This window comes from Anarhichas minor, unplaced genomic scaffold (genome assembly GCF_050575085.1).
Source record: "Anarhichas minor isolate MPS153535 unplaced genomic scaffold, ASM5057508v1 ptg000062l, whole genome shotgun sequence".
In the NCBI taxonomy this organism is placed as follows: domain Eukaryota; kingdom Metazoa; phylum Chordata; class Actinopteri; order Perciformes; family Anarhichadidae; genus Anarhichas; species Anarhichas minor.
Window position 1 is genome coordinate 1 of NW_027466508.1, and position 435,000 is coordinate 435,000.

Here is a 435,000-nt window from a genome sequence, read left to right on the forward strand (position 1 = left end):
GAGTCTCCTCTTCTTTTTCTTTGTATAATCACTGACGTGTTTTAGGAACTGCTTTTCACCTGTTTTTCGTGGATTCCTGAGTACATAATCACTCCCAGAGATGAAATGTAAAGCTCAGGTTCAGACACTTGGGTGCTTATTATCAAACCTTTCATAGGCCGAGCAGATGAAAGTATATACTTGTATGAAATATACGTAAGCGTGACAGTATGGGATCAAGGGAATGAGCTCTACTGCATCCACAGCATAAACTACGATTTTATCACACAAACTTAACCATCTTTAAGCCCTCTTCATCAGGAGGGCTAGAAATATTCGAAATATCAGTTTGGTTTCGTGCCTATTTCACGATCAAAGAAGTTTCAAAACAACAATAAACAAAGGTTCATGGCCCCGTATCAAAAGGTTCATATCCTGTATAGTGGCAAAAAGGCCTGACATGAATTCTCAAAGGTACTGAATTATAGTTCCGGGGCTTTTATTGTTTCTTGTGGAGTCAAAAGGCACAAATACCGTACCAGCTCCAGATATTGATGTAAAGTTAAAACCTACAAAGTATTAATAGGAATTTCTTCCTTCTGTTGTTAATATGTTACCTGTTCTTAAAGAGAAAGGGAATGCTGTGAAGTCCTCAATACACTCCGAGCGTGTTTTGCTTTTGAATCAAAGTTGTTTCTTCACTTTAAAATGAGTTAAACACGTCGTCCACCTTCTTCTCTCCTTAATGACTAAGCACGTAACATGAATGGAGAGCTAAGCATCTTAAGCATCTTGAGGATAAAGTGAACCAGCAGAAGTGAACTGAAAAGGTTCTTTGATCTACATTTCTTTTACATCTCTTTCTATTTTCTCTGTCCCCCCCCCCCCCCCCCCCCCTCCCTCCCTCATTTTCTTCCTCCCTTTCTGTGCCTCTCGTTTACTTCATCTCGATACAACTTGGAGACACTGCACTATTGTTTCGTCTCGGAAAATTGCTGCTGAAACAAGAAGATCCACGGTGCCGTTTGTTCTGCCATACATACATCTTCAGACCACGTTAACTTCTTTCTCACACTTCAGAAGCCGAGCACTCTTATGTAACACTGGGTCAAAAGTTCAGCCGAGGAAAAGGTTTGCTTCTTAGAAATTGTCACATGGCAGAAAGAGCAGGAATAATGAGGTGAATGACTGCAGAACAGAGCAGACTCTGTGTGCCAGTGTGAGAAATGACATTGCGTCAAAGGCATCTTGACAATGCTTGAAATAAATCCTGTAAAGCAGCTGTGCTCCGCAGAAGAGGACGAGGCCTCGGCTACAAATAGTCACCCCGCAGAGCAAAGGACTGTGAGTTCAGTCATCTGGTTGCACTGAAGAAGAATGTGGCTTCGCTTCGCTTTTTGGAAGAAACACAGACCGGCCTTCATACTGTTATACATTTAGGATTTTCTTTCAATGTGATCGCCAAAAATAATTAAACTTTTTTTTGTTCTGCACTCAAGCTGGAAGATATTTCCCAGACAGGCTGCAAGTGCAGTAACTGCTCTCTCACCTGGACCTTAACTGCTTTGAGCCTAAACTTTAAATTTTACTATTATTAAGCATCAGTTTTATTTTTTTTTCTTGAAAACCGGCAAATCTCCAAATTTGAGAGGTCTGAACAAGTGAATATCTTTCACTTTTGATTGTAAATAAGTTGTAGATTAATTTTCGTTTCATTTTGAATACATAACATGCGACGCAGTTGCTTTTTAATCCCTTGTCTTTCTCCGTAGGATGCAAACCCAAACACCTATGTGTATATATACCTTTTAGCTCTTTGGACTGGGAAAGGCCCAGTGCAAGCCTTCATTTCCCGTTTCAGTTTCCAGTTTAGTTGAAATGTCACCTCCCTGCTTGTGGCCACACGTACAGCTGAGCCCAGTCATCACCGCCTCTAATTTTAGCCGTGTTTTACAGAACACACACGCATGTGACTTTTCATTCTCTCAGTATATACTCGAGTACATCTGTCGTTGTCTGTGAGCTGTAGCTCTGCTGTTGTCGAGTATTAGCTCTTTGTTTGTGTGTGTTTGCTGTCGAGGGGGAATTCAGTGCCAATGGGAACTTAAAAACAAAGAGGACTAACCTTCAATTTAGCCGAGTCTCATATCTCCTCACTGCACCTGCATACTAATAATCCAGACTGAGACTTAGCGGCAATTTCCTCACTACAGTTACATTAGTTGCTCTTATCTTTGTCTGTGATTGTGTGTGTGTGTGATTGAGATTTTTAGTACACCTAATTGCCATCGACCCATAATCCTTTGCGAGAATGAGTTTGTGCAGAAAGATTAAACTGAAATTGAAAGGAAAGAAACATGTTTCCTTTAACAGCAATGTTTGATTCTTTAAATTGGATCTCAGAACAATTATGTATGTTTTTCCAATTAGATTTTGGAAACCAAAGTTCAGCCATAAACGGTGTATTATTTGTAAAACTGCACAGTTGTAAAAATCCTTAATCTTAAAACCCTGTTATTTTCTGCTGCTTTCTAATGTTGAGTTCTAATGTGTTCATCACTTTATAGATGAATTGTCTTCACCTCGTACTGTTCATTTAGCAGCAGAAACAGTAAGTTTAGTTGTAATTCACTATGATTATTTTATTTCAAAGTGTCATCAATATCAGTGAAAGCTAAAACCAGAGTAGTTTACATTGTGTGTTTATTTTAGCAGATAAAGAACGACTGGGCAGCCCTGAGTCGCTCTTGAAGAAAACAAGTGCCACCCATGAACAGTGCAGGGAGTCCTTTTGGTCAAATCAGCAGCATTTTCTCAAGCTTTCTCCCAAAATTTGTATGAATTACAAACACAGTGTGATGATGCAAAAGTCCTCTAATTTTCATGTATTTTATCCTGTCAGTGAGTTTTAGTTTAAGTTCTTTACTGCAGATTGAGAACAGGTTTCCCCCCTGGGTTTATACATTCTTTGCTAAATCCATCGCTTAAAACAACCAATAAGGTTCTTGTGTTCAAGTGGTTTTTTTTTGTGCTCCCCCCCAACTTTTTGGATAAACAGAATTTTCTCTGGTACTCAACATCACACTGCTGCTAACAGTGATTATTGCAAATGTCAAGATATTTTCTTTAGGATAAGATTATCTCGACTTAAGCCTGTCTATACTGTTCAGATAATTATCGGTAAACATAGGGAAATGGATTCTTCCAAATATCTTCATGCTCTATCTAATTTCCTCGCTTATTTGCTCTCACTGTTCAAGCACAGTACAATGAAGGAGAAGTTCTCACGCAGCCTGAGGGTAAGAAGGCGACCGTCCTCTCTCAGGATTCATAAACAGGTCTGCGATTCATGGAACATCATGGGAAATGAATTCGCTAATTTTGAGGTTCAGTAAGTTTGCTGCTGTCTGAGGGGCCTTTGTAACGTAGGAATGCAGCTTTTTTTCTCCTCTCCACTCATCTTCTCTAACTCGTAGAGGTTTATGTTATATGAGAGATGTCTCTGATGGCTGAGGACTCCTGGAGATCTGTGATTATTTTGTCTATTATGTCTGGCTTTCATCTCCATCCCTGTGACTAATGTTCACTTCCTTCTCACTAACTCAGGAGGACTTTCGGATCGAGCCAAATACTTTAGTCAGCCATTGGACTGATCAAAAGGCCTCTGCTTTTTCTAATTAGGTTTTCCTTGTTTTGTTCTCTGTCACACAAATTCTTGTCAGCTGTGGTCCAGGGATTCAAATACTTTTTCAAACAATTATTTGGCATTTCAATGAAATACGCTTATTTTCTTTTCTTTGATAAGAAAATGGAAACCATCTCCCATCTGTCTGTTAAATATGAGGCTACAGCCGGTTAGCTTAGCATAGCAGACGCACTGTAAACAGGGGGAAACTGCTAGCCTGGCTCTGTTCGAATGAATCAACATGTTTTAAAGACATGGTTTTCATGTTATAACTAGATATTTTACGTAGTATTATGACATATTTTCTTGAGATTTTATCGTATCAAATAACTCTATTCAATTTAATTCAAGAAAAAGGTCTTAAAACGTTCACTTTGTTACACAAAGTTATATCTCACTGTGACATTATTATTTTAATACAGTGATTTGGTACAGCAACTTCCATACGTTATTAAACATGAGAAAAAGATCCAGTGGATGCAGCATGGTATTGGTTAGAAAAGTGTCTGGTTTACTTGGATTGGTTTAAGTTCTTTCATTAGATGATGTCATGCCTTTCCCAGAAGAAGCTTATTTATTTATTTTTCCTTTGGGCTGTAGTGTGTGAAATGGCATCTTTGATGCAAACTGCATGTTCAGTGTGCACGCAGAAATATGCAGCATAAACAGATGTGACTACGGTTTTATTAAAAAAACACTTGAAGCTAAAATTCTCTTGGACACAACGGGTAAACCTGAAAGCCCTGAGGATTATGGCAGTTCATTCGAGCGCGACGCATCTTGCCAGAGTTGCTCAACCTGTCAAGCTTGACGTCTGTACAGCTAGTTTCACTGGACCATCAGATCTGATCCCAGGGGTGTTTGAGGCAGAGTGATGATGATCTTACGGAGAATTATGAAAGACAGCTTTTCTGACGATATAGGATTTAGTGCAGTGTTACAAAAAGCTTGGTGTTTGTAGTCGTTGTGACATCACCCATTGATTTATGGACTACGGTTTTGTAGCCTGGAGTACGGCTTTTTGGCCATTGCCATCTTGAATTTTGGCAATGCAACCAGTGAACGGAAGTGACCATATGTGGACTGCGTAGGAGTAGCACCGTAGTAGAGACGCCATGGTAGCTACCTGTCAATCACAAGGTTAGCCTGCCCTAAAAATACCCTGCTTTTTATGCTCTTTTACTCTAAATTGGACCATAATTTACTCAGATCATGCTGTATTGTAGAAGACTTGAAACTAGCGATTGAGACAATAAACTGATGTTTACAATGTTTAGTGAGGTAATAAATCAAGTGAGAAGCCATTTTCTCAAAGAGTTCCATACATTCTGACTTCTTTTGCAACCAAGAAGAGTCACCCCCTGTTGGCCATTGGAAATAATGCAAGTTTAAGGCTCTTCCACATTGGCCTCACTTCTTAGAACCGAAGGTTGCCGCCTGCTTGCACCCAAACATTGGCATTTTTATTTTTATTTTTTTTAATCGCTGAATTACAAGAATCTCAAACAAAAGTTCACATATGTTCAATCCTCCTATTGCACGGAAGAGAAAAGCCTCTTAAATATTTCACACCAACGGTTAAACGTCCCACCTCAAACACTGTTTTGACAGAAGCAGCCAGAGCCCACATCCCACCGGGCTTCTACACTCTCCCCATGACTGCAGATCGCCCTGTGATTCAACAGCCACAGTGACCACAGTCCACTCTGGTCAGCACGGTCAGGAATTAGCATCTAGCGTTTATCTGCCCACACACGCCGTGACATAACGGTGATACATGTTGGGCCGAGTCGCTGGCCCTTTCTCTCTTATTGTTGACATCCTGACCGCATACTGTGGCGGATGAGTCATTCTGGTAACGAGCTCAGGAAAGGATATGAATCTACGGAGGTCAAATGAGCAATGGCTCTTGAGTAACCATTGAATCACACGGTTGCTTCGTAGCTACTGTCAGGGAAGGAATGCGAACAATTTGGTGACAATTTCCTAAATCAATTTGCAGTCCGAAGAATGCTGTTTTCAGCCCATGGCTCATTTCACTTAAGTGTCTTTGAAATTCAGACAAAGCTTTTCTCTGTGTATAGTTTAGGGCCGCGCTGTCACACGACCTCTAAACACAACCCAGCGTGGAAATGAATTTGTAACCCCCCGAGCAGTTGATGACTTACTGAAAGATAATCCCTTTGTGAGTTTAATCAAGCAGCTTTTTGTCCGCACTTTGTATCTGACCTCCTAGCGTGACCCCCTCCGTCCGTTTTGAAAAACTCCCTGCACACTTGACAACAGTCTGTTTCCCCGTTTCCACTCTCCTCTGTTCTCCTCAAGAAGCTGCTAATGAAGTCATCCTCATGTGATTAAAAGCCACGTGTCTTCACACTGCATGAGTCAGAGCACACAACGGCAGATAGAGACCTAATTACCTCGCTACAGACCGAAGCAATAATAGAATAGAACTGATTGCCTCTGTGTGAGGCGGCGCTGGAAGTCTTAATTGATTTCCTAGAAAAGAGACGTATGTATTAATATTTTCCCGTTGACCTTGTACATCATATGGGACCTCTTCAAAGGATCAAGTCCTAATGAAATATCTTTCTTCTTCTGTGTCGTCACAAAATATGCAAGAGCACAATTTTATAAGCCTTCTTCCAAAGCAATCGTTCAGAAATAGAAATTATGACTTGGTAGAATAAATAAATAAACAAACAGCGAACAACCGCTCTGAACGGATTTAAAATTGTAACGAAAGAGCTGGATCTTGATTGGGATTAGTCACTACCCCGACTGAAGAAAGTTGATTGAGTTTGAAAGCTGCAACTGAAAGACATTTAATTAAAAGGTTTTTCTCACAGTGACCACAGTATTCAACACAGCTGAACAGTTGTAGAAACGAGGATCGACAGACTTATGAAAACATCACATCGGCCTTGTGGCATCCTCTCAGTCCGTGCTTCCTCCCAACGACTCTGACCGAGCCTGTGGACACATTACACCCAGAACACACTGGCACCATCTCAAGTCTGTCATTGGTCTGTGGTCTGAAGCCAAGAATAATGTTGTTGACCTGCTGGAGTGACTGAAGTGGTGAGAATCACTGTCTGTACGAACCCTTTTAGTTCTGGTGTCGCTTTCAGTCTTTGTCATCATTCGAGGGGGGAAAATAATCTGCTGTTGTATGTTAGAAATCACTTCACCTCAACCTGCACTGGTTACTTGAGCTCGAGTTAGTGACTTAGAATTACCAGAATAACTTTTGACAACTGCCGTAGGAGACGGTGCCAGAGCACATTTGCATTGTTGTGGGTTGTTTGTGTAGGTGTAGTAAAATCTTATTTTTTTTTTCTAATGGAAGCCTCATATTCTTAGAATTTGAAATGATGGAATTATCTTACTGATCGTGGCAGTGACTAACTAGTTCACTGACCTAATGATGGCAGTTTATTTTGCATGTGCATTCATGTTTTCTTGCGTGTAGGTAAGAAACTCCATCCCCTCCAGAGGTCAGTTTTGACATATCTTTCTGTTGATTTTCATTGCCGTTGATATGGAGCTTGCCAAAGTTTAGAAAGAATGCGAACTGTCTGCTGTAAATGTGTCTACTGTCGGTCTTTTTTACACAGACCAGGTGGACGAATACACGGTGCCTCAACATAAATCAGTATTTTAGTTTTTCCACATCCTGCTTCCTGCTGGCCCAACACAAAGTGTTAAATGTCAAGCAAACACTGAAGGTCTAATATCTGACTCGTCTGACCCGAGTTCCTCAACACGACTGCGAGCGGTTAGTGTTGTGAGTGGCTGCTTTTTATTGGCTGTCCAATCAGGAAGTTCTTAGGGACGCTGACAGTCTGTCCTCGTCTGACCTGTAGTTCCTGAACCAGACAGGTCAGCCAGTTCATAGACTGGTGGAGCGGTGAACAGACCACCAGCTCCTCTGGAAATATCGACTGCATCAGGCATCGCATTTTAAACCCACATTTCTGGATGTGAAATGATACCGTCACTGTTCTGCAGTTTGACCTTTGGTGCTCTTTCCTTGTCCAGACGGCAGTGTGGAATCGGTCTTTCCACAGCGTCGGCCCATTTTAATGATTTGTTCAGCTCAGTGAGTCATAAATGAAAGCCGAGTTTGAGTCAGGCTCTGCCTGTAGTAGAGAGAGGCCAAAGAGTCCTTTGTCCTGATACCCAAAAGCATCTTAAATCAGTGAAACGGACATTGGAGCGTCTTTAGCTTGTGTACTGTGATGTATTTCACAGTGGATTGATGATGAGGAGGAGGAGGAGGAGGGAAACTTTGCAGGTTTTCAACCGGCTCATTGTCAATGCAGCGTGGCTAGTACATGCAGATGAACGGCGCCTGGCCTCCACTCATGCAGCCAGAGCCCCAGCTCTCCGCTTGGTCGACCGCCAGTAAAACTCTCATCCGGAGGTCGTTCAGCTGCATGTTCTACCGCAGTAACACAGAGCCGGTCAAAAATCTGCAACGTTTCCCTTGAATGAATTAGACTTCAGCCGCATTGTTTTGGAAATGAATGCCACTTGTATCCAAACGCACTCCTCTCTTTTTATCTCTCCATATTGCTCTGTTAACTACTACGACCCACAAGCTGTTAAGTGTGGTTTTATATGACTGGTGTGGCTAGCTACACGGCCAAAGTTATTTTGTAAACGCCCCTTAGTGCAGCATGAGTCATCAAACATTTTAAATCATAATAGAAGCTAAAGACGCTCTAACTTCTGTTTCACTGGGACTTAAAAGGTTTGATGATCTTTACCCATAGACTTTCCCTATAGTGCTGCATTATAAATACATAGGTTGTTTAAATATGGCAAAGGATTATCTAACCTTGTACGCTACCATTGTATGTTGCAACTTAAAGGCATTGCAGACCGTGAGTCAACTGTCATCGACTCATTTGAAAAGAAAAAAAGAAACACTATGGGGTTGCAGCTTTGCTTTTCATCACTGCACATTGTTACATCTGGTTGGATGGTCAACCAAATGGATTTTTATCTGGTTAAATGGATAAATAAGCATTGACTTGCATAGCTTTCACGTGTGATGCTATGGCCTGCCGTTTGCAGCTGAATAAGAGAAATGCATTCGCGTTGTTTCTTCTGTGTTCCATTGCAGTAATGTACTCGCTAATCATGGCCCTCTCAGAAACAAAACGACATGAAGTTTTTGAAATTCAAGTGAAATTCAGCGATGGTTGAACTCAATCTCGGCTGCAATCGTCGGTGAAGGGTGGGATCAGAGAGGGGTGTTTTCCCATTCCTCAGACGCAGGGCTCGGGGCAGCTCTAAGTGATTCACTGAGGAATTTGTTTACTTGTGGCGGAGCTACAAATAACTGCAGGGTTTATATAGGGCGAAAAACGACTTCCCCTCCAGGCAGCCATACAACATAAACAGAGCTACGAGGGGAAATACTGGAGCGTCTTATTAAAGCACAACCACTACACATGTTCCACTCGGCCACATGGATCCCATTACTCACTGAGGAGCTTTTTTTATTTTCCATCAGGCCCCAGCTCCTTCATCCCCACTCTGGCAATTTGTCTGACTCTGACTTGAATTGATCCTAAAACCATGTTATTAATCATCTGTCTCGAACTGACGCTGTTTGAAACTGTGCAAGAGGAAAAGCTCGCTCCGCGCGGTCCAGGCTGACCGTGTTTCAAGACAATGTTTGGCACGAGGCTAAAGTCTGTGTGCTTGACCCACAAACAAACTATCCACACCTAAAGCCGACTCGGAACTTTACCTCAAACCTCTGTTATGTGTGTATGATATGGAATATGTGGCCTATTCCTATTTATTTGTATTTGTCTCATCACGTTTTCATCTCTTTCCCCTTCAGGCATTTGGGAACGCAAAGACAGCCCACAATAACAACTCGAGTCGCTTTGGCAAGTTCATTCAGGTGAACTACCAGGAGAGCGGAACTGTGAGAGGGTAAGGAACCAGAGACCAATGCTTTTCATTTTCCTAAACAAAAAATAATGTTTTGAAGTTAACAATTTTATTGTGTGACCTGTTTTTTAGAGCATATGTGGAGAAATACCTGCTGGAGAAGTCGAGGCTGGTGTATCAGGAGCACAATGAGCGGTGAGCACTTCAAGCCGAGCATAATCATAGAAATCAAAAACTGAAGTACGTGTGGTTTGTTAAGCAGGGAGTGACGCTTACAGTCGAGGCAACTTCACTTCTGAGCAATGCAATATATTAATACTAAAGTTAATATGAGTTATGTTTAATGTTTAGTATGTCAAAACTAGTTTGGGAATTTTTTGCACAAACCTGAATTTTGAATCAATCTCACGAGACATTTGAATTGCACTTTGCTGAAAGAAAGTAATGCTAGCAGCAAGTATGACATAAATGCAGTTTGAATTTTGGCAACAAAATAAAGGTTAGAGTGCATGTAAATCAGAAAGCCTGTTGTTTGAGTTTACCGAAGTGTGATTCATGAAGTGAGTTGAGCTGTAAGTGGAGCTGACACTAATGTGTTGGACCGGCTAGACAGTTTGGTGAGGGTTAACCTCACCATGGGGGGCTCACAGTGGGCCCCCGGCATTAGCCACCTCTTATTGAGATGGATTGCTGACTCCAGGACCATAATAGCTTGTTTGTGTGTGTGTGTGTGTGTGTGTACTCCAAGTGGACCCTGGTCGCACAGCTGCTGCACACTTTTGCCCTTTAACCTTTACGCTGCAGCTAGGTGCACACAAACGCACACAGTCGCAGTCCTACACACAAACAAACTGAGCTTTCATGATTCTTTTTCCAGGTTTTTGTTTTTGTTTAAGCCGCGTTAGCTTCGTGGTTGAAGTGCATTCAATAACGGTGCAACACGTTGAAGTTTTACTGAGTGCCACAAACATATCGGTTAATTAGAGGTTACCCCTAAAATGAAAGACACTATTTCCATTGTCGGTGTTGTCTTTCTCGTTGAAGTTGATACGAGCATTGCATGCTAACATGCTTACATTGCCCTTCTGACATTAATTCACGTTTACAAGTTCATTGTTATCCATGCAGCTATAACGGCATGTGTCATTTCAATAATCCAGGGCAAATTCAGGGCATCATTTTTTAACTGACCTCAGAATGATCATCCACCAATTTATCATTGACCGTGATTATTGACTTGGCTTGTCATTTATAAGTGATTTAAAACTGTGAATTTGGCTGCTGAACTTTTGAAACAAAATTCCCGAGGATTGAGGAGTGATGACCCTCGACCCCTGCGGTGGGTAATGTCACAGAGGGCCAACTCGTAAAATGCACCAACTTCAACTAAACAGTCTCACTCCAAACTAAATGAAACACTTGGCAGCCTGGATTAATGTCCTGTTAACTAACATTTTGGTAGTTAGCATGGTGGCTTATTCACATGCTGACGTTGGGAAACTAAAATGTGAATCTGAAGGCGTGCTAAAATGACCATTGTACAGAGAATAACCCCATTTATTTTATCATTAGGTAACAACATCATTCGTAGTAGTAAGAATCTAAGAATACCAAAGTTGTTTCTCCAATTGCACTTTGGTTTTGTATTATGTGTATATTTGAACATATAGTGTTAATGTGTTTCTACTTTTGGAAAACATGAGCTAATTAACCATTTCATGAAGAAAATATTTTTCGTCCCCATATTAACATGATGTTCTCAGGCAAAAACACACATTTTGATTAGTGAACAGTGAAGATTATATTTGTAATCAGTTTAATTTTACAGTAACTAACCGTAAGTGGAAATGTTTTTGTTTTTAGAAACTACCACGTGTTTTACTACCTGCTGGCAGGAGCGAGTGAAGAAGAGAGGGAGGCCTTCCACCTCATGAAGCCTGAAGAATACCATTACCTCAGTCAGGTGGGTCCTCACAACACAATAAACTTTATTTAAAAAAAAAATGAGATTAACAACTAATCTGTCCTGGTTTTGTTTTATACTTACTGTGAATTTGCGTTTTTTGTGTCTTTATGAGTTTTGCGTTGTCTTATGCTTTTGTCATAGTGTTAATACATTGTCAGAGTTGTGTGTGTCTGTATTAGTGTCATCGAACAGTCGTTAGACCCCAGCACATTTACCTCTGTGTCTCTGCAAACAGGATAAAAGAGAGAAATCAGGACACAAAGGAAACACATTCCTCTGTTGGTTGCTTTCAACACAGATTACATAGTCCCTCTCTCTCTGTCACACATATGAACAAAACATGTAGCTGACTAATCTCTGGAGACACGTTTTATTTCAAACCTGTCTGTGTGTTTGAGTTTAGTAGATTGTGTATTCATTCGTGTTTTGTGGGTGTAACTGTAACTCACATGCGTCTTTGTTTTGCACACACTTTGGTCTCCATTTACATTTTGACACATGCACTCACACATCGTCATCCGTACACCATCACCGACAAACACAAACAAAGACAAAAGAAACAAACAGCATCCGTCCCTTGTCTTCGTTGCTTGTGTTACACACAGCGAAAACAGGTTTCACATAACCATAAAACAAAGCCACGATAAGCAAACAAACACACACATTACATGTATGGAATGTGGATGTTGTGTAAAACTTGTTGCGTCTGTTCCCTCCGAGCTTTGACAGTCACACCGTGACAACCATGGACCTGCTCCCCTCCTAAATCCTTTACTCCTACGCAGAAGAGAGCAGGGAATTCCTTCCATTCCTCCCGGCCACTGACGCGCACATGCAAACACACAAACACACATGCATACATAAAAACACGCACCCATTCTTGCACTCTGTTCTTATTCTACCCGTCTCTTGTGTCTCTCTTCCTCTTTCTCATTCTGTGTATTCTGAGTTTACATAAAGAAAACCAAACTCTCGTGCCGGTTGGACCTCTTGCATGGATTTCACAACCTCTCCTGTGCACACAATCAACACAACTTGTTTACAGTCTACGTAAACACAAGTTATGGCTGTTTCCCCCCCAGTTATTCATTTTTCACACCTTGGCCCTTAATTGTAACTATTTCTGTATTTTCCTTCATAAGATCACACCTCGTGGGTTTGCATCTGTTAATCGGCCAATTAACCACAAATGTACATTTAACTGGCCAATGTCCAAAGCAAGCCGTAGGTTTTTAGATTGATTTCCTCATTTTGTGGCAACAATTGGATCTGATTAATTTAAATTGTAAATGAAAATTATTTTGGAGAGACTTTCTTTAGATGCTTAAAATATGAAATCAATCAATTGCAGCGAAGAATTTCTTTATTTTTCTTTTCCAAAGTTACATTAACGTCTGTAAGAAAAATTCTAGAAGATGGTGCATTCAAGGACACCCTGGCAGGCTGCTAAAATGTTTTTCATTGAATAGATAGGACGCTAAAAAGACGTGCCAGAAAGGCATTCATGTTTATCTGGTAATTAGTGTCGCTTTCAACGGCAGATTCTGAAATCCCAGATGGTGCTGGCTTTCCGAACAGACCTGGAAAAGAATTTCAAAACAGTTCCTGCTTACAAACTGGAACATCATGTAATGCAATAGTTACTTTAACCTAAAATGGAGGTTGTACACTGTGGTAGATTTCATATCGCATGTAAGTTTAATGTGCAAGTTTACCCTTGAAGGTAGGAAATCAATCATAAACACTATTGCTCAAAAATACAGTCAGCTGTGATTTAAAGTAAAGCAAAGCCAATCATTCATTCTGGATCCTTAATGTCCATGCGTGTTACAAATCTGCCGCTTTCATTCCTCCTCCTCATCCTGCTTTAATGACTCGATGTGTTCAATGACATGTGCTTGTTTAGTCTCTGTGAACATGATTCGTGTGCATACATCTCTCTTCCTCAGTGTCCTTGTGCTTTGACTTACGTCGGACTGTTTACTTGATATTTGTCTGTATTTTAATGAATAGAGCTGTGAAGCTCAGCCGTTGCTTGCATCTTAACAGCACGTCCCTTCCATTGCTGTTAGTTGCATATACATCTGTTTAATTGTGCAGTATGTGACTTCATTTGAATGCTGCTGTCTAACCTTCACCTCGCCCTCCTGTAAACTCTGCCTTAACATTTCCAGATGACAAAGTCAACCAACCAACTGCACTGGGACAGTTACTGTGAGAGTGAAGGGGTCAGTATCTGTGTGTGTCTGTACGTGTTGGAGAAACCTCAACAAGTAGTTTTGTTTTTTTTGTCACCTGAGCACTTGCAGCTCGAGCCACACTTTCCCTGCACAAGTTGCACACCCCCCTCCCTCCTCCCTCCTCCCTCCCCCTCCTGCTCATTTTGTTGCTTTGTGGATATTTGCTGGTTTGGTTCGGTGTTTATTTCCGCATTGTTTGTTTTTGCTTTTCCTCCCTGAGTTATGTTGGTATGTCTAGTCATATCCTGGCCACTGTAGATGCCTTTGTTGCTGTAACCTGTGTGACTTCTTTGATCATTGACTGTGCAGTGTTTTCTAGTAGTGATAGTGAAATCCTCCATGATGACAATGAAGTCCTAACTATGTTACACAAACAAATGTGGGTAACATTGAGTTCAAAGTATTTCAAGTCTTTGACATTTATCAAGAATATAAAAATCAAACTAAGAATTTACACAGAGGCAAAATTAAAGTTGTGACTCTCTAAAGACCTGAGACTAGACTCAGACTTGCCTTCCAAGGACTGGAGACTTGACTTGGACTTGCCTTCCAAAGACTTGGACTTACCTTCTAAAGAAATGGTCTTGTCCTCTAAAGACTTGACTCAGATTTACCACCCAAAGACTTGAACTTTCCCAATTAAGACTTGAGACTAGACTCACACTTTCCCTCTCAGGACTTGGGACTTAACTCGGACTTGCGCCATCCAAAGACTTACACTAACCCTCTAAAGACCTGAGACTTAATTTGGATTTGCCCTCTAAAAAAATTGACAAACCCCTTATGGAGCTGAAACTTGACTTGGACTTGCTCTTAGGACTTGGACTAACCCTCTTAAGACTTGGACTTGCTCTCTAAAGACTTGAGACTTGACTTGGTTCATAAGGTCTCAAAGTACAGTACCTCTACTATAAGTTCCCTGAATAGAACATCATTTGTTTGCAGCCATAAGACCTGTGTAAGTGTTTGAGTAATGGGCTGAGGTTTAGTCACAGCCTGGTGCCATTGTTCACCAGTTAGTGGCTGAGCTGCAGTGTATTTACACGCTCATTCCTCTGTTGCCTCAGGTCATTTGCCCAAAGACACACCTTCACCTCTCAATCACTGGATCAGATTCAAATCACACCCTGCAGCAGAAATACTTTGATTGAATGATGTCAATGATCAGAAAAGTCTTTTGTTATTTGTGTTGTTATTTGTGTTGTGATTTGTGGTGGTCGTTAATGTTTCTGTTTATTAACTCATGTAACTGTGCTCTTTTATTCTTGAGGTACATTTGATTAATCCATTAATTTTCCACTCCTTCTATCTCAGTAAGGTAATTGTATTTGTGAATATACATGATAGTAGTTTCTTTAAGTTCAGAATTTCTGAATATAAATTACTATAAATATGCTGTGAGCAGTGGGATAAGCCCTGCAGTCACGGTCCACATGAGGAACGATATAAGAAGGAATTAACATATATTCCAGTTAACTTTATGAATTTCACCTTTTTTTTTACCAAAACATCAAGGAAAGTAATTATATTAATATATGTCGACAAAGGATATATATTGATGAATTTGAATGAATATGGTGATTTTGTAATGTTTTGTTTAATTTACAAAACATTTACATCATCTGGGGTCAACAAACACCTTTTTACATAGATGTAGATTTTCCTGCTCTAGAATCGTAACACCAGAGTCACTAACAGGTGAGTGTAAGTTTCTGCCATGAAAGCAGAGAGCGAGGGCGGCAAGCCGGAGGCACGTCGGTGTAAGTGTGAGTCCTGTGTTTGGAGTGTTTGTCTTTCTGAGGCCTCGGTATGTGATAATTATGGCAGCCGTAGTGGAATGGGCCCATAAAGCAAAGAGCAGAGCTCGCATTACGCTGGGTGTATATGCAGTGAACGACGTAGTTGCATCAAAGCATGTGGTCCTGGTCTGCAGCTCTTCCTCTTGTCATAAACAACTAATCCAGATCCAGATTTATCCACGAGTTTACTCCTGCTCATGTGCGTTTGCTTGTTAAATAATATTCCAGCTGCAGTATTTCATACAAAGTATTTTAATTGTAGTCACTGTATTATTCACGTCTTGTCAGTGAGATCTGCACTTCACATGTATTACATGTGCTTTGTAAGAACTTGTGCATGTAAGCGCCTTCCTGAGAGGAACAAACTCCCGCTGTGTCTCCTCTCTGCTCGTTCGGCCCGTCGTCCATCACTCAAACACAGGAACACCCGTAAACCGCTCCTCTTCTCAGCTCCTTTTTTACCAGCTCGCCAATATTCTGTGGATTGGTTTAAAGGGATTTTCCACGACATGAGCCGAACGTGCACGCGCTCTGCAACACCAGACTGGAGGGTTTGACCCCCGAGCTTCTTCATAATAGCTTATTTTAGCATGAGTCATTCATTCCGTCTGCTTCAGGCCACTCTGCTGCTTTTTATTTGTGTCGGCTGCCAAGTAAACTAAATAACTATTTTAGGCACCTTTTGTTGGACACAGTGTTTGGGCACTGTGTATGTCAACAGTCTTTAGTAAAGTCCTTTATTAGCTCTTTTGGCTTTCAGGCGGCCGTGTCGTAACAGCTCCTGTGAACCTGATGACACCTGGTTGCTGCTTCTTTTCCCTTTTCTGCAGGACTGCTTCACAGTCGAAGGAGAAGACCTGAAGCATGACTTCGAGAGGCTTCAGCTGGCCATGGAGATGGTGGGCTTTCTTCCTTCCACGCGCAAAAAGTGAGTGACACACACACACACACACACAAGACCGCAATAAGTGATCCACCTCATCTGTAAGGATTTTTTCACAAGTTGAACGTTTCCCGAACTGTTGTTTAGGATCTTCTGCCTGCTGTCGGCCATCCTTCACCTGGGCAACATCCGCTACAAGAAGAAGACCTACAGGGACGACTCCATCGACATCTGTAACCCCGAGATGCTGCCTGTCGTCTCCGAACTGCTGGAGGTACGGCGAAAATAATGCTTCATATACTCTAAATGTGTGTTTATATCAATACAAAAAAATAGGTGGTGTCAAATGATACATGATATTCCTGCTCTGACTGTTTCTTTTCTGTTTGTATTGTCAAACAACAGAATATGACATAAATTAAGATGAAATAAAACAGTCACTCTGGTTTAAATATGGGTGCCTGATGTAAAAGACTGAATAGAGTAAAATGCTTTTTTAGTTATCCATAAATATTATTATATTTGTTGATTAATCAAGTTCAGGGACATGAAGTGCGACAAGACTTTCCCGCGAGCATTTACTTGTACCCTGGGAATCTATCTGTCATTTTAATGTGCTCTTTAACAGACCACTGTCACCTCTGTGGCGCTCGCACACATACAAGACAAAGTGACTGAGCTTCGTCTCACAGTCTACCATTGAAATCCATAAAGTCACGTACTGTGTCATCTTTGTGTCATCATGTTACTCTCAAGATAAAGTTTGACTTAAACTTGATTTGGAGCCTGAAGTACTTAATAAATAAAAATACACACGAGGCCTTAATGTTAACACAAGTGACAGTTTGATATCCTCCTTTACATCATTTGCCAATTTAGTAGATTATAGTCGTATTCACCTTCCTTATTACAAGCCTGTGCAGAACTGCCATGTTTCACCTTTACTTGTGTTAACTTATGAAGAGACAGTTTTTTTGTTGCTGCTGTAGATTTGTAAAAGCACTTCTTCAAGCTGTCAACCTGCACACGATTACTTAAAACACTGTCAAAGATAAAAAGGCAACCTGAATGAAAAGTGTCGGATATCAAAACTCCACGATGATCCAGGATTCTGTGGTCACAGCACACACTGTTGCAAATACTTTGGATACAAGTGTACACACAAATACGTTGAATTAAATGAAGGGTTTGTCATCAGATTAAACTCCCTTCACTTTCTCTCTCGCTGTCATGGTCGACAGGTCAAAGAAGAGATGCTGTTTGAAGCTCTGACAACGCGGAAGACGATCACCGTCGGAGAGAAGCTGATCGTTCCTTACAAACTTTCCGAGGTGAGACTCTCCTTCCCGTAGCTGTGCTAGCATTAAATATCAAAGCACGTATTAAGCTTGGTGAAATTAGGCATGCAGGATGCAGAAAAGCAGCAGCATTTAAATGTCCCAGACAGGGAGAGACTTTACAGGTGATAAAAACAACAAGTGTGCTACTTAAGTAGAAGTAGACCAGGTAAAGTTAACCGTGGTAATACTTTACTTTCTGACAGCCAATGGAGTATTGTATCACTTCCTGTTAGTATAACACGGTTCACAGTAAACTCTGATTAGTGATTAGTGTGTGGTGCATATTGTATACTGCAGTATTGAATTAGACCTAAAGATCCAGGAGTGTAACTGAGCATTTTTTTTAAATAGTTTAAATAAAGCATCACACTCGGTAAAGCGACTAAAGGCATTTTGCCAACTCAATAACGGCGCCGCAGCCTCGTCTCTTCAGTCTGACCCGGCCGTGTTTACAGGACAGCGTGCACCAGGACCGGATCTCCTCCTGCCTGTGGCCACGCATGAACACACATGTACACGCACTTACTGCAGCACACACTGACAAACACACACATGCACGGAGTCCTTCAGTGTGTTTAGAGAGATGGGGGAAGGCATTTCAAGTCCCTCTACGGGTTTCTTTGAAAACAAACACGCGTCACGGTCTGCAGATGAGAGCCATCTGAGAGGGGAGAGGAGAACAACATGGATACACACTGGAACACGCCAGTCAGTTTGAACGGAGATGTTTTTACACATGCACACAGATGTAGTTAACTTTTAAAGTTCTCATGATGCCTTATATGTTTCATATTTCAGTGATGCTAAATGTTAAATATTTCCCGCACACATACAGTGAATACTGTTAAAACATTTTTGTATTTTCCAGGGTAAATCACTCGCAATAGTTACCCAGATTTCAGCAGCATTTCACCACAAACTCTCCCAAAAGATGTCGCCGTGTTACACGTACAACCTCGTAACGGCCTGTTGGATATTTAGGAGGCATTTCAAATGAACAAACAGTGATTGTTTTGGAAGCTCACTGGGTGGTCTCTGTGTAAATATTGCTCCAACAGTCACAACAATCTCATTGCCTGTTAACTGAAATCATACACTCAAAGAACCTCAAAGGAATCGGAGCATCTGTGTGATGAGTTTTCTCTATTTGGTCAGAGTTATGAGGCTGTTTCTGTCTGAGCACTTTTAGTCCAACTTCCTCCAAATAATGAAAAGCTCGCGGGTCATTAGACTGCAGTACGTATGAGGTTCAAAAAAATATCTGTCCCGACTCGTGGAAGGCATATTTGCTTTTGGGGTTAGCTAAAAATATCCCTGTTAATTATTTAGAAAGAATGGGATTTCAACTTTGAGAAGCCACTTCATGGTTTGTTTGGTTTCTGAACACTACGGCTCACTTTTGCTGCAGCCAGGTCAAATCTTTCCAGCGGATACGGGAATTAGAACATTTTTTCCCAATAATTTGACAAGGAAGCTTCTGTCACGTAATCTCCCTGCTTATAAAAATGAACACACTATAATTTCTATATCTTCTTCTTTATCTGCTATATATTTAATGTTTGTCATCTGAATATCGTGCTGCTCTTCCCAGCAGGAGAGCTGTTAGTATATACAGTCTATGTTTAGCCTATGAAAGATAATATTTCCATTAGGGCATGACTGAAAGTTTAACATTCTGCAGCCTCGTCCAACGGTGCTTGACAGATCACAGTGTCTGTGCCACACTCGATGGGTTTGGCGAGTCAACCTGATGTGGTAAGGACATTAGTAACGGCACAGAGACCTCCGGCTGTGATGCAGTGCCGTCTGCCAGCTTGTCTGTACCAAAGTTTCAGTAGAGAATGAACGCTGGAGACGGGTAGAGTTGTCTGGTTTCTCCTGTTTATGAAATTTTTACCTTTTTTAGGGCTGTTATACATTTTTCCAGTTAGAGCTCTGAGTGCAGTGGCGGCTGACAGTTCAGTGAGAATGTGATTTACACTCAAACTATATATGTTTGGATATAAAGGAGAAATACAACCGTCTGCACATCTTGACTTCTTTTTAAATAACTGAGCCAGTGTTGTCTGAGACACTTTGACATTAATATGAAACCATTATACTTTCAATATTTAAATGCCTCCAGTCGCTTGTTTTTTTCTGTATCCTGGGCCTGTACAAAAGTGCAGCGTCACAAGGCCGAGCTCTAATGTGTACTACAGATGTGTGGAGCATTGAGATGACTCGGGAATGATGTCAAACCTCTGGCTCTGCACTAATAAGCATCATAAACTTCACTTGGACATTTAGGGGAATAACGCCCATTTGTTTTCTTGCTGACAGTTAGATAACAAGATCGGTACAACTTTCATGTGTGTACAGTCAATTTGATGCGAGAGCTAGCAGCCGGTTAGCGTATTATGGTTTTATGGTTGCACTATTTCTTGACGGACACATATAATATTTGTAATACATCGAAATAACATATTTTAATTCTTGATTTAGCTGGTGTTCCCCTTTAAACAAATGTTGTCAGCTGAGATATTAGGATTGGGAGCGACATTAAAGATGTGCTTCATGTGTTTGACATGCAGGCTGGTACGGTGCGAGACTCCATGGCGAAGTCCCTCTACAGTGCTCTGTTTGACTGGATCGTCTTCAGGATCAACCACGCTCTGCTCAACATCAAGGACCTGGAGGAGACCACCAAGGTGGGACGACACAAACACACCGACTTTTACATTCGCCGCCTGAATAAGAAAATCTCAGAATAATAACTGTCACTTAAATTGATTCACGTACTACATATGAAATTCAGGTTTAAAAACCGTCACCGTAACTTTTTGTATGAAAAATGTATTTTTCTCATGTTTTCATTTGTTCGTCTGCCTCAGATCTTGTCCATCGGAGTGCTCGACATTTTTGGGTTTGAGGATTACGAGAACAACAGCTTCGAGCAGTTCTGCATCAACTTCGCCAACGAGCGTCTCCAGCACTACTTCAACCAGCACATCTTCAAGCACGAACAAGTAAGACATCTCTTAAACATCCTTCCGTCTCAGGGCCGATAAATCGTCGGAGCTGGATTCCGGTTTAAGGCTCTGACTGGGAGCTGAACCGCTGAGCTACTGTTGATTTAAGATATCGTAGATCAGCCCAAGTTCTTTGGCTGTGACCATTTCCAAGGAAACTCCTCATGCGTATCACGCCACGCAGAGCACTTACATTACAATGACACTGAAACAATGCAGGAATTCTTCATCAGATTATGCAACAGGGCTGCTGACAGTCGACACAACTCTCCCTCCCTGTTAACACTGAGGATGTATGTTCTCTTAAGTGAGCGGATTCTCTTCAAAAGGCTTTTTCAAAGTCATGATCTGTAAGATTTGCATATAAGTTAAACATTGTGTTTACCTTGAGACCGACTGAATCAGCGGACCTGCCCTGACATGTTGGACGGGCTGTTCCTGAATATCACATGAGTGTCCTCAAGTCTTTCCGGTTTCGTACAAAGGCAGTTGTTCACAAATCCTGTCTTGCCCTCGTGTCATAAAGATGTGGCCTTTAAAAAAATGCACTCAAGCCAAGAGGAGGAAGTTGAAGGTGACGTCGTAGTTTAGGATCGTGTCCCAGAGAATATCTTAGATCTTTCACAGAATTACTGGACTTTCTCAACAAACAAGAAAATCTTGTTTTGAAATGAATGCCGAATAGGACAGAATGAACCGAGGAACAATTGATAGTGTCATAGAGTGGTTCCTTGCAGTGTTTTTATTTTTCACCTGGAAAATGAAGAAAACACCAGAAGTGACCGTTCTTTACTTCTTCTCCTGGATTAGTGCAACCTTACTGTACTTTGAGTATGTCTGCTTGTCCATATTGTATCTCGTAGGCTCCCATACACTGTCTGTGTGAGCACTTTGAGCTGACGTATTTCCAGTTTATGTCCACCCGCTTCCTAATTTTTCAATATATTGACCCCCACGAACACCCAGTAACTCTGCACGTGAACAGTGAATGTGTTCTGCTATTGATTTCTAATCTTTTCCATGGATCAAACTGCCACTACATTCACGTTTTCTATCAGACATCCTGGATTTTATAAGAGAGAATAAAATCAACATTTTTGCTACAATCTCTCGAATCTGTTAACAAAATGAACGTGGTTTGGTGGATTGATAACATTTAACACTAAAGACTTGATCAGAGGAAAGCTCTGGAGAGCTCATGAATTCCCAATGGTCTACAGACGTTACTGTAAAGCATTAGTTGTGTGTGGAAAAACCGATGTGCACCACTGAGGCAGCCCGAAAGCCTCTGAAAATGATTCAACCAGGATAAGTGGACCAAGAGCTGTCATGCTTCATATTTCCGCTGAAGCCAGCTTCACACCCTCGTCTACAGTTACATACGTATATTTCCATTCATCTGTCGACCAGTAAGTCACTCTGTTGGAAGCAGTGAGGGGCTGAATGGTTTGCTTCAGGGCACAGCGGTGGTCACGTTTAGGGGGAATGGTACTTATTTTCTTATTTTGGTCTATTTTCCAACCTCTTCAAACGACCTCTCCGCCAGTAATCACATTGTTGAAAGACATTAAATGGAGGAATAGATTGTTAGTATGATAATATTTATACTATAATTCTACAGTATAATCATGAGATAACTTCAGTTAGTTGCTACAGACAGAGGCATGGCATGACTTAGCAATAATAACGTGATTATAGGGATAAATTGATAACACACTATTAGCACCAACTGTGAACAAAATAGGAAGACAACCTGCAGAGCGGTGGTGCAGATGCTGACTCGGCTCATTTAGGAGACGAGCTATTGTTGAGTCAAAATAAGAGTGAATCACAGCGGTTGTTAGATGATTTAAAGGCATGTCGGGGGGGGGGGCGGATACTGTATCCTGTGTAATATAATGCAATCCAAAACAACACCCCCACAAACCACAGCTTAGTGATTACCGAAGACTTGAGTCAGCACCCATCTGACACACAAATTGAATGTTATGAGGCTCACAAACGTTTATTCCAGAGCCGTTGTATTGGATTATACTGCACAGGTGTTGCGTTTATAGTTTCCAGACTGTGTGTGTGTCTCGGGTGTTATTAAAATGCACACAAGTAAAAACCTGCCATTAGTAAGTTACTCAGGTTGATATTGTGACGGGATGAAAAGACGGACCTGATCTTCAGCTTTGACTTTGTTGTTCTCCAGGAGGAAATTGGGTTTGCAGCCAGACATTAAACTAAAAGTCAACAGACGACACTGAACAACAGAAAGCAGTTAAAAAATGACTCGCTTACCTTTGTTTGTACCTTATTTTATTCCCTTTTTTAACCTGTTTCTCTAAAAAGGCATTTAAGACAGCAGCATATTAAACAGTGAGTAAAGGACTGCGTCTGTTTTCTCAATAAAAGTTTTTAAAAAAAGAACCATTCTTAGGATTTTTGGTTTTCAGCGGTAGAATAAGTAATTGGATTTTTTACTTAAGTAACTGTAGATATAATATCGTTTCAAAATAATCCATCACAAGTAAAAGTCCTGAATTCAAAATGTTATCAACTGAAAGTACGAAAGTATTTTCAGCTAAATGTACTTAAATGATCAAAAGTTAAAGTACTCATTTGCAGACTGGCTCTTTTCACAGTATTATTATAGAATATTATATTATTCTGTTTTTATCACTAACAAATAAACATAAGAGCCTTTTAATGTTGTAGTTTATCAATGTAGAGCCAATTCTAGATACTTTGTGTATTACTGGGTCTATTAGTAGCAAAGTACTGCATCATATTATATAAGCAAATCAATTATGTACAAAGTAACCGTGTGAAAGTATCAAATAAATGTAGTGGAGTAAAAAGCAGAATATTTACCTTTTGAAATGTTGAAAGTAGCATAAAATGGAAATACACTCGTAAAGTACATGTACCTCAAATTTGTTCTAAAGTACAGAACAAGTCGCTGTTGAAGGATATCTTGATTTAAGAACAGTTGAGTATATCTTTTATTGATCGGAGTCCAATGGAACCTGTTGGATTGTTTGTATTTAGAGATCTCAACAACACAAACTACAAATCACTGCTAAAGATAAAGAATGTTTCTCTCAAACGGTCGTAATCTTAATGAAATAAACATTTTTCTACATAAGTGGGCAGCTGCGGAAGTCATACAGACAATTTCTCCTCTCTTCCACTCAATTATTTTGGTTGGATTTACCAAATACTGAAGAAGAGGATCATCTTCTCTTATTCTTTTCCGTCAGCTTTATTGTCTTCAGTTGTGGAGTAAACAACAGTGATTAACAGCCTTCGGACTTTATGGTAGCAAGAGAAGAGATGAGAGAAAAGGGGGATTCCAGTGATTTTTATTAAACCTCCCCTGGATTAAGGTCTTTATTGGTTAAATCTCGTTCCCAGGAACACAGGACAATAACATGCATGGGGAAGCATAAATGATAAATGCTCTGAATGCTTCTTTCATTATTAAACCAGCGAGATGCCAGGAAAGATCTGAAGAGTGTTTTATTGGAGATGACATGAAAGCAGGCGTACAAACAACATTGTTGCTTTGATTGAAAAATGTAAAACAGCCAAACATGCATCCAGTTTGCACGTTGATAGTAAATATTTTTTGATGCCACATATACTTACAATGCTTGGAAGCAAAGTATTATTACTGACACTGAGGTCTCTGTTTGTATCTTGTGTGTCCCTGCAGGAGGAATACAGGGTAGAGGGCATCAGCTGGCACAACATCGACTACATCGACAATACAGGCTGCATCAACCTGATCAGCAAGAAGCCCACAGCTCTGTTCCACCTCCTGGATGAAGAGTGCAAGTGAGTCTCTCAGCCCGTCCGGCTTCCTGTTTGACTGGTTTGTTTCTGTTTCATTTTCCTGGGAGGTAAACCGTTGAGTGCTTCCATCAGGTTGAAGCTAAGTTGGCGGGCAAGCCTGATGGTTGAATGGTGAAAATACAACATCATAAAAAGTGCCGTGTGCCTGGTTTGATTATAGCGAGCAGGGGGCTTTTACCAATGCCCATACTACCAAACTGTTAAGAATGCCAGAAAAAGGGTTCGACACAAAATACCAGAATGTTCGAATGCATCCGGTCACATTTTTCAGTATACAAGCTCCCGCGCTTTTATGTCTATTCTGACCCACAATCCTCTGCGCAGTGAGCAAGAGGGTCAAAGTTCAAGACGCAATGTTACGACGAAGTAGTATGTCCTAATTTAGCTCATACTGCATGTGACAGTAAGTACTTTGTAAGGGCAGCTACAGTGTGTACTAAAAGTAAAAAGAAACCGTATGTGATTTGAAACGCAGTAATAGACTCCTGTCCGTCTTTAGACTCCCTGCTGTTAGATAACGCCAAAAACGCAAACAAAAAACTCCAAATTGGCATCCGTGAGCCGTAGAACATGCATGTTTGCACAGCACTGTAGAGTGCTGCGGCTGCATATATGTTTTTGTATTAAAACATAATAAATAACTCTTCTGACCTGCAGAGCTCTTTAGCCTCTTTCAGGTCCTTTATCGTACATTTTCATGATTACATTTTTATCATGTCTTATACTATTGCCCATTGCCTCATGCACCAATCACAAAAATCAACTTGCTTGTACGTGCAAACATACTTGGCAATAAATCATTTATGATTCTGATTCTGAATGTTTTGGTTTTGTGGCACCACATGGAAGACAGACTAAGTGACTAGCTGGTGAAGAACGATGAATATTTAGCATCTATTGACCGAGACAGAGATGAACAGAGATAAAGTGAGAATGCATATCTGACTTTCATGCAACAGGAGGCCTAAAGCACCGCATTGAAATGCTCCATGTCCACCGGAAATATGAGTTGACAGTTTTTTTATTAACCTCATGAGTTGGGCAGTATGCCAGTCTGTCAGCTTGTTCCTCAGTTTTTCTGCCCCCTAGTGGCCACAATATCAAGGCTTCAGATGTCTGCATCATAAGCTTAACCAGATACAACTGTGTGATTCCTGGAGTTTATAGGGAGTGATGCACACATGCTACCTAGAGGAGCTGATTCAGAGCTTTAAATTCATCTCAGCGACTTTCTACAAGCTTTATGCAAACTGCAAATAAAACATTGTTTGTTTGTTTTTATCACCCCTTTGTCAAACATTCACAATAACAAAAAAGGCGAGTGAGAAATCAGTTTGACCTACTGCTCACTCTAGAGACGCAACAATATTAAGTGTGTATGATAACGATTCTGCACATAATTGGAATATTGTCACATTTCAAACAATAGGTACATTTTAATGTGTTAACCAAATTACAACAGGGAAAGATAAAGTAGCCTAGAATGTAAACCCTCTAAACTGCAGAGTAAATTTGATCCCTTCAGGTTCATGACAGTAAAAAATAGTCGCATTACAAACAGTATTTCCTCCTTTATTTCTCCCTCTTCTCCACTGAATCAAATTCCTCCCACTTTGAAAAGCTGGAGAGCACTGAGTCCTTGGCTGTGTAGTCTTCATAGTTCAGGTTTCACCCTGTTCCAAAAGCCCCCGGTGTCTCATTCTTCCCCTCTTCTCTTCCTGTAAGCTGCTGATTTTCCGCAGAATCGCCGGCTCTTGATATTAAAGGACTGGAGGGAAATCTGAGCCGAGATCAGTTTAAAGTGATAATCCCCAACCTGTGGCGTCCTGAGGATGAAACCTGAGGATGAAATGTCAAAACCGGTTACAAATCGGATAACTTGCCGCGTTCCCAGCGGTCCACATTTAGTGCTGTTGTTGTGACTGGTGGAAAAAGTAATGTCTTTAATTCATGATGCTTAAAACAAATGTTAAAAACCCAAATCAAACTCCTCTGTCCTCCTCTGTTTCAGTTTCCCTCAAGCCACCAACCAGACGTTGTTGGATAAATTCAAGCGGCAGCATGAGGGGAACAGCTACATCGAGTTCCCTGCTGTCATGGAGCCCGCCTTCATCATCCGACACTATGCCGGCAAGGTCAAGTACGGAGTCAAGGTCAGTGTGATCCCCCACTTCCTCACGAGTCACTGATTAGACGGAAAGGAAAGGGAAAGAGCAGCTTTGTTTTTTAGGGGTTTTTTGTTGTGGGAGAAAAAGTTGTTCAGACACATCATCATCATCACAACCTTATTAAAGCTACAGTAATACTCCTCTTCATTCTGCTGCTTCTTCTTCTTCTTCTTCTTCTTAGTTGTTCACACCATACTAGTATTATTGATTTGATAATTGACTGTCATGGCTCTCCGTTAAAGCCAGATTTCATGCCATTATGCTTGTTTTCAGTTAGGGCTTCTGCGGACAGATACAAGTTACCCATCAGTATTCAACAAGATTTTACTCTTTTAAAAAACAAATACAGATGTATTTAAATCGGACTATATGACGATATATATCTGATTATATTTTCACGACTTATACAGATGGTTGTATACGTAAATGTAGCTGTATTGTTGTGATTATTAGCTGTTGTTTGTGCACACTCTTTGCCTTTATTTTGTTTATATTACATGAGGTAATTTGAAGCTTTTATTGACTGTGTTGTCATTGATTTGACATTGTTACATGAAGAACAGCTGCTTTTAATTAAAACCTTCTTTCGTGATTGCACTAATGTTTTATTTGGACATCTTTTAATGTGCGGACCCCGGGACGTTTAGCAGCTGCTGTGGCACAAACTAACGGGGATCTAATAAAATCCACATATAATACCATTGACTACCATTTTTTTTAAATCTCTGCCACTCACAGGACTTCAGGGAGAAGAACACGGACCACATGCGTCCGGACATCGTAGCTTTATTGAAGAGCAGCAAGAACGCCTTCATCTGCGGGCTGATGGGCATCGACCCGTCGGCCACGTTCCGCTGGGCGGTACTGCGAGCCTACTTCAGGGCCCTGGTGGCTTTCAGAGAGGCTGGGAAGAGACACACGCAGAAGAAGACCGGTGAGCTCCCACACGAACGGAAACACCATTAATATGCACATAATAGCAGTGAGACGCTGTGATGTAGGAGATAGACAGGGACAAATTACCTGAGCTTAGAAAAACATGTCATCAACAAATATAGTGTTTTTATTGTATTAATACATCTTCTTGAGTTTCATTTTTGCCTAAATTATAAATTTACAGCATTTAAGTGATAGATTATATTAGAATGGATATTAAAAATGTATGAAAATCTGTGCTCGCTGTGTCAAAACATCATTAAAGAAACCGCAAAAGTGGGAAATGACATTGATTTGACTGAATGGCATGTGAGCACCACAGGTACTTTTTAGTACAACAAGAATAATGGTAAACCAGCAAACCTCTTATTGTTGTTGCTGTCAGCAGACAGGTCTGACTCCGCTGAAGCAGCTCGCATGAAGATGGAAAAATGTAAAACAAATGAGTTGATGATGAAATTACAAACATTTCGTTTTTCAGTTTTTCCTGCCATGCACAGTACTGTATGCTCACTTGCCACACAGTTACGATTTAGTCCTCTCGGTTCATTATAGTTTGCTTTTTCTCTGCCATATTTTGTGTTTCAGTAGTGACTGTTCTGTAGACTGTGTGCACAGTGCTGCCATGTATTTACAGTAGCTCTTGCTCTTTGTCTCTCTCAGCTTTGGCTTTCTACGAATGCCTTCTTTTCCCGTAGATAGACTTGATATGCAGTAGATATTACCATCAGATGTGTTTTCTCAGCACTGCCGTCGTATGAATCAGACTCTGCACCCTCTCGACTCTTTCTACACGTTAGGTTCCACATGTAGATGTTGTTGTGTGAAAATAGAAGCCTTGTATCTTTTGCTCATCCTTAGATATCTTTTAGAAATCCTTCTAACTGAACTCTAAAGATATCAGAGTCGCCTAAGGGAACCTGTCGCATGTCTTCTGAAACATTTCTGCAAAACGTGTTTTTGACTGAAAGCTTTTAAATATCTTTCATTTATTTTTTTCACATCGTCATGGGCTAAGTTAAAAGTTAAATTACCTTTTTTAAATACCCTCACCTTGTCTAAGAGCACAAGGACTGTAGAATCTGAGAAACACTTCTAGAAGACATTGTGTGGAAGTGCCTTTGGGCGGCGAACACCTACTCACAGAACTACAATGACAAACATCCTACCGCTGCCACCAACTGCGGTTTTGAATGTCAATCATCTTCTCTCCTGAAGTCTTGCACAGGTATCTCTCCAGTAGACGACTGCATCTCTTGATCTCTCCTTCTTCGCTGTCTAACCTGTCATTTCTGTCTCTCTCTCTCTTCCCCCCCTTCTCTTTCCTTGTGTATTTTTTTTTTCTCTCTTGTTTCTCTTTTGTTTTGCTTCTCCAAGGGCATGATGACGCTGCTCCCTGTGCAGTTTTGAAAAGTGTGGATAGTTTTAGCTTTCTGCAGCACCCTGTGCATCAGAGAAGCTTAGAGATCCTTCAGAGATGCAAAGAGGAGAAGCACAGTAAGGCTGCCAATACAACAATAACTCCTCCTTACATTTTAATGTTCTACCATCACTTGGGGAAACTGTAGGGACGAGGCTGACCAACATCGTCAACTTTACTGCACTGTACTGCAGCCAAAGTCGAGCCAAAAGAGATCAAAATCATCATTCAAACTTAAAGAGAAAAGTTTTTTTATTTCTTATTTCCTATCAATAGACTAGATGCTTGTTGGTCTCCGCTCCCTCTGTCTCCCTCTTCCCTCTTTCTTATGCACCTGCATGCATTTGTTCTTAGTCTTGTCTTGCATGTTGTTCTTGTGCTTCAGCCATTCTGTGTCTTACACTGTGCTCGTGAAAAGGCTAGCTGAGAAATGCATGACTCTCATCGCTCTATCAGCTAATTTTGGTCTGGGGAAACAACACAGTAACACCTCTAGGTGTCCGTCACTTTCTGTTTTGTCACACAGCTACACTTTCTTGTCCAGTCCTGTCTGTTTCCACCACAGCACACTTCTAAAATCAACCGACTTCACCTCTCACTAATACCACAAAGGCTGGTGATGGTGATAGAAACACTGAAGGGGTATAATAAGACATCACTAACTTGCTCACAGGCAGCTTTGGTGTAGGACACACAGCCGACCTCACACACAGAAGGTCACTTTCATGACACTCGGATGTGTTTGTGTCTTTTTGTTTTGTGCTACCCTGCAGCTCCTGAAGAGAGTGAAAATGTTGTACAAAGTGATGAAACAGAAAACGGTATACGGTTAAGTCAGCTTTTTTTTTTTTAGAGTAGGCTAACACTCACCGTAGAGTTCTCACCGCTATGATTGAATGGTTCAGAGCAGCAGCTGTAGGCTTATCACTGCCATCACCCCGTAGTAATGTAACACAGCAGCTTCATTAAACCCATCCTGCTTAGAGTTTTACTTTTTAAAATTCTCTTTAGACCGACCTAAATAGTCACCGCCTGCTTTACTTCATTATGTAAATAATTATGGAACAAATGTGTTTTAAATATTGGTATTTTAAACAACTAATCACGGTTTTAAGCAAACCTACAGGCCATTAACTCGGCAGTATCATCTTCCATAATTCAACACTAACAAGAGAAACTCACTATTAACTTCACAGATCTTTTTTTAATATCAAATCATCTGCAGGAGATCGTATTTCCAATAAAAAGGCACAAAACACTCACTGCAATAACACATGGTGATTTTCTTTGCTTGGGAAGGGTTTGAGTTTTTGTCTTTGTGTATCTTTTGTGTGTGTGTGTGTGTGTGTGTGTGTGTGGTTTTGTGTTCTTTCACACGATGCCAACCTGTTTGTTCGTGATCAGGTGTGCCCAGAAAGAGTCCACGTACGCCGCTGTCAGACCTTCAAGGAAGCAACACCATCAACGAGAAATCCCCACGGTAAGAGTCTGTGTGTTGAGCTTTGCTGGAACAGTGTGTTTCAGGAAATGGACAAATCTGAAGAAATAAATTACTGCTACGTCAGAATCCGGTTTATTGACAAGTAGGGTTTCACGTGCAAGGAATAAGTCCAAAAATCAAGAAACATCAATAAATATAAAATCTATATCTGAATTAAAAACTAAAGCGAAGTAGAAGAATATTGCAATAAAGATACAAGGAAAACTATAAAAACATTTACAATATATCTTAATTAAAATGAAAGAGCTGTGCATTTTCAGAGGTGGTAGTTTTGTGCAAAATTGTCCAAGGAATGTGCAAAGCCTCACAGTATTACTTATATGTGCAAATATATACACAATTCAAAGCCAGGTCCTCCAGATGACGGCATTCAATAAACAATACTACAGATATGCCAGCGCTGGACACACGGGAGCATCTACACACTTGTCACTTGAGGACAAATTACTGTGTTGGCATGCCTGACGATGTATTGCAGTCCAACACCTCAAACTACAAGCTCCACAGTTACCATATAGGTAAACAAATACCACTCAACAACAGCTGAACATTATACGCCCAATAAAGGATTAAAATGTACAGTTGTTGATATAATTTTGACCATAACGTGTATATTTATTGATGTTGTGGCACAGTAAAGGAAAATGTTCTTTTTCCTCCACTTCTACTCATGCAAATAGTGTTTCAGATACAAGCTGAATATGGAAATATGTTCATATTCATTAACATAATATGGAAGATTTATTTTTAAATATATTTCCTCTTTATTTTTATTTTACCTGTCGTCTTTTGCTTCTTTGTATTATTTACTCTTCATATTGTTTTTATTTATATAAAAATATAAGAATATTGATATTAGAAAAAAGCACAGTGTACAGTTATTTCTTTATATTGTTGTGGTCTATTCACCCAGATTCAGTTGTACTGGGTAGAATAAACTCCTTGTAAATCTTTTTGTTTGTTTGATTTTATCCGGCATAAAATGCCTTTATTAGTCGACTGTCAAAAGAGGAAATGAGGGGAGAGGGGAACGACCTGCAGCAAAGGTCCTCTGTGGTTCATTGTTGGAGTTTTCTCCTCTGGGCCCCCAGGGCGTCTCGTTAAATTAGTATTTGATCATACATACATATTACAAAGAGCTCTGGAACTACTCATTGTCAACAAACCAGATGCTCTGTCACACATTAAATAACATATATTTTTAATCATCAAGCAAAGATATTCACCTCTGGGCATGTCTTTCGAAAAAAACGAAAGAGTGAGTGCTGTGACCCTGAGCGTTGCTCTCATACCCCCCCCCCCACTGAGACCCCGGTCCAACACCTCTAATTAGCTGTAGACTGTGAGATTAGTGGCCCACGACAGCGACTGGTGGCACAGAGCGGCTCGTACAAGACGGCTTTTGTTACACAGGAGCTCAGTCCGGGGCTGTTAGAATCCCCCCTTAATGTGATTTAGCAACCTTCTGCCCTCACTCTCGCTCTCTCTCATACATTACACACTCATCCTCTACATACTAGGAGAGCACTAAACCCCGTGCAGCTGCTTCCTCCGTGATGTAAAGTCACAGCTATGCACTGGACAGGAGTGCTTGGAGAGTGATAAATATTAGGTCCCTGCAGGGTGCTTGACTGCTGGACAGAGCAGTGCAGTGCTTTATGGGACTCTCAGAGAGACTATGGAGATAAACAGTCACAAGAAGCATGTTGTACCATCACCATTCACTGAGATCGATGATCAACCGGGGAGACATTCTCTCTCGTCTTCTTTATATGGTTGGCCAGATGCTAACTGAGGATTCGTGCTTTAGTACACACTGTGGCCTCAAACATTATTTTCTGATGCGGCCATTCTCAATAAGCCCTGAAACATACGCATATGCCCAGAAATACATATATATCCAAAGATTTTGATTTACATAAACACACTGGAGCTTTGTGGATCTTCTGCCTTCTATTTATATTTTTATAACGTATTGCAGGCTAGCAGTACAAATCGTGTGAATCTGTACGACTCCGGTGGGAGTGCGATAAGGATAGTGGAGCAGTGCACTGTGTTGGCGAAGCATCCTCTGGGTCTCTTCTGTTGCCTCCACAGAGAGAAGCTGTGATGAAAAAGCCAGTCACACCCCTGTTGTGTATTTTTACACCTGGTTTCTATTTGCGGCTTCTGTCTACACTGTATTTCAAATTCAACACACAGTATTTTGAGGTTTGACCGAAAAAGAAAATCGTGGCCAAGAGTAAGCCAACTGTTTAAAAAAATGTAAATCAGAATTGGCTTAACGATCCAAGTGTGCTGGGACTTTTACTTTGGTTTCCAGTGGCTCTCTATGAACTCGAGCTAACTGCTAACATTAGCATGATAAAGCTCACAATCGACCCCATTCATAAATGGTGCATATGTTTATCCGTGCTTAAGCGGTTTACACACATATCCGGGATTCATCAGTATTTTTGTGCTTGGATTTGTTCGTACCCTGTGAACAAATTTAGAAGTGCTTCAGACCATTTGTACCCACAAATGATGAAGACCCGGCTGTCTTACAAAATAACTTAATTTATTTCCTCTAAAGTTAGGTACTTTAATCGTGAGTGTCTTTGGGGATTGACTCGCTTCTGGAGCAAACCTCAATCGGAGGTTGTTGTCATAAACCAAAGAATTTGACAAAGGACAATTCTGACCATGAAAAATTAAAGAAATCACCAAAGTCGGTAGGATTCAGCCTCTTGTGACCATGAATGTCTGTACAAAACTTCATGGCAACCCATCCAATAGTCACCAAAGTGATGGAGCGACCTACATCACCATCCAAAGAAGGGTAAAAAATCAAAGCAAACTTTCTCTTGGCACTTTTAAACATGGAAAAACTAAATGTTTGCTTCTTATGCACACAAGGAGCTGAGCACAGAGAGGGTTATGGCTTATTTTAATGCCAATACTGAAGAGGAAGTCGCATAAGCTACTTTCTAAAAGCATATTTATGTATTTCAGAAATCACTTTCAACCCAAACAGCTGCCCCGGCACAGAAAGCTCAACCATCTCGTCTGCCGTTCTGTATTTGTATTAACTTTCATTTTCATTAGCCATTTAAAAACCTCTCCACACGCCCGTTTCCCACCTTGTTTTCTCTCTAGGAATAACTCAACCTGCTGCTAATAACGCAGTATGAGCTACCTAACACATCTTGCTACTGTGGTCTGTGTGTCATAGTGTGTGGCGGCTTGTAACTCAGCAGGAGAGATTCTTGTAAACTTATGAAAAAGCTATAACACTGGAAACAAAACTAAAGTGCTCCAATGGATCTGAAGAGCTGCATTAATGATAAACTGCTACTGCCACAGATATACTGTGTGTGTACAATGATGCTGGAGATCGTTGGCTCCTCAGTTGCCTCTTTTTTCTCCTCTCTCGTCCGCTCCTCTGAGCTGAAATAGTTCAGACTGGTTAATGGTTTTAACCATCACCTGACCGCTCGTGTTTTTGTTTGTCTTCTGGGCAGGTGGTTAGGTTTCACCTTGAGGTCTGATGTTTAAATCATGTGTGAAGTGAATTCCCACTCTCTCTCCAAGGGAGAACAACATGGAAACTTGCTGCCCCCATTGGTGACATTCCTACTGGGGGATAATACTGGTTGACTCTATTTAACAATATTCAAAAGTTACATTGTATGTGAGAAGTGTGTTGTGCATCATAATGCTGAGCTTTTGGGGTTTACTTTATGTTGACTGTGTGTTAAAGATGTGGTTATTTTTTTGGGTGTGTAATCTTAATCTTAAACTAAAATATATAATTCTTTATTAAGAATGGATTCTATGCTGAATTTACAAAAGAAGGGAGGACAAATAACAGTTGAAATATTTTTATTGCTTTCCACTAACAAAAAACCTTTAAATCTTAATAATCTATAGCTCTGTTTTTCTATTTATCAAGATTCATATGAAGTTTGGTTCGCTTCAAAAGTGTCTTGTAATGTAAAGGTTCCTAGACTAAAGTAAGTTTGGATTTCTTTTTCTTTTAAATAATGGCTTTTATTGTTTGTCCAAAGGAGTTCTCCGGGCCTCGGCTGGAACGGGCGTGTGGGTCGACTGAGGTCATCCAGCAGCTCCACCACAGAAGAAGACGGCGTCTTCGTCAACTCTGCCAGCAGCAAACTCCTCGAGAGAGCCCACGACATCCTCATGTCAGTAACAAGATGCATCCGCAGTCACCATTATGCTTTAAACTCCTCCTTGTTGTGTTTTTTTTTGAGCTTTCTTTTTATATAATAATTATAATGTTTATTATGTACATCAGCAGTGTGGCCTCGTGGCCTAGAGACATCCTTAAAACTGAAAGACCAGAGTTCAAACTCGGTGTCAGAAAGCATCTGCGCTGCCTCTTCTCCTTCAGTGATCACTACATTCCTACCAGCTCCAATGACCTCTGACCTCCCTCTTTAGGGAAGCTGTTCCCCCACGGGGATGAATAAAGTTCCACTTTATTGACAGGAATATGAGTCACTTGGGAAGAATTTCTGAAGTTAATTCAGCGCTTTGTTGACCTTTTACTTGACGGAAGAAAAAGAGCACCACTGTTGATTTCAAGAGCAAAAAGATGGATTTTGTGGCACAAGTGCGTAAAATAGATTCAACTACCGGACTGACATTTCTGTGTTTTGTTTTTGTATAAACAGGAGGAACAAAAACTACAAATCTAAGCCGGTTCTTCCGAAGGTACAGTCCAGAATATCTTTAATTTATCTTCAAATGTGGTGTTACATTATCAACATGATCAGCTGACTCTGGCTTCACACCTGCAGCATTTACTGAACGTCAAGTCGCTGAAGTACCTCAGCAACCTGACGCTTCACGACCGCATCACCAAGTCGCTGCTTCACCTCCACAAGAAGAAGAAACCACCCAGTATCAGCGCACAGTTCCAGGTCAGACACACACACACACACACACAGTAGCACACTGACTGCAGAGCTCACTGATTTGCCATTCAGTGCTCTCACCATAAAAACAACCGGATTAGCCTGAGCTGCACCGAGGAATCTCCCTCCAGCTGTGAATACGATAAAAACAGGGTGTGTCCTTTTACAGCTGTCCCCGTCCCCCGTCTCTCTGCCTTCACTGTCCACTGTCTTACCCCTGTATTTGTCCATAATGTGTGTGAAGTATATTTCTTCATCCACACACCCAGAAGTCTTAAATGTATGACATCATGTCTGGGAAATTAGGACAAAAACATGTCTCATAAAGAAAGACTTTTGATTCGGTTAGAAAATTTTCCTTTTCTCTGACATACTTTTCCTCACTAATGTTCACTTAGTAGGAGATGAGACCCAAGAACCATGAATTAACTTATTCCTACTATTCAAACTGCTGAAAACAAAAGATGAAAATCTGTTAAATGTAGGTGCTCTGCATTTTACAGCAGATTCTTTTCTTTGAATAGACTTCCCCGAATTTGAGATAAATTTGACTGACAGCTACAGTTAGCATTCAGAATAATTAGGTTATCTTTAGGTCAACAATGTCTCTCATATGCAGCCAGTAACACAAACCAGCTTAGAAAAAAAACACTTTATTTTCTGTCCGCTGTCTTTGAACATGAACTCTGGGCTCTGGCTGTTGAGTGGCGAGGCCCCTCTGGCAGGAGGCCTTGGCCTCAGTGTGTGGATGACTTCACTTCCCACATCCTGTGCTGCGCTGATTGCTTTAATCTCCCATGGAGGAGGAGGAGGAGGAGACTGAATTCCTCCTGCCTTCCACTGAATCATCACACACACATGCTGCTGACACACATGTGCATTTGTTTACACACACACAATGATTGCACATGGAGCTACTACACATCATTTTCTTTTTTCTCCTGCAGAACCACATGCTTACGTGGACATATTGCTTGTATTTATGATCGCAGGCAGCAACATTAATCTTGCGGCTGAGAGATTTACTGGATTGACCAGCAGTTATTCATTTCTGACTTTGACTTCCGCCTGTCAAACAACTGTGGAGCAACACAAGCAGTGTGCTTCTCTATGTGCCTTTATATTCAAGTCTAACTTTTCTGTTTTTGCGTGTCTTTCTTTAGGCCTCCCTCAATATGCTGATGGAGACTCTGGGTCAGTCTGAGCCGTATTTTGTCAAGTGCATCCGTTCCAATGCAGACAAGGTACCGTGTGCTCACTCCAGACTGCTGCCACTTTGACTGTTTTGGTTTAGTGTTCAAAGCATTTTTCATTTCCTTTTTTAAAGTTTGAGCATTTCTAAAGCATGTTTATCATTTCCCCCCTCTTCTTCTCTGTAACCTCTGCCATCTGTCGCTTCTCCCTTTTTCTGTCATTTTCCTCTCTCCCCTCCTCGATTATCTGTTTTTCCCATTTCTCAGCTGCCCTTAAGGTTTCATGATAACCTGGTGCTGAGGCAGCTGCGTTACACAGGTATGCTGGAGACTGTGCGCATCCGACAGTCGGGCTACAACATCAAGTACAGCTTCAAGGTAACAAACCATTTACACCCTGTAGACACTCTTTAAACAGCCAAGTCCAGATGTGTTTGATCTTTATATTTTAATACAGTAAATAAGAAAGAAATAAGCAATTGGAGATAAACAAATACAGCAAACATGAGACATTTAGTTCACTAGAATTTGGGGGTGTTACTGTTTACCACTTAAGAAGTAGCCAGTAGTTAAGTGAAAGTATATTAATTTTGTACTTTACTTGAGTTCAAAAGAAAATATTACACTTTTTTGGACCTCATAACATTTATTTAAAAGCTGTAATCATTCGATACATATGCTGATTAAGATATTGCACACAAAACATGGGATCTGTTGATTAGAGAATAACTATTCAACAGTATATAAAGTAGTTAAAATTAGTTTCCAACCTAGTAAAAATAGTGCAAAATATTTTTTCCCGAGACCAGCCTGAGAATAAATGTGTCAGAAACAGGCGGCAACCACCGGTTCTGAAGCGTGAAGCCGATGCGGAAGTGTCTTAAAACTTGCATTCTCTCTACTGACCAGCAGGGGGCGACTCCTTTGGTCGCAAAAAGAAGTCCAATTGTATAGAAGTCCATGAGAAAATGACTCTACTCTACACTTGATTTATTACCTGAGTAAACATGAGTTTATGCTCTCAATAGCTAGTTTCAAGTCTTCTTCAATACAGAATGATGTTATCTTAGTAGATGGTCCCATTTAGAGTAAAATAGACATGACACAGCTCCTCCAGAGCCACAGAAGACATCATACAGCAGCTTGTACAAGCTGAGTAGTACTGAACAGGACTAGTGAATTGACCTTTATGTGTAAAATTGATGCCGTTCCCCTTTACATTATGTTAGTTTCCTGAGAGTTCTAACAGACCCACTTCATCCACTAGTCTTTGTCTAGAAAGTATCATGTTCATCATGAAGCAAACAGTGGATATGCCAAATGTTAAAAGGAGTTTAGCAGCAGATTGCATTACCATGTTCCCTCCGTGCAGGCGTGTGCAGGCCAGAGCACTGATGCACTATCAATCCATGCTCACATCCCAAAACTTTAAAACAACACTCAGGTTTCCACGAGTTTAGGTGCCAGCGATGAATTCATCTCCAGGAAACGTGTCACTGTTTGAGTCGCGGTTCATTGTGTCGAGATGGAATTATGTGGGACGTGGCGTGGCAGCCATCTTAACCACATTGGCTCACGTTAGAATGACGTCAACCCTGTGAGAAATGCTGTATGACTAATAAAGCCGATCATGTTTTAATGCTGGTTGGAAGTGAGTCTTTGGACGGAGACAAGTGGGAGTGGCTCACTCCCACTCCACTTTTCTCTTCCATTAGTTTCCATTTTGTGGTCTTGAATGTTCATTTGTGCCAGTCACGTCATTGTGGTGGTTTATTGAGGAGTCACTTCACCAAATCACAAATTGTTCTCCCATGTAGCTCCCACAGTGGTATCCACTGTAGCTGTGTAGATAGTTAAGGTTTTATTTGCTGGGCTACAAACTAAGTACATTTACTCAAGTACTGCACTTTTTTGAGGTACTTTACTTATGTATATCCACTTTATGCTACTTTATACTTCTTTTCTACTTACAGAGGGAAGTATTGAACTGTTTTACTCTATTACACTACATTTATCTGACAGCTATAATCACAAGTTACTTTTAAGATTTTACATAAAAACACACGTGATAAACTTAAAAATAAAACACGTTGTTAAAAGTTAAACCAGTGCTTCCGAACCTTGTTTGTTTGTGACCCCTCGCAAAAAATCAATGTAGTTGAGGCTCCTTATCATGTTTCAGATGTCTACGAGTTGTTACTAGTTTCAACAAAGAGACATCGGTCCTTTAAACTTCTCACGTGATTTTATTTGAATATGAATTTTAATAGCAGAATGTGTTTTACTTCCTCGTCAAAACTACCTCCACCTTGAACAGCTACAAAGTGAAACACTACTCACAAAGTATTGCATTGATTTTATGTACACAGTTATGGTTACAGACTCTCTCTCCACCTCCCATCACTCATTTCTTTAGTGCAAATAATTTGCCAAAAAAGAGACATAAAGTACAATGAACAAAGTTTAAGATTAATTTGACTGATAGCATTTGTATCATTGTGTTTTAAAATGTTCTATAGATATTGTGATAATATCGTCATCATGAATTCTGTTGGCCACGATAATCGTGTAGTGAGATTCTGATATTGTGTCAGCCCTACTTTAATAATACATTTTAATTAATGGTGCCTTTCAACGCCACCTCACATTACATGAACTCAGTAATAAAATATACAATAAACAACAAGCACCGGAAATACAACACCAGTGAAATCAACAATGACAGGCAGCAGGTTGAAATCAGTAAAGATAAGTTAAAGTGAATACTAGTTTAAAGAGCAGGTTCATTCTATAATGGTGTCCAGCATGTGTATGTGTTTAGTTATTTGTGTGGACTGACCTTTAATATCTACATTACTGAGTGCAAAACCCATAAAACTGTAACTATTTTGATGAGCTCACTCGGATGATTTCAGCAGCAGACATCTTCATTTATCAGAAATTCCCCAAAAACATATTTAGTGCTTTGGTCAGCACTAATGAGAAATATCTTGGGCATGGTATCACTCTGGAGGAGTCTGCTGTTTCCAGACTCTTCAGAACAGAGCCTCTCCATTGTGCTCGTGTCTCTGAAGCACTCTCCATGCTTGTAATTGTATAAACACATCATCTGTTTCCCTAACCACCCCCCTGCAGCCCAGAGTGTATTGAATTCAGACAATGGCCCTCAGTTTGAAGAGTGGGAGTTCAGCATTTTTATGCCATGATGTTTGAACCCCTGCAAATATGGACTTTTACCTGAAACCACATGTGCCTTTGTTTTGTTTGTTTTTGCACAAGAGATGCTGCAGGAGGCTGCTTTGGTTTCTGCTGCTGGTCGAGACTTTTATTTCACATTCAGCGCCACAGCGTTGAACATCCCCAACCAATTAATCCTGCATTGCTGGGGTGGCCAAACTAGGCAGAAATGTTGAAATATTGGTTTCTGTGCCAAAAGGTTCAGAATTGAGTCAAAATCTAGTGTTTAAACTATGTACAATATACCAACAGTGCAATTTATTTGAAGTATGTCCAAGCTGTTTGGCATTGCACATCCTAGTTTAAACACTAGATGTCGACTACATTTAGTTATATTATCTGTCTTAACCTCTTGGCACAGAAACAAACATTATACTATTTCTGCCTGCTCTGTTTGTTCCATCGTGATATTTAACAGATGTTTTATTACATTTATCTTAAATTTAAATTTGTATCGGAAACTTTTTGTGAACAGACACAAATATTTGCTAATTTCAGCCTGTTTTAACTTTACATATATACATATGTGCACATAACATCATACTATTTTAAGTGGACGCTTGTATTAGAGTTTAGACGTTTTTAATACATTTAAATAAAATCTAAGAGTAGCAGATACAGAAATACTTTTTGAAATATGTGGGCACACCAGTCAACGACTGTAATGTCAAACGTTAAACTGTTTAGTTGTGTTGTGGAGTTAATTTTTATAGAAAATTATTTTCCAGTGTAGAAACACTGATTTTCTTTCAATGTAACTGGTTGTAAGCTTTGCATTCACTTTTGTTTAGCTTGTGACTCCATATATTTTTTTGTATTTGGTCCACAATCGATACAATTTGCCACCCCTGCTGTGCTGAAGTCAGTGTTAGAAAAACACATATTTCTCATTAACACCTTTCCTTGTTTTCTTGATAGGATTTTGTCCATCACTTCAGTGTGCTGCTCCCAGAGCGCACCAGTGCCACCAGAGACGGCATCCAGCAGAGTCTGGACCAGCTAGACCTCGAACCAGATGGGTACCAAGTGGGAAAGACAATGGTATGTACCCTCCGTCCTTCTCCCTCCTTTCCTCTTTGCTGATCTTTTAGATTAACAGATAAACAAATACAGTTAAAAACATGAAGCGACATTTGCTTTAAATACGCCACATTATCCCTGTCTGTTAAGCAACCTCTACTGTACAAAAACATGTAAAAAACGTGTTCCTCATTACAAATGAATGTTGCACAGCTGAGCTTTGTTCAGCTCTCAGAAATCACATTGTACACTGTATGTTATTATTGGTTTTATGTTATGTTACAATGCATGTTGAGGCAGTTAGGAATCTGGAAAATGCCGGTCCAAGTCCCAAAATTGATTTACTTAAGATAATGTGGGGTTTTGAAATCACTCAAACTCTTTTAGTTTATTAAACCTTTGAATTTCACGAACTATAAATAGAGTCATAGACAAAGGGAAAGGTTTGTGTTGAGGATAAACTCATATCACCTGAAAGCATCCTCCGTCTGGAATAGAAGGATGTAATGAAGACAGTGCCCCATATTTGGTCTTGGTTGGTATGTATGAGTCATGATGGAGGGGTCCTGGCCTTTGGGATGCTGTCTATATAATTAGAGGATCATACCTGACATACTTGTGACCATGTATTCGATCTCTGAGCTTTGTGTGTGAGCAGAGCTTTTTGAAAGAGTGTGTGTGTACATCTCTTTAACAACCTCGTTCTTCATTAGGTGTGTGTGTGTGTGTTACCACGCACTGACTCCATCATGGTCCCTCCCCTCAGGTGTTCTTCCGGGAGGCTGAGCGTCAGCGGCTGCAGGCCGTTCTCCACGCCGAAGTTCTCAGACGCATCGTCGCGCTGCAGCGGCGGTTCCGAGCCCTGCTGGAGAGAAAGCAGTTTGTCAGAATGAGAGAAGCAGCGATCTGCATCCAGGTACAGTTCAGTGCTTTTAAGCCCCGTCTTTTCCTTCTGTAGGATTTAAATCACTCTTTAGTGATTCTTTTTTTTCCTGTGTTTTTTTTTTCCTCTTTGTATTATTTCTGATTGACTTTCATGTAAAATTAAAAGCAATTCAAATTATACTTTTACAAAATGCAGTTTTAGACATTATTTTTTCTGTGCTAATTTTAAATGAATTCTTACAAACGATTTATTATTGAAGTTTTTGTTTTATTGAGCTGAAAAAGGTCTGTATGATGTAATGCATAACTATGAAACATAGTTTGTTGCATCAATCATCATATTATTATTATGATTTTGCTTACATTTGCAATATTGTGATACTCAATAGCAGAAAGATATTAGTAATAACGTTGTGGTATTGATTTAATGCCCGCTGTCCTGGCCTAGCTCAGTGCAGCACTACGTTTGACATGAAAGGACCAAAAGGTGTCCCTTGACATCAAGGATGTTTTATTTTAGTTCCTAAACTGGAAAATATTTTAAGTTTAATTTGAAATCTGTGTGAATGTCCAACTCAAATACAGATCAAATCAACATGTCACTCACAGACATGCCCAGTCCAGTTGGAATTAAATTCGTTTTTATGTCCCATAAAAGACAATTGAGATTACCTATTGAGCAAAGATGCTTATATTTCTAATGGACTGTCTTTAGTCAGTGAACAGGAACATATGTTGTGACTAAAAGAGAAAAATAAATCACAGTTTGTATTAAAAATAATACATAATTATCATCATCCCCTCACAGAAATGGTGGCGTTTGTACCGGCCCATAGACGAGGAGGAGGATTATGGCCCTCACGTCCAGGAGGGGGCAGCATTGTGTCTGCAGACACAGTGGCGAGGTTACAGGGAGCGCCACAGGTTCAGGCTGTGGAGGGAGGCTGCTCTGGTGCTGCAGAGGGCGTGGAGGTTATGGCTCTACCGGCGCTGCACAGCAGCTCTGGTCATTCAGACGGCCTGGCGCTGTCATCAAGCCAGAGACACCTACTTGCGTCTGTACGGCGCTGTGGTACAACTACAGGCAATTAGCAGAGGCTTCCTGGCCAGGCAGAGGTAAGCCATGCTGTAAAACACCTGTTCCTGAGCACTAGCACCTTCATGTAATTCATCAAAAACAAACATTTTTGCATTTTTATAAAGCTGTAACACACAGGTGACTGCATGATTTTTGCTCAAGCTGGTGAAAAGCCAGATTAATCTTTGCACACAGCTCCTGCCTGCAGTGTATTTGGTCATTGTTCAGTGTGCTTATTGACCAGGCTTGGTAAAAGCATGCCATTACGCAAGCAACCCAAAGCTGCTCTACGATCAGCTGAGCCACTGAGAGAAAGACTTTTTAACTTTGGTCAATACTTGAGTTTGTTCTGAATAACTGTTTAAAATGTATCTTGATACCAGCAGTAGGAAGTAGTTTGACATCAGCTAAAGTTGTAACCGTGCCTTCTTGATTGACAGCTTCAAACAGCTGAGAGAACAGAGACTGAGGGAGGAGAAGGAGCAGCAGCAGGAGAAGCTGCTTCAACTACAGAATGGCCAGGTGAGTCTCTCGCCAGGAGCAGAAGAGGAGCCTCCTGAGAGGATCATGGGGTTGGACCTCAGCACGTGGGAGGATCGCTCCTACGAGCAGCGAGAAAGGAGCCTCCAAATCCTGAGCAGCCACGAGGGCTCCGTCAGAGAGGAAGGAGAAGGAAGAGAACATGCTCGGACGAGAGAGGGCCCCTCTAAAGCGCAAACTGAAGCATCGGACTCGATCCAGACATCCACCGTGGTGGTGCGAGAGAGGTCCAGAACTTTAGACGAGCCCAGCCAGAAAACCACTCGGGCCAAGAGAGAGAGCCGGCGGATGAGAGAGTTGGAGCAGGCCAAGTTCAGCCTGGAGCTCCTCAAGGTCCGGGCGACCAGCGGTGGAGCCTCGTCCCCGTCCGAGGAACGCCGCTGGTCTGTAGAGCTGGTGGCCCCGGCGACGCCACCTCTTCGTTCACCCCAGGGCACGCCCGACAGCCAGAGCTCCAAAGGCAGCTTCGAGCTTCTCAGCATGGAAGACGAGGCCCCCAAGGCCGTAGAAGAGGTGACAGACAGTGAGGACCTCTGCTTCCCTGTTGCTTCAGCAGCTCCAGCACCTGAGCCCAATGCGGAGGTTGTTTCATCGAGCCCGAGGCCACTCGAACCGCACAGGACAGATGCAGTTGCCCACCAAGGCACACAGTGCCAGACCAAAATGGATCCGGCAGCCCCCTCTGCCCCCACACATCCGCCCAAAATGGAGAACTACCTCCCTACCTTTTACGTCCCTGCTAGTGAGGGCAGCACAGCCGTCTCCCGTCGTCCTGCTGAAAAGCCCAAACAAAACACGGAGGCGGCCGTCTCCACCACCACCACCACCACTGTCACCAAGCTTCTCAAAGAGAGGCGGGAGTCATCGCGGCGACCAGTGGTGGTGGTCATCAGCATGCAGAAAGAAACACCACTAAGCCAAGAGCTGAGTGATATTGTCCGTCCCCCTGCAGTGGTTCGAGACTCCAGGGCTCAGACGGGGGAGAAACCAGACCCGGCTCTCGTCCCCGTTTCCACCTCTGGCCCTCAGGCCGACCAGGCGGTCATCGAGAAGCTGGTGCGACTGAACGAGGAGAAGGAGGTGAGGCAGCGTAATCAGCAGCAGCAGAACGAGAAGGAGATGATGGAGCAGATCAGACAGCAGAAAGAAGCGCTGGAGCAGCAGCGTCTTTACTTCGCTCAGTACGAGAGAGACATGTTTGAAAAACAAAGAGGAGAAGCGCTGCACAGGATACAGCAGAGTCGACAGGGTGGACAAGATGTTGGTGGCGCCGCAACCTCCAGGGAGCGCCGTAGACCCAGCTCCCTGCTGATCGAGAGAACACCAGAGCTCGCTCCTCCTGCCAGAACACAGTCGGACTCCACGGCCCCATCAGTGCACTCTCCCCCGGGTGTGGACATCCAGAGCACCGCCCCTCACCCGTACCTGCCCCCTCCACCTGCTTCTGTTCCCAGAGAAAGACGCAAGGAGAGCAGGCTCGTTGCTGAGGGCTGGGCGCCCAAACTCACGCTGGAGTCCAAAGATGGAGGAGGAACCAGAGCGAGAACAGCGAACAAGAAGACACCAAGTGACCAAGGCACCACAGTTAGTTTGAAGGACAAGCCAAACATCTTCTTCTCTCCAAAGGACAAAGTCACATTTACAAAGTGAGTAATGGATTGATACATTTTACACTAATATTATTAAATGTACTTATTATTGAATTAAATTTCTTTGCTTGCTCTATGTATGTTTTTGTTGTTATGCAGAACCAGTTTTTTTGCCAAAGGCAGGTTTTTACCTTTTGTTTTACGTGCATAACAATAAAAAAAAGTTCAAGAATCATAAATAGAATAGAAATGTAAAATACAAAATATGACAAATATAATCAAAAAGGATGTAAATTATATCTAAAGAACTATTTTGGAATGATACAAATCAATGTAGGAATAATGACAATACATTACTATTAATCAAAATCCAAGAGAGAAAAAATAAAAATAAAACCCATTTATTTGTTGAACAAATAAATGGGTCAATAAAAAAGGGTTTCCATTTAAAATAAAATAGATCTAGATAAAGAATGAATGGTGGTAACATGAAATTTGAACACTTCTTACTAAATTCTGCCCCATACTATGGATTTGCTGCAGGGACACTGAGAAGAATGAGTTGAAAGTAACAGATAGACGGCACCAACTTTAATTGAGATTGGCTGACTTTTCTGAAAACCAGATATGATGCCATCATACTAATTTAAAAGATGCTCTAGCTAACCACATAATCATCTTCTGTGTGCATTAATGACATTTTCATTGACATTCTTGGTTTTTTGACTTAATGAATTCTCTATTTGGAGCCATTACTTTATTATTAAAAAATTATTAACATTATGTATTTACATTTGTTCCTCTTTTTGTCCAGCAGGTTTGACAGGGAAGCTGCTTCTAGAGAAACGCCTGCAGCCGTTCCCAGAGAAGCACCTTCACCCGTCGTCAAGCCCTCTAAAGGGGCAAAAACTCGGGATGTAAGCAAACTCTCCTTTTTCCTTTTTAGAACAAAGCATGTGTTTGCAAGTTCGCAGGAGTGCCTTATTTGTGTTGTGAATGAATTAATATATCTTGGCAGCCCCAAATCTTACACCTTAAACGCCACAGTTGACCTACATGAAGAACAAAATGCACTGGAGCTCTTTTTCAGGTTATTAAAGGCTCCTTTTTAAAACATGCTGTTATCACTTCTGATGAAACTCCAGGTTGGCAGAGCGGGCCAAAAAAAGAAAGCTAGAATGGCACGCACCCGCTCCGACTTCCTCACCCGCGCCCCCACCCTCTCAGTTGGGGGCGATTCAGACGAGGACTATGACGACGACAGCAGCAGCCCCCGCCATTACAGTCTGCCGCTCGCCAAACAGAGCTCCACGGAGACGGGCTTGAGAGAGTCCTGTTTCAGTGACTCTGACATGGTAACAGGCGCCATCCAGGCCATCAGTGGCCCTCTATACGGTCTTAAAGCGTGGCTTGTCTTTGACATTTCTAACCCCCTCCCCAGAGAGAGCATAGATCTACATCACTGACTCAAACTGAGCTTCAACAAATTTTCTTAAACTTTCCATAAGAGGGGAAGGCATTTCAAATGTTTTCCCTTTCAACACTAATCCTTTAACTTAGTTGCTTCTCTAACACGATTGGCTTCTGTTTCTCTTACAGCTTTAACACTGACTTCTTCTCTTCCTTGTTGAATAACAATGTTTGCATGTCACTTGGTTATAGTTCCTCTCTTAGCACTAGTCACGAGTCAGACCTTGGGAATCCTTGAAAAAGGTCATCATTCACTCTTGATGGTCTTCATCATCTAACACACTCCTACTGTCTTTTAACTGCTCTTTACCTCGGAATACGTGTCATATATTTCATATATTATTTGTTGTGTTATTGCTTTGTTGTATCAGGATTACGATAAACTGCATGTTCACTTTTACTGATGCCTAAAAGACGTCAGGTTAATGTGGCTGGTGCAGCTGCAGGTTTGTGATGCTGCCCTCTGCTGGCTCGAACTTGTCCTCAGATCATAATATACTCAGGGGCTGAATGTATATTCATAATAGAGAGGCTGTCTGGCTTTTTGGTGTGTTTTTAACATTTCTCCAACCTGGTGTTATTTCAGCCTGCCAGCTCTAAGGAGCAAAAGAAGATACAGAAAACCATGTCTTCAGGAGATTTGATCAAAGAGGACTCCATGCGTAAGAACTCTCAAGATGGAAGGTTTGTTCCTCAACTCTGCATTGCTGCCACACAGAGTTTTACCTGAAAGTTTTTCTTTATGTCTTGGCCTTAATATAAATTGTTAAAGTTACTGTGAGGAACTTTTAACTGGTTATGAAACAGTCTTAGTTTCATAATGATGCCTCTATATGACCTATAATAATAATAATAATAATAATAATAATAATAATAATAATAATAATAATAAACGAGACAGCAAGAAGAGTGGCTATTTCTATATAGTTCTCTATAATATTCTCAATGCTTGGCATCAGTGACACTGGGTCAAATTCAAACGTCACGCTGCTGGAGGCCCAAGTTGTATTAATGGGCCCGCTGGAGGAAAGGGAGTCACAGTAGAGCCAGAACCAGGAGTGAGCGGGGCAGACCGCCAGACCCTGCTGCAGTCAAATGAGCCGTTTTCTAAAGGGACTCATTGGAAACACTACCGCTTTTGTCCACAGTAACCTCCAAAATCAACACACAGTTAAAGCTCCTCGTAATAACTTGAAGTACTGTTTTGTCACTTGTTGAAGCTATTTACATTTTAATCTCAATTTTCCATCAGTACTCAAAGAATGTCTCAATTTTGTTTTAAGTTTGAACAGGGGTCGTAGGATGCGTTTCTGGGGCAAGACAAAGTATGGGGATAAGAAGACATCCAGAGAAAAGCTGATCTGCGGGGCTGATTCCCCGGATGGAGACTATGGGGACACTGGGCCATTGCTGGGAGAAGGTGTGTTATCCAAAAGCAAATTAATAGGACTTTCACTTTGGGTGCTAAAATACTGTATTTTAATGCACCTGATGTTCATTTGACTCACCTGCACAAATCCTTTGTTCCCTTCCACACAGCAGGTCAAGAGAACATGTCGCCCCCCTGCAGTCCTGACCTGATTTTGGATCGAGGGTTCAGAGACTTGAAGGAGAACAAGGAGCCGTCTCCCAAGGTGAAGCGGCGGCGCAGCGTTAAGATCAGCAGCGTGGCTCTGGAGCCTGCTCAGTGGCAGAACGACGCGCTGCAGATCCTCAACTGCGCCAACGACTACAGTTGCATGAACGACTTCCTCATGAAGAAGGTACAGACAAACATGCTCTTTCTCAACACTTCAGGAAGTTCATATTCATACAACGATGACTGTGGTGTTCCTGTTTTAGATCAACGACTTGGACACTGAGGACAGTAAGAAGGACACCATGGTGGACGTCGTGTTTAAAAAGGCTTTGAAGGAATTCCGTCTGAACATCTTCAACTCTTACTCCACAGCGCTTGCGGTAAGTGCTGTCAACACTGTTTACATGATTGGTAACAATATTATAAAGATACTCATAAACTGTTTATAGCACTGTATAATTACACTGATCCTATAATATATAGCACCATAGTGTTTTATAATTCCATAGTTGTAATATAATATAAGTTTTTTTATAATGCATTACAATCAAAATTGTAATAAAATCACAGTCGTTTTTACGTTATAGCAGATAAAGGATTAGAACATTATTTCCAAAGTAGATTAATACTGTTCTCTTCCTGTGACCTCGTCATCTTCCTCCCCAGATGGATGATGGTAAGAGTATCCGCTCCAAAGACCTCTACGCTCTGTTTGAGGACATCTTGGAGAAGACCATGCGACAGGAGCAGAGGGACTGGAGAGAGTCTCCTGTCACGGTGTGGGTCAACACCTTTAAGGTTTTCCTGGATGAGTTCATGACCGAGTACAAGCCTCTGGACAGCACACCCAGCAAGGTAAAGACTCACAGCCTCCTGGAAAACAGGGTTTTTGATGATGGCTAAACTGTTAAAAGATAGTTTGTGCTCCTTTAAATGTATTCTGTTCTGCTCAAAGAAATACATGTGTGTTAATTGTTGTGCATCCAAAAAGTAAGTTGAATGTGTAAGAAAAGTTTTACGTATCTTTACAAACTTTAAATGTCATGTACTCTGGTGTATAAGAAGCCTTCTGGATTGTACGTTTCTAGAGATTTTATCCTCATTTTACATGATGGTTATATTTCCAAATAATGCATTTAATACAGTGACAAAACTAAATAAATGCAAAAACATATCTGTTGTTCTGTTTTGTGTTTTATTTTACTACAGCAGGTCCCTAAACCTGAACGCAAAAAACGGAGGAAAAAGGACACAGACATTGTAAGTCTCTCTTCATCCTCATCATTATTCAGAACTAACAGAGGTCTTTTACACCCCGCTTTGCTGTTTGGAATAACAAGATATAAATACACCAGCCACCAGAATAGAAAAGGCTATTAAAACAAGAAAAAGAAAAACATGTAAATGTCAAAGGAAATATGCACGTGAACTTCAAATGAACCTGAACCTGTGCTCTGCTGCTCTCTGCAGGTGGAGGAACATAACGGCCACATCTTCAAGTCCACCCAGTACAGCATCCCCACATACTGTGAATACTGCTCATCGCTCATCTGGATGATGGACCGTGCCTGTGTGTGCAAACGTGAGTGTGCATGCAAAACATCACACAAGTTTAGATTTAGCAGACCTTGAGAATCCCTGAATTTCATACAGTGGATCTGAGAAAATTGATCTTTTTTTGATAAGCAGTTTTGAAGAGTAAAATATTCATGTGCTGAAATAATTAATTATTAATTCAATTGACAGAAAATTCCTCCTCTACAATTTGAATAAAGTGATTGTCATTTATCAAGGAAAATTCCCAATATTTGCTGGTTCCAGCAAATTTACAGCTTTTTTCTATTTTCCGACAGTTTATTAATTAAATTATCAACAGATTCATTGATGATAAAGTTGCAACCCTAAAATATATGTGAAGTTGAAATTGCAATATGTGTTTATTTATGTGTTTGTAGAAGCACCAACATCTCACACACGGAGGAAAACCCCCTGTGATTAATATTTGGGTTGATACAACAGTAGTTTTAATAGAAAAAATGTCACTACCATTTCTCAACTTGACATGAACATGAGTAAAACTATACCACTGACATCAGAAACTGATTGATAAAAACTCTATGAACACCGGTCAGTTCAGCATGGAATGAATCAGCCATTCGGGAGTCTTGCCAGTCCGACTCAGGTTGCCAGGTTGTAATTGGCAAACATTCTGAGAAACCAGAAACATATTCTCGACTTGTGGTTGCCATCAGTGGCAAAAAACGTATTTAACATACAAAAGACAAAGACATCAAACAGCAAAACGTGAACCGTACCCAATTTGTTTCGTCGGTGACATGTAAATATTGCTGTTACAGTCAGAACCGAAACCAGAAAATGCTGCACGTGCGTTGGTGCATTACTCTAGTGCGCACAGGAATCTGTTTTAGCGACAAAGGTGAAGCAAAGTAAGTTGTTCAACTGCGGGGTGAAAGGTTGGACGGACCCGTCAACATCACAAATCGATGTGAAAAATTGATTCAAAATTGACGAAGAACCAGATGAACCTGAACAAGAAACATTTGTGAAGTCTTGGGAGGCGAAGTATTCCGGCTTTAAGTTTTGGCAACCAAAAGCTTATGCCAACCAATTTTAAAGGTTGGAAAGAAGCCCTGTGTCCTTAACAGTGATGTCTGTGAGTGCTGGAACCGTGCCTCTCTCTCTCTCTCTCACACACACACACACACACACACACACACACATAAACTCAGTCAGTCAATACAGCCAATATTGTCCTGATGTAACCAACACCAGAATATTAAATACATTTGCTATCAGGCAATGTGTTTTGAAAGAAACAACTTCTCGTGCCAAATCCATGTGACCACAAATAGACACAAACACCCCCTCCTCCACTAAGACATTCAGTGAACTTGTACAAACACACCATATCTGTGTTCAAGCTGTGTTCAGTCTGGCCTCACAGAGCGAGCCCCACCCTCTCTCCCTCCTCAGCCTTAATCAGATTGTTTTCAACTGGACTCATGGGGTCTGGGGCGCCGTCTCTGCAGAGATATCCCCACACAGTTTGTCCTTTATTCCCACAGGATGTTTACCTCACTCCAGCCAATACTGCCTTGGTCTCTCAAGCGATAATATATATAGTTATGTTTTTCTTTTGTACCAACTTCTGCTGAATAATGAGGAGGCGCTGCCTGTCTGTGGATAGAGGAAATGACCCGTTTGATTTCTCTGGTTGTGTTCATCCAGTGTGCCGGTACGCCTGCCACAGAAAGTGCTGCCAGAAGACGACCACCAAATGCAGCAAGAAGGTGAGTCGGCCATATTGTGCGCCCGCCAACAATGTCCCAAGACACTAATTGTTTTTTCTGTGGGTTTCTTTCCAGTAGGTAGTGTTAGTACTGCCATCTAATACACTTTTTTTTGATACGTGAGCAATTCTTATAAGCATTTTTAAATATTAGTCTTTGTTTCTTTGTTCAAGTGTGTGCATGTTTTTGTGTTTAACAGTGTATTATTATTTTCTCGTAACAGTTTGATCCAGAGCTTTCCTCCAGACAGTTCGGAGTGGAGGTTTCTCGTCTGACTAATGACGAGAGGGCCGTGCCCCTGGTAGTGGAGAAGCTCATTAACTTCATTGAGATGCATGGGCTCTACACTGAAGGAATATACAGAAAACCTGGCTCCACCAACAAAATTAAGGAACTTAAGCAAGGACTCGACACAGGTGAATGATTCTAGTCACCTTTAAAGCTGAGAAACATGTGTGGGGAAGGATTAAATGTGATTACTAAGTGTTGGTTTGTCTGCACCATAACTATATATTAGTAGCAGAATGGACATTCCCATTCAAATCATCTTAGCAGGAAGGTCAGAGCGGCGGCCATTTTTATGTTTGTTGTAGCGGGCTAACTTCAATATAAACTAAACTGACTTACAGCGAGTCACAGAATCACTGAGGTGAGGTTTTGCAGTAACGACTAAAACAAGCAGTAAATCTAACAACTTAACGCTTCATCCACACACTCTTGTCACAGCGTAGGTAAGCAAATTGCTATCACCAGATGAGTGACAACTTTGGTCTGCTCATTTACTGTGACCAGCGTTAAAGTATGTTGGAATAAAAAAACTGTTTGCTAGATAACTTGTTAGCTAGTTAGCTAGCAAACAGCTGGCTGGTTAGCTAGCTAGCGTGCTAACTCCACCATGCTGTAATGCTACATTGTTTCCATAAAATAAGCTGAACAGTGGGCTGGTGGCCTGCGTCCGCTCTCTTCGCAGCAAACTGCGACAAAACTTTAGGTCTCCACTTACATGTGTTCTCACAATAACAACAATCACCATTTTCTCTTGTAACGGTCAAATGACCCCCAGACATTTATTTCTATGGTCTCCACTCTCCTTGTGACCACACAGATGTTGACAGCATGAATCTGGACGACTACAACATCCACGTTATCGCGAGTGCTTTCAAGCAGTGGCTGAGAGACCTGCCTAATCCTCTGATGACATTCGAGCTGTATGAGGAGTTTATACGTACCATGGGTAAGTGATCAGTTTTAGGTATCCAACTCCATTGGGTTTTCAAATGCATCACATTGGAGATTGTGTCCACAATCACAATTTATTATTGTGAACAGCAGCATTTGTTTGCTGTAACGGTAAAGGGTGATTTGTCTTGTTGAAATGCCTCCTCAGCTTTGCAGGATAAAAAGGAAACGATCAGAGCGGTGTATTCAGTTGTTGACCAGCTAAGCAGAACTCACCTAAGCACTCTTGAACGCCTCATATTTCATCTTGTCAGGTAAAAATCAGTTCTTATGGTAATCCTTAGAGTAGGATTTATTTCCTCCCTGGTAGACTATTCTAATACTAAATTAATGCTTTCCAGGATCGCCTTACAAGAGGAGACAAACCGTATGTCAGCCAACGCCTTGGCTATAGTTTTTGCTCCCTGTATCCTGCGCTGTCCAGACACCATTGATCCACTGCAGAGTGTCCAGGACATCGGCAAGACGACTGCGTAAGAACACACTTTATGTATATCTAATTAATTATCTGCCTTTGCCTAAGGCAGTGGTTCACAAAGTTTGGAGCGGGAGTGGATCCTAAATTAATCTGTTTCATGTGGGAGCAATTGACAAAACCGTATGCAAGGCTACCAAGATCAGTCAAAACCAAAGTCAGCAGAACATATTGTCAGGTTCACTGTCATTGTAGAAGACCGGCCTTGTGTCATTCTTTTCTAAAAGCTCAACTAGACAGACAGACAGATAGAATACAATACTTAACTTAAATAAAAAATGAATCAATCATAACTTACACCATGTTATTGTTTCAATAAAATTATTGTTTACTTGGTTTATTTTCACTGCAGATTTCCTCAATAATGGTTGAGAAAAACAATTATTGATTTGTTTTCTGTTTGAGAGCCACTGTATACTTATAAATCAGACTTTGTAGAAAAGGGTTTGCCTTTTGATTAACTAAATATGAACTTATCATTTTGCTGTGACATTGTTAAGCATTTCCAGTCCTTCTGAAGTGTGTTTTTTCACTCCTTAGGTGTGTAGAACTTATCATTTGTGAACAGATGAATAAGTACAAAGTTCGACTAAAGGACATCAGCAGCCTGGAATTTGCAGAGAATAAGGCCAAGTGCAGACTGACCCTCATTCGACGGTCGATGGTAAGTAAATGATATGACAAATATACTGTTATCAGAAGAATCAGCTGTTTGCACCGTTTAATCCTCCTGACTGAGCCACCCTAAAAACTCCTTCCCTGATTTCCGCCTTTGTAAGCTGTTTCTCCTCTCCAGATTGTCCTCCCTAACCTGTCCTTTCCTTTACCCAGAAACCCGTACTAATAGCTGTTAGATTTATGAGCATAGCGCTCACTGTGGTATGTATACACACACGCACCATGGATTACATCCCCAAATCATCATCCAGTGGCGATGTTGTTGTGGTGCCGACCTCTGCATAGTCTCATCTCTTCAAATATTAACATCTGCCTTCTCCATCCATGAAGCATGACTCATCACTTCACTCAGCTTCTGTTTGTTGTAACTGTCTCTTGTGGATGAAAGTCATGAGATCGTGCAATCGCTTGTCATTAGATCTACATTATGCCACTTGGAATATGGAGCATAAAAAGGCTTTTTTTTTTAGCATATTCTATAACTTAGTATTGACTGAATAGCTCATATCAGTGTTTCACTCTCAAGAAATATAAAATTAGAAAATGTCATTAAATTGTTGTTATTACTTTCTCTGGATAAATTGTGGACAGAATTAAGTTCTCATTAAGCCTTGGTGGAATCTCATACTTTTCCTGAGCAAATATCATATCTATTATGATGATAGACCGATTAATTGGTCGCCTGATGAATCGGGCCGGTTATTGCCATTTTGAGACAAGCGGCATCGGGCGACGCCTGCACTCACAAGGCCGATTAACAGAAAATGTCTGCAGGCAGCCTTCTGAGTGTAGCTGATGTGTACCAAAGTAGGCCAAAACCACCAAAGGTTGTTTATTTAAATTTTCACTATGTAAGTTTACACATTTTAGTTCTTTCTCAGAAAAACAACAACCTGAAGACATTTATTTAGTTGATTTTTATTTAAAATAAGTGCATTACAAACAGTGTAGGTCTACTTAAGCAAACGGAGACAATGCAGACGATAACGATGTTAAATGTTCATTTAAGTTCTGCAGTTTTGTTAGATTTATAAATTGTTGTATTTTATCAGATGCAAAAAAAGAAATTAAACAGAAAAAACATGATATCAGCATTATATATTGGCCGCCCATATCGGTATCGGCCATTGAAACACCGTAATCAGTCGACCCCTGATCTTTATCACATAACAGTGATATTGTTACTGCTATTAGCTTCACTTCTAAGAACTGAGATGTGCACATCATCTGCCACTCAGCGAGAAAGGCAGCAGATCAGTTGCAAGAACCGACCGACCTTGATGCTGCACATTAAAACCGACTTTTATGAACTTGTCATTACTGATTCCTCCTCTTTTTACTTCTCACTTTTGCTTTAAGCAGACAAATGCAGCTAAAAAGGTAACGTTTGTGTATCGTTGTGTTGTATCTATATTTCGTGTTTGATCAGTTATTCAGTGCTGCTGTGCTGTTTTTAAACGCTGGTCGTTTCATGTGGTTTGTTCACTGCGTGTGCGAGTGAGTAGCTGCTTGCTAAAAGTGGTGAAATGTACTGTATATGACAGCATAACTGTTTTCATTTAGTGCTGGTCAGCTGCTTTTTTTTATTGAGCATAAACATAGTATTCACATGATGTGAAGACAACATCTGCCTCTGACTTGTTTCTCAGGGAAAAGGCCATGTGCAGCGACTGAGCTACCACACGCCCTCGCCTCCGGTTAGTCCGCGGCTCCCATCTGTGGCTGAACCCGCGATAGAAAACACTGGCAGTGAAGAAGGAGAGGACTCATTTTCCAAAATTTCAGAGCACCAGCAGGCGGCCATGCAGCAGGAAGAGAAAGTGCTGACAGAGCAAATTGAAAGCCTGCAGAAAGAGAAGTAAACACCGTCACTGCACTTACAATGTTCTGAAAACAACAGTTTCTTGATACGTAAATAACTCCAGATTATAAAAAAAAAAAAAGTTTAACAGGACAATAACTGTTTTGAAGAACTGAATTTACAAAAATAACATTTCCAATTTGCATGTGTTATTACTGTTAGCTGTGTCTCAACATGTGTGTTCAGCTCATTTGTTTGCCTCTGCAGAGAGGAGTTGACTTTTGAGATATTGACTCTGGAGCCACGAGCATCGGATGATGAGACCCTTGAGTCGGAGGCTTCTATTGGTACAGCCGACAGCTCTGAAAACCTCAATGTGGACTCTGAGGGAACCATTTCTGACTTCTCTGGTGTGTCACTAAGCAGGAAATTACAGCTGACCTTTCAGTTTGTTTTTTTACATATAATTGGAGAGAAAAGATCAAAACTAACCGTGTCTTTGCCTTTCATTGCAGAGAGAGGTCCAGTATTGACTTCCCCCTGGCCTCAGAGGTCTGACATGACAAGCCCTCGACGCCGTGCTCTCCGCCGGCAGCCTGACTCCCTGGACTCTGTGGACTCTTGCTCCAGCGTTTCCTCCTACTCTTCCTCATCACACTTCCACCCATCGCCCTCTTCGTCCTCTGCCAGCACCCGGCGTTTTCGTTTCCACTCCAAGTCTTCTACCGTAGGCTCGGGTCCGGCCCAGGCCCAGGCTCTGAATGTATCTCAAGCCTCCCGATCCGACAGCATAGACAGTAGCCCTACAGCAGATCAGGAAGGAGCGTATGACGAAAGACCCCAGTTTACAAGCAGAGGCACCTTCAATCCAGAAAAGGGCAAACAGAAACTTAAAGGGGCCAAGCACTCAACCCTGAGGCACTCCAGAGAAGGCAGTGGCCACGGCAGGGACCCTCCAGACATACCACAGCAGCTGGTATTGTATGGCAGTAATGAATTCATGGTATGAAGGACACTGGGGCACCAAAGCACTCCCTATCCAACTCCCTGGCAGGCGTATACATTCTCAATGGGAAGTAACTTAATGACCGATCTCTGCTCCTCAAAGCACTCTTGCTTAGCCTTTCTTGAAGTCTGCAAAAAAGTGTCCCCAAGTGCCGTGTACAGTGTTGCCACCTCCAGAGGGGGGAGATCAGTGGAAAGGCTCCTCTTCGGTAGACTAAACTGCCACCCATGCTCTCTACAGTGCCTCGGCAGCTCTTTACTCGGCGCCAAGAGGAGACGCACTGAGCAGGAGGACAGAGAAAAGGGAATGTTGGAATATGCCGAAGACCACTAAGCATCAGGGAACGTTACGGAGCTGGAAAGCTGAAGCAGTATACTTTCAATAAATGAGAAGAAATCCGGCAACATCAGGCAGCATTGATGTTACAGTGAACGTAAAGCTCACAATTATTAGCGGCTTTATGAGTTTACAGTTCATAACAATCAGTGTAAGCAGTGGTTGATCTGTTACTACAAATTTATTTTCCCTTATTTAATAAATTTTAATGGCACAGAAATTCTTTATAGCATATAATATACAGGTATAAATACTGTACAAAGCCGGAACACCAGCCTCTGCTGGGTAGGGTAGTTGAAGTCAAATATTTATCTTTTTTTTTTCTTTCTTTTTTTCTTGAGTATCTTGGACAGAGATGTACAGATTTGGGCGGTGGATGATTTATGTTTGTTTGTGTGTGCATGTGCCGAGCGCTTATGCAGTGTGTGTGTGTGTGTGTGTGTGTGTGTGTGTGTGTGTGTGTGTGTGTGTGTGTGTGTGTGTGTGTGTGTGTGTGTGTGTGTGTGTGTGTGTGTGTGTGTGTGTGTGTGTGTGTGTGTGTGTGTGTGTGTGTGTGTGTGTGTGTGTGAAAAACCACTTCATGTGTTGTAAGTTTGTGCTGCTTTTTTCCCCCTTACAAGGGAAATAACGCCATCAAAGGGACCAAGTCAGCTGGTGTTTATTCCAGCCAAAGGGGATCCCAGCTCTGTAAAAATGTTGGATGTGTATAAAAGCCCTGCATTCTCTGCTTAACAGCCATACTACAATTGTAATTGTACAATACAGTTCATATGTACAGTATAGTGGACAAATGCCATTCTATTCTTGAAACCTATTGTTACCCCCCCCCCCCCCCCCCCCACTCCCAAACCCATCCCCACCTCCTGTCTCCTGTAAAGTGTTTGCTCAATAGCAACCAAGAAAGAACATAAAACCAGTATGTCTTTTGTCTTTATTATTGAGAATGTCTATGGTTTTGTCATTTAAGTGTATCTTTCCGATATTCCAGTATTTTGCATTTTGCAACAATGTCAAAGTACTGCAGATGACATATTTCAAAATGAAACTGAAGCGGTGAAATGGATTTCAGCCACTGTTAATTTGTTTTATTTACGCGCGCTTTTCCTACTGCGACACGTCAAAATGTCTTCTGTGAATTTTACATGGATACCGATCCATTATCAGTGATACCACAAACAAATATGATACATTCAGTACAATTAGCAAGGGTGTTAGCATGTGTTCACAGACGGGGAAATCTGAAATTTTCAATCATTAAATGAGACCATGTAACTTTTGAATGAAGAAACACATTATTCCTCTTACAAATGAAAGGCAGAGTTCATTTGCTTGATTCAGTACTCGCAGGGGTTTCGCTGCAATATTCTTACTTGGTCCAGTATTACCAGTAGATAACGGAAGCTAATGTTAGCAAACTATTGTTGTGAACTTAATTTGCTGTATAATGACTATTGTCCTACTGTTACACTACATTTTAGCATCTACCATTATTCCATAATTGGCCCCGTCAGAGGCCACTGTTCAGTAATAGTTATACAGGCTCACTGATTGTCCTCTGACTGTAACGATACTTACACTTTGCTGCATTTTAATCCCACAGCATTTATTGTTTTTGGTCACAAGTGCTACAGTGCCACTGTTTCTATAACGGAGAAGGAGCTCCTTCTTCCTAAGGAGTTTATACTGTAGCAAATAATTACCCAGATAGTGGCCATGTTTTTAAGTATCTTACTGCATCTCTGCGAGAAGGAAGATCATATGCTGGGTCATAAGTTAGAGTGCATGTGCTTCTGTCTGTCTGTACTACTTGACCCATCAGCCTGATATTTTTTGTGCTCATTTATACCTTTATGTTAAAGGATCTTTCGTGGTTGCGGTGGTTCACAATTCTTGAAAAAACTATTTATTGACTGTTTTATACCGTCATTGACTGCTGACTCCTCACTTTTCTTAGTCCACTAAAGTTAGGCACGATATGAGATGGGGGGGGGGGAAATCCCCTTTTTTGTCATCTTTCGTTTAGGACAGGAGAGGAAGAAACACCTGCCGGAGATCTGTACTTCACTGCTGTGCACTTCTTTTTAGTTGCTTTAGCAATATGTTGCCTCCTTCAGGGTAATGAAATGATAATAAAAATCAGGCTATTGGAAGAACAGGTAATGTACAGTTTGCCGTCTATGTTGCGGGCCTTTTCTATATTTATTCATCCTTTAGGTGCTGCTTCTGTCCTGTAAAGTCATTTGACTTTGGTGGAATTACTCAACCCAGGGGTCATGTCTTGTGCATTTTTATCCTCACAAAAATGACAATCTATGCTTTGGGGTCCATTTTCCACCTCTGGTATAAACAGAAATTGGCTTTGCATATAAACATATTCAACTGCTCCTGAGATACAGCTAACCTCTTATGTAGCCTGAAGAGAGCAGACAATTCTTAATTTTGTTTTCATTAAAATTTCGTAAAATCCATTTGTTTCATCACCTTTGGATATCAAAGAGTCAAAGAGTCTGGCAATAACCATGACAGCAGTTAGGAGGCAACAGCTAAAAGGGGTACAACCAGGAAATGTAATGTTAACATGATGTAATAACTTGCCTTAGCCTTAGGAGGTTCAGTAAAATATCCGTTTAAAGTCTCCACCTGTAATTAAAATAAAAGAGAATACAGCATTTAGTTATTTACTTTGAAAGAGTTTTTTTGTGAGGACTTATAACAAAACCAACCCAAATGTAGGCTCTGTGCTTGAGCGCGCTAATGAAGATAACATGTCATCAAAAACATGTAAATAGCCTTAAATGGGATGCAGCCTTGTGTGTTGTTACACTTATGTATCATGTTTTATGTCATGTTTGTTGTCTAATCATGTATCAGCAGGCATGTTGGTTAGAAAAACTCAGGTTGTTTTCAGAGCACTTTTCAAGCAAGAGGTGCAAAGTACTTTACAGAGATACACATCTGACAGCAGTGGTGTAATGTATCAAAGTATATTTGCTCATGTACTGAGTTCATGTACTTGTTTTTACAATTCTGAGATACTTGTACCGTCAGTATTTCCATTTAATGGCACTTTATTTATTCTTCTCAACTACATTTTGGAGGCAAATTTTGTAATTTTTACTTTAACAAGCTTTTCGTTTCTCTGGTTTAGAGCATCTATACAAAATATAAAATCAGCTAATGAATTATGTCGTATTGTAGGTTAAGCTGCATCAATTTATTCCAATACAGTAATGAAATATGTATTATTCTGAAATGAGATGTAAATTGATTCCTCTCACTTTTGTTACTTAAAGTAGGCTATTATGTATATGCAAGACTTTTACTTGTAACATGTTTTACACTGTAGTATTGCTATTTTTACATTAGTAAAAGATCTCAGTACTTCTTTCACCACTGGCTAGAAGTCAACCACATGACATAAGCAGCTACGTGGCATGAAAGTGACAAACAATACAACATAAATACATTTGATTCGCATAAATAAAACAACCTATATGTCTATCATATTAACTTCTCATTTTCTTATGTAAAATTACCTCCTACCCAGTTTGTTTAATCGTTTACGTAACCCATAATTCCGACAGCACATAAAGGTAAATTAAAAGCCAAAATAAACAGTTAAAAAAACATTTTAAAACTATTTTTGCACGTTTACCACAACGGACTGGATCACATTTGTAGACAGACGTGAGTGGACTGAATTCAGACTTTAAACCAATTATTTCTTTAAAAATATAAAGGTACTACATATTAATTGATCATAAACGGCTTCGGGAACAGCCTCCTGGTGACGCGGGCCACCTTTCGAGCGACGCATGCGCAGAGGCCCAGCGTGTCACAAGAAGCACCATCAGCAGGAGCAGGAGCAGCCGCCGCCGGGGAGAAGGGAGCTTGTTGTTTATTATACACAAGAATAAACTTTTCTCTACAATGTCTGGATTAGACAGCAACCCCTTCGTGGACCCCGTGGACACAAATCCCTTCCAGGTGAGGCTGTCGTTTGGTCCTCTTCTGTGTGCGAAGTTTCGAAGACGCTGTTTTCGCGAATAGTGAAGACTGAAAGAGAAATGCTGTAACACAAACCCGTTTGGTTGGTTGCTGGGTTTGGCCTCTGGCCTTTTCCTGGCTAAGAAACCTCACTATTATAAAGTATCATGCATTGTAGTCCAAGTACAGAACATTTATATTAAAATGCGTCTGTAAAACAGTGTGTTTACGCTGGACGTGGGCTATTAGGTTCACTCACCTGCGCAGGTGAGCAGACACGCGAACAGGTGCCTGCTGATATTCAGCCATCAAATGTGACTCTTCTTCAACACGCCATTAATGGTAGATTTTGTAAACCAGATCCTCAGGAGGAAATATGGGATTTAATGGCGCACTTTGTAGCTTTATCGGATCTTATCAGGTGTTTTCTATTTATCACATCCGGGTGTTTTCAGATCTAACAGCTCAAGGGAGTAATGGTAATAGGTGAGCTTGTCTCTTTGTGTCTTATTTACTTAAAGAAAAAAACACCGTTTTGCTTAAACCTACAAAGAAAACTAAGAAATTGTGTTTTACCTGAGACCGATGTGGACTAGGGCCAAGAGGCTATTAATAGCTGATGTGTTGTGAGACAAATGAGTGCTCTTCCTGTACTGGTTGTGACTCTTTGGGACTCTGCTTTGCCCACATATGGCACCAAATAAGTGAAGGGTCATGGCTTCACAAAAGAATACATAACACAAAGGAATTCTCCTTTTTTCCTCAGGATCCGTCAATCACACAAGCCACCAGCAGAGCCTCTGAAAATGCTGGGGAGTTCAACCCATTCTCTGCAACTGAAATGGTTTGTTCCTCTTGTTTTTGATAAAACGACTTGATGTATAGTTCTGTGTAGGTATTTAAAATGCAATATTGCTTCACTCGTTTCACAGGAAACCCACACTGGCAAGACCATCCCCGTCTCTGCTGCCTCCTCTCAACCCGCCATCCTGCAGACCTCAGTGGAGCAGAGCGCCCAGGTGAGTCACAAACACACACGTTCACAAGTAAAGGACATTAAATGAGCTGGTGTGAAATCACATTTCAGCCATTTTCTACGTCAGATAAGATCAACTAACAAGAGTGCATCTGTGTTTGGTGGTTGACCGTAACTTTGAATATCCAAAACAATAGACGAGGACAATAATACGCTCGTGTTTTTGAGTGAATGGCCGAATCGTGACCAGTAAGGGTTAATTGATTATTTGAGGCTGATACATCAATATTTGAAAGTGTATAAAAACATAACAAGACATAGGCTGATATAGGTTTCTTTTTCACATAAACACATTATGTAAATGCGGTGGTGGAAGACGTACTCGGATCCTTTTCTTAAGTAAAAGTAGAAATACCATACTCTAAAATACTCTAAGTAAGAGTCCTGAATTCTAAATGTTACTCAAGTAAAAGTACAGAAGTATTATCAGTAAAATGGACTTAAAGTATCAAAGGTAATATTACTCATTATGCAGAATGGCTCCTTTTAAAGCGTTCTATTATTATAAAACATTATTATGTTTTTGTCACTTCTTAATACATGTCGGAGCATTACAATGTTGTAGTTCAGGTGAAACCATTTTTACATATTTTGTTATACTACTGGCTATATTAGTAGTATACTGCATCATATCATACAAACACATTATATGTACATATATGTTATTTTATGTAAACAGGAACTAGCAACAAGTGAAATGTACAATATTTTCCTTTGAAATTTTGTGTAGTAGAAGTATAAAGTAGCATAGAATATGTATGTCAAAAGTAGTGAGTCAGTACTTCGGATCAGAAAATCAGGACAACATTTGGTCCTCAGGAGCTGGTGTCTTCCACATTAGGTGTGGAGCTTTGCCTGTATGAATTTTGCATCACAAGCAGGTAAATGTGACGCAGTGACAGTATTACACACCGCGTTGAGAGTGCAGCGCTTCCATCACCCACCAGGCAAATGCAGCTGCCGGCCAGGCTAACCTGATCAAACAGCAGGAGGAGCTGGAGAAGAAAGCAGCTGAGCTGGAGCGGAAGGAGCAGGAGCTACAGAAGAGGAGCGCAGGCAGAGCTCTCAACAGTGGTGGTAACGAGATGTTTTTAGAAGCTGCATGTAAACTTGTGTTGTGTACACAAACAATACCAATCGACACCACACTCTACAATGTTAATCTGTGTGTGTGTGTGTGTGTGTGTGTGTGTGTGTGTGTGTGTGTGTGTGTGTGTGTGTGTGTGTGTGTGTGTGTGTGTGTGTGTGTGTGTGTGTGTGTGTGTGTGTGTGTGTGTGTGTGTGTGTCAGCTAAAGAGAACAACTGGCCACCTCTTCCCTCGTTCTCCCCTGTGAGGCCCTGCTTCTATCAGGACTTTGAGGAGGACATCCCTGAGGAGTACCGCAGGATCTGCAAGAGAATGTACTACCTCTGGATGTGTACGTAGCCCTGTGCGCAGTATTTGCTTCATACATGACAGAGTCATTGACCCATAACATAGACTTGTTGACATACCAAACCGTCAGATGTCAACCATACCATCTCATTTTAAAAAACCCAGGTCTGTAGGACACCATTGGAGGGCTGGCATCATGATTTATTTACAATATTTATAGTTTTCTGCACGATATTGATTAATCAATTGGCCATCTGACAACTCTGACAGAATGTTGATATCTAATATCACAATTACCTGAATCCTAAACAGACTGGTGGCTCTTTGGTGGCTTTCTCATTATATGATGAAATATGGAGAGATTTTTTTTTTTTTTAAATTAGGGCCACGTTTAAATAGGAATAGAACTGTATCAAAACATCTGTTTACAAACTCTCACACAACTCGTGCATTATAATCCAAGACTCATCTATCCAGTCGTATGCTCACTACTTCCCACACACGTGCATCTTCGTAGCCCCCATTTACTTCAATTCATCAAGACATATCTCCGTTTTTTGATTCTCAATTCCCCGTGGAGGCATGCGAGGAAAACAAAGTTTTCTTCAAGAATTCAAGGTAACGCCGGATAAGTAATTGACACACAAATGTTCATTTTGGTGGGTGAAGTATCCCTTTTTAAGGGTTTACTGAAAACATCACTCACACCTATTAATTCCTCTAAAGGGGCACCAAAGATGGTTCACTAGAAAAATACACACAACTGTATTCTTTAGCAATTCAAAAGCAGACTTTGTCCTGAGGCGGATGTCTTTGATGGCTCATTGGTTTCCCGTGTGTCTCCCCAGTCCACAGTGCCACCCTCTTCCTCAACGTGTTGGCCTGCCTGGCTTACTTCACTGCAGACGCTAAGTACGGCGTTGACTTCGGCCTGTCCATCGTCTGGTTCATCCTCTTCACCCCCGTGGCCTTCGTCTGCTGGTACAGGCCCGTCTACAAGGCCTTCAGGTACACTGTTTTACTGGTCTTGTACTTTAGATGAGGTATTCTTTGATTTGTGTGACTCACAGGATGTAACTGTTTTGTTGTACGAGCAGGAGAAATAGGGACACATTGAGTAGAAGGAGTTAGCAGTGGTTTTCATTTTTTACTTTACTAAAACTTTATGAACACCCTCATCCTCCAACTCAGCCAGAGGGGTTAGAGGAAGTATATTGGAGCCGCTCTGTACTCCATTAAGCATATTAGAAAATGCTACTATCAGATGTTTTTCTTGCTTCCAGCTTTACAGTGCTTTAATTAGATTTTTCTTTAAACACCGAAAAGAGGTGTTTTCTGCAAGACTTGTACTTTTGTGAGAAAAGAAACATCTGAAACAGCCTTTACTCCTTCACTGGACTCCTAAAATACCTTGAACAATTGGAGTAATGTCTGCAAAATGAAGTTTACTTGTGATCTGTTTATTAATATTTTCTTATACACAACATAACATCGGGCAGTGAGATATGATGCAAAGATTGAATATGCTCGGGAAAAAATGAATAGAGGTATATCTGCAAGTCATAGCAGAGTCGTAAAGCCCAAATACAATAAAATAAAAAAAGTTGTTCATTCATTTCTTACAAAAAACAAAACAAAATTGAGAACAGGAACAAAAAAAATTGTTCTGTGTGAAGAATGATTACTGAAAATAAATATATATTATAATACATATCTTGGTCAAAATTGTCTTAAGTTGGAGGCTACAAATAGTAGAAGCTCTCTTGATCATTTGTGTGACTTGTGCACTTGAATGTCTTTTAAGCGTAACCTCTTTATTTAGTAGTCTGGCAGCTAACAAACCTCTAAAATACTAAACAACCATTAATAACATTCCCTTGTGTTTCTGTTTTTCCTCTCTAGGTCCGACAGCTCCTTCAGCTTCTTTTTCTTCTTCTTTGTCTTTTTCTTCCAAGTGGCCGTGTACATCATCCAGACTGTTGGGATCCCCAATTGGGGAAACAGGTCAGTGGGAACCTTTTCTTAACCCAATAATCACCTGCGTGTTGGTCTGAGAGTGATAGTGTGGCGTAAATGACAGTTTCTCATTGCTAACCAGAGGTTTCTGATTTCATGAGTGAGAATGAGTGTGCTTTGGGTAGATTCATAGTAAATGTGGGTATGCATGGGTTCATGTGTTTCCTCATTCATGCCTTTGTGATTGTGTGTGTGTGTGTGTGTGTGTGTGTTCTTGCCCTGTATCCCCTCTCTTGCATCTCTTTGACAGATTCCAGCTGCCCTAACTTGTCTGGGTCGCTGCTTTGTAAGTGTGTGGAACTTTTCTCTTTGGGTTTCTCTTCTATATCATGTAATATATTCGGCTTTTTTTGTTTTCCATCATTCACTGTTTCAATTTTCATGCTTTTCCATTGGTCACTGGGGAAGGTTAGGTGCATCCCTCATTTGACTTTAATTCAGTCATTTTCATACTATTTTTTTTAATGCCAGGATATTCATTATTATACTCATTATCGAGAAAATGTGAAATGACACATGGCCATTTGTTGTCTCTGTTGTCGACAGTGGATGGATCGCATCCATCAGCATGATTGGCACAAACTTGGCTGTGGCTGTGGTTATGATGGTGGTGGCCGGATTCTTCACTGTGAACTCTGTCCTGGCTGTGATTCTACTGAAAATGGTACGCTAATGGAAACTTCCCTTCACTATTACTATTTCATTATTAACCAGTCAAATTGAATATACCATGACTAGGTTACATAACGCTTATTTCGTTATTTTAAAGTAAATTACATCCTGTGTGTTTGCTGTCAAATTAAAGACGCCAGTGCCTTTATAATTAATAGAATAAAATAGAAAGTCGAACATGTAAATGTGGGTATTCCCACTGTGGCTCTATATTGTTTGCTTTTGCTCCAACTCAGTGACGGCGCATGCAGATCAAAGAGAGCAACATAGCAAGGGAAACTAAAAATGGTGGTGACAAAAACTGGAAATGCAGCTGCAATGGAAGGGCAGCAGAGGGAATATGGAGACTTAGAAACTGTGGAAAGGTTATAAAGGTTCAGAAACACTCCAAGCAGATCAGTCTACAAACAAGTTACCCAAAATGTGCCACATAACAGTAGATAGAGAATAAAACATTTATTAACTAAAAATACAACTGTGATTGTTTTTCTAACCATGATATGAAGACTTCATTTTATTCTAACAGCGAGCATGTGGACTCTTGAGGACCATGTTGTCCTTCATTATCATCTGCAAATATCTGCTTTTGCTATACAAAGCTGCTAAAAATCATAACTGCAACTAGGAAGCAGTCAGAGAGCACATACCTCCAGCAAAATTGCACGATCCTAGAAATTTGCTAGTTTAATCCTAAAGATGTTTATAGATGTTTTATCGTTAATGGAGGAAATGGCAAGAAAAAAACATCCTGAACTTTCTTCCAAATTTCACTGACATTTCTTTAGTTTTGAGATACCCTCTTAACTAATAAACAACTTTGAATTTATTGAAAAGATAGCCCGTAAGATGTTGCATCTCATTTTTGAGGGGGTTCTATAGACACGGATACAAAATTATAAAACGCATACTAACAAAAACAGGATTACATAACAGAACTTTAAATAAATGGATACAGACAGATTGAATAATACATAAATTAAATCAGCATACCGTGCAATTTAAAGCAGCTTGTCTTCAGTTTGATTGAAGGTTGACTTAAGATGAGAAAATGAAGATGTCCTGACGCAGTGTGAAGAGGTAACGCCTCGCAGAAAAAGAAAAAAAGATTATTCCAATCAAAATAAAACCTCTCACCCTCTTTCTTATGTCCCCAGGTCCACGCTAAGTACAGAAACACGGGTGCCAGCTTCACCAAGGCCCAGCAGGAGTTCTCCCACGGGGTCCTGACCAACCAAACAGTCCAGACTGCTGCAACCGATGCTGCCACCTCCGCTGCCCAGGGAGCCTTTGGCAGGAGCCAGGAAAATTAGACTGTTTCTCACATGCCTCAGGCTAGTCTCTTCTCTGACCAACACAGCCATGTCCCAACATACTTCCTTGTGGTTAGGGGATCAGGGTTTGACCTATTTATGAAAAAAACAACTTAACTTTTGAGGGAAATTGTTCTCGCTACAAGAACATAGTGAAGTGTCCGCTTTTTCCACTTAGTGTTTAAACATACAGAAGACAAGCCAGAGGTCTTATATGAGCATGTAATGACTTGCATATGTCTCTGTTGTTATTGAACTCTTTACCACCCTCATCAGTATGCAGCAAAATCCCTGCTGTCATAAATATATTCTAGGAAATGTAGGAAGGAGACAGAAAACTGAAGTTGAACCAAACAAGGCAAAGAAGGAGGCAGTGTGGGTATGATGAAAATAAATTGGCAACCCTTCATCACAATATAACTAACTGGAATACATTTAACAATGGTCGAGTAAAGATGTACGCACCACTGAACAGGGCTGGAGTTAAAGTACATTTATTTAAATCCCTTCACTGTTAAGTACGCTGGCGGGAAGTATCGAGGATTTTACTATCTAACATACTGGGGCCTCATAAGTAAACACTGGGAGGAGTCGGGATGATCTAACAAGCACACTTGACATGAGAATGTTTCACCGTCATGGAATGATTGTTCCACTTAATTTATGAATACATATTTGTGTCATGACAGCAGGATGTAGAGCGTTACGGGTTATGTCATTCCGCCTTGTAAACAAGTTTAATACGTACAGTCAACTTTATATTACACCACTGGATGATCTGTGAAATGAGATGCATCTATCTCACACTACCAATGAACACTGTTTTAATTCCGCTCTAAATCTTGTGTTTTTTCATGTGTACAATACTGTATAGGATGATGATTAATGAAGGTGACGGGGATGAAGGTTTTTCTTTCTACTGTTTTAATCAGTGTACGGATTTAGATGAAGTGTGACGAAGAGCTCCTCTGAGGGCAAATGAAGATATGGTTTAACTGGGATGGCACATTTTAGTTCATGTTGCGTTGTGAAGAATACCATTATGTTTTCTGTCGTAGTGTGGAGCCTTGCTGTGGTTAAAATAAAAGACGGGGTGCAGGTTTGACAATGTAAAGTTACTGACGTATAGAATGTAGGTGTATTTGCAGTACTTAGTGAAGTGTATTAATGAGCAGAAAGAACAAATTTACCTGTATATTATCCATAGTAATTATACTGCAGACAAAATGTCACCTGTTACTGAATAGACACAGATAATTCGTATTTTCTCGCTGCCTTCTACCTACTTGTTGTTTGGTATTTACATTTTTACTTGTGAATATATATATATATATATATATATATATATATATATATATATATATATATATATATATATATATATATATATATATAAACTGTGCAATTCTGATCTTTCCTTACTGTAACACTGAATCACGTTGTTTGGGTGTAACCTCAGTGCCTAACCCACCAATTCCTGTGTGGGGAGTTGAGCACAAGGCTCAGTGTTTTGTCCGACTTTTCTTTTTTGTCTTGATAGAGAAAATAGTTTTATGGTGAAGTTTCCCTTCGACGATCTGAATGTGTGTTACGGTGTGTTGTACATATTGGTGACTAATTTAAAATATAAATTACTGGAGGGGTATTTGCTGGAAACTGTCAGTCTTAACATTGAATAAACTGTCATTTTAATGTCTCAGTGGGTGTGAAAATACTGAATCTACTGTGTGCCCTGATGTAAACAGCAGACGATATATGGAGTAGGACATTGTCTGAAATACTTTACAGTTTTGTTTATCTAATTTGCAGCTGAAGAGTCATGCTTTGATACAATACGTTAAAGAAGAAGGCTGATTTTGATTTTTGCTGTGGTGGAAAGTGATTGTTTTGCCCTTTAAGCACTTTTACTACATTCATGGGTAGACCCACTTTTCAGCGTATGGTTTTTATGATATAATTTTTACTGGTGGAGGCTGGTGAGGGCGGTGACGCACACACGGAGAGTAAAATCATCATTCATAAATCCTAACCAGCTACTCCTCCGCATTCCACTGGTGTATCCATGGCAACAGCTTCTAGTGTTGCGATCATCCCAAGATGGCGGACGAGGAGACAGCCACGGCGGTGAGTGCAGAAACCAAAGCTAGTTCACCTGTTTTCTTTGGGTAAACACAAACACGCCTCTTGGTGAGGCGATAGTGTGGCACTGCCTCAGTTATAAATAATATATATATATATGTAGGTGTAAATAACGTTCGTAGTAACGCTCGTTCATTTGAATGCTAGCTGCTTGGCTAACCCGCTTCTAAATCGGAGCTGAATTGACTAACCTGCAGCTATAACGTGCCTCTCATTCCGTCTTTAATCTCACTCATCCAAGGGCAAGCTAACAACCTGTGAGCTAACTGTGGCTGCAGTAAGGTGACATGCGTAGGTAACGTTACAGTGCGATGTTGACAATCGTTAGCCCACGCGTTATACTGTAAACACAAGGTTAACGATATTAACCGTCCAGCTCTGCACCAACGTAACTGAGGCTGCCTTTGAATACTATAGTTGTTTTATGGCTAAACCGTCTCGCGTTTGTAGTGATGACATCAAGAGATTGATAATGAACTAAACGTCGCCACTTTGGTAAGCAGCTACTCAAGTGAGCCAATTATGGGAAAAAATAATTAAGCAAAAGCAAAACAGTGGGATTGAGCCACCATACCTGCTGCTCGTGGGTAACACCGATAGATGCTGTACAGTGTACTTTGCTAAGTAATGTATGGGTTGTTACTTATTTCGTTTGTGTTGTATTTCATACATTTCAGCTCCCAGTTGCCACTGAAGCCAAGAAACGACGGGCACCTAAAGGTACAGCAGGACAGTTGACATTAGCAAGTCATCTTGTAAAATGATTTACACAATTCCTGTTACGTCACCCACTATATTGATTAGCCTGTCACTGGTGAAGGATGCTACTAGAGTGAGTTTGGAACTAATCGTCCTGCAGAGGTCACCCTCACCCTTCTATCCTTCGTCCCTAGAAGGAAGAAGCTGTTTGTACAGAATGCAGATGAGCCGCGTGTTCCAGATATTTCTCTGTGTGGAAAACGTTTGTTGATCAAATATTATATCTGGAGATTTTGTCATCGTAATTGTGGCTTAATGTCCAATTAGGCTGTTGCTCACGATTAAGCTCTTTTGTTTCTTTTTTGAGAATATTTTGTATTTGTCACCAGCACTGCTGAGGATTTAAGTCCTTTGAGAGCTATTTAGTACTTGGTTTGTTATTATATTTGCAGTGATCTTTCACATGCCATGCAGGCTTATTGTGGTGCGTAGTATAATTTGCGGAGATGAATCGGATCAAAACCCTGAGTACATTAGTATAAAGGAAGATGACAGGAATCATAAAAACAGAAAATAAAGATCAGAATTTAATTGGTTAATGTATTAGAAGTGTACAGTTCTGTATAAGTGAAGAAAAAGCTCCATAATTAAGTCAAAAACTACCATTTTTAATTCTGTTTATAACTCTAATATGCAAATATTACAAAAGAAATCCACCATTAAGAGCTCAATGTTCAGATAACCATTCAATAGAATGCAGTTTACAGTGTAAGTAAGAACTTCAATATAAAACCGTTCCACACATGCACATCTAAGGACGGAGGGTGTTGCATGCTGTGCAGATTGTAAAGCCCCTTAAAGCAAAATTGTTATTTTGAGCCAAATGGATAAAACTAAGTTTACTTCACACATGGGCATAGACCTCAGAAAAGAAAACTGGAACACACAGTAACCTAAAAAACAAATTGTGACTTCATCATGTGTTATACACATGTTAGGTCTATATATACATATATTAGTGATATAACCCGTATAAAGCATGTTGACGTGTGAAATAATTGAGTTATCACAGTGTATCGCTTGACGTTTACAATACAAAACTATGAGTGGGTGATGACATTTGGTCCGAATATGAACAAGAAGTGAAAATAATCAAATAAAAATCCACAAATCTCAGTTAAATTGTCTTCAAAACCTTCTGATTTCATACTAATTCTATCATTACTGTACTGAAATGTAATTGGGGATATATTTTGCACACATACAATTAAATATGTTATGCACTAGTACGCGATGTGCTTTTACGATATTTTATGCAATGCAGTTACTTCATTCTTAGAGTGTAAGACTCGTGAGGTGTTATGAGTCTTGTAAGCTTGCTCATGTTTCTTTTAAACCATCAACAACAAAAACTGCTGATGGCATAAGGTCACCATGTTTCCAGGTTAGCATGTTTACATTTTACAGAATCAAGTGTTAGTGCTGCAATCTGCTTGGATTTCTGTCAAATTCCTTGGAAGAAAAAGTGTAGGCAGATGAATATGAGAATAAATTACTTGACAAGACCGAGGGCTTTTTAAAAGTTTTCGTGGTGAAACTTCCAAAGAAAAATTCATCGTATTTTTCATTACATTCTCCCCATGTGTCTTTTGATCTCAGCATGCCTCTCCTCTGCTCTTATCCCCTTTTAACAGATGCTTGGAGCACATGGAAGCCAAATCTGTCTTAGCATTAGCCAGATCAAATGTAACAATGAGAGAATTCCTCCATGTTTGGGATGGAGTCTTTCACTGAATTATATTGAGGAGACCTCATGCTGTGCTTTTCTTCTCTGCTCCTTTCTACCATTCTAGTATACAGTAGTTACAGGAATGGATGTCGCACACGTATCCCATCTCTCCTCCACCAAAAGACGCCCTGCTTTGTGTATGTGGACTCTGGAGCGCCACAGGGCCCCATCTGAAATCCAGAGACAAGAATATTATTGCTGTCTCAGCAGGAAGAAAGCGGATTAGGCTGCTACAAATAGGGCCACTCCGAATCTTGACGGGACAAACGTGTGAAACCCATGCAGTTTCACACTCGGCGATGGAGAGGATTTCTCTGAAGTTGTTGCAAGAGGCTCCAGTTCGAGCGACAAATCAACAGCGCACTGCTTGAAGCGCTGACAGATAAAAACAGAAGGAAGCTTTGGTGTAATTCACACTGTATTTTTCTTTTTTTTACCCAGGCGGTTCATTAACGATATCCCCCCCCCGATGTCAGTAGCAGACTCAAAGCCCAGCACTTCTTTCCACAGTGCGTTGAATCCTATTTTTAGCCTCAGAGGAAGGTAGTAGGTGTAAGATAACAGGATTACCAGAATCAAAACTTGCATGAATTGGAATTACGTTTGGCTCCTTGTGAAATGAAATGTTGTCCTCCGCTGGGAGGAAGACTTGGAGCATTGTGGTCGTTTTCTTGGGGTCACCTAACCCTTTGTATTGTGCTGCTCATTCCTCTCCATACCGTCTCTTCTCTGTCACAAGCACCTGGCTTTCGAGATATATTGTTGCCCTGGCAACGGGGAAATATCTCAACTTGCCAGAGACAAAAAGCAGGAACGAAAAACTTGCTTACAAGGTGACATTTACAGCGTGAATGGTGAAGTGATTACAGTTTAGCCCGCGGGCGTTTGGATGAAGCGTTAACATCTATGTTGCTGTCAGATCAAAGACGTGCTGGTGACTACAGAGAGGAGGGGGGGGGGGGGGGGGTGCTTTCATGATTATTTGTTCAACTGCCAAATTAAAGAAAAGACTCAATTAAACATGAATAGTCCAAATAGACATTAACTTTAGATAGTCTGAGCTAGTTTGTGAATAAAAACAAACAGCTCAGATTTACAGTGTGCTCGGTGAATTGAACTGAGCCTGTGTGGGTTTAGGTTGACGTGTTACATCTGTCAGATCAGAGACGTACTAATGACTGCGAAAGGAGGGAACTTTCAGGATTAATCATTCAGCCATCGACTAAATAAGACATTATCGGAACAGTAAAGGGGAATGAGCTGAAAATTTTCCCTCATTTTTGTTCCTCTTCTTGCTTCCAGCTCCAGAGCTTCCCATTGTGGAGAGGAGAAACTGGCTGATCCACCAGCACTACATCCGTAAGGACTATGATACCTGCAAGGTAAAGTACCATCATCCCCCATTCTCCCTATGGTTTGGTCTACCATTGACCCATGTCTGTGTTCAGTGTTGATCTGATTGCCCTTTTAAAGAAGTAATGAAGATAATGAATGCCTGGCATGTACAGGGTTCTGTCTAACACTCTACTTCATTACGGGCTAATTCCCTGCATTGACCTGTGTATTCCCAGATGAAACCGGCAGGTACTTAATGAAAGCTCTGAGTAAATGCCTGTACAGTACTTGTAAAATATATCACTGAATTCCTCCTTCTCACTTTCTCTTCGTAAGAGATGCACTCCTCACTGTCAAGGCCCTGTTTTAATTGTGCCAGCGCAGCGACGAGGGCGTCCTTTTGTTAAAGCGAATCCTTGGGCAAAAGGACCATGTGGGCGTCTCCAAGCACACCCGCTGTTTTGGTTCATGTATGTGCAGCAGAGCAAAAGAGCTGAATGAGGCGCACTATAGATCAGAGGGGTGTGGTGATTGACACGGCTGAGCCGGTCACAGTGATGCACATACACAACCATAGAAGAAGTGGCCTCTTCACAATCGTATTGTTGGCGCAGAGCAACATCCATTTCAGCTGTAGAAATCGTCTCCTGTTCTGTCTCCGTGTAGGTGATCATCAAAGAACAACTGCAGGAGACTAATGGAATGTGTGAATATGCCATTTATGTTCAAGGTGAGTAGTTTAAATAGTAACTTTTTCCTCCCACACACGTAACATGTATGATGTTAATTAAGAGCTACATCAAATGAAGCTCCTCAATGCATCATTTAGTTCCCCAAAAATCCAGTCTTCGGACCCCATGCTGTGCCTTTGATTCTTTTTAATGTGCTTCTTTTTTTAACTTCCTCAAGAAGATGAAGATCCTCTTTTTTTTGTGTTTTAATTTCTTGCCACAGCACTAATCATGCGTCTTGAGGGCAAGATCCAACCTTCCCTGGAGCTGTTTCAGAGCTGTGCCATCCTGAATCCCAGCAGCACTGACAATCTCAAGCAAGTGGCCAGATCACTGTGAGTCTACTGCCCTCAAGGCTGGGATGCATCAGCCCGTCCCCATTATCTAACAAGACAGACATAGGAGAGAAAGATCAGTGATAACAGCCCGACTGCAGGGCAGTTATGGCCAGAACTTTTAATGCTATAGGGAAAAGTTAAGCCACCCACAGTGAGTATTTGTTCACTGTTGCAGGATTGTAAGGATTGCGATTCAGCATGCAGTGAATAAGATTCATTCATTTCTCATATGGATTATTGTTGTTTATTCTTTCTGTAGATTTCTCCTGGGGAAGCACAAAGCAGCTATTGAGTTCTATCATGAAGCTGCAAGGCTCAATGAGAAAGACTGGGTAAAAGAAAAGGCACACTCTAGCACCAGAGATTCTGCTTTGTCTTGACGTTTGTGTGTTAAGAGGACCTGGCATCTTTCACTCTAAATACACAGCATGACGTCCTCTCAGCAAAATCTCCAGAAATTTAGAAAGACCGAACGTCTTTTCATGCAACAATTTACAGAAAACAAAAAGAACTTCATGGTTGCACCACCAGTTTACTATGAAACTGCCCCCTCTAATACTACTGTCAGTAACACGGTAGAGTTCATGTTCCACAGAGCTCTTGTCTCAAATAGCTTTTATATTTGGAAATTTAATTTATCGAAGCCTTTATCAAGCCCTGTATAATCTGACATTTTCTCACCCCAGGAGATCAGTCATAATCTGGGGTTGTGCTATTTCTTCATCAAAGACTTCAAACATGTGAGTATGCTGATTTCACAGATACTAGACAGCACAAACTGTACTCGTTCACGGGTGATTCGATCATTTTGATCTTCTGTCTCTCGTCAGGCTGAGGAGCATCTAAACGTAGCTCTCCGGATTAATAAACACGACAAGACGTTTATGATGCTCGGGAAGGTTCATCTGCTGGCTGGAGAAACCGACAAGGCCATCGAAGTGTATCGGACGGCCGTGGAGTAAGTCAAGTTCAAGTGTGGACAGTGTTAAAAAGCACTGAGAAGACGTATAAAGAAATAAATATTTAAAATAACCACTTATTCTAGGTATGGACTGTCACTGCGGGTCTATATATATATTTTTATTTTTATTTTAGATATACATATACAGCAATTCATTATTATTATTACATTTTAAGTTCAGGAATTGTTGACCAGACCAAAGTTTTTCCTCCAACCCACATGATGAGAGAAACTTTTATTGATACCTGTTAATATTTACACAGCCTTATTAGCATGCCAGTTATCTTCATGATAACATTGTATCAAGGCGGTAAAAGAGATAAGAGCCATAAAACATGGTGTCCGTGGGGTTCCCTCTTGATTTATCTCAGGACTTTCAGTCTTTGGAGCTGATGTTAATAAGTGATCCTCCTTCAATCTCACACAAAGTTCCAGTTTTGCCTCACTTTAAGCCAGGGTCCCTTTCACTTCAGTATTCATTTGATTCATTTCCATTTATATTCACATGTTGAATCTTCAAACATTAGGCCATGGCATAAATGACGAAATGACATCGGTGTCTATAATAGTAGAGCTCATTATGACTCCCTCCTGTTGGGGTTAAATTAATTCATCAAGTGCCCCAATACTGATGTTGCTTTGATGAGACGTACCACTGTGAACCTTGTTTTAATGCCTCTTCTCCACCATTTTCATTTCTTTGAGCCACATCATCCCCCTCAGGTCATAATTAATACTCCACAATTAAGCTGAATCAAACCCTGATTGAATCAGCAGATTCCCTGAATATCAACTATGTTTGCTTAAGAATAAGTGCAGGCATTAAATATAATTACAGGCATAGATAAAGTGACATTCTTCATTCTACTTGTCTCCTCCTCAATTCAGATTCTCTCCAGAGAATACTGAACTCTTGACTACTCTTGGCCTGCTGTTTTTACAGGTTGGTAGATTTTTAAAAATAGCCTTTTCCAGTGAAATTATTTGTACACAAGGGACGAGCGCTGCAAGATAAGAGAGTGACATTTACTGTAGGTGTCAGAAACATTTAAAAAGGAGTTGATGAATAATCTGTTTTCATGTTTTCGACAGCTTGGGAAATACCAAAAAGCCTTCGAGCACCTTGGAAATGCCCTCACTTTTGACCCCAACAATTATAAGGTAAGTGGGTATTTGAACACACATTATGCTTTGGTATAAACGTAGCTGGCTATTATTATAGGACAGTGCATTTAACTTCTTTTAAAGCAGTTCAGTTAAAACAAAAGGTCATTCTCTGTCAGGTGGCACAGTCAGTCTTTCATCATAAGCACTGTCATCCTCCTCTAATACCGCTCTAATCATTGTTTTTATTCCCAGGCCATCCTGGCTGCAGGCAGCATGATGCAGACCCATGGAGACTTTGATGTGGCCATGAACAAGTACCGAGTGGCAGCCTGCGCTGTGCCAGAGAGCCCCCCCCTCTGGAACAACATCGGCATGTGCTTCTTTGGGAAAAAGAAATATGTAGCCGTGAGTATTACCGTCTTATTCGCTTGTCTTTGCCAGATAAGTATCCAATGAAGGCAGTACTCCAAACAAAAGTTCACCACAAGTTCATTCACTGTTGGTTTCACATTTTGCGATTTCCCTTTTGCAATAATTGCATTTTACACTGCATTGTTTTATAGTATTATAAATGCACCATTGCTCAGAATCTATTGTTTCTTGGGTTCTTCTTGGGATCATATATTATTCAGGTACTTTTCTAACAGTCAGCCTTTTGACTTCTCTCTCCCAACTCCGTCTCCCCCACAGGCCATCAGCTGCCTGAAGCGAGCCCACTACATGTCTCCTTTTGACTGGAAGGTGTTGTACAACCTGGGTCTGGTTCACCTGACTATGCAGCAGTTTGCCTCTGCCTTCCACTTCCTCAGCGCAGCCATCAACCTGAACCCACGAATGGGGGAACTCTACATGTTACTGGCAGGTACTGTGCTGAGTCAGAGAGACAGAGAAATAATTCCTGAGTAAATCGATGATTCTTGGCAAAAAATAGAGGCAACAGCTACGGGGCTATTTAGCAGTTTACTGTTGCGCATTCATTTAAGTTACATATTATTCCTTTTGTAAAGTACACGCTACATACAACAAATTGAACATGCTGAATGTGCCTTCATGAACAGCCGTCTGCTCCTTCATTTGACAGGTTTAAACTTGAACTAAATACTGTCTCATGCTCATTCTTAACAGTGGCTCTGACCAACTTAGAGGATGTAGAGAATGCCACCAGAGCGTATGAACAAGCCGCGACGATTGACGAGTGAGTCCGTCTTACTACCTTAAATGTACAGTGTGTTTGAATCTGAGTCTGAAATTTAATCATTTAATATAATTGTCTCTTTTCTTTCTGGATGATCAATTACCTGCAGATCCAACCCTCTGGTTAACCTGAACTTTGCCATCTTCCTCTATAATCATGGTGACAAGAAGGCAACTCTGGATCAGTATCAGGAGATGGAGAGGAAAGTCAACATACTTCGAGACACCAATAGCAACTTTGAATTTGATCCTGAGGTACTTAAAGGGACAGTTTGGATGTTTTGAAGTGGGTTTGTATGAGTTACTTATCCATAGTCGGTGTATTATCTACAGTGGAAGGCCGTCGGCACGCCCCCAGTTTGGAGAAACGGACAGAAGTACCTAAGCTAAGCAATGTAGCAGCAAAACATATTTAAGCCACATAGAAAAATCGTCATCAGCTTAAGTGTACGCTACCGTCAGACAGTCCCTTCAGACGGGGAACTAAAGCTGTCTAGCCACCAGACACCTTTAGTTTTACTTCACAGAACATAGGAGTTGCTGGCCTACCGCTGCCTCGATCGGTTATTTTGTTTGGGTTAATGTGTGGCTTTGGTGTTTATTTAAGATCCTGTTGATGTCTCAAAGTCAGTTGTTGAAGTCTTTCCTTCCAGTATTTCTAAGTCTACTTTTCACTCACAGCTAATGGACATGGCTCAGAAGATGGGCGCTGCCCTGCAGGTGACAGAGGGTCTGGTGTGGACCAAACCAGGCAAGGACTCCAAATCAAAACCAAACTCTGCAGCAGCCACCAAAGCACCTGGTGCTCCCCTTGGTACTAACCAAGCTCTGGGCCAAGCCATGTCTTCTGCCGCGAGCTACAACAAGAACCTCCAGCTATCAACAGGTATAAATGGCCAATATGGGTTGTAGAAAGTGTCAGTTAATACTCTGTCACCTCGGTGTAGCTTCTGGTTTGACGTGTGGGTGTGTGACAGAGCCACTCTGTCGAGTGTCAGAGCTGAGGTGAAGCTTGAAATGAGGTCCAGCTCTGAGTCTGGAGCTGGTGAGACCACGCAACGCTGAATGTCTCTTAAGTTTGTTCTGAGCACAAACTCCAAATGAGGTGAGCACATGAATAATATTTTTCATCAGAAAAGTCCAGTGTCACACCCTCAGTGTGACAGGTTTCACAGCCTCCACCTCTCTTCATTAAACCAAACTTATTCCATATCTCTTCTGTGTGTGTTGTATTCACAGCCTCTTGCCTGCTGCACTTCTGTTGCAGATTGAATTCACCAGCTACGGCAAAATGGAATATATTTTAAAAAAATAAAGAAAAGAAGCTAACCTCTAGCCAGAATATATTCTTGGCAACAAAAGAAAATCAGCAGCGTGAAAAAATGAAGCACAGTTAAGAAAATAAATTCAAGGCTACTCTGAAATGTCCGTCATGGCTTACAGCTCCCAGTCAGTGGACTGGAGAGAGAGCCTGAAACCATGTTCAGTGTCAGACCTTTTACTTAATTACACAGCTCTGGCAAACTATCTGCTTTCTAACACTGTACCACCTGTGTTTTACAGCCAGTTTGTTGTGAGTGTACAGTCTGTTAATGTTAAGCAGCATACCATCAATTATGACGATGCAGATTATCAATTTACCCCTGAAAAGTTTGTTTAGGTTGGTAAAGAAATCTGTCACAGAGTGTAGCGTGGGTTGAAGTTATTTGTACAAACAAAAACAATGTATTTCAAAAGGTGATGACTTGGACTCGAGTCACAAATTTGACAACTTTAGACTCGACTTGGAGTTTAACACTTATGGTTCCCCCAAGCTAAAAATTAAAAAAGTATATTATTTATTCATTCCCTGAATCAAGGTAACGCTATTCATTTACACTTAATTACCCACATTTTTTTTTTTATTAAGTTCCTTCATACTTCTTTTAACAAATAAATAAATACACATTTTAAAAAGCAGTCATGAGTTTTGCAAATTTAATATTTCATCACACTGTTGTTAAAATGGTAATATGATGAAGAGCATATTATGACTTATTAAGGACTCGCAACTCAAAGTTTAGGATTTGGTGCTTGACTCGGGACTTGAGTGAAAAGACTTGAGACTTATACTTGAGACTTGCAAAACAATGACCTGGTCCCACCTCAGCCACAAGGTAAGTTTTACTGCCAATGCTTGTTTTACAGGCATTCAGAAGCCCCCTGCGTCTCACCCATGTGTGTTACAGCGGGGGGGATTATGTCACTGTTTCGTCATGGGACAAACTTTGTTGTTAAAGTTATAAATATGCTGTCAAAGCATCAAACTGGTACTCCTTAATGATTCACCACCCTCTAAATGTGAGGAAATTGCTCCGTTTAAGTTGCCCGTCTGTGCAAAGTTCCAACTGGAAAATCTAGTTATATGCAGTACATAACCTTTCAAAACGTACGGTCACAACTACCCTGCACTCAGCCTCACGACATGATGTGGTGTCATGGTTTCCATGTGGGTAATGAATGAATACTTCACAGAACAACCGTGATGCTACAGTTTGTCGTCTGTTCGTGTGATGTTGTAAGAAACAAGGTATGTGTTCATGCAAGAATCATGACCATTTACAAACACAGTGCTTCAGTGTTTCTGTTTGCCTCGATTGGTGCACGTCCACTCTGTTAAAGCTGAACTCTGACCTGGGAGTTCACAGTAGCCGTCATGAGATGAGCTACAAGTGCAGTGTGTCTGAATCCGGGTCTATACTGCTGGATATGATAAATCAATAATAATAAATGAAGGCGTGGGGACAGCAAGCTAATCCCATTTAAAGGTATTAAGTGTGTTGGATTTAGTGACATCTAGCGGTGAGGTTGCATATTGCAGCCAACTTAAACGTCTCCCGTGTGTCTATCGTGTAGAAGAACTACGGTGGCCGACGTGAAAACGTGAAAAAGCTCACTCTAGAGCCAGTGTTTGGTTTGTCCGTTCTGGGCTACTGTAGAAACATGGAGGTGCAACATGGTGGACTCCATGAAGAGGAACCGCTGCCTGTGTAGATAGAGACAGCTCAGGTCACGAAAAAACACAAACATTCTTAGTTGCAGGTGATTATACACTGAAGAAAACATACTTATTAATGTTGTATACCACCTCCTAAATCCTACAACCTTGCCTTGTAAAGTTCCTGAATAATGTTACAGATGTTATGTTAATGAACCACACACAAACTGCTTTATATGTGTAGATCATTTAGAACTTTAAGACCTTTTCTGAGCAATATTGGCATCGACTCTCCTGCTTTTCTTATTTTCAGGAGCTTCCAAAGGCCCCTCCATGCCCCTCGAGCCAGAACCGGACGTGGAGAAAGCCCCCAGCCCGCCCACTGATCCTCCAGGCTCCCCAGAACCTGCAGAGTCAGAAAATCCCAGACCCAGAACTTCCAAAAGGAAATCTAAGGTGGAGGAATGAGTTAGCTTGGTAGCTACGATCTGACTGGATATCTTAGTCATATGGTCACATATTATGTTAAGGAGGCAAATTAAGGTAGTTCGACATGAAACCATTCAGGTTTAGGTGCCGGCTGCACAGACGATTCATGTCCTATAATAATGTACTTTACACCAAAAAGGTCAATAGCAATGTGCACTTTGGTTATACAGGAATATCGAATGTCCAAACACCAACTCGCATTTTTTAACCAAAATTCAGAGAAAATCAATTGTTTCTCATAAATCCATGTAGATGTAGCAGGTTTGGTGCACATGTCAAAACCAATTCCAATTGGATGTTGCAGTTTAAGAGCAAAATGCTAATGTGTGCAGTTACAAGTGTTAATATTTGGATGTGCTTAGCAATAAGGTCATGTGATAAATCTTCCTTAAATTGACATTTCCAGAGAGGCTGTCAGTCCTGAAATATATGAAATGCTGCGACAATCACTGCTAAGATCTGAGGACATAAAGGGATGTTTATGAATAGTTCCAGGATATTGCTTGTTTGTATGATGGGGCTCATTTCGAGGGTTCAGTGTAAATAGTCAGACATGCTTTTATATGTGGATAAATGTTATGTTTATAGAGTCGTGTATTTAATATTAAATAAGAGAATTTAAAAGAAAATAGCAGCGTCGCTTCTTTTATAAAGTCCAGTGTTAACGATGTTTTACTGTGTTTTCTGATGTTCAGGTCACAACCAACGGGATTGTTAAAGAGCTCTCAAAGTCAATCCATCATTTAACACACAATACAAGGAGAATATTTTACAAATTCACACATACTTATGTATTCCTACATATGTGTGAAGTACTCCTCAAGCTTAATGTTTTGTCCTCTAATGGTTGTGGGGGGAAGAAGACTTCTGAAGAAGGAATGAACTGGTTTGGTTTAGAGATAAGACCTCATAAATTATCTGTACTGAAGGTCACACACACACTGAAGTTATTTATGTGGATGAATTACAATGTGGATGGGGCAGCTTGTACATATTAACCTAAACTATTCATGAAAAATGTCCCCTGGCCAAGTCTAGATACACAGGGGTATAATTCCTTCTGTGCATTTAAGGTTTGGGGGCATTTAAATATCAAACCACTGGAGGTTTGGTTTAGTAGTTTAGAGACTAATGGACTGCTGAAAAACAAAGAAAGGAAACCGTCCTTGTGCACATTTCAGAAAGATTTATATCCAAGCACTGTTCATACTTGTTTGAATTACAAATAGAGCGTCCAAATCACCTCCACTGTTGATGTTCATTACAGAAAATATAAAATGATTTGTTGTTTGGCAGTTTTGTTTCAAATCCTGAGATGATCAAAATGACTGATGTGTGACCGAGTTACTATTTAAGATGATTATGGATCAAAAGCTATTCACATTATTTTATTAGATGGCAGGTGTTGAAAGACTTTTGTGTTTGAGTTTCTCTACAAACTTGACTGCAGTTCGGTAATAACGAGGCTCCTCTTTGGACTTTGGCTTAATATCGAGGCATTTTTACAGACCCTTAAATATGATATTTGATTAGAATAAATGTAGTCCTGTTTATTTATCCGTCACATCCCTCTCAGGTGCCTCTAGCATCGAGGACAGAGCTTTGGTTTGGCTTGACTGACAAAGTTGCAGTTTCACTGAGATTTGCAGAAAGAGCAGCCGGACTGAGCATCTGCATGTTGGATAAGAAGGACACATGCTGAGTTGTTTCCCTTCCCAGCGGTGAGAGTACATATTTATTTGTTATCTGGCTCAGGACAGAGTGAATGCTGCTGTGGACCAAGTGTCAGGTCAACAAGGTGCTTGCCAGTCTCTTCCTTGTAGCACCTGTTGTGGTTGCTGGTCAGCTTAATGCAGTCATGGCTGGAGATTGTGAGTGTAGAGAAGTGATTGTGCTGGACGGCAATGCTCTGATTATACAGAGCTGTGTATTTTTAGATTTTGAATATTTGAGTCAAGACAGTAAACCTGGAAACTCTGGGCCACACATCATAGGTATTTATTCACAGTTAAAAGAACCACTCTGTTTAGCCTTCAAAATATTTGTCCCTTATTTATGTTGTATTTATTCTTGCAATTGACAAGTTTCCCCTCAAGAATCCATCCGACACAGACGTCAGGTTTTGCATCAAAGAACCTTGGTTTGGCCAATGTACAAGTAGATAGCAGTATACGGCACAGTTTGTTATTAAAATGTTACCAAAGATTGATTTCTTTGTATAAACTTGTACATTTCAAATGTTTCTCCCCGCAGCATTGGTTTCCTCAAACTATACTGTATATACTAAAGTATATCTCATACTATATTACACATTTTCCAGGCTAACTTTCTTAAATTGCTAATGGGAAATATAAACAGTCATCCATTGTGCTATACAAGCATATATTAAATATAACTCTGTGTGTGTGTGTGTGTGTGTGTAAAATTTATTATTGCTTATCCTGTTTTACTTACGATTGAGTTTCATGGATGAGTCTGTTTGATGTCCCCGTTTTTTGCGATGCTGCAAAAATAAGTTTATTGACACCATTTATCTTCTCAAACTGAACCCCATAATTGATGCCATACACCTATTAAACATACATAATTGTATATAAAGCTAAAAATATGGTGCCATTCATTCAATCCTTCATATGGATTATACTGCCATTGCTATCGTCATTATTTTCCAAAAACAAATAGCTTCTTGGAGTCAGACACTGATGCTACTTGTTGTCATTCAAATCCAGACACACCACCATCTGACCCTAAAGATGCACAGTGGTCATTGATCTTCCTTCCTTCTCTTAGCTCTTTATGATGGAGAATAGAATCTATGTGTTGCTATTATTGCCAAAAGCAGTAGTTTTTTCATTAGGTCCTTGTTAAACTGTGCATGCCTCGATTGCCCGTGGTCGTAACTTTTACAGGCCAGCTGATGGCTGTAATTTACTGCTCCTGCTGCAGTTATTTTTCAGTGCAGCTGTGGAAGATTGGTTTTCCATTTCTCGTCCTTCTACAATTCAAATCGCCTGTGGAAGCGTCTCAGTAGGCTACCTCGTGGAAGTTTCATTTAAAGTTCTCTGACTATTTAAAGTTCTCTGACTGGCTATTGTTTTCATTCATGTTTTGTTTTTTTAAATTCAGATTCTATATACAGTTATCACTTATTTTTATAGGCCTGAATAAACACAATATTTTCTATTGTTAAAGGTGTACTATAAAGTACAATGTATACACACTCATACAAAAGTACTCCCTCTCAATCATCACTTATGACCCACTAGAAGTGTGTGGAGGCGTCCACCCTCTGCCTGTCCTTTCTTATTTTCTTCTTACTTTGCTGTGTTTGGGACGTTTCTGGGAGTCGATCTTTGGATACTGGGTGTGTAGCCTCTCAGCGTTTGCCACCAACGCATCCAAGAGGAAGCTACTAAAATGGAAATATAGCAAATATAGCGAGGTGAAATGCCTCGTGGACAAAGTTCGTTCCAAAATTTAGAGGGAATATTGGGTTCGCTTTCACTTTTCCTGCTGCAGGTGGTGCTGGGCTGTCTCCTGGTAACAGCTGTGAGGGGGCGTGTGCTTCTGGTGTGTAGGAGGGGCCAACTTTGAATGATGTGTTTACAAACAACAAGCAACAATTCCTGCATTGTATGTGCCTTTAAATTCCCATCTAGAGTTTCTCATTAAAACTTGTACACGGTTTTAACAGCAGGTATTTTTGTTTGTTTCGTTGCACCTCAGAGCTGACGGAAGCCTTACTCGGAAAAAGAAGAAGACATTTGTATCTCCTCTGTCCCACTTAGTCTTTCTTATTTGAATTATGGTGACATTCATGTTTGAGGATTCTGGCTGCGTGGCTCTCAGATAAGCCTTGCTGTTAACCTTCACCTCATTTTCCTACTTCGCAGTTCTACCGTATAACCGTATAGCTTTTAACTTGTAGATCACATAAAGCAGCTATAATTCTTTCTCTTCATCCGCTGTCTGCCCCTTGTCTGGCTCTTCTAAATAGTTCCCCTGATAATCATGAAGTCTCAAGTATCAAGCTCAGGACTGGCCACCTGGTGAGGCTGAAAGTATTCCCCCGCACACTTGTCATCCTCCCGTATTTCCCTTTGCTCTTCATTTACCTCGGCTACAGTACACGACTTTGTGTCTAGTTTCCTCTGAACTCTCTCTCTCGCAGTCACACAAGCTGTGTCCCATTTTCATTCTACATATTAATTGATTACAGTATCTTTATAGTATATTTGTTCAGTTAGTATACAATAAATACACATACTAAACAGCTTTATACTACTAGATGATATATATGAGCACCGTGCAAATTCAATCAAACTTCGGTGTTAGAATGCCACCGCCCACTAAACTTAACATGGAGACAATTAACTGTTTTTCCAAAATGCAAAAGTTTTATTTTATTTTTGTCTTTTCTGAGGTATAATTGGAGCTGTTTCACCAACATCCACAAATAGAGTTTTTTCCAGCTGTGAGCCGCTCGTTCATTTGCATTCATGTGCATTGCTTTTTGGGAAAATAGTGTCTTTCAACAGTACACTTAAAAATCTAGTGTTTTTTTGTAGCCTATGACTACTGTCTTTTTAGCCACGCTAGCGGCATGGCGTGTTGGTCGGTAAGTGCACCTTTTTGATCCAGATCAAGGTTTTTGAATTTTTTGTGGCTTTTTGATTTCATTTAATTCTAGTTAGTTTTAGTTAGTTTCATCCATTTTATCTACTTAGCTTTCATTTGACTGTAGTTCTGTTTTTGTTAAGGCCAGGTATAATGTCTCAGAGTTATGTAGCTACATATTCCTCCAAAATACATAGTTGGAGAACTGAATGGCCATAATGTTTAAATCTTTTGATTTGGGAATCAACTGGAGGACTCTTTCACTACAACACTCTGAAGAAAACTTGTCACCTGCAATTTCATCCCGACTCCAAAAATTAGACCTGATCTACTACAATATTTAAATCATGTTCTTCCACCTGATGCCCTCAGACTTCCCCACCTGTCCCAGTCACCTGACCCTCTCACTCACCTGCTCACCTGTTTCCACTTCCCCTCGTCAGCCCTGCACTGTATATCACCGGCCCATTTCCACACAGATTGTCAGTGTTGCTTTGTGCCTTGGAACCTGGAACCTGGATCCTGGATCCTGGAACCTGGCTGCCTGCTTGTAAGTTTATGTGTCTCCCGATCTTTATTAAACCACTTACAGCTCTTCCTGTCTGTCTGGACTGACTGCATTTGGGTCCTTCCCTCTGCTGCCTTTCACCCACTCACCTGACATCTAAACCACAACGCTGTGGAATATTTTTTTAAATCACACCGCATCTAAATTAAACAGACTACAATAGCCGAAAAAAAGGTGAATGCTGCTTGTTATCAGAAGGAGGCCCTGCCAAATTTGCAGTAACCTGATGTTGATCCAATCTGATTATTTTACCAGCCACAGATCATCAGAGTCAGATGATGGAAGAATAAGAGGAGTTTTCAGTGAAAGGTGACGGCAGTGTGACGGTCACATGATTCCTGCTACTCCATCAACGTAAGCATCTCTGAAATCTTTAAGGTCACTCTTTAAGTGAGTCTATCCGCCTGTTAGACTGAACGCAAAATGATTGATCAATATCTCAATAGGAGTTTTCTAATTTTATATCCTGAATTCATGCTCTGAAAGCTGATGTGATGCGCAGAAATTACTAGGATCCTCACATTCTGATGACTATTTAATGGTATATTTAAATCATTTTTCACTTTTGTAAATGAGTTAGATTTATGGAATTATCTGAATGAAGCAGAGTCTGCCTGTTTAGAAAACACGTTGTGCACCTGTCTAATACAAACCTTTGTAATAATTCAAGCATTCCACGCATATCAATTTACACATTTCCATGCGGCACCATTGGCGTCTTAATGTAACGTTTTAGAAACTGAGGGTTCAGTCATGAGCCCATCAATCCTATTTAAAGCTCCATTAAAATTTGAGGGCACTTTTATATCAAAATATTTATGCAGCCTGCATGCAGCTCATCACAGGGGTTCACATGTGCTGCTCGAGCCTGAGGACATAAATCTAGTTTAAAATTGATGCATGTCAAGTTGATGTTTTACAGAGTCTTTATTTCATGCACACATGGTAAAATATAATCCACTGCTGCGGCTTTTCAGCAAATGAAGCCCTTAAATTGAAACATTTTGACTTTCATAGGTTGAAAAGCATCAAGGGTAGGTAGTATGTACGCCTTGTTGTCTGACCTTGTCAGAAATCAAACGTTTTGAGTTCTTATGACGGGAAGGGTGAGTGAAAAACTGACCAACAACGAAAGAAGGGCCTCGATATTGCTTGAATATGGGGAGAACAGTACACAATTGCAAACAGTCAAGAGCTGTGGAAGAAAAGTGGATGTGAATGTAAGATTGTTGTTTTCGGAAAGTTACACAAATTGTTGAATGCAGCCTTCCCACAATCCACCATCGGACAGGTGTGAAGAACGTAGTGAAGCTACAGGACCGACAGACTAGTAGTGCTGATAAACCAAACTTCGATTCTGTGATATTTTATATTTCTCTTATTGCAAAACATTCCATTGAAAAGACCAAAACAGTGAATTGATCGTATAAACAAGTGTTGCCTGTGCAGCCAAAGCCGGAGATATAACTCTAATGTTGTCCACGTCCGTTAAACTGGGAGACGTAATCTTTCATTACAGTGAACATGGGCACTGTAGTTTATCTTGGTTAAAATCCTGCTGTCATATTTAAATATACACCAATGCACCAAATGTGTATTATTCCACTGAAAGTCCCTAACAAATGCACTATTTACTGTTTGAGTATCATTTGCTCATAAACTACAGTGCCCAGCTGTTTTAGGACATGATTTAGCCTTTAAAAGAAATTCCAATGTATATTCATGTCTTAATGACTTATGACTCCAGTTGGAACGAAAGGGGGCTTGGACACAGACAGGTCGGGCAAGATGTACGAGCGCATTGTCGGTTTGGTTTATTTGTCGGATTTATTGACAATAATAAAAAATATAGAATAAAACCAGGGTTATCCTTAAAGCTACCATGTGCAGGGCTTCCTGGGATGAAAGAAAAAAATATATATGACAAACCTATCGACACTGGTGGTGCCTGAAAAGGGTACATTTAGTCCAGAGCAAATCCTATGTTGGCTTTTCCTCAGCATGTAAAATAGTTTGGCATTTCTATATATGTGATTACTACACATAAAATTGTTTTTTCTGGGGGAAAACCTACAGATCGGAGGATACGAGAAACATTCAGGCCCTGCGCATAAATAGGCAGTAACCAGAGATGAGATGTTTCCCGTTAGATATTATCTGAGGCGTCCTTGAGCAGGAATTTAACCTCTAATCATCACGGTGCCCTGACCAGAGGCGGAAAGTAATGTTTTTCTTATTGGAGATTGATATGGCATGGCTTTAAACACAAGGCATCCGCGCCGTCATTCCTTATGATGGATCGAATGACACTAAAGGATGAAGGACGGCTCCATGTCTGTATTTATTTATGACAGAGTAGTTGCTTTCAGTCGGGCACGAGTCTAGTCAATCCTACCTAAAGATGAAACAGGACGGGGAAAAAAGAAAAGTAAAACAACTTGTTTTCTTGTCTTTTTTTTAAGGCTGCACTAATCAATATTTCTATATGAACAGTGTGTAATACGTCTGTGTAATGTGAAAGGCGTTGCTTATTGGGATAATCCTGCTGAGAAATGTCACACTTGGCTCTATGAAATATTTTAGCGTCTTTCAGCTTGTTTTGGTTTTAATGCCTCAAACGTTACCGTTATAGTTCACTCTTACTTCTCTAACCTCTCTTCTGCTGTAACAGGCAGCTGAGGGACAAAGTTAGTTGCTACCTGGTGAACTTAGTGGAGCATTTAGCAGCTAAAAATGAAGATATTTCTCTCAGGAATTGGTGGAGGTCAACGCAGAGTTAAAAGAATTAAGAGTGAATATGTCTGCTGCATATTAGCCATAATCTTTGAGACCAGAATACGTCAAATGCATGTGACGATTTCCGGCTTTCTGTTACCAAGTTTTAAGTTTTGTTTACATCTAAATGTAACAATAGTGGACTAGAGGTTTGTATATATGCACTTCACTTCATATAGCAGCATGTTTCTAAGAGACCAAGTGAGAAGAGCGATCGCCTGTCTTTCTGCTCCCCTGCCTACTGACCATGTCAAGGTCCAGAAACTAAAGGCTGTTTTATTAATTCATGGCCGCTCGCTGTAACCTTCAGTCCTCTTTCACAGTAACTGTTGGGTTTGTGCCTGAGTGGAGACTTCAAAGCAGCAGGGGACATAAATCTGTTTTATCAAGGGTTGTAATCAAAACCTGTTAGCACGGCAAATCAAGACTTTATTTGTTGCACAAATTTGTTGTTTTTTTGGACTTCCTGATTGGTGTCCATATTGAGGTGGATGTTTGCATCATGTCTGTGATCAGGGACAACAAACAGTTGGCAGTCAGAAAAAACATTCCCAGTAGAGAGGTGCTTCTTCTTCTTGTCTCAGCAGTGCTGGAGGAGATCTGGCAGGCTGTAAAGAACCAGGAAGATTCTGAGCCAGCAAGTGAAATAAACACCTTAGTGCTGAGACGATTGTTTGCTGTATAGCAGGTGTGGCAGAATATTCCTATTTTTGTGAAATACTGTGTGGGGTCGAACTTCAACTTGTGTGAGCGGAGCCTGGAGATCTGACCTGATTTTACTGTTAACAGCTTCAAAGGGAAGGATCAGACCAAATAGTAAATAGGTCTGATATGCATTTCAGTTAAAAGCAATGTAGACGGCATGAAAAGCCACCACATCAACGGCATTTAACTGTATGCAGGATTTTTTTAGATTTTTTGATACCACTCTCATATCTGTATGGTTGATATGAAGCTTCAGGTAGCAGCCTGATTCATTCTCGGGCTTATTCACGTGAATGGGGGAAGGAAAATAACTCTCCAATGGCATCACGTGACGGACCCGAAAACGTGTAATTCCATCATTTGGCCACCGTGTAACATTTGCTTCAAAGCATGGCGTTCTTCTAGAGGACTTGGCTCTAACCGCCATTTGACCACAGTGCAGAGCGGCGGCCATTAGGGAATGCTTGCATGTACTAAAAGGCAAGCATGGCTATGAAACATAGAGAAGCTTAGATTACAACACACAGACGGAGAGCGACTTCATTCTCTGCTCAGGTCGACATTACTTCACTGTATCTTTTAATAGCAAATAGTCTAGCTCTGAATATTGTGCTATAACTACCTTGTATTGATAACCTTACATTTAAGGTTGATTGTGGAATTGTTATATAGTGTGTACAGTATGGATGCTTTACTTTTTTATTTTCATTTTAAAAGGACTCAGAATAATTCCACTTGACATTGTCTCGCTACTTTCCCTCCAAAGATTGCCCTTTTATAATTCACTTGGTTTGAAGCAAACCAGTGTTTGGGATTTAGAGCAGAGAGAGAGAGAGAGAGAGAGAGAGAGAGAGAGAGAGAGAGAGAGAGAGAGAGAGAGAGAGAGAGAGAGAGAGAGAGAGAGAGAGAGAGAGAGAGAGAGAGAGAGAGAGAGAGAGAGAGAGAGAGAGAGAGAGAGAGAGAGAGAGAGAGAGAGAGAGAGAGAGAGAGAGAGAGAGAGAGAGAGAGAGAGAGAGAGAGAGCTCAAATCCAGTGTGTCTTTGAGCTGCTGTTTCATGTAATTAATCTGCCTAGCTTTCGCTACACTTCTGCCATATTTCACATTGACACTAATAATGCCTAATTATATGATGTTGGTGTTTAAACATGTAATTTAGGTAGAGTAATGGTGCATATAATGTATTTTACTTTTAATCATGGGTTTTTCGTGAGGAGCTGAAGGAGTGAGGCTTTGCATTTCAATAAAGCCACTTGATTAGGGAGCGTGGTGGTTGCTGCTGTTGTTTTTCGGCAGATACTGTTTACTCCGAGCTCTGCATCCCAAAATTCCCTCCTCCGCCCCTCTCCTGGAGACAACTCAAAGACCCCCTGCTGGCAGCTCAGTGGAGCAGCTTTATCTGGGTTCTCCGCTCTCCCGTCTCTCCCCAAGCCTCGTCTCATTGTGTCAACCCGATGTGTCAGCCACAGGCTGCAAGTCACAGTCACAAACTGCATCTCAGGGATGAGAGAGCCATTCATTAGAGCATCACCACCAGCCCTGTCAACAAGGGTTCACTGTTTCATCTCCCATCGCTCCATATGCATGTAAATTAATACACATAAAGCAGAAGGAAAGTGGATGTTCTGTTGACAATGGTTCAGGGAATTTACGTTATCTCTTCAAAGAGGTATTTTGAGAAATGTTTGCTTGCACAGCTGAGAGAAACATTTTCCCCACAGCTATGTAAAAAGTGTACAATATGTACACTAACGGTAACAAATGCCTGATGCTCGAGCCAGAGAATCGCATCGACTTGTGTTTTCAATGTCACCTTAGCTTCAAATTTTCAGATAATGCCGGTTTAAATCTTTTGTTTCCAACATGAATGCAGAATGCAGCTGCTCTGAGGGGAAGTTTGTCCCCTTTGGTTATTTTAGAGGATGCATGGAAGTTTGTCTTTGATGCGAGTTTAGGGATAACTAAGATTACAATGATATAACAAAGGCTGCTGAGTCCAGGGGACCTGATCACAAGCGTAGTTGGGGGTAGCCATTTAAAAAAAAAAAAACTTATTTGAACCCTCATGAACTATTATAAAGGCTTTAGGCTCGACTTTACTGATGTCAAACCTAAAGACAGAAGGTGTTTGAACTAACTAATCCTTTGTCAGCCCCCTGGAAAAAAAAACACCGCTTCTTCAAGGGTTTTACACAGTAATTACAAACGCATGAATGTTGTCTTTTCTTACATTTCATACAAATACCACATTGAAACATGGGCTTCCTTTATGATTAGCAACCATAGACTAAATTTTAACTCCAAGCGTTGCATATCTTTAGATCTCTACTTAATAAACCGGCACTGCATCGACTCAAAGTGCGATTTCATAGTATTTCTGATACATTTGGAAGAAGGGAGTTTTGCTTCAGTCGATTTTTCTTTTTGCTTGAGCGCTGAGCCCAAAACAAACCAACATGACTTTTCAAAAACAGTAAGGAAGCATTTTATTTATTAGCGGAACGGAATGGGGGGTTTTATCCTATTTCTTTTTGTGTGTGTGTGTGTGTGTGTGTGTGTGTGTGTGTGTGTGTGTGTGTGTGTGTGTGTGTGTGTGTGTGTGTGTGTGTGTGTGTGTGTGTGTGTGTGTGTGTGTGTGTGTGTGTGTGTGTGTGTGTGTGTGTGTGTGTGTGTGTGTGTGTGTGTGTGTGTGTGTGTGTGTGTGTGTGGGAATATTTGAAATGTGAGCAAAGTCCCTGGTCAGTTTTTCCACATTATAATAGACTTTAATGTGAACAAACTGAACCGGACTCCCATTGCAAAAGTAGACATGTAATCTTTGTGTTGAATTATGAGCACACTGGATGAACTCGACCATCTGAATTCTGTTTTAGTGCCAAATAAAGAAACGGCTTCCTCTCATAAGCTGGTTGCAGTATAAAATACTATCCTCTTATCGAATGAAGCTGGTTTGCTGAGTCATATAAAACAAGATGAACATATATCACCAGCTTTCTTCTTCAACCTCCATTCCATTTCTGTCCGTGTGTTTCCCCAGAATTTTATGAGATGTGATATCGCCCTCCAAGCGCACACTCACACTCTCCCACTTTATTGTTTTAACGTCTCTCTCGCCAGCAGCCTGGGAGAATTAATTTGACTCATGTAAGCAAAAATACTGTCACTGGAGTAATCCGGTAAGAAAGACTATTTGTTTCATTCCTCTCTGGCAGTATTGATCTGTGGAGCTATCTGAGCCCTGTGGTGAGATTGTATTCCACGCAGAGTCCACGCAGGCAGGTAGGCAGGACTACTGCAGCGTAAAACCAACATGTCAGCCATCCTGTAGTCCAATAAACCCCACTCCTCCTATGTGGGCACATTTAAAATAGATTTAAACACAATACTTCCTGTCATGGATGTTTCACTGCAGTATTCGTTAACTGGGTTGAAGATTGAACATTGAACTCTGGTTTTCTCACCAGGAGAGATAGTCGGAGATCACAGTACGGTGTTTGCTGATTCAGTGTGTTCAAAGGGGAAGGAAGGTTTCTATTGGTGAAGCAGGACAGTGACAGTGATCGCTAAATAGTCACAGGGACTTCTAAATCACTTGACCAACTAATGTGGGTAACAAATGAATGCTTTTAAAGACACCAATCACACTGCAAAGTTGTTTGTTGCAGTCAGATAGGATTATTATCACATCACCGACTACTTCAGCGAAAGGTGAATCTGCCATTTTCTTTGCTGGACGACCCTGCATTGTTTAGCTCTGGCGCCCTGTGTTGGCACCTCGCTGAGTTGACGGACTAACTCCATTCAGGTGAATGAGAGTCAAATTGCTCCAAAACAGACATCAAACAAGCGGCGACAAAGGCCAACTGTTGCATCCCCTCACGTCGCCTGTGGCTTGGCCAAAAAGTTGCCCTTGAAAACACTGCAAAGACTGCAGCCTACAGTCAACTAGCACGTCGGTCTGCGTGTGCGTGAGAGGATATTACGGTTCGTAGCAGTTGGTGGTGGTAGTTTGAGTTGGTCATTCAAAAAGAGCACGTTAAAAACCTCGGACTGCAGCTACACAAGCCTGAACTACAAACAAAGCAGCGTTTGCCCAACATTTTCACGCCAGATGAGATGATCAGATGAGATAAAGAGGAAAAAGAGCCTGTGGTACTTTAAGCTAACTGCTAACACGCTGCTGTTTACCATGTTCACCACCATCTGAATGTGTTAGCATGCTAACTTTTGCTGGAATGTCAAGATTTGTTTGACTCAATTGACTGTATTTCAAATATCAAATAAGTCATGTCATTTTAAGTGCAGAGTGCTGCAAATACTAAAAGTTAGTTATATAAAGTGAGTTGACTCAAGCTTGAGTGATGGATCAAAGTAGCAGCTCTTCAAAGATTGACCACCATCAGAAATGTGAATCGGTGATCAGAGACAAAATGTCCTCGACTGCAAGAGCCGTGAGACTTGAACTCTAAAGTGAAGGTAAAATCAAAGGCTGAAGTGTCTTCTGCTGAGATTTCAGACTGCTCATTTACAAAAATGAAGACAAACAAAACTCTGCAGCTATGTTAAAATGACCGGCAAAAGCAGCTTTGTTGCAGCTTATCACAACAGGAGACAACATCTCGAAGAGTAAAGCAGCATTTGGTTTGGAGAGGCAGATAGCACATCAAAACAACCTTCTGTGACTTATAGATGGCATAGATGATTTTCAACCCGAGCACATCAAAGTAAGAGAATTCACTTACAGCACCACGGTTACATTTAAAATGTTTTTTTGAACACAAGAGGAAGGCTTTCTACTTGGCCACCAGTCTTGGGGAAAGCAGATAAATAGAGCTTGTAATCAGGAGGCTCAGATGGAAGTGTTCACCGCTCCACAGCCTCGTCTCAGGCGAGAAGGGAGACTCCGGGAAGTGAAGAGGACGGGGGGGGGGGGCATGTTTTCCTTGCTGATATCATGAGTGAAGCAGAGTGATGCCTGCACAGTGAAATGATTATATAGCAGTTTGAAAACACAATTAAATAACTGAATCATGATGAGTAACAAACAAAGTAGACCAGTAGCCGGTCTGCAGCAGCAAACGTGTGCTGTGGGGAGGATGCATTGATATCATCAGTGATTTTTATTTTTATATTTATGCATCACTCGCATGCAGTATACCATTTATAATGTACTGAGAAGTGCGTACAAGGCCACAAGTATGTGGACATGTGATTTTTGACCATCATTTAAAAACACAGGCATTAATGTGCTTCTATAACAAGCCTCAGCACTTCTGGTTTCAGGCTTTTTCGCAATATTTTGGAACCTGGCTGCAGGGATGTGCTTTCATTCAGCCATAAGGGCATTAGTGAGGTCGAGCCCTCATGTTGGGCGATGAGGCCTGGCTCGCTGTCGGCGATCCAGGTGTTGGATGGGGTTTAGGTCAGAGCTCTGTGCGAACTCTGAAAACCATTATTAAACTTTATGGACCTGGCTTTGTGCACAGGAACGCTGTCATGTTGGGGCAGAAAAAGGCCTCCACGAACTGTTGTCTAAAACATCACTGCATGCTTTAGCATTAAAGGAGTTAAATTTGAAATTCAGATCATTAATATAGCATCAAACAACTGTTTTGCAATGTAAAGATATAGTGGAGTGATGTCTACCTGTGCAGAGAATGAAGTCGCTCTCCCTCTGTGTGTGTGTGTGTTGTAATCCAAGCTTCTCTGTGCTTTGGTTAGCGCTGATAACACCGTTCCGGCCCACGGCGTCGCTGCAGAAGCGTAACGCCCATCCTCCGGTTCCCCCTCAGGCAAACACTGTTAGCTCTGTCAACACTGTTGGCATTGTTTGCACTATTGTTATCACTGAATGCTGCTAGCCGTCGGCTCAGTCGTCGCCATGTTGAGAGACAATCCCTCAATCATAGACATTCAGTGTGAGGGTCAGTGAGTAATTGATAAAGTCCTTTCTGTTTCTGGAATCAATCACTGGCTGGTGTCCTGTTTGGGTGGTGTGACACTGGGGGTCTCTTTTGGGATGCAGATTGTGGCAGATCTGTTAACTATCTGTGTGATCGTTAGGTTCACATTTTCAAATCTCACATTTTTGTTTGCTGTAATAATTCATTACACACACTCTGGGTCTGACACTGACACCCTCTCCAGCCTAAATATCTAACTAACTGCCAGTTGTCAAAAAGTAAGTATTACAACCTTAAAACTACAGAAGTTTTGTGTGACAAAGTTTTGCTCTTTTTTAAGAGGTCCAGATGGTGACTGACTTGGCTCTCTGTAGCTGTACGCGCTCGCTGCTGAGACCGCTGAGTACAACCCCGTACACTTGAATCTGGTGCTGATACCAGCTCTCATACATACTTGTTGCCCCTGACAATTACTTGCTTCCTTGACTCGCCAGATTTGTTCATGTACCCGAGTCTGACACTAGACTCGGGTCTTTTTAGCTTGTTAGCCTGTGGACACTATTCCTGTCGGCCAGAGTTTGACGAGACTCGCTGCTGCAGTTTGGTTTATGGTTTAGACACCGTTTAGTGCCCGTTAGTAGTAATAATTGTTTTGCATATTGATTTAAATACTTATCATCACCAGTTCTATACTAATTGCTGCTACTTAAACCGTACATACAAGTTGTTAAAAATGATACACAAGTAAAATCAATGTGAGTAAAGCATATTTAGCCCACGGCTTAATATTTTGCGAGGGAAATGATTTATAAATTGCTTTACTTCCACTCAGTACTCAATCATCCTGTCAGCGTGTCCTGCACTCTTGTAGTCTAAACGGTGCGCCACGTCTCACACTCAAAATACACATAAAAGCTCAAAAGTTTGATATGTCCGAAGTCTTTTTAGTGCTCCGTTTTTTCTTATACTGTCCTTCCACCGCAACAAAAAAAAAAACACTCCATAAGGGAACCACAAGAGGGAATTCTCTGTAAGAGTACTTTGTAAGATACCCACTTCATTAGACTAATTTACATTGAAGCCTTTCATTAGCTTCAGCTGAACTGCATGAACAAGGACTGTGGATTGCAGCCTCCATCTCTTACAATTACTTTCTTAATAGCGAGTATGGAGAGGAGGAACAATCACAGCGACCATGAACTCTTCCAGTGTTTGTAGAGGCATGTGAGTGTCGACATTGAGATGGACCTGAAAATATAGGAACCTATCCTTTTACAATAAATGCCTCCAGCAGCCAGTGTTTACGAGCTGCTCTCCTATAGGATTAAATGACCTTGGTAAACACAATGCAAGTGTGAAAATGTCAGTGATGATCTCCCTATATTGATGTGTGCGTGTGCTCGCAGACATACAAATATGCACCAATAACTGAGTTTGTCATGTCATTCAAATGGGACATGAATCAGCCCTGACCTGGGTTTAATTGCCCCCCGAGCAGCCGTTTCATTGTTTTAAATGCCTCTCCACCATGGCATGGCAGCACAATAACTTCTTGCTGCAGGTTTTTTTTTAAGACAACCCAGTAACAAATGCCGCCGGTGTTGCTGGAATTGCTTTCTTGAAGACAAGCTGAACAACCAAGCATAGCATTATGCTTCTTCACGGAATCGATCCCTCCGAAAAGGATGTCGCTTGAATTAGGCTCGGAGACTGTTTCCAAGCACTAAAATGGTCCAATGTTTATTCATTGGCCTGGGCTGTTTATCTCGGGGATAGGAATCAATGGATGAAAGAGAATGGGTTCATTTGAAAGAATACTCTTAATTTTCTTAATTTGCGTACCTTGTCAAGCAAATTCAAAGAAATCAAAAAATCCTTTAAACTATTATTTCATCCTCACACCTCATTTACTCCTCATTAGACCTCAGTAAATATTGGCTCACAAACTCCTTATTCTCCTCCTTCTTCTCTCTATACAATGAAAAATTATTTTACATTTTAACATATTCATTTTTCTGTAGTCTCCACCTATTCTACAAATTGTAACTTCATTTGTAAATAAAGTGACACAGAAAAAATATATACATGTTGGTTTTCCAGTTTGCAACTTTTTTTCTCTTTTGGTTTCCTCTCACCGTTCTCAATGTTCACTAACAATGTAATTCATTTATTTTCCTACAATATTTGCCCTTGCAATAAAACATCAGCTCGCAGCGACTAAAGCATGATTCAACTCTACCTTGGTTTGGTTTAGTTCAGGTTGGGGAAAGATGATGTACTCATGGTGAAATACTGAAAAAGTCCATATGGACTTGAAACATGTTTGCAGTTCTTAAACATTTAAATGAAACCACCATATTTCCCATACCTTAACCAAAGTGCTTTCTTTGCTTCAACCAACCACACACGTGTTAGATGCTTCCACTACCCACACCTTCGGTCTGGTACAAGAACGTAGCACTTTGTTAGATGAAAAGAAACGTTCTCATTGAACATAATCGTTCCAGAAATCCTCTTGTTATATGACGATACAAAAAAAGTAGTATTTAAGAATAATTTAGAGGTGATATTGTTGCATTCACATCTTGTTTTTATCATCCCCTAAGTGCCCAAATAACAGCTCATGCAGGTTACAAATGTTGCTTTTCTTCATAGCACTTTACAGTGACAGTCTAAAAAGCCTAACATCATCAGAGTCTGGTGATTAACATTGAAAAAGGCAGATATTTTCATTACCAATGTTCCAGCGGCAAATAAGCAAGTGCGAGCATACCAAAATGAACTCGGTGCTGAGGTTAGATATTTCAGTTGAAGTGCTGCAGTGAGTTTCCAAAGCCAGACCCCCCGGTGTGCATTTTCTCTCTGCCAGCCTCCAGCAGCTAGCAGAGATGAGCTGTCTGGGAGGAGAGGCCAATGCGGCGCTTCTCGTCTCATCTCCTCCTAATCCGGCAGCCCCTCCACCACCACCGCCTCCCCACCCCGCTCGGTGACACTTAGCACTGGACAGTCCTTCCAATATATTCCACATCCCATTTCACCTCCGACTAATTGGAAACCTGGAGTCTGGTTTTTTTTTTCTGTCATGATTTCCTTTTTACATTTCCTTTGTTCTTCCTCTCGCCTCAGTGTCTACCGTTCCCTTTTTTTCCTCTGTCATCTCAATATGAGAGACAGACAGTAAAGTAACCCCTCAGTTGTCTGTGTAGCAGAGAAATGAGAGCGTAACCTGTGAAACCAAGCGCGCCCTTTATATTGGTTCATCTGCATGCAAGAGGGGGGCCGAGAGACTGGAGGCTTCATTGGAACAGATGACCTCGGGTTTATGTTTCATACATCATTATCACAAAGCCAATCTCACTCTGCCTTTTTAAATGCACGGGCCTACAAGCACACACACGCACACACTTTATCTCAATCTTCAGTCCCCCCCCTCCCCATCTTTCTCTCACACACACACACGCACACACATCAAGTGGAGCAAGGACAATGTGCCATAAGGGTTTTAGACTGCATGGGGACTGTTGGTGGTGCACTTAGACTAACAGCAATTACCTGATGTGCAGTAGAGACCATGTGGAGAGTCCTGGGGAAATCCATCAAAATGCAGTAAACCCAGTGGGCCTGTAATCAACTGCTGCTCTTCCAGCTCCTGTGCTGCACATCACATCAGTGTCGCGAACCATGTATTAGTCATGACAAATGAAGGCCGATACCAGGCGTGTGTGTATATTTAAGAGTGGATCTGGTAGGGGTTTGTCTTTTTACATAGTGGTCCGTTGCTTCTTTGAGTTTATGTCAAAGAACCGTCTATGGTTTGTAAAAAAAACCTCTTTTAAATAAGCATCTTTCAAGAGTCTTTTCATGGAAAATCTCATTATCAATTATTTATAAAAAAGAGTGTAACTTTACCCCCAGGTCTGAGCCTGAGTTCACCCACTACATCATTTTAAAAAATGCAAACAAAAAAATGGGCAAGAGGTTGAGAGATGAAACTATGCCCGTATGACGAAAGCCTCGACGCAGCGTCAACAAACATGACGGCTACGGTAGCTTGGAAAATAGTGACATGGCATGGAGCACTGTTCCGTTGTCCCGCCCATTTTCTGTAACCAGTGTACCACTAGCATAAATACATGGTGAAACTAGCAAGCCATCATTAACTAGCTACCAGCTGCTTAATGAGACAAATGAACAGCCGAATGCTTTATCTTCACAATTTTGTCCCAGCGTAGGAAAGCACACTGCTATCGCCAGATCATCAAGTCATCAACGCTGAGTCACCAGATTTTGTAATGTTAAGTGTACAGTTACTTTCGTACTGTTGAAGAAAGTTTGATTTACCACTGATGTTTTTTAAAGGTTATCAACGCAGAGTTCAGAGCATATCTATGATTGAGTGATTGCCTCCACACGGCTCTCGACATGATGACGGCTGAGCCGGTGGCTAGCCGCTAATGGGGCTAACAGCGACAACCGTGCTGACAGAGCCTTACAGTGTTTACCTGAGGGGGAACCGGAGGGTGGGTGCTACACCGTCACGATGACATGGCGTTATCAGCTGTAGCTGCTGTGTGACAGCCAGAGTGGCAGCCATTTATCTTATGCTTTTTGTTATTATTCAATATAAAAGGTCAAAATCAACTATAAAACCACCAACTTCAGTTGAAGACATTTAATTCACCCTGCACGTGTCCTTTTAGTGTTGTTGTTATGTGTCTTTCACCATGATTTAGTTTTAATTGTATGAACAAATAATGAATCAGCACTGTATCTCCTTCGTGGTTGGACCTTTAATTTGATTGTCATGACGTTGACTGGTGACATTTTTTGGGGGTTAAACTGGCAAAAGAAGAAATCGACAAGCGATTCACTTTAAAAACACGATGGAATGCAGCTGAGCTCCAGCTACACGTGTTTATTCATGTGTGTTAGTGTTGTGCGTTGAGATGCAGGTCACCTCCGGATCGCTGTCCCCCTTTTGACAGTCGGTATTGGTTCAGCAGGAAGTTTTGCGGATTATTTTCTCAACGTGACATCCCATTTTGGGATTTCCTGGGGTATTGTGTTGCCACGGACAAGTAGCCTCCTTCACTAGTCTGTCACCAGGCTTTAATGGATTTCTATTTGGGATGTAATCATCTATTTAAGCTGTCAGTCAAAATCTTGTCAGACATTCGGATGCCCTTAAGGGAAGAAAACTCAATATTCTCTCAGAAAAACCGTGAAGAATCCCAAATGGAATTGAGCTCGTTGGAAGCACATTTCAGATGCTGCTTAAAGAAAAACTAAAAGGGAAGGTTGTAGCTCAAACATTTTTGCACATTTTCATGTAATTGAAGCCAGATGTTGAAACACTGCATGTAAAACCAAAAATGCATCTGTTTTTATTAAAAGCAAAAAGAAATAAGAAATCGTATTAACAAGAAAAACTCTTACCTTCAAACATCAACATACTGGATATTAAAAATAATCACTTTTGTGTGGGATATGAGCTAATGATAATTAGTCAGAGTAGAAAGCATTAGGTGTAAGCATAGGAAGGAAGGAAGACTCGAGCCATTAAGTTAAAACATTAATAAACCGCTATCTTCACACAATCTCCACTTTGTGTTTCCATATGCTTTAAAATGTTTTATAATTACGCTGGATCATTAAAATGTTATGTCTGCATTGCATATTACATTTTTTCATTGTTTGGTATAGTTTATTTAATAATTTATACTTTTTCTTCATTTAATATGGCTGAGCAAGCTCCCAGATTCCAGAAGAAGTTCCAGAGATATAAGGAGTGCCTGTTTTACTATGATTTGTGGGTTTTTTGACATCGAAAATAATGATAACCTCAGTCACACTTAATGGAAAAATATGCATATCATTTGTTGAGTAATGACTTTGAGAAGGGGCACTACTTTTAATGCAAACTTCTGCTCTAATATTAGACCACATATACACACAGACCTTATCACAGAACATTGGCTCATCACTGCTTCTCTGCTCTCTCTCTCTCCGGTGTCACAGAATGGCCTAATTGGCATCTTCTGGGTGCATGTCGACAGAGGTTGGGTAGGTGCAAAACATATATGTATATTTGCCTTATTAGCATTCATAATTTTCTTTTGTTAGATACTACAGCTGTGTTACTGCCTCTTGCAAGCACCCAAGATAAAGAAAATCCCCTGTTGGTGCTGGAGGAAAAGTCAGGGGATCATCAAAATCCATATGAGTCATCCACTGGGGACCGTGAATGTTTCTAGTAAATTCCATGGCAATCCATCCAATAGGGGTTGAGATACTTCAGTTTCAACCAAAGTGGTGGAACAATCGTCAATATATGGCCCGCATTTACTGAAAAACGTATTGCCAGTTGAATTATGTTCCAATTACATGTGAATCTGACGGGAATTTAGATAATGAACTTAATCCCACGTTTCTGGCAAAAAAAAAATGAATGAGCCTTCATGAAAGTCAAGCACATGAAACGGATAAAGAGCCGTCAAATGTAACAGCGCTCCTCATCATTTCATCACTTCTCCCTCCGAGTGATTTTTTAATTTACACTCTGAAACTAGCATTCGATTTGAGGAGCGTAATTTAAATTGCACCCAGACGTAATGATCGGCAGCATGAAGGTTGGATTGCTGCTGGCCGAAGCGAGGCCACAAAGCATGGTAATTCATTGTTAAATGGACACATGGCCAAAACCACATGAGTCCAGGATCCTCGGGTACCTGTGGGGTATTAGTGCTGGACGGGGGGGGGGGGGGGCAATGCAGGATGCTAGATAGAAAGGTGATGACACTTGGCTGCAGTAAGCAGGGATCCAACGGCTGCTGCTGCTGCACATACATTAATATACATACATACACACACACACACACACACACACACACACACACACACTTGAGCCAGGCTTTTAGGGGCGGACATGGAGGGGGAAGGCAGATGGGGGGGAGGACTTGACCGCCGTCTACAGCTGCGGACGCCTCCCCTCCTCACCGTCTCACACCTGTTACACATCATGTCCGCAACAACGCACACAGCATCTTGGGTGAACCCCAGCACGCCGCCACACGCTCCGAGGATTAACAAACACAACCTCAAACACACACACACACACACACACACACACACACATTCATATGATTTAAAATAAATGTTCTTAAATGTGAGGAGACGTCCAGTGATTCTTCATTATTCCCATTTGTTACTTTTGAAATACAAATGCACTGTCGCAGCTTTAAATACATTTCTTGCGTGACGTTTATTTGGCACCGAGTGTGAATAATGATTACTGGGACATTATCAGGACATTAATGAAAAGCACAGAATTACTACAATGCCCTGAAATTACTAATTCAGTTCATTGGACTGTGCTACAGACAGCTTTTATCACCACTGACTTATTCCATTTTGTATCATTATTTTAGCTGTGTCCAATATTCTTTATCTCCTTGTGTTTTCAAATTAATTCATGAAAGAGAAAATTAAGTGACAGTCGTGTTTGGTCTTGTCATATATCCCCCACATTGTTATTAGTATAGTTTGCAGCAAAGAAGTGTCTTAAACTGAAGTTAAATTGACCCCTTCGCTAAACTGTGACCGGCCAATCATAGCGCAGCATCGGCCAGCCTCGACCAGAGTCCGACAACTACCCGGCTCTGCTCCATAGACTCGCATCTAAACCTCTCAAGTTTTCTTTGTTTTCCGACTGGTTTGGTTGATTTGGAGCTTGTCATAGTTAAACTTGTGTAACAGTGATACTGGAGATGTTGGAAGGAGATATACGTTAAGGTTTAGGCAACAAACCTTAGTTGAGGATAGAAAAAAGACATCATGGTACGGTTAAAATAATAATGTAACTAGCGCAAAAATAAATAACAACCGCCTTGACGGACTTTCTCACTTAAGAAGTTTTACTCAACATTTTCTCTGTTTTGTAAATACTGTTTCCATAAGGCAACCAAACCCTTGGCATTTGACTTGACACTTAACAAAAAGGGGGGGGGGATCTCAAATTGCTCTGCATTGATGGAAGAAAAGCAGTTCGCCCTTGAAAATCTGCCTTTCATTAGAGTCTATAGGACACTGGTGTAAACACAAGTCAGGAAGCCAAACACTGAAAGGTAGAGGGCAACGAGAGGTCGGGTCAGAGAGAGGAGAGAGGTCAAGTGACAAAAGGACTCGTGGTTAACTCCAAAGTATTTCTTTCCATCTTACAGTTTAGTGCACACTATGAAAGCAATTACCTTCATTTGAAGGTTTAGAAGCCTGAAAAGATTAAAGACCTCAGTGTCTCATCAAACAGAGCAAAAGAAAAATCAGGCATTAAAGTGATACAAAGACAGAAATCGATAACGTGGCTGACTCTGTGAAGCTCAAATCTCTGCTTCTGTTTCCCCTTTTAGCAGGTTTAAAAGATTTCTCTTCCACAGTCCATGACTTGGAGCTCCAGGCCCGAACAGATGACCACACAGGCCTTGTTGCTGTAATGGTGTCAGTAGTTTAACCGTGTTTCCATTACCGTACATAGTGCTGCAGAGGAAGTCCGATTTTTCTTCTGCTGTCCAGAGCAAAGCCGGAGCACGGGTAAGTCCAAAGGAGCCATTGAGAGTTGTAAATTATAGACGAGTTCGAAAAGTTATTTTCATAAAACATTATGCCTATGGCAACTCATTTGGAATTTGGTCCTGGCGCTTAAAATATTGACAGCCTTTGTGAATAGAGGTGGATCCGTCTTCTTTACGTAAAGGAAAGAGTTTCTGTATGTATACATAAAAGAATAGATGTTATGTTCAGAATGTAGAGAATAGCACACAGATGCAGAGGACATGTTGCAGTAGGAAAAGCTCAGGTGTAAAAAATGAATGATGGCTGAATACCAATTAGCTGCTCCGGGTTCAGAGTCCTGGTATCGTGCATGCTGGCTCACTGTGATGACCTGTAGCAGCACTTGAATGGAACGAACCCATCGTTTGTGTCATTAGGGACACCTTTGCGTTGACAAGTCAAAATGTCTGCAAAAAAGGTCTGTTGAGGTGCCGACCTAAAAGTGTCTATAACTCTCGTCATATTGAGACAAATGTTGGCTTTGGACTTTTTAACCAAAAATATGCAATATTTTCAGTCTTACCCTTTAAAAATAGTGAACTTAGAGAAGCAGTTATTTAATTTTTTCATGGTCATTGAATAACAATCATCATCAAGTTTTGTTTTCTAATCTTGACATTAACTTAAAATGATCCTTATTTCTTAATAGTAATCGTATCTATAATCAGAAATAGGGCTGGTCCAACATAGACAGATGAACTTGGAAAATCCAGAGGGCTCCCACCCAAGAAGGTGTTTTGTTCCATTTTTGTTTCTTTATGACATGTACATGTACTTGTACTGGTGGTTGTGCTTCTAACCAGTTAGAGAACATGGATGCTGCTTAACTTGCTAAATGTGTGAAAGTCTGAAATGTCACTCTTTCCTGTGTGTTGAGTGTTGTTCACTCTCTCTGGCCACTTGACATCAAAACAGAGGAACAGCTACTTTGATGCACATTTTCACACTTTTTTTTCCCCCCTAGCTGCTTTCCAAGTGATGGCATGAACAAAAAAACAACACAATCACAACATTTTATTATATAAAATAATTTGTTTTATATAATCCGATGTTACCACACTGTAAACTAGCTGTTGACTACCAAACACACAAGATTAGTCCTTAAATAATAAGGAAATGTTTCAGGACTTTTTGTACATTTGTGGGTTATGTTGAGATCATGACATAATACTTTTATCTTCTGGAGGAAACAAAGGATATTTACACACATAGCCTCTCCAGCCGTGTCCTCTCTGGGAGTGGGAGCAACATTATACTGCACTTAAGCAAAAATAGACACAGAAATCAAGACATATGTAATCATGCTGAATTTTATCCTGCAAAGATGAGAAAGATGTTGGTTTTGGTAACACATTATCGTCGGAAATCATAGATAATTGTGACTAATGTGTCTCTATATATAAATATTGTATGTCTCTGCTGCTGCTGTACCTTTCATGAGTCATACCTTTCCTTTGCCACAGTGTCGATCTGATTCCCCAGCAGACTCCAGCGGGCTGAAGCTCCTCCAGTTAACGTTGCCAGCTGCCCTGAGGCGAGTTTAACCTGAGAGGAGAGATGCACCTGTACAACATTAAGCTGGGATTGCGGCGCTCAAGCTCACTAAATCTCTGTCCACTCAACAGGTATTAAACCCCAAGCAGCGAAGCGCCACACAGGGGGCTGCAAGCATATCCTCCTCCCTGCTGATGAGCCTTTGCTTCCCTGTCTTGCTTGCCAGTGCTGTCAGTAGTCATGCAAAGAAAAGTAGTGGCGCAGCTAGTCAGCCTGCAAATGATTGCGAGGACAGTCTGTATCTGAGTTGTCAACGCTTCACATCTCTCAACATCTCTCTGTTTCTTCAGCATAAATCAACGGAGCATGTTTTTTTAAAATCTCCTTCCTCCTCACATGTAAACATCTTTGTTTATATGAACGGACCATTTGTTTTTAGGTGAAGCAGGCATGGCGTGATTGCGAATGACCGAGCTAAGTCCATCCACCAGAGAACAATGTATACCCCGCGCGCTGAATGGTTTTCATTATGAAACAATCTGTTACTCACATTGCATGGTTCATGGCAAAACCCTGAAAACATCCTGCCATATATCAAACAACCCTCTGAATATGCTTGGCCAGTCAATCGCTCTTTTTTATCCTGTTTATCTGGAAATGCACCTCTGATTTACCCCGGTGGCTAAATTATAGGCACATGTGTTTATATCCACAAGCTGTGATTGATTATTTTGTTAAGCGTTTTTGTCCCTGAGGCAATTCTGGGAATATGGAAATGTTGTGCCGCGGCGCAATGAAATACATCTATTTTATGTCCTTATTCTGCAACCTTTTAAGTTTAAATATCTTGGCACAAGCTTGGTAAAAGCAAAACAAATCACACTGCAGAGTGTAATGACACACATTTCTTCTCTATATCCTTTTTGTTTGCTGTGAACCTTTCATCAGTAGAGAAACGGTGTTTAGCCATCAGGACGCTTGGATAGTGATTGATGGTGTGTTTTGTTCATGATGAAAGGAGGTCAAAGCAACAAGGGTCACGCATTCTTCTCCTTTTATCTGAGTCTCTTTATCTCTAGTCACCTTACCTCCCGTACGCACATGCACGCACACACACATTTATTTACTTGTCACTCTTATGGCCTCGACAGTTCGTCACACATCAACAAGGCAATAAATGGAAGTTGTGTCTGTTTCGATGGAGTCATCTATTGACAATAAATACAGTCTGTGGACAGTGCAACAGTACCCAAAATAATGTGGATACTTTGTCTAGATGAGAAAGGAGATGGTTAGACTTATTAGATGACGACTTAGAAGATAAAAGAAAGAAAATGATCAAACGGAGAAAGTAGTTGTTCGATGGAAGCTATAGCTTTTGTTTTTATTATGAGTCCAGAAATCTCGACAAACGTATCTTTTCCCAAATATTTGAGCGCACAAAACCTCACAAAGATGAAATGGAAGCAGAGCAGAATGCTCATTACCATCCACATCACATCTGTATTTACTGTTGCTGCCCTCACTGCAGCCCATTAGTGTGTGTGTGTGTGTGTGTGTGTGTGTGTGTGTGTGTGTGTGTGTGTGTGTGTGTGTGTGTGTGTGTGTGTGTGTGTGTGTGTGTGTGTGTGTGTGTGTGTGTGTGTGTGTGTGTGTGTGTGTGTGTGTGTGTGTGTGTGTGTGTGTGTGTGTGTGTGTGTGTGTGTGTGTGTGCACGAGGGTGTGTGCTGCATAGCAACACTGGGAGAAAGGAATGGGAGGTAAAATCAAAGAAAGCGGGAGGACAGGCTGGAGGGATACCAGGATTTTACAAATGCACAGGTGCATTAATTCGTCAGAATAAGATTTACATGATACTGATATGATGAGGTGCTGAGAATATGTTCACATACAGCAGCATATGGCACGTTAAAAATCTCAAAATACAATTTTCACCTCGGAGATCAGATAAGAGAAAGCATGAGCACTTTAACCACATTTGTAAGCAGTATACAAGCACACTCTAATGTGGTTATAAGCAGATATAACAATTTTATATGTTTATAACAATAAACATATCAAATTGTTGATTGTTTATATACTGCTTCTAAATGCTAATTGGCTTTAAAGCGTTATTGATCCCCAGGAGGGACATTTTGCATTACAGAATCACAAGAAACAGGCCTGAGAGGAAGAAACATGATATGGATGAAAAAAATAAATAGTTATTGAATAAATAATTTCTTTCTTTTCTGATAAAATAACATAGTAGATACTGTATATTTAGAATATATATCTGCATGTAGTGTGTATGGATAGTGAGTAAATCAAGCATAATATGCAAGATAATAGACAACATGAGTAATTATATATAATAGAAAAATGATGTGACATAATATAGAGATTTTTGTTGGTTATTGTGCATCCAACAGACAAATAAGTAATTTATGACCACCATCAGCAGGCGATCTCTTAATCATCAATTGCCTGAGATAGCAGCATGAACAAAGACAGTGAAGATGTATAGCTGTAATAATTAGCTGATGAGCGATGACAGAGCAAATAGAGTCACAGAGGGGTGTTGATACAGGGTAGTGCTCGCTGCTGTTAACAGGAGAGGGCCAACTGCCTCATATCTTACATTAGTGTTTAGTAGTGTAGGAAGACATCCATCTATTAGAACCAGCCACCTGTTTACCGTCAAGCTCAAAGACAGAGGCAGCGTGGTTGCAAGCAGCGGTGGAGAGTCCCTCAGGGCTCTGTTCTTGGACCTCTCCATTTCTGTCAGCGTCTTGACATGTTGCAGGCTGAAAAACTGGACTTTTTTTGGAGATTTTCCTGCACCGCATTTACACTGCTCATTAATCATTTCCCGCCTATCACACGGAAGCCTCCGCCGGTGCCAGCGAGCAAGTCGTCGGGAACATATCTGCAGCTTGCACGGCTCCACAGGTTGCTGTCAATGTGTCAGCAGGGAGGCGTAAGTGCAGAAGAAAAGCGGAAGATAGAGTGGATCCAAAAATAACCTGCCAGAAATTAGGAATGAAGCTGTACGCGTGAATGATGGATGGAGTTATAATGCACTTCTAATGACAAGCTTTCATGAGCCAGTTGAGTTTTGTTCTCTCAAACTCAAATGGCTTTAATTGGATAAACAAAATCAGAAAAGTGCCATTCAAAACGGAGCCGACCGTCATTTTATCCTTGACTATTTCACATGAGAGAGCAAAAGAAAGGCACTCTCAAACGCGCTTGACTGTGAAACTTTTATCGGTTTAAAGCAGACGCCCGGCGCCGCTTATAGGAGCTGCATTTCACGATGTGGATGTGTCAATCGTATCATTGATTAAGAGCCAGGTAATCCATCTGACGTGGAGATTATTGGATCAGTGCAGCACCTGCTCCAGGCTGATTCCCACATATGAAATGTGTTAATCCGTATAGGTTGGAGGCAGTCCTTCAGGATGAAGCAAGGACAGGGAGCGCCGCAGCCAGGAGAAAGGCTGCCTGAGATTGAGAGGCCGTCTGAGCCGGAGCTGCTTCCCCTTCGCTCATATTGGAGTTTTTTGAGGAACTGGGGGGTTGGAAGCAGGGGAATAAGGGGGGTTGTGTGGCTTTCAGTCAGTCATAACGGGTAATTCAAGCCAGATTTAGGTGAGCTGTCGTCAAGGTCATGGCAAATGGAGGTGCTGGGAGAAGTACCGGTCAGTAATGTAGGCCTGGGAAAGGAAGTCTTTGTGACAAATTCACCAAAGATGCTGTGGTGACTCTTGAAATATAACTGCTTTCACAACCCCTCAGTATGTTGCTTTTACCATTTTGAGCAACCCAATGGAAACTGCACGCTGTTATGACTAGTTCAAGATATAAAGTAACCACGAGGGACAGTGGTTAAGTGTTTGCTTTACCACTTTACAGCTAGAATAAACACTAGCGTTCATTAGTGCACAGCCATTACTTCCAGCTATGTCATTCAAGAGATCCGGAGTCAAATCTCTCAGGTTACTCTGCTACTGTCAAATGTCATGTTTTACAGCCGCTGGGTTTTATTACGGGCCCTGTGGCTTCTATACAATGGGCCTCACTGAGGAATGCGCCATAACACCCTCCCCGCTTCATGTATGTGTGCACTCATATGCAGCCATAGTGACACGTTGCGTAATGGAGACACTTATCTCAGTGGCAATGCTCTTTGGCAGCACGGACATGCCACTACGAGTGTATGTTGTTATTGGAAAAAGCAGAGAGCTGAGCGGGGTCATGGCTGCTGCGTAGCACCTCATCAGTCAGCGCAACAGCCCAGAGGAGGGATTGTTTAAATTTGGCTCTGTGCCTCGCCTTGAGTTACGTCCAGATGGTCGATGAGAAGTTGGGAGACGGGTTCTTGCTTGGTCGAGCGTTTGGCCAGTCGGGCCTTCAATTTTGAAAGGGCCAGTCATTTCATGTGACATCCCATAAGGTTGTCCTTAAGAGGAAGAAGCAGGAAAAAAAAATACCACCGCTGATGATCATAAATTCACTGTATATTTTGGAGCTCACTGCACAAGGTCACACAAATGGGCTCTGGCTTATTTCATCAAAAACTGTGTTGTGTCTTGCTCCAGATGGCCTTCTATACACCACATGGGAAGTGGTTTCACCTGCTAGGGCAATCAGACGTTGGCTCCATATGTGCGTAGTCATTTAAAACAATCTGACATGTTGCTGGTCATGTGTTATTTCACTAAACATACGCTGAATGTTTCCATATGCTTTTTGTTTGGAGTCTCGCTGGTTTTTCTATTTGGATGTTTTTCTCACGAATGATGTGCTCATCTGTTGAGTTTAGTCAAACCAAGGCAATTTAAAATATATATATAATATATATATATATATATATATGTAAAAACCCCAACAGACCAAGCATAAAAGTTATTGCATGGGCAATCAGGATGGCAAAGTTGTAGTTATGTTGTAAACAAATATGGCTCATATAGCTCTGGGAGGATGTTGAGCACCCCTCCAGGTGCTGCCACACAGATTGAACCTGAGCCTCATGAACTCTCTCCTCCATGGACACATGGAAAGAGGACAGACTACACAAACACTCAAGAGGCAAAGCTAAAGCACATCATTCAAATGGATAAGAGAAAGAAACAAACTGAGAGAGAGACATAGACAACATGCACACAAGAGAGGGAGACAATAGAAGAGGCTGAATCTCCTGAAGGACAAAGATCCTGATCCAAACATCTGGAATGAGGCGACAACAATCGGGGGAGAGAGAGAGAGAGAGAGAGCGATCCCAGGACGGCCGATGGTCCAGCACAGAGACGCCCGAGTGAAGAGAGAGGACAAGGAGGAGTACACAAGGTGAGAGAGACAAGGACAGAGGTGGGTACACAGCTTGGATGCTCATTTCCTGTGGGACAAACAAAGAGAGGGTTAGAGGAATGCACTGGTTTTCAGAAAATGTGCAGTATTTTCGACTGCAAGACAAACATGGACTGTAAGTACTGGGCTTAACGACATATTGAGACTGGGACCGACCTGCCAGAATGATAATGGTGCGGTACAAGACCCGATGTGATCGAAGAATATGCAACTGACTGAAAGTTAAGATGAGTCTTAAGTTTAGATTTAAAAGCCTTAATAAAGTCAGACTGTCTGCTGTCAGCAGGGAGGATCTGGCAATACAAATACGTATCGTGATACAGGGGTTACGATTCAATATAGTGCGATGAGCGTCACCGACACCGCCGTTACCTTGGTATGCAACATCATCTCTCCTGTGTTGTAACCAGTGACTCTTTTTATCAGCTGGGAAACATTACAAGTCCCGTTGTTCACGTCAGTACATCCCGGTACGCAACACACAGGCATCGTAGCTTCAGCGATAGACGTCATTGACAGGACTTTGGGGTTGGTCGTCTTTCTATTTACGTATTTTCACTATCTTATATGTCAACAGTATTACGACAAAATGCAGTTTTCTTGACGTGCACAATTGTCTTTTAAATTTGCAAACATATAAGTAATTCAAAAGTTATTTGTCTCTTGCCATTTTTACTGAAATGAGGTCACATGGTGGTCCTCCTGGAAAGAGGCCACAGAGAGGACTCCGCCTCTCTGTGGACAGCACAGACAGCAGAAGGGGAGGAGAATGCTGTGTGAGATACTCGGCCATTGGCAGGCTAATACCCAAAGTCCACAACTGGTGAGTCAGGCGCGCAAAATAACTAGTGAAGAAAGATCATTCAGCAGATAGATTCATAGCATTTTTCTCAGTTCTTGAAAGGGACCAAGAAATGATTTTGTAACTATTCACCATTTCCTCTAAAATCGAATCTGAAATTAGACAAATGGTCTCATGAATGTGATTTGAAGTTGGCTCATGAATGAGATTTTGAAGGGCTTTAATTTTGAAACGCTACATCAGAATGTCCTGGTTCTGTCTGAGTGACACCTTGAGGTGGTCTGCTATTAACCCGTAGTGAAATGATTTTTTAACTATGCACCATTTCCGGTTCATGACCAGCATCTTAACCCCTAATGCATGAGCATGACCTGCTGAACAACTTAATAAGATGATAATGTGTCGAATGTGTGTGCTTCAGCCTTTAAAGGGTCCAGACACAATGCAGCTGTAAGGGTAAAGTCCGTAGCATCTATCAGTGACTGTGTTGCATTTACAGTTTACACAATTACTGAGATGACCCCGGAAATTAAAACTTGACTATTTGTAGTTTGTTCTTTTTTTTATGATTTGCATGCAAGTCTTTTTGATGCGGATCTCAGGATTTATTTTTGGTTATTGTCGACGTTATCTTTGCATTCTTTTTGTTGAATTAATAAACTTGAGATGGTAGATCACCTTCAGCTGGTCAGTAGCTGCTGTAAGAGTAGAGGAGGGTGGACAAAGAGCCTCACAGCCATCTGACACTGTGGAGAGCTTTGCACAGAGAGATGAGGTCAAGGAGCCTCCAGGAAGCAGCGGGCGGTGAGGGAGTCTGGGGGAACCAGATGACAATGATGATGGTGATAATGGTTGGGATGATGATGAGAGGTAGGAGTGTGACCTGGAAGAGGAGGCGGGAGAGTCTTGTCCAAAAATGATAGGGGGGAGACAGAATGAGGAGACAGACAGGGAGAGGGTAAGATGATATAGAGTGAGACAGATTGAAACAGAGCTGAGGAGAAATGGAGCCAGTCGAGAAGAGGAGTGCGACAGACCTGTGGACGACTTTGGTCGGATCCTGTTTGATATTACACAAGTAACACTATGTTTCTTTCATCTGGGAGCTGCTGTTATTATAACATTGTCCGACCTTTAACAAATCGGTTATGACTCGCAAAATTTAAATTGTTTTTTACTCTGTACTTTTTGTCCTCCAGTTGGAGACCAAACTTAATATTTTCAAATGCTAGAAACTAGAAAAAAAAAAACATGTTCTATTTCAATATGTGAGTTACAAAAGTTAAACCTTTGATGTAAGAAGTCATTATGTGAGTAAATGTCGTTCCTTTTTAAAATGAACTTCCTCAACCTTAGGTGAGTTGAAAAAGAGAGGTATAGTTCTTATCTTCACTATAAAATAATATATGTTTTCCTTCCGTGATATAATGTCTTATTTTATTTGAATACAGGCTAATATAGTCTACTTACCATTTACAATGCGCGCTTCCGTTGTTGGTCGGACATCAGTCAACTGCTTCTCAGTAAAGTCTGGGTTAATGGATTTGCAATGAGTTGAAGTCGGAGGTTTGACTGGTACTGCATTGTACTTTTTCGAGTAGGAGGTTGGAAATTTCCAGTTCAGAGTTGTCTCGAACGCAGCATAAGTACGATAAGGAAAAATGCCACAACATTTGCTCTGACTGGTCTAAAGTCTTGGAATCTGGTACAGACATCCTTTAAGCAAACATCTAACCATATAACCTTTACATTTTTACAATTAGTTAATTGGTCGTGCTTCCTTGTAGTTTCTGAGACAGCCATTTTCTTACCTTACTATATTTAGTTTTTGTGCACATGGGACAACAGTTTTTTTTCATAAAATCTAATGAGCTATATTGCAAAAAACAGCAGTCCCTTGTGTCCAAAGACCAGATATAACATGATTAGAAAAACTCAAACAGTTTGACCTGTTTGAATATTTCTTCTTCTTTGTTCTTTGTGCAGCGAGGGAAATTCAATATTTCAGTTGGGTTTCAAATGGGTTTAAGTATGGTGTTTTCTTGTATAAAAAGGATATTCTATGACATATTATTACAGCGTGTTAGTTCAGTATGTGGTATGAAAAAGGGACACAGCATGCTAATGTCTCCACATGTGTCTGAAACCAAGAATGAGGCTGACTTGTTCAGACTCTGACTGCACAACCTCACAAACTGGGCTGTAATGTTGTAATATCCTATCATTCATACACCCTGGACCCATAATCATTAAGTCATCTGCAGACTACTATCATGAAAATAGCACAAGAGCTGAGCTGCACCCCCTCACTCACACAGTGACAAGATATTTAACTGGTCTCGCAGAGTCCCATTCATCATCATGGCCGTCTTTAGAGAACATTTCCCCTTCCACTTCTGTCTGTAAGATGAACAGCTTCACTGGCTCGGCTCCGGCTCGCTCTCTCGTTTTATCTCCCACTGTACTCTCGGCGCCTCTGTTGGAAGACACCACTGACGGCTCTGCAACATCAAGCTGTTGGGTTTTAGCTGGTATTGTTGCAGTGGGATTAGAACTGATGGCCAGTGTGATGTGTTCATACGTAGATTAAAGAAGCATCGCCGCCACGCTTCTATTTTTAAAAGTAACCCTTTTAATCCACCAAAGTGAGCAGCATTCTTTGAAATATGTAAATCATGTCAACTTCACTCCACTCACATGATCGTCACACCACATATTTCATGTAAATGAAGATGGCACACAAACGTCAAGCGCTTTTTTCTTTTTTTTCTTCTTCAAGTGTGTGCATGTCATAAAGCTTTTGTAGTAATCCATGTGTTCATGTTTCTTCACCGTGTAATCTGGCCACAGTGGAAGAAGACGGCGGTAAGCAGAGTAAATACAGATAAGCCAGTGTTGTCTTGTTTGGTTGAATATTACTGCTATTATTGTAGCTGAATCAGAATAATACCCTGGATAAAAAGAAAATCCATTAGAGTCCAATATGTCGTAAAGTGTGCCCTTAAATACACTTACAGGAAAAAAAGATGACATACATGTTTGTATGTCAGTTTATAACTAGGGCTGAGCGATATGGCCAAAAGCTTTCACCATATATCTATGTATATGTGTATATATGTGTGTGTATATATGTATATATAGGTTTTCTGCTAATTCAATACATTCATATTTTATATGAAATACCAACATTGTTTTAATACTCTTTTTTGAATTAAATACTTGAAACAAAACCCTGTTTTAATAATAATAATAAATTGTATTATTATTATTATTATTATTGACATTTGTATTATTATATACAAAACAAAGAGTATAAATATAGTCTGGTTAGTGTGGCACTGAGCATAATAATCAAAGCAAACTAGGACAAATATTTTCAATTAAATGAATCACTATGGCAACAAAGCCACTGGTGCAGAGATGATGTGTCAACAGGGGGCACCACACCACTGCCGTGCACTGGGCTTTTGACAGAAGCCTTAGTTAGCATGTGAGTGGGTTAGTGGGCATGAATCCCTCTTAAATAAAATTAAATGATTGAGGTTGACAGAGGCGACTGATTTGTGATCACTGGACGGCTCCGGCTGATTGATGGCCGCCGAAGATGTCGGATCAGGGCGAGGCTCCTTACGACTGCGCTTTGCTCCGAGCTTGACCTTTCCTTCCCCTCTCAATACTCGTAATGATCCATCGTCCTGCCGCATGCTGATGAGTGCCGTAATGCTGACCGATTGATGAATGAGCGTCACGGCAGGACGCTTCTCTGTGACATCTTATATTTTGAGCTGCAAAGTGCTTGATGATGCGGCGTCTTTAAGTTGGGAGATGATAAATTATGATGACTGAGCGCTTATTTAACTCGAAATAGACCAGAAGAAAAGATGATGACTATATCATCTTTTTCGTGTGTGTGTGTGTGTGTGTGTGTGTGTGTGTGTGTGTGTGTGTGTGTGTGTGTGTGTGTGTGTGTGTGTGTGTGTGTGTGTGTGTGTGTGTGTGTGTGTGTGTGTGTGTGTGTGTGTGTGTGTGTGTGTGTGTGTGTGTGTGTGTGTGTGTGTGTGTGTGTGTGTGTGTGTGTGTGTGTGTGTGTGTGTGTGTGAGAACCAGCTGTCTGTACTGTGGGCACCATTTTCACAGGGGGCTTCGTTCCAGTGATCGCTGCTGGCTTGTGTGTTGTAAGTTGCCTGTTTTGTGATTGTTTCTCAGACGTTTGTGTCCTGTAATAGGACGGACACACACCGCTGCCACTCTGAGGGCCTGGGGCCTCTCCCCCCCCGCCACCGCCCCGCTTCCCCTCCCCATCCCACCTGGCATCGCTGTCAGAGGCATGGCTCCGTGCCCTGGCACGCACCATGCCATTTTCCTGGCACTTCGTCTGGTTGCGGGGCCGAGAGATGGGACCGTGCCAACCGGGGGGCTCCTCCGATCATTGTGGCTGTCCACTCTTCGGATGCCCACAGGGGGGCTTTTCCACCTGTTCAATGGGAACCTGAAGTGCAACCTCCAGTGGCCTCCATATGTCACTCAGATTCACAGCATCAATCCAGTGTGGCAGGTGAGTCTTTATTAGCAGCATCTCAGACAAAGTCATGCTAGAACTAAAATGAAGAACACAAGAGAAATATTATGCTCATTTTAATATTGAGCCATTTTGTCCACCAAAATTGAAGCCGTTTTTATACGAACACAATAAGGCGACTGCCAGGTCTTTTCCTTAGCAGACAATTTGACTTGTTACAGTAGGAAAATACCAATAACATACAAAAACTACAGCAAAGGTTATGCTGCATATTGTTTTGCAGAATTTTATCTTTAAATGATTCACCTAATAATCCTGTTTACGTCAAGAAATGTTGGTGAAGATTTGCTTTTTTGAATTGGTCTCGATTTAATGGCAATTGATAGTGAAAGAGCTTATTATAAAAATGAAAGCTTTGCCACTCTTACCTTTGTGTCAATCCTGTAAGGAAGCGACTAATGTTTATTTACAACCTATGTCATTAATAAACATGTTAGAATGAAAAATGTTACGGTATTAAATACACAAAACAGAAATCACTTTCACTTTTGCTTTGCAAATTGGAGCACGGTTCCCTTTTTGTCGATTCAGTTTGATTTTGATTTTCCAGTTTCCCCTTGACATATTAAATAATTTGCAGCTTTCAAGCGGTGCACCACCAATTTTGGCTCAGACGATTCAAACCCTTTAGAGCTCTGTTAGCTCTCTCATGTTGTTTTGATAGTTCAAATAGCCAAAGCTGATTGCCAGACCTCCTTTTTTTTATAGCTGACACATGCAGAAAACATTTATTATCACAGAAATGACAAGACATTTATTGGATTTATGTTAATGCTTTGACTGCAAAATTAAGTTCAAGGAATATTAATCATGCAATATGCCATTTAGGTGATCTTGCATGTGCATGTTGTATATTTACAATTGTATAATCTTCTATACTGTATATTAGAATTGAATGGCAAACCTTAGATGCAAGAACTAAGTTGTCTTTCCCGCCATCAATCCACACTATTAATGACAGCGTAGGGTAGTGGTTGTCAGTACTTTGACACCATTGACAGATTCAACACCATCATACATTTTGTAACGCGACTCCCCGAGATTTTAAAAGATCAGACTGGCCCGCTGAAATATTCTCTTTGTGCTTCACATTAATGTCTGAGCTGAACAGCCATCATCGCTCTCATGCTGTTTATGACTCTCATTGAAAGTCACTTCAATAAGCGAACATATCCAGACCATGAATTAGCAAAACTGATCTTAAAAATACATGTGCTTTTGATAACAGCTCTCCTTAAGCTGGTGGAGGGAATTTTGCGGATGTTCTTTTCTGATCGTATTAATACAGAACAGAAGGAATAGTCGTGGTTCTTAATAGACCTCAGACCATCAGAGAAATGCGTTTTCCAACAAGTGACTACAGCCTCCATCTTTATAAGCCAAGTACACCGTCTTGGGGTTATGAATGGCTTAATTGGCAGTAGAGTCGCACGTGTCACACAACATGTCGGCACATGGAAGAGAGGCTACTGAAACAAACTCTCCAGTGTAGTCACAGTGTCAAGAGTGAGTTCGGTAAGATGCTCTGTGAGTTCAGAGAACAGTCCTGGTTGATTTCCTGTCATCACAGGCACATAATTACTTCCAGCTCATGTCATTGTGGAAAAAGAACAAAGAGTAGCTCAAAGTATTCAGATCTTTTGCTTAAAGGGCCAGTGTGTCGCATTTAGGGTGATCTAAAATGGTTAATCATAGTCATACTATGTTTTCAATAGTGTATAATTAACTGAAACTAAGAATAGTTGTGTTTCCGTTAGCTTAGCATGAGCCATGGAGTCAGCCGTGTTTCTACAGTAGCCCAGAACAGACAAACCAAACAATGGGTCTAAAGAGAGCCTTTTGGATTTATATGTTACCTGAAGGCATCCGTAGTTCTCCAATAAGCTTCTGAATCTACGGTAACGTGAGCAAAACCATGATACCGCCAGCCGGCATCTGACTTCTGCTCCTAATGTAGTGTTATGTGATGGGGATGGCCTTTATACTATGCCAACCCCATCACCATGGTTTTGCACTCGGCCGGTCACGTTAGAAAAAGTCTTGGAAAGGAAAATGAGTGAGAGGTGTGGATCACAAATTCTACACACTGTCCCTTTAAGTAAAATCAGAAATAACACTTGCTAAAGTTAAGGCAACAAAACACCCTGGGTTTAAGAAAAAACATAATTGTTGGCCTGAAAATCAGTTTGTAAACAAAGTCAAAGGTAAATAACGCATCATAAGTACGGAAAGCACATGACTTCAAAATAACTCAACAACACGAGTACTAGTCGTACACCAGTCCTACTGTTTGTTGAACCCATTCACATTGGTTGACATTGTAGTCACTTGAAAGCTCAGTGCGTCTCATGCAGACACTAAAGGGTGCCTATAGGCTGCTGGTGGGGTGACACGGCGTTGGTATTGGACGCCCTGATTCCCAAACTGATGCTAGAGGGGTACCTAGCACGTACTGTTTGAAGCCACCAAACTGCAGAACTTGACTCTTTGTGTGAGACAGCAACTAAAACACTCAAATCCTTGACACTATTTTGTCAACTGCTCGTTTCAATTTCAAGAATGAACTTTTAAACTCAAAGTTACTGGATTATCTTTATTGATTGATTGATTATTCATATTTCTTGGGGGCTGGAGCGTATTGCAACACATCGGGCGAGGAGCAGTATGGAACCTGGACAGGTTACCAGTCCATCACAAAGGTCCACACATATAGACAGACAACTGTGCACACTCATATTTACACCTACAGACCATTTAAGAGTCTGTAATTACCGTAACCTGCATGTCTTTAGACTGCCGAGGAAACCCGTGACGACTTCTTAACGTATAATCAACATGTAATATTTTACATGGCTATTATATATACTATTTGGTAGCTAAATCTTGAACAATGGATTATATTCTATATAATGACATGAAACTCTCAATGCATGTACATTCATTTGTTTTCTTCCAGCAGTGTGTTCACTTTTTATTGTTGCAAAGTCTCCCTGTGTTTGAGGGGCTCCTGTAACTGAATGACTGTAGTTTTGCATTGGCTTAAACTGAATCACAAGCACATGCAGCAAAATCCTGCATCAAAGCATTCGCAAATCAGGACAGTCAGTCACCCACAGCCACACTGCTCAGTGTTAACTTACAGGTGCCATTTATACAACTACAATCATCTCTCTGGAGAAATCTCCCCATTCGGCACCATTTATTCCTCATTTAATCTTCATCTATGTGAAGCCGACTAATCTTAGCTGCCCACTGCTTGGTGTGGTAGTACCACCTCTCCGCCTTTCTCGAGCTTCCTTAACGATATTTGTAGAAAAAGCGGTTTACAGTTTCTACATGTATACGTCGGCTGGCCTTGTTTTGGGAATTCATGTTTTCCCACTGAATTAACAACGCTGATTTCATTTAGTATTCCTGTACCGTCCAATTGTACCAGTGACTTAATATTCTCTTAACACAACTTCAAGTGTGAATATATTTCTGCTATATTTCACCTTCAAAGCCAGCCACCGCTCAATCTCCTTGGAGCGTTTGTCACACCACACTGCACAAACTCCACGATTTATACAGCAGCTGGCGCAGTAAATGTGCTGTAATTGCACAGTCACACATGGATTCGGGTGTGTTCATCACATCACACCAAATCTATTCATCTGCAGTCCATGTGATAATGATGCTCGCTTTAGCGCCACACCACCACCTCCCACTTCTGCATGATATTTAAAGGTATTGTTATTATGCCTGCGTATAAGCATCTGTCCCCCTCGATTGGAGGAACTGCTTTCGTGCTGTGATCTGATTGGGCATCAGCAGCGATCTCTGCGGTAATGACCCGAGCTGGGAGGTGTTACAGGAGCAGATTTGGAGGCGCTATCCTGTTAACAAGGAGCCTGCTGAGACAAGCTGCGAGCAAACGCCACTCGGAGATGTGTGATTTCAAGCAAGGGCCTGCCCGTGCCAGACAGTTGATGATCTGCATATCACTTTCCTTTTCTTTATTGTTATTAAATATGGTGGTGAAGGAAAAACTGCAGTTATTAGCTGAGAGTAAATACAAGAAAAGGGGGATGTCCAGTGTTTTTGTGTCTTTGTCTGACGGTTGACTCTGTAGATAGATTTGGGGCTTTTTGGCAGACATTTATACTTTTGAATGTCAAACATTAGACAACACTGTCAAAGTGTGAAAATAAGAGTGAATTGTTTGCTTTAGGACAACACACAGTATAGTAAGTTTTGCTGTATTCTATCTTACTTTTGCTGTAGCAGGAGGAAGCGTAACACACGCTGGATCCTCCACTATCCTCGTTAATTTCTCTGTCTACATATGATTTGACCCTTTTATCCTCAACATCTCCGATCGTAATCTAGGAGTACAGGTAGAATAGCAGTTGTGACATTTAGCCCTGTTAACCCCGTTATTTTGTTTACAGACATACCACGACCCCAGGATAACAATCATGCTTTGTGTTGAAGGAATTTGAAGACGAAATCCTCAGTAATCCTGGACAATGAATTGCTCACAACACTAATTCCTCTTATGCAAATAAGGTTAAACTGTTTCTGTGTTCAATTGCGACAAGGTTGTGGAGCAATTTTAGCAACTGTTTAGTGACTAAAGCGTCCAAGTCAGAGTTCATTATGGATGGCGATGCCGCTCGGCTTGTCGGTCCACCGCTTTTCCCAGACTTAAATATCTCATCAACTATTTGATGGTTTGCCCTGAATTTTCGTACAGACATTCATGGGGTGAATCCTACTGACTCGGGCGATTTCCTCACTTTTCCTCTTGTGCATGAGACATTTTCTTTCTTGTAGAAAAATGTCTCGCCATCTATTGGATGGATTACCATAATATTTGAGGCACACATTCGTGTCCCCCTCAGGAAAGTGATTTACAATAACTCAAGTGATATCGTAACTTTTCATCGAGCCTCATCATCAGGTCAAAATGTATGATTTATCCAATGCTTCGGCTTATGACAAAATATCTGCAAAACTAGTGACATTTCCATCTGACGCAGCTTTGAGTTTAATACTAATAAGCAAGTGTTAGCATGCTAGCACGCTAAACTAAGCTTAATGAAAAAATTATACCTGCTAAACGTCAGCCTGTTGGCATTGTTATTGTTAGCATGTTAGCATGCTGACGTGACAATTTAGCTCAAAGCACCGCTGTGCCTAGACACAGCCTCACAGAGCAAGCACATATTGTGGCAGTTGATGAACACAATATTTTAAAGTTAAATGATGACTTCATTAAACATTATTGCAAATCCATGTATAGTTGCACCCTTTAAAACTACAGTACATGCCATACTTTGGCATATAATTCTGTAGTATGCATTTAAAACACATCCCACCTCATGTAAACTTGGAGTGCAACGCTGCAAAAAGACACTTTTGATACGACAGACATGCCGTGAGTCACGTAGGTCTCAACAGCAATAGAACAACAGAGACCAATTGAAGGCAACAGTGTAACATTTCGTGACGTAAATTACATCGGCAATGTAAACCTAGCCATTGTCTACTGTTCAGTACATGCAAATGACCATGCCTTAGTTCCATGACTGATACCCGAATGGGAAAAAAAGCGAACATTGTTTCCTTAGGAGAACAAAGGAAGAACTATCCATCACTGCTGGAAACAACCCTGGCTACCCCTGTGCTCTGTAGGCTACATGCAGAGTAATTCTCGGGGGGATGTATTCCAGACATAATGAGAAAGAAACATCGGGGTAAACAAATCGACTTTTTTTTTTTTTTTTTTTTTTGCAGGCTGGCCTAATTACAGGGTAGGAATAAATAACCATTGGAGAGGAGACAGGCACGCTAGTGTAATGCATTTTAATGGGCCGTGGGGAGTTAATGCGTAATCTTTCTGCCTGGCATGTTGCTGTGGCATGTTCGGTCCACAGTGAGGTTCTCTGATCTGCTGAGACATGGGCAGCTTGTTTGCCTTGCAATAACTTTTTTGGGACATTTTTAGTGCATATTTGAAATGTGCCAAAGATATACTGCAAGAGTCTCAGATTGCCTCATAGTGAATTCAAATATGTATTTAAGCTTTAGTTATGAGGGCAGAGCACGGATCAGGTTTAACATTAGTTTTGGTGTTTAAATGGAATATATGACTGAATGATGGGATAGATCATTATGTCCTTGGACCCCCTTAGGTGGGGACCACACAGAGATGCCTCCCTACAGATAGATCTGCTTTAAAAAATACCATGGCAGTGCAAAATGTCTGGGTGCGCCTGGGGCTGTCTGGCCCGAGTGTCACATTGATAAGCAGTGGAACCGTTGAAAATATTTTTCACTTTTATGCAGTTCTGGGGGAAGAAAATGTTAGGAAAGCATGTCATGAGAGATGGGAGCATCCGAGGCGCGTCGTATCATTGTGGGTTTTTCAGGTCCAGTGTATTCTAGGAGTTTCTTTTTTTAGTTTACCCGCCTAACCTCAAACCACTTCTTCTACTTCTGCGTTGACTGTTTCCCAGAATGCCTTTCAACATCCAGTGTGGGGACCCACACTTACATGACCTATAAGTGATCAAAGATCAGATATTTTTAGAGAGAGCTGGCTGAATGTAGGATCACAGTTACCTTATCATTTAAGGATTTTCTGCCTATATGTTAGTTTTTTTGTCTGATCTTTACAACAAAGTGCAATATACTTGTTGAAAGTTATAGATATTAAAGTTTAAGATATTGTTGGTAATGGTTTTGAGGTATCCCCCAAAATGACTTTCATGTTTGATGACATGTTGCTCCTTAATTCTTACAACAAATAACAAATCACTGATTCCCATAATTGCTTCTTTTAAAAAAGAATGTCCTTCTGAGAAACTCCACTATGGTTCCGTTGGATAAGAAATATCTCGACTAGTTTTCATTCTTGAACTTGGAAACGGCAGTTAAAAAGTAAAAAACTTTGTTGCAACGTGACCGAAATTCCAGCCTTGTCGTGTGACAACAGGTAATCACATCTTATCTTTGATCAGTTTTCTGATTCCAGGAACTCAATTACACAAGTATTAGCTGTTTTCTGTGTCGAGATGATATTTTCTAGATGTTACTCTTATCATCGATCTTTGCCATCTTCACACGTGTAATTCATAAAACCAAGAATGATCCAAGATGCTACAAACATCAAGAGATGATTTGGCGGTGACTCTCTCTCTGTCTCTCACTCTGGTCAGAGCATTCATGCGCTTCATGACAGACGAGGTGGAGTGGAGGGGGGGGGCAAAGAATCCTAAAACTGAATATTCCCCTCACTGTAATCGTTTCAATCTGTTCTGCCAGTACAGATTGCGGTATTTTGCTTCCCTGTTGGAGTGCTGGATATATCTCCTCCCTCCCTCTCTTATTTTCCCTCTCCCCTTTTCCCATTATTGCAATATGGCACTCTCCATTTCATTGTCAGTCTGGGCAGCGCTTGCTGTAGCATAGACTCAGTGAGCCTAAAGCCCACTGACCACCTCCTTTGTGACGGCTTATGACCATCCATCATGGATAAAACATTACACTACACCTTAGTGCCCAATATCTCCTGCTTCGGTGTGTAAATGGGAGGATAAGCACAGAAAATATGCCAGTAAAATGGGCCACCTACTATCAAAATGAAACACTTAAGGAAACCTCTACCCTATTTGTCAGGTCCAATTGAATACATTTTTCTGGACTGAGAGAGCGTGGAGCATGCAAGATGAGGTGCTGCTTCTTGTTTTGTGTTTTCCGATGATCCCCGAGCCCCATTTAAGGAGTCGCAGTCCCTGTTGATTGAGAGAGCCCCTTTAAGTGGCCATGGCAATTCCAACAACAACAGTCGACCTCCTCTGGCAGGAAGAAGGCCCTTAACCACAAGAGCTGGGTCTGGAGGGGTGAGGGGTGGGGGTGAGGGGGGGGAGCCAGGAGGAAGGCAGCTTGCGGTCGTACATCTTGGGAAGGCTGCATGTGTTGCCCAGACAGCCCCTTAAGTGACTTCACCTCATCTCAATGGTGCTCATTACGAGCGATAGAAAGCCATCCATTCAGGGCAGCAGCATAAAACAAACCAGCTCCGTCTGGAGAGAGGACAAGAGGGTGTCGACATGGCCTCGCACAATTGATTGGGTCCTGTACAGCGCTGTGAATGTTGGAGGGTTGTGCGTCTCATCATTTTCACACACTTCACTCCTTGCTGTCGCAATTACCGAAGCACATTTAGATTTCGAACGTATCCACAGGGTTCCCGCAAACTCTCTAAATATTTACTCATAAAACAGAGAAGAAGAAAAGATTTCAAGGGCCTCCACAGTTGCCCTGTTTAAACACATTTCAATGGATATAACTCAAAGCAGGGTACCCTGGCAAAATCCACACAGCATCGAGTATTCGGTTTGAAGCCCATGTTTACGCTGCTCGGTTTGGTAGTCTAGCGTATCCAAGCAGCCGGCTCCTGCTGGGACGTTAAGGAAGGCTCTGCCTTCACATGATGGAGTCTAACTGAGAGGAGGGGAAGATGGACAGACAACTCTTGAGACTGCATTATCTTCCACCGTCAAGTTTGTTTGAAATGCCAGGTTTGACAAATTACACCTTCCTTTAGCCTAATATCTCCGTGTAAATGCCTTTTCTCTTTCAAGTCTTACGCTTGAATGTACATTTGGAGTGCAGGGACTGTCCATATTTAGCAAATGAACCGGGGATAAAATCACTCACGCCTGCCTGTGAAATAAGCACGAAGACAGAATTGTGCCTGTGAACTCCAGGGTGAGGAGATTCATCCCACCAAGAGCTGTTGGGCGTAATGGCTTTGATTTGAATTTCTATTCCCTTCATTAGAAACCGTTGACATTTGAAGCACACGTGTACGCTATTGTCACTGACTAACCTTTAAAAAGAAGAGTGATGTGTCTCTCCTGAAGAGACAAAAGCCCAGAAACAAATACGGACACATGATTTCCTTTTTACTCTGCTTTACAATTCTTTCTAAAGCAGACTCAACTAATGAGAGAGAGAAAAAACATCACAAAAGAAAGCAGACACAAGAACGTAATTAAAGGGTTTATTCAAGGGTTTGATGTGCTTGTAGACAAGCATACACTCAGGTATGTTGGACGCTTCAAAGCACCATCGTTCTATCAAGCATACCTTTACAACACAAGAGTTTTCTACTACATACTGCATAATAAATGTAGCTCTTATGGTCCCAAAAGACCTGCAAGAGATAGATAAGAATGTAAGCTCCTCTTGTGAAACAACTTTAACTTTGATGTAACTGAATCAACATTGCACACTGGAGTGGGCCATCTATTTAGTTTGGTGCCATTTAGTAGAGTAGTGGTTGTATGTTTCTTCTATGTCTTTATGGAAAACCGTGTCAATATTCCCTTACTGTTCCCCTTAACTCCATAGCAGACACGTTTGTGGGTAAAGCAGACCCTTGTGAAAGCTGACTGTTCCTCTTGACACATGAAATCATTTAGCCGTTTCTCACAGATTCACCTGCAGTTTGGCCACAGGGAATTTGGCCTCTTTGGAGCTCATGTTGCATTGACATCTCAGATATCAAAGTGATGACTGCCAGATCTCTCACAGAGCTGCACTTAACTTAATATGAGCCACCTTTGTTTCTACTTGTGATTAAGTTAAGTGTTTATATACTTTTCCCTTATTTGTCCCTCTCCCACATGGTGAACACATTTCAGATCGTGCATTTTGACCTATAGTAACTATAAAAAGGTAAACACCCTATCAGTTATCATTAGGCTTAAGTTTTAGTTAAGCAGAATAAAGGAAACACACACACACCGCCTTCTTGTTTCCAATTCTGCTATTTTATGTATATTGACAACATTTTGACTATGAAGGACATTTAGTTTGCACGCTTGCTGACCAGCACCTGCAAAATATTTGTGGATGTATTCACACATCCCTGGTTAGAGTGATACAACTAAATCAGTGGTGATTTAATCTCTATTTCATCATTTACAATATTCATATTCACATTCTGGCCCACATCTTCGTGTCCCATTTTGATTAATATTTTATAACCCATGTTGCATATTCCCTTTTCTATTACATACTTAGATTATGTTAATGCATTGTGCATACTGTTGCTTTTTGTTCTTCATTTTTATTTTATCTTTTATTATTTCCTTTGTTGTTGTTTTTTGTATGTTTTTTTCACTATACATAGCCTATATAAACTGCAACTAAGCACTACACACATTGTGTATGTGATGAATACATCTTGAAATCGGTTAAGTTAAATTTCGGTTAAGGTCAAGAGAAGATGTTTAACTAGAAAACCTTTTTATAGAGTCCAATCCTTAAGATAATTTGACATTAGATCTGGTTCCTTTGAGAGCAAACCTCCAGACTGTGGTCAGGATCTTGGATTTTGTTTTTAATAGTCTAGCAGAATCCACACCATTACCTGAACTAACACGAGCTCAGACTCTCATGGATCACAGTTTACGAGCTCACAAATCTGCTCCTCTGCCCTCTCCATCCTCGCCCTCTCCATCTCCGTCCTCGCCATGACTTCTGACGTCAATCAAGCTGCTGTTTTTCAGCGGGCTGTAAGCAGCGATATCCCAGCAGCACACTGAGAGGTAATTAGAACAATGATCACCAGCATCCAGGAAAAGAGTGAAGACGGGGAAAGAAAGTGCTGACATGTGTGAGGTGAGCTGTGCCAGGCTCCGAAAATGTGCCCAGGCAAGCACATGTATGACGGGGGGTGTCTGAGTGCACGCCGGCTGCTTCCTGTTGAAGCAAGTTATATGCTGTGCAGTGGCAGGCGAGAACGCTCCATGTGCTGCTGCCATCTTTAGCCCGGGGTTTGGGCCAGGTACACAGCAGCTGTTTGTCTCCGTGGGCAAATAACCACCACACAAATACACACGTACACACCCATGCGTATCGGTCAAATGTGTCAGATAAGAGGAAATATCACCGCTGTCTCAGGATTGAAATGTCATACTTTTTCTTGGGGCTAATATGATTTAAACTTAGTGTTGCATTTAAACACACAGACAACACACACATGCACATATTCACCACAATTCATTGCCTATATCCGTCCTATTTATTACATTTACGGTCAGTTAATTGAATTGCATCGTGATTTAGCATTGGACCTGCACTTTTGTGTTCCACGCATGAGGTGATATTTCATTCAGAGTATAAATAATCCTCAGGATGCACCAAATGCCACGCAAAGGACTGTTCATCCGGCTCTGCTGTGAGCTGAACCTTGTGCCTCTTAATCTGGATCTAAATAAGATCAGGATCAGGATCATGATGGGATCACGTTCAACTCGATGCCAGTATTGGTAGTCCACACCAAACGTTTTAATTGAATTGCTAATTTTGTGAAAAGATTGGATATTATTCATGGTAATATTAAAGAGGGGGATGCTAATGATTTAATAATATGGTATCTAATTATTATTAGATATAAAAGTGATAAAATGTAGATTTCCCTTGAATCTGTACTGGCTGAGCTTTTTTCTCCCTCCACTCACTAAACTAACGGCAGCAGCAGTACATCCTCGCAGCCTTTTGAAAAATACACTCATCCATGCAACTTAATCAGGCCTGAATGTGTTATACTGTACATGTGGTTGCTGCTTTCAAAAAGAGTTCAAAATACTTAGAAACGTTTGAAATATTACGCTCAACAGCTGCTTCAAGTGCAAGTTAATCCATCGTCCTTTCCGTGCACTAATCTCATGGCCATTTCCTCGACTGCATGGTTGCCATTACTTGATTCATGATGTGAAATATCTCTTTAATGTTGGAGATTTGAGATTTGAGATTTGGTATGACCTTGTTCTTTAATCTGCAAGAAATATGTTCTCAGAACGCAGAGCATCAGGCCGTGGGAATAGAAACACACACACTGCTAGAGAATTAGAAGCGAGTTTGAGCCCAGCTGTGTGCATGTACATAATATAATTGGCCCGTGGATGTGAACTGACTTTAACAGGCGGGTCTGCTGTGGAATATACTGCTTCATTATAAAGAGCAGAGCATATTGTAAAAAGCTGTGGTGGCGTTTCATGTAGTGTTGGAAGAAATGTTAAGATTTTGTTTCAGCGGACTGAGGACGTGTCTTGTAGGGGAACAAATGTTGGCCATTATATTAAAATGGAGGGTCATGTAAACCGAGCCACAAGCCAAAACCATGATCATCTGACAGAAAGTATACTGTATGTTGTCTTTACTGTATGTTTTAAATGTACCATTATCTGAATGTCATACATTTATGCAACATGTACTGTAGAAATGTAGAATATATTACGTTATCTTCTTAAATCATTGGCAACCAGTGTAGAAAAACATAACCAGATATGAGATATGATATAATACGTCTTGATTATTGACTTATTGGCGCATAATAAAACATTTGGCACAATCTGACCAGATCCTCCAATTCAATTCTGAGGTTAAAGCAGGATTATTAAACGGTATTAGTGTATCATCATGAATAAGTGACTGCTAAATATTCCTAAAAAAGATAAACCCAGTTGTGTAGTATGCTGCTCAGTGTTTACTTTGTGGATCCAAAATGTTTCTCACTTGCATTAATACTAATTTGTTTAAAAGCACTTTGATTTAAAAGCACTTATAATTAGCCTGTCTGCCCCCTACTGCCCACTAGGACGCATGACATTATTTACAGATGGCACATTAAATCATGCATGCTTTCTCCTCTACAGTCCTTCTGAGCTGCGCTGTGTGTCCTAGTTTCCTTGAGATGTGTTCAGGGCCAATAACAAGGATACCACGTTTGTATGAACTGGGTTGAAGGATTTTCTCAGACATCTAGTCGGTGACAGCAACTAAAGAGGTATAACAATCACAATAAACTGAAATGATTTAGTTTACCAAAGAGATGTGACTATATTTGTAACAGAATGAAAAAAAGATGAGAAATAACATGACAAAGGTATAACGAAAAAAAAATAGTTGGCCCAAGAGGAGAGCCTTGAGGCACACCATGCAATCACTGAAGCCGAAAGAAAGCATCATTAATTGAGAGTGAAAATGTTTGACGGTTCAAATGAGAACAGGTCCAGGGCAGCTACAGAGACACCAAACAAAAAGAGGCTCTGTCATGCCCATGGGGGGAAATGGTCATGATTAATATGTCATGGATTACTCAAACCAGTGGGGGGAGCTGTTCCATGGGTCTGAGTGTTTTATTGGGTGATACAGCAGCGTTTCTTAACAGGCCACCCTTCCCTTTCCCCTTCTCCCTAAAGCCTCATCACAAGCTGAAGGAGAATACAGCACTTGTTTTCTTTGCCGTCATAAGTCTGCTCCAAACAAACAGTCACTTTTTGGAGCCATACCGACACATACAGGGCCTTTCAATCCCGTATCACGACAAACGAGGACGTTTACTTCCTCCCGTCCTTCACTTCATCCCCTGTCCTATAACAACACACACACACAGGATTATTTTAAGCAACTTGATCTGAAACTTAAGGGACTTAATCCTATCTTCTGATTTCCAGCCACCATGTGACATCATCTTTTGGGAGATACAGATGTTGACCTCTGCATGTGCTTGGGGTTTCTGTGAATTATATTCTAAACAGGAACAAATGTTCCCATTATTTGGGCTGTGTATAAACTACTTATGAGGACAGCTGCAATGGGCATGGTACTTGCTCTATAGGTCTACTGTGAATCACAGGATTAGGCTTTAAGAGACTGTGGTTCACTAGATTCACTGCTATTGAGCTCAGGACTACTGGATATACAGGACTCCTGTGGCATGAATTAAGATCACGTTTTACTGCTTCTCAGTCAATGTCCCCATGAGGACCATGACTCACTTGCGGTGGAAGGGTAAATCCACCTAAATTCAGTTTATCCACATTTTTATTTGCTAAACATAGTCTGACATCAACTTTTATGGCTCAGTTTTTACAACATACACTATGCGGACACAAACAATGCAAAAAACAACCATGATGATATAAACGGTGCAGGAGTAAAGTCTATAGTTCACTGTTTTGCTGATAATTTAGGCGTATTCAGCCTTTATATTGACACAACATTTTGAGTCAGCGCACTATTTAGTTCATCACGACTTTAATGTAGAAATAGGAACAAGCTTGAGTGTGGTGAGTTTAGTCTAAAATGCCCATGGTTTCCAGGCAACTGTGAGAAAAATTAAAGCTGTATTAAGCGTTGTTTGACCAAAGAGGCAGAATAACTCTACAGCCATAAGCCTTTAGCATTAGCTTGTCAAATTGCTCTTACAGTTGCAATAGAAATATCAACATTGACAAACTTGCAGTCCTCTTTGTCATTATTTTATCGTAGGCTGTTGCTGGGCAGATAGCAGACAGTTAGCTTGTGCTCGGAGCGTTCAGCCCCTCTGCACCTGTCACATGATCGTCCCTTTTACATTTGAGAATTGTTTTTTAAAGAATGCATTGATCTTTAACGACAATCGAGTCGTGGACTGCATCATTTACGCCTCAAAGACAAATAGGCTAGCTATAAGCCAAATGCTTTGCTGTAGCGTTTTGGTTTTTGGTGACTTTTGGACTCTTTTACTTCAACCAGACAAAGAATGTAAATGTCCACTTGTCTTATAGGTTTACTGCTCCTCAAAATGTTAAGTTTTATTATTTTGTCAATTTATTTGTATTAGTACTGTATTATATTTTTATACATCACTATCTTATTGCATCATAAGAAGATATGCCACTTCCGGCCGCCATCTTTGCTTGAGTTGCACCAAGTTAGAGCGTAAATCTTATTTATTGTAAAAAGTCTGAATATTTGTCATTCAAATTGAGAAGTAAAGTGTTTCGAAAATCTGGAAAGAGGGGTACGTGTGTGGCCAAACTTTGTTTTTTTAATGAAGTTGCTTCTGGCTTTGTATGTTAATTTGACCTTTAGCAAACATTAACTAACTGTAATCACCAGTGCAAAAGAAAAAAATATGATGTAAGAGGCACATATTAGGAGCCATGTATACAATATAAAGCGTTAAGTTCGTGAGATTTAACAGTTAAGATGAGTCAAAAAACACAGCGGAGACTAAACTTACACAAGATGAAAAGAGCTCAGACTTTGCTCTCATTGGGTTTGGCACTAATGAGTAACGCACCTGTCCCAAACCGTTATTTACAGCTATCAATATTATTGTTATTTTGTCTTTTAATGAGACAGAACTCTTGTGGAAATACAGCAGGTGTGTTTTGGACCTCACGTTAATATTAACTTGTTATGAATGCTTTAACTGTTTTTTGTTTTTTAATTTGCGCATCATTTTAGCACACCTGCGGTGTAAAGGTGAGGTGTTTCCTTAGGATTGAAATCCATCACCATATTTTAGTTCTTGCCTTCGCGCACACAGGCGGCCAGGATCCAAACTTCCATGTGACTCCACACCCTGTTTTCCGGGGAGCCGGTGGAGATCCAGCCCTCCAACACGCTGCTCTCTTACGTCCCGTCCGTGGTGAGCAGAGAGCTGGCCGCGGCGGAGATATCTCCTTCTGGTCGGATCGTATCGTTTCTCCGGCTGAGCTCTTTTTTTTTTAATGCTGTTTTTTAACGCTTGACATATAGCGGAGTAGTTAAGTCGGCGCGTCGGTGCTCAGTCGCCCGCAGAATCTTTTCGTCCTTACGCTGCGCCTCCGTGGCTATGGATTGATTTCAGTGTTTTTTTTTTCTCCGACCTCTGCCTCGAACCAAGTTGAGAAAACAGTGCCTCCAACCTGCGGCTCTCTCTTTCCAGCTACATGTTTCATCCGGACAGTTTTAAAAGTACCTGGCTCCGGATGTTTCTGCACATTTTTGGACTTTGAACTTTTTTTTTCCGCTTGTGCATTTGCAGGAGGCGGCCGGGGATTTTAATAAGGATTTTTTTTTTTTTTTTTTTTTTTTTTTTTTTTTTTTAAAAGCTACTCCGGGGTTCCTGAAGCCTGCAAAGATTTATTTGTGAAAAGTGATGGCCGAGCGGGGAGCTCTGTCGCTCCTCTCTCTCCTCTCTCTCCTCTGTCTCACCTTTCTCTACCCGGAGACCACCGCGGCGAAGCATGTCGACAAAGGTAAATGTCTTGAATACACTGCGAGTTGTTCTGCTGTCTGTCTGCGTCTTTTACGCCTCGAATGTACAAATCTACTGACATGGTATCACGAGTTGCTTTAAAAAAAAAAAAAAAAAGGCACACGGAATGCAAGCTGTGGGGCTCTGGAATCAGACATGGAGCTAGGTAGCTAATTCTGCTGTTACCATTTACACAACTTTAAAAGGCTTTCCCCACAGCAGACATGTCCTCCTGGACCAGCCCCGTTTAAAGCAGGGAAGCAACACGCTTTCTTCTTTTCTACCCCACTCCGTCCTTTTGTCTGCAGGCTTATTGAGGCAGAACTGCTGATAGGTGTTCTCTGTTTGTCTTTCACAGGATTCGTACACATGCGGTTCTAGTTGTTTACACAAATGTGTCTTTTTGGGTTCTGCGCGTTTTTGATTTTTTTTTTTTTGCGACGCTAAACAGCGCGTTTTTGTCTGTTGAATCGAGATCATCCGTCTACCTGTGTGTGTGTGTGTTTGTGTGTGTGTGTGTTTGTGTGTGTGTGTGTGTGTGTGTGCGCTCTGTGGTCATGGGAATGCTAAGGATGGCAGGAACTTGCATTTGAAAAAAAAAAAAAAAAATACAAAGTCATTAGTGCGCACTGTTGAGGTAATAAGCCAGCATCATCAGTCCAGCAGACATCTCATTACCCGGGCGTCAATACATGCTTAGCTGATGGATAAACAGACCCCAATTCATTTTGCTTCCGTTAATTGTTTTGAAGTGAGGGAACGGCCGTCTCTCTTATGATGGTATTGTGTAGTGAGCCATTTCACTGATATTAAGAGATTTCTTCACATTACAGGTATTGATTAGAGTCGGTATGTTTCTCACCCCGATCTGTTACAAGCACTATGGGTGCCTGAGATTAATTGGAAAGCCATGAGAGAGAGAGAGAGAGAGAGAGAGAGAGAGAGAGAGAACGTGTTTCCAGCAGTGATTGGAGTGCACAGCTCCAACCCATATCACAAACACCATCGTGTCAGAGTCCCATCTGTATCATATTGAGTTGTTAGATGTTATCAAACACAGCAGCATGTGGTCCTGGAAAATTGTAAATATAACTTACTCTTGTGCAACATGGCCTAGTTTCTTTTTCCTCCCATCATTCTCGTGATATGCAAAATAGTTGTTTGTTCATGTGTGTGTTTGAAAAAAAGAAAAGGCAGTCCATGTGCCTTTGAAACAGTTGTTTATTTGAAAAATAATGAATGTGCATAGAAGACGGGCCTTGGAGTGACAGGCCTGTGCTAGCTGTTGGGCTCTGTTGCGTGTGGAGCCTGATGAAAGACCCTCTCCTGCATGAAAAGCACTCTGCAGTGGTGGAAGGGGAGATAGAGAGGGAGAAGGGAAAAAAAGCCCCTCCTTGGCTTTGCTGGAGATCAGTACAAAAGGGAAAGATGGGGGTAGGGTGAAACAGGCCGACTGTCTGGAAAGTAATAAAACCAGGAGATTAAGGGGACCAGGGAGTTCCTCTGGGAGCTTTGATTGATTCCAGAGAATTGGACTGGGACCCACACGCAGAGAGAGTCTCAAATTACTAATTGTGGGGTCCCCTTCTCTGAAAATATCTGTTTATTCAAAACACATTTCTTTGAGGTCCTGACTGAGGCCAGAACTTATCTTTCTCAAAGTTGGCATGGTTGCAGCCCTAAGAGTTTCAGTCTCACTTGGTTTAGGGGCATATAGATAATAGATAGTCACTAACTTCTTTGTTTTACTTTAAAAATAACTTGTAAAACTGCAGCCGAACTGCTTCCATTCTCACCGCTTCCTCCTCCTGTGGCCTTTTCAAGTTGACTTAAAAAAAAAAAAAAGGCTCTAAAAAGTTTGGCTTTTGTAGATAAGTCCCTGTTGGAGGAGTGTAAAATCCATTTAGGCTCTATCTTATCTCTGTAATCCTGCTGGGAGGGGATAGTGGGCTGGTTGTCTCCCAGCGGACAATGCAAATAACCTGCTGAAATGTGTCAACATTTGGCAACCCTCCCTGCTCCTGCCGACCACTCGCCAGGGTTTTGTCCTCGCATGCCACCTCAGATGTAACACTGACTTAATAAACAACTGTTGTTTTCTTTGGCGCATTTAAGGCCTTCTCTGTGGACTCTGCTGCTAAGAACATCATTTACCACCTTTTGTGTTGTGTCCGGGAAGCCCTGGTGGTCCCAAATCCCAGTTTGTGGGGGAGAAGAAGGATTAGAGTTAGATCTCGGTCATCCTGAATTTCAGGAATATTTCAGTTATCGCCTTCGTGTCGCAGCGTGATCTGTATGCAAAGTGTACTGAAATGTTCACCTCTAGCCATTTAAACAAATTGTTTAAATAAATGCATCTTTTCGACATGTCCGCATCATCCCGTGATGAGTTGAGAGGGGGGTGTCATGCAGAGTCACCTGTTGTCTCTGCTATATAGAGAGTGCTGTTGTACTGATCATTTATTTATGGGCTCATAAAAGTCCTAATGACCTCCATCCACCGAGAGACGGATAATTGCGCACTTGGCGTGTTTGATTCATCTGTTTCACTAATGAAAGCAACCCCCCCCCCCATCAGAAGCTGCTGGTCTGCTGTGGACAATGATGCGGAGCCTCAGTTTGTGTCCTCATGTCACAGGCGGCGTGGTGAGGTCAGCAGTTTGGGATCACAGTTGAGAATATCAACGCGTTTTGGTCCAGGGTTTTTTTTTTGGAGGTGAAAATGGCGGCAATTATCCAAATAATTTGCCCCAACTGTCACAGCAGTTTATCGCGTGTAGTTGGCAGAGGGAGAGGTGGATCGATATCCTCTGAATAGACGGCATCACATCTGTTGTTGCATCTTTTCGTTGATTGGGGTTCAGTGCAATCATCATTAGTTTTAAGCTGACTATTGTGTCAAAATAATAGGACGGTTGGCTGTTTTATATTGCTGTCTATATTGCTCGTATATTGCTGTCTATATTGCTCGTATATTGCTGTCTATATTGCTGTTATTTAAAGCAGAGCCTACTAGGGATATCATGAGAAATGATACTTTGGTACCAAGTCAATGCCCAAATTCTGAAAGCGTGACGGTACTATTTTTTAAACAACGGATGCTAACAAACGCCGCTAGCAGCTAATAGCGGAGCAGACAGCTAATGCATGGAGGTTGCATTGAGTTACATTATGATGCATTCAAGCTCTATTAAGCAAAAATGAGTGTTTTGCGAAGGTAAATTATGTTATCATGATGTGTTCAAATATAATCTTAAATGTAAATCTGAAATTTAGTTTTTTGGCGGGAAACTTGTGGCAAATCATCAGGAATTAGTGGATTATGTATTAGCAGGATTTTGCACCATGATGGAAATAACGCACACCTTTTAAACGCACACGGTTTGATCCCGTTTCTCAACACATCAAACGATCACGCGCCAGCTGTGTGTCTGGAGGTGTGATGCTTTGTACACCAGATTGAATCAACATGAATTTCTCTCTCCACACTCCATCAATTTTAATCCAGTTTTTTCCCCCCGTATGTTTATTGATTGCTGTTCTGCACGCTGTTTAAAACTGCTTCTCTAACTGGCATTGTTAGCCCGCTGTGTGTTTGAGACATGGGCTGGCTGGTTGCTTGCGATAGTGTAGGGAACGCTGTTTTGAGTTAAGAAAAGCCAAGGGTCATGGTCTAAAACCCAGAGCGGCTCATGGGCAAGTCCATGGCTTCTGCTGCCTTCCATCTCAGATGAAATTGCCTCAATCGGAGCCGCTTCTGCTTCTTGTATGGCGCAAAGAAACATGATTGAAGTCTGCTCTTCCTGTCTCTCCAACGGAGCCTATTCAACGAAGCCAGCTGATTCTGGGACACAATCATTGGCCTTGAAAGACTTTCTGAGAGCTGTATGAAGTTTCACCCACATTCAGTTATTTGTATTTATTTATTTATTTTTTACTTGTTGTGATATAGCCTTACAAGTATTTCCTCTTATATGTTGTAAACCACCAGTAAAACAATCCACTGTTCATTGCACTAGTTTATCTTATTTGATTTCGCTAAAATGTCCCATATTTCCATACATTCTGATATAGGGGCAATATTGTGAATTTTAATTTTAACTGTGTTGCCCAGCCTTACAGGTATGTATGTTGTACAAACGTTCCTCTGTGTTCCTGCTCTCTGGGCTTGTTGTACGACAGGTGGCGTATGGTGAATGTGTCTACACCGCTGTAAAAAGCACGGAAAACAATTTGGGGATGTTGGAAACACTGTCTGTGCTGGCAGAGAATAAAAGCTTCTTTTTTTTCTTTTTTCTTAAAAACACTTCTGCTAATCATTTTCCTGGGGGAAACCTGCTCCCTGGATGCAGGAAAACCCCTTTGATGGAATGTGGTGCGAATGGGGTGTGGGTGTTGTCCTGGACCATCCGTTTTCTCTGTACTTTGAAAAGCCGGCCTATTTGGTGTTTATGATTGGTCGGTTCACAGAAATCGGCTCACATCAAGTGCGCTCCTCTTAAAAGCCCAACTTCTTTCAGCCTCCGAGGTTCCTGCTGTGACTAAAACGCTGTCAGACGCAGCACCTTTCCGATCCGGCTGCTATTGGTCTTCTTTGTGTCTGCTGGCCCTTTCATGTCAAAACTAAACAAAAAAAAAAAAGCTGAAAAACATTTGCTGGGAGTTTGAAAAAAAGTTAGATTGTGCCCAGAAGCTATAAAGCCGTCCATACTGCCCCGTGTGATGAGTCCTTCGAGGCTTTATGGTAACCCGAGGGACGTTACTTGAACAACATTGTTCTCTTTCACTGGAGACATGGCTGCAGACATGTTCGCCTCACTGATTTCCACTGATCCTTCGGTTTTCAAAATGTCTAGTCCACGGTGGTGCTGCTGTTCAGGCTGCCCTGTTCTGCTGTGATTGAATGACGCTCGGGCTTAATGACCACTGAGAGAGCAGACTCTTCTCAGTTTCCATGGAGCCGACGTACATTAGCAGCAGTGCGAGCAAAGCATACAAAGAAGACACTGAAATGATGTCCACATGTCCGTAAGAGTCGAGTTTGTGCACCTCTTTTTTTTTTTTATTACGCTGATGTGCTCTTCAGCTTTAAGGCGACTTCTGACCGGCTCTGGAGAACTGAAGTGGTCGAGCGCCGCTCCTCGATCCGTGCTACAGTCTTACACTTACACAAAGCTGTGTTGGGGCTTTGTTTTGGATCTGTAGCAGCACATCCACGAGTTCAGACATCTTTAAAATCATAAAAGCATCTGATTAGGCGAGAAGCTGCACTGATAACATCTTATCAAATGCTCTCAAGGCTTCGCCTTTTGACTAAAACATTTCTGCACACATTTCTTAAGCTATATGCGGTTTCATGTTGCAGTGGGCTTGCCATTGTACGTGGAGGGTTATGCTAAACCAAACAAATAGTTCACCATTATGACATGCAAACACTAGCACTGCTGTTTACTGAAGCAACGCACAAGACGGCCAGAAAGACTTGTAAGTGAAGGTTGTATGAGCGGCGGGTAGTCCTACAGCATGACACTGTAATATTTATGTTCTGCAAGACTGCAATCACAGTTGGTCGTGTTCTCCAGGACAGCGTGGCATTGTCCCGTCTTTTAGTGCATACAGACAAACTGCAGCAGTCAAGCTCCGGCGTTTCGGTGCACGTCCTTTATAACTGCAGCATGACGGCAGCAAAATGGCAGTGAGCGTATTGATGTTAGATTTAAGTAGTGCACTGCAAGCGAAGGAAGAATTCTACCGCTGGCCTGGCATTCGAGGAAAACCTTGAAGCAATGGGCTTTGTGGCACGCAAAGACAGCGGGACAGGGAGGACTTTTTGCCTCGAAAATTTTCCCCAAACTTTTGCTATTTTGGTTCTGCCGAGCTCCTGTCGTGGTGTCTCCTGTCGGTAGTGGCAGCTGCACAGGATTATGACACATGCAAGCTGTGCTTGTCAGATGAGCCCGGACTAATGAGTGCAAGGCTCTGTTATACACTGGACTGCTTTTACAGCCCTGGGGGGGGCATATTACAGACGTTGCCTATTAGAATAAAATTGAGCTTTTTATAAACACTTTTTTTTACATTTTTAAATGAAGGTCTTGACTTTTCAGTGATTACTAACCACTTGAAGGACAAGGCTGGGTTTGTTTTGTATTTTTGTTTTCATCAAAGTTGGAATTGTTGGAGTTCTTGGTCTGGCTGATATCTCTCAAATCAAATATTGATATTCCAAAGCAGACGTACAGTGTGTTTTTGTTGATGTGGGATGTTTCAATATTGACGAAGAGATTATCTACCGAGGCGTTTATCTCAACAATGGCATCTCATAACGGTTACATAAAGGTGTAAGAAGACAAACAACCGTCATTTTGAGACAACTGTTTACAGACTTCAGAGAAGGAAGCAAAAACACGAAAATCATTCAACACTAAGTGCAATGACTCAAACAGGAAGCAGGAGCACTTTAGAAAGACAAATGTGCAGCTTTATATTATAAGTGTAAACAAAAAGAACAGATGCGAGTAGTTGACCACACATTTTCTTATAATTCCTTTTGATTTATTAAGACTCTTGACCCAATCAGTTGTTACTCTTAATAACCTCTAATAGAATTAGCGCAGTGTATATTTTATGTGATTGTGAGGTGGCTGGTTTTCATTCCTGGCAGCCGCCCTTGACGTAAATGTAGAGAGACTTGTATTCTTCTTGGAAGACTGATTAATAACCTTCATCGGGTTGCGCTGACTGTACCCGCTGCAGTTCAAACATCCTGCAGCTCTCTCAGACAAGAAGTCGTTCTCCGCCGTCTTTCTTGGAGGACGTCCAGGGTGTGATGAATTAACATGAAAGTCTTCTCCGCCGTGTAGTTCCACGGTGTAGTGCAGTCGTTAAGTAGCTCGTGCTTCAAAGATGATGCACGCAAACAAGAATCAATGCAACTTTTTCCCGATATAATGATTTTTGTTCACTGGAATTGTCCATTATACATAGTGTATCTTGTTATTCCCAGGGCTTGTCTTTATGGATCCTTCTCTGCTCTAGCAGTACAAGTTGAGACCAGTGATGAGCTATCTCATACGCCAAATTAGCTCGTATTGTCGTTTCTAACCTCAAAACATTTAACTCGTCGTATTATTGCTGTTGAGTTTACCAGTGTGTGCATGCGGGAGACATCTTGCACTCACTCATAAAGTATCAATCACCCACGAACACACAGCGCCTCTCAGCCGTCGTTCAGTCAAAGGAACGTTTCATGTGAAGGGTGTGGGGCCGGTCGGTCACAGAGGGAGGATTGTGAGCGCTGCTCAATCGAGCCGGCTGCCATCATCTGGTGCCTGGCCTGTGGCTCTTGGCCGCTCTGCACATGATGGGATGTGTGTGTGTGTGTGTATGTTTGGGAGGGTGTTTGTATAGGCGTATGCCACCCATCTGGGGTTGAACAGCTGTTTTATCAACAAGGTTCAGAGAGTTTCCCCGACTTTCCAGCATTTAGGCGAAAAAAAAGTGTTTACCTACTTTCACTGAGAAGAAATTAGACCATTCTGATTCACGCCTTGCGTTTATTCCGTATAGCGGCTACCTAACAAACTGGGTGTCATTGATTCAGTATTATGCGGTTGGCACATATTTTGAGAAAAGCATGCATTGATTGCCTCACAGTGTATTATTACTGGCAAATATTTCATTGTGACGGTCTTTATTCGGTTAAAGACAGAAAAATGTGCTCAGGAAAAGATTTTATAAGATTCACATGCATCAAAACCTGATGTTTTCCATTGGACCATATTGACGTGCGCACTGCTAAGCCCTAGATGGCACACGTCCAATTACCAGTGCTCAACTTCTACTCAACGTTTTGAATAGAAAATGAGCTGCTCCAACTTTGGCGAGCAGTGCCAAAGCAATTCAGTTTGAACTTTCTGTATTTTTTTCGTTTTACAAGGCAAAAAAACGGTTTGTCCGGATTCTGTAGTGGAAATCCATAAAAAACACTTAACTTTCAAGCGTGGTAGGCGTAGTGTGTTTAGACCTCAGCAAGAATAGAAGGTGTCATTCTTTTTTGTCCTACTCTGTACTTTTCCATTACACGGACTCGGCATGTGAAGCACAGCGGCGTTCTGGATTGTTGAGTCTTAAGTTTAAACAGTTTGGGGTTTAGCGTTAAGACTGGTGAAGGCTCTGTCCTAGTCATGTATACGCCAACAAGTGTCCCGGTTCTTCTTGGAGCCTCTCCAGTCAACCTCCCAGACTTTGTGTTGATCTCACCTGCTGCTATGGTGACCCCTGGAACAACTTCTCCCGGTATTAGCTGCTGTTTCTGCTGCTAAAATCCAGGCTGAAACGATTCTTTGGAACGTTCGGCGTTAGATAGAGGCTCCTTTGTGCCGCTGTGAGCTCCCCTTTTGGCATGGGGCTCCACTGACTTCTGACCGTGTTATTGGAGCCAGTTCCTCCTCAACTCTGAGCTCATCTGAAACTAACGGAGGTCAAGAGAGGCAGCAGAAATGGAGAAATTACCGCTGTAAGCCTTTTTTAATGCATTGCCATGATGTAATGGAATTGGCCGTCTCTTTTGATTCTGCTTTCTCGGCCCTTCACAGCTGAATAAATGTGTCCCTCAGCAGCACTTACTTGAAAGATGATGGCCTTTTTTTGTCTTTCATATAAATATTTCACGGCTTTAGAAAATGCTAATTGGTCGTTGAAATTTGATTTACTGTAAAACGGTGTTGAATAAATTCTGCTGTTGATGAACATGTCAGGCTTTAACTGAGGCATCCGGGCTTCTTTTATTTATTACAATATCAGAAACAGGAGCTCCTGGATACGTCTTCGTTGCTCGTGATTTGTCATTTCATGCAAGACTTCTCAAAGTGACAGTTGTTTTGAACTCAATGCTCTTTGAGGTGGCCCTAATTTCTTTTGGACGTGAGGCCCCTATGTGGCCACGCACCTGGACGACAGCGATTATGGCAATAAAATGAGATTCCACTCCCTTACCTCAGTTATGAGTGTCCTTTTCCTAATGTGGAGTCTGGCCCTTGGCCTTTTGGGGGAACGTGATAATCTCTGCTAGTGCCTGTTTTATGGAGTCTGATAAAAGACTGCCAGATAGTGAGGAACAAGTTAGATTACTGACGGGCTTACACAATGCAGAGGGAGATTGCACAATTGTCACATTATGACATTATGACTCGGAGCATTTCTCCTGTTTGCTCTGCTGATGACATTCCTGGGATGACTACATTGTGGAGAATAATTGTATTGACTCTCCGTGGCGCCATGCCAAAATCACACATGCAGTACAGCTGTAGTTTCAATCGCTGCTGGATGAAGCCGCACAGAACCTGAGAGCAGCATCTGGGACGACACAGTCTCTTGAGCTGAGTCTAAATACGGACACGACCTTCCTCCGTCTGATACGGAGGTGGAAGAGGAGGGTGAGCTCGGTGAGGAGGATAAGCAGGTGAAGGCGGGGGCCATAAGCTCCTAGAGGTGAGGATGTTTTATTTTCTCCATCCGGCTTTAAAGTGTACACGACGGGCAGTGATGGAAAGCAGCTGCATGAATTCCCTCTGATTCCTTAACCACTGTCCCTTGAACCTTGACCCCCCCCCATGCACTACTTCTCAGCCCGTGACAGGTCACTCAGTCACAGCACCAGCATGGCTGCAGAATGGATGGCGGCCAGCAGGGAGCACCTGCGGAGGGATAGCAGGCAGGCAGGCAGCATTCCTTCACAGGACCTCGAGACACAGATGTCATATGAGACACGAGGGACGTGTTTGGAGCGGGGGATGGGGCGGGTGGGCCAATGGCAGTTTTTTTTTTTTTGTTTGCCTTGGTGGGGCAGTAATGGGGTGGGATAGCAAGCCAGCTGCTGCCAACAGATTCTTAATGAGGTGTCCCATCAAGAACACAGGGAGATGAACATTAATGACTACAGCTGAACTTGTCTGTTCATTTATTCCCTCCTTTTCCATCACGCTAGGACGAGGTGCAATGACATGTTTGGGCACACAGTAATTGGGTTTTTCTTCCAAGCCTGATTTCAAGTGTGGCTTGACTTTTTAATTTAATAGGGCTGCAACAATTATTTTCATTATTGCTTTATCTATTATTATTTTTTGATTGGTTGATTAATCGTTTGGTCCGTAAAGTCAGAATTTCTTGACCCAATGAAGGCCTCTTTCGTTTCGTTTTGTCTGCTCATCAGCACAAAACCCAAAGATATTCAATTTATTATGATTATAAGAGAATTATTGTATATATTATAAGAAAAGCAGCATGGTCACATTTGAGAAGCTGGAATGTTTGTTTTTGCATTTGCTTTTATTGCTTGATAAATTGGCTCAAATGATTATTCGATTATCATAATTGTTGTTGACTGTCAGGAAGCAATCCAGCCGAGTGGGGGAAGGCAAAGACCTTGAGAGAGCTGACAGGTGGTGCAGTGTGGATGCATGGTTGTTATAATCAGATTGTGTGGATGCAGAGAATTAAATACATGCATACATTGGCGTGATGAGAGCATTAACAGCCAGTAAAAGGATCACGTGTATGCAGCACGGTCCCACATTCAGCAGAAGCATTGAAATGTGACACTCTGCTCGTCAAACATTAGCTTTTCAACATGAACAACAGGCAGCGGAGCTGTGCAATAACCATTAGGACCATTACTGAGAACGTGAATATGTATGTTTCTCTCGTGAAGGACAGGGAGCTCTTAAATAAACTTTTTTTTTTTTTTTTTTGCAACCTACAACAGTCCAAGTGCTCAAATTACCGGTTTGGAAAAAGCCAAAATGCTCTTTCGGCTTTCATACTTCATTTACCTGGAGGGTCTAAATTTGTCTTGAGTGCATAAGCATATCATTCGAGTTTTCAGGACACCTGCTGAACAAATTCACTCAAAGAGCACACACAAAGATCCTCAAATATGTCCTGCAGTCTGTTTGTGCCATATGCCGTATAATATTGTAGTGAAGTGTAGCGGGTCTAAATGAAAATTCACCCAACATTATCTAATTAAGCAGGTGTGAAAGCAGCTTAATTCAAGTCGGTTTTGGCACTTCTCGTCAGTCCGTGTTCGGCGTGAAGCGGCGGTTCATTCAGCCGAAAGACGTGAGTACTTTAATTAAGCTGGGTTGCATACTTTCATTTCTCCTCAAAGGAAGATGTCAGAAGTGGTCTTGAGGTATAAAGGGTGGCGGTTTTATTAGCCACCGCCGGCCCGTGGGGTGCTTTTGGTTGCAGAGTGACAGGGGACTTAATAATGAAGCTCTCTAACCCAATGAGCCCTGAATCAGTGGAGCCCCTCTTCCCCTTCTTTGTCCCTCTCCCGATCCCCCCACAGTGCCACTGCATTCCCAGCCTGGCGGGGCAGTGTCTCTGGGCCAGGGCCATGTCACGCACCCCTTCTGGCCCCAAACGACCGTGGTGGGAGGGGTCAGGGGTTCAAGTGCTCCCCGTGGGGGCGATGCACGGGATGCCTAGCGACGCCGTGGCTCGGCCCCCGCACTGGCTACGTCGGTAATTAATTTCTAATGAGAAATAAATTGGCTGACCTCGCAATAGCTAGCCTCTTGGCTCCGGCTCGCGATGGCTGCCCCTTTCCCATTTCGCCTGTCTCCCACACAGACTTCAAAGAAGAGGCGAGGATAGCCCCTCCTGGCTCAACGCCGATAGTGAAGTGCTCGGGGAACATTCCTCGCGTGCTAGACAGAGGCTGAGTGTGGATTATATGGGCTGTGTTTCTGCTCGTCCCTCACATAGCTGTGGTTCATGTGTATGCTGTAGAAGGTTAACTGTGTGAACCCTTTCTCAAATTTAACATCAGAAATACAACCGGTGGTCGTGAAGATGGTCGTGTCTTTCCCTTGATATTCCTCTTTATTTATCCACAGGTCGTTTTGTTCCGTTATCACCCTGTGCTCATGGGTCTCATCTGATTCACCATGCCATTTAAATGTACTTAAAGGAATACTCTGACATTTGGGGAAATTCCCTTTTATGTCGTCTTACCAAGAGTTTGAGTTTGATGATTTGAAATAACTTAATGATTGGGCATTTAATAATGAGATAGAACTTTGATGTGTTTGGCGTAGCTTCTCACAGAGGCTAGAAGCAGGGGAAACAGCTAGTGTCGCTCAAAAGCCAGCAACTCTAAAACTGTGTTATTCCAGCAAGAAAGCTAGCACATCTAGGAGTCTGCTGGATTTTGTTCAGAGGCACCAAAAATGAGCTCCAGCTCGTAAGCTAACTGCTCTTTTAAATGCAACGTTGTGTTTTCTTTCTCTGCATTGATTGAATACACACGCAACCTGTAAATGCAACAGCGTTGGAGTCGTACTGCACCTTTTGAGTGTAGCTTGGCTAGCTGGCGTGCTCGTAGTCGGTGTTAAGCGAGGTTAAACGCTCCGCAGGGCTGCCTCTTTTGGAAATGTTTAGTTTAAGGAACAAAAAAAAAAAAAATGATCATCCCATTCAAAGATACTTAATTAAAGCACAGTATTCGTGTGGTGTGTTATTTTTTTGTTTTGTTCAGCGCGGCAGCAGTCTGTATCGATGAGATTACCTGAGGGGAAACAATTGTGTGAAATGCAGGAAGCTATTAGGAAGCCAGGGACTCCTGTCTCTCCCCGCTGAGTAAATAGTGTCTGCCCCCCCCCCCATTTCATCCACTTTTGAATGAGCCCAGCACTTGTAGCAATAATGGCAGGAAATGAACTGTACTCACACAGGAGCGTGCAGGATGCTCATTGTGCTCCTAATTGACCAAACTAGGTTGGGTGATAAAAACAGACCTTTCTCTTTTGTTAGTTGAAAATAGCTCAAAGGTAGCATACAGTAGGTGTGGAATGAAAAAACAAACCTGCTAATGAGGCATAATGTAATTCTTTGTGGGGCTGTTTTGGCCATGTCCTAACTGACCCAGTTCGTGTGAAATTGGAGCTTCACAGTTTGAATCCAGGACTGCCTCATGCCGGCTTGCATACAATCAAACGCATAGCACACGTGTGAGGGGGGAAAAGTTAGTACATGAGACAAACAAACATGTCACCCATTGTTGTGGTACCATAGGTGCTTTGTGAATCCCTTCGCAGTCCTCTGTGTCATCCTGTTTACTGTTCGCTAACCTCACCTGGCTGCAACATCCTCATTTTTTCCTCTGTGGAATGCAGGTGGGACTCACAGCCAGACGGCGTTACTTAAGCTGTCACCTGAGAAGCCCTGCAGGGGAAAGTTGTTTTGCCCTTGAGTGCTGAGCATAAGCGTATTTGAGCTGACCTGCATTCAGAGAAGATTGGTAATGTTGTTGGGATTTCGGTTACTACTACCAATCCTACTTCTCATTAGACAAAATTCATCCGTGTGTGTTTGCGTGTAGCAGTCTTTGTAGCCCACTTTCTCTCTGTTAACTGTTTCTTCTATGAGCATCTGCTGAGCTTTAAGTTAATAAATGCCAATTACACACCAAGAATCCAATGAACCAGTTTCCAGATTGCCATTCTGGTTTAATTGTTGGGGAAGGGATCAGCGGTGATCTGGCCCACATTCTGTGCTTAGTGTAATTGATATTCGGTTTACCCCCTAAGCAGGTTAGCATTGAGGATTTTCCCAGATTAATTCCAGGAGTCCAAACTGAGCGGGCTGACCACTCTGTGTGTATCATCCCAAACGTCTGCTTCACCTGGGATTTACTAGCATATGAAAAGGAAATGAGATCAGAGGTGGCGATAAATCCTGCAGCTAAGCCTCCCTTGGAGAAAATGAGACGCACACATGGCATTGTCAGTCACCAGCCGCTCATGTCCTCGTTTCCGATAAATTGATTTTGGGTGCTCATGCGACGTGAGGTGAGGTAGTCCTTCAGAGTGGAGCTTAGAGCAACTGATGCCAATGTCAGTTAGGCGACGCTAACGTCATATGATGCAGCTTTGCAGTGACTTGTTTGCATTGTGAATAAATGTGCTCCAGCGATGCCATCTTCCCTTTGTTGTAGTCCATTTAGCCTCCCAGTGATATGCGCTACACAGCCAGAGTCTTTGCACCACGCTGCACATTCACGCTGTGTCCCCGTGTCCCAGCAGATTCACCAGCAACTAATTTAGGGGCTGTTAAGTGATTTAGCATCTGTTTTTTTTTTTATGGGACCCTAGTGAGCCACAACTGCCACCCCCCCCTCTGCCTGTCACTGTCTGTGCCTGTGGCGTCAAGGCTCGCTGTTGAATTTCAATCAGCCCCTGGACGCATTGTTGTGTTTATCTGAGGGGGATGGGTCGGATGGGGTGTTAGTAGTAGTTACCGGTTGTGTGTGCGCGTGTCAATCAAATATTCAGTGCGACCAATGGGCGGCCCATTGGAGGCTAGTTTGGAGTGTTCTCAGGGGGGCACAGGGCTTTAACTGCTGCCCGCGGGGCGAACCCTGCCCTCAATTCTTCACACGTCGTCCTCCCTCCCCTCGTCGTCCTCCTCACAACGAGAACACAGGCGGTACAATCAATAACAGCCTCACCCTCCGTCTCCTTCCCCCCTCCGACTCCTCCTCTGGTCAGCCGCTCCCTGCTTTCCATTTATCAACCCTGCGTTTGATGTTGGCTTCATCATTCTCTGTCAACCCCCCCCCCCCCAACACCTCGATGTGTGTAATTGCAATAGATTCGTCACGGTGGTGCAGTTATATGGCCCCGCCCCAGCTGGTATGGGGCCATAGGGCTCCTTTCCATGTACCTGCAACCCCAGACATTAGTTTTAAGTATCTTTAGAGTTTAGTTTATTTCCATACGGTGTTGCACAGTTGTGGTTCAGTGGGTTCCCCAGTACCTTAAGGTACATTGTGTCTTTTATTAAAGACCAGTTTCCTTTTTCCTGATTTCCATTGTTTCCGCCACCCTTCTCCTCTCACCAGGCTGTGAGGCTTAAGTGTTGAGCTTATGCTAAAAATCAAACCCGACATCAGGCGTGTTGTAAAGGACGAGTGGTAATGACGGAAACATGCTCTCGGACAGCGAGGACGATCTTTGTCACACTGAAATAATTTTTGAAAAACGGATTGGACATTTATTTATTTATATATTTACTGTTGAATGTAAAGATCAATAACTGGAGACTTATTCACACACTGGAATCAAAGCTTCATTGGCAACATGACCGATGAAGCTCAACTCCCATTTTATTGTGTTCACCGTTGTATCATCAACTAGTAAGCGCAAATTTGCTTTAGTGAGGCTGTTTTGTGCAACCTGTTGTGTGAGGATAGTGAGGAAACGGTGGAAGGATGTACGGGGAGAGAAGAGGAAGATGGTGTGCAGAGGAGAATTCTTCATTCCCCTCTGCACACCAGCTTCCTCTGAGAAAGACTTAAGAGGCGCAGTGAGAGAATCTGTCGTTGTCGATTACACACGCACTACAACCTTGGCGGCCACATTAGATCTCTTTCTCCGTACACCAAACTACCATCAATAATGGATACAGCTCTCTAGCTCTTTTTGCCTTCCCTTCCCCTCCCCCCCAGCATTGCCCCCTCAAGGCGTCTACCCCTCTCCCCTACCTCCATCCTGTCCTGGCCTCCCCTTCCCTCCCTTCCCTCCCCCCACTGTTTCAGCTGTGAGACTGCTAGCCCGGAGCCGTGGCAGGTGTGCATACATCATGGTGGCGCTGGCCACACACCCTGCAGCACCCAAACAGTCATCATCAGACAGACACATCCACCTGCCTGAAAAAGAACATTGTTGAATAGTTGAGTGTGTTTGGCTTCCCGTTTTGCAGCGCTTGGCATGATCAGGGTTTCGATGAGCTTGTTTTGTTTCCCTCGACAGAAACCCACAGACGATGACAAATGAATGACAAATACATACTGCAGAGATATTAAGAATGAAATGGAGTGCGTACAGGCTATTGTTGACACTCCTCTGCATGCACAATGGGGAAAAGGCCTGTTTTATTAATATTATCTTGATTGTCACTTCAGTATTGCATCCGTCATTGGATCCGAGATAACGCTCCCTGAACACAAGCTTCTCAAGCTTAACCCTTTTAAAGTTCTTCTTTTCTCAGACTACAGTGTAAAGACGCAATACCCTACATCTATAGTTCATCACGTTTATAAAATAATCTTTATCGAAATGCCAAGGAAAAAACAAGCACATAACTGCACGCAAAAGTGCACAGATACTGCATCAACTCAACTGAGTTATTTGTCCTTTCCATTGATACAACTTTTGCAAAACACCACCTGTATAACTTCTTTATCATGTTTTCACCTGTGCTGGGGAATGCAGAGGTTTATCTTGGATTGCAGAAACATGATCATCTATCTAATCTCCCCCATCTGTTACATTTTATTGTGCTGCAGACTAAAAGGTCAGAGTGATGTTTAGGCAGAAGGTAAATCAGGAGAACAAACAATATGGAGGAAAGGAGATTTATAAACTTAAACACTGAGCAAGTTAATCTGGTTTATGTTTCTATTTGTGGAAAATGTGAACGCCCCAGACCTGTCATTGGATTTAATGCATTAGATAGTTGCCATGTTGTATAACTGTTTCAAAAGTGCACATACATGTGACGCCGCTAATCACGTGTGTAGGCTGATGAAGGATGATATCATAAATACAGTGCATTTGGCACTTCAAAGACCCTAATGCCACACTAATCCTCTCACCATGATGAATTAAACGTATACATGTGAAAATGGGCCTAGATGTGCGGCGCAGTAGCTCTCTGCAGTACTGTTAATCCCTCTGGAGTCACTACTTGCCTCCAGAAATCCTCTTGTCTGACACTGCCTCATTATTTTGATTTATGCCACTTAAGTACTACACAAACAGTTTGTATTTAAACTAGAAAAGGTGTGAGCAGACATGGCTGTTATTCAAAGAACATAAATCATTTTCTTCAAAATAAATAATTTTTTTTTTTTTTTTTACACGCGCTTCAATGAGCGCCGTCCGGTCAGTGACGCATGCGTTTTCTGCCACTTAGCAGACTAAATGTAGGTTGTGGTGCCGTTTGCGCCGGCGGCAGCATAGTTGTTGGCAGCAGTCATGGCTTTCTGAACCTGCAAAGCAAACAGTGACTTATGTCTGTTTGTGACTCTTGTTGTGTGTGTGTGTGTGTGTGTGTGTGTGTGGGTTGTATATTTCCTTTCTGAGACACTACCCAACCAACGCATCAGGCTAATAACACCAGAATCCTCCTGTCATAGATTGTCACGCTCAAACCGGAGTACAACAGAGAAAAATAAATCAATGAAAAAGGGCAGAGGAGGTTTGGCAAGACTCTCAGCTGACAGATTGAGGACAGGTTCACAACACTCGAAGAGGCCAAATCATATTTCCTGTCCACTTCTGTGGGATCATCCTTATCTGCTATACCAGTATATGTCCTCTGTTGTGTTTGTGAGATTGTTGATGTGGTTTAAAGCACTATATGCTGCAGTGCTGCTGAGTAGTAGGACAGTATTCCCACTGAAGTGATCACTTGCGTGGCCTTAATGGTTTTAGTTTCAGTCAGAGGTCTCGCACTCTGCTCACCATATGTGATCAAACCTCACCATGAGTGTACAAGCATGTTCCGCACGAACGATTACTCAACTGCTGTTGAATAATTGGTGGCCGTTTTTCTTTTAATGAGGTTTACAGTTAAAGCAGTGGAGAGCAAGCCTCCGTGTATGTGTCAGATTAACAGATGCCTGTGAGGAATGCTGAAGGGAGTTAACACCACGCAGAGGACGCTGTGAGGATGGTGCACAGCAGTTGGGGGTTTCGGTCTTTAGAAATTGGGAGCATTGCCCATCGGAATTTGTTTTCCCTTTCCTCACGGGAGCGTCCTCCCCTCTCCACCCGAGGCAATCTGTCTTCCTGTCATCCTATTGATCCCCCGCAACGCTCATTAATATGGGGGGGGGAAAAAAGGCTGGGAGGCCGGCGTTTGGTGTTGAGAAGGTGTGCAAATGGAATAAGGGGAGCGACTCATCTAGCCGAGAGTTATATTCACGGAGCTGGGGATACCTTCCACCTCCGAGCTCAGAGGGAAGAGCTATAGCTTTCGTGAAAAGCTCTGCGCTCAGGCAACCATTGCGATAGCGGAGTGCAAACAAACCTGCAATATCATCTGCACAAGCAGCCACGGAGGTGTGCTGGAGATGTTTGACCTTGTGCACACGGATGACAAAACCCTCTGAAGAGGAGAGCACATAGAAACAAGGGATTTTAATCTCCTCGCATCGAGTGGCCTTGCTGAGCTCAAACCAGCTTAAAATCACTCTGGTGAATGTCAGCTTGGTATCTAGCAGCAGACACTCTCAGCAGTTTGCCTACGAAGCGGGAGTGGGCGGCGGCTTCAGAGGCATTTTGAATTGTTTAGATGGCTAAAAATTAAACGCATCTCAAATCCACTCACAAAACTACATGAGCGCTTTCTTTTTCCCCTTTTCTTTCCCCCCTCCGATGCCGTATTCTGATTCGAGCTTCATTTACATTCATATTGAATTTGTTGCCTGCCATATGCTCCCCGGCGTTGTCATGGGATACGGGCCAGACTCATCATTTCCCCCTTTTTTTTTTTTTGGGAGGCAGCTGAGCACATTTATTTGTATTTGTTTTAAAGTGATGAGATAAGGAGAGAGGGGGAAAGTCCCGCCTCACAGTGGGTAAATGTTAGATAAAGCCAAGATGTTAACATTGTCCACTGTTCCAACAGGTCCTCGCTCGGCGTCGTGTGGCATCAATGCGTCTGATGTTCCATCACAGAGATAGTCGTCTTTCAGAAATGCATGCAAAAAAAATCTCACGCGAAATGAGCAACTGAAGCTGCTGCAGTGTCCTTTTGGCCCAATTCCAATCTCGCCAGTAGATCTCTCTGCGTGCATTCACTGTAAATGAGAATTGAAAATGACAACGAGATGAAATTGGAGACTCCGTCCACTTTGCCAGGCAGCACCGGCACTATATTAAGGGGCTCCTGCGCAGTCATTTACAGCAACGTTTACCCAGCGGGCCCCAAAACACGCTTTTATTTAACCTGGGATGGTCTGGCAAGATCCCGCCATTCAGTCCCTCCTGAACTTGTTAGTAAATCAAGGCCACTGTGAGGTGCCAGAGAAATTGTCCATTAATAAGCACTATGCCTCGTCGAGTGGCGCAGGAAGCACAGGGGTCAGGCCCGCCTTCCAATCATTATACCTCATCCACGTCCTAGTAGAAGGCCCCTAGCCACTCAGCTACAGGTCGCCATGGAGACCTAGGACGAGGGAGTGCGGGGGGGGGGTCGGGAGCAGGAGAGCGGCGCAGACGACCATTAGCAGCCCATTCCATGGTAATTAATGATCATCCCACTGGCTCAAAATCAGGGCCCAGAGAAAAACAGACACAGAGCTCACTCCCTCTCGGAGCAAATGTCACAGCGGAAAGAGATGTGTCTGCGGACTGGAGACGGGGAGCTGAGGTGGTTTTTGTTATGGTTGGAAGATGGTGACAGGATGCCGGGAAAAGATTTAATGTTGCACACATGGGGTGAGGAGGGGGGGGTGATTGATGTGAAAGTGATTTATGGTCAGGAAGGATGGGAGGGATTGTGTGCAAGGGGAATAATAGTTTTTCATTTGCATAAACATCCGTCTGCACAGAAGTCTGTCTTCTGTTATTCAAGGACAACAACTTACAAAGCCCGCTCTTTTTTTTTCTTTCTTTTTTTTTTCCCCTAACGATAAGTCGACACCTTTTGACTGGTGTCTTTCTAGCTGCGCTGAGATGATCACTTGTCTATTCGAGTTATGAGCGCTGTTCACATTGCAAATACGAAGCGCACATTATTAGGTTTGTAATCAAATCTTAGGTCTGCTCGCCCCTTAGGGGATTTTCAGTCAGGCAGGCGAGCCAGGCAGCCAATCAGCCACGGGCGGCTTTGAAGTGCCCGGCAGACCAAACTAACCCCCCCCCCCCCCAGCAGATAGCTCTTTTCCGCGCTGCACAACCAAAATGTGCATACACTCAGACACAAAAGCAATTCTGTGGGCAAATAAAAAAATGCAAACAAATGCCACACAGATGCCCATGTTTGAACATGCTGATGGGCATAGACACCAACTAGACACACGCACACACACACACACACACACACACACACACACAGCAGAACAATTGGTGGCACACAGACAAAGGCTTGCTGCCACACCATTCAGGGAGGGCCAGTGCTGCTCTTCCTGACGAGCATGCTGTGTGCAGCGCTCCCTCAGTCTGGGCTCACAACCCACATACACAGCACTGACACCTTTATCTCACAGACACACTGGACAGATTAAAAAGGAAGCCTGCCAGTCTGCTACACAGGCGAGGGTGGGGATGTGATTACAACAGTGTTTAATTGCCTGGTACACAGTGATTTCTATGAGACGTAGTATTTGAAGGCAACGTGTTTATTCTCACCTGGAAATTGTATTACTAAAGACTGCTTATGGATCTGTAGTATAGTTTATTAAGATGTAGAGGAGCAGACTTTTCATACAGAATACTGACTGAGCATTCAATTCAACATATTGGACCGACATACAAACGCTCTCTACATTAACCAAACTAAATGGTGTATAGGCCTCACTCTTCTGCCAGTGTAACCTCTCGGTTCATTGCCCACATACAGTGGGTTACAGTCAGGGATACAGTGGTTGTTGTTATTCTAGACGTTCCTGCTGAGGGTTGCATTATGCTCTGTGGCATGGCGGCAAATTCTAGCATGTCTGTCACCCGTCGACTCATCCCACAGGCGCTATCAGTGCTCAGCCTCTCACAGGCATGCATGTACACACTGTGTCCCACTCTCCTAATCCCTCCCTCCCTCCCTCTCTCCCTCGCTCTCCCCTGGCTGCACCTCTTATTTATCCATCTTGCTCTCCCTTTGCTTTACCTCTCCTGCCCGCCCTCTCTCTCTCTTTCTTCCCTGCCTTCCACGCTATCAAAGGGAGTGGGGAGTATTATCACAGAGGAACCATCCTCTCCTTGGCTAGGCTAATGCGGCCCGGCCACACACACACACACACACACAGGCAAGCACACTAAAACACATACACTATACACACAGAGAGAGGGAGCAGCCTTATCAGCACCCGCTGCTGTCAGACCCTCAATTAATTTTGTCATTAACTGAATCCCATTACCCCCACTGCAGTCGCAGTGCCATGACACCGCCAACACACATGTATTATTCTCACACACACAGATGCCAATTCTATCCTTTCTCACTGACACCCATTTACATCCTAATGATGGAAGTAAATCCCCAGTGCGATCGTGTGACCTTTCACCCCCTCCTCACGAGTCACTGTGAGCATGTTCAGGTCCGTGCAGCCACTCTGTCACCAGATAGCGAGGGATGAGAGAGGAGGGGGTGATGGATAGGGATGCAGACGGAGGCATGCTGAGGAAGAACAGGGGAGGGATGAGGAAAGAGAACCAAGGGGGTTATTAAGTGATAAGGAGGCGCACGCCACAGAGAGACGAGGTGGGAGAAATGGAGCTGGAATCCTCGCACGTCTTCATTTGTTGTATGCATTTATTTATTTTTCGACCTCCTCGCACCACCTATTGTGTTGCTGCAGCCCCCTGGGCTTCACAGGGACCAGTGGTGAAGCTGTTTACTAGACTCACCAGCTCATTTCCTTCCAATGGAACTTCTCGTGGGCCAGTCCAGCTCATGCCTGATACCGATTTCCCTCCTGCTGCTCACCCTTGTCTGTCTCAGCAGCCCCCCCCCCCCCACCCCCCCACCCTTCACCACAATGATCTCTGCAGGCTGCGGTGCAAAGTAACCCAACTCCATTTTGAAACCCGAGTGGTCTTGTTAGGACTTTCTGACTCGTGCAGAAAGTGATCTTGGGTTGGGAGCCGAAAGGGGGGGGATCCAACTTCCAGAGTTTGACTTTCAAAAAGTGCTGACTTTGTTGTTGTTGTTTTGGAGTAACGACTTGATGTTCCACTGCCATTGCACTTATCTTTTTTCCCCCCTCGTGCCTTAGTGGGTTGGTTCTCCCCGTCTTGCATAATATTTCTGTTTTCTTTTCTCCTCCTCTGTTCCCTTGCAAATAAAATTCTGCTTGTGGTGCATTCTGTGGTTTTGAGTGAGCTGTGTGGGTTGGGTATTGTGTGCCCGTGGCTTACGGGTTCGAGTCTAGTTCACAGCTTACAATGCTGTTTAGATTATCCCCGCATCATACTGGAAATGATACAATGCCGGGGTGTGTTGCTGGTGCATTTGGCTCAGCCGTGTGCATATTCCCAGAGACCCCTGCTGTTTGAATCAAACCCAGGACGTCTGTCGCACGTCTCCCCCTTCTCTCCGTCTTCCACTTGTCTGTGTTTAATTAACAACTACATTTTAGGAACGTGCAAATTAGTGTCACAGTATTGGGATGAAAGCAAACTGAGAATATAGAACAAGTGTCATTAAGATAAATATGGCTCTAAAAATTCCCCTCCAAGAAACTGTACAATGCTTTAAAAGGAATGCGCGCAACTATCAGTGCTGTTTGACTTATGGGGCCAAACCAGCATCCCATAATCCATGCTAACTCATATGGGCCTAACATGCATAATATCACAGGGTGCTAGCCCGTACATACCCTGATCATGGCGCTTCCTAGCCGACAGTTGCCTCTGACTGTTATCTCTTCTGCTTTTTTTTTTTCCTCTCATCCGTACAACTCAACCGTTCTCCTTCACAATCAGTCACCTTCTACGTGCTGCGTATATTTTTATATACACATGTGTGTTTTTGTACCTTCACCCCTTCTTCCCCCATCCCCACCCCTAATTCTGTCTCTCCTCTGTCCTCCCCACCCTTGCCCAGGGGGCTCCATAAATATCATTTCATCCTGCGGAGCCGCTGACACGCTGCAAAGGGCCTATGATAAATAATTCACTCCCCTGGTGCAGGGCAGGCAGACTCCCCTGCTTAGGAATTCAGCACGAGTGTGTGTATGTAATGGTAGCGGTGTGGGCGTTGGTGAGGGGTTGTTTGGTGGTGATAATACACACAGACCTACAGAGTCCACTTACACTACATACTAACACATAATTCATTTTATATGAAGAATTGAAATAGTTTAGCGCTGGGTTTGTACTCCATCACTCCAGCAAACTAAAATGTCCTTCCCTTTATCTTGTGTCCTCTTAGTCACGCAGTATTTATTTTTTAGCCAGCGACATCCCGTCACCCCAACTGTCCCCCCCCCTACTTTCCCTCCCTCTCTCCCTGCGTCGTTCCCAGCATGCTGAATTAGGTTGATCTGGGGGCCATCACCAGCCCCCTTAAAGTACTGGCTCTCTGATTTATTGATGATGCTCGGGATTATTAATGCCAATCTCACCTCCCCTCGGCTTACTGAGCCGGCACGAGCGCCAACCCTCCCAGTTATCCGATGGAAGATGGAGACAGCGGAGGAGGCAGTGAGTGGGCTGCTGTGGAAGCTTTGCCTCGAGAGTGGGAAATCAACACCAGTCGGCGTCACAGTGGTGTTGGCAAACACTGACGGACACTTTTCATTTTTATGGTTACATTATTTATTTATATTTTACTTGAGGGAAGATGCATGACACAAAGAGAAGGAATGTAGGCACTGATGCCTTTTTTTTTTTTTTTTTTTTTTTTTTTTTTTTTTTGGCTGTGTATGTCCTCATGCCTGTCTGTCCTTTGGGAGTTTTTGTTTGTACCTATAGCAGGATGTGTTCTTACTCTGTTTTGTCAGGAGCTTCTTATCCACATGTTCAATTGATTACCTGCCTACATAGTAGGTAACAGTTTAGTCTACCTATCTCGACTTCCTCCCCATGTGTGTGAAGTGCATAGTTTACCAAGTCATATAGTTTAGGCTAGAATTCTTCTCAATACATGTCTAACCTTGCCACAATGACTTTTTATGTTCAAGGCAAGTGTATTCCTTCTGGCTCTGAGTCACTTTGAACCTCATCAGTTTCTCTCAGACATGACATGCGTTCTTGCTGATGCAACATTGTGACAGCGGCACAACTTAATCAACCGGGCCACAGCAAAGCCTGCTTACCAGTGTGCCCACTTTAAAGGGATGACTTACTTCTGTCCCCAAGCCTGCAATCTCAGGTTGTGATTATGCTACAGCGATCCTTGTGTGCTCAAGATCCCCACCACTATCTGCCCCAGCTCTTTGGGCGAACAATAGTGTTTTCTTGTTTGTCTGAAGCATGAATGAGTGCCTCTCCAATAACACACACACACACACACACACACGCACTGCAGGCCCACTCACGCCACGCAGCTGCTGTAAACAAGCGTTGCAGTGGGAAGAACTGAGTTGCACTGTGGCTGCAGGAAGGCAGAGGCCACTAATGTTTGGAGTCTCATCTTCACCCACAGCCCTCCGCCCATTCTAATGGATGCCAAGGAAGAAGAGGGAGTCTTAGATTTGATTAGCCTCAAGCTGCAGCGTATAATTGCCCCTTCCACCAAAGCCATATTGAAATGATTTATTCATCATCAAGCTCCAAACAGTCCCTTGTAATAGGCTGCCAGAAAATAGGATGCTCGATCTTTGCTCCCCTCCTGTGCACTATTGTCTCTGTTATAGGAGAGGATAATGGGCGGGATGTTTCCATGGCTAGCAGGATGTAGGTTTGATGTTTACAGCTGTAATAATGGAGGACATTACTGTTGTTTAGCATTCGCTGTATGTAAGAGGGAAGGCTATCTTGGCCCGGTGGAGGGATACTGCCCCGTTATGCTCCCGCGGTACCTGCTCTGTGCTATTGTTGCATCTGCAGGGATTGTGAGAAGCCCCAGACCATATAAGATATAGTTTCACACCTGATTACTTCATGAACAACGTGTGTGTGTGTGTGTGTGTGTGTGTGTGTGTGCGTGCTCCATATTTAATTTGCATGGCAAATGCGCTTATCCTTGCCAACCCTCTAGGGTCGATTTAAAGGCAAATTACACACAAACACCATATATCTTCAGCTTTAGGAGACCGCTCGAGCCAACCCCCTTTTGATCTCTAAGCGAAGCAAGTTTGTTGGAGGCTTTCGTCTGAAAATGTTCTGGAAACTTTCAATCTTGTAGTTCTCAGCATCTCGGCATCTATTGGTCTCTTTTCCCGTATCCAAGAGCTCACCAGTGGGGCCACGATCGCTGTAAATCCCGAGCAGGAGAGCCTCTTACGTGCTTAAATATGCCCTTTAAAGAAGCCGTTCAGCTTTTGATATTTAAGCATGAGCAGGCCATGCTGTTAATTATGGGTTATAGGTGGTGGACAGTGGAAGGTTTCACTGGCCTCATGAAACTATTTTTCACTCTTTCCTCTTAATCTACCCTTTTGCCTAACCCCCCCCCCCCCCCTCCTCCTCCCTCCTCCTTGGATGACAGTAAGTCACCTTGATGTCACATGAAAACCGAACAGCCCCTCCGAGGATCAGTTTAACACCTAAGCAAATCGGCTTTCAACAGAGTTATATTAATATGTTATTGGCCACCGGCTAGCAGCAGGTTAAATATAGGATGCCGGCGGTGTGGGGCTATTGAGGTGACCCTGTTTCTATTCAAAGGGAAACAAGAACCCAAGCAAGTCGGCTCACCTCGACTTGCTTAGAACTGGCTCGCATGTGGGCCAGTTGCGTGTCCTGTTGTGTATAACGACTGGCCGTATGTAGTGTCATAGGGTTGGCTGGCTTTTCTATCCTGATGGGTGCACAACCCAAACAGTCTGCCTCAGCCCCGCCGGCCCGTGTGGAATGGAGTTGAGAGAAATGGCTCGGGTTTGCCCTTCTTTTCGTCTGCTGCTGTTGTCTCCGTGACCCCACTCTATCCGTCTGCAGTGTGGAGCTCCGCTCCTGCAGATTAATGCTATTCCACAGGCCTCGACTTAATCCCCAAAAAGGATTGTTCTAAGCCTTGACAAGGTAATATCGGCCAAACAGATTGCACTGGTGCACAATCAGAGTTACTGTAATGTGACGCTACAAATCTGGGTGTTATTGCATTAGCACATTAGCCTTGTAACCTTCACAGGCTACTGTTTGTGTTTTTTTGTTACAATTCTGTTTGAGAAAAAAAAAAGCCTTTTAAAATATTTAAAGGGTAATTTTAGCCATGTGTACACTCTCATTCAGTGAACCCAATGAATGTGCTGAGAAGGAGCAGATGATACGAGGGGTGATGAATGCTTATCAAATTGGAAGTGTCTCCCACCATCGCATTACGGCCTGGAGAGGCTCCATCATCGCAGTCTTAGCTGCCAAGTTTAAAAATGCTTACAGAGGAGGGAGTGAAGGCTAGAGGGTGGCAGCACGAGATGGTGTCCTTTACCTTGAGATAACGAAGTGTGTGTGTCCTTTCTTTTTAAACCTAGTGTGGAATTTACGTGAATTAGTGCGTGACCAACCTCCTGGTTCAGCAGGACCACATGGAACCATACACGAGTGTCCTTTCTTGGTGATCAGTTTGCTCTCTTAAACGTGATGAATGAAAGAATCACAGATTCATGGGAAATGGACCACTGACATTCAGGCTGTACATGGGAGTTCTTCAGGTGTGATGAGAGTGGTTTTTTTCCTACTTGTAGACTTAATTGCACTGGGAGAAAAAAAAAAAGCAACTGATAATGGCCCGGGAAATGAGAAAATGAACGGTTTGACATAGACCATGAAATGTCCACCTAATGCATGCCATTTATTTATGTGTGATTAGTGTCAGCTTCTTTTTTTTTTTTTTTTTTTTTTTTATAAATGCTGGTTTTATTTGGCACAGAGAGATGGGGGGCCAAATTGATTTTGAGCGAGACATATCGGCTGGTTAATGAAACTGGTTAATTGACTGTGTAGGGGGGGGGGGGGGGGGGGCATAACAGTTAAGAGCAAGCAGCATCCAGCTCATCTGTGAGTACGTCACTCTGCTCCTATTGATTCTGGTCTTCTCTCTTGGTGGCATGACACTATCAAAATTATTGGAAGCAGAATGGGATTATGATCATGGCAGTCGTTACTGCTCTATCATCGGGCGTTTAGATGTCTTGACACTCTTGTAAAGTGATTAGCCTTTCGCAGAGAACGTAGAAGTGTCCCGTTAGGCCTCTGTCCCTCAGGGACTTGAACTGACAGCTGTGTTTGACGAGTGGAGACAAAGAAACTTCCCCAAAAAGAGTGCGTACTGCTCTTCCTGGGAGATCCCCCCCCCCCCCCCATTCTGCAGTTCCTCCCTTGTTCCCTTCCTTACAGGTGAGGGCGGAAGACTATTTGAGGAGCTTGCGGGTTTCACATCACAGGAAATGAAACGTAACGCTCCCCACAGCACAGTGACAAAGAAGTCCATGGTCCCTGTTCTTAAGCACATATACCCACTCGCACACAGGCAGCTTGTACAAACAGTGTCGGAGGCTTCTCCCTGGGTATTGGCAGGGCTCTCCAGGAGCTGCCGCCTCCTCACACCTCTTCTTTAGAGCATCGCCACCTCACGGCGGAGATTTTATTACCCATGAGGTTCCCTGGATCTCAAACTACCGACCGAGTAACAGAGCCCCCCCCCCCCTCCCTGCGCTCTCCCTAATCGTCTTTGTTTGTTTGCCTGCTATAGATTCATTGTGCTCTTATGTGTTGCACCCAGTGTCCTATACTCCATGCTATTCTACAGCACCTTCGCATTAGCTCTCACACATTCCCTCCCACCTTGCTTGCTCCAGTTCAATAAGCAAACAAACCCACTTCCTCTTTGACACTCGGCTCCGTCGCGGTGATTTGCTGTGCTTGTCAGGTCGAATATTGAGCGACATTGTGGCCCCTGTCAACAAAAGGAAGGCCCCGGAAGCTTGAGGGGCGGCATTATTTGTGCATGGGGTGGATTATCCCCCCACACGCCATTCTGCCTTTTCTCATTGTCTGGTGTGTAACCGACATGCAGCATGCCGATGCCAGCATGGCTCCCCTGTGGCATCCGTAATGCACAATGCCTGCCATGTTTTACCCGACTCACTTTGGCATAACTGGATATTACACGCATGCATTTTCGTGGGCATTTTTGCCTTTGTTTGACAGCGTAGACGATGATTGGAAATGGGGGGGGAGGGAGGGATACGACATGCTTTAATGGTCCTACTCATGGCATTCTGCATCAGACAGCAGGGCTCAACCCTGCTTCCCTGGTATCCTTGTTTCAATGGTCCTCTGGACAATGCCCAACACCGTTTTCTTGATTGAACATTGGGTGAGGAGGGAGGAGGCAGGAGGGGGGTCCCTGGGAATGTCTTATGTGGTGACCTTGTTGGGGGTACTGTCAAGGATGTAAAGCCACTGAACATATGTTCCTCCGTTTCAGAGCCCCCGCCCCCCCAACTCTTTATGCTTTGGTTATTGCATGGCGTGTCCATGGCTGTGTCTGCCTGTGTTCTGAATTCAGCACACGTAGTTTTTTGTCTGAATGCCTGCATGTCTGTGTTTGTGTGCATAATGCTGCCTCTCAGTCGGACAGACGGGTTTCAAAGAGAGCATTCAAGCTTGGGAAAGACGGAGAACACACCCAGGTGAAAGACAGATCTTGAAATGGAGATAGGGTATCGGCTGAAGCGGGGAAAGACCATCAGCCCACCCATCGTCCACCACCCTGAATGCACCCCCGCTTAGCCGCAGTTGGAAATTCTAATCGATGGCGCAGCAGGTGCTTTAACCCACATTGACACAGGTAGAGTTGCCTGTACACACAACGCTATACGCAATTTGCTCTACGACGAGACGCCTTCGGACACCGATGTTAGACGAGTACACAATACACACTGCAGCCATAGACGGTGTTTGTTTTACAGCGGGTAATGAGATGCAAATTATCATGCATGGGGAATTGGGGACCCCGAGCTACAGGAGAAGATGTAGAGGGGGGGAAGGGACGTGACAAGTGTGCTTGCGCTGTGGGACATTCTTAGCCGGTAAAGCCAGCAGACAAACGGATTTCAGGGCAGGGAACAGCATGACGTGTCAAAGGTGTCATGCCAAAACGGGATATCACACCAGTCCATTGGGGGGGGGAGAAGCAGGGAGGCAAGGTGACACTGGGTGCTTTCCACTCCTTACAACATTAGACATGGATAGCTGGGGCCCTGCTTCCCTGGTGGTGTTGAGGATGTAGCTCGGGGTACAAAGAACCAGGAAAAGCTTTGGGAGTCAATGTATGGGCAAAGTAGAAGGCCTGTCACCTTCTTTACTTGTAACACAGTAGCTGCAGGCTAACAGGTTGTTCTAAGTAGGATATTGGCTTTTGTGCCGGTTTCTCCATATGAAGGAGTGAAGGATGGAGGAGAGAGGGGGGAAAAGGGCTCCAAGTGAGGCACCAAATGTGTCGAGCATGAACATGTAACATATTGAAGTGCTGATTTTCTCACATTTGCATGGGTAGCGTGTACCTGCCAAAAAAAGCCAGGTACCAGCCCAGTCCAGGCCTGATTATAGCCCCGTGAATGAGAGAAAACCAACCATGTTCATAGCAATTTCTTTTTTATTAGTTCAGATGACTGAATTGGTTTTGTTCCAGTACATTATCACACTCAGCTTGGAAACTAAGAAAAGAAAAGTTTCCTTTCCAAAAATGACATGCACAGACATTTCAGCGTTCACTCCGACGACGGCCGAAGGGTGGACGTGTTGAAAACCCTCTTTGTTTGCCCGGGTTTATGCACACTGACATTCGAGTGTTGGTTGTGCGGGCTCACAAGTTAACGTCGTCTAATCTCCCAGACAATGGCTGTAATGGTGCGACAAGGCCTTTGGCTTTCAGTGTCACCCATCATCATGCATGCGTAGAAACAGGCTGGCAGCTCGGTGGTTTGGGACCTACAGCAGTGGCAGACGGTGCGTTGAGGGGGGATGAACTGTGGCACGCCGTTTCTACCATAATCTTGTGATGGACTCCGAAATGCCCCCTACCAGTCGAGCAGATATGTGCCATAATGTTGCATATAAACATGGAAGTTTGTCTTGACATCTTGACATTTTGACAGCAGGAGATCTTTAATAAAATGTAAAGTGCTCCGTGGTCACCAACACTTTACAGCTGCAGAATGAACTGATTGGTCTGTATGATTATTGGAAGAAAAGCAAAAATCTTTCTTTGTTGACCGATTTTTATTCTGCACCTTAAAGAATCTCTAAAAGCAACAGCAGTTTAAATGTATCGTCATCGCCACACTGTCCTACTTTTATTGTTATCTCCTTACAAAATTTTAATATTAACCAATTCCTCATTAATTTGATGTATAGCTACACTAAAGGCAAATTGTACACAAAATCACACTCCCCTCCAATGTTGGGTCGATCTATTATTTCCCACTCGCTGCTTATCTTAAATAAAAATAAAGCTTATATGGGATTTATGTTTTCCTTTCTCATTATCGCTACCTCTACATATCGACCTTAATATCAGTCATGTTTATACACGCATGTCACTGGGCACATGTCATAGATTAAATCGTAAAACCATACCGGGATGTCGAGGGTAATTGAAAATTTAACAGACACACACTGTTACTCAGCAATAAATCGTGGAGGCATACAATTGCAGCATGCGGCTATTTGTTATTCATTTCGCAGCCTTATTTGAGGGAAGAGAAGAGCACAGAGGGTCCCGTGGGGCAAATGTTGCACAGGAGTCCGGACATTTGTCTTGATCAGAGCCGCGTCCGACTGAATGACGGAGAGTGTTTGGTTGGTTCCAGAGAGAGAATCTAAATTAGATCCATATTGCTGTTTGATACTTATTTACTATCGTGCCTATTTTTCATTATCTGTAGATGTGCGTTTGTGTGTAGATACACACTCTGAAATGGTCGTTCAGCATCGGGTGAATGTGTGAGACGAGCTCAGTCGGAGCTCTCGTTAGCTGCACTAGCTGCTGAACCCAAATACTAACCCCTTTTGAATGTGTAGCAGTCAGCTCTTGTGTAACATCTGTTGTGTTGCTTCTGTGTGAAATGTTTCCAGTCGTAGTGCATGTGTATGGCTTTCTGCATGCTTTGGCTTGTTGCATGTTTGTGAAGTGAAAAGTGAAAGAGACGGGGAGACTGGGAAACAGTTGCTCAGTCTCTATTCCAACCACCTCCCTCCAATTTATAGCTCTTGGAGAGAGATCTGACAACAGGCCTGTAATTAGAGTTGAGAAAAAAAAAAACCTCTTCAAATGCCCTCCAGAGTTTTGTTTTTTCCCTTCCTTCCCTTTATTTTTTTGCTTTTTGGAAGAGTTGAGGGAAGAAAACACTTTTCCATCTCATTGTCGCACTCCTACTCCCACATCCAACGTCGGTGCTACAACTCCTACAACTTCAAACTTTGCCTCCAGAGACCATTTTCAGTGCGTAATAAACACAATGAACTAGAAGTGTTTTTGCTTTAAAGTGGGATGCTGTTCATCCCAAGAAAATCAGAGTGACTCTTTCTTTCTTCTTGTTACTATTTTACCGACTGCACCCATCTACAGCGTCTTTAACACCCATGTGGCAGTATGTGTCATCCCCGTGTTGGCCACATGCCGCTACACATTACGGACTGACGTGGAAGCCTTGTTGATTGATCTGAAATTATGGCCTAACTGCCTTTTTACGTTTAAATTTGACAGATAATCAATTCCTCCATCAATAACCTCTCTGTACAAAGACCCTGCGGCTCCTGAGCTACAGCATGCAGGTCTTTGAGTTCAGTGATAAATCAGCGCTAAGGTCCTTCGACGCCCATCTATGTTTCTCTTAATTGTTGGAGTTGATTTGCTGAGATCAGAGTGATGTTTGAATGCATTTGTACATTTTCAATCTCCGTATTTGCCTTTTGTAAACACGTTTTCAGCGTAATTACAATCATTTATCTGACGGAAATTATTAAAATATTGCTAGAATCGGCTATCATTCAACAGACTGATATGTAATAGAGCATAATATCGGGTTTTTTTAATGCTGAAAAACTTTTGCCAAAGCATTGTCCTCATTAGCTGAAGCACTAGCCGGATTTTTACCTCAGAAGTGACTATTAGATGATCGCGCTCACACAAGCACTCCAACAGCTTCCAGCGCACATCCTTAAAATGACAAGGGCTGTGTAATTAGAGAGATTGTGCTGCAGCAGACAGAAGCCCTTTTTATTTTTATACTGCTTGTTAACATAGTCGCACGTGTATCTGTGTGTCCTCACTGACACATGCAGGTGGTTCACTGCTCCTCTGACATGTTGATTTCATTAACTTGTGGATTTCTTTGGCGTAGACACACAACCCTCCCACATGCACAGTTTTGCTCTTTCCATATTTTCAGTGGTTCAAAAATACATTTCTAGAGTGAAATAATTACATCATTTGATAATATCTATACGTTTTTGCTGCTTGAAGCTCCTTTTTTTTATGATCATCTGTGCAGTTTCCACAAAGTAGAAGAAGCGGTGTTCTTCTAACTGGTTAATCAGTGACCGGTTTCATCCAGTTTCTTTTTGCTTCACCATCCTGACATTCTCCTTTGCTGAACGCTGGTCTCCTTATTTTAACTGACCTGCCATTGCCACAAGAGAACACAGAGGCATTGAAGAGTTCTCTCTGCGGTCTGGTGAATCAAAAGATCCAGCAGGACTCCTCGGGGAGCATGAAAGTCTGCCCAGGTAGCCATCCCGAGCACAAGGCTGGAAGGAAACGCTTTACAGTGGAAGACCTTCCACTGTGGGGACATTGTCGACAATGTAATCGTGCATGTAGATTTCTGATTATTTCCAAAAGGGAAAGTTTTACGTTTAAACATGTTGAAAGATTGTTTTGAGAACATCAAAAATGGCATTCTCTCTTTTTCTAATTCTGACCTGAGCGCAAATGTTCAGGCCTGAAACTCCGTGATGGAAAGGTAACGGTTAAAAGCTGCTTATGGGGGGAGCGCTCGGTCTGCCATGGCGGACCCGTGCAGCCAGTCGACTGAAGCAGGACCGGCCCGGTGACTGAGCCGAGCTGGCTGGCTGCCAGGGGCGCCCCACGCTGCAGACAATACCCACCTGTGTTAGGCAGAGGAGGGGGTTGGTGTGAGAGTGATTTTGTGTGTGTGTGTGTGTGTGTGTGTGTGTGTGTGTGTGGAGCTAGTTATTTTGCAAGTGTGGCTCCTCCCCCTCCCCCCCCCTCTACTCTCCGTCCTCCAGCTCTCCAAATGTCTATCAACAGGCTCCAGCTCTTGTTTTGGCTCATTGTGTTGGACGCTGCTGTTGTTTGAAGGCAAATTCGGAGATGAGAATTGAAACTCGTTTTTTTTTTTATAGCGGGTCTATCGCTTGCTTGTGGTTGTCTTGTTCAAAGGACAACCCCTTCACCAATGCCAGACACCCCGGTTGGATCCCTGCGACCCCTCGAACAAACGTGCTAGAGGGGTGAGGGGGGGTGAGGGGGGTCCCTGGGGGTCTCTACTCTCTGGTTACTGCAAAGAGGCTGCTACTGCCAGAGGGTCGCCATGGCAACGCTATTTGATTCCTACAACAATGCCAGAGCCCCCCTCCCCTCGTCCTCCTCCTCTTCTGAGCCACACACACACACACACACACACACACACACTTACAGACGGGGCGAGTGTGATTGGAAGATTACATTGGGGATCGCGGCAAAGTGGGCGCCGTAGTTGATTTAAAAGCAAATTACAAGCTAATCTGTGTAATTAAAATGTTGTTTGTAAATTAATTAGAATCCCATAATTAATAGCATTATATTATAAATCCTTATTATCTTAATGCATTCAACGTATTCCCCATCATTGAATTTAAAAACAAAGAAGCACAAAGCTCAGAGCAAGTATGGATGTTTATCTTTTCTCGGCCAAACGAGGATTTACTGTAATTGGAAGAATAAAACGGGACATATCGGATACATTTCAACCACTTGTCATGTCAGATCAACAGCTTGACGAAGATGTATTGTAAAGCAGTGAGGCAGTTACCTTTATCTTTAGGCATCCAGCACTTAAAACATAGTAAATAATGAAATTTGATGTTAAGTTGTTGTAGAGAATTACTCCTGAAATATCTACAATGGACGTCTGGTAGTAGTTAGTTTTTTTATCCTTTCAGATGAATGAAAGTTTATTTTTAGCAGCTCTGTTGAGATGCTGATTGGAGTATGAAGCCAGGTGCTAAATCACACAAGAAAACCCTTGAACACTAATACACCGCTAGTAACATGTTGGCCCGCATGGGATCAGAGAGACGGAGCGAGAGCATCTCTTCACGCCTGTTATACCAGACTCTTAACAGACAGTCACTCCACTGACAGTGTAATGCTCGTTGGTGGATGCTGCCACTTGAAAACAAAAAAAGATGTAAAGACATGAAGTCTGCTTTTTACGAGGGCTGTGTGCACGTCTGCTTGTGCCCATCTTCGAATAAAGAACATAGAGAAGTAGTAGACTTTGCTGCTTGATTGTCTGACAGCATTTGTACTGAATGTGGTCCAGAGCAGTCGTCTCTCTCTGTGTGTGTGTGTGTGTGTGTGTGTGTGTGTGTGTGTGTGTGTGTGTGTGTGTGTGTGTGTGTGTGTGTGTGTGTGTGTGTGTGTGTGTGTGTGTGTGTGTGTGTGTGTGTGTGTGTGTGTGTGTGTGTGTGTGTGTGTGTGTGTGTTGGGATTTGCATGCTTCACTGTTAAGGAACATAGTAGTGCTGCTGAGGGATTAACACTGCTGTGCCTGTGCTTTGTACAGTAGTATTCCTCATAGACAGCCTCTGTGGACATAATGCACGCCTGTATTTCTAAAGACAAGCATTTCATAGTTGATGTTTTGTACCGTTTCAGTTTCTAAACCGCTGATGAAGCAGTGTTTGTGATGTCTAAATCCCTCGCAGGTGTCCAAATGCGTGTCTACTAACTACTCGCATCAAGCCAGTTAGATGTTCCTCCCCCTTGTGAGCTGATGAAACATAATTGCAAGTGGTAATTTTGCTCTCAGAAACTGGGACGAACTGCTAATTTGTAAGATTCGACTGCTGTGAAAATCAATAGGCAAATCCCTCGTATGCTAAACAGAGACTCTGGCTGCCACATGCCCACAACGCATCCTGTGCCGTGCCGAGCTCCAGGGGCCGGGCAGGAAATGCCGTACTGGCCTCTCGGTGCAGCGAGATCATCTGCAGGGCACCCCGGGGTGTGGACACATGGTCCCAGACTGCCTCATCCTCCCGTCTCCTTCCTTTGTCCTCCTGCTGACATGACAAGCTGCACACTTCTAAGAGCTCTTTTGAACCTTTTCATTAAGCCTTTCACCTTTTTAAGATTGATGTCTTTCCTCTTTATTTGTTTTTTCTTGCCCGAATTCAAAGGATAAACGCTGGAAGGTTAACAGTGAGATGATGTCAGACATGAACACAATACACCTGCGGGTAATGTGGACATTAAAAGCGACCAATTTTCTTAATCGCAGCCAATTAGAGGGCCAGCTTTCTGCTTCTTACTACATGTTCCGATTGAAGCCAGAGACTATTACCTATATCTTGGCCATAGCTGCATGGCCCTTGCTGGCCAAGCAGGGTCCCTTTTTAATATGATTAGTACGGATTATGCCGTTGTCTGAACATCAAAAGAGCCAGGACCAATTATCACCCCTGCCTTTCAACGCGACAGCCGCTCCTCCTCCCTCCCGACGAGCGCCGAAAGAAAAGAAGAAAACAGAGCCCAGGCGTCTTGTAACACTCCAGAAGCCCAATGCTAATGGATTGATTCATCATTCAGCGAGGCCTTTCATGTACAGTATTAAGCAGTGATGGTGCACAGTTGCCAGCGCTTCGGCTAGTCCCTAAAATAGATTGAACGTCAGAGCTAATTATCAAGGTCCCAGAGGCACGTACAAACGGGTTCATGTGACAGAAAGTGTGACGAGCTCCAAGGCAAAGCTGAGCACAACAACGTCATGCCTTCAGGTGATGTTCGCGAATATTTGTCTGCATTTCGTACGAGTTTTTCAAAAATGTTCTGCACACTGTTGTAGTCGAGTTCGTGTGCCGGGTAAGAGCGGCGACCGTTAGCTTTGCTCCGTTCTTTTTTGCTTAGGTGCCGATTACCATAATCCCCCGTCAGAGCTGGTCTTCTTTTAGCCCTTTATGCTGTCTGTGCTCATGACAGGAAAACTAGTCCACGTGCCCCCCCTCCCCATCTTACAACACACAACGCACACACACGCGCTGCCTTTCCCAAATCACTCTCCTAGTTTTTCTCTAAAGTGTCAGAGCATAAACGCTTGAACAAAGGTGCCCCCTGGATCCCCACCACCCATCAAAAGCAGAGTTGGAGGTAACTCCGAGTCCTTTCAGGAGTCGGATAAAGCCACTAAAATCCCCTTTTCCACCGCTTTTTATAGCATGGAGCTCTCGCCTGAGACGCAAAGCTCTTGTCACAAATACTTTAAACTGTATCCAAATATTGTAATTCCCTGTTTTTCTTTGTAGTAAATGTGTGGCCTGTATCATAGCCTCAGTATAACACATACTTATAAATATATAAAAACTGTCTTTCTGCTCAGTGTAATCGTGTTTGTGATCAGCCTGCAGAGAATGTAGAAACATTTTCAAGTAAAAAGTTTGGACCCAGTGTAGCCACAGAAACCTAGATGTTATTAAAGGTGTACCGGGACAGCCCCTTAACGACGCTTCTTCTTAAACCACCGTCATCTGCATTTTCTCTTTGTTTACTTTTGTCTGAGCGGCCCAAACTAGCAGCGTGGAGTGGAGCTGTTACCTGCCCGTGAAGGTAACCGTGCTCTGCGTTCTGCGCTAATTCCAGTGGGCAGGCCGCTCCTTGTATCGCTGCACTACAGCTGGTGCCACAGCGTGTGCACATCCAGCTTTCCCGCGGTGCTCGGTTTAATCACAGAACCTCCGCGAGCCACGGCCATGAATTTCCAATCCACTCGGGTGCGCGCCACATGTGGATTTACGCCTGTATTGTGTTTTATGTACAGGAGACGCATGTATATTAAATGCTTCGGGTATACAAGTAAATCCATTGGAACCGTGGCATCACTGTGGCCGTTTAGCAGGTGAACACTCAATCACAATCCCCATCCAGCATGTAAACAAGTGCTGAAGTGGCCTCTGCGCACTACATACTACCGCGCTGCCTTTTGGCTAACCTGCAGCCAGGCGAGGGGCGGCATTAATAATTGAACTAAACACTCAGACGTGATGGAGCGGACAAGGGAACCCAGTGAGAAGCACTCCGGTCGAGAGAGGCTATTAAACACGAAAACTATTTGTGGTGACTAATAGTATTTTTGTTTTCCCAGAGCTTAAAGTCTCACGCACTCTCGACGTCGCTTCCCCCAGCCGGCGAAGACGGTAAATTGTTTGATCAGGAAAGATTAGGCTGGAAGCGACTGCAGTCTGGATGTAAATTGACTGACTCTGTTTGCTTTTGCCGTGTAGCCTGCAAGGCTCCATCAGCTGCACATGGACGTCACCCTGAATTTAACATCATTATGTTTACAGTTATTATCTTTTAGTGAAGTGTACAGTTTATCTGTGCTCGTCGCTGTTGCTAACAAATAAGCCTCAGCAGATGTGTTCTCTAGTTAACCTCGAGTCAGCCTTGCACACACACACACACACACACACACACACACACACACACACACGGAGCTGACTAGGGACAGCAGCTACTTGTATATTTATACATTCATGGGGTGCTGCTGCATGCTCCATGAAAAACACACACACACACGCACAAAAGTGTACACACACTCGCAGGGGCCTTATTCTTGTGTCGAGGATTAGATGGGTTCAGGGCCAGCGTGCCCCTCTGGTTGCAGCTCTCGCCCTGGCCTGGTGGGTCTGTGGGGGGGTGTGCATGAAACCCTCGAGGGGGAAAGGGGGGGGGGAGCACTGCACACAAATCATTACTGCTCATCAGCTGCTGCCACTCAGCCACTTATTTACTCAACAGCTTGGCTTGCCTGAGACGTGGATACACAGGCAGACACACACTCAGGAACATACCTCATTATACATCAGGATTGTAGGTAAGAACTCATTGAGAAACACTCTTGTTTGGGGAGCGATGTGTGCTGTAGTTGGCGAGCGCTGAGTGGGTCAATACCTCGAGCCGAAAAACACACAATTATTCATCACACCTACAAAGTCTGTTCTCAATAAAGTTTTCTCAACTGATATCGGTGCCAGATTTTCAACTGGGAGACGGCTGTCAAGCGCACCTCAGCATGACAGAAAAGTGTTGCTTCAGCGATACGCAGGCCCCTATCTAATACCTTTCCAGTGAATTATTTATGGACGCTGTACCGCGTGAGCTATATGTAGCATATTAAATACATAATCCTCATCTATTATTGATGCTCCTTTTGATACGAGCCTCACTGATAAGTTTGATAAGAGAGCTTAATATGTAGACCAGTAAGCAGATTCGACTGCCACATTTGAGCCAATAGTGACGAAACTTCACCCGCGCCTGATTTGGTTTTGGAAGCGAGGACGGGTAAAGGGGGGGGGGGGGGGGACTCGGACCAGATAGCTCTGGAGGAGATTACTCCCGGTTATGATGTACTGTAAACACCTGCACACAAGCAGGCCGGGCTCAGCGGTTGACCGTTTACACACCTTGGCTGACGTACGAGGGGGAATTTCAGCTGCGCTCTGATCAAATCTGCCACAGGACAAGTCTGTGTCAAGTGCTCACGCTCTCTGCTTCCTGTGTGTTTATTGTGAGGGGGACAGATGCATGCAGACAGAAAGGTGGGAGGGTGAGAGGGGGAGTCCCTTTGATGGGCTAAATCTCGTGCTTTGTGGTGGTTGCAGGCGCACACACGCACGCACACACACGCACACAGTAATCACATCACACGATGGAGCTCTGATACAATCTATCAGTGTACAGGAAATGGGATTCATCTATCTAACTCGATGACGCTGAGACGCACCAGCAGTTGCACAGATAGCGGTGTTTTGTCAGCGGACGACTGCCAAATTGATGCTGATAATATGGTATAATTGCTGCTGACAAATGAGCCACCACTGAGGAAGCAAGTAATGTCTCTCTGTTGCTTTCAGCCTGAAGTCCTCAAACACAAACCCATGGCTGCAAACGCAGCATGTTAAAGCTATTAATATACAGCATCTAAAGCAGTTACTAGAGATGTTCCGATATTTCTTTTTCCTTCCCGATACCGATTTATATCCATGAACTTGAAATTGAGTTTCTCGCCAAAAATAACATTTTACAAGAGTACATTTGAACTCATGATAATGTTATGATTTACCTTCGCCTAGGTTTGGGCAATAATTCAATATGATAATTTATTGTCTTTCAATTTAATATGGTGCTAAAGTCGTATATCAAGATATCCTGGTACACAATTATATTGTCTAAATTGATAAGCACATACAAACTAAAAATAATTTAGAAAATCTGATTATTTTTCCTTAATGTTCTTGATTAAATGAGAAAAAACTTCCCAGAAGAGTATACAAAACCATGTGTTTATTTCATATGGACTTTACCAGAAAACATACTATATCCTGATATGTTATCAGATACATCGTTATCGTGATATGAAATGACCTATATCCTTTATATATTTCGGCTGTATTGCCCAGCCTTATCTTCGCTCAATACACACTTTTACTGAATGGAGCCTGAACGCATCATAATGTAACTCAATAGACTCCCGGTAACAGCTTTAAGCTCCGTCATTCAGCTCTGCAGGACTGTGCTGCTAACGTTAACAAGCTCTCCTCCGGCCGATTTAACTCGATTTGTTGTTTACATTGTAGCATTATCAGTGAAAAAATAGGGTGAGCAAGAGTGCTCAGCCACGTAGTGTAGTACTAGTTTGCACATAAAATTGGGAAGCGAGTCACACGTGTTGATGTTGTTCCTGTGTTTCATAAATGAGCTGATGTATGATTTATCATATCTAATTGGTGCATAGACTCGCATACTTGCCGATACCCGATCCAGCATTTGAGGCTGTATCGGAGGCTTTTCCGATACGTTGGTATAAGAAGAACTCTAAAAGTTACTGTCGGTAAGTAAAACTAGTTTCTTTGGCAAACAAAAAGTTACTGCTGCTCTGTCTTTTGATTTTGACCTCGAGAGCTCCACTAAGTCCGTGTTTGTCAGGGTGACATTTTCGGCTGAATCCATTTGCTGGTTTTATCCTTTTAATATCATGTCATCAAAAGCCTCTTGTCTGTAAAATTCAGATAGTGCAGGCTTAAGAATGACGGCGCACCTCATATCGTATACCGTGATATTGTTGTAAAAATGATTGGACAGTGAGAAATGATACCCATTGTGAGTGAGTCACTCCGTCCTTTTGTGGCTGCCGGGACACAAGGCTCTTTTTCCATTCTGCTCTTATCTAAGCCAGACTGATTGAGGCCACATAGCTATAATTCTCTTTGTAAACAAATGAGACTTTTCTCTCTTTTTCTCTCTCCCCCCCCCCCCCCCCCCCCCCCCCCCCCTCTCTCTCTCTGAGACACACAGGCTCAGTGAGTGACATTCACCTTGTTTTGTCCTGCTGGATTTTTACCTGAAGTCTTGACTGCACAACAAAACAAAAACAAAAACAAAACATCACTCTTGTCTTGTTACCACATCACTGCACCTCGTCCTCACTTTGCAATATGATCCACATTAGCATCCACAGCAGCCTGGGCAGCTCCCGCCGTCCGATCCGTCAGGACTGAGAGCAGAGATAAGCTCACTATGTGACGGGTGCTCAGCCTCTGTTGGGCGGGAAAAAGAAAGAAAGACGCTCTCGTAAAATGGTTATCAACAGGGGTCGCAGGCATGTATTTACGTCCAAATCGTTCTCCGTGACCAAGAATGCAGATTTTTGTGAGGATGTGTGGTGATGCGATTCTTTGTTAACGGCTGATATGTATGCCGTACTTCACCTCCTGTTCGTGCCACCAGAGCCACGACATCCTCCCGAGCTCTTTTGTTGTTGTTGTTGTTGTTGTTGCGCCCTTGGAGACTGGCGAGGGGCCTCGCACTCGGTGTTGGAGCGTGAAGAAGAGAATGACTGGTTGCGGTGGAACAAAGGTGCAAACAAAGAAGTGTTCTGGTTGAAGAGGAGTGGACGGGCTGGAATGAAAATAAATGCACGAACAGGGAGACGTGCTGAATGAACCGGCGAGAGGGTCCCCAAGGTACGAGAGAAAAAAGGAATGAGGGGATCAACCGACGAATCGTATTGCTCTCAACTCCAATTTAGGCTTAACTTCTTTTTGCACTAACTTAACACCATCGCTGCCTGACTTCCAAACAATACAGCGTCGGCCGTTTCCAGATGCATAATAAATATTGGTACATCGGAGGTCCATTCCTGCTCCTACTGCAGTGAGTAAAGAAATGTCCTTTCTCCTCATCCAAATAGATTTTTAACAGCCTTTTCTGCTTTGTCACGTTTTGGAAATTGACAGGAAACCTGAACGGAAAAATAGGTGTCGTTAGAAATGAAACTCTACATTGGGAGCATGTATGTGTTTTAGTCTACTTTGTGACCTGGTGAACCCGAGTTTGTTGTGGTTTTAAGATATTTCTGCTTAGAAACATCTGAGGAGTGACCGTGGAGTTGACCAGTGTCTGCAGGCTGGAAGTTGGAGGTAATATAAGTGCACTCAAATAAAGTGCTTCTCTCCAGAAAAAAAAAAAGATGCTTTCATGACTTCAAAGGGAGCTTGACACTAATAATATCTAAGAGACCTCCCTTTATGCCTCACACAGCCGCTTCATTTTGTAATCTAACTGCGCCCCTGGTGCAAACACTTAACCCCCGTAACCACACTTAACTGCACCATTATCACTGTTCTGCCTTCACATAGCGTTCCCCTTTGTGCCCCTGCTTCTCCATGTTGCCCTGGATATTTTGTCCACAGTTATTTTAAGCTTTTTTTTTTTTTTTTTTTTTGGAAGGGTAACATCCGGTTTCAAGTAAAATAGTAATTGAGTCTCCTTCCCAGTGTTGGCTCAAAGGCTTTGATCTCTCCCGTGCTCCAGTGTTAAATGGTTTCCTCCAAATCGCTGCGAACATGCTGCGACTGGCTGCTCTTTTATCAGCAGTCCGCTAACGGCACCTCTTCGCCAGAAGCTTTGATGCCGCATACAACTCACTGTGAAAAGAGCAAAGGACAGGAAGTCCTGCATATATGTATAAACATACAGTGCACTGCCTATATAAGTCTGTTTAAGAGTCGACGGAGCAGAATGATGCGGTGATTGTGCAGAAAGAAACTCTGCTGATGAGGGCGAAGGTACAAATTGGAGAACATGTCAAAAGAAAAAATGAATTCAATCATTTATGTTCATGCTACAATGGTTGGTCAGTGCAATAGTCTGTTAATGTTCATCGGGGATTTGAAAGGAGATTGACTCGGCTTTCTCGTTGTAATTAGCAGACTTTACAAGCAGATGCTTATCTTAATTTAACAAGCGGGGGCCGGAAATTGAGATAGTTTGAAATGTTTTTGTGTCTGGGGTTGGTAATTGGCAGCGAGCTTATCGGAGGGCAGATTGGCCACACTTGACCGCTCAAAGGAGGCTGAGCCAGAGACTGTGATCAAGCGAACGGCTGGATGTGACCTCTGGTAGACTCGTGCCGGCTCTGAGTACCAGATGCTGTACTTAACTGTTACCTCCCAGTGAGGGGAAACTGTGCTGTACGCGAACCCCTTTCAATTCTTCTCTCTTACGATTAACAAAATGACAGCAGTCAAGGACGAGATAGGCCAAAGATCCAGACATTGAAATCTAACGCTGATAAATTGCCGGGTGTTTGACTTTGCGAGACGTACTGGATTATATTGATTTTCTTTCCTCTCTGCGTGCATGTACGAGTGTGAGTGAGTGTGATAGCGGGAAAAAAAAAATGAAAATAAAACCAGGGGCAAGAGAATGCAATATTGTGTTTCATTAAGAAATCTATAGGATATCTCATTACAGCCACATGGTTTTCTTTAGCATCGGGGTTGGTGGGGTTGGGGGCGGAGCCTGTGGGTGGCAAGATGAATGAGCTTTCCTCTCTCGGATGACTATCTCATCTGGTGCCGTTCATGGAGAAAGCAGGAACCGGGCCCAATCTGCCCGGCATGTCGTCTACTTCCTGGCCGCGTTGGCCCACCGCTTGCTGATTTTTTTACGACCGCATCAGACAACTCGTGCATGGCGGCACTTACTGAAACTGAACAGTGTTGTTTCCCGGCAGTATTTTAAGTGCATCGTTTGTCTCGGCACCTGACGGTTTCCTTGCGAGTTTGGTTTAAAGAGCATCTCACTCAAAAAAGAAAAACGGCAGATAATGGCATCTGCCGCCACGGTGAGCTTTTTAAGTCGGCTTTCTCTAACAACCAGAAAAGGTTAGCCCAATTCTCAAATCCTGACATTAAGTGACGGTTTTAACCTTTAGTCTGACTGCTCTGTGGGTTCCCATTTAGCCCAAGAAATATGTTGTTTCTCGCCGTTTTTGCTTTCCAATTATTCACCACGAGGACGGTGGTTTTTTCGACGTTTCTCACACACCGTACCCACGCACCGGCTCTCGCAGTGTGCTCGTCTGCGTTGCTGTCGTCTCGGTGGGCCAATCCTTCATCGTTGGGCCCGTGGGGAGGCGGATAAGAGGGGGAATTTGAGCCTCAATCAGTGCTGGTTAATTATCCCAACCAGGGGAGGTGACAGAGGTTTCCCCATCTACGCAATCCCTCCTGGATCTCTGTCTCGCCTGCTGGGAGCTCTGTCCTATTCTTCAAGTGATAATTTAACTGTTGGTGTATCCGTGTATTTATGTTCAGCCATACTATGCTAACCAGTATCATTTGTTTTCCCCTCCACGACGTTTACTTTATTAATGTGTTCCGTTTTGTTTATTTATTTCCATCAGGGTTTATTTCACCAATGATAAGAGGGCTGCTTTGGTAACATTTTAATTCATACATTTAAACGATTTAGGGTTGCTTTTGGGTTAATGGTGGCATTTTCTCCAGTAGCACACATGCATGGTCGCTGCAGCTTTAATGGTGTGTCGAATAGTGTCTGAAGCCTAGCTTAGCCCAATGACCGTGTGTCAGTAGGATCAAGTTTAATTAAGAGGCTTGCATTTGTAAAGTCACGCATTTCATAATTAAGGACACATTTTGATTACCTGTATATCCTGCTTACATGCACTGCCAATGGCCGAGGAATACAAATGTGCCCATTTCAGAAACATGGGTTCCAAATGTAATTGTTGTTAACGTTGATGAAAAACGAATGCCCACGCTAATGAGTGCGAAGCATGAATCATTCAGCATTGGAGAGCCATTTCCCTGCTTTTTTTTAGAGGAGCCAGTTTTTCAGCTCACCGCTCAGAGATGTGAAAAAAAAGGGAATCTTCAGTCTCACTGACTCGGTTTAAGTAAGAAAAGTGGTGTGATGCAGCAACAGCCCGACAATCCCTCTACTTGTGTTCTTCAGTCATGGATTTTGACTTTTTAAAGTACACAACAAAGAGTTTGGGCTAGATTTGGTAGGGCACAGTGTGTCTTTTTAGAAGCTGAGCACGGTGACACTGGAGCATTGTTCTCATTTAGCCGAGTGCGTCAACCAACACTTATTTTGATGATGCTTTAAGCGATCAGTTTAACCGTTTAGTCCATAAAAGGGCACGAACCAAATACACATATTGCTTCTTTAGTCTGAACAGTCAAAAAAGTGGAGCGTTGGATATTTCAATCTTTCACATTGACCGGTTTATTGCTTAAACTTTTAGTGTTTGAACTGGTTTTAAGTGGAGCTGTGGAAGAAGCTCCGGCAAGAGTCGCGTCTCCAAGGTGGTCTCGGATTGAGCGCGAGCTAAACCGCAAACAGGAAATAGGGGTCAGTGTGTGAGGTTGTTTGGAAAGAGGGATTAGCTGCTCGTTAATTACTGTTATACAATTGCATGACACAATTACTAAATAGTAAGAGTGCCATGTCCTCCCATAAAGACGGAATGAAAACACATCGCACATGGTTGCTTGAATTTTATATTTTTCCAGACTTAAAGAATTTGCTAATCCTATTAACCGGCAAATCATTTGAGTAGGATCCGTTTCTTCATCTGATTAAAGAGAGACGGACGTTCGTATCGAACTGACGTTTTCTGGCCGTATTCAGTGAAACCGATGGCGTTGCAGTGACCCCGGCCTCGCCTGTGACCCCGTCATGTTGTCTCCGGGGCCTCCAGACTTTTACAATGGCAGCGAGCAGACAGGATGACAGAGAACCGCCAGCTGAAAAACAAATTGGATCTTCTCCTCTTTTTAATCTGCCAGCTGAGTGGGAGCCAGCGCAGGACAGCCAGTGTGCGCTCGCCGTCCCGATCATTTCGTCCATCCCTTTATGGCTTGGCCTCAACCCCTCATTTCATCAACCGCTGTGTGGAACGCTGAGAATACCAGAATCGGCGGGTTGTGGGATCCCAGATCGTAGCTACCTCCCTCAGGCATGTCGGACACTGTTCCTGGCAGCAACTCCTCAAAGAAGTGCTCGACTGGCCGCACTAACTCCGACAAAGTTCTGCTACGAATCTGAAAAAGAAGTGCATTCTTTGTTTGTTGTTACTTTAGTTCATCAATGTGACTCTCTTCCTTTTAATTTCCCTTTAATGTTTACCCTTCCAGTCTGGGATTGTGTCATTTCTCTGGTTTAAAGAGATAAATGTCTTTCACAGCGTTGAAAACACTAATCGGTCCTAATGAATGTGGCCCCCTTCTCCTTTATTTGCTATTACACGCTAATGAAATGGGTGTCTCCACTCCGACGTTCACCTCTTTGAGTCATTTCAAGTCAAGTGCCCAAATTTTCAATTTTAACAAAATGAAAGGAAGTAAGCTAGCCGCCTCAACTTGCAGCCGCTCTATAATAGAATCCTTGAGGAGACCTCTGTAATCGACCGTTGATTAGAAAAAGGACACATCTTCCTCTTCCCACTCAAATAGGTATACCTCGAATAAAGAAAGTTCGCTGCAGCTCTTTCTCTTGATCTATTAAAGACACCTAGTCCCCTCGCACTTGGTCTCAAGATCATTGTTATTTCCCTGAGGGGTTTCTTGGTGACAGATGGGCTTTAGACGGGAGTTTGGAGAGATGGGAAGATGAAGGATTCTGCAGAGAAATGGACTCTGAGTCGAGGCATGAAGGAGAAGAGAGGGGGGGGGGGGGGGGGGGTAGAGTGTGGGTGGGGAGGCAGAGACAACCATTTCCATTAGTGTCATTAAAGCGACCCTGACGCTGAGGGTAGAAGGACAAACAGCGGAGGGATGGCAGCAGCTCTGGCTCATTACTAAACACCATCCCCCGCCTCTATCTTTACCTGCGTGGAAGGTTTCCATTCATCTTTGATGTGCTGTCATTAATGATTTTCTGCTCTCTGCTTGTTGTTTCATGACGAAGGCTCAAGTGACCCATTATACAACAGGAATACAGAGCGAAGAGAGCGCACATTGTATTCCCATATAAACGATAAGTAAGAAAATATGACTGTTTAGCTTTTACTTTGCAGGATTTCCTCGTCGCCGAGTCCAAGCCACAGAAGGGCGTCTGTTGTTGAAATTGCAACTTGTTTTTCGAGAGGGGGTCTGCTCTGTCTCAAGAGCGGCTCAATAAGGAGGGCAGTCGATAAGGCTGCCTCTCAGGCGGCAGGGTCAATGAGGGAGGAGGCTTCCTGCTGAGTGAAGGACAGAATAGAGGAGAACAAGGGGGGGTCTTTGTGTGGAATGCAGACCCTCACCCACTCCTCTTTACTGCCTTCTTTCTAGATATTACACCTCACGGTGAGAGACCCACTGTGTATTCTTCTGCAGGAGTTGTAAACCGCGTTGGTAAAATACATTTATCCATGTCAGAGAATACATGCGAGTGAGTTATCCACAGGTTTCGTTCAGGTTACTTAGGACATGACAGAGTTGTTTGAAACCCTCCAGCCAAAATATCTTGACATGCATTCTGTGAACACGTTACCTGAGTTCACACACACACACACACGCACGCACGCACGCACACACACCCGTCACCTTGACAGGGAGCCATGTAACGTCCAAAAAGGCTTTTTAAACACTGGCTCTGAGCCAGCGTTGCCAGTGGCTCATGATGGGAAATACAGCACAAACTCACAGGTCTCCATTCTGTCTCTCTCATCTGAAAGCAAGGGAGACACTGCGAGGGCGAGAGAGAGCAAGGCAGGAGATCAGGGCACCACCTTAAACTGGGCTCCCAAACCTTTTATGACTGCTGAGCAAAGTGGATTTGGGACAGAGGTAACAGCCCATACTTATCAAGTAGACAACCTCATTTTCTAGCCCCTTGCTCTCCTCTCCCTCGTTCTCACCGGCTGCCCTGGTGTGGTGGTTCCTATTTCTCCAAGACAAACGGGGGAGGGGGCAGCTCCCTCCCTCCCTGCAGGGCCTGAATAGATTAGACTTCCCACACCGTAATGTGCTTTCTGACACCGCCTTCCTTCTTTAACTCTGCAGCTGTGTTGTTAAAAGCTTGCAGTGTTTTCCGTGCTAATAAATTCTGCCGTAAAGATGCACGTGTGTGTGTGTGTGTGTGTGTGTGTGTTTGTGTGTGTGTGTTCTCCATTGCAACCGTAAAAAAAACATTTCAAGACCAAAAAGTTTCTATACGAGAAGCAGAATTCTCTATTGTTGTGTAATTCTCTTCAGATCCCTTTTCTTTATTTGTGTTCTGGTTCATGGTTTAGTTAGATATTTCCACTGCGCTGTAATGACGTAGGGGAACATGCGCTCTGTTGAGTTTTCTTTCAATCAACGCTTCAGAACACATCAAGAGAACACGGTTCGTGCTGCAGGTGTTTTGACATTTTTTTTACTAGCAACCTTGTTATTTACCAAAAGTAAACTTTTCCTTGGCTTTGGCTGGAAAGTCGAAGCGCTTTGAAGTCTGTGGAGGTTTTTCTGTCTTTTTCTAGTGAGTTTGTTTTCAATCAAACGCTGCAGTGGATCCTTGGATCCCCCTGAGGTGTTGGCTTTATCCGGCACAGTTTGGCCTTGTTAACCTTTTTAATATTAATCACAGACGATGATTTTTTCAGCCTTTGGTGAACCTTGGGTATGGGTGAAGTTCAGAGGCCTGTGCTGATATGTGGCCTTTGTTGTTATTTCTAAGAGACCAAATAAACAGGTGGAAGTTAATGTGCTCTCATACATTACACCTCCTTTTCAAACAATCATTTGAGACCGTTTGAAATAAATGAAATGAGCCTTTTTGTTGCCATAGCCGAACCTATTCTGGGAAGCTTTTTTTCATGATTTCTAGTTTCTCTACATGCTACAACAAATACAAAACATTTTGGAATAAAATGAAAGCTTTTCGGCAGCTGATCATCAAAATATTTGTTCAGTCTCGACGCAGTGTGTGTCCAGCATCGATTCCACTGTCCCACCTTGGAGTTTGGACTTGGGTCACTACCAGGGCCGTCGATGTTTGCTTTCTTGTCTGTCGTCATGTGTTTTTGTCTGCCTGAAGTTTTGACTGGCACTGATGATCTTAATAGAGTTTTTGAGGGAAATTATTCCAGGTGGAGATCATATCATATATCAAGTGTAGCAGAGCGGAGCACAAACCAGCACCGTAGCTTGCCATCAAACCCTCCACACCCTTCCAGTCTGTCTCCTGCCCTGCTCTGCCGACTGTGGATGTTGTGTCTGCAGCAGAAAAACAGATGGTTCGCCATTTTGTTTGACAGTAGAGCTGAAGCTAAGCCCTCCCTTACTGCTCCTATGACGGGGATAAAAAAAAAAAACTGCTAAAGGAGGCTGTTTTGGCTCCGATAGGATGCTACAGGGCCCCCAAGCCCATTCAGTGGTCTCCTCGGAGAGTGGCTGAAGATGGTCTTTTGACTGGACAGGAGCCAGACTTCAGCCTGGAAGCTCTGTCCAACCCACACACCCACTGTTCCAGCAGCGTAAAGCGGAGATGATTAAGCATGCCGTGGTGCCTCTGGTCTGTGGGAGCGACAAATCCCCCCCCCCCCCCCGCTGCGCCTCCACTCTGGTCTCTCTCCATCTGTCATGTACACCATCAGCAAAAAATACATTTTCTGCCGTTGTCACATTCTGCCCAATATGTACACTATAGGCCGCCCTGAATTATCGATTCCCCCGAAATCTCACTTCAGTCGAATTTCAAACCGCTCGCTCACCGCTCAGAGTTGCTGTTGGAAATGTGTTGCGCTGGCGTAGGACGTATCAAATCCTTCTTCTTACTTACTGCTGTTTATTCACTTGAATCTCACATCCACTGCTGCCTGAGGGGATTTTTACAAAAAGAATATTGTATGTATGAGCAGCTTGTGCTGTCTTTGCATCGGCGGATCTAATAAAGTTTGATATCCTGTAATGTTGCTTTACTTGCATCTGTAGCTGCAGATTACTTGCAGTGAAATCTGATTTGAAACATGCCAGTTTAACTTGTGTAAAAAGGGCCCTGGAGCCGCCGTGAGAGGGATTTAAGGGAGATGGCAGCTAAGAAACGGTTTCTAAGTTTTTTGTCTTCAGTGAAGGCTAATCAATCCGTCCATGATTCGTCAGTAAGAGTGACGAAGGTCCAACGCCGTCCATTGACACCAAATGAGGGCACTCCTTCTTCTTTCTCTATTTTAGTCCTGTCCATCATCAGGTTAGTGCAGCGATGAGAGCACAGCATGGACGGAAGTGCTTTGTTGTCGTACCCCTATTCCCTAATGTGAAAGTGGAAAATATCTACTCAATTCAGTCATTTTCTGCAGCGTTTCTGCTGTAATTGTTTGTGCTTTCAAGAGAACTAAGTGCACCGAGGACAAGCAGCCATACTGCCACCGTAATGGACCGCGCATTACATTGCTTCTGTCTTTGGATCGCACACGAGGGACTTTGTGCCGCAAGGTAGAGAAATTACCTCCTCGTAGTTTAAATAGCTGAACCATTGACATAGCATCTCTCTTTTCTGTCTTCCTCTCTATCTGGTCCCCCCCCCCCCTGGAGACGTGCCATTTCCTTGGAAGAGAGCAGGCATATTTTAAACTGCATTTAACATTCGCCACTTATTTCACTCCATTCGCTGCATTATTAAAATACCTTCATACCCTCTTAATTATTTTTTCTAGCTCTCCTTGATCCCTACAGAACTGATAATTGGTGTTATTTATCTAAACAATACGACGGTGTGACTCTGCGGAGGGGGGGAGCGCTTGAATAATGTATGAAGACAAATGCAAAGCAATTGCACCTACCCTGACTCTGGCACTATCCATGTCAGCGCGATGCTACCATTTAATGCTCGGGGAAGGAAATGGCAACCGCGTTTCAAAGTGTTTACTCCTTCGCTGCGCTCTCTACTTATAATAAAGCAAGACGTGATATTAACTTGCCGGGGAGGCTAGACTGGGTTAAATTTGTCAGTTCCTCTCGTCCAATTCCAGCGGGGCTTGTGGTTTCATAATGAAAAGCCTGTTGGAGTCTCTGAGATAGACTGAGGCGCAGTGGCTGAAAAGGCAGAATGAACAAAAAGAGGCTTTGCTTCAGAAGCGTTTCATGAGTGTTTGGGTCACTTGGAGTCCTGCAGTGTCCCTTTCATTTCAGCCACCAGCACGTTTCGTGTGAAATGTTTTTTTTTAAATGTGCCATTAAGGTAGCAGATGACGTCCTAGGAGATATGTGATTTTGCACTCGCTTGTCTTGTGGCTTCAGTAAGTGACGGTCAGCATTTTACAACTCTCTCTTGTATCCCCTGCTGCAAAATAAATGTAAAACAAGTTTAAAGGTGATATTTTAAAGCAGTTATGAGATTTAATTGGACTTACTGCTCTTTGCGGCTCAGGCCCAAGTTGTCTAAACTTTTCAAAGTGTCTGCGCAGAGCATCCGGCTAACTATCTCTGTTCTCCCCCGTTGCCCTCCAGGTTCAGCAGCGCAGCCCTTCAGCCCCTTTTGGTTCACGGCGGAGCCCCAGGACACACTGGCCGTTCGGGGCAACTCGGCGCTGCTCAACTGCTCGGCCCACAGCGACGCGGCTACGCCGGCGCGCATCGAGTGGAAGAAAGACGGCACCTTCATGAGCCTGGTTTCGGACGAGAGACGAAGCGTACTTCCCGATGGCGCGCTGTTCTTCGCCCACGTGGTCCACTCCAAGCACAATAAGCCCGACGAGGGCACCTATCAGTGCGTTGCCACCATCGACAGCATCGGATCCATTTCCAGCCAGACGGCCCGTCTCTCCGTAGCAGGTAAGAGCTGCCAGAATTATCAGCACATCCATTTTTACTGTATCCTGTACTCCCTCAACACCATGGTTAAGACTACAGTTGTAGTTTGTGGTGAATTATGGGTAGAGTAGAGACAAGTGACTTTAACAACAACAACCCAACACATCTCATTGAATCTTTGTTATATATATTGCATATACTCTATATACTCTGCAGTGGTTTTCTGACTGGAGAACCACCAACTGCTTATCTCGTTAAACCAACTCCTAATAATTGCGTAACGATCGTGGATAAAAATAACAAGCATTCATTTGCAGATTTTCTTGAATTCGGTTAGGATTTGTGATGCATCTGAATGGAAGCCTGGCTCGTGTAAAACGTTATGTAATTTAATAGATTTCTTTCTTCACCCATTGCTTTCACGTTTGCTACTTCACAGCTGAGCTGTACAGTAGGTGTGAGGTGAATACGCTGCTTTCCTTTTGTCCTTGAACTGCTCAGCGATTTTGTTCTTTCTTCACCATAAAAATCCTTCACCTCGCCGGAGTCTGAATGCATCGCCCGACCGGATAAATGCCTGTAAAATGGTCCGTTTTCTTCTTTCCGTTTCTAGTCCCACAGTGTGACCGTGTTCAGTTTGGGAACAGCAAGTGACGTGGGATTATTAGGTGTTTCGAGTCAAGTCGTGCCCCGAAATTGAATTTTGCAGCCGGAGGAGCCACGGAATGCTTTCTGCTCGGCAGCGCTCTGCCAGATTTTAAGTCGCTCGTGAGAGGCCTCTTGTTGACAATGGGATAGTACAGCATAAGCCTCTCGGATACCAAGTGCCTGAGTGAAGTTACTGTGACTGTGATTCAGCTTCTTCTCAGAGGCTCTATGAGTTACAAGTTAATTAGGCAGTATATATGTGTGTGTGTGTGTATATATATATATATATATATATATATATGTATACATATATATGACAAAATAATTAATGTCTGAGATCAGACAGTATCGTCAGTATACAGCGATTGACCAAATACAAATAATTTACTCTGATATCTTGCTACCAGTGGTCGAGCTTTGGTGAAACCTTTAGAATTAATTCATTTTCAGCTTTTACATTTTCCATTTGTAAACCCCTGGAGTTGGATTTTGGAGATTATACTTGTTTGCTGATCCAACAGCAACAGAGAGGGCGATATGTGCTCGGTGTAATGTACAAACAATATCCTTCATATTAGCGCTTTCGTTCACCATTTTCAGCCTTCACACTAACTATCTCAGTGTTGATGTGATGGCGCATAATTAGCGTGTTGGTGTGTGTGTGGCTGCAGTAGCTCTTACTTACTCTGCCTGATTAATTCTCCTGGCTTTAATCAAAAACAGATTGTCTGTGTACACCAAAGAAAAGAGAAACACGGGACAAGAGTTGTGTGTGTTTTATGTATTTGTGTATGTGAAATGAGTAAATCTCAGTCTGCATCTTCCAAGACTGGACAATCCATCGTGGCGCTTCATCAATACCTGTCGCTGAAGCTGCATCAATGTATGATGCGGAGGGGGGAAGGGTGGGGGGCACTTGTTTAGTTCCTGAGCCAAGATTGCGGCTGCTGGGATTTGCCCGGGTCATCCATGATGGGGCGTTAGATTCAATCAATTTCTGCTTGAAGAGTGGAGCAGGTGAAATCTGTCTGCTATTACAGGCACTGACACGCGGATATTCATCGACATGAAAGCTTCCACCATTGTGCACATCCACACGCGCACAAGTGTTGGAACACATTAACGCTATTGCAGTTATGGTTCTACTTACACACACACACACACACACACACATGCACACAAACACTGATGCATCTCCAGCTGGCTGGCAGGTGGCCAATAAAAAGGTTAATTGCAGTGTAGAGAGAGCAGGCCATTAGGCCGCCATCAGACCTGGGAACGATGGCGCAGACGGGGGCGGTAGTGGGCGTGACCTCTCGGATGTAATGACGGAATGAGTCACGGTTGGCTAGCGTGGCAGGGAGCATATCAGACAAATACCGGGGTATTATCTGAGATTGATTTCGGAGAGACGTGCGGCTCATTCTCCTGAAGGAAACTCCTCCACCTCCACACATCGCCGCTCTGCTCCTCGGCTTCACCTCTTTACACTACAAAGGCTCTCGCTCTTTTCGCAGTTCTTTTACATATGCATACACATATGTTTGTAATTGATATAAGATGCAATGAACAGGTTAGACCACATGTAAACACAAACTGTTGTCATGCCGCATCTCCGAGTGGGCGTGATCACAGTAAGATCAACATGCAAGCAATGGCCCACACATCTCCATCACATTTAAACCATCTTCAAGTCATGTTTTGTTTTCCAGGAAGAAAGGAATACAAAGAAATGCCTGTTTCACTACAGGCAGATTCCCCTCGCCTTCTACGTTTGGTGGGGAAATAAAACGAACGAATCAATACATAAACAATGTAACCTCACAGCTGTTATCAGCTGGAAGTCTGCAGCACACTAAGAATGAAGTCGCTCGACATTATGTGTGAAACTGACGATCCGATTTATTCACTTATTAATCGAAGGTGCCAGATACAGAAACACACTATATGCTGTAAACCATGACTAAAACAAGGTATTCTGGTTGTTAGGACATTTACTATTCTCCACATTGCCCTGCTTTGAAGTCTCTCTCCGCCGTGTGTTTCCTCTTTGCTCTTGCTTTGTCATCCAGTCTGCCTCTGTGTGTTTTATCCCGTGTGTGCGCACAGTCGGATACTGTGGAAACACAAGCAGAATCAGAAGGGGGGGGGGGGGGGTGCTCAATCTTATGTATTCAGTTTGAGTCTCTGAAAGAGAAAAGGAGGGGGAAAGAAAAATTACAGGGCAGAGAGCGAGCGAGCGGTACACAGCAGTGATGGCCAGGACACAGAGCGAGACGCGAGTAATGAGAAATCCCATTTTAACTGTCTGCTGTTCCCCCACACAGCCGCCACGCTTTCAACTCCGCCTCCTTAAGAATTGCTTGAGGTGAGCTCCACCCCCCCCCCCCCCCCCAAAAGGGAAACCCCCAAATGAGAAAATTTAATTAATTTAGCCCTTTCTTTCTCTTTCCCACTATCTTGCAGTCTCTTTGTTTTCCTCTCTGACCTCTCAGTATGTAGATGAGACGGTTCTCTATTCAAATATATATATCAGCTTTCTGTTTTACCTTTTCTCCGTTTCTGCCCCCATCGGCTCCTCTCTTGTTTCTATAACGGTTCCCTCTCTCGTCCTCTCTCACTTATAGGCGACTGTGGTGTACAGAGATAACCAAAAGCCACTTATCGCTTTGCTTTGATATCAGGTTTCACTGAGGAAAATAGAAAACCTAATTCCCCCCCCCCCCCACAGTAGAAGAAATGATAAACCGAACACTCTTCATGTGTCATGTGTGTCGCCTCATATTTAAGCATGCTCATCCTGTGATAGAGTCGGACGCCCTTTGAAGGATTTAGGGGTGTCGGCACATTCTTTAATCCCTTTTTTGATGTATTTTGATCTTTTTGTGTGTGTGTGTGTGTGTGTGTGTGTGTGTTGGGGGGGGTTTACACACCCCAAGGACATGGCAGCTTGAAAACGTGAAAAGGGATAATTGCGTCACTATTGCATGGGTAGCCCTTTGTGGTATTGTCGGAGGCACTTGTCAGTCGATTAATTAAGTTGGCATCTGAACAGTTTGTGAATAATCAAATGTCATTTGTGTTTTCACAACAATGAGCTGAATGTCAGGCCGAGATGGATAAAGACATTCAGTCGGGATAAAACCTCATTAATGGTCCAAATGCACTGAGATGAGGAACAAGAGGAACAAAACGGAGAAGCTAAACATGAACGCGTATGTAGGATGAAACGCCCCGTATAGTTCATCCACTGCTTAGCTGGATATTATGGGAATACAGCGACTTTAAGCTCGCTCACTATTGAGTCCTTTAATGGGACTAATGGCCTGGTGACCTACACCTCAGAAACATCAGTCAGATTTACATGCACTGAAGCAACCTTTTACTGACAGTCACACTTCTGCAACTGCTGACGCATCATGTAAACAAGAAACCTGGTTGTTCTCATCTGGTTATGCAACTAAGAGGAATGTGGTCAACACGGCTGCCGAACCCTTCCTGGCCTTAAGAGTGTCTTTCAGAATGTAACTAACTTTTTTTACACACACACACACACACACACACACACACACACACACACACACACACACACACACACACACAAAGAGAGCGAGAGAGAAGGGCAAACTATAAAACTGCCTTATCTCAGAGGCTGATCTGGTTCCAACAGAGATGAAGCCCAATCAGATGATGTCTGACCGCTCACTGAGCAGTATTCATTCATCCTGCTTTTCACACTACCCAAAGAACACTCCTGCTACACTCTTTCATTTCTCACTCTTTATCTTCTCTCTCACTGAATCAACCTCCTCTCTTCTCCTTTTTTTTATACCTTTTTTACTACCTCTCTCAGCCCTCTATTTTCTCTTTATTATCCTTTCAGCCCTCCACCCTTCTACTGCTCTATCTCTCACACACACACCTGCACACACCTACACACACCTACACACACCTGCACACACACACACACTTTCTTGCACTCACCCATTTTGCAGTTCCACAGTGGCTGCATCCAAGTTATAAAGTGCCAACATGGCAAACAAACGGTAATAAATCTCAAAAACAAACAAATAAAAAAAGAAACCTCATCTCCTCCATTCTCAAAGGAACACCCCCCCCCCAGAAAGAAATACATCAACCATGTCATTGTTTTCCTCTTTAAAATGTAATCTTTTGTTTGTGAATGTGCACATGGGTCTTGTTGGCTAAATACAAAAAACAACCAAATCTTCTCCTTTCCCGTTTTCACTACAGAATGTCAACATTTTCCACGATGCTATAATAAAACACCCTCCTCCCCTTTAATCTGAAAGGTGTCGTAGTTTGGACGGGTTGAATATGCTTTTAAAATATCATATGTCTTCTCATACACACAATTAGGAACAAATACCTGATAATAATACTCAATATAAGTGGTTATGGAAATCTGAAGATTGAGATTGAGTAACTAAGTTGTCCGGCCTTCTCGCTACCAAGGGATGACTGCGATACACATTTCTGTTGTTTGCCAGTTAAAACATGCAAAGTACAGGAACATTGTCAGTGTGGATGGAGAACTTTGCAAAAATGACCACAACATGGGTAGATTCTGGTAGAGTTTGCAACAGTGCAGACACTCCCCTTAGCCGAGCCCGTGTCGGCGTGAGGGTGCCTCCCCCCCTTATGACCAGTTATGCACTGCTTTACTGCTGAGTGCCGAGTCGTTGGCACAACGAATGGCTCTGACCCGGGAGCTGGGTCGCGGTCACGCTGGCGTCCCATTGCGCTGCTTTCCATCCGTCTCTGGTGCATGTGAGGGAGGCATGGAAGAGGCCGTAGATAAAGCAACAGGCTGATGCAAACCTGCACTTCTACCGAGGTGCATTAATCATATGTTGAGCTGAAAATGAAAACATTCAGCAACCCAAGTAATGAAAAAGGAAAATAAGTGAAACGGTATAAATAATAATAATATTGGAGCTGTTGTAGCCAGCTGCAGAGACGAGGCTGTAAAGCAGACTGAGGAAATGTGATGTTGGAAGTCTTGGTTGAAGATGGAGCTGTGGGGAAAGAATCATCTCTTTTCCTCTCTGGAGGGCGGCGGCAGGAGAAACGTGTTGGCAGAGGAGTCTGCTGGGCTGGAGGTAGATGACAGCCTCCATTTTACGTGTATTAACTGACTGATTAGGTCCTCTGGGTAGGTGGAGCAGCTGATAGAGACAGCCCCTTTCGCCACTCTGCAGACACCTCGGTGCCTTGTGTGTGTGTGTGTGTGTGTGTGTGTGGGGGGGGGGGGGATGTACACCCATGCGTTTCACTGCCTTTGTGTGTCTCTAGTATTCTTCTACTGTATGCGACATGTCATCTTTCAACATGAGCTTTATTCTGATTGTAAAGCACCAGTTCAGAGTCGTTTATACACAATTTACCAGTTTAGTCCTGAAGTTTCTGTCTTTGCTGCAGACTAATGCTCCTATGAGGCTGAAGCCCAACCAAGTTATTGCTAAATCATGATTTCATGAACTTTAAACCGGATGTTTGTTTTATATATCCTTTTAAAACGGGCTCTGCAATGTTGTTTGCTTCTGTTATTATTGGGAATTTGTGGGGAGTAGCTTTGGAGGGAGGCCTCAAGGGCCGCGGCTTGATGAGCTTCTTGTGAGATTTAGTGACGTTTGGAGCTCGAGCTGCTCGCTACATTCATTGAAAAAGTGTTTTTTAACACTTAGCTGCGTTTTTCTCTTGGATCATTTAAAAAAGTCCAGCGTCCTCAGTGCTGGTTTCTTCAATGTTGCCGACACAAGCTTAAAGTGGATGCAGACAGGAAATGTACTAATTCCTCATGAAATGAATTCTTTGTCAGTATTAAGAGGTTTTTAGATTCAGTGGAGTTTGCTACTGTGTCTGTGTCCCTTTTATGTACCAGCGAGACCTCCAGATACCTGGGGACATTCTCTTCACTACAATGAAGCTACATTCAGAATTTCAAATTAAAGTGTACTGTCCAATTGAAACTCCTTTTTCTTCGACTGTTTCTGCACTGTGCTTTAGCTGCTGCAATTACTGTGTTCTAATGAGAGTGAAAATTGACTGCTGCAGTCAGCTGAAGATAAACCCGGGCATAATGACTTCCCCCCAAACTCGCTCCACTCATCTGCGTTTCCGAGCCCACTGCTGCACCTCAACCCCCCCCCCCCCGCTACCTGCACCCCTATTATCGACTGTGCATTGGGCATCTACCCCCATATGTGTCGGGCATCTACACTTCAGTCACCGCTCAGGGCATTCACAACCTCCGAGATTTCCCTTAAATGCTCTCCCTCTCACTCCGGACCCCGAAGGACAGAAACGTGGCGTCGGTAAGAATTTGGCTGCTGGCGCGACGTGTTAATCAGTTTGAGTGTTTTGTCTTTTATTGATGCCTTTGCTACCATCTGCTCTGAACTATCTACTAGTACGTGAGTGGCATACTTTTTAGGGTCTCGTACAATTCTGAATTGCTCTTCAACAGCTACAGTGGTATGTGGGATTTACTTCAAATATATGTCAAAGCCTTCCGAGCCCGAGTGTGACACAGATGATCCACTAAATCACACGGGTTTTCAAAATGTGGTGTTTTATCATTTAAAATAGCACATTAATAGATATCCTTTATCCCAATCAAGTGGAATAAACAATTAGGACTTAAAACGAAACCTGCATGGTTGGAAAATAACCCACATAAATCATCATTTGCAGCTTGCAATACTTTAAAATCAAGCTGTTACTCTACACAACCAAAGCTGGATTCTTTTATCCACAGTCATGAGCACAATTGCATGCTAGTAATGCTGCTCGTGTTCTTGTGTTTTGGCAGGGGACTGGAACTTAATGTTCACTAAATGAGTAGCTCTGTTTAAAAAGAACATAAGGCGAGAACAGATGACGTGGAGGAGAGAAGTTTCCACTGCGGCACGCGGATCTTACCAAACAAATTACTTCTACCATTTTGGACTTAATTCTGTGTCGGCAGTGTATCGTTCCGGTGTGCCAATATTTGCTTGAAAGGAAAAGCGACTATATGTTATATGTTATATGTTCCATCATCAAAGCCACAATGCAGAGGGGAGTTCAGCAGATGGAGCGCACAGCACACGACGCTAACGTGACACCAAACAAGTGGACAAAATACAGAAATGGTCTTCCAAGAAAGATGACATTACACTTCCACCACTGGGACAGAGGAGGCAATGACAAATGGTAGAATTAAAGATATAAACAGGAATTGTGAATCATCTTTATTTTTTTCATGATATTTAAAAGAAGCTGTTTCAGTATATCAAATAATAACCAATAAGATGAACAAACACGAATATACATGAGTTCTGTGTGGAAGTCAGACAACCTGTGAGGAATCCTGTTGCTCCTGTTAAGAGTGGAACTTTCCTGGTTCGCATTCCACGAGAAAACACGGCAATTACAGAAAAGAAGCTTTTTAACTCCACAAGCCGAGATGTATCTCTGTCCTACCCTGAGGATATGAGGTGGATTTTGACACTTAAGTCGAAAAATAGCTGATTTTATGCAGAGAGTTTAACTACCTGGGGAGTGCCTCATTGAAAGCAGTGAAAAGTTTTTTGTTTTTTTTTGTAGCGGACAATCCATCATTCTTGCAGTTTCTCCGAATCTGCATAAAAAGAAGAGGCTCGACTGCACTTGAGAGCATTTTGTTTACCCTCTCCTCCCTCATTGACATTCACTGTCCATCTCTCCGTCCCCGCGGTTCTACAGATAAAGATACCTTCGCAGTTACGGACCGGCGTGCTCATCTGCATCGCCCTTTCATCTCCCGGTGCCCGTCCGAGTGAGCACGCAAGAGGCAGTTTTCGTATTAAAACCTCCTCGTGTTTCAAAGCTAAATTGGCCTTCATAGAGCTTTTGAACCCTGCGAGAGTGTTGACTTTTTTTTTTTTTTTCATGATGGCTCCCCATGCCGCGGGGAAATCTTTTCAAACACACCTCTGTATTTATCAGACACGCGGGATGGGGCAGAAAAAGTGAGAGTGAAAGTTTGTGTTCCACGTGGATTCGGTGCACCGAGCCGTGGGTTTGGATATTCAAGGCCACTTGTCTCGACACACGCCCTTGGGCAAAAAAAATCATTCCGATATCGATGTTCTCATGAGCCCCTTTACCCTCAACTCCTCCGGTTTTCACCACTGGAGGATGACGAGCACGTCATAGTTTTTGCAGTGTCTCCTTTTGAAAGGTCCTCTGATCTGTGAGTGAAACGTGTGATCTGAGGGTGACAGAAAAGGGATTTAATTTTTGCTACTCTTCAGGTAAATAAAATATGCTTGAAATGCATATTTTACTCCACTTGCCTTGTGCTGAGGACACAGAAATATGGTGCAACCGTGAGCCTTCATTGCGTATTCTGCACTGAAAGAACGCCTCGCCCTGGGCACAGATGGAGTGTGCTGAAGAAACTAAAGTGCGAAGTGCTCAGTTGGTGAGCATCTTGGTTTCTTATGCTTCGGAGACTTAACGTTATTTATGGATTGACTTCTTTTTGTTTTTTGTCGTGCCATCTGAGCAGGTTTCCGTAAGCATCGATGGTGTTATGATGGAGGTTGGAGAGGTGGAGCTTTAACTGAAAGGGGCACGCTCGAGGTGTGAGAGGTGACACCTTCGAAAAGCATTTCTCACCGCTTCCTCCCAGTTCTCATCCCACGCTCAGTCAGCTGGAAGACAGAGTGCTTCTTGATGCTGGTGGAAGAAAAATAAGGAAGAACAACATAGTCGTTCCCCCCCCCCCCCAGTTCCATTAATTATGGTAGATTCACTGATGTTTCTTCTTTAGTGACAAACTACGAGGTTTTATCCCGGGAACTTACTTCTGCATTTTGCTTCACGATCCCTAATGGAACATTCATTTGCATTTATTTTGTTGCTTTAAGCCAAAGACAGACAACCTACATTCCTCACTCAGTGTCACTCAGCTCTAATGTGAGTGGGGGGGGGGGGGGGGGGTTTGAGGGTGCAGGATGGATGGGTGCTGCTTGCCAAGTTTTCCAACGCATTCTGCAGAGCGACAGGGATGGAAATAAAAGCCTGGGAAATGAATGGGGCAGCGTACGTGTCCTTCATCTGGAATAAAGACTGTTTTTGGGGAGCTGTTGGGGCCTGTTCAGGCCTGCTTGAACACAGACTCTCTCTTGATGCGCAAGGGCATGACGTGTGTGACGCAGGCAAGACTTGTGTGAGCATGAGCGAAGTGTGAAGGAGGAGAGAACGTGATAAACAAAGGAGACGGAGAGCAGGGAAGTGAGCGATTCAGCTATAGCAGGAAACAAAGAAACTAAAAAAGTGTGTCTGCGTGGATCATGATTTGACTGAGCTGTCGTGAACTCTGTGTGTGTGTGTGTGTGCAGACCTCTCATCTCTACACCATGTGGCGCCCTCACGCTCGGTGGATGCATGCCGTGTGCTACGCTCGCACACATGCATGATTCCAGGGATGCGTAGAGGCGTTTGACTCACTGAGTTGAGTGTGATGAGGCTTGATTGATGATTTAAAAAAAAAAAAGATAAATGCTTGCAGTGTTCAAGTTGAGGCTCCCCGCTGTTAGTGTTGCTGTGTGGTATTATGGAAATTCTATACAACCTATTGCATCCCGCTGTATCATAGAGAAGAGTGCAGCTTTAATGTCTCTGAGGGGCAATTTGGCTAACAGTCAACAGTCAGTAATGGTAAATAATACCCAAAAAATTATAAAATCAATACAATACACACGTTAACACCAACGTCACTGTTGTTATTGTCACCAAATCCATCAGAGAAAACGGCAAAAGAGACAAAGCCAGAAACCAGGGGACTCCGTATCACCTCCACAGCTTCAATAGCAACAGGCCATGTCACGTTTCTGTTGAGAAAAATGCCAAAAGTGCTTTAGTTTACTCTTTTTATGAGTAAAATCAGTGCAAGCTTATCATCCAGGATGGTTCCCAAGTCTTTGTATATCGCTGGACTGCAGTCACAGGAAGCCCTTTTAATGACGGTAAGAGCAACACATAGTTTGTCTTCTGGAACGTCGGTGATCGTCTCTTTGGTCTTAGACACATCCAGTTGTAGAAGCGACTGTTCGCGCCAACATTTTGACAAATTGTCGCCCCTGGGCCATGACTCTGATCCTCGTTGTTCAGAGGGCTGATTACTGAGTGAGCCGCACACTTAAAGGAATACTTCACCCCCAAAGAGACCATTTATATATCAATTACTCACCCAGTGTTCCCTTGGATTCTTGAAAGGAAACTCTTTTGTTTTCTCGCATGCCTCCACGGTTAACAAAAGCAAAACTATATGAAAACATCAGTTTCCAAACTCTCACACAACTCGTGCCGTATTTGCAAGTCTTGTTTATTCGGTCGTATGCTCACTACTTTCCAAACACATGCGTCTTACTACTTTAAAACACTTCCGCATTCACTGTCTCACGCTTCTCTACTCTGCTGTTCAAGTCCGCAAAGAGTTTGTAAACAGATGCTCTGATAATAGTTTTGCTTTTACACGGGAACTCATTCAAGACTCACTTTTTTCATACTTCGTTCACCGTGGAGGCATGCGAAAATAACCCCAAAAAAATATGTTCATGTTCCTTTAAGAACATACCTGACTTTATGATAAGTCTGAAAGTGTGTCTGTGTGTGTGTGCGTACACACAGTGATAAGTATCTTCCCTTATTGTTTATTCACACACACACACAGGTCAGTCGAGGCAAAAGAGCACTACAACAGCATGATTTTTTTATAGCACACACTGACATGACTTTTAACCCCCCCCCCCACCTCACCTCACCTTTCAGCTTCTTTGCACCCCAGTGCTGCATTTTAACACTCGGGTCTCAGCTCTTCCTACATTCACAGCCGGGGAACACACACAGCAAGCTTTGAAAGCAGCCATTGCATCAAAGCTTGCGTCTTTGATGTTCTGTGCGTGTGCACTACATCTTTCTGGAGGCAAAGGGGATTGCGCAACCCCGTGCTCCAAAGGACAGAAACGCACCGACCAATTTGTATCGGTGAAATATGCACGACACAAGCACACATCTTGTTGTGGGCTTTGGATGGTTTTTGTTTCCATGTTGGATGACACAATGCGCAGGCACACCGAATAACAACGCTCGCATATCTACAATTAAGACTCAGCAGAGGTTGATTTTGTTCAGAGGCGCTCAGCGCAGCATCTGCTCCGTTTTGAAGGCAACGCGCTGCAGATGGACCGGAGTAATCGCTAATGCTACTCCGTCACACCGTCCAGGTGTTCTGGAGAGCTGTTGCATCTTTTTCCATTAGGGCCGAGTGATTGATTAGATTGCCTTCATTGTTACTTTGTCATCCCCGATATGAACATTTCAATACCTGTGCTTCGTTTTTTTCCTCTGTGTACTATTAGGAGAAAAGCGACTGCCGCACATTTGCCCTCATTAAATAGATCCGCCTCATATTGGCAGATTTAAGTAAACACAATAAATAAACGGTCTACCTATTAGTAGTGTGTGAAGAGTTGGCCTCTGAGGGTGTGAATGCTTGTTGTGTGACTCTCACTCAAATGTGAACGCTGCCTTCCTGCAGCCTATTTAATATGTGCGGTGTGTTTTCACCGTGTTTGATGTCTGTGTTTGCTGCCAGTTTGTTTAATCAGTATTATACATGGCATCTGCATCTCACCAGTCATGGCTAATGAACTTTGAAACTGTGTTGTGTTTTGTGTCTTCTCGGAGAGATCGGGGTTCTCGTCGTGTCGGATTCCTCCCGAAACGTGAGCGGCCCCGCTCGTCCTGTTGATTGAGGCTCACTGGAGGAATCTCAGGAAGGTGTTTACACCAATTTGGAAAGGAGAGAAGAAAAAAAATTATGAATTTCTGATCCTTTAGTTCTTGACAGGCGCAAGCAATCGGCTGTATTCACTGTTGGAATGAATTTGAGTGTATCAACTTATAATCATCCAACCGATACAGCTTTTAAACCGCTCCCTTCTTTTCTGTAGTGTTTTCTCTCAAATTCCAGCTTTCAGCTCCTCAGACTTGATGAAACTCGACAGTCTGTCAATCAGCTCTCCAAGTCTATTTTCCATTTTCTTCATTAGACTTCAACCTGTCACCGTCATGTCGATCCTAAATTTAAACTCTCGTTATTTGCACAGGCAAAACAAACATTGATATTTTGGCCTGGAAACTTCGGAGTTGGTGCTGAGAGATGTTGTTTTTTTTTAGCGTGGATGGAGGGCCGCTAACTGACGTTAAGTTGCCACGCTGTCACGCCTTTTCCGACGAGGTAAACGATGATGAGTGCCCCCGGCCATGTTGAGTGACATCATCACCCTGCACTGCATCTGTGACTTCAGAAGAATCTGCTGCTCTCAAGCTGCCAGTCCCACACAGTCCCCCCCGTTTGCTCTTCTGGTAAGGAGATTGGTTGGTAGAGAAACCCATCCATCTCTCGATAGGTTGTCAGCGGCCATTTTGCCTGCCTCGACACTTTGAAAAGACAATTCCCTTCAAGTTCAGGGCTCGAGCCGACGCTTTGTGTTGCACGGTTGACTGCTTGAGCTCGCCTCATTGTGTCTGCACAGCGCATTTTACTATCAACGGCACCACGGAAAACAAAAAAAAAAAAAAAAAAACATGCTGATATTTTCCACGTAGCAGCTGCAGAAACTTCACAGTGAAGCGCGTTACAAACCGACTGTTTTGTGCAAATATGTGAGCATGTGAGCAACAATCCTCTTTAAACACAGCTCACTTCAGATCTCACTGATGCAGGAAAGAGAGGTTTTTTTTTTGGTTCTACCTTAGCTTCCCCGGGGTATAATTTGAAGCTCACACCCACACACTGTTTTAAAGATAAGTACTGAATGCCAAAGACTAAGTCAGCTCAGTGCTGGTGTGTACTGTTTGACACATTTGCATTTAGTTCCCATGCATCAATGCAAATGAGGAAAGATCTGTGGGAAAGTGGTGTGCCCTTTCGTCACTGTGCTAGGATGATAAACTACAGGTGGGCTTTGTTTTGTTATAAATAGATATCCTTTATAATTGTAGTATTGTTAAGAGAAGGTGGTTTGCTGAAGCGCATTGAGGGTAGAATTCACACTCGGAATGCCTCGGTCCGACCTTTTCTTTGGACATCTCCAGGTCTGGGTTTTACTCGTGTACGACGCTGTCCAGGAGGCTCTCCTCCCCCCCTTACTTAATCTTTCTGCTGAGGAAGATCCTCCTTTTTTCTCTCCCCCCGCCGGCACCATCCCCCATCCATCTAATTTCCCCGCTAGCTGCTGTTGCAGGGCCGGGGCATAAACAGAGCAACAGGGCCGCCGATAGCATCTACAGATGTGCCGCCAACATCCCCAGATAAGAACCGGCAGCAGCATGCCCCTCTCTCTCCGGCAGACAAAAGAGCTCCCACTGAAACGTGCGGTGGTGGGAAGGTGGAGAGGAAAGAAGGGAGGGGTGTGATGGGAACGGGTGGAAACTGGATGAATCTGTGGTGGAGAGTAATCCATGGAACGAGGAAGAGGCTGAGAAATTGTAAGGAGGGGTCGGATGGTGCTGGAGGGAGGGAGGCAGCGGGACAGAGTGAAGGAGGGAGAGGTTATCCCTTCAGCTCGTATCTGTGTCCATCAACAGCAGGACAGCGGTGTGTTTGGCTCCTTTATCTGGATGGCCTGTTGAGCCAGTGGAGGGTGGAGGGGGCCCTTCATTCCAGAGGAGCGGGGCGGTTGCTCGGGGGCCTTAAGGAAACGAGCACTTGATGAAGTACGCGAGGACGGGCCAGTGATGGCTGCTCTTTTGTGGCACTTGTGCCCGCTTTGACGGACACATCCCTCATTACGCCACACGTGACTCCTCTGACTCTGTTGAGCTTCTCTCTGCATCCTCCTCTTACCTCTCACCTCCTCCTCTCTGATAAGGGAGCGAGGGGAGGAGGTGAGACAGAGAGCAAAGGGATGTTCGCTCGTAGTGCCAACACATTTCTCTGTGCTCGGGTAATGGAAGCAGGTCTACCATGGTAACGACCTCTGCGGAAGGTTAGCCTCAAAATGGGCCGAGAATGAGCTACATTCCCAGTGATAAAATAAGACACCTTAACGTGATTAAGGGCCCTAATGCAATCAGTATTGTTTCAGCTACAACTCAATTACCTGTAATGAAAAAGGGCTCGTTTCTCCCAGATACTGTGGGGAGTCGGCTTGGCCGGAGGTCTAAACGGGAACAGGTGAAATGCACATGGGAAGCAGGAGAGACATGTGTTACACTGGAAGGAAAAATGAAATGCTTGCATGCTGACTCACGGACTCACGGACTCGCGGTCACGTCCCCCAGCTCCCTCCCAAGGGCCACAGTTAAAGAAACGTTTTTCACACTTGATTTTTAAATGTAACTTTTGGGATCTGATGCGCTGCGTCTTCATATGTGTGTGTCCGCGCTTGACACTCAGTGCAACCTTCCTGATCTAAGAGTGATCGAATGTATTTTGTGGTCTGTGGCTGTTGATGAACACGTTTCAGTTCCTGTAAATCCTTTGTTGCCTTGGCTGCTTACTCTTCCTCCCTGCAGTAATAATAGACTTGATTCAATAAAAGCAGCTAACAAAGCTCTGCTAATTCTGTGATAAACACATGTTACCATAAATTCTTCAGAATAAAAGTCCCCCATTATTTTGTTATTTTAAAGGTTTTATTTTAAAGCAGCAAAATCAAGAACTGTTTGATTTTCTTCAGCAGTGACTTAAAAGGACTCAGACAGCCGGTCTCAGCAGGACTCCAGCCCCGGTTTTCCTCCTCTCTTCCCCCTTGTCCGGATTGCGCCCACTTACTGATCAATCCTCACTGAGGTCCAAACTCAAAGCGAGCCAAGCTACCTCGGCATGTGGTCTGGCTGATCGGATCCCAAAGCCATCTCGTAGCGTACCGAGTACAGTTAATGCGTCCTGGCACCATCGGATGACAAAAGTCACATTGAAAAACTAAAACAAACAACATGACCTGGTTCCGTCTTCTCAAGTGATGAGTTGCTGCTTTTCTTTGTCTTACGCGATGGTAAATTAATATCTTTTTGTCACCGTGAGCTCTGGGACCCTGATGATGGAAGTGTACTCGACATTTCTCCAAATATATGAATCAACCAATTTAGAGAATATTCTGCAGATTAGTTGATAAAGAAAATAATCATTAGTTGCAGCCTTCCACCCCAGTTTATTACTCATTTGAAAACAACCTCTGAATAGCTGACGGATGCCCCCTGCTGTGTGGGTGCGGTTTCTGGCCGGATGGCTCGTAACAACTATTGACAGTTTGTGTGTGAAGAAGAGAGGAAATCATCCACTTTGTGCTTCAGGTTTCATGGTTTTACTTGTTATATTAGGCACATATATAATATATACGTAATCATTGTAGTTTGATTATAGCTCCTTAGTAAATAAACATTGGACGATATGTTGTGTGACATGAATTTGTCAACAGTTTTTCTGTCCCATTACATCTGCGGTAGCTTCTCCAATCAATGAGCAGGACAGCTTTAGACAGAAGTAGATTTTTATGTGTTTTCCTTTTTGTATTGACCTGATGTAGTGCTGTGATGTAACTCGATTTGTCAGGTGTTTCATTTACGGTCTGGTTATTTTATCCATAAGCAGTTTCTCAGCTGAGAAATGTACCACATGACGATACACAGTATATGTATCAGAAATACCACATTTCATACCAGAGCTGGAGACTTGTGACTGGACTTGAACTCATCTGCTGTTACTTGAGGCTTGAAGGCAAAAAGCTGAGGAGACTTGATTTTGGACCCATAAATATTGATAACTCGTATACTGTAAGTAGTGCTTTTGGAGCTCTGCTAAACTGTCATGAATAATTAATAACATGACCAGGATGTGTGTAACATCTCCATAACCTAATGCACACTCTGTTGTAGCTGCTCGCCTCAGAAAAAAAGGAGAGAATTCAAAATTCAGGTGAGAGAAAACTTTCTTTAGAAATGAGTCGATACATGAGTAGCTCTATATTTATCTATATTTTCCCATCTTTTCCACCAAATCACCTATTTTCCTGTCTGCAGCCGTGAAAATGATGTCTCAATGTAAAGATTTGTCTCAAACGACTCAATGTCATCATATCGCCCAATCCTGATGATCATTCCTCATACACACCAACTTATTTAATACATGTTACTACTACACTAATATGTAGATTGTCGACAGACGTGTGTATGTATATGTATGTATGTATGTGTATATGTATATATATATATATATATATATATATATACACACAGACATTTTTATGGAATTAAAATATATGTCTTTGAAAAGTGAATCTGAATTGCCTTCTCATTGATGTTCCCATGGCAACAACTGACCCAGGCCTGTCATTTGTCCTTCTCCATCACCATCTCCATCACCATCTCCATCCAGGAGCCTCTGTATTGTCTCTCCTCTGTCTGTTTGCCACAACAGGCAATCAGGAGCTGTCAGAGTGCCAACTGTGCTTCATCCCCATGTGTCATTTCCCATCAAGACACAATTGATTGTGCTTTATTTAATTTTTTCTTTTACTACCATGCACGCACAAAAGAAATCCAGCAATCAAAACAGGCGAGTTGTCTCACTTGTTACACGCACAATGGAGAGGCAGTTTACAGGCGTCTCACAGTGACTGTCCTCTAAAGAGCGTGTTATATCGCTCTCCTTCCTGAGCGAACGTTGTAAAAACAAAGCGAGGAGTCGCTTCTGCGAAAAAAAGTGACAAATGTAGTAATCAGGCGGCGGTGGCTTCTCCTCGCCTCAGTTGTACTCTAAACAGCAGCTGCGCCTCGGGGCCCCGTCCGCTGATGGTCATAAATGTTTAGAAGGGCGTGCTTTGTGCAACATCTGGTCTGCACCCAGAGTGCTGTAGCAGCTAAAGATAGCCCTCCCCTGGTAAGAGCTATCAGAGATGTTAAGCCCTGCAGAGTTAGCTTATCGCACTTAAAGGTGTCTGTTGGCTGCGGATCAATGCCCCGAATACACTTCTACTTCTCCACTAAGTTTCCGTCTGCGTCTTTGTTTTCAACAATGAAGTTATTTTTGTTTTCTCCGCCTCCTGCCGCCCCCGTCTTGAGGTTGTCATGTTGGAAATGTACCAATTGCCTGCTTGGGTCATCCTGCGACACCATTTGTCTTTCAACGGTTTTACTGTAGACAGTGACTGGTTACGAGGTCAGGAGACGCTCTTTTCTGTCATCTCCTGCACCCGAGGGCCATTTCTACAGCCCAGTAGATAAAATAAGAAGCGCCGTTTGAGGCAGACGCCTGTGGAACGCCACCCATCCATCTCCTGTCCGTCCTTCAGAGGCGTGTGTGCGTGTGTGTGTGTGTGTGTGTGTGTGTGTGTGTGTGTGTGTGTGTGTGTGTGTGTGTGTGTGTGTGTGTGTGTGTGTGTGTGTGTGTGTGTGTGTGTGTGTGTGTGTGTGTGTGTGTGTGTGTGTGTGTGTGTGTGTGTGTGTGTGTGTGCGTGCTTTTGCGGATGCCATTGTTCGGCACACATTTCAGAGAGTTCAAAAGTACTGGTACATTCTCCCGTCACGGCTTTCTACTGATTGTTCCGGTGTGCCTGAGGGTTATTGGAGTAAGCTGTTCTTTTTTTCTAGCTCAGTCGTAAACCGGGGTTCATTGTCGTGTGTTTATCTTAACAGACGGCTGTTTGGATCAGATGGAAACTGAACATATTTGACGAATGAACATTTAGACCTGTTTTTATGGCCCAACATCATTTCTGTTACAGCAGAACAGGCTCCCCTCCCCGCTGGTGGAAAAGACGAGTACGTTGACACAGCCAGACTGTGCATTTCATCAGTATGTCAGGCTTGTCAGGCTTCATGCATGATGTAGTGCCTCGGTGACTCCTTTATTAGATCCCAACACACAGTCATTAATTAATCCTGTTTTCACTCTTGTCAATCTTGGGAGACCTCCCACCTGTCAGCCCCCCCACCCCCCCCCCCCCCCCCCCCCCCCAACAGGATTAAGGTTGCTCTTACTTTTTTAACTGTTGAGCGAGGGAAGAACATCAGCAAACGTCTTCTACAAGCTGACAGGACCTTCAGAACCCCTGTTTGCCTCACTTCTCTTGACTTTGTTTAGCGTTGAAGCAGTAAACTTTCTTTCCTCCTAGTATATTGCGCAGATCCGAACTTGCAAGCGTATGTATTTTTAGATGAACACCCACAGTCTTTCTCATGAATTGCTGGCTATGCGTCTATTATATCTACTCATACATATCATGCCGTACAAAGTTTGTATTTAAACATTGAGGTTTTCTTCATGAAATACTTCAATCAGCCCCATTTTTTTTTTTTACTACATCCCATGTTTGTATTAAAATAGATCTCCCTCTTGGCGTAGGATTTAAAGAATTCATGCTGTGGTTTCCATTTAACATGCAGAGCCACTTCAGAATATAACTAAAGCACCACCCATCAAAGCTAAACTACACGATGATCGAGGCTGCACGAGAGGGATAGAATAATCTATTTTTTCCTCTGTGCAATTAGCCCTGAAGTGCCTTTATTAAGAGTGATATCGGGGGGGGTGAACAATGTTGTCTTCATGTTGTTCGCAGGGAATGCGTTTGAGTGGGTTTCGCAATACAATGCAATTAAAGTTTGATAACAGAAGTATAAGCATCTGTCTCTTATGCAACTGGAAGACTGTTGGCTGTTATTTACGGCCCTGCTCGTGCACACAAGCTTGCGTGCACACACAAAGTGCATTAATGTATGTATAATCACACATGACCAATGCTTTACCAGTGGGAGATTTATTTTCTCCCGTTAAACCCTCTGAACACTTTGTCCAGCAGAGCTTTCTCAGAAGCCCAGAAGGAATCACTCCACCGACTTTTTTTTAATCCAATCTTAAAAGTAAAACGTGAACCCTGAAATTGGATGCATAACACTCAAAATAAGTGAAATATCTAGTTTTTTTTTTTAAAAAACATTTCTGAGGAGAAATATCACATGAAATCCTCCTGACGTCTGAGCGTCTAAATCTAAACATTTTCTCTATTTTTATATTGCACTCATTTACCGATTCATAACGTGCAAGCTATCGCAATCAAACACAATAACCCCACAGTGGACCCCACTGCAGCGCAGTCTGTAATATGCAGTGTTAGTCGACACCGTCACAGAGGTGTTGATGTAGCTCTTTTTTAATTTGGTTGTATTTGACTGCATTATGATGAATAATTTACACACAAGGTGTACAGAATGTAAGAAACGAATGCATTCCGATACATCACCAACTACATGTTCAACACGTTAAGCTTTCTAAAGGTGGGATGTATTTCAGTTTTAACTATATATCAAACTGTGATATCTGCATGTCTTTCAAGAGTTCCCTTCTGTGTTTGACTCAGTGGAGTTTTGTTTATAATGTGCATTTGAAATCCTCTCGAAATACAAGCTATCAATAAAGCGAGAATACTTTACTGTTTTACTGTAAGACTATAACTGTAGGTACGTAGGCTGAATGGCATGATTTCATGTAATGGAGACCTTTTTAGAAAATGTTATCCCCCGAAGCTCTGAAACCTTCAATTAGGGAATTAATAATCACTTACGCAGCAGCTGGCCTTAAAGGGAGCAGGAACAGAAAGAGGCACTGAACTGAATAAAGCACGTATTGTACATATTGTACAGGGGGATTTTATATCAGGGAAATGCATTTAGACCGTGGCTAAGCACACACTTCTCTAAGCCAATACATCTAATAGACATTCTTGTCTTTTTTTTGGGGGGGGGGACTGCTTGATTACCCGGCCACTCCCCCCTTTCTCCATTCCAATCTCGGTCTCATATTCTCATTGCCATTGATTGGATGTCTTCACACTAATGTACTCTTGGATTCGACACCTCAATGGCTGAAATTGTTCTTTTTTTGGCTCAGCCAACTTGATTTGGCTCCGTCTATTGAAATTCATAAAAGCACTGAACAATAGGATTGTAGTCGTTGTTCTGGCCTTGTGTGAGGGGAAGGGGGGGGGGTGCAAAACAGCGATGGATGTGTTGATAAGGGAGGACAATGGTGACGGGAAAGGCGGAGCCACTGTAGTGGAGGAGGGATGATTGTGCTTTAAAGGAGAACTCTACTCCCTTTAGACGGTCATACTCTAGCAAATATCAGTTTGTAACAGTCGGTGCATTCTAGGAGTTATTCTGACCTGAAGGGCTTTAATCTACTTTCTTAGTGGACCCACTTTCCTTCAACCTGACTTGTGTGCTTCAATTTCAGGTATTGATTTCCCACACATCCCAGAATGACTTTCACCAACCCCCAGAGCATGGGCGTGAACTTGTTGAATTCAGAGAGGGGGAAAGAGAGAGAAGTAGTGGAAATGATAGCGTGATCACAACGAGAGTCCCGGTTGCATTCTGCTCTACTGACTCTGCTATCAGTGTAGAAATTGGGATCTCGGGCTCTTTTGTGATTCATTTCTTCCTCCTGATTGTTCACGATTGCAAACTGTCAAATCCGGAGAGAATACCGCGCTCTGTGATTGTAAGGGATGAACACCAAAACCACATTTACCGCTGAGCGATCTCCCAGTCTTCTGGTACCGAGCTTTATTGTAGATGTGCTGGAGGAAATCTCCAATAGCTCTTCTCTGCTGCACTTCAGTGTTTTCAGTGTTGCATTCAAGTACAACTGTACTTCACACAACTGTTCGCTGTGCCAGCAGGGGGCGTTAGCTGCAGTCAGGAAGTGACTGGTCAGTCCAGCCCTCAGAGTTGAGTAAGTTGCATGGTTTTAGTTGGTATCCCATAATGCCTTTAGGCAGCACTCATCCAGCACAGGCACAATGTGTGTTTGTCTTTTCTTACTGAGATCGACTTTTGACAGCATTAGCATGACGTTTGGTGTATTTCCCAGTTTGTTGTGAGAGTATTGACTGCCAAATTGTTACAGTAGATAAAATAAAACTACGTTTGTGCAATACAGTTTTCAGTCATTTCAGATATTAAATTTTCTATCAGTTGACGCGTTCGAATTTGTGCATTTGAAGAATTAACATAAAGTTCCTATAGCGCCAGAATTGTTGTTGTGTCAGAGATAAATGTGAGCTGATTTTGACTGCTATGCTATACATGGATTTTCTTACCATGCCTCTGAATCATAATCTAGTCAGAGTTGGTAGATGTACATGCAACAATAAATACTTACATCATTGTATTAATAAATTAAACTATGCTGGTAGCAATGTTTATGTAAATATACCGGTAGTATTGGCCCTGATTAGTCACTTGGGGTAATTTCTACTGTATGCAATTAGGAAGTAAAGATTGAAAGCTTGAGATAAAGAGCAGTGACGTACTCGAGTTAGATCTCATCGGTTGGGTATAAACAGTCTAAATGGAAAATGTGAGCATGCTCGGCTGCATCGGTGTCCACGCTTTTGATTGCTTGACTTTTTTTTCCTTCCTTCCTTTTTACGCTCCAGATTTTCTCAGTGGAAAATGTGTGATTTCATGTTGCCAGTCCAAACACAGCACTTTGTCAGGCTGGAGCCATATAAGGAGGTATAGCCCTCTGGCCACCTCCAAAATGGAAGCCAGGTTTTTCCCCTTAATTACTTAAACCGACTGCTTGAAAACTATGTAACACAGAGTGCCGTTGTACTTTAGATCCGAGGTGAAAGGCAGCCATTCTGCAGCCGGTTACTAATTCAGTTGAATCTACAGGGAGATCCTTAAAGCCTTCTGCATATTCCATTAAGCTGCTCATTGTTATTCTATACCTGATTTTAATTAAGAATAGTAGAAACCCAACTGTGTGATTTAAGTGCATGCGCACGCGATGTTACCCTCGGTTTTGCTCCGAGGCATCGTAGACGGTCGTTACTCCTGTTCGTAGCTCTCTGCGGCACACTTCTACTCTCGGCAAATATCCATGCAGTGATGGACACGTCCATTTATTCATTCATGTGATATTAGCATTCAGAGAATCATAAGCTCTGCTGGCAAAGCCAAGCAGATGATGTAGGGTTTGGGTGAATCTAACGAGCCACTCTTCACAAAGGAGGCATCTGGCAACCGCTTTATTATTTCTTCTATAATAAAATGTTGTGTGGAGGCACGATAAGATCGGCACTCACATTCTTTTATTTCTTTATTTTTTTAATATCTCATTTATGCCGTTTGAAACGAGCAGAGAAACTGCTTCCCATCAGCGTTAGACTCTCGTCATTATTGTGTTTTGACCACTGAGACATTATTGCTCTCCTGCGATCATTTGGCCTCATCACACTCCGGTATTAGGCGTTGAGATTGGCAGCGCCGCTGTTCGATAGATGCTGCTGAGCAAGGGTGTGGACAATGAAGCTCACCACCCAGTCGATTCAGATGGAGAATTGTGATTAATTGCAATCGATAGTGTTGGCATCGACACACACCCACTCCCCATCTACGATGCAACCACCTTGACACACACACTTATTGTGCTTAATGTACACTTTAGGTAGTCCACATAGCACGCATGCACAAACTCACACATGCATGTACGAGACATCATATTGGAAGCGTCTACTTCATTAACACTGGCTACATCTTAAGTCACGCCTGTGTGAGTTAGGATCCACACACACACACACACACACACACGCACACACACACACACGCACACACACTCGTAAGGCACAGCAAACTGATGAACTCAGCCTGGAGAGATGTGGCGATGGCAGGGGAACAAAGGATTAGTCGATCGAGAGCTGGAAGCACAGAAGAATCGCTGCGGACGGAGCGCTCCCCGGGATCTGAACTGAACTTGTCACGGGGTCTTTGTGGAACCGTCATCCCTCGTGGTGTCTGCAGACGACTGTCGGGGACTCTCGCCTGTGTCCTCTTCGGGCTAAATGTCAAGTCTCAAGCCGTTACACAAAGCCGCGGCTCTATCTGTGGCTGTTAGATCTGAGGCACGTTAACTCGGACCATCGTCCTCAACCTCGTCTTTCGAAATGTCACTGCTCCCCGAGCCAAAGCACTGTCTTAACATTTCGGTTAAAAGCCGGTCCGTGCCTTCTAGTTTGCGTGGAGGTTACTACAAGTGTTTGTGCTTGATACATGAAGATAAGAGTGCTGAATTGTTCAGTGTATTGACCGCGGTGTAAGCTAGTGTCATTTTTCTGTCCATGTTTGTCGAGCAAGATTAGACAAACGCATCTACTTGACTGTATGTCGAGCAGATATTGCCCATCTATTAAATATCAGCTACCATCCATCCCATATCGCCCCCCTGAAGACCTGAATAACGTTTGATAATGTCTCAAAAACACAAAAACAATATAATGCCAAAGCTGAGGTGACACACGCTCACTGTAGTAACATGAAACACATCGGTAAATATAATACTTAACAGAGAAAAATCGTGTATATTTTGTTAATATCATCAAGATAATGAAATATTGCAGCATAACTGGAAAGATAAAGGACCACCTGTGAGCGTATATCAGCTTACATTTGATGGTGTAAAAGAGCATGACATTTAGATTCAATTAATTAATTTTGACAGTAAACACCATTATCAAGTAACTGCTGTTATATCACCCTGCAGTGAATTTCCTCCTTTAAAAACATCTATTTTTCTTGATGAATCTTCCCGATATATATCCCAGAATTCCCCCTCATGTTGGCGAGACTGATTACTCAGCCTGCACTACGGCTGCTAATCATAAAAAGTATTCCATTCAGCGGGGAGCTTCGGAGACTCTAATCTAAATGATTCAGCTGAGGCTTTTCTTCTACCCCGGCATGATTATACAGTAGGTGATTGGCAGCTTCGATACAAAAATATCAGCACTGGAATCGCCTAAGCCCATATTAGCTGAACTATTGTGCTCAGAGAAGCTGTGCTCGTTGGCCCGGACCAGACAAGAATCTGTAGCTGTTGGGGCCTTATCACGAAGTGTGATTTACCCCGGAGACATTCTTGGCAGGGGATTTGAAGAGCTGTCTGTAGGTGAGAGAGGGCAACGACGACAAGTCATCACTCAGCAAGCCTTCAGCGTCACGTCCTGTGTAAAGACACAGTTACAGCAGGCACAAATGCATTCATTAATAGATAACACGAAAACGAGCCCCCCACACACACACACACAACCACAGCCCAAAAACTCATGAGGCCCTCCTTCTCTAATAAACCCGAGAATACCATTTGCCAGTTCACACATTGTAAGTTGTTTTTCATTGAAGCCATTGTTTGCGTTTGTTTCGAATGCGGCCCGCGAGCGTTGGTTTCAGATCAATGGTTTCAAAGGCGGGAAATAATTATTTTGCGTCGAGTTCAAAGTCGGGCTACGGCAGCACAAACAGCCTGTGGATCCAGCCTTTTTTAATTAGTGCTGTGTGTCTGCTGCTCTGCGTGGCAAATTAACATCCACCATCGTAAGTGATTGTGCTACGCAACTGTGTGTGGGTGGATGTGTGTGTGTGTGTTTGCAAGAGATCGGGGGTGGGTTGAGGTTGCATTTCTTTGGCCTTTTCCACTCCTGACAATCTATCCTGAATATGGATTGCAAGATGTTGCTTCCAGTATTCTGTTGTGTTTTTCAGCTCTGAAGATTAGACCAAACATACATCTCGCTTAGTTTAAAACAGATACTCCAAGTTTCTATGAATTCCCTAGCAGATTTGTTAAAGGTCCAAAATCAGTCTGTTTGTTTTCACAGCCTGGCTCGGTAAAAGACTGGCTTACTTCCAAATGAAAGTTGAATGAGTTAAATCTTAACGAATTTAAAACGCAGCCTTGAAGGCATAACATTAGTAGTAGTAGTAGTGAGATGCCAGAATCCCATCGCTCATACCAAGAAGGTCCGGGCCTTCAAATGTTTGAATGGACGACTGTGGAAGACCATTTGAGCTCTTGTTCTTTATCATCTTTATTTGTTCCCACTTCTGAAATGTTACAGAAATATGAATTATTCTGTTGATGTTGGAAGTGAGCGCTGGTTTTAACGTCCATGTCTTGTCGTTGTCTTTCAGGGATGCCACGGTTCACCAGCCAGCCATCGCTGGCCACCGCGCATCTAGGGAACAACCAGGTGATGGCGTGTGAGGTCAACTCAGATCTGGTGCCCTTCACCAGCTGGGAGAAAGACCGCCTGCCGCTGGAGCTGAGCACCAGGCTGGTCCAGCTGCCCAGCGGAGCCCTGGTGATCAGCAATGCCACAGAGGCAGACGCCGGCCTTTACCGCTGTCTGGTGGAACATGTGGGGTCGTCCAAGGCCAGTGACGAGGCCCAGCTCCAAATACTTCCAGGTAGTTTGAGGAAATAAAAGTTTCGTCAGACGACGGGTGACATTTCGTCCAGTGAGGATAGAATGCTGCAGGAATGAGTCCTAAAACCTGGACATGACACACGTCCGCTCCGCGGTTAACTCAAGCTTAAAAGATTTTAACGCTTTGTTCTACGACATAAAATATTACAGTAACTACTTGAGATGTACTGATACCGATCGGTCCATTACCGACTCAAATAGCTAGATCAGGGTATCGGTGGCAATATGCCGAACTATTAGCATTATTTTTGATAAATAACAGTATATTAAATTCACATTTTCTTTTACAAACTTAAGAAAGCAGTATTTAAGTCAAGCCTGATGTTGCCTTACACATAAAGGACATACAGGAATGATCTGTTCCACATGGTGAGACATACAGCTGATTAATTAAACACTGATATCGGACGGGGTTGTGATGTTCAGTCTTAAAAAAGACGGTTGCCGGCTAAATGAGACCATAAAACTTCATCGTGCCAACTAGTCCGCGTTCAGAGCCTCGTTGTTTGTTTACTTGCGCTCATGCGACCGTGGGGTAGTTCGTATTTACGTTAGCGTGTTACTTCTGCCTTTTCAAAAACCATAAAAGTGGTGCTCATCTGTGAAGATTGTCTCGCTCAACAAAGCATGCGAGTATCATAAACTTGTGTTAGCCACAGAGCTTGTTTTCTGAAATAATCCAAAATCCAATGGAAGGATCTTATTGGCTCTTGGCCAGGGAACCAGTGTGATGCTGACATCCGGGCTGGCCTTTAAGAAATACATCAGCCCTGCAGCACTCTATGCAGATCAGTGAGTTCATGTATGATTTAAATACAAAAACATACGTTTACTGGAATGATTTCAGATTTGTTTGCCTCCATGTGTCCATTGTTATCTAATAGTGAAATCGTTTTTCCTGCTTGTCGTCACTAGACCCCTTAAATCAAAACATTTTCACACCCTTGATTGCAGTGCGATTATGTTACCGCTTCTATTGCTGAACCACTTGTGCAGTAAATTGAAATTAAAATATAGTTCAGTGCCTCATTTGATTAAAGTGGCGCGTGGTGTCGTCTTTGGGCTACTCACTAGCTTTAGCACGGAGATTGATGAGAGAGATGGTTGAATGCCAAAAGGAGTGGTAGAACTCCCAGTGAGGTTATCAGTAATGCTGCAGTAACTCGGTTGTGGCTCAAAAGGGGGCTGAATTCCATTGTGGCAGTGTCTCGTCCCCCCCCCCCCCCCCCCTCCAGAAGTTGTATTTACTGAGTTGTTAAGCACCAGGCTCGTGGCAGCACAGAGAAGATATTAGAGGTCATAAATCAGACTTCAACAAGACCCCAGTGGGGGTCTTTATCTCTGTGTGTCTCCTCCAAGGATGTGTGTTGGAGTGGCTAAAGGCCGGATGCATACAGGGGGAAAAGTCATGAAGCTGTGTGACGAAATTGAAAGAAATGTTGTTTGTATGCAACCAGATGTTGAAGCGACAGAAATCCATTTTTAGTTATTTGGTTTCTTTGAAGTCGCAGCAAATCAACTTCAGAGTAAAGTGACTTGGGTGTTTATGGGGGGGGGGTGTTGAGAGTTGGAAAATGATTTCATATATTTTAGTTTTTTAATTAAAATCCTGGTTTTAAGCTTTATATGATTATGATCTAAGATTAGCTGATGGTGCAGAAGTCCTGTGTATGTGCTGCGGTCCCACAAACCAGCCTCTGGTTATTCCAGGATGCTATTCAGCCAGTTAGTTGCAGCTGGAATTATATCGGATGGCTTTGAACTCTGAGAGCTCAGCTGTCTCAGACGTCAACATGGACATTATTCACATGACCGTTCTCGGTGTGGGTGTCAGGGAAGGACTGCCCATCAGACATAAGTCCTTTTGAAGTTTTTAAGAGAGATGACACCCGTTGTTGTAAAAGGTTGCTGCTCTGCTTCACTTACTCACCCCGGCCTTGACCTCAGCCTTAACCCTGACTCTTTGGTTTTTTTTTCTCTCCCGTCCAAGAAACTGGAGAAGAGAGGAAGCCGGAGTTCCTGGTGCAGCCCGTGTCGGTGACCAAGGCGGTGGGCGACGGCGTGCTGCTGCCCTGCCTGGTCGCTGGTTTCCCTGCGCCGCACGTTCGTTGGATGTTTGGAGACAAGCTGCTAGAAGAAAGGTATGAGCATGAACTCTGTCTGTACCTTTGACTCACCATACCAAATCGCCATACAATGCGACAGGTTTTCTTGAGCCGTGTTTGTGCTCTTCGTGTAGAAACTTGTGCGCTTTAACTTATTCAAACCAGCCTTTAAAAATCACCTTTACCCGTCAAAGCTGACAATAGTTGCTCTAAAGCCGTACACGAGACCTAATCCTGGCGCCAGCTTCCCAAGGTGTCGATGCTTTTCTGCCACTGCTGGGCTGTGGTGGGTGGGGATACCTGGACGTGCCATGGAGCCCCCCTTTCAGCTGGGAGACGAGGCTGCGGTGTTGCCAGCTGAGGGGAAGTTCACAAATTAAGAGCCAGGAGAAAGTGTCACAGCGCCTGTGCTCTCACCCCTCTGGTTCTCATTAGCTCAGCCGCAGAGCAGCTCTAATCCCTCAGAGAGAATTACAACGGACATGGGAAGTTTGATTCTCACCAATTACTGTAAGAAAGCACTTTGTTGGCCTAAACCCTGTGTACCAGTACTGCAGCATAATAACTTTGCAACTTTTGTGGTTCAGCAAAAAGCTGAAATCGGGCTCATTCATCTAAATCCAAGCGCAAAGTGGGATTTTTCTACCTTCAGTGAAATTAATTGTAAGGTCATCGAGGCTCCAGTCTGGTGTGAGCTAGAATATCATTAGACTCTCCAACCTTAAGGTCCAAGCACGTTGCCATATCTCAAGTTAAATGTCTTTAACACCTGTGGAATCCTCTGAGAGTGTCTCTGACCTCCAAAGGGATATGGCTAAAAAGGCACTTATTAAGCTACCTTGTATTAATTGCAAAAAACTATCCAGCGTGCATACACACCCCCCTAGTGTGCCTCCGCTTGTAATTAGGAAGTGTACTCCGAACAACCGGGGGAAGGCTTGAAGTGGACGTCCACCCTCGAGCCTTCAGAGCAGAAACGGATTGTGTGGCGAATACATTACCGAGACTGTCCGTTTGATTTTAATACGACATTGACAATTAAAAAGAGAAGCAGTGGAACTTTGTTTTTTCTCCTTGAGAGTCTCCCGTCCCTCTCAGGCATTACATGAGCAATAGAAGAGCTGCTGTCAATTAAGAATCAGTGTGGCATACCGACCAAGGGAGAGAGAAAGAGAGAGGGGAGAATCTGCAAAGAGTGTCTAATTGGTCTTTGGTGCACAGCACAACCGGGGCCGTAAAAGTGGCGACGCCGAAGCTCTAGACATGAGATGAAAGTTTATAAAGATGTGTCAAAGCAACCAATTGAAGGCAGGGTGACTAACTGACAGCGGGGATTATCACGTTCAGCTTCTGCCGCTGGTGCCTCAACTCGGTCGTGTCTCTTGTTTTCTTCCTGTCTCTCTCTCAGTCTGCGTCCACAAAAGCAGAGAGCCAGTTTTACTCCGAGCCGCAGATAATGTAAGTGATTCAAAAGAAAGTGCAACAATAAAATATGGTGGTTTTTAGACAATACAGATTCTTGGATGTCTAATTCTCCTCTGTAATTCTCCGCTAGTCGTTCTGCTGGCTGACTGACTCCTCAGAAGTACTTGAGAATACTTTTAAAAACAACGTGGAATCCTTCAAAAGTCTTTTTTTCGAAATGTGCCACGGAAAGGATTTCTGTTAAAAGTTGGATTTCTGTCTTAAGTCTTTGAAGAGTCTCATTAGTATGTTTTTTTTTTTCACAACCTGCCAGAAGACAGACATGGCTGTTTCTTTTGTATCACCTGTCCATATCGCCATGTAGGACTTAAAGGCTGCTGTGGAAGTCTTTGATGTCTGCGATGACGGATGGGGACAGAGCGGAAACCTGAAATGGAAATTTAGAACAGGTGGTTTTCTAACTCTCAGTTGTAGAGAATTTGATATCTCTTTGGTGAGTTACTCCATACATCTCTAAAAAGAATACTACACAACGTGTTCGTCTTTTGAGACGGTCACCGTGTCACATTAGTCTGTGACTTGGCAGAGACATGTTGGACTACATGTTGGACCCGGACCAGTCATAGCAAGCAGTCTCTACATACTTGTATGCGGTTGGAGAGGAAATGCTGGCAGGACTTCTCATTTCCATCTGACACCGCGAACAACAAGTGTTTATGGATGTAAACATACTTTTATGAATGAAAGTGAACCTGGAACCGTTGAGCGTCACTCAACTGGGAAGGAGGACTCTTTTCACATCGTGTGTGTGTGTGAGTACAGCAGTAATGGTGACAATGGTTACAAGTTCATCGGCATGAAATAAAACCATGATGTCGTGATGCGTCTGTTGCCTTCCACTATGATCCTGATGCTCCACGTTTGTCTGGTCAGACAGTCATCAGATTGATATCGTGGGCTCTGATCCCAGTATTAAATCTATTAAAAATCCAATGACTTTAAATGATAGAATTGAATGTGTGTTTACAGAGTGACCAAGTAGATTGTTGGTCATCTTAACTTAAGAACGAGGGTCCCCAATATTGGGGACCTAGAGGGGGTACCCCAGGGGTACCCCTGTGTACAATTCACTTTTGCGAAAGGAATACAAAAGTAAAAAAATTAATAATAATACCTGTGTAACAAAGAGATTCTGGGCGAAACAACCATGGGAGCCATTTTACACACTGCAAAACACAATTATACATGAACTAAGATCATATCTAGAAGAATACTACAAGTTTTACCACAAAACCACGTTTTTCTGGACAAAAAACTGCGTACTATATACTTTGTTTTGGTCTGGCATGAGAACGCACGGAGCGATCTTGGCGGATGACCACATGTAGCAGGGCCGTGATTCGACCCGCGACGAATAGCGTCGTCGGAATTACTCTCTTTCAAACCGTTCAAACGTTATAGATATATATATAAGCCAACATCAGTCACATGTCACCAGCAAAAAAATTGGGTAAAAAAAATTACATTTTGATGGTTTTGAAGATGAAAAACGGATTTATTCCATTGGATTTTCGAGCAGCGGCTTCCTGCATCTCTCCCCTCGCCTCTGCAAGTGAAATCAAGGCGCTGCGAGGCTGAATGAGAAAATGCCAGGGTGTTCTGCAAGGTGGACCAAACCAAGTAGAGAGGGGGGTTGGGCCAGCATTTTGCGATTTCTAGTCAGTAAACAGACCCAGATACGATCAACACCCCCGCATGGCTCCCGTTGGACTATCCCGCATCTAAAACTGTTTCACACCTGTAAATCGGCCGATCACAGGCCTCTCCAGGGTCACATAGACACACAGTATGAGGCATTTATTTTTATGATTGACAGATATGACACATCATAACTGCTCAACATTATTGAAAATGGTGTCAAACTGCTTTATTATGATGTATTGAACACTCTTAGTGATAAATCAAGTGAATATATAGTTAATATGTAGTTATATAGTATATAAAATGAGTATACAGCAATGCAACAGCTGGTTCCGAAAATCAAAACTTTGATTTTTATGATCATGTATGCTGGCCTGCTTCACTCAATCAAAGTAAAATATGTTGTGGGGACATGTAACACGTGTTGTTCTATGACTTTAGCATGGTTTTAGGCCAGCCAAGGCCTTATTTTAAAAACACATGTTCAATACAAGTGCTTTTTTTCAGGCGAACTTGGAACTTTTTCAATTTGAGCTGTGCCATAAGTCACATCAGTTATTAACCAGTAACATATACACAATATTTCCACAATTTAACACATCTCACAAGTGTTACCAGTATTCTAGCATAAAAATTATTAAAATAGACCTTGTAGTTAGAGCTTGGACTCTCTATGGGTATGTGTATGCAATTTTCGAGCAGAGGGCTAAAAATAGGGCTAGGGCTTAAGAGGTAGACCCTTTTACAACCAAAGTCATCAAAAACATATCTGTGCTGTTGGCAACAGAAGTAGTGTTTTTTTTCTTCTCCAGCCATCCAAATGAGCGAGCAAGCTTTAAACATTGAATTACAACTATTACCAGCATCACAATGTCTGCTTGTTGCATGTTTGGTTGTCAGAACTGATGTACCAACAACGGAGTCAGGTACAGAATTCTGACAGTTCATGAACCTTTCAGAGCAACAGGTGTTTCAGTTTAACGAGTGACCGTATTAACTGGTCCCTTCCAGCCGGATGCGTCTGTGGATGTTAGTATTTTCTAGCTGTTGTGGTTTCTCCACTAAATGCATGGATATATCTGGCCACTTAATATTGGGCCATTCGCTAATGTCTCCTCCACACCCGCTACCAGCATACAGATCTGGGAAGTCAATTTATTTAGGTTGCATTTGTAATCTTTGGTGGTTAATGACATTGCATAGCTTGACAAGCCTATTGCACTTCAGCATACTTCTGTTACCAAATTGCATGTGCACATTTATGCACATAATCATTGTTTAAAAAACTGTAAAATTGTCTATACCTGGTTTTTAATACGTAAATATATTTTTTCCCAGACATGTAGGGGATGCTACACAGACTATCTATGATGCTCTGTGTAAAACTATTCAACTGACGTATATCCACAATCTTGAATGAAAGACTGCTATTGCCGTGTCAACTACACTGTATTCTGCTGTAACACGCTGTTTGTGTTTTCACCAGATCCTGGCCTCGAATTCATTTAGGCTCCCGAGCAAGTCTGTTGCCAAGGGCGCCGAGCTCACTATTTATTCTGATTAGGCTCAGCAGCACCGTGACCGAATATGTAACTCTTGAAGCTGTTCAGTCAACACGTTGAAAACGTGCTCCTAGCAAAAAAACGCGTCGCGAGTCATCGATAGCAGGTGCCAGCGTGCGCTGCGAAACGGGCCTTTCGGTTTCATCGCACATGTTGGTCCTGATGACACTCATGAAAAGGGCAGTCATCTTTTGTTCTTGGGAGTATCACTCTATCGCCTAATACAATTCTCCAGCAGTCAATAAAACGGATGAATTATGCATATCCGCTAGCAACAGGGAATTGCCAGAGCATGTAAATCAACCCCCTTCCAAAGCCTCCAAGCCATCCGTCTCCTCTCTTCCTTGTCTCCTCGCCTTCATTTAAATATGATTGTGTATATTGCATTTACTTGTGTATCGAGAGAGGGAAGCACGGTCTGGGAAATTTGTTTGCAATTGGACTATTATTGGACTGCAGTGTAACCCTCTTTCCCATATGTCTCGCATACAAACACACACACCTACAAACGCACACGCACACACACACTACATTATTTGCTTACTGTTTTCTGGGTGAGAGAAGAAAAGGAATACAAACGCACACAACAGTGCATACAAATGCATAGTTACACGGCTGTCAATGGGAAATTTTGCAAAGGAAATGAAAATTGTCTTTTGACCCTATTGTTCATGCCACCACACATTACATTGTTTTACAATAAGAGATCAACAATGTTAGTGTTGGAGGTTTAAATCCAAATCCTGCTATTATTACCTCTTAGAAAACCTCAACCTTCATTCAACACTCATTGTAATTATGAACTCCAAACAATAAAACCCATACAGAGTTTTTAGCTCCTCATATCAAAGCTTATTTAAGTATTATAACTGTAATATGCAATGCCACCGGAACTTTTATAACGGTTTGAAGGATGCAGCAGTGAAGACTTGGTTCTACTACTCTTGCAAAGACCGCATGGCCGAGCTAATGCCTCTGTCCTTTAAGCTCAACCGAGCTGACAATCCTTCAGACGCAATCATCCATAATTGTCTGTATTTTTGACTAGGGCTGCACCATCACGTTGTTCAAGGCTACATTCCTGCTAACTAACAAATATTTGCATTAAAATAGGACTTCAAAGTGAGCTTCCGTAACAAGTAAAAATGCAGTATATTATTGTTCTACTCTGGACTGCAGCCGCAGCATTCGGGGAAGGTTTTCGTAAGCTGAAGCTACACAGCGGCATGACGAAACATCTAGAACATCTAGAACGCTGGCTGGTGGTTGGTTGTTTATTTAGGTAGCGTAGTTTTCTCTAGCAATTTAAACGTCGGTATCGCAGTCGATCGGTCATTTGACTGTGAGAAGCCAAAACATTGCTCGTGATTGATGTTCGTTAAATTGTGCAGAACTTTAACCTGCTTTGTTCCCGACACCCTTTTAAGTGCAGTTCCATTGTTAACACCCACACACCATCCGCTGCTGTCATTGATCTTTTTAATTCCCACCTTTGGGTTCCAGACCGACCTCAGGACACACTGCACCATTCTGCTCTTGTCATGTTGTTTTCAAACCAAGCCACCGCAGTAAAAACAAAAAGCCCGGGTAGTGCAACCAAACCTTTCAGCCTGCCAGAGATGCAACCTATCAATGTTAATGGCCTATGAGTTTCACTCGCTTCTCTCCTCGGAGTGACTATTAGTGAGGTTAATGGCAAATGTCCGCCTCGTGCTGAACTCTTTCTCCTCCTGCAGCAGCAGCAGTACTTGGTGTGCGTTTCAGATGTCATTGGGAAGCGGAGACTCGGCTGATGAATACAACGGTTACTCGCACCACAGAGTACAAAGACTTCTGCCTGAGGTGGAATATTGGAGGATTGTAGTTTCTTTTAATCTAAATGTCAGAATGTGAGAATGGAAGCACACTCTCCGGCCACTTCATTAGGTACGCCTATAAAATCGAATGCATTCCAGTGCAACAGTTCTGCACATGTGCTTCCTTTGTAGCAAGATTGACTTTTTTATAGAAACATGTTTGTTGAAGGTGTTTGTTACTGAGGTGGTGTTGTACTGGACTGACTTATATTGAAATGTGTTTCTAATATTTTACCCACCTCATGCTTGTAAAACACCTCTGAATATAATTCAGTCCAGTACAACATCTCTGTCTACTACAACCTCAATAGTAAACATATAGTTTAGTTAATACATCTCAAAACTGAGCATTATTATGCATCAGATTTTGCAGGGTGTACCTTCAAACTTGTGTATTAAAAGTAGCATTCAAGAAAGAGTTAAGATCCATTGTGCGTATTAATGGGAACTCTTCTGCTCCACATGTTTCCCTCATTGAGAGAGGTTGGCATGCACAGTACTGTAGGTGTTCAGATACACAGGAGGCCCATATGGTCAGAATTCTGCTTAAGAAACTCACATTTCTTCAACACTTGTAAAATGATGGACGGCAGCAGCAGAGAAGGGTTTAAGGTAATGGAGTGGTTTTGTCTGCACATGGGGGCCAGAGAAAACAAGACAAGCAACATGGTTTTCTGGCAGTGAAGCACTGGAAGCCTCCTTTTAGGATGTCTCTCAGCCTCCAGCACATCACACAGACACGCATGCACGCTCGCACACACTGGCTCTCTTCAAAGCGCGTTTCCTGTCATAGCATCTATTCTTCTTCTTTGCATTCTTGTCATAATTTTGCGTTTATTGTCATGTAGGAATTGAGGATAAGAGGATTACATTGGCCGTTGGCAGAATCAACAGCTAGTTGCATTTTTTTGATCGGTTCCAAGAAAATCTCCTTCTGCACGTACTGTAATTTGGCTCCTGAAGCTAAAACTGTGCGGCATCATCCGTTCAAATAGAACAGACAATATGGGTGTTTATTCTCAGGCAGCCTGGACCTGCACATTGTCTTTCACAGCATAAAACAACTCACCTGCAGGCTTTACTGTGGCTCTTCCCCAGACATTATGTGGATGTATGTCCTATTAAGCCGCTTTATAATCCGATGGAGTGCTGGAAGTCTGACGTGACGGGACCCACAGGGTTCACATGGCTTCAAGCGCCATGTGGTCCACCAGAGCCATCTAAAAGTATATAATGCGAGTTATGGGCTGCAGGCGGCTTCATCGTAATATGCACCAATTAAACGATCGGTTTACTCTTGGGGTTAAAAGAAAAGCAAATAAAGTCAGGTATGCAAGAGCTGTTTTTCTCTCGAGGGCATTGCCGCTTTCCATTACGAGCCAGAGGAAAACAAAAACGTTTTCATGGCTGAGTCACTTGAGAAGCCCCAGCCTCTGCTGTTGGCACCATGTTTTTTTCCTCACCTTAATTTTAAAAATTCAATCATTTATTTCCTTAACTGTCTGATTTATTTCTTCTCTCATTTGTCTCCCCGTAGTCTAAAGCTCATCTCCAAACAGTTGTAGTTAAAGAACAGAGTCTTGTCTTTTGGAAGCGGGAAAAAAAGTCCCTCCAATCTGCTGTCGGCCCTCCTGGGCTGTGAAATGAAAACCCCGCTGCTTTCTTCGCACCTTGAACATGATTCAAATTCATGGAGCTGTTTTGATTATGTTTTGGTCAAAAGGGGGGAAGTTCAATTTGTGTACACAGATGGTGGAGGGGTTCGTAGGCCTGGAGAGTAAAGTGGAGAAAGCAAAATAAACTTGTACTGAGAGGAAAATAGAGAGGAAAAAGGACGCCAAACTAAAATGGGTTTAGAGATTGCCACTCCATAAATGATTAATTCTTTTTTTTTTTGTTGTTGTGACAATTGTGATTCCACCTGCCTCCCTTCTTGCGCTGCAGATAGCACGACCCGCATCCAAACCCTGTCACAGCACCGCTGATTGCACTGTGACAGCACACAGTACTGCCCATTCTTCCTCAGTGATCTGCAGCTTCCCCTCGCCCAGGTGTGCTGACCTTGCCGCCACTCTGTGTTACGGACGGCTGAGTCGCCACTCACACATACCAAATGTGCTCCTCGCCCCCCCCCCCGAAGCCCTTCTCTGAAGTCTCGGTGGCTGCGACCGCCTTTCGACAGCCAAACGGCAGAACAGGGGACGAAGATTGTGTTGGGGACCCGTTTCATGTTGACAGGACATTGTCAACACCTTTTTTGGAGCAGTTACACACGAGAGAGGATCAGAGGGAGGAGGATGTTGTTGGAATACTGCAACGTTGTGTGACCTCCTTTGCACAGCACCACTGTAACAATGTGGAAAGTTGTAGCTGCTGGAAGAGGAATTGATAAAAAAAAACAAGGCCAATTAGCATCAATGCACCTTGTCTGCCTGACACACTCACCCTGTAATCTTCACGTTGTGTGTGCTATGTGAGCGTACGCTGTTTTGTAACAAGACAGAAGTGACAGTGGCATCGGTGAGATAATTTAGCCGCTCTTTGTAGAGGAATACAGATAATGTGGTTTTAATTAGAGCCTCACTTAGCGGCATGTCTCACCAAGGACCTGCAAGCTAATGCACAAGATATCCTTCATATCCTCGCAGCCGACGCCTTGTCTTTATTTAAGCGACCACAAATGCTCCCTCACAATAGCGCAAGGTGTCTTCAGCCCATTCAGCTCGAGCCAATTTACTGTGTCTCCCTCCCTCGCCGTCTCTAAAAAAGTAACACATCCTTTGTTCCGCAGAGCACTTTAGCCGCGCTGCAGTGAGATTGACTTCCTCTAAACCGAATGAGAAAGTGCCTGGTGGTTTGATATGTGCTGTGTGTTCCTCTTTCAAGTACAAGAGAAAGCTGTCAAATGCCTTTTATGGCGCATGCAGCACTAAAGGCCAAGAGTAGTGAATAGTTGTCCTGGTGAGGCTAACTACAGGAATGCCTGGCACAGCGAAGTCTGGGACGCCTTTCAGGGGAATTTCTCATTCAGCGGGGATTTGACATGCAGAGCCTCTCGACAGAGTCCACCGTACTCTCTCCTGTCCACGGGGAAGCGGTGAATGTACAGAATGGCATTTCCCGTGGTTCTGTGTAATGTTCTGCCGTCTCAGGACCGAGAGAGAAAGCAGCTGCCCACTTACGTTGCCTCTTTTTTTCCCCCCTCCTTGAACACTCGGGGAGCATTCTCTGTCAGACTTCCTGCTGAGGTTTTGCGATGGCTTTCTTTACTATACAATCTGCTGCCGTCAGAAACGGGCTGGTTTGCTGTTCGATAGTTCTTTTAGACTCGCGTAGTGATTTTAACTCGTGTTTCCTGTCAGTCCGAACAGGTCAATATGGCACTTTTGACCTGCTCCTTGCCTGCAGGTCAAACAACAGGTTTGCTGTCATTTCTATACAACGTGAACTCTAACTTGAGTGCAATAGAAATTGTCGACAACTTCAAGACATCTCAACATCATCTGCTACATCAATCTAGATATTTAACATTATTATTGAGTGCAAGTTTTTGCATTAAACCAAGGGTAGGTAATACATTTTAAAAATAATTTTTGGTATATTTGTTGAAATTCTTTTTACATCCCGACAGCAATCAATAAATCAAATGATCTGACAAAAAAGAGAAGAAAAATATGGTTTATGTGGCTGTCGCAGGACTGTAATAAGACTACTAACAATAGTCATGTTCATTGTTTACATTCATAATGATCATTTTGGGGGAGTGGCTTTGGAGGGACGGGCTATCAGTGTCGTCGACTTGGCTTTCTCGTTACATGTAGACTTTTGGAGCGAGTGCTGCGAGCTACTTTCATTGGAAATTTCCCTGGAATGAAGGTTTCTGTTGGTTTTTCAAATCTTCCTTACTCTTGGTGGCTTCTCCAATGTGGCTGACCCCAGCTTTAATGTAAGGCCGAGTTATCATTGCAATTTGGAAGTGCAGTGTGAATCCCGCATCATGTGTAAACGATGACAACCCGGGCATTGACCTTTTTGACCACGGTGCGGGTTAAACGGTGTCTTCATCTGATCTGCGTCAAACACAGGCTGTTGTGCGAGAGTGGCTTCAGGGCCACGTTGCTGCTGCCAGCTGCCGTCAGTGAGGAAAATGTACAAAAACTCTACAAAGCAGCGATCTCCTAATCACATCTAAATCTTTAGCACATATCATTTTGCAATCCTGGCTTTCTCACTTGTCAGTGACTACAGTTTCACTGTGTGAGACGGTAAGCCCCTCTCACCTGAAATGGAAGCGTTAGCTGACTATTACGCTTTCATGTGACTGTGGTTCATGCTGAAGTTAATAGTCCATTTCATGCCTACAATTCAAGTGAAACAGTGATGTGGTTTCGGTGACAGCAGGTCGAGTGCCACTCGAATGCTCCACTCCAGCACAGACAGACAGGCAGATGGTCTCAAAGGCCAATGCTGCCAAATTTCAGGACTTGTCGGGGAGAGAGAAGCGGGAGCTCGTGTGGAAGCCCTGGCTAGTCAGCAGTTTGTTTAAAACGAAATCAACCTGCAGCATAGAGTTGTTTTCCTCGGTGCACTCTTTACCTCTGCATGTATCCTCTCTGCGCACAAACCATAATGCACCCATCTTGCTTTCCTCAGTAGCATCTTTCTTGCTGTGGCCCTCTTTGAATTGTTATCTTCCTCAGCCGACCCGCTGCTGCTGCTGCTTCTCTCCCTGCTTCTCTGTGTCTTTCTTTCTGAATGCGGAGTTCTCTGTGAGCTATTGATTTCTGTTTTTCTTCCCTCTCAGCCTCCTCCTACTCCCATGCTCCAGTGGTTGTTGATTCAAGCCAGAGCTTTGGCCACAGACTGCTTTCCCCCTTGGGCCTATTGGGAAAATCAAAGTTAGGACTGTTTAAAATGGAGGAGGGTCACTGGTTCAAAAGGAGGCCATACAAATAGATATGTTGTTATAGTTTTGGATTAGGCCTGAATAGAAATTGGAATGATAAATATTTACGATTGCTCAGTCTGAAATGCCTGATGTTGCACTCGAATGCTTGTTCAGTCCTCCTCTCCTGTTGCAGTTCATCTTTTTATAAATGAAAAGATGAATTTTCAAAATGATTTAGGGACAAACAGACTGAACAGTATTTGCATGAGCCTGCATGAGAGAAGGAAACTACTCAACATGTTAAAGGCTTGTGAACCTTGAATACCTCTGTCGGTACTGAACAGGAGTTCTTGCCGTCACAATCACGTCTCCTTGAGTTTAGATCGCTGTGTTGTTGTTGTTCTGTAGACGCACGTCGCCCCAGTCGATCTAAAGCTGATGAAAGAGAACGAAAACATTTGTTAAGGCGATGTAACAACGATGGTGACGCTGTACAAGCCGCAGTACAAGTCCCAGCTGTAGCCTAAATATGACTTTGTACAGTACATGTACTCTTTAGAAGTATTATCTATTTTATCTCACACGATTCTCGAGCTGTGCATTAATCATGATAGTTGAGATGAATTGTAAATTGCCTTTTTTCAGATTCATTTCTTAATTCAGAGAGTTGGTAAACGGTGACAGATGTGGAGTCATCTTCACAGCTAGAAGGTGAACATTGAGCTCCAGACAACCGTTACCACTCAGGTACCTGAATGAGCCGGAAGGGAGTATTCTATATGGAAGTGTCCTGTAATGACTTTTTACATATTTCACAAGTCTGATGACAAAAAGATGTTGAGGCCTGAGGTCTCCTGCATACGATGCTGACATTGTCGCATGTGGCAAAGCCCTAAAGATCTTTATTACTATTTATTTAAAAAAAAGGAATCAGGAGGAAAGACTTGTTCACAGTAACATTACTCATTTTTCTCCCTTTCTTTCCGTCTCCAGCGAGGGTCGTGTGGAGCTGCTGGGAGGAGGCAGTGTCCAGATCTCCAATCTCACAGAGGAGGACGCCGGCATCTACACCTGCACGGCGGACAACACCAACGCAACCATCGAAGCCCAGGCCCAGCTCACCATACAAGGTACCCTCTAACAACCCACATTGTCGGCACACAACCGGAGCAGTGCCAGAAGCACGGATCAAAATATTCTTGGGAATAAATAATATAGGAACAAGGTGACTGTGCAGGCTGAAATTAAAGCAGAGACTGGAGATTAGTGAGGAGTGGTGGCAAGTGATGCATTAGTTACTTAGGAGAGTGCGGTGGCGGAGAGCTGATAAGAGTCTCATTTCATCTGATTATATTTGGGAATGAGCTTATTAAATGTCTTTCGGAGGCACATCACAGGCCTGAAACAAGGCCCCTGACAATATAGTTAGAAATGAAATAAACTTGTATGCAAACCATGTAGAGGTACACAGGCAGGCGACTCAGCCCTATTGAGATGCACTGCACACTATCAAAAATGATATGTCTTGGTAGATATAGAGTAAGCGTTGACAGTGAGTGATGTATTCAGCATAAGTAAGGATATGGAGTGTGTGTACCTGTTTATATCTGCGGTTTCACATAACTCCTCTTCACGCAGGAATAACAAAGATTTGAGCTGCACGTATTGCTGTCGGGTGAAAGACGAGAACTAGAATTAGAAGAGACTGAAAGAGTAGCTGGCAGCTTTTTTTAGATACTAGACAACATAGTGAGAAAACGCACATGTAGTTCACCTCTGCAACAGAAGCACCATATAGTGTCAAAGACTTCCATACTTCCCAAAAACGTTACTTCAGACTAATCACAAATATTAAGGAACTAGTTCACAAAATAATCAGCCTGGCTTTTATGCTGTTTTTGTGTTTTCTCCATGTTGCATTACAGCAGCAGGACACATTTTTCTGTTTATATACTGAAATATTTTTCACACGTGACGACAAATTATTGTCAGTTTTTGGGCTTCAGGTAGAAAAGAAGTTAATTCTGCATCAAATTTTATGTCAATTCTGTGAAGAAGCCAGACTGCTGATTCTCTACTATTTATCACTGAAGATTCGGAGTTAATGAGCAATTTAAATATGCTAGACATATTCATTTTAAGACGTATTTTTTATCAGCTTTAATTATCACACTTTCACAAGCAACAGCTGCTATTTCCCAAGTGGAATGCTGACTAATCTTCGCTTTCAAGGTCCTACTTTGAAAGTAAGAACCTAATTTATGCAAGGCTGGTCTAAAATAAATACACAAGCACGGTCAGTACTCGTGCCACGGTGTGTTTGTAAAACGTCTTCATTCCCAAAGCACAAAAACAACACACTGATGTAACCTCATTATTTCACACACTCTATTCACCCTGTGTCTCATGTGGTAACAATAAGCGAGCCATGTGGAGCTTTAACAAGGGTTATTTGTCTTCATGTGAGATGTGCTCGCCTCTACCCTGACTGTGAATTAACAAATGCAAGAGGCGTTCATGGCACTTCATGTCGGTGGTAGATACGGCTGTCTCAAATTATAACTGCAGTATTGCAATGCAACGCTTTTGAAGCCAGTTGCAGGCGATGGCAAGCAACCGCAGCAACCTCTATGTTCACACTTTTTCTTTTTTGAATTCTTTGCAATTGGAGCGCTGAGCATCATTTTTGCACTTAACGCTGCAAGATTTGATGTCCTTTTCTGGTGGTCAAGAGTTGAGAACTTTAACTTTGGGTAAGATGCCCAGCCATCCAATCACATAGGAGGAGGGGCGGGACAGATACCACAAAGACCAACCGTCACATCCTACATGTAGGCTACAAGTGCAGAGCAACAACAATTTAAACTTCAATAAAACTGAAACAATATGCCAAGTGATCCTAACAGTGAAGCTGATATATAGCACTGCAATCAGGACAAATAAAGTAATTTGCAAAAAAATGAAATGTCAATAATATCACGCTGTTGAGCCAATCATTATTAACGCAGGGGAAATTACAGCGCTAGTGGTTCAATAGTTATTAAAAACCACATCCCTTAACTCTAACGATGCAAAATAATGTACAGCTATGTCAGCATTTATTGTCGGATAGCCACTAGATATTCCAATTAACTATAGAAATATACAAAGCACATAAATAACATCTATACAGTAGAACATGCTGAGAAAAATCCTACCAATTCACATAAAACCATCCTAACACACTTTTCCAACACACCCACAGTAACTGCGTTGTAATTACTGTTGTCAGACGTTGTGTTGGTGGGAAAACACACACACACACACACACGTCATGTGTGCTTGTCTGCTTTTCCCAGGTGAAGCAAGTCAACAGGATTTGGTATGAAATAACTTAAGAATGGGGGAAACACCCTGAGGCTCATTCCCCGCTTCATTGCATTTCACACGCGGCCACATCTTGCTATGACTCCATCTCTTTTCTTCCCCAAATCCCTTCATCCCTTCATCACCCCTCCACCACACTTTCATCATTTCCCGTCGCTCGCAGTCGACACTCGTAGACAGTAATGGAAAATCGGATCAGCTCACAGGTGGACATCTGACTTCACTCGTTTTAAGTCCCTCCCCCGAAACCTTGCTGAAATCCCTCACGTCTCTGACCCGACCCCTGCCGGCCTTCACCTCCAACGTCACGACATTGTAGAGGATTGACTGACCGGCTCTCTTGGAATATTGTTGAAAGACATCAGTCACTGTAATAGGATAAAACTGTTTGATTAAATCCCACGCTGTAGACTCACAGGCCTAATTACATTTGCTTCATACAGATTCACCAAGACTCCAGATTGTGGCATTGATTTGCTCCCTTGACAACAGAAGTGACACTTGAAAGGTCAATTGATTCCCTCAAGGATTGGCTGCGCTTGTAGAAGACCCCCATACAAATCAGTGTGTGGTATGAATCCATACTAACATCAAAACAACTTTCCCCTACGGTTGACTGCCTCTAAAGACACCTTGGGGCCTCTTTTGCCGCAGTAACAAGGAGGAATTGTGTGTTTTACGGTTAGTGGCTTTTCATAAAGACCGGACAGTTTGTGCCGAGGAAAAGATGCAGAGAGTCAGCCGGGGATTTGATGCGGTAAAACATTGTTAGGTTTTCGCCCGGAGATAGCTTGGGGGTTTGCGATGCAGCTGGTGCTCATCTGTGGAGGGGAGAGATGCATGGGGGCCGCAGCAGGTGTCCACACACACACACACACACACACACACACACACTAACACACACAGCCATGCATATACAATGATGCCACACAAGGTCAATTATGCACTTAGTCTATACACCTGTATGCATTCACTACACGTGCATGGTCTCACCGTTATTCAAAGATTGAACCCGCCTCGGCGGCTCGTCAGTTAACTTAAGTCTCCTCGTTTGCTACCCACCTAGAATATGTTTATACTTTTTTATCTTTTAATCAACACGCTTTGGTAACTTGTGCCGTGTATATCATTAAAAACAAGACGGCTGGCTTCTCTATAAGCTCAACCGTAGATCAAAGATGTCAGGTGCTCTTGGAGAACGGGGGGGAAAACTGCATAAACAGGAAGGCATCCCAGGCACTCATGAATTATAAGATCAAGTATCAACGAGTTTTAATTAATTATTAAAGAGTTATTAAAAAACCTTTATTGTAGTGGTTAAATCATCCAAAAAAAGATGACATCTTCTTCCTGTTTATAATGTATACTGTTTGTTAGAACAAAGTCTGTTATTGAACCTTTAGATTCACTAATGTGATAACACATTTACAGTATTACACAGATGTTTCTGAAAATGAGGAGTCACAGTATGATGTGTAAATCAGTAAAGTGTTATCCAGTCAGATCTCTAATAGAATCAGATTCATATTAGTTGTAATAATCTCTTAACTGCGCTGTGTGAGAGGGAAACACTTTCCCATAATTTACCCAGGCATTTACGCGTCAGGAATATCGGTTTCAAAGTGCCTCAGCAGTGAACCGCACTGATCAGAACCGTCTACCACTTATTATAGCAGGGCTGGAAAAGGCCTGCACAGAAAAGTGTGCGTCTCTTTCAAGCAGCTCGGGCAGAGCGTGGCAGCACACGACAGAAGATGCTCGAGTGACCGTCCTCCCTCCAATCAAAACAGTAAAATGTTCGGCTGCAAAGCTTACATGGACCAAACAACTCAACAGACATGAGTACCTCTTTGCAATGTGAAATGATGTACAAACAAGAGATGATGTCCGTGGCGGCCAAAAATAATCAAAAGGTATCCCAGAGCAGCGTGTGCCATATATGTCTTTTAATTAAATGTGCCAGTGAGATAAAGAGGATTAGAGACTCTAAATGTGTAGACACAAACACAATCTGGCATTGGAGTGAAGCTAAACTTTTCTCAACTACAGTAGAACTCCTTTTTTTTTTTTTTTTTTTAGAATGTCTCCAACCAAGAACATTTAAGTCATCCGTCCTTTTATGTCACATCTAGGAGTGTGTGTGTGTGTTCAGTATGACTCTGCTGTGACGCCTCACCCTCTATTAGAGCTGGCAGGAGGATAAATGAGGCCAGAGGAGGCAGCAGCTTTTGATTATGGTCTTGCGTGACAGGGGCACCACCCAGACCTGGACTCTGTATGTGTTTGCAGGACCGAAATAGTCTCTCCACAAACATGTATGTTTCCCGTTTTATGGGACTCCGAGTCAGTGGCCCTCATCTATCAAGGCCTCATGTCATCAACTTAATTGTTCTTTCCATGTGCAGCGCTGACATGCAGGAAGTCCCGCCCGGCCCCCTGTAAAAGTTCCATGTCTCTCCTATATGGGCTGAGGATTTACAACCACAGACAGGAGGAGTGCTTTTGCCTTGTTATAGAAATGGCCCAAAATAGACAGAACTCATAAAACAAAATGTCAGCTCGCAGTTCCAACTTCTTCTTTACTCTTTTGTAGCAAGAGAAAAGTAACTCATTGAATTTATATCACATCTACATACCGGCTCACATTGTTCCACCGGTGAAAAAAGAAACATGTGACTGTAACTTCAGAGCGTGTGGCGTCTATTTAACATATCGGTTGAAAATGCGGCAGAGAGGTTTTTTTCTGAACTCTGCTCAAAGCTTATTTCCCAGTTCGTGACAGGAATAGTTGTTTTAAATGGCGCGTGGAAGAATTAGAGATCTGATGTAGATCTGGTGGATATTTTGGTCTGTTTCTGTTTGGCACGCTATCTTCCTGCCCCCCCTGCAGTGCCACAGAGCAGTGACGTGCTGGCCGAAATATAAAGAAACTTTCCATTTAGCTATTTTAATGATGCCAACCTGATGAGGAGCAACACCCAGAGGCTCACGCACCTTTTCCCCTTTTCACAAAGGGTGTTATATCTCAACCAGTGGGGTGAGAGTTGTGTGTGGAGGTGTCTGATTCCCGTCCACGCCCTCTCTTGTGTCTGCAGTCACCTGCTGTTTACTTCACTTGCAGCCACATCTGTGTGATGAAGGAACATGCAAGTACTGTGTGTGTGTGTGTGTGTCTCGTGTTCTTACAGTGCGACTTTTGTGATTTCATGCACTTTCATGCACAAATGAGACACTTTGGTGTGACCTGCCGGATCTGATAGTAATTGGATGTATTTTGCGGCTGTAAAACGGTGAATAAACACATTTCACTTCCTAGAACTTCTTCACAATAAGAGTCTCCCATTCTTTTAGCTGCTTACGCTTCCTCCCTGCAGTGTAAGTTGACTTAGAAGATTAGCCGCTAACAAAGCTTTGCTAATCAGTGTTGAACACATTTTCCTATAAATGCTTCAGAATAATAGTCCCGAAAGCTTTTATTTTGAAGCAGAAAAATGAGGATGTGTTGAGTTTTCATCAGCAGTAACTTCACACGCCTCAGACTGTGCTCCAGCCCCGGTCTTTCTCCTCTAAATATCTAAATCCTAAGTATCTAAATCCTAAACTGTTCCTGCATCTGTATTCAAGACGAAGGAACCTGCTTCTTCTCAAGCTCTGCTGAAGTTGACTCACTAAAAACTTCTCATATTTAAGACTTCAAATCTAAAACATGAGCATGTTTTAAAATACATAAGCTTTCTTTTAAGAAAGAACATTGCCAAAACAAAGATTAAGTTTACATGAAACACGACATCCAGTGATTGATGAACCAGATTGCCACGTACTCTTATAATAACTGACCTACAGTAAAACATACAGTATGCAATACAAGTGAATGTTTTTCATGTTTTCAGTACACTTCCAATAGAAGGTTGAGTTGTTCTACTCTGTTTTAGAGCTGTAGTCTACTGAGAGTTGATGTGAAGTGAAGGCACTGTGCAGAGGAAGCACCATGAACCTCTCTACCATCAAGAGAGCTTTGTTTCAGCATTTCATGGACAATCTCAGGCCTCTGCTTTCACTCAATTCCTGTAATTTGAGAACCAGTGAGTCGACAAAAACGTCCAAAGATTGACCTCCCTCTCTGTGACTCTGCCTCTTACGGAACATTGTGCTCTCCTCAACGACTAGGAAAGCAAACACCAAGCATCCTACAGGCCTTTCTGCTGAAGCTGTTTGTTTTGACCGGGATTAAGAGTGAAGCTGTTATCTCTGGAAGAGCAGGGTGGGTAATTAGCGCACTCCGAGTTCCACTTGCCCTCAGAGTAAACCCTGACTGCCCAAAGAGCTATTGTTTAGCTTTATGAAGCTAACTGGACTCCCGCCAAGCTAACGGAGAAGGAAAATGTCTTTCGGATCCTTCAGCTTTAGCAATCTTACTTTAGGCCTTAATAAATGACCGCTGTGGTCCAGATGTTTGAGAATTTATGTTTAAAGCATTTGACTCGTGACCAAAAGTACTCCAACGGATACAGCTGCTTTCTTCAGCTTTTTGACTTTGATATTTCACTTTTTTATATCAGTACTAATAGGTGGAGGCTGGACTTTCCCCCCTTTTTTATATCTCTATTCAGCGTATCCTGGCTACTAGTGAAGCTTTAAGTAAAGTGATGTTCCCAGAATCCCTTTAGGAATCCTAAAGGGCTTTTGTTCAAGCTCACAGTGAGACACACTCGCATGACCTTTTTGTGGCCGTCTTTTAGTAGTTCACTGGAGTCAGTGTAAGTCTGCATTAAAGCTTATTTTACTAAGCTACAGGCTAGAGACACAATACCAGCTCCGAAGAACTGGCATCGGAGTTTTTTTCGGCTGCTCTCCCTCTTTTATATTTGTTTTGATGTTGTTTTTTTCTCTCGCTCTCTTTTGCATGTCTGCCTTCTCCTTTGTTGTTTTTCTGTCTCTGTAGGATTTCCCTTTCATTAGAGAGTGGTATTTGTGCTCTGATACAAGTCGGCCTGTTTGGACACATTCCAGCTCAAAGAGTTGAGCATCTGTGTGTTTGTAGGAAAACATGGACCTGGCGTGTTTATGTGACGTCGTTCAATATGTTCATGAAGGGACATGTTTTTAGTCCTGCATTTTGATTTATCACTTTCTTTATCGCCATCGTTGTCAGTTCCTGGATCCAGGAAATCCTAGAGTAGAGCTGATGATGGGAAACGTGTGAGCAGAGTGTGGTAGGCTAAGACACCTGTCAATCAAGCAGGCGTGCACTGGACGTACGCACATCTGTTCAACAAAACTCACCGTATACATCGCTATCGTTTTGAATGTGTCTTACTACATAATGATTTAACGTCAAATATTTTCTAAAGACTTTTTTGTTAAATCCTGAATCCCTTTTGTTTACTACCTCTCACAGTGCAGTGTTCCCGCCCTCTGCGGTCGGCGTGTTTATCTTGTTGTCCCCCTGTGGTCAAAAACACCACTGCTATCTACAATGTTCTGGTTATGAATGGCATATTAATAAAAAAAATGTTTGATGTTTTCACGGTAACTTCAGTGCTGTTTGAGTTGAGCAACAGCTGGCGTTTGTAGCTCTTTTCTGCTTCTTTCTGTAAATGCGACTATTTGCATATGCATGTTTCATGCTGTAAACATCCAATTAAGGAAGGTCATCAGACATGTTGCATTGTGAGTTGCCCCTCCACACACACACCTACACACACACACACACACACAAACCACCCTCTGTTGAGTCCTGAAAGCTTCTTCCGCCCCGCCGCTCAAGCAGTACCGGTATATTTAGGCGTTTCTACTCATTGCTCAGTCCAATAGGTTCCAAATGTCTGAACTGCTTTTAGATAAATGGTGCATGTCTGCTCAGATGGGGAGAGGTGAGGGGGAGGCTGAAGATGGAGAGATAAACAGGGAGTTATAGGAAGATTAAGAGTCGGGTAGAAAAAATGAGAGTGAGTGGTAAAACGAAGAGAGAGAGATAAAGAGAGCCACAGGGTACCAGTCACCAGCAAATCCTGTCACCAGGAAACCTCACTAGGGGGCTCTGCACTCACATACACATACAAAGGCGTTGCAATGTGATGCAAAACCCCATATGAATATCATGAACGTGCACAGATTGAGACAGCGTTTGGATGTACAGAAACATATGTTCGCATGCATAAGCAGGCACTTACACACCCACACTTGTATTACAAACAGCAAAACATAATACAAATCTATCCCTGCACATTTAGCCGGCAGGGATGGAAGCAAATACAATTATGTACGGCATATAGCACCAGTAATAGTGGGACGAAACCAGTATGCAGACACGTTTGAAATGATTCATATTCACACATGGCTCAACACACACACACGCACGCGCGCGCGCGCGCGCACACACACACACACACACACACACACACACACACACACACACACACACACACACACACACACACACACACACACACACACACACACACACACGCACTCACCGGTGTCTTAACGCCGTCTCCCTGACACACCAAAGTAAACCAAGGATTCCACCTGCCTCTGTTGCACAGCTACAACATGCAAATATACAGGAGACACCACACTGTGAAACACATTATTCACAGTTCACACATCCTGCTGCAGGGAACACCAGGACACACACACACACACACACACACACACAGAGCAGGGTGATGGCTGTCTTGACGAGCATTCACTGATCCAGTCCACAAGCATCACCGTCCTCGTTTCTGTCCTTGTCTCAGTCGTCAATATTCGCCACAGCAGCTCACAGAAAAGTCTAGACACTCATTAAGGAAGGCTTCAATATTCTGTGGCTCTATCCAGTGGAATCGTGTTTGACTCGTTCTGCTACCTTGTGGGATTGGAAGACTGGCATTTGGTGGTCATCGAAAGAAAAGCAAGTTACTGTCGAGCGGGCTTTTGTTTGAAACATTTTAAGTTTTTGTATTTAGCATCGAAATTTTGGAAATGTATTTCCCAAAACACTTTTTGACAATCTTGGAGACGTATATAAACGTGGAGCTGACTTTAAATCGTTGAGCCCGCTGTATAAGTATATAAATATAGCAGGCAACTTGACGAGGAAAGTGAACAGTGGGTAATATGTGTGTCACTTACTTTATCCGTACAATCGCCATCATCAGCGCAAAGCATTCACAAAGAAACATTGTAAAAATGTGGGGCGCACGATGTCGAAATAGTTTATTGTATTTTACTACAGTTAATTTCTGAAATAGCATCCAGTTCGATTTTTGTTTTTATTGCTGCCGAAACTATTAAGTAACGGAACAGCTACAATCACTTTATTACCTCATTTGCAATTTAACTGTTAAAGATTAAAGCCACTGCTGTTTTCCTGGAGTTATACAAATATTGAGGACACACACAGGTGCTGCCTCTGGCTTTTTAGATGACGATACAGAGAAAGCAGTTTGTAGGAATGGCTCGCTGCTATCTCTTTGTGTGCGACTTCTATTGAGTTGTGCCTCTCCCTTTGTGTGCTCTGTGTTGGGCATGATCATACTGAACAGAAGGGCAAAGTGCATTTAAGGTTAGGGAAATACACTGTGTCCTGTAGCTGCACTGCTTCTTGGTGAATTGTGACTATTGTTGCCGGAGAACTGTGTATAATGTGCAGGGCATTGTATCTGTAGCAGTTTAACTACAAATAACTATAATATAAAAGGCTCAATTCTCTCCCAACAGAATGAACGCTAATCTGTTCACGAGCTATTTCATGTTGCAGTAAATTAGCCGCAGCTACATCAAGCATATGAGGGGGACCTGACCTCACAACCTGCTGTTCTGCTGAATAAAGCCAGAGAAAGGGCCCCATCCACCCACTGCTGCTAATATCCAATCAGCCCATGCGAAAATGCCACAAAATAGATGCTAATAACTGGCTATCACAGAGCCCAGGGGCCTGGTGGCGAAGCTCGACACACTAACAATACAGTAATTTAAACTGTGGTCAGCGAGGTTGCCGCTTATCAGAGAATGCACAGAGGCAGCAAAGGGACTTGTGCGTGCACACACACACACACGTCACTCCTCACATACACATGCAGTCCAATTATAGAGAGAGGACGAGGCCTGGGCCCTGCGCTCCCGGTGACCTTGTTCTGGGACAGATTGATGAGGCGCTGTATCACCCCAGCAGATCAAATAACTCCTTTCTGGCCCTCATTAAAGGGACTAAGGGAGATCTGCAAGCGCTCAGCTTAGCCGGTGTGGCACGCTAACCCACTACACTGGGACCAAAGTAGCCGTTGTTCTTTTGGATAAATAAGAACAGAGGTTATTGAACCGTAATAGCAAATCTGCTGGAAAGGTCGCAGTTGTGTGAAGGGAACAGAAAAATCATTGGATACGTTGTTGCTAGATAGATGCTGTTTGTTGTTCTTTCCTCCCTCTCTTAACTGGGAATTTGGCAGTTGAAGGGGAGGCATGGCATCACTTGGACTTGTTAATTTCCTGGCGCTCCTGGCACATGGAGTTTGATGTGCCTGGTTAGTTTTGACAAATTGGTTCCTCCTGCACATTTTTTCTGCAGTCATCTCTTATTCGCTGCTTTGCTTTAACTGTTTAGTCAATTCCACTGAACTTTCACCATCAATGTAATGTTTTAATGTTTTTTTGTATTTCTCTGACTCCCCTTTTCTCATCTGGTTTCCACAGTTCCTCCCCAGTTTGTCAAGCGGCCAGACAACGTTTATGCCTACGAGTCCATGGACATCGTCTTTGAGTGCGAGGTGTCGGGGTCACCGGCTCCCACTGTCAAATGGGTCAAGAACGGAGATGCTGTCATCCCCAGTGACTACTTCAAAATAATTGTAAGTTAATTTGGCACTGAAGTTTCACCTTTCTACCTTTGTTTCTGCGTTGACGACATTGTTATTAATTAAGAGTTAGAGATGCTACATAACAACATTAACCGCTCGTACTTGTTTTTTTCCTTTTGTTCCCATTTTTCTTACTTCCTGCTCTGTAGAAGGAGCACAACCTGCAGGTTCTGGGTCTGGTCAAGTCGGATGAGGGTTTCTATCAGTGCCTTGCGGAGAACGATGCAGGCAACATCCAGTCCAGCGCCCAGCTGATCATCTTAGATCACGGTACGCCTCCCACTAGACGACAAAAACACAAAATTTAGCAAATTCTTCAGTGATGGATTAATTAATGCCAGGAGCGACTCAAAAATAGATTCATGTCTGATCAGTAGGACTACAAATAACAAATCTGTTGATTAATCATTGCGCGTCACCGAAGTCTTCCACAAGCTGCGAGCTTAACAGCTGTGAGTACTAACGATATCCATGTTCGTTGTTAATTATGATAATCTTCAGGGAGTGGCTTCGGAGGGAGGCCTGAAAGGACGGACTGTCAGCGTTGCCATCTTGGCCACTTTTTCACTCGATTTTGCAACTTTTGAACCTAGTGCTGTTTGCTACTATCATTAGAAAAAGAGTTGGCAACACTGGGCTGGGTTTTTAAAAGCTACAATTAAAAATCAAATCAAATAAATTGCCATTGGGGATGCAGCCATGCAATAAGAATAAAAGGGAAATTTCACTCACAATGATTTGATCAGATATTGCAGAAGTTTCTGTTTTGAAGAAATTAATGATTCCTTTTAGACTCTCCGACTATTAGCATGAGATATTACAAAACTTCATAAAGTTACATTTCAAAGGTAGTAAGACGCATTCAACCTCATTTTAGCTAATTAGCAGTCGCACCTCCTATGAATCACAATTATGGGAGCTGTAGTTCTTGAATGCTGACAAAAAACAATTAAGTTAAAATGCTAAATAGCAATACAGGAGTGGATACCTGTAGCTCAGAAACTTTCAAAACTACTCCTTCAACAAAGTCTAAAACATGAGGTAGCTTGGTAGCAGGATGGATATTCTGCTCTCCATACAGTTTGCCTTATTTATAAACACCTAGATGGATGCCAGAGGCAGTGCACATCTGTGAAGGTGTGAGAGTGTGTCGTGAACAGTGAAATGAAACCACTGGGACCTTGTTAAACCAGAGGTGACTCGAAGGGAGCAGAAATATTTCTGGGACAAACGATGCTTGGTTCGCTCACAGTCCATTCCACATCTCGTGATACAGAAATGTTGTGAGGCGAGCTGCTTCACACAACGCCTGTGCTTTGATGCAGCGTCCGTAGACCTGTACAGGCCGAGCTGTGCCTTACACTCTGGTAAAGTGAGAGTGCCTGGATAGCTGCAGCACAGTTCCCTTCAAAGCCAAAGGAGAGGATTGAATGCTAACTCCACTCAGCAGAGTGGAGCTGCTGAGTGCAGGGAACAACAAAAGCAGACCCCGAACACAGCGGCTAGGGGCACCAAAAAACTTAAGTGGCCCGATAATACGCGGGAAATGATTTTAACGTCCTAGTTCTTGAGGTAATTGTGTTTCATTACATCTAATCATTGGAGAAAATGTAATACAACTTCAATTTGAGATAATTTGCTCAGTCATAATGATCATAGTCTAACCCACGGGGCTAGTAGAAACCTCCCCACAAAACAAGAAAACAAAATATTTCAGATGATAACCAAGACACAATTTCACTGAAACACATAATCTAAATGAAACAAGGTGGAAAATGGAGGAAGAATAAAACGGCAAGAGGAATGAAGGTAAAACAATCCTAACACAGAACAAATGAGTTGTTTTATTTCCTGTATATTTACAGTACTTTACTGTTGACTCAGACTCTATCATTTTGGTGAGGAAGACTAAATTGAATCAAGCGTGAATTCCCCCTCACCCCAAGCAGGTGGCTAGTGGATTAGCGTAGCAGTGTCCAACTGTTGTCCCCCAGCTGTGTCACCCACTCTGATTGGAGGACAGTAAGTCAGAAATAATGATGACCTGCAGCTCATTGTGTATTTGTGTTTGACACCATTGATAAGGGTTTGGCCACTTTACATGGCCCCAGGTCTTTTCTTTTATTTGTTTGAGTTGAAGATAAATGGGATGAATTACTGCGGCAGCTGGCCTTGTACACGGGTCTACCCTGAGCGGGGCTTTGCCCAAATTATCTCTGTTTAATCCACGAAAATCACACAGAGTGTACCTCTGTTTTTGTCACAGTGGTACTTAATCCAAACACACCTACCACCAGAAGGTTTTCCAGTTTTCCTGTGTATTCATCAGTTTATTATCCTGTCGTCTCAGAGGATAGATCCAGAAAACAACTGGAGTCGCAGTGATGCTGTTTATTCTCCCTGTAAATTATTGACGTCCTGTGCTTGTACAGACGCATCCACTGCAGCACTCTCCACAAATGCCTGCTTCACTGTGTCAAAGCAATTTCCTATCACAGAGGTGCAGCGTCGAGCTGCAGCGGCGAATCAATGAGGACATGTTTGAAATCATCTCGTTTTCTTCAGCTATTAGTGTTTTGTGGGCACTGCTCTGTGACGCGAGGTTGAAATGAGTCTCTTTGACTTCATGTAGAGTCGTATTTCTCATATACAGTACGCTCTATATAAATATTAGGCAACAGCCGCTCAGCTTTGCACAAAGACTGGAATCAAGAGGAAACTGCTAGCCTGTTACAAAATCCGACTACCAACACCTCTAAACATACCAATTAACTTGTTCTATCAAGTGTGTTTTGTACAGACTAAACGGGATATAATGCGTATTACACTTCATAGGGGCTGGTTGTGCTCTCTTTACGCTAAGCTAAGCTAACCTACTGTTGGCAATGGCTTCATATTTCCCGGACAGAGTCTCTCCTCTGTTGCATTCTTCTCTCTTTCCTCCTGGACACATACGATCCTACAGCCATCTGCCACCTTTCTCCCCACTTCCTCTCACTTTCTCCCTCCTTGTCTTTCACAGCCACCTGCTCTCTGTGATAATCCAACACACTGGGCTTTGTGATAATCGTGCTGGCTTGAATATTATCCCGATGGCTACCCGCTCACAGCTGGACATCTTTGTCCACTTCCTAACCCACTGGTACACAGACGCTCCCCCTGCTCTTTGCTGCCCCTGTGTGTTTCGCCTCGGTCAGGTGTCCCGCTCACACCTACCAGGCTCGAATCGCCTTGAAACGGGGCCAGAAAACCCCTCGTCTGTCTGTCGGCTGCCTTGCTGTCGGGGGAGATAAGCCAGGGACTTGCCACGGGGATAAAGTTGTCTTCGCCCAACAGGGAAATCAATGGGGGTGAACTGCATCTAAACACCCAGCGGCTGCAAGTTGGCTAATATTCATTAGTCGTCCTAATCTTTGCATCTTGACACTTGCCAGCTGCAGTTAAATGTGGCTCCGCTGATGATTCCCACTTGTGGATGGTTGGAATGGACAAAAATAGGACTGCAGATTGCAGCCTCGAACAATTTTCCTGGACATTCCACAACCATGTGCAGTACGGGTCAGCTAGTTGCAAACAGATGTGGGTAAATAGGAGCAGAAATGCCAAAAGTGGACCTAATTAAGCTGTCTGCTGCAGGCCAAGTAAGCGCCTCCTAATGTCTCTTGTAAAACTGCCCCATTCAGACGTGGTCTTTTGAGAGTGCTGGAGGTTTGTGTAGTTGTTATAGTTTCTGTTGTAGGTCATTACATTTTGCCTCAGAGAAGAAAAGCGATTATGTAATTTGAAATGACTTTACACACCAACAAATGCAAAGAAATTTAAATCTGACTTTAAGTTACTATAAGGAGTTATGACCTACATAAACAAACAATAGCATCAGCGAGAAGATTGGCTGTTCCTCAATAGTTATTCTTAATCCCCCGTGTCACCATGTACTACCAGGTTAGTCGTACATTGGCCAGTTAAAAGGGACAGGAGGGGATTTTTCTTTTGAATGTCATATTACTAGATCTACTACACACCAGCCAGATCAAGATCTTTACGACACAAGTCGCTGGTGATCATGGAGACACCACTGCTTTAGTCCACAGGGGCCAACAAAAGTCAACACGAACAGAAAGTTACTTGCAGTTGCTTTAAATTAATTGTATTAAATCCAGGCAACATGAGCAGTAGTTGGAATCAATAAAGAAGAAGAAAAATGATACTGTTGATGAGGCTCTATTACATTTTCAGCCCACGTTCTCCTTTCTGAACTATAAATACAATCACTTATAGCCGTTATGATTCCCAGCTAGCAGTGTCAGTGTTTGCTGTCGTAGACCTTATTGTCAAAATGATCATGATGGAGGTCAGTCAGCTACAGAGGATATGCTATTTTAGGGATTATAGTCACGTGTCATGCATAGACAGAGTGCAGCAACAATTGGCGGCCTTTTCCAGGCACTTATTATGTGAAGCGTTTATGCGTGATACTGTAGCAGGCGGCAATTACAGCTTGCAGAGGAAATGGGTCCCGTTTTTCGGCTTTGAAGTTGTGCACGCCTAAACAAAGCACTCCTTCATTGTCATCCCGCCACATACAGTACAAAGACAAGGACTGTGTCTGAAGTTTGATATGGTGGCAAACTAAAATGTATGCCCATTTTTGCAGCGTGGTTGCATTTTGTGTAGTGCTTTAAGATCCAGAGCAGAGCTGAAACAAATATGAAGTGGAGAGCTGCATATGGCATTTACATTTTTGGAATTAATCAGAAAAGAAAAGCCACTGCGTGTTTTTCGGCATTGCCTATTCTCATTCTAACAACACAATCACAAAGCCGAGGCCACATACGAGCCTGGGAACTCTTAGTAGAAGCCCACTTGTTTAAAACGGCAAGTTAAAGATTCAAGCACGCGCGTTTAAATCGTAATATGAAAAATGCATACAGATCTGCATTTAACAATTGGCAAACAACAGAGAAGTGGATGCACTCACTTTGCTGTTTGCCCTTAAGTGCATGCTTTTTAGCTTTCTCATGTTTGCATAAATTGAAGAGATGCACTCCCATTAGCATCTGAATGCTTGTTTCTGCTCCTTCCATAAGGCGTGCTGGCTTCAAAATATGGAAATACTCTGTCTGAGTTTGTCTGTCCCTCCATCTCTCCTCTCCTCTCCTCTGCATCCCCACATCCCTCCTTGAATGAATGTTTTGACATTTTTGCCTCCTATTGCCCAAGCCAAGTACTTCACTGGAGAGCCGGAAAGCTTGTTTGGATGTACGAGCTCCGAGCTGTCTGTCATGCTGCTTTCGGTCCCGTCTGTTGCAAGTCAACTGCATTGAGACAAATGAAAGGGAGGCATTTCACTCAGTACTTTGCCATCTTCAGGTAAAAGATCACACAATTGAAATAAACGTCGGTCGATGCTTGATGGTGTGCAGCACTTCTCCCTTGGATTGTAATGCTGTTGTTCAGGTCGGCTTACGGCGGAAAAAATAGGATGGCGCTGTTTTTCTGATGCAAATGCATTTATTCAAGCTTTTGTTGAATCCAAATGCTTAAACAGGCAAGCGGTCCTCCTCGATCCCTCCATCTCTTTCTCCTCCCCCTTTTCTGTGCTTCTCTCTTCCTACCTCTAACCCTCCTCTCCCTTCCCCTTCCCCCTTTATCGAGCCATGCTGCCATTAGTTTTCCCTCCCTCCCCCCCTTCTTAGACCTGTGGCAGTAAACAGAAGAGTCCTGTCCTCCCCTCCCATCAGAGGTACTAGACCCCCACCGAGAGATGGAGATGCCTCATCGCTGCCTGAGTGCTCACGGTGTCTCCTGGTTTTCCTCTCCCTCCATCACTCTGTGTATTTATGAGCGCAGGCATCAGGAGCTCTGGCATGATAAACCGACACGCGTGCTGTCCCCAAAGCTGCAGCGTGACAGATACTGGAAGGGTTATTTAGAGAGTCGCACACACCGTAACTTCATTAGTAAATCAATTAATTACGGCAGACTTGAGCACCAGACCTTCCTGTGAAATGACACAGAGACCAAGAGTCTCTTACAGTATTTGCAGATGACTTGGCGCCGCCGAAAATAAACACAAGCACTGGCTTTTTCATTGGCTTTGATCTGGGCCAAGACGGTTAACACCTAATAAGGATTAGGCCCCACAAAGGATCCAGAAGTAAAGAAAACCCACACGAGTTTTATTTAGATGTTACTAACGCACAACACATGAAACCAAATGAAGTGGAAGTTTAATGTAGCCTGTGAGGACGAACTAATTAGAGGCAACGTGGAGCCTTGTGTACTGTTAGTCTACCGTAAAACGTCCATTAAAAGCTGAGCCCCAATTAAATGCAGAGTCCCTTTTACTCGCCGGGTGCAGCCGCATGTTTTGACAAATAAAAGCAGATCTGAATTTGATGTCAATATGGACTAGCTACACTTTGTGAGATCAGTTATTTTAAAAGTATAAGCTTTGTAAACAAGAAAACCGAAGACAAAGTGGTAACTGTGAGGCTGTCATAAAGTTAGAATTCCATTCCTCAGTTATTTATATTCCCTTAGTTTCTCAAAAAACGATCGAAGTTGTGAATATTGTCATGTGAAGTCTGTTGCTCACTGGGTGCTAACAGTCTTCGTCAGACAAAGACTGCACTTTAAGTGACTCCAACAATATTGTTTCACACCTTCTCCTTTTCAGAATGAGTGAAGGCAGATACGATTTAGTTGTTTTGAGCCTCAAAAAAAAATCTGACGTAAAATATTAACCCACAAGAAAAAAAAGTATTGGCAACAACCAACCACGGCATGAAAAATACAGACCTAAAACTAGACCACGGCCATTTCAGCCGGCAGACTACAAGCTGAACACGAAGCCAAAGAAAGATGTTCTGGACCTGGTTGCCAGAAGCGATTCTGCTCACACTGAGCAACAAAAAGAAGAGAAAGCTCCAAACTCTTCCACCTTATGTTTAAAATATTGCACTAAGCCTTAAGAGAGATGAATGTTTCCAAACAGAACTGATATCTGTAGCAAATTTGTAACAGAAACAGTCACAAATACTGAAACTGCACCGTTTCCACACGAGCAGTAATTGTTTCCACATGGACTGCTGATGCACATGAGAGACGGGAACACAGCAGCCTGAATCCATTGTTGTAGTTATGTGCCGACATGCAAGCAGGACGGGTTTTATGCGCAAATACATCTTGATTTTGTCTACTTTTAAGTATTTGAATTGATATTGAATTGAAATTAAAGAGAGCTACTTAAAAGAAGGTCTCTCCCAGTACTGCTGTCAGTGTGATATACTGCCGTAGCGCCTCTAGCTCGTGCTGAGGAAAGAAATTCACTCAATATATCCATATAATATAAAATGTAACTAGATCATGATTAAACAACAAAGAAACTGTTTCAGTCAAGTTTGGAGTGGGCCAAAAAACAAAAATCCCCCGAACACATTTGTGGCAGACAAGCCACAGACAAGGAATCCTTCCACTACATCCCCAGCGTCACTCTTATTCCCTCTTCAAATCAAGAAGTGAGAATAGGCTGCTAAAAGACCCTTCCCTCCAGCCACACTCTACCCGTACTGACTAAAAAGCCCAGGCCCCACTTCAGGGAATACGGTGTGCTCCATCATCTGCTAGCAGGGTCACGGCCGGGCCAGCAGGACGGCGGCATGTGTAACGCTGTGAGCACGTGAATGTGTCAGCGCCGCCGCGCAACGTGTTTTTTTCTGTTGGCACGGCCCGCGTCTGTGAGTGTTCCTTCAACAGCGGGCGCCGGTGTGAAAATGTGACCGTTAAACAACATGTCGCGTACTGCTGGGACACACACACACACACACACACACACACACGCACACATGTGGTCTTTGGCTGTGTGGCGGTCCTCGTGACGTCACACGGACGCAAACGAATAACGTTCTTACAGATCGAGGCAACTAAATCGTGTGTCATTGTTCGTTCAAGCCGGCAATCGGGATGTCAAGGCTGCTCTCTCCCGCTTACCTCGGCTCTATTTGTTCACCACTTTGTCGTATACTGAACGCACACTTACCTCCAGAAGGGCCGTGGATAGAATGCCTGTGGTAATTTCTGCAGGCTGCAGTTTGTGGCGTTCTATTATTTTCAAAATTGCAATTTCCAAAAGTCAACATTATGTTCTAATGAGCGTCCCATTAGCGTGATGCAGCAGAAACAGAGATAAGGAAGCCTGAAAGGGGGAGAGGAGTCTGTTGCAACTGGGGGATAACACCGCCTCCAAAAAAGTAGTTGAATCCTTTTGCCATTAAAATACATCAATTAATTAACAGCTGTACCTGTTCTTCAGCAGCTCCATCTTAAGCTCACTACATGTAGCTGCAGGTTCTGTTATACACTGCGGGTGCCATTATGATAATGAGTACCTTTATCTCTACGTGCAGTCTTGAGAATTATTTGCTGTTGGTGGGATATTGTTGATTAAACAAACGTGATAATATTGTTGTTTTATTTAGAACATTGTAGTTACTTTATTATACATGCTTGTGATCATGAAATGGGAATACAGAATCAGGGGCATTTGATGGAAAATATTAATTATATGCAAATGTGAATATATTCCCCTAAAACTCTGCCTCATAGCGAAATATATTGAAATTCAAATAAGGGGGATAAAGCCCTAAAATGTGCACACAGTGTGTTAACTGAAATATACACACACACACCATGTTAGTGATAGTGATTAGTGAATGCGTTCCCCCACTGGGGGCTGTAGGAAGCTGATCAGAGGGATTGTAGCCCAAATTGATTGTGAAGAGCTGAAATCAGCCTCCACCAAATTGCTGTTTATTCGAGCGCGTGTGTGTGTGTGTGTGTGTGTGTGTGTGTGTGTGTGTGTGTGTGTGTGTGTGTGTGTGTGTGTGTGTGTGTGTGTGTGTGTGTGTGTGTGTGTGTGTGTGTGTGTGTGTGTGTGTGTGTGTGTGTGTGTGCAAGGCTCTGACAGAACGGGCTGAACTTTTCTATGGGTTGTATTTACTCAACCGTGGTGGAAGACTTTGCCTCATTTATAAAAGGTCTGTCGCCTAAGTGCTAACTGCAAAATGTTATGGGTGTCTATTTTGCTCTTGTTTTGCACAGAAAAATGAGAAAAAAAAGGTTAAAAAGTATTCTTCAGTGCCTGCGTCAGTGCTGTTTTTTGAAGGTCAGTCTTGTTATCAACACCAGCTTTAGGCGTGTGTGTGTGTGTGTGTGTGAGAGAGATCTGACACCAACACGTGCCCTTTTTTACAATATAACACCCTCCACTTCCAACACACACTCATCCAGGATGCTGATCTGATGTTGTTGGACGCGGACGGTCCTCTGGGTGCAGTAATTGGAAGTACCACGTGGCACAAATACATCACTTTCCTTTCACACCCTTCCCTTAGCTGCAGGCAGCTGACCCCTGTGAGCGGCGCCACCGAAGCTGGAGCTTTTATTTCTCCTGTTAGCAGCCCCCCCCCCCCCCCTTTTTCCCTCCCAGTTTCCATAAGCTAAAAGTAGAATAGAGAGTAACATCACAGCGGGCTGTGGGCATCCCGCTGCCTGCTAGCGCCGTGCGATAGACGCTTCTCAGTGGGTCCAACCCAGGGAGGCCGCTTTATCGGTACAGTTGGAGTCTGATTAGCTGCCTGTTTGTTAGCGCGTCTCCCGAGGGGGGGGGTGCAGCTGCTCCCACTTCTGCAAAACATCCTATTTGACCTTTTCAGCCCTTTTCCTGGTTGTTCAGCTCCACTCACTTTATACATTAAAAACGTCACAAGTGCATGTATACACACATACACACAGCTACACAGAGCTTTCTCTGAAATCAATTACTTCATCCCAGGCTCGCTCTGTTCCCCTGGAAAGGTTGGATTGTATTCGCGTATCTCCAAGGTAATAAGATACAAAGGCAGGCAGTGCAGAGGGAAAAAGCGTGTTTCCAGTCATGGGCATCGGTGGCGAAATGCTCTGGAGACGCGCGGCGTCACCGGCTGATTTGATCTGCTTGAAAAGGCGAGCCCAAGAGGCCTCGCTTTCCTCTCCCAGCCGGCAAGTGGAGCATGTGATGCATATGATGCAGATTTGTCAAAGTGGGAAGGGAGGAGGAGTCCAGGAGGGAGGGGGGGGGGGGGGCAGTGTACATTGTATAGCATAGTCGCACATCCTCATTTACATACAGAGTCTGGGCAAGCAGCTGTTGGCCTCATGATCGTGTGTGTGTGTGTGTGTGTGTGTGTGTTGAAGCAAGGCATTCAGGGAAACAAAGTAATCACGACCAAATGAACTCACCAGTGGCTCACGCATCAAGGGGATACATGTGTTTGATGGTGAAGGGACCTCTGTATGTACACACAGTGGATGATTAATTATTGATGCATCCGACCCCGTTCAATTACTGTCGTTTTTTAAAGATAAGGCTGTTAGTTTTCCCCTACGTGTTGAGATCCGGTCTCAGTCGAATGTATATGACATTTTTGCACATTCCCACACATCAAATCCTTCTGCTTCATGTTTATTTTGAGAACCAAGAGCAGGGATTGTCACTTTAAAAAAAATTTTTTTTTATGAAAACCAAATTACCGGAACGTAAATCGCCAAAGAGTGGATGCAAACGCAGACCTACCGCCGTCTCATCCAAAACATACCTCATGCAAATGCCTGCTTCTTGTTGATGAAGGCACACGGGGAATTTGAGAATGTTGATTTTGGATGTGAAAAGCAAGCAAGATGTATATATATATATATATATATATGAAATTGAACAAACTCTGCCATTTAAGAGGACATGGCTGCAGGGTTTCAAAGTGATAGCTTCTCTAGTTGATAAACAAGAACACACGCAGAGGTTTTAGCCGCCTGATGGATAGAAGTACAAACAACTCCCTCAATCCTACTAAAGCATTCGCTGCATCACCACATGGCACCCATGGATCTATCAGATGGGTCCTCCCACACCCCACTTTGTCTCCGCCACCACAGGAGTGTTTAGGGAGTGTAGAGACATAAATACATCTGTGACCCACTTCAAACCCTTTATATCAGCATTTAGGCTCTGTGCTTATTGAAGCGGAGAAGCTGCGTTACGCCGTTTATCATTTCAAGTCCCGTTTTTCAATATTCTGTCTGAAGTTATTTCTCTTAGTTTGCCTCGACGTTGACGTGTCTCCTCTGGCCCCACCGTCGTCACATTCATCACCTGAAAAAAATATTTCCAACCACTCAAGACTCAATGAGGACAACATTCATTTATTTTTGGGATTGCTGTGTATTTCTTTTAATTAATGGAAAACATACTTCTCTCCTGAGGAACGCGCCAGATTTCAAACATTTTTTTCGATCATTGTGCCCTAGAAAGGGATGAGGAGGAACGTGGAGGGGAAGATGCTGTTTGACATTTTTGGAGAATCAGCATGAGGCGGAAAGAGTTTTTCTTTTTGGATTATGTCAGCGAGTTGGAACGCCTCGTCACTTTAAGCCTTTGTGAGGTTTTAGATCTGCACTTTAATCTTGACTGTCTCCTGATTATCAAAAGGAATATGTGCCGTCACTGACGTGCCCCACCCTCCTCATACTGCGTCTCAGTCGGCTTCCCCTCCGCCAATGAGAAGGTGTTCACAATACAAGGAGCAGGAAAGGTCCAAGAGTCAAATCGTATGATTCTAATAAGGGGGGGTGCAGTGAAATTAGCAGGGATTTAATTATTTCCCCTTTATGCACAAAACCCTTTCATCCTTTTTTGATGAATGACTCACATCTTTATTGCTTTTTATTTCTTGTTGTATTGCTTGTTAAGCATTTTGTAAGCGTTGAAAATTGAGCTAGAAATTGAGTTCATTATTGTTCTCGACAAGTTAGTCGAGAGGAAACTAAGAGAACAACAACAAAAAACAAGAACCTGCTCGGTCAGCCTCTTTCTCGTACTCCCCACATTCTCCCTTCACCTCTCACTTTGTCTCCACTTTCTCTCTCTGACTCCGTTTCCTTTGTCGGCGCATTAAGGAGCCGCTCAGATGTCGGGAGCTGTCATGCTTGCTCATCTTTTCAGTCTTATCTTGAAAGGGAGTAAGAGGAACAAGATTGTAGCGGAAAAGGGAGCCGTAGTTGTCAGCAGTTGTTCTCAGGGAACCGACCGTCTTCCACCACATTTACTTAAGAACCCATAGAAGTGTTGAGGTGTTCCGTTGTTACTTACATTACCTTTTACTTTATTCACAGGGAATCATCTTCATGCACTTCAACCACAAGCCCAGAGATATGCTCCCCGCATTTTCTCACCGTGCGACCGTTGCATGTTCGTATGAAGCAGGACAAAAGACTTCCAGTTTTTTCATCGACGGTCTGCTTTGTGTTGGTTCATTGAAAGCTCTGGACCGGGGCGTTCTGAGTACATTCATTCACGCTCCGTTCATTGTACGGCAGATACAAGTAGTGACTCGGTAATGGACCGCGAGCTTTGTGCTGGATCTGTCTCTCGTGCGGTCGTCATTACCGAACCACATTAGACACGGAAACTAGTTCTGACAAAATCCATTTAGCCAGAGAGCCTGGCATGGCCCGCCGAGTTCCCCCTGAAAAGGCTATCGGTAGTTACGGTGCTGTGGGTGCTCCTGGCAGATATCTGCATTCAGTAGATTTATGCTCTCTTGGTGGAGGTAGGCCCCCTCTTATCTTTGTTCTCAGACCAGATGATGAAGAAGCTACTTGGCGTAACTTTGCAGCTACACTCACTGGGGAAACGCAGCAAAGGATTATGGAGTTAGCGGCGCACGATAAAAGTTATGAGGCTTTAATCGGAACTTTAACGCTACTCGCAATTATTTTAATTCCAGAAAGGGCTTTGGCTCCCATTGAATATTAAGATGAATGCTTTGCGATGCATGTCTTTGTCTTGACTGTTTTGCGTATTGGTTTCCCCGATTTATTATGCAGATCCAGAGTAACCTTCCTCATTAAGCCTTAATGCCAGCCATTCATTACCTCTGGCACAGAGACTAATGGCACTATTAATCAGCTATGAATAGAGCCTGGCAGCGGCAGTGGGAGGCTGACACCTCCTTACAGTAACAGTTTCAGGCATGCATGTACAAGACGGATTGTCAGAAGGACACAGAAAACTGCCCAGCATGTCCATTACATACAGCTGACACGGTGTATAAAGATGGAAACTACATCTAATGGTAATTTGCCTATCCCAGAATGCATTTCTCACCAGGCTTTATAGTATCTCTCTGACACTGAAGACATTTTTACTCACGTTTGGGGTCCCTTGTTGTAATTGCTACATCCAATGTCTTATCTCACTTTTCTTTAAATTGATTCCTCTCGTACAGTTCGGTGCGTCTGTGGCAACAAAGTCGAGCTGGAGGTTTTCTTTTGAAATATGTCTGCACACACACGTGTACGAGCTTGGCTCCACTCATTCATGTCTCAGTCAACACGCGGTGGCTCAACTCCAGACAAACATGAGACGTGTTTTGGACACATGGGATCCCGTCCTGTTTTTGTAGTTACATATTTCAGACTGTTGTCTCATTTAAATGGAAGGAAAAGAGCTTTAACGGGAAATCCGGGTATTTGCTGAAAAGGTCCGTCTGTATGTAAGACTGACAATATTTCATGTCTTATTTGTGAGCTGGAGCACAGCTTGAGGTTGTTGAGTAGCAGTGAGGCCCTTCTGGTTACGCCATCCAACCTTCCTTTTGCTTTTCATGCTTCCTAACTGAAGGGGTGACCGTTCATTCCTCAATTGTTCATTTTCTTCTAATGAAGTCTAATGATTCTTTGTGGAGAAACTCTAGTTCACAGAATTGTACGAGTGTTTGTCGACCCAAGAATTTCCTGGGTCAAAGATGGTCCTAATTGAAATGGATCATTTAGAAAATGTGTCAAACATCTGTTCGTCTTGTCAGTACGTGTAGTTCAGTTCCAGTAGCTGTCTAGTTGTAAACAAGCCTTCATACGTCCCTCTCTAGATTAAAGTCTTTCTACATGCAGGCCTGAACGCAGCCTCCTGGGTAGCGCTCCCTCCACAAACTCTACCCGTCACATTAGCCAGTCTGGTTTTGGGTCTGCTAATCCAAAGTAAAGAAGCAGGAGTAGTCTTTAAATATGTTGACTGCTCTACGTTCCCTGGATTGTGTTCACGTTTTAGTAATGCAGGAAGTGCTTCCTCATCAACAAACGGGCTTCAAGCTCTTGTTCATCCTGTGCGCCGGCTCACGGTTAAGTAGCGATAGCCTCATGATGTATGTGAGACACAAGCTTTTTCCCCTGCTGTTTGCGTGTCTTTATAAATGAGGATTATTGTTCAGCATCTGGTCATTTATACTGCTGTCAGAGAGTATTAGGGCGATGATATGTTTCCCTTTGTGTTTTTGGCTCCATCCCAGCAAATTGGATGTGAAATGAAACGGCGGCTTTGAGGTTAAAGTGTTGACTTCCAGCTTAAAGGTTGTTGACAGACAAATTGGTTGAAGCGAGGAGTTCTTTTAGCACTTTTTATCTATTAGTCCCCCCCTAAACATACAGTTTTTTTAGACTCATCAGGGACTTGACTTCAATCCAACGGAGTCTTACTTCCTGAGGACCAGACTGAAGGCAAAAAACCACTGAAATAAGCAAGAAGTGAAGATATCGAGTATCTGCTAATCTCTGAGCTGTAGCTTCAGCCAAACATCGACTTTTGCAACTGAACCTTGTGTATGATAAATTGATTTTTCCTTCTTTTTTTTTAGGTTTGTGTCAAATAATCCGAAATGAAAGATTACAATCAGCACTTTAATCTCATAAATCATTGTTCCATTTCAAATCCAAGGTGTTGAGCACAGAGCAAACACAACTTTCTATTTGGTGCGCACACACACACACACACACACACACACACAGATAAGAAACTACATGCAAACACTGACATTCATTTAAAGCTACAAACACCTTGAGATGTTTGTGCAGATGCGTGTTGATCACAGTGGGTGTGAGAGTGGAGAAGTGTACGTGGAGCAAATAGCAGAAAATCCCTCCAACCACAAAAGTCAATGAACTTTAGGGAATTTGAAATGTAAACAAATACTGAAAGCCAGGTTGGTGGTTAGTCCACATGCCATGACAGACAAATAACAGCAGCCGCTTTGTATTTCAAAACAATTTTCTCCAGTAATAATACACCGTTTGCACACTACACTTAGCGTACTCCTTTTTCCGTATTTCAGCTTTGCCCTCCAGTCAATTTCCTTGACCTGCAAACAAATGGAAATGTCGTACAGACTGACATTCTTTCCGTATGGTTTTGTTTCGCCCACTTGCCAGGCAAATGGAAAGCAGATCTCGCCGAGTTTGTTCCTCCACAAAAAAAACAACAACCACCAAATGAAATCACAAACATTTCTGTGGCTGTGCTGTGGAATGTGACGGCTGAAGTATTTCAAATAAACATCTGTTTCTGTGTGTTTTAGTTGAGTTTTTAGGGGTTGAGTTCGTCTTTCTTTTTTTTTGCTGTGATAAATAAAAGCGTTGAATTCCCTGAACACATAGACGGGTTTACTGTGTGCATTTGAGAGGCAAGAAGGTGGCTTTGTCCCAAAACAAAGTCTACCTCAAATTTGCCAGTTTTTAAGTTCATAAAAATGTAAGTCATTTTTAATCACAAATGATTGGTGGGAATGAAAATGAAATGTATGACGATATGTTCTGCTCCCACTACCCCTTATATTAGAGAGCTGTGTGTAGATCTGCATGTGTAGTCCCCTTGTATTGTGCTTTTATTTGTCAGCTTTGTAAGTGTAGTAGAAGTGTTATATTTCTGTGGTTCGTGTCACGCCAAAAGGCTTTTTTTTGTTACGTTGTTGTTATTTTGTTTTTTCTTCTTTTTTTTGTTTCCTTCCCTTCTTTTGTTTCACTGTCATTTCCATTTCACCTCCTTTCCTCTCCTCAAACCCGTTCCTTTCGGACCCCTTCTGTGTGAGGTCTCCCTCATCCCTTCCTATGCTGCCGCTGTCTCCTGCCCCTCCCCGTCTCGCTGCACCCAACTTGCCATCCCTCCCTCCCTCCTTCCCTCCCTCCCTCCCTCCCTCTCTCCCTCCCTCCTTCCTCCCGACCCAAAGATGTAGCCCTGCCCTCTTTCCCTCCCCCCTCACTGACTCCTAACACTACTGACCATGTAACGCCAGGCTCCGGAGGTGTAGCCAGTCCAGCGGGGCCCGCCCCCTCTGCCCCCCGGGACGTTGTGGCTTCCCTGGTTTCCACCCGTTTCATCAAGCTGACCTGGCGCCCGCCAGCCGAACCCCACGGAGACGAGTTAACCTACTCCGTTTTCTACAGCCAGGAGGGAACTAGCAGGTATTACACACACTAAACCGTAGTACTGCCGGGAGGGTACTACTACACACATTACTGCTGGAGTCAGCAGAGTATTAATATACATACATTCCTCTGCAGGAGTCTCAGACCACTCTGAAAATACCTAGTTAAAGCACTTATCATAGCAGTAAGTGTTAATTAATTAAAAACAAACTTCCTTCCTCAAAGGATTACCTTTCCAAGAATCAAAAAAAACAATTCAGTTCAATCACTGTGATGATTTCCCCCCAGCTTCATGTGGAGGATTTACTGTCTGTCTGAGAAGGACATTTAAGAAGCTGAGAGCTTTTTCTCTCTTCAGCGCTTTGGCTATTTTTTTTTATGTTTCTCTGTAAAATAGCTGTAAGTCATTTTCAGAAGTGGCTTAATACATAAAAAGGGTTTTACTTGCCCGTGCAGAGCTTGAGATGCAAATGAATACACAACTGTCTGTGCAAATGCACGGAGCGTACATATACTATTTACACAGACCAGTGTGGCTGCCCATGTGTTGCACCAAACTCACGAAATTGAATGATTTATAGTTCAATAACGCATGTAGCATGAGGCAGCAAATATGCACACTTATGTCTTTTATCAAAATGTTACAAGTACAGTGCAACACACAATTATATATAACTAAACTGTGTACCGTACCAGGCATTAGGAATACATTAAATCCATCAGTTCGTTCAGTATCCAGCACTTTTTGTCGTACACTGAAGCTTTCAAAAATGTTCTCACACGCTTTAAGTGTAACATGTTGTTTTTTGTAAATAGAAGACATAAGAGTTATTAAATGTTCTGCTTCTGTGTGTGTGTGTGTGTGTGCGCACATCAGGGAGCGAGTAGTGAATACCAGCCGTCCAGGGGAGATGCAGGTCACCATCCAGAACCTCATGCCAGACACCAAATATCGCTTCAGGGTCGTGGCCCACAACAGTAACGGCCAGGGAGAGAGCTCTGCAGCGCTCAAAGTGGCCACCCAGGCTGAAGGTAAAGACACACACACCAACGTTCTTTTATATGTGCTCAGTAAACAGGACACACAAACATAAAGCCGAGCTCCAGCCAGTTTGTTGGAAACACGCTCACACTGGCACACCGATGCAAACAGGATGCTCTAGAAATGAGCGTGCAAATGTGCAAATACACATTCACACAAACAAATATTCACTCACAAACAGCATACGTTCTCTTCAAACAGAGACACCATACACATGCACAAACACACACACACACACACACATAGAGGAGGCTGTTTGGTGCGGTGCGTTGAGGCAGACCACCCAACAGCAGACCAGAGAAATGCAGCGTTTTCTTCTTATAAGCCGCCTCTTGTTTATGCCCCAACTGTGTAATCCCTCTGTGTGTGCGTGCGTGTGCGTGCGTGTGCGTGCGTGCGTGTGTGCGCGTGTGTTGCTTTAAACCATGCCTACCTGAGTAAGGAATGTAAGAAATTAGTATTCCAGGTTGTTTTTTTCCTGAATCATCTCCCTCGTCCAGTCTGCACAGAGATGCTTTACAGAAGCTCATTAGGATGCTTTGAGTGGAGAACACATGAGAATTATTGCGGGGGACAAAGGGGTTCTCTTCTCCTTCTTTTCTCTTTGTGTTCGGGTGTGTAAGCTTCCCCGTGGCTGCTGCTCCAAATCACTCAGTCTCAGCCACATTTGAAAAAGTGCCGTGACGGGGATTTCCCTGCACACCGTCGGGGTGGACGTCCCTCACCTCCTGGCTCAGCTACAGCTCAGTCTCTGTCACTTTGTAGGTCAGCCGCCGGTCTCTCCACCTGCGTCCTTGGTTGGAGGGCGGACGGAACGGCTCACGCACACACACACACTACACGTTACACGTTAATGCCTGCCAGCAAGCGCCTAGACACCCGTGGGGAAAGCAGTGAGGGCGGCCTGTACCTGTGCAGTATATCTCTGTCGTGTGTGTGCACTTTTAGTGTAAGAACATGCTACGAATTGGAGCTTAAACTTTTGACCTGCGCCTTAGTGCCAGACGTGTGCACACAACGCTGCACCGTATCACCTCTCCGCAGAGACTGGCTCGACACACACACACGCACGCTTCTGATATCTGTGCACACAAATGGGAGCTCCTCTCTTCTGTCACGAACACCTGCAGCAAATACAAGATATATACAGCGCAGACATATATCTGTGTCCGACAGTCAGCACTTCAACCTCATAGTCACCGTTTCATTTTAAATCCGATGTTCCACGGTACAGAGACAATATATATACCTACTGACATGTTCTGTGTAAAGTGCAGTCACAACTTATTAGGGCAGTGATACATGTGTTGTTATGTTAGCTCTGTCCTCCAGCACACTGGATATGAAATCAAATATTTACTCAGAGACTAACATGATGACTGTCGGCTTTAATTTAAGTGTGTTTACATTTGCATCAGATGAACAGTTTAGAAATACGAGCTCTATTTATCCACAGTCCCCAATTCTCAGGGGATGTAAAGTAATCTTGACAAGTTCCCATAAACTAATACGTGTGTTAATGTTTATGTTCTCATTTGTTTTTACAAGATGTCGGATCTTACTTAAAGATTTAATATTCACTACATGGCACCAAGTGCAAAGGGAGACTTATTATAGTTGTGTTAGCATTTAATTAAAGATAGTATACCACATTTCTAAACATTGAAGATGGACATTCCTGCCCTTCCCTATCTATCTTACAAAAAGCAGAGCTTATACACACACTGTAATAGATGCTCTGTCTAATCCTGCCTCCTATCTCGACTAACCAGACGCAATAAGATAAACTGTGCACCGCACTGAATATAAGCTTGAGGCCGATGTTGGTGGAATGCAAGACGCACATTGATGTTTTCGTGAAGGCACACCCTCAATTTGTTTGTCACGGGAATAACAAGAAAATCAACATGGCTGGCAGCCCAGTCCAGAGGGGACAGACCGGACTGAGCCGTCTCGTGGTCTCTTGCTGACACGAGGGAGACGTGGCTTTGAAGAAGCCAAGAAATGTGTTTTTTCTGTCTTCCAGATGTAACACAAAAACGCATCTAAGATGGAGAGGAGTTCAAGATAAAACTAAATTGTCATGTTTGATGGTTTTCCAATTTCTGCTCTCCTGCTTCAGTGCAAGTGCCCGGCCCTGCTCCTAACCTGAAGGCGGTGTCGAACGCGCCGACCTCCGTCTCTCTGAGCTGGGACAAACCTGTCACCGGCAACGGAGAGATGCTCACCTACAAGTTGTACTACACCGACAAAAGCTTTGGCAACGAACAGGTAGGGTTTGGTCTTCAGTCACTCCGCTGTAATTTAGGATAGCAGAAGTTTTCAGGAATCAAAAACATCCGCAGGTTTTGGTGTGTTTTGTCTTCATTTTATTAGAGGAGTTTACAAAGAGTTGGACAGAAACATGCAGTTTACCTCATTGTCTCACTATTCCCACTTGTAAGACCTTGTAAAGGGTGAAGCACTGTATGCAGCTGACACTTGCTTTTGAATGGTTCATTAGATAAAAGAATATGACTGCATAGCGTAAGTAGAATCGTGATGAGGTAAGGAGTTCCTAATCATTTGCCAAACGACTCTTTGTACTGCTGTGTGGCCTCGCTCTTGAGTGTGCTTCTCCCACAAAAGCACGTATTATAGAAAAGAAAAAAACCCAGATCTGAATTACCAAGTTGTTCTCTGCAGGTCTAACTCCGTCGCAAGAGTGGAATTCAGCTGGTTAGATATTGAGTCAGCCCTAACAGTAGCTGTGTGCAAGCCAGTGAGGCATTAAAAAGCCTTTAATATGATAATGGATGAAACGTCAGCCAGCGCACCGAGTAATGATGCCTCAGCTCCCTGGAGAAGAGAGCCAGAGATGAGGTGAAAAAGGCAAGAGATGTAGAGAGGGATGAAAAGAAAGAAAGAGGTGAAAGCGAGTGACGGAGCAGAGATGGAGTTAGAAAGACGCAGTGCTCAAAGGTCATGAAATATTAAAGGACAGGGGGCAAGTCGGGGACAACCTATGATGCATCTTCAAGGGTGATGTGGGTACATGGCGATCATCCGCCCCCTAGTTCAGAGGCTGTGATTGGGTCGCCCTGGCAGCGAGATTGGATTTCCACAAAGTCTAGTCTTTTTGCTCCAAATGTCACAAGCGGAGAGAGCTGAATGCAAATTGGCGTAAAGTAATTGGGCACGTGCCAGCCCAATTTGTAAAGCAAAAAAGTCGTGATCACAGACGGGATAATTTGATTCTCGGTAGAAGATGAAGTTTTTACACAGAATTACCAACAGAAACGTTGGTGCGATGAAGGCAGGCATCACACTTTGTTGGCTTTGCGAGATATTTGAGAGATTGCTTGGGTTGTAAATCTGTTGAAACTCGTTTCATTTACAATTTGCTGAAAATTGAAAACAAAATTCTGCAATTATCAACATGTCAGTAGTGAGATACTCAAATCAATACATGTTTTGTCTTTTTTTTTCGTGTAATCTTTTCAAGAAATAAACATGTTACTTTTTCATTTAAACTTTCCATCATTTGTTAAAAAAAAAAATTAAAAATTCACATTGAATTGTTAGTGAGCACATTCACATATGAAGATATATTTAGCTAAATCTGAGAATGTTAAAATGTCCGAGTTGAAGACCGTAAAGGGATAGTTGGGATGTTATGAAGTCGGGTTGTATGAGCTACTTCCTCATAGTCGATGTGTTATCTCTTTGGAGCACCAGCACAGAAGCTAAGCAATGTAGTGCTGCGGACGGAGGCAGCAGCAAAACGTATTTTAGCCACCTAAAAGAATCAATATCAGTTTCAGTGAAAGCTATAGATAGAATATTTGTGCTGGTTTACCTTCTCGACAGACAGCTGTACAGTCCATGAAGCCGTTATCTATGCTCTCAGACTTCATTTTACCTCGCAGAACACGGGAGTTGCTGGTCTACTTCTGCCTCGATCGGTTAGTTTGTTTGTGGTATTGTGTGACTTTGGTTAGTTTGGATTCACCAAAGTCACACAATAACACAAACAAACAAAGTGATCGAGGCAACGTTAAACCACCAACTCCGACTTTGGATAAGTCATACAACCCCACTTCAAAACATCCAAACTATCCCTTTAACGTTTGTATTTGTAGTCGCACAATTCTGTTTTAGATTTTAAAGAACGTTTTGCTCCTCCTCTTCCCTCTCCCTCTCTTTCAGGACGTTGACGTCGACAGTCAGTCCTACACCATGACTGGGCTGAAGAAGAACGCGGAGTACAGTTTCCGTGTGGTGGCCAACAACCAGCACGGTCTTGGCGTCTCCACTGACGACATTGTCGTTCGCACGTTGTCTGACGGTCAGTTGGTTAATGAAGAGACATTCTACAGAGAGTGCTTCTAGTTCATGACATGTCCTGATTCATTTTAACACCACTGTACGTGTGAAACATGTCATGGATTTATATAAGCTAGTCTGTGACTTTGCTGTAGATTAGCGTAAAGTGATTAACCTGCAGATTATGTTCTCCATCAATCGATTAATCTTTTGGTCTATAAAATGTCAGAAATATATATGAATATATCTCAATTTCCCAGAGCCCAAGGTGATGATATCAAAGTGCTTGTTTTTTTCAGACCAACACTCATAAAACCTAAATCATTCAGCAGCAAAACTCACAAATTAGTGTCTGGATTTCTGACATTTCTGACATTTTTGCTTGAAAAATCCCATCAAATAGTTGCCAATTACATTTTTGCCAATCAACTAATAATTCTATCACCTAATCGAGTCTATTTTTGTTTGTGTTGTTTTACACTGAAGAAATTGTTTTCTTTTGTTTCACAGTACCAAGTGCTCCTCCTCAAAACCTCACCGCGGAGGTCCAGAACTCAAAGGTAAGACATTTTGCAGGTCCTGTAACTGGTCTTGTCTTTGGGTTTTTCAAAAGTTTAAATACTAATAATGAGCAGGATGCAACAATGCGTCTTCCTTCACTTGGTCCGGACCAAATGAACCAAACTACAGCTGCGAAAGCGTCCTTATTGAGGATTTAAAGTAAAAAGCTTTCACGGTTGTTGCGCACACTCCCACAGATGCAACGTACAAGTGAGCAATGCACCTGAACTGCCCGCAGCTCAAGTGTTTGGTCACTCACTCACTTGCACACACACACACACACACACACACAGTTGAACAAATGCAGCACGTAGCCTGCAGGCCAGAACGCCGTTGTTTCTCTGTGTGATTAGCTGCGTCAGAGTCTTATAGCCCCAGCTGGTTAAGGAGGGTGTGTGAACCCTCATCGATCCTCTCGACGGCAGGAGACTCGCCTGTCAGAGGGTTTTATCCTCTGTATCCCTCTCCATCTGTACAGTATTAAGAAAAGAAACCTCCTCAATCTAAATGGATACGGAACCAATTTTTGGAGATGTAGGCAAACTGAATGTAATACTTGACTCGGAACTGTTCGATTTGCAACCAAATGAGCCCAGTTAACATAGATGTATAGGTGTCTTTTGACCTATGCACTGACAGATCAGTGCTCATTGAGACGCTATGTTCAAAGCTGCAAAGCCGTTGGTTTCCATTTCTATAGAATATATTCACGCTAGATTTGTGTGACGGTGAGATTTTGTTAATCTAGATTGAATGTTAACTGGATCAGATTTCTCACAGCCCAAGCATACAACTCCTGGTGTCTCGCACTCTTTATCATTGTTAAAGTATCATTGTTAAATTAGGTCTATTATAGTTAAACATATTGTAGTTCTTGTGTGACGCCTGTGATTAGATGAGGCTGCTGAGGAGGCTGCAGGCTTCACAGCTGATTCACAGCTGATTCCTGATTGAAACAGGAAGCTGGTCTCTGCTGCCTGTCTCTTTTAGCCATTTGATCTTCAAACGGAGAGCTGTAGGCCTGTTTATTGTATAGTTCCACCCGAGTGATGGATTCAATTTGACCAAAAAAAAGAATGTTTCTCACTCATGACATGCGAGACAGAACGTGCAAACAGAGAGCAGCAAAGAGAAGAAGATAGGGAAAACCTCGGGCTGCTTGCAGCGACTACAAAAGCAGCAGCCAGCGCTTTTAGCCCTTTGCTGGTCGATGCAGATCCCAAGTGAGAGAGAACTGTCAAAGCAAACTAGGGGGGGGGGGGAAAACCTGGTAGACAATCCTATCACACACTCCCAGCTTGAGTGAGAACTGGCCACCCATGCTGAGGGATACTCGGCTGAGAATTGTGGAGAGAAAACACTCATTCTAATGCTGAGAGTAAAATGAAGAGGAGACGCTCTGTGGAAAGCACAGGAGTTGTAGCAGAATAGTTTTTTTTTTTTTGAATGGACAGTGTACATCCAGCTGTCCCTCCCCAATGACACCCAGACAGACCCCGTTTAAAGCTGTGAAACAAACATCTGGCGTCCTTTGTTCCTAAGAGTTATTGAAATTAATCATCTATTATTTTTCTTTCTTGTCATTGTGTTTAATTCTGATTGTAAACTCTCATTACGTCAGTAGTTATGGTTCAAGTGTATAGAGACAAAGCATTCATACAGTAAGCTGTTGGATACGCCCAGCCAAATGTAACTCGAGGGGGGAGGGAACTAATTAACATGCATTTCACACTCTCCTCTTTGGGCCTTTTCAAACAGAACCGCACATCTTTTACCTGCAGGGCAACCTGAAAATCATGTTTTTGTGATCTTATTTCGCGCCTTCTTTTCCCCACTTCTGGCATCTTTTCACAGTGATTTTCCAAAAGTTAATTAAACAGGTTTTCATGATTATGGGGAAGAAGAGAGAAGTGACGAGTTGGGACCGATAGTGTAATAAGAAAAATGGAATAATTGAACACACTTAACACAAATTTAATTTGCGCAATTCCCTTGACTTGGCTGGGGAGGTGTGTGTGTGTGTGTGTGTTGTGTGTGTGTGTGTGTGCGCCCCCTACATGTATTCAGGCTTTTGTGCATCAGTGTGACAGTGGGGAAGCGTTAATTAACTCTTCTCCCACGCTGGGATACCCCCCACCTATCTCTTTAAACACATACACACACACACACACACACACACACACACACACACAAAACTCAGATGCATAAATCCCACAACGGTGCAGCGTCGGCCCGCCGGCCAACAGTCCTACATTCATCACTGCCCCTCAGAGTCCCTGCAGGGTGAACCTGACCACGTGCACACCCCACTCATTGGGACACCTCCTTCTGTTATTCATGTGTTTATTTCCTCCTCTTGCGTCAACCTGCACTGCGTCACCGATGCTCAGAGGGGTGTTTGTTTTAGCGGGACCCTCCCATTTGCACCACTGTCAGAAGGAGTGGGGAGGGGCAGGCGAGACGGTGTTTAATCTGGCTGACAGAACAGTAACCCTGCAGTGACGTTAACACAAACACACATGCCAAGGTGCGTGGGAAGGTGTGAATATAACTCCTAAGCTGTGAAGTCACCTTCACAGCTGCAGGCCCAAAACCAGACGGTTCCACATGTGTTAAACATAGTTTTTTTTTTTTATTGTTTAATCCACCCTCATTTCTTCCTCCCTCAGAGCATCATGCTCCGGTGGCAGCCCCCACCCCTTAACGGCCAGAATGGGGAGATCACCGGGTACAAGATCCGATACCGGAAAGGATCCCGGAGGAGTGAAGCAGCCGAGACCACCGGAGGCACCCAGCTTTTCAAGCTCATCGACGGTAATGGGCACCGAAGTTTTTGTCCTCCATTGCAGTTTTTTCAGAAAGACTTCCCGGCGATCCCCTGCAAGTGGGTGTGAATGTGGTGCTTTTATTACTGCACTTCACATCCAGTTTGTGCAGAGATGGGCGGCCGACATGAAATACATTTAAAATGCATCCCAACAAGTTGTGGTCAAATGTAAAATATTTGGTTTTATCTGTGCTCACACTTATGTTTCGAGCGCTCCACTCAGTTCACTGAGTGTTTTGATGCTGAGTGTAAACAGGGCCATCGAAATAATGACATCACTGTGAGTGATTTGTGCCCTTGACTGAAAGCATAGCTTGTCTGCAGCAGTGTTATATTCAAATCCAAAGACTTTCTCCAACTCGTCTGTGATGCATTTCTATAGAACATGATGTTAAAATGGCGGATCCAGAACGAAAACTCTTGTATTTTGATCTTGGGGACTACCAAATCCCTGTGTTCCCCTTTGATGCTTTATATAGGTCCTTCATCAAAACTTTCATGCCATCAGACTCCATTTTATCTCCGCTAAGATGCCGTCAGCTAGGTCTGACACGCTGCGATATTTGAAATCCTGATCTTGAAACTGAAGATATGTCGGAATTGCTGTTTGGTGTCTGTTTGCAAGTTTGTTTATCTGCATTTCATCTGAACACTTTGAGATGGAGTTACATCTCTTACTGTACCCTAACGTTACCCGCCGCTACCAACTAAATATGCACGATATCGCCAGAGACTCACAGCAATGCTGATTAATATTGGATGTTGTCTCAGCAACTTTCAAGTGGCCCGGCCTCACGCTGTGTGCTGCATCAAAGAGAATATACACTTAAAAGTTGATTTTTTTTTTTTTTTTGGAGAACTTTCTGGGGGGGGTGAAACAGAGGGGTGTTTGTTGGTTCAAAAGCGTTTAGAGCGAGATGTTGTAGCCTTGGAGGCACGGATAGTTAGGCAGTCTTCAGAAGCTGCCCCCAAGGGGTGGCCCAGAATAGTGGGTACAGAGAGAAAAGACGACAGGATTAGCGTGCAAATGGGACAATATGACGATGGTGAAAAATGTTACAGCAAATTAATACGGCAACACATCATTTGTCAGCAGGCGTTCCCCTCTTTTGTGAATACCAAAGCTGGCACCCAGCGGTGAAACGGCTCTTTCTAGATTCTGCCTCAGAATATAAAAACAAAACTCCAGACTCCCAAAAGCATTTCTTCTACTTTCTTTAGCCGCTTAGTGTTACTTTTTACACACTTTTCTTTGTAAAGCTTCTTAACGGAAAAATATATTTTTACTCGCCAAAACATATTAAGTAGAGGTGGAAAATATATCTCAATCACGTCCATGATATTGAGTGGAAAAAGAAAGTTCATTGCACCACAGCAACCTTAACTGGATTCTTCCCCTGGCAGGCTTATAGATTTCCTCTTTAAATTGTGCGGAGAAGTATCGGGCATCTGTTTAAATTATTTCTGCTTTCAAAATATTTATTGTGTCTGCAACTCGAAACCCCGACTGACCAGCCAAGTGTAGAGCACCGGTAAATTATGAAATAAAGACCGGTTTCAGAAAGACATGGAGAGGTTTTATTGCTGCTTGAACTTCAGTTCAGCCACAGCTCAGTCTAAATACTGATGTGTTGCCTGTCCAGCTCTGGAGCGTGGGACAGAGTACTCCTTCCGGGTGTCGGCCATGACGGTGAACGGCACTGGACCGGCCACCGAGTGGGCCGCGGCAGAGACGTTCGAGAGCGACCTGGATGGTAAAAACACCTGCTTTACTCAGTTCATACGGATTAAAACAGCTTTTGAGTGATCAGCATTTAATTGACTGAAGCAAGGAGCTCTGTTTGAACTTTTCCTGCGTTTTCCTTCACCAGAATCGCGTGTACCGGACCAGCCCAGCTCTCTTCATGTCCGGCCGCTGGTCAACAGCATCGTGGTGAGCTGGACGCCGCCAGAGAACCAGGACATCGTGGTGCGCGGTTACACCATCGGCTACGGCATCGGCAGTCCCCACGCTCAGACCATCAAAGTGGACTACAAGCAGCGCTACTACACTATCGAGAACCTCGGTAGGAACAGACCACTGGTGCTCATTCTGTATTGGTACTTTTTTTACTGAGATATTGATTTGATTTCTCAGATAATAACTACAAAATGTCATTGAAGAATCGAAGCCGATTTGTCAAATAGCACTATTTCTGATATTGATGAGACCGTGGAGACGAATGAGCCTCGGCCCAAAATGTCAACATTTAAAACATTACAATGATTGTCCTACAAGAAATCTAACTGACTGGTTCTTTGACATTTTTATTACAAATGAGCAAACACACACATACACACACACACACACAATACGAAGCAATTCATGTGTGCCTCATACAGAATTACTGAGATCTTCTCCGCCGCACGCCTGAGCCGCTAATTATATGGATTGGCCTAATGGGGACACAATAATTAAAGGTCAAAAATGTTTAAATAAAACAAATTTGTTTTGGTGATTTTAATACTTGCTGCAGTCAAAGCAAATGAAACATGATGCAAAATGTTCTGCTGGGTCCTACTATTGCATAAGTGCCATTTTTCTGCATTGGATCAGTCTAAAACTTTGAGAAACTCAAATTATTGTCAGCACTGACTTCATGAATTTTAGATCAAACAATTTCTTAATGAAACTCAGGAATTCGGTGTTGTGATGGATCACATTTCAGTAATAAACGGTTATTTCTTTCTTTTGAAAACCAAGACACTCGTTTTGTTCCACGGCAAATTACAGATTTAGTTCCTACTGTGTTCGTCACGTAGGTCGTACTCAGTTTCTGTTTATTAATTGTACAATTACTACAACAATAATACTACAGCAATCGAAGAGGGCTAGAAGTGGAGAATGAGTTCAACGATAATCGTAGGAAATGGAACGATTTGTGGGTAGAATTGTGGCAAAATATCTTTGCATGCATAATTGAAGCCTTTATTACAATTACACTAAGAGGAATCATTGTAGTCGAATGTTCATTCTGGCCAATATCGCAATTATGAGTCAAGAGTCTCGAGAGTTTTGGCTTGATTAGATGGTTGGGTAGCTAATTTATCTCGCTCTTCCTGTCTCCCTCACTGTGCTCTGTCTTTACCTCTCTCTCTCCCTCTCTCTCAGACCCCAGCTCCCACTATGTGATCACCCTGAAGGCCTTCAATAACGTGGGTGAGGGGATTCCCGTGTACGAGAGCGCCATCACCAGACCACAGTCCGGTACGAACTACACACATCTACGCTGAAATCAGCTTCCTGGTTACCTGAAAACCCGATCTCTTACATTTTGATACACTGCCAATGGTATCAACTTGAATCACACTAACTGTGCTCATACACAACAGAAGCCACATACAGTGTTGTGGGATGTACTCGCACTGTATGGCTGACATTTATCTTTGCTCTCTCTATAACCTGAGATCAATATCGGGCAGAATGTGCCTCGACTGTCGGCTCCAAATTACCAGAGAGATAACTGGTCTCACTGCTCTCATTAACTCTCTCCTTAATGGCTCCAAGCTTACTTGAGACTCTTTTTAATCAAATGTTCAAAACCCTCATATTTTGCCCGTAGATTACCAGTCGTCCCCAGTTGTCAGGGAAGATTCACATAATTGATGGAACAGATATCCAATCACAAAGAGCGGACAGAAATATTACTGGAGAACGTTCTGCATACAGAAGAGTCAATTTGTGTGCATCCAGTCCCACATTTACGGCAGGTAAAGGAAAAAAACTATATTAAAAAACAATATGTCATTTTCTGCAGCTTGGGGTCTCACAATCGAAACAAGGAGGTTTGTAGTCTCCACAGAGGTCTCCTCTTTTCTCAAAACATACGGAGCTGGTGATTAAAAGCAGTCTTACGTTAAAAATCGGTTTCTCTGATGCCCGGCGGGGCTGCAGTTAACGTTCTCCCAGCTTGTTTCTCTCATAACTTAAGATCCAGACGTCAGATGATTTAAAATCTTTCATGCGGTTAAAATGACCAAGATCAGTGCATCATAAAAAATGTGGCCTGATACTGGATAACAAGTCAGTTTCTAACCCCCTTTTGTCAGACTGATGCTTGGGCAAAGAGGATATGACGCCATTGACAGGTGACCAAATGACCCGTTAGCTTGATTAAATTCCAGATTTCTCTGGGTTTGAAAATTGTTGGAGACATTTGGGATAGTGTAAGTACACAACGCAACAAAACATATAACATAGGTCTCGTCAGTTTTAGACATTTTAATGCGGAAAAGTTACATATTATACCTTTGATTATTCTGAACAGGCGACAGTTTAACCCTGCTGGGTCTCAACAATAGTTTACGTACTTTGTAGTAGAGTCCTTCATGAGAGCATTGACATTTTTATTTTTAAATTATAAAATGTCCGGCTCAATACCGGCTCAATCTCTTTCCCAATTCAAGAGAATATTTTTCTTTTTTTATATCAATATTGTCTGTAAAACTGCAATTGGACCGTACTCTGTCGCCTTTGATTTTATCTTTGCATATATCTGCGTGTATTAAAATGAAGCAGCTTCGTTATAATGATGCAGACAATCCAGGTTGGCTGCAGCCCGCCAACCTATAATTCTTTAAGCCTCTCAGATCACAAGTCGTACGTGATCTGAGACAATTAGAAGAAGAACTTAAGTCTCTATCCAACGTGTTTGACGTATGATCTTAAAAGTGGGGAAAGCGCAGTCAGTTAGACGGCATGCCAGCTGAGTTCACACAGTTTATGTGACAGTGTCAGAAGACAACCAGCCCATGCACCCTGGGGTGTCTCAGAATGTGGTCTGTACCCGCCTCCTCTCCCATCCAGCCTCCCACCTCCGCGCTCAGCCTTGATCACTCCACTTTGTCTCCACCGCAGCACCATTGCACCGCCAAGCTTGAGAGAGGTGGGATGCTGGATGACATGAATCACGTCAACATGCTTCGAAGTGGGGGGTGGTGGCAGTCTTAGTGTGCACACACACCCGGAACACTGTCATACTGTACACTTCTCTCTATGAAGCTCTCTCTTCCTCTCACACACACACACACACAGCGCTGCACACACGCAGACCCCCTGTGGTGTTCTTGGCAACCCTTCGTCAGATCCAAACGTTTCCTCTCAAAGCAGAACCAAAGCCCACCACCATCGTCTGCTGCTGAATCGTCTGGGGCGCGTTCCCTTCCTGCCAGTTTGTTCAAGTCGGAATTAAAAAGACGAGCTGACCTACATAGCACTTTTACTTTTGGAAAAAAAAAAAAAAAAAAAACTGGGGGAGAAACTTTGTGAACTTAGGTTGAGAGAGCGCTAGGTTGAATATGTTATAATAGTATGACGCCTTAACTGAAGAGCAAGAAATGAGGGATTGCGCCCGCATCTGGAACAAAATGTTCCGCGGGCCAGTCGGCCTCTTTCCTGCAATGGATTCTACTGTTTACCGCCGGAGACTGCTGTAAAGAAATGCAGCTTGCATCCCACTCCAAAACCCTCAGTGCCTCACCACAACCACATGAATGCTTAGATCTTCATTGTGCACACACACACACTCACTCTGACACTCTGACTCAGTCTTGGGAATATAATGAGGGCGGCTCCGTACAAAGAGGTGTCAAATGGAGCGAGGCGGAGAGGAGACGACCAACAAGTGGTCGCGGAGGAGAGTCATCGTGGGTGACTGACCAAAGCTTCGCCTTCCATCGCACCTAAACCAAAGACAGAGCAGTGGAACCAGCGGCCGGGAGGCCATCTTGAAACGTTTTATCCTTCAGTGTGTCGACCAGAAGCTGCTTGTTTGAGCCCCTCTCTCCCTCACACACACACACGCACATGCTCACTGGGCTTTATGGGGTGTAACCTTACACACAAACGCACACACACACACTGTTCGTTGTGCGAGCGCACATACACACTCAGTCAGTCTTACATAAGCATCAGGTTGTCGTTACGCAACATACTGAATACCTTTTGTCATATTCAAGTGCTGGACTGCACTTTGTTTGGGGCCCTTAAAGGTGAATGCCACTAGATTTCAAAATTAATTCTGTACTTAAATGCTGAATCAATGGATATGACGATCTATAGTGAGAAGATAAGGAATTTGTCAACGATTGTTTAGCAATGGATTTACAAAATGTTCAGTGGTTAGCTACTTCCATCTTTGTCTCATGTATTTGATGTAATTTTCTTCTAGATTTACTAGCCTGAAGAGGTATTTTACTTGCCCTGAACAAGAACATGAAAATAAAGTTTGAGCCCATGAACAGAAGCAGCACACGCACGCACGCACACACACACACACACACACACACACACACACACACACACACACACACACACACACACGCATCCCACCACAGCCACCACTTGTCCGTGACCCTCTTCTCCGCCTGCAGGCTTACTTAAAGCCTGTATTTCCTCTATAGCGTTCAAGGACACAACGCAGCTTTTTGACGTTACTCTGCATAGAGGGAAATGTTCCAGTGCATTCAGTGTCCTTCTGTTTATCCACTTTGCATTGAAGTGTTGTGAAAAGCTCCGTGATGTAAACGAAACGCATTTCAGTATTGCCTGTCTCTGAAAAGAGTTGGCTGTAGGATTGTGGGTATCTGCTTTCAGCCTAGCTTTCCATTTACTGTAATCTTTTCTTATGAATAGAGTATCTTTCTCTCTCTCTCTCTGTAGTGCTACACTAGCTATTGATAGAACACCACATACTGTACACTTCTATATAGCAACCAAGTCTGTAGATGTGTCTTGTTGTAGAGGTCTGTGTCTGTTTTTTCTAATAGATTCTTCTCTCTTTCTCTTCACCCTTCCCAATCCCATCCTTGTTGCCTTCATCTTTTTTCCCTCCTTCCCATCTTAACTCATTAACCTTGTTGTTTTCCTGTTCGTCCCTCCCTGCATCCTGTTTTCGACTCCACTGTCTGATCCGCCACGCTTCACCTTATGTTTTAATTTTGGTCATTTTAATTTTTGTGTGCATGCATGCGGGTGTCCTGCCTGACGTGCAGACCCCATAGACCCCGATGATGACTTGTACGAACTCTTCCATGCTCCATACACCCCAGTACCAGACCCCTCCCCCATGATGCCACCCGTGGGCGTTCAGTCCTCCGTGCTGAGCCACGACACCATCAAGGTGACCTGGGCCGACAACTCGCTGCCCAAGAACCAAAAGATCACAGATAACCGGTTCTACACGGTTCGCTGGAAGACCAACATCCCTGCCAACACCAAAGTGAAGGTAAGAGATTCTTGTTCCTGGTTTTGTGCAAGGCTATTTAATAAAGGCTGGGACGCGGTCTCGAGCTACGGGGTACGACACATGCGCTGATGTAGGGTCACAGCCGACGGTGTTAGAAATAATGGGATGACGTCCGCTCAGGTGCTCTTTGGATGCGCTCGACCTGACAGAGCGCGTTGGCCGCTTGCTTGAATAGATGGCGGCAGATATACAATGGAACGTTTTCACATGGACGGCATTTGTGTACGGTCTTTTGTTAATAATCCACTCAATAGTAGGATTGTGATTCTCACTCATAAAACAGGCTACTATGACAACCTGCCCGCGGACGCCTCGGTGAAACGAATCAATCGTCCTCATGTTTTATGAGCGTACGGCAGGTTTTCAGCCTTTCGGCGAGTGCAGTCCAGATTTAACTTGTGTTGTAGCCCAAAGATATGACTAAATAATGCTGTGACATCACCTGCTTTCAGCCCCTTTGGTTTTGTATGCGTTTGTTCAATTCAGCAAGAAGATTTATTGGATTGAAACGGCCTAGTTCTGAAATTCTGGCTGTTAATTTAATTGAGGAGGATTTATACAAAAAAAAGGGGCTCCAGTTTAATTTTCCTTTTTCTGGTTTAGCTCAGTACTTTTAAGCTAAGAAAAAACTTGCTTACAACTTGATGTAATTCACTAAAGTATCATTTCATTCTGATTAAACTGAGGCGATACTCCTTCATTTAATACAGTACGATTTCTGTGCATTTCAGTGCTGTGGGACTCTGTTCTTCCCTTCACGCCGCCCACACTTACCACAGAGATGTTTAGATGAGCTGAGAATGAAAAAGTATTGTCATAAGATGATATATAATAAAGTATTCCCACAGCAGGTACAGGGGCAGCATGATGCTGGTGTTTCTAATCGAGTGATGATCTATTGTCATCCAACTTTCAAAGCACTATAAAGAGAAGTAGTCGCTCTGTTCTAAACTGGAGTCTTCCTCTCAACATGGTTTTAGGTCGAGTACGAGATGGCTCACAGGGTCAACAGAACTTAATCAAATCAAATTCTTATATTTACAAGATACTAAGAAGACTTGTATCGTAGCCAATCAGCTGAATACAATTAACTTTGCTCTGAACTGTTAAAGGTTGTCTGACCGTACAACTCGTCTGTAGATATACTGGTTTAATTAAACTCGCTACGGTCTATTATGTTACGGTAGAAGGACTGCAACTAAGGATTATTTTTTATTATCTATTAAAGTCATGTTCCTTAAGATTTCTGTCCTGGTTGATTTGGCTAACATCCACAGTAACGGCGGTTTAATACCGAAGCAAACACCTTTTGAGCAGCTACTTTGTCGGAAATCCAACAGAAGAGAAGCATCTTGTTGAATGTTGTGGCCTGATTTCATGCTGCATACTCTTTGAGTAGTTTAATATAACCTGAATATCCCTATTTTAGTCATTCATAAGAAGTCGTGCACATGAGTGTTGTGTGTTAAATAGAGTTAATATTTGTAGGGCGTCACAGTGAGCCGAGCCTGAAACAAGGTGTTTGAGATTCAGCTTCTTATTCTTCACTTGCAGCTCAATTACGATGACTACATACTTCCCAATACTAGATCAGTGTGTGTGCGTGTGTACTGTATCTTTGTGAGGACCAATTTGAGAATTAGACCTTCGGGGTTTGAGGGTTCAGGCTTTGTTTTAAGGTTTAGGTTCTGGATGAGTTAAGGGAATGCATTGTGTGTGTGTGTGTGTGTGTGTGTGTGTGTGTGTGTGTGTGTGTGTGTGTGTGTGTGTGTGTGTGTGTGTGTGTGTGTGTGTGTGTGTGTGTGTGTGTGTGTGTGTGTGTGTGTGTGTGTGTGTGTGTTCATGGCTACATGCATGAATGCAAACCTGTGACCGAGGAAAGCTCCGATAAAGGCCTACGTAACGTTTGCTGATAAATTATTCAGCAAGGACAAGATAAACTGAGAACCAGAAAAAGAGTCTGTAGATCTGACAGTGCATTCTCCAAGACACACACACACACACACAGACTCAGCAGTCAAGTATTGCTGCTTGATGCTTCAATTAGTTTGATTCTCTCACTGTGACAATAATTAAAGAGTTCCACAGGCTCATTATGTTTCTGTCCCATTAACCAAATTCAATACGTTAACAAGTCTACCAGCTCTTTTTTCATCAGTGGATTCTTCACTGATCTACATCCTGTATATGTTGCAAGCATATCTTGATGCCAGTCTCACCAGCAGCGATGCTGTCACCTTAATGCCACTGTTCATCACGTCCTCTCTCTCTCTCTCTCTCTCTACGCTCGGAGCGAGTCTAGCCAGACTAGCTTGTACATTATTGAAGAGACGACTGCTCTCAAGCTGGCAGCGTGTTTCTCAAGAACAGAGTGTTTTCTTTTCCTATCCCACTGCCCTCTGTTTGACAGCCCCCACCGGAGAACTGCACTTTTGTCGAAGCACGCAACGTTATAGATAGGGCTGTTAGAGACCGGGCGAACCTGACTCACTGCTGCTGCAACCCAGAGCAAAACCTGCCCGCTCAGGCCAGCTACTACCTAGATAAATGGTCATGCAACTCAGGATTTTCTGTAACTGTTCATGATGGTAATTTGCTGTATTTTGGTTTCACAGCTCATTTATAATCACCACACTTGACTGAGCATCGCAAAATGTAAAAGGTTCTGGTTCCACTCAGTGGTCAGTGTGTGTGTAATGTATCCTAAACTCTGCACAGCAATCAGAGCAGTGATTGTGCAAACCCATCTGCTATCGGTCTGATGGCAGACAGGCCACTGGGGTCAAGGGGATGTATTTCCAAGACTTCCTTTTCCGTACGCTGCGCGTTGTTTATCATCCGATTTGCAACTTGAGATGCGAGGCTGGAGTTGGAGTTGATGACGTCTACGGCCGGATATTGTTTTCACAAGTTGCCAGTTTACACGTTTTAAACTAAATATCTAAATTATTGTCAAGACGATAGCCGGTGAGTTCACAGATTGCATTTGTCACTACTACTCTGACTATAAACGGAAAGCAGAGATCTTCCGATGCCAAAATCATGTCCCGTTGCCTTCAGATTCTACATACTGTATGAATGCAGAATCTGTTTGTGTTAATGATCAATCTATTAGTCTATTTAGAGACAAATGTATGCCAATTGTTTTAGTAAAGAAATAACCCTGATGATTTTTCAAGTAAAAGTGTCAAACAGTCATTAGTTTACAATAAGTGTATTGTTGTGCCTGGCAGAATTACTTTTGACTCCCTGGAGACTTCATCACCGTTCAGTGGATTCAATCTGCCCTGAAATAAACTGAATTCTTGTTTATTGAGTGTGTTCTTGTGTGTTTGCCTGTTCCTCCCCAGATGGCCAACACCACCAGCCTGAACCACATGGTGTCCGGTCTGAAGCCCAACACACTCTACGAGTTCTCCGTCATGGTGACCAAAGGGCGCCGCACCAGCACGTGGAGCATGACTGCACAGGGCACCACCTTTGAGACCAGTAGGAGCAAACACACACACACACACACACAAATACAAATACTCGTGCAGAAACACACAAAATGGACACCATCACACAAAGACATAAACCAACATGTCCAGTGTAACGAGCCCCTGTCTGGCTAGGAGTAACACTTTACTTTTTGCAGCCCAAATGGAAGGAGAGGACACACCTGTGGAAAATCAAGCTGTCACTGCACTTTATAATATAATCTAGATAATGATGAAGGTATTTATCAATAGATCTCAAACTAACTGCAAGTGAAATTGAGGAAAACATGCAGCAAATTTAGTGATAGGCGAATATAATTTGAACGCTGCTCTGCTGTTCACTGAGAGCAACTCTGACTAACCCTGCTTCAATGCGAAATACGCAAATGGACAAATCATGAATCAATAATAATCATAAGAATGCAAATACAGTTTTGAGTTAAAGCACATGATTTGTTTACGTGTTTCTCTTGATTTGCAGACCGTTGGCCAGGTGTCTCAGCCTGAGGAGCAAACCAAGACCCGACTCTTTTATGGGTTCAAGCTCATAAAACAAAATACATTTTGTTTTGGTTCCTCATTCTTACCCTGATTTATTATTCCATTACTGTTAAACTGTATGTTACCTTTTTGCGTGACACTATATCTGAGTGATGGCAGTGAATGATTACCGTCTCCCCTGAGTCCGCTGCATCTAAATTGCATAAATTGAGTGTATTGGTGTTAAAATTACTCTTGAGGGCTTTTATATCCATCGGCCGTTCTGTATTGAAAATACACTGCTCAATCCCTCGAGTGTTTGTTTAGATTCGGGCAGTGCTGCGAACTAATACTGCAGATACTAAAGTGTCAGAGCCCAAACCTCATTTTAAGTTGTAACTGCTGAGCTAAAAGTCGCCTGACAATAAACCGTACATTAAAAAACAAAAGCTTATTTTCTTTGAAACGGCCTCTTTATATTTGAGATTTATTGGACTTTTTAAAAAATCAAGTGGAGCTTTTAGTTGTTTTTTATAAGAGGTGAGGAGAACAGCCATTTTTTAAAATTATTATTATTTCTGCCCAGCCAGGGGTTTGTTTCACAAGTGTACAAGTGGATTTTATCTACAAAGTCATAAACAAACACATTTAAACATTTAAAAGTCATACACTTCAGGTCATCAGTTTTGAGGGCAGTAGAAGCACTAACGATATATACACAACACGTAGATGCATTAAATGCACATACGGTATCAAAAATATGTGCTAAGCTACACATGCAAAAACACACACACACAGTTTACTCATATCGTGTCGTGAAACTTACTTATGATGATGAATTTGAAACTATACTAAAATGTGTGCCATCTTTACCTTTTATCAACGACACAACAAATGTCCTGTCTCAACCACCTCTTACCCCCCACAGTTCCCAGCTCCTCCCCGAAAGACGTGACCGTGGTCAGCAAAGAGAACAAACCTCGCACCATAATAGTCAACTGGCAGCCTCCCTCTGAGGCCAATGGAAAGATCACTGGTGAGTCTGAAAGTCTCTCTTGTGTGTTACATATATTGAGGTCTCGCAGATAAATCTAGATTTAGGTTCAACCTATATTTTCCTCTCTAACAATGAAAGAATCTGGTGTTTATGGAGAGTGAAGATTTCTGACCCGTTTACCTCTTTTTTTCAACAACTCTCCACAAAACGTTGACTAAGGAAATCACATTTAGGTGGAGAAGTGATCTAAGCGAAAATATTCTTTATTTAAAATGTACAAAGAAAATTTGTACCACAAAAAAAAAAATCTATATTTTTCTCTCTTACATAGAGATTTCTGCCTTCTCTTCAATATTTTGGGACTATATGATACTCAGCTTGTGATGCTCAAAGAGCCCAAAAATATACATTTGTAAAACTCAACAGGAAAGTTAATCCACAGACGTTGTTGTAAGAAGTGAAATCATCTCAAGTTAATCCACAGACGTTGTTGTAAGAAGTTTCATGTAGGAACTGTGGGTGAAAGTAAATAGTTTGGGCTGAACTGTCCCTTTAACGTATTTGCCTCTGTCTTTCAAACCCTCCCTGTTCTAGGCTATATCATCTACTACAGTACGGATGTAAACGCAGAGGTCCACGACTGGGTTATTGAACCAGTGGTGGGCAACCGCCTGACCCACCAGATCCAGGAGCTGACGCTGGACACGACCTACTACTTCAAGATCCAGGCCCGGAACTCAAAGGGCATGGGCCCCATGTCCGAGGCCGTTCATTTCCGCACTCCAAAGAGTAAGTTGGTGGGATGAAAACACGTTGAGGACAAATGGTACAATGAAACTACATTCACCGTTTTGCCCCATTAAAAATGTTTTTATAGTTAAAGTTTAGAATCCCACCTGTAACTTAAAGAGCTGTATTCTTTCTCTGGTGTTGGTGGAAGCATAAAAGAGCTAAAAGGAGAGAGAACGAGTATTGGATTTATATTAGTCAGGTCGCCAACAGCACAACTCCAAATAAGTCTTGATTTTGCTCCGTGTTTGGTGAAACGTCATGCATAAGCGTTTCATTCAGACCAAACGCATTAAAACAAGGTTGGTGAGGGCGTGTTTTTTCAGGCAGTGTTTACTAAACCTTTTTCATCTTTTTTAAAATGACAAACCATCGCAAACCAATTCACAACAGGCCTTATCTCTAAATCATGATAAGAGCGAATGTGTGCGTAAATGAACATTAATGACCATTTCCACATCAACTTATATTAAATATGTAAACCAGTCATTTTAACTACATGTACATTTTATAAATCACAGCTTTACATGTTACATACTTTATGAATAAGACCAAATAATTGGATTCAGGCAGAGTTAAAAGGCTCTCTCATTCTTTTAATGTCCTCATCAGATAATGAGATCTACACTAGCCTTTCATATTAGATTCAATGTTACTACAGTAGGCTACAATTGTCGGAACAAAATGAACATTCAGGCTCCCTCTTGTGTCTCAAAGGTGAATTGCAGATATAAACGCCAAAATAAAAGACTACGGAAGAAATTCAGCTAATTTATTTGGCAACCCTAATGACATCTCCTGCGATCCACCAGTGGGTCCCGACCCAGTCTTTGGTTATGACTGGTTTGAGGCACTGGTGAGACCGTGAAATGCAATCCAGGAAATCTAGCTGAAGTAACGGATTAATGCGTTTAGAGGTTTTATCGGATCCCAAAACACTGCGCAACAGACAGGATTTTACAGCCCTAAAGAGTTATCACAGCGGTATTAGTCTTTCATCACGAGGATCACGAGGTAAACAGTTGAACTAGACGCTTCACATTACAAAGTTCTCCACCAGGAACGTGTGCTTCTGCAGATGTGATTGACCAACGCAGCGCTTTGCCGCATGACGTCCTGCCTTAAAATACGTTTCCTGATACAAGTTCTCCTGACGAAGTTGTTGTGAGAGTCTCTTTAGTGCTGAGACGGAGATGTTTCCCAAAAGCCTTGTCGATTGGTTGGGGATGACTGAATCACTGCAAAGTCTGGTCAGCAAATTTGCATCCAACTCTAAATGTAACAAATCTATTTCAGGTTCAGTTCAGAGCCACTGCAAACACCTTATTTTGTTTTTTATATGAATGTTTTTGACAGAACTGCATTCTTTTTTTGGGCCATTTTTACTCGTGGGACGCAAATTATTCTCTTGAAAACCAGTACGTGTTTAGGATGTTTTTTGTATCTTTACATAGATGCTTTGCTCTTAATGTCACCTTGCCTGTGTCTCGCTGTTTGGTTCTCATTCTTCTAGTTTTGCCTCTTTCCTCCTCCTCACAATCCCCCTCTCTCGCTTCATTTCTGTCTCCCACGCGGCTCTTTTCAGCTAACCTGTTTTTTGCTTTTTATTCTCCCCCCCTGCTCTCCTTTGGCCTGTTAAGCTGAGTCCTCTGACAAAATGGCTAATGACCAAGGTAAACTCCCCCTCTACACTTTCTCTTTCACTTGCTGACTCTGCAGATTACCATCTTCTGGGCTGATGAAATCTTGGGCTGCATGACCGGCAAAATCTATTCGTGCTTGTAGAAATGTTTCGGATTGTTATGTATCTCGTGAATGTTAGACAGCGGCTTAAATGTGACAGTAGAAAAGGCCACGAAAACACTTGCGGAAAGTTTCAGTAAAACATTTTTTCCGTTTTGAATCAGCCTCAAATCTTCCACCGAAAGCGGGGCCTTCAGGCAACCAACATCCACAGGACCCGAGGACTGCAGTTGGTAAGATTTTGCTCTCACCCGCCGCCTTTAACAGATCCTCAGCTATCAGTGACGACAAGAACTAAAATCATGATGTGGTTGTTTCTTTTCTCTTGATAATGCTTTTTGAAATCTGCAATTTTGGATTTGTGTCCTTATTTTTGCTATAGTTAGGTGTCTTTTTAAAGAGGTATTTAATAATGTATCTCGTCTAATCAAGTCTTTCTCCTCTCGAGGTAAATCAGGGGTGGGAGGTAACAGCGAAGGTCACATCCTGGTCATTGTCATCATCATCTCAGTGGGAGCCTTCACCATCATCGTGGTGGTGGTTGGGGCCTTCCTGTGCACACGGCGCACCACGTCCCACCAGAAAAAGTGAGAGGCTCAGTCACACTTCCTGGTCCTCTTTTTGTTTCACAGTCCTCCATCTTCTAACTCTGTTTTTACTGATCTACATCTCAGCTCTTTCCCGTGTCCCCTCGTGCTTGTACTTCTCTCTCTGAATGAGGTCAGTCTTTCCCCTTGACCTCTTTGTTCTCTCCTGCAGAAAGCGAGCGGCCTCAAAGTCCACAAACGGCTCCCACAAATACAAGGGGAACTCCAAAGACCTGAAGCCGCCGGATCTTTGGATTCACCACGAGAGGCTGGAACTGAAACCCATGGACAAGTCGCCAGATCCCAACCCGGTCATGACGGAAACGCCCATCCCCCGCAGCTCGCAGGACATCACGCCGGCTGATAGCGGCCTGGATAGCAATCCCCACCTGCAGCAGCGGCGCAACTCCTACCGTGGTCAGTCTTGCCCGAGGGCGGAAGACTTCAAATTTAATGTTATGGGAAAGAGATCAAAGTGAAATGTCATCCTCGCTGCTTGAGCTTACATGCATAATAACACAGAGCAAACTTCTCGAGTTTGGTTGGCAGACAGGGAAAGTACATTTTGACAGCTTGACTAAGAAAACTGTTTTTTTCGGGTAGGAAATGTGTTAATACCGTCAGGTTTGCTTCTAGGGGGATGACTGCAGGAGTGTCGGAGATATTGGGCTGTTTTTTTTAAATTTGTGTCACTTGTGTTTGCTGTTGTTTTATCTGTGATTATCATGCAAAAAAACATTTCATGCTTTTCATACATAATGTCTATCACTTATGTCATCACGGCAGTGCTGCGAGCACCCCCGCTGCCAATGCTACAACTTTCAGCGCGTGCAGTAAATCCACTCAATTTAATAAGTTCATAGCTAGAGAATGCCGAGTGTGATGATGATATTTAGAAATGCAATTAAAAACACAATGATATAAAACGAATGAAGGATCCGGAGGTCTACAGACGGATTATTCACACATAAAAACACAGAGTAGCGGCTCTTTCTGATTGGCTGGTTTCCACCGCACCTTTTAGGCCACGAGTCAGAGGACAGCATGTCGACACTAGCAGCCCGACGAGGGATGAGGCCTAAAATGATGATGCCTTTTGACGCACAGCCGCCTCAGCGTAAGTGTGTGTGTGTGTGTGTGAGTGACTGATAATGATCAGATAACAGATAGTGAGCAGTCGGTTTGGAAAGTTTTTGCATAAAATGTGTTGGAGCACAAAGATTTTTTAACAAATTACCAATTTTCAAATACATGTCTAATCAAGGGAACAAGTGACGGACAGCGAATATTCAAGTGTGTTTATTACAGGAAACTGCATGCGTGTCTCGTCAGCAATACTTCCACGTCCCTCATCATTATTACAGCTGGTTAAACATCTCGTCCTGTGTGTGTATGTTTGTGTATCCATGTCCATTTCCATTCACAGCTGTGATTAGTGCTCACCCCATCCATTCCCTTGATAACCATCACCACCATTATCACATGGGCAGCCTGGCGTCGCCGACACGCAGCTACCTCTACCACCAGGGCAGCGGGCACCCACGCCCGCACGCCTGCTCCTCCCCCGTCTCCCATCTAGACAGGGTGGACTCCACAGGTGAGACACTTCTGCCACCTGCTGGACAGCAGGGGATGCACAGAGGAGGACACACAGAGACACACAGAGTCAGTCGCACCAGCTCATGTTCATTCATTGATTTATTTTGCTCATTCATTCACATGCAGCTGCCATCTTGTGGGTTCATATTTTATTTTTCCAAAGTGTTACTAACCACTCTTCTCTGACCTCCCTGCCTTCCGATTTGCTCTCTTCCTCTCACCTCAACTTTTACCAAAGTAAACAAAACTTGACCAGCTGGATGCAGTCAGACATGCTAATGATTTCAACTGTTTGCAGTCTGTTGAGTTACAGCTGAAGGCTCAACTTTTAAATGTTCAGTTGACAAAAGATATGAATTATTATTTTAATTGTTGCTCAAACATTTTGTTAGATTACTTGATTGATTATCAAATTTGTTAGTGGATTAATCGACTTATTGTTTCTGCTCTAGTGCATTGTACTCTTGTTGCAAAAAGTATAAGAAACCTGAAACAAATAGAGGAAACACTTCACATATTACAAAGTTAATACAGGACGTTTCCAACATCAGAAATATTAACTTTATCACCTGTAATGCAGCGCACTAGTTCTTTCACTAAATGTGTCTGTATGAAGACGGTTACTGCTCCCTGTGAGAGTCAAAGTTGTAAACCCATCTACCCCCCCCCCCCCCCCCCCCCCTCCAGAGTCGGTGAGGAATACCCCGAGTTCGGAGCCGCTCCCTCCAGCCACCGCCTCCTCCCAGGCCTCCTGCCCCTCGGAGATCATGGCCGACCCTGAGGGCAGCTACCACGGCTCCACCACCACCGAGGAGGAGCCCAGCTACTCCAGCAACCTGCCCCCCCACCGCTCGGCCCACCCGCATGCCCACGCCCACCCACTCAAGAGCTTCGGCGTGCCTGCGATCCCAACCACCAGCCATCCGACGTACGAGTCGCCTGCCCTGCCCAGCACCCCGCTGCTCGCTCAGACCGGTAAGCAGAAACACAGACACACGGAGAATGTATCGGACATTGAATGCACATACACTACTTGTTGATCATTTCATTGTTCGTTTTGGTGTTTTCATGGGATTTTGTTGATAAAACTTGTGGGAACAAATCAAACCTAGTTTGAAAAATCTCTTGCGAGATAAAAAGGTATTCACATTCTGGGACAATGTGACGGATAAATGTGGTCCAGTTGAGGAAAAACATCAGACAGGGACTCGAGGTTCATGTATTCGCTCTCCATTTCACCGTCATTTGTTGCCTTCACTGACTGTTGTGCGTTTGTCACGTTCAGGGCTTCCTACTCACCCCCATGTTGTTAAAACAGCCTCTATCGGAACACTAGGAAGGACACGAACACCGATGGTCGTCACCGTGCCCACCGTTGATGTGCCAGAGACCAGCAAGATGCTGGAAGATGTCGACAGCGTGAGTACAGCGCCCCACACTGGCTGCTTGTAGCCATGCAGTGAATATCTGAAGTTATATTCTTGTCTTATGAAATTATACCAATCACGCTCCTTCCAAATCCATGTTTTCTTTGGGCACTGGATTATACAGTTACTTTCCACTGGACATTGGTTTTAACCACATTTTCTGTATGTTCTTTCTCTCTTTTTTTTATTCTTTCCAACTTCAATCTCACCATTTCTTTGTGGCGTTGTCGGCTGGCTTTTGATCAACTCGTTTAACTTCTAACACCTGATCTTAACTAAACCCATAACTGGAATGTTTTTTTTGTTTTTTACCGTTTAAACTTTTCTCCTAATCCCTGATTGGCTGTTGACCATCTGATGACATCGGCTTCTCTTTTGGATGTTTTGCTTTTGTCTGCTGCCTTTTTTTGTTTGTTTTTGTTGTTTGCTACGCTTCAGTCCCATTGACCCCCCCCCCCCCCCACCCCCCCACCCCCCCACCCCCTCCCAGCTCGCCTCACCCCACCCATACGACTCCCCCATCCTCTGTTAAAGATCCCTGACTGACCCTCTCCTCCTCTCCTTTCCTCTCTTCTCCTCCCTCCCTCCTTCCAGGTGCTTGCCTCCCTCCCCCCCTGCCCCTCCCCCGCCCCTCGCAGTAACCCTGTTCCTCTCCCTCAGAGCTACGAGCCCGATGAGCTGACCGAGGAGATGGCCCACCTCGAGGGCCTCATGAAGGACCTGAACGCCATCACCACAGCGCCATGAGCATGCACACACACACACACACACACACACCTACCCACACAAACACACACACACTCTCTCTCTGTCATCCACACGTACACACAGAAAGACGCACACTCTAAAGTCAAACAAACACGCCCAAACATGAACCTTGGGAGCTAGAGGCTGGTGGACACAAAATGGCTTCTTGTGCCCAAGAAAAACTCTTGCGTCCCCCTGCAGAGAAAAAAAAAAAAAGCAAACAAACTCCATACTGAAACTTACGAACTTTTTTCGGCTTACCTTGCTCAGTCTCAGGAAGGAGATTGCCATGAGAGGGGGGGGAAAGGTGATGCGCTTCATCTTTTTATGAAGAACCATTCTCAGAGACAATGAACATTTAAAACATTGGTCGCTTTCAACCGGAAGATTGTGAATTCTTTCCTCAGCAAAAATACGTACGGTGCGGTGTTTTTGTTTCGTGGCGAACGTTCGCTCGCGATGAGACGGCGGTTGATTCAATGTCAAGTCAAAAGGAGAAAGTCCAAAAAGATGCTGGTTTTGATGTTGGTGCTCATGCGGCACAGTCTACACACAGTGTTTGTTTGATTAGTGTTTTCTTTGTGCATTTTGTATATCTATTGGGCCGTTTCAGTGAAGTGAACATTGGATATCAGCCCCCCCCCCTTCCTCCTTTACAAGCCCACATTATTCATAAACGTTGTTTTTACCCCCTTGTCTTATATTGTGCCATGACTTTTTATTATTTTCTATGTTATTGTATTATTTTTTTTACACACATATTCTTATAAACATGTACATATGTTGTGTGTGTTTTTTAAACTGCCTCATTCTTTTTGATTTTTCCCATTTGTTTCATTGTTATTATTTGGGATGAAAGTGGGATTACAAGCGAGTCCTGAAGCTCAGTTTTCATATCAAAAAGGGGAGAGAAGCCTGATGTGTTTTACTGTACATTCTCCTCTGGCATTGTGTTGCCCCCTTTGTACATTAAAGCGTCTTCTTTCTCAGTCTTCTGTTTGTCGTGGGAGCTCCTTTTTTAAAAAGCCTTACCAACGTGTTTGTATGCGGGAACCATACAAGACATACTTCTCTGTAGTCCTGTGGGACTTGACAGTATCTCCTCACAGGTCAGGGGTACCTAAAGGACTCAGGACGCTGACCCCCCCCCCCCCCCACCCCTTCTAGACGGAAAATAACTCGCATGACACCCAGTCAGTCAATCAATCAATCAATCACCTGCAACAGACGAGTTATCTTTTATACGAGAAGTTCGATCGAATGTGTGTGTCGTTTCCAAAAACCAATATTTGGTTTCAGACGTGCGTACTGCAGGAACCACGTGTGCATTTTCCCACAGCGGTGCGTTTGCTGTTTTATTCCCCCCCCCCTGCTGTTCTTCATCAAATGCCCTGGTTCTTTTACAAAAGATGGCCGTTTGAATGGGACTCCCAGATTTTTTTTTTTACATGGTAGTTTTTTGTATGAAGAAAAAAAAGAAGAAGCTTGTTCTCTACACAAATCCGATGTAAAAAGGAAAAAACAAAAAAAAAAAAAAGTTCATCTAAGAAACTAGTTTTTCATTACCCTCTTACCCAAAGAAATTTGTCATTTGCAATCATAGTAATTTGCTCTACTTTTGTGAATACCATGTTTCTCATAAATGTACATCGTCATGAATGTCAATATAACTGTAAGAGATTTTAACTATGGATACAAACAAGGAACACGTTTTGGGGAAAACATGACTGAAAACAAAGGAGGGAGAAAAAGGACCGGACTCCATTTGGGAAATAATCTATTGAGTTGTAAACAGTTGAACCTGTATTGCACTTTTTCACAATTTTTGAAAAGTACATTTCTTACATATCTTGTGTTTTAAATATCCAACGCTGTTTGTGTAACGTAGTGTCCTAGGTAAGCAGCAGGCAGCTGGTCTTGTTTTTTATGTTCATTATTTTTTTTATTTTTGTTTTTGCTTCAGAAATGAATCTGAGCAGCGGAGTTGTTTACTTTGCAGCTCATGATGAGGAATTATGTTGTTGCTTGTTCATGTACAGAGCTTTCTCTGCTTTCTGTAGGAAAAAAATCTGTGGCTTTTTAAAAAAAATGTTGAAAAAAAAGTTTGTAAAAAAAACATGTTTTTTTATTGGTGCTCCTATACATTGTGTATACAAACTATTATGAATACTAACAAAGTAAATGTTTCCGCTCGTCTTCTTTTCATCCAACATGACCAGGATGCCCCTCGGGTATTAAGAGCAGTGGTGGAATGTAACTAAGTACGTTTACTCAAGAAGTACAATCTTATGGTACCTTGAGTATTTCCATTTCATGCTACATTATACTTCTACTCCACTACATTCATTTGTGAACAGTAGTTACTTTGCAGATTCAGATTATTTATAGAAAATAATCAATTTCTAGAATCAATAGTTTCACATTAATGCAGCATTGTGTATATTCGTGTATTATAATAATGTACTGTATATGATTTTGAAATGCAGGACTTTTACTTGAAACAGAGTATTGTCCCACTGGGGTGTTGTTACTTTAACTTTAAGATCTGAGTACTTCTTCCACCACTGCTGAAGTGTAAAGAAATAGGTTGTTATTGGTAAAACACAAAATCTACAGTGTATTCTGCACAGTTGCCCAAAAGTATATAACTATGTAGTATTAGAAGGCTTATGATTACTGGGGAAGAGGAAATGATAAATTGAATAGTCAACCAACAGAAAACTATTCAGAAACAATATTAACAATAGATTCATCATTTCAGCAACTTTTTAGGAAAAACGCCAAATATTTGCTGGTTTTCTTGGTTATCTATTATATCAAACTGAATATTTTTGGGTGTGAGTCAGACAAAACAAGAAATTTAAATATTTCACTATTTTCTGATGTTTTGTAAATCAACCCTTTCAAGCAATTTGTTAATTTGAGAAATTATCAGATTATTCAATAATGAAAATAATCGTCAATCAAGCCTTAAAGTCGAGGGTTGCGTGTTTGGGTTTGGTTTAAATTGCCTTAAATGTGAAAGCTCGTCAGTGAAAGCGTGTTAGCCTCACATAGTCAAAATATTAAAGCCTCTTTTATAACACAGATGTATTTCAGATAGTGACTATTCCGTTTGTGATTCGATCTTTGTATAGTCAGAAATATTTAAAAGCCAATTTCATAATTGTAGTTTACAGCTGAAATATTCCCATCTCACTTTTGTAGACTTCTCTCGCATGGATTAACGAACCTCTTTGTAGGTCTGTCTGCACTGCAGCGTGAAGGTGAGTCAACCGGTCGTTTGATCAGAGCTCTAGCTTTGGTCTTCTAACCTCATGAACTGACTCACTCAGCATTTGGCTGATTGTTGGTGTTAGTTTTAAGCCGCTGCAACTGAAAAAAACTTGTGGCGGGATATTAAATTGAACTATAACACATTTGAATACATTGACATTTAAATATGTTGACATGGACAACTGATTTCAAGTAAACAAAGATTTCTGGAAATGCTATAAAAATAGTCAGTTTCTTCACGTCAGCTTACAAAAAAACATTTTTCCTTTCACTGTTCAGTTACATGTGGCATCCTGGAGTGTTTTAGAGGTTACAAATGGGGATTTTTTTTTGGTTATCCAGTCTGGCTTAAAAACACCTTAAAATTAAGAACAGCCACTTTCTACATCTATATCAAATCGCACATGACAGCAGTGTGCTGCTGTGCAAAATCATCTCAGGCTCTATGTCGAGAAATGAAAAAGTTAATGACTTTGAGATGGCTGCAACTCACTACACTGAAAAGTATTGATAAAGTAAATATTAGGTTTTTGTCCTCATACAGTCTTACCACCATTTTCAATTTGTCTCTTTCAATTATTTTATAATCAATAAGCTAAATCTGTTGGAGATTCAGAGATATTCGGTCACTTCAGGTAAGTTGCAGAGAAGCAGACTTTGTGAATGAAGGTCAATTAAGGAAAGAAAATAGAATTACTGTATTCTCTTGTTCCTACATTTATATTTGACTCTTAATTTTCTGTTCCATGAGAGCTGACAGTCAATAGTCCAGACAATAGTCACCAAAGCTAAGGAACTATAAAGGCAAACAAATCAGCCTACCGTCTTCCTCTGATTTGCAGCATCTGAATATGTTTATCAAAAAGATTTAACCTCAATTATCAGTAACACATCCAGATGTTTTCACATGAACACAAACTCGTTTACAAATGTGGCATGCCTGCATAACCTCAGCTCTAAATCAATGACGATCCAAACTTTACAGAGAGATATTTATAAAAAAGGAAAACACTTGTTGGACATCCAGGTAGATAAATGTGTTACAGCAGCAGCATAAACAGACCAGATAAAACAAAAAGATCACACTAGAGTAAATGTAAAAAAACAACACTATTAACAATAAATTATAAAGCTATATAAGCTTAAGTAAATACAATTTTACATTCATATTTTTGGGGGGCGGGGTTTTCTATACTGAAGTTCTAAGTGCTGTTTCAACTTCTCCACAATATAAGGAATACAATTATGGTCCTTCATTTATTTTTGTTGTCTGATTTAAACATGGCTAAAAGAATATTCTTTTTAAAAGTGTACAAATTCTGTAAACCGCCTGTGAAACCTGTAACTCAAGGAGCACCGTCGTTGCTCTGTCGTGTTGCTCGCCGACCAGCAGGTGTCGCTGCAGCCGTTTCCTCGCTCCTTCAACGTCCGCCTACGTCACTCCCTCTCACAACACGGAATATGGCGGCCAGCTCGGATCGAATTCCTCCTCCTTTCCCTGACACAGTGGAGCCGGGAGCCGGGCCGGGTGACATGGCAGACGGGGACAGCGACGAGGGAGAGGACATCTTCGTCAATAACGTGTGTTAAGCGCATTCGTGTTCATTGCAGCGTGTTTGTGACGGTTATCTCTGCATGAAGTGAACGAGGCTAGGAGTCAGCCTCTTTATCTGATCTGACCTGCATTCATGGCAGCCAAGATAACTGGCAGCTAACTGACAGAGAGGCGATAAACTAGGTCATGTTTTGTGTGGAAAGAAACGAATATGATTCATAAAGTTACCCGAAGTTCGTGTGGGTACAAATTGAGCCGATTTAAGTCGTAACTAGTAAGAGCAAGCGTAATTTTCTTATCCCTCGTTAAACCGTTATAACGCTCGTGAGACAACCACTAACTAAGGTTAACTGTCACTCCTCTAATGCCACTAATGTTTGTGTACCAGTGAGGGAAGATATATTCAGATACTTTACCTCTGTAAAAGTACAAAAATCTACTTAAGGTCTCAAAAGTAAAAGTCACGTCACTCTTAATGCAGTATGGCTTATTTCCACAGTATTATATTATTAATATTATTATAGAATATTAACCTATATTATTCAGTTTTTCTCACTAACGCTGACCAGATCATGTAAGATACTTTTAACGTTTTATTTTAGTTGCATTGTTTACTACTGGGTATATTAGTAGTCAGATTTTTTTTTAATGTAAAAAAACATGTCAAATAAATGTAGGGGAGTAAAAAGTACAATATTGTGGATTTTGAATATGTAGAGGAGTAGAAGTATAAAGTGGTGCAAAAAGAGAAGACTCACGTTAAGTACAGACACCTCACATTTGTAATGGATGTTACAGTATTTGAGTAAATATACTTCGTTACATTCCACCCCTGGTATTTACCAAGTGCTTCTGTGTGCTTCCTGTCTGCAGAGGAACCCTGTGGCTGTGAGTCGAGGAGTTTCTCAGCCGGGTAATGTGAATGCAGAGCCTCCAGATGTGTTCAGAGGGGAGGAGGAGGCCAGCAGCACAACTAACAGATCCAACGGAGTTCACTCTGATGACGACAACGACCTGTTTGCTGGTGAGGAGACATTTTCTGACCATCTTCATCCCACTTACTTTTAATTTGCAGAGCTTCGGCTCCTCAAAAGGAATTGAAAGTCATGTGAGATGGTTTATTTCAAGCCTTGGTCGAGCTCGACTATTTTAATTCAGATTTTAAACGGTCATTCCTCTGATTTTACACATCAAGCTCACTAATCAATTAATCGTTTTGGCAATAGCTTGGAGGCTGCAAATGTGTAACAGTGAGACTGCGTTACAAACTTAGGGTGTGTTTTATGTGGGTGTTTACTCAACAGGGGAAGTCTAATGAAATTTATTTTTGAGTTGCATTATGGGAAATGTAGGATCCAGTGTTTTTGGAGCTTGGCCCCATACTCGGAACTTAAAGTCAGGATATCTCTGCTTCTACTGCATCAGTTTTACTATGTCTGTCTGTGTGATACAAAACCACTCAGCATTTAAAACTATTAGACACTGACTAAATAATCGGATTATTTTCCACTAATGTTCTTAATTAAATCAGAAAATACTCAGTATTTTTTGTACTTTTTCATTTGTCAAGTATTAAATTCAAACAAGAGTATACAAACCCATGTGTTTATTTTCTTATTTATTTATATAATTATCAGAAAACATCATTATATATATATATATATATATATATATATATATATATATATATATATATATATATATATATATATATATATATATATATATATATATATATATATCTATCGTTATCGAGATATGAAATGACCTATATGGGGATATTTAACTTGTTCTCAGGTCGGAATAAGTTAAAGCTAGGGTAGATAATGTATTTTAGAAAGAATTCTCATTACATCCCGACAGCAATCAATAAATCAAATACTCTTGAGATCTTGGAGTACTAACAATAACTATGTTTGTTGTTTACATTCATAATGATGATTTTGGGAGAGGGCTGTCAGTGTTGCCAACTTGGTGACTTTTTGCTACATTTGGTGACTTTTGGAGCTCGTGCTGCTCGCTACTTTCAAAAGAGTTTGCAACACTGGGCTGCTTTTTTCAGAACCTAGCTTATGTGCTGGTTTCTCCAATGTTGCCAAACCCATTTTTAATTGTCTGAACATAAATTGAATGCTAATTTCCATAATTCAAACTCTCAGTGCTGTGGACATATAAAAGGTATTTTCCCCAAAAAACTCTTAAGTTTGATACTCAGCCATAGTTATTACTAAGTCTGAAATATTGTTCTTGTGACGTGGTCAACAACCTACAGTAGATTAAAATGAATAAATCTGAATTTAAAAAAAGGTTTGTGATCTATATGTAGTGAGTGAATTAAAAAAAGTCTCCTACACATCCTTAACTGATCACAAAGTTGACAAAATGCATCACTCATGTACATGTAAGCTGCAGCTTTTCTACAGTATGGGAATAATTGCCAAATCAGCAGTTCTGGATAAATCAGGTACACTTTAGTCATCTGTGTTTCTTTTCTTTTTGAATGAAGGGAGTCATCCAATAATAAAATGTCTTTTTTACTTTCCCAGAGGCACACGTGAAGTCCGGCAGCTCCGCCAGGAAGGAGCTCTCCACCTCCTCTGGCCTGCCTCCGTCTTCCTCCTTCACTCAGAGCCCTGCAGCCATGCAGCCCACCTCCTTGGAGCAGGTACGGGCCACGGCTGAGCTGCGCCTCCTTTAAAAAGCATTCATTTCATGCATGTTTTCCGTGATGGCTACAAGTTGTGTTCTTCTCCTTAATTACAGTTGGAGGAGGAAGAGGACAAGGATACTTTTGATGTGGATGTTGCCGTCACCAACCCTGAGAAAGTTGGTCAGTCTCTTTTTTTCATACAGTCTGTTTGTCGAAACTATAATACAGCTATATGTAATCCCCAGAATATTCAGATGTTATTTCTTGGGAAGTAGTTGATGAGTTATAGCACTGTATAGATTTAACTTTTATGTTTATGTCTCATTTTAGCAAGCTCAATACTTTAAATGCACTGACACATTCATTTCAGACTGATTTCTAATCTCATCTTTAATTTCTCTCCAATGTTTCTGTCCTACTAGGAGATGGCATGAACGCATATGTGGCCTACAAAGTATCCACCAGGGTCTGTAGAAAAGCTTGTGTTGATACTTATATCTTGTGTATTTTTTACATAGCTCCTAAATCTGCAAATATGTCTACATTTTCACTGGTGTTTCCAGGTTTTTAAAGTTGTGCGTCTCTGCTTTCAGACCTCCTTGGCCATGTTCAGGAGTAAAGCCTTCTCTGTGAGGAGGCGTTACAGTGACTTCCTGGGTCTTTATGAGAAGCTGTCGGTCAAGCAGTCGCTCCACGGCTGCATCATTCCACCACCACCTGAGAAAAGTGTCGTAGGTGGGTCTTAAGTATGTGGTCTGCTTGTTTTTTGGGGTGTTCTTTTGTGTCCCTTTCGGTGACTGTGATGTGGACCAACAGGAATGACCAAAGTGAAGGTGGGAATGGACGACCCGTCCTCAGTAGAGTTTTTGGAGAGAAGACGAGCAGGTCTGGAGAGGCAAGGATCCGTACATGTTTGGGCCTTTTTAAACTATATTTCTACACATGCCCATGCTTTTGTGTGCACATTTTATGTGTTCCTTTTTGGGCACTACTACTTCTTACTCACTTTATCTTGCCTTGTTGTTTTGTAGGTATCTTCAGAGAGTCGTGTCTCACCCGTCGTTACTACAAGATCCTGACGTCCGTGATTTCTTGGAGAGAGAGGAGGTGGGATTTTAGGATATAAAAAGATGTTCCAGTAGCAATGAGCTGGATAATGACTTAAGATTCTTGGGAATGACTTTTGAAATGCGCGTGTGTGTGTGTGTGTGTCTCTGTGTGTGTGTTTCTGTCTCTGTGTGTTTTCAGCTACCCAGAGCAGTGAGCACCCAGGCGCTGAGTGGAGCTGGCTTCCTCAAAATGATCAATAAGGCATCAGATGCTGTCAACAAGATGACCATCAAGATGAATGAGTCAGACACTGTAAGGGGAATCCAGGAGACTGTTGTGCATGTGGCCTGCATATAGAGATACATTTAATGACTGTCATAGAATTTGAAAAGTCCATTGTTGGATAAACTTTGATGGATCATTGGATTTAAACCACGATGCAATGAATATACAAAGGTCTTCAAAACTATACTAATTATTCCAGATTCAGGAGATATAATTGTACTTGTCACATCTACATATGAGTATGCTTCGTGAAATGTTGTTGCGTCAAACTCCTAAGCAGCAGCGCACAATACAAGTACAATAAATGATAAATAGCTGAGTAAACACAATACCAGTTAAAAAATATATAAAAAAATATTTTTTAAATTACCAGAATATGCAAAATATAAAAGCTGGTAAACGTGCAGAATAGTAAACTTATACAAGATGGTAAACATCTTCACACAAACATGTGAACAGTGCAGATAAAGTGACAACAGGTGTTGCAGGTATATATAGACACATAGGTGAATGTTCTTGGGTCAGGTACTGTATACATAGACACATAGGTGAATGTTCTTGGGTTTATTATCCCTGTCTTTCTAGAAATTACAGCAAGACAAACGGGCCGTTGTAGACATGATGAAGTTGTTTTGCTGTATTTTTTTTCTTGATATTTTCACTCTGTGTCTGTCTCAGTGGTTTGAGGACAAGTTCCAGGAGGTGGAGAACGAGGAGCAGCAGTTGAGGAAGCTTCAGGCGGTGGTGGACTCCCTGGTCAACCACAGGAAGGGTGAGCTACCTCTGCCTTCCTCGACTTGTCTTTGCACAATACTTTTTTTTTTTAAATCAAATTGTTTCAACTAAGTAAACAGAAGAGTACAGTCCAGCTCCCTAGCCTTTTAGGGTGAAACAAGTAGACTGAATATGTTTTCTGTTTCCCAGAGCTGTGTGGGAGCACGGCAGTATTTGCCAAAAGTATGGCCATGTTGGGAAACTCTGAGGACAACACGGCCCTGTCGCGCGCCCTGTCCCAGCTGGCAGAGGTGGAGGACAAGATGGAGCAGCTGCATCAGGAGCAGGCAGCCAGTGACTTCTTCATCTTCGCAGAGCTGCTGGCCGACTACATCCGCCTGCTGGGTGCTATGCGCGTAAGCTCACCGCTGCAGAATGGTAGTTTTACAGTAATGGAGAATCTTCAGAAGCAGGGAAGAGTAAAGCTTGGGTTGCTCCTGATATTCAGGATTAAAATGATGATATTGCATTCTGTCAGAGCAGCATAAAGACAGCGGTGTCTTTGGTTTAGTGTGTGCTACCTGCTCTCTGTTTGGTAAGTGTCGGATGTCCACAGGGGTGTTTTGACCAGCGTGTGCGGGCGTGGCAGCGATGGCAGGAGGCTCAGAGCGCGCTGCAGAAGAAGAGAGAGGCCGAGGCCAAGCTGCTGTGGGCCAACAAGCCGGACAAACTGCAGCAGGCCAAAGACGACATCACCGAGGTAACTGACACAGTGTAGAGAAGACTATTCTGACTATTTTAATAATTGATTAATCGTTTTAGTCTTTATTAAGTATATTTATTAAGGATGTCTTTTGTTTCCACACAAACAAGTTATTTGAGGTCACCATGGGCTTTGTGATGTTCCTCTTTCACTAGTTTCTGACAATTTAAAGACTTAACGATCATTTGATTAATTAAAACATAATAAATTGATAGTGAAAAATGTTCATTAGTTGTAGCCCTCCTTTAAAAACTGCAAATGTAACCTGTTTGATATGAATCAAGTTCTACACAATGTAGAAGCACCATCACAACTCCGACAACAGTGCACCTACGTACCTGTTGTAGACATGTACGTCTACAAATTTCCCCCTGGGGATGAATAAAGTACATATCTATCTATCTTTCTATATCTATATTTGTGTTTTTTTAATTGTTTTTGTTCCCCCCCCTCATGTTTGTGGTCAGTGGGAGGCGAGGGTGACTCAGTACGAGAGAGATTTCGACAGGATTGGCATGACTGTACGCAAGGAGGTTCTCAGGTTTGAGGTATGTTTATGTTTTTAGAAAAGTTTGTCTGTGGATCACTGTAAAAACAAAAAATAGTCACATTAAATCTTCTTTGATCCAAAATTGTAATAAGACAATAAAACATTCAAAATGAAAAGTGAATACTTTTTATAGGCACTGTGTATTTGAGCTTCTGGAAATGTAGGGCTTTCTCATTAGCACTTGTAGTATTAAGAACAACTTCAATGTGAGACCAACACGTTTCAGCAAGAAGCTTCATCAGGGTCACCAAGAAGCAAGTTACATTTTACAAGGAGTCTCCACCCACCGAACAACTTGAAGCTTACAGGTGCCCTGAAATAAACAGCCGACTGAGGCAAGATCTGGACGGATGAGATCTGAGCACATCGTTATAAAATGAGCTTTTATATCTGAGCAACTAACGTTTTGACGTAAAACAAGCATGAAGACCGAAAGATTTTATCTTTCCAGATCCAACAATTAAAATAGTCTTCTGAGGTGTCGCATATCCTTTTAATTCTGGTGAGTTGGCTCACAGGTAAAATTTTCATTAAGGTGAGATGAGAGCTGATATTTATATTTTTACCCTGATGAATGGCACAATAAAGACTAATAGACCATCAGGCTATGTTCTCTCTCCGTTCACTTTGGAAGTAGATGAAGTTCTGCCAGAAATTCCCACAGCTGGCTTCTCCATCCGCGAAGAGATTGAGACATGTCAACACTTTTGTCTTTTCAGAAAGAAAAAGCCAAGGACTTCAGGAGCCAGATAGTCAAATATTTGGATGCAATGCTGCAGTCTCAACAACGGGTAAACATTTAACTATATCAAGTGTTGTATTCATCATGTACGCCTTACTTTGTACTTTTTTATACTTTGTTCATGGCTACCAAAGTGTTCCTTTAACATACATTTGTATTTATTGAAAGATATTGAGCGATCACATGTTAACTGTTTTTTTCTCTGGTTCTGATTTATATTCCAGCTTGTGAAGTTTTGGGAGGCGTTCCTGCCTGAGGCGAAGGCAATAGCTTAATGAAGAGGGAGACTTTTTTTTAAGACCCCAACTGCCTTTTTCGAACACTTTACCTCTTGACTACAAACTGAGAGGACAAATTTTGAAACACACAATAAACTTCCATCCATCTTTTTTCTCTTTTTGATCATAGTGTATTCTCTTAACTTGTACAGTTCTTTGATATGATAAACTGCCACATTTAACATTTCTTTGGCATAATTCCTTGTTGTATGTTCTTGACTGAAAGATGGTATAAAGCAGGAGATTACCTGTCCGTAATATTTGTAAAAACCCACTGCCTTGTCAGTGGGCTATGTATTTATGTTTCTCGCTTAAACCAGTACATTAATGTGTTAAGACTACGGTACTGCCCTAGAGTAACATTGTGTATAGTTTACATTAGAAGATGGGCGTGTGTAAGTCATTCCAGTCTCTCTAACAGCTTATGTTGATAAATGCATGTCCGATAATGTTTTGATGCACTAAAATGAATTGTACATTTGGAAAAGCTGTTTTTTTTTGTTTTTTTTACTAAAACACCACTACTGATGACTGAGGTCATTTACAAGGAGTATTGGCACATTATTAGTGTATCATATAATGCTCATTAGATCATAGAAATCCTGTGAAAACTCAAAGATTTGACGGGGTTACAGGCTCGTCACAGTTGTTACAAATGTGATGAAAGACAGTTAAGGTTACAGTGAGTGCAGGTTGAGAAAACGCAATCACTGATATGTTGGTATTTTCTACGATGATGTATTTGCTCCAATTGTGTTTATTATATTAATCGATTTCTTCCACAACAGTTTTAAGTACTAAAGTCCAAAGTAACTCATCTGGAACCGCTGCAGAGATTGTTTTCTGCCCGTAAATGACTTAAAATGTATGTAAACACTTACCGTACTTAAATCGAATCCTGCAATTACTGTCAGATATTATTAGTAACGTACATGTTTTTGATAAATTTGTTAAACGATGACTGAAAGGCACAGACATTCAAGTGATATGGTCACTTATTTTCATATTCAGCATTTGTAGGTGTAGTTTTTCTGTCATGTCATCTTTACGTAAGAACATGCTTTATTTTTGTAACCTCTTTTCATTGGCACACACATTTTCCTGGAAATGCTGAACAGGTAGATGTACAAAATAAATATGATTGGTTAAGCTTTGGGGACTGGTTTCATGTTTTCTTGTTTGTTGTCCCACTTTATTGTCATGGTTGAATTACAAAACTACGGACATTTGTTTCTTTTTCTTTCCTGTAATTGGTGAAAACTACGACTGGACTTCAGTAATTTGTTCATGCCGTTGATAGTTCCACATTGTATACCTACACTCTCAGACACTATACATAATAATATATGGCACAGGCTATATTTTGTTAAAGCAGAACTATTCTTGGGTCAAAAAGGGGGCTTGCACACCGAAAACCTGCTCAGGAAAAAATAGCAATTGGAACATTTACAATTCCACGACTACATCTGCTAATCAGGTTCTTGTGATATGATCGAAGGCTCCAATACAGCTACGGAATGGAGTTTGACTTAAGATTGTTTTGTCAGCTGCTGTTTCCAAGGTTCAGAATGAACTTTGAGGCTCGATATGTAAGTTGCTCTGCTTGTCTTGAAGTATTGGTGGAGTATCAAAGGACTGGTGGGCATCAGGAGCAAAAAGACAGATGTGATCAGGACATCCTTTATATTTATGTTACTTCTCATTACACCAAAGCAAATACCTTGTATGAAAAAACCTTGGCAATAAATCGATCTGATTCTACTGCTTTTTTCTTTTAACTGAGTTCTTCGACTTTCCAACAAGGCATATAATATATATAACATATAATTATATATATAGCAAGTGATATATCATCTTCTTGGAAAAAAAAAAATTTGTTTTCTTATCCGCCACCATGATTCAAAATGTAATATATATAAATATATATGTGTAAAAAGTTCGAGCCAATCACAACATAAAAGACCATAAAGACCCTTTGGTAAAGACAGAAAGAAGAATAAATGATCCAGTTTCTATTCTTTATCACAGAAAAAAAAACACCTTAACACTGGTGCTTTGCTTTTAAGATGAACTTGTGCACAACCCTCTACTACACCACATAGGTGTGATGGTACACTAATGAAGTAGACCCGAGACGGTCCTGACCCGGACGTGTGCGCTGTGAAGCGGGCGGTGCCGTTTTTTGTACATCCGGGTATGTTCGAACCTTTCACGAGCAGCGAAGAATGGAGAGAGAGCCGCTAAAGACACTCCGCTGTTAGCGTGAAACACATCAGCCAACACAACAAGTAACACCGAGTAAAACCTGCACGTTAAGCTCCGGGGCAGTCGTGACAAACCAAAGCCGTGTCCTGGTCGTCTGGATTGTGTCACAGCGAAGGTGAGCCTGTTGTTTGTTTGTGATGAACATTTGATAGGAAGCTTTTTTTTGGTTGTTAGCTAATATTTTCGTTTGCTAACGGAGCTAATTTCCTTGTTGCGCTCCGTCCAGCTGTCACCTAGCCATCAGGAGGTGTTAGCTAAGGCGTTAACATCCAGCAATGAGTGTATTAACTAGACATATGTTATGGTTGAAAACAAGATGCATGTGTAGGGATGATTCGGAGGACATATTTTAAACCAGAGCACCCACTGTGGCTAAGTAATGTTTGGCTAACGCTAGCTTTGTGGCTGGTTAGTCAGGTTGGTAAGCTAACTTGGCTAACGGTTAGTTAATCGATGTGACCATCACTAATGTTAAGTCTTTGTCCGTGAAAGGTTGTTGTACCACTGCCAGCTCGCTTCCTTGTTTTGGTTCCTTGTTTTAAGCCGCCTCGATGGGATCCATCATCTTTATCTTTATCTTTATATTAGCCTCCATTGCCTCCACAAAACACTTCCTCACATACAAAGTGTTACCACTGCTGCTCAGGGCAAGGTAACGGATGCAAAGACAGGATGGCACAGAGTATTAAAATAATATACGTTTCCTAAGGCCCCGGGACAGTTGTTTTGAAGCGAACTGGTGCCAGTTATTGTGATTTCTGTTAGGAGTCATTAAGCGTCGAGGTAAATGTGCACGGTTTCTTTGCTCGTGGTCCAATTCGACGTCTCAATGCACCTCTTCCTTGCTAAACTGCATAGATGGCTTATTAATGAATCAATAGAGTATTCAGTTACCATTCATCTAGAAAAATAGTTGGTTTGGGGTCATTTTCCACAAAGTAACACAGTGCTTTAAAGAGAGCAGTGCAAACTACTTCTGAAGTCATTTTATTGAAATATTACTAGCTGGGCATTTACCCAAATTAGGGCCATGTGGATGCACGATATATTATTGTTGGCATCCTTTTTAAAAGAGCCCAACTGAGGGGAAAGGCTGGTTATAAAACACTTTCTGTGTTGCATTTATTTAAAAGTTATGATGAAGTCGAACTTCTCTGAATGCGAGCCTTGAACAACCTCTCTGTTCACAGGCTTCAGCTTAGGAAAATCCACATTTAAGAAAAAAAACTATTTGCATTTCCCTCATTATTTAACGCATTTGGGCACCATTGCAGATTTTGCAGGTAACTATTTACTTGACAGACGTGGTCAATGGCTCATCCTTTTACCATATGTGCAGTTAATTACTACACAATGTAAACTACCTCAGTCAAGTCAAAGTAAGATAAAAGTTGTCTTCACACAACAACATACTTTTGCTGATCATGCAGTATTTGTAAGATTTTCTTTTTAGATCAAACTCTAAGGTGGCAACATTAGATCATCGTCTTGTATGTGGGTGCACACAACAGCCGTGCATGTATAGATTTGTATTGTTCTCTGGGAATCCATGGAGGAGGAAGACTGTAATCTAAATTCCCCCCCCCCCAGTTATAGTTCATAAGAGCTGGCTTTAAGGAGAGAGAAGCAGCTGTTAGCTGGCACTGCCACAGTAGGAGTCTGCGCTGTTGGCAGACCCCCCTCTCAGGCTGATCTTTCCACTGAAGGTTAATCACTCCACTCGGAGTCTTTATGTTTCAGTAAAAATGAAAAGATGTCGACAGATAAGTCACTTTTAATAGATGCTAATCAGCTAGAAGCATCTCACTTTTCTCCAGATATCTTTGATGGGCACATTTATGGACTAATCAAGGTTTTAAATACATGTTTCATTGCCACATTAGTGCGTTACTGAAGGAGGTATACCAGTGAATGGGGCTGGATTTGAAAAACCAGCTATTAACCAATTACATCAACTTTGTTGAACTGTTGAAATGTTTAGTTTTTGATTACTGGCAACATCGGAAAAGCCCCTTTGCCTCTTTTCGTCAGTCAGGCTTGCTGTTTGCCGTTGTGCCAGTGAGTAGACAGTAAACAGTTTATGTGTCTGTGTTGATGCGTCCTGCACATTGCACGGGGATGTTGTAAATTACAGGATTGTGAAAACAGTGCCGTCATGATACCTTCTCTGTATAATCCCGGCTTCATTATTTCCAGTGAGACTAGAACATTAAATAAGCTGATGTTTTCACATTGGTGATGTGAGATCAGCAGAACGTATTGATCGTAGTCACGACCACTCCATTGAGAGAGCCTCGTCAGTAATATGACTCATTTCTTCTTTGTGCAGAGTGACTTTCATTCAAAGGTGTAAAGCAGTGGGATATCCTCTGGTTAGAGAAAGGCAGCTTAACTTGAACACTGTTTATTGTTATTCATGCGGTGGTATTATTGCATGGGTATTCTTTTGTTTTTAGCCACTTGTACGCGGTGAGGTTAGCTCATCAATTAAATTCTGAGTGCAATTTTTTCAGGAAACAAAATGAGTGAAGTGAAATTTCAGAATGTAAACCATGTCTTGCATTTAATCTCAAATAGGTTCATTAATCAATGCATTTAATGATGTTGCTATTACTTGAGCACCCATGAAGGCCAAGCCAGAGTAATGAAATGCTTTAATGCAAATGAGCACTATATCAAACATCAGGCGGTGCCCTCATAAATCTTTACCATCAGACAGGCAGCCACATTCACCGCTTAACTGCTCACGTCCAGGACGAACCCAACTAAAGTTTCCACTTAGAAACTCGACCATGACTTTCAAAACGCAGAGCAACAACTGAACACGACCTCAGCTTTTCCCCAAAGGTTTAGCTCGTTCTCTCACCTGGAGAAGGAGGGACGTGAATCAAGAATCAATTCTCATTTTAGACCGTTTCTGAATTGTCTGATTCCTGGTAGCCTACCAACCGCAAGTATTTGTTAACAATGCATGCTGTCAAACAAATGTTGAACAAATTGGAACGAAAAGGGTTAATAAACTAAATCTGTAATGGGATCTGTGTTGATAAAATCCTTTCATGTCATCTCCTTGTGAGAAACAAAACTACTTTTAAAGGATGCCAAAAGGTGTGCGTCCTCAAACATCCTCTTCTATCGGGAGACGTGGCGTCTCCACAGGGATTACGGCCGGGGATTCCCCACGTTACATCAAAACCAACGAAGAAGCCATTTGTAGAGACCACAGAACATTTAACAGTCCGGTGGATTGCTTGTTGTTCTTTATTAATTAGGCTGATGTGAATATAAACAGACCTACTCCATTCCATTTATTTTGTAAATCCACAATACACACACAAAGTGAACAAATCTAAATGGGCATCCTCTGAAATAATGCAATCCACCACAACAACACTGCCACTTAACGTCCTATAATAAGGTAGAGTTGCACAGTTTCATCTGAAATAAAATATTTACAAAATGCATTAGTTATTGCGGGGCTGTAATAGTGGATTGCATTACATTTTGATAACAATAAGCACATAAGACGTGTGTATCAATATCCAGAGGAAGTGATGCATAAGGAGAAAAATAAAACCACGGGGCTGATTGCAGCATATAGTGTGATACGCCTTTGTAATTAAAGGTTGCGGATGCTTTGCTGCCCTTCACGAGGTGTAGTTTTGCTGCCATATATAGGCCAGCATGAGTTACTCTGGTGTCCCTCTTTAATGTTTATCCTCCCGTCCTACCCCTCCAGTAAGGCATGCCTGGACATGTTTAAATTGCAACGTGGCTGTGATAATCTTACTAGTAGTACAATTTACAAATGCATAAAACAGCCAAAGAAACTTTACACTCAGTTTTGTGATTGTTATAATTCTCTCAATTTGACCTTTTTAAAAACACCTTTTAATAGTAAAGTTTGACTATAATTTGCTCCAAATGAACTGGACTAAAACTGGCATTATCATCTTTAACAATAAACTTGTCACAAAAACGTTTTAATACACCGTAGATTTTAGCGTTATTATTGTGGAAATCAATTAAGTTTCTGCTTTGATTTACAAGATAACAAATGGCAACGTGACACCTCGGTGTCTGCTGACCAGTTAGAACCAGTCATGCACCTCTCCCTTAAAACAAATGCCCACTCGAATACAGTTAAACTTTACAATCTTATTATTGTACTAACAATTTGGAATAAACCGAGAGTTCAGAGCTGTGTTTATCAGTGATCAGTGATCGGTGGTGTTGCAGCCTGGGAAGCGAGTGTGTGTGTGTGTGTTTATTATCCTGCGTCCATCGCGGCCTGTGTGTGTGTGCGCGCTGATAGTCTTCAATCAGGAGAAACACCTCGCCAGGCTAATCTAAACACTGCTCCGCCCGGGATCGGAGTGGCCTACAAATGATTATTTGCACAATGGAAACTGTTGCAGCTCACCGTTTGTCGTTGCCACAAACCTGTTTTATTGCCATGCTGTTCTTCTCATGCTTTTATGTAATAGCAACAGTGCACAGTTGCCCTTGAGAGCAAAACTAGCTGTCTTTGATGCTGAGATCTGTGCAGGCAATACTGAGCATGAGTCATCCGGAAGCCCACACACACACACACACATACTTTTCAGCAGCAGCCTTTCCATGCTCGGGAATCACAGCGTTGTCATGCAAACATTAGTGGCTGTTTTAAAAATATTTCTTATTGAAAGCAGAAAAACTTGTTTTTTAATGGGAAACGGTACTTTTTTTAAAAAAATGTGTTTTTTTGGTTGTATAATTTAACTTTATCTGCCTGATTTTCGGGCAACATTTTGTCTGCCGCTTGCTTCAGTACGCTAACTTTCTGAAGATGAGTAACAGAATAGGAAGTCCCCAAAGAGGCCTGGGCCTGATAAACGTCATATGTCATGTCACACACCAAACTGCATTCATGTTTTATAGTCCATAGTTTAATATGTGCATAATTCTTGCCTGTGATAGAAGGTTGAACCCAAAAATATGTTTCTGTGTACTTGACGAAAACCGACCCGTGTCCATAAAGTTGAGCTCCGGTGCCTTCGCTAGCAGACGTAGCTTTACGTAAGTGTTTACATAATATTCCCGACTGACATTGTCTGCCAGGCTTTAGCTGTGGGTGGTGGAGAGTCTTCAGACTTCTTCACGATCACAAACTATGACTTACGGTTTGTGTTGATGCTCAAACTATTTACTGGTGCTTTCTGTGACCGCTGTGACTTGATGACTATCTCTTTAGCTCAGCAGCGCTTTTACAGTAAGCCAGTCCTGTCCTCATGTAGCACCGTCTGCTTGTAAACAGTGAGCGTTTGTATGACTCATGACCTGCAAATGTGAGTTAAACTTGTTATCTTATGGTGAATTAAAATGAAGAGAACCAGATTTTTCAATTCAAATTTCTGGTTTATTGTGTTTCTTTACTTCTTAAAGCAGGAAGGCATGTTTTTTTAATTTAAAGTATCTAAAATATCCTCAATGCTTTTAAACATACTTTTAAACGGACTGTTTGGAATTGTGATTTCAGGTGTCATCAATTTGTGGTTGGTGTTTTTATGCTTGTAAGAGCCTACAAGATATTCGTACAGTCCCACCTTTTTGTGAAAGAAGAAGCTCACTGGAAACGATCAGCTTGTAGTTGTGTTTTTAAACCCAATGCATTTGCTGGGTTTCATCAGATTAACATTAGACAACTCCATGTTCCATATGATGCTCTCTGTGGAAAGTTAATGTCTTTTCTCTCTGTGTTCGTTGCAGGTCTTCCACCTTCTCCTTCCCGGGACAGATGTTGAGGCCAGAGATCAGCCTGTCCAACAACTGTTAGAGGCGACCGGGTGAGGACGGGGAGGAGTGCCGGTTTAACTCCGCCGGCTTTTGTCTCATGAGAGTGACCGTGCCATCCAGGCACTGTCAGTGACCAGGGCTGTGGCTGTGGTGGGCCCGGCCCAGGAGGCCTTTTTGTACATCACTCCAGGCTCCCGCTGACCTGTGCTGCTCACACCATGGATCAACCGAGAGATAAATATGGCGAGCGGCCCGCCAGGACCACTAAAGTTTCCCAGGGAAGCCGCAGCGGACACTCGTCCCGACCATCTGGCTCCTCCAGCTCCTCCGGGGTTCTCATGGTGGGGCCAAACTTTCGTGTGGGCAAGAAGATCGGCTGTGGAAACTTTGGTGAATTGAAGCTCGGTAAGTAGAGTTTTAATCGTGTGTGAAATGGTTCAATACACAACGGAGCAACTGAGGGAATTTGGAAGTTTTTATGTCACTTCATAAACTGCAGATTAAGTGTAGTTACACACAGAACCATTGTTGGGTACACCTAACCCAAACTAATGCAACCTTATACAACAGTAAAGAAATGTTCAGTTTTAATTCAAACCGTTTGAGAGAGATATCGATGTAACTTTATGGTTATTTTGAAGGCTGTAGTTTGTGGTGCTGTTGAATTGTATTGCATTATACTGAGGTGTTTCTAACATTTTGTCCACACCCGTTTATATGACTGCAAAGGCGCTGATACTTTGGTTCCATTCCACGCATAACATAACGCACCGTAAACTAATGATGTCATGAAGAGCGTAAAGCGTGATGACCTAATAACGGAAGCCTGAAAGAATGAATGCTCAGCATATTATCTTTCTTATTTTAGACAGATTTAAACAGGATCATTCAAACCATCAGCGGGAGGTTTGCTTTAAAGGGTTAAACCAAAAGCTCTCAAAACTGAACATTATAACTTCACGACAAAACCGTTTTTTGGGCTGTTGTAGTAGAATGCATTATCTTTAGTGAGGTGTACCCGGCAACTGAGTATATTCAAGGAGAGCTGGAAAAAAGGAGCACAATTGCATCATTTCCTGTTATAGACCCTTTTTTTTTTTTTTTTTTTTACTTGGATCTTCCAAAATTAAAAATTTTAAAAGAACATCACTCAATCAGACACAATCACTTACGGTGTTGCCTATTACCCGGGGAACCTTGTGTAAAGCCTGAAGTGGTGTACTTCATTTTAAAAAGCCATCTTCTGTCTTATTCCAGGTAAAAATCTCTACACCAACGAGTATGTAGCTATTAAACTGGTAAGTGAACACTTTCTCTCTCTGCATGACTCCATACCTCTGCTGATATAACAATCTCTTGCAAAATGATGGATTAAAAGCTGTTATGCAGGTGCACAATGAAGCACTCTGTGTACTTTATTTATGTGACGCGTCTAAAATGTTCCTGAAATTATATCATGTCAATGCTGTGTTCAGACAGGGAAGCTGCTGTTAAGCTTCAAGTAGACACAGACTGCATGTTCTTCATTGCAGTTGATTTCCAGAAATATGACTCTCAGGATGTGCTCGGGTGTCACAGTGAGGAGATGAGATGACTGGAGGTCATGACTCCTGACTCGCGCTTTTATAATTGTTTCACTAGAGAGTAGTAGATACAAAATTACAACACTAAAGTATTAAGTTTGCTAAAGCAGATAGTTCTCAGCTGCTCATAGTACTGTATGGTGTCCGGACACTGATGACATTTTATACAAGTGAGGAATGTTTCAATAAATATGTGTTGAGTTTCTAAACATCAATAAACTGGGGAGACATTTCAGTCTTTGGGTGCTTTTATGTGACTGGATTGTCCCTGTGACGAGATTATTATTGAACATTTTTATTCATAAGTTTCCTACACTATCAACTGGGAAGTTTGGGTGGAGTGTAACTTCGTAGCTTGGGGAAAAAACCTTCAAAATGGCGACTGATTTTAATCTCAGGTGACAGGACATCATTTACACCAGAGATGCTGGTGGTGTTTGTGCAAAACTCAGGGTTTTATATGTCTCAAGTGCAAGATAAGTCATCAAAATATATCTTTCTACTCATGTAAAGTATCTTTGCTGTATTTTCTTTTGACTGTTTTATTCCAGTTTGTGAGGTTCTTGCCATTAACTGCGTGCTGGTTTGAATGTGTCCGCTGTACAGGAACCAGTGAAGTCGAGGGCACCACAGCTGCATTTAGAGTACCGGTTCTACAAAACACTGGGAACCACAGGTAAGGTCACAGATGTGCTCGCTACTCCTCGTGGTGTGTTTTCTTTTTTCTTTTTTTCTTTTTTGTGACTGCATCACGATGATTTGACTGTTTTGGGAGATTAGTCCAGCAGATTGCATCATTTCCACAACAAGTGATTACTCCACTCCGGTTACGTATTGATCTTAAGCTGTGTCAGCAACTCTTTTTAATTTCCAGGACTCTGTGTCCACGAGTGCGAGTACGATACATAGAGCGTGGTGACCTTGCGTGTAACGCTTCAATGTGGAAGGTGTTGACATAATGCTTGTTATACACCCGCAAAGCAGATGCAGCAGCTGATTTTTATTTCCTTATCCACTGGAAAGACTTGTTAATCGAGGCAGAATGTGCAGGAAGATGTCACCTCTGTTCAGTGTTGCCGTGTAGACTTAATGCACGTGTGTCCAATGTCCATCTCTGATTGAGCTAACGATAACTATTCAGTGACTCGTCTGGGTGTGTTGGAACATGTGTGTACATAGTGAACACCTGTGGCTTTTCAAACATAGACATTTCATTTATTTTGGACACTTGCTGGCAGTGAACACAACACTGACATATCGCCTTTATTAAGTTGATCATTTTAATTTCAGTGCAGTACTGCGTCTAATCTAGCACTTCATTAGTTCCGGTGTTGAATGACAAATGACTCCAAACCAGATCGATTTTTCTGGTGTCTTTGTCATCGCTGGTCAAGATCGCTGTGACCTCACGTCCGCTCCGTTCTCGTGAAAGCGATATCTCTGGAATGCCTCGAGGGACATTCTCTAAATTTGGCACAAACGTCCACTTGGATTGAAAAGATGAACTGATTAGAGTCCGGTGGTCAAAAGGGTATTGTGACCATAACTCAAGAATGAATATGCTAATGTCACACAAATGTCTCGCATAAAATGATGAGGTGATGACATTTTGGACAGACGTGTATGTAAACCTCAACATGACGGATTGGCGGAGGCGGTAATTCTAGATTTTGATCATTTCTTTTTGCACACATTATAGCCAATGGTGACAGTTTATCTACACTGTCTGGTTCATGGTGTTGAACAGTGATGTCAACACTAACCGTACAAACACTGAAGTACCTCTTAGTCTTTTTCCAGATCCTCTTATTCTCTTTACTAGAACCATGCCCTTTACATTATTAAGTGTTCAGAATGAAAGACAATGCACCAAGAGTTGCTTCTCAACCACTTCTCCTTTGACTCGGCTCCCCTGAGAATTTATCAGATTGTCTTAAGAGATCAGTTGAGGTCTGCTGACACATCCTTGTTATAGCAACCACTGACAAGAATCGTGTGAAGATTAAATGATTATAACGGAGAAATAAACGAAGGGCAAACTTTTTTTTTTTTTTTTTAAGTCTTTGTACGAGAGGAAATGGGTGGGAACGCTCGAAACAATGGAACAATAGAACAATCTTTTTTTAATAGTTGTGCGTTGCTCTTCTGGTAAAATGGTTGAAATAATGTCTTAACGTTGCACTGATGGTCACATGAATACTCCTAAACTAGAGCTAGTGATTGATAGATAGATAAGTTTGATCAATTTATGAATGAAGGATTTCTTTAAACCGGTTCAATCTGTTCCAGATCAGGGGTGGTCTCAGTCCCAGTTTGGCTTGGAAGATAAAAGCCACGTTTCCTGTGATGTGTGGTCCGACTCCTTGATGTGCTGTTTGGAGCCCTACATGCATATATGATAACCAGACTGGGAATATAATGGCTATTGTTTTGCAAAGGCAAGGGCTGGAAAAGGCCAACTGTGTGGAAACGCATTAAATATTTAGAGAGTGGGTCTGCCTCTCCTCGTGCTAACCTGCCTCTGTCCTCTCCTCCAGATGGGGTAACGTGACCTCATTTCTTCTTGGCTGTGCCACATTCCTCTCAGCCAATGTGGTTGTCACAGTGTCTGTGCGACGGGGTCTTTATGAATTAATGTGGTTTTGGCTCAGACGCTCGTTTAGGTGTCGTATCTGGTGCACAACCAACTGTCGCTGGATATTAATGAGGATGTTTAGATTAGGAATAAAAGCATCTCCTTGCACATATTCTCCATGTGAGGATATTCATCAGTGCAATCAATTAAGGTTCACTCGCTGCTTTGGTTTTACATGACGGCAGACTGTGAGGCATCAGTGTGCCGAGGACGGGGTGGTTTTGAAGATCAAGAGGGTTTGTTCAAGGACACCGTTGAGCTCTTAAAGGCATCGGCAGTCAGACCTCATCATGAAACACGACACCAGCTCTGTGACCATTGCAATCCCAAGGAGTAAACATTTCCCACAGTGACACAGCTTACTAGATTTCACAAACATGTAAAGGAAAGGCCGGAGGTCTTACCCTGGATGTCTGTTCCCACTGATGCGAACACTTGGATCATTGTCAAGACTAGAAGTTCTCCCAGAGCAGTGTTTAGTTTGAAAAAAAAAATAGAACATGTTGAGAAACTAGAGAGCAGTGTTTTAAAACAGGGGTTCTCCAACTTCTGTAGCTTAAGGCCCACTTGTGAATGTTAAATGTGCGAGGAGCACCTTCCAAAGACAAAAAATAAACCAGGTGGTAAATGTGTTATGCTACTGCCATTATGAATCCAAATTTAATGTATACAGGGTCCTATTGGTTCTCCACATACTTTGGAGCTTTTTTTTATTGTTCAAAACCGTCACTTTTGCATCACTGCATCAGGAGGAACGTTGGCGAGCTAACGATGACGAAGCATACGTGTCGGGATTCGCGTTGTGAAATTCAAATGTAACTGGGTCATTGAGGGTATGCTTTGTTTGAATCAGTTTTTATTTATTTATATGAATTATTGAGCACATCTAGATTTAAACATAGCTAGCTTTGATAATTACCAAAAATAATTACAACAGCCTATAGCTAGCCACAAACAGAGACTCGCATGCAGTAATCACGGGGGTATCACTGGGCTATCTATATAGTAAGATAAACACATTCACACTCACACCTACAGTATAATTCAGAGTCACGAATTCACCTAACCTGCATTTCTTTGGACTGTGGGAGGAAACCCACACAGGCACGAGGAGAACATGCAAACTCCACACAGTCATCCCAACACATCATCTCTGATATTTTCTTCCCATTAAAAAAACGCACATGATGGTGCCGACACACACAAATCACCGTTTTTAATCTTTTATGGAACATTACCGTTTTGTTAAGCATCTACATGGGGAGGTGGCGTGGTGTTGCTCTGGCATTAAGCGTCTCTTTTACGGTGACATATAATGTATTAATAACGGAACAACTACTACCCGATGGTCACGATAAAGCTCATCCAAGCTCAGGACCAAGTCCAGAGAAACAACAGGTCTTTGACAGCTGCTTGAGAAAATGCACACACAGAAAGTCGTGTGCGGGGACATTTGGGCGAATGCATTTCAGTCGGGCTTGGAACCAGTTTTATTTATTCACTCATCACACATCCATCAAATTCATCTTGTTGTAAAGGACTGCAGCCAGCCCCTCTTTAGATGTCGGTAATGCATATGAAAACGTATTCTTTTGTCCTTTTACACAAGACAAACTGACAGAGCTGATGCATTTGTGAAAGTCTGCATAAAACCTTAGTTGTCGTGATTTATAATCCGATGTTTTATTCTCTTCGGATCACAGACTTCTTCCTCTGAGTAATGACATGAGTGTATTTGAAATATCTTCATCCAATAGGTGTATTCTACCACTAAATACAACTGCATATTATATACCTGTGAAGGATATTAAGTCCATTACATTAGTAAAGCTAACTCTTAACTAACTTTAAATATTATGTCTGTGGAGAATGGAGCATCGGTCTGTAAGGTTTGAGCAGACATCATCCCCAGCATGAACTAAATTAGATAAAAAATCCGATGTGTAGTAGGAGTAGAGTTATAGTTGCAACCGCTGTCTGTTAGTCCAGGCCACGTGTTGTTCACTTGCAGCAATGTAGAAATGTCTTGAAGACCAAGTCGGAGCTACACCCATAAAAAGCTCTCATTATGTTTCAGAAAAGTGGACGAGAGAAGTCCAAAGTGGTAGCTTCCATCAATGTTTGCGTCTTCCTGTACAATTAAAGTACTCTCTACAGTACAGGACACACGGGTTCTCTTCTGAGGATAATAAAGGCTCTGGGATTCCCTTTGCTAGTAAAAAGCTTGACTAACCATTCCACCGTTTTCAATTCAACAACCGTTTATCCATTTATTTACAGCACATCTCCAGTCTGACACATTTTTAGGCCTCCCACAGGCACCCGGGGTTCCTATGGTACAATTAGCAACCCACAGAACTGCATGATGGTGTCCAGAAACACAAGATGGAGCGCAGCATGACTCCTACATGCCCATATGCTGGCTGACAGCATTCATGCCACCTTTCAAGCTGCGGTGTATTTCTTATTACCGAGCTTGTGAGTCAAAAAGCATTATTCAGTATAAATTCATATTTCAGAATTCATATTTAACTTTCTTGTGATCAGTCTCTTCTTAAATTTCTTAACAAAATAATGGTTTTTAAGGCAATTTGGTCCATTCACTAAACTTGATTGTGCTATCTTATTGTGCTCCTTCGTCGTCACAAGAAACATGAATGAACTGAGCAGCATACAGTACAACTAAAATATTGTTTGCAGGCAGCCTGTCCATCATTGTCTCCTGTATGTTCAGAATAAAAACAATTAATCTTCAGGCTTGTAGATAGACTGAGAAATAGTGACGGTGTTAGTCAGAAATATGTACCCGCTCTATAGGGAGGTACGAAAAGGAATTACAAATTGTTTAGTCTCAAAACGGCTCTGATCAATATTTTTATGTTAATTAACAATGGATGAAGTTATTACATATAATGTGAAAGGTATATTCCAGAATATTCCCTCAAAGTTCAGTTCAGTTCTCCAGTTGTAACTTCTCAAACGTCAGCTTATTGTTTGGGGTTTTTTACGGCCGGCAACTAAACTGTCTTCATTCACTCTCGCACCCTAGAAAGAAAGTAAATATTGGACGATGCTTTCTAATGCTGCTCTATGTTGCAGGATGTGTAAAGCACTGGCGGAGCAGCTAATATGTTCATATCAACTTTATGAAGTGATAACATGTGAATGTTGTGTTCATTGGCACCTGGTTATGTTTTAATGAGGGGGAGCAAACTTGGAAAGATGCGTAATACTCTGGGGCTCCTACCCCTGAAAAAACCCACCTAACCTCTTGGATTAACCCTCCACAACATCCCAAATATTAAAATCACCAGGGCTAATCATGGGGCTAAACCGTCATGAGCATCCCATCTCTACAGCCCAATCCCGTCTGATCAGCGAGGAACTGTTCGGTGAGCTGGCTGGTAAAGTTAGCTAACGTTAGTTCTCAAATCAGTTTAGCATTTCGGCAACAGTTCAATCCCTTTTAGCTACTTTGAGCTAATTTCAAATTTGCCTGATGTCAGTGGGCCAACCAGGTTCATTCAACATACGCTAGCCTATCTTTTCCTATGCTCAATTTTTAGTGCATGATCACAGTTAAACTTCATTGCTTCTTGTTACTTAGCTTTGTGAACTCCTGTGTGGATTGACAGACAATGCATGCTGTGGCAAACAATCAGCATCGTGTTGGACAGAACCACCTCCAGGATCCTCCAAAAACCTTTTTTCGGTTGCTGAAAATAGTAAAATTATCATTGATTCCTCCTTAAATATATACGCCTGATTGTTGTTTTTTTAAAGACAAAGGTCTGGTAGCAAAACTATAACTTTGCTCCCTCTAATCTCCAGAAGACTTTTTGTCATTTCGGAAACTGCAGATAAAGTTCTGGCCTTTGGATCGGGGAAATGAAAGGCAATCGGGATGTCCCCACTACTTTTAACGATCATGCAATTATATTATTTCCAAGGACTGAGCACAGCTTAAGCAGTCTGATAGAGCAAGGTCTGTATGATTGAAGCATTTCTCTGAAGTTTCTTGAGGGGACCTTTTTTAATAGGACTGGCTGGCAGTAATGCAGGGGCAAACTTTGACTCATTCATCCCCTGAAGGCAATTAAAAGTTTGACCTGATTTCCTGTTCTTTGAAAGTTAAGTTCAGGATGTGGTCAAGAAGATTAAAAATAATTCAGTTATCTCCAAATAATTACAATCAATAGGAGTTGTATGTGCATAAAACATGAAATCCTGCAAAATATTAGATCAGATAAATTAGAATTTCATATTGTGTGTGCAGGCTTTTGTTATGAATTTAGAAATCTGCTTATTACAGTTACCTGCTGGAATAAAGGAGACATTTCTCATCCCGTTTCATTACAATTTTAGGATTTAAGCTCACATACTTGGAAGGTTAACGTGACAAGGAGCTAGGGCTGTCACGCTGAAGACATTTCTCAAACGCACGATATGTAATATTTGTTTTGCTTTTGCAAATCACTTTTTATTTATCCTGATTTTAGTGCTATATAAATTACCTTTATTGTCAACCTTTTATTAGGTATATTTTGCTTAACTTGTTTATTGTTAAATGAGTACCCAGAAGGGCAATGAGGCAAAGTGCTTTAGTTCAGCTGAGAAGCTTTGGTTGCGTATGGTTGCAATGATACGAAATATCCGCTAAAGTAAAAATAGTATTGATTTCACCTCCGTTATTTGTGTTTCTCAGCACGTGTGCGTGTAGGATGTGACGGTTGGTCTTTTTGCCATTTGTCCCGCCCCTCCTCCACTGTGATTGGACGGCTGTTTTAAAAGTGCCAGTGTTGGAGTGAAATCTTGGACCAAAAGTTTTACCCAAAAAACTCCAAACATGCAACGGTCGGAGCAGAAAACATAATCGGAGCCTTGTCACGCTGATGGAGGAACAATTGCAGTTTTAATATTGCAGTTTATTGCCACGGCCATACAAGGAGCTTTGATTCCCACATCGCCAGCATTAATAACGACCCATACGAAGGAGTATATGTGGCAGAGCACCGGCCCTGCCATTATTACTGTTGCATTGGACCGACCTCACAACGCTAAACTGCACTGTGACAAGAAGTGAAATAGGAGCCGAGGTGACAGATGGAAGGGCTTTCAGAGCAGTTGGAGTGAGTAGAGCAGAGAGGATATGATTCAGTTGGGAGGATGTGATCTGATGAGCCAGTGAAAAGATTAGTTTTCAGCCTGCACTAGAGGAGTGACAGTTTTATTTGCAGGTGTTGCGGTTTACTTTCGGGTTAATGTTTACCTTGCAGCTCTCTCTGCTCAGTAACCTTGTGGTGCCCCTCCTCCTGTCAGACCAGTTTGAGGCCTCTTATGGTTCACCTTGGACCCAACTTAGAAATATCATTAGTCAAGGGAGACAAGAATAATAAACATACCACCCCAACTCTCTGAACTCACACTTGTATATTCAACTGAAAACCCCTGAAAGGCATATTCTACTTTTTTCCCATCTACTAACCAGTATTTTCTTTTTCTCAACAGATTTCTTTCTACTATTATACTATACTACTACTATAGCTATTACAAATCATGTTGAATATGTTCGATGTACTTGTAAATGTCTAGTTAAACAATAAAGACGTGGGACTACGAAAACAATCGTGAGGACACGTACAGCTGTGTCCACTGGGCTGGGATGTTCTTGTAGACCTAATCTCTTTCTGCTTGTGTTTCAGCTGAAGGCGTGCCCCAGGTGTTCTACTTTGGGCCATGTGGGAAATACAATGCCATGGTTCTGGAGCTGCTGGGCCCGAGTCTAGAGGACCTCTTTGACCTTTGTGACAGGACCTTTTCACTGAAGACCGTCTTAATGATAGCGATTCAGCTGGTGAGTTCAACACATTTTATGACACATTAAGTTGTTTTAAAATAGCTTCCACTTCTTATGAGTTACCCAACACTTCCTGCATATGTTTCATAATAAAAGCCTTCCAGGGGTTTGAAGGGCTTCTGCCCCCTGAATCAGTGGATGGGTTCAAATGTGGGTTTTAAACAGGTGGAGGAACTTTGAAAAAATAAAATAGTTCCTAACACACAGTCCAGTTAATTTGCTGGAGCTTTAAAGCTAATCTCACGGTCTTTCTTTGGAGTTTGCTCAGTTGACAACTGAACAAAAAGTGAGATGCAGTTGAAAGCTCTGGAAAGAGCTAGTAAGTGGACCTAGAGTCGAGAGTTAAAGAATCATGTTGCGTTTCCTTTAACAGCAGCAAATTTAAATGGCAAAAAAGAGCTACTAAATATGATGATCTGTGAAGTGAATCAAGGAACGAAATATTTGAGATTTTACAGTAGTTGAACATGTGTCTCCGAATGCCTCGTACAAAATACATATTTTATTTTTAATAAACTGCTTGTATTGCTGCTTTACAGTCACAACAAATTATACATGATTTTATACGCACAATGCCTACAAAGGTGCATGGAGCAGGTGGGCTACCAGTGCAGAGTCTGCAAATTATCAGTGTGTCAGTCCACACGCACTATTGCTCAGAGTCGGGTAGGCTGTCAAAAAGAGCAAAGCCATCACTGAATCTCATTAGGTTTGAGCAGCTCAGATGGTGGTCTTTCAGCTTTTCGTTGCCTCAGACATCTCAAAATTTCTAGCATTTCAATTTGTCAGCACAAAATCTGCAGTGCTCTTGTAATGCAGATAGCCCCTGCAGATTGGTAAGGAAACCAGCACAACATAAACACGATGTTGCAGAACAGAGAGACGCCAAAGTCTGCGCCTCAGCCAATCTCTCCCCTGTGTTTATGACGTCGGTCTCCTTTATTTTTTTGGCACAAGTGAGTGATCCCACAGTAAGTGCAGTGAGCTCCTACACAAGCTCCTTTTCTTTGGGAGTGTTTCAGGATCCTTCAAGATCAAACCCTAGTAAATGATTTTATAACTCGCACCATAACTTATTCTTCCCTTTGTGTTTGAGCTGCTCTTACAAATTGGAAGATGACTGCTATGAGCTCTTGGTTAAGATTTACATTAATAAACACATTGTCGTTCAGATCCTAATCGCTGGTGCTTTCTGAGTCCTAAGTCCCAGCAGGACGGTTTTGCATCTCAGTTAGTGGCTTGAAATTCTGGCTCAACAGCAACAGAAGCTTTTGTTGTGTGATGTAACGGATCACTGTGGTAGGTGTGCAACATAGGGCTTAAGCAAATAGTGAATCAATCATCAATCAATCAGCATAAATTACTATTTTATAAATGCTTTCTCACTCACCCCAGTTTGCGATGCAGGGTTTCTGATCTGCATTTGTAGTCTCCTCGCTGAAATGACTCCGGTGAGATCGCTCGAGTCTTTTTCCCAGACTTGAGAAATCTCCTTCCAGAGTCAATGAGGACATCGGTAAACACTGACATCTTGTATCACGATGCTCTTGCAAAGAGTGACATATTGTAGCAGTCAACGGTCATTAAAATGTCAGTTTTGAGTAAATTTTGACATCTTGACTACGCTTTGCAGACTTTTAGGCCTGTGTTGCTGTTTTTTGCTGACTCTGCTGTATTCTTTCTCAACAGATTTCTCGAATGGAGTATGTGCACTCTAAAAACCTCATCTATAGAGACGTGAAACCTGAAAACTTTCTCATCGGACGGCAAGGGAATAAAAAGGAACACATCATCCACATCATTGACTTTGGTTTGGCCAAAGAGTACATCGACCCCGAGACCAAAAAACACATTCCATACAGGGAGCATAAGAGCTTGACTGGCACTGCCCGATATATGTCCATCAATACACATCTAGGCAAAGGTAAGATGAGTTTCAACGCTTTGTTTTTGGTTCTGTTGTCCTGACATGTTTATTATGTCTTGTGGATTGCTTTATTCTTGAGGTTTCTCAGTGAAATGTTATCAAATCTTGTTAATGTAGAGCAAAGCCGGCGAGATGACCTGGAGGCCTTAGGCCACATGTTCATGTATTTCCTTCGTGGGAGTCTACCATGGCAAGGTCTAAAGGTATGTTACACCATCAGTCTGATCTGATAATCGGATCAGTATTATTGTTTTATTTGTAGTTCTTCATGAACACTTTGAGAATGTATTGAAAGTCTGTTTTGTGTGACAATGTGAGTATAAAGACTTTAGTTATCAGTGTTTTCTTTGCTACAACCAAAGAGAAATAAGAAGTGATGGTATGAAAAGTAGATGAACCAATTCTGCATCAAGAAACAAGAACATATGAAGAACTAGTTTTGGCATATTTCTGATCAGACATCAGAATCGGGTCATATGTCTTTCCGTTTTTGATTCTCCTGCAGGCCGACACGTTGAAAGAACGATACCAGAAGATTGGAGACACAAAACGAAACACTCCCATCGAGGTCCTTTGTGAGAACTTCCCAGGTACGCTGATGACTGCTGTAATGTAGTTATGGGTCACGCTGGAAAATGATCACATAGAGATGAGCTGTGATTTTACCGAGACCTTTCCAAATGAAATGCCATCCCAATATATAATTAGAATCCATATTGAAGGTTAAACCGTCTTTTAAATACTTGTTTAATTCAGAGGAGATGGCCACCTACCTGCGATATGTGAGACGGTTGGACTTCTTTGAAAAGCCAGACTATGAATATCTGCGGACTCTGTTCACTGAACTGTTTGAGCGAAAAGGATACACCTTCGACTACACTTACGACTGGGTTGGCAGGCAGATAGTAAGTAACGCACGCAAACGACTCGCAGATACATGTGGAGACAGTCAACAATTATTTTCAGTGAGCTGCTTGACGGTCCAGAACTGAACTGGTTATTATTCCCCCCCCCCAGCCCACACCAGTGGGGTCTGTCCATATAGACTCTGGAGCGTCGGCTGTGCCGAGAGAGAGCCATCCTCACAGAGACCGGCCCTCACAGCACCCACCAATCAGAAATCAGGTACGCCAGGTTTTGTTCAGAGTAGTGGGTGTGGGAGTGTGTGTGTGTTCCAGGCTTTTGTTCCAGTGAAAGCAAGCAAGGGAGGCAGTGCATTACAACCAGAAGTGTATGTATGAGGTAAAACACCTATTCCCCTGCTTGCATCTGACCTCTGAATAAAGGAAACTAACACAAGATCTTGAACAATACAGGATTCTGCAGTTATCAGGACTCGTGTGCATGAAGAGTTTCAAAGCTTTTATGAAAACTATTCTGATGAGATGTATTTGTTTTTTTTAAAGAGGGATAATTACAATAAGATGATTTGTCACATATTTTGTCAAAACACCATTAATCCCAATTATCTCTATAATCCTGTTTTGGTTGGCTGTTGAGTATTTCAAAATGAATTTCTCTGATTAGCAGCAGCCCACAAAGATAACTGAGATGATGCTTTGTAGTCATTCACATACTGGACTACATTGACATTAGCGCCGGGCGATATTTATATGATGATTTATAGTCTTTCAGTGGAATATTATTGTGATTAAATCATACATCGTGACACACAATTGCGTCATCTAAATTGATTTGTCAAATATTTAATTCACACAGGAGAAAACTGGCTTCACCATGTGGTTATTTCCAAATGCACTATTCATTTATTGATCCGCCAGATAACGGGCTATTTGATGTATATCGTTACCAAGATTTGAAATGACCTCTATCATGATAGAAGACTTATCGCCCAGCCCTAATTGAAATGAGAAAGTGAAGGACTTGATTTCTTCACCAGATCGATGGAACAGGTGAGACCGTTAGAAAATGTGCTCGGGTTTAATTAAGGGTACTTCTGGCCAGCGTTTTCGAGGGACTGCAGTCCCCCCCCCCCCCCCCCCCCCTTTGCTCATGTTTTAGTTCGTCTTGCTCCAGATGTGGTGCGGGGAGAATAGGAACGTTTCTGCCAATCAAGGATTACAGTAACTCTTGTTCAGTGCGATCACTGCTGAATGTTCTCTTTATCGTGTTTGTGTGAACTGCTTTGGTTTATATTGTTAATATAAACAAACAAACAAACAGATTCTTTCACAGATAATTTAGATTTATTTTGTGTGTGATGTAAATGTGATGAGATTGAGATGTAAGAGCTTACCTCCATTTGGCTTCAGGCTCATTAGTTTCTATTTCAGTTCTTTGGCTGAAGCTTTGATTTTGATTCACTCTTTTATTTTGTTTTTTTTTTCTCCATTTCTCATGCTGCTTTGCATGGTACCTGGCCACGCACACCCAACTATCCATCTCTCCTAACGCGATTATCCCACCACCACCCGCCACCCTCTCCCATCGCACCCACCTACCCCACTTCCCCCCCCCCCCCCCCCCCCCCCATCACCGACGCCCCCCGACTCCTGAGCAGACAGCGGTCTCAGATCGACGAGGAGCATGGGAGGTGCAGCCCACACGCCAAGCAAACTCCTCCTATCTGACCTCCCACCTGGCAGCGGACAGGCACGGGGGCTCAGTGCAGGTATACACCCCTCACCTGATCAAACCCCCCCCCCCCCCCCAAATCTCGATGGAGTCAGATCTGTCTCATAGGATCTAATCCACATATTTCTTGGCAAGTTTGCCATTTACAAATCGTGATTCTGCATTTTTAAGATATGAAGATATAAAACTTAACTGTCGACCCTTTAAAAGAAATTGTTTTTAAATTATTTTCCTGAAAACGGAATGAAATTACAGCTCACAATTGATCCGAAAAAATGGTGTTTCCAAAATATCGCTATTTCAAATATCCGTTACCATTTCAATAGCAGTTGGCAGACATTTTACCAGGATAGACTATTTATTTTGTATTTTAGCCTTGTATGTGAGACAGATCTACAACCATGTACCCCCCCCCCCCCCCCCTTTACCCCTGGCTGGGAAATGTTATTTTTCTGCACCACCATATGCATGTCATCTGGTGCCACCCACCCCAGATGCTATAAAGGGACTTGAGCTTTATAAACAGCAGCCCTGGTTGTGGCATTTTTGGTCTCAGGTACTAAACTTCTTCATGGCCCTTGGACATTCCTTGCAAGACCAAGAAGCCTCTTGCATGGCAGAGTTACGTGGCTCAGTCGGCTAAGTGCATGCTCTTTAGTCGTAAAGGGTCATTATGCTTAAAGGAACATCCTGGTATGATTTGTCTTCTTGCCATTACCAAGATTGTCCCCGTCTGTAACGAGCTCGGTTTGCATAGGTGTGTACAGTGTCGGCTTCATTAGATCTCTGACTATTCTACTAAACGTAATATTCAACCATTCATGGTGCAACCGTGTGGAAGCTTGTAAGTTACAGACATCATTCTGTGTTTCATTCAGGTAAAAACTATTGTATGTTCACTGTATACATGGACCTTGTCTCCTGGTTGTTTTACGTTGGCAGAAACGTCTGACTCTCCTGCTCTGATTGGACGCTCGGTGCACAAAGAATAAAGAGAAACTACTTCACTGTGCCAGATGATGATCAATGGAGGTAGCAGAGCTAATGCTAGCAAGCCTAGTTGTTACACTGTTAGCTTACGAAACACCATTAGCTAACGTCTCTATAGACAGTATGATTATTGACCTTTTATGGATATTAATCCAAATATATGCTATTTATCGTTTTAAAGCAGCACAGTCACTGTTCTACTCTCCAATAATTTAATTAAAACATTTTTAATTTAACCACATAAAAAACAGTTTGGATAAAATCTCTCTTTTGACGGTGATCTGGCCCAAAAGGCAGCGAGTTACAAGTCAAAAAACACGTCGTACAATAAAATACAAAACAACAGATTACAAATGAGCAAAATCTAATGTGTTGGGTCATCCCGAAAAATAATAATTTACACTGTTGAGAATATTTTGTGGGGAAATTGACGATAATGACGAAGGTGATCCCAAACACAATGCTGTGGAAGTCCAAAGAGAACAAATGTAATTTTCATTCACAAAATATGACTGTGTTGCACAGGACTTTAAATGAATGGCACACACACACACACACACACACACACACACACACACACACACACACACACACACACACTGTGGTTTGCTGGCAGTACGAACACAGAAGAGGCCACTTGTAGTAGCTCCAGTACCTCCAGCAGTCATGTGACCCTCATCTTGAATGGGTCATGGCAGCTGCAGTCATTTTAATCAAAGTAAAAAAGCAATTTTGACAGTTTCCTGCGTCTGGCAACTTCATCTCAAGGAGTTTTTTTCCACACTGTTGCACCATGAATGGAATTGAATGGTGGCTGACATTAACAAAGGTGTACACTGTATAAACCTACGCACACACAACTCGCATCTTTACAATAATTATAATGCCATTCCTTCTACAGGTGAGTGGGACAACCGTCAATAGCTTTTCTTTGTCTGTCGGTGGCTGTTTGTTTGTTTGTTTGTCTGAATGTTCGTCTGTGTTTTTGATTTGGAAGAATTTCTTCTTTCAAAAACCATAAAATTATTTAGGATTTATATAGATCAACAGTCCTATTGGCTCCTGCAGATGTTACATGTTTGAAACTGTAAATGAAAGGGTGGATATGAAATGCAAGCAAAACAGAGGAGTTAACACAACACATGAATGTGCTTTTTGTGTTCTTCATGTGTTCTTCTTTGCTGCTGTTTCCACAGACGAGGCAATGAAAGTAAAGTCAATTGTTAAAGCAGTATTCATGCAACCAGAAAAAAAAACCTCCCATCACAGCAGGAGCGGTTATTCACATTTATTCTGGCCAACGTCGTCACTGTTTTTTGAAGTAACACCCGTCTGTGCCACAGGTGGTCAGCTCGACCAACGGGGAGCTGAATGCAGACGATCCACTGGCTGTTCATTCCAACGCTCCCATTACAGCTCAGGCAGAGGTGGAAGTGGTCGACGAGGCCAAGTATGTGTCATACACCCGCCACACCTCTCCTCCATGTCCATCTGTCGCTTCCTCTCCTTCCCGCTCTTCCTCTCTCTCGACACTTTTTGCTATGCTGTTGGATTGTGACAGCCCCTCTTCTGTTTGACTGTGTGGGTTTTTGATCTCGACTGCCTATCTGTTCCCTTAATTAGACTTTTTTTTTTTTTTTTTTTAGATGTAGATTAACTTCTCAGTCTGAGCTACTTCATCCTCTCATACCTGCAGTCTCTCACTGAGCAGTCCACCCCTAACACAGGCTGCACTTTACTTTCTAGCAGCCTGACCAACTTAAAGAAATGCTCCACTGTTGATTAACCTGCTCTTCACGTCGTTAACGGTATCAGCAACGATCAATGCAAAGCACATTCTGTCGGTGTGTGTTGTGGTCGCAGCCAGTTGAGATCACACCAGATTGTCCATGTGGTGACTTAGTCACACGTACAAAGATTATGTCATCGCATCAGTCACATCTTTCTCTCCCTGAGAGACAAACATGAGGGGAAAACAACAACAACAACATGGAAACCCCGATCCTTAACATTGTTTTCATTCGGTTGATCTGAGAGCTGGTAGCACCGGCTAAACGGCTACTGGTGTTAAGTCTTCAGCAGCTGGATTGACGCCGCGCTGCATGGCTGGCCGCCCGCTGCGCTATAACTGCGCTGCTGCCTGAACGTCACGAGGCTCAGCCGATTGAGAGAAGCTCTTCTGAGACAACAAATATTTATGTTAATGGAGATAATAAGTGCTTTGCATTTGGGATCAGAGGCTGTTGGATATTACAGCAAACAGTGAGGCCGATTTCTTTTTGTTTAGTAAAAGAACACACAAAAAACTGGAGTGAAACTCAACTCCAAAATACAGAGATTTAGTTACAAGCTACAAAAGTACTGAAAATGGCGCCTTGTGTTGTATTACATAATACATCTTATATATCTTGACATAGAATACATCTTTAAATGTATTTAGCTTCAGTTCAGTCATTGGTCCAGTTGCTATAAATCATATTGCAGGGTTTTATTTCCCATCAGTCCATCATGATTCCCTTCTGCCGAGTCTCCTCATGAATCTCCCAGAGCTTCATTCCCTTTAATCACATCTTCCTCCTGTTGTCCCCGTTCACACAATTGTTTGATGTGATGATTGCCGCGTTTACTGCCAGTCTCTTCTTTGATACCTCGTCAGACTAGTCGACGTTTGATATAAGAACGTGAAGTAACGGATGCAAATCATGATGCAATTTAATTAATGTTTTGCCTTTTTAAGGAAATATCAGGTTCCCATGGTGAATGAATGCCACATATACAGTTGGCTCTTTCATCTATTTATAATATATATATAATTATATCACAATAGCATGTTTTCTGGAAACTCAAGTCTCTTTTTGTATACTATTGTGTGAATGAAGTACTTAATAATATGAGAAAATACTAATTTAACTGCAAAATGAACGGACTGACTGAAGGATTTGAGTTAATATTTTCTTAGCCATTTAGGTGACGTAATTGTGTATCACGATATCTCAATATATGATTTCATTAAAATATGATTCTATTGAAAGATAATAACTTATATTTAATTATCGCCCAGCCGTAGGATATGTCGTTTATATATATATATATATATATATATATAATTAAAGAAAAGTCATACCTACCTTTATAAAGGTAACATAAAGCCCAGGAGGAAATGGCTGCAGAGTCGATGTTCTGTAACCATTTCTGTGATCTTTTCTCCTTTTCTCCTTTTTTTTTTTTTTTTTTTTTTTTTTTTTAAACCTCTCGAACGTTACCTCTCCGTGTCCACCGGTGTCCTGTTGGCGTGTGTGTGTGTGTGTGTGGCATGAGCCCAGTCCCATCATCCTGGTCGTTCTGTATTAATATATCTTCCTTTTCTCTTTACACTCTTTCCTCTCTTCTGCTGTAGCTGCGTGAAAATGCTCAACCTGTGGTGAGTCCCTCTCTGCTAGTCCACATCAGACTCATGGGACAGGGAGTGGACCAGCCTAGGCTGGGGCCCAGTGGAGTTATTTACAAACTTTAACTAGACTCTCACTGGTACAGCAGGGCCATAAACCCCTGAGAACACGGTCTAATATGTGTACTATCAAGTCTCTGCACCACATGTTGTAGTGACGGATGAGTAGAGAATATATTAAGCAGTGCTGCCGTGTGAGCAGCCATACTGACTTAAAACTTGATGTCAGGGCAGAAAGAATAAGTGCTTTGATAGAAGTGAACTAAGTCGTCTTTTGTGTGAGCCCCTGTAGTATTTAAAAAGCACTCGGATTTCTACTCTTTTAGCAGCACGTTTAAAAGCCTTTACACTCCTGTTGCATGGTGCCCCATGTTTTGTTTTTAATGAATTCTACTAAGAGTACCCAGTCACTGTCCTATGTCTTGATCCACAGCTTTCCCTTGTCTTTGTATGTTTTTATTGACTGTGTCTCGTGCTCTGTGTGCACTGCTCTATTTATGTTTTGGCATAAGAGAAATGTTGCCTTCAGCATCCCTGCAGCAGTTTGTATTAAAGTCCCCGCTGTCATCTTTCTGTGGGAGGTGAATCAGCATGCAAACACTTGGCGGATGGCACATCATCCATCTTGTCCTTGATGCTAATGCTTTACTAATCAAACCCGTTGCCAGCTGCAGTTCTCACCAATGTGATTCCAAAAACACGCATCTGTCCAGATTTGAAAGGCTCCCAATTCAGCTATTTAACCAAACCAATTGAAGCCGTCCACTCGTCGTTTGTTCTTTCTTGTTGCTTCATCTGAAGCCTCTCATCTGCATACCGGTTTAATTCGTGTCTCTGTCCGCAGGTGCTGCTGTTTCTTCAAGCGAAAACGGAAGAAGAACACGCCGAGGCACAAATGATCCTCCGCCACCGGCCCCAAACGCGTCCGGCTCAGTTGATTGTGATTTCAGAAATCAATAAGGTCCCATTCAGAATAAATTCGGGAGACAACTGAAAGATCTTGATTGAATTGCTCTCTGGAGGGACCCGTTAAAAATGGTTTGTTGAGATGTACAAGACGCTCGTGTCTTTTGATGAGTCCTTTTTTTTTTTTTTTTTTCGCCTCCAAGATGTGCGGAAATGTTTTGCAGGCCAGTCGTCCGAGCGGGCAACCTTTTTGTTGGAATTTTGCCGAGGATAATCTTTTTGTTTTTCCTCCCCAAGACACAGCATTTGTATCTTTTTTCCTCTGGTTTTTGGCATATCTTCTGCTCCTGTTTCTCTTCGTTGGTATTGCAAAAAGGAAGAGACAGATCTTCCCGTGGAAGCTCGCCACCGTCGGCCTGTTTGCATACTATGATTTCTTTGTTTGACTCTCAAAATCATGTTTTCGTTCCCCCCCCTGTCAAGCACCGGTTCAAAGCGGTTTGCCCGTCGTTGGTGTGCGAACTCATTTTGACACAAAGCCCTTTTGGTCTTTCCTGGCGTGGGACTGAATGTAAACCTGGACACACGAGGAGCCCAGAGTGTCACTGCCCATCACCAGGCACAAAGAGCATCAGTCTGCCATTTGGCCCCTGCACTTTTTTTCCTCCAAAGAGGTCAACCCTGGCACTGGGACCCGGGGCCTGAGAGGAGAGAACAGAAGACCAGAGACGCCTCCTGCACTGTGTTTCTGCTCACGCTGCTTGGTTAAAGCACTCCCCTTAACCACGCCGGCGTCAAACACACACACTACAGTCTCGTTTGCAGTTCTGCTCCTGTCGGCTTTGTGATAATGAGCAGCGACCTGACACTTGTACATGGGGCTGGAAAAAAACAAACATGCTATTTATGCTATTTATGTCTTGGTTGCCACCAGTTTTCTTACTTATTCTAAAACATACACACTGAATGTATGGACAGAAATCTAAATTACTTTGGAGCATTTCTATAATCTGTCATGCGCATGGGAAGGAAATTGCAGTTTAGGAGTTAAGACCAATGTTTAAAAACGGGAAGAAAAAAAAAAGTGAGACCAAAACTAAGTGGATTAAAAAGGTGGGAGGGTCTTAAATGTTCTTAATAATGTGATGCTTAATAATGAACTGTTCACCAGTAGACACTGGGGGATGTTGCTTTGGAGTGACCAGAGAATGGAATCGCAGCCTCTCGACGGTACTGTCCGATGCCTTAACCTCGACCAACCGACCCGTCGACCATCACATCACATGAACGAGTTGGCAGCATGATGGTTGTTCGTTTTTTTTTTTGGGGTCACCTGTAGGATAAAGCCCAAAGTTGCAGACTGTTCCCCAGCTAGTATCAGAGCAGTTAATGACTTCCCTTGTAACGCTGAGGATTTACTCCGAAGAGAGAGCAACGCCAAACGAGGAGGTGTGGTGTAAAGATGTGTAATGGTGTTGGGACGTCTCTGCCCCTGCGTGTCCAGTCTGAAGACCCCTGTGCTGCAAAGCGACGTTTGAAGTTTGGACGACTCGGTTCCTCTCCTCGACGCCGAGAGAGAAACGACAGCGTGAGCGGAGGCGGATAAGTGAACATGTCCATACCATTTTTGTTTTTATTTCGTGTCATGGAGGACTGCCTTGAAACAATATCCTCGATATGTCACCTTGCCTATCCTCCTAACAGAGAATTACCGTACATAGGTGTTTTATTTTTTTATGTTATATCTTGCTGATGTGAATTTCTTTGAATGCAATTTTCTTTTGTTTTTTTTCCATTCCAAATAGCCATGGTTTTATGGGGAAAGAGAGGGTAACAAAAAAAGCTTGAGACCATGACTGCACTACATTTGTTGACCCCGGCTTTCCCTGACGAGACCCTGCCTTCTTAATACTGTACTTTAATCGTGCTTATTACTTTAATTGTAGCTGCCTCATGCGCTAGGCCTTCCCTATAGGGTGCAGGGAATACACTTTAAATCGACTTTAATCCCCGCCCACTCCGTCTTGATTTTTTTTTTTTTGTGCCATTACATCCTCCCCCCACCCTTCCCTTTTCCACTCTCTGCACATACACACATGCATGCACTCACACGCGCACACAACACACACACACACACACACACACACACACACACACGCGTGTCAGTCCTAGGTGAATCAACTCAGCGCAGTGTTAGAGTTTTGTGGACCTTCTCCATCATCTTTAGAAATACAATGTTGTAGATGTTGCAAACTATCTCAATGAATCCGTATGTAAACCTGCTTGTTGCGTGTATTTACACTGTATAGCTTTCGGTTTATTCTTACCCCTGACACGTCAGTTACTCCGGGGTCTAAGTTATTGTGTTATTGAAAGTACTTGAACATGAAAATCTACGGGACCTTTTCTGTTTTGTTTTTTTGTTTTGTTTCTTGGTCATTATCGTAGTAAGTCCACACATAGGATTTGAGGGGGAATGGCGGGAGAACAGGCTATTTGAATGACGGGTATTCATTTCTTTGAGACGTCTTAGTGCCTCTTGTGTGTTGGACAGGTGTCTGACTCGCCTGTGGAGTCCTGTGCTAGCTGGTGTTAGTGTTGGGTTCATGTTTTCACCCAGAAGGAGGTGCAGTGAGATGTTGGTGTCATGCTTTAGTCTCTGAAACGTTCGCCGTGATGTATTTTGATCTGTGGTCGGTGAGCTGTTCAGACACCAAACATCTGCTGCCTGTGATTCTCCCCACAGAGCATCAGCGACACCCGGACTGTTTTCATTCCAGCTTCTTGAGAAAAGTTGAAAGTATTTTAATGTGTAGTGAGATGGATATCCAGACTATTTAGCCTTCAACGTTCCCAGAGTGCCATTCCTGAGACTACTACTAGCCTTTTACCTGTGCCAGGAAAATATGAACTTGAATGTGTTTTTGACCATCGCATTCCACCGTGTGTCCTTGACGTGGCCACTGTCATTTTGGAAACATTGCAAAGCAACGTGGCCCAATTCAGTACCAGGAAGTGTTGTCAGGAGAGGGGGGGGGGGGGGGTTTATGAGTCGCTTCTGTTGGTTTCTTTCTATTATTGTTGAAACCAGTATCCAGTTATCAACCAAGTTCTATTCTTTCACAGTTGGATTTGTGGCTGGTTGTCTTTGCAACATCTGCTTCTTCCTTAAAGTGTGGGTCGTCCGGCTGAAACGGTAGATATAGATATATTACTCTGATGTATTTACTTTTTACTCTCTGGGCCTCACGCAGAGCGATATATAGGAGTACTCTGTGTGGTTTGTATCTGCATGGCTTACCCGGAGACGACAGCGAGCGGCCTTTCTCTCTCTCTTTCTCTCACCTGTGGGGCTCGCGTACTGTTTGGTCAGTGAGACGTCACGGCTTCCAGTCCTCGTGTAAAACGAACGTCTTCTCGCGGCACATTCCATTTCAGTTCCCATCATTTCTGATGCGCTTCAGTCAGACTTGTGTTCATGGCTTCGGTTGTGTGTAACGTCACATTCCTGTGTGTCAGAGCGAAGGACAGTTGAAGTGTGAATGAATGGCTTTAGGTCTTTCTGGGTTCTCTGGCACTTTTCCCTTGTTGCTGTACTGTAGAGTCGTCTTGGATTTACTGTATTGTTTTCTTTGAGGGAGAGGTTTAGGGTGACATTTACTGCAATATTGTGATGATTATTTGTAAATTGTACAGAGTTCACAATTATACTCTGTTCTTTCTGTTGGGATTCCAAATAAAATATGTATTCTTTGATATATTTTTTATTTTTTTCCCCTCTCAGACTGGAAATTCAAATTGTACAGCTCCAAGAGTTTATCCTCCCCTCAGCATTGTTTTTGTTTTGTTTTCAGAGCTATGATTAAGAGAAATCTTAAAACTGTAAATATATATTATTGTGTTGAAATATGAATGTCACTTCAGAAATGTATTTGAATGAGTTAGTCAAGGGCTTCAAGAATGAAGGACCCAAATTTCTTCTTTTTATCGTTTCATATTTTTAATTTCCAGAAAGATAAAGGTCCTTTTTTATCTGAAATGCCTGTTTGTTTTTTTTGTTTTTGTTTTTTCTCATTGGATTCATATAATACAAAGTGTCACACATGAACCTTATAAAATCACTTTTTATTCCCGCCACACCTAAAGGGAAACTCCAGTTTGCACCCTTTTTTAATGTAAAATAAAAGATCTCTCCACCTTGTGGGAATGTCGTCTGTGAAGTGATTTTGTATTAATTGCTTCAGGTGCTGTACTCTCACTTTAAAGAAGTTGCAAATATAACCGATGATTGTTCTCAGGTTTCTCTCTTTTCTTTCGTTAGTAACATAACATCTCGACAGTTACATAAAAGTGTGTCGCGACTGCGCCAAAAATCTTTCAATTTAGATTGTAAAACAAACAATTTCAACTTGGTGTTGAAGGTAATCTTGACAAGTACGGGGCAGTTTGCTCCCCAAAAGTAAGTTGATGGTAAGATTGCACATGCCTCGAAATTAAAGCAATGCCCCCCCTTTGTCACAAGTTGTATGTATAACATTTATTTATTTTTGTGTCGTTAGAGCTGCTGATGTAAGTAAAAACAAATATTAGGATCACAGTTAATGACCTAAAATCACTGGGACTAGTTTCCCGAAAGCATCTTAGAGCTGAGATGATCTCAAGTCACATGGAATTGAATTTCACAAATTTTAATAAGCTTAACAACGGGTTGACTTTACATACTTAATACACAGTGTGGTGAACATGTCTTATTTACTAAGATGCATTCTATTTTGCAGTAATTTTCTACACACATACAGCCATATTAACTTATTATATTCTAAGCTTACAATTACAACCATTTTTTTTTTTTTTTTTTTGAAAAATGTCAACGGCAATCGTTTACAAGCTCAACATTACAAGCAGGCATTACAGATAGTCCATTAGTGCACTTCTCACCTCCCGCCGCCAGTCGTCGCTGTTGTCCGCGCGTTGATGTGTGTGACGGGCGGTTGTAAACTATAAACTTCCGGTATGAAATTCCGGTGACTCTCTCTTCCACCGGTCCGCGTCAATATGGTGGGTAACGCAACGATCACTTTACCTCTCCAGCGCTCACAATCCTTTTCAATCCTCACTGTCCGTTTGTCCACCAAGCGGTTACAAGTATCACTTTGCACACAAACGGCACAAAGATTTCTTAACGCTATAACTGGGTGCATTTTAGTGGCGTTAAATGTACGTAAACACGGGCTAAATAGTTCCGTGTTACAAGCTAACTGGTAACGAAACGGTCCAATACACAACCAGAATATCACCGGAACACAAGTATTCCTGACTGCAGATTTGGTTCACTTTGTTATTCTTTACTCTTTATTTGAGTACTGCCTTTAACCAGTTTAACCGTCGCGAGAGGACTAATGTGTAGCGTATGATAACAGAGGTGTAACACAAACAAACTTTACAACTATTTCCGGTTTTATTGGAGTTATCCTGTCAAAACTAATGGCCTTAAATTGCATTAATGACACGTCATTTTATTTTGAAAATTGTGTCTTAGTTGGTGCTATGATTTTCTGCTTAGTAAGCGGTCATGCAGACTTATTTTTTTAGAAAAGCAAGCTTACTTTTCTAACCAGTGATGAAATTGCTTTTAATTTGCCTTAAAACTGATTAAATAGTTACATTGCGAGTTGGGTAAACTACAGTAAAATGTAACGTTAATTACTATGATTTCTTGTGAGGAAGTTGATTGAATTGGTCAGATCAATAGAAATGTGCTGCTGTTTTTTGCAAATTCTACTTAATGAGTCACCGCTAAAGAGTTTTGCAGTGTTTTGACACAAACAATCGACGTATTGCTGAATGATTTTTAAAGAACATCCTGGCTAAAAATGATCCCCAGTTTGACCACTAATATGCAGTCAAGTACATCAAAACAAACAACTAGGCAACTTAACATGTGGTTGCACATCCCTATGGTACGTGTTGTTACTAGATCTTTCAGTTGCATTAACACTGAAGCTTCTCGTTTAATTTCTCTTCAGGGTCGAGTCAGGACCAAGACCGTCAAGAAGGCCTCCAGGGTCATCATCGAGAAATACTACATGCGTCTGGGCAATGACTTCCACACCAACAAGAGGGTGTGCGAGGAGATCGCCATCATCCCCAGCAAGCCTCTGCGTAACAAAATTGCAGGGTAAGTGGAGTTTTTGTGTGTGTGTGTGTGTGTGTGTGTGTGCGTTTGTGTGTGCGCGTACGTGTGTACGTGTGTGTGTACACAGCTGAAACATGCACTCCTGCTGGCGGGTGACATCCCGTCAGTGTTTTATGATGTGACCAGCACAGGCGATTGTGATCGGTCGGTTGGTTGGTTGGTTGTTTGCAGCCTGGTTCACCTTTGTGAGTTCACCTCAAACCTGGTGGTGACAGGAAAGTGTAGCAGCATGCAGGCTGTTTAGGGTCAACAGAGAACAATTGCATGATGGGATATCTGTCATTTCTTTAGCAAGAGGACGCATAGCAAATGACGAGGGCTGCTGTAGAACATCCTGGTGTTTTTGTCGTACTGCATCTGAAGTTCTATGTATTAGGACAAACTAAATCTTTTTCTGGCATACTAAATAGTATGAGTACTGGAATGCATGGTTTAGACTTTTTTGATTTTGTCAGTGTGTGCGAGTGTGTGTGTATATATGGTCATTTAGATTTGTACCCTATTGTTTTTATATTTTTATATTTGCACTTGTTCTACTTTGTATCGTGACTGCTGCACAGCTATTTCCCTCAGGATGAATACAGATAAGGTTGATGTAGAACTAATAATCTTTGTCTGATTGTTTGGCTGTATTCTGTGTATTTGTATGGACCCCTGACATTGTTTGTTAATTACGCCTGTCAATACTCCAGTATGTCTCCATGTATGTTTTCCTGGTTTCACACTTGTATGCGTTTCATTAGGGAGTAAGAGGCTCCTCTGGTACCGTTTGATCCTTGTTTACTCCACACCTTCATCAGGTGTGGAGTTTGAGAGGGCCGTCTAGTGTATGGTCCTCATAGTGAACCAATGATGGCCAGAAACAGTGTTCCGTGGAGCACAACATGATATGTAATGGGCTTTATATCAGATTCAAGTCTTTAAAAAAGGCGGGAGCTTATGTCTTTTGTGATGCGAGTCAATTAAACAAGTGAAATATTTAGTATTTTGTCGTAGTTGTGTTAACTGTGTTCTGCTTCGTCTGATAATTTACTGAGTTTAGGACAAAGTGTCACAATAAAATATACGACCGGTGTGAATGGAAACCTGGTGGTTTAAAGCGGTCTGAATGTTGCATCTCACAGATATCGTTCCCTTTGCTGGAGCCTGCAGAGCCTTAAGAGTTTAAAATGTGGAGTCACAGTCCACTGTAGAGGTTAGTTGTCAGTGGAAGTGAGTGCAGAGATACTTCAGTGAGTCAGCGGTTAATTACCTCCGGGAACTCGACGGCTGTAGTTTCCTGCTGCTGTTCATCTAAATCAAACATTTCACTCCACTTCAATAGTTATCCTTGAATAGATGTTTTTATGATGTGATTAATTGCAACTCTCTGCAAGGTATAGTGTATGTAAACCGTCCGTGTACACCGGACTAACAATATGATCGTTGTGTTATTATACAGGTAACCATGAGCTCCTGTTTGTCCCTCAGGTATGTGACACACCTGATGAAGCGCATCCAGCGCGGTCCAGTCAGAGGAATCTCCATCAAGCTGCAGGAGGAGGAGAGAGAGAGGAGGGACAACTACGTCCCAGAGGTCCGCTCACTGTTTCATGCAACATCTGTGGCTTTGCTTTAATAACTCACATCTTTCAAACTGTAATTGAACATGTTAGAAAAGACACAGTTCAGACGGCTGATTTGTTTTTTTAAATCTCTCATCCTCCAGATTTCTGCTCTGGACCAGGAGCTCATCGAAGTGGATCCAGACACAAAGGAAATGCTCAAGATGCTGGTGAGTGTGAAACACAATCTGCTGTTTTCTTAATGATACGTGACGAACCTTTTGATCTGAAGACTTCCAGCTTTGGAGTTTAACCCGTGTTTGACCGGCAAAACATTCCCCGTCAGAAATGCTTCTAACAAAATATTTTTTTCTGGATTGTAAAACTATAATTTTAGAGACATTACTGCATACGTGTATTATTAAGGTCTTCCATCAGTCCATGTAGACATCATGTAGATGAACTGTCACAAGCTTTTTGTTAACAGCAGGATTTATTAAAGAAACTTCCACACATAGAAATGTAAGTAACACTTTAAAACGGGTCTACAAATCAAATACTTAACGACATCACTCATGATGGTTTACTGCAGGATGTATTTCCTGTTTATCATAAACAAATGACCAACAGTCACACAATAAATGGCCCAATTAGCTGGATTCAGATCCCATTTATATCCAAGAGGGTGGAGCTTCAAATACATTGATTTATATTTTTGGTTTCAGTGAATAATAGAAAACAAAATGTATGAAGTAACTGAATTAACTTAAATGATCTATTATAAGTGTCAACTACTAACATGAAGTCATATTGACTTGATGATAATAATGCAGGATTTAACCCTGTGATGACTAATTCCTGATTTATTTGTCTTCCTCTTTTAGGATTTCGGTGGCCTTTCCAACCTTCAAGTCACTCAGCCAACTATTGGAATGAACTTCAAAACACCACGAGGAATGTAAAATCATGTGGAATGATCCTCTTAATAAAGACACATAATTATTAATAAGAATTGTTCTTCTTTTTTTTTTTACCCTGGGAGTGATTGTTATACTATATTATTATATTTCAACAACCAGATAGTGGTAGCACACAACTAGGGTTGACCCACGAACCAACTGTACTTACAGTAATTGTAGGTAAAACACTGACTTTGGATAAGTACCTCATAATGTTCAGATGTTAATGAGCATCACATACGGCGCACACACACAGCTCCAGTTCACTGTTAAAAAAAATAATTTATTGCAGCATGTAATTTTTATTTGAAATACTGATAGTTTTCCTATCAATAATACACGTTTGCATCCACTTCAATTGAAAAATTTAACAAGACAGTGACATCTGACAACATGACTCCTCTCAGGTTTTATTTTCTCACAGCTAAGACAGTCTGACACACAGACACACAATCACTGGTTTTCTCCACCACAGTTAGTTATGTTGACAAAATGAAATATTTGTTCACACAAACATTGTTCTACACTGAACAAACACTATAGTTTGGTTGAATACAGAACAGAGTTTTAGAGATAATACTGAACATACGAAACTGAAGTTGCATCCAGTAGTTTTGAAGTGCTGCACAATAAATCTGAAACCCTTACTGCTGTAATGCATTTAATTAATGTATTCATTAAAGTCCCCTCAGGGATGAACCCTAAGCATTATGGTCAAAATATTAAAAGGAAAACTCCTAAAACGGTAAGTGGTGATGTTCTGTGCTTGTTACATTTCTAGTACAGTTTTATTGTGTGCATTTTGCACCGAAGTTGAATAGCCTTAAAAGAAGAAATGAATTGCACAAAAGGTTTCATTTCAAGGGACCCCGGGAGGTGACCTGGACGAAATATTTTAGCCTATGCACGCTTTCGTGATGGCGATGCTGTCCCCCTTCTCAACTGCATGTCAGTGCTCAGTTAACTGCGGTCAAGTCAGCCGACTTTTTCTGTGTATTAATGCACAGTTAAATCACTTCTGGTCATAATCAGGAACATTCTGAGCAGAAATCCATTGCGGTTCTCAACAAAAGTTTTTGTTTTTTGAGATATGAGTGCTTGCAAGTCTTTTGTTCTTTTTGGTCGCTCCAAGCCCCGGTACCGTAACACAAATAAACACACATTAAAATCCACTGAAATGCCGTTGGTCCGTTTACCAGAACTAGTAAAGCGCGCGCGTGTGTGACTTAATAAAAGCCTGCGTGCACTTTATAAAAATTCACCTCCCGGGCTTTGTACATTTCTACACCCACATGTTTAGGAAAATCTACAAAAGAAAATCCTCTGTAGGTACAAGTTTCATTTAAGTGAGACTCTGACGTCTAAAACGTACGATGGAAAGGAGTTGTAGAAGTTAAGTTAAACCACTAAAGGTCAGCAGAAAACTCTTTTCTGGAGCGTTTGTCAGTGCTGTAAAATATACCAGTAGTATATCCTAGTGATGATTTGTGGGCTTACAGAGAAAGGTGCGGGTGTTTAGATGCGTGTCCCAATGCTGGAGTGTTTTGCTACACTCAGTATTTTACTATATTAATATATAGTATATTATATAAGAGCAGTATTTCACTGTGTCATCACTGACAGGTTGCACAATGATCTATAAAAAGCTGGACATTACATTGTGGGATTTTTAGCAGAAAAAAAGTGAATGAACACTACACTAATTTTGAACAGAGTAGCGTCTAGAAAATGTTAAATATTACAGATTAATAATGTAAGAGGTGGACTGTTCCTTTGACAGCACTGCTAGTTAGGTTGTTTTACTACCATGTGTCTACTGTGCGCCAGGTCAGCCTTTTGACATCAGGTTTGGTTCTCCTATCTAACACATCCACCGTAACGGTATTGATCCTGTCTGGACGTACCTAAGTCATGTGAGGCGATCATTCTCTCTGCCTGTCAGCTCAGATTGAAACGGGGCAGACGAGGATGCGATCCTCCAGCATGACGCTGAGCACGAGGAACACAAAGTACAGTGCGAACATGGTGAGGCCCAACCTTCGGCTCATCTTCCAGCGACAGATGGCGATGGAGATGATGACGAAGAGGAGCATGAGGAAGAGCAGCACGATGGCGCAGAACAGGCCGTTGGAACTGACGGTTACAGGCTCGCCGTTGTGTAACAGGGTGTATATGAGCCACGGGACGGGCAGACTAAAACCAGAGGACAGACAGGTTTCTGTCAACATACTTTATCTGACCAGTACTTGTTTAGAGTATTGTTGTATTGATACTTTTGCTTCAGTAAAGGAACTGAGAACCTTTTTCTACTGCTGCAATTAGATAAAAGCCAAACCAAGCCAGCTTGAAATTATTTTTCCGTTGCAGCCGGTACTCACCCTACAGTGATGTCGAAGATATTACTGCCCACCGAGCTGGACACGGCCATGTCCCCCAGACCTTTCCGGGCCACGATCACACTGGTGATCAGGTCAGGGATCGACGTCCCGGCCGCCAGGATAGTCAGGCCCATGATTTCCTCCGAGATACCTATAGTCTCCCCCACCTGTAGAACAAGAAGATTACAAATGAATAATCCATCCTTACTCTGAGTTTGCCAAAAAAAAAAGCAGGGACTCCAGTAAGTCAGTGGCTTTTAAATTGCTGTAAACATGACAACCAACCTGATGAGCCCACCACACCATCATGTAGGAGAAAATTCCGATCCACGTGATGGAGCCGATAAACGACAGGGCAAAATACTGTCTGGACTCCTGGGAAACAAGAAACAAGTTCAGAGAAACAGCCACAGAACATCATTACTTTAAACCAGATGAATAAATGGTGCTCTTTAGTAAAACATGTCAAACTGATTTGCATGTGTGTGACATCTGTTTATTTACAAACACTTCATACAGGGTCAACCACAGGCATAACTAAATTGAATTCAAGGACTTTCACAAACTTTTTCAAACACCATTTTTTTTCATTTTCAAGGCATTCAAAGCAAATAATTCATTTTCAAATATATTTTCAAAAACCGTGAATCACTGTAGAAGAAGTAGCAGAAACTGTACAAGTACTTCAAATGTGGATTGTACTCACCGGTCTGCGGACGTCAGGCAGCGTGAGCCACAGCGGGAACACGATGGGCAGCAGGAACAGGTAGGTGGCCTGCTTGCGTCTGGTTTCAGGCCACTCTAAAGACAACGGTTCACTCTCGTCTTCCTCCTCCTCCTCCTCCTCGTTTCCACCATCGTCATCACCCCCACTCTCACCGGACTCGCCGCCGCTCTCGTCCCCACCGCTGCCCTCCGAGCCCGCTGATCCACCCGCTGCCGCCTGCAGGAGAAAGCAACACCAGGACTTTACATTTTATTTTACTCTCAGAATAACCTAAATCCTGATAGTGTCGCTAATATTCGAGCACACTTCACCTTTTTCACAACAAAAACCTTTGACTCTTGACAGCAGGAAAAGCATAGTTGGAACTAATAACAATAATTGCTCACTTCCAGGAATTAATGCAGCTATTAATAATTATATTTGTAATATCTTTGTTTGAAAAGTCACAAGTGTCTGCAGTGGAGGAATGTAGCTAAATACATTTACTCAACATCTGTACTTGAGGTACTTGTACTTGTAACTTAGAGCGGCCTTCACAGAGGCAGTGACTCACGCAAAAGCATGAAAACCAAGGGTTCGTGAGTCGGGGGGGGGGGGGGTCAGCTTATAAGGCAGGAGACAACGGACTTCTCCTCTGGATGAAGATGTGTCTGCTTTCAAACTTCACATCAGTAGCTGGAAGTTTCTTAATGTGACTTCATTTTTTCTATCATCCAAATTGACAACATTCGACTGTTTTTAAGTCGAATGTTCCCGGTTGTAACGATAATATTAATAATAAGTGTTAATAGTTCACAAGTTCATCAATACCTCCTATTTCCCAGTTGTCCCAAGTTGCAATTAACATAAATAAACATGGAGTATGGCAGGAGTGTAGAGAGGCTGATTGTTATTTATCTCAGGAAATCCAAAAGTCACTACTTTGAAACTGGAGGATCGAAATAATTTTCAAAATCTCAATTTAAAACAGGGCTGTGTGAATAATCGTGTTCAGGTTCTATTCTAGTCATTGTTTTGAAATCAACAGTGTGAACCTTTGGCTGGTCGGCCACCTTCACGCTCTTCTCTTCTGTCTTTTGAGGCTGTGAGGTGGACGGCTCGGCTGCAGCGCTCCCCGGTGCACCGGCAGCAGCACTGGCTGGCTCAGTCGGCTGAGGCTCATCATCTGGAGAAAGAGGAACAACACACAGAATGACAGGGATATCTATACATATATTTTAGGTATACTGCATCTCCCCACAACACATCAGCAGATATACTGTATATAGAGGACTCCAACACTCCAATTAAGTTGTTCAGTCATCCTTTTATCACCACGGTCGTCACTCCAAAAAGTCCCGTCTGTCTCAACTTAACACAAGTAGATGATTCAGTAAACATTGCTTTTCTTTGACAAAAACTGCTCTCACACGCACGCACACACACACACACACACACACACACACACACACACACACACACACACACACACACACACACACACACTTTAAAATCCTATGAAGGTGTTGGCACTCGTCTAACAGGAGGTGCTTTTTATTTCACACTTCGAGACAAAACAAATCGTACTTTTTACGTTGAAGCGGACAAAATGATGATGCTGTGTGGGCCGGTACAATGTGCCAGTGGTGGAGTGCTGAGAGATAAACATGCTCTCGTAATGGAGGAAAAGGGATCCCCACCCACACACCCACACACACACGGTCCCGTCTGCATGTTAATCTTCGGGCTGATGGATTCTTGTTGAGGCCCCTCCAGACTCCCTGCAGCCCCACTTTGCTCTGCACCTCAGAGTCTGAAGGACCTCATTACTCCGTACTGTGACGCACGAACACTGAGTGAAAGGCTCCGCTGATTGTAGAGAACAACCTTCTTCAACCATCTTTGATCAACGACAAGCAACCAACCTTTTACACGAGTGCTGCACTTCCAGCATACAAACTTCTAAATAAAGAAAACCTTTTAATTGAAAAATACCAACAAAAAGTCACTAAATCTAAAGATACAGATACACATGGTTTTAGCGGTCATTACATGGTTATTACCTATTTTTATTTGGAACACTATCATGCGAATTCTACCAGTAGTAGGAACGTCAGTAATACAGAAAACAACTCTAGATGCAGTTTTCGGGGGTTAAAGCTGGAGTTGGACGTCTTCTCCTGATCTGAATTTGACGCGCTGCTGCAAAGAAAATGGCCACAATACAGAACAAACCATTTTTTATTTAGCTAACAATGTAACACAGCATGTGTCTGTTACTCTGCCACCACCCTCTGACCAAACTTTAAATATTTTGAGTTTGAGTTTCCACCTGTTTCCAGTCTTTGTGCTAAGCTAGGCTAATACACTTATCGCACTTATCTCATGAAATTGACATGAATCTTGCCTGACTGTTGGCTTTTATCAAACCGTCAGATTGTAACACACAACTCACCTTCAGAGGGGCCGTGATGTGACTTGCTCTGTAATTTGCCTGAGACCGGGACATTCAGAGCCTTAACTTTGTTCTGGACTGCAATCAAGAAAATCATCGCTCATATACAACATTATTTTTTAAATATTGGTCGAGGGATACTTCATCCACGAGCAGTTTTGTTCAACCAAGTCAACATGCCTTTGACTTTATACACTCACACTCTGGCCATTTAAAAAAACTGAACCAAGGACTTGAGTTAAATTTCCTACATCCCTCCTGGTGATCAATGTTTCTATTCTTTTCCTCAGAGGAGAGTCTGCTGCAGAATCTTGTTACATAGTAGTGTGACAGTGTATATCTCCTCATACGCTTGACTCTTAGATATTTCTATACTATGGGCTGTCAAATTAGCAACTGAATAAAAGTATCATAGTATTTGCAATAGGTGTTTTGCTTTAGTACTAAGACTTTTCTTAAATTGCATTAACGAAAATGCTAAACTAAATGAGCACAAACTCAGATTCTGTAATAATCCTGTGATTATTATTATTATTGTTACTAATATTATATAGTTTATTTATTAGTTTTCCAAACAGCCAGTGTGTGAAAAAAGGTCAGTGATCCTCACAACAACACAGAAACAACTGGATGCAAACAAACACACAAACAACCATCTAATACAACAACATCCAAGATATCCAAAAACCAGTTCAGAAACATTTTTAGGACAGAAGCAGATCCGACTGAGCACAACAACAACAACAACAACAACAACAACAACAACAACAACAACAACAGACGGGGGACACAAACGTCTTACCTTTCCTCTGTACTGACCCCTCCCCGCTGACATCCCCATTAAAGGATGTCTCTGATTGGCAGAGACACACATTAAACTAAATTCTAAATTAAAATCTTCAGTCTCTTCCGGTTATGTGACACTTTAATCACATGCAACTATATACATAAATTGCACAATATAACAAGTTTTCATGTTATACAACTTCATACAAGATGAATAGTTTCTTGTTATAACGTAATAAGTTTGTACGTTGTAATAACCTGAAAACATCTTGTTATAACAAACTTTTCACATTATAAGATGATACTGATCCGTTATACGCTGCCATACTCCTGGAGAGAATTGTGATTTGTTGACTGTTGTCTTTTGTTCGAGTTACTGAATGTCCTCACTAACTACAACCACAACAACACACACGACAGGAAACAACAGCGAGGCGACAACATGTTGCCGCTCTTACCTCTTCTGGCTTTCCTCTGGCCGGGGATTTTCACGTTGCCTCTAAGGGCGGCCTCTAAGGATGGAAACCCACAGCAGCCATTTTAACTTCTTGGCCATCTGAGATTTACGTATTTTCTCTGTGACTGCACGCTGTGTCCACTCAAACCGATACGATGTAATCACCTGCCTGAGCCGTTCGGTGCCTTCAAACACATTTCTAACTTTCTAAAATATCTGCATGTGATGTGACTTTGTTTGACCAGTTATCTACAGGAACAAAAAGATGACATAAACTCAGAAATGCATCACCAGGGGCATCACTACAGAAGCCCTGAGAAACAGGGAAAAAAACATGTCGGTGATCAATTTTCTTAGTCTGATATAAAGTATTTTCTCTCCTATGTTTATGACTAACAGGAGAAAATAAAAGTTTTGCAAGGATAATATTTCTAAGTTACTTATATGTATTCCTTACATTTATGAAGTAAAAAAACTGTTGAAATATTTTAGGTCAGCATATCGGTTTTCTTCCAGATGAGTTTTAATTTACATAACTTGCAAACCACCCAACATATGCACCTTTTGTTTGAGTGCACCTAGAACTAAACATGACTGCTATTAGTCCTATTTCAAACATGGGGTAGTGGTGTACTTCAGCCTGTTGTGGTTGAGTGTTAGAACAAAAACTGTTTCCCCCACCTGTTAAAAACATTCTTAGTCACATAAACATGGGAAAATATAGGGTCCAGGTTTAAAAATACCAAAATGACACTTTAACAATGTAAAGTATTTTAGGAAGAGGATCTTTGCTTTAATGGTACTTTTACCTAAGTAAATAATCTGAATACTTCCTCCACATCTGTATTTATGTAACACAGAAAACTGGTTTAGTTATCAGGAAGCTAAACGTCTAAGATGCTGACAGTTTACCACAGTAATGACACGGAGCCGGCCTCAGCTGCTGCTGCTGTACACTGGGTCCACAGAGATAAAGAGCTTGGTCTGTTAGTACACTGGCTCTTATTAGCCTCTATTCAAAAGCTGATTAGGATCAGTGGTGGCCGAGTGCTGTGAGAGCGAGGGAACAGCGGCCCGGGGAGTTTGAGGACGGGCTGAAGGTCGCGTTGGTTCACCGCCCTGCCCTGACTTACAGGACGGGACAGGACGGACAGACTGGGACAGACTAGGACAGAGTTAAGTCACTGCATCCTAGAGCTGGAACATTTAGTCGATCAGCAGTAAATTAATCGTTTCAGTACATTTATTTTAGCAGAAGTTCACCAGCTCCAGCTTCTCAGACTTTATGCATTTATGTCATATATGATATAAATAAGACACATTTATCATTGTCAACAATTCTGCTTTATATAAAAGAATCATTAGCTACGGCTCTTCTGCATCCAACAGCACAGTGTGCAGTGGGTTATTATTACAATGTGGTGCAGAAATAACACTAGAGTATCAAGTTAAGGTGTACAAAAGTGTAAAACGCAATTTACCCATTGTTGCAATTAAATAATATCCAAAATGCTGAGTTGTATTTATTTGTAGACAATTTGCAAGAATCTTTTTTGCCTTATTCTCAACTTTAAAGGGCAAGTTCTAATTTTTAGGGTGATTGAGGGTACGACAAAATTGTATATTTGATGAACTGAGAAACTGTAGAGCATTCAGACACAGTATCTGGTTGTTTTATAAGTCATTTTTGGTTTATTTGTTTAGTTTTATTTTGCACCTCAAAGCCACTGCAGATTCATGAAAATCTATGAAAACGTTTTCTCTCGCACACCACACCAGAGAAAATCTGCCTTTAAAAAACCTTTAAGGATCAAATGCAAAAAAAAAAAAAGGGGGGGGCGCATATAAACTCCTTAAAAGCTCCTCAAGCACCAGGCTGCAAATTTGATCTAATTACTGCAGAAACTGTGGTTGGTTGTGGTCGTTACCTTCTCCCAGAGGTTCCAGCGTGTGGATCATCAGCTGGAAGATGCTGCTCCTCAGTGAGGTGTTGTGGAGGGAGGCAAAGCTGCCGCCTCGCTGCAGGGTGGGACGCGTCTACAGGCCAGCAGACACAAAGTCAGAAACCACACTGCATCAACAACTTCAAGGCAATGTAAAGTTGAACAAGTGCAAAGCTTTGAAGGCCAATAGCACCAATACCTTCTGTGATTAAAGAAGCAGTGTGTAGAATTTAGTTTCATCTAGCGGTGAGATTGCAACCATTTTAATACCCCCTACTAGATAAATGTCGTATTTAACCCGGAGTGAGATGGAAGACTGCGACACATTCTCTGCCAACTATTGTATATTGCTATCTGGGCCTCTTAATATGACCTTTTATATTGGCATTTCCACCGTGCGCGACCAGAAATGTACTCTGGCAGTGTGTTCAGAACGCAGCATTTCCTTGCTGGATGCTTTTATAAAGGAATGAGCTCTTTGGAGAAGACAGACAGTCTCTTTAACATGAGAGCTGAACGTTTGCGTATACTGCCAGGTGCTGTCAGACCGAGCCCTGGGCGTCATAGCATCGATTTGACGCGCATATAAATAAATCAGTGTTGAATTTAGACGCGTGGTGCTTTGTTTATGTTTTATATCGGGTTCTGGAATAATTATTTAATAAATTACCAAAATGAAGAATGTCAATCCAACAGCAGTCCACATCAACACTAGATTTAGCTTTTCGTACCTTGAGTTTTGCTTTGTCATCATCCTGTGGCGGTGTGTTGCATTGATGGGAGCTCGGAGGTGGTTCAAGTTCATTTTTGGATTTATGGACAGCAGGAGGAGGTGCAGCAGCAGCAGGAGGATGTGGTTCTGGTGGAGATTCACTCTCCTGTAAATTTAGTGACAACTTAATCAGTTAGCAGCACCTCAGTAATTCAGTTTCCCTGTGAACATATACAGAGATTTGTTTGTTTCATTGTCAAACAATGAAACAACATCACACATTTAGTTGTTCAGATTTCCTTTGCCAAAAATCTAAAATGCTTGATTTAAAGGTACTAAAATAGAAATTCAGAGCATTAATATAGCGGCAAATAGCTATTAGCTTTGTACAGATACAGTGGAGTAATGTCAACCAGAAGAGAGACTGAAGTCGCTGTGTCTGTTGCAATCCAAGCTTCTCTGTCATTGTGCACATCCAGCCACGCGTGCATGTGAGTGCATGTGAGTGCAGGTGACTTGCAAACTAAGTCACATGCTCTAGTAATTGTGTGCCCCACTGACTAGACAATTACCTCTCTGCACAGTTAGCATAGTTAGCTACTAATTGCCGGCTCAGCAGTCGAGATTGAGGCAATCCCTCAATCTTGTGCTCTTAATTTGGAATTCAGCACCTTTAATCCTGACAGTTTGGTCTTAAGCACAGCCTAAACCTAAACCAATATCAAATCTGCAGACCGGCAAGGAACATTTCTGGGGGGTGACGGGTGGACTTCTCAATCACAGGTGTGCAACAGTGTTCCTGAATAGACCAGACAAAAGACTGCACAGTAATCCAGTCACTGTAGCATGTATGATTTAAGGCTTAAGCCTTAAAGTTGATCCTGCTTTATTACTTCACCTTCAGGCCCCGTGTGGTTTTAAAAATATGGTTTTGACACTTTCATTATGACGGCTGATATTGTGCTTACATGCTGCTTATGAATTAAGTTGTTGTCTAACCCAGGCCTGTGTAATATTGAACATCACCTGGTCAGCTCCGTTTGTGGGCAAATCCCAAAAATGTAAAAAATGGACCTGAAAACATCCCTACAGCTGTCATCATTAGTAGTGACAAAACAGCAGTGGTTTGACATGCAGTTAGATGCTAAAACAGGAGGCAGTCAAAGTGACGGGGATGAACGACGTGATACATTACAGGTGATTACAGAAGACACGTGTTCCTTCTGGATAACAACTTCCGGAAGGACCCAGAGGGAGTCGGTGCAGCTACTGAATTGAATGAGCTGCAGAGCCAAATTGAATCTGTTCCCAGTAAATTGGCAAACCATTATGCACATCACATTGTATTTACTGTACATCATTTTACTTTATTACTTATTTCAGTTGGTTGCTATTCAATCAGATACACAGTAAAATACAACCTATCAAATTTCTCCTTCGTGCAAATTAATCTGTTCTTAAGTGATTCCTGCCTGAGTCCTCTGTCTCTGCAACATGATCCTTAATTCCCCGTGTCCTACTTTCTACAGGTATCCTTCCCTAAACAGATTAAAGAGACACGACTGTAAATACTTGTTGGACAATGCATATACTGGAGTTCCAGGAAGAGGATACTTTAGAGTCCAGTAATTCTGACCCAGTAATGTGGCAGCATGCGTCATTACGTCCAGTGTCATCACTGAGGGAGCACACACTGTCTGCAGACGTGCTTCAGGCTTATTGAAGAAGGCAGTACTTGAAATACTGAAACACAGCTCTGCATGTTAATTGCGGGCTCAGGCATTTACTGCTTTCTGGGAGCAGCAAGAAGCCGTTTAATCTTCAGGCATTGTACAGAAAAAAAAGCCCTTTAAAAATACACTATTCCTTTGTTTGTTTTTCATTCGAAATGAAACAACATCTCTGCATACTGGTATTTCAGGGCTGTGGCAGAGACAGAGTGACGTTTCAATCACTTCATTACTGTGACACGCTGTCTGTGACACCTGGAGCCCTTTCTTGTTCAGCATCATCAAAGGATTTTACACAAATACAGGGCATCACCTGCTCAGACCCACAAAATCACTGTCCCTCTTTCATTGCATCTGAGCAGGCAGCAGTTCCAACTGTGAGGAGATGAAAGGGTAGAAAATATACTGTGTACAGATGGAAGTCGATCTGGATCTTTGTTGTCTGCATCTTTTGTTGTATCTGGTTGTGTTCTTCCTGCTGTTCTTTTTTTATTGTGGTGTTAAATATTATTATCAGGAAAATATTCTGTGCGATATTGCTGTAAAGGCAACGAACAAATATTTTCCCAATTCACAAGTTCTTTGGTGTATAAAATGCAAGAAAATTGAAGAAAAAAAGGATCATCACAGTTACTCAGAACACAAATTGACATATTCAAATTGCTTGTTTTATCCAACCAACAATCTAATACTCAAAGATATTTAGTTTGCTGTAAAATATGACAAAAACAAAGTTAGAACTGATGATTTTTTTTGGCATTTCTGTTTAAAAAATGACTTAAATGTTTAATGTATTATCAAAAGTGTTGTTGATTGCTGATTGTTTCTGTTGATTGACTAATCATCTCCTACTGTTAACCGAATGACACTACAGAGTCATTTCTGTTCGTAACAGGCACATAACTGATCAGAAATTACAATTATATTGCTATTATCGCTGGATTCTTTTCAGTGCATCATGAATTAGATGTTGCAAATGAAGGAGCCACATTGTGGCTGTAATCAGTTATTTAGAGCTGCCAGTGTTGAATGGAGAGCTGATTGTTCAATCACATATCTGATTGGACACTGAGGCAATCTGTAAACTATCAAATCAGCTTTGATGGACACAGACTGGTAGGCAGAGGGATGTTTTCTACAACCTCAGTGTGAATACAGATTATATTGTTCACCAACTGACCTTCTCCAGCTCCTCTGCGGTCCACACCTTGACGATACTCATGTGCCTGTTGATCAGGGTCTTGACCACATGCTCGATCTGCCTGTTGAACTTCATGAAGCTCACGTAGCTGATGTAGCCCATCAACAGCGTCAAGCTCTCCCACCACAGGATCGTGTTGTCCAGGAAGAAGACGATGAGCATGATGAGGTCAAGGATGTAGAAGGTAACGTCTCTGAAGAGCGGCCACCAGGTCAGATGCAGCATCTCCCGGGAGAAGATGGCGCACATGCCGATCACAAACAGGATGTTGAAGACGGCCGAGCCCACGATGGTGCCGATGCCCACGTTGCTGTGGGAGATGAAGACGCCGATCAGGGAGGTGAAGAGCTCCGGGGCAGAGCCTCCGGCCGCCATGAAGGTGGCCCCGGCCACGTCGTCAGAGATATCCAGCCTGATGGTGATGACCTCCAACCCGGGAACAAAGAACTCGTCACAGACGATAGCCAGGGCGACAAACATGTAGATCATGCCTAGGACGTGCAGGGCCACCCAGCCCTGCTGTCGCTCCTCCACTGAGAAGATGTCCACGGGGTAATCGCCCTTCTTGTGAGAGGTGTCTGTAGTGGTTGGTGGCGGTGGAGTTGGAGGAGGTTGAGGATCTACGTAGAGACAATGTTCTACATCTGTCCTGTTGACGAGTATCACCAAAGGAGGTTTGGTGCTCTCAGGTGAGACAACCCCCACATCCGTCTCATTGGATGCAATCACCTCCCGAATGCTGACCTCCACAACATCATCACCGAGAGCGTCATCCGTCTGGGCGGAGACTCGCGGGCCTGACAGCCGGGCCTTCAGAGTCAGCGTGTAGACGAAACACAGCAGCACACCTGAGATGAAGAAGAGGACGCGACTGCGCTTGAGTCTCCTCCTCGGAGGCGAGTGCACCTTCATTGCCCTCGTTGTCTCGACTCCAAACAGGAAGTTATGTCAGATGCATTGCTATTCCTTGATGGCTCCAGCTCCGTTATGTGGCGAGAAGACGCCGCCGACAGGGAGGAGACGCACACACGTACGCAGAGTGTGTCTCATCTTTTACAGCGGGCAGCTTCAACATGTGGAAAGACTGGAAACAGACAAAATCACATCATCATGAATGTCTATGTGTAATGTCATCTTTGCTTGCATAGCTGCAGAGGAAGATCTACTGAAGAGGAGTGTCTCTGTGTGTGCGCGTGTGTTGGGTGGATGCAGACAGCCACCTGTTACTATGGCTACATAATCACACAGGCTTTGGCTTCTCACAAAACAGGAGTGCATTGAAGACACGTTGAACATGTTAAAACGGAAAGAAAAAGAACCGGACTTGCCTCACAAAAGCAATTAAATCCGAGATTGCCTTTGATTAAATTAAGCGTGAGCTCGCGCACAGAGACAACGTGATGAAATTCGCGGAAAAAGATCAATAATGAAAGATGAATTAATCTTATACCCTCTGTGTATTAAGATCTCCGTGTCAATAAAACCATCACATATGTGATCAAAAAGGTCGAGTTGAGGCTGAAGTGAGGAGTAAATGAGGTCAGCGCAGATAATCGATAATCCTTCACCATCCAAAAAAGGCGCTTTGTGCAGTGAGAGGCGGTGCGGGTCGCTTACCTGTAGCGCCGGCTGCTCTGCCCCTCGCCCCCCTCGGACTTGCGGACAGTCCCTCCAGCTGTGCGTAACGGACGCAGAGATGCTGACTCCGGGTTTTGGGGAGCTACAAGTGCGCATAGCATGTCAGGGCTGGAACGAAGCTCAGCATAATGCTGCTAAATGGATTAGGAGCGGAAACACCTCGCACCTTCCCTTTCACTGTATCAATACGCCAACATTCAAAGTGCCGGTCGCAGCTGCCAGTTTGAGGTGAAACCTCGTGGGCAGCTCTGAGCGCGGTGCCGAGCTGCTCGATGTAGAATTATTAGATGCTCAGAGCCAACAGGAGGAGTTTGCTCGTTATTTTGGGTGTGGACAGGTGTAGCCGGGTTTTGGGGGCGTGGAGAATTTTTTTTAATTTTTCCTGAAAATAAAAAAATAAAAATAAAAATCTGAACATGCACGTGGAAAACAAGAGCTTCTTGGTTTAGCTGGAGATATTTGCCTCAGTGATGATTTATAGCGTTTGAAAACTATAATACCAATAATAAAATCAATAATACCACACCCCCCATCTACACAAGTACTTCCATCCACGGTTTCAGAACCACCTTTGCAAAGGTGTACAAAATTGTTTTTGCAGGCGAATCAGAGCACATTGGGCTTAAAGAGACAGACACTAAAACGGAGCGTTTCAGACTATACATTTTGTTTTGAATATTAAACATTAATAAACATGTTGTAGTTGAAACAGAATATATAGAAGTATGGAGCTGAAAATGAAGCTGAAAGTCCCCTTTAAAAAGGTCCCATATGATTCAGAATTAAGTTTTCTTATAAAATACTGTAGAAATAAATGTTCCTTGTGATGTTTTGAAGACAAAACCTGCATCTACCTCAGGAATAGGTGTGTATGTTCCTTCTTCTACTCACCAACACCAGACACTATTTTTAAACTACAAATACCAACTCATGTAATGCTATTAGTATGCTAATCTATATTAAAATGTGCCATGGTAAAAAACAAACTCAGACGCTACACAATACAATCTTGTAAAGTAAAATCTATTGAAGGCCCCTCATGGTGGATTAATTAACATGCATAACGAATAACTGCATCGTTCCTAGTTTGAAAAGAATACCGTTCCAACATTTTTAACATTTCATAACAGGAAGTGAGAGAAAAAAAAGCACCCCACCAAATAGTAACTCTGATGTTTATTTTGTCAGGAAACCGTAATTGTGACTTACAATCAAGTCTGAATTTGCCCAAAAGGACTTTTGAAATGCAATAAAATGTCTAAATCAAACTGTTTGTCCACTACACATCCTTCCCATACTTACCATTAGAAAAATCTATCTAAAACAAATAAATTAAAATCAAGAACTTCAGTAAACACAAATAAATATAAAACAAACAAAAGGCTCAAAAGGTGACCAGTTTGGAAAAAGGACAAAAAACAAAACAAAGAACTTGTGTACAGTCAGTGAATCCGTCAGAGTACACGAGTACTTGTAATTTATAGTAGTGAGTTTACATCTGGAACAGTTCAGTTAGGACACATGGGCTCCAAATGGAACAAACCATCGAATAAAAGATTCAAAATAAAACTTACACATTTGTTATTCTAGACTTCTAAAATGTTCACGTTACATCGGTTCATTTAGCCACAACATTCCCCTGAATATTGTTAATGTTCATCGTCACGAGTACAGCTCACATCCAATCATTACATCTCTGACAGTTTTAAGACGCTGCTGCTCGTTAGAAACAAAAAGAAAAAACAATTGAGCCAAAGCAACACTGGATATTATGATGTTGATACAGATTCTAATCTTTGAGAGTAAAGAAATATGATGACGAGATGTTTTGGAAAGCAAACATTTTTGATAAGTATCCCCCATCTTTGGTTAATTCTTACCACAAGACCAGACAACAACAATGGGTATAATCTTTTATGAAGGTATAGTAAGATTTGGTTTTGTAGAAAGCATCGAGATCTATTTGTATCTCTGCCCTTTTTCAAATAAGTGAGCGGGTTGTGAAGTCTGATGTCTGAGCCTCAGCCAACTCCATCGCCCCTTTCCTGTCCGCTGTAAACATCTCAGACTAATGATTTCGCTGTATTTAACTTCATTCACAGTTAACATCTAATCATTATGAGCCATGTCCCTTTTGCAGTTTCTAACAACAAGTTATAATTTCGCAGGACAAAAAAAAAACATTGTTAGATTATTTCGTTCTCCAGTAATTTGCCTGGCTTTGCTAATATTCACAGCAGTAAATGACCGACGGCTTCATCCAAGTGTCAGTGTTGGGAATAAAAACAACTATGAAAACTGACAGGTTATAGTGAAGAGACGGTGTTTTCATGCTAAAGCATTTAAAATAATATCTCCATTACTTCAAGAACCATAAAAGTCGTGTTAGCTTATCAACTCTACATTACTGCAGACGGATTCTCCAAGAATCTACAAGTTCGAAATCAACTTTCAAAGACTTGAAACATCCTTGAGATTGTTGTGTCTACAAGCAGGAACAGTTTTCTCGCCGTGAATCTAAATACAGTACGTTCCGATATTCCAGAATTCAGTCTGACAAAAAACATTTTGTTTACAGGCTGTTTTCACACAATAAATCCCTGAAGAAAACAAGGAAACATCTCCAACATCAGGGAGACAATCATATGAATTAGCTTGTTTCTTTCATTCGAAATAATGCAGTTTATTCTAAATTCACAGATAGAGGAAGCATCATTGCATACAACCGAGAGAGTATAAACTGTGTAGAGTAGTCCAATAGGCTTCGGCATGCGGTTATGGGTGTGTTTTCAAACAAAACTATTTGGATGAGTTTAAGAAAAGCTCAGGGATTGAGTTTGAATAAGTATGTTTGTTGCTTAAGTTACGTAACTTAAGTAAATTATTTCATGCAAGTTAAAAGAAGTCAACACGTTGATTAACACGTGGGTCATGAACAGCAGTCTCCTGGGTTAAAGTCCTGTGTTAGTTTGACTCATCCATCCACCCCGACCTCCGCCCTATGTGGACTTGCTAGGTCACCTCACTTCTTCGTTGGCTCCACTCCCGTCACAATTACTGCGGCCACAAGAGGCAGCTCTGCATGTGCAGAACTGACACTAGAGAGGGGTACGTGGAGTGTCATAGTTTGACAGGTCGAGCCAGTATTTGAGGAGTTGGGAGTGAGAACGCGTTGTGAAAATAAGAAGGTAAAATTGACTCTGAATAATCTAGGATTTTATAATTAGTTGGCTAAAAGACCAATAAACCCAATATATTTTGAGGAGCCATTTTGAGTATCAATATTATTTTCAAACCAACAAGGACCTTTATTTTGTAGTACTGTAAAAAATATAAATAAAGGTGAAATGTTGGATGTGTTGCAGTGTGTTTGTACACAGAAATTGTTTTCCTAAACCACTTAATCTCCAACTCTAAAACAAATCACTCCTGGATGTTCATAAAGTAAACACTCTTGCGTTTCCCCCCCCCCAACATGAAAATCAACTAAATATTTCTGAAATAACAAAACCTTGGACGGTGACTGTAGACACGGACAGAAAAGTTGATAAATATGAACGTTGATAAGAGAATAAACGTGGTAATAGTAAAGCGGTGAGCCCCGTCTTCGAGCTGGTACAGTAGGATTTACAGGATTTGGACTGGAGAAGGTTACACAGTTCACCCAGTGGAGGAATAAGGTGACCAGTACTCCAACGTCAGGTCAGTGTGTGTGTAGGAAGATGAGGAAAGGCAATTAGAGATAAAAAGAAACAGCAGCTGTATCTTTAAGAGGACTTTACTGGACTTTCCTTTTCCTCGAGCGGTATCGTCTCCTCCTCTGCTTGTACAGGTGGCGGAAATTGATGAAGAGTCCTGTAGAGGAGAAGAAACGGTCTCTGTCAGCATTACCTTCATAGGCTAGTTGCCATCTTTCTGTAAAAGGTAGACTAACGCACCAAAAGGCCCGTTTGCACACCACGATTACAAAGTTGCCTAAATTCCTCCACAAGCGCTGCGTTTCGAGAGACATGTTTTGTACAGTATGATGAAAATCCAATTAAATCACAGTATCCCAAATACAGTCAAGTTTAAAGTTCAAATCAGTGTGCACTAAAACAAGATTAGATTGAATCCCTTTGCCGTCTATTCCTGAAATATTTAGGAACATTTCCTGCGTGCACCAATCAATGAACATCCTGAATTTTGTCAAAAAATACCATAACAAAAAAAACAACCATCAGCATTTGTATTTCTGATTTTTATGTGTTAACGGATGTCTCACCCAGGAACATGAGGACCAGGTAGAGCTGCAGAGTGTAGGAGAAGCTAAAAGAGTGTCCCAGGAGCGCAGGGAGGGGGAAGCTGAACAGACGCGTCTCATCAAAGATGGGCAGGGACTGGATCACAGCCACAGCTGGAAACACAAAACGACACACTGTCAGCAACATGTGTAACCCCAACACCTCCGACAATAAGTCTATAATAAATTCTATCGACAGAATACAGACACCCAACCCATTAAAACTCCCATTCTTTACCTTGGAGGGCAAACGTGTCCTCTTCCTAAAACTGCTATATATTAATATTATTTTCCGCTTTTACTGAGTTACATTTTTCAACCAACTTCAATCTTGATCATAACTACTAATATATATATATTTTTCACTTTTTAAAAGCTTTGTTTACGTATTACCAATGTTTTTTTATGTATAAAAACCCATGAAAAATGTATTGTTTTCTGTATCTATGCTAAGGTTAATTTTTCATTTCACAGTCTGGGATCAGTCAATGATTAGCAACAACACGGATTTTGATGAATTTCTTTTAAATATGTTTTGTGCAGGAAACCAGGAAAACAGCACGGATTTGCCAAAAATGGCTCAATCTGGTGGAAAATAGTAAAAAAAAACACAATTTTGAAGCCAGGGCTCTAGAATGGAAGCAGAAAAAGTGGAAAATAATATTAATGTACAACTTTATGGTAGTTTTTGACGCAGACACTTTTCTCACCTCGGACACCAGAGCAACTTAAAGTGAGGCACACGGGTTGAGCCACCATTTGGTCAGTAAACTAGTCACTCACCTTCGGCCACAACTCCCAGCGGGTACAGAGGGATCCAGAGGCTGTACCTCAGCCACGTTAACAGCTTCCACTCAGTGCTGATGCAGGCCAGCATGTAGAACGGGTACCTGATGTAGAGAAGGAAGAGCTGATGTTACAGCAGGCAACAGCACATGTTCACCAGAGAGGGGAGGAGGAAGGGGACATCAGCGGACCTGAAGATCTCGATGGTACTCCACAGGTAGAACACGAAGAACACAACAGGTTTGTTCTGCATGTCTTCCAGACTGCCGAAGATTACGAACAGAATGACGTTCCTCCCTGCCACCTGCAACATCACGAGGCACAAGAACAAGAGATCTCAGATCAAAGTAGGTCACATCTTAATGCTACGGCACACGGGGATGCTTTAGACAATAGTGTGTCCAACTTCCAACTATTAACATTATTTTCCACTTTCACGGAGTTAAATCTCTTAAACAACTTCAGTACAGATTTTTCACGGTTTACAATAAAACTTATTATAGGAGCTGAAGCGACTGACTTCCCTGCATTACCTGTATCATAGCAGGAAAAAACCCAGTCTTAACCAGACCCAACAAGGGATTAATGACCTCGAGCACGGCCATCATCTGACAGAAATACATCATATCAGCAGTGGTGTGGAAGGTATCGTAGAACGAATCTGTGGAGGGCGAGAGAAACAAACCAGACATAATTCAACAGCACATTGAATGAGCCACTATCCATAATCCTCATCATTTACAAAACAAATCCCTCCTGTGTAGTTGTGTTCCTGTTTCAATTCAAATGAGCTCATCTGTGAATAGCTCCTCACAAACCAACACACAGACCTCTCTGTGTATTCTGGACCTCATGTTCTTTATGCAGTGGTGCTAATTATGTTCGCCTGTTTTCGTATTCCATAAACACTCACACAGAAATTGCTGATTATTTTTTTTATTAATTATTTTGTCCATAAAATTCAAAAGCGATTAGGGAGCACAATAGCTTGTTTTATCCCCGTTTTTATCTTTATTTAGTCCGTCCCTCTAGTCTGCCAGTCTTACTCAACTGCTTCACGTTGAGTGCCTTTGTTTTCACTTTTACAGAGATCCGTGTGATGAACTGAAGAAACCACAAGAACAACTGACATTAAGATGACTAAAAATAAATTGATGGATTACCCTTCAAGCAGGTTTCATGTCTCTGCAAGCAGCCGTTTATGGCATACTGAATTGATCTGAAAGAAGTAGCTGCCTGGAAGGTGGGAAATCAGTCCTAGAACGTACAGCTACATGTAACTGTTGCCAGTAATTATTCTCTGTTGCCAACTTTGCCTTCCTGTGGCAGATGACCTGGACATAGATTTCACCTCATGAACTGACAGTGTTGTTTTTTTTACAAACCTTGACCGAGAATGAAGAGTCGAACCGTCATGTTGACAAAGATCCAGGAAAATCCCAAGAACTGCACCAGGTTGTACATAAACAAGTATCCTTTCTTCAGACCCAGGTAGGCTGAGGAATCAAATGAACTGGTTAACGGTGCACAAACTCCTCCCACAGGATAGCACAGGTCCACATTAATTACATTTCTATGAGTTTTTGATGTTTGCAGGTGCAGAGCTCAGTGTGACTCACGGTCTTTGCGAACTCTCGACTCCACACTTATCTTGTTTATCTTCTCCTCCTGAAAGAAAATCACACCATGAGAATCTCACTCTGAAATGATCTACATGATCTACATTGTTGTTTTATATTCACTGGCATCTTTACATGTTTTAATACAGTGATTACGAGTAACGATCTCAATGCTCTCATTAGATCCAGAGACGTTCACTGACTTATGTATTATATTTGATGATTTGGTGAGTACCTTTACAAATAAAAGACTAAATTCATAAAGGTGTATTATCAAGCTACTGGAATTTCCACCGAAATGTTAAATATATCCACAGTGTGAACAGCTACACATGATAACGTTTATTAAATATGAGGACACATCTCAATAGAAGCTTTAAATGTAAGAAATAAATAAATCCAGTACAGCCCTAACTACTTAATACTAAAACAATAAGGAACCAAAAAAAGAGAAAAGATCGTTGAAATCATCAATGTAAAAAGTAGCACTGATAAGCAGAACCATAAAGACAAATAAAAGGAGTGGATTAGATGATGAAACGTACACAGAAGTCCTTTAATAGTTGCTGTGTTTTCCATGTAATCATTGTGACAGCCCCGTGGGAGTTGGCTCAGTCGAGTCATGTGTAGAAGGGCTTCATGTTAACATCCCAGCAAAGAAGAGAACGGTCAGGCCGCTGATTTGAATTTACACCTTTCCCAAGTTAAGCTTTGCCCGACCACAACGAGCAATGTAAATGTTTGTGGGTTAGCTTTGCAAGGCTAAGCACGAGGAGCTTACCCTGGCCTCATGGCTGCACCAACCTCACCGAGGCGATAATAACTCCTTAAAAATGGCTCGCACCAATAAAGACAACATATAGACTCCATATTCCCTTCACAACATACTGCTGCCAGGTTTGCATTAGCAGTCAAAAGCCCTTTCCAGGGTAGATCACATTTAACTCATCAAAGTGGACTTATTCTCATTTGTGTGTTTTTCTCAGCTCCTACCTTAGCTTGAAGCTCCATCTCTGCGTCGGACTCGTCCAGCCAGCGGTCGAAGTCGGGAGCCAGAAACAGAGGCTTCTTCCCCTGCAGTGTCAGCCGGTCCCACCAGCGCTCCTCCTGCTTCTTGATCTTGATGACCACCTGACGCTGGGTGGACTTATGGTTGATCTGAGAACACAGTATTAGATCATTTATACGCATCTTAACCGAGACACGCAGAAGGCAATGACGTAATGCGAGTAGCTGTTGTGTGAATTATTACAGTATTACAGTTGTGACAAAACTGGATTTTTTTTTTTCATCTGAACAGCAAGAGAACATTATGTGGAGTGTGCAGGATATGTTGAATACACAAATAATCTGGTAGGTTTTTCTTGCATTTTTAGTTAAATGCCACATACATCGACGTTTACACCTATCGTAACAAGTGACACATCACTAAAAATGTGTCTCGGAAAGATAACACAACAAGAGACAATGGAAAGGGCAGATACAAGTGTGCCAAATATTTAATACCAGACACTGTAGGAAAATAAATTGAATCAATAACTGCCCTTCTGCACTCTGGCGTTTCATCTAAATCATGTCAATGATGCAAAAAGAATACATTTCAATATTACAATTGATTTGACTGGTTATTAGTAATACATGGATAAAAGCTCAATACCTCAGGTCTAACAGGTTCCAAGAACTCCAAACTGAACTCGTATTCATTATCTCCTTTAGCTCCATGGCCCTGTGCTGTGGAAGAAGATTAACGTTTTTTATATTATAACAACAGCTTTACAGTGTGTTTCATACAGGAATTGCCATCATAACAGACGTCATAAATAATAAAAAAGTCTGTGGAATAGTTTACAATATTTCACTTCAAAAATGTCATCGTGCAACTTCTCTTGAATTGTTCTTATAAACATATTTGTCCTCTTTACATGCACCAATAGAAACACCAACCTCTGAACTGAAGTGTGTTGTTTTCTTGCAAGCTGATGTCGAGATTCTGAAAAACAGAAATGCAGTCATCACAACCAACCGGACACACACACACACACACACACACACACACACACACACACACACACACACACACACACACACACACACACACACACACACACACACACACACACACACACACACACACACACACACACACAATGAAAGGACAAGTCTGGTTAATATTATATTATATTTGTCTTACTGTCAACAAATCCCATGAAAATATCACAAATACTATAGTTTCATTATTTAAACAGCTGAGAGCTGTAGTTCAAATAGGAGTAAATAGTACATTTGTCAGGGACTAGTTTCATCAGCAGACGGATATCTCGTGAGTATTTAAAGCAGCAGAATGGTGTGTGTGAGGAGCTCCATGGCACAGATGAATACAATCAGGCTTTGGCTCCTTGTTAGTGGGATCAATTCATTGTTGGTTTTGGTTTGGAAAAATGTAGATTATTACCAGATTTATCCTTTAGAATAAGTACAAAGTGTATCAGGTACACCAGGCTAAATGCACTGCAGTCTAGTTTGACAGCCCTGTAGTATATCATACACTTTACAGGCATTTTAGAGGCTTAAATGCCGTGCTACTGAATTGTATTTCATTAAACTGAGAGAAGGTTCTTGTATTTAGTCTTTCTTCGTTGATAAGAAGTGTTCTTCTGTCAGCCTGTTCCGGTTATCATTGAGCCTTTCTGCTAGGAGGCTAAACAGGATACAGAACAACCATTAGAAGTCATGCATCTTTTATAAGACGTTTGTCCAGCAGATGCAGGACGAGGACTGGAGCAGGAGGATGTATTCCATGTTACTAATGCAAACACATGAAGCCAGCAGAACAACATAAAGCAGTCAGTCAAATAATATTTGTTTTAACTGGCTGACATAAATGAATCATTAACACCCGGATGCTGTTTGTACAGAGCTGGGCTGGGTCTCTGGAGTACTTAAGTATTTAATTGATAATAACTGTGCAGTGTAGCTACAACACAAATAACTCATTCAGCTCATTTTCAGCCTGTATTCTGCACTAATTCAGAGATCATGGAGGCGGTTGGTAATGATTTAGCTAACGTTAGGAGGTCAGTTTAGCCACGTTTTAGCCTAACTAACTGAACACCAGGGCTTAAGCTAGCCGGTTGGGTGATGTGGAACTTACCTTCGCGTCGCTCAGATCCACCCGGAGATAAATCTCTCCGTGCCGCTGAGCCCAGTAAACGTGAGGAGTGAGGATCTGCATCGTGTCTTTATGTCTTCTGATATCTACATGCCATGAAAAATGAGGGAAATGTTCCTGAAACTGATGAACTGAAGTCCTCCTCTGACAGTCTACACGCACACACACACACACACACACAACAGAGGGGCTATCACACCAGCTGGTGGAGCACGCTTCCGGGAGGAGGAGGAAGTCGCTCACGGACTTCAAAATAAGAAACCTAAAGCGCTAATTTTTAAGTTTCAAAATAAGACTCCTCAAACGTTGTTTTTTTTTTAAAGATCCCCCATGTTTTAAGAGACATATAAAAGCAACAGTAAACACAATAAAACAGTTTTTTTAGTTTTAAAGATTTGTTATTTTGGTAATATTTGTATTTCCTTTGTGTACTTTTTAGTGATCATTAATTTGTTATTATATATATTGAAAAGTTACTAAAAAAATCTATACAAAATATAAAAAAATTAAAATAAATCATCCGTTAAAATGTTCAGATAAACCGACAGCAAACAACGCCACATGGGTTCTAATGTTGTCTCGGATTATTTTTCATTGCTTGAGGAGGTTAAATTGTAAGGATAAAATTATTTCCCTCAGGTTGGGAACCACTGCTCAAAAGCATTCAAGTATTATGGATTTTGGTAAGGCTATTGTTGAAGCAAAGTTATTATTTCAAACTGTCTCCAGTTCCACCTTGCTCCTTTTCCTTTTAATCCTTCACCCATCTCCTCTAAATTCCCTAACTAAGATAACTAAGACCACATTTAAAAAATGCATTATAGATCATCATTTCTGTTTATGGATTTTAATAAAGATATAGTGACTTTATTCATAAAAGCGTAAACAATCTAATCACATACTTCATAAAAGTATCAAATTACTCCCAAGAGTGCCCAGAAATGATGCAATTCCAAGTCTTTGGGTCCAGATGTTGTTCATGAACATATTGGAAACTATTGTCAGTGACCTCAGCCGATTCAACCACAACAGAGCGTTAAGAGAAACTTAACTGCCGTTTAGAAGAAATAACCTGATATTTACACTTCAGTCATCCCTTAACTCAAAACAACACCCAGGTTAAGGCAGAATCATACCTAGGAATTAAATGCCTCAGCAAATACTCTACACTGGCAAAGGTTCAGTTTACGTGTTAATGCATCGCTAATACTATTCCAATATTGCACTCATGATAATTGAACACTGGCAGGGGCCACTCAGCTGCAGATTGAGTACTTTTTTACTTATTTTTTATTATTATTACATAGCCTATTAGTAAAACAATTATTTAGCATATTTAAATTGTAGTACCGGCACTTATTTTCCATTGCTGCATTGCAACTTTTACCTGAGTATGGTATTTAAGAACTTCTTTAGACAGACAGACAGACAGACAGACAGACAGCATGAAACTGAGGCGCTGCACAGAGTTTATTTTCAACTCTGCCACACAGCGTAATTAAAATGTACTGCTTTCAGTAACCTATCGGAGAAACCACAATTTTTAATTTTTGACATGTAAATAATAATAAGAAAACCAAACAAGAATAGCCAATAAAATGAAGAGCATTTTAATAAAGTAAATTCTCAAAAAACAAAATAAATACATATTACATGTCCGAAAAGGAGTGGGAAGAAGTACACTTTGAGTAGGAAGAAGTAATAATAATAATACAATTTATTTATAGAGCGCTTTTCACAGACAAACAGTCACAAAGTGCTTAACAGAGCAGAAATTAAAAGCATAAAAAACACAATGTGACCATAGGATCAATAAATTACATACATAAGTACACCCCTCTTTGACCAGTGTTTCATCCAAAACCAATAAAGCGAGCGAGAAAACTCCAAAGTACGATCTAAGTATGAGCTTTTGAATGCACCACTGTAGAAAATTAACTTCTACACCTTCGGTGGGATCTTATTCAAGAGACGTTCAGGTACAGGGGTTAAAATGTACGTATGCTACGTCTACTTCTGTAACGCCTCCATGTCACCTCTCCGTTCGGTTCCAAAGTACAACTAACGTCAGGTTAGCTCGTTTATGTGAGAGTTCACCGGGTCAAAGGGTATTTTACTGGACAATTGACACCTTGATCGCAGTTTGATTGGAGTGTGTTGCACGCTGGACATTAACGTTAGTTACTGTATAAAGCTTGTTTTTCGGCAAGAAGCAAAATGAGTGGAAGAGGAGAAACAACCAAGGAAACGTCCCCCAGGGCTCCACTTCCCACCCAGGATAACGTGACAGAACAACAGAAGAAGAAGATTATTCACATCGTTTACATCATCGCTGCTTTGGATATTACATGGATGTTTTTACAGTTTTCTGTCACCCCTGTGAGTATTTTTCTGTTATGTCACGAGTACGAAGCTAAGATTTCCGTGCCGGCGGTGAAAGTGAAAACGCTTCCGGAAACGCTGAACATTATTTTCTTTTATTGTTATTATTTATGATGATGATACATGGCCTGTATTATTTATTATGAGTGTACGAGTGATCATGTGTGTTATGACACGTTAGCAGTGGTTATTTGTGCTACGATTGCATTCATTCACAGCATCGCCCGACATCCTCCGTTGTAAGCAGTTCATTAAATGTAAAAATACGTAATTTCAAGTTCAAGCCCTGCATTTATAAATGTGCTATTAGGTCTATTATCAGCAACATACACTTACATTTACTGAATATACATTATAGTTGCAGATAGATTGACTTCGTCATCGTTACAGGTCTTGTATGTTATATAATGATCTTCAGTGGTGGAAGTATTCAGATCCTTTAGGTAAAAGTACTAATACCATACTGTGAACATACTCTGTTACAACTGTATTAAAAACCACACTTAAGCAGTGGAAAGTAACAAAGTACATTTACTCAAGTACTGTGCCTAATTGTACTTTACTTGAGTATTTCCATTTTCTGCTACTTTATCTAACTACATTTTGGAGGCAAATATTGTACTTTTTTATCTACATTAAGCCTACAGCTTTTGATACCTTAGTTACTTTGATTAATAATAGAAAATCGAATCGACTAATACATTATCATGCATTATTACTGAAATGTATGTCACAATTTGGATGTGTTGATTAGTAGAGATGGTCTGATTTCCAGATAATAGCTACTCTAAGCATGTAAACCTTACCACATACGACTGTGTGAATTTGAAGATGTATTTTCATTATGTATCTCTGTAGTATTTGGCAAAGAAACTTGGCTTCGACACCTTGTGGTTTGGTTATTTGCAAACCACGGTCGGTTTAATCCAGCTGCTTGGGGGTCCTATGTTTGGAAGGTATGTATAAGACGATCAAAAAAGTAATATCTGCTTTTACAGTTGAAGGTTATTCTATTCTCAGAGGCTGCTGTTCTCATAACAGCGACCTAGACTGTTTTTGTCCAGGAGAAAACTTGTGGTATGTGAGTTTTGTTGTTGTTTGCAGGTTTGCAGATATTTTCGGAGCACGAGCAGCTTTGTCTCTGGCGTGTTCTTCCACAGTCGTTTTCTTTCTGCTGCTGGCCATAGCAGAGAATCCCGCCATGCTGTTCATCCACAAACTCCCCACAGTCTTCATGCATGTTCTGCCTGGTAAGCACTGCTCATCTACAATCCTGCTCACTCAGTGTAACATCTTTAATTTCAAACCAAAGTTATGGTGTGATTTATTTTTTAAGAACATTGTCGATTCTTTAAATATTATAACTTTTTTTCTCTGAATATTTAGAATTTATTATTTAAATCTAATGTTTTTTGCTAACAATGTCCTTAATACTTTGTTGTAAAAAAATACACATTCAAATAATTTACTGTGATTAGTGTAGTTGTATGAAACCCAGAAGCTGTCTTTCACACCTTGCTAAGAAATGAAAGAACATTTTTAAAAACTTGCCATTTTTATTGCATAATGTTATAGTGTATGAAGGAGCGTATTGATTGGGATTTGGTATCAGCAGATAATTAGTAATAAGAAAATTCCAACTGTTAACACAATTTCTGTGGTTAAAGTGAAACATTAAATTAGGGCATTAAATAGACTACCCTCTACTGTATGACACTCCAAAAATCAAATAACATTTTATCCTAATGTTATTGTTTCTTGATTATCCTAAAAGTAGATGCCGTTTCTTTATTTCTTCATCCCTCTCCTGTCTGCAGCGTGTCAGATGGTCGTTGCAGACCTCTCAGCACCTGAGAAACGGGCAGATGCTTTATCCAAACTAGGCCTGTGTTTTGGCATCGGCATGATAGCTGGCTCCACATTGGGCGGCCATCTTAACACGCGCTTTGGGTGAGTTTAATTCTGTGTGTGTTGTTGGAGAACGAGTCTACATTGAGTGATGTGCTGCAAAATGGAACATAAAGCAGCTAAAGAGCCGAGAGATTTTAATCAGGAGTTAGTAGAGACCAAAACAGAGCTAAAAATAGAGTCAACGTGGCCACAAAAAAAGACTCCAAATGAATGCTAATGTTGCTCCATGTCTGCTGGGTGTGAGAATAAGCAACTGTTTTCTGACCACTTCATAAGGGGATAGCTTGTTAATGTTGTGTTTACAGCTTTAACTAAACATGGAAATGCAACGAAAATGATGATGATATGAATGGTATTTGTGTGTGTGTAACATTGTAAATGTACTGTACATAGTATATCTATAGTACACCTTAAATGGCCAAAGTATTTGTGCACCTAACACTGCTTTTAATTCCCAGAGAGACATTTACTGCATGTTTTGGTGCTGTGGGGAGTGCCTTCAGTTTACTGTTGGTTTTAAAGTTTATCCCCAAAACGACCAAATCTGAAGCTTCAGGAACCTACAAAGACAGTAAGACACACTTCCGTCTGCCTCACCTAATGTTCTCAGGGAATCACTATAAATGTTGACATTTTGCAGTAAAAATAATGTCAGTGTCTTTTACGATTTATTTTTAAAGTATTTTTTATTTTGAAATTAAGAACAAAATGTCTTTAAACACACAACACAGGATACAGATAAAAACATAGCTGTACTTAAAGTTAAGATGCTCACTCCTGCATACATAGGACTGGCAACCACTTGTTGTGAAGTGAATACATTTGAACGAGGGAGTGAGAGTGCGACATCGAGTGGCTGAAAGGCATCAATGTTATCAATAGCACCTTTAATTCATAACGTTTAATTCATAACATTCTGTTGGAATGTTATGCTATGATAATAGGATTTTGTTTCCAATGACAAGGTGACAATAGAGTCTAAACCTTTACGTTCAAAATCTCTCTGCACGAGGAAGAAAAACAAAGCCCTTGAGATGGAAAACGAGGTCCTCAAGGAGAAAGTTGCGCTTTTGATGACTGATACTGAGCAGATCAAGGGAGAGAGGCAAATAATCCACAACATGATCGAAAACGGAGTCCACCAGAGGAACCAACTGTTGCACTGTAAAAAAGAAGTGTCGGTGCTGGGTAAGAAGATGGAGATCCAGGGAAAGGAGCTGAGGAGGGAGCGCACGCAGAATGAGGCCCTCAAGGAGGAGCTGCAGTCAGTGAAGAAGGAGAAGCAGTCACTGGAGCAGCGCGCTGTCAACCACAGGGCCGAGCAGCAGCACCTGAAGGAATGTCTGGACCGGGCGATCAAAGAGAGAGACGGCCTGAATGACACGTTGCTGCGCTGCAGAAATGAACACTCGGAGTTGCGTGACAAGATCAGCAAGGTTGTGAACAAGAAGGACGGTCAGTGCAAAGAGCAGATGAAGCAAATCCATCTCCTCAAGCTGGAGACCCAGCATGTTGAGAGGGAGAGGAGCATCAAAGAAAGCGACGCTGACGACTTGAGGCGGGCGCTCCAAAAGTGTGAAAAAGAGCTCTCCACACAGAAGGTGAAGCTCGAAGAGAGCGAAAGGTCTCGCGTCATTGGGGATCACATAGGGAAAGAAATACTAATCATCCAACAAAGACGTCACACGACCAGAAGACCCAGCCAAAGAGGTGCCTCTCCGGAAGCTCGAGTCCTTACAGAAAGAGCTGCTCGCCCGGACTGAGGAGCTGAGGGAAACACAGAAGCTGTGTGGGGAGCTGACGGATAAAGGGGCAGAGGCAGCGGTGCGCTTACGGCGGTGTCAGAACACGGTCAGAGACCAGAGAGAGAAGTTCAAGGCAGTATCGGCAGAAAGGAGCATGTACATAGGTCTGACTGAAAAACTGGAGGTGGAATTATCAGACATCAAAAAGGGGCACCGCCAATCGAGCAACAGGGCGGCCTACAAGACTGGAGGCACATTACAGGTGTAGGGACACTTATTAGGCTGCTGGGTCTTTGTCCATCGAGACATTTATTATACAAATAAACCGACTTAACTTGATACTGATCCAGTTCTTTGTGATTTTGATTTGGTTTGTGGTACAGTGTAAATGTGACCTGCATGTTTGAAGCCTATACATTATGTACCTTCATTCGTAAGATAATGAGATATTTGTGAGACAATTGCGTATTTTATTAACAAATGCTTTTAAAAAACATTTTAATTTAGAATGTTACTAAGACACGTTGTACATGTACAATAATAATAATAATAACTTTATTTATATAGCACCTTTAAAAACAGAGTTTACAAAGTGCTTTGACAGATAAAGATAAAGGCAATAAAACAACAGAAAGCTCAGTGAGACAGCTGATACGATAAAAATAAACTAAGAAAAAAATAATAATAATTAAGTAAAATAATTTAGTAAAATCAACAAATAAAAATAAAACAGAAAAGCGACGACATCACATAAAAGCCAGTCTGTAAAAATGTGTTGTAAGAAGTGATTTAAAAGATATTACTGATTCTGCGAGCCTTATCTCCTCAGGCAGGTCGTTCTACAGCCGAGGGGCCCTGATGGCAAAAGCACCGTCACCTTTAGTTTTCAGCCTCGCCTTTGGGACAGCCAGAAGGGCCCCACCATAGGGGGTCAACATTCCCTCTATATATGTTGGGGCCAAACCCATCTGTGCTTTAGAAGTCATCAGTAAAATCTTAAAATCAATTCTAAAACAAACAGGGAGCCAGTGGATTGGGGTGATGTGATGTTGTTTATTAAAACCAGTGAGAAGCCGAGCTGCTGCGTTCTGAACTAGTTGGAGGCGAGAGAGTGACTCTTGGTTGATGCCAGAGAGAAGGTAGTTACAGTAATAGTCTTGAAAAGATGAATGCACAAATGACTCTTTCCAGGTCAGAGTGAGAGAAGACTGAGAGAGGATTCTTTTGATTTTGGAGATGGTACAAGACTTGTGTTTATTAAATCTTGTGTTTTGTTTGCACGCTTTTATTCTTGAATTCGCTGCAGGTGAGAACAAAAGCAAGTCAATATTCAACGTGGGAGAGATCACCAGACTGCTGAAGTTTCCTGGTGTGAAGCGGACTTTTGTTGTGAAGATAGTTGCAGGTTTGCCATCAGGTGAGAAGAGGGTTCGTTTTCACACACGGATGTATTCACCACAATACGTTTATCGCTTTCCATCCCAAGGTTTTTCAATGTAAATTAACAAATTGTGAAACACAGATTCTGTGTGTATATAGTTTCCCCATAATCCTTCTGTTGCACAATATAGGCAATCGGTCATCTATTATACTGTTTAAAATGGCCTGATGTGTGATATGTGGCATTCCACTGCATTTACTTCTCTGAACAATGGATTATGTGTTTAAAAGCCTCTTACATCGATCCAGCTGGAGCATGTGAGAAAAATAATAATAAGTAATAACGGTCTGTCTACAACAAATCAAACAGAAGAAGTTATTTTCTCCGTCCTCAGGCATTTTTCAAGTGATGTTCTCTATCATTGCATTGGACTTCTTCAAGTTGAAACCTGAGCAGAATGGCTATCTGATGGCTTACTTTGGCATCGCCTCAATGGTAAGTGTCCCTCAGATTGAAATACAAGACAAGCTGATTTAGATTTTCAGTGCTTCATGATGATTCTAGACTGCAAGACGAGGTCAGTAAAAACCCGGATGTTTGTGCAGGTTGTTCAGGGAGGAGTGGTCGGTCGGCTTACAGCGAGATACTCTGAGAACTCGCTGTTGCTTCTGTCCATCGGCGTTTCTTCTTTGGTGGGACTGGCTCAGGTACACACACAAAAAAAACGTTCATGGCATTCAATCCAATAGTTGCAAGATGTTTCAGTTTGGACTGAAGTGGTGGAATGACTGACATTGTCATCTGTAGTGCCATGCTGCTCGTACAAATATGTGTTGGTTACAGCTTCTCAAATCTTAGCATTTCTTGCATTTCTCCTTTTCATTGCAATAAAAATACATATTTAAAATGTTTTCACATCTACAATAAGTCTTTCTTTTGGCTCAAGTGTGCTCATTTGGTCATAATGAAAAAAATCCTCAGCTGCAGATCATTTTATATGTATTTATTTCTGCAGGCTTACATGCAGGATGTGTTCCAGTTCTGCCTCACCGTCGTCCCGATGATGTTTTCTCTCAGTGTGTTTAACGTCATCACAGACACAATGCTCACCAAGAGCGTACCGTCCTCCGAAACAGGTGACGTCATCCTGCTTTTCTACTTGCACAACATTCACAACAGCCATTAACAGCAGGCACTCTTTCACTCTTTATACTAGATACTGAGGATTAGCTAAATTACTTTAATTCAATTGTTTGTTGAACCCACTTTGTTCTTGAACACAGGCACTATGATGGGACTGTGTGCATCCGTCCAATCTCTGCTTCGCACGGTCGGGCCGACTGTTGGCGGCTTCATGTATGTGAACTACGGCATTTCCTCCATAGGCCTAATCCAGTTTGTCGTGAATATCGCTGTGTTTGTGCACCTGCTGCAGCGTCACCTCAGGAAGACAGCCGAGCATCAGAAATGAAATCGTTTATTTTTTTTAAAGCTTCTTTTCATCTCCAATTTGTCCACAAACCAGAAGAGTTGATGGAAATTCAATGTTTGATTTTTAGGAACAATCACCTCTCCATGTGCATGTATTTACGTCATCCTGTCACAGTCATTTACATGATGAGGTATGGTCAAGTCTTTACACCTCTGTTGCCATTTAATCCGTGGTGGAGGTTCAGAACTGAACCACTAGGTGGTAGCATATCCTCCATTTTACCAGATGGTACTTTCATTTTCCAGGGTTCATCGTTCACATTTATATCAGTTACACTTTAAAAATCAGTTTGTTGCTGTTGAGATTTCATTAAACATCGTCTAAAGGGATTAAATATTAGACCAATCAACATCACTGCTAATTGAACATAGTTTTATCAGAGCATATTATAATGAAAGTATATTTTCTTATTCGTCATTGTTTTTAATAAAATCTTTTAAAAAATGATTTTATTTTTGTACATTAATTCATCTAAAGGTAGTAGAGTATTTCATACTTCCCTTTGCATTGCATGCTATGAATCTGTGGCAGAAATATCGGTAATTGATACAGTCAATAAATATAATGAAGATTGTATGAATATTTCAGCCTCTTTAGCACAGTGATGGCAGCGTAGCAGAACTTTGTTTCTTCTTCGTTCTTATCCCATTCGTCATCTCAAATCCCTTCAAATTTATCTGGTGACTCTTTTAAGGGGCCCGACCCCTAGAACCAGTGAACTAAATTACCTGTAAAGTAGTTAAACTACCTCCACCAACAGTAAAATGCTAGTCATGCATTATTGCATGATAATCTAATAATGCAATCTATAATGATGTATCAGTTACTGAGGGTATTTTTTTGCTGAATAAGTACTTTTATTTAAATGCAAGATTTGTATTTTTACATTGTTATATTGATACTTTTACTTAAATACAGGATGTAATTACTCCCAACGGTAACGACGCCAATATTTATCAACGAATATTAAATCACCAAGTGCAGAAAAACAAATGACGTAATGTGTGGAGGACAAACAAATCCTTCGGTGTTAATCACAGTCTCAGTTGTTCTCTGTCATATTTATTGACAGTTTTCTGCTACCTCGGTTGCTAATCTGCAGCGTGTTGAAGTGATGTCACAAAATCTGCGGCAGGTGGTTTCATTGTTTCTACAAAGTACTCTGTTTTTGAAATATTGTGATCAGCAATCCGGGATAAATATGATCTTATTTTAACAGTTGGGGGTGAGTGGTGTTACAGAGTTATTATGGACCAGGCTACAACTTCAACAGATGTCACTGGTTTGATTTCTTTGCCAGTTTGTTGAGCCAAATATCTGATGAAAGCTGCCACACAAACAGATTACATCTTAAATACTGCAACACAATAAAGGACCCATGTTCGTTTATTTTCAGTGTTTTCTTTATGACCTTTAGGAGACATTTTACTATCAATTATTGAGACATTATTCTGGAAAATAATTTTAGTTTCAATATACTTTTAGAAATTTCAAAGTAAATGTAACCATAAGAAATCAGTTTAAGTCAGTGAACAGATTTCATGCTTTAGTTATTAATCTTACATGTTGTTTAACGTTGTTTCTTTGCATTCAGTTGAAGAGGGAAATAATTATTTAACTAAAGTAAAAATTCAAGACAATATTTAATTTCTGCACAGCCCTCAAATGTCATGTTAAAAGTTTGAAGGTTACTTTTTGATAACTCTTAGCTGGCAGATTGTGATGGTCTGTTCAGGCAGACTGCACCTTTAATGTGATCAGCCGTCTCAGTGGCAATCCCATCATCTGAGCCTGATCCCACACCTACCCGCATACATTTCTCGCTGTAGTCTGAGTCGTACAGACGATGTTCAGCCGTCCGTGTCGATGCAGCTCTGCTGACTTTTTACACTTTGCAAAGAAATAAACAAGCCACTTGCTCTTGAATCTTCTACTTCTGCCTCTCTAACTGACTCACAGAGACTCAAAGGAGCTGTAGATGGATTTGAAGGGTGTCACTGTATCTGTGGACCCAGGGGGGCGGCCCTGACCACGGGAGGGGGTGCCCTGTTACACTTGGCCCTTTGAGTCAGGGGGAGCGGGGACAATGCTGCTGTTAACACTCCTGACGGGGACCTTTGGGTTCTCTGAAAGTTTAATGTGACTCTGCGAGCGACCTGCGCTCACTGAGGTCAGAGATGAGCGCGGCCCGGCGTCGGTCCAAGGTTGCCCCGTGTTGGTGCATAGGAAACTGAATGCCAGTGGGGGGGTTGCCATCGTGTCCTGGGCTTGTTTTGTCCCCTGTGGCATGGATAATGAGGCATCTGTCTCCACCTGCCGCATAGAGAGACCAGGCTCACTGTCTCACTTAAAAAGAGCACAGGTTACCAATCTGATTTGTCCAAGGCAGGCCAGGGACATGATCTGAAGCAGAGGAGCCTTCAGTCTAAATGTTTTATACCCCGGCTTTCTTATTTCTGTTTGTGCTGCACCACACGAAGCTCCTTATCAGAAACACTGTCTTGTTTGTCACATCTCGAACATTAAGATCCAAATCAACCAAACATGAGCCACCCAAATGATATTATTCTTCCCCAAGAAAGTGGGACTTCTTGTAGCACGAACATAAAAGAAATATCACTGAATTACATTCATTTATCATAAAGCACAAAATAGGCCAATGTGCTGATTCTTGCTCAGAAATAATGCACACCTGATGTGCGTGTGACAGCAGCTCAACATGGCCACCAACCCCCCCCCACCCTTCCTCTGTCTTCCTCTCCGGCGGACCTCGTGGAGCTCGTGGAGTTGGCCACAGGGATGAAAGGTGATCTTAGGGGGGTTTTGTCTTGGTGTAATCAGACAGCGGCATCATCAATCATGAGAGGGTGAATTACAGCGGGTTACAATGGGAGATAAGATAATGAGTGGGGCCTCAGCGACCTGGTGAGGGACGGCTCGAGTTCCCGTCCAGATTACATGGCAGCGGCCTGACTGGCTGCACACCTCTCTGAGGATGCTGGTTGCACAAATCCAAGATGGAGAAAAACACTTTTTGTTCAACTACATCGCAGTGGAAGTACCAAAGGAGAGCATGTGAAATGAGCTCTATTGTATTTCATGGTCATTTCCATGGTATGGAAATCAACTGTTGGTAACAAGGGTGTGTCAGAGGTTTGCTGTAAAACTGTATGCCAGGACCCAACACTGCAGAGATCAGGGTCCATTTCCCAGCAGTGAGGCTTGAAGTGAACATACTGACATGTAGCTGTTCTTGGAGCCTTTCAGGCAGTGAGACAAAAAATTTAAAGTTTGCATTAAAGTTATCAAAGACTACATATCCATGCTTCACTTATTCTACGTGTTTATAGATTGTGCTCTCACTGTTGTATTGCACCTTTTAAACTGCAACAACTTACAGCTATCTTTCTCATTGGAGCATTGGGTTTGGGGACCTACAGTGTAACTGCCATCATAACACCAGCCAGCTTCAACCTGAGCAAAGCTCTATCCAGCGAGGGTAACTGATATAAAAGGTGTGAAACTTTTAATTTGACAATATTTAATTTCTGCACAGCCCTCAAATGTCACGTTAATTTTATAAAAAAGGGAAAAAACACAGAGAAATATCTACAAAAAGACCAAAGCAAATACAAAGTGACACAAAACAGCTATGAATAAGGGCGAAAACAAGCCAAAAAATAACTACAAATACACCAAAACAATTACAAAGATATAAAAAATGAGCACAAAGAGACAAAACATCAACAAAAAGAGGCTAAACATCTATAAGGGCTGTGTGTCCTGCTCCTACAGTAGAAGAGGTGTTGGGGCCTTTAGCATGTCTGTGTTTAGGGGCCCGTTGTCTCATAATCCACCCATGGCCAGTCTGCAGGTGAATCTGCACGTATGGAGAAACCACAGGCTTGTGTGATGAATCACCAGACATCTTAATACACAGCCTCAGTATCTGTACTGCCATGAAGCGTGCTCGGTCGTGTGTCAGCGGCCCTGAGCCCCATGACGCCCCGTCTAGTCCACACTCTCACTCCCTGACATGTGCCACCGCTCACTAATCCTCCTCTGACGCTCCTCTCTGCAGCATCACACTCCACAACAGAACAATAAATGACCACTGCGCTGACCTCAGAGGGCAACAGGCCCCTGCTGCATCAGAAGGGATCCCCCCCCTCCCCTCGTTTTAAGGCCATATTGTTTCTTTATACAATTTTAATTAATACACAGGAGCTGCTGCATGTTAGCCGGTCATCTTATAGCATACTAGGGAACATAGAAGAGCTTTCTCTATGCATGCTGCTCCACGGAAATTAATTGTTTTCTTTGAGATTAAAACAGTCGGAGATTTGAATATTCGAGGATAATATGGTTAAAAGGGAGGATGTGGATATCATTTTAATTATGGCTGAGCGGATTAGATAACAATATGATGTATTAGTAAAAGGCGGGAAGAAAGTGTGTGCCAAGCGAGGCATCTGTTTGAATTAGCGTCTGTAAGCTCTGCATGTTATTTGCATGAGTCATATGGAGCAGCATCTGTGTTCTTCAAAGATAAATCTGACCATTATTGGTCATATTGGTCAGTTTAGGACCACCATGCATGACGCAACCAAGGTTTCATATGGGCCAGTCTGATTACAATCAATTACATTGTCTATCAGGATCTGTAGCACCTGGAGAGTTTAGTTTGAGGTGTTGAATACCAAAGCTTTGATGTGCTAAAACTGTACCTAATAATGTTAACTTTATTACTCTTAACCCCCAAAAATGATATTTTTCAGAATATTTTTCAGAATACAAAACTGCACAAAAAAAAAAAAAAAAAGAGGCATTCATAAATATCTCACAAAGCCAATTTAGATTTAAAACGTTTGTGAGAAAACTTTTTAATCGTAATACTTTTATTATGTGTTGAGATAATTCCACTTTTCTATGAGTCGACATCCTGACACAACGTGCTCCAAAAGGATCTTGGAACAACTTGATTTGTATTGAATGGAGTTGAAATACTCTGAAGTATCATTCAAAGGAACTCAAATGTTTGGAAAAACCCTGTTTCACCGAGATTGTTTCAAGTTTCTACCAAAAAACAACAATACAAATACCTTGCACAGCTACACAGGTGTTTTTAGCTATTCAGGTTGATTGAGAATTTCAATACAACTTATTGAGTAAGGAACCATAATGTTGAGCAACAAATAACTTGTACAAACCATATGATTTTGCTAGCTATGGTCATGGAGTTACTGATACTGATATTTGAGACGTATGGTTGAGAATAAAGAAGGGGATGGCATACGACTGATAACATGCTCCTTCAGGTCAGCAGTAAAACAGTCTCAAAGTTTGCCGTCTTAGATCTTACATATATGATATTTACACAGGCAATTGATTTCCTCAATCTGATTATTATTTGGATGGCAGATGGTTGGTCGGTGATAATCCCAGCCGCCCATTGGCCTGACCCCTTGCACTCCACCCACCGCCTCCACAACCAACACGCGACCCCCCCCTCACATCTTAACGAACCTGCTTAGCCGTGTGGCCAAAGAGCTGCTTTAAACTGGTGAGTAATGGCTATGTCAGCAGTCAGTAGATGAGCCAGAGGGTGAGGGGTGTGGACGTGTGAAGGGGTGAGGGGATGAGTGGGGTATTAGAGCCCCGTTAAAGCCGGGTTCTATTGTTAATGAAAGAATGTACTTTTAACAATTATACAATTATTTATTTGTGTTTATCATGAGAAAAATAATGCAAAGAAAAAGTTCACTATTTGTAGTTAGTTTTGCGATGTGCATGGAAAATATTAACTTCTAAAGCAATTATTTATGTTTTAGCTTTCAACTTTCCAGTAAAATTGAAGCGAATTGAAAAATAAACATACAAAATTGTCATTAATTTATTGGATAGTGATTTTCGATAAACAACAAATCAATTGGTTAATTTACCAAATGTTCTACAAATATCTCTGATAGTCCACAAGACCATGAAACGCAGGAGAGGTTTAAGGATAATTTCTATTTTGCTTAAAGTTATCAAATGACGATTTAGAAAGTATGACACTCCTCAAACTACAATATAACACTCCATCTGTTAAAACAAAGCAGTGATACTGTATTGTATCTTACAGAAATGTAACAATGGTAATTTGAGTTACCTCATTTGCTTTAATCTTCTTGCTTCCTCTGCGTTTCCACAGGGGCCCTAATCTAATCTAAAGTCATCTGAACTAATCCACCGCAGCAGCAGCAGCAGTGGTCGAGGTTTAGGCCTTTGACTGATAGCCATCTGCCAGACGTGTGTCTAATTAGTTTGTTTTACTCAACTAATGAAATGAAACGTGGAAAGGTGAGAAGTGGACCTGGAGTTAGAGGCTGAAACTAAAGGTGTTGTACTTCAACGACAAATCACTTTTATCTGCTTCCTCCAAGATTTGCAAAACTACTAAAAACATTTATTCAATCATCATTAAGTCATTAAAACGAATTATCTGTAGTTACCAACGAGGTGTTTTTCAGTAAAAACACTTAACAGTAGTTTTGTGCATAAAAAACTGGAAAAAATATTATAATATTTAAAAAAATGTAATAGAATTTCTGTAATAAGAAGTGAATTGGGTATAAAAATGAAGTAAGATTTTCCAAATGGATTCCCCTAATGGATTGAATTACATTCTTTGCTGCAGGTATACCTGGTAAATAACAGAATACCTGGAATTTGTAATCCTACTCTTTGACAACAGTTGACATTGAAGAGGATTATACAAATCTTCTTAAGACGGTTCACAGTTGAACTAAACTGTGGAAATCTCTGTGTTGTCATAATCATAAATTGTAGCTCATGACAAACCCACTGGTTATTTAACAACCTCCATTAGCTGAAAACCCAATAAAATACAGTAATGTGACACCAAGTTGATCCAAATCCATCACATATACAACTTGGGGGGGGGGGGGGGGGGGGGGGGGGGGGGGGTGAAAGGAGTGGAATATAATATTCACACATTATTGCAACTTTGATGACAAATAGTCTAAACGGCAACACACACCAGCGATGTCTACATGAACATCTTACTTTCAACTCATAACAACATTTGATAGAACAGCTGCAGTACCTCAACTACTCCTGTCAGTACTGCATGCACATGCAGGTCTCACATGTGTGTGAGACCTGTGTGTCGCACTTAAAGGACATTAAGCAGGGATGTCCAGAGTCTGCAGGATCGGCATCCAGATTTGTCACTTGATCCGTGAAAAAAAAAGGTATCCGCTGAGTTACAGATGTCTCTTTCCCAATGTAAGTCTTTTTGGGCCACATGGCATCACATGATGGACCTGGAAGTTGTTTGTCCACCATGAAAGATGTAATTCTTTGAACACAGTTCTGAAGAGAGCCGGGTGAAATGGGTCAGCAGCTATCTTACTTGCATGCTCTGTGGCTCTGGCATCATGATGAACACTCACAGGCACCTGTTCCTGGTCTGTGAGCCGCCTATCTTTTCGTGCGATGCGGTGTTTGATTTGAGAAGATGATGCTGGCTATACCACACAGTGATGGACATCCAATATCATACCCAATGTCGCAGGGCTACGCCTCATGTGCTATTTTCACATTAGAAACAAGAGACCTCAGATATATCTTAAAGATACAAAGTACTGCATCCTTAAAGTGAAATCAATCAGAGGAAAAAAACATTTATTTAAGCATACATTCTTGACTGTCTTGAAAAAACCTGACCAAGTTGTATTTATGTTTAAATAACCAGATGAGAAAATGCAACATTCTGGTACAAACGATGTATTTAATCATTTAATTTGGAGGACTGGTTGAATACTGTTCTGAAATTCACACTGGAAGTTTCTTTCACCACTATCATACGTGGAAAACAGGATAGCCTTTGTTTGATTTTGCACAATGTTGGAAAATGTTCTGGATTTTCCCTCATTAAAATATTTGAGGACATGATTTCAAAGACCAGTTCATAGATTCCACCTTCAGTCAAATACTGTACATTTGATGCTCACTGACCCGACACAAGGCCTCCGCTTTAGGCAGCCTGAAGTTATTTTTTTGTTGTCTTTCGTAAGCCTTGAATGCAAACTGTGTTGATCAAAACAAAACAATAAAACAAAACAAAGCCAGCAGCAGCAGCAGCAGCAGCAGCAGTTGGCTGCTAAGTGTCTGTGGATCTCCTAAACAAACCGCGGGGCCCTGAGCTGCATCAAGAGGCTCAGCCGAGGTCCAATCTGACATTTATCTCTCCGGGCCGTTCTGCTGATGGCAGCACGACGTCGCTTTAGGAAGCAGCTGTTTACTGTCAGAGATCTAGGTCAGGACAGAGAGAGCTGGACACACGGCCAGCTGCACTCCTGCCAACAGTTTACACACAGACTGGGGGGGGGGGGCTGGGACGATTGATATTTAAGAGTCAATACTTTACTGCTGTATCAACGCATTAAAGGAGTGTAGGACAAGACACCTCAGCACAGTACGAGAGACATTCAGCAAATGACACATGTGATGACTATAGTCATACAATACAAAAACTTTATGTATAGAAAGTGGTAAATATATTAAAAAGATCATTACTACCAGCTAGGAACGCTGGTTTAAATGATCAAAACCATAAAAAAAAACTATGATGTGTGTTCCAGTCTCCAGGAAAAAATGTATGCTTCTGCAAACCACGGATACGTTGAAAGTCAACGTTTTTGCATTTGCTCCGAGCAAGCGATGTAGCAGAACGAGCAACGTGGATGGATGCATGCATCCTGCATTTAATCAACTCAGAGGAAAGACGTCCACAAACAGCTGGAAGCAACAAACTAAACTCCAGCATCTGTGAAATGTTTTTATGGATTATATTAAGTCTCAGCTGTTACGGACTCTTCGCAGTAAAGTTGTAGTCTATTTCCACTTCAGTGTGTAACGGATGTGAAATTGAGAGCTCAAACTCCTCCTGGAGGCCATCACCTTCCGTACTATTTCACAGTCTGCTCATTATAGGTGGATTTGGTGGAGGCTGAATGCAAGCATTAGTTTGTGCCGTTGAGCATTGATGGCAACAAAAAGGTGAAGGTCTATCCTCTCTACGTGCTCGGACGAGTGGATGGGAATGAATGGAACAGGGAAACAGTGATTTGCAAATGAAAACAAATGTGCCAAGGAGGCCAATGTGCGTTCATCTCCACAGAGTCGAGTGATGTGGAAGATGAAGAACTGCTGCCAGGGCTTTCCACCTGACACACAGGTAAGAGGCTCAGCGGCCATCAGATCCCAAAGGCAGCTTTATCACACTGTTATATAACACACACACACACACACTGATGCAGGGCTGATGTGAGGACACAGCCACACTGCCGTCGTCAGCACTGGCCAGATCAGATTTAACAGCCCCCGCCCTCATCTCCTCCCTCCTCCTTGAGTTTCCTTCATGATCCATGGTAACACTCTCCCCCTGTGTGTGTGTGTGTGTGTGTGTGTGTGTGTGTGTGTGTGTGTGTGTGTGTGTGTGTGTGTGTGTGTGGCGAGGTTACTGAGTGCGAGGGCAGTGATGTAATCAGGTGTGTTATTAGGTGTGAACAACAGATCTGATAAAAGCGTGCTCTACACAAACATGGCCGACATGTTTGGATCAAATCACATTGTTTAGTCGTCTGATAATAGAAACAAAGAATTATCACACCTGAACAAATTATGGGGGTTGTTGTACTAATATTTACTTAACAGTTATTGTTGCTGTACCATGAAAACCATGTATCTCCAACGTTGGTCATTTGTAAAAAAATGTCCTTATTTTGATGACAGCCCTTTCCTGTAAACACAGTGAACTATGTCATTTTTTTAGAATCATATTTGTTTTTATTTATGTCCAAGTTATGCATTGGAAATGAATGAAAAACAAAAAATGATTTCTAAACTAAATTTAAAGGAAAAATAAATACATGTAAATAACTTTAAATAATAATAATAATACAAAAGATTAAAAAATATAATACCACAAACAATTTAAAGTAATAATAATCATTGAATAACCTATTGGATTTTCAAAAAATAAATAAAAAATCAGGGTTGTTTTTCTTAGCTCATAAAAAGTTGACATTTGGAGATACCTGGTTTTCAAATGACATTGATGCTACACAAATAACTATATAGTTAGCTAAAAGGAAGATAATGATCAAGAAATAACTGATCCTTCATCAAATATTCATCTTTTATACATTAATAGACAAAACAATTTGATAAAGAAATAAAATATGGAATATATAATAGAACTATTAAATTACTCAATGTAGAAAAAGTCACCTGTAACTGTCATACTATGATAATTATGTACTAATACACCATCAGATTATTATCATTCATGCATTAATGTGAAAGCAGGATTTTACTGCAGCTGGTTGAGGTGGAACTCATTTTTAACTATAAATTATTTTCATTATGGATTCATCTGCTGATTATTTTCTCCATTAATTGATTGATTGTTTAGTTTGTAAAAATACTACTACTACTACTACTACTACTACTATTAATAATACTAATAACAAAAGCAAATAAAATTAGGGTTGCTTCATCTAAAAATATATAGTATTTTTTATATTTCTAGTATTTTCGTATTATATTTGTGAGTGAAGGTACTTAATTACACTGCACACCTGTGAAATGGAGGTAGAAATCGGGGGATTTTGAATCAAACCTTAAACAAACATAAAGAGGCTGCAGCTTTCTCAGACGTAGACCTGTTGATGGAGATTACAAAGACTCGTATGAAGCACGGCATTAACATCATTACATAACATGGCTCCTCTAATCATTCTTTGAATCCTAATATAAGGCTGCCCCCATGCTAATCCATTTGTGTTGGCATAATCTATGGCCTGCTCTTGTCAGCAAGTCTTGGCCTAAAACTTGATGGTGTCACAGTGTACTGAAGCTTATTGTTGTTATTATTATTATTATTAAAACTGTCATAATGCTGCAATTGACCCCAGCCAGCAGGCTGCAGCCGGTCATCTCCGCAGCAGAGTCATCTTCTAAACATAGAGAGCAGATCTGATCTGCAGCTCAACACCGTCGCACTCCTACAGCAGGTGTCACATTTATACGGGAACAAATGTTTGTTTGTTTGTCGTTCTAAAAGTGAGCAAGATATTGCCAAAAAAGGATTAACAGATATAGATATAACATTACAAGATACAGTTTTCTTAAAAGCTGTTTTCTAATAACACTGCTACACTGTTGTTTGTTTGCTGTTGGTTAATAGTTGCACATCTGTTTAGTTAGTTCATTTAATACTATACTATTTCATTGTATATAATGTGCATTTTTATATTTTATATTTTTTACTCAGTTATTCTTTTATTGTATATATTGTGTATGTATTCAGATGACACAATCATAAATGCTCATGGGAGAAGAGAAGCACAAACGGTAACACTCTGCATGACGGCCATTTCTATAATGCATTATAAACATATCTTGTAAAAAATAAGAATTCCAGAAGATTGTGACGGCTTAGCAGTTCTGGTAAGTAAGTTCTTTGTGTTATAAATAATAAACATTGTATGCAAGACGAGCAGTGAGAGTCTGAGCCAACCGAAGACTGATCATCAACACCTGAGGTTGAACATTGATCGGCTGTTTGCAACGAGTAAAGACGTCTGCAGAAATGTGAATAACAAATATCCCCAAATGTTTATAACCCCACATTCTTAATTTATGTTGTAATTACAACCAAAGTTTATAATTAAGAGTTTGCAAACCCTGTACCTGTTTGCATACCTCACATTATTTGAGTGGATAATACATGTGATTTCAATAAATAATAAAGCAATAATGCTTTCACCCAGGAGGTCATTTTGCTCATACGATATTAAAAGGCACCACCAGCACATTATAAGTAAATTAAAGCTGCATAATACATGAAGAAGAGATGAGTCAGTTTGTTGGTTCTGCTCTAAATGCTGTTTCTGATTTTTTTTTAAACTTTTTGACAAGAAGACAATTCCAGTTTGGTGGCAATGCAGTCTGTTTAAAACTGTAATATATTATCATTATAAGCATAGAGAAACAAAAACTGTAACTATGGAGCGCACTATGGGTACTTTCTTTTTTACATTAAATAAAAAAAATTATAATTTGAATGTTCAAACGTTTGGTTTTCTTTGAACAAATAAGGTATAAACTGAAATATAGTTTCCTCAGGACGGTATAAAAAGGAGACACAGAAAAATATCAATATAAATTCATAAAACATTTTAATAAATAAGAGAAATAAATCCCTTTGAATTTTGTTTCTTCATAAAAACAATGCAGATTTTTTTTTTCATGAAAACTTCTCAGAATTCTGAGATAATAATCTAAATATTTCAGAAAAACAGGACTAATGTTTACTTCTCAAGTGAATGCATTACGCTTCTGTAGGTTGTAACTATTTTTCTCTTTATAAATGTGCATAAAATCAGGTGGATGGAAATCTACCTAACATGTTTCCTGACTCTTTTTGGAAACAGGAATAACTATAACCATCAGTAATAATCAGTGTGTGATTGGGTGAATCCACGCAGAAAGCCTGCAGAAACACTGACCTCAGAAGACTAATTAACTGGTAAATCTTACAAAGGTCAACAGTGTGTTGGCCAAGGATGAAGAGAGTAGCCACCATATGGCTCAAGATGCCCACAAGAAGTGTGTCTTTACTGCTCTTTTAATCTTTTGAGCTAATTGTGCTTCTTCTCCCCCCGTCTTCTGGTGACTGGTGCCCAGGCAGACAAAATGTGGTCGAACTCTAATCTACTTAACTGCTTTCCACTTTGTTTTTCCAATTATGGTGGAGCCTCGTTATTGTGGAGCTGGAAGTCGCTGACATCGACATTAATTTTGCCCTCCGAGCACATTTTCTTCTTAGAGTTTAGCAGCGGTTCTGACTGTGACGACAGTTGTTTTGGTTTATTTTTTTCAAATATACAGATTAATACAAAATAACCAATTGCACAAAAGAAATTCATTTTTAACAAGGATAATAAAATAAAATGACATGTGATACGGTGCTCAAAGTCAGGATTTAGAGAGGATTTAAATAAAATAAGTCAACATAAAAAAAAAAAATCGGCCAATTTCTTAATATTTAATTCAATGTATTTACCCTTTTTTGACGTCATCCACAGTTATATTTTATATGAATACATTTTTTAAAAAGATTGTATCTAATTGTGTAAAATAATAAGGACATGACTCCCGCATGGTGGCCCTGCTCAAACCAACGTGCCTTAGTGAGGAGGTGTATACCCTGAGCCTGAAATCTCCACTTCAGTAGCTCTTACATACCCCAAACCTTCCAGTTTCTAGAACCCTTTATTCCTAAAAAAAAATGGCAAATATGATTATTTATGTGGCTATTGACAATGTATTCTGATTAATGGAGTGATAAAAATGGATATGAAAAATGTCCTTTGTAAAACCTTTGACTTTGACTCAAATATGTCATCAAAATGAAACAAGAATTTTGAACCTATAAAGTTTTCTGTTTGGGTTAACGCTGTGAATTCAAACAAAACTACTTAGTGAGGTTTAGGAAAAGATCGTGATTTTGGTTAAAATAAGTTTTTAATTTAATTTATATACGTAAGTTAAGTATAGTCAACGTGAATAAGTCAGTTGTTGACGTTTGGTTTCACATGAACAGCAGCCTCTCGAGTGAAAGTCACGTGTTTGTTTGACCCACCCATCCACTCGTACCTCCTCCCTACGTGGACTTTCTCGCTCTTCGTCACCTGACTTTCAGAGCCCTTGCTCTTAGCGTCTATTGCCGTGGCGTGAAATGACACACGTTACTTGGTGAGACAAGACTGAGAGTTATCATCAACTGTGCAGATCACTCAACTGAGCTTGTTTTTGTCTTCAGCTCATTGTATTGGCTTTCTGACCCGCAACTGGCAGCTGTTTTCAGCAAACATTGTTCACCACCTGCCCAGCACCAACCGGCAGACAGATACAGTTATCGCCTGTCTGGTGAAGAAAGTGGAACATTTAGCTGCAAAAACAACAGAAGTTTTTCTCCAGAGTGGTGGAACAGACCTTAAAGGAGACTGATTATGATTCCAAACAAACATTAATGCTTCTGTGTGTCTGCTGGATGCAGCTGAGCCGATGATATGTCAGATGTTTTGGTTTGAGCTTGTTCCTCAGTGGAAACTCAATTAACGCAGCTTAAAAGCGTTCATATGTCGGATGTAAGATCAGTTATCAGTTAATAACAAGCACAGAACAAACAGTGAACAGAAAAACAAACAACAGTACAGATGCCAGCGCACAGATGTCAGAAACATGGCAGCTGTGTCCTCTGTGTGAAGAAACAAACGATGAAAATGAGCAGAAAGTTGCATTAGAGGACGATCACTATACTGTCATTAACAACAGAAGTGTTGTTTGACACCTGCTTTGAATTATTGAACTGAATTTTGGTTTGTCTTTGCCTTTCTTGTCTTAATCACAGCAATAGTGCTTTTCATTCTGGCCCAAATTGTCTGCCATTTTGGTAAAACAACAAGTCAATTTCATTTAAAGATGATTGCAAAGGCTGCATGTTTCATATTCTCTGGTTGTTGGCAGCTTTGGTCCTCCAGTCTCCTGTTGACTGCAGCTTAACACAGCTGCCTATGTAAATGTCACATGTATGAATTCTAGCTTCTTAATAATAAATGGGAGACCCTCATGAATGAGCTAAATTAGAGTTGGCTAAAACATCAGCCATTCAAAACTCTATTATTCCCTCTGTGACCTTTTTCTTCTGGCAGCCAGAGGGAAGCGGATGATCTCTAGTTTGTACAAAAAAAGAGTGAAATGGGAGTTAATAAGCAGCTCCTCCGCAAACACTGGGGGTCATTATGAATTGGAGGCAATCACACAGATCAAATATACAGCAGGCGGAAATGGAGCTGGAATTTTGTAGGGGAAATACAACAAATTGAAGAGGCTGGTAAATATAATAATGTGCGCCTCATGTAATCATCCCTTTTAAATGCAGATACCGAAGAGGAGCGTTGACTGATGGATGCCCTCGTGGACAGAGGAGACACGAGGAGACGGAGCCGCATGGGAACCGGTCTAAAGTTACAACTCTTCCAACAGAGAGTTTTAGAAGTCGTCGCTGTTGCTGTTTTTCTTCTGTTTTTCTGTCTGTTCGCAGACACTGTGAAGATGCGAGCCTGAGCAGCACCAATGTTCTGTCAATGCGACTGATTGATCCAGTAGATGAACAGTAAAGATTAAGAGGATGACAAATAGGCATGCTGCTTACACAGCGCGTGGGGCTAATCCTCTCCCTCCACCACCTCCACCCCCACCCACCTCCCCCCTGGGCTCCCTTTTGAGGCGCTGCCACCGAGGAAGCACCCACAGACAGTGACGGACCCCGACGGCAACCTGTTGATCTGCCACAAAGGACCTCAGTCCATCTGCATTTCCACATCAGAGGCTGCAACACAGTACAGGATCCACCTGGGACCGCTTGAGGCCGGGGAGCTGCATAATTCATATTTTTTGATGCAACAAACCCAGAAGGAACTTTAACATTTTATGCTTTCTTGATAATTCACAAACTTCAGAGAAGAGGACTAACGGTTTTGCAACAAAGTTTCTTATCTCCTTTCGCCATCACTCCAGGAAACATTTTTAGTAAGACAAAAAAAATAATGATGGAAGATCACCTGTTAAAGATCCCCATGGTGCCGTCCTCTTCCCCCAGTGAGTCTTCTGGGAGCGGCGGGACGGATGACAGCAGAGGAGGTAAGAGTTTCACATGACCACCGGGAGCAACAGGTGTCCATGAAGCCTGAAAGATGGGACACAAACTTGGCCTGTAGTCAGGAAAAGAAAAAGTAGACTTATAGAGGTTTTAGATATTATGATGTTTGTTTTTTTTAATTACAAGTTTCTGTTTGAGTTTCTCAGATTTGACGTCCCAGATGACAAAACTGCTTTGTTCCTTCTATCTGTTTAAATGTTTGACTTAAAATGCACCCGTTAAATTTAACAAAACTTTCTTTAACACACAAGCATGAAGTAAAACTAGTTGATAGCTCCAAGGATTTCTTAAATACAAATACATTTGATCAGTAGTAGTAGTACTATGCAACTGTAAGCCATGCTGTCTGAATGTATCTATAATTAATGGGTTTATTCGGATTAATATCAGTATCTCAGCATCGTTTGTTTTAGCTGTTAATCTGCCTCCAGCCATTTTATTGTTTTAATTTCATAATCATGCACTAAATGAGATTTTCAGACCTAACCGGCTGTTGCAGGAGACTGAGCTGACAGTGCAGATGGCAGGCACATGTGTGAAACAATACCAGACCATATGAATGGCACTAACCGACCGACCCCGTGCGGCTGTGTTTTGACCCACAGCCAAGAGTCCATCCCCGGGCAAAGCTCTGAGCCCGGCTCTGGTCTGCAAAGTGTGCGGAGACACCAGCAGCGGGAAACACTACGGCATCTACGCCTGCAACGGCTGCAGCGGCTTCTTCAAACGCAGCGTGAGGAGGAGGCTCATCTACAGGTAAGAGATGCCCATGCCTTTCCGAACAAAAGTGCAAATGTACAGTTTTGTGACATCAGCATCTTCTTTTAAATAATTGAATTCATCAACTGAAAATATGTGCTTATTTTACTTGAGCATAAAAACCTCAGTTGTTGTTTAGTGTGTCAGAGTATTAAAAACCTGTGATTTGGAAAAGTAAGATCCAATCCCTTTTTTGAGTCTTGATAGTGAATTAGTTTGTTTGTTTTTATTTTTGTAATTACTTTAAGTATCTCTGATTGTTTTGAGTGGACTCTCCCTTTTAAAGTCTCTGTTGTGGGTTAACAGGTGCCAGGCCGGTACAGGCATGTGTCCGGTGGACAAAGCTCATCGCAACCAGTGCCAGGCGTGTCGGCTGAAGAAGTGCTTGCAGGCCGGCATGAACAAGGACGGTGAGTGTGTTTAACGTGCAAAATCAGATAACGCGAGAAGCATTCACAGTCAGAGATTCAAATGTAAAAGTGCTCAAAACTACTGATGTATCTCATGATTATTTCCTCCCTTTCCTTCCCCGTCCTGTCCCTCAGCAGCAGTTCAGAACGAGCGGCAGCCCCGCAGCACAGCTCAGGTCCGCCTGGACTCCATCGACGTGGACAATGACAAGGAACACCTGGCCACCACGCGGGAGCCCACCTCCTCTTTCTCATCCTCTTCTTCCTCCTCCTCTTCCTCCTCAGTCATCACGTGGCCCCACATCACCTCCTCCATCTCCATCACCTCCTCTGCGGCCCCCCAGCGCTGCATCAGTCCCCAGAACAACCACCGCTTCATGGCCAGCCTCATGACGGCCGAGACCTGCGCCAAGCTGGAGCCCGAGGACGGTGAGGAGGGTTTGGGGATTTGACTTCAGATTAGACAGAAGGGTTGCTTTAATTTTATGGTGCAGGTTCACCTTGTGTCCTTCACCACAGATATTGTATCCAAACCTGTGATGCAGGTGAATTAAAGCCACAGGAAAACAGCATTTTAAGAGCATGTTGTCCCCATAAATTTATATATTTGCATGTATCAAGCCAGTGTTAGAATGCTAACAGGCTACAAAGGACCAAAGTTAAAATTTGAACATGCAAGCATGAGCTAGTTTGAGTTCTGCATGAGCCTGACCTCGTCTTCTCTGATTTAAGTTGACGAGAACATTGACGTGACGAGCAACGAGCCGGAGCAAACGTCCTCGGAGTACCACATGGCTCTGTACCCGTCCAGCTCCGAAAACGTGTACGAGACCTCGGCGAGGCTGCTCTTCATGTCAGTGAAGTGGGCCAAGAACCTGCCGGTGTTCTCCAACCTGCCCTTCAGAGACCAGGTGAGATTCATACATATACGGTGGACTTTATTGTTACATTTACAGTTTATTTTGATTTTGCAAGTAAAAGCAAGACAAGATACAGTGTTCAGAGAAATAAAAATTAAGAAAAATGCTGAGAAGATTGATGTTGTTGATCTTGACATTTTCACCAGAGTTGAAAACTTTTTTTATACTTTCAAAATAATTCAGTAATCACACTTGGGCTTCTAAAACTATGGAATTCCATTCACGCTAGGAAAATAAAATAAATAATAAGCTATAATATATATATAATTTTGCTGTCGGAAAAGACTGATTTTGGTTTAGTTTGATTAGTCTTTTGATTAAAATAATATATATATATAATTTATATATAAAATTTTTGTCAAATCGTAGTCTTGTTGAATTTTGTTTGTTTTAGTCTAGCTCTATTAAACAACAACTAAAAACAAATTATTTAAATTTGTCTTTTACACAATATTAAAATATATTTTGTCATTTTGTCATTTTGTCACTTTTTTAATTCAATATAATTTGCACTGGTTTAAAAAAAATTATAAATGATTTAAAATTAAAGTTTCAAACTTGAAACTTTTGACTTTGTTGATCAAGAAGAATCAATTACTTCTAATAAATTCAATTTAATACATTTTAGATACTTAATTCTACAAACATTTTCATTTAATTATTAAAAAAAATACTTTTGTCTTGAAAATAAGCCATGACTGTTACTGCTTGATAAATATTGATTTTTAGAATTATATATTATACTTTATCAACAAGTTACTTTTTATCAGGAATGGGCTTTTTTTTTTTAATTTAGCCCCCTTTGTACCTACTGTTCCTAACCAGTGAAGCTAAACACAAAGCTTTATTTCCTTCATAGTTTTAACTTTACGACTCTTGCTCATGTTCCACCAGGTGATCCTGCTGGAGGAGGCGTGGAGCGAGCTCTTCCTGCTCTGTGCCATCCAGTGGTCTCTGCCTCTGGACAGCTGCCCGCTGCTCTCTCTGCCAGACCTCTGCCCCGGCATGCAGGTAAAGACCAGCTACACCGGCCTGGACCTGCGCCTCCTGCAGGAGGTCTTCAGCCGCTTCAAGGCCCTCGCAGTCGATCCCACTGAGTTTGCCTGCCTCAAGGCCATCGTGCTCTTTAAGCCAGGTGAGGCCAACAGGATTCTGAAAGGTTGGCACTATAAAGAATCCAGAAGTCATTCAGGCTTCTGTTTAATGTTATAACAATCTCATTGCTGCCCTGCAATAAAACAAGCTGTTCTCATACACTGTGTGTAGCTTTACCAAAGACAAGTGTTGCACTCTAATTCATATAGAATCCATGTAATCAATTAGTACGTAATCGACTTAATCATGAGCCAAGACAGGCGACATAATATATGGAACGATAAAGTCTGTGTGAAAGGAGGAGGTCGAGGTTGACGGGACACCGGACTTTCACCCAGGAAACCGTTGTTCTTGTCCCGAGTCTTAACATAAACGTTGAATTATTTGTTACATAATTTCCGTACTTAAGTAACATCACTTCTGTAGTTATTTCAACCCAACTTACGATCTTTTCCTCAACCTAACCAATTAGTTTTGTTGACTAAACACCGCAATGATTCGTGTTGCTAGACATCGTAGAAGAAGGCATGAAAAATAACAAAATAACCTTTCGTAAGCTATCATACAAATCGTTGTATGAGGATACATTGAATGATACGATTTTAAACTGTTTAATGAATCGAGAGTGACACCAGCTCATATTACAGATGTTCTTTCAGTATCTTTTTCACAGTATTTCTCTGAATTTGTGTGACTCACGTTGGTGTTTGCTCTCCCTTATAGAGACTCGTGGTTTAAAAGATCCAGAACAAGGGGAGAACCTGCAGGATCAGTCTCAGGTGATGCTGGGACAACACATCCGCTCACACTACCCCAGTCAACCTGCCAGGTATGTTACTTGTCTGATAACATCACTGCCACAGCGCTGCATACTTTAAAAATGTCCACCTTTATATACTTCTATTCTGTTAAATCTAATTCTAATTGTTGTCTTTTTTTACTTTTTACTTTGTTACTAAAGTTAATTTGTGATTGGAAATTAACTTTTAGGTGAATAATCTTCCTGTACTTCCACTATTAATTTCTCCCTTAAAGGTTGTTTAAAGGTTTTACTTTTTAATCTTAAAAGGACATATTCCAAAAAGATTTAATATAATTGTTTTCTATTCAGAATAAAAGGCAATTTAAAATGCAATTTACAAAGTCCTGTTCATTTTCGGTGTCAGTATTTGTCCGAGTAAATTATCAGTTTAAAGACAAACTCCCTGAACTTTGGAACTCATAGTTTGTGATTTGGGGCCACTACAACAAAATCATGGAGCGTACCGTTTTTATTTATTTTCTCTCTTTCTCTTATTTCTATCATTTTGTAGTTAATTATGCAAATGTCCTCATAGCAGAATGAATAATACATTTTGAATACAAAATGACAAAACCATTAATAGGGAAAAAACACAAAATAAGTATCTAATTATAAGGTTCCCAGCTATTCTCAAAACAACATTAAAACTGTTTTAAAATGTAAACTTTTAATGGAAAACGTTAAGACCTGAAAGACATGCATGTTGACTTGCACTTTGCTTATTGACACGCGTGTTTGAAGTGTATTAAATTATTATGATGAGCAATAAATCATGCATGCTTTTCTATTTCCTGTTGTATACAGGACTTGATTAAATTTTTGTGTATTCAGGTTTGGAAAGCTGCTTCTTCTTCTTCCCTCTCTGCGTTTTGTGAATTCGGAGCGGATCGAGCTGCTGTTCTTCCACAGGACCATCGGAAACACTCCCATGGAGAAACTGTTGTGTGACATGTTCAAAAACTAAAAACCTGTGCAGTCATCGAAAACCTCCGTGTGTGGAGGGATGATATTTGACAGATATTTGCTTTGTATTCCTGTATACATATCAGAGATTCTGCGTGCCGTTATTGTTCCTAAAGGCCACTTTATTATTTGTTTGTTGTTTCCACATCAGGTCATTCTGAAAATGCAATCCAATTCTTGTCATCATGCTTGCTGTCTATTTGTATCATATTTTAGAATTTGATTTGTGTCTGAAGTGAGTCACGATCACATTTCATCTTTAGTGTTTCATTATTTTTGTGTTTTTTGTGAGATTTACAAAGCAGATCTTTATTTGTTTGGTGATAGATGGACTGTGTATCCCTGCTGTCAATAATGTGATTGTTATATTCATGTTTTCATGCCTTGATAAAGTAAAGAAAATGCTTGAAAATGTTTTTGATCTGTTTTTTAGTGTTGCACTTTACAAAAGATGATTTAGCCTAAAAACTTTCACTAATGAGGGGAAATAGTTCCTCGTGCATGACTTTAAAGATAGAAATATATATAAAGAAAGGACAAAAATAATATGGGATATAATGTGTGTCAGCTCCAACACATGAAAACTGAGTTGACTGAGACCTGAACCTTCTGTGACACAGAGAATCAACCAAACAGCGCCCTCTTCTGTCTGGTGTATCACACAAAACCCTAAACACACACACACACGCACACATACACACACACACACACACAGACACAGACACACCCTAAACATAATCTCAAAGTATAAACTGTCAATGGGAGTTACAGTTTTTCTCAGCTGTGCAGATCAAATCTGCTCAGTTTGCAGAAGGCCAATTTAATCTCATGTATGTTCCAATTACTGTATAGAACAGACATGTTGAGCTTAAGGGCCTGTTAAAGATGGATGGATACAGTGAAAGAGTTGAATAAGAAACAGAAATCATGTTCTTTGTTTCCACAGACATGTTGTCATTTTAAAATTCATGAATAATTCAAGAAACAAAAAATGTCATAAGTTTAAGTATTAGACAAATTAAACTGTTACCAATGTCATTAGGATTTATAGTCAGAGGTGGACTTACAGACAGACTGACTGAAGAGGCAAAAACAGTTAAATTAAACAAAAGCATCACAAAGTAAAGGACTGTCTGTCTCTTCCACCTGTATAGTGACAGTAAATTGTTGAAATGCGATGTGGAAGCAGACAGTTGTGACGCAAGTGTTGATTTTCCTCCACTAAATGTCAGTCTGATAAGCGACGTCACTCAGTATTACTTTACCTTCTGATTCAAACACATGAAAAACATCAGAGGAGCAGAGCTGGACGCGTAGTGGACACATCAAACACTTGTTTTTAAGCCAGTGCTGCAAGTAAAATTATAAAAAGATGACTTTGGGAATTTAGCTTTTAGTAAATTCATTTATTCTTTTAAGAGCTTGAGGAGCATCCAGCACATTCGTTTTTAGATTATTTACATTATTGGCAGCCTTTTGTATGTTGAAATAGCAGCAGTAAAGTACTGAGGGTCCTCTGTGAGGCCCTCATGTCAGAAAATCCTGATCAGCTGGCCCTCTGCGGCCTCTCTCATAAGAGCGAGCTCAAACATCCAGATTAAGAATCTTTCAACTCTCAAAGGAGATTCGTCTGATTTCACAGGAGAAGATTTAACTGGATCACCGAGTCCATCTTTATGCCCCAGTTTGGTAAAGTTGAAGCTTTGTGATCTATGTTCTGCTGCTGTAACGCCACACTCTTACTATATTTCCTTTAGTTCTTATTTTCATAATCATGGCAATATAACGTGATCTTAAACTGAGGCCTTACTCCACGTGTCAAATGATCCACATTCTCATCTTGGCCTTTCCTAAGCTCTTTTCACACAAAGGTTGTCCCTGTTTAAAATGAGAGATTTTCATCTCATTATAAGATTAGTCTTTTAAGTAACAGGCAGAGGGAGGCAAACAGGTTATGGGTCACACAAAGTGCTTTCATTTTCTACATGAATACAACAAACATGAGACATTCAACTGTATCAGACAACATCATTGATTGCATGAATAAAATCAATGGTATATATAAACAAGTAACTGTTACTAAACAAAAAATACCAAAGCATCATATTTCATAAACTCGTTCTTTAAAATATGGAGTACAAGTACCTCAAATTTGTACACTACTTATAATTATAGTATGAATGTACTTTGTTACATTCCATCACTGAACAGATTGTATTTAAATCACAATAAATATGATGTCATCAATAATAAAGTTGAATGATGAAACCCGGTTTAGAAGTTTAACGATCAAGTTTAACATCAAAGAGAAATTATATCAGTTAAAGGAGCAGCAGAGGTCAGTTTCCTCTCTCTCTCTCTCTCACTCACTCACTCACTCACTCACTCACTCACTCACTCACTCCCCTCTGTGCTGGTGTTAATCTGCTGTGTTGAGCTCTCAGTTGAACTGGAATGTGTTTGGGTGTTTGGGCCAAACTGTCCCGACTCGTTACAGCACCAGCAGGTCACTGAGCGAAGTCACCCGACTCGAAGGAGGAAGATCCGGAGTCCTCTGGATCTTTGATCAACCTGCTTCAATCCGTTTGACTCGACTGAACCGCTGCAATGAATCACAGCAAGACCGAATTAGAGCCTATTGAATATTCCTACTATGATTATTCAGACTGGTACTCGGACAACGCAGAGCCAACCAAACCACCCAAAGAGTGAGTAGAAAAGCTCACCATGAGAACTAAAGGTGTCAAAGGGGTGTTTTAAATTAAATGAAGAAGTGCAGTATAGGAATTAATTAGCCGATCTCTGGTGATTCATGATAGCTGAAAGGTGACGATTGTATTTGATGGATCTCTAATAAAATAGCAATCTGAGTTATCAGCTGTGTAAATCATAAAATGTTTGCAAAATATTTGCAGAAGCCGTTCTTTAAAACAATTTAACATTTCTCTGACTTTGTTTTATTTTTTTATGTTCTAACTTTTGCCAATAACTGAGCTTTGTTTATTTAAATGTGTGTTGCCTTTTTGTGACAGAGTTATTTTGCCATGTGAACCCACAGCGGACGACAGGATCTTCCACATATGCATGCTGTCGATATCTGTAAGTACACAAGTTCAAAAAAGGGACTGTACCTTGTGTTGGATGTCATTTAGATTAGAGGCCAATTTTGGAGCGGCCAAATTGTGGAATTACAACTTGCGGGTTGAAGTTAAGTTAACGTTAGGTCGTTGGGCAGTTGAGTCTTGGAAAGTTTTTCGCAAATCTAGGATTGCCATTTAGACCACAACTGAGCAACTTTCAGGAATAAACAGGGGCCCGCCTCCAACAATGTATCCATTTCTCTTTATACATCAATGGTCAGACAACACAATAGCTGGTGATTCAATCAAACATGTAAAGATGTCCGGATAAGCAATATCTGGCCACTGTGTTGGTCATTGATCCACTTGATTGAGGGAGAACTAAAGGGGTATGGTGACAGACCGATTATCGCAAATGCTCAGGTTCAGGCAAAGTCGCAAAATATTTATTAGACAGGTCTATAAAACTATCATCTGTTTAACAAAAAAAATCACTGAATACAAACTTGTGAAATTATGATCTAACAGGCTGGTCTCATCCAGCATTCGTAGCTAAGCCTACAAAAAATAAAGCGCCATAGTTCGTAGATATCCCACAAAATGTTAGACGTAATCATGAACGAGGAAGTTTAAAGACAGCAGAAGCGATAGATAGATAGATAGATAGATAGATAGATAGATACAGTAGATAGACAGACAGACAGACAGACAGACAGACATATAGATAGAGCAATAGATAGATGGGTCCAACAACCAGCGATCTTTAAGCCAGGAGACAACTGTTTGTTCCCCATGTGGGACTAGAAGCCCAAAAGGGGAGTCCGTATGTGCAATTTGACCATAAGTGGAACATGAGTGTAGACTTGGTCTGAAGGTTTTGCATCTTCCATCAAATCCTTTAGTGCTTTTTCTATGAATCCATCGGCTGCTTCAGGCAGACATTATTTTTCATGATGTTAGCCATTATTTCGTCCTCACCCAATTACAAAGGAAGGCCACTTTACCTCGGTCAGGGAACTCTTCATCCTGTACACACAGAATGGACATTGACCGATTTTCCTGCTCAGTAAATAATGTGGACTAAACTGTGACAGCTGGGTCACTGCAGAAATAACAAGATGTTGTCGTCTGAAGGATGTTCTCTGCAAAATGAGGTTCTTTATTCAACGACCTCATGACTGATTGGTCGCTCTATCCCAACTTCCAAATGCATCTACAAAGCGGCTTTGCTTTGTTATTTTATAAAGTTGTATAGTTTTAATGGGATACTGTTGCTGCTAAACACTATGAATAGCATTAATTGGACATCTTGTGCCTTAATGAGGTACAGTATAGTATTTTTGTAACTGGTTGTGATATTGACACATGGATGTTTTTTCTGAAGCCACGAGATATAAAGCAGATATCCGCCAATCAGCTGGTGACTTGCCAGACAAAAATTACCAGTAGCAAATTAAGATGTTTGTTCCAAGTAAGAGGCTACAAGGCATTTTAGTGAAGCACATGTTTTGCTGTAAGATAAAAGTTTAAAAAGAGAACCTTATTTAAAGTCATTTTTCACAAGTGGTATGTGAAAAGAAGGGAACAGCCATGCACATCATTTTTAGCACGACAACTGTGCACAGCGTGTTCGGTGCAAATCTTCAGCGATGTTGTGTTCCATTTTCATCACAAAAAATACCCCAAAACTCTTATTTTACATAGTGCCCGTGTCCACTCCACACACCAAAAACCTATCTAGACAGAGAATGTCTAGAGGGATCACGTCAACTTCACAATACAAACACAGTCACAGTCACAGTCGGTCCTTGTTATGATATGAGCAAATCTCTGAACATTTTCAGGCAGCAACTGAACCTAAAAAAAAGGAGAAAACAGTGATAATATTAGTTCATGTTCCAGTCCAATATGTGCACAGATGTACAGTTACAACCCTAATGAGGAAGTGGTGTTTAAGAGGCGTAACAGATGTTCTGATGGATTTCATCTTTCCCTGTAGCTTGTGGTCGTGTTAATCCTGGCAGTTCTCACCAGGAAAAACAAATTCTGCCAAGGATTTACAAGAGGATCCTCCAGTATCTTCAGGTGGGAAGTCTAGACATAAATAGGACTTTAGAGTGCCGGTTTGTCACATAATATATAAATGTTTCTGTTCATGATCTCACAGTCCAGCCAACTTCCTGGACCAGACTCAGAAAAAAGGCCTCGTCGTGGCTGTTTTTGGACTGGTGTTTAGCAAGCTAGCAATGCTGGTGATCGCCCCAGACCCTCTGCCTTTCTCCAAAGACACTCCAGCGAACCTTAAAGGTGAACATTTATACGGTTACTTTGTAATGATGACTGGAGCTGCATCCATACGATTGTCTAGATTTGTTGTTGAGATGTTATGCGCTTTGGTGATACTCTCATGGTTCTGATAGGAACATAAAAGGACAAACATATTTAACATTTCATCTTTTAGATAGATGCACAATCATAGAATGTGCAGTAACACAGATTAATCGGTTTGGAACTTCTTCTTAAAAGGCCTTTTAGCTTTATAAACTTATTATATTAAAATGGATGTACATGTTAAGTAGTTCCTGGAAGTGAATTTGATCACTCGCAGACCAAAGTGAAGCCCTAAATGTTGCTTATGCTTGTAAGTCTACCTTACAATATTGTGGTAATGATTAAGATGTTGGACTTAAAGCCACTTTGTGTTTAATTTGTGATTTTGGATCCCCAAGTAGCAGTATCATAAAAAGATGAAATTAAGTGATTTAAGGGGACCCTGAATAAATGTAATTTTTTGATAATCAAGTTACATGGGTAAGAACAGAAGCTAGCTTGGAAAATGGGGAAGAACTGCATTGTCAGTTATGTTTTGAGGGAAACATTTTTTTCTCCCAGATGTACGTTTGCATGTGTCGTATCACAAATACATTTAATCACCTTGCATGAGTCTGCACACAGGACTTTCACCCACAAGGCTTTGTGTTTGGGTCCCGTGTGAAACCAAAAGTAACGTACCTTTTTAAACCCAAAATATGATCTTATACTCAACCTTTCCAATTAGTTTTGGAGCCTGAACCTCAATGTAAATGATGATGCAGTTTGAAATAGGGAAAAAGCATCAGGAGCAGTTAAAACAGCATAAGTTGATTCATGTATGTAGAAATGTTAAATATGAAACATATTTGGGGTCCAGATGTATCCGTATCCAATGTGAGGTCACACATCAGAGACTGATGAACCATTTTCTTAAATCCCTTGCTTTTCAGAGTACATGAAGATAATCGCCATCTTCTACTATCCTGTCCTGTATTATCCTCTGTTGGTCTGTTGCACTCTGCAGCACAAAGCAGGTTATGTGTTCGGGACGCTCCTCTCCTTCAGTCACTTCGCGGTCCTGGTGTGGCAGAAGTTTGACTGTCCAAAGACTCCAGAGGTGAGACACCAACAGCATGTTAATGTTTTAATCATGGTATACATAGCTTTATATTACAAAATTGACAAATATAATTAAGCCCTGCCCCCTGCTGCTACACCGTCAAGCTGTCAAGGAGCCCACACTGTCACTAACTACACACCCTTAATAAATATGTAATTTTTGGAGAAAAAAGAAATTCATAGAGAAGCAGACAGAAGGGTCTATGATATGTGTTTTAAGGCTATATCTAGGATGTTAAATTAGTTCAGCGCAAAAACATAAAGGTAGAAGCTAAAGCCTACAGATCACAGTGTAAACATGAACCAGCACATCACCTGGTGATCGAGACTGAATACAATGAACTTCATTTTTGGGTTGAAATAAAAACCTTTGACAGCGGATGATCTGGACATTACCTCTCGAGAACACTCTAAATACAAAATGTGATTCTCCTCAACTGAGACACATAAAACCACATCTCAAAACTTGATTTTAGTCTTTTTACTGATTTTAGTTGAAATGATACTTTAAAACATTTGTATTTACATTTTCCTCCGCACAGATCTATAAGTACTACGCTCTGCTTGCAAGTCTGCCTCAGTTGGCCTGCCTTGCATATCTCTGTGTCCAGTTTATTTTGCTGTTTGTGAAAGGACCAAAGACTGACGAGGTGAGAAAAGTCAGAATACAGACATTAACATTCAGCCAGGAGAAAAGTACCAAATGTCCACTCATTTTTCTGCCCTATGACGTGTGTAAATACCAACATTTTAACTAATCACAGGCTGTCGCTGCTGCAACTGAAGTAAGAAGCATGAATTTCAGCTATGTAAAACATAACCATGATTACTGTAAGCAGCTTGTGCACAACAAAGTGGGTTTAGCTCAGCGTCCTCAAGCAGATTATGACGAGGGAGGTGATATTTTTTCCCCTTTCAAACATATTAATACAACAGAGTTTTTGTTTTAACAGCAGGTTTAATCTGTCTCCAGTTTTTGCTTGATTTAGAGGAGAAATCCTTGTGGTGAGCAGGAAAGAAAAACACTTTCAGTCATTAATCTTTTACTTTACCTTCAGGTTTTTGTTGTATTTTTATTTACTCTTGTTAATTGTTCATTAACATCCATTGAGAATGATGTTTTTTTTTTCATATCATGTGTTCAACCAAACATCCATTGAAGCTCACAGGAATTAGAAGAAACAAGACCCCAAGTAACACAGAATAGAATAATTACTGTCACCTTGAAATGTTGCTGAAGAGTTACGCTGGAAAACCTTTCCACTGTTAATTGTGAAGGAAATCAAAACACATGACCCTCTACTAATAACTTCCTCTGATATAGTGACTCATCATAACTCTGATTTGTATTGCTCCTAGGATCTGGACAGCAGCTACTACACCAACTATGTGAAGTCGCTTCTCAAGAAAAAGTCCTCGACTGCCGGGTAAATGGAGATAAGGCAGCAAATTTATGTTTCTTTCCCTTCAAAACGTTTTGAGAACATGTCACACGGAAGATAACGAAAACCAGACATCCATGTGGTCATTAAAATGGAGAATTTATTACACATTGAGCTGAATCAAGACATGAAATGAAACAATGGAGAAATAGGAAAAAGAGAATAAAAAATAGTAATATAATTGTAAGCAAATATATTACTTAAAACTATTTTGAAAAGATAAATAGTAAAATAAATAAGGTACAGAAGGCATCTTGCTTAAAATTCAGAGAACGAGCATTCGTGCTGTGTGTGGCTAACATCCTTTGTTCTCTACGTTCTATTGTAGCTCTTCAACTACAGACAAACCAACGCTGGCAGAGAGGATACTGGAGGTGCCTAAGAGTTATATTTATATACCAGAAAAAGGTGTGTGCACTTAAACGAGTAGTTTTTTTTTTGTTTTTTTTTAATAGCGGCCGTTTTGTATTCATGTCACATTCAGTGGAAATCTGACAGTTTGTATAAAAAAAATTCAAAGCAGAATCTTTGAAGGGATGCAGTTATGTTGAGTCCTAAATTGCTGTGACTGAAATAAACTCCATTGTGACGGATGTGAACGTGACTTATTTTGTCTTGCAGTGTTTCATTTTCCACTAAAACTGGCTGTAACAGCATTTGTTGCCCTTGTGGCGATATATCATGTAAGTCTTCCGTAGACCTCTTAAATCAGACATAGTATAGTTACTCCTGTTTGCCTTTGTGAAATGATGTGAAATTTGTATATATTTCAGACGGCGTTGTTGTTAGTCGTCCTGGTGGTCCCCACTCTCCACATTGTCCGTGCTGGTATCGATGAAAACATCGCCTTCCTGTTGCTGGGGTTTGGGATCGTTCTGTCAGATGACAGGATGGAGGTCGTCAAAATTGTGACCTTCTATACTTGGCTGCTGGAGGGTATGTGGGGTTGATTAAAAAAAAAAAAAAAACTTTCAACATAAATCTGCAACCCATTCTCAATCCCAACTTCTCAAATACACACGCTTTGTGAGTGCATCTTGGCGTCTGTGACAGATTCACAGAAGCGCCAATTTGCAACTGTACGAGACGCACTGGGCTTTACCTCCAATGTAAACCCATCCACATTGTTATTAGATGGTCAGAGCAACTGATGTAGTATACAAAATGCAGAAAAGTCCATGTAGGGTGGTGGGTCAAAGATACACAGGACTGTTTGTGTCCCGTGCCGTCGGCAACTTCTGGTTCTGAAGAGTGAGTCAGGCAATGCCGAAGTGTCTTAAACGTGCATTCTCTCTAATGGCCACCAGGGGGTGACTCCTCTGGCTGCAATAGGCAAACCGATTGTATGAAAGTCTGTCAGAAAATTACCCAACTTTTCACTTCAAGATGGCGGCGGCCATAATCCAAGATGGCGACAGACAAAATGGCAAAATGGAGGCTTCAAAACAGCAGTCCACAAACCAATGGGCGATGTCACGACGACTACGTCCACTTCTTATGTACAGTCTATGGTCACGTGTGAAACAAAAAGTCAATGTTGACATTTAGTCACACCGGTCATTAGTTATGTGAGTCATTATGCACTGGCTGGTCACTTGAGACGTTAGTCAGTCAAGTTGACGTCAACAACGCTCTTTTCCTAATCCTCACTGAGTGGTTTTGTTGACTAAACCTAAACTACCTGCAAAGACGGGAGTATATTTTGAAAAGACGCTTTTGACAAGCCGTCCCTGTCACGTCCGAAACTGCTGCTAGAAGTGTATGTAGAGCATCATAGTTTGAAGCTTAGCAGCACTGGCCAAGTGTCGGTATTTGAGAAGTTGGGTTTGAGAATGTGTCGAAATCTGGGAATGTAACGCTATAAGATAAATGACTCATTTGTTTTTTCTTTTCCACCATGTTGTTTCACAGTGTGCTACCTCTGTGCGATGACCTTGTCTTGTTTGGTCAGTCTTATCATGCTCATGAGGTCCATGGTACTTCACAGGTAAGTGCATTAAAACCTTGAGGTTCATCGCTATCTGCCCATTTCAACTGTTTGACGAATAAACCAGACTTTTGTTTATAGTGCAATTCTCTTAAACCTAAAGAGGCAGCAGTGCAGCAGAGTTCACACCATTTTTTTGTCCACACAGGCTTTGTATGTGGCCTATTGTATGTGAAGGTACAATTTCTCTTTCTATTTAGGAGTTAAAGAAAGCATGGAAGCTTAATATTAGATCTGTAAAGTGTCACTCTGTTGCATTGTGATTGGTGTGTATATTTACTTCCTGTCATCCCAGTCAAAAAATGTCTGGAGATGCCACTGAGGAGTCACGAGTAAAATAAACCTTTATTGTAGCGCAATCAGCAGATTTTTGGGTCACTTGGGGGCAGTGCAACAAGCTATAAAAGCACTATTGACATACTATCACCTTATGAAATAATTGGATGAATATGTTAGAAAATAGTTGTCTATTTACAAATCCTCTAGACCAAGGGTATCCAAACGTTTTTCCCTTTGAGGGCCAAAACTGACACTTAATGGTGGGCAACGAACAAAAAGCAAACCGCTTTTGTATTTTATTGGTAAGATGCTAAGTGGTACCAGTATCTAAAATTCCCTAAATTTACTGACTTCCTGTCCAGACATATTGCAAATAGCAACCAAATGCAGTAACACTTTTCCATACCGTCTATTGGAACATACAAAACCTTTTTCTGGCATACTAAATAGTATGGTATTATGGGTATGAAAGCACACAGTGTTTAATGGTTCGTACTGATTAGTTTCATGTCCATCAACAGCCAAACCTCACCTTCTTTTGCCACCTTATATAAACCTGTCGACGACTCTCTGATGCTTTGTTACACTTGGGATTAGATTCCCACGCCTTCCTGTTTGAACCTCATGCATCACTGTTTTTAATTTGTTTCAGGTCAAACCTGAGAGGACTGTATAAGGGAGACGTTTACAGCATTTATAACAGCCAGAAGACCATCCGTCCATCTAAACCTGGTATTGTCTGTTGGATGGGTTTGACCGGATACCAGGCTGCAATCGTCTGCGTCGGTAAAGCTCAAATAGTCAAGAAAACCTTCACTGATTTTTACTTTATTGAAGGAAAATGCTGGTTATATTCAGTGTTTTTCTTATCGTCAACAAATCTCAAAAATAGACTAAAACCAATAACAAATGAATCCTTCTAGCAAGTGTTGTTAGGAGGATTACTCAAAGGATACAAGGTACAGCACATTTAGAAAGTATTCAGACTTCTTCACCTTTATTTCAGCCTTATTATTTCAACTTAAAATAGTTTAAATAAATGTTTCCCTCATCAATCTACACTCAGTAGTGCCAAAGCAGACCTCATGGCTTGCTCCTTGGCTCTGATGTCAGCTGTGAGTCATTATATAGACAGGTGTGTGTGCCTCTTCAAATCAATCAATTTAATTTACCACAGGTGGACTCCAATCAAGGTGAGATTCTCAAAGACGATCAAGAGAAATGGGAGGCACCTGAGCTGGGCTCCTGATTGTAGATAGAGTAGTGAGACAATGACAATGAGAATACTCTCTGAATGCACCTATGTATATACAGCATCCTGCTGCCACCAAAACTCACTGAATCACCAAATGTGGATTAATACGCTGCTGAAAATAATCCAAACAAATGCACTACTTCCCCCTGTTTATGTTGTGTGAACAACTGTTTCATAAACTTATCAAACTATATTTATGATCTGTTTTTTTAAATGTTAATCTTCAGGAATACATTTGGGGCTGAATGTAACAGACAGGGACAACAAAGTAGACAGTATCCAGAGACGGACAACAAAGTAGACAGTATCCAGAGACGGACTTTGGTCTTTTAATGGGATATGTTGATGATATATATCAAAAATATAAAAGGTTATCCCTTGATTAATTCTAGATTTAAAGAGCAAAGAAGGAGAATCCATTCCTCAATTTGTCACGTAATCGTTTTTAATGAACTGCTTCATTAAAGAATGCTTTGAAAAAGAAGTATAATACCTTTTGTAAATGTGTTTTAAAAAATGGCCTGTTTCTGCGTTGTGTTTTGCAGGAATGGCAATTCAGACTGTTGTGTTTTTCATCTGCTTCTTGTTCCTGGTGTTTCTGATCATTATCCCTGTTTTTTACGGTCGTAATGTCATGGCCTTCACAATCGCGGGGAAGGCATGGTGAGTCAGCAACCTCTCATGTACATTACCTCTTCATTTTAATTTGTTATTAACAGATCAAAACAGAGATTATATTTAATTGTTTTTTTCCATCTTTGTGATGTCTCAGGCCGGGCTGGGTCACACTGACCCTGGTTACAGTGCTTCAACATGTGACTGCTAAGTTTGCTTTCATTAAAAAGGAAGCCGGTACGAGAGACTTGAACAACAGGTTTGTAAAGCTCCTTTATTGGAATGGAGGTTGATGTAGTGTGAATAATGTGTTGATTAGGCAATCAAAGAAGTGGAAGAATCCCTTACTTTCTTTTCACCTGCTGATCAAAAAAAGATGAAATTCTTGAGATGAAACCATTGAACCATCCATTTTGATTGTTGATCATGGGTGTTGCATGGGGCCGGGTCTGCCTTTGAGGATATGAGGTCACATCTACTGTATTATTTTCTGCAAATATGATGGACCTGGAGGTCCTTTAGTAACCTAGGGTGAATTTCATCTTTTTGATATTTGAAACACCGTTAAGGCTTTTTCTTTTGGGAAATAAAAAATACAGAACTAAACTCAACTAAACAGTTAAAGAGGTACCGTATTGCAGTCGTTAAAGTTGGAGAACTCACAAGGGATAGATTACAAAAGAAACTTAAGCCACAGTGGCCAAGGTAGCCTGACTTTTAGTCCCTATAGGGTCAAACTCCAAAAATACTACATAATGCAACTCAAAATCTTCTTTTGTTGGATCCCCTCTGTACGGTAAATACCCACATTTTCCACCTGGGGCTGCTTTAGGTAAAAAAAACAACATTACAAAGCTCGGATAGGGGGATATTGTTCAGAGAACAAACTAGGATATTCTCTGAGAGTAAACTCACAAAAAAACTCAAGGAACCACATCGCAACCTCATCACGTCACAGAAGAGGCAGTTAAATACTGCCAAAACGTGAGCTGCCAAGTGCAACAATCTTCTTATATACAGTGGCAATAATATACAATATATTTAATATTTTTGCACTCGAATACTCACAGTACTGCAGTGTTCAACTGTGGCATCTGTGGTGTTTTGAGGTTGATCCAACGTGAAGTGAAGCGATGGGGTTCCTTAATGTAAAAAAAACAGTTTTTCTTGTAAATTTGTGACTTTAATCACAGAAAAGTTTTTTTCCAAGAATATTAACCCCCTCCCATATATTTTTTTACCTATAATGGTTCTAATACGCACTTGTAGAAAGCCGGGTTTTAGTTAAAAACCCAATCAGGGGGCATGTTCTCAGACATGACGCAGCTCATGCCAAAAACTGATCGGGGGCATGTTCCTTTACCTCAACAAAGAAAACAAAGACAACCGTCCTATTTCTTTCTGAAATATTTGATGGTGTTTTGCAGAGAGAGTCTGTTCCTCCTGACATACCTGCTGTTCCTGATCAACACCGTAGTGGGACTGATAGTCGCAATATGGAGAATGGTGATAACAGCTCTGTACAACATCGTCCATCTTGGTCGTATTGACATCAGTCTGCTGCATCGCACCGCAGAGTCCTACGATCCAGGTATAATCTTTTCTAGTTTTTGGACAACAAAGGCAAACTACAGCATGTTGGGTAAACAGACAATACTTGTAAGTGACTTATTCATTAGTTTTGTACTTTGGAAGTCATTTGTTGATGATAATATAAAAATTAAATAACTCCAACATCAACTGAAGATATTTTAAGTAAAGGTCTCAGTCTGACAATAGCCATACTCTGTGACCTTTGACCCCATCCAGCCTACCGATACTACGCCCACTCCCTGAAGGTGGAGGTCAGCCAGTCACACCCGGTGATGAAGGCTTTCTGTGGGCTGCTGCTGGACATGATGGTCGAGGGCGGCAGAGCTGGGCAGAAGATAAGAGACGCAGAGGAAGGTAGAGGCCCTGAACTGTAAACACACACACACACAATACATATCTTCACATACGTGTCGCCCAGCCTCACATTTGACCCGTCCTTTACAGAGTTCCTTAAAATGTATTGAAGTCCAGTAGTGAATATAAAATCTAGAGCCGCTGTAATGCACCCCTGAGGCTATATTGCTTATTGTAAAGAAAATCTAATTCTCAGAGAGATAGACTTAGGAAGTATTGGACAATTTAAAATATAGACCAGATGATGGCACTAGATAAAAACTCAGGGCATCATTAAAGTTCACAACAAACATGAATGTCTGCACCAACTTTTATGACAATGCAACCAATCGATATTGAGCTATTGAAACCCAATCGCCATCCGTTCTACATGTGTAGATTAACGTTAAAGTGTTTTAAAAGCTTGTGGTGCTCTTGCAGTTTCAAAACTGCATTGTCAATTATGTTTAGGCAACAAAACCACTTGCAGTGTTTGAACATCCAACATATGAATAATTATTTCGAGGAACAATGAATCAGTTGAAAGGATTGTTTCTCCACAATGTTTATTTCACCTCATTTCAATCCTCCACAGGGTTTTTATAGGTTTCCCAGAAATCAAAACATACTGTACATACGCAGTGACATGCAGTATTTTCAGTCTGGTGTCTCATTCTGCCCTGACAGCCTGCTCCTCCGTGCTTTCAGGGATTCAGGAGAATAGTCCAAACAAGGCGACCAGCCGTCGGAGGATTCGCTCTCGCTGGCAGCTGCTGTACACGCTGGTCAACAACCCGTCCCTGCTGGGCTCCAGGAAGCACTTCCAGACACAGCAGACCTCGGAAACCGTCCTGAACGGGACCCCCAAATGCAGCTCCAAGAAGGAGCCTGCCGCCGTGCCAGTCCAGCCCACCGAGACCCCAACAAACCAAGATAAAACTGATTGAGATCCCTAATATACTGTTTGTAGTGTGGTTGGCAGTATACTCCAAACTAAATCTGACTTAACAAGTATGGCATAAAAGTTATACTTGAACTTGTATAAACAAAAACATGGTCCTTATTTTTTACAACTAATGCCAATTTGTTTTGCAGTATTTGCACACGGCAACTATTCCTCATGGTTCAGGTTATGGAAATATCGTGGTAATGACACATAAACTACAGTTAAAGGTCCAGTGTGTAGGATTAAGGGGGATGAAAAACAAAGTGAAAAACTGTTTTCTTTATATCACTTGAAACTAAGAATCCTTTCGTTTTTGTTATCTTAGAAAGAGCCGTATATTTAAGTGTGGAGCTGGTCCTCTTCGTGGAGACGACCATGTCGTACCACCATGTTTCTACAGCACGGGCCAGAAAGGACAAACAAACACTGGGTCTAGAGAGGGGTCTTTTTGCATCGGCCGTCATAGTTCTCACACACGCGTGGCACTCGGGAGAAGTTTCAGTTGGTTGTAATCTGCAACCTCACCACTAGATGCCTCTAAATCCTACACACTGGACTATGAATTTAAAGTATGCTTAGAGTTAATCAACTAACATTTTTGGTCAAGATTAGAAAAAGATGGGGATACTGGGCTCGGTGATCAATTTCAAATGTCCACAAAGAAGGTGTGCCTCGTGGCTTCTGATCCACAAAGGCACCAAAAAAGACAAAGATATAGAAGCTAACAGCGGCACAACTTCCAAAAACAACTGAAATGTTACTAATATTAGATCCCTGAAGCACCCTGACAATAATATCAATGACAATACGACTATGATGAAAATCAAACTTTCATCGTGTTCTGCTTGTGCAGGACTGTTGAGGCCTTTTAGTAATTGCATATTGACATGCACAGTGCCAGTGCTGATCAATGGCAGGCAGTCAATAGGAGGCCATGGTCCACTTCTGCCTCTGGTTAATGCAGTTACGTCGATACATGCTGGTTCTCAATGTGTTCTCAGTTCACCATGCTGTCCATGATGTTCCAGGGAGTTTGTAATTTGATCAACCAAGATAGAACTATGTCATTTCTCATTTAATAATAAAAATCTCCAAAACTGGAGTCACAAAAATGTCATACAAGAACAACAACATACTCCATTGTAACCTTTGAATTAAAGCAACTAATTACTGTTAATGTAATATATTCATTATATTTGTTAGAAGTTTCTACTTATATTTCTTAGCTTCATAGTTATTATGGGATCAATAATATGATGTGAAATTGAGATTGATCATATTTTCAATTATATATACAGAATATAGTTTTCTGCTACATGATGTATTTCCTACATGCCATTTTAATGGATATTATTTACAAATAAACTGGTTTCACAACATTTGACAAGAAAGTAGTTATGTTGTTAAATTCGTATCCCATTTTTAAATTATAATAAAATGTATAAATGCATCAAAGTGTATTGCTCTATTATTGAATAGTGTTCATGAGTTGCATTCATTTTCAGTTACTCGATAGGAATATATCATATAAGTATATTTACAATTGTTCTGCACTGGACATTGGTAAATAGTTTATGTTTTTTATGTCTCTGCAGTGCCAGCTGTGGCACGAGGCATTATATTTTTGGATCGTCTGTCCCTCTGTTCGTCTGACCGGTTATTCCCGTAAACATAATATCTCAGGAATGCTTTGTGCAAATTTCTTCAAATTTGGCGCAAACGTCCACTTGGACTCAAGGATGAACTGATTATAATTTGGTGATCAAAGGTCACTGCGACCTGACAAAACACATAGCTGGCCATACCTTAAGACTTCATATGCTAATTATGCTAATTTCACTCAAATGTTTAATGAGATAAAAAGATAGAAAGAAGTGATAACACTTTGGACAGAAATGGATGTAAACTGCAACATGTCTCTTTTTTTTAATAGTTTATAGTGATACTATAAGTACACTAACAGCTAACTAATTAACCAAGTAAACAACCAACTATTATGAATCTAAAGCTGTTGATAGAAAAAGAAAGATGAGCAATCATTCAGTATCTCTTTGTCAACACTTTATTGAGGCACATAGGATAAGGAGAGTTAATCAGGATATTTAAACACTTTGGTAAAGACCTACTGCTTCCTTTATTACAGGGGTATAAAACAGAAAAAATGTTACTTTTTAAGTCAATTGTTCAATATGTACATGAGACACAGCATACTGCGGCTCACAACAACAGGCAACATGCGGGTTTTCTAACACAGTACTCTGGGGAAAACAACGGGATGGACACGTGACCCAGATACAACGGGGCAGTAATTCACATACTCACTCAGAGGTGCTTGTACTGTTACACACAGTATGCAGTAGACTCTGTGGATAATACTGAACTTACATTTTTACCAGCGAGAAATAGTGTAGTGTATAGTTTTATTTAACATGAAAACAGTTATCCTCATATGTTTTTCTCTTTGAAACAACTCTTTCTAAACATTTAAAGTCGTATGAGAGGATTAAGTTTCTGTATTTTCAAGCTACTGCACTCCTAATACATCAGCACAAGTTTACTGCAAGTTCAAAGCAGAATTATAGTATAATTGACAACAGTTAGTCCATTTATACTGCCTAAATCTAGTTTACACTTGCTCTAAGCATTTTGCAATGCATATCACATGACATAAGTTTTGTTACATTTAGTTGTATGCGTCCTTTTGTTGTTGTCAAACCTCGATAGTCCTCAACTGGACTCCAGTTGGCAAAAATCAGGGACATTTTTTGTTTACTCTTCTTTTCACTCACTAGCTTCTTATTAAGAACTGGTTTTTAACAAAGATGCTCTTAATAAATAGACAGCGGCAATATGTGTACAGTGATACTTTTTATATGATTGGTTTCTGGCAGAAAACTTATACTACTACAACAATAAACTAATTAATTGTATATTTTAGGCTTCAATGCTTTCATGCCAGCTAATCTAACTCAATGTTTCTACAAAATGTTGCAGCTGTAAGATCGATTTCTCACTGACAAACCGGACAAAAAGCTCAAATGAACAAATAAGCCTTCATGTTTACGTTGGATATTTTCAGGGTTGGGAGGGTTACTTCAAATATGTATTTCGATACAATTACTAAATACCAAATCCAAGTATCACAGTGTTAAATTATCTTGATTACGTTACTTTTGGATTACCTCAACACGAAAGTTGTAATTTCACCATTATTTTGTATTTGAAACAGAACTGGGGAACAACAAAAGTGCAAGTTATGCCTTTCAGCTGTGAAAATGCTATTATCTTCCCAGGATTCAAATTATTTGTTACATTTGAACCAGATTTTAACTTCGAGCAGCAGCAGTATGCATATAAATTAAATTATATTAACTCAGTTTGTCCTGTATTATGTCAGCAGACCAGACATTTAAATTGTTTTGCTGATCTCCTACGAACCATGTTTTCACACTGGGATGCCTCTCATTAAAAAGAATAATCTTGTGCAAACCGTCTTGCTTTGTGATAACTTGAGCTGTACTATTATGTTGTTCCCTTTTTCTGCTTTGAATACGGAAATAAAGGCCAAATTTCCACCCAGCGAAAGCATTTCTTCACTAGTGGCCTCTGAGTGAGACTCGTGTAGTATTAACCTGTGCACATGTACGATGTAACACTGTTAGATGTATTTTGTTACTCCCCAAGCTATTTAAACGTTTACTGAAATTCTGTAGATAGCTGGACCAAATAACATGACCAGGAGATTTCTTAGTATTGTATCTGGTTCATGCATCCCACGATTGTCTATCACTGTGTGTAATTTGGTGCGGATCTGGATCTAGATACACTTTTAAAATTCTTTGCATCTTCTATCATTAAAATTAAAGAGAATTGTCCAGCTGTGGTAAAGCTGTGCACTTTCTGTGTGCTTGTTAGTAAGCCAGCTAATACTGTTAGTACCACTGTTTACCCCTGTTTCTAGTCTTTGTGCTAAGCTAAGCTAACTGACTGTAGCTGCATATTTACCTGACAAACGTAAGAGTTGTATTTATGTTCTCATCTAGTAGAGTAACAAGGTTAACATGGACAGGCCTGCAGCTTTCATTGAAACGTTTGTCTGGAAAACATCGACTGACAATCGATACAGCCTAGCTAGTGCTATGGTAGCCTGTCTAGTGACTGAATGATGCAGCTCTGAAAGTAAAGCAAGTCAGTGTATGATAAAAGTGGAACAAAGCAATATGTCTGGATTCAAAACAGTCGTCCACAAACCAAAGTGTGACTTCACTGTGTCGACGTCTACGTCTTTCATGAAGTCTATAGTTTTACCCTTTACCCACATGCAAAAAGTAAACAGCAAACGATGTCAACAATTACTGATTTGGATATTTGTTGCTGCTTGTAATATTCACTGCTTCAGCTCCCAAAGGTAACCTATCACTATTGTCTGATCCGACCTCACAGTTGTCTAAATCCCCCCTGCACTGAGACAAAGAAAAGGACTCAGTCATGATACTCTCTTCTGTATCCGCCTCTTTATCTCCATCTCCGCTCTCCGTCTCCCCCTCCTCCTCGTCCAGCTGGCTTCCGTTAATCTTCCTCCGGGACTCGGTGTGAGGTGCGCGGATGTTAAAGTTGGCGGTGAGGTTCCTCTCCATGTGGTACTGGCCTTTGGCCTTCAGGATCAGCTTGTAGGTCTTGCTGCGGTATTTGTACACCAGGTGGAAGCACGTTGCACCGAGGAGAGGCACAGTGGACACGGTCAGGAGGCAGATGCTGACGGAGATGATGATAAACAGATTAGGTACCCTCCTCCTGGTGGTGAACAGCACCTGGACCTCGCAGTCCTCCCCTCTGTAGGTCAGACACAGGGAGTAGTTAGTGCTGGGGCGCAAACCGCTGAACAGATACGTGTTGACTCCCTCTTTGATCCTCGACCACTGCACCGCTGAGTGTTTGCGGTCGCCAGTGATGCACAGATACAAGCCATTTGAATCGACTATTTCAGAGACGTCTGAAAGGCTGTTACGCTCTTCACTGTCAATGTTGGAGCTCTCATCAGATGTGGCGGCGTCGGCGGCCCGATTGGCGCTGTTGTGCCTGGGTATGAGAAGAGGATTCAGCCGGACAGTTGCCTCTGTTTCGGACACCGCTAATGCAATGACACCAAAGTCAAATGTGTATTGCTTGATATCATCCAAAGTCCCGTTAAAGACGTGGCTAGAAATGTATCTCGTGTTTGCCGTCAAGCCACACGTACTAACTCGTGATGGATAAGTTGTTGCCTCCTCAGAAGACTTGATCTCCGCAGCGGGCGGGAAAGTGGGTCCAATTTTCATCATGTCTTTTCTCTTTAAATCAGGAAGATGCACTGAGTCCAACAGAGATGTTTTGTGTGTTGTTTGCTGTATATATGGGTGTGTTTTAGTATAAGTAGGTGTTTTGGCCTTTTGTTTGGTGCGTGTTGGTTTAGTTGAAGCCACCACCTCCACTGACACTGAATCCTCTGCTCTTCCAAACTCATTTGTGGCCGAGCAGCTGTAGTTGCCTCCGTCTTCCTTCCTGAGGTGTGAAATGATAAGAGTCCCGTTATTAAAGACTTTGATGGGATTATAAGACAGTGAGGAGTCCTCATTTGATTCTGCCAAGTCATCCTCAGTAAAAGACAAAGCCAGCTCTTGCTCCTGGCTTTTGCTGCGAATATTCCACATTACCAGAGGCTTTGGGTTTCCTGTGAATTCACAAGTCAAGACCAATTCGCTTCCTTTATAGAAAGTCATGTTGTGAATATTTGGCTCAGTTCGTATCGTCACATTTGTACTTGTGCACTTTGACTTAGGTAATTTTCTGATTGCTTTCGCTCTCAGTTTCCGTGGAGTTGCACAGATGATCAGATTCTGCTCCGGGACCGAGATAGTAGTTGTTGAAATCCAGTCTCTGAGCCAGTCGAGGGAGCAGGTGCATGCAAAAGGATTTTTATGAATCTGCAAGTGAGACAAAGACACCAAACTGTCAAACGTCCCTTCAGTTATTGTTATGAATTTGTTACTATTGAGTCGGAGGGACCTCAGGTCTTTGAGGTTGGAGAAGGCGTCCTTCGGCAGGTGGACCATCTCGTTATGGTTCATCTTCAACAGCTGCAGGCCCGTGAGGTTCTGCAGATCCTCCCAAGGAAAGTCTACAATCATATTGTGGCTGATGTCAAAGTTACGCAGATGAACCAAAGGCGTGAGGGTCCCTTCTTCGATGGAGACAATCTCATTGTTGGCCATCCACAGCGATGTTATCCGAGTGACATTGTCGAAGCTCCCCATTGGTATCAAAGTGATCATGTTAGCGGAGAGACTCACAGTCGTCACATTAGGAGGAAAACCGTCTGGGACTTCCACCAAGCCTTTGTAGGAGCATTCAGCAGAATGTCGTCCGAATTTATCTGAGCAGGTACAGAGCTCCGGGCAGCTAAGTCCAGTGGTGAAGACTGAGGTGAGCCACAAAGTGAAGTAGAGGATGTCTGCGGCTGCCATTTTCTGCTCCTGTAAAACAGTGTCACAGTCCATCAATCAATTAGTGGAATAAACTTGGTTTAGTTAAAGCAAAATGAAGAGAAATAGATTAGCAATATAAAATAAAAAATACCACACAGGTTTTGGCAATAGGGAAAGTAAGCACAGATACAAAATAAAGACCTTGCAGAAGTGTCAGAGCCAGTCTGCTAATTTAGGACATATTAGATGCCGACTGCCTCCAAACAGTTAGAATTGTATTTTTCAGTACAGTCCCAGTGTCTAAGTCTAGTATTAAGAGAAAAATCATGCTAATTTTCAGATTCATACTTTGTTCATATTTTGGGTACTCAATGATTAGCTGGTCCCAGGCTGATGTGTCTATGTTAAATCCATAGACATTATATCAGCATTTTCAGTCAGAGCAGGAAAGAAATGGCACTAAATTCATAAACATCTGAGTATGCACAAGTTTCAGCACTTTTCTGCCTCCAGTGTTTACATAATTACTGGACATACTGTGAATGAAGACTCCTAGCGGTGCAATCTGTGGATTATCCAGAGTAAGCAGAAAGTTGATTCTGGAAAGAGATTTTTTTGTATTAATGTTTTTAGATTTTTAGGCCACAAAACCAAAATACATTTACTTCCACCATACTGAGAAATATCAGTCACAGACATCACAATACCAAGATACATAAAACCAAAACTATCTGGGCAGCTACTGGTAAGTGAGGATTTTTTAAAACACTGTCCATTTGATGTTTTCTCTGCATGATAAGACTGACCTACTTACTGGAGAAGAAAGAGAGCAGCTACTTCTGTCGATGTAAAAAATGCAGAACCTGTTTGACGTCTCCCTAGATCTGTATTTGTCATATATGTGTGCATCAATCCATGTAATATTATCATCCCTATTTCCATACTGTAATTTTTCCTAATTTGGACGGTCTGTCCTGGAAAAAAGATCATTCATCTGGTGCTCTTCTTGAGTTTTTTTTTAAGTGTCTAAGGATAACAAATGTTATAAGCTGCACAGATTGTGAAGCCCTTTGAGGTCAATTTGGGTCACAAAATTAAAAGACTGACTCATCTTTAATAGCTCATCCTCACACCCAGTAATTATTCTGTTGAAATATGACATTTTGACGATGTGATTCTTATTCTCTTGTACTGACAAGTGACAACGTGTAATTATGTCGGACAGAGTAATACACCCACTAACGGTGTCTGGTAAAACAGAGGAAAAAAACTGGTGCATAGATTCTGATTTTAGTTTAGCTGAAGCTCTGACGATGCACTCGGTTGATAAACTAACATTAGCACGTGTCACAGAGGGAACAGTAAATCTGTATGTTGTCATTGGGAGAAGCTTCTGGTATCAAACTACGCAGCTGCCTCCGGTGCTCTGTCCTTGGTGCTGAAAGTCAGCCGCACGTCTGCTCTGTTTGTTTACAGTCTGCTGCGTGGCATGCAAACCGCTGGAATCCACTCTTTCAATCCATCCACGAAACAAAACATCATGACTGACAATGTAATCTGACGCCACGAGACCAAAGTTCATCGTTCCCGCAAAAACACCTTGGCGCAGGGTCGCTCGTGAATAATTAATGCAGAAAGGAAAGAAGATCGCTCACCTCCGTGTTAGGAGACTAAAGCTGGGTGACAAGCTTACCTGCATTTAAAAAAAAAAATCTCTGCAGAGAATACGTCAGTCGGTGTTTCCAGTCAGAGCAGCTCAGGATACATGCTGGTTTCAAGTTTGAAGATGAAGCTGAGTGCGTTGTTCTGCGTGTCTGTCTGCCTCTACATGGTGAAAAGATGCGTGTCCGCTGCGGAGTTTCTGCTGCCTGTGAATGTTTGTCTTACTGAGTTATCTCCCCCTCTCCTCCCCTCATCCTCCCCTCCTCACAGCTCTGGACAGAACAACGTTGACGTTTCCAAAAAAAAATAAAAAAATAAAAAAATTAAAGGGGAAACGACCGTCACTAATAATAACGATAACAAACCGAAATATAACCAATATAAATAACTAATACTGTTATTACAAAGTCTTTAACAACTAAAACGTTTTATAAATAACAACAGTAACAATGATTGCAAACAGTAAAAATACAAATATGATACTTAATCAATATTTTAACATTAAAGGGGTACTACAGTGATTCAGTACACAACTAAATAACCACAGCTTTGACTGTGGTTGGTTTAACCTGCTACTTGGCAAACAACTTCCATTAACCCCTGTTACTCCCCATATGTATGTTTTAATATGCTGGAACACATGGACAATTTAGAAATATGTCATATACTGTATAAGAGCAGAACTGTCTTAAGGGGAACATGTCATGAAAAACTTGCTTGTGCACATACATTTTGGTATCTGGAGTGCCTACCAACCCACAAACTGTGAAAAAAAGACAACACAGTCATTTATTTTGTGGGCACCCACGACTTGGGAACTACCCTTGCAAAGATGCACCATAATACAAACATGTAAATGTAAATTTGTAAATGAGATTATGAAACTCAAAACACTCTTTGAATGTAAGCTCTTTATTACGTCAGGAAGCAGGGTCCATTTTAAAGTCGCTATCACTCATGTATATTCCCCAATAAAGTTAACCTTTTGTCACACAGTAAAGCTGGAGGTTTGGGGCCTCTGAAGTTCTAGGGCCCGGGTCCTGTTGCTCACACAGCCTCACACGAAGTTAGAGCCAACATAGATGGCAACAAAAGGTACATGTCATTTCCTAAGAAGAGAGGCCTGGTTGTAAATCTGAGGTGGCACCTGAAATCAAAGCGGAGGCATGTTTTCAATCAGCAGTCTGGATCAGGAGGATCATCAGACCCTCGGTCCCTGTGTCCACTTCCCCCAGGCCCGTCATGCATTTCCGAAGAACTCTCCAGACATCGCTTTACCCCATCCATCCACCAGATGCCCTCAGACTTGTACACCTGTCCCTTCCTCATTTACTTGCTCACTTGTTTCTCATTCTCCAATGTTTTTTATTGTTCGGACTGCCATCCTGTTGGCGATAATGTGAGCGTGTTCCTGACCACTGCCATAGTACATTTTCCTTCATCCTTTTCATCCGACAATTAAAATAATTACTGTTTGATAAGGTGTGCACACTTATTTTATTAGCATCTGTTTGCACTTAGTTTGATAGCTGTAGTGCTGTGAAACAAAAGAATACAGTGGAAAATACTTTTGGACACATTCCAGCCTCCAGTTTGTAGAAATCCAGTAAAAATATTTACCATATTAACCATGAAGTGTGACAACTAAAGTTTCCTTTGTAATAGTGCCACAGCTTTAGAGCTTTAACAGAAACATTACCAACAAGTTTTTGGATTAGATGTGTATTCTAGTAAAATATTGTTTTTTTGTAATGCAGTGTTTGATTCATACAGTGATACCGTGTTTACCTGAACCACAGTGGCTGATAAGGTATAATAAAATCACCACATAATACATTAATGCCTTTTTCATTTCTAATGTGACTCCAAATCTTCCAAGGCCATTGTTTTGAATTTGTTATGTCCATGTCATACTAAACATTTAACCCATTAAATGTTGGATTACAACAAGGCACAGATATTTATGAAACATTAAAAAATAACACATTTACCATACATCTTCCAATAACATGTAAACAAAAGCAAAATTAAAAGTAAAACATCCTTTACAACATCATATATACTTTCATATTTATCTGACAATTGTCAAATAAATTGTACACCGTATAGCACGGTAATGTATGTGCATTATTGTATGTGCACTGCACCTTTTACATCTTTTAGTTTCAATCCACTACGAGGACAAATAATGGAATAAATGGAAATCAATGGCTGCGCAAAGGATGGAAACAATACGGCACGCTCTAAAAGTAGTTGGCAGTAATGCAAACATTTGTAACAAGGAAGGCAAACATAAAATATCCCTGGTGTGGTCCTTTAAAGTAACTTCGTCTGCCGCTTCTGTAATGAACCTTATATTCCAGCAGATGGCACTACAATCCTTGAAGAAACACGAAGACCGATTCAGTTCAGAGGCCTCACTGTTAAAGATCATTCAATCAATAGCTGGTGCAAGAAGACCACTTGTCAGAGACATTTAAGGGGAAACTTTAACATTACTAACATTAACGTCCTGATGAAGCACCTCCACTTGTTCTCACGGTGTGCTGTTATGCGTTCTAATAATCCTCATTGTCACAGAACATAGAATAAAATAGATCAAGTACTGGAAAAGATACCTTATATTGGAAAAATATGTATAATGTGTTTGGTATCTCTAGAGAAAAGTTGGGGCTTTTTTATGCAGTCACGTGTTTCTTTAGTCGTTGTTACTGCAGCTTAAAGGACATTTCATTAACACGAGTTTTGATAACAGTGGTGACCACTTGGGATTAAAGGTTGAAGTGATCGGCCTGCTGAGATCCGACCAATTTTTGTCAAATCTGAGATCACTCTGTTGTTGAACATCCCAAAACTGTGTGGTTGATTTAAACAGCCTCCTTGACCCACCAGGGGTCAGTCTCTGCAAACCCAGATAAGGTAGACAAACCTTGTACCGATCCACAGAACTTTATTTCAAATTCTTTAAGTTTTCAATACCAAATATATGACAGGGTCACCTTATAAACTTTATATGGTGAACTTGTTATTTATACATCCAGCAGATACATAAACATTCATTTTGAGTTGTGTTTGTGTCCACCTGATGAATGTAAGTCCAATATTCAACAACCATCTGGTTCTTAAGCTGGTGAAGGCTCCACTATGTTCATCAGTGGGCAGTTTAATGCTCAGTACAGTAAATTTATCAGAGCCTTGTCACTGAAAGCAGCTGCCTGATGCTGCTGTAAACCAGCCTGATGAGAGCGGTGAGACTGAACCAAAACCGTTCTTTGGGGCAGTTAAAAACCAAACAATGACCTGAAAGACATTTTAAGTCCGTATGGGGATCTGCTAATTCATAATTGTCTCTGGGTTTGTCGCTACTTGTGACACCATTCACATTACATATAATCTATTCAATCCCCTGACCTCCGAACCCTTACAGTAGTTTCTGCCTCGCTACCTCCAGTATTCCCAATAAAAATTGTCATTGGACGTAAATCAAGAGCCGAGGAATCGTCCAACATGATTCTATGGGCTTGGCTGCATTTAATATGATTTAAAATCTGTGGTGGTTTGTACTGCAGAGTACTGGCGAAATATTTGCTTTGATAAAAGCTCTTGGATTTTGTAACCAATGAACAGAAAGATGAACAATTCCACTTCAGTTTTCGCTGATTTGAGTAGTAATGCAATGTTACCGACCGATACTGGAAGGGACATCTGTCTTCAAGAATGGAGCTGGCTCGTTCACGTCACACCATCAGGTTTTCACCTGTCAGGGCACATCCAACATTTTTTAACGACAGATGCAAATGAGAAAATGAAAAACCTTGAGAAGCGTTGAGAATGTTGGTTTGCTGTGAGGAGAAACCTTGCCCGTGTGTATAAAAGATCGGAACGTTTCCTCGTCACTATTCCATATGTGAAGCTAAATGCTAACGTCAGTATGCTAACATGAACTTGAATCACAATGACAACGCTAACATGCTAATAATTATCGTTTAAGGTGTTAACATGCTAACATTTGCTATTTGTAGATTTTCCACATGTTGAGGATCAACTACCAGGATACAATTGACACAGTGCAGCGTCTGGCAGTCTATCAAAGGTAAATTGTTGTACTGTAAGCTATTTTATTAAGTTTCCTTTTAGCAAAATCCTCCAAGTGAGTTTAAGTTCTCTCTGGTAAACAATTAGGCTACACAGTGTATATGTCTAGTGGCTCTGATCGGTGCTGTCTTTGACATTGTTATAATATATATAATATAGTTTGCTGTCTTCGAGGAGACCATGAAACAATGAAGTTAAAAAAATGAATTGACATGCAAATTAATAGCCACAAAAAATAACGCCCCTGAGTGTGTAAGGTTCTTTAGAGGGAAAGCCAGATAATCATTAAAGTTATTACAATTCATCCTGAAGGGAAAGGGAATTGGTGAATCATGACAATCCGTCAAATAGTTGTTAAAAACATTTCACTCAAAACGACAAAAGTGCAACCTCTTGGTCCCACTAGAGGAAAAGTCTTGAGATCACCAAAGTCAGTTAGAGTCCTCTGGGGAAAATGTCTCTGCAGTAGCTGTTGAGATATTTCAGTCTGGACCAAAGTGACGGACAGGAGCCATTACGCTAGGATGGCTACAAGTCTCCTGCTCGTCACCAAACGTCACAGATTGATGACATAAAACAGTGTCAGAGGGTCTGAAGGAGCTTTTCTCCCTTTGACACACTTCAACTTACAAATGCACCAGACGTGGGTTCACAGCCGGTCAGTGTGCGCTGCTTTGCATCAGCATCCAGCCGAGGCAGAATTTAATCAAGTCACCTTCCATATTTCTCACAGCTGGAAAATTAAAAAGAGATCACACGTGTCAAAGAAAATTGTAGAGAGGCACTGAGCCTCACCTCCACCACCGATCCCCCCCCCGTGTGCTCCATCCACTTCCCCGGTAACTTACACCCCTCAGTGGCAATGTGATTGCGTCAGTAATGTGTTTCTATTGCTCTTCCAGAGATACCCCGCGGTATCGCTGAACCGCTGCATGGAGAGCTTGGAGGGCTTTGGAGAGCCTCATTTACCTCCATAATCTTTCACAGTCATCGACGTGCTCCAGCGTAATGCACTCACGCACACACTATAGAGAGGTAGAATAAGTCTAAACACAAAAAAAAGAGTCAGAGTCTATGGCTGAGTTGAGGGTGAATTAGCATAGTGAAGACGCTGCATTATGCAAATGTGTTATGGTTCCTCTCTGACAGTGCTGGTAAATTGGATGATGTTTTATGATGATGTAAGAGTGAGTTAAGGCACGACGGATCGGTGCGTTTTAATACCTCTTTGATTTGCGTATTCCTCCCCGAGCAAGGCCCCCTCCCTCACTCGTCCCGCTCAGAGATGCGTAATTCGCCGGCTTGCCTTCGTGGCGCTTCCCACAACTTGCTATGATTCTTGGCGTTCAGGCTCAGAGAGTCAATAAGACAATACAACAGTGTTGGATTAGTCTGCGGATAAACAGGGGACGAGGCCGACTGTAGGATCTGAGAGTGTTAAACCTCACTAAAGGGATAAAAGGATTGGAGATGTGTTTTGGCTGCTGAGTGGCTCACCCGGCAGTCGTTTTATTTAGTTAAAAATAAAAAAAGAAGATGGGCATTTTTTGGTGAGGTTTGCAGCCAGGAGGAGAAGTCAGGATAAAGGGATCATCATGAAGGTTAGAAGCTAGGAAATAAACAAGAATTAATCCTGTTACAGCAGCTAAAGGCTGGGTTAAATAAGGGAGGCTGAGTATTGCAGTAATACACACATATACAGCAACACACACAGGGCGGCAGCCTTGGCTTTGTTCTGAAGCTCTTAGCCGTTTGTCTAGTGTTACACAGGCTCCATTTACTCCTGATTGCCTGTGACTGGTGACCTCTGAACCCAATCCACACAGGTGCTGCAGGACGAACCATCAATACTGGCAGCAGGTTGTTTTTGCCTCTGGGCTGCTGGATAAACGATGCCCTTGGTGGACACACACTCAATTCAAAGGAGAAACACAATCACACGCACTCGTACAAAAACAAACACAAAATCCTGTACCTGCGGTTCTGCATGTTCTAGTGCATGTACAACTTAACGTTTGGCAAAGCACGCTGCTGTGTTTAAGGAATTAGAATTTTGTTTTCAAGATTTTTAATTCATTTTCATCTGATCTAAAAACAATCTCTTTTCAAAATCAATCAGCACTTAAACGGCATTACCACAGAATTGAATGTAAACTTCATGTTCAAGCAAGTTTCTAACCTGGAGGAAGGGACCCCTCCGAAGGGTCACAAGATGAACCTGAGGGGTTCTCGATGATTTAAAGAAGAAGAGAAGAGACTTTTCTTTGAATTGTACTTGTTTCTTGTGAAAAACTTCAGGCCTCTTCGTGCCTCTAAAAGTTAGAAGAATCAAAAGAAAAATTGGAACGAAAAGATTTGGCCGAACTATTCGCTTAATCTTTTTTATGGTTCATAAAGTAAAAAAAAGAAAGAAAAGGTTCTCAAATGAATGGAACATGTTTGCACCAAAGTGCTTCACAAAGACTATGTAACTTACACATGCCAGCATTGAGACATTCAAGTGCATGGATATAAATAACAAAGCGAGTTTAAACACAATTTAAAATGTGATGAATTGGATTAAAAAGTTAGTCTTCTTGGTTTCGTTGTTCCACAAACATAGATCATAAGTGCAACCCGTTTGGCAGCTGACTTTTAATGCTTTGACATCAGAGTGTCATTGAATGCACCTCCCTGATCACTGTGGATGTGACGGTTTCTCGACTGTATCTCAAGCAAGTTTCAAGTCTCTTTACTACTTTAACTGGGCGATAAAATGAACAGTGAAGCACATCTGGTATGCATTTAAAACAATAAAAAAAAGTATATGCAGTTTGTTATTAATGGAAAAAATGTAATGTAATTGTTTAAAACTCCGACTCGACTGTTTTGTTTTACATTTTACTCTGCTTCCTGTCAATCAGTTTACTCTCGTCTTCACATCCAGGAAATTATATGAAAAATTGACAAGTTACAAAAGTGAAGATCACATCTTTTTCCTTCAAGTGTTTTTCTTTTCAGTGTTCTAGTTTATAAGTCTTAAAAATGACAAATAATGAAGACTTTAAAATGTGTGAGCTGAAAACAGAGAAATGCAAACGAGATGTAGACAGACTGTAAAAGACATCAGGACATCGGCATGCACACACATACATTGTACTGTGCCGCACACTCATTCACTCACACACACCTACACACACACACACACACACACACACACACACACACACACACACACACTTTCTGTTCAGGGTGATGAATCGTGGACTCGTGGCAGGAGGCCTTGATTTTGGGACATCATCCAATATCAGGCCTTGGGGAAAAGACAAGACGATACACACACACACACACACACACACACACACACACCCCAACCCCCAACCCCTCCCTGCCTCCTCCATCCTCCTACCCCTTCCATCCACCTCTCCCTTCCTCGGGGTCTGAAGTCCTTGTTACACAGCAGATTTAGTTGGGGGGGCAGGCACCTAGGGACCTCCCCGCCCCCTCAACCCGGCCTCCCATCACACAGGGAGTAAATGTATTCATCTCATCCTCTGCGGCCAGAGAGGTCGCAGCCTTATCTCGCCCTCTGCTGTAGCGCTGTCAGCTCACCAGCCACAAACTATAACTTCTAACGGCTAGCAAGAGCGCCGTGTGGTCGGAGGCCGGCGAGGAAGACATGGAAGCAGCGACGAGGGGGTGGGCGGGTGGGGGAGACGAACAAAGAGAAGGAAGGACAGGGAGGAAAATAAGGAGAGAGGAGAGGAAAGAGAGAAGAAGAGGAGTGTGTCGAAGGTGAAAAGGATGGAGCATGAAAAATAAAAAGCGTCTATAAAAGACCAATAAAAGGAAGCAGAAATGTTTTAAGCCAACACTGGAAAGAAAATGTATTTATTTATTTACTATTTTTGAGTCCCATAAAGAATCTAAGATATCAATCAAGGGATTAGCCTTGTTCTGTCTCATTAAAGGAACAATGAGCAGTATTTTACGAGCACCGTAATATATCATTGACATCTACTGTAGATCATTGCAAGGTTTCCAGAGAATTTAAACTTTCTAAACAAGTAGAAAACACGCTGTACTTCACGGAGCCAGGTCCCGTATACACAACATACAGGCTCTGTGTAGTTGCTGGGAAAGCTCCACATTCCCAGGCTGCTGAACTACTCACTGAATGATTTGCACTTGTTTCACATTTGCTAAAATCTTACTGCAACACTGACGCACATTTGGGATTTTATTAGTTTGGCGAATAAACAACCTGTTTTATTTTTAAAGTCAGTAGTTCGCTTGGGATAAGTCAGTTTGAATATCAGCGCAACGAGGAACAAACATAGAAGTTAGTGAAAAAAATAGGTTTGTGCAGAAGAGCACGCGTTTTACAACCATGTTTCCTGTAGCTGCCACTAGACGTTACTAAAGAGCCATAGTGAGTTTTAAGAGAAATTGAAGCGCGTGGAGTAATCCGGTTCGGAGATTTTGGAGTCTTGATCTCTCACGGACTCGTTAAGACGGTTGAGTTTTGCAGCGAATTTGAAGAGGAATGAGGACTGTGTGGGGAGGGGGAGGGGAGGGGAGCGAGGGCTGAAGACAGCGGGGGTGCCGGTGGTGGCGGTATTTCATGCAGCGCCGCTCCCTTCGACGGGAAGTGTTTTACAATGCAGCCGTCAGATGTAGAGGAAGCCACTTCCACCAGAGTCCAGTTAATTAACCACATCAGTTTCTTAATGTGATCAGTTTTAATTAAAACGGAATTTAATCGGGAGTAGTAAGAGGAGGGTATAGCGGCGGTGACAGTCGGGGGGATGGGGGAGGGGGTGCGGGGAGGTTACGCCACAGTAGGCAGGTTGCTTAAACGTGTGTGTGTGCGTGTGCGTGTTTGTGTGTGCCGCAGCAGCCCCGCTTTCCCTCACTTCAGATTTGTGGGCGTCTAATTAATACGGATGGAGCATTAAGCCTTTTGGACTCTGGTGCCTCTCATTTCATGACTATTAATGATTTTAATGAACTGGGCTAATAAGGCCGTTTTTCTCTGCTGAGCTCTGGAAGGGCTATCCGACACATGCCAGGGTCAGGAGGACGGGCTCCCCCGGCCTCCACATGGGAAATTAAAACAGCACTCACAAACCCATTAACGCTACACCGTGCGCACGTTCATCAGACGCTCAAACACTGAAACTCTCTGTTTATCACGAAGGAGGACAGAGGAGGCAGGTCACATGGTGCTGCTGTGTGGAATAGGAATGAGCGAAACCAAAGCTCTTTTCGGACGTCAAATATGTGACGTTCGACGACCTTCGTCTGTTTAAGTGGAGACACTACAGGCAAAAACATGGTTTCTCATGCACGGGTCAATTTTGAGATGTTGGGCTATTTAAAATTACTAACCAAATGTTAGCATAAGATAATGCCTCATTTGCAAATAAATGTCGTAATGTTGGTAATCAACTGGGGAAGTTTCTTAATGAAATCTCCACTTCATTAGCGCTCACATACACCAAACTGCCATCATTCCTATCCTGAAGGTGTTAACAGAGGGGTTCGTTCATATATCATTCAGTCAGATTCATACAACGTTTTATTCCTGTAAACATGGTGAAAATGGCAAATCATTTGAATAGTGGTTGATAGTATTTTCTGATTGTGATACACACAGATATCCAAAATTCCTTCTGTAAAAACCTTTGATTTTTATTTATTTTTTTAACCTGGCTTTATTCAGTGGTCAGATTTATCTCCTGGAAATGTATGCAATTAATAAGATAATGCTTCATTGGCGTATAAAAAAAAAGTTTCATGATGATATCTATTATATATATTTTGTACCCTATTCACCCGTGTGTCCCCTTAAGCTGTCTGTGTGCATATTCAACCTCGAGATGCTGCAGCTTCCACATGAATAAATTCAGACTTGTGCTGAGTTGAAAGTGTTATGGAAATTTTACTGGGTCAGACCTACATGGATTTTTAAGATTTTTTGATATTAAGTAAGACTTTCACATGAAAGTTACTTGGGTGCTTTTCCAGCTGTGAGACCAACAAGTAAAACTGAAGGCAAAGTCATTATAAATGAGTCGAAACCTCTACTTCAAATTCTCAATAAACTCTTCCAGAACTCCAGATAGAAACACAATCTGATGTGATTTAATAATGACAAGCCATTTTTACTTGAGCAGGGGAAAGAAACCCAGACGCATGAGGAACCCCCCCCCCCCCCCCCCCCCCTTTTCTTCTGTTGAAGCTCGAGTCAGTGATTCCACTCTGGAGAGCTTTTGTCCTGTCCTGCGGGAATAAAAGTGTCTCATCTCATTGTAGTCCATTGAATCAATTCGGAAACAGTGAAACACGATAAAGTGGCGGTTCTGCAGTGGCGGCTTCGGATGAAATAAGAAACGGCGCCTTGTGTGACTGAAGAGTGTGTTCTGTTTCACAGCGAATAACGAGGTGAATTCTTTTCTTCTTTCATGTCGGCAATCATGACGCGGGAAGCTGTGTCGACTTTCATCATCAAAAAGTCACTGTGACTTGTTTCCCATGCATGAAAGCTCATGACCTTTGCTGCCATTTCACACTGAACACTATCCCTGACCGCTGCTCTTTACAACTCTTTCCACCCCCACTGGGCCTCAGAAATGCTCCCCCCTCACGCTGATAGACACACGTTGATTATCGCTTCACTGCGGCAACCAACAATGCCGCTCAACTGGAGCCCACCAATCACAGCTCGGCCTAAACTGAGCGAGGAGCACGCTCATCCTTGACTTCATCCTCCTCACTCTTCTGCTCACCGGCAGGGTCACATCATGGCAGAGTTGCTGGCCTTGTGTGAGGAAATTTACAGCCGGATGCAACCATCTGTTATGTAGCAAACGCATTACGTTCGCGCTCCTTCACCCTCTTGAACGCGCTGCTTTACATTGTAAATGTGCCATTAGCATTCATGAAGGTATTTACATGCATTCACAAGCCAGGCTGCTGGTATTTATATCCCACGTTGCACACAGCAAAAGTTATGGCATTCTCACAAGTTATGATGGCTCTCCTTATTAAAGGGACAATACACCAAATAACTCTCTGGCTATGTGTGAAAAAGATGAGCGATGAACTTTGCATTTTTACATTTCCCTTCTTTCTGTAACTGACAGTGGTGTAAGTGTAAGTAAGTGCTCAAGTACTGTATTTCATTACAATTTTGAGATATTTGTACTTTACTTGAGTATTTCCAATGTATGTTACTTTATACTTCTACCCAGTCGTCAGGACCACCTGAACCAAGACCTAGTCATGACAAAAACCAGACCAGTGCGAGCCCCACCCTGCATGACACACGTACCGTAAAATGTGATGCATTGTAAACCATGAGCATTCCTCAAATTGATCCGAAAGATCCACATTCCCCAAAAAACACCCACCAAAATAAATCAAGATTTCTCTTCATTCACCTCTTTTATTACCACATTTGTGTGTATGTATAGCAGATTTTAGATAAAGCACTACAGGAAAGCACTACTGTTTTATTGTTGTCTTGTTTTTCTTGTGTTGATGATCCTTGAATGTATTGTAGATTGTCTTATTACGTATCGAGCACAGCAGAATCGCTGTATTTGACCGTGATGAGGTTGATCCAACCTTGCAACGTGAAGTGAGAAGATACCCCACTTCAAAAAAAATCGGATAACATTCATGATCATGGAGAATCTGCGCTGGTATGTGCAAAGAACAGGAGAGTACACAGTATGTACAGTGTGATATCATGCAGCCTTATATCAGTTGTGAATCTAGCAAACATTTTAGTTTAGTAAATAATATGCATGTGATGTTTTAGACTGTTTGAGACTGAAGTCTGAACTAACTGTAATCTCCAAACATCACTCGTTAAACACGCGAGTCTTTTTCACAGGATTTTAAACGTGTGTTCCCGGCTTGAAGCGGAACAAGGTCAAACGTTTGACAATTAGCATCAAAAACTCAACACTTTGCAATATTACAACCATCTGATGCCGCTGAACTCTCCGATCTGTACATCACAGAGACGGAATGAGCATAATTATAGTCCTGAAACATTATGGGGAGATAAATGACTGTGGCCCATTGGCATTTAGCTGGATGCTCCTCTATATTCTGGAGACGTGCCTCCTCTCCTCAAGGCCTTTAGTGGCCGATATTCTGCTCGGCTCTTGATGGGTGAGGGAGCAGAGCTAATATGACCATGGTAGCTTTTACTGCCACATCTATTACAGCCACTAACTATCTAATTTGTCCTCCTGACCAAACAACAATGGCGGCCGGCTGAGGGTTTTGCAGGTCCGGCTGCAGTCGAGGCGGCCGGCAGTCGAGGATCGTCTAAGTACGAGCACAAGTATTTCATTTGGTCATTATTGTGTCCCTCAGTGACATGGTCGTTATTTTCCGTCACCATTAAAGGCTTATTGCCTCTTTTTTAATTAAGCAAGTTTCTTAATTAGATGTGCTGCATTCAGGCCTACAAACGGCCTGTCGAGGTAATGAAGTAAAGGCCCAGGTTTATGGAGGGAGAATGTGTGCGTGTGTGTGTGTGTGTGTGTGTAGGGGGATGGCGGGTTTCTGCTGTAGGGAGTGATGGTGTTTGTTCGCTTATTGTGTTGCTGAGTGATAAATGCGCTTGCAAGGCGAATAGAGCCCCCCCCCCCCCCCCCCCAAAAAAAAAGCGTGGCCACGAGGCAAATAGTTTCTTCATATTAGTCACCATTGACATCCTATTTTAGTGCGTCTTGATCTAGTTAGTGCTGCTGCAGTCAGACATTTGGCTGCCAAACATGAGCCTCATCTCTGCGAGGCATCACACGCCGCCTCACAACGAGGACGTGCCCTGAACGGCAACAACCCGCCGTCGCAAATGAAAGGACAGAAGCCATCCGTTTCTGCAGGACGTTTTGTGCGAGTGCATCTTTCGGCAGGGTAATTCACGGTGCGTGCGTCAATACATCATAGGCCTTTCTAAATTGAGCTTTGAAACACAAAGGGAAGGGCAAACGAGATGGACACAGAAATCAATCTCCCACCTGATAACAGAGTGAACGCACATGCTGCCGCTCAGAGAATTGACAAGGAGCCGGCATACGGCAGTATCTGTCTATCTCCCTGTGATGTCCTCCGAAAACAATCGTCTCTGACACGCCGTACACGAGGCAGGCTCAGATAAGGCTATTTAGTCCTGACCAAGCTTGAAGAATACCATACATGAATTGCCTCACAGAAATTGAAAGAAGAAAAAACAATCAATGTGGACATTTGAGAGAAAATATGCCACGCTGAAAACCATACCAGCAAATAGAAAGACCACATATTTTTTCCCGGTGCACTTTATTTTTTTTTTTAAAGCATTCTTTACCTTTTTAAACTCAGATTAAACAAGGAAAGTCTGAAGCATTTGTCTCTGTTGGTGTGAGAGAGAGACGGGGTGGCATGGTGAGAGCGCTGTGGCCATGATTATGTTGCTGTTGTGCAGACTTCATCTCAGCCCTGCCTCTGAGCACTATTGATCTGAAGCACATTAGTTCTGCACTAGGGGACTAAACAAGGCCTACAGAGCTCTGCCACAATCACGCAGCAGGCTAAAGATAGGCTTTTGACCGGAGACCTCTGCAGAAAAGACTGGAGCTCAGGCACAAACGCATGCAGGTCTTCTCAGAGGAAAATTGGTTTAAAAAAAACCCCCCACAAAGCTTTAATTCATGTGATTCTAATAACATGTTGCTTAATACATTACAAAGACTTCGAGATGGGGACTTCACAACTGTATCTTTTAAAGTGCAGGTAACATGAACTTTTCAAAAACTTTCTTTAAGTCTACTTATCTAAGCCAACTGCTGCAACTGATAATCACTTAATTTCAATTAATCTCAGGGTGGTGCCTTCAAATTGCTTGTTCTATCTCACCAACAGTCCAAAATGTGGAGGCTGCAATGTGCAATGTGTAATATCTGGCGAGAATTCTTATTCAAACCATCAAAAAAATTAACTAACATTACCAAAGATGTCTATGTATTGTGTTGCAGAGATATCTACTGAAATGAGCATGCTAACCAGTTAGCCCCAGACCGCCCTGTCTTGTAATACCACTTGAACCTTGAGAGGAGATAGTGAGTCACCGCAGCGTTCAGTCAAGCATGAGAGGGCGGAGAAGTAAAACTACCCAGACGAGAACTTGTCAATCACCTTAAAGTTACAGGGTAAATGTACGTATTGATAGTTTGTTTATTGTATTAAATCCAAAAGTTGCAGAAACGAGAAAACGACTTGTGTTTTCTCGTTTCTTATGTAAAGCTATGTTTAGTGAATTCTCCGCCACCAAAATGTTATCATTTCACGGATAAAAGCCTGGTAAAGCCCAATATCAATATTTTTTTGGTGTAGACAACCTCCCCGTGTCCTTTGAATGCTGTTTTTTGTCCTGAACCTGCAGCTGGGGTTGCACTCTCTCCTCCTTCCTGCCAAACAAAACTACAGAAATACGATTTTTTACTTTAGCCACATACTGCATCGTGTATACTCACGTTGCCGTGCCTTGTTCACATGTCACTGTCTCTGATCTAATGGTAGTCTGAATGTCACGGGTTACGTTGGGGGCTCCTCACTGTATGCAGACACTTTCCAGGCTGGATGCTTGAACTCAGCCTCGGATTTTTAGAGTACGGATGCCTTCCAGAACCAGATTCTCCGAGTGTCCCTGGAGAGAGACCTGACAGAAAAAAGCCATAAGACAAGCTTCAAAGGACACACCGAGATTGCCTGCCTCTCCTCCACCACATCATCCTTTCTCTCCCTTCCTCATCACCCCCCCCCCCCCCCCCCCCTCTTTCCTGCTGGTACATTTGCAAGCCATTCCCTTGAGGGGCTGTAAGATTGCCTCCATTTGGATGGACTGTCAGCGGCCAGGGGGCTCTTCTCCCAAGACGGGCCCAGCATCGCTCTGATTTTCCTCGCCAGCTCCGGCCCAGGGCCTCCAGCCTCGCTGTGTGCCATCTGTGCCCAGCGGAAACCCCGACTCTCCGGGTAATCTTCCCGCCGGAGCCCCTTTGATCAGAGTCGATACGCCAGGCGTGGCCACGGGGAGGCCTGCTGCATTGAACAGCCACCCTGGAGAACCAGCGAGCTGGTTGGAGCTAACAGAGCGCAACAAGAGCTGAGGTTACGTGGAGCTATTATCTTACTCAGAATAAAAGCCCAGGTCAGCACATTTAACACATTTGAAAAATAATTACATTTGAAATGAGACGTAGACCTTTTATATAAAACTCACTGCATGAAAAACAGTCACGTCAATGCCTCTTCTAGTTACAGCTTCATTTATTTCCAATTTAGGAGAAGCTATCATGAACTGGGAGTTCATCTTTGAGCTTTTGAGCCAAAGTTCTCTGGCACTATGTTGTTGCTGCAAGGCTCACAGTGAGGTGACTATGAGGAGGAGAGATACCTTCCCAAAATTACAACACTTTAGATGATGATTGGCCAATTGAAGGATCGCTGTTATTTACTGATCCTACGCTTCTCAAGCTTTCTGTTCCTGCACTGTGCTGAAGCTGGGGGCAGTTGTACCTCTCAAAAGCTGCAGTATTCTTTGAAACAATTTGTCTTTGATTTCTCACAGTAGTAAGAAAAGCAGGTTTCTCATTTCTAGACGACAGTCGTGGATTTTCAAGAAATGACAACTGTCACTAGCAAATTTAATCAGGTGCAGTTCAATCTCTAAACCCATCGGCTATCGGTCTGATGACTATTTAGCCCTTTTGGGTCAAAGGGGTATATTTCTTTGTTGTTGCCAGCGGATAGCCGAGTGGACGCAAAGGATGGCGGTCAGCCCAAACGAAGTAATTAATGAATGACGTTCGCGAGAAGCTATCATTTAGCTGCCTAGAGCACAATCACTATACTGTCTCATTATTCATGCATCCTTTGTTTTGCAACCATCCTCACTTCCAAGATTTATCTGCAAGCGCCTCCCACAATCTTCTTTAAATTCTTCTTTATTGTAAAGGACTTTGCGCTGGGAGACGAAGTGAATCAGTTTATCAGATGCTATTTTGGATGATGACGTTTGCACAGATGGTGGCTTTGAGTGCTCAAATGACCCTCTTCACGTTTGACTGAAAAGCCAACCTGTCTGTGTGTAAACCCAACTGACACAACATGAGGTCAGATTTTTAAAAGTGCAAGTGAATACCTGATGAAAAAGGCAAAGGCTTTTCGTCTGAGACATGACTGCATTCTCACTTTTACTAAATCATGCCCCTATGTTCATTTTTTTAGTTATCTGCAGAGCAGCTCGGTTTGGGTGGCACACATCCTCTTTTCAACAGCTTCGCTCTCTCTCATCAGCGTTGGCCATGTTGTTGGAGATGATCTCAGGACTTGAGAGGATTTGGTGAGAGGAGAGGAGGCAGTGCAGATGCCAAAATACTGCATGTGATCTTCAGTCTCACTTCTTTGTCATGCATCTTACATTTTCCCTCCAAGGAACCACGAAAAAGGGAAAGGAGATCCAGGCTTGTGTTTGTTTTACACTCTCCCACTCAAAGGGAAATATTCATTAGGTCCGTTCCCTGAAATAGAGAAGCTGAGAGGGACGAGGAGAGGAGGGAGACGGAGAGACAGACAGGAGGAGAGGAAATAAGAGTTTGTGTGTCTCCACATGTGAGTGTTTATCTGCCTGCACATTCCTCAGTTACCAAACATGATGAGAAAACATCAGTATGCTGGCAAATAATGGCCGTATTATGAAGCAGCAGGCAACATTAGGGCATGAAGTGTACTATATCTGGGCTGGGCGGGTACATTAGTTTGTAAGTAATGCACGCCCTGAGCACTGGCAGGCTTTCCAGTGATGTAATATGAGAACCAAATGAGAGTTATAATCACTGTGCGGACCGAGAGAGGGGAAATGCATCACCATCACCGATGGATGCCTGCGATTTACAATCGCTCATTCTGACAAATGCAGAATAATTTACAAGTCCCCCCGCTGTTCTTCATCCAAAGGGATCTATGTGACTTTTTTTTAAAGCAAAATAGATGGAGCGGATTATTTGGCATTATAAAATTGTCCTTGTTTAGGTGGTGGCTCAGTGATTCAGTGGATAAAACAGTTTAGGTTCAGTCTCCTGTGTGGAGGGTGAGGCTTGATTTCCTAACACATGGAGGCTCTGTAGATAAGAAGTGGTTAACTGCCAACAAAGTCATCCAAGGCCATGCACGTTAAAGGATTACTTCAGCCTCAAAATGACCATTTGTTTATTAATTACTCACCGCGTGTTACCTTGAATTCTTGAAGAATACTTTGTCTTTCTCGCCTCCACGGTGAGCAGAGAGTCCATAAACAATCCCTGATGAATTGAAGGAAATGGAGTCCAGGTTCAACAACAGCAATACTATAATAATTAATTTATTGGATTGATTGTTAATTTGCAATTTGTCATGCATTTCAGCTGCAATTATTTTCATGTGGAAAGATTACTCACTCATCATTTTATTGACATAACTTAATATGTAACATTCAGAGTACAAACAGGACTAAGTCACGCTGGCGACTCTGTGAGGCTGCATTGTGAGCTAAATGCTTACATCAATCAGCATGGTAACATAATCACACTCATAATGCTAATATGCTGATATTTAGCAAGTATAATGTTTATACCATGTTCACCAACATAGTTTAGCATATTAGTATGCTAACAGTAGCTGATTTGCACTAAACACAATGTATAGCTGAAGTTGATGGGAGTTTAATCAGTTTTGCTGGTGTTTGGTCATTAAGCAACAAATTAAATCAAAATTTTGACTTGATGGTGCGAGATAAAAGTCTCCTGAAGGACACATGAATGTTTGTACACAATTTCCATGCTCTATATCGTGTTGAATTATCTCATTTTGGCATCCTTGACGCCAGCCTCGATTTAAAAAGTCAAAAACTCATCCAACCCATTCAACAGTAACAAGCGGTTAAATAAAAATGAATCAATCACAGCTTTTTTCCCCGATGAACAAACAGCTTTTTTTCTGGTCTGTTGGGGGAAGTGTCTTCACCACAATAGCCAAGGACACAAGACTGAGTGAGGAGGACTGACAGATCAAGTTTATTTTTTGTAGCAGACTATCACCTTGAAAAAATAAACCATTGACAAAGTGATCGTCCGCCTCTTTCTTGTGGACAATGAGGCGGATGGAGTGTCACAATGGCTGGAGTTCCCGAGACATGTTTTCAGATCAGAGGAGAGAGAAAATGGACATGTCTCAATAACAGAAGAAGACTCTGTCCGTCTCCCCGGTAGAGTCAGAAAGCTGTGACCCCCCAAACGTCTCCGAAGTAGAGCTGGTCACCTTTGGTCACCACCGCCCCACGTCGCCTCCATCGATACGTTTTCAGCGATGCTCATCACCGTCAGCGCCCAAAGCTACACCGCAATCTCTCAAAACGCCACCTCCTCCCCTGCCCCCCAAATCCTATCCACATCATCCTTCAATCTTCATCCTCCTGCTCCCCCGGCTTATCGATTTTCTATTTTCCCTTTTCTCCCCCTTCTCCTCCCCCTCCCATCCTCCAGCTCTCTCCATCTTCTCAAACACTCTTCCTACAGTTCAGCCTGTCTCTCTGAGGTTTTTTACTCCATCTCTTCTCTCTCCTCTCTCACTCACTCTCTTACTCAATCTGGTCAGAGTTTCTCCTCTTTGACAAGGTCGAAGCCCCAGCCGTGCTCGGAGCTGCTTAAGGTTCGTAAATGGAGATGTAATGTAATATAGTGGTTGGGTAATAGAATCTACGAGGGCTGGGTCTGATCTTGTTAGAGAGGGCCGGCCTGGAAAGGCTCCGTCGGGATCCTGAGGCATCAGCGGTCTGGATGGAAGCTTTGTTCAAGACTTTCACACCAAGATGTATAGAGAAACGGTAGAAATTCAAGTACTTCATTCCAAGTTCAGGCTAGGTGCATTCAGTCTCCTTGTTAACTCAAAAAGTTTGACATTTCCAACTGTTTAAGCTTCTTCAAATAGGTGACAAAGGCCCTCAAAAGAATCCAGGGGTATTGAAACTAACATGATCTCTCAGAAATTCATGAAATTATCACAACTTCTTCACAGCGCTTTACGTGGTGGTGGCAGAAACGTGTTAAAATTACCCGCCGACACCACGGAAACCATTTCACGTTAGGTTTAAGTCATTTACACACCAAAGGATGACTAAAATGCGCAATACTAGTCTGCAAATATTCTATGGCTTTTATTATGAAAGATGAGAATGTAAGGAGGGGCTCTGCTAGTGCTGCCTTTGTCAAGGTTAAAAGGAGTAATAAAGTTTGCCGTCTTGGTTCAGACTTTGTTGTTGTTTTAAAAATATTGGAGCAATTCAACCCCTTCTGCACAGCAGATTTTATTTGCAGTGGAAAACAGAAAAAATTAAAAGATTTTTTTTTTTTTTTCTGAGTTTCTATAACAAAAACAACAATTCTAAAAATTATATTGATTACGGATTAATCGCAAAAAAAAAAAAAGTTGTGTAAAGGCCCTTTGGCAACGAAACTACTTGGTTAGGTTTAGGGGAAAAAAGTCCTGGTAATATGTGTGTCCACTACGGAAAAGGATCATAATTGACTTTCCATTGACTTAATTTCAGTGGTTTCGGCACAGAATTTTAACCCAGTGTGTGCCTCCACCCCGTAATGCACTGTTAAGAGGTTGTGGTCATTTCTATATAAGTATATTACAATCAAACATAGATATTATAATAAAAACTACTACTTTATGTATTAAAATTACAATGATACATTTTGTACAACACATAACAATGACAAATGTTTTTGTATGGCTCAAAAATGCTTATTAAGGAGTTGATATGTACTGAGGCTGGAGAATGTTCTGTTGGATTTAAAATTGAACAGCTTGAAGAGTAAATTTCATTGCAATTTATTTGATAAAAAATTATATTACCTGAAAAAACAAAACACACATGTCAGCATATCAATAATGTTTTAAATTTCCATGAACAAACATTATCCCCAGGGGTAGATAGAAACTGAAACGGAGCTAATTGGAGTTTGCATGGCTGCATGTAAACGGAAACATTAGAGTAATATTAATTTTCATAAGCCATGTAAACAACTTAGTAGGAATATTGTATTTTTTGGAATGGAGGCACAAAAACTGAATATTTAGTGCATGTAGACGTCAATGACAATATTGTGTCTTCAGTTCTAACAAACGTCTGCTTTGACCCTTTGATTCCTCTCCCGTTGAGCTGATCTGAGCTCTCCCAATTGTTCCTGCAGTCACCTCATCAATACCTGCCTGCACACCGGCCTCTCATTCCTCCTAATCAGCTACTCCCTCCACGTGCTTACCCTCAAGTCACATTCATGCGCCAGATCATCTAATGTGCTTCATAGTCATGGTGGTCCAGCCATCGTTTTGCCTGCCTCCCCCCTTTGCTTACTGCTGTTGCAAACGTTGTTTTCAAGGAAGACTAAATTTGTGTCCAAAATCATTCACTAATTCGGTTTAGGGTTAGCCAATGTTTTACCTTACTCGCTCCTCTACTTCTGCAACCTCCTTAAGCTCTTCATTACTCTCACCATATTGGACCCCATCACACCGGAAGGACTTTTCAATTCAGCATTTAATCATGAATGTATTTGTAACATCTGAATTTGACTGCTTCTTCTCTTTCTTTTCTATGTCCATCACACTGTTTAGAAAATGTCTGACGACCGGATTGCCTCAACGATACCTTTTGATCATTAAGTATACTTAGCATCATTTGCGTTGCTCAACTTATGCGCACCTTTATTTGCTCATTTACGGAACACTATTCACACAAAATATTCTATATTTAAACAATTTGGACCCAATTATTGTATTCATTCATTTACAGAGAAAATATGAATATAAACTGAAATGACATGGGACTTTTCTGTAGAGCATTATGTCTTTAAAAGCTGCTAGGTCGGAGGACATTCTGTAAATATTTTTCATTATTCTCTACAGTACATTCCTTGGTCAAATTGACTGTAACCAACGGAAATCCATCACAATGGCTGAATAGTATTTGCAGAATATATTTATCAAAAGGAATTCTTGAGCCTGAAAGGAATTCCTGACACGTTGGAGAAAATGTTCTCAAGGTTTTTGATTAAACCAACGTGTTCAGACTACGAAGATGCCCTTTGACGGTTCAACAGCATCCAGAAAATAAAGCTTTAGGTTACTTATTCTTCTTCTCCCCCACTCCTCAGCCCTGTAGCCTTGTTAAACCAGTGTCCCGTCCCAGGATGGATCGCTGCTAGTTCCTCTGCCCCATCAGTGGTGACCTTCAGCGGGACTCTGATGCAGTGGGATATCACCCAGTTTGGCAGAACCAGACAGGCCACCGCTAAGGCAAGGACGCAACCGTCGTGGATCTATCACCCAAACAAACGGCCACTTCCTCGTGGAGCGACGCAGGAATACATCAAACTCCAACATAGCAGCAGGTCACTGCTGCAGGTGTCCTGCCCACCGACTCTTTCCTCACACAGAGACAAAAGCTTGGCAATCCAAAATATTATGAAGTAAGAAGAGGTTTATTTCCTACTTATGAAGTTTGCAACTGGGAGGAAAGTTTATTTTAAACCTAAGACAAGACTTTCCTGAACCTAAAACTTAAACTTAAGAACAAAACCTTTACATTCATTCAATTTGACCATTTCCAATGCTGAAAAAAAGCTGTATTGCTTAAAGATATAGGACACATACAAGCTTGAATTTTCAATTCTTTAATTGTGTTGGTGTCCATGATTTCAACTCTATAAAATCCTCATTACTGTCGGATGTAGCTGAAGGTCTAGACACCTGCTCACCTACAGTTATACGGACTATAGCCCAGTGTTCTGCCTACTACTTCTGTAAAATAACTCAAATCTTTGCGTCAAAAAGGATTCTGCAGAGAGAACTAATCCAGCCTTAACAATCACATATTGGTTGAAACAGCATGATTGAAAGTGTCAGATTGTAATGGATGGGTTTTACATCAAACCCTGAAATTACTTTCCCTTACAAACAAACTGCATTCTCAATTATGATTTGAGGGATACGTATTCTCTCCTGGATTCTCCGTTTTAAACACGTTTTAAACAAAACAAAAACGCTCCAAAACGTTTATTAAAACATGGTTTGGCTTAAAATGAGTATGTATATTATGTTATTTAAGTAACGGATGTAAATTTAAATAAGAGAGTAAGTGTCGACTTTTGGTTTCACTCGGGACACAAACAGCGGCCTGGATGGAGGCTTTTTTCAAGACAGTCACACCGAGATGTATAGAGAAACTATTTTAGGTATTAAAGTCTTACTTTAAATATACAAATATGGTCAGATCTGTAGAATGTAGACATTGCTACGACGTGATTTTTGTTTGATTGACTACATTCAAAGACCAAGTACTTTATTCCATGTTCAGGCTAATGGTGCATTCAGTCTCCCTCTAAACTCAAAGAGTTTGACATTTTCATCTGTTTTAGCTGTTAAAGCTTCTTCAAACTTGACAACTTGAGGCCCTCAAAGGAATCCAGAGGCATTGAAGCATTTGTTACATATTTTCATGTGCACAGTGTAGGTGTGGTCAGTTCAAGCCTAAAGTATAACCATTATGATCCGATATCAACATAATAACAAGTCTTACTTTCGGTATTTAAATTACAATGATATTATAACACAAAACATACAATGACAGGTATCACTCAAATATGGTTATTAAGGAAATGATATGGACTGAGGCGGGATAATTTATTGTTGAATTTAAAGTTTAAATAGTACATTTCACTGTAATTCACCGCAATTTTAAATGACAATAATGAAAATTAAAATAAACATATGTATCAGCCTGCCAGCATATCAATTATGTTTTTAATCATTTTCGACAAATTCCTCAGGATGGAGACTAAAACAGAGTTAAAAAAGAGAATGAATACTTGTCTTATTCATCAGAAAGTCAGACACACTTCAGTGTTCCTCAGTCACCTGCCTGCACACCTGTCTCTCATTCCCGCTAATCATCTACTCTCTTTGTGTGCTCCCCAGCTAGTCACACTCATGTGCATCAAGTCTTCATGTTCCGACAGCAGGCAGTTTTATTTTGGCGCATATATGACACAGATCTGTTTTTTTCGTGCGTGTGTGAATAGCACGCACACTCACATTTCTGCACACACAGTCCTTGTGTTGCTTCAGTTAGCCTCGCTGCCTCTTAGTTCAGCCAGCGTTTGATAAACTTCCCTTGACGCCGCGTATGATTAATGATGGTTAAAAGAATTGAATTAAGGTTAAGAAAGACATGGCTGCGGCAGGAGGGGCGGTCAGAGGGGAGCGAGGGGGGCAGCGTTGGGTTGAAGGTAGCAAGTGCGGTAAATAACTTCTTTAGAGGAAATATACAGCAGCCCCTCCTCTGCGCCCTCTCCGCCATGCCAAGTAATTACTCGCCCCGGCCTCCTGTAATAATTCCTATTACAAGCAGAACGGAAGAGTCGGTAACTCAGCACGCAGGACAAGGTGAAGGCAAGGCCACGGAGCAGCGGATCAATATTTCATTTACTCACCCTGCTTCAGCATCCCGGGCCCTGGATCAAATTCACCAACAGAGGCGGACGGAGGGAGAGAGAAAGAGAGAGGGAGGGAAGGAAGAAGAAAAGAAAAGAAACAAGGTCCATTGAAAACAACGACACAAGGCCTCTAATTTCCTCTGGGTTTTGGTTGGAGGAGGGAGGGAAGCAGAGGCTCTCTAGATGGTGCTTGTGGAGGTCAGGTGTGTGTGTGTGTGTGCGCGTTAATGTATAGAGATGCTCCCACAAGGTCGTCAATCACACACAGTCATCAGAGAAAAGAATAAAGGAAATAAAAGACTAAAATAACTTTTGTCCTTGTGCTTGGAAAGCAATTCCTTTTCTAGATTGATTGAACATTTAGATTTAAAAGGGTTAAAATAACTTCTTACATAAAGGTATTTCAAACCTTGGAAAAGTTATGTATGTTTCCACTTCTGATTTCATATCATTCAGCGATGCTAAAATGCGGTGCGGGAATTACAACTATGCACACCGGTTATAGTGTGGATTATCCGCGTTGCTGTCTTTCATTTTCACACAACTAAAACCTACCCAGAGAATATCGAAGGTGTTAACGTTACTACACAATACATGAACTAATCAAAACCCAAATTGGATGCAAACGTTAGCTGTTGTGGTACATTATCATCTTCATCGTAGCCCAGCTGCTTGGCGATCTCAAGCCAGATATCGTCGCGGTGTTGGTCATACATCATTGTGTGTTGAGAAGTAATATGATAAATGTCCCATCGCACCGAAAGTCCGTTAGCCCAAAAAACCAATTCCATTGTTCCAAAGGCCCTTTGTTCTAAAATTCACACCCTCCAACAACAAACAGTGTTTGTCTTCTGCAACAATCAGAAGCACATGGCTTATTATATGCAGAATGATGGCAATATTATATATTTACTGGTTGGAACAAAGGATTATATTGGTCAAACATATATTTCTACATGCAAAAATAATCTGCTGAAATCGAGGTTCGTCCAAATGTTTTATCCCTTGCACTAAAGTTCAGCAAGTGCTTCATGGAAAAGGCTTGTAGTGAAACAGATGTAGCTGTTTGTATTTTCTAGTCATTTCTTCGAGGGTCCACTCCAGCGGTGACGGAGGCGCTGAGTAAAAACTCTGCGTCAGCCGGGCAGCCTGCTTTCTGCAGAATTCATACTTCAGTTTACTGCCCCAGACTGTTTGATACGTATGGAGCAGCTGTGCGGTCTGTATTGATCATCACTGAGTGAGGGGTCATCGTGGCATCAGCAGTTTATTCTGTCAGATTAACCTGCTCTTAAGGCTGAATCCACCTCTAACAAGATGAAGCCGGCCTCAAAGACGAAGGACACTGTCAGGGCAGTGGTTGGGGTTAGACCACGTCCCTTTCCCTTACATTTTCCCTCAAGCACCTTTTAAAGCTCCAACAATCAGTATTTTTAGATAAACAATGGGTCAAATAACTATGTGTAATGAGAAAGGTGTTGCATAGTGACAACTCCACAAATAATTAATCAGCAATTAACCTCATAATTGTTTTAATGTTGGCAAATTTTCAGCTGTATTCTTCTTGACCAGCACCAAATCGCGGACAGACAAAGTAAGCGGCTATAGCTGATGAACATAGTAGAGCATTGAGCAGCTAAAGAGCCAGATGTTTCCCTCAGGAGACCAACGCTAAATGAATGTTAGTGTTGTTCTGTGTCTGAAAAAGGCAGCTGGTTGCTACAGTATGATGTGTATAGGTGTTCTTTGTATTTATATATAAGACACAAGACACGTGTTTGTATGCCTCCCTAATCGCATCAAATAGAAATTTTCTTTACGTTTGAAGCATCGTTTTTTATTTTTTTAGAAAACTTGCAAAGTAAAATTGAAATAATTCATTCTTGAAAGAGTTTGTAAGATATGGACTTGGCGAAATGGTGACCTTTAAGGCCCTATTAGCAGCCTGGGGCAGCTTTCTGTAATTGTGTTAAATGAGAGTGAAGCTTTTTGGCGCTGCTTCTGTGTTTGCGTTGCTTTCTGCTCCTCGCTTTTCTCCACTCTGTCGGATCAGGGACTAAAGGAACCCCCCCACACCTCACTTCTTCTTGGCCTTCTTTTTGTTTAACTCAAATTTGTGAAAAAAACACTGCAGATGTTTGTGTCAGTGTTTTAAAATGCAGCTCTGATCTGAGAAAACAAAAAATCAGAAACGCCCTTTATGCCCTGCAGCGTGGCCACAGCGGTGTACAAAATATTCCAGAGCAACTCGCTTCCTCTCCAAAACCAAAGCAACTCGTCTTCTGCTGCAAAGCTGACAGGGCTTGGATCAATACGCGAGAACACTCCTGACTTCCCCCGGTCTTCTCTCGCAATCGTTTCAGTCCTGTCCGAACCACAAAGGTCAGACTACCTGAAGAGAGGACAGGAGCGAGAGCGGCAGCTCATGCATTAAAGACTGAGGAGTTATGGGGTTTGGGGGCGAAGAAGGTGGAGTGAATTTAATAAATAACAAATCCCCCTCAGCTCCACAGAGCCATGCTTTGTGTTTAATTGCGCTGTATTGATTTTTCTCTCTCTTTTTCTTTTCATTCTTGGGTCGGGCATTGCTCTCATTTCGGAACAATCAGGTGGCCAAGGTGGACCTCAGAGTCGAATGTCATTTATTCTCCCTCCTCCTCCTCCTTCATCACCCCCCCCCCTCTTCTTTTCTTCCTCTTCTCCCCCTTCCTCCTCTCACCTTCCTCATGATGCCTTTTGTGTTTCACGCTTTTTGTGGCTTCTCAACTGTCAAGGTTATCTTAAAATGACTTTAAACACTTTCTGGCTGTTTGTGAGGGATTTTTGATGAATACAAGAGATTGCATCAACAGCCGTAAATGGTCGATTTACTCACAGGCATATTGTATTCTTTATATTTGTGAAGACGGATGGAGAAGAGAAGAAATAAAGCGTTGGCAAGAGAATCCTAAGATGAAAGAAAAGCATTTACACGGAGGCTGTGGGCTGTGAAAATTAAATGTGCTGCAGTTCTTTGCAGATGAAGAAAAACCACAGTAAACTTTAGCAAGTTGAACCTTTTATCACAGAAGAGAGTCGCTAAAAACACATACATAAAGTGACAGTCTTTAATTACATCTTATACAGTACTTGAGCCCAAGTTCTCCAAGTGTTCATTATCATAATTTCTTTGTCCTTTCCCTTCTTCAGCATCATCGCTCATGTTAATCAAAGTGTCAAAAAAGTTTGGAAAATACCTCAAAGGTGACACAAAGCGCAGCGAGAGCACGAAACACAAAATAACATCATGAAAAATACTAAAAAATTCAGTTGATCTAACTCGATGTGTCAGCAGCCCTCACCTTTAAATAAGAGCGCGTGGTAAATTATGTGTTTTGAGCCGACGGGGGTTCAAGTTAAATGTCATGAATAAAGCTACAGTAGCACAACCTCTGGCGTGATGAATCAGGAAGAAAATCACACATGTCAACAGTGCTATCTCGCCGTTCCGAGCCTCGTCTGTGGACGGAGGTGTATATTTTCATCTAAAAGGAAAGCAATTTGCAGGGATCCTCCCCTTTAAAAGCTGACTTGACATTTCCTGCCATTATGAGCACAATGTGCTCTATTATAGAATGAATGGCAATTAAGTGCATGTGAAAATGTCAGGTGAATTACAGCTCACTGAGGGGAACCTGGTGACACGCGGTCACCATCACCCATTTCGATCCCCCCCCCACCACCCGACCACATCTCCTCACCATCTGTCTCCTCCAACTACCTGAGGAGGGGAAGTCTGTAGGTCCAGAGTAAGAAACTTGTGATTCTTAACTTGACAAGGGATGGAAAACAAACAAGATTACAGTAAAGCTGTGTTCAGACCAGCGGTGGACAGAAGGGGAGACACTACTGGTGAGTTTCAAATGTTTTTACAAAAGGAATTTTGGATATCTCGCTTTATCTGTCCATATAAGCCATTGTAATATGTTTTGGCCATTTTTGGCATGCTTTTAAGGATACATTGTTCTATAAATCAGGCTATGAATGATATATGAACAAACCCTTCTGTACAAACCTTCAAAATATAGATAGGTATGAAACTGGAAAGTTTGGTGTATGTAAGTGCTACTGAAGTATCTGAAGTACTGAAGCACTTAGTTTTGTTGCCCAAAGATAGTTTTCTTTCGTTTCAATTCACAACGATACCATGTGCGGCCGTAATCTGGGACAAAAATGTGCTTCCCTCAAAACGTGATTTAGAATGCAGTTTAGTTCTATGAGAACATCATTTTGTAGGAGTTAGGGTTGTTCACCCAAACCACAAAAAACACATTTTCTCACTTCCGTCTTGTGACATTTGCCATGCACATAGTTTAGGTTGTGGAAAATCCACAGAACATGCGGTCAACAGCTTTTATTGGGACATCCATTGTATTTAAATGGGGGCAGAAACCTCTGAAAGCAAGATCTCAAAACCTGTGCCAATAAGCGCCAAACTATCTACATTGATAGATACCACTCAAGGTAAGTGACACGTTGTTTTTGCCTTTTAATTTAAGTGCTACAAAGACGATCCCTTACAGACTATAAAGGGACCAGAATACGAGCGTTTGAGGACGGAAAACCTTTGTTGTATTGAGTGATGGGACTCCAGACACTCCAAATCTACTGAAGCCCGTGATGGAAAAACCTCGTGAACACTGGCGTCCCTCTGTTAGTGCCGGATAAAGTTTTCCAGCCTTAGCAACAGTAACCAAGTGGAGTAGAGGAAGTGTGGAATGCCAATTCCCTCTGACGGAGAGACTCGCTGCTGTTCGTCTGTTCTGATGAGCCCTTCGCTCTCTGTTCGCTGCAGCCTCCTTTGTTCAGTCGTTCCATCGGCCACGTTCATATGAGCACGGCAATGTGAGCGTTGCCAGTGCTGCCGTCAAGTCAAGTTTCTAACCACACGGCTAGGCTGGTGGAATTAATCTCAGTGAGTCACCACATACAACATCAGTGCAAACATAAAGGACATACGTACTAAAAGAACAAAACATACAGTACACAACATCACATGCAATTGGTCAACTTTTGTGTATTTATCAACTGCACAGCTTTGGAGAAAAGCTCCGGTTCCAGCGTTCTGTCCTGATGGTGAGTGGTCTTGATTGCTCGTGAGATGGTGTGTTGTGTGTATACGGAGTCCAGTGTGGGGAGGTTTCAGGCTATGATCTTTGATTGTCTGGTGACAAATTCTGCCCATTTTCTTTATTGTGTGCATAGTTGTGTATTTCCATATCAAACAGTAATCGATATTGACAGGCTGCGATTGATTACCGCTGTGTAAGAAAACCAGTTGACCCCTGCCAACTCTTTTTTTTCCTCAAGAAATAAAGTCTGTGGGCTTTTTGCATGTGATGTTTGGCGTTGCCGTCCCATTTCAGGTTATTGCCAAGGAACTTGAAGCAGTCTGTTATTGTAATTGGTTGGCTGTCGATGTGGATCGGTGCTTTTATTGATTGTTTTGTTCTGAAGTTGATGATCATTTCAGTTGTCAGTTCAGGTCATTTTCCCTGCACCAGTTGACTGACTTCTCTACCTCCAGCCTGCAGGCGTCTTTATTGTCTTTCGAGAGCAGTCATACAGTTGTGGAGTCGTCCATCGTAGTTTGATGTCAATCTGTAATTATTGATAAAGAGGTAAAAGCGCAACGGGACAGAAGGCATCCCTGTGGCTCCCCGTTTACATGACAGTGGGACAGTTCCAATTACACAAAGAGCGCAAACATCTGCCAACGGTGCACAATCTTCTGATTTATTTTAGTGAAAGAAAATGTTTTGAGCTCAACTTTATGGTTATGGCTGTTTTAATCAGCCAATTTTTGTTTCAGCATCATATGTTGGCCGATGCAAAATTGCAGTAAATATTTGCAGACGCTATGATAATGTAGAAACGGTTTGTCCACTAAAGAGCACTGACAAGTTTATTTTCCCATTGTAAAATCTCCTGGTCAGTTCATATCTTGAGTTGCAATTCTTCAATTGATATCGTTATTAGCCTCAAAAATCCAACCCATCGGTTCCAGTGGCAGCAGAATAAGCAGGCCAGTGACGTCCCTCTCCCCTGCAACGTTTTCCAGCTCCTCCTGAGGGATCCAGAGGTGTTCCCAAACCAGATTAGGTGATAGATGATGTGCCGTTTAATCTCTCCAATGCGTTCTGGGTCTAAGAAAATACACATCCAGATCATGTTTCACACCACAAATAAATATGAAAATCGTATAGACAACACCACAGTACAGTACAGTAAAACAAGAAGTGAAATGAAAAAACAAACTAAAGTAACAAAAGGCTGTAGAGATTCACAATCATCATCCACTGTTAGTACATGCGGGTCCAGTGAATGAGGCTGACTGAAATAAATGAAGAAGCACATAATGCTAAAA

At 41.9% G+C, this 435,000-nt stretch overlaps 13 protein-coding genes across 20 annotated transcripts; 10 read left to right on the forward strand and 3 right to left on the reverse strand.

Moving 5' to 3' along the window:
• Positions 1 to 8,001: 8,001 nt before the first annotated feature.
• LOC142933482 (unconventional myosin-IXAa-like) lies at positions 8,002 to 58,415 on the forward strand. Its single transcript, XM_076077600.1, has 41 exons — positions 8,002 to 8,130; positions 9,525 to 9,619; positions 9,710 to 9,772; positions 11,441 to 11,540; positions 13,718 to 13,771; positions 16,413 to 16,510; positions 16,613 to 16,739; positions 17,707 to 17,796; positions 20,379 to 20,495; positions 20,679 to 20,813; positions 24,520 to 24,641; positions 26,671 to 26,812; positions 27,566 to 27,761; positions 30,588 to 30,663; positions 34,734 to 34,868; positions 35,361 to 35,400; positions 35,487 to 35,609; positions 36,767 to 36,847; positions 37,064 to 37,174; positions 40,952 to 41,074; positions 41,820 to 41,969; positions 42,747 to 43,054; positions 43,457 to 45,202; positions 45,960 to 46,062; positions 46,291 to 46,500; positions 47,202 to 47,299; positions 47,899 to 48,035; positions 48,155 to 48,378; positions 48,458 to 48,574; positions 48,861 to 49,049; positions 49,404 to 49,454; positions 49,665 to 49,776; positions 51,444 to 51,505; positions 51,729 to 51,921; positions 52,611 to 52,739; positions 52,893 to 52,998; positions 53,086 to 53,217; positions 53,760 to 53,883; positions 55,547 to 55,755; positions 55,966 to 56,108; positions 56,214 to 58,415. The coding sequence occupies exons 1-41, from the start codon at positions 8,002 to 8,004 to the stop codon at positions 56,705 to 56,707; spliced, it is 7,194 nt and encodes a 2,397-aa protein (XP_075933715.1). The 3' UTR covers positions 56,708 to 58,415.
• A 2,461-nt stretch (positions 58,416 to 60,876) lies between these two features.
• Positions 60,877 to 69,136, forward strand: LOC142933581 (secretory carrier-associated membrane protein 2-like). Its single transcript, XM_076077720.1, has 9 exons — positions 60,877 to 61,027; positions 61,794 to 61,871; positions 61,960 to 62,046; positions 63,011 to 63,140; positions 63,354 to 63,482; positions 64,288 to 64,447; positions 65,342 to 65,443; positions 66,002 to 66,119; positions 67,282 to 69,136. The coding sequence occupies exons 1-9, from the start codon at positions 60,971 to 60,973 to the stop codon at positions 67,435 to 67,437; spliced, it is 1,017 nt and encodes a 338-aa protein (XP_075933835.1). The 5' UTR covers positions 60,877 to 60,970; the 3' UTR covers positions 67,438 to 69,136.
• A 130-nt stretch (positions 69,137 to 69,266) lies between these two features.
• Positions 69,267 to 81,818, forward strand: bbs4 (Bardet-Biedl syndrome 4). Of its 2 annotated transcripts, XM_076077718.1 has the most exons (16): positions 69,267 to 69,561; positions 70,254 to 70,296; positions 73,367 to 73,446; positions 74,066 to 74,129; positions 74,354 to 74,465; positions 74,728 to 74,800; positions 75,155 to 75,208; positions 75,299 to 75,426; positions 76,318 to 76,372; positions 76,522 to 76,590; positions 76,789 to 76,941; positions 77,227 to 77,398; positions 77,662 to 77,731; positions 77,841 to 77,985; positions 78,412 to 78,616; positions 81,021 to 81,818. In XM_076077718.1, the coding sequence occupies exons 1-16, from the start codon at positions 69,535 to 69,537 to the stop codon at positions 81,173 to 81,175; spliced, it is 1,605 nt and encodes a 534-aa protein (XP_075933833.1). In that variant the 5' UTR covers positions 69,267 to 69,534; the 3' UTR covers positions 81,176 to 81,818. The 2 variants fall into 2 exon arrangements, with proteins under 2 accessions (XP_075933833.1, XP_075933834.1); XM_076077719.1 differs by lacking the exons at positions 69,267 to 69,561; positions 70,254 to 70,296 and adding an exon at positions 72,241 to 72,897.
• Positions 81,819 to 130,966: 49,148 nt separating this feature from the next.
• Positions 130,967 to 280,003, forward strand: LOC142933549 (neogenin-like). Its single transcript, XM_076077675.1, has 29 exons — positions 130,967 to 132,669; positions 183,581 to 183,904; positions 209,570 to 209,845; positions 211,856 to 212,006; positions 224,396 to 224,532; positions 235,445 to 235,599; positions 235,758 to 235,878; positions 251,700 to 251,934; positions 252,776 to 252,930; positions 255,063 to 255,211; positions 257,129 to 257,267; positions 257,756 to 257,805; positions 260,476 to 260,620; positions 262,277 to 262,387; positions 262,505 to 262,699; positions 263,785 to 263,880; positions 267,666 to 267,898; positions 271,270 to 271,408; positions 272,807 to 272,914; positions 273,470 to 273,664; positions 275,305 to 275,337; positions 275,572 to 275,640; positions 275,856 to 275,994; positions 276,167 to 276,411; positions 277,019 to 277,111; positions 277,421 to 277,591; positions 278,281 to 278,568; positions 278,879 to 279,012; positions 279,681 to 280,003. The coding sequence occupies exons 1-29, from the start codon at positions 132,570 to 132,572 to the stop codon at positions 279,765 to 279,767; spliced, it is 4,473 nt and encodes a 1,490-aa protein (XP_075933790.1). The 5' UTR covers positions 130,967 to 132,569; the 3' UTR covers positions 279,768 to 280,003.
• Positions 280,004 to 284,464: 4,461 nt separating this feature from the next.
• On the forward strand, positions 284,465 to 292,784 carry snx1b (sorting nexin 1b). Of its 3 annotated transcripts, none has more exons than XR_012947603.1 (15): positions 284,465 to 284,624; positions 285,472 to 285,622; positions 287,145 to 287,263; positions 287,362 to 287,428; positions 287,671 to 287,714; positions 287,842 to 287,983; positions 288,065 to 288,143; positions 288,280 to 288,355; positions 288,497 to 288,610; positions 289,262 to 289,355; positions 289,508 to 289,713; positions 289,914 to 290,057; positions 290,528 to 291,112; positions 291,330 to 291,401; positions 291,577 to 292,784. XR_012947603.1 is itself a non-coding variant. In XM_076077676.1 (15 exons), exons 1-15 carry the CDS (start codon positions 284,505 to 284,507, stop codon positions 291,625 to 291,627), a joined length of 1,560 nt encoding a protein of 519 aa, XP_075933791.1. In that variant the 5' UTR covers positions 284,465 to 284,504; the 3' UTR covers positions 291,628 to 292,784. The 3 variants fall into 3 exon arrangements, 2 of the variants coding, with proteins under 2 accessions (XP_075933791.1, XP_075933792.1); XM_076077676.1 differs by having other exon boundaries at positions 290,528 to 290,608; XM_076077677.1 differs by lacking the exons at positions 291,330 to 291,401; positions 291,577 to 292,784 and having other exon boundaries at positions 289,914 to 290,112; positions 290,144 to 290,608.
• A 1,051-nt stretch (positions 292,785 to 293,835) lies between these two features.
• On the forward strand, positions 293,836 to 323,904 carry csnk1g1 (casein kinase 1, gamma 1). 5 transcript variants are annotated; one of them, XM_076078019.1, is made up of 14 exons: positions 293,836 to 294,010; positions 299,644 to 300,075; positions 300,928 to 300,968; positions 301,860 to 301,929; positions 309,591 to 309,742; positions 311,435 to 311,669; positions 311,790 to 311,875; positions 312,178 to 312,262; positions 312,429 to 312,577; positions 312,690 to 312,797; positions 314,194 to 314,304; positions 316,601 to 316,707; positions 318,655 to 318,678; positions 319,550 to 323,904. In XM_076078019.1, exons 2-14 carry the CDS (start codon positions 299,889 to 299,891, stop codon positions 319,602 to 319,604), a joined length of 1,410 nt encoding a protein of 469 aa, XP_075934134.1. In that variant the 5' UTR covers positions 293,836 to 294,010; positions 299,644 to 299,888; the 3' UTR covers positions 319,605 to 323,904. The 5 variants fall into 5 exon arrangements, 3 of the variants coding, with proteins under 3 accessions (XP_075934134.1, XP_075934135.1, XP_075934133.1); XR_012947620.1 differs by having other exon boundaries at positions 316,601 to 318,678; XR_012947621.1 differs by lacking the exons at positions 318,655 to 318,678; positions 319,550 to 323,904 and adding an exon at positions 315,210 to 315,299 and having other exon boundaries at positions 316,601 to 316,705.
• A 607-nt stretch (positions 323,905 to 324,511) lies between these two features.
• Positions 324,512 to 328,363, forward strand: LOC142933797 (small ribosomal subunit protein eS17-like). The gene is made up of 5 exons (XM_076078022.1): positions 324,512 to 324,669; positions 325,638 to 325,789; positions 327,278 to 327,383; positions 327,516 to 327,581; positions 328,236 to 328,363. Exons 1-5 carry the CDS (start codon positions 324,667 to 324,669, stop codon positions 328,311 to 328,313), a joined length of 405 nt encoding a protein of 134 aa, XP_075934137.1. The 5' UTR covers positions 324,512 to 324,666; the 3' UTR covers positions 328,314 to 328,363.
• A 1,890-nt stretch (positions 328,364 to 330,253) lies between these two features.
• Positions 330,254 to 341,647, reverse strand: LOC142933700 (sodium/potassium/calcium exchanger 1-like). The gene is made up of 11 exons (XM_076077899.1): positions 340,658 to 341,647; positions 337,767 to 337,913; positions 337,021 to 337,129; positions 335,094 to 335,147; positions 334,652 to 334,702; positions 333,850 to 333,927; positions 332,450 to 332,580; positions 331,395 to 331,631; positions 330,974 to 331,063; positions 330,689 to 330,855; positions 330,254 to 330,503 (listed from the first exon to the last, which is right to left on the reverse strand). The coding sequence occupies exons 1-11, from the start codon at positions 341,588 to 341,590 to the stop codon at positions 330,254 to 330,256; spliced, it is 2,247 nt and encodes a 748-aa protein (XP_075934014.1). The 5' UTR covers positions 341,591 to 341,647.
• A 1,830-nt stretch (positions 341,648 to 343,477) lies between these two features.
• On the reverse strand, positions 343,478 to 352,346 carry LOC142933717 (very-long-chain (3R)-3-hydroxyacyl-CoA dehydratase-like). The gene is made up of 11 exons (XM_076077932.1): positions 352,155 to 352,346; positions 350,948 to 350,993; positions 350,661 to 350,734; positions 349,997 to 350,161; positions 349,004 to 349,052; positions 348,770 to 348,880; positions 347,918 to 348,045; positions 347,576 to 347,688; positions 347,382 to 347,488; positions 346,581 to 346,712; positions 343,478 to 346,171 (listed from the first exon to the last, which is right to left on the reverse strand). The coding sequence occupies exons 1-11, from the start codon at positions 352,233 to 352,235 to the stop codon at positions 346,095 to 346,097; spliced, it is 1,083 nt and encodes a 360-aa protein (XP_075934047.1). The 5' UTR covers positions 352,236 to 352,346; the 3' UTR covers positions 343,478 to 346,094.
• Positions 352,347 to 354,142: 1,796 nt separating this feature from the next.
• slc67a1 (solute carrier family 67 member 1) lies at positions 354,143 to 361,530 on the forward strand. The gene is made up of 10 exons (XM_076077748.1): positions 354,143 to 354,551; positions 355,413 to 355,510; positions 355,659 to 355,804; positions 356,372 to 356,504; positions 356,924 to 357,036; positions 359,517 to 359,627; positions 359,986 to 360,086; positions 360,197 to 360,298; positions 360,607 to 360,727; positions 360,875 to 361,530. The coding sequence occupies exons 1-10, from the start codon at positions 354,390 to 354,392 to the stop codon at positions 361,060 to 361,062; spliced, it is 1,275 nt and encodes a 424-aa protein (XP_075933863.1). The 5' UTR covers positions 354,143 to 354,389; the 3' UTR covers positions 361,063 to 361,530.
• A 15,164-nt stretch (positions 361,531 to 376,694) lies between these two features.
• Positions 376,695 to 381,832, forward strand: LOC142933735 (photoreceptor-specific nuclear receptor-like). Its single transcript, XM_076077952.1, has 8 exons — positions 376,695 to 376,863; positions 377,488 to 377,638; positions 377,948 to 378,051; positions 378,190 to 378,480; positions 378,784 to 378,962; positions 379,866 to 380,106; positions 380,790 to 380,895; positions 381,700 to 381,832. The coding sequence occupies exons 1-8, from the start codon at positions 376,770 to 376,772 to the stop codon at positions 381,830 to 381,832; spliced, it is 1,299 nt and encodes a 432-aa protein (XP_075934067.1). The 5' UTR covers positions 376,695 to 376,769.
• A 2,606-nt stretch (positions 381,833 to 384,438) lies between these two features.
• On the forward strand, positions 384,439 to 396,794 carry LOC142933794 (receptor for retinol uptake stra6-like). Its single transcript, XM_076078017.1, has 17 exons — positions 384,439 to 384,539; positions 384,864 to 384,930; positions 386,911 to 386,996; positions 387,079 to 387,218; positions 388,175 to 388,341; positions 388,886 to 388,993; positions 389,703 to 389,770; positions 390,114 to 390,193; positions 390,407 to 390,468; positions 390,559 to 390,721; positions 391,697 to 391,772; positions 392,704 to 392,837; positions 393,852 to 393,969; positions 394,079 to 394,180; positions 395,349 to 395,512; positions 395,731 to 395,868; positions 396,556 to 396,794. Exons 1-17 carry the CDS (start codon positions 384,439 to 384,441, stop codon positions 396,792 to 396,794), a joined length of 2,013 nt encoding a protein of 670 aa, XP_075934132.1.
• Positions 396,795 to 401,145: 4,351 nt separating this feature from the next.
• Positions 401,146 to 403,326, reverse strand: LOC142933754 (immunoglobulin superfamily containing leucine-rich repeat protein 2-like). Its single transcript, XM_076077969.1, has one exon. It carries the CDS (start codon positions 403,294 to 403,296, stop codon positions 401,146 to 401,148), a length of 2,151 nt encoding a protein of 716 aa, XP_075934084.1. The 5' UTR covers positions 403,297 to 403,326.
• Between the last annotated feature and the right edge of the window lie 31,674 nt (positions 403,327 to 435,000).

What these genes read in the sequence shown, in the direction of transcription:
- LOC142933794 (XM_076078017.1), top strand. Translation starts at nt 384,439, where the DNA reads ATGAATCACAGCAAGACCGAATTAGAGCCTATTGAATATTCCTACTAT. An exon ending in TATGCATGCTGTCGATATCT is followed by an intron (nt 384,931 to 386,910) that starts GTAAGTACACAA and finishes CTTTCCCTGTAG; the next exon opens with CTTGTGGTCGTGTTAATCCT. An exon ending in ACGAGAGACTTGAACAACAG is followed by an intron (nt 394,181 to 395,348) that starts GTTTGTAAAGCT and finishes GGTGTTTTGCAG; the next exon opens with AGAGAGTCTGTTCCTCCTGA.
- bbs4 (XM_076077718.1), top strand. Translation starts at nt 69,535, where the DNA reads ATGGCGGACGAGGAGACAGCCACGGCG. An exon ending in ATATGCCATTTATGTTCAAG is followed by an intron (nt 74,130 to 74,353) that starts GTGAGTAGTTTA and finishes TTCTTGCCACAG; the next exon opens with CACTAATCATGCGTCTTGAG. An exon ending in GGCTCAATGAGAAAGACTGG is followed by an intron (nt 74,801 to 75,154) that starts GTAAAAGAAAAG and finishes TTCTCACCCCAG; the next exon opens with GAGATCAGTCATAATCTGGG.
- LOC142933735 (XM_076077952.1), top strand. Translation starts at nt 376,770, where the DNA reads ATGATGGAAGATCACCTGTTAAAGATCCCCATGGTGCCGTCCTCTTCC. An exon ending in AGGAGGAGGCTCATCTACAG is followed by an intron (nt 377,639 to 377,947) that starts GTAAGAGATGCC and finishes GTGGGTTAACAG; the next exon opens with GTGCCAGGCCGGTACAGGCA. An exon ending in CATCGTGCTCTTTAAGCCAG is followed by an intron (nt 380,107 to 380,789) that starts GTGAGGCCAACA and finishes TCTCCCTTATAG; the next exon opens with AGACTCGTGGTTTAAAAGAT.
- LOC142933581 (XM_076077720.1), top strand. Translation starts at nt 60,971, where the DNA reads ATGTCTGGATTAGACAGCAACCCCTTCGTGGACCCCGTGGACACAAAT. An exon ending in AATGTACTACCTCTGGATGT is followed by an intron (nt 63,483 to 64,287) that starts GTACGTAGCCCT and finishes GTGTCTCCCCAG; the next exon opens with TCCACAGTGCCACCCTCTTC. An exon ending in CTGTGATTCTACTGAAAATG is followed by an intron (nt 66,120 to 67,281) that starts GTACGCTAATGG and finishes TTATGTCCCCAG; the next exon opens with GTCCACGCTAAGTACAGAAA.
- LOC142933797 (XM_076078022.1), top strand. An exon ending in CTGCGTAACAAAATTGCAGG is followed by an intron (nt 325,790 to 327,277) that starts GTAAGTGGAGTT and finishes TTTGTCCCTCAG; the next exon opens with GTATGTGACACACCTGATGA. An exon ending in GGGACAACTACGTCCCAGAG is followed by an intron (nt 327,384 to 327,515) that starts GTCCGCTCACTG and finishes CTCATCCTCCAG; the next exon opens with ATTTCTGCTCTGGACCAGGA.
- LOC142933700 (XM_076077899.1), bottom strand. Translation starts at nt 341,590, where the DNA reads ATGAAGGTGCACTCGCCTCCGAGGAGGAGACTCAAGCGCAGTCGCGTC. An exon ending in GGGGTCAGTACAGAGGAAAG is followed by an intron (nt 333,928 to 334,651) that starts GTAAGACGTTTG and finishes TCTTGATTGCAG; the next exon opens with TCCAGAACAAAGTTAAGGCT. An exon ending in AGGTGGCCGACCAGCCAAAG is followed by an intron (nt 331,632 to 332,449) that starts GTTCACACTGTT and finishes TTTCTCCTGCAG; the next exon opens with GCGGCAGCGGGTGGATCAGC.
- csnk1g1 (XM_076078018.1), top strand. Translation starts at nt 299,889, where the DNA reads ATGGATCAACCGAGAGATAAATATGGCGAGCGGCCCGCCAGGACCACT. An exon ending in CTTTGGTGAATTGAAGCTCG is followed by an intron (nt 300,076 to 300,927) that starts GTAAGTAGAGTT and finishes GTCTTATTCCAG; the next exon opens with GTAAAAATCTCTACACCAAC. An exon ending in TACCATGGCAAGGTCTAAAG is followed by an intron (nt 311,876 to 312,177) that starts GTATGTTACACC and finishes ATTCTCCTGCAG; the next exon opens with GCCGACACGTTGAAAGAACG.
- LOC142933482 (XM_076077600.1), top strand. Translation starts at nt 8,002, where the DNA reads ATGCAGATGAACGGCGCCTGGCCTCCACTCATGCAGCCAGAGCCCCAG. An exon ending in ACATCAAGTACAGCTTCAAG is followed by an intron (nt 37,175 to 40,951) that starts GTAACAAACCAT and finishes TTTTCTTGATAG; the next exon opens with GATTTTGTCCATCACTTCAG. An exon ending in ACCAAGTGGGAAAGACAATG is followed by an intron (nt 41,075 to 41,819) that starts GTATGTACCCTC and finishes CCCTCCCCTCAG; the next exon opens with GTGTTCTTCCGGGAGGCTGA.
- snx1b (XM_076077676.1), top strand. Translation starts at nt 284,505, where the DNA reads ATGGCGGCCAGCTCGGATCGAATTCCTCCTCCTTTCCCTGACACAGTG. An exon ending in AGGACATCTTCGTCAATAAC is followed by an intron (nt 284,625 to 285,471) that starts GTGTGTTAAGCG and finishes TCCTGTCTGCAG; the next exon opens with AGGAACCCTGTGGCTGTGAG. An exon ending in GCCTGCTGGGTGCTATGCGC is followed by an intron (nt 289,714 to 289,913) that starts GTAAGCTCACCG and finishes GGATGTCCACAG; the next exon opens with GGGTGTTTTGACCAGCGTGT.
- LOC142933549 (XM_076077675.1), top strand. Translation starts at nt 132,570, where the DNA reads ATGGCCGAGCGGGGAGCTCTGTCGCTCCTCTCTCTCCTCTCTCTCCTC. An exon ending in GTGACTACTTCAAAATAATT is followed by an intron (nt 235,600 to 235,757) that starts GTAAGTTAATTT and finishes CCTGCTCTGTAG; the next exon opens with AAGGAGCACAACCTGCAGGT. An exon ending in CGGAGGTCCAGAACTCAAAG is followed by an intron (nt 257,806 to 260,475) that starts GTAAGACATTTT and finishes TTCCTCCCTCAG; the next exon opens with AGCATCATGCTCCGGTGGCA.
- slc67a1 (XM_076077748.1), top strand. Translation starts at nt 354,390, where the DNA reads ATGAGTGGAAGAGGAGAAACAACCAAGGAAACGTCCCCCAGGGCTCCA. An exon ending in ACTTTGGCATCGCCTCAATG is followed by an intron (nt 360,087 to 360,196) that starts GTAAGTGTCCCT and finishes ATGTTTGTGCAG; the next exon opens with GTTGTTCAGGGAGGAGTGGT. An exon ending in CTTTGGTGGGACTGGCTCAG is followed by an intron (nt 360,299 to 360,606) that starts GTACACACACAA and finishes TTATTTCTGCAG; the next exon opens with GCTTACATGCAGGATGTGTT.
- LOC142933717 (XM_076077932.1), bottom strand. Translation starts at nt 352,235, where the DNA reads ATGCAGATCCTCACTCCTCACGTTTACTGGGCTCAGCGGCACGGAGAG. An exon ending in AGTACCATCGAGATCTTCAG is followed by an intron (nt 347,489 to 347,575) that starts GTCCGCTGATGT and finishes TCTCTACATCAG; the next exon opens with GTACCCGTTCTACATGCTGG. An exon ending in CCTGGTCCTCATGTTCCTGG is followed by an intron (nt 346,172 to 346,580) that starts GTGAGACATCCG and finishes TCTCCTCTACAG; the next exon opens with GACTCTTCATCAATTTCCGC.
- LOC142933754 (XM_076077969.1), bottom strand. Translation starts at nt 403,296, where the DNA reads ATGGCAGCCGCAGACATCCTCTACTTCACTTTGTGGCTCACCTCAGTC.